Source organism: Zosterops lateralis (genome assembly GCF_965231275.1).
Source record: "Zosterops lateralis genome assembly, chromosome: 4".
NCBI lineage: Eukaryota > Metazoa > Chordata > Aves > Passeriformes > Zosteropidae > Zosterops > Zosterops lateralis.
Genome location: NC_139765.1, coordinates 35,679,924 through 36,190,504, shown reverse-complemented (window position 1 = coordinate 36,190,504; position 510,581 = coordinate 35,679,924). Strand labels below are relative to the sequence as shown.

The window sequence follows — 510,581 nt, the reverse complement described above, 5'->3', positions numbered from 1 at the left end:
CTTTCATATGTTTATTACAAATGAAATATTGTATTCTAAAATCATTGTGTGAGTTTATCCCTTGCTAAGAAATCTCTCTGTTGGAGGGATGAATTTATGGAAACATTTCATTTTCTGATACTATCCTTAGTCTAGATTTGTTGTAAATAGTACTTTCACATTGAGTCTATAAAAGCCTTTGTGCTGGCTTCATTCTATGTAGTAGCTTTTTTTAAAATTGCCTTGTATATTGAAATAAAGTTTTCAACAATGGAATAATGATATTCCACAGAAAAAGGCAGCATTAGTAGAAATGGATCCTTGATTAATTTCATGTCAAAAACTTTTAATATTTTTTAAAATAGGTAATTATTAAAATTGAATGTATGAATCATTGTAAAGTAAAAAGAGCTTGCATTCCTTTAAAGGTTGTAGATACTGCTTTTATTTAGCAGTGAATGTATTGGCAAAACTTCTAATGCACATTGTTAGGATCAAGATGGTTGTTGCAAGTGTGATAAGGACTGGTATTTGGACTGAGATGGAGAGTCCCTTGGAGGCAGGCAGCACTCTGGGTGCTCCCTGTGCCTCATCTCTATGCCATTGAGGGGAGGTGTTAAGAGAGTATCAAAGCAGCTCTGGAGTCATAGCTGGTTTTGTATTTGTATTTTTGTATATTTGTATATTTTTTACTTGTATTTCTGTATTTCTACTTCGCCTCCCTAGGGAAACTATCAGGTCAGAAGCCATCTTTATGTTCATGGGGTTTTTTTTTTTTTGTTTGTTTGTTTTTTTGTTTGTTTTTTTTTTTTTTTTTTTTTTAATTGTGGCAAAAGAGATAGATAAGAATAACTTTAAATATACATGGGAATATGCTTAAAACAAAAAACACTGCAGTTGTCAGGTTTTAACGTTGGGTAAACTATTTTGCTTAAATCCTATGGCTGTCAATGCAGACATGTGGAATTATGGCTGAGAATTTAAAGACAAGAAGAAAGTAAAGAAGTCAGGAAAATTAAAAGTGATGGTTACCAAAGAAACTATGATTCTTCCACACTCGTACTCTTAGTAGTGCTGCATGCTTCTCATGGAACCAAGTGCTGATGTGTTAATACATGCATGCAGTGTAGCTGAGTTACTGAGGAAACCAAAGTTGTAGGGAATTTTAGGTTAAAAATGTGTGCAGGTCTCCTAACTCAGCAGTCAGACAAAAGCACAGGGTAGGAGAAGTGCAGTCTTTCATGTGGCAGGATATGATTATTTTCCTGCTCCTGGTAAAGAAAATAAATTAAAAGATTAGATTAAAACCAATAAATTAAAAACTGTGGGTTTAGAAAATGGGAAATGCCTTAAAGAAAAGGATCTAGCTGGAAGAGTAATGCACCCTTCCCACCAGCATGAGGCTGCCAAAGCATTGGGAGGCAGAAACGACGTTGCCTGAACTCCCCTATTTGGCAGAAGAACCACTCCTGACCAGTTTCTCCTCCTATGTGGTGCAGTGAGAGCTCCCCCTCCTGTTTTCTCTCTTACCTGAGCTTTCAGATAGTACCAACCTTCATTAGCATCTCGAGTATTTTTGACATCTGTGAGGAGCTATGAAGCTGAGGCCAACACTTCTGCATAGGGGAGAAAGCCCTTTAGCCAGGACAGAGAGTGACCCCATGGCATGCTGTGCCTTTGGGTGCTCGGAGCACCAAAACAGGAGTAAATACAAGACTGGCAGTGCCATTCGATGAAGCAGTTAACAGTTTTTGTACAAAAACACAGTCCCTCTGTCCAAGAGGGAAGTTCTTCATGTTTTATAACCAGAGAGCCTCTGCTTTTTCAGACTACTTCTGTTTTTGAGCTTTCCCTAGTCAACAATCAACCCTGTACAGTAAATGACTGTTTTCTTGCTGAGTTCTGCCAACAAGACTAGATAAGTAGCTGCAGGAAAGGACATGATATGATGATGGGAAGAAAATCAGGAAGTTTGCAAGACAAGTTAATATGCCTGCTTCCTTGTATCTCAAACCCTTCAGTGGCACCTATATTCAAGCAGTTGCATTTCTTTTGCGTTGGTTGGAAAGTATGATTGAGTTTTATTCCAGCTTCATGGTTTTTGTGCCAGATAAAATACCTGATAAAGTGACAGCATTACTGATAGGGTTAGACCTCATCTACTGTAATGGGACTGCTCAAGTTGAACTGTCAGAATTGTTTGAGCTTAGGTAAGATCGGTTATTTATGTCATGTAGTCATTGTGGTTTGAGTCCAGACATTGAAGTTGGATTTTCCATCATGTCAATTCAAAGTTTGTGAACAATCACAAGAAAATAGGTAACTTAAACTTGCAGACTGAGCCAGCATTTTTCACACTTTTGTAACTCAGTTTTTTGGTGGGCTGTCAGATCATCTTCATCTGAAGAGGAATCCTGAAGGGAAATCAGAAAAAGCTATATTGATGTCATGGATGCTGCATAAGATCTAAAATGTCCTTTAACTTATTGGTGGAGATGGATATCTGATAAACAGTGTTGGCCTTTTTGACCATGATAAGCTGATTACAATAGTTTGAGAAAGGTTACAAGCCTTTCTAAGGTAGGAAGTGATTCATTGTCAGTACATAAGTGAATTTGCTAAAGGATGCTTCATTCAAGTGACATAATCACCGTAATGCTTCTTAAGTCAGCCTGGGATATCTTTTTCAGAGCTGCTCTTCATACAAAGTGGACCACCTATTGCCATCCATGTTTAAAAATATTTAAATAACAGGTTTTTGCTGCCTCGTAACAGGTTTCCCTCCTCTTGATTTATTTTTGGGCATGGCCTTGTTCTGTTTCTTCTTGAGCACAGTAGAATTAATTCCATGAATAACTTGGCACTTTTGTACAGCATATCTAGCAGACAGATTTTTTCTTTTGTTTCCAGTGAGTATATTCTTGTGTGGGTTACCATTGCTGGTTTTTTTGGTGACTTGTGAATAAAGGCACAGTAATCTGATATTAATTTAAATATCAAATTAAGAATGCATCTATGGGAGTCAAGTATCCTACCCTAGCTAATTATTCACTAGGGTGTCTGCATTCTATGTTAATGAGGTATAACACACAAAAGACAAAATAGCTGAATATCAAAGCTGCTGTAAGTGAATATGCAAGGGACTTAGAACCAAAAAAGCCCTGTACAGCACTTTCTCAATGGGTAGATAAAAAAGGAGTTATGTAGATGGCCTAAAGCCATAATAAAATATGAATTCACATCCCTAAATGTCAGTGCAATGAGGAAAGACTTCAGCTATCCACAAATCAGTGGATAGCACATACCTATGACAGCACAGACATAAAACCGATAGAGCTATGCAAATGTGGAGGTGATATTATCAATTTCCAAAGAGGATAGGTCGCTCTTCTGAATGCATATGAAATTTAGATAACCTGGATGTACTTTAGGGAAATCTGCAACAAAACTGCTACTAGAATCCTTGTTTTCATTTTAGTATTTGGGTTAGCAGTTTTTTTGGATAACCACCTTAAAAAGGACTGTGCATCTTTCATCTGCCTGGAGTGGAATATTGAAAGCTGCTGTCTGTTTTTCAGGTTGACCTTACTCCTTCATGACCTTCATGTGCGTCTGCCACCTTGCAATCACACTGATCTGATGTGTTAGGTAAGAACAGCAATTTCCCACTGGCCTTCAGCAAAGTCTGCTTAAAGTGGTGGCTTGGGAGCTATTCTGGCAACCTGCATGTTTCAGTAAAATCCCTGTTTTTTGCAATTTGAGAGCTTTAAATTTTTCTAGATTTAGTTAAGAGGGACAAAATCTAGCTTGTTTCTGATAGCATTGACAAAGATGACAGTACTTTTTGTTATAGTGAAATAGAGCAGGCAGTTATTGAGGTATTTTTGTGAAATCCCTGGAAAGGATATGGGAATGTTTATGTTCCCCTGGTGTTTTATTTGGTCTGTAGACCATTATAGGACTCTTTAGTGAGCACAGAGCAATTTTCTGTTTGTTGCAATGACATTGATTAGATTAGAATCTGTCTGTACAGGACTCTACACCACAGAAAAGGCCCCTCCAGAATGCCTGACATCTTATATAAATCTAAAGAAAAAATAAAAATTGAAAATGTGTGTTGTGCCCAGAATACACAGACAGTAACAGTTCACCTGGGAAATACCTTCTGACAGATTCACTGATTGGTAAATTGCTGATGGGATTAGAGAATAGTCTGGGACCAGTAGTGTAGAGAAAGAGGAGTTTCCTTCTTTGGACATTAAAATGTTTGTCTTTAGGGCCATTTAATCATAAAGCAGAAGTGTTTTTTTTTTCTAAAAAAATTGTTACAGATAAAGAATGTTTATTTTTTAATGAAAATTCTCTTTCCTATTATATCACTAGGTTTTTATAGTAAAGTGTACTAACTTTGTGTGTGTGTATGTGTCTATACACACACAAGTTTACAATTGTATTGTAATGTAATGAAGCAATGGAATTTTACTAGAGACTCTAGTATTGTTCATGCTTAAGTAAAACAATGTAAAACAGAGCCTAGCCCTGGACTTCGCTTTGTAGAAACTTAGAGCTCCCTGCAAAGGATAAAGGAGCCGAAATATCTGGACAGCCAAAATATCACCAGAATCCTGTCCTTGCTAACATGTCTGAAACGTTCTCAGCATTGTCTGACATCATAGTTAAGTAGCTATAGCAAGACTGACATCTGGATTAATGGACATATCAAGAATTATGCAGGAATATAATTGCTTTGCAAAGTTTTATTCTAAGCAATAATCAGTAGTGTGGGTGCTAGTACTTTGTCAAATTGTATTGTACCTGAAAATTTGAAGAGTGTAATAGCCCTTTGTAGAATCACATTTGAGGTGCCTCAATTTGGCTTTGACACCTCATATATCTGAATGAATATTTACTCTTGCAATTTACACTTTGAATTCTAATCTCTCTCCCTGGTTGACATGGGATAGTTGTGAATTTTTGTGACAGTTTCTGCTGATTTCATCATATATTTTTTCTCGCCTTACCCTTTCTTCTGTCTGACTGCTTGGTGTTCTCACATTATTTCTTTTTTTCTCTCTATTTCTTTCTGCATTGCACTGTCCTTTCACAGTCTCTAGTGATTTTTAATCCTTCTTTTCCCTTCAACCTTCTTAATTGCTTCTTTATTTTTCTATACCTCATAAAATGTTCATTAATTGCTTTTTTATTTTTCTATACCTCATAAAATGTTCATCCTCCTTCTTCCCGCCTTCTCTCTCCTTGTCAAGATGTTCACCTCGTCTCTCTAGGTCCAATATCCCCTATCCTCTCTCTGAACTTTTTAATTTTTCATTTCTTCCCTACGGTTACAATGTTCAAATATGCTTCCACATGCATCTAAGAGATGAAAAAAAAAATTCAGTTCTCTTGGTGCTAATTATGAACCTTCTTACAAGTTCTTTCTGTCTTTCCAGCAGAAGGTGCTTTGTCTGTGCACATAAAGTTGCACTGAGCAACAAGACTGGCTCATAATATTCCTCTGAACATGCTGATTCAAACAGTAAATCAGATAGAGGATTGGAGGGTTGAGGGGGGATAATATTAGGCTCTTTTTTTCTACCTCCTGTTTTGAAATAGCATCTAACCTTTCTGGCCTTCTTTGGTAATATGTTCTCGAATAAATCAAAACAAAGGAAAAACATTTAGAAGGGGGAATGAGGTTGGATATATATTACACAAAAGAACAACAAAAAACCCCATTCTTTTCTACTGAGACAATACTAGATTTGTGATTACTTTCAGGGGTGTTTTTTTTACTAGGTATGTGAGCTATTGTGAGTGAGCCAGGCTTTCAGATATTGCACATGCGTATAATACATTTTGCACAGTTTTCACTTTGGATTGTACTTTGCTATGTACATGTCTCCCTAATGATGGAATTATTGACCTTAAATTCAGTGAATGTTGAAGGAGACCCAATTTTTTTTTCTTTTATTATTATATTTTAGTCTGTCTATTTGTATGGTCTAAACCTCTCTTCATTTAACATTATCTGTTGGAATGATCTGAGAATCATATGAGACTCAAGGCTAATCTGTTGAACCAAAATCTGATTACTATTCTGAACTTTTAGGAGCTAATTCTTGTGCAGTTAGTTGCCCCCAAATTGGTAAGCATATCAGAAGCAAAAATATCTTCCAAGGGCTTTAGACATACCAGCAGAAACTTATAGTAGATACTGATACTAGTAGTATATACAAATACTAGTAGTATATGTATATATGTAGATACTAGTAGTAGATACAAATGTCAGACATCTCAAAAAGTTGCTGCTTGAAGGCTGCTCGAAGCTGGCAGGGCACATTGTTTTGCCTTATAGCTGCAATGATTTTTATTCTGTGAGTGTATGCTATTGGATTTTGCCCCTAAAACAATTCTTACTGTGAATTTTGATGAGCTCTTCTTCAATAGTTGTGTGTGACATCTGTTAATTAGGATATATTGACAAACCTGTCCTTATAGGCTACAAGATGATGTAGGAGCTTTCACTGCCATACCTGTAGTTTGTCTGTCTATGAGATTTGCTAAAACCCATCACAGATCCTGGGATTAAGATAAAAATGTAGGCTTGGCAGCACTGGGTAAAGCTTACTAAATCTGACTGAAAAATTTGGAACATTCATGTGTTTTCTAAAAGGACTCTTTATCCTGTTCCATGATGGCGATGAATTACAGAAGCTAGAGGTCATTCAGGAAGGACAGTGTTCTTATGTGCCTCAGTCTGCCTTTCAAGCTGACAGAAAACTGTGTGCTCTGTAAGCATTATATTGCCTGATGTTGACATGCTCATTTCCCAGTGCCTCTAAAGGAAGATGAGGGTCCTCAGCCTCTCTGGAGTGGTAGATTTCTTCCTATTATCCCAAATATGCCAAATTGTAGCTCTTCAGTGTTGCTGTGGAGCAAGGATTGTAAGCTGGTGTGTAGGATAGGAGCCATCAGGATTGCTGTCCTGGGTCCTCAGCAGTCCCATTTGGGTCCTGTTGCTGAGCTCTTACACACAGGCTTCAGCTGAGGCAACTCCCAGAATGTACCAGCCCAGGGAGGTGATGCAGCCCATAAGCAGATCTGTCACAGCCTCTGCTATGATTAGTTGATGCTGTGAAGCATGAAATAGCATTTGCTTTCTGTGCTACAGCTATCAGATGGTGTGCCCTTCTTATTGCTCCAGAGGAATGATAAACAACTGTATTTCATGAACTGGCATTTCCAAAGAGGTCTTGCTTGTTGAACCGAAGCCCATTAACACAAAGTTTAACCAGCAATGACATATAAAACTCTAAAGCTAATTAATTCTAATAGTGAAAACCCATCTTAAGAATGATTTTATGTCTGGAGCATTAAAATATTGCACGCTTCAGTTTCATTTTCTGCAGTCCTGCCTACCCTAATGGATATAAAATCTTGAGCTTTATTTAAATTGGGATTACTTACAGGTGATCATTAGTTGAAGACAGGTTATATACGGGTTATAGCTAAAAAAAAAGCTCTTCAGTATGATGGCAAGAACTGAGGGTCTGTTGAAAGATGCATCTGTAAGTAAATAAGGAGGAAAAAAAGAAATCTATTTGTTGGCTGATTTTAAGCATATTTTAGAGAGATAGGTTTTGTCTTTGCCAACAAATTATTGTGATGAGATTTCTTTTTAAAACACATACTCTTGGACAATATCCTTAGGACTGAGCAGACTTTCAAATACTGTTTTTGGGATTCCATCACTATCACTTGAATGACACTCAGGACTTGTTTAATTTTGAAAATTTTCTTTTGAATTAAAAACTACTCTTGTTTTTGCTTAGGGAATAAGACCATTAAGGGGATTACAGCAGCAATCAACCTCACCTTTTTCTGGACAATGTACTTATCTGTTGTCAAACACAGATAGGATATTACAACTTGAACCTCTGTTACATGCACTGTTCATTCTTGGTTTTGGGGAAAGACAACTCTTGTTTCATTACAGAAATCCAGTAACAAAATCTGATCATCTATTCACATAAAATAATTTATTTACATAGATTGCCCTCTTGCAGTTGCTTTGTCTCCTAATTTTCTGTCAGCTTTACTCATGTTTCTCCTAGAGCGAGTCAATTATATAAAAGTTACAGGGAATATTCACCAAATTATGTTTTAATGTTAAAGTAATATACAGTACAGTAACTTCTGATCTCCTTAAATTCCTGTAGCTTGAATCCTTCCAATTTTTTCTCTTAATATGATATAAGACTTGCTGAAATGATTACATTAATAATGCATAACTATAAAAATTAAAGTGCATCACAGAGAACATACTAATAGGTTTAATTGATTTAAATTTGTAAATGGGTGCCAATAATCAGAAGCCAGGTGCAAGTCTGACTTCAAATGAACTGATAGTGATAACAGTGCCAAACCATTGGCAAGATTAATAGTTCTGGTGTCGAAGGAAAAAGCAGTTAAATATTATGGAGTTACTTAAAATTAAACTTGAAGAAAAATGAGAAATACATGCACTGGACTTTTACACTGATGCTTTTTATTGCTGTTACGAGTTTAAACCTCAATTTAGTAGTTTCACACTTTTGATTTCTTTTTGAATTTAGCTTCATATTTTAAGATTTAAAACTAATTGTTGAGTAAGATTAGTTTAATCCTATGTAGATGGTGAAAGAAGTTTTCTAAAGAGCTAATTTAGATTCCAAAGCATCAGAAAAATGGTGAATATTTAGCACCAGTTAAATGCAGGACTCCACCTTTATGTATTGTTAGTCTTTCTGCTTCTCGTTATCTAAAAATGGGGGAAATAGTAAAATCCTTCATCCTAAAGAAAACAGAGCTTGGCCATCATTGACATGTAAGTATTTTTCTGTTTTATTAACAAGAAACATTTCTATTTCTAATAAATGCATTTTATTCTGTAGAGATCTGAGGTCATGTTTTTATTTGTGTTTCTCTAATTTTGATTTATAATTGCACTTTAAGGTAACTTTACACTTGAAAGTGACTTTGAACTTTCTAACTTGTGTATGTGCTGCTGTTAAAATTTGGTCATGGAGACAGTATTTTAAAATCAGTTAGTTATGAATCTTCAAATGTAAAGTTTACTGCTGCATAGTAGATTTCTTTAAGAATTTGCTCCTGTCCAGACCGTACTGTTCAGTATTGTGTATGAAGAATGGAAACTTGAGGTCTGGAAATGAGGATGCTGTCAGCTCTTTTCTGACCACTTCAGATACTATGATTTGAATACTGGTTTTGGTGTTTCGTTTTTTTCATGCAGACCTCTTTTACAGCTTTCGTATCAAATCAATAACATTGAGAAACCTACTCTGTTTATGGTAATGGTTGTTTAGGAGCCTTTTTTCATGGACTTTTGTTTTCTTTTATATTTTTCTTGACTGTGCTGTAGCATAGTCCTTCAGAAAGCTTATCTAGAATCTCTGCAGCAGGCAGGGTAATACCAATATCTTAAATGTACAGACCTGAAGATAGAAATGGAGACTTGTGGAAAATCATGCAGGAAACGGGTATCAGATCTGGATATTAAATTCACATTTTAGCACATAACTGTATACATCAACTGGCTACTCTCCATGTCCTTATTTCCTGCGAATTTAAATTTTAGAAAGGAAGCTTTGCAGATTGTGGGCAAGATTATAGACTGTTGAGATTCTCGTGGCTTTTTGTAGAGATCTTTATAATACAGTACAAAGGTCCACCCTGTGAATTTGCCCAGTATCTGACCCAGATGTGCCTTGCTATGCAGAGATAAAGCAAGAAACCCTTTGAAAGAAAGGAGAGGGGGGAAAAAAAAAGTGAAAATAGAAAAGAGAATCCAGCAAAAGTGAATATTGGAGTAGGCATGTTAAATATGTCTTGAAATTTGGTGGTTCATTAATTACCTAAATGATTGGCCTGGCTGCCTGCTTCACTCAGGCTTTGTAAAGCTGCCTGAGAGGCTGGATACATGGAAGTGGTGGGAGGGAATTGCAGACTGGTATGAATGAGGATGGGCTTTTAAAACTGGCAGTGAATGTCAGAAGAATATACTACCTCTAAAGTCCTATAGTCTTAGATCCTTCACTGCTACAGGAATAAGTCTCTATTAAAACGTTGTGGGCTTTATTGCTATTTAATTCCTTTGTTTGCTCTCTTGCTTGTGGTGGGGCTGCAGGAAAGAAGGCAGCTGCCCATTTGTCTTGTCCTGCAGGCTCTGTGCCAGCTTTGATGAAGGCTCTGGAAGGAGGATGACGTGTTCCCAAGGGGAGAAATAAATGTGCAGGAGGATGGTAATTCCTGCAAACAGCAAGGAGGAAACACATGGGAAGCAGCTGGAGTGACTTTCTATGTGGTTCCTTAGGGTCTCAGGAGAGCCTGGTGGGGGAGGTCGAGGGGAGGAAGGAACCTCAGGGAAAGTGTAAGCATGAACAAAAGGGTCGTTTTGGAAAAGGCAGGCTGAGCAGAGGAAGAGAGGGATTTGAAAGTCTGTCTTATTGTTACTCTGTTTTATACACCAGAGAGGAGTTCCCTCTGTTTTAAAAAGCCCTATCTTTTATTCTAATAAAACCCAGCATGGGAGACTCAAAGCCTTCCTTGTCTTCTTTTGGATGCTGAGTATAAGAAAAGGTGTAGTCTAGGTCATCTGAAAGGTCATGACTCAGTCAGAAGCCCATAGGGCAAAATATTCCTTATTTTTGAGACCTGAGTCTCAAAGTTCAAATGACTCCAAAACATTGCAAATGGTGGTGACATAATTATTTATGGGTACCATACATTATTAATGAACAATTGATTCAAATTAATTTTTTTTTTGCTGCATCATTGTTTATCTAGAAACATACTTAAAATTCAGATCAGGAAGCAATATTTTCTTAATCTTGCCCTAGAATGGATTTTCTGATTTTCTTCTCTCATAACTGAGGCTTGACTAAACAGGAAAAAAATAAAAAGTGCTTGATAGCACATATTAGAAAGTTGTGTGTAGTGGGAAATAAGTTGATGTTTGAAAAAAATACAACCATTAATTACACTTCAGGTGGTGGTGGTGAGGGACTACAGAGGGTTGATATATTTACCTGCAGACTCCTGTTTTCTTGTCTACAAAACACAGGAGAAAGAATTCAAAAAATATTCCACAAACATATTTTTAAAAGAATTTTTTTTTCTCAGAAGTCTGTCAGATTAATTTCTAATACAGTAGTGGCAGTTGCATTATATATGCTTCACATGTCTCACTTGTCCTTTTTGCTTACTGGTGTTCAAATAAGAATTAGTAACAGTCTTTTTTTTTTTTTTTGACCAAAATTTTCATTCAAGGAGGGTTGAAAAACATGAGCACTAGTCATGAATTCATTATTATCAGATTATTCTCTTGTGCATTCTGTTTATGGCACTGACAGAACAGAATAACATTAGTGGCCTTTTTAAAGCAGCGCCCTGTTATTATTATTGCTTGGTGTATTTAATTGTAATTTTCATTACAGGTTTTATGAGGTGTAGATTAAAGGTAAAAATCTCTGGAGTTGAACTGCCAATAGTCATGCTGAGGGTTTCAATTACAGAACAATTTCTCCATTTATTCTGCTTAATTTTAGGAACCAAAGGTCACAGGAATAAATTTTCTTTGTATGAATAAACACTGGAGAAATTGAGGACCCAACTATTATCCTATAAGATGACAGTCAGTTCTATCAATCTAGATATTTGCAGGTCACAGTGATGGTAAATCTGTGCAGTTTTATTAGCAATGATGGTAATAGTCAGAAATTTTAAGGGAGCCTTTGAAAATGCACTCTCTAGGGGTGACTGCTCCAGTAAAGCCACTGCAGTGTTTACCATGAACATGGATCAGTGCTGAACATTTTGGTGAATTTCTTCCCTCTCTTTTTAGCAGTATGGGAAGGAATAGAATAGTAAATGGTACAGATGTATGGAAACTTCTACAACTCCCATACAAGACTGCATCAGTAATGTCTTTTCAGTGCTCTGTCTCATTTTGCTCACTCTCGATTTATAAATTAAGAGATTTTCTTACTAGAAAAGATGGGATGGGTTGGTTGTTGTTTTTAAATTGTTGACAGCCTCCAAGGAATACATACAGCATAAGAATAGTGCACAATATTGTTACATTTCAGTATTTTAATCAAAGGTCATGGGGAATTGCTTCTTTGGGTGTCTAGAAATCTTCCTCTGCTTCTGCTCACTTGAATGTTAAGCAATCCTGTAGACATTGCACTTGCTACCTGTAATTTCCGCAGCCATTAATCCCATAAACGTAACGTAGAGTGCCGCGGTATCAGAAGACTCTTCAGATGCCTTTTTCAGATACTGTTCGTTAGTTCCTTGGAACTGGGAGGTGCCACGTGGCAGCAGTACCTCTGAGCTTGGAGAAGGGAGTGGCCATAGGAGGTTGGTGTGCCCTTGGGGGCCTTTGGAACACAACCTGGCAGGACCTAAGCACTGTGGCCTTTGAATTTAGGTTTGCTTTGTGCAGGGGCTCAGACCAGATGGCCTCCAGAGGTCCTTTCTAGTCTGAGTACTTTTATATTCCTGTGACTTGGCCTAGAGCATGCTTTCCCCAACTTGTCCCTGCCCTCTGTTCCACTTTCCTATGTATTTCTTATCCTATTTCCTTGGCTGAGGAAAGTATCCACATCAGAACCACCAGACTGGAACTAGAAGTGTAACTGTTGTCTCAATTAGCTTTGCTGTGAATGCTGTCTCAACATTTTGGACACGCATACAGAGAGATTTGTAGTGGCTAATGGAATTCAGCTGAATGAAAATACATGATGTTATATAAAGACTGGTACTTGGGAACATAGACAGGGATAAATGATAAAAGGCATCCAGTTTTTCAGACGAAAAGCTATAATAGAGATCTGTCAAGACAAGGCCTTAGGGTAGGAAATGAAGAACAGTTTTATTCCTGTGTATAAATAGAATTCAGAGCTCCCAGACACAGTGAAGTAAAAAGGAAAGATTTGTCACTTGGATGTATAGGAAATATGGGAGATTTATGGCCCTGCACTAAAAAAATTCATATATATAAGCCAGCCAACCATTTTAGTTTTGTCGAATGAGAGGGGAATAATTATTTTTTCTGGTTAATGTTCTATAAAGGAATGTGCTTATTCAAACTAGATGCATCTGATAGAAAATGAAAAGCTTTGCCTTTTTTGTCTTTAGAAAAAATCTGGTTCCTCTTTGAATGGTGACGTTTTAAAGGAAGAGAGACTGCAAGTAGTAGCCAAAAAAATCCTGGCAAAATCCAACCCAAACCTCCAAACTGAAAATCTTTTGTGGTACAGGAAGGGGGGAATTGTAATTAATTTTGTGTTTAAACATTAAAAAAATTAATAAATCTAGGGAAAAAGAACTGAAAGAATTGTAAGTGAAACTTCATTGCAAACTTTTAAGATGAAATTGTTTGGTTTTGAATCACCTACAAATTTGGATGGAGATGTTCATCTTTGTTGAGTATTATTTTAGTTTTTCTCTGAATTATTCAAATATGAATTCATTTACACATAGCTGGGATAGGAAAAGTCTTAAGAGAATTTTATGAAAGATGGACATGATCACAGTAACAAAGGTCATGTCTGGACTCTTTAACAAGCATTCTAAAGTAACTGCAGATGAGGCCAGGCCTGGAGTTCAAACAACCTGGTGAGAGCCTGTGAAGGGTATTTTTAAAATCAGACACAGCTGCTTTCCCTTATTTTCATAAGAGAAATTTAAATAAGAAGTTGCCAGTCCTTAGGTTTTTCTTGCTGGTCATTTTCATTTGATATCTCACTTCAGTATGTTTTTGTTGTAAGGGAAAGGTTGCTGTTACTGAACTTAAGCATAGGTGTAAATTAGTCACTTGGGAAAGAGAACTCTGTGTTTATGGGTTCTTCTGTTACTATCAGAGCCTCTACACTTCCATATTGCTGAAGCACAATTTTAGTGCTTCTAGAAAGCATGAACCATTACATAACTGATTTGTTTTTGTGTCCAAGGAGTCAGTTCTAGCTGGCTTTCCTAGCAAATTATCTGTTTAGTTCATTAGGACTTTTTTTGTCATGTAAGAGTTGTGAGAGGGAAAAGTGCTTTTTACCAAGGCATTGCACTTTTATCCTTGTGCCTAATTTCCAAATCTGAGTATGGGAAAATAATTATTTTTTAAGGGTTTGTGGATGTGATTTTTTTTTGATGCATTTCTTTCCTCTTTGAGGTGATGTCATACATTAGGCATACAAGCAGAGACTGGATATTGCTGTGCATCATGGGGATATTGCATTGTATTATTAGAATTCAGATTGTGTTTCTTTTGTACTACTTGAGTGTGAGCCTCACTGAGGCTTGATTTCACAAGTGAAATCTATGAATCAGAATAGAAATAGCTCTGAAAGTGTATATAAATGGAAGGCATCAAACTACTTGCTAAGTGTGTTTAATATGTAATAGGTATTAAAGTGTCCTTATTGTTAGTTTAGATTGGCTTTAGTGGATGCTGGGCAAAGTCTGTTGCCACCTCATATGTATAAGAAAGCCCCAATGAGATTAGTGGAGAATTACGTTAAAAGAATGAACAAGTTCAATTTGAAGGAGACATGAAAGACTTCCTGTTACTTCCTGGGAAGCTCTAATGAGAGCTCTTTCACTGATCCCCACGATCTGGGGAAAGGAGAGAAGGAGGAGTGTGTAAATATCTATGAAGAAGTGATAAAAATCCCTTTTTGAATTCTATAAATAAAACCAGCCATATGTCCAGAAATAAGTTTATCAACTTGTTCCAATGTGTTTCCTGGCAGAATGTATCTTAAAAGTGGAAATGCTCTCTTATACTTTTAAAAGACGAGTTTCTTAAAATATAAGAAATAGCATTTTTTTGATGGCAGTGGCACTATTCTAATATATTTCTCAGACTTTAGATTTTTCTTAGTAATATTTTTGAGCGGTTTTTAAAAATATTGGGCTTTCTTACTGTTGTTTCTTAATGTTGTAAAATAAATGATTAACATAATTACCATTGTACATAGATGATGCTTCAATTGTTACAGCTGTAGTTCAGTGTCAGCCTAATTTAATATTTTATTTGTACTTTAGATAAAAGGAGAAAATGTATTTGTAAAACTTCACATCAATTGTATTTTATCTTACTTAGGAGGATTGAGATGTGCAGGTAATATATGACAAACATTTATTAAGTGTCTTTTTCTGTCTTTCACTTATCTTGAAAAGTCATTTGCTGTCATCTGCATGGCAGCTGTGATCACTGTTATTAGAAGGTATTTCAGCATTCTCACTGTTCAGAATGTTTCCATGAATCTGACAGTTGGTACCCAAATAAAGTCATTTCCGAAAGCAACAGTAGAGAAGAGAACCTAGAGAACCTGCTGCTGCTAATACTTTTGAAAAGAAGATTTATTTTTAAACTCTGATCAGCCTGCTATTATGTGCATGCTGGTTTTACCTTGTTATTAAAATATCACAATGGGGATCAAATTCAGCTGTGCAGAAGAACCATTCTATCTGTATGTAATTCTATTGCTTAAAAGTATGGTATGGTAATAGTCACCTGATGAAAAAATCCTCACAGTCTAAGAATTTATTCAGCTGTATAAAGATATGAGGCAGGGCTTAAATAGTCATAGTTTTTAGTTTTTAATTTTATTAAGAGATAGAATGGAAATGCAAGTATCTGGGTCAATTTTTGAGGCATACATGAAATATACTAAATGCAAGTGGTTTGGGAAGGTATCTCACCCCTATAGACAGGGCTGAGAGGGATTTGGTTTGCTCTCACACAGCATGTGGTGGCTGAAGGCAGTTCTAGTTGATGCTGACAGTGACAGCCCCATTAGGGCTTTTGTTGGCATGTGAACTGAGATGACTTTCTGTCCCACATATGTATTTCTGAAGTATGGAAAAAAGACAGAATAAAATCCATTACTTTAACCTTTCTCTCTGCTATTTTCCTATTCTTTTGTGTTATATATGTTATAAATGCAAAGGCAAATTTCAGGTTAATAAATGACAATTTATTAATAACAGAATATCGAGCACCTGAAAAAGAGAAAAACCACAATAATAGGAAATTGTCAGCGCGCGCTGGGTGGATAGAGGTCCGCACCGATGTGCCAGACGCCCTAGTCCACGCCAGTGCAGCTCTCAGTCCACCGTTTTATAGGAATTTTCTGCCCTTAGGCAGTCCAGGTGTCCAAGGTGAGTTGAATAGTCCGGATTTCTTTTCGATGGCCCTCCCAGACCTCGTCAAGTCTAGTTGTCTCATTCCGGGAAGGCTCCTTTCTTATGTCAATTCCAAAAGTCCGTCTTATGTTGATTTCATTCCGCTTGTGGCACCAGAAGGTTGGTGAAATTGGCATCGTCGTCAGGAAGGAATTTCTCCTTGCCTTGGCGAGGAAGTGATTCTTATCAGGGTTGGCCAGTGTCTTTTGTCTAAGTTGATGACCTTCGTCCTGTCTTTGCAACTGAGATTAGCAGGCTGAGAGAGAACGGTTACCCTTCTATTGGATTTTACAATTTTACTTTAGCTTTGTTTCATTATACATCGAATTATTATTTTATACACGAATTTTTACCCTATTTTTATCACAATATAGATTTGTATTTCAGTAAGCTGCCCTGAAACATGTGGAAATTATTTAGGTTGCCCTTTTATAAGCTAGGAAATGACCATCTCTTTATGAGAGGGGGTAAGAGATAAGGAGGGATGTGAAGCTGTAATTCCCCAATGTTCTTGCAATCTTCAGAGGAATAGCTATGATAATATAATAAGCAAAGCAATGTAATACTTCATCTTCTGTGTCACTGGCTATCACAGTCTTATTTCCTTTGCTTGCCAACTGCAGTGCAAAATTCTGGAAACTTGATTAAGGTACTCCATAGACTTTTAGCACCTTTTTAGTAGTAAGGTAAATGTACCAATAATGGCTGAAGCATGGCTGCCCTAGTCTTTAGAAATTGCATTTGTGTTGGGGGGGGAAAGCAGTCATCTCTCAGTCAAATAGTCCTTTTCTTTGCCTTGTGGTGTTTGCATGCCTGTGAACCGGGACAAATGGGAAAGCTATTGTTTTGGTAGAACAGCTTTGATCCAGCTCTCTGTGAAGTCTGTGGAAAGAGTCCAACTGACTTTCCTGGGAAATACAAAGTGGATGAAAAATGCAGTCCATGGGAAGCAAAGCTATTGCACTTTCCTTTTCAGATTTAACTGAGACATATTGAGCATTTCTGTGCTCCAGTTTTCTTCAGAGAGCAGTAACTTTTGTCACCCTCCTTCCCTCTTCTGCCTACAGAAAATCTGTTTTTGCTGGCATCTTGTTCAATAGGGTTTTTTTAATGCAAGTGTGATGATACAGCATATACCTGCCTTTTTTGCAGAATGACTGTGTGCTCTGTTGAAATGAAAAAGCCTTATTCAAGTTGTTAAACTGGAGAAAATGCTAGCATAAACTGTATTTTCCTCTCAATACCTTATTCCAGCTGTTTAAGACTAGGTTGGGAAATGTCAGTTCTAACTGTTTAAAAACCATCTAACCATTCTTTCCATGGGATAGCAGAAGTGTAGCAAAGAGATGGGTGTAGATCTAAAGCACTGTCTTAAAATGCAAACTGTGCTTGTGTGTGACAAAGAGGGACCAAATAAAAGCATTCATTGCCTAGAATATGGCACTTCACACAGTGGATACAAAATCCCATGTTATCTTCCTGAGCAAGACAGGCCTGAAAGCAAGTGTGGACTGCTGGCTGAATATTTCTTTCAAATGTATGGTTGGTTGTGTTGCTTTATGATCGGAAAGTCCTTTTCCAATGTAGTTGATTCTGTGAAAATTAGGAGATGAGGTTTGAGGGTTTTGCAGGTTGAATGCTTGCATGTACATGGATTGACCCCTCTTAATCTAGTTTGTCAACAAGCTCTTGAACTGTTCCTACCTGTCATTATCAGAAGAGGCAGGGAGGGAGTACAGAGTCAGCAGAGTGCAGCTGTCCTTCTTGGCCTTGCATTCTCTTGCTGTGACTAGTATGTGCCTGGAGAGATCAGAGAGGATTAAAGGAAGGGTACCAGGTGTCGTCTTGCCTTACTAGTAGTAGGCCAGTACCAGGCAGGTGGCTGGAAAAGTCTCAGCTTTAGAATAAGAAATGTCTGGCATTGTTAGTAGGTGTATTTGTTAGGCAGGTTTAGGTTTATTTCTGTGAGACCTTCTAGTGCATCAGATTCCCAACCCAGACCAGCCCAAGACCGAGAGCACTTATCAGCCCCTGGGCAGCACCCTTGTTGGTGCTCATTATGAACCTGAAACACAGCAGACTTCTCTTGCCAGACTAAAACTAGATGTTCCACAGGTCATGTGTGTGATCTCATTCATCTGCAAGACTTTGAAAGAGCTGGAAGAGAGGAGAATACCTCTACCAAGTGAAGATACCACCCCTCCTAACCTTCTCTCATTCCCTCTGCTCCAATACTGTAATTTTATGTGATGAGTTTAACATTGAATTTCACTAAATGCTGTAGTGCAAATTTCTGGGCAACTCTGTAAAGAAGCAATGCATGGAAGTTCTTGTTTTCTACACAAGAATGTTTAGTTAGACTTTCCCTTATTTGTTAATTTTTATTTTTAAGGCCTGGGTATTTAGTTTTACTTTAAGGAAAAGTTTTAATCCAGAACACATAATATTTTCAGTTGTTAGCTCATTGAGTTACTAGTCAACTGTTACACTGCTTTATATTTGACTTCCAAACATCTTGGGGATGATGGGGAGTGAGAGAACAGCTGAGAAAAGGTCAGTCTTGGCATCATCATCATAATTAACTTGCTTTCTTTTGTTGACTAGCAAATGTTTCTGTCACCTGGAGACAGGGGTGTATTGGTAACAAATAGTTACCAATAATAGTCACCAAAAAGTGACAGAACAAAGTGACCTGATAGGGCCTGATAACAGATTTGTTAACATACCTTCCCTGTAAATATTTATTTCTGTTTATCTCATGTAATTTCCATGTGTATAGATAAAACACAGTGGTGAACTTGGAAAAAGGGAAATGTCTCTAACTTTCTCCTAAAGTGTGTCACTTATATGAGAATATAAGGAAGGGCAGCAAAAGCTGTATGGAAAAGACAGTTTTGGAGGAATCAATAGTACACATTTCCTGTGAGTCTCAAAAGGGAGGGAGCCTTTTTGCCTTAACCTTCCTGGGCAGCTTCACCAACTGCATTTCCTTTTTTCTGGTTGGTGAACTGCTTCTTACAAAGGTTTTGTCAAGGTCTTTGCTAGATTCTCTGAGTAATTTCACAGCAGATTTGGAAGTTCTTCAAGGCTTGGCAAGTGACCTCTGGAGCTAGATTGTACCATAGATTAAAGGACAAAAGCACCTACTTTATAATATTAAGAAAGGTAAAATCACTTGTTATCCATTATGCTTAATTTCCTGTTAACCTAGGAGTATCTGACAAGTTCTGCTAGTAGCTGATACAGCTTGGTTAGGTGGGTTGGAAACCTGGGGTTCTGATGTGTGTGAACACTATGGGATACCTGTCCTGGTAAACAAAGCAACTTTCAAAATGTGAAGATGTGAGGGCAGCCTAGCTATGAGTTATGGTGTTTGAGGGCATGGCACCCTGGTTGATGAAAGGCATAGGCTGGTATTGCCTACAAGTGTGAACACGCTTGCTGGTGCTTTGTGCAATATTCAAATTTGTCTGCCTTGAGGAGAGCTTTGACCATTTGCTTCAGTCACTTAAGATGAGGTGAAAGAGTCTATTTGGCAGCCAACTACATAAGGTACCATGAGAGAAGTAACAGCTTGAACTGTACAGAAATTATCGGTAGTACCATTAGTAGTCTCTCGTCACACTCTTAAATTAGGAACTTCTGTTTTCAAATGAATCCTGTAAGAGGGTATAGATGGTGGACAAGATAGCCAGATGTAGCTGTAGGTTCTGTAAGCTGAAAGTAATTAAGAGCTTAGGCTGTTCTCATAGGTACAAGTGTGTGGCTTTATTTCTTCCCCAATAAGTTTGATATTATCTTTGCATACCATTTAATGTTAATTTTGTTGGAACGTAACTAACAGTGCTTTTTCTCTTAAGAATGATAACAAGTATGAAGAGGACTTGATCTTTATTTAAGATCATATAGTGGCAGTACAGGAATCTGATGTCTTACCTTAAAATAACTAATGTCTTACCTATCACTAAGCATCTAAATTGGCAGATTTTGGAGGCTTTTTCATTAAACTAGGCTATATGAATCAAATTATCTTCATGTTTTCCTTTATCTTGTAGATACAATTCATCTGTATTATTGTAAAAAATTAAATAGAAACTCAGAATTTGCATGAATAAAAGATGTTTGAGGGGAAATCTGTAGTTTTTAGCTTACCTTACCCAAAGTAAACAGAAATTTCATTATAAATTTAAATTTTTTTGTTTTCTGAGCTGACTTATGATTCAAGTAGTGTTTGAACTGAGGCTTTAGGGATTTCCTGCATACAGTACTTCAAATAACTTTCAGAAAGTTAGTTTAACTTCTGAAAAACTGGCCAAAAAATAAAAGCTTATATTTACTCCTAGTTTATATATCAAATTGCTCCTACCATGTAACAGAGTTTTAGTAAGTGATAATGCAGGTGGCTGGGTTTTTTTTATGATTTTAACTTTTTTTTTTGTCTTTTCAGTTTAGAAAAAGCCTAATTTCCCTTCTATTCTACTTAATGTGTTTCCAAAAGCATGTAGTAACATTGTTATATATACAGATCAGGGATTAAGGAAATTAATAGGATAAACTTCCAACCACTTAGAGCTTGCTTGAACTCCTTTTATTTAAGAAAAGAAATGCAAAGTTCTAAATGGACCTCTTTGCATAATGCCTGTTTATTCTTTAACCACTTAACTTAGGTCTCAAGTAGTTCTTAAACATCAAAAAATATTTGGATAAACATCTTTCAGAGCAGGTTTTTAGGAATTTCCCTGAACAGTGAGGTGGGCAGGCTAGGTGGTACAGGACAATCTCTAGTTTTGGTGACAAAGCCTTTCTAAGAAGTCCCTGTTTGTCTTGTTCCACTCCTGAATAAGAGTTTACCATTTGTTCACTGGCATGGTAGGAGTCCTATGGACATTGGGCAACTGAACTGTAAGTGAGCTCTACAGAAAAAAGCTGAGTAAAATATGGTGTAAAAAAAAAAGAGGATTTCCTCATTTTTATATATTTGAACATAGTTATGTGAGTTCTTTGAACAAAGATCATTAGCTTAAGCAAGTGGGCTGGAAGTGTCTCCATAATACTGTATATTGAATTTGATTTAAATGTCAGTGGAAGTACCTAGTAAAACTGTCATATGTAGTTGGATAAAATCAGCTGGTTATAATGAGCTGCTATGTTAATTTAAAACATATTCACCATGACAGAGACATGCCATGTAATTGTTGAATCTCCTTTGTATTTCTTATAATTGAATATTTAGTCATAATTTTAAAAGATAATATAATTAGCATAATTTATTTTTAAAAATCCCGATTACTATCCTTAATTACATTATTTCCAACAATACTGCACATTAAAGATAGTCTGATAAGGTTTCACACACTTATATGCCTTGGTACTTGCCCTCTAGACATCTGATAGTAATTCTTACATTTCTGAGGGAAAAAAATCTATCATTTCGACATTATGGATATTCATGTAGTTTGACAAATCAATCCCATTAACCTCCTTTACCCCATTGGTTTCACTAGTCAGAGCTTTTTGCTCAGTTTTTGAGACTGTAAAAGCATAAAACTAACAGTAAAGTAGGTTTAAATCCTTGCAATCTGTTCTGCTTTCTGGGTGTTTGTATCACTGCAGATGTTCTGAAAGAATGTAATCAAAGTACAGTGTATATTAGACTGTTCACTTTTAAAGACTCATCTTTGAAGAAATATCTGTTCAGTGGTGTAAACTTCTAGTTGAGCCAGATGTCAGATGTAAAGCTGAACCGGAGTCCTTCTACAGCAGTGCCTATTTATATTTTGTGTAAACTGGAAATATTTGGGCTCTAAACATGCAGGGAAACACTGACAGTATTCTTGAGGGCACTGAGGCTGTGCTAGCTCTATCACTCACAAAGGGACTGTCTGTGAGAGAGCCCAGGTGGAACAGCCAGCTCTCACTGCAGTTCCTGATGTGCAGGAGCCTGGCTCCACTCGCCAGCTCTGGCTTGGCCAGGGTCACCTCAGGAGTGCTCAGCTTCCTGCATGTCCCTGGGCCTCCAGCTCCAGGCAAAAATGATACCCTGGGAGGTGTTGCCCAGATGTGGGAACTGGCATGTGAATGTCCCTGAGTCACCAGTCCATGCCAATCTGCCTAAAGGTGGAGAGTCTTTCCTGTCTCATTAAAGTCATGGGTGCCAGGAAAGTGGACAAAGCTCTTCTATGTCCATAGAAGATACCTATGTAAAAAATATTTATTACAATTAAAGAAATAAATGGTTTCTTTGTCTGATTAAACTGTTCTGTGTTCTCTCTTTGCGTCTTATTTCTGTGGTGGTTTTTTCCTTTTCATTCAAACAGCAGCTGTGTGTTATCATTCTCTAGGGAAATGGTTTCTCCCTCCTGACCCCCTGGAGTCCCTGACCACTTAAGAGTGATCCTTACTTCCTTCTTTGACCCCATTGGCTGTGGTCCAGCTATCTCTCCTCTAAACTGGGAGGCTATAAATTCTCCCCTCCCTTTGTTCGCCCTCTTTCCCCCCAGAAATCCAAAAAATAAACGCCTGGGACAAAGGTCTTGGGAAAAGGGCCTCTTCTGACATATCTCACCTCGTCCTTAGTATAATTCTCTCCAAATCCTCCTAATAACTGAGCTAGTTAAAAGCCCCCAAGAAGAAGGCAGGAGAGGGAATATATCAGCTCTGTATAGGGAAGAAGTATCAGTGAAGTCTAAAAGAATGCATCAAGTTGTCTTTGGAACTTAAAAATCTTGACTGTGGCAAGTCTCAGACTGTCTGTGTCTGGTGATGCTGGCCAGATTTTGAGCATCTAGCCAGATGCTGTGGTTGATCAAAACATTTTTATTTTGCAACCCTTGCCAATGTTAGGTAGTTTTAAATTGATGCTAAGAATTTGAAACTCCACTCCTCTCTATGCTTATACAGCCCAGTACCAAGAAAGCCTTTTTTTTTTCTATTTTGTTTACCACTTCAAACAGGATCATCACAACTCAGTAGGGAGATAATAAAGTTTAACAATGTTATGCATGTGCATGCATGCCACTAGAACAAATCTTTTATAGTTCTTGTTTGTGTATTTTGGTATGCTTTTTGATTATCATTGATTTTCTTTATTACATCATACAAAGCAACAATGTATTCAGCTAAAGTCTGAGTATTAAACACAAATTAAATAGAAAATAAAGAGCTTAAATATATTAAAAGAATTAAGATTAGATAAAACAAGGAAAGAACAAGGTTTATTGGACAGAGAAGGAATTGGTAATCCTATGAACTAGAGAGGCTGAAGTGAAAAGTATAAAGGAAGAAGTAATGAACGTAGAAAATGAGTTGTTTAGGTAGGGAAAGATCCAGGTTGTATGCAGAAGTGGCAAATGAGGGATTAGAGAGTAAAATAAGCCAGTTACTGGATCAAATGTTGAGGAATCTGGATCAGTACAAAGGAGTGAAAAATCTAGGCTGCTTGGGAAAGGATTAGTATTGAAAAGTGATAATTGCAGTTGAAAAGGAAGACAATAAGGCTTGCACAAGAGGGAGAAAAGGATAAAAATTAATCTGAACAGCAAAGTAGAAAACACAGGATTTTGTGAAACACAAGTCTACTGCATAGTAGAATCCTCTCATTTAATCCAGGAAAGGATGATGATAATACAAGTGAATAATCAACTTGGTTTCAGTTTTTTTCAAATGGTGTGTGCCTCACAATCTTTCCTGGAAGACAGAGGTAGGGAGGTCACAGTTGTGATTTGGAGCACTTATTTTCAGCTGCTGCCAGGTATGCTCCAAGGAGTAAACTTTCAAAACCACAATTGAAAGGTGTGTGTACAAAAGCTTGGGGTTTGTTTGGACAAAAATGGTTTTGGGATGCATCTCTCTTCTACTGAGTTTCAATCCTTAAATTTGTCAAGAGACCTCACATTCTTCCCCAGAGTTATGTATTTATTTATTTGAATGTCTGTATTTGGATAGTGGTAGGAAATTTCTATCTAACCAGACTGAATTTTGTTTTCTTTGAATAGGAAATTGTGGTGGAAAATAACTTTATTTGCTAATAATAGAGTCTGGAGAAATTTTGCCATTTTTCTTCGTGGAATTTAGTGAAGCAATAATGAACAGAGTTACTCTAATACTAGTGAAAGTATTTAAGTAATTTGCTGATTAGAGGAGTTATCATTTAATGAATGGTTCATAAGCTATTTTTCACACACAGATTAAAGCAAAATGTATTCACTTTTTTTTTTTTTGAAGCAATATTGGAAAATTAAAATAAGATTGAAATTATTAATTTCAACAATTGTAGGCATTGTTCATGATGATTTTTACTTTCTACTATAACGAAGATATGAAAGGGAGTAAGTCAGATATAGTGGATCTGCAATGAAAGTGTTTTTTTATGCTGCAGATCTGACCTCTTCAAAGGGAAAGAAACCACTGAGTACCTTCAGAAATATTCTACAGCATTTTCACTTTAGTATCCAAAGTTGAAACTCTTGGCTGCATTAATCTGCTTACTTGTGTGTTCTGAGCATAAGGATAAAGTAGTTCAAGCTTTCAAGTAGCAAATATTTGCTTCCATTTTGCTTTGCAAATAATTTTTAAAATTTATTTTCACTGCCTGAGGACTCAATTCTTATTACTTCTGCATTTTTGTTTAAATTTTGTTGTCAATAAAGTAAACCATGAAAGTGAACCAACCAAGGCTCATGTACACAGATGTTCATTTCAAAGTTGGATGCATTTTTCAAAGGTCTGTGCTAGTCTGTCATAAGGTCTTGGTTTCAGTCCCTGACCAGCTATATGGTCCACATTATATGGGCCATTATACACTAAATCAGACTAGAGGGCCCAATCTGGCCTTTCTCAGCCTTGAGTTGTATTGATCTTGGATAATATATATCTGTTCAATGTGAAACAGAAGCAAAAAGAGTAGACTTTAGTTTCAAATTATGTATATTAGTAAAAAAAAGGTGTTTTCCATCTTTTAACAAGGAGACTATATTAATTAGAGGGATCTACTGGTAATTGCTAACATCTTAAATTTTTGGTTACTGCTATAATGGCAGTAAAAGTACTAGCAGCAGATCTTGGGTGCACTCTGCCACTCCAGATTGTAATGCTGCTTCATGTGAAGCTAGAAGAAACAGTATATGTAATGTTCTTGGTGTTCTTCACGTGACTTCTTGCTGCAATTTAGGCTTTCCCCACTGCCATCTGATCAAACCTGATCAATTGTTAAAGATGCCCAAAGAAAAGGATGCCTAATGTGGTTTTTATTTCCCAGGAGACTACTACTTATGAGATCACTCCTTTATCTAGGAATTTGGTAAAACCATGGTGATTTAACAAATGCCTCTAAATCACCTTTCACTGCCTACTCACATCGTATACTAATGCATCAAGTAATGAGCCAGAGTAAGAAAAGCTGCCTGGTGTGGAAAATCATGTTCAACTTTGACATTTTGTCTGAGTGCTAGATTAAAATAGTATTTTAAGTAACTCTTCAGGATCATTGACATATCACATTTGTAACCAACCTCCTCGCTTTGCAATGTAAATCTGCATTTTAAAAAAAGTAGTTCTTTTTCTCGCCTTTTTCCTTCCTGAAGGATCACTTACTTTGGATTTATTTCTGCTTCCTGAATAGAACATAATAGCTCTTTAACAGTCTTGTTGGATATGCTTATTCAGAAATAAGTATGGTGCTCTCACCTTTTAGAAAGGTGAAAGAAGTATTAAGGGTTAATTGAGATGAGAAGGCAGACAACCTGTGTCTTTATGAAAACTTCAAGTGTGCAATAAAGAGCACAGCTAATGTTGTTTTCATCGGCAGAACTGTAAAATTTCCATAGTCATGTTCACTTTGGACTAATTTTTCTTTGGCAAAGTTCTGTAGTGAGTGGAATTGATGTTAGAAGAATTATCCACAAACAAGTTAGTTTTCCTTGACCAGTCCTTATTGTTGTATCTTCTTCTTATGGAAACTCCTGCACTCCCCTGGATTGGAGTTGAGATCCTTCAACTAGCTGCTGCCTTTGCCCATCTTGGCTCCAGAACCAGGAGTGTGCTGCACAGCTCAGCAAGAGATGTGACTGGATGTTTTTTCTCTTCACTGCTCAAGATATCTTGCACAGTGTCTTTAGAAATTACCATGACTTCAGTTGTTGAACGTTTATTCAGGCTTGTTTTTCCCCTTGGCATTGTTACATTTTTTGGCTGTGGCAACACATCTATCTCGCCAGACAGAGGGCGTAACAAATGTTTCAGAAAAATTCCCAAGGTGTTCACTCTCATATTGACTGTGATCAGTGAGAAATGATATTATCTATTTTCTTTACCTCTGTTAGGCAGAATTTTGATTTCTCATGTGGGATAAAGGCAAGTTCCTCAACCCTTGATTGTCTGTTTGGAGAATTAAAGATAGAGAAAAATGTGAATGGACAGAACAAGTATCACCTGGATGCAGTGATACATACTGAATAAGGTTCAGCTTAATTTGCGGTTTAATGACTTACTGGACTGCATGTCAGCTTCAAACTTTAAAGTGATGCAGATGTTTTGGAGGCACGAGATTCTATTTCTTAAATTTCATATAAACTACAGAAGATCCATTAGTGAAAAATTTTCTTGAAAGGAAAAATTATGCTTTTTGACCAGTCTCTTTCAAGTGCCATATATTGCTGCTGCATGCTTAATAGGAAAATATTCAGAATTTCTGTGAGAGCTCTTAACAGGGAATTACAGTACAGAGAACTTCATCTTGTGCAGTGGCAATTGGCCCAGGTCACTGTGGTACCAGTCAATTAAACCATGTAATTTTAATTGTTGGTGTTTTCAATTTAAAGGTTAATGCAGACTTACTATATTTTTAAATATTCTTTCAGTTTAATATTGCAGGATACATAATGCACAGAGGTCTATCACAGCACAGATGCTCTGTTGAAATCCCACAAAAAGGATTACTTACCACAGAAATATCCCAAACATTTTAATTAAATTAATAATAATATTTATATAAAAGTTTGAAGCTAAACAGGAAAAAAAAGGATTCTGCAGTCACTGCCTTTTATCTCACTATAGAATAGTGTATTGAACTATGTCTCATCTTTGAATATGAAATTAAGTTATTAAATGTACATGTATTCCACACTCCCAGGGATTTAAGATTTTTTTGGCTTTTCTCCTTCTTTCTGGTGTTACTTAAAACAGAACACCACTACCACCATTTCAACTTAGAACCAACCATCAAGGTTGTCTTATGTATTAAATCAGAATTCTGATTGCTTTTTTGAGGTAGAAAGTCATGAAGACTTAATCTCGGACCTTCTTTTTTTCCCCTCCAAACTACATGGTAATACATTAGTACAATCATTATGTGCTTTAGTTGAGAATATGGCCTTGCCTTTAAAAAGTACAGAAAGGATTATCTTCATGATTTATTGTAACCAATGACAGGAGGGTTAAGGGACAGTAAAAGATTATTTATCCATTCAAAAGATTATTGAAGTGAAATTTCCAACTATATTTCTCTGTTCTGCAAATATCTTGAAATATGTTGTTACCATACACTAAAGGTCACTCTGTTCAAGGCAAGTTTTTATGAGAACTTTTTTTTTTTTAGTTACTAGAATTTAAAGCACTTGCAGCTGTGCTTTGGGCCTAAATTCATGCCTAACATTCTGCAGCAATATTTGCCTTTGGGGAATTTCAGTGACTACTTACAGGATAGTTCTGATGGGTCCCTCCCTTGTTTACCCCATTATTTGAGGGTCTCCATTACTAACTACATGACTTGGTGAAGAAAAATTATAACGTACATTTTTTTCCATATTGGGTAACAGAATTTCCTTTCATGTTACTTTCCTTCTTATTGTAGATAAATCTACTGAGGGTCTGGATTTGGTTGGCAGATGATTTGTCCAGACTTTTCAGTGTTCTTGCAGAAGTAAGAGCAGGTGAGTTGGCACAGGTCCCAAATAATGAATTTGCCTATTCAGTGCGTCTGTTTCAAGCACTGAAGCACGCAAGTGTCTCCAGGTGAAATACGTATCTACAAGAACATCTGTTATTGCACATTTTTCTTTTAATAACAGTTGAAGTTACCAAGATGAAATATATTGGCAGAAATCAATTTTTTGTGTGTGTGGCCTGTAATTCGTATTAGGAATCCTCACCTATTTTCAGCCTTTTGGAGATGGAAGTCTAGTGAGTTTTTATGTATAATTCATTTTTCCAATTACATTGCTTTTGTTTCCTGTAACTGCATGTCAGGCTTCTTAAGATAGCAGTTTAAGAAATTTAGGAGGAAAAAATCCAGCCAAACAAAAATGTGAAATTAACAGGTATTCCTGTCAGCATGTGATTTACTGGATTTACATAGAATTTCAAATGTTTATGTTGCAAACATTTGGTCCACATATTGTAAACTACACCAGGGTGACTAAAACATTTGTCTGCATTTTTGCTTTTGAACAAAACTTGGTCAAAGTGAACAATAGTTCTTAGCTACTTTTCTTGGCATTCGCCAGGCCAAACAACTATCCCTTGAACGTCTGTTACTGTGAAGATTATATTGTTTTCTAGTTCCTCCCAGTAAGGAAACGATAAAGCTGTACTGGCACTGGGTATGCCTCAGTTAGCTTTGTAGCCTGTACTTGTGTTGAATGTCTAACCACTGGAAAAGTAAGTAAACAAAACTGAAAGCAAGCATTTTTAGTGGTTTTAAAAACCCACAGAAGGAAACCTAACATAAAACAACAGCAAGCCAGAAGAACAGAAGAAATTAACAAAAGTCATGTAAAAGTAAGATCTGTTCTAGTTTGGATTAAATTTACATGCATATGCAAACTAATTATCTGGAAGACTTCCATCTTGGGAGATACTTTTATTAGGAATGAATGCCATTTTCCCCATATTTCACATTCTTCCCCTCTCACCTCCCCAGTTTTAGTGATTCAGACCAAGGATAGGTTCCTTTAAGAAAAATAATTTTCAACTTTTGTAATTTCAGTTAATTTTGTGTTCTACATAATTTCAAAAGGGATTTTCATTTCTGTTATGATTGCCAAACCACCACAGTGAGATGTGACTACTGTGATCTCACTAATAGAATAGAAATCGGGAACTGACAGAGTGAATGTGATTAATTCCTGTTGCTGTTCCTTGCGACTACAGGGAAGCAGGGTGATTACCTACCTCCTCATAGCTCAAAAGAGATGGAAAATCCAATTCCAGCAGGAGAGTCCACTAGGATGCTGCACAATGGGAGGAAAATTGCAGTCAAGGCTGGAAAACAAAATGTGGGGTTTGTGGTTCTGTCAGACAAATAAGGAGTTTTGGGCAGAAAGGAGAGGTGCAATCAGAGCATTTTTGGTTGCCAGGAGGCTCTCAGTGGGCTACTGAAGGAAAGAGAAGCAGATGATCCTTTACTCCCATTGCACCCATGCCTTGCAGAAGGGCTTTCAGGGCATACATCACCTCTCATTCTCTTCTCCTCTTGTCAGTGATGACCCTTTGTGTTTTGCTGCAGAAGGCCCTCAGGTGGCTGCTGGTGGTGTGCAGTGGAATAAACAATTATGTCAGTGGTGTGCAGTGTCCCATTGCTCACCCTCCCCATACTGTGCAGCAGCTAGTGTTAGACATCTCCTCGACCTCATGCACCTTCACCATGCAGCAGTTCCTTGAAAGCTGTGTCTCCCAAAGTGGTACCAAAGACCAGGGCTTGGCAAGCAGAGACAGCAGACGTGGAGCACAAGGTGAAGCAGATTTGGGAGCTTGGGGCAGGATGGCACCTGAACAGTTCCTTCCCAGCAGGCTGTGTCTTGCTGGGCCTTGGTATGAGTGTGACAGCTTACACACAGTGCCCTCACTAATGCCGGTGTCTGGTGTGTATGTGTGCACACTCCCTACCCTCAGTGGTTATGCAGTGTTTCTGGATTGCTGCAGCAGGCTCACTGCTCAGCTCTGTGCCCTCCTCGGAAGCAGGTGCTGGTCGGACTGCTGTCAGTGCAGGTGGCCCTGCTGCATGCAATGGCAGCAGGAGCTGCTTTCCTCTTTTTCTTTTCTCTTTGTCTCATCTTGTAACAAGACAACAATTTGAAGGTAACCTGGATTGCATCCAGAGATGGATAAAAAAGCTATCGAACCGTCTGGAGTACAAGTCTTATGAGGAGCAGCTGAAGGAGGTGGGTTTGTTTAACCAGGCAAAAAGGAGGCTGAGGAGGGCTCTCCACACCTACCTGTTGAGGCTGTAGCCAGGTAGGGGTCAGTCTTTTCTCCCAGTTAACAAGCAATAGGACAAAAGGAAGTGGTCTCAGGTCACAACAGGGGAGGTTTAGGATATTAGGATAAATTTCCTCACCCAAAGGCTTTTCAAACGTTGGAACAGGCTGTCCAGGGAAATGGTTGAGTCACCATACCTGGAAGTGTTCAAAAGACTTGTAGATGTGGTGCTCAGAGACATGGATTAATAATGGTGGGCTTGGTAGTGCTGGGTTAATCATTGGTCTCTGTGATTTTAGAGGTCTTTGTCAGCCGTAACGATTCTATGGTTCCAAAAAGGTTGGCTGCAACATTTTTAAATATGTGAACCCACATTGAGATCTGTTAATCTGTTAATCAGCTAGCTTTTGTATCTTATTTACCTTATTTATTCAAACCAAGTTGTTTTTTTATAATTTTTTAAAATTTTTTTTCCTGAGTATTTTAAAACTCTTTTTTGATGTTGACACATAAACGATTGTTGTTGTTACCTTGGGTGCTGTTGGTCACAGCCAAGTGCTCTTACACCTGATCTTGCCTGACTGTGAATGTAGGAAAATCTGAGTTATTCTGCCCAATGAAACATATTTTTATTATTTAGATTTTCACTGTGCCATTTCTGAACTGCTGCAACTGGCTCAGAATGTGTTCTAATTAGGGAAACTATTTCTGCTCAGTTCACAATGGATCTGTATCTGAAACAGAGAATTCCAGTGAAAATTATTCATCTTGTGCAAGAACAGAAACACTACATTGAAAGAAATGAGTTGCTGTTCAGAGGTATGAAGAGAGGAAAAGTAGCTCTGCCTAGTAATGCACTGTGGCTAAAAGAAAACATATTTGTCTCACTTTGTTAAAATTACATGACTACATAAAAAGGTGCTTGAAAATTGAACATTTTTTATCCTTTTTAGATACCTCCCATATTACCAAATTGAGAGCTATATTGTTAGCCTCTAGTTTTAGGAAGTAAATTTTTAAGTGATCTTGTGTACTAAATTTGGAATTTTCTTAGCTTTGGGTAAAATGCAGTATTTCAGAGTAATTAATCTGTTTGTGTGGAGTTTATTCTGGGGAATATAGCCATATTTTAAAAAAGAAGCTATGAAGTCATAAGACTTTTATGAAATAGGCCATTGATGGAAAAAGCATAGGATGAAGCAGTATTCATGTAGGCAGTGTTGGGAGTGGATTTTGGCACAGAAGCAGCACCCACACTGACTGTGAAGATCAGCGCTTCCTCATTCTGCTGTCTTGGAGTGCTGCTTGGTAAGGAGATATCAGCTGCCAGTAATCAGGTATTGACAACTCTAAAATTCAGGGATTTTTGGTATTGACAGCTTAAAAAGTCTATGGCTTTAGTTCCTGTCTTCCATAAAGAGGAATCTTAGCAGAAGTGGTTAAATTGTTCTCCCATGTTCTTTATTCTCTGTCTCTGTTAGCAGGATTAGTAGTAATTTGTTGAATCCAGTCTGACAACAGCAAATGATGGTTGTGAAAGAGTCACGTAGTCTGGTACTAGAGTCAGTCATGCAAGAAGTGACTCGTGAAAGGGTATCAGAACATTTAAATATACTGTATTTGTGTTTTGAGGGATGTACTGGCTTGTACTGAGGACTGTCATGTGGCAGTGTAGATGAATGGCTGTTACCCTGTTATTTCAGACACAGAACTAAAATTAAGCACTTCAATATTGGGGTACTTAATAGGATGAGAAAAACCCAAAAACCTAAGAATTTGAGAGAATTTTTTATGCCACTCTTTGCTTTCTTGTGTACAAGCTCTTTTCCAGATTTCAGTTTTGCTGGCAGTTTAATTTTATCCCATTGCCTGATCCATTCTTCCTGGGTCTCTTGGTCTGCTTTGGTTAATATGAAAGCAGTTTTTTCCTGTCTTGGAGTTCTCCTATAAAGCCTTGGTGGGGGTAAGACTGTCTTTGCCAAAATCAATCTGTATGATTTACTCAGTTGCTCTATTTTTAGATTTCTCATGTTCTGTGGGAGATGAAACAAGCAGAATCCTCATTTCTATGCAGAATCATAAATTCTGTAGCATTTTTAGTGCATATTCCAAGTCAGGCAGAACGAGGAATTGTACCTTTGCCTGCTACATCCAAGCTTAAAGTTGGGCTCAGCAGGACACAGACATATGCTTTTCTTATTTCCACCAGCTACTTTTGGGTATCAGTGCTGGATGACTGCAACCTGCTTCAGAGTCCAAGAATTCTGGGGACTTGGTTGTCTTCTGGCACTTCCCTCAGAACTGAGGCTACTTAGAGAGATGTTGTAGGTTTTTTGGATCCTGCAAGGACTAGAAATTATTGATATGTAGAAGGACTTGCAGAATTTGATAGGGAAAAATTGAAATGCACTGGAGACTTGGGAAGTAACAGAATACTGAAATGTGGACAAAGTGTTTTGTGTGATTAGATACTTGTAAATTTCTGCAAATCTGGTTCTCCCTGTAAATGAATGTCTTAAGTAGCCTGTGGTGATGAATAGGAACATGGATAAGATTTCCCTGCATAGTGTGGATTTCTCCATGATTTACTGAATACTGCTAAAATTCTCAGAAAGGAGACTTAGCACTTTATTATGTAGCACTTAGCCCAGGAAATCATGGTCTTGACTAGAATCTCATGGCAGTACCACAGAAAAAAAATATAGAATAATATTCTCTTAACCAGAAAAGCATTGTAGTAGATGCTTTCCAGACCACTGGAGAAAATGTTATCCCAGAATGAAGTAGAGAAATTCTGGGGATTTTAGTAGAAGCCGCATCTTGCCAATGCCATTGAGAATTGCAGGTTTACAACTTCTTTGAATCAAGCTGTGTTGATACAGTTTTAACTTGCATTTATTGGAGATGCTTGCACCCAAGCACCTGTAAAACTATTGAACAGCAAATTATTTTTTTGGTTCTTGTTGTAGCAGATAAGATGAATAGCCACTTACACTTACAGAGTATCAGTCTTGAACCTGTGAGCTATAGTAATAAGTTTTAAAGGCCCAATTAGGAGCTAACATTCATACCTGTGAAACATCCTTTGTATCTTAAGCCATTCACAAATTTGAATACTGGCTGAATCTACTTCTAAGTTTGATTTTCTGAGCCAGAGTTATCCTTAAGAAGTAAAATGGTGCATAATTCAGATCCTGAATTCTAAAATAAAATTGTTCCCAAATATTGTATAACTTGTTCTTAAGGGAATTCCTGGAAGCTTGTGCCATGAAGTACTGTGTAGAATTCACAACTGCTGGTATATGTTTTTGTTTTTGTGGTATCACTAGAACTTGGTTGTGTCCAGGTAAGTCTTCAGTGCTTATTATGTTTCTCTTTTATCTTTTCCATTATTAACAATCCAGCCTATATAAGTAATGATAATTTGAGAGAGAATGCTAGGTTTGGTTTTGCTGGTGTTGAAGTGATAAAGCAATATTGCAGTTGTTGGCACTTACCTTCTTGTAGTTAGACAGGCTATATTCTTTTGTTTGCTTCTCTTTCATACAGATAATCTAAATAAGGATGAGAGTAATGTTTGCTAGAAGCAGAAGGTAATTCTGTAATTTTTTGAAAAAGTAGAATTAGTTTGGTGCTCCATATGATATTCTGTTTATGGGAATCTATAAGACATGCTCAAAGAGAATCCAAAATATTTCTGATATTTTTTTTCTCATATTTTCCTTTTCGTTGATTATTTCATTTGGAAGATAACTCTTTAGCAGGTTAAATATAGTTGTTTTCTGACTATGCTGCTTCATGGTCCTGTTTCAGTTTAAAATCTGAACTGAAGGAAGAGCTGTATTTTTGTCAGTCTCCCTGTGTTAATTCAAGCAACTGTTTAAAGATGCAGTTCCACAGCACAAAAGGCATTGGACTTTCTGGTGGAGAGGCTGAATAAGCAAACCTGAATGTATCACAGTAATAATTGTGATCAGTTTCTGTGCCTGCTAAAATGACAGAGGTTAGATTAGCATTGGGTTCTGCCACAAATTGTGGCTTTGCAACAGGGCTTAGTAATGTGTGTCTGCCTGGCTGTCTGTCACACTATTTGATACGTGTCAGGCTCTTGCATAATCTTTTCCTTGAATAAATAGGGCACTTGAAAATGTGTCACAGAGAATAGTCACTCCACACACAGGCAGAATGATTGACTTGGTGATTTATCAGCCTCTTTGCTTTGCTGTTTCTGTTAGGCTGTGGTTTGCCCTATATATACTTAGCTTTATTATCAAAATACATACTATTTTTTTGTAATTCATATGCAATTAAAGTTGAGTGATTTAATAATATCCTCATACAAAAGATTTTTTTTTCTTCCCTGTTCCATAAAAGGAAACTTTTGAACTAGATTGCAACTTGTTTTTATTAAATATAACAGTGCTTTCACTTCACTTTAGCACTTGCTTAGTTTTAAAGAAATTTCTGTTTGCAGATGTCACAATGCTTCACTTCTGTGAAAGGTGTTTTGCTGGCTACAAAGTATGCTGAAAATTGGTTGCTTAAGGCCCTTTTCACATTCTTTTTTAAGCTTCATTGCAAATCAATTCATTCAACTGACAGAGTAAATCTTCAGCTCCTAATTGTCGTTCTATCAACCAAAGGGTTATTTTTGAGAAGAATAGAATGCAAGTGATGGACCCTATTTTGTGTGGAGCCACATCACACACAAAATTTTATTTGTGCAATTGTAGTGCTTGTATACTTGTGTATCTACTTTCATCTGCATACAGAAACAGATCAGTTGCATTTTCTGTTTTTTAAAAAATACATGGCTCCAGCATGAGTCACATTTTGTGGATGAAGTTCATTTGCATTAGGCTTAATTTTTGTTCATTTACCTACCATGATCATTGTAATTTTCTGAAAATTACAGTTTAGTCAAGAGGGACTTCAGGATGAATAATAGAGGGGTGAATGAATGCAGCATGCATGTTACTGTTCCAGCCATCTGCTCTATGTTTATCCTGGGACTTTCCACTCTGATTAAATCAGTATTGTCAACTTTATGATCCCATCCAGTCTCTGACTGTGGACGTGCAGAGTGAAATTCCATTTTTGCATGTATCTGTGCTTTTCAGGGTTAGGTAGCTTTGTCTGGTGTTGAGTGGTAGACCAGTCTGAGCTCCAAGGTTGCCCTATGTGCATTATGTCTGTTTTTCAGTGTGGACACTTTCTCTTAAATGAGCATTTTAAATTTCAGTCATGGTGCATCTTCTTGGAAAGGTTTGATAATCAGCTGCTGTGCCCTGCAGAAAAATAATTTATTTTATATAATAAAAGAGGAACAGACTTTGAACTCTCTGCTTGTGTCAGGACACACCAGGAAACTGCTTTCTGTTCTGCTCCTTGGATGGTGGGATGTAATTAATATCTTGTAGCTGGACAAAGAATGGAATTGCTTATGAATGCCTTGTTTGTTGCAGTAGGTGCACACATTTTTGCAAGGGATTATTGCTAGAGAGCACTTTGATTAGCAACATTATGTCCACATTTTTTTTTTTCTCTCTGTTAGGAGTTTTGCAGAAACTGAATTTTCACATCAAATTTCAGGTGAAAGTCTGGTCTCCTGCCAACAACTTCCATTCTTTAAGGGGGCAGCAAGAAATTCAGCCATAATAGCATTATTCTAAGGGATAAAGTGGAAGTCCTTCAAAACCAAGAAACTTATTAATATACATAAAAGTATATAAATAGCAAATATTTCAACTTGGAGTCAAAAAGTATGTAATTATGTTTGAGATTGTAAGCTCATCTCTAAAGTTAGTTGTGTAGCTGCTGTGTACCTAGGAGTTGGTTATTCTTCTGTCGCATTCACTGAGAATTGGGCTTTGTAATTTTATTTTTTCTTTAGTCTAGTGAATGTTTAGATGCAGCAAGCACAATGAAGCTGACTTTACAGATCACAATAATATAACATTTTGCCACTGATGACTGTTATGGATTTCCCCATTTTTTGCCATGTAGCATTTACTTATTTCTTCTTCAGGCCTCTTCTTCTTCAGGTCAGGTCTCTTCTCCCAAATTTTTAATATTTTCTTGATCTAGTTAAATGTTTTCTAAGGCACATAATGGAATTCTATTGTAATATAAAATTATTATCTTGATTAAAATACCTGATTAAGTTATGTTCTTAATCTTCCCCTGTGTCTGATTTTTCATTTCTAGAAGCTGTCGTGAATTTATAGATCCACTTTTGACATATTAACACTTCTTTTGCATGTGATGAAGAAGCTGAAAGTAATAATAACTGTGAGAGCAAATACATATTTTGCAGTGAAATTTAATGTTTTAAATCTTTCAGTTAGAAAAAACACCAAATAATGTATTTTTTTATCTATATGAAAAGAAGATGTGTTTCAACTTTTTAAATTTCACTGTCATTTGTTAGTTGGGGATTGTTTGTCTTTTATTTTCATGACAAAAGCAAGTTCATACGAAGTTTTCTTGCACTGGCTATTTCTGGTCCTATACAAATCCTTTGCTGCTTCTAGCAAATATACAATTCATTACAAATAAATGTTATCATAAAAATTGACTTATGATAAAGAATAATCAAAAATTTGGGTGGCCAAGAAACCATTGAGTCAAGAAAGAAACAAATATTCAAAACTTGAAACAAAAACATACCAGAACAATTATCAGATCTTTGCTGAAAAACTCTTGAAATCAAATTTCTTAATGTTAGATTCCTGCTCTTTTGTAAAATGCAACTTACTCTAACTACTTCTGTCCAAATTCTTGTTCATTTATGTAGTTCACCATGTAGTGCAGCACTTACTAGAACTGTTTGGCTTTAGATATTCTGAAGGTGAGGAAACAGAACAAGAACTGCGGAGCCATGTTAAGAGTAACTGATTCTCATGATAACTAAGGTTTTTTTTTTACTGTGCTCTCAAATTGAGAGCACTAGTTTGGCTTGGGGAAAGTGTAAGTATAGAGCTAAATACTATTATAAGATTCGGGAACTTTTAACTTATTTCCTAATAAGAAGAATATTCTTTAATCAGCAGAAATACGTGCTGAGATATGCATATATGCCTTTTCTTTAGCCCACTTTCCCGATTTTTGCCTTAAGGGTTCCTAAGAAGTATTGTACTGTTTCATGCAGACTAAACATTTCTCTGCAACGACATCTTTTCTGTGCAAAAAACCTTTTCCTGTCTGCCTCCATAGCAGCATTTTTTTTCGAATGTCAATATATAAATTTAAAAAAGCCTAAGGAGAAAACAAGACAAAGCCTCAGAAAAATTATTAATGCCAGATATGTCCCTATAGCAATGTGAAGGTAGAGATACCAAGTAGTATCTATCTGGAGAGGAGTTGTGTTTCTTGCTTTAGCCTAACTGCTGGATGGCCTCTTCAAACTCTTGAAAACTGTAGACCAGAAAAGACCCTGCCTGGTCTTAGCAGGTGCTTTGTGCTGGTGACAGCAGGAATGCCTCATAAGCATTGTGTTCCTCATCAGCTTCAGTCTTGTGCTGTATTTCACACTGCTCTCAGTGAATTATCACACTGAATCTCAGTGCACTGTTTTGTTCTGCAGGTGCAGATTAAAAGCTGGCAAATCTGGTGCACGAATGGCAAACCTGTTAGGTAGTGTGGGAGCCTGCACTGCTGCTCCAGGCCTTACAGAAGAACTTGGGAGGGGCATCTCTTCCTTGAGACTTCAGCAACGAGGTTGTTAGCATTTCTTTCTCATGCTTATTTGAGAACAGTGAATGTTTTAAAGCAACTGTCATGCAGTGGGGCACTACAGATACATGAAATGCAGAAGAACATGGAATTTTGTTTGTGCTCTTATTTTCAGCTGATTGTTGGGCCTGTCGCTTTTCATGCCCTATATCCCATAGGAACTTTAAAAGCAGTCCTCCCAAAGCGCCAATTATCATTTCTGTTTCCTACAGATACATATATAAACATACAGAGACTTTTATTTTTGAATGACAGCAGTCACTTCTGAGAGCAATTGATATTTATTGTTCCTTATAAAAGTATAAGAAATCCTTTATATGCTTAATTATATAGAAATATAATTACATAGAAATAAAACATTAAAGAGTGTGGGGTTTTTTTCAAATAGTAGCTTGGAGCTGATGTGTCTAGTTGGTGGGGAAATACAGTAATAGCTAAGAATGTGTTATTAATAAATCTGAGGGTCTGTAAAGACATTCCTGTAAACAAGTAATTTTCTGTTGGGAATTTTGTTTTCACTCTTGTTGGATTCTTCCCCAGTAGAGATCATGTGAAAATGTGCTGATTTACCCTGGTATGAGAACAGCTTTGAGTACATAAACAGAGTTTTGTGCTTATCTGAAATTAAAAGAAGAATGAAGCATTATTCTTAGATAGTTCACTGCACAATTAATATGAATTTTAAAGTATTGGTACCTTCCTTGTAAGAGTATAAACAGAAATTTTTCTCCATTGGAGCAATCAAGCACCATCCAAATAGTGGGTCATGAGCAGTAAATTTACTAGCCTGTGGGATAATGCCATTGTTTACAACTTTGTGATGTATTACACGCTTCTTGATTTCTGAGTAAATGGTCACAGGCTGCTCTGTGTCTGTTAAATGAATATATGCTATGAGGAGACACAACTCTATCCCAGTAACATGACTTCATTGTTACCAGTAATTTTCTGAATGTTTGTGGCAATACACAGCTGTCTTTTTCTTCATTTTCTTTGTTATTTTTATTTGATAAGCTTCTGATACTCATAGTGTGTTCTTTATACTTTTTCCCACTGGAGCTAGTGAAGAATGAATTGTTATTTGATGATATTCTGAAATGTATAAACATTTGGGATACTGCATCACATCTGACTTTTCTTCAAAATAATTTTCTGTAATTTTGTCATATGTCCACAATGGAGTTGGGGCTGGAGGAGGAGGGAGGGAAACTGTCCAGATTGAAATGCAAGTCTCCGTGTAGGCTTTTAATTAATTCCCCAAGAGAATGATGTTGCAGAAAGGATGGAAGAAAAATGCTGCTAATAGTATTGGTTGTGACACAGGGGGAATGTAGTGATGAACTTATAACCTGCAAACAAAACGGTGGCCTTTTGTTAGGGATGAGTTACTCTTTGGTAGCTGAATTTTGTGTTCACTATAATCAAGATCCCAAATGGACAAACTCTCCTCTTTCCAGCCTGGGGCTGGATACTCTATCTAAAGAGCATATTTACTCCATACTCAGAGCAGCTAGTGGCCAATCAATAGAGATTTTGCACATCATGAGAAGAGACTCAATGATTCATCAGTGTAGTCATAGGACTGTTGCTGGCAGCAGAGAGCAGTCCTTAGATGCCCTCATGGGGAGAATTAAGTGGAGACAGTCATGGACATGCAGGGTTGTGTCAGCTAAACTGTTGAACTGCTGCCTTTGTTGCCTGTGGTCATGTGGCAGGGTTTTTCTGTTTTTCTGTTTGTTTTGGAGCTTTTACCATTACAGGAATAAAAATGTTGAAACAACTTGATTCAGTTTTGCATATAACTGCACTTAAGGCTATGAGGCATGTGTCAGGACTAAACAATACCCATCTTTCTGGCTCTGTGTTGTGCTGCTTAATTTTTCAGCTGTGTAAGTATTTCAGTCACTTTATGCTAAATGACCATTCTTCCTGTGACCTTAGAATTTATAATCAAATTAAGTTTTCCAGGATAGTTTTGTCAAATTGATCTAGATGTTGGAGTCTCTGGGATGTTTATCTTCAGCAGGCTCTTTGAGAAAACACCATTTGTTGTGGTCTCTAATATGAACTGCTTTGAGAAGAGTAATTAGTAATATTAGGAGTCTCCAAGGAGGAAAAGTATAAATATGCCTAGTGCAGGTTGGCACATGGGCGTCTGAAGGACAGAAGCTGTGGGGAGGCTGTGGAAAGACACATTGGTGTGAATAGCTCACTGCTCACAGAGTCTCGAGGTACAGGATGTGTATGCTCTTGTGCAGCAGAGCTTAGGCTGAGCTTTGAAAGAGTTTCTGGTAAGGCCTATCACCAACTGAAAACAGAGTAATTTTACATATTTTCCTAAATAAGGTTTTTGGCAGTCTCAAGGAAAAAATATCACTCTGATATGAAAATATATGAGGTGCTGGAGGAAACTTTCATCTTTTTCTGTCGTACTTGTTTCTGGAATAGTCTTTCTGCTGAGATGGGCTCTAGTCCTCTGTTTTCAGACACAAATGCGGATCATAAGCAGCTGTACTGGATGTGTGGTGTTTTTCTGTTTCCTGAAGCATGAGGAGACTGATAAACAGGACATCACTGACTAACTCCAGATGTGCTGTGGCAGTAACACTGTGTGCTTGGGTGGTGTATAAATCCCATGTCATTGAGTAGTGGCAATAGCAATGTAGTGATATGAAAAGAAATTTGTGTGCTTCAAAATGGTCAGTTTCTAAGATAATACACCATATGACCTGGTAATAGGCTGGTATGAAGCCTCCCAAGCATTAATTCAAACTAAAAACTGATGGGTGAAGATTTTGGTATTTTTCTTCTGAGCTTTTCTTGGAAAGGTACCCTGTCCTCAGCCATGTGCATTGACAAAGGCAAGTAGAGTGATGAGCCTTCACATATGTTAGGCCTTTAAAAATACACATTTATGGGTGTTCAGCAAGCATAGTGCATAACAAAAATGAAACGGCTTACAAGAGAGGTGGATGGCATTGGAGACTTAGAGGATCAAGTCTAGTCTTTTTGCTGGAAAAGTAATATGTTCTGTACAGGTGAACAGGCCCTGGTGATGAAATGATGCAGATATATTGAGCAGAGGACAGAATGGGTAAAACTTGTTTCCCAGGGATGGACTGCAACTCATGAAGTCAGGGTTGAATTGTTTTCTTTGCAGCAATAAACAAGACTGTCAAATCATTCTAATAGTGTATTTCTCACCTTTTCTGAAGAAGCAATGTTTCAGAATGAAGCAAATAATATTTAATACATATATTCAATGACTTTATCTGTAGCATGTGTCCCTGAATTTGTTATAGAAGATACTAATCAAAAAACATCACAGTTTTACAGTATCTTTATTTCTCTTCATTTTATATGTTTTGGTGCAGTCACTACTTCACTGTCAGAAGCTGTAATATCTCATCTTCCTCTCGGTGTGTTGTGCTTCGTTTGGCCAATTTAAGATGCCAACTCTTTTGCCAGTTCTGTTTGCTTTTGTTAGATCTAAAAATTTAATAATCCAGAGAGAGGATTTAGTAATTTACATAGTCTTTTTCAAGAGAACCTATGGAATCTATGCTTAAAAGCAAGCCTACTGGTTGTAGATGTATTAATTAAGTATTTTAAACCTTATTCTGGTGACTCTTGCACTCTTGCTTCAATTATAACTCAGACTATTGGTTTTCTGCTAGGAAGATCTGTATAATAACTCAGCAAATGATGGATCAATTGACTTATTTGAAACCAAGGGCAGGTATGTTAAAAAGATACTTCTAAAGGAAGAAAGGATCCCCAGTACTAAAGAGCTTGAACTTTTGGGGTTTAGTGTGGGGTTTTTTAGTGGTTTGGATTTTTTTTTTTTTTTTTTTTTTTTTTTTTTTTTTTTTTTGCTTGTTTGTTAGTTTGTTTTTTTTAATGCTGTGCTTCTAGATGTCTCTGTTCTTGATCATCTTTTTCTGCTGGTACCGCTTGTTTGCTTTCTTTCCTTGTGAAGTTTCTAATGTACTGAAGTTTTATTTAGCCATTGCAGTCTGCTTTGATGCACTTCCTCTACATTCTATTAGATACTGAAAACTTTCTGATCTTAAACAGCTTGTTTTGTCTGTTCTCACTACAGAGTATGCCAGAATAATCCAATGGAAGTATATTTACACTTACACTACCTTATGAAGTTAGAGATGAGTGGTTTTTAAGTTTCATTCTCCCTGTTTTAGTAATTAAAACTGACTCTTTAATTAAATATGAATATTCTCAGCTACCAATATTCAGTTTACTCATCACTAAGTCATTATAATTTATCTCCTAAAGAATCAAAATACCAAGAGACCCTCTACCTGGCAAGAAATATTATGGATGTAGAGCATTGTGCAGTATAGCATAGTAAGTCGCAAGTCCAGTAATACTCTGCTTTCCAGAGATGGGAGTTCCTTGAGGATTTCTTTATAGCTCTCTCTCATCCTCTGTCATTCCTTTTGATTTGGAAATAAATTTTCACAGAACAGAACTTCATGCTGAACTCTGCCTCTACTTTCCCATTCCTCAGATGATAACCAGGCTTCTTAGAATTGCATAGGGTTGAATATAAATGAAAACAGTCTCTGAACTGCTTTAATTTTCATTTAAGTATCTGTCATGGCCAGTGCACTGAGTGTAAATGTGACTTTTGCCCCTTTTTCTCTACTTGTACTGGGCTAGGATGGAAGATTTACTCCAATTTAGCAATGCTTTGAAGTGACTATAGTTTTGAAAGGGGCATTTTCAGTGTTGTGAACTGGTTAATGTGGTTGGGATATTTTCAGCCAATTTTTGAACTTTCAGTCGAACCCTATGGGTCCTGGGTTGCAAAGTACGATGGTGCTACTAAGTGAATATAGAAACAAGCTAAGGCAGCTGTTATGGTGATTAGAAAACATCTGCTAAAGCAAGTCAATGGCAAAGATAAAACAATTGAGTTGAGAAGATGATGCTCAGGGAGATCCTATCACTTTCTACAACTCCTTGTAAGGAGGTTGTAACCAGATTGGTCACCTCTCCCACACAACCAGCAAGAGGACAAGAACACACAGACTTAGCTGCACCAGTCGAGGTTTAGGTTGGACATTACTAAGAAATTCTTCATAGGAAGAATAATTGTGCATTGGAATGGGCTGCTCAGGGGGGTGGTGGAATCACCACTCCTGGAGGTGCTTAAGGCAAGACTGGATATGGCATTCAGTGCCATGGTCTAGTTGACAGTGTGTTGTAAAGTCATAGGTTGGACTGAACGATCTCAAAGATCTTTTCCAACCTAGTTGATTCTGTGATTAGTTGCCAATTTATGAACCTTTCACAAAAGCAATTTTCTGAGGTTTTAGTAATAAGTTTCAGACTGCATTTTAATCTTCCTTTTCTTACTCATTTTCCTGCAAATATTGCATTATAAAACCAGTCCGATATTTGATGGCCTGGTTGGAGTGCAGGAGTGCATCACACAGATTTTGTCTCTGTGGCTGAATTTCAGGAGGTAGAACCAAGTGGAATATGAACCTCATAATTCTGCCTCTTCAGTTTGCGTATTTCATCCTCAAAGGGCAGATTGAATGTCAACAGGCAATATGGAAGGAGGCATAATAGATGTGTTACAGCACTGTCAGTGATGGTTCTGGAGATTTTGATGAGGAGGATCGTAATGTCTCTCAGTAATTCCTAACAGACTGGAATGAAGTTGTGTTCTCCTTAAGGAGAAGTGTAATGCAATATAGGCATTCTAAAATTTGTTTAGTTAAAAAGACCCTTCAGAAACAACAACAAAACTCCTCTCACACCATAGGGGTGTGAGATTTATGAGTTTTATAATATTGTGTATTAAAAATATATTGTGGTAATGAAAGGAATTTATAAAATACAAAGAAACTGTAAATAAAGGAGATGAATAGGCACTGAGTGTGTTGTTTCATTTGTTTTCTTTTCATGGTTTTTGAGAAAACTATAGAGACAGTTTGAGTCATCTAATTCTTCATTTTAGTATTGTACTATATACAGTAGAAGCAGGTAAGGTTTCCCCTGGAAGGTAAAACCATAGAAGCTAAGGTTGCTTAGGCCAGGAACAGATTAGCTGGCTCCCATATTCATGAAATAAAATGCATTTTCTGAAGAGATCTTTAAATGAAACAATTGTAAGGGAATGTTGGTGGCAAAGCAGGGAAAAGCTAGGCTGAGATGAAACCAAAGAAGTGGGCACATGGAAGCAAAATAATTATGTATGTGTACATATTTGTTCTTTAGCTGCTGATTTCTAGATTGGGAAGCCTGTTTTCAGATTGTGAATGAAGTTTCACTGGGTTGTGTTCCTTTTTGCTAAATTTTGGTTTTAAGGAGATAGAAGGAAGGCAGCATGATATCCAGTTGGTGGAGTACTTTATATGCATGGATTTATTGTTTCTTGATGTGATTGAATGCAGCAATACTGAGATACCAAAATAACTATCCTATCTTGATCCAAAACCCACTGAGATAAATAGGGAAGAAAACACAGAATGATGAGCTTTTTGGTCAGGACAGAAAACAGCCACTTGCAAGCTTGAAACCCAGATGTTTTCCCACTGACCTAGTGCTGATAGATCTGTCATTACAATATCTCGGCTCCAATTACAGGGGCCGTTGGAGGCATTATGGCTCTGTTTCTAGTGCTTTTGTTATTATCTTATGTCAATTGTAGTGTAATCCCCATCCTCATGCACTGTCTAGTAAACCATGGTGATCCATGTGATGTGGTTTAATTGAAGGGAAAGGAAGTCCTGTGAATCAGCATAACAGGCATTAGCAGATTATAATGTTTTATTGGCTCCTCATAATACAAGCTTTGAAATCTGGAGAAGACTTTGTTCCAGAGGTGGGGGGCTGGGAAGAAGGATCTGCGTTTCATATCAGCTGCCATACCAAGCTACCCTCAGGCTACCTTATTTGCCCTTCTTTTTTTTTTTTTTTTTTTTTTTTTTTTTTTTTTTTTTTTTTTTTTTTTCCCCATTTTTTTGGATTGGATCTCTCTCTGTCTTAAGAGCTGGTTAATTTATTTTTGTGTTGTAGCACTATTAATTTTTGCCCTTTGGAATAGTTTGAATGCAATGTGTGTTTAAAAAAGGGGATGAGAGTTTGGTTTTATTTTGGGTAAGAGCTCTTGCTGTTGAGGAAGGCTAAAGAAAAGACATCCTGTAAAAGAATTAGGATTCATCAGTTTTAGTGACTGACATGTATCTTAATAATCCTTTGCTCTAATTGGCATTTTAATTAAAGATGACACTTTAATTGGTTATTTTACCAATTTAGCTTGCTTATTAGCATCAGCTACTTCTTTCATTACAGATAATTTATCTATGCCATCTCAATATCCATACTAGATGTTTTAAAATAGTATTTTGCTGTTCTGACAAAACTGAAATCCTTTTTTCTTGCTCCTCAAATGCACTTCCTAGTGCTTGACTAGAGCCTCCGGTGTTTTCCACTGAAAAATGTGGAATAAATGTCCCATAAATAGTCCAGATGAACAAGAAAAAAAAGATCTCAATAGCAAATAACTATAAATTAATTATCATTGTTAGTACATTAAGTCTTTCAAATGCAGACCAACTGTGTGATATTACTTATAGCTTACCTGCCAGTTTTTGTCTGGCTATGCATTTTTCAGACATTTAGAAATATAGTCTCATAATTGTTTCCTTCACTACTCTTATTCCATCCTGGTTTTGTGTATGATCTTAATTTCATATTTTGAATTTTGCATGAAGGTCAATAGAAAGGATACTTTTAAGTCTGAGATATAGTAATAGGCTATCCTTCTAGAAAGTAGGAGAGTGCAAAATAATTCACAGGGAACAAAAAACGCCCATAAGTACTGCACAGAAACTTCAGAAAACACCCAAATAACAAAATAATAAAAAAGGATGGAGCAAAGGTATGTGCTTAATAGGGTTTAACGATATTGAGATTTTTCTTTCTCTTTGAAAAAAGATCCTTGGGTTGATTAGGAAAGCTAGAAGCTTCAAAGAAGCCCACAGGAGCTCAGCTGGGGCCTTGAACAGGCTTTGAAAATTCAAGCTTAAGAAAATTTACCCTCAGCAGCTTTACCTTCTGCATTATTATATTTTGCTTTTTAAGTAGCTGTCATGTTGTTGTCACCACATAGTACCACAGAGGATAGAAGTGTGGATGAAATGATTGTCTATTCTTTAAATATGCCTTGTGAGAGCTAATTAATATTAAGCACTTGAAAATTGTCTGGCAAAAGGGCACAATATAAATGGAATATATGAGTAAAAGATTTTTATAATGAAAACAGCTCTTTTTAAATACTTGTGCAAGAGAACTAAGGGCTTCTCTGAGTTTCCAGATTGACAGTGTTGCCTGATCCTGTACCCAGAGAACATACACACCCTTGCCAGCAGTATGGCAAGTCATCCTGCCCGCACATCTGCCCTGTCCTGGACAGACTGCTTCCAGATTGCCTCCTGCCTCTGCTAAAATTGACATTTAGTACCTGCTTTTGTGATCAGAGCTTTTTTTTTTTTTATTTATTTTTTTATTTTTATTTTACTATGCGTGGTTGCCTGCTGTGAACAGGATGGAGACTATCTTCTCCATTTTGTTTTTCATTCTGTGATAATAAAGGACATGGTGTTAAATGGTTTATCTAGCAAAACAACAATTTTTATATAAAGGAAAGAGAGCTCACAAAACAAGGTGATGAAATGTGAATCTCATGGTCATTGTCATTAATTCTTTCACCATTTCATGTGGAGACAGAAAATTGTGTTCTTGTAAGTGCAAATAGCTGCTAAGATGCTTCTTAGCCTGATTGTAGGAGCTGGACCAGAAAGTGGTTTGCTTATAAAACATCAGCATTGTTTTGATTATGTTTTATTTTTGAAAATATTATGCAGAGAAATGTTATTACAAGTACTTCATGAAAACAATTTCAGGTCATAAATTATGAGTCTCTGCATTTTGACTGTGTTATGCTACTAACATCTGTTGTAAACTGCACAGATAACTTTTATCTTGGTTACTAGTTCAATTTTTGTAAATCAGTCATGAAAATTGGCTATGTTTATTTGTTTCAATTCATTTTATTAAGGCCTAAGAATAAAAAAGAGGTAAGGGAGGCGATGCATGACATTGTTCCTTTGCTCCTACAAATTAGTAGCATGTTCAAGGTAAGCAAGTATGTATGTAATACAGAGATGCTACAAACTTTACCACATTTAAAAAATTGCTTTAAACATGTCTTTTTTTAAAAATATTTTTGAATAAAAAATTGCTTTTATGGATCATCAGAAGAGAGCCTGATAATTGCTCTCAGTGATGTTTTCTGTATGTATGAATTAAGATATATTTAAAGTAGAATGTAATTGTTCCAGTTGAAGGTATTGATATTTAGTGTGGGTATTGCAGTAGCACTGCAACAGAGTGCTAATAAAACTTGCTGATCTCAGAGCAATATGTTCCTCTAGACTGTAAATAATAGAGTACAATTTGAACTTACTGAGAAGTTGTGTATAGAAATATCTATCTGAGAGAGCTAGGGATGGTTTTTTTGTTAATATTTGTTTACAGTATAGCTGAGTATATGTTTTATTGCTTAGAAATCTTCCTTACCCATCCCTATCTCGAACTCTTGTGGAGCACACAGCTTTCTGCTTGCTTCAGTTACATTGAATGACCAGGTCATGAATTTTCACAATCATTCTTGTGCAAAAGATTGTGTTCTGCTTCCTATTATCTAGGAATGTTGTATGCGTAAATGCATAGTTGCTGAGTTGGACTGGTTTTCTTTCTGCTTTTGTTTTGGAGAAAGCTTAGTCAAACACTTCTGTAACCCCAAATGTTTCACAGCTTTCCCTTTTATCTCTGCATTTGAGAGTTCAATATTAGAGAGCCACTTTCTATTGGAGGATGTCTGTGCAGAATAGTCATGCAGCCAATTAATACTGCTCCCAATGTGGCAGGATACAGCCATGTGTTCCCTTCCACTCCAGAGGGTCGCCTTTACTACTTGTGCAGCTTCCTACAGCCTGCCAAGACCAGACTTGGCTTGTTGATGTAGTGGTATGGAGAACTAGGCAGTGGGCTGCCAGACTAGTAAAGGCAAACAGGCTCAAATTAAACAGAGGTGTTCTTGATTTGTGGTACTGAGAAATATAGAAAGGTCTTTGTCTCAACTGTGGTATCTGAGCTAGCTTGGTAGGCTGTATGGTAATGCTTGTCTCTGATGACAGCAGACATCTAAAATGCTGAGGGTTTAACACTCTTAGGCTAGTGCTTTCCTCTATGTATCAGTTTCTGGTAAGGATGAGCTGTCACCACTCGATATATGTGGAGAATAGAGATAAGGTTGTTCATTATGCTTCCTGAAGAACCATTAAATTTCCATCACTGCAATGTGATCCACTCCTTGGGTAAAGACATTGTTTTCTGAGCCTTTTCTTCTGTCATAACTTCTATGCATGATGCTGTTTATTTTTTTTAAATCCAAAATGCAAGAATGTAGAACTATGTAAGTAGTAATAATTCAGTGTTTTCACAGAATCACTAGATTGTAAGAGACCTCCAAGATTATTGAGTCCAATCCAGCCCTAACACCTCAACTAGATCATGGCGCTGAGTGCCACATCCAGTCTTTCTTTAAACACATCCAGGGATGGTGACTCCATCATCTCCCTGGGCAGCCCATTCCAATACTTTATCACCATTTCCGTAAAAACTTCTTTCTAATATCCAACTTATATCTCTCTTGGCACAGCTTAAGACTGTGTCCTCTCGTTCTGTCAGTTGCTGCCTGGAGAAAGAGACCAACCCCACCTGGCTACAGCCACCTTTCAGTGAATTGTCCACAATGATAAGGTTACCCCTGAGTCTCCTTTTCTCCAGGCTAAACAACCCCAGCTCCCTCAGTTGTTCCTCTCAGGGTTTCTGCTTCAAGCCCCTCACCAGCCTCGTTGCCTCCTCTGGACACGCTCAAGTGTCTCAAGGTCCTTCCTAAACTGAGGGCCCAGAACTGGACACAGCACTCAAGGTGTGGCCTCACCAGTGCCCAGGACAGGGGAAGAGTGACCTCCCTGCTCCTGCTGGCCACACTATTCCTGATCCAGGCCAGGATGCCCTTGGCCCTCAGGGCACAGCTGGCTCATGTTCAGCTGCTGTCACCAGCACTCCCAGGTCCCTTTCTGCCTGGGCACTGTCCAGCCACACCATCCCCAACCTATAAGGTTGCAGGGGGTTATTGTGGCCAAAATGCAGGACTCAGCACCTGGACTTATTAAACATCATCCTATTGTTCTTTGTCCATCCACTCAACCATTCCAGGTCTCTCTGCAGAGCCCTCCTACCTTCCAATAGATCAGCACACGCTCCCAGCTTCGTGTCGTCTGCAAATTTACTAATGGAAGACTCAATACCCTCATCCATGTCATCAGTAAAAATATTGAACAGACTTGGCCCCAGCACAGACCCCTGAGGAACACCCCTGGTGACTGGCTGCCAGCTGGATGCAGCACCATTCACCACCACTCTCTGGGCCTGGCCATCCAGCTGGTTCCTAATCCAGCAAAGAGTGTTCTGTCCAAGCCCCAGGCTGCCAACTTTTCCAGGAGTGTGCTGTGGGAGACAGTGTCAAAAGCCTTGCTGAAGTCCAAGCAAACAACATCCACAGCCTTTCCTGCATCCACCAGGCAGGTCACTTGGTCATAAAAGGAGACCAGGTTGGTCAAACATGACCTACCCGTCCTAAACCTGTGCTGGCTGGGCCTGAGACCCTGGCCATCCTGTAGGTGCTGTGTGATGACACTCAGTATAAACTGTTCCATTATCTTGCCAGGTCAGGCTAACCGGCCTATAATTACCAGAATCCTCCTTTACACCCTTTTTGTGAATGGGTGTCACACTGGCCAGCTTCCAGGCATCTGGAAACCTCACCAGTGAGCCAGGACTGTTGGTAAATGGAGAGCGGCTTCGCAAGCTCATCTGCCAAGCTCATCCCTCATCACCCTGGGATGGATTCCATCTGGGCCCATAGATTTATGAACATCCAAAACATTTTCATGCAGAATCTCACAGTGACATGATGAAAAATCACACATTCTTACTGCATCACCTTGTATGTATAAGCATTTATAAAATGAGACATCATTCATATCACATTGCTTTGTATAAATTCATGGGATTTGGGATGCAGTACTCTATAAACAAATCAATGCTGTACCAGTATTTCAACATGGTTGTTAGTAATATCCAGTAATAACTGTAGCAATCTTTTTTTTGGTTGAGGCTGTTTAGGCTGGTTCATCTAAATTATTAAAAGAAAAAGTTGGATTTAGTTATGGGAAAGTAATTAAATACGATATGAACACTAAGATTCTGTATTTGTCTGAAATCTGTGTGCATGCTCTTTAATAGCAGTCATTGAATTGGTGTGTAAATTTACATTAAGTGTGCAAAAAAAAAGTGGAGTATCTTTCTGCAGAAAAATAATATTCTGTGTATGTTGGCTATAGTTTTAGATGCAGTAGTACGTTGAGAATTACCCTTTTACTCTGAAATGTTACTGGCTGTCAAAAATTGTCCTGTTGGACAGGGACATATTTTTAGGGTGAAACCTTTTAACATTTGTACACAAACATAATGCAATAATTACAGGAAATTCTTCAGGTATCAACAGGTAGATACTGTTTTTGTGGTAGAGTACATAATACATTTTACAGAACCGTTTCAGTCTTCTTTTTGCAGTCCGAGCATCTGGTGAACAAAATAATTAGATTTGAGTTTTTAATTTCAGAAACCAGGATTTCTTAAAACCCCAGCTGCTGAATTTCTCTCTCAGATTTTTTTCATACCTGATTTCTGATTATGTAAGGCTAATGGTAAATTTGGACTATTATCCATGTGAGATGCACATATTATGCAGCTAAATACATTTCACAAGTCCATGTATGTTGTATCACACGAAGCAATTGTGCTTATTGTCATTGTGGATGATCTCTGACCTTTGCATTTCTTTATCTTGAATTATACATATTCTGTGTGTTGATTACTAAGAGTGTCTGGGAGACTGACAACATTTAGATGTAAATACAGCAGTGCAAGCAGTGCACATTTGTGGTCTAATTCAGCAGCGTGTTTGTGACATGAATCACATTCTAATAATTGGGAGGGCAAATTAGAAGACAGCTGTCTCAGCAGAGAAAATAAGAATTGTTTGTACTGATAATTAGCCTTTCTTTTTTCTTTAATTATTGCACGTTTCAAACAGAGTTAATTTTTTGGCACTTTTTGAAGGGCTTGGAAGATATGTTTGTTTAAAAAGAGGAATAGAAACTCTGGTAGCTCACCTTGTCCAAGTTGTAGATCAGTGTTACCATCAGTTTTAACTGTTAAACTGTTCTTATCTCAACATAAAAGTTTTACTTTGATTTTCCACCCCATTCCATCAGAGTGGGAAGGAGGGAGAGAGGTTGAGCAAACAGTTGTACCATGCTCAATTTTCAGCTGGTCTTAAAATCACAACAAAGATCCTGTAGTTAACTTGGATGGAGGTGGTTTAACAATCAGAAATTCACTGTTACAATTTAGCTTTTAGGGTCTGAGAAAATTTTGCAATACTATATGATAGTAATAATTGCTTAGATAAGAGAAACAAAATCAGAAGTGCTATAGACAATGTAATTCATGCAGTAAATAGTAGGAGATATTACAAATGGTATTATAAAACATGTTGCAAAAGAAGCCTTTGATTTAAATTTCTTTAATCTCATTGTGTTAAAAAGAATCACAGAATCTCTAAATACAAGCACAGGATATGGGTGAGGAGGGAACTTGTAGCTAGGTCAGGGAGCCATGCTACTCAGATCTAAGGAGTGGTATTTACACAGGTAGAAGTCGTAAGATTGTCCCAGTTATTGTTATTTTTTCAGGGCAAGTAACTTGTATGATGTGATAAGGCGATTGTCAGTGTTACATTACAGAAATAGGCCAAGCTATGTCTGCTAAGAAAAGACTGTCAAAAAAATGTTCTGCATATTAAGATGCAAAAAAGCTCTCAAATCTGTTTCAGAGATTTAAAAGAAAATAGTGAAGAGCTTACTTTTTGTCTTCATGAGTGTCCTACTTTTGGCCAGGACAGAGTTAATTTTTTGCAGTAGCTGAGGAGCTATGGCTAGGAGGGTTTTCTGTTTTAGCTCACAGTCATTGCTTGGGGTTGGGAGAAGGATCTCTTGCTTTTGAGAAGGATGTTCCTTCCAGTGGGAGAAAATGTGGTAGGGAAGATCTGATTGGTATTTGATTACTGTCTACTGTTGCAGGCTTTCTTTGTAAATCCTTTCTTTGTCTTACCTTTTGTTTATCTTACCTTTTCCTATTAATACTGTTCATTTTCTTATCTCATTGCTCTTTCTAGTAGAGGTTCTTTTATCAGCTCATGACCTTTTGTGCTCCGACTTGCAGGGAGAGAGGGAAGCAAGTGCAGAGTGGTTTTAGCAGGACTAACTTGGAGAGTATCATCCTAAACCACAACAACGAGGTTTATTGTTGACTTCAGTAGCTATAGAATACATTTTCTTTAACATAAACAATGAAAAACAGGACAAAGTTTGAAGTACTTGAGGGGTATTTGTGCCTTTCATACTTTAAAGGGATCAGTAAGCTTTTGTGAGACTATCGAAAAACTACCTGCCAAGTCAACACTAAACTTTTAAGAAAGAGGTATAGCTCTCAGTGAAGCAATTGTTGTAGGCAACTTTTTGTGAAAGGAGCAGATTCATTTCCCCTGGAGCAGCTCAGTTATTGTGGCAGCCAGAATTTTCACCTGCGACAAGCCAGAAAAATCTGTTGTTACTGCACATCCACTTTGAATGAAGAGATAGCTGGTAGATTACTTGTATGAGATTATTCCAGTAGGACTTGATCAGATGTATTGTCATGTTTAAACTTTGTTTTTTGGGTTTTGGATTTTTTTTTTAATGGCATCCTAAGATTTGTTTGAATGTATGAGCCTCCCATATTCCATCCCTAAAGATGTGTGGTTTGAAGGAAAGATTCTTCTCACCCGATTTCATACATAGAGCAAAAGTCTGTGCATTCCAAAGCCACTTAGGTCATGATTCCTCTAGGTCATGATTCATCTCATCTAGTTTGGTTGAGAAGAATTCCATTCTACAAATGCCTGTTTATTTTCTCAAACCTACAGAGGGATGTCCAAGCCATGATTTTAGACCTGTGTAACAGTGTTTGTTCCAATGAATCCCACTCAAGATTGTCTCACAGACACTAGGTAATTTGGTGTATCTAGTGATGCAAATCTCTTTACAAGTGGAGTGTGACATTGTTCTTTGAGTACATTATTGTCTTGAGACATAATTTAGGCATCCATGAGTGTGCTCTAGATAGACACAAAGACCTTATACTTCTCATAACAATTATTTCCTACATGTTTCCTCAAACCTTTTTTAGTTCTACATTTTCAGTAAAGCTTAGGACTGTCCAGGTATTCCTGGATTTCTAGTCCATGTTATTGTTAGTTAAAGCTCTTTTAACATAACCTGTGAATGGATTTCCATCTTCGAGATTCTTCGGAACAACTGATATAGTGCTTTGATATCGTAAATTGCAGTTTTATGTGTGCTACTTTCAAGGTCTGTTTGAGTTTTACTTGAATGGACTGAGACCTAAAATAAGTCAATAATCAAGGTTTGCTTAGATACTTGTATTAATAAAAGAAGATTTTTAATGTGTTCCAAATTTTGATGTTACAATCAATATATAAAACTATATGAAGTGAGCAATTCTGTGTTGGTAAAGATTGATACAAATTGCTTGAAGAATGTAAAATTCAGCTTAAATTTTAAGTCAATATACCCATCTTTTGAGAAACTTCTAGGAGGATTCTTTTCTATTGGCCTGTTTAACATTCTCATGTGGGAAGCACTGTCAGCTGTGTCACTTGGGAATTTAGAGTAATACCAGAACAGAGCATTAGAAAATACAATGTGCTAATGTATTCTGCACTGGCAGACCAGGAAGCAATTTACCCAGAAGGTCTTTCCCACCCTAAATTTGAGCTTGATTGTGATGCAGTGATTGTGAGGACAAACTTCTACCATCGAAGGTCATCTTTTTACTTCACGATTAAGACAGCACCACCTACGGATGCTTTTTGTCTAAAAATATTTGAAATATTTTTTGTCACTTGGCTCTTTCTATAAAAAATATTTATAGTCCATTTGCATCTCCTTTTCCCTCCTCTCTTTACCTCCTTCCCCCACCCCCAATCAGAAGTCTGATTTAGTCAGTTATCTCTCTGCTCTGCAGTCTCTAGGAGTAGTTGCTTCAGCCATATATTTGCTTGAATCAATTGGTTTAATTGCAAGAGACTGGTCTGGACATTGATTGAATACTGAGGTAACAGAACACTGTTTGTAATGTTTGATCAGCACCTATATGTAATTTCTTGTAATGAGCATGGGGTTCACCTAGAAAGACTGCCACTAAACAAATGCTGAAAGAATTAATTGGCAGCTTTTGAAGCAGCTGTGATATTGTCTGTGAGCATAGGTAAGACTTTTTGCTTTATCACTTGCACCAGGCATGGAGTTAAAAATGTTCTGAAAATGCAGCTAAATCTTTTATTTAATTGAGTTATTTAGCAAGTCTTGACAGGTCAAGAGAGGCTGTGTAATTTGATGATATTCTTAAGTTTCAGGAACTTAGATGTATCAAGTTGGGGAGTGTAAGTTCTTATTTCCAGTAGAGTAGGGGAGGTGGATTTAAGTATTTCATGTAAGAGTAACTGGCAGCCCACTAGTATGCTGGTTTTATGTTTGAATATGTAAATGCTCAAAATAACAACATAAGTGAAATTTTACATGTGCTCCTGTGTGTCATATTCACAGCCTATGAACCAGAGAGAAAACACCTCCCCTTGTGCTGCATTCCATTCAGGGATGGCAGCAAAGTTTTAACATATATGGGGTATAGCAATGGATCAGATATATTAGTCTCCATAGAACTACCATATATCAATGTATTTCCCAAAGCCCAGGGCCTTTTTCTTCCTGAAATTTTGTAAAGTGCACAAAAAAAAGTGTTTAGCAATTTTTCTGGGATTTTTTATGTCTTGGCAATCTGGTTAGAGCAATAGCTGCAAATGATTATAACTCCCAGAAGATCAGCCACTGCTAAGACACAGGTCAGCTGCATCTTTTTTCAGCATGCCAATCAAAACTTTAAAGCAAGAGAAATGAAGGCTTAATAGCTCCCTAGGAAACAAAATTTCAAAGATATGAGCTCTCTGCTATTTTTGATTAGCCTTTCTCTTTCTCATGAGCCTCATAAATAGTTTTCTTGCATAAAGAGACTGCTTTGCTTAATGGGTCAGAGCAATTTAAGATCCATATAGGTGTACTTGCATTGTTTGATTGAATTGTATTTTCTTGCTTACTCTTTCTATTGTATACCTAGAATATGAGAATATACTTTCTGTTTTCCCCTTCATTTCTACCTCAGTATTATCTTTGTTTCTCACATCCCATCCAGGTTTTTGGTAGGTTTTGGAGAATATTTGCCTGTCTTCTTTGTAAGGTAGCTCTTTTGTTATACATGCAGAGTTATGAAAAAATAATACAAATATTGCAGAATACTTAGCATGTAAATAAATAAGGAGTATTCATTTTTCCTATTGTTTTCCAAATACTAGAAATGTAAGCCCTACACCATACTGTTTTTAGCTATTTCAGTAGTACAGAGGAACATTCAAAACAAGTTTGGACAGAAGTGCAGAAATATTCCACTGAAACTAGAGGTGGAATTGATATATGGTGAAATTTGTCCTTTGCAGCATGTCTGCAGAAGTGCTGTGAGGCACAGTGAAATGTAGACATTTCATGAATCTCTTAAGAGATTGAATATGTAGCAGGGCAGTGCTGGGTAAGATAACCAAATATCATTTAGGTCTGATGCTCAGTTATGTATCTTGGCACAGAGTACTGTGCATGCAACAAAACTGTCATCCCTCACAACAAATCTTCAGGAGACATCATGGTAAAAGGCTAGACTGAACTATCTCTTAAAAATAGACTTAGTATTCCCTTTCTTATGCTTCTTTATCTCTGATACTCAGTGGCAAAAGAATTGGATGATGGAAGAGAGAAGGTATTCCTGTCTGGTACTGATTCCAAGCCTGAAATAAAATTGTCATGTAATAGCTGCCCTAAATTCTGTATAGAGAATTCAGCCTGTTTGATGGAGGTTGCTATGTAAGATAAAAAAGATTTGAGAAAACCAAAAAGATTTGAGTTGCTATACCATTTATAACAATGGTTTCTGAGAATAGAACAGTCTCATATAAATATGTGTGTGTGTATATATATACACATATGATTTTTAAATTATTTTTTCTAATTCATTATGTGCACCAGTGTTAATTTGTGCATTCAGTTTTATGATTTTGAGGCAACTGGCATCCTGCTTATCAGAAAAGCATTGCAAGCATGTACATATTAGATTGTCCTTTACATTTTTCTTTAATCCATATGAATCTAAAAATCAGTGTTTTAATATGCATTGACTAGAGCCAGGAACAATGCAAACAATTGTAATTCTGTCCTCACTGATGATGTGGTGGCTCCATGTAGCATTCCGTTGAAGAGGAATTTTGTCCTATGAAGAAATGCAGAGGATAAGATGACACCACTTACAGAAATAATACAAAATGTTTCAGCCACACATGCGCTTAATAAAGGTAACATCATCTAAGTGATCCTTATTGGATCACTTTTTATCTAAGTAAAAAAAAATTACATTGATTAGAAAGAGCTGTAAACACTGCAGCTTTTTGTATTGCCTTGAATCAGGTGTGGTTTTGGAGCAGAATTAATTTTCTATCAGACTAAATAATTCTGTAGGCAAGCCTCAGTGCTTAGAGATATGTTTTTGGCTCACCAGCTGCCTTCCCAGACTGCTTTTATCTGGTGCAGACAAGCCTTTCTATGGCACTTCTGTCGTATGTGTGTGCAGAGAACAGATACTGGCTTCTTATTCTGAATGCTGGCTAAAAGCAATGTTCCCTGGCATTGCTCTCAAATCCTCCAAGAGTCAACATCATCATCTTTTTCTGATAACTCTTTGTGTCCCTGATCATAATGTTTGAAGTTAGACCCATACAGAGCCCTAATGCTTTCTCCCTGTGGGAAAAGACTACAAAGAAAGATAAGAAGCTTTCATGGTTAGAGCTTTTTTAAGGCCATTGTGAAATTATCGCTATGAGTAAGTTATTAGAGCTATACTGGGGTGCCACATCATCTAGAAGATTCATAGGATCATATCAAGTGTGGAAGTTGTACCCCTGATATTGCTGATCTGTTTATCTTCAATGTGAAGCTGAGCAATTTTGTAGAATGCTAATGGTGAGCTGTATCGACCTCAAGGACAGTGAGGCAGAGGAAGCCTTTCACAAGATGTGCCCCATTGCCAATCTCAAGGGAGTCATAGAGTCTTGGTGGTCTCTCACCATTTCTCTCAGCTGTGCTGCCATTCCTGGGAACACTGATGGGCAAGAAAAAAGGCTGGTTTGTATCTGGGAGTTGCTTTAGTGGTACACTGAGATTTACAGATGGTACTTGCTCCTGGCATACACACTATTGTGTTTGAAGCAGGTAAATGGGTATTGTCTCCAGTTTGTTCTCCCTCTCAGCCCCCAAATTCCACATCTATTATAACATAAACTAGAAGCTCCATTTTAATAATGAGGTATTAGTACTGAAAGTTGCTGTTGTGTTCTTCTAAAATTTGCATGGCATTTCCTATCAGCATATAGAGAAAATAATTTCTCTATCTATATTTCCAGAAATTCTTTAATAAAAACATGACTCCATTACATATACACCATTAGCAGTGCAGCTGATAATACCCAGGATGCAATTCAGTAGAATTACCCTGTATGCAAACAAGAAAATTTGAAAAGTGCAAATTACAGTCAAAATTTTATGCCTGGGCCTGTCTCAAAGTTTGCTTTAATGGTATGGCATTTGCTTTAATGGTATGGCAAAAGTTGAGAATGTCCATGTGGTGGGCGCAGGAGGATTTTGGAAAAGGAAATAATCTGTTGGGTCTCTAACACAGCCCTAGTCCCCACCCTTGCCAGTGACAATAACCACAGAGCAGTGTTTTGGTGTGAAGCCTCCCAGGTAGCCAGGTAGTACCTTATGTGGTCATGGAGTTTTACTACATCTGAGGGCCAATGGCAATGGGAAGAAACCTAGGAAAAAACCTCATTATCTAAATTTTTGCTGTGGCTGTACAGCAACCTTTTCTTTGTAGAATTTCTGGAACTATTAGAATTGACTAAAACAGTAGTTGCTTACAAGTCACTCTCACTGAATGTTCTCCTTGACCGGGTTGATTTGCAACATGCAAAGATATTCGTGTTAACTTCCACCAAATATTTAGTGAATGTGCCACTTACAGAAAAATATTGTGATTATTACTACTACTATTACTACTGCTGCTACTGCTAGTACATGGAAGAGGCCTGCAGAGAGCTTGAGGATTTTGACTGCTTTCTGAAAATTCTATCAGTATAAACTTTTGGAGAACTACCTGTGTTGACAATAATGGCAGTATAGAAAGCATAATTCTGGTTAAATCTGAGAATATATTCTGGGATTGTTCCCCACTAGTCTATCACTAACCTGTAGCTCACAGTGAAGTAGAAGTTATTTAGAAGACAACATTTCACCTGACTTAAGTCCACTTGAATTTAGGCAAGTATTTGAGGTACTTAAACCAGAAGCTTCATCACCCTGAATGCTTTCCATAGTTTCTCGAGAGGAGGAGGTTACTAACCTCCCCCCCCAGTCCCCTTCACAAGTAGTTCCACATAGTATTTTCCTCATTGTGTTGTTTAGCAAGAAAGTCTAAGGATGTTCCTGGCTTGAATAGCTTGCTCCACTTCATTTAGGCTGTGTTTGCAGTGTTAAATGCATCTGGAAGACTATTTTACTCTAAGTATCTGTAAATTATTAGAAATTGTTATTGAATGACTTTTTTGTGTCTGTTAAGAGAATAAAATTGTAAAAAAGCTTTAATTCACATTGACTTTTATATTTGTGATCTACTAAAAATCTATTATTTAGTGTGTGATCATCATGCTATCTAGGACTCTGGATATTTTATTCTGTGATTGTGTGTATGTTAAATATCAGTGTAAAATAGTGAACAATAAATTTGGTTCACTGTTAAAAAAACAAAAATTGCCAGCCAAGAGCATTTAATTACAGCTGTTTATGTTGAAAAGGCTGAAGACCATGGAACAATGTGCTGAATGGAATGAGCAAGAATTGCCACCCTGTGCTTTGCATGTTAAAAGTAATGAGGGCAGTCCAAACAAAATTATTTGCATTCTGTCCAACTTTGGCTTGAAAACACCATGCAGTTCCACAGAATAGCTTAATTGCCTAGCATAGCATAATTGCCAGGCATGGGAAGTAATATAATTCACATGTCTGACCATGAAATGAACCAGAGAAACTGCTGGGTTTTAACAGCATGATTTTGACTTATCTTGGCTTTATAATTGTTATAAGCATGAATCCAGATGTTGATCCCTGCAGCAGTATCTCGTGTTTCATCTTCCTGCATCCTGGCATTATGGTTTTTTGCATTCTGTGGATCTGTGAAACTGTCAAATGGGGGAAATCACAGGTGGGGGTGGGAACAGGCTGCACCTGAGAGTCATATATGGCTCTATCCTGCTGTGGTTCACATTCTGTGGAAACAGGGTGAGAAAAGCTATGTGTTCTTGGGAAGGTTATAGTATACTATTGAATCTGAACTGCTTCTTAATCCAATAAAATCCTAAATTTATGGAAGATTTTAACAGCATAGTTTTAATGACTACTTCTTATTTTATGAGGAGTTAACACCTTAGTCTTGTTTTTTATTTTGCTGACTTTCCTCAGGATGCTCTAAATAATGAATAAAAAATGGTCTGTAAGCATTTGAGTTTCCTTTGGTGAGTGTGTTTCTAATACACTGCTTATCTGCACAAGGAGGTAATACTCAAAAGTTAGAATAGCAAGAAAAATTCATTTGATTTCAGGGTAAGATCTATTTGGCTAAAGTAGTGTTTAGGTAACAAGCTGAGTATGTGTTCTCTCATATAGTAGCTTAGTGTATGATTGCTTATAGTCCTGTGGTTTCCCAAGGCAAATGCATCTTCTGTTTGTTTCTAGTTACTTTTGTAAAGAACTTGTCCTTATTGGTTGATTAGTCCTTTATTGCTATCATGTTCAACTGTATGTGAAGATAAATATGGATAAGAATAGATGCCTCATGCTGTGGTGTTGAGAATAACTACAATTTTATTTCTTGTTGGAACACTCTTTAGACTGGGGAACAAATTGCATCTCACAGGGTACGATGCTATCAGTGCTTCTTTGTATCAATATTGATCTCTTGATTTTGTCTCAGTATTATGTTTATCTCACCCTTGTTTCTTTCTCCTATTTGTAACTGGATCACAATAAGAAAGCTAGGGGTGGTATTGGCATTTTAAGGAGGATTTTTTTGGTCCATTTTTAATTTAATGTTTTCAGTATTTTAGCCAAATAGTCTTTGCTTTTCTCTTTCCTATAACTTTCCTTTACACTGGTAGCTGGAATTCACTAGCTGTTCTCAGTGAATCAGCTGTGTGCCCACAGGGATGTAGAGGGGAATGAATGGGATCATATATTACTTCATCCTGCCAAGTACTAAATGAAACTCCAGTACCACTTAACAAAAAGAAAGAAACAAAAATAAACAAGATCAAAAACCCAAACCAAAACCAACCAACCAACCAAACAAACAAAACAAAAAAGCCAAGACAAAACCCACACAAAATCCACATGCACACCTAATGAAGACAGATAATCAGTTATAAGGAATGACAGAAAATTGTAAATCAATCTTGATGACTTCTTTTTTTTTATCTCTACAGGTCCACAGTCAGGATGTAACCTCCTGTAAAATGGAAACCTGTGAAGAAAGACACAGATAGCAGTTGGAGTTAAAAGTGATAGATGAATATTTCTCTTCATAAGCATCAGCTTTTAAAAACGCTATGGTGATTTGGAAAGGCTCAAGAGTGAACTGCAAAGTTTTCCTCAGCTCAATCAATGCATTTCTTAATAATTCCTCCAAGTCATTGATGTTCAGAGATGGTGTGTGATGGAAAAAAGCACCATGTTTCTGTGTTTGTAGCTCCTGTTTTTTGGATTAGTTTGCTGCATTGCTGAACCGATTTCATTTTGAAGGGCAAGGAGTGAATGTGATGGATTTATCTTCAGAGATGAACAAACATGGAAGGAATCCAGTAAGTCATAAACTAGAAGATCAAAAGAAGGTATGATTATTTTTAATTACTTAATTATATTTGAATTACTTGCAAACTCTTTGATGATTTTCAGTAAACTGGAAATGAATGTACTTTTGAAGATAAAGTAGCCTGTTATGCTCACACAGTGTTGCAGTACAGAAAACTCCCTGATTTTGTCTAGCAAACTGTCTGTCAAAACCTGTACTTGCTGACCTGCAGATCTGGAACAAAAGTCTGACATCAGCCTGAGACAGGGTGACATCTTTGTTTTTTACTGTGGATGTGTGGGTAGACTCTTCTCATTCTGTCCTACATTTAGTTCTGGATAATGCGTTGTTCAATTTTTACCGTTCAGTATTCAAGGCAGTTCAAGCATGTAAATTCATGCTTCCATAGTGTGGGAAGTTCTTTCAGAAATCCCACTTCTGCAACAGACTGTCCTAAAAATTTCACCTTCCGAGTTCATGTCCTTTACTTAATCATACTATGGTCTAGAAATATGTCTAATCCTTATTTCATAAACCTCAATTTAATGTCTTCAGCTTTTTGGGGGCAATAGGAGGACCCATGTTTTATTGGTCTTTTGGTATTACATTAATGGTTTTTTCCTGGAAAACTTTTTGCTTGCTTTGTTTTGTGGGTTTTCTCAATCTCTAGTTCATTAAATAAAGTTCAGAATGCTCTAATTTTCTTTTTGCCTGGGTTCTAAGGTAAGGCCTGCACTGATTGGCAGCCAGCAGAGTGAATATGTTCTGATGTAGCATCTGAGACTGTGTTGTGCTTCATACAACACCTTGAAGTGAGATTTACTGGACTTTTTGAGTTACTGCATAGGTTCAGTGGGACTGTCCAAATAATGTATTGACGTGCAGGTCATGTGTGTTATTATTACACTGACTTACAATATATGCTTCTGGTTTGGGTCTTTTTTATTTTTTCTAATTCTTGGTATGAATGTTTCTGTCAAATGTTTCTGTCTAATGTTTTAGGAATTTGTGTAGTTTATAGAAAACATAAAAATTTTGAGTCCTATAAAATCAAATACTTGGTTTTAGTGCCTCTGAGATTTTTATTTGTTAATCTAAGTCATTCATCCATAGGCAATAACCCTCTAAAATGAAGAGAATAGTATATGAAATATGCTGTGATGAAACACATGATGAAGTTATTACAGAAAATGTATTCAGCCTTTGAGCATTTTTTGCATAATGGAGAAGAGAGAGAGGTATATGATAAAAGATAATTAGTTTACAACATGGGACTTTCTCCACTTCATAATTCCTACCCTTCTGTGGCACAAAAGAAAAAGCTGAGAAACATTAGCCTTAATCTCACCATCTGGTGAACTGATGTCTGAACCATTATTATGTGACCTGGAATGCAGTATGTTTGAGTCCCCTTTTCCTCCAACCCCCCACTTATTTCAAAAGAATTTTTTCCCTTCATGTCTAATACCTGCAGATTCACTCTTAGACACTAGCTCTTTGGATTGCTTAGGAGGAGAAGATTTGTTTCAAAGAAGATCTGTTGTACCTCAAGGTCAAATCTTTTCTTTGAGCCAGTCTGTAGATATTTTATCCATCTGTAAAAGTATGCAATGACCACCAAGGGCTCTGCAGTTGACAGCAAGCTCTGTTTTTCTGCTGTGGTTGGTGCTGAAGAAGTGAATGTGATGATAATAAACAGAACTCTTGTTTGTTTTAATTTCATTTAGGGATCTTTGCTAGTAATTGAATATCATTGATATGCTAATATCATTATAGAAGTCTAATATTTTAAAAAGAGAAGGGCTTAGAGGTGGTGGTGAAACATAAGAAGTAATAGTAATTTAGCTATCTCTTTTTGTTGCATTGTCTCTACATCAAATTTTTACATAATTTTACATTTTACTGTGTTAGGATATATTGGCTGATTTACTGGCTGACATGGGTGCCTTAGTTGCATACTACCTGGGTCAGACTAGGCAAGAGTCAGGCTGAATTTTTTGGATACCTTAGGTACTTTCAATAAATAAAAATTATTATATTCTGAAAAGATTCAACTTTTGTATTGTTGCAGAATATATTGTTACGGTTTTCTGCATGACCCATTTAGGAAAAAGGTCAAATTAAGAAAATAGCTCCATATAACGCTTCTCAAGTAGCTTTAGAAATGCAGACTATGCTTTGGGCTATAACTTTTCTAATAATTTCATAGCTATGCTATATACATAATAGCATAGTGTTATTTTTCTGTGGTCTGGATTTGAGCCTAAATACCTATATTTAAATAATTTTTCATATTGCTAGTCTGTATGACACTCAGATATACTCCTTATCTTAAAACTCATCAAACTCTATGACCTGCATTTTAAATAGGTGCATACTTGTCTTGTGGCTCCAGGACTTTTAAGTTCCTTATCCTTCCTGTAGCTTCAAATGACATTTTTATTTATTTATGGCAGTAGCTTGCTTATATTTGTGGTACTGGCATGTTTCACTGGGCTGATGCTCACAGTAAAAGATGAAGCTTAGTCGTGAAGTTAGACCTTTTGGTAGCCATGTGGAAGCAGTAGTCTGAATTTTGTGGCTGAAGGAGAAAGGAGGCAGGCAGGCTAATAGTGCAGAGAGAAAAAAGGTTTTAGGAAGATCATTGTAATTAATTAATTTGACCTCTTACAGAAAACAGACATAGACCTTCCCTCTACAAATTCTTCTGGATGCAAAACCTCAGGAAACAGGGAATGAGCTGGAACAGGTAGTTCTGGGATGTCCATAATTTCTATCTGCCCAAGGATGATGTGTCCATGGTAGCTCTGTCCAAAAGAAACCTTTTCTTCCTCCAGGCTTGATGTGCCAGCCATACAGCTTCATCCACGTAGATATTTCAGGTTCAATGCTGTGCTTCTGTGTCTGATTGCGCTTTCCAGAGTGTACGGAAATTCCTTATTAAATCAGTATGATAAACTCAAGGCTTTAGGACAGAAATCTCAGTAACTAGAAGCAGATCCATATATTGCTGTTTACAGTATGGTGTTCAAGTTTGTGGTTTTAGCACATGGCACAGAGAGCCACAAACTCACAAACTAGCATTTTGAATAACAAATTTCTCTAGACAACTTGTTTAAAATTACTACTTTAAAACCTGGAAGGTGCTGTCTTACCTACTTGTATTTCATCATTCGGACTGGTTCTTCTGTTTTCAAAATCAACATTGCAATTTGCAATCTGCTGCCACATGCGTGGTTTATGCTAGTCAATCTTTAAAAGGCATATTCAGAATTTCCCAACTACAGTAATTTAATTTTAATGTGTTCCTTACAAAAAAGTCCCATTGTGGCCATTTCTTTACCAGACTATCCAGGTTACATTGTATCTTCAAAAAACACCTGCTTGCTGTAGGCAGGTGATCCCAGTCCTTAGAATGGTGCTGCTGCTGTGGCCCTGCTGAGGTCTGGAGAGGGGGTGGGAGCTGACTGTGGTCCATTGTGGGCGTGCAGATGCCGGTGAAGCAGCACACAATAAACAACGCAGGTTGCTATACCCTCGGGCATTGTTTATGTGCTTGATCACCTGCAAATCTGTAAAATTGTTTCAGAAATACAGGAATGTACAAACTTTCCCAGTAACAATAATAATATGCCTTAAAGGTTTGGCATGTCTGCTTTGTCTGCCAACTAATTTACTGCTTTCTGCCACAATGTCTGGGGCGTTTCAGACAAGCCCTCTGAGTCCCTATCCTGACTCACACCAGAAGATGTGTGCCTGGATTTGAAATCTATTATGCAGAATACAATAGGAATTATATTTTGACAGAATTTCTTATTTCCAAAATAGGAGACTTTAGACTTCTACACATCTTTTCCATATCTTGGAATTCTGCACACCCAGAATGGTCACAGGGGTAGTTTTTCATCACATTTCCTTTAAACTCTCTTGACAAAAGGTGTTTATTCTTCTGCTTAGAGGCAAATCCAAACCAAATGAAAACAGAGAAAATATTTTAGCCCCCAAATACATGCTTTGAAGCTACATATGAGAAAGTATAAGAATTGCTGTTATTTTCAGAACAAATGACATTGGTTTGTCATCTTTCCTTTGGTAGGCAGGTGAGCCACTGTACCCAGAGGGACTTTCAAATAGACACCAAGGCTCTATTACTGGACAATAATTAAATATAACAAACTAGCAGGAATAACAAGAGGGCCTTGTCTAGTGTTGGATGTTTTGCTGATCTCCCTGGTAGCCATTTTGAGATTAATTAGAAGTCCATTAATCAGTCAGGTTTTGCTTCCTAGGGTAAAATAATAGTTTATGGCTGAAAGCATCAGGCAGTCTTGATATGCAATTCTTTTCGTTTTTATGACTAAATCTGTAGTCATTCAACAACTGTTTTGAAAAATAATGGCATGGAATCTTGGGTAGGCCAGAGTTGTTGCTATTCTTGTTTAATAATGCATTTTCATTTGAAGACCTAGGATCTGAATGATGTTGCTTGTTAAATGGACAGAAAGGTTGATTTGTCCCATTCTGATTTTATTTCTCTCTCTGAGGCTGCTCTAATTGAGCTTTCTATCCCTTTTCCTGATGCACCCCAGTCCCTCCTATGTATATATATGTGTATTCTGTGCAGTTCTTGTCCATCTGCTCATTTGTCTGTCAGAGGATGCTTTGCAAACAACTGGAGGTCTGCAGATCGGCTGAAGAATCAGAGATTCATTATGCTCAATGCTCACTGTTATCCCATATTGCACGGCAACTGGCAGGGATTTAGTGGAGTATTTTTCAGGACATATATGTGTTTTAACCAAAAATAGAGCAGCAAGGGAATGGTGAGGGGTCATCAGGGCTGAGGGAAGATATTTGTTCTTTTTTTGCTTTTTCACTTTGATACCCTAGAATTAGGCGCAGATAAGAAGAGCCAACAGAGCTGATAAGAAGAAATGGGCTGTAAGGGTAAAACTACAGTTGCTTTTCTATATCAGCTTGTCATATATTACCTCTGTCATTCCTTCCCTTAAGCCTTCTCCCTCCATACTCCATGTGTTTTCTGTTTTGAAAGTTTTGCTAGAATGACTTGAATTATATCCCTGTCTATCAAATCTCCCTGGGGCCCCACCACCTGACTCTTCTCACTTTCTGAAACTGTTCTGTGCATGCTGCTAGGGAAGTTCAAATTAAAAAAAAAAAAAAAAGAAAAGCACACAACCTTCACAATCTTAATAAATGGAGTTAAACATCATTTTGTGGAATACGAATCCTTTATTTAATAATTTATAAAGTAAACTCATGTCCTCTGCTGCATATTAAGAGGGCTTTTTCTTCCTTTTTGAGAACTATGATGTAAATAAGATAGTGCATATTTCTCTTTCATACTTTTTCATTGCCTTCCCCAAGCCACTGTTTGCAAGAAAGACTTGATTTTGTTTCAGTGCTGCACCAAAACAGAGAAGAAAGTAAATACTGATTTAAAGGGATTAATTTCTTAGAGTTATACCAGCTGGCTGATTTTTTTAATATTTTGTTAGTATGTCTTGGTCTTTTAGGTGGTTGCTTTCCCTTTCAATTGCTGTCGGTTTTATCTTATACTTGCTGCTGTTAATGTATGCCTGATAACTGAATAAAACTTGGTTTTATTCAGGAATACCAAGTAAAAGTTGTACAGGGTGTTGTCACTGCCTGGTGAGAAGGCGATCAGCTGTGTTGCAGCTGTTACTGCTGGCAGATTTTTTGTGTAATCAGATAGCTGAGATGAATACTACTCTGTATGTATGTGTACAGCATGGCTTGGGATACACGCTACAGAGTTGAGTGAGAGAAGGCAGCAGCTTCTCACTTGGGTTGATTACTTCCCTCCCTCTCCCCACTGAAAAAACAAACAGACTGATTGGCCTTGCTCTTCACTTAGTGCTAAAGACACAGTTCCCAATTTCTACCAGTTACATTGCAAAGGTAGATTGAAGTGTCTTGTCTCAAATGGTGGTCTCTGATTTGGAGTAAGATACAAGGGCTAAGAAGCAGAAAACAGTGAAATTAATGAAATTAGTCTCTCATGATTATACAAAATTCTCTAGGACACCTTGGTGGTTACAAACTACCTGCAATGTTTAAATATGTCAAGTATAAAAGAAAATAACACTAAAAAACTTTATGCTATAAATCCTGTTTTTTGATTGCTGTTGCTCTTTTTTAAAGTAAGGATCTTATAGCCTCAGTGCAAGGAATATTTTAGGCAATAATAAATAGCTAAGCAAGTAAATGAAGTTTTCATTTTTTTGTTGTCTCTGTACAATGGCACTACAAAACAAGGAAATCACTGTAATTGTTATTTAATATTTTTCTGCTCTTAGCAATGTTATTTTTTTCAAACTGCTCTCAATAATATTTGTTTCTCTGCTTTTGTCCTGAAATCATTGCCTGGGAAAATCTTACGAACCTCAAGGTTGATATGCTGGACTAATCTGCAACTTTGTCCTATCTCTTATCTTCTAAGAAAGAACATAAGCTTGAGAGGCAGTTGCATACAACACTGTACAGTGGAGAATCTGAACTTGGCCTTCTAGCTGATCCCTTCTCTTGCACTGTGACATTGTTTTGGGATTTTTATCACCCAGCTTCATGAAAATCATACCTTCAAAAGGTGCTTTGAGGCTTCTGCTGCTTGAAATCTCATCTTTGTGATAGGTCCAAAATGAATGCATTAGCACTCAGCTATCCTGCTTGCTGATTTTGAAAGTATTTTGCTAAATTTTATTATCCTTTATCAAACCATGCATTTAGAGGAAATGCCATTTTCTTGTTCCCCTTTCCTTGAACTTAGACTTCCTATGGAATTCTTCTCTATGCTAAACAGACTTCATATAATAAAGACTAATAAAGGATTCTTCCCAAAATTTTGGAAGAAGTAAGTATAAATCACCTGAACCTCCAGTTCTGGACTAGATCAGAATCTCTGTAAAACACAAGTCACTAGAACAAGGTTGACATGGATGCAACTAAAGCTTTTTTTCACTTTGATAATTTTTCTCCTGTAAGTGAAAAGAACTGCTATGTTTATGAAGTAGTTGGGAAAACCTGCTGCTGTTGTGGCTGTTGTTATTTTTTATCATATTTGCACTGAGCTAGTTTCTTGAAATCAGTCTGTAACATTACCTTGAGATTTAAGTGGATCCTAAATTCAGGTCAAGGACTCTGCAGCTTCCTAATTATCTCTGGGGTCTTACAGTACGAGTAAAGCATTTCAAGTGTTGTTGAATCTGTATGTCACACAAGGAAGTCCTACTGTTTGCTTCTCTAATTCCCCTGGAAGGCTAACTTTTGAAATTGGAAGAAGCATCTGCTGCTGCAGATATACCAGAAGTAAACAAGTTGAGGGGCTATACTGCAGTGTGCCTTTGTGGGAGGGACATAAAGATCTTTTTAAGATTGCATTTTATAAACATTAAAGCAAGAATTTTCTTGTGAAACTGCATTGTGTCTGCTTATAAAGAGGAGTTAATAACCTTTTAAACTCCTTCTAGATAGGCCTAGCCTAAAGCAATGTATGACAGGACAACCTTGCCTGGTACTGTGGCTTTTAGCTTCTGAACAAAATCATCTGGTGGAGCACTGAGTGATTGCCAACAACAATTAGTAGTCCCAAATTAAACCAGTTGGTGTTTTCTTAGATACAATATGTAAATACACACTTTGAATAGAGAAAATGAGAAAGGGTTGTATGAATGCAGAAATGATGCACAGATAATTTAAAGCTTAACTTCTATAAATGATTTTTTTTCTAGGATTTTTGCATCCTTACTGAAATAAATACCTGTGAAAACCCTCCCAAATCTCAAAACCTGTAGAATTAGGGACAAGATATATTGTGAAGGTTGCATTAGTTTGTCACATTAATTTCATAGTGCACACAGCCCTTGAACATGAATCTCTAGAGTCTGGGTATTGTACCAGAATGGAAGACTATGCTTTGTTACACTGTAACCTGAAGTGCTAGGGTGTATTCATGCTTTGGTCCAATAAAAGAATACTGCTGAGAAGGTGCTTCATTTTTATCTTTTTAATGGCTAGGTACTGATGTTGGCTGTTCTCCACTGCTCAAGTACAAAGGAATGCAAAGACAGGGAAGTACTCTGGAAATGGTTTCTTCCTTCCTTTCACAGCTACTTACTGGCAACCACATACCTATCCATTTTGATTTAAATATATGTATACATGTAAAGTAACATAGTTATGCCCTGTCTCCTGCAGGTAAATGAGAAAAGCCTCTTTGCTTGAAGAGAATAAAAAGCTGATAGAGCTCCTAAGTTTAATACCAATGTTTCCTCTAGTTTTATGTCTAGGTTTTGAGGGTGGTGGTTTTTTTTTTTTGGTGGTTTTTTTTTTTTTTTTTTTTTTTTTTTTTTTTTTTTTTTTTTGGTGGTTTTTTTTTTTTTTTTTACTTCAGGATACTCTACACTTAGTTAAGTGAGCCTTAAAATAATTCTTTTTGTAACATGTTGAGGTGTAATAAAATTGTATCTCAGTAGGCCGTAGTGTATGGAAAATCCCTATACTTTTTTGATGTTAATAGTCCTTGATGTCTTCTAGAATTGTCAGTATTGGGCAAGAAATGCTTCTTAATGGCACTTTTACCTAAGTGACCAAATGTAGATTTTACCAGAGTGAGGAACCCCTCCAGAATACGAGGATGTATCAAAATTTTGTAGCAAAGCTGCTGTTGTACCAGTTTAACATTTATTATTTTTGATAGAAAAATAAACATGTAGTTGAAATGCAAGTCAGCAGGCTTGAACTTTTGGTTATTATTAGTTGGATTTTTGGGATTATTTCTTTTGCCTGCTTCTCCTTTGCTGCTGTTGTTACTGTTATTTTCTCCTTTCTCTGTCAGGAGCATTCTCATTACTTGTCATCTTCCCTCTATCCTTGTTTGTTGCCCTCTGTCTGTTTTCCTTCTCCTGTGCTGAACTTACCTGAGCTTATCACTTTTTTTCAGTATATGTGCATATACAAACATGCCAATAGCTGTGTGAGTGTACACAATGAACATACATACCTGCATGTGTATTTTTGCTTACAAGGCTTTTGAGTGAATGCTTCTATATAAACATGTAATACAGACAACAATGCATAGAAAAATCTCTAATTTAATTGAATCTGAAAATGTTTTTCTTTCTCCACAGTCCATTTGTTTCTTGTTTTTCCTGGAAAATAGTATCCTTAGTGCAAGGTGTTTGTCACACTGTGTACCCGTGTGCACATTTGTGCAGCGCTTAGGACAGGAATCACTGAGGGCTTCCAAGTGTTTTAAAACAATTGCAGTAGTAACTATACGATTAATTAAAAAAAAAAAATTGCGTTTTTTTTTGTTGATGGTGGTGAGGAATTTGTGTGTTTACTTGCTTCGTCTGATAGATCCTGTCAGTGTTCTCCACCTCAGTCAGAAGCGTGGTTGTTGCTCTTAGCCCTTGATATAAGAGGTGCAGCCTTAAAATGCTATTGGTCCCTGTGCCATCTGACTGACATGAATTAAAGTTCCTTCTTTGTCTGAATCACTACATTGATGCCACTAGTAAGTTACATGGTTAAGTCCATGACAGTGAGTAGTTATTAGTAAGTATGGTGGAGGCATTGTACCAAGAAAAGAGGATTGGGGGAAGCTGCCAAAGATCTTTTGTTGTTGCTGTTCTAAATTGCCTGATGTAAACACTGTGTCCATAATGTGTAATTTGGAAGGGATAATTTTCAGCAGGTGCTATTTTTGGCCTGATTGCAAAGATCAGGCAACTTTGGATTTATTGTTGGCATTGTGAATGAGAAGCAAAGGCAACTACAATGCACAAACACAACCCACCCTTGTAGACCTGCTGCCCCTCTGCCAAAATCTGGCCACACAAATCTAATATAATGTAGCAGATCAATATTTAGTCACAGTTCTGGAAGGTGGTAGTTTAGTTTGCCTGAACATACTATATATCTGGAGTGGAGCAGTTACAGCTTTGTGAAACATAATTTCTGTCTGTGTTATGCAATAGCTTATTAATAATATAAATATTCCTGTTTCTATATGATAGCTGCTGCATTATCACTTTTAGGATGGATTATGTATATTAAGGTTTAGGCAAAAGACTTGAAGGTCTGTTTCTCTTCTAGCTTTGTCAATTTTTTTTTGTACCCTCAGGGAAGTTGCTTAAACTCAGTTTTATTCATCTGTAAAATTAAAAGATCTTCTGAATCATTTATCATTGAGTTTTCTATTGAAGGTCAAATATATTTACCTAGTGTTTAAAATAAATATGCTGCACTCATGGCTATTTATTTCCATTGTGGAGTCTCAGTTGTAAATCAAGATACAGTTCTGCTGCTGCTGTAGGAATACAGTACAAAAGACTGGTTTAAAGGCCTACCATTTGCTTGTAATATCTCTTGATTCCACCTTTGTATTTAATCCCTAAGAGATGAATGTGTCTTTTTCTTGGTAGAATGTGATCTCTTATACAAAAACTCGTGTCATTTAGAAATCTGTGTGAGGGAGAAGATTGTGTAAAGAAAAGAAGTAATATACAGTCTTTGTCATGCTCACCAAAATACTTGTCATGCCTTAGCTGTTATTGCATTATATCTCCTGTTTTAATCCTAATTTCCCAGAAGTAATCTAAATATGCTCTCAGAAATACAGGAATCTGATTGACTGTGCATTAGATAGGGTAATACTTTCTTAATTAGTTCTATTTAGGTGATAGCTAAAGTAGATTGCACTTCATTGTTATTGTCTGTTGCAACATGGCTACTTTTTACAATGACACTTCTCTATGTATTTCTAAATGGTCACATTAAGAAATAATTTCAAGATAACCAAATTCATCAGTGAGAGGAAGGGAAGATAGAAATAATAGAAGAAAATGACAGGATTTTCCTAATGTTTTTCTTTTTGAGTGTAGACAACTGGGATTGTGTTCTTTTTTGAAAACAGATGGAGCTGGTTACAATTTACTCTGGAGTAGCAACAGTCCTGCTGTAAAAGGAGAATTCTGGCTCAAAATCCAGAGGAGCTCTGTACTTAAAAAATGAATCAGTAATGCAAGGTGATTTTCAGAATTGACACACATACGAAAAAACTCCAACAAAATTATGCATGAAAGAAACACTCATGAGCTATGGCTGTCTGTTAGGAGTTAACGTTGCATCAAGGTTTTATTTGCATCTCTTGCAGATAAGGAATTCACTATTCCATGCTATCCCATGTTCAACAGCAATAAGCTAAAATTGTATGTAAATATTATAAACAAAAATGATCCCAAGAGCCAGATTCCTAAGTGGATCTAGAATTCAAAAGTGCCAAGGAGTGATTATGAAGATCTTAGAGTTCATCATAAGCAAAAATAGTGCATGTCTGCTTTGCTCACTTCTCCTCTCCCCTAGTGCTTTGCCTGCTTTTGGTTAGCATTGCTATAGACAAACCATTAACCAGCAAAAGAGGTGCAAAATAACTTTAACGGCAGTTAGTCTTTTTCTTGTGCTTTACTTGTCTGTGTATTTCCATCAAAGGATTAGGCAAATTAAGTCATTCCTCCATAACATGTATCTAATAATTGTAGCCAATCCAAATTTGATCTGTCAAAAATCTTGTTATCTTTATATGTCACAACTAGAAAGAAAGGAGGAGTTCTCATTCTGCTAATGTAGAACAGCTGGCATAACAGACTCCAAGTTGTGTGTTCCAGGAATTAATTTATTACTAAGGTGAGTCACAGATTTTAAAGTGTTAAATTTTCACCTCTGGCTGTGCTGTTTGCCTGGGTAACAATAGAATTTCAAAGGACATAAAAGGGAAACCATGCAACATATGTTTGAGGGGTGCTTACTTTAATTTTTCTTTTCCTCTCCTGTAAAGGAGTTTTCTGTGGCTGAAGTTGATTGCTCTGACAGCTGCACAGGTAGTCAGCACATGTATACTATATGATCTTTTTTTTCTTTTATAGCTTTATTTTTTTCTCTTAGGAAATTTTTTCATAAAAAGCAACAACTGATGCCTCATTAAGGGGGGAAAATTAATCCATTGCTGTTATTTAATATTTTCAAAAAATACTTGTTTCTTCCGATCATGAGATCCTTGTGAGAGGAAAATGAGAGGCAGACATTGATCTCGTCTCTGTGGTGATCAGTGACAGGGCCCAAGGGAATGGCCTGAAGTTGTGTCAGGGGAGGTTTAAGCTGGATATTGGGAAAGGGTTCTTCACTAGAGGGTGGTTGGGCACTGGAACAGGCTCCCCAGAGCAGTGGTCACAGCACCAAGCCTGTCTGGATTCAAGAAGTCTTTGAACAATACTCTTGGGCGTGTGGTGTGATTCTTGGGGATGGTCCTGTGCTCCTGGACGAGTTGGACACAATGATCCTTTTGGGTCCCTTCCAGCTCAGTATATTCCATGGTTCCGTGAGATATTGGTTGTCAATGTATTTTCAGTAGGCTGAACTCCATTTTTGTCCTTCCTTATTTATTGCAGGGTCTGTTTGGGAATGCTGTAGTCACCATATTCCTAGAACTACACCACTTGAATTATGAGGGTTCTAGTAAAGAAAAAGAATAATGGGTTGCTAGTTCTTCATAGTAAAACCTCCCCCCCGCCTCCCCCCGCAAATTTTTAGACCTGAGAATTTATTTCTTTGTGTGTTTTTAATGCCCTTTAAGATTTTTACCATTTAATAACATAGCTAGTGATTGAAGGGGCAGATACCATTTTTATTTGCAAGATACTCTGTGAATATTTTGGTACTGTATCTACAAATGCATCCTGGTAAGTGCTCTAGGCATGTGCCATGAGTGTTTCTAACATCATGTTTCTCAAAATCAAATCAGTAGCTGCACATGAATTTTTAAAAGAGGTGTATTATTGCTGGCAATCTCGTGATTTATGCTGTGCTTGGATTTACATTAAAATACTTCACAGTTATGCTCTAAAGGTGTAATTACTCAGGTCTCTAGATAACAGTGGGAATCTTTCCAATGATTTTTGGCAGGCCTTCTGTAGAAAATTTCTATTTCAATTTCTGATGGAACAGTATTTTTTTCAAGAGACAGCATATTGGTCAAATTTTTTCTGGTTTTTTGTATGTTTGTTTTTTTGGGTCTTTTAACTCGCCAAACAACCCAAAACTAAAGAAGCAACAGGCCCAAATATGTCTAGTTGCAGTAGATAAGAGTAATAATCCCAATCAGTTCCTAGTTTAAGTGTATGCATGCAGTCTGTGACAAAACAAGGGCCCTGGAGTTACATTAAATTAAGATATTTGTAGCTGCTAACTTTGTTGAGAACAACCTAAATTCAGTTTATCTGCCAAAGCTATTGCAGAGCCATTGAAGTCCATACTCTTTTGTGTTACCTCTTGGAGAGCATTAGTTAACTGGATTTGAAAGAAATAAGTCCTAATAACAAACAAATATCATCCAAAAATTAGAAAAGGAGGATCCTCAATTTTAAAAAAAAATTTATTTGTTTAAAGACCATAATGCAGATTCCTTTTAAAGACTGAAAATCTTCCAAACCATGTTTTGTCTTAATGAGGTCCTTAAATGAGACTGATTCTTCAGACAAGGGTTGAATTACCTCCCATGTTTTTTTGGAACAAATACATGCTGTCTCTTCTAGAGGAAACATTTAAATATTTCTTAAAATTCTTCATTGAGCGTAGTTTGCTCTTGGATTTGTTTAACAGAAGGTCCGGAAAGCAGAACGTGAGCTGGTACCTAAAAACAAGATAATACTCTGATTTCACTTAAACATTATTTCTCATATAGTCACTTTTCTGCTGAAAATTTATCTGATTTCTCCAGATCTACTGGCTGCTGTCTTTCCAGAGCTTCCCATCTTGTGGTTTAAAGATAGAGCTCAATGTTTCCATGTGCACAACACACAACCTCCCCTGACAGAAAAGAGCAACCTGTAAGTTAAGCTGAAGGGGTTGACATAGGTCTGGGTGTTATCAGTGTTTTTTCAATGGAGTGATCTGGGGGAGAAGGCTGCTTATAGGGTGCCTGTGCTCTGTATTTTCTGGGCTGTCCCATCAGTGGCTGCCTCAGAACACATCTATCTGCTCCTATGTCTTGGTGAGTAGTCTCTTTCAGAAGATAGAGAGTGAGAGTGTAGATGACAGTAGGGGGAGCAGCTTTTGTAGTCGTTCCTCCTCTAAAAAACACCTGGGAGCTTTTTTTTTTGTCAAAGGTAGTCTAGCTAGTGTGTGGTGGATGAAGGACGTTGAGAAATTGATGAAGATGAGTTTTTAAATTTGTTTTTAGAATTTATGTGGAAAGATTGTTGTAAAAGTGCTTATACAAAGTTCAGGGTAGAATAATGAGACTTATGACCTTAGAGACAACTATAATAATTCCTTCTATTCTCAGTATAAAATCAAACCTTTTGTATAGTATTTTTATTTCGTTTGCGCTCTGATACTTAAATTTTTGGGCTTATTTTATATTGTGTTTCTTACCTTTTAGTAAATGTGTGGCTTTTAGTTCTGTAGAAACTCAGTTTCTGAGTAATCTTGATATTACCTTGAACTGATTCATGCCACCAATATAGAATTAGCTGCTGCCTTATTTTTCAAACACACACGCATTGCATGCTAGTTTTGAAAACCCAACTGCAGTAAATCCCAGAGCTTTGGCGATATAAATTATTCTTGTAATGAAAATACACTGGCATATTAATGTTTCTGGAAATTTCAGATCCATGCAAATGTCAGGTTAATTTTTTCTACTTTCACAGAGTTCAGGATTGGGGTTTTTAATAAGTTGTAAGTGTCTGGGTTTCCATTCATATGGAAATAAATGCAGAAGATGAGAATATTGTTCTACAGTTTCATGAAGCCGACTCTTCAGATAGTATGGCTCTAAAGGCCAATGAAAAGAAAATCAAGCAGTAAATTATCAAGGAAAACCCCCAATATTCTATTCCTTAAATGAAAATCTAAAGAAACTGTCATTTAACATGCATTTCATGTCTTTATCTACAGCCTGGAATTTTCAAATAAGCTTTTATCTTTTGAGGTTTTTAAAATTTATTTTATATTCTTGACAGAAATAATCATCTGATTGTCTGGTTAGAGTAAACTGTAGGAGTAGGTTGTGAAAGGAGAATTTTTTATATTAAGCGGCAATGTACTTGCAGTTTACTATTTTTCAGAATCACAGATGCTTGTAAATGTATTAGTTTTAATCAGTAATGTTGATATTGTCTTACATTAATTTATGTGGTATCCAGTTTTTCCATTGTACAGTATTTTGACTGATAATTTGACAAATAAAAATTTTTGTCTTCATAGAAAATGGGAGAAGGTATAATAGGGAGGGAGAGACTGGCTACCCATAAAATCAGGCAAGGAGTGAATGAAAAATTAGAATACTAGAGGTTAAAGTAGCATCTCTATGTTTGTGTACCTTGTGTGCTGGAGGACACTGACAAACTGAGGAAACACAGCAATGCCTGTATGCTTCCACCATAGCCCAAACTCATTGAAATTGCTGAAATTATGGTAGCAACTGGGATTTAACTTGTTGATCTCCTTAACTAGCTGACTATTCCTCATCTTAAGAGTATTAGTCTCTTTTTCTTACTACATTCAGTTTTTTTTGCCTGTTTTTTCATTCATATTCTTTGTTCTCTTAACCCTTACTCCTATGATACTTTATCCAAAACTGAGGGCTCTTTGGGTCAGTGACTTTGACTTTTTCTTTTTACACTATGTCTATGCAGTGCTTGGTTAAAACAAGTTTCCAACTTAATTTTTCACTTGTAGGTTAGATATCTTAAAGTTTCGAAGATATGATTTAATTTATTTACATGCTGATAAGAGAATAAAGATGATCTTACTCATGGCACAGGGTGGAGATCCATCTATCTTAGCGCTGTCATTTTGCAGGTAGACACCTGCTGGATGCTTGTCTGCCTCTTGTGAATGAATTCCTGTCTTTAGCTTGGCCTTGTGAGCAATTGCCCCAGGGAAGAACAAATAGTTACTAATGTTAGTGTTATTTCATAATAATTTATACTTCAGAAGATTTTGGAATTAAGAGTTAGGGCCACAAAGTCCCATGGTGATACATATTTCATGTATACATACAAATCATAGCTTGAATTGAAAAATTGTCAGTCTAAAGCAGCATAAGTAAGGTAAGCAGCCTATATGTTGAGTAGATAGTCTACTTAAAGAGGTTTCCAAAATCAGATACCTTTTTTAAAATTGAAATTTTGCATACTCCCACTGTTAATGTCCTGAATAAAATGTAATATTTCAAGACTATGAATCTATCAATAAACTGGATATGTTCTAGTATATTTTTAGTGTAGAACAATTTGACAATTAGGATTATATTAGAATGGTAGAGTGCTACTGAATAACATAATTAGGTGGTGTTCATTAATGAATGAGTAGCTGTACTTCAATTTAAAGACATGATTAAAATAATGTAACAGAAAAGGTAGCTTTTTTGGGACCACATGAGGTGCTGCGTTCAAGACTAACTTACTACACTGACTTTCACTCACAAAACCTTGCCTCAATGTTTTTAGCATTTCTTCTACTTTATTTTGTACAACAAAACAAGTAGCCTAATCAAAGTCAATTACTGTATCCCTCCTGTATTCCCTCCTTCCCTCCTCTATGCTTTGCGTTGCACAAATTTAATAGCATTTCGTCTCAGGGTTCAACGTGAATGCTTTCAATCACGGAGTGGATTTTTTCTGTTGTTGTTTTTTTCCACAGAAATACATATACTTAGATGGTATATAAATTAGAACAATGCCTTTCATGTTTAAATAGTGCTGTTAATTAATGTTCAGATGCCATGGAAATATTTTTTATCTTCCATTTACCCAGATTTAAGGGAGAGTAGGTGACAATGACAATTAGATAGGAACAGACTTTTGGAAGAAGCAAATGGTAATATGCAGAAAGTCCTTTCTGCCTAAACTACGGTTTTTTTTATTTTTGCATTACTCTTGCAGTGTTTGTGTTACAGTAGTGTCTACCAGCCATGACCTTAAATCAGAGCACATTGTGCCTGTCACCAAATTATATGGAGTAATTATTGTTTGCATTGAAGTCCAAGTACCAGGCTAGAATCTATGTGAACACGTTGGGAATTTATAATATTTATAAATATATTTTAATTATTTATAATATAATTATTGTCTATAATTCTACAGTATTTTTTCTTTTTTCTTTTCAAGGAATGGATTGTCCCTGTCATGATGCAAAGGTGTGGTTCTAGTTATAGTCTTCTGAGAAATGAAAATGCAGAGGACTTTAGGCATTCCTGACTTGAAACCTATAACCATGGTGTGCTTGAGCTAGAGAGAAGAGGAGGAGGGGAGGAAATCTCTCAGCTATTGTCAATAGACAGCATATTTGAATGTACTGAAAAGAACTTTGTAATTTATCCACCAGAATACAGGATACGGTTTGATGGCTATATTGTATTCTCCTGATATTTTGTCACAATTAAAGTGACATCTGCCAGAATATCAACAGGCTTGATGGACTTTTTCCTGCACAAATATGCAGCTCTTGTGTATGAAGGGAGATGACCCCAAATTGGAAGCACATACAGAAGTTTCTCTAGAAAGTCAAGTGAAGCACAGATTTTTATAATTAATAGGAGAATATCTTATGTTGTTATGTATTCTCATTTAGCCTGAGAGTCTCTAGATAGCAAGAGAGAATCATCTTGGGATAGATTATATTATTGTCTTCTAGGTTTTTCTAATGAAGGATTCTTATTCCTCTTGTGGTTCACTTATTGAGCATGTAGTCTCAAAAGCCTTAATTCAATTTCCTTTCCTTAAAAGGAAGCATTTCTGTGGCTTGGGACCCACATAGCAAATTCTGCCAATTAGGAATTCTTACATCATTCTTACCACATTTTATTCCCAGTGTTCTGAAAGCTGGGAGACAAAGTAATGATATCAAATAACAAATAATATAAAGTTGAATTTGGAAGAGGTCAACATTGATGAGAATAAAAAAAGCACCTGCAGGTCGTCCCACAAATACAGTTGTCATGGTCTACTGCTTGTAAGAGAATTTGTCCTGATAACAGAAGACAGAGGCATCATTATTACCTGTGTTTACAACTGTCTGAATCTTTGTTGCTGTACAAATTTTGTAATTATTTATGGTTGTACAATTAAAAATGCAACCATTTTAATGTTGGCTTAGGCATAATTGTACAGCAAATGTACAGAAAATAAAAGTCAAGGGACTCTGTAGAATTTTTGGTACCGCTTTGAGAAAACTTTGCCTTCAGCTAAATCTGTGCTTCCAGTTGCACTGGAAGATAAGAGCCTGTTGTCTGAGAACAGCTGAACTCAAAATGTAAAGACCTTTAAGTCACACATCTGCTACTGAGAGTAAAATTTGATCAGCAGGAGTTATTTTCTGTAGCTGGTAATACACCAGCTGAAAACAAAAAATGCTTGATTATCAATTTCAAGGTGAGGTGAAAAGCTTCTCTCTGCTCCAAGTACATTTGATCTGTATATCATGGGAGAAGTCTAAAATGTTTTTATATTTTGCTTTCAAAAGTGTCAGTAAGTGCTGTCACTGAATGCAGCAATGGAAACATGCTACATTTAGTGTTCCTAAATACAAAATACTAGTTCCTAAATACATGTTCCAGCATACATGATCAGCTGCTGCTCTAAGTGAATTCATTTATGTTATTGATTACACAGCCTGCCTGTGAACCATATAAAAGTTCAAAAGGAGAGCATTTCTGAAGAACCTTTTGGGTAGTTCTGTGTTTTTCATGTTGTCTTACACTACTTCTCGTCTAGTCAGGAAGATAAACATGTATGTATAAAGATTGCTTATTAGAATTTAACTAAATGGCTACTGAATTAAATACATGTACTTTTTATAGTTTTCCTCTTTTCCTAAGAAATGAAACAATAGAAAGGAAATAAACTTCAAATGCTCTCCTAGCCCTCTGGTGCTTAGAATAGTGGTTTTGTGACCTTTAAGCAAAAGAAGTGGGGTATTGAATATACCCACACTCAGCTACTTTAACAGAATTTGCTTCTGATGTAGTTAAATTTTTGAAACAGCATTAAGAGTGGGCTCCATACATTCAAAATAAAAGTACCTCTCAATAGGTACTATTGAGATGGAGATCTTCACAAAATTCATCTTTCTTCACTAAATTCAGTCTTTTGATTTAGAAGAATTTTATGATCTCATGGCGGGGGGGTTTCCCCTGGGGGGCTTGATAGGTAAGTCCAAATTGTACTTTTTGAAATGAATTTAACTATCAATTGTCTTTTAATCATCATTTACACTATTTTTGAAACTGATTTGTATTTTCGATGAGCTTTAATTTAGAATATTTCTAACAAAGATACAATGTTAACAACCTCCTTCTTATAGTGCTAATTTATTAATGTATAGTTGGAGTTCAATAGAAAGAGTTTTTTTCTATTTTTAGTTTTTTGCTGATAGCCTTTCTGATCTAATATTTTGGACTCTACTATTATCTTTAAAATGTGATAAACATGGAAATTGTGGTTAAAATTTCAGCCATATAAATATTACTTTAATCTTGCTGGAAAATAATTTTATAGCTTTTAAAATGCTTTGTAACAGCTGTAATTACTACAGTACTGGCTAAATCACCAATTTAAATTATAATAAGGATATCAATTGAAGATTAGTAGTCTTGTGATAACCATTTATCACCTTAATCTGTTATCACTCTACATTTAAATTTATGAATATGCACTTAGATTTGTGTATGTATATGTAAATCTATGTAATACTTGATTAATACTGCAGTAGATACAGAAGTCAGTTGTCTTTCAGCATACCTGTGTTTCAATTGGTAATGGTGGATGCTTGTACAATACCAGCTTTTATTTAAATGTACACTTTAGAAATATTTTCATCATCAAACCTGAAAAATAAATGCATACAAAGAACAAGAATTGACAGGAAAAGACTCCTTTGGAAGGCATTGAAGGAGCTGACTAAATTTGCTTATGCATTACTACTATTCTGATCTTGGTTTTTAAAAATAACTTTCAAGCAAGTAGCAGATATGGTGGGAAATTAATACAGTCATATCACATCAGGCCTACTCACAATGTACTCATAAAATTCATAAATATGATAAAACTCCAGAATTATGCCATTCAGATAGCATACTGTGTTTTAATAGATGTGCAAATAGGATTAGAGATGCCCAAGATCATTGCTGTTTAACTTCTGTGAGCCACTGCAAATAGCAGGAATGTCTCTGACTGTTGTGGGGTTCTCAGACCAGCTCCTGCTGCCTCGGGTCAGGTGGAGAGAGGCCACACTGCAATGAACCAGTGTTGTCTGTGGGGCTCCCCAGCTGTCTCTATGTTGAAATCAAGACAGGGGATCCCATACAGTAAAACACCTGTAATTTATCCTATTGTGCTAGAAGAAACTGGACAATTTCTTCCACCCAACAGATGTGTCTCTTTGAAGTACTTACAGCCGTGCTTTTCTATGAGCAGGCCTAACAGGCCAGGTGTAGGACACCCTCTAGTTTTTATCACTTTGACAGAAAGTGTGAACAGAAAGACTAGCATTGACTAAGATGTTTCTCAGAAACATCTTGTAAAAATTTTGTAGTTATTTCAGCTGTTTAGCTTACATGTTTTGATTTTGAGCTTCATAGCTGTAGGTGCTTATGTCCAGGCACACCATTCAGACGTAAATTCACTGACTTGTCTCAGATCTTCACAAGGTCTTTACTATTAAGAAATCCATCTTGCAACCTGTCCTGAAAGGCAGCAAATCAAATCTAAGACATTGGGTGCAGTAAAGGGATAGAATATATAGATGAAAATTCTGCAGAGACTTTACTTTGTTTTCAACTGAGGGATGTTCAGGTTTGGCAGTACAGGTGAGGGAGAGAATTCAGAAAGGGCTGGGGAGCTTTAAAACAAAAGAGACTTTGTAGCTAATCCTTATGTCTTTAAACTCCAGCTATGAAGCCTTGCTTTTCAAATAACTGTAAGCACTGTAGGAAAAGGAATGTGTCAGTGTAACATGCCTTCTGGACCACAGTGGCTTTTCTCTCAAACGAAAGGTTGCAATCAAGAAGCAAGATATAAAAATCAGAACTCTCTTTAACTGAGTACTCAGTGTCCAAGGAAGATCTAATCAAGGCAATGCAGAAGTGCTGTGCTTTCTAGAAGAGCTGATATAGTACTGTTGTGTAGTGAATCTTTTCTTAGGCTGGCAAAAAAATATTTCTCTGCTATTGGTTGCTCTATTTAATACTGGTTTATTTATCTTTTTTCCCCCAATTAATTTTCTTCAGTGCATGAATCTTCATATAACTTTATTCTAAAGGAGAGTCTTCTCTTGGAGACTCTCCAAATGTTGGAAACATTTGTCTTGGAATGGGTGTTTGACCAAAGAGAATTTTTTATGAATCAGAGATCACATTAGTCAGTAAACTAAATCCTAGGTTTGCTGTTAAAATACTTAACTCATTTTTCATTATCAAGTGCCAAGCCTATAAAGTGTTTTGAAATGTGTCCCTCATCTGGAAAATGTACGATTTCATATACATCATTTTCAGCACAATCAGCTTAAAAGAATGGGATTTCTGCTCCAGGATTCTGAGATTTGAGTTACTTTTGACCTCTCTATTGTTCCTAAAAGTTTATATTTGATTGCATTTTTCTTTGGATTGATTTGTCTCATATTTGTTTCTCTTTAGGGAGAATTTTTCACATTTTTTACTTCTTTTCCCTTTCTGTGGGAAAAACATCTATGCCATTGTATTTTAATGTTTAAATCATTGCTTGGGGCCGAGCAAATGACATTGGGCCAAAACCTTTATTATTGGTGTTGCTGTAGCAAGGCATTGCAGTTTGCTGTGTGCTATGCACCTGAGCAAAACAAAAAACTTTTTGTATTCAAATTTCAGGTTCTTCAGCTGTTAAGAACTGTGTCACCTGTCAATGGTGGTAGCTCATTGATGTCTAGAGCCATGAATGTTGTCATGGTCACTAGCACTGCCTTCCCTGTGTTGTATTTTGCAGCCACCTTTCTAAAGGCATAGCTACATTTTTTGTGGGGTTTTTTTAATGTTTTAATCTGGCAAGATACAGCTCTGATGGCTGTGTGATTTTATCCTACAAGTATAACTAGGCTTCTAAATGCCATCTGGCAGTGCTGAGGGGCCAAATTATATTAGAGCACCCAGACAATGAAATGGGAAGGGTTTCATAGTAACCTTGCTTCACCTTGTTTTATGTGCCTTGTATGCAGACATGAAATAGATTGTAACGCTTATTTCTGTTGGACAAATAAGAACATGGTGAGTTGCTTAGCCAGCAAATGTAACCTTTAGCTTTTCTCAATTCTGCAAAGATATTCATAATTTAATGCTGCAGTTACATGGTTTTATGCATTTAATTCCTAATTATTTTTTAAAGTATTGCCTGCCTGAAGACCCTTTGTCTCTCTACTGAAGCTTGTACGTTAAGATTCATCTAAAACCTGAGTTGTGGCATGTGCTTTTGAAGTCTTTGAACTGAATATAGCTTTAGTTTGAACATGTCTACCTCAGAGGGAAAGGAAACACTCTCCTATTCTGCTCACACACAGCCTGTGCTGGAGGGCTGCTGCCTCTCTTCTTACAATGACTGCAGCAGCTAATCATGTGTAATCCCTGTGTTACTACTCACAAAGAAAATCTGTGTCATTGGAAAAGCAGAAATTGGTGGATATACACATTTTACATGAGTAGATGCTTATACGTTATTTTATAAACCACATCCTTTCGTATCTGCCATTATTCTGCTTTTTATGTGGCAGGTGTCAAGAATTTGTTTGTACAACTTTCCTATTCTGGGTTCCTAAAATATAATGAGAGGCAAGTAAGTGGGAGGGAGGAAGAGGGAGTTTTTGTTTTCATTCTTTAAGATAAAATGAGTATTGTTATAAACAATCTAAAACCTATGTTTTATGTTATATAGATGTTATATATCTGGGTCTTAGACATGTCTTTTTTCCCACCTTGTGCAAATACTGTTCCTGGATATCTCTTTGTTAGCCTGCCAAAAACCTTGAAAGCTTGGACAAATAGCCATTGCAAACAGATAAAGTGATTTTTCCATTGCAGTGAGTCCAGTGCAGCAGGGTTGGCCAGAGTATGTGAGTTACGCAGTGCATGTTTCCACTTTCATATCCAGAATTTTCCAGGCAGAATTTTGAGTCCCACTGAATGTGATGGATTGCACTTTAACTTATGATATCAAGATCTGGATGGTTTAATACTCCTAAAAAAATTTTGGATGCAAATTTTCAACCTTTGTAAATGATGGTTTAGATCAGATTGCCTGTTTCCATTATTGTATTCTAAATTGAGTTGAGCACAGTTATATATATATATATTTTAAATTGATGGTTTGATCATTTAGCTCACTGATGGTATCAAAGTACTGACTACAAGTTGTCATTTAGAGATTCACCCTCGCTCCCTGTAGAAAAGTCTGGGACAGGTTTTCTCACAAAGATGAAGGGAACATAAGTGTCTTGGTGTCCTTTTTTGTGATTTTTGTTAATTGCTTTTTACTGATTAATTCTGGTATTGGGTTTTAAAAAGGGTTGCAGAAGGGTGTTTAAATTTTTCTATTCTTTTATTGTAGAGGTGTCTTTCTCTGCCTGGGCCAGCCCTGACACCTGGACAGTAAAGGGCATGGTTTGGTAGCAGGATGAACCTCACCAATCCCTTGGGTTCTGGTTTGCCCGAAGGAGTGAAGCAACGACAGCAGGAAAAAAGAGAAGGCTGTTCTGGGTTAATTGCTGGCTTTATTCATCAGGGTATCTGCCCCAGCAGACACCCCTCAGCAGAAGCAGCGGGGGGGGGGGGGGGGGTGGGGGGGTGGGGAAGTGAGGGAAAAAAAGGTGGGAAACCCCCAAATGCAACACCTTTTATTGGGGGGAGGAACTCAGGGATGGGTTTAACTGGGGACAAATCAGGGGCCAAGAGGGTATAGCTCTCTGGATAAATGACATACATTGTAACAAATCAATAACTCGGGTGGGGAGACAGCCAAAGTTTTGTTCAATCACTTGAGGCCCTCACTGGAACTTTCCAGACTTTTGGGAGAGACCCCAAAGTGACAGACAAGGCCCAGGGGCTGGATAACTTATGACTGACATATAACTGGGGTTGAGATGAAACCAATGAGGGTGGAACATGGGTGGCATAGGACAAACCATTACAACTTATAAAAACATAAAACAAGTAACAAATACATACATAAACCTGATAAAACCACACCACTACATTTTATTTTGAAGGAGTTAAAACTTGATGACTTTTCTGTTCTACAAGCACCCTCATGCCAGTTTAATTTTTCACCTCTTCTAGTGACAATACTAGGTCAAGCATGCTTCTACCCTATAATTATATCTGTGAAACAATTCTTGGAAGGATTTGGGTTACAGATGAGAGTCTGTTTGAATCCAAATTTCCTTTTGCCAAAAGAAGACTTCATTAAATATAGATTTTCTGTTATCTTTATGAAATTAAGGCAGAGGTAAAAATTATTTCAGCTTTAGTCTAAATCATGTTAGAAGAATTTTTGACATATGGACTGAGTACTTGTAAATGACAGTGGAGTTATGTTTCATCTCCTGAAAGATGTTTACTAGCCACATTTAATAAGCTGAGAAGTTTATTAATCTTGATGAATATTCCCTATACATTTTTGTAAAACAGATGTTTTAAATATGTCCTTGATTGTACCTCATCTGTTAGGGTGACCTTTTCTTCCAGATCAGCCTTTACAATTTTTATGCCTATCTTTGTCACAGACAGATTGGATCGTGGTGTTTTAGCCCGAGTTTTAGCAACATCCAAAGGCCATTCAGGAATTCTGTTAAAAATAAGTCATATTTCTTACTTAATCATGTATCATACAGATTTGTACTCTGTACATAGTATGACTGATAACTCCTTTACAGCCTTTAGAATCTTAGTGAGAAAGAGAAATCAGGTCCTTTGAGATTCAATGTAACAACAACTGAAAACACTGGAAAAAATGAGAAGTACACTTGGTATGTATTTATTTACAATTGAGTCTGCTATTCTGGGTAATAAATGAGGTGGGATATGGAAGATAAAGCAAACCCACAAATTTAAAACATATGTAAAATAACTGCAAGAGCATTCTGTACATAATCTATATTTAAAAATAAAATGAAGATATGGAGTGAGGTTAAAAATGAAAAGGAAAAAGTTCAGGATCTTTTCTGCATGTATTATGATTAGTCTGAAATCTGGATAGTTTTTCCATGAGTAATTGAAAATTGACTGTACTTCACATCTGTTTTGGCTTAACTAAAATATGTCGACTACTACTTCCACTCAGAGCACAAGTTCTTTGTATCTTGTTGAAGGTGTCCTTTACCTGTGCCATATTTGTTCATAGTTTGCAGGTTGTACTTGAGGTCCGCAGCATAACCAAAATGATTGTTTTAACTGCCCCATTGATCCTCCTTAAAAAAAAAAAAAAAAAAATTCTGTAGTTCTAATATCTGTTATAAGGTGCTAAAGGAATTCTGTCTTTCCTATTAAGGCCATCTTTACAGTACAAAGATATTGTGAGAATACTGGTAAATAATCTGACCATCCTTAGCTTGTATTATCAGGCAGACCATACAAATTTGTTTTTTTAGTTTACTCCTATCTTTTAAAATCACTCATTGCCTCTTGTTCTTCAGATACTGCAAATGATAGAAGATTGAAAGGCAAATTATCTTAAAGATTTAGACTAGGATTTTTTTTGTTATATTTTTTACATGATCTGGTTTGACTGGTGCTTTCAGATGCCTCAATCACAGTCAGAATAAATTATTATTTGCTGTTCAGCCAAGATGTACTCCCTCTGTAATACAAAATTCAAGCTGCTCTTTAGATACTTTTCAAGGTACTCTTTTAGATACAGAATATACAGAGTAATCATTACATTTAAAAGAAAAAAAAATTGTTTCAGGGAATATTTTTTTTGTGAATTTCAGTTCTGTTTTAGAAAGAGACTTATGCTTTATGTGAAGCTTCAGAATTTGCAGTTCTACTGTGCTACAGGGAGAGGTGTGGTGCCACATTTTGCAGTGTGAGCTCTGTCCTCAGAAAGGATTGTGAGAGAGGTGAAGGAATCCTTGACTGCTTAAGGGATGACATCCTGGGTTTCCAACTGCTGAATCTTATTAAAACTGTCATGGCCCTACCTAACTATTCCTTACTGAGGTGGTTGTCTTTTTATGTTTATTAATCAACTTCAATATTTCACTGTATTCATGACTTTTCTGAACATTGACGTACTTATCTGGTGTTCTGGCAAGTCGCAGAAGCTTCTTTGCTTACTGAAAACCATTTCCTAGAAACAGCCCAATCTTTGCTTGCTAGGAGACATGGCCATGCAAATATGTATATCTGTGATTTTAAGCTAACTATTGCAGGGAAATGTGAGGGAGCTGTTTAAATTAGTCATCTCTTAGCAACTGTTGTATCAGACAGATAAAATGTTTCTGAAAAGATCTGGAGGAATGAGGTGGAAGCAGATTCTGACACTAATTGCCTTTAATGTGTCTTTAAATAAGGTGCAAAATCAGTATCTGTACTTCAAATCTAGTTCAAAGAATAGAGGACTGCTACTGTTTTAAGGTTAAGAAAAAAACCAGAATCTTAGTTTTGAAGCAAAAATCAAAAGAAGGTAGGTGGCAACTTGTTTTGCTCCTAATTCCTTGTGCTCTCAGACAGAACACAGACCCACCATGCCCAGAGCATATTTACCTTCATCTCCAAGCCTTCACCATCCTGGGCAGGGCTCGTGAGTACTTAAGGCTGAAGGAGAGGAGACATCTTTCCAAAGAAGGGTGCCTGAAGAGTGTGGCTGTATCACAGACTGAAATCTGTAGTGGGGCAAGACAGAGGAGAGCTAAAGACCTTGTTCTTCACAGCCTTTGCAACATGTCAAGATTATATAGATGAACAAAATGTGTAGTTCTGTGCTCACAGGAACACATCTGCTCCCCTCTTATTTTTAGTGCAGAAACATCTGCCTTTCCTTCTGAATGGCCCCAGTTCAGCCTCATCCCCTCCCTGATACAACTCTGCCATCCCTCATTGCCAGGGTGGACTCTGAAGTAATCTGTCTATGCTTCCCACATAACCCAGACTTTTGTTTAAAAGTACCCAGAGAAGAAAGGATGAAGATAGAGACAGGTTCTGGGGTGTGTGTGTGAAAAATGAGGATCTCTCAGATATAAATAGCTGTGTCATGCTTTGAGTTTTTACAGAACCCAGAAATCATCGATCATCCAGCAGGTGTGAAAATTGCTTTAACATTAAAGCTCTTCAAGGATCAGAACAATAATATAAAAGCCTCTCAAAACTTTAGTTCTTAATTTTTACTCTTGATGGCAGGTTATGGCTTTGATTTCAGTCTGACTTCACTGGAATTATAAATGTGCCTCAGTTATGTTACATGTAGAGCTTGAGTGAAGCCTTATAGGAAGACTGTTCTTCTTTTTGTAGCAGCAATTTCTGCAGTATGTTTTAATTCTGTCCCAAATAAACAGTACTATAGAAAGCAGTTCATTTTCTTCACTGGCTACCAGAAAACCACAGCACTGGTATTTGATCTTTGCACTTACAGACATAAAGTCTTTTTTAATATAAGCCTGAAATTTATAGAAATTATTGTTGTGTACATTCCTTGATCCATATGATCTTGGGCAAAGCTGTGGGGATGCTATTTTCAAACTCTAGAATTAAATCTATACATCCCAATACCTCTGAATTTAGCAAGTTCTTTAATAATTGACTAGTTTTAGATTAGAAAGATAGTGTGATTCTATGAAAAAGAATATTTTTAGTTGGGCAATCTCTAAATTTATCAGATATTTTTCTGTGTTATTGGAGGCACTATCTTCACCACATGCAGGTCTCTTTTCTGAAAGATACACTCACAAGTTCAGAGGTGAAGTATTAATCCTCAGAATCTGAGAACAGTTTTTCACTTTTTTTAAAGCCAACCCTTTTTGCTTGTGTAACAAATGTCACCATACAGTTGGTAGTTATTTCCAAATGAAGCTTTTGTAAAGGTAGTGTTAGGGGCCTTTCTGGTGGAAAGAATGAAGCAGAAGCGCTTTTGTATCGGTGGATGTGTGTCCAGCCATATATCCTACATACACAGAAAAAAGTTGAGTTTTTCCACCTCCTTCCCCAAGGGGCTTATTTCCATTTAGCAATAAATTTTGATGGGCAGATAAAAAGTTGAAGCTGATTGCTCTAGTGTTTGTGAAGTTCACAGCATTTGGAAACTTGGACATTAAAATAATGCAAATATCAGTGCACATTGACAATAGCACCTCAAATTTGATTTATTTCTAGCTATAATTGCTCTGACTGTTGAGAATGGAACTATTTATTTATTTATTTTCTTTTGAGATCTCTGCCTACTGAGATTAAATGCTATGGGAAATGAATTTTAATTCTCTTAATACTGCAGGAAACAGTTTTTTAGAAAGCCAAGGTTATCAACAGTCCTGAAACTTGCAAGGAGGAATTCTAGCATGGAAAATGGACCACAACACCAGCTGAAATAGCACAAGTGAAAATGCCATTTTGCAAGTGACAGCTGGAAGAAATCCTGGATGCAAAGTCAACAGCTGTCTTCAGTTGTCCCAGTACAGTGATTTCATCACTGGCTCACAGAGAATTGTGATTTTTACCAGCTTCTTAGTTTGGGAGAATATTACTATTTATTTGTAGGAATGCTATAGCTGAATTATTTTGTGTCTTAAGAAAAGATATAGAGCGAGAGTAGATTTTTGGCAAGGCTTTTGATGCTCTCTCACACAGCATTCTTCTGTCAAGGTGTTTGAAGTCTGAGTTGTGGTCTGATGAACAACTACATCATTTGGATGGTTGAGCCCAGAGAGTGATTTTAATGGGTCATACTTTCCTTGGAGGCTGGTAGCGAGAGAAGTACCACAGTGTTCAGTATCTTAATCTATGACTTTGAGGAGGGAACAAAGTGATGCTCTTGGAAGTCTCGCTCCTGGGAAAGAACAATTCCTCACAAAGTTCCAGGCTGAGGTGTGCCAGTCTGTGGAAAAAGTACTGGGGCTGTGGTAGGTGGAAAGGCAAGTGTGGGACAGCAGTATCTGCCTGACAGCAAAGGCAGCGATAACCTCCTCAGCTGTGTGAACAGGCATGTAACCACCTGACATCAAGAGAATTGATGATCCTCTTTATTCACCATTTCTTATAATATATCTAATCCACTCCTTACAATCTGGGGCCTCTCTGAACAAGGGAGTATGAATGTGCTCTAGGGAGGTCAGCAGAATGCTACCTGTGATGAGAAGCCAAGGAGCTGGGGCTACTTGGCTTAAGTCTGGAAGAAGTGATGACTTGTGAAGCAGACCATCAGCTCCTACCAAGACATCATCAAGGACATGGTACCAGGCTCTTTGTCTCTTGTTTTCCCACCATCTTCAACAGGAGCAAATTGAAAAAGGAGGAGCTGTACGGAAAGGAAGAGGTTTTTCACCATGAGGACAGTACAATTACTGTAAGAGATGGCACCTGCATTGGCTGTGCAGACAGTCCATGGAGATTTTCCATCTGGGAACAGCCCTGAGCAAGCTGACCTGAGCAGACTCTACTTGGAAGAAATTGGAGTAAAGGGCTGTCTTGAAGTATCTTCCAGCCAGTATTGTTCTGTGATTATTCAGAGGGGGTATTTTATGAAACAAATAGAACAGCTGTGTTCTGGTCTCACAGCTGAAAGGAAAAAACCCAAACAAATCTCACGAAAAAACTGTCAAAACCACCCCCATCAAAAACCCACAACACCCACCCCACTCCCTCCCCCCCCCCCCCCGCCCCTAGATATTTCCTATATAAAGACAGGGGCATCAACAGACATATATATCCTCAGAAGAGAATGAAGTGCCCATTGCCCCTCAAGGGTCCTTCTCCATCCTGTTGCCAGACATGCAAAATGAGAAACAGACACAGAATGGTTCTGTATGTGACATCTGAAGATGAGACTGAACAGAGACTTCTACCTCAGGTCACTAACTGTTCCATGGGCTTCCTCTGTACAGAAGGGGTTTTCCCCCTTTGGTTGGGATTCTGTTTTATTTTACTTTTTTAAAATAACTTTGATCACTACCATTTGATCTGACAAGAGCTTCCCTCGGGGCCTTTTCCAGAATCATGACAATGTATTAGTGTCATCCCTAAGGAAGAAGGAAACTAATATGTCTATGTGTATATGTGAATGTATTTCCTGATTGGAACTCTGCAAGTGGGGGGGTCAAAGAACAGGATGTAGTGATGGCTGAGAAGATGAACACAGAGAGCTAAGGAAGTCAGTCACAGGCGCTAAGATGCATGTTCAGTCTCATCGCAAAAGAATGTTAAATGAAGATGACCATGAGAGAAGATGCCACAGAAAAGAAGATCCAGCTCTTTGTGAAGCGTCTTGGGAATGCTGATCTCATATACAGTCATGGTTTAAAGAACTTGTGTTCCCATACAGCCCTCTCTGATCTCTCTCCTACCCCTTGTCCAGCTTAAAGCATTGCCTCTCTTGGCAAGGTCAGGGGCCCATCAAATGCCCTTGTGGACAGGTAATGCAAACCCAGGAGCGCCACTGATTCATGATCAGGAAAAGCAATTTGTCTGTGAGAAGCTAATTTTGCATAGTGGAGCTGTGGTAATAAAGGGGATAGGGAACTTCTGTTGCAGAGGCAGAGTTTGTAGCTTGAGGAAAGAATATTCAGATGTTCATGTACGAATATGCTATTCTGTCTGTATGTAAATTTCAAAAATCTCTAGTTTATTAAAAAAAAAAATAAACACCAGCAACCAAAAGCAATTTTTTTATTGTTTTCACTTTTATTTTTAAAGATTATGAATATTTTTGTGTTTCTCTGGATTGCTGTTGTATTTGTCTTACAAATACCTCATTATCCACAAACCCTTAATCAGAACATGAAAGGATCATTTTATCTCCTGTGCTACTTTTTGTGCTCTATTTCTCAAGGCTTCTATTGATTTTTTTATATGCAAATAACTTAAAAGAATTTAATTTCAGTTGTTGCAAAGCAATTACCTTTGGTTAGAAAAGGTTTAATTGTGATTTTATTTGAATGCTATATTGGAATGTTTCCGAGTAGTTAATGATGTTTCTGTGTTTTAAAAGAATTAATTATGTGAGTGTAAAAATATTAAAGTTTCTCTATTAGATTTAAAAAAAAAAAAATTGTTAAAGTTATACTAGGACTGTTTAGGGATTCCCAAACTGTCAACTGCTTTCTGAAGAAATTTTTAACAGATATTTCATAAGTACTGGGTGTTTTCATTATACTCTTCCACAAACGATCTTGTAAACAAATGTATTGATAATAGTAATATTAGCATTAAGTAGCCTGAGGATAAATATTATGAACATGTTTTTAATTATATGGGAATGTGGGGATATTATTTTTTTTTAATGTAAATATTTAAATTTTTTTAGACTTCTGCGACAACTGGTCATACCCTACTGCCGTATGGAGAAATATATAGTGTCTGAATTGCAGAGTGATGTTTTATAACTACTGATGTAACTGCTTTTTATGATATGAGTCTATTTTAAAGTTGTATGGAAAGCTTTCATTGTTTCTACATAAGGATCAGATTTCTTAACCAATTAATGTTCCAGTAACTTTGGGATGTTTTCGTATCAGCACTCCCCTTTGTCTTTTAAGCTTGATCTAATTCTTTGAAATTACACTATTGTTCTCCAGAATTCTCATTGCTACAGGGTAAGAAAGCATGGATCTCATTTAGGACACTAAAGAGTATTAAAGATGTTTGCCTGTGTTTGCATAATATGATTATTTTAGCTTTCCAAATTTTTCTGGGTGATTTACCTGTGAAGTAAATCTCCCTCTTAGACTGTGTCAATGCAATGGTTTCTGCTATATTGATAATATACTTAAAGAGCTTGTTTCTTCTTGTGTATACCTTAATCATATATATACACCCTACTCTAGTGCTGAGGGTCTAGTTTTGTCCATCCTAAGGAAACAGTGATCAGGGGAAGTGGCAGGATGGAGCCGTGTGGTGTGCAGTCAGGGGGCTGTTTGTGCAGACAGCCAAAGGTGCAGTTGCCGCTGTTGTATTGAAGGGGCAGCAGGAGCAGGGCACACAGCAATAATGGCCTATCATCAGCTGTGGTGTTCCCAGTTAATGTCAGCTCTCTGCAGAGTCTGTGCCACCGCTGGCTGTGCTGGGCACCCAGCCAGCCCCAGTGTGAACCCATGGGCTGTGCTCTGCTGCCCCAGCTGCCCCAGGAAGCAGGACAGTTATCCGTGGGACAGGAAGGATAGACAGCACTGGGAGCTGAAAGCACTCATGTCAGACACTGTCTCAAGTGTACATCTGTTTTTTGATAGCCACTCAGTCAGTATCAATATCTTTTGATTTGTAGTCCAGACTATGACCTGCAAAGTTGCCCATGCCAGTTCTGTGGCACTCTAGATTGTGTCCAAAAATTTAGGGTTGACAGTTCTCTCAAGTTTTTTCTTCCCCTAGGCTGCTATAATGCCTCTGAGTGTTCCCACCGTTTCAAATTCCAGAAGCAACAGTAAGGTAGAGGCAGTTGCAAAAATGCCGCAGAAAGGCTTCCTAGTCTGGGCTGCAGATCCTCTGTGCTGAATCAGACGTGGACAGTGCAGGAATGCAGTATTTCCGTGATTATTAATCAAGGAATCCTGTGAAAGGGAGAGGGAAGATTTTTTAATGCAAAGGTTCAACTTCAGGAATATGTGGTAGTGCTGCTCCCTTGCGTCTGCTCCAGCAGCAAGGCAGACAGTGCTGACTCAGAGCTTCAGGACAGATCCTCACTGTCCTAACTGAAGGGAGAAAATCTAAAATGCATTTCCTTTCTGTCTCTCCTGTTACAGCAGTTTGTTTCAGAGGAAGGCATTGGTCTTGCATTTGGAGTCCAGGCTCCAAGGACCCAGTCTATGTAGTCAGTTCTATTTCTCTCTGTTCCCCTCCTCCCCCACTTTACTATCTGTTGCTCAACCTTTTGCTCCTAAACATCCTTGAAACAGAGCTGAAAGGTCCTCTGTTCTGTATACATTCAGGGACAGCTTTCTCAGGCAAGGAATTGTTTACTCCCAGTGTGGGGGGTAAATAATAGGAGAATTTATTTACCTAGCAAAAGCTCTCTAAATGTTAGTTTTATCTGAGCTGTTCCATCCTTGATGAATCAACTGTCCCTCTTAAAAGCCTCTTATTCTTCAAGACTGTGATTTTTTTTTTTTTTTTTTTTTTTTTTTTTTGTAGGGCCATTTTTTTTTGGTAGCACTTGCTGTTTCCATTCTTCTTTGTTTAGATGTTTTGACAATGTTAGTGGGCTTACTGTTTCAAAGGCAGCATTTTAAGGCAAGCAATATCTTACTCTTTTTGAAAAGCAAGGTACTGTGCTATTTGCAGCTAATGTTTCCTTTCTGCTTAAATGCAGTTAGTCTCATTTGGAGATGACCCCATATTTTCATACAACAGTCTCCTTGACAAGAACCAAATGCATAGCACATGTGGGTTTTGTGTATTCTTAAAGAGCAGGTTCACATCCCTAAAACAAATAACCTCCTTCACTGAATACAAGGAAAAGCTGAAAATTTAACTTTCTTCAGCTTGTTACTGCATTTATCTTCTATGTGTGGTGTACAACTGAGAAACTTCAAGAGCTTAAATAGCTTTGCAGCTGACCTCTTGATCTCACGAGGCTTTTTTTCCCCCACCTTATACTTCTTATCTTTGATTACAAGCGTGATATGCAGGTATGGTAGGACAGTCTCAAAATTTTTAGGGAGCCTCTGGGATGCAGAGAATTAATGCAGGTATTTGCTTCTACATTAGAAAAGCTCCTTGGATCTAATTCCCAAATAATGGGACTGCACTGCCTGGAGATGTTCCTTGAGGTTTATTGCAACATCAGCCCCAGTACAGGGTGAGACAATTGAAAGATGGCAACAGCTCATGTCTTGCCAACAGCAGCCAGAATTCTCTGTGTTACAAGGCCTTTTAAGTTTTCTAACCAATAGCAAATTGTTAAGAGCTTACGTCTGCATCTGTATAAACAGATACATCTGTTCATAGATGTATCTACACTTCTATAGATACATCTATAGATAAATAGATACATCTGCATAAACCAATCATTAAAACTACAGGTATACCTTCTATCTAACAATAGGTGCTTGTTTCACATCTTATTACTCAAGAGCTTTTTATACTTTGATATAAACAAAGCAAAAAGCCTCATTAATAATTTTTTTCTATTATCTTGCTTAACATATTTTTCTACTTGCTAAGGCCTAACTCTGCACAGCACAAAAAACACAGTCTTATTGTTCTATGTCCTCATTCTGGTATCTTTTAGACTCTAGGCCTACATCTGCACTGCTGTGAGAGTTTTCTGCTTTTTCTATTTCCCACAAAAGCTATAATTTTGCTTCTGTTATGTTTGTTTGTGCTCTATGAAATATGGTTTGTGCTCTATGAAATATGGTATTTAGACCAATTTTTTAAAATTGTGTGCATGTGTCAGCTTCAATTCTTGTTACATTTTGTTTGCATGTTATGATAACGATATAAAGGAAAGACAATAGCAAGTTCTTTCTTTCTTTTCTGTAGTTTCATTGATTCTCACACAGCAGTGGAAATTTCTTTTTTTCACCTTTTACTCTTCAATCTTTCTACTGATAGTAGTTAACTTCTTCTTAGTATTTAAAGAGATTTAATTTTCATCATATGCACTTGCTTAAACATAGGTATGCTGTGGGCATATGCCTGATCTATGCACATTTCTCTGCTTGTAGCTGTGGTAAGTACTCTTACTTAAACTCATTAAGATTTATTTTGTAATGTAAGTGAAAGTACATATGGGTGTGTAAAGATGTCAGCTGTGTTGCGCACATCTAATGTGGCAAGACAACATGTATTTGGCACATCCATGATGTTTACATAAAACCTGAGAATAAATGCTTTTAGTGTTGCTCAGTGATTTCATTGGCTTTTCTCAATATTTAAGACATAATGCCATAGGAACATGGGATTTTCTGAAAAGTTTGCATTCGTATAAACTTTGTTCTTGTCAAAATCCTAGCTATGGAATTAAAAATTGTCCATGTTGCTCAATATTGCTTAATAGTTTACAGTTCAGGAAAAAAAAAATCTAAGATGGGTCAATTCAACAAAATTTTCATTAGAAAAGAATAAATGCTTGTTCCCTGTACCAGTTTCTGCCAAGGGAGAGACAATTCTATAGAAGGTAGAGGATATTTCTGATAACTTTTAAACCCATTTTAGTACAACAAAAGCTTGTTAGCACAAATGTGTTTCCCACTAAACTACACTAAAGATCAAAACCCAGTTATCCTTGAATGGTGGTACTTCCTCTACAACTCTTTCTGCTTTTGGCTTTTAAATAGACACATCATCTTTAGAGGTGAGTGTTTCTTTTAGCCTAGAAGAAATTATGGGGGAGGATCCGGACACTTGTCAGGGTGTCCTAGTTTTAGGAACTGCTGAGAAAGTGAGGACTTAAGGTTCTTTGGTTTTAATTGCAAATGTCTTGTTTTCAGACAGGTGGTTAAGTCAGCCCTGATTCAATGCCAGTTGAGGTGAAATGCAGAAAAAAGCAAAAGTTTTATTAGAACAGTTAATCAGTAAAATATTTGATCCAGATATGATGAAATTAAAGAAAATATAATTTATGAATCTATATTCAGTTGCATAGTCTGAGATCATCTAAAGATGGCACTTAAGATTAGACATTTGCATGCATTGTTTTTGTTTCAAATGAGCTTGAGAAAACAATGTGGAGTCCATTTGATTTATGCTGGTCTGGAAGGACAGATCATACCAGGTTTGATGGAAATCCTGCTAGGACAAAGCTCTAAGTTCACACTGAATTTTTACAAATATCATTGCTGTATGAAAAAGGGAATTTTGAGATTACATAGACACTAATCTGTTTTCAGACACCCTCCCTACTGTAAATGATTTCCTGACCATTGTTCGTGATTGTTTTTTCTTTCACAGTACAATTCCTCTTCAAAGAAATAAAATATACAAAAATTTATCTGTGACACTGAAAGTAAATTTGTTCAGAATGCCCTCAAGTGACAATTGATTAATAATTTTTATTTTAACTATACCATAATTTCCTGGCCAACTGTGCTCTTTAAATGGAAGTTTTTGTTTTTGAAATAAAAATTTTAATGAAGATTTATAAAGAAAGTAAGTTCTTAAATTGTCAGCTTACAATTTATGAGGAGCAGAAAATGCAGTATAAAAACCTTTCCCTGTGTAAATAAACATATGTCTCTGTGTTTAACAGTAAGATTGCTATCAGTGATTTTTCTCTTAAAGTAAGTGGTTAGATAATTTATTTTATGCGGGTTGTCAGGATTTTCTAGATAACAGCTGTACAATAATTTCTCAGAAGTGTAATAGAAGGTATCTCCCAGCTGGGCTGTTTGGTTTGGGAGTAGGTTTTGGGAGGTCACTATGAAGAGGGATTTTATAAATCATATGTGAGTAAATGTGCTTTGGTGAAACTCGGGTAAATATTTGGACATGTTCTGTGATTTAGTAAAGCCATTTATGCGAGAAAAACTTATATTTGTAGAGGAAAAAACCCTTCAGTTCTGTGCTCTACCACTGGTCATCTGTTAGAGTGAGGAAAGCATGAAGACTATATAAATCAGTAGCTAATTTAAGACCATTGGTTTCAGAGCAGTAAATGGGAATGTTGCCTCTCTGAAAGATCAGAATATACTAGTTCTGCCATTTTTCATAAAAATACTGAGAAAAAGCTATCTCTAGTTTTTACAATTCTATATTGAAGTATGATTACATTGAGGTAGAAACAGGGGACTCCACAACTTTATTTTAATTTATTTATTTCTTATCTACAAAATGTTTTACATTAGAATTCAGCTCATCTGCCTTCCTGAATGGCTGTGGATTTATCATTAAATACAGAGACAAATAGCAACCAGCTAATATAATTTGCCTGAGGAGAAAGTCCATGATGAATAGTGTTTAGAGCCAAAATCTGTGTGTCTACTGACATCATGGGAATTGCAGTCTAGGCTGGAAAATGCCACATTTTGATGATCACAAGGTCACATAGTAGAGATTACTGATCTGAAATGTAGTCCTCAAATCTCTTTAACTTCCCATCCAGATTTAGAACTGCAAATTTCATTCCTTTGCCTAAAAATCTGAAGAAAAATATTTCCTGCAAGCATGAAGATAAAATTTTGGGTGAGGAAAAAAAGAACAACTGCAGCTAAGCTTTACTTAATAAACCCAACAAGTCCTGGTTAAATGGAAAATCGCCTTTGAGTATACAGATGTATATGTACAGAATTCAGCTTGAAAGGAATGTTCAGTAAACTGGATATTGTGAAAAGTTGGGAAATGTGTTAATCTCTGACTACCTGGTTTGTTTGGTTTTGGTTTTTTGTTTTTCTCCAGACTCAAGATACAAAAAATAAAATTAATCATTTTCCCTTACCTCATATTTATCAACATACAAATCTTATGCTATCTAGAAACTTACTATTTCATGAAAATATAAAAAATATATAATAGTGCACTAGAATAACTGATGAAAACTTTCTAGCAGTTATTTCACAGTGTTGGACATAGCAGAGTTACTCATTCTGTGGTAGCATCATCGTCTCTTATTCCTTTTTATATTGTATCACTCAAGCATTTTCTGTGTTTTTTCTGGCTCTCCTGAGCTTTATTTACATTTTATCAAATGCCAATTTTACTCTGGGGCAGGAGTTCTTAGTTCAGTCTTTTGGGACTCTTTAAGGAGTCTTGGAGTCTGTAAAGGTAGAACAATTCCATGTACACTTTATGATCTTCCACCCCTGACAGAGGCAGATCTACCATTTGGGGTAGCAGTGACTATGAAATTAGGTCAGGACTGCACTAAGTCTCAAATCTAAATGTCTGTCTTTGGATTTGTATCTCTTTTACCATCCCTAAGCTCATGGGAATAAGGAAGTTTATCATATTATCATGGAGATTCATAACTTTGAAGATATGCTATATGTTTCAGTTTTGAATACTTTGATGATAGGCCCTTTAAAAGTTCTTTGAATAACCATACCTGACTTTTCCGGCAGACAGAAGGCAGGTTGCACCACTGTGCTTATTCAGACTCTAAGATATCTTGGTCACTGGCAGTTTCAGAGAAAGACAGTCTGTTCTTTCAGACTATTTAAGATAAAAATGGGAGCTGCTGTACTCAACAGCCATGAAAATAGGGACAGTTTCAAATTATCTACTGATAAGTGAGTAAAAGAAAAGGTCTTCAGACTCCTGTAGGTTAAAGATGAGTCAGATCAATGGTGGGAGGTAGAAACTTTAACTGTGAACATATACATATCATTTTTCTTAGTATATTAAAATAAGTATGGCAGATTCTAAATTACACATGGAATAAAAAGAAACATATCACAGATCATAAAGCTATGACTTTAGCAATATTTAATTTTTGAATATCAGTCCAGATGTGTTCTGCTTTCATCTGTCCTTCAAAGTACAAGACATGCTAATAGGGCAGTCTGGCCTTCTCAGAAGGGAAAGCAGATGCCCGAGGGGCTCTTGACTGTATTTTTCTGCAATACAGAATAACTGTATTGTGACCCCAGCGAGGAAAGTCAGTGTTGTATGTTCTTTATGTCTATTTGGGCTTCATGGCATGAAGGTGATCTTGATTTCAGATTAACAGCATCTTTGGAACAGTATTTGATCACCCTGTGAATTTCATCTGATGCATCCTACTGTTGAACTCAGAACTGTAGTTTCCTGATGTCATTGTAATTTTGTCAGCATTGTTTGCAAATACATAAGTCTTATGAGCTTTGATTGGTGATGTATACTGACTCACTTTTAGTGTGAGATCGGGTAATACATTGGTTGATTTTTCTTCTACCTCTGTAGAAAATCACAAATCCATTCAATAGCTAAAGTAAAACACTGAAAAAATACTGTATATAAAAGACAAAAATACCATTTGCTTGGTGATAATTAGTAGTGTTCATTTTCTCACTTAAGTGATAGAGCATATCACACTATTGCCATAGCAACCCCGATTCTGTCCCATTAACTGCCTAATGTGAATTTATGAATGCAAGTTTCAGTGTGTGGAAAGCTGCTCAAAATAGGGAATGATTCATCATGTACAGCATAGACAGCTGAGTTGCAGGCTAAGTCAGGGCTGTCTCATTTGGTTTTCAGTGTTAAAAGGCTATGCTGGTGTGTAGGTGTCCAATTAAGGATGAAGCAATTTGATATTTAGTGAGATTTAAAATGATGCCTGAATAGCTGTTTTAATTTTCGACATGTTCTATACTGCATCATAACACTAAAAAAATAAAATCTCTTTTTATGTAATATACTGGGAAAGATAATGACTCTTTCACAATGATTTTTTTTTTTTTGAGATTTGAGATATTTCTAAGGTGTACTTGTTTCAAATTAGCTTGCTAATGCTGAATATATTCTTGGATGCAGTGTTGTAATGGATTTATCCCAAGCTTTTATTAGCAGTTTATAGCTAAAGAAAACAAACCTGTGACTAAGGAACTGAAAGGATATCTGGGTTCAAATCTTGCCTGCCCCATAGACTTCCCTAATTTTGTAGTACATGTTTAGATCTGTGCATGCTTTTCTCCTGTGAAATAGGGGAAAAAGCCCAAAAAAACAACAAACCAAAAAAAACAAAACCAAAATCCAATCAAACAAAAAAACCCCAAGAACAACAACAAAATACCCAAACCAAACAACAAAAAAACCCCAACAAAACAAACCACAAAAAAGCACAGCCAAACCCTTATTTATTTTTTCTCTTCTATGCCATAGAATCGTTAAGTTTGAAGTTCATTGAATCCAGCTGTTACCCCAGCACTGCCAAGGTAGGGACATCAAACCATGTCCCTAAACCATGTCATAGCTATTTAGGCTCCAATCCTGTGCCTGTTTGCAGTTTTCACACTTGTGACAAGTTTTAGTAAATGCATCAGCATTTATAGGAATAGTCTTCTAGCTGAAATAGAAAATATGTCTCTGCTTACAGTCTGCCTACTCAGTCTCAGTGTGCTGTGCCCACATCATTCACTAGCTTTGTTCAGTCCTGAGGACTGCTATGGAATGGACAGTACCAAATGCACTAAAACTGCATTAAAGAAATGATATCATGCATATGAAGCTACATGTATAGGTGGAATTAAGGTACGTTACGCAATTTTATTTTACATTTATGCATTTGCATGATGTTGCAGTCCTTTATTACATTATTATAAACTATTTTTAACAGGTTCTTTGGAGTTACAGAAATGCTATATGTCTTTCTCTAAGAAGCATTTTAATCTATTCATTGGGATAATAAATGTTTAAGTTTACCTGGGATAAAAGAAATGCACTTCCTTTTACAATATCTTTCGAAATTAGATTCTTAGTATGGGACTATACATTCAATCATTTTTGAATAGCATAGCAGTGGAGTCAGACACCAGACTTCATGCTTTGTTTTTCTGTGTATTATTACATTACACTGAACCATTCAGTTCCAGAGAAAGGTTTCTGCTTTACTGTAGTTGATAAATCTGCCTTTCAGGGTATTTCTGTATGGAAGCAAAGGACTCATTATTGCTGCTTCTTCCCTCTAATACATATGGCCAAACACAACTTAGTCCATTCCTCTTGCTGTTTTTCATGGTACCGTTATGGTACCTCTGCTTCTATGTGCACCTACACATCTCTTCCAACCAGTACTGGCAACACCATTTAGCGAGGACAATCCGCCCTACATTACTAGTCTTCAGACAGAAAGGCCAATTTTGCTTACAAATCCTTAAACACAAACCTTCAGTTATGTAGGAAAGGTCTTGTTTTCTTTATTGTGTGAACTAGGACTTGCAGCAAGTACTTTGAAACCTCTTTCAGTCAGGATATGCAGTAAAAGTGTGTCACTGTTTAAAGGATTTAAAAGCCTCATAGTCTTAGGCAGCTGTTCAGATTATCAGTTCCCAGATTCACAGAATGGGTCGGGTTGGAAGGGATCACTGTGGGTCATCTGGTCCAACCTCTCTGCCCAAGCATGCTCATCCTGGAGATAATTAAGAAGAGATACCTATGTCTTTGGCAACTTGTTGCACAAACCCCATGATATTACTGGAACACAAACACATATAGCATGTTTAAGCCATAAATGTACATTTACATGTGTAGTCTCACATATGTAAATGATTGCTGATATAGATGACCTATGCTAATCATTTTTAACAAAGAAAAAAGCAAGGAATTTATTGCAGTTTATTGACTTCTTAGGAGTTCAATTTGTTAAAGTTTAGTCCCAGATCACAGATGAATATTCAAGATAATTCTATGGTTAACAATGACATTAAAGGGAAACCCACTATTGATACAAACAAAATGTCACCCTTTGCTGCTGACTGGGTGGTCTTCTGAAGTGTGTTGACTCATGACTAAAGTTTTGACTGCAGACAGTTCACAGTCAGCATCTCAAGGAGTTGTTGAAAGCATATTGAAGTTGCAAAGTTGGGAGGGGAAGGAAGTAAGCTTTGTAAGCAATGTCAGAGCATTTCAGTTAATAGAAATTTTGTAGAGTTGGTTGACAAGAATGTCTGCTAAGGACACATGCTTAGCATGGCTTTTATTTATTTTTAGTCATTGGACATCAAGGAATAAAAGTTTTGACATTTGAAGACTGGCAAATTAATTGGTAGATTTTAAAAAGTACATTTTGTACTAAATGCTATATATGTGTATGCAGCGTGAAAGCTCATGAAATGTAGTTGATTAACAAATATTTGGAAAGTGATTTATAGCATACTGAAAACTTGACAGGAGGTTTCCTACATGACTTCCTTGATAAAGAATTTGAAGCTTGATGTTTGGGGCCCAGAATTAGTAATATAATTAAAGTATGCTTAAGCCTCAATTGCTTAGTGCAACTTAAAAATATTTTAAAACTTAAAGACATAGTAAATACTGTGTGAGCACCTATGTATTCTGATTATCAATATTGTAATAATTTTCACTAATTGTTACCAAATTTATCTTAGAGACATACACATTAAAGGAAGAAACAAATTTTCTTTTTTTTTAAACGTGGAGATTAGATGAATGAAAACAAGACAGGAAATTTCAGAGAATGAGATGGGGAGGTGGGATAAAACAGCAAGGAACTAGATGTTTGCTCTTTGTGAAAGATTCAAAAAGCGCTGTTCACACAATCCAGTAAATTACGTTCTCAAAATTATATTTCAGGACTGATCTTGAAGGTTTTTAAATGAGGTAGCCATAATGACACCCCAAACAATACATATTCTGAGGAATTTTATATCTGAAGTCTAAGGCTTGGTGAACCTGAGGCTGCAAGGGAGGAAAGTGGCAAGTGATTATTAGCACTGAAGTTGTGAAAATGTATGAAACTCTTCCTCCAGCAACATGCTGTCACACAGTTTTTTCCTGGCTAACTTTCTCAGTTGTGTCTGGATTTAGAGCTGTCTACTTAAGGGGAATACCTGATTTACAAATGAATTTCTGAAACTGATTGACAGTAAAAATATTCAGAAGTTGTAGGACGATTGCTTGGGATGTCACACTATAACACTTATGTGGATCTCAATGTTTGCAGAGACTGGGAATATAGAGCAGACTTTCTCTCCAAGGAACCTGAGCTGAAGTTAGACCTAGGCGAGTTGTTCTTGAAAGGGCATACATATTTGGGCCATCGCCATATTCAGTGTATGCTGTAGGGTTTTGCACAGCAACCCCAGCTGTTCAATTGGGTTCACATCTTCCAGTGCCCCTTCTGTAAACCTTTGATTCTGTATGATGCTCTTATGAGAGATTTATGTGGCAACGGAAATCCTTTATTTTCAGATTTGAACTGAAACTTGAGAGGAGCCTATGCTTTTTAAAAAAATCAGTGTGCCAAGATGTAGTCATGTTACAGATAATTACCTTTACTGAAGAGATTGTACAGCAGTTTTTAAATTACAATTAGTAAATAAAAGGCATTCACAGACAATAGGTTTCCTTTGATAAATCAAGGAGGACCTCTGTCTTTCTACTTTTTCAGCTTTTGCCAAGTTTATTTGTGTAGTATAGTGTAACACAGACTAAGGTCTCCTCAGGGGTTTATACAGCTAGTGACCGTTAATTGAAAAACTCATTTCAGATAATCCCAGTGAGTGAAATTAATCTCTTGGTTGTGATGAAGTCATACATGACCAATTTCATTAAAAAATGAATCAGTGATACTTTCCATTTCTTTTGAAATGTCAGGTTTGGATGCTTATTTTTTCATTAGCTATTAATGACATAATGTTCTTGATAACTCAAAAAAGAATATTACTATTGCTTCTGTAAATTAAAAGCAGGATCTAACTTCTATGCCCTTACTTTCATCATAAGCTTCACAAAGACTGTGGCTGCCCTTGTTTATTTTCTATCCCAGCAAAACTCTTCTTGAAACTGTTTGACACAGTTCTCAATCTGTTTTAATCTCATTGTGAATTAAGTTTTCCACTTATAAATATTTAGAATTTAATATAGAGAGGCATTTTTAACAATTCTAGCATAAGACAGGGTAGGGTACTAAGAGGATCCCTCAAAAGCCAGTAAGAACTGGTGTCTTGAAGCAGTTTAATGACATATAATTATTTAGTAAACTTGAGCAGCTATGCTTTCTTCATCTCCTGATGTGTTTTTAAACATGTTAGTTGCTGTACATTATGAATGGATTTAGTATCCAGTGTGGTATTACATGACTGCTTTTTGGTACTTTGCAGGTGAGAGAGAGGCCAACAAAATTTGTGTTTTCAGGACTGTAAATTATATATAAATCAGTACTATTCTAGTTACCATATTTTTTAATATAAAATCATGTGTTTACACATATGTAGTCATATTAAAAGAGCATTGTCAAAATAGCATTATCAAATAATCACGTTAGCAAAGACAAAAGTGGAAGGCGCTGATTCCTCAGAAATTCATTGCTTAGACTTCCATGTACCAGTCTGTGCTCTCTGACAGCTCTCTGCACTTAATGCTGAAACTAGTGAGGAAATTTTCAAACCGAATAGCTGAATTTTGACTAAAGTACATACTATTGAAATACAGTTTTGTAACAAAATTCAGGTAACATTAATATGCGATGCTGCCATTCCTGTGGTTTGTATGAAGTTCAGTCTAAACCACAAGCTCCTGTCAGCATGATTATATAGTAAGAAAGACTTAAGGGAGCCAGTTTGGGTAGCTTTAACCAGTCACTGGCATAAGTGTCATGCTGTGCCCTTTGAAATAGAGGCCAGTAGAGGATTGATTCCCAAACAGGTCCTGACTAGTGGATGCTGCCTGCACAGAAGCATCTGAATATCAGAGTATCTGTCAATATGGTCACAGGATATAGGACTGATATGGTTTGCAACTACAAGCACGATTTGCAGATGGAGTAGTCTAGTCACTGTCCATTTCATTTTTTGTGCTCTTGCAGAGAAGAGGTTGAATTAGGCATGGACACTATGGCTTTCTGAATATATTTTATCAGTATGTATGTTGCAATAGGAAACAGTTTTGCTAAAGCATAAATGCATTATGACCCCTAGCAAGGAAGACTTGGAAAAAAGGCAAGAGAAAAGTTTAGTAAATATTATCAAGTAGATTACTGTTGTCTGTGATATACATCTGACTTGACTAAGGCTTGCCTTCAGTAAGTTCAAGGCTTGTAAAAACGACAGACTGAAGTAATTACCCTTCATGAATGAATGGATGAAGTGATGGAGATACTCCTGATTTATAACTGTTTTGGTTATGTGAGGAGTAAGGCAGGTAGCTCACTTCCTTTCAACGCAGAAGGTTGTGACATTCCCAACTTGCTATTGCTGAGAAGACAGTATAGGCCCCTAGTCAGTAAACCTAATTAGAGAACTGTTCTGCTTCCTCATCAACTGCAGCGATGGAAGCAACCTCATTAGTGTGTGAGCTGCTGAATGCAAACAATGTTTGTGCCTTTTCAAGCTGCAATGCGTATTTTGCTGATAACATATTCTTCACAATTATTCTTTTCTCCATCGATTTTATGGGTGTCCAGAGCTCTGGAATCTTTGCTCTTCTTTAGTCTGTCACTGTTGGAAACTTCTGAAAGATATACAGTGTGTCAGCCTTTGGCTCATAGGCAGCTGTTACAGCGTCATTGTCACTGTCTAGTCTGTCTGTGCTGGCAATACAAATGCTCCCATGTTGGTAGGTGTAGGCATGTTCAAAGGTTTTGCAGCATTGAGTACAAATTCAAATGTTGTGAACTTACTCCTACAGTTTGTTTTTGGATACTTGAAGCAGAAGTAATCTTAGAATCATGCTGAAAATGTGCTTATTGAATATTTTGATATTTATTTCCAATTCTGACTTCAAAAATAACAGGAGGCATTTACTGAAAGCACCCAATTTCTTAAAAAAAACCTTCAAAACAACAACAACAACAAAATAACCTATTAAAAATCAAAAAACAACACAGAAAAAAAACACTAGAAGAAAATAATAGATTTTATATTCCTTTTAACATTTCTCTAGTACTAACAGAGGTATTTTTAAAAATTGCACAATGTTGACACAGCAAGAATATATATTTATAAAATGAAAAAAAGATAGAAATTCTTCTTCTAGTAGTAGCTATTCTAAGCTCCTTTCTGTGTGAAACTCATACTGATGTAATTCTTTTGTTTCTATTTTTATTTAGTGGGTTCTATCACTGAAGTGGCAGAAAGTAGTATTTACAGAGCTAATTCAATTATAAACTAAGACCTTCTTTGTGAATTAAAGAAATACAAAAATTTGAGGGTTTCAGAGGGAAAAGATAAAATGTTATTAGTGTCATAAGTAATATATAAACCAAATGCAATTTTATAGTAATCATTTATGTAATTATAGGAGCCATATATATTTTCACTACAAGCAGAAAAATCAGTTTCCTCTTCTGAAGTCTGTTTTCCTGGTTTTCAATAGCTCATTTCCCTGAGCTAATGGAGAACTGGTTTTTAAAGTGTTTCCAGAGATTCCTCCCTTGTAGATACAGACTGCAGGTGTGCTAAATTTGCTCTGGTTTTTCTTATATGGTAGAAACTTATTAGTAGCTTAAAACAGGCACTAAAAAGTAAAATTAAAAATGAGAGATTCCAGAATTATACTTTTACCTGGTATGTTAATTTGTTTTTAAACAGATCCTTTTGAGACAAATACTTTTTACATCTCCAAGAAAAACCTAGATTTTAATTTAAAATATTGTTCATTTGACAGTATTGCTATTGGCTGCCAGCGCTGAAAGAAGTATTAATAATAGCAGTTCTGATCTCCTTTATTATATCTGATTATTTTATGAAATATTTTTTTTAAATAAATAAGGTTTATCAATGAACTTTTTATTGCATATTGGAGAACTGTCCTCTTAGACCTCATGTTCCCTCAGGTTTGTTTATTTATTTTTCTTTTTAGTCAGGTAGAAACATAGGTAGCCTAAGCATAGGTACATAAAAACTAGGTTTCTAGTCTGTATTTGTTGTCTATCAACTCTGAATAGCAAACACAGAAAATGGGAACCCTCAGATGGTGAGTCACTCCCCCTCCTTTACAATATTCCTAAGAAAAGCTTAAGTATAGATGCTAAAGGTGGTTGAAATTTGTTAAAGTGATGCTGTCATTAGTGCTGGGCTCTTCATATTGGTATTTTCTGCATTTCCCACCTAGCTTGAATTAACACTGAGTAGAAGTGATACAGTTTGTTTTATCTTTGCAGAACAGACTGTTTGGCATGATGATTTCAGAGCAGTCAAACAGAGTAGGTCCTGAGTTCTGTTTTCAAGCTTTCTTGTGACGCTGAGCTATCTCTTGAATTTTGCCTGGTCTGTTTTGGCTTATTTAGTGGAGCTGATGATATATGCTATGATGGTTTACAGACCAGACTTTTCTTCTCTTTCCACGCTGTGAGCACCATAAACAAGCAAGCAAACAAACAAAAAATGTGCTGCAGGTTATGAAGATAATTTTAAACAACTCTTGACTCAAACAGAGCAAGAACATAGTACCTGAATTCTTTACTGAAGTTTGGATGAAAAAACAATGCCAGGTCCAGGCAGATATACTTGAAAGTGCCTGTTTATAATAAGTTATCTTGCTGCTTCACAGTTGTATCTCACAGTGGACTTTAAAGGTGTTTTTATTCTTCTATACCCATTGTGTAAGCTTGTTAACAAGGTAACGACATATTTTTAAGAAAATAAATGATGGCTTTATTTTAATGCAGAACCAAGCTTGCTTTTAAGAAAATAGGCTTTATCTTTCTCCCCCCATATCCTTCCTTGCCCCGTTCTTTGTTCAAAACGGTACCCAGCCTAATAATTATCTTGAGTTTTCTAATGGGCGTATCTTCTGAAAAATTATAATGAGGCCGATTTTTTTGCCTCTGGCTTTATTGGAGGGGCAAATCAACTCCCTGAAAAGGCACCTTATCTCAAGCAGTTGGTGGGAGGTTGCCGAGTGCTGTCTGGTGGTGCTTCTGTCTACCCCTTCTGGGATGCAGAGAGCAATCCCAGAAGGTAACACTGCCACCTTGGGCTCCAGCTCTGTAAAAGCACAAGGAGCAGGTTCTGCTGAGAAAATAGATTTCTGATGCTGGAGAGCTGCTTGTTGTGTTAGGGTAGAGAAACACAAGCCCTGATGTTCCTTCTAAAGCACAGTATCTCTTCTCCCAGACAGTTAAGCAATGACTCATTACAATGAGATTTTCTTGCTCTCACTGTAATTGGTTTCTTCTGGATGCTTTGTGGTGCCTTTAAGAATTTGCTCCTCAGTGGATCCCTTCAAAGGAGTTCTACAAGCTGTTTCATTTCCAGTAGCTCTGTAATTTCAGAAGTTTTATTTTCCTGTATCTTCTATAATTTCATGTTTTACTGACTAAAAAACATATTTTGTCTTTCTTCTTCTTAAACACATTCTTAGCTTATTTGCTGTCAGTTTCTATTAATTATTGTTTCAACAAATGCAATGTGAATCGGCAGAGGTTTGTATGGTTCTGCTTTCTAAAAGGTTTCGCCACAGGAAAAAAAGTGGGGTTTTGTGGTGAATTGTCCTATATATACTTTGGGTAATATATTTCCATGCCAATCCCATAGAGTATAAAGAAAGAAAAATCCAGACTAACACATCACATTTTTTTTTTTAATTAGACTGTGAATTATGTCTCATCAAACTACTCTGATCACATCTAAGTGTGCATCTAATACTTCCCTAATTATTAAGAAGCTATGGGAGAAAATAAGGATTAGCCTATCCTTCTTACCCTGCCAAACAGCCCTCACGTGTATGACTAGAATATAAAGGGGTGCAGCACTTCAACTCCACATCGAAGACATTTAAAAATCAAATAAAATTCACCAGCATACTTCCTCTAAATTTTGCATACATATTTTTTCACTACTTGTTAACTTGCACTGTTCTGGTTGTTATTTGTAGCTGTGAATGATCAAGGACAAAAAAATGAGATGTCTGCAGGGCAAAGTAATTATGGGAGGGTTGTGCACCTGATGCAGCTGGGGAAAAGAAATAAAATTTTAAAGGTCAGATATCTAATTAAACAAACCAATTGCCTCTAAAAACTATGGAAAACACACCTTTCCTCTGTATAGTAAAGTATTCTCCACAAGTAGAAAAAAAGAACATCAATTATTTCCTTTCATAAAATAAGTATGTTTTTCATACACTGTATGTAAATGATCCTTGGAAATTGCCTCATCTTATTTAAAGGAGTATAGACATGGATTCTGTATTTAGCTAAATCATGCTCATATATATATATTTGTGTTATATAGAAATAAATAATATGAGTAGTATAAAAACATCCTGCACAAATGTTACACAATCTATTCCATGGCTTCATTATGCCTAATTGCAATTATAAAGAAAGTGAGCTACACCCTTGTAGCTGGTGTGGTGTGATGCAATAAAAATATGTATTTGAAACAAGAGATCTTAGGTACATTTGAAAAAAAGAATAAGTACTAACAATGGAATATGAAAAGGGTAAGTGTTTGTTCTGTATTTTGGGACTTGTATATTTTTAGGCAACTGCGAGAAAAATTCTGAATTAGTAATGAGGAGTTTTGACCGGTGGCTTGTAGAGCACTCTCAAGGGAGTTAATAAACCATAATGTGATGTTCATTTCTCTTATGCTGGTCATCTTTTCACTTGAGTGCCTGAGACAGTCTGTTCCTATGTCACTTCAATAAGCAGCATGTTTTATTCATTCTCTTAAAGAATAAAGGCTTTATGGTTACTCTCATATGCAACAAGGGTGGTAGAGTGGTGGTATTTAGGCAGTTTTTACAGTGATAGAGATGTTCAGTCACATTTATGACATTAAGACATCCAGCCTATAGCTTGAGATGAGTTATGTTCATGGGTAGAGTAGCAAGTTGGCTTTATTTAACTGTTTATAGGAGATCTTTGCAGAATTCTAACTTTTTTCCAGTCTTAGAGGAGATTGATCTATGATAATAGAATTAGTTTCCTGTCCAAACATCTCAGATGTTACATCTCTTCAGTGTTACCTCAGGTATAATCTTGTGCCCACTGCTTGACAAAATTATCAGCTCTATTGCAAATACAAGAACCAATCTCTCTTTGAAAAGCTGCATAAGCAGCATGGATTTGCTTTGAGGAAAAAAGTGAAAAGAGTATTCCCCAAATGTGTTTGCAGCAAGGAAATCTGCTCTGTAGTTGCTATTATGCTCCAGAAGCTTCTGCACCCTTGCTGTGGCCTCAGGAAAGCTTACATCTAGTGTCAGCAAGGCATTTAATTGTATACTTAACATTTAATTCAACAAGACCTATACATGTAGTTAACTTCAATGCTTGCTCGCCATTATTGGAAAGAGTGGTTTGCTCAGCTGAGATTACAGGAAGGAAAGACAGATTGTGCTGATAAAGTAAATATGCATGGGTGCCTGCATCTATACCAACATCAAAGAGGTCTTTTTCAGCTCGGAAGTGCTCAGATCAAAACCACAATGCTTCCTTTCCAATGATGTGTGTGGCAGAGGGAAGAAAACAGCTCTTGCCTCTCTCTAGAAACATCTCTTGTCATTCTACATCTTGCATGTTCATCAGGACAAGTGAGGGTGCTATGGAATTGCCTTTCTTTCTCTACTTGCCTCTATCGTAGAGTGGCTGGTATTGAGATATTATTTTTTCCATATTGCTTCATGCCCTTGATGCTGCCAAGGAGAAGTGTGGAAGGAAGACTGTAGTGACCTGCTGTACAAATTACATTATTTCTGTTATTCTCTCAGAAAATGTCAATTCTCAACTCTGTACATTGTCAACATCACAATTTCACAGATGCTCACTTGGTGCCTGTCCATTTCTGTACTTGACATTTGTAGGATAGAGCTTGCTGCTTAAATTATTAACACAAAATTGAAATTAACAGCAGCCAACCTGCACTGACTTACAATCTAATGCAGCTCCAGCTCAGCTGCCACATTTTCCCTTGGGATTCACCTGAACTACTACTGTAGTCAGCTCTCTGCCAAGCATAGGAAACCATAGCCATGTAGATTTCTGACAAGGTATTTCATTAAAGGCTTCAAAAGAAGATCTGTAAGGGATGCCTCACAGTTAACAATTGGGATAGAAGCATATGGTCATTTTTTAATGATAGACTGAGGCTTCTAGCTGATTCCTTTAAGGATTTGTGCTGTTCATGTGAAAAGGTCTGTGAAAGAGAATCAGCATTCAATTGACATAAATCTTTATGTGATACATCATTATATACTGTAATTAATTGCTGTTAAGTATTTTCTTCTATTTATCTGTCATTGGTGTAAGTGGAACATTTGAATACTTCATATTTTCTAGTTAGAGAGTTTATGCATCAGAATTCAAACATAAGTTATAGTTCACATTTTGTTGGCCAATTATTCAGAAACCATGCCCAGTCTGACAGCTTTCCTACTGGATCATCCTGTATTAATACACACAGATCTTAGGAGCAAGCTGTCCTTTCATTTTGCAGTGCTGCAAGGAGTAGGTTTGAATCCTGGACAAGCTGGCACCAGAAAGTTGGAAGGAATTCAGAGAAAGCCATCAATGATGCTTAAAGATTTAGATTACTAGAAGACTTGCTAAAAACTAATTATATAGAATTCATTCAAATGATGGAATAGCAATATGCCAGTGCAGAATTATCCTCACAGGAGAAAGGTGAGAATCACTAATGAAAAAGATCAATTTCCAGTCCTCAATCACCCCTGCCCCAAAAGAACAACTCTAAACCCTGTGCAGTGCACTGCTGCTTTCCTAGTCTGCAGAAAAGGTTTGCCAGAAAGCAATACCATTTGTAGGAGGCAGCCTCCTTGTCTACATTACTTTGTGTAATCAACTTAATGTTACTTAATTTATAGTTGTATTCTCATGCCCATTGCTGCTTCACATTTCTTTCCTCTCACAGATTCTGAGTGTGAAGTTCATGGTAGATTAGCCATTCAGTGTGTGCTGTGATTGCCTCCTGCATAATTCACAAACATCAAATGACTAGACAGTCAGTGTAGTGGAGTTCTAAGCAATTGTTTGGAAATTGGAAGCTTGAGTCCCTCAAAACTTGCAACTCTTGATCACGAAAACAAAATTAAATAAATGCTTTGTGCAGCTATTAAACACCTCCAGGATAACAGGATTTGACTCTGATTAGGTGCCTGAGCCCTCAGAAGTATTGTTTGTGTTGGGTTTTTTTAATGGATTAGCACAAGTACACAGGGTCTTGAAAATCATAGTGTAACCACAAGCTCAGTAAGTTACAGAACATTGTTTGATTTTGACAGAGCCTATAGAGTATAGATGAAAGATCCTATAGATTTTACTTTTACAAACCAAATTCTCCAGTGATATCTTGTGCTCTCCATCTAGGGCTCTTCCAACCTACAAATGAAGTCTGCAATGGAGGGGCTCTCCATCAGTATTTCAAGGTATACCCCTGCAATCCCAATCAGCATATAAGCATTTTTTTCTCTACCTAATTAAAAATGAAAGATTTTACTTTTTTTTTTTCATTCTCTAAGATGTTTTTTATTTTGTTTTCAGTGTGAAAGGGTTGCATATCTCTGAACTGTGGAAAAAACATGCACATTTCTACCTTTGTGAAAGCTTGTTTTCATGCCCATCCACTTCCCAAGGGATACATCTTTTTAACACCTATATTATAGTACTGATCACAAGCCCTAGTGAAGATCAAGGATGTGCTGTGCCTGTTTGTTTGTCTTTTTTTAAGAATATGGTCTGAAGGAGCAAGTGAACGATGGCTGATGAAAATGGATACTTAGTCCAGGTATCTTTGCTTGTGTGAGATTTGGCAAAAATAAGAAGTCTCAGCTTTGGAAAATTAATGGGCTTTCTGTAACCCATTTGACAACAACTGCCATTGAAAATTAACACAACACATCCTTGTGCTTGATTTACTAGTTTCCTTTCTGGTTGTATTATATTCATCTATCCTCCTCCAATTGTAATATTAGGAATTCATACCTTCATTTCTACTTTTTAAACTTGTGAAATATGAAGTGCATTCTATAAGAAGCTGATAATCAAACAGCATAAGGAAGTGAAAAATCTAAATACTGAACCTCATAATAAAACAAAAAAGTATTTTGAAAGGAAAAAGTGCAATGAGGAAAGAACACAGTAATAAGCTTTCTAGCTGTTTAACAGATATTCTCAGAAGCGTATTAGGATTAGCCTAACTCCTGTGTACGTGTACCAAATTTCCTCTTGAGCACTGCATAGATGCCCATGAAAAGAGGCATGACTGAAAAACAAAAGCCAATGAAGAGCTACAAAGGGAGCATGGAACAATCCAGTTTTTACTAGCTAAGTGAGTTAAAGCATGAAAGAGGAAACTGAAACTATAATAAGGTTAAAGGCATGCATGAAATAGCAAAGAATATTTCAGAATGCTAACAGTGATGAGTAGGCTAAATGAATGGTTCAAGCAACAAAAGAAACAACCTTTCAAAACCTGCCTGTTTAATGTGGTTTCCTGTAATTATTTAATCTGACCATGATAATCCACTCAATGAATGCTCACCAAATTGCAGTTAATGTCAAAGACCATTTAAATAAAATCCTGAGTCTTTGAATATAGGATTTTTTGTCTGTCTTAATAGTTACTCGTGTCACCAGTAGTGCTTGTAGTCCATTAATTTTTTACACAAATTTTATAGTGCTTATAAACAAGGTTTATTCTTTAGCTTTGGAAACTGTTTTGGCAATACATGGCTGTACAAAACCAGCATCCAGTGATTCAAAGTAGCATTCTTCAAGAAATATGAATCAAAAATCATAAATCATACATAAGACTTGCTTCCTTTTGTCTTCTTCTAATTTTTCAAACATGAAGAAGCACCCTCCATTCCACCAAGCCAAACAATCCAGTTGCACTGAATAAATATCTGATTAAAACCTTAATATCTAATTCACTTTGTGAGAGAGGGAGAGACTAAAAAATAACCCTGGTTTCTAAATCTTTAGATCTCCAGATCAGTGCTTAGCTGTCAATGTGAGCTGCATCTTAAACAGACAGGAAGGACTTGATTTATCTACAGTGTCTGCTTTGTATGATAAAAGAGATCATTTGACCTAGCTAGAATGTGTTCCTGAGCCACAGAAGATGAGTGTTGTTTTAATGGCCTTCAAATTTAAAAATGAAATACAAGTGATGTGAAAAGTACAGTAGTCCTTGCTGTAAGTAAGCTCTCAGTATTGTTATAGTAGCTGACTTCACTTAAAAGAGAAGGGAATACTGGAAAGCTGAGGTCACAATAACAGCAAGGAAATTTACAAGTCTTACATCTGATAATGGAGATCGTAACAATAGCATTTGAAGATTTAGTTGGCAGCACAGGCTGATGAAAGGGCTAGTTTTTATACCTAAACCACTAAATAGCAGGATTGCCAAGTGTAAGCTTTGTGCAGTGTTTATTGTGTCCTCTGGAAAAGTCAGAGGACTAAAGTCCACTATGCGGAATTTAGGATAAAATCATTCAGCTTTATATGTGACACATTTAAAAAACTTGGAGATTTGCATATACTTTCATCTGACCCCCTCTAGGGCAAATAATCTCTCTTGTGTAGAATATGGGCACAGGGAGTCTCCTGACTTTTCCTCTGCAGTGTGTTTATGCTACCTTCTTCATGGGAGGTGTCTTCTCACCCTCTCTTTCAGGACTGGCAGTAGATCGTATAAAGAAATATGTGTGGAGGTGTTTTGCTAGGGCTGCTTTCAGTCCTCAGACCATTAAAGACCATCCTTGGATCAATCTTTCTCTTCTTTGCTCCAGTTTATTTATCAAGGTATCATCCCTAGATATAAGGATCCCAAAACAAACAGGTTTAATTTATTGAAGCTGGAATGGATGTGAGATGTCCTAATACTTTACATTTGTGTTTCTTAGCCCATGTTTTACTTTATCTAATTGAGAATTGTTTGTATTTCACTACAGTATACAGTGCAACACTGTAATGTCATCTGCCTTGGTCATTAAAGAACTTCGGTGATGGAATATGTTTGACAGACATGGAAATAATGCTTATATCCATTAGATCTGTTCAAGTTATGCTTAATTTTAAATGCTTGCTCTCTTGAAAGAATTTCCTTTTTAAAATGTGTACACACTGTATTTTACTTTCATCACTGCTCTCTTTTTTACCTCTGCTCTATATTGGTGACTCTGTATTTATATTTTCTTGGCCTTTATTTTCCCTTCCTACTCATTCTGACCCTTTATATTTAAAGAAGAAAACAATTTCAGCACATCAGAGCAGAGTTCTAGGCACCATATTTGAATCCTTAAAATATGACAGAACTTCTGGGAACTTATTATTAGCTCACTTCTCCATTCATTTATATATATTAGACTTCTTAATTTGGTAGTCTTTTCTTTTTCCTTTCTTCTTCTTCCATCCTGTTCTAATTCCTGCAATAGTTTACCATCAAGATGGGTCCTTTTCCTCCTGAGGCAGTGACTGATGGTCAGTGGTCACCATGTTCCCTTTCTCCCACTGCAAGAACATGGGCAATCTCTGACTATTGCCCAGTGCCACATGTGAGAACCTGCGTGCTAGATTTATCAATACTGTGGTGAAGCCTTGGTTCAGGCCATGAACAGTGCTGAATGTTGTACTACCAGAAGACATTAAAAAGTCAGCATCCTAAACCTTCTTTTTGTTGTTGTAATGAAATAGTAGAAAGTTTTCTTCAACTGTGGCTTTCCAATTATAGATGTGGCTGTGGAGAAACTGTCACTCCAAAACATGGGTAATTGCCTGTGATTCTCTCCTCTTCCAAGCCATTATTATAGCATAAAAAATCTCACTCAGGCAGTGCTGCTGTAATGTCTTTCCTTTTATGAAGAGTGCATTGATTAATCCATAAATGTATAACTTAATTTTTGGGATGTCAGCTTTACTAATTTTCTCATAGGGTGACAATTTATACTTTAAGAGACGGAGACATGTTTATTGAATTAAACTCATTTACAACACAATGTAGCATTCAAATACAAACCTCTGGGCAGAGAGGTGCTCTGCTTTGTTTTGCCAGTGTCTGTATTTTTGTGTCCTACAGTGAGAGAGCTCACCCAGGCTCCCCTCTCTGCATTTCCTAACATAAAATTTATGTTTACCTGGCATAAAATATTTTTGACATCTTATCTTGTTGATGTCAACCAATATGGATGCAAAGAATTGGGAGAAAAAGAGTAACAGATGTATTTTATGACATTGCTGGTGCCTGAAGTGTAGTTGCTTGTATGACCTTTCCATGTATTCCAAAGGTCCTGTGCAGGTACTCACTCTAGAACAGAAGTAGGTGGCCATGTACTCAAATTATGACAAAGCAGAGATGAAAAAACAGAACTTCGTAGCCCAGAAGTTGGGGTTTTTTGTGGTTTTATTATTTTTTTCTTAATTAAGCCTGGTAGTTTTTTAGTGAATCTCATTATCCTAACAGTTCAGTAGGGGCTGAAGGAGATTACTCAGCATTTTGTAAGAATGCATTTTTAATGTACACATACAGTCAGCTAAAGTGAATTCTGTTATCTGCGATTCTCAGTATAATCTGCAGAGCAGTGCTTGGATAAGTGCAGAACACAGGGTCTGGAAAACAGTAAATGAATAACAGAAGAAAGTTAACTGATACTGAAAATGATAGTTTTAATGAGCAGGCATTTGTTGAATAAGTACCACTTAGCACACCCACTGATTTTCTTGTCTAAGACTAAATAAATGTCCAGGTTCTCTGAGTTCTTTTTAATTCTAAAAAATATATTGTCATATCCTGAATCAAAGTGGATACCTATGTGCATATATATACATACATATATATATATATCTATATATATATAGACTTAGACAATGTGATGATAACATCTTTTGGTATGGTGATCCCAAAATTTGCATTCCAAGTCAGAGTCAAATTAGGATTTTCAGAAGACTCCAGAGAGAAGATAGAAATCGAATCTGAAAATGAGAGCATTGCAGGTGACTTTGGAAGACCCATGATCAAAAGAAACTGGTGGTAAGGCTCAAGAGAAGCAGAGCCGAGAGCAAGAATGGTGTTCTACCCTCTAGTTACTGTACAATTCTTCTAAACAGCAGCAGGGCTCAGGGAACTATGGCACCAAAAAGGAGATAAATCTAACGGGCTCGCCCAAGCTGCCAGTTTTGTACAATCAATACAGTCTGACTCCAGTCAAGAAAGACTGAACATAAATCACCAGGCTTTTCTTCCAGCCTCTAATTTAGCTAGCAAATTGCTGTCCCATGCTTGTTATAGCTTTTGCAATTCTTGTTTTGTGTGTCTGGACTCTTGCTTCACGATCTTGTTGAGTAGATCCCTACCCCTTCTGAAAGGCATCAGATGTAAAAATATGAATTAAAATTTGCAAGGCTAATTAGAATTTTAACCTATTGTGCTCAGTGATGTTTTTATTTTCTTTGGTTTTTTTTCATGGAATATGTGCGTATATATCTTCAAGGTACATCCTTCAAGAGCTAACAAAAAATGCCTTTTGTCTTTTATGTATGTTATTCCTGTTTGCTGTTCTTTTCTGGCCCATTATTATTCTTCATTTTCCATTCCTGCTCCTTTGAATACATTAAGACACAAAGTGATATAAATTTTCACTCCAAAAGGTGTGGCAGCTCTAGAAACATGTAATTTACTGTGTACCAGCTGTTATTCAGTAGTATTGATTCATTTGGGGGAGCTTATTGCCTTATTTATAGGTGCAAATGCTGTAGTTTGACCTGATGATTATAAATTTAAGTGTCAGACATTTTACTAATGAGACAGAACACCCCACAGGAAGACTTTGATGATAGACTTTGATAACAGGCTCTTGCAAATGAATTCTTAGACTGTGGAGGTGTTAACTCATCAATGTATGAATGTTTGCGTTTACTTCTGAATATTATCCGGAATTGTAAAATAATGTTAACTTATGGCAAAGAATTCTGCATATTGAAGGTATTGCATAGATGGATTCAATATCTTACATCTTTGAAGCAGAACATTGCAAGGCCACAAATGAATTCAGCATGTCAAGAGTAACCTCAGATGTACAAAGAATAGAATGCTCAGGATAAGAAATTTAGTAGCATATAATTTCCTTTCTTCTTATTGTCCTTTAAGATGCTTTAACCAGGTAGATATGAACAGCTCATAACCTATGCAGATATTTCCTGTCTTTCAGAGACAACTCCATTAAATAACATCTTCTTTGTGCAATAAATATGCCTATAATATGCAATACTTTGTTACATAGTAGGATTTAAAAAAATTCTGAGCAGTTGATAGTATATTAAATATATATGCACTATATAATAGTCTCTATAACATATAATGTTTCCTCTCATAAAAGTTTGAGAAGCTTAGTTTTTACCTAAGGATATCTTTGTATTTAAATGAAAGACAATGTATTTATATATATATTTCTGTGTGCAGCTGGATTTTGTTCTGTAAGCAACATTTAATTATGGAACACGTTCACCAGCTTGCTGGTGTCTCAATTTTCTCTCACCATTTTGGTTTGTTTTCCTCCTCCTCCTCATCCCTCCTCCACCAAATTGTAAAAATAAATAAAGGATGAGCTTCTGGTGTTTTCTGTAGAAAGTTAAGCTTCACTGACACTGAGTAATTTCTTTTACAGCTCATGTGCACTTTGAATTTAAAATTTAATCTGTTCAAATCAGCTTGCATTACCAGGGAATTGTGCTTAGCATGTTCCATGAATGATTCAGTAGATCTTAATAGCTACCTTAGTAATTTCTTCTGAATCATTAAAAGAGATCAAATTAGTAAACATCACTGGTAAGTGCTAAGCACATTTTTCATAAAATTGTATTTCTTGAGTACTGTTGATTCCAATATCTATTGTCTGGGTTTCTTATATAGAGTTGTATGTTGTATCTTAGATTTATTGTGCTTGTAAAAAATAGTACTTGATTTTTAATTTTTTTTTTTATCTCTGCAACTGAAACAAACAGTGCACCAGCATGACCACCATGCCTCTGTGCTTGCTAGCTCACACAGGGTGCCACACTCCGTGGACCATCTCTAAAGGTGATATAAATGTACCTCTGGCTTCCATATGAAGCTTTTCTTACATTGTACTTACTTATCACATATGCTGCTTCTGATTTCTGGGAAGACAAATAGTGCTATTAGCCATTGGAGGAATAAAAATTACACATGAAAGTAATATGTATTAGGGGAGGTGGATGTTTCATAAACTTTATGTCCCAATGACTTTGAAGTAGCTCCTAATTCAGCAGCAAGAAAGTGGAGTAATTTTTCTTAATTATGATTCCCGTGAATATTTAAATTATGAATGAGGAATGCTGTTGTTCCTTGAAAGATGGCAATACTTATTTAAATTCAACCCCATTAATTAAAAAACTCAGAAAGAATAAATATCTTCACATTCAAAAGCTTCAATAAACTGCATACTCACAGTTATCACCTATTAATTATACTTAATATCTTCACTTTTATTTTGAATTTATAGAAAACCTAATACAAGAAGCTTTAAAGAGCTGTTTTTATTTAAGAAAGATATATGCCATTATGAAGGAATCTGTGTGTTTTATTATCATCTGTTATTTGGATGTTTTCAGTGAAATGTTTCAAGTGTGATTTTAACATTATTATTGACTAAATAAATGAGCCATAAAGCTACAAGAACACAGAATGGGTAATTATAAATTTAAATCCTAGGATTGTTAGTAAAGCTACTTACATATCTTTTAAACATTTTTTTGCTTAGGGTAATTGCAATAGAAACTTAACTTAAAAACCCAAGTACATTTCTCTTAGATATGTAAGATGGGAAGACAAAGATCCTAAACCCGTGGGCAGAGCTCTGTTGTGAAGCTGCTGTGCACACAGAATTACCTGTGGTCAACAATGAGCAGAATCAGAAGACTGAAACAGGGCACATTGAATCTGTCTACTATTCTACAGAGCATCAATATACATAGCTATTTTTACAGTCTCACAAATATCCATCATTCATAACAGTTCTGTTTTGAATTTTATAGTTCTTTTGATTTCACAGCATCCCATAATGCAATTCAAAGTATGCAGAAATAGGTGCGTAAAGGATTCTGACACTTGCATACCTCTGATATACATCAGCCTATACAAATAGAAACAGGGAAGAAACTCTGGCAAGCAGTTCTCCTAAACTTCCTAAGAAAGAACAATCAGGACATGCCTATATGTTGTGAAGTGGGATTCCTCCCTTCTTGCTTTGGAAAGCTGTTCTGTGGGTAGATACTTCACAGTTTTGTGGTTGTCCTCTTACATGACCCTCGATTAACTTAGGCTTGTGTAAAAGGGCTGGCTTTGTCCTTGTGACAATGCCTATATTTTGGGGTTTGCTAGTGAGAATACATCCTGGTGATGAGTGCTGTGCCTATGACTTATGGTTTGGAAGATCTGGCTTTAATGCATGACTGCATTAATTCCTAGAAGGACACATAAGTGGGGTGAATTAAGGTGGGACAAACAGGCATAATTTTGACATTTCCTAAAATTTTTAGTGTTTGACTTTGCAACTACAATATTTTTTATTAGTATAGCCTTTGGTTAAACCAGAAGAAAATAATTTTTGAACATGTTTGGAAGCTGTTAGAAAGCATTTGTTCATGTCAGGTGTGAATTTTCCTCATGAACACGAGCTCAAAGTAAACTACAGGAGTCAAAATTGGCCTTGATTTTGAGATGTAAGTAGAAATTTGAGTTAAATGAACCATGTGTCAGCTGACATTCAAGAAAGTCTGCTGTTTTCTAAAAGAGAACCATTGTATTTAGCTTGAAAACAGGCACTATATTTCATCTTTTTTCAGAAATTTCTTACTTTTTTAGTTTCTATCTGCATTCCAGACTTAATAAAATAGTGTGCTTCTCAAGTAAAATTCATCATGTAGCTATATAAACAGGATTATATTTAACTTCATCTCTGGAAAGCTTATGCTGGAAACCATTGATTTATATAGGCATAATAAAGGTTAATGTAAGCAGCAACAACATTTATCTCTGACCATAAGGAGTCATCACTTTTTTTTAGTAACAATATATACCCCTATTGTTGGCATAGTAGTAAATCAAGGACTTCAGTAAGGATTGGATTGGAACAGAGAACTGTAATGGAGTGCAAAATTTGCTACTTTTGGAGGAAGAAAATAAAATCATAATATCAACAAGGTTTATGTTAATATATAGGCACAAAATAATGTGCGAGCAGATCTTTTGTCTTCTCTTCCTGTGTTGCCAGCCATTGCAAGGGAATTTCTCTATAGCAGAGTACAAAATAGGAGTGTTTAGGTATGGAGGCTGTATTGTCAAAAAAGAATTTTGTTTTAGTTGAAAAAAGTGGATCTCAGCTCAACACTATTTCTTTGCAGCTTTTTTAAAACTAGGTCAATCTTGAAATCTAAATCTTTTTCCAGAACAAAAGGTTGAAACATTTTTCTTTTAGAAAATTACATCTGAAAAGTGTAAAGGTTATCCCAGGATTTTCATTCAGCCAGAATTCTTTGCCAAATCTGACTTGAAATTGTGAGTAATTTGGCCGTGTCCAAAAAAAGCATTTTTAGTTAGACTTACTCCCAGCCAATAAACTGTTTCCAGCTCTGTTATTGTGTCCTTACTGTGAGCAGAATGGAGGCTGTTAAATCCAAGAAAAACATCTCTCTGTATTCTTCTAGGCCACTTAAAACATGTAGAGCACCACAGCCTGCAAAAATACCTTAATAATGTTGTTTAATGAACAGTTGCAATTAGTTCTGATTACTGTATATAAAACTAATCAAAAGTAGTGCCAAGTGAGAGCTTATACATACACAAACCTTTTCAGTGTTTCAAATATGCTGAAGTAGGCATGAGAAGCATGAAAGATAAAGGAGAATTTGGGGTATTTTACGACCACATTAATTTTCAGAACAGATGCAGGGGCTTTCTTTTTGTTGTTGGTTTTTATCAAAGATGTTTCATCTACAATGAAAGAGCTGCTTTTTCAAATGGCATTTTTGCAGGTAATTAGCCTGTGATATTTCTACACTTCTTGTTGATATTTCAGAAATATTTTTAAATAATTCAGCATTTATTGTTTTCAAAGTCCTAAGACTATTTTTTTTTCTGTGCATCTATTTCACAGTAATAAATTACATGTTACATTATCAACATATGAATTCTGTTTCATTTATTTGGAATTGTTACAGGCAATGTGGAATTGAATGCACCTGCTAATTTCTCTCTCACACTCCCTTGCATGTGCATTCATTTTAATCATTCATTGTCCATAATATCAGAACTAATCAGTACCTTAAACTGGTCATAAATTTTCCATTTGGACTGTTGTGTAGTGTCTTTTGAGAAGAGGACAGAGGTGCTACAGCCTTCATGTTCTGGACAAAAACCTAGAGTGCAGATGCTATGCCTGGTCTGCACAATTTAACATGGTTTCTATTTGCCTCCATGCAGTGCAGGAACCACACTGGCTGTGATGAAGTATCTGGTTAACAAGCCAGGATGATGAGAATCAAGAATTTTGCATGTCCCTTCTGTTTGATTCCTGCTCCTTTGGCATAATTTGATCGCTGCAGTATCAGATGTCAAAAAGTCTAGCTGTGCAGACATCACATAACCAGAGCATTTCTGCCTATACTAGTTCTTTAAAATCAAGTATAATGAGAGACTTTCTGTACACTGATGCCTTGAGTCATACTCCCTTCATCTTTGAGCTCCTGGTGGCATGGGGAGAGTACACATGTCCCTGAGGAGCAGTGTTGCAGGAGTAGCTCCTGCTCATGGGGTCTGTGGTGTCAAGCCCCTCAGTTCTTGGCCTTGGTGGTGAGTGCATGTGTCATGTAATGTTTGCAATCAGAACACACCTTTAACATTTTTATCTTGCATTTCTACCATCTAGATGTATTTTGAGTAGCCTGTGGTTCCCCTTTTCAGTCAGAGGGCTTGATGATTATTGTAGCAACAGCAGAAGCTTGCAGTATTTGAATTAATTCCTTTATTTTAGAAGGAGCATATGCAGCTATCAGCCTGAGATGCAGTTTGGCAGAAAATGTTACAGAGTCTGACCTTGGGAAAGAATATTCTCACATGTGGTGTCTGAGATTGATGTCTCTTAGAGGTAATGAGCTGTGTGCTACATTTCCAAAGGAATAACTCTCATTGTAGACATTTACTTAAAAAAATGTTACATGTCATTTCTTTCCCAGCTCAGGAGAGAGAGAGAGGAGATGTAAGGCTTAGAGAACTGTAATTTACTTGTGATTGTCACCTCTTCCCTTCTTGTTGGGAGGAGCTCCAAGCTGTTAGCAACTGAAAATTAGTTACTATCTTGCCAACTGTTTATTGTGTATAAAATAACTTAGCAAGTGTACTTCAGTTTTCAGTACCAGGTTGACACTCATGACACATACAGTGATGCCAGTTGGTATAAATTGTCAATATATTTTGGACTTTCAGAGAGAAGAAAACACAGGGAAAGAACTGACCTGGGCTAAAATGATGGGTTTGTCATTTATGTTCATCACAAAAATTACAGGATGCTGTTGAGGAATACTAAGCCATTGTTCTCTTTTGATCCCTTTGAAGTGATCAAAAGTGAAGAGCTTCTTAGTTTTCATAATTTCTTAAGCAATTTTGATTGTATTTCTTCAGTACTCCTATTTATTAAAAAAAATATTTTTTGCTTGCAACACTAGATGTTTATGAAATGTTAGTACCCCAGAAGATGTTATGTTACTTTGTTGCTGGGCTAATTATTTACAGTCATGTTGAAAGGAAGGAGTCTTGCTTATTAAAAATAAATGAGTCAATTATCATTGACTTCTGTTTGCTGAGCAAAAGATCATATCATTGTATTTCTCACCAAGGAAAAGACATGCTTTACTTTATTCAAATTTGACTTTTTTTAGCCTCTAGCAGCTTAGAAACATCAAAAGCTCTGTTCTTGAAACTGAGAAAGTTGTTTCTTAAAAATAGTTTTATGTAAGTCTAAAAGAATATTTAGCAGCAGAAAGAAGGCAAAAAACCCCATTTCAGACAATTATTTTTAGGCCTCCCCCTCAAAAATCCTTAGGCTCAAGGAATTTTAATGTATTTTACTTTTTCATCCCCTGTACCTGCAAGAATGTTTCTGTTTCAGAAATAGACTCAGAGGTGAGCTTCTACAGAGTAGCACATAATTTCTGATTTCAAGCCTTGTTAAGAGTTACGAATTTTGTATTCTAATACATAAAAGCAGATCTTTGAAGAGTCTTGATGCAAACAGTATTAGAAGCCTAACGCGTAATCTGATATATGTAAATTCATAGATTAAAGAACAGTTTTCCTCTGCTGAAGGACAAGAGGCTCATTAAGGTACTTTAAGCTGGAATAACTTGATTAGTGTAAATACAAGCCATAAACTACATCAGTTGAAAAAAGTAAAAACCTTATTTTCCTAATATTAATTAGTTAGATTTTTGTTCCTCAAGAATAATTTTGCTTAAATTAATACAAGCTAAGACACACTAGCAAAACACTTCATTTATTATAGAGCCTTGTACTTACAGATGTAGCCATAAATTCAGGATTCAGAAGTGATTTTGGAAGGTTCTAAAAATGTAGAAGAAAGGGGTTTCATCCTGTCTTTCCAGGGTAATATGGACAGGGGGTATGGAGAGTCAAGAGGGATTTGAGAATTTTGAAGCCTGATCACAGACGGACATTTAAAAACTCAATTAATGTCATGTGTCATGGTTGGGCAATTCAGTTGCAGTCTGTGACCTTCCTCTTTTAATTTCATCAGTTACGTCTGCCCACATTAGCCCAGTCTAGATCTCCAGCTATTCAAGAATAGTTATGTTTTCATTTTAAATGGGGAAAAAAAAAAGTGACAGATATCCCATTTTGGCACATTCCATAAGATTGTGCACCTCTTTTTACAGAGCTAGCTTTATAAACATTAAAGATAACCTTAATGCTTTTAGACCCTTTAAAGTAAGTAAATTTATAATTGCAATGAAATTTTAGGGGGCTTTCTTAACAATTTCTGTGCTTCGTTATCCTTTTACAAATGTTACAAAATCCTGAAAATGAATATCAGGTTTTATAAAATCATTATAATACCAATTTTTTATTATTTTTTTTTTAATCCTGAGAAAGCACATGATGAATTGTGCCTTCTACTGAAAACCACCGTATTTTAAGAAATTAAAAGAAATGGTTTCCATTGTTTGAAAGAGCTTTTAGGTGTGTGTTCCAGCCTCGCACATTAATTACATTGCGATTCCTACTTTGGTACTTTATATAATTAAGAATTATTTATGAAGACAAGCTAACTTAACTATTATCAGTGTTTTTCAGAGGGCCTTTTTGCATATCTGGAACTTTACTGTATTGCATGTGGTATCTGCCACCTACTGGATATTGTCAGAATTGACAGTTGTTTACATACTGTTTAAAATAACTGGAAAGTGCCATCAGCCCCCACGTGTCTGTTACAGAAATGAGTACAATGTCTATCCTTGCACAAGTACCAAATGTACCAAAGGAAGTAGCACACAATTCTCAGCCAGCCACTTTAACAATGTGCAGTAGTTTTAGATTGAAGTCTGGTCATGTTTTAAGCAGTGTTTCTATGTCCTGTGTCATTCGAACAAATTGATTGTTGCTCTATAATAGTTATGCATTTTGACCAGGCAGTGAAAAGCAACATGTTAAATAAAAGCAGTAAGCTATCAAAAAACCCAACCCAGCTGAGAAATATACAGAGTTGTTCAGGTGGGAGAACTGTGCCCATGTTAGAGAAAAATTGAGGACATGGGGTGAAAGCTTTTCAAAGTTAGGTATAAATATTCCGAAAATAGTTATCAGATTTTATGTGTAGCTGCTGATAAAAGGTGGGTTTGATTTATTGAGTCTAGAAATGAGTTAAAGAGCCAAGTCCCTATAATTTCAGTGTCCTTTAGTCATTGCCATAATTCATTCTCTCTTCTAAGTGCATTAATTTGCAATAACCTTTTCCCAAATAGAAATATGCTGAGTCTTGTGCACTGCCCTTCACAGTCCTCTGCTGGTACTGGAAAAGTCTTTTTTACCCGTGTTCTGTGTCACAGTCTCATGCATCCAAAATGACCACGTGCTGCCTTCTTGGTTTAAAATGGAAAACTGGAGTAATTTCTTATGTGCAATAATAGTTGAACTTAGTTTTCAAATTAGGCTGCTACCTAATTAGAACGTTTATTCTGGAAAAACTAAAATTCCAGTTTTCTCATTCTGCTGGATTCCATCAGTATTTAATTCAATGTAAGCAAGATATTTAGTTGCTTCTACTGAGTTTTCTTGCTTATTTTCATTTGTTGCTGTTAACAGGCCTAATTTTGTCTTTTGTCTAGTTTCCAGTATAAGCTGTTCTCTTTAATAAGATTTAAGTTCTAAATAGGATTTTAGATTTCATACATGAATTGCATACAAGCTCAAAGATAATTGAAAGATGAGCTTTTTCAAGTCTGATGGGTTGTGAAAAGGAGGCCTGGAGTTTATAGCAAAGCTTGTAGCTTGACATGATACAGCAGAAATTTCAAGGAGAAATGCATGAAAATTATGTCAGCTCTCAAGGCTGTCCCTTCAGATATTCTTTCTCCAACTTCTGTTTCTCTCTCAGATGCTATGTGCAAGCTGTCAAAGTCCTCATGGCAGCCAGAAATTAATTCTTTTAAATCTTTCCAAAATATATTTTCCTGGGGGAATTTCAGCATCCAGTTCAGAAAGGGAAAAAGGTTGAGTTTTTCTCCTCAGTTTCCTAGTGTCAGTGTGTTGGCTGATGAGCTGAAGGAATTTTACACCCTACTAACTGCAAAAGAAGGGGGGGAAAACCTCTGCCCTTGAGATTTGCCTAAGTGAACTCAGTTATTTTTTTTTTTAAATGTAAAATAGGAAGCTAATGCAAGACTAAGTGCCTTAAAGCCAAGCTGTGTGTGTCTCTGTTACTTTAAGCTTTTAAAGCTCTAGATGTACATTCTGGATGAACCATGAGATGGAAGGAGAATTATGAAAAAATGTAATATAAAGAATAAAAACTTTAAAGTGATTGGTGTGTAATTGGAACAGAACAAGTAAACTATGAAAAAGCTGCACTCAATACTCAGTAGTTCATTTCAGGCCACACAGTCAGAGTTACTGCATTTGAAGAGATTCTAACCTGAGCCTAAAAGAAAAGTAAGTACTGTTCCATGAACATGGAATTGACGTAAATATCATAAGGCAAACCAACATTCAGGTCAGATTACAAAGTATATCCTAAACCAAATATTCCTTTAAGTTTCTGCAGTACAACTTCAAACATTTGGCTTCTTAGGGAAGACCTTCCTTCTTGTTCTCTGGGTAGAGTTTTAACACTTCAGCCTAAATAGAAGGCAAGAGGTCCTTAGAAAAGTGTGCAGCACATCCCTGCTTTCTGACATGCGATTCATTTTTGTGGCAGCTTCTAAAATGAGACTTTGTTTGAATATACTTTTTCCAGAAGGTTTGGTTGCATTCTACTTCACTCAAATGCAAAACAGAGTTCATTCCCAAACATTGTTAGCCAAGAGATGCACAACCATGAAATGTAAACAGTTTAAAACACAGAGGTTAGAGGGGGAAACCAGAAACATGTCAATTCCCAGCCCACATAGTCTTCCTATCTCAGGGGGGTGAAACAGTCACTTAGAGTTGTACTTTGAAATCCTCTGGAATATAAAAGCAACTTCAGAAAAAACCAAAACCACAGTTCAAAACCTGTTCTCAGAGGAGTAGCCAGTAAATATATATTTAATATACAGTCAACTCACTCTCCATTAACACTTTTGATGTACCACATTAAAGCAGGCATATGGAATTAGGTTCACTTTCATGTTATATTTAACTGGTATTTCCTTTAGAAGGAATGTTTTCCTTCTTACCCTGTCAAAGTTAAAGGAGTCCATGCTTGTCTCCACTGTAACTCTTTCTCCATGTTGCAAACAACAAATACAATGATTAAAAGAGGTTTGAATCACACCATCATATAATGAAGCATTTACAATTACCTTTTTTGTAAAACTTTTCTCCGTTAAGGTTTATTTAATGACTTGATGGAAAGGACTGTTGGGCTTTTGTTTGTGGAAATAGGCACTAGGAGATAAATTGTTGATAAAGTATAAAACTGTATTCCTGGTAGAGCCTGAGCATCAGTTGCTAAAACTCGCTATTCTGTTTTCTTCATCTGATTAAGGTGCAGCATCAGAGGAATAGATTTTATCTGATCTAGTTCAGACGAAAATGTCTAGGTAATGTCAGCTCAGATCTGTTTATGCAATGAGTGTGGTACATTCCGGATTAAGGATTATACAAGCCTAGACGGCATTCACAGAAATGGGGCCCTTCACTGTGGATAGACTACAGTCCTGGTTTTGGCATGAATAATTATTTTAATACAAAGTGAGGGAAAGAGTCATGTACTCTTGTAACCCTTTTTTATGAAATAGAAAGGTGAGAGATGAAAAAGGATTGTCATTTTGACAGAATGAAGTAGCAAATGTAAGTAAAGCAAATATTTATGTGACTTGAGGTAAATTGTATAGATAATGAAAGGGCCATAGTCAGCGTGGCCTGGAACTGACTGTGCTCCACCAGTCCCAGCTTAAGTTCTTATGCCTAAATGCGAAAAATCTGGAATTATTTTAGACTTTGAATCAGGTGTTGTTTGTTTAACAAAAGTATGGTTGAGTAATTAGTAGAACTGGCACTGAAGAGTTCAGTATATACTAATATGGATGTCAAAGAGTATATATAAAATACATTTATTTGGATCAATATCACTTACATGAAAATGGGATAATGAAGACATACAGACTTTAATGTGGAATGTGGTATCTTTAGAGTTGTTAAAGAGAAAAATACTTCTGAAATGTGGGGCAATGTGGAAGATCAGCCCTTAGTTACAAATCTGGGAGCAAACACTTCTAACAAAGGTAGCTCCCAACTGTCTCAGAAAGGAGGGCAGCATTTTTCACCACAATGCCAGTGAACCAGCAAAGAGAATTTTTAAGTATTTGATTCTGTTAAACTGTGAAGACATTGTAGAACTGCTAGCAGAAAAGATCCTCAGCTAATGCGGTCCCACTGACGCCATTTAAATGAAATGTAGACTACTATCAACTTTCATTTGTAATATTGCAAATTCTGAGGAATTAAGGAAGGTTCCAACAAGATTAGGCTTGAGGGCTGGAGAAATTGGGGTGTTTTAGTCAAAACTGAAGGATTTAGAACTTTTACTCACCCCTCCCCCTGCCAAAGGGAAAAAAAAAAAATAAATTGCGTCTTAAAAAAATAATATGAATGTTTGAAAAAGATACCTGGATATGCAACAGACTTTAGCAGGCAGTACTGAAAGTCCATTTTAAAAGTCAGGAAGTAATGTGAATAATGACATAAAGTGAAGCTGATTAAGCATTTTTCAGGAATTTACAAGAAATTGTGTAGGTTCTTTAGTCACTTGAAAAGAAAGAGCAGAAAGGTGGGAGATCATTACCCTGTGACTGTAACATCCAGATTAAAAGTAAAGTCAGTGTGACCTCACAACTCAGTGAATACTTTGAGTTAGTCTTCAGTAAGGATATTGATGTTGAACAAGAAACCAAAGGCCAAGTGAGTAAATAACTGGAATAAGTGTATAAAATGGAAATTACCATACCCAAGAGGCACAAGAGGACTGTATTCTCAGTAAACTTACTGGAATCTTTTGTTCATAAGGTACAGAATGGGTTGAGGAGGACATGGGTGGCAAGTCTGGCATATATGAAACTGCAGGCCTTGGGTTTTACTGACTATCAAACCAGGGATGGCACTGGAGGAATAAAAAGTGATGAGTGTTTTACAAATATTTTAAGAAAACAATTAATTCAAGGATCTATAAAACTTTATAAAATGCTCTATGAAATACTTCAGAGGAATGGATGTGAAGGCAAATGAATGATTAGCAAAAAAGTTACATGGATTTACCAAGGTAGGTTATACCTTCTTGTCATGACTAGACATTTGGCCCTCTGACTGAAGGATATATAATAGGTCACAAAAAGTCAATAGTCTTCTGAAGAAAGTATTTGTTAAGACAGGGAAAGTTAAAATTAGTACATGATTAAAAATATGTGTAAGGAACATTAATGAAGAAGTCTCAAACTAGGGTTTGAAACAGATTGCTTAAAGACTTGCTGTAGGATAGGTTTGGGGGTGGATCTTATTTAACATTCTCACTAATGACTAAGGCACAACAAGGTTTTTGCCAGTGGCATTTGGAGATCAAAAAGTTGAGACGCGTCATCAAAGGAGGATCAAAACATCATGAAAGAGTCTCTAAGGTCCATGAAATAACATGAAATGGGGCAAAGTGACTCTGTGTTTATAATATATGAGCTGCTTCATCAGAAAATAAAAGAAGAAAAAATGATACCTGTGATCACAAGATGAATATAAGCTTCTAAGAGGGACGAAAAGCCAAATGGTGATCCTCTATCCAAGTTTAGTGAAAATAATGGCATGAAAACTTCCCTATCTGCGGTGTTGATAAGGTGTCATTTGACATGTTCTTGGTTCTAGCCTTCATAGTACACATACTGGAATACAATTAGAGGGCTGCTGGGATGGTCAGGAGAATGCTCAGTTTATCTTGTCTATTTCACAAGAGTTTGTCTAGCCAAGTGAATCAGAAATTCAGAAGGGATATAATTTCTCTTTATGAATACATGATGGGCAGGAATGAGCATTAGGGAAGGAGAAAAGATTAATAATGACTGTTCCAAGAAAGAAAATTCCACATAAAATGATCCTAAAAAAAAGCAGGGTTAGAAATTGGAACCGTAAGAGAAATGAAGTTACAGAACAGCTTTCAAATTTAAATGCTTGAGGGGTGGCAAATTACTTATTTCAAAATGGAGTAGGGTAGTAATCTGTGAAAGGGATGATGTGAAGTGCTTTGCTGTGAGAGTAGAAGGCTCAGTGTCATGACTTAGATCTCCTTCCTCTGAACAGAAAAACAACAACAAAAAATGCTGATTCTCTTAAATCACAGTTATATTACTTTAAAAAATATGCATTTTTTTTACTATGACTCTTATTTATACCAACACATGCAGTCTTTTTTCCTGTTGCTTCTATAAATGAGTTTCTGCTTGAGATACTAAAATTTTGTCAGTCTTTATAAAGAACTCCAACTTGCTTTCTGTTTCTGTAATCCTGCGTATATGTCCATAACTCTGTTTGTTTCTGGAAGTTCCATTTCTGTTATTTGAGTGCTTGTAAACTCAGTTATTATGAATAAGGATATAAATATCAAGAAGAGAGTGGAGTTACTTTATGTTGCCCTAGGAGGAAGCTGATAATAATGGGATAAAACTAAGCAAAGCAAGAGAGGTGAGTACCAGGAAGCTGAGAAATCCCTATCATAAAGACACATAAAACTCCATTGGAAAAATCCCTAATATAGAATGCAGAGAAGAAAGACACAGTCCTGTGGAAATGAAATATCATGCTTCTTGATTTTTCAGTCTTTGGGGTTTGTTGGTTTTTTTTTTTTTTTTTTTTTTTTTTTTTTTTTTTTTTTTTTTTTTTTACTACTCTTTTCTTTTTTTTACCAGTGCATTGTTATGTTATTACAGTGTACATTTCCACATGGTGACTGCTCATAACAATGTGAGCACTAAGATGACTAAACACAATTGACTCATAACAAAATGTGACGGGAAGAGAGGAACTACATTGTCCGACCATCAGTTAAGCAGCTTTACTGGCTCAACCACCCTGTTGCTGCTGATACATATTTTAATTATTCGTCAAGAGATACAAATGAAACAGCTCTTTTCCCTTAAAATCTTAGAGTAAATCAGTCCTATAAGAAGTCATCAGTCTGTTGTCTGGCCCCTAAACATTCAATACTTGTTTTTCTGAGTCATTACTACTGCATGTCAGTGCTACTGTACGTCGTTGTACTTTGTTCCTGTCTGCACACTGTCCTGTCCTTCCGCTCTGCTTTATTTCTTTTCCTGAACTAATTCAGAACGAATGGATGAAACTAGAGATTAGTGGATTTTTGGTTTGTATTGATGGGGATTCTTGTGGCAGCTATTTTCATCTTACTTGAAATGTCTTGGCTTTGTTCTTATTTGGATTTTCTCTCAGCATGAATATTATACTATTATACTGGTTAGTTGATTTCCAAATCAAATAGCTTATGAAATAATTGAAGTAAAGTATTCTTGTAATGCTGAAATACTTTGTACTGCACAATGACATTTGGAATGAGCATAATTGCTGTTTCTGGATACTCCTTTGTTTTGGGAATAATTGTGGGTTGGGTTTTTTTCCTCAATAATTTTTATAAAGCAAAGTAAAAACCTTGAAATGCTGGGCATTTTAAACTAGGTATTAGTTACCAAAAAGGAACTTGTATGGCAGCAATATCAGCTTCCTGGTGTTATTCTGGTTTGGAGCATCCTGATTTCATCAGTCTTCCCTTTATCATTGTTTCTGAAGATCCTAGAAATAGTCAGGGGTCTTTCCACCAAAGCATGTTATTAATATCTGAGTGCTGCCTTTTCTTCTTATCAATTTAAGCACCAAGCTGAGAAGAGCCAGCACTAGCAGTTCACTTCCATCTTAGAACTCATCAAAATCCCAGTGGGAGAAACTTCAGAGCAGACAAGAAAGAGCCTGAATGAAACCATGCAGATAGAGCACTTGGAGGAGAGGCGCAGGAAATGCTCAGAGCCTGGCCTTTGCTCTCTGGGATTTTTTTGTGTTATTATCTGGTGGAAGTCTCATGTAAAATACATGCAGTTTCCAGGAAGCTGGATCCGTCTTCTCACAGTTGAGTGTCCTGATCACAGGGTCAGGTTTTACTTGATCTGCACTTCAGCTGATGGCAGTTTTTGTCTGCACTGAAGCACAGGTGGCCTGGAGAGGAGAGTGCTTGTGTGATAGTCCTCTGTGTTACAGATCTCATTTCATTGCTATGCAAACTGAATACATTTGAAGCCTAGACCTCCCTAATTCAGGAATCGGGTCTTCAGCCAGTCTTGACCTTAGCTGTTTTGCAAGGATCTTTCTGAACAACTGGAGTGCAACTCGTGCTTGTCTGGGTGAACCTTGGCAGGAAGAGAATTTTGGATAGTGGAAAGCACTTGTCCTTTAAGGACACACTCCCAGTTGTCCTGTTGATAAAATTCAGAGACTTCTTGTTTCATCGAAATTTTCAAAATGCACATATATATATTTTTTTTTTTTCTTCTTTCCACAATTTCTTAACTAATGCAACATACTGTTTTTTGCCTCAAGCACATACATATTCTGAAGATGGGAAAACATTAATCACTTTAATAGTAAGTAAATACTATGCAAAATGAATCCAGGCTGCCAACTTCTACCAAATGGAGGTCTATATTCATAATGGTCTGGATTTGACACAAAATGAAATTGTCTTTATTAAAAAAAAGAAAAAGAACCCAATGAACTATTATAACATTTTGCATCTTTTGAAAAGGCTTTTTTTTTTGTTAGAAATGGTGTACGTTAAAACAGAATGCTATTTTACAGTATTATGTAACTGTCTTAAAGAGCACTTTAGTGTTAGTGCCAGTGGAGGATAACAAAAGTTAAAATGGGGAAATTATGACACAATTATTTTGCTTATTTGTGTCTCTCCTCTCTTGTTTTTTAAAAAGCACTGGTTTCATAAAAACATAGTTCTTTTTAATGCCCAGTGCTGCAGGTGGTTCTGAGTTCCTTGACATTTATGCTTTAATCAGATAGTTTTTTCCTTCATGCTGCTTATATTTCTTTGTGGGAATGGCAAAAAATGTCTGGCAGAAATTGAAACGAAATGTGCCCTGAAAGCTTCACCAAGTGTGACATTAGTTTAGATATCTCAAATAACATAATCTTTTGGCTGGAAATATGGCATGGAATCAGAGGTACTCTTCTGTCCCAGGAGAGAGCTCATGTAATATTTTGTAACCTGTTGACTGCTGTTTTGGTTCCTGTCCTGTGGGTTCGTGTGCTCTGGGACTGACACAGGGTGGCCACAATTTTCATGACTTGTCACTTGCTTCCAGCTTTCAATATTTACTGTATATGAGCAGAGCAGGAGAGGATGTAAAATCAAGACAGTAGCTATCATTTTAGTAGTAAACAAAGGTAATAGAAACAATTAGGCATCACAAAGGAGTAATTATCAATTGAACAATTTTTTTACCATGGTGCTTTACAATCAAACAGAAAAGAGCAAAGAGATATTTTAGCAGAGATGTAGCCATTCTATAGCAATTCTCTTGATGGAAGTAATCACATATGATATAACGAATAAAGAAAAAAGAAAAGGTTAAGAAAACTAGGATGTTAATTTTATGTTAAAATTAGCATCAACAACAAGCATGAAGGTAAATGGCATAAACTCAAAAGCTCCAAACTTCCAATGTCCTGTCCCCCAACCAACACATTTTATGCTGATGTCTATATAAATGGATGAGCAAATTATAGGTCTTGAATAAACACCTTCTTCTCAGTTTAGCTTAATTAAAACACATGAGCACATTAACAAAGATGCCTGCTATCATGGAAGCATCACAAACCTTAATCAAGAATTGAATGAATAAGCATAATAAGCTATAAACATTTTTCGTAATAAAAGTAAAAGATATGTAATTATTATGGTGTAGAAAAAAATACAAATATTTTAATAAGTGAAATAAAACTTGCTATTGCCAGGAAAATTAGTTTTTTTGTTAAAGAAATACAAATTATTGATGAGCTTTGAGATGGTATTAATTTTTTTCCATTAGTTTTTGTTAATATACCTCAGGGTTTATCATTAACTAAGCTCTGAACATATGGTCTGAATATTTGCTGACATGGTTCTATTCATTTCAAGTATTTTTGTTAACAGCCATATGCCAATTCTGCTGAGAATGAAGAAGTGAATTATGATAAAGTTCTGTTATTTTTGCTGGAGGACTCAGCTTGTTTAAAGCCTGATCATGTACCGTTATGCCAAATGACTTTAGTTTACAGGCCGTATTTCAACCTCTATAAAACAGAGCATCAGTAGGAGACTAGTGCAAAGTTTAGCAAAGGAGAGTAAAGTTAATGCTTATTTACAAGACCTAAGTGCAGCAAGTATTTAGTCTCTCACAGTATAGCTTTAGAGTGCTGGTTCTAAAGTCTTCACATGTACATACTTGTCAGAGGTGGTATGAATCTCTCCATAATATATTTATCTTGCATTTCTTGTTACCCCTTCAAAGCCCTGTACAAGTAATGCAGAGTTTCCTTGAGTTTCTTGGACTTGCCATTGAAAGCCACTGCTTAGAAAACTAAGACAAACACTTCAGAAAGAAAAAAAATATCTACCAAGAACTGAAGTAATTTTATATACTATAAACAATGGTAATATTAGTATTTATATAATTTCAAAGTCACTGTAGAGTGACCTGTGCTATTATAACTACATCAGCTCTCAAATACAGAATAATTTAGTGCTGGCAAAAGTGAGGCAATGATAAAAAAAAATTATCAGTCTCCTCCTACACAGTAACAGATGGGGCACAAGGTGTTTGCCTGTAGAGATTCAACACCCAAGTTATGGGTTAACTACAGACAAGCAAACTAGGAAGTATGGAAAAACCTGGTTGAAAAAAAATAAATATCAATCAGAAAACATACTTTGTTCACATTGTTTGAAAACCGTGATAAGTTGCTTGTTTAGGAAAGGATTTCAAAGCATGCTAGTGGACAATCTCCAGTCAGATGAATGTAGCCTTTATGGTAGGCCCTTTACATTCAAGCCTTGTGCTCAGAAGTGGTCATCCTAGAAACACATACTGTGTAGCTCTTGAGGGTTGCAGTGTTGCCACTGCAGTTTAGAAAGAGTTGGAGAGTAAATTTCTCAGAAATAAGGTATGTTTTCCTGTGCATATAGTTTCCATTGCTCTTGCATACAAAACAGATGGACTTTCAGTAAGGAGTATTGTAATATTTTACTCCTAATTGTTGACCTCACCTATACAAATACTATTGTGTTTTACTTAATTACCTTTATTAGTACTATAGATAGGTGACTAGATGGTAAAGAGTTGGAAACCCTCTAGTTAATGAAATTTATGTGAGGAGATGCAGGAATCTGATATGAAGGTCTGTAGTCTGAAACCTTCTGCTGATTTTACTAAATAAATAAATAAATAAATAAATAAATATCTTCTGTATTCTTCATATTAATGGTGCATTACATTAGGTTTTGATTAGCCTTAATGAGATTTACTTCATGTCTGCAACAGTGTTCAAATTACATCAAAATTACAGAAATGGAATAAAATGAAAATACTCTCCTTCAATTTGGTTGAACTAGCCTTAATTTATGTTATTATGCTCTTTGAAGAACATCCAAGCTGTTTCCACACTTATTTTTATAGGAATATGGTTTAAATAAAAGAGCTATCAGAACTGTTCTTGTATTCAGCCACATACATTGTCATTACTGGCAGAAAATAATCCCATTCCTTGAAAATTGGAAATGTTTGTGAGATATCACAGATTTCAGCCACTCTTCTCTGTGAATTTTAATTAACATGATATGTTAATGAGCTGCCCTGAAGTTTTTTGCCTTGTTTTTGTTTTAAGTATTTCCAGTTCCTGCTTTTGGATTCCAACCCATGATACAACAGTTTTCCTACAAGTTTTATGAGTTTTCCACATTGATCCTCACGTTTTACTCTTTTGATTATTTCATATTATACCGTTACATGAAGTTTGAGCTGATCATTGTCCATTTTGCAAGATATAGTCAAATGGGGAGAAGAACATAGCCCAAACTTGTCTTTAGATTAAATCAAGACAGAATCAAAAAGAAAGAAAAAGCTCAAAAAATCCCCCTCAAAAGCCAGCAGACAAACAGTAGGCAAACATTAATGCTGGAGTCCCATGGCAGCCTAACCACAAAATCAGTCAGGAGCTCTACTCTCCTGACTTGCAGATTGGATCCAGCACACTGGCATATGTTTTCAGAGAGGTCCCACAGGCACTGGCAGGGGTCGATATCTGAGCTGGCTGATTGTGGTTCTGGTACCCCAATTGCTTTTTCAGTCACCTTGTCTCTTCCCCCAGTTATGTTCCCTCTGGCTCCTGACCAGGGTGCCTGTTAGCTGCACATGAAAGCAATCCCATGTCCCTGGCTGTTCTGTCAGATAAGAGGGATTGATTGCCCTAGGTTGCCTGACAGGTGCACCCCTAAGTTTGATGATGAAAGGACTGGAAGAACTTAAAACTTGATCTTGGAGACATCAGGTCTGGTAGACATTGAATTTGTGAAAGTCTGGTAGGTCATGGCCTAAGAAGCAAGCTTTTTAAACATACTTCCAGGCAGAAACTTTGAGGCTGCTCTATTATAGATAAGACTGTGAGGATCATTTAAATTCTCATCTCACCTCACGCATTACACAGTGCTGTGTTTAGTGTGTCCACCCTTGATATTTAATTGGGAAATAAGTTTCTCCAAGATAAATTGCTTGAAAATATCTTTTCCATTCAAATTAATATCTATTTTGTTTTATTTCTTCAAAACACAGCTATATTTTCAGTAAAAGTAGATCTTTTTATTATACCTTTGATAGTTATATTGGATTTTAACTGAAAAGCAGAACTAAAACTACATTTCACATAGAAAAATCAAATATTTTTTGGCAACAATCACATTCTCCTTAGAATTCTTCCTTAAATTAAACCATATTTTTAGCCTTGAAAGCTTTTATAGAGAAAACATTTTCATCAGCTTTGCCTGCACGCAGGAATTTTGGAAGAACAGCCTGGTTTACACTGAAAGGAACATCTGCACCCATACAGAGTATGGCAACCTGTGAGTCCATGTGGGCACTGATGTAGCCAGCACAGTGGGGAAGATGACAAATGTGCCAAGTTGAGAATGAGTACATTGATCCAAATTGCCTGCTAAGGGGCAACAACTATTATTTCAGTCCACAGGCAGCAAGAGACTGAACTGAAACTGTGGCCCTTTAGTTAATTATAGACCAATTACTTTGTCTTCAGATTCAGAAGGGTGGATTTCAGTCACAATATATTCTTTGGATATTAATGAAACACCAGCCTCTTGCTTTATTTATATACAGCATTCAGTTAAGATTAACTTCTTTCACTAGAATTTCAAGATGCTCTTAAAATTCACTGTCTCATAGATTTTAATGCTGTCGTGAAGTGTCCTAACTTCACTACTGGGAATCTGGGAAGTGCACTGAGCTGTTACAGCCGATTTACTCATAGCAGATAGGGAACTATTGCCAATGGGGAATTACTGAATTTTTGTTGCTAAAAGCAAATCCTAGTCCATTAAAGACAATGAGATTTAACCAGAAATTATTTATTCGCATGGATATTTTCCAAATCAAAAAGGTCATTTGCTCTACACCACTGTGTCCATCTCTCCTACCTTAAGATATGACTACTGTAGTTTTTTAATTTTTTTCAATAATTATATGTAATTTTTTTGTCTAAAGAATCTTGTTTTATGATAGATAGGACGAAGAATACGTTGCCCAAAATGTGATCAATAATCAAAGGAGGTTGCAATATTTAGACTTGTTTTAATTCTATTTAAATATAAAATAATATATTAAATTGTAAGGATGATCAGGTAGTGACACAGGTTGTTCAGAGAGATCATGGAGTCACTAACTTTGGAGATATCAAAAACTTGACTGTATATGGAACGAGAACACGCTCCTCTAGTTTGACCCTTCTTTGGGCAGAATGTTGGACTAAATGATCTCCAGAGGTCTCTTCCATCTCAATAATTTGATGATTGTGTAAAGTTTTAGAATTGTAGGCCACTGCCTCTTTCATATAACTTCATTCACTGATACAATTCTTCATTTTGAAAGCTCTATAAAGTTTGATAACCAGCAGAATAAAAGACAGGCATTTCTAAGCTCAGTAATTTCATGCACTGTCTCCTTCTCATGGCTGTCTCAGCAGGTTTAGTCAGTTCAATTTAATTTTGAATAGCTTGATTTATTATCCTGTGCTAAAACTTAGCATACTTCTGTTCCCTTGTTCTGGGATAGATAGTCATCCCAAAGTGGTTCTTCACATAAAAATCTGGGAAAATGAATGTGTTTATAAATGCTGTTTTTAGATACTTTATTATTAGCCTTTCAGTACACCACTATGGTCAATTGTGAAATCAAGAAATTTCAGTTTTGTTTGTGTTGTTGTTTTGTGGTTTTTGTTTATTTGTTTGTAGGGTTCTTGTGAGTTTGTTTTTTGTTTGTTTGTTTTGAAAAATAGAAAGATCTCTTGTTTTGTACAGGTAATATTGCTGTTCTTCCTTTGCAGCTACTTTTGCTAGGCAGATGTCAATAAATGAATGCATGAAATTAGCATAATATAACATCTTTATGTTCATTAGAGCAATGTGGGAATCAGCAGGCATTCAGGTTATTCAATATCTGTATACTTGGGAACACTAAAGGTTGGAGACACAAAAGGTTAGGGACACTGAGATAGAATTTACCCAAATTGTGCTTAATTTTAATTAAATTTTGCCTTTTCATCTTCTGTCAGAAACTGATTCTAAAAGTTTCAGTCAGCCACTCATGTTTAGAAAAAACTGGATACAATCTTTATTTTTTTAGAATTGAAATAATTTTGATGCTTCATTTTAAAATATGTAAATTAAAATATGTTTCATTTTAAAAGTAATTTAAAATATGGTGGGGATGTGACCTCAGTGTTGAACACGTGACTTTTTGTAGTTGTGAAAACTTGTCCAGATCAGAGAGATTAATAAGTCTTTGAAGATTGTCATCGATCAGACATGTTCAGTAAAGGCCTCTGTGGCCTGTTCTGTGCTGGCACAGGTTTTTGTCTAGAAGACTTACAATTGTCCATGAACTGCACAGGAACTGTTTGCCAGAGTGACTCTGTGGTTTTCAACCCAGGCAGGTAAAGCAGAATTTTCCTGAAAGGTTAGTGTTTTGTGGAGGTCGTAAAAGACCCTCCAAGGTTAGGCAACCAATCATTCCTGAATTCTCAACAATTATCCTGTTCCTCCCTTTGCTAAAGCAGGAGTTTGCTTTAGTTAGAAGGCTTGGATAGGGGATGAGAAGATGGGGACCAGAAGATAGGACAATAGGAAGAAAACAGGGAGGGGAATTATGATGGAGAGGTTTGGAAATCAGCAGAAGAGATTAGTAGAATCTGGACTGGTTTTGAATGTGAAGGAGAGAGCTGAGAGCCAGCCACTGAGAGCCATGGAGATCACACAAGCCCAGAGGAAGGGGAAGCAGAATCTGGCCGGACAAACAGAATATTGCTTTACAGAATTTCTTATTCCCTGGTCCCCTATACATTGCCTACATGCATGTCCAAAATAAATTGTGGTTACAAAGGATGCCTTTTTCTTTCTTTGCATTGCACATGTACATTTATATTGTCTTCTTTTCAGAATTGCAATACTCTTTTTTTCTCACGTCTGCTTAATAGACAGCAATTCTACGTTCAAAGTATATTCTTTTTGGGTATGGGGAGAAATCACTAAAATTACACACACACACACACAAAAATACTATGTCCTTTTTTCCCTTTGGAGTTTTCTTGGGTATCTATGTATTTTGCCTTTCAGGAAAACTCTAGCAACATTTCTGCAAGATGGGATTTGTGTCTTTACTGTGATTTTTCTGGATACTTACTTTCCCAATGCATCTTTGAAATGTCATTACTTTGCAGAGGCAACCACTGCCCTTTTAAATGGTTCTATTAAACTAAATTTGAGGTGCCCTGAAGCTTTCTCAGACAAATCCCAGCAATAAAAAATTGAGCTCCCTTAGTGAATGATTGATTTGGTAGACATACTATTCAAAATGACATTTTTTGTGTGCGTTGTTTTTTCCTTCTGCTTTTAAGCAACACAAGTAAATACTCGTAATTTTCTTTTTCTTGTGTTTTTTTTTTTTTTTTTAATTTATTTCAGAGAAGTAATTTTTAAATAAAATGGATAATGATGTCAAAGAGATTGCCTTGGTATAACCTTTATGTCAAGAGCCCTTTAGGTTTCTAATAAGTTACAGTACTAGCAAGGAGAGTCAGAGTATTTGACTGAAAAAGGGAGCTCTAACAACAGCTTTATTCATGGTTCTGCATTATTAATATGTAGGATTACTTGTAATTATTTGTATTTTTTCCCTTTCTACTCCACAGACAATGACTATTCTAAAAGATTTTGTGAGGAAGTCATCTTTCTCTAAAGTCAAGGCTTTCAAAGCTGGCTTTTAAAAGGTCACTAAGAGATTCTAGTTTCTCAGAGGGTCTATTATTCCTCCCTTCTCCCCTCCCCCACCTCCATTTCTTTTGGATCCTTATACAAATATGGAAGAAGAAAGAGAATTCATTTGGATTCCTACCATGTGAAATTCAATGTAATTGAAGACAAAACCAATACTTTTTATAACTGTTGACATTAATGGAAGCATAGAATGAATTTTTCCAGAAAAGCTGTGTTCAATTTCCTTTTCCTTATGGGGGAAAAAAAAAATTAGTTTCCAGATGGTTGATGATACCCAGTTATGAACAGCATATATCAAAAATACTGCTCTTAAGACCAATAACCAAAGTAGTCAGATATATTCTCATACTTTTCAGGTCAATTTCAGTTTAGTAAGATATTTAATTCTGTAGCTTTTAACAGATACATAATTTAATTTCACTACTCAAGCATCTAACAAACATCTTTACTGGGAAATGTACCAGTGGGAACACATATGTGTAGGTACTGATCTGAATACATCATTTAGTGCTTTCCTTGACTCAAATGGTAACTGTGGAAAGAAACTAAAATTTGGCATGAAATTTCAATAGTGTCACCTAAAATATTATTGGAAACAATATCATGGCACCAAGCAGAATACATTTTATTTACATGCAAGTGAAACTCTCATAAGTCATCAAGCAAAATTGATTTTTTTTCCTTCAGAATGCTTTCTATGTGCTTAATATATTTGAGTACCTATTAATTTTGGATAGATATCAGGAAAAAAGTATGCCAGAAAAATGTGTAAGTAATGTAAGTCTTCATATGTTCTATTTTTTCCCTTTTTTCTTTGTGCCACTGAATTTAGATTCAAGGTTTGAGCAGAAGTAGGGGCTAATTATGGTAATAGTTTGAAGATTATTACAAAGCTAGTCATTCACCTGCTAAAACCATCCCCTCTTTCATCTCTGTTGCAACAGCTTTTTGATGTTTATTACATACTTTGAAATTATTTTTTTGAATATTACAGATCACTTCTTATATTCCACATAGAAAAGCTGCTGTGTCGCTGCAGAGATTTCTCTTTTTAGTTCATGCTTATATTTGCTTAAAACTAAGGTGTCAATGTCAGTATTTTGAAAGGAAAAATATTGGCTTAGTCGAAGCCTGCCTCCTCTTGTGCATGAGATAAATCTGACTCCATCTGGTAAACGTCAAGGCTGTCATGGAGTAAAGACAATTCAAAGGAGAGTGAAAGATGCAGCCATGATCCCTCTCCCTGCAATTCTAATTGCATGTCTGTGTCTCCTTGTATTTTTTAAGCATCTGCCTCAAGGCTGACATGATGAGAATGTTGTTTTCACCTTATCCACCAATATATCTAAATATATTCTTGGCTTAAAAAAAAGAAATAATAAAAGAAACCCCTGACATTCCTGTCATTGGAAGGTTAGAAATGTTTTAAAATCAGCTTCATCTTTTAACTCTTTGTGCGCTGTGTGGATCCCAGTGGGAAGAGCTGATGAAAAACACGGAGAAAATTGGCAAGAAATTTACAAGCCTAATACGATGCAGGATATATGTGCATACTGTATAACATGAGATGACTTGGGCATGGCAGGCTGCCCATTGTACTATTGTTCCTCTTCCCTTCTCCAACCTCTGTTTTAATGATCAGTGGAGACTTGAGAGTGAACTTTTGAATCTATGAAACAGGCTCTCTGAATACCCAAGTGCCTTCTCTTGCACAAAGTGCACATCTTGAATCAGAAGTATATCTTTGCAAAGATAGAAAAATTTGCTGGAAAAAGTCACTCCTTGGTTTGGTATTCTGCATAGGAATAATAAGAAAAAATTACTTCTTCCCCATGTATTTTTAATATAGCCTTTGTTTCTTTATTGAATATGTACCCAGAAGTGTATTCCAAATGACCATACTGGAAGAAAGTGCGCAGGCATTTGAGACCTTAAATGGTAACAGGGATTTTGATGACAGCCCACTACTGCAGTTGGAGCAGATGTCTCTGTAGGCACCTTTTCCCACTCTACATAGTAACTCAGAATAATGTTTCAATACCCCATCTCATGGTGGAGAAAGAGTTTGTGTCTTGGATATTGATTGGCTTGTCAAATAACTCTCTTCATATTTTTTTTTTTTAATGCGTTGGAGATAAGTAAAATACCAAGTAAACTATCTTAGAAGGTTATGGACTTTGATGCGTAATTACTTTGTAAAACCTTGAGCCATTTTTATAAATAATAACTTTAGAGTTCTGACAGGCAGTAACTACTGACAGTACTGTGTACTTCAGCTTTATTCCAGGCCTGCGCTGTCATTTTGCTCAGCAGTAAATGGGTAATTTTGGGCACAAATTTGCAAAATGAGTTACCATAACCTCAGCCATTTGGTGGGCCATTGGGGCTTGAACAGATTTCTGACTTCTCTTTTTCAAAGCTGAGTATTTAAAGCCAAATTGTGTCACTGCACATGATCAGGTTGGTATTTAGCTGAGAACCTTAGAGTGCAGTGTGCTTGTGCTCTCAGCTTGGCATCTGTCCTACTGTAGGCTCTGCTCAAGAAACTTGCCTTTGACTATCCTGACCCTTAAAGATATGTTGCTTCTGTCTTTGTATGTTTACTAAATTTTGCAAAATACTTTATATACTAGTGCTCATAAATACCATGCCATCTAAGTGTTTGATTTTATCCTTGAATATAACCTTAAAAAAACAATTTGAAAAACCCACCAAAACTTCTAAATAACATCAATAGGAGGAAGCCTTAAACTGTGAGCAAGTTAATACAGATGATTAGGGTAATTTTATGTCTCCAAAAATAATTTATGGCTTTTAATAAACATGGACCTAATGAAGTGTGACCTTCAAAATGTATTTAATAGTTTGTATTTTTCAGCTAATTTTGTTTATTGGCATCTCCTAATTGGGAAGATGGTTGTATGTTGATTTTTCTGGGAGATATTTATACTTGTAGTTTTTCTCCAATGTGTGAATTTGTCTCTGCAATTCAACTCTGAATCTTTCTGCTGTACCAAGTGATATAAGAAGGGAGGTAACAAAGTGGAAGGATTCAGCAGAGTGACCTCTGGGGATCAGCCCTCCAGTGGGTGGCATGTCTTTAGGGCAGCACCCAGCCAGTTTCTCATGTGGCACGTGCAGCCACTCAGCAGATCAATGTGCCCCTGCCCAGCAGGGCAGTCCACAACCCAGGCTGGAGGCATGATGTCAACAATCTAACACTTTAATGTTAAATTTAGAGAAAGGAAATTAAGCATTTTGCTGTCTTTCTTCTCCCCCTGCTCAGGCACTGGACGTGCAAGGTTCATGTCAGTATTCAAAAAATATTTTGGCCCTATTTTCTTCTTAAATTGTTCTGAACTATTTAGGAGTTGTTACTTATTTTTTCTGTCATTCTTTGTTGCTACAGCAATGAGAGAAAACTTTGATATATGAACATTCACTGCACTGTACAAAAACGTTATGAATCATTGCATTTATTTCTGCTTCCTAGAGTACAAATATCTTACTCAGCATACTTCATAACAAAATGTTTGCCTGAAGCCTACAGTCCCACTAATACGAATCATAGTTCCCATACTAAAAGTTGACGGAGTTTCTGTTGCAAGCAGGTCTTAAAGGGATTTGCAAAGTGCCTCTTCATTATTTTGTATTCGTGTATGTTATTTAATTGTGCTTTGCTCAACAGTACAGTACTGTTAGTAAACGTTGTTTTTGTGTGTGATGCTGGATGGAAAGATGCCTTAAATAACATGGTGCTGAATTGAATTTGGCAATATATATGTTATTTACAAATAAATCCTGCCTCCTTTTTTTTTATACTTAAGCTGAATCACCAGGGCTTCCTAGCAATGTGGTGTGAAGCTAGTGCTAGACATAGCACTAGCATATCACTAGATGAGTAGGAGTTAATTTAAGAGAGTCCAAACCTAGATACACAGGAATGCATTTCACAGCAATTTGTACTTCATCTATGTATTTATTCTAGAGAGAAGAAGCTTCCAAATCATTAGACTTTAACTGGTAGTCTTAAGTTTACTGTGGTAGAAAAGAGTGTAGGCATCCTAAATAAGGACCAGACATCACCAAATTATTGAATTCTTTGAAACAGAAACATCAGCTTCGAGTGTTTTTTCTTCCATCAGAATGATACATCCAGCATGCATTTTTAAAGTATTGTCCCACATTTTATGATGACAAAATTTAAAAGTAACCTGTTTCTGTTTTTCTATTATTTCTATGCAGATAAGGCATAGAAATATGGTGCTCATATCAGAGCTGTGAAACAACTGTTGTATTTCTGCCCACAAGACATTACAATTAATTTCCCCCTTTTGCTAATGATTCAATTTCTCACCTGTCTATGAATTAGGGTAGCTGAGGTGTAGGTGTACATTTGGTCCTGTCCATTCTTCTAGAGGTGTGATAACCTCTGGCAAGGGAATGAGTAAGACAACAGTAGGATAATGGGGGTTGTGTATTTGAGGATATGTAAAAATAAATTACTAAAAGATCTGCAAGGATTTCCAGAAGTGTAAAAACTGTCAGAGAGACGTGAGGCATGATGTGTTGGTGCTTGGCTCTCTCACTTCTCCTCACCCAGTTTATGGTACTGACTTGTTCTTACTATTGAATTTGATGTGATTACATTCCTGCCAGACAAATGAGTAAAAGTGTTTATAAATGATACTTTATATGCAAAACAAATCAAGATGAAAATCTTCAAGCAGAAGAAGTGAGAAAATGAAACTAGAATCAAATATTCAAAATTTTATGAAAAAAGTAGCTTCCTTTTGAATTGTTTTTACCTTCCTAAGAAGAAACTTAGTATCTAACATACGTAAAGCATATTAGGAATTTTCCCTATTTCTTTCTTTACCTCACTCTTCCTCTCTTCCTCCATTCCTCTCTTCCTTGCTCACTGTTTATATCTATGCCCTAATAATGTGATCTAAAATGCATATTGCAGTTATTGCAATTCAAGGCCACTCATTTTCTTACTATTCACAAACTAGTAAGCTATTCCATGACATCAACTATTCTAAATGATCCTTCTACTTGATTATTTGGTTGGTTATTTAGGGGTAATATTGGAAATATTAGACTACTTTGAAAATATAAATCATATACCGCCAGACAGACGGGAGTTTGCCTTGTCCAAAAATATAAGATATATGACTCATTTTTATCTTTGGTTTTCCACTGTAAAGAATGGGTGTCAGCTTCCTGTGTAATTTTGATTTGTTTATCCAGCAGTTTTGTTTGTCCATGCAGTTTTCTCTTTGCCAGTTGTGGTCTATATTTGGTTTCCATAAAAGGTATGTTTTCTTTGAGGCAATTTTTAATTTTTTTTTTTTTTTTTTTTTTTTTTTTACTATTGCCAAAACCACAAGTGATGCACCATTACTTGGACTTTGTTCTTAATTTAAACTTGGCATAGTGTCTTCCTCTGGTGTAAAACATGAAACAAAATCCAGGAGGTAACTCCTTCATTTGAGTGTGGGTTCTGTTGAATCAAGTGAGCTTTTCTACTTTCCTTGCATTGGAAGTGGGATATAAGGGATAAGGCAAGAATATTTACCTGATGGTTGAATATTTTCTGGGGTCAATCTGTCTTAGTGAGTGTATGGGAAAGGCTGTAATAAGACATATAGAAGTTAAAAGTTGGGGAGAGGTTGTTTATTTTGATGAGGGTGTTCCATCAGAAAGTTGTACGAAATCTTTCTTACTTTTTTTCCTAGTCTGAATGACTTTGGTGTCTTTGAGCAAACTGGAAATATGTGAAAATGGAAAAAATTGGTTCCAGTTGCTAAAACATAAACACATGTGGGTTTGTCCAGTAGCAATGGTAATAAGAAGTTCTGATGTAAAATACTTGTTAGACTAAGATGACTGCAGTTGAGAAGACTTCTTTTCCTTTCCCTGCTTTTTTTATCCTCTCTCTTCTCCACCCCTCTTCTCCTTCTCCCTCCCATTCATCCCCTTTTCCATTTCCTTTTCTTTCTTATTTACTTATTTTCTTTACTTCCTTTTTTAATTGCCTTCCTTATAAGACCAAATTTGAAATGCCAAATTGGTGTGAAGCATGACAAATATGGAAGAGTGGACCACAGGGAAGTAACAGATATGAAAGCACAAACGTTTCCTGTATTTCACCTTGTATTGTCAATGTAATACATTTATTCACTCTGGAAAGAAAGGAAATTACAATATAGTATTTTATGTTATGCAGTCTTATACAAGGATATTCAAAACAGTCTATGAAGAGCATATATAAAATTTCTGTGGATAAGATGGTGAGCTTACTTACCTCCTGCAGGCCATGGTGACCTCTTGTCTTGTCATGGTTGTGTCTTCAACTGGCCCACTCCAAAGATGTGTCACTCCAATCTCAGACAGACCTGCTAAAGTTTTTGTGAGAACAGGCTGTGAAAGTACAGCCTTTGGCTTTTCTCAGTCCTTAACCTCTACTGAAATTGGTATTGGTTCAGTCTATGTTGCAGTATAGAACACCACAAGCTAGTTCTTAATTACCTGCCTTTCTCTTTCTGTCCTTTATTTAATCTTTTTTGTTCTGGGGAAAGTAGCATCAAGTTAGAGGCCAACCTAAGGCTGTTGATTTACCTTGTCTTAGCCACACAGGAGTGAATTGCTGTGTTTGAGCTCTTTGATGCCATCTGTATCTCAGCAGGGATGAGAGAATTAGGATGTGGAGAAGCTATGCTTTTTGTCACAGAGTTTCTTTCTTTCCTTGCCTAGTCCTGAAGTGGAAAATGTTGTTATTTATGCCTTCAAGCAGAGGGAAAAAGAAAAGAGAGTACACCTTTCTATTTGTTAGAGCAGCTCAGTTCAGATAGTAATATAAATAGTGTCAGCTTTGAACGTGAAAAAGATGATTCTATATTTTATAAATAAAGGTGAAAAAAAGAACCCAAACAATTTGAACAACTAACTTAACTCCTCCTAAGAAGCAGATCAAGTATTCTGCTATTTGCCCTAGACATGTAAACATGAATCTCCAGGTGTCTGTATCCTTGCTGTTGTGATGTCTGATGGTGCAGATCATTCCAACTTCATTCCTACTGACACTTTTAACTGATGCTTTTCTGAATTTCCAAAGCAAAACCCACAAGAGATCCTAGTACCAGCTATACTAGTTTTAATATCTTCACAAGAATATAACAGCAGGGTGGGATCTGTTGGAAAAGCAAAACTTTATTTTGTAGTATACAATTTCTTCCTATCTTTATCAAAATTTTCAGTCAGCTATAGTCTGCATTGAAAATAAAGAAGTCTCCCATTTAGATGAGAGCATAGCTAGATAGTGCTTCTGGCACACAAGATGTGACTTGTCAATGTTTAAATCTGAGCAATGAAGAAAACAGATATACAGTTCAAAATCCCCATTTCTGTGCCCTGCAACTGAGAGAAGCATGCCTGAAAAGCCTGGGGAAAGCAGCATTCTGTTCGTTATAATTCTGGACAAAGTCTCACATTTGGTATAGGTAATTTCTGTTACTTTGGGGTTTTCAGCTATAAAAGTGGTAGTTTATTGCCATCAGTACAAAATATTGAAATGAATAAATTTTTAAATGATATCTAGTAGTAAAAGAGAACTAATACATAACATTATTTTCATGTTGAAATACACTTGTGACATATTGGAAATAGTAATTTAGATTTTTTTTTTTTTTTCAACAGAAAGGCCCACAGTTTCTATGGCACTTTGATTTCCTCAGGATTCCCGCGTACAGTTCATTGGAAAAATCACATACAAACCATGGTTATGTAGCATAGCTTATTAGGTAATTAATTTTTTGATAGGTTTCTCTGTATGATCTAATAGAGAATCTGTGAGAGCCACATTATATCACTAGTGATTTCTATCACCACTTACAAAATTGAATTTTGTTTAGCAAGGATCAATTAGAAAAATAAAGAGATAAGACTTTAAGCACAAGTCAGAGGATGCTGAAGTCAAGTGAACTCCCTAAAGTATTAGAAGTCTGCTTTGTTGCTCTTAAGTTCCTTGACTCTTTTTTTCCTCTTAATCCCATCCGAGATATTCTCCAGCCATATAAAATGAACTTTTGTTTTCATGCTGTTCTCAGGGCTTAGTTGAGAAAGAGGAGTGCAGCTGTGATGGCCTTGGCCACAGACTCGTTTTCACTGAGACACATTCCTTTCTCCTTGCCTGCATCACTGGGCTCTTGTCCAAAACCAACTACATTGTGTTTATATTGTGTTCCTCCTATGCTTTAGCCTTAGGACCCTGTCCTGCTCAGCCCTCACACTATGTCACATTCATTACAGTGACTTCTTTATTCTCCTTTTCCACAGACTAAGTTGTGAGAACTGTGTCACATCACTGTGCTGAGCACATTGAAGTTTTTTTTGGTTAGAAAAAATGTGGACAAACGGTTTCAGGGATACCATGAGAAAAAAAAAAAAAGTCTTCATCAGTCAAAATTCTTAATAATTTATAACTCTTTGTAATTTTAGCTTCAGCTTGATTTTCTAAGAATGTTCAAGTTCTATCAATGAGAATTTCTAAAAGATCTAAAACTTCAAGTGCCAGACTGTCAACCAAGATTTTCTTGGATTTCTTCATGCCTTTCTCCACTCTTCTACTTTTGATACTGCAACTCCTTGTCCAGTGTTTTTAAGACTGAACCATTTGCTTCTTATTCTCAGCAGAAGTTCATGGCTCCTAGAGCAAAGGCTTTTTACTGGCTGAACAAAGTAGTGAATACAATTCCATTTTCATATGCCTTTGAAAACATTCTTAGCCACTTTACCTTTACAATGAAAGAATTGTACAAAACTTTCTAATCAATTTGTGTTGATGTGTCTTGCTGCAGAAAATGAGGTTAGTCTCATTTTCATTAAAAAAATTGCTCTTTCTTGTGTGGTTCACTTTTGGATGAATATTGCAGTTCAGTTTTTCATTACTGTGTCAACTGCATGTTTTCTTTATGCAAAACTGGAGAAAAAAAACCTGCCAAAGGTTTTTTTGAGAAATGCATATAATTTGCACAGCCCTGCAATTTAATGTACAAGTGATTGAATTAAGAGTTTGATCCTTTCCTTCCCTTTCTGATCCTCTTCCTTCTTTTCCATTTCCTTTCCTTTTGATCAAATAAAAATTACATTAAAAATCTAAGTCTCCCTTGACTACTAGGTCACATTTTACCATGAAAGCCAATGATGTTATGAAAATATATGAGGATCTCCCTGAGGCCCTATGTTACAGTTGTGTATCTAGTGTTTATCAGTGATTTATTTTTCTGTTATGCAGTGCTCCATCTCTAGATGCTGCAAATATCTTTTCCACAGCTGACATGTCTCTTGGCTCATAAAATTTTCTCTAAATGAAAAATATTGCAGATCTGGCCATAGTAAATAGCAGGAAAATAATTTCATGGTGGAGGTTGTCCATAAACAAGCTATCCATCTTCCATCAAGTATCACAAAGGTAGCAGTGCATTATCCTGTTTACATATGCTCTGTGTTTTGTCAGAAGCATATGAACACAGCCAAATGCAACTTAATGAACTATCTCTTTTTGTTTTTATTTTTAGTTATGAAAGAAAAATATTTTTTTCCAGTCCCTTTTTAATGATAAATGACAAAACACATGAGATTTCTTAAGGCTTATATTTTTTTTCTCGGATGTAAGGGAGGAAGAGCATCTAATGTTGAAATTTCAGTGACACATCATGGCAAGTGTATTTACTAGAAGTTTTTATAAAATCTGTTTCTCTACTCAAATATCTGCTTTTGGTGTTTTCAAAGAAAAATTTGAGGTACTTTTTAAATCCAGACATTTGTCTGGCTATAATCCTTAAAGTGTGGAACAAACTCTGTACGCCTGGAGTTTTTTGAAACTGAGGGGAAGATTTTTAAAAGCGCAAATAGCACATAGATACATATAATTGTGTAAAAGCCCCTTCTGGAAATTGCCTAGAGTGTACTCTGCCTAGATGATCCACCTACTTTGAGTGGTGGTGGTCTGTGTCTGCAAACCCAGCAGCATGACTGAGACTGTGTGATTAGTCCAAACCCAATCTGCGTATCATCACCCAGGAGATTTGAAAAGAGGGTTCACAAGAATTTTTAGACTGAGATTTAGACAAACCAGTTTATCATTTTGAGAAAAGCCTGATCTGGTAGGCATTAATGTTCCTGATCCTTTACTGTGTCCTTTACTGTGACTCCTTTGTCACTGTGTTAGTGTCACTAATAAACTGAATGGAGTCTCACGTTCTCCTCGGAATGGTTCTGCTCCTCCTGCAAAAGAATGACTCATGTTTCCCATTCCAGCTGTACCTGATCTATTTAAGGTGACTTTTAGGACTTTTAAACTGACAACCTCTTGGGAGTTTGCAGGATGGAAAGTAAAGAGAAGGAAAATGAAGAGTATAAAGTTTTAATTAAATTTTTGAAAACGGATTTTTGAGTCACTGAAAATTTATCCTGGCCACCAACTTACACAAACTGATATAAAATACCTGTTGGGGAGCACCTGGCCATAAGGACCTTGCCTTATTAAATACAGATTTCTTTTAAATATTGTGCTTAGATATATTATTGATAAGCGGATGGAAGACACAAAGCTGGACCATCCCATTGAACTAAAACTACTGGACCTCCTGGCAGCCATAGCATGTCTTCACAAGGTGAAACCTCAACTGAAGAGTCAGGAAGGTTCAGACTCTGGGTAGGAAACAGTAAGAATTTCCTTGACTCAAGATTCAGCCATGGGATCATAGCTTACGTGTTGAGGTCAGAGTGTGTAATAGGTGTTATTCGATTTAAACTTAGGTAATATTCATGAATTTAAACTTAGGTAATATTCATGAGTTTACCTAATTTCTTTTTATACATAAACAGTCCTCAGGACCCTCTGCATCCATATGTATTACTAATGTATTACTATTTTCATGTGCATGGAGTAGCGCAGTTTTTCAGGAAGTTCCCAGCTGAGAAATGACTTCAGGCTGCAGATCATTCTTCTGATCTTTCTTCTTCTCATAAATTTTAAACCTGCAGGAAATGCATTCTCATACAGCTGAAGGGTGAAGTAATTACAGGTTTTCTTTGCTTTGGACACACTTATTTCTCTGGGGGTTCCTTTCCTAAATGTGAAGCTTAAGAACCGCCTAAATAAACCAGGTGTCAGAAATTGATTCACACAATTGTTTTTATAGTGAACTGAGTAGCTGAGCTTTCTAGACTCCTGAACTCTGCTAAAGCTCTAAGGATTCTCCTGCATAAAATTAGGATATGAGGCATTTAACATTTCAAAACCTATTTTTCATGAAGTTAGGCACAAGCATTGCAGGGTAAGTTCATGTGTGTTAGGAAAATTATTGTTTGAATTTGCTGTGATTATGTAAATGAAGAAAACATTTCCTTTTCATTTTGCCTACTCTCTTTCTTGGCAGTCATTATTAGATTTTAAGCTGGAATCTTTACATTAATAGGCAGTTGCTGAAGTTCTACCCTAAATTTGTATCAGTTTTTACTTTAATAATTATAAAAAACAGGTTTGAAGATCTCTGGCCAAAGCTAGAAAGTTATTCATCATTCTTATTTAATGATTAGCTGTTGTCTTATAAAAAAACCCATTATATTGCACTTTACACTTGAATGGTTATAATTTATTACATAAGGACTAAGGTGATCCTCATTTGCATTTTGGACTATGCTGTACTTAACTACATACAGAGGCTTATCCTGCTGCTTTTGAGAACAGTGGGACCATCACTTGGACTTGAAAAAGTAATTTGGGTCCTTTTGACTCTTTCAAGGATGTTATTTCCATGATTACCCATAAAAGAAAGAACTTTGAAATAGAATTCTCTTTCACTGAGATGTTGTCTCAGGCTGAGATAAATAGTTAGAAAACACTAAAAAACACACAAAACAATTTCCTCTGTTTTGCAGTTTGAATGAGAGTTTTAGAGGAGAGGACTCCATTACTGAAAGCAGACTGCTGGAAACAGAACAGAGCTAAGAGAGTGTGGGTGTGCAGGACAGGAACTGGGGTTTGGGATACATTTCATAATTTCCAGTCTGTTCCTCTGAACTAAGGCTCTGATCCTTCAGTTCCATCCTGGTTTTCCCACTACAGAGTTGCAATATTCATCCTGAAACATTTTACATCAAACTGATGGGCGATGCCGCTTTTCAGGAGTGTTAATGTAGTAGCACTAGATTATAGCACACTTAGAAGTATTTCCATTTCTTGATTATTAAAATCTACAAAGGAGTTCTACACTTGCCAGCCAGAATTGGCAAAATGTCCTAGTGTTGTTTCTGTTGGTTCTGTTTCTTCAGTGGAAACGGCACTGAACCCCAGTGTAGAGCTGGTGTGGCACAACGTTGATGCAGCCAGCACTGGCTGCAGGCTTATAACATCTCTTGATAAAAAAATTTCAAAACTCCAAGAAGTAGAAGAGTGTGTGTGTATATAAAAGCAGTTCAAAACACTATAATGCTGCTCTAAGAGTAGTGGTGGTATTGGCCATTTTGTTTTTCTGAAGTGTTTTGCTTCTTAGGCAGGACACATCTTATGTTAAATAGTGCACTCTTTAAAATTGACTCTTAAAATAGTTCAATGTAAATATAGTTGCAGGTAATAGATTCTTCTCTCCCTGTTGAACAGTGCTGGCATTAAACTTTTTTTAGAGGAACTGTAAGAACTATAAAGGGATGCTGTTTTTCTGAACTCTTACTTTCTACTAAAAGCTCCAGTGAGTTCACAGTGATTCTCCTAATTAAAAAAGTCATCGTGTAGTGCATTCAGCAAACTTTAGTCCTAGAAGTAGGACATCAAATATTACTCTATTATTAGAAACTTCTTTATTATTTAAGAAACAGGAGTAATGTAAATTATGCATGGGAATTAAAAAACTCCTGAGTGACTGGAGGTATATTAAAAACCTATTAAACAAAGCCTGTTAAAGCCCCAAACTGTTGAGGTAGTTTGAATATCTCATCTTCAGCGAAGTACAGAAAACAATGATCATCTTGTGGTAAAGTTCATGAAATAAGCTGCAGGGCTTTAAAATTCCTGGTTCTGCTGTAAGGTTTCATGTTTGATTTTGGATAAACAAAATTTTCTCTGTGCCCAAGTTTGATACCATTAAAGGAGGAATAGCACAGCAGAGACAGGCAACGATGATAGATCAGTTGGGTTTTAAAAACAGTCACTGTGCTGATTGCAATTAAAAAAAAATATAATTAGAAGCCCTATCAAAAGATACAGTGCAATGATATCTCATTATCTCGTTTTTTAAAATCAGTCTTGACATAAGGCTGCTGTATGTTGGCTTCAATTTCCTGGGTTGTTTTTATTTTAATCTCCTTGGCACATACAGAATGTTTGATTGCCAAGAACAATCAATTTATAGAGATGAGAATGGCTTCCAGAGCTGTGAATATTAAATGATGTCTTAAACATTTTCTGTAAAAACATGTTGGTGGTTATGTTTGAATTTGTGAATTCTGACTGCTGTGATCACTCCTTCAGATAGTTATGTAGTAATGTAAAACTCCTCTTCCTTAGCTCTTTCACTCTCTAAAGACCAAATCCAATTCTCATTAGTGGGAGTGTTAGTGCAACTATTTTCAACAACTGCAGTTAAGGTCAGTGAGGGCACTAAGTTAAAAAAAAAAAAAAAGTTAAATTGCAAATATGAAATCACAGATTGTACTGAACTATTTGGTAATGGTCAACAAAACGTGTGGAACTTTCAGCAATCCCTAGTAGCAAGATCCTCAAAATTGTCAGGGCCTTGTCTTTCCCTCTTTCCATGGCAGTGACACATCTTAATGTTGCTGAGAATTTGGATTTAACTGAAGTATATAAAGCCCAAGTTTAAAAATAAAGGCTAGATTTTCAAGGTGTCTTATCATGCAAATAGGAATTTATGGAGTTTTGGCATGTTAGGCAGGAAATGGCTTTAAAAACCAGACACAAGTGACTTCAAAACTAGGGTTAAACACAGATGTTTAAGATTATTTACTCCTGTTTATGTCAGTGGGAGTTAGATGCTTAAGTTCCTTTGCAGATTTGGTCATTGGAATGTGAGAGTGCTTTACACTTCTGAATCCATGTCTCTGTATGCAGTCATCTAAATATCCATCCCTAAAAATGAGTACGTGCCTCATCCCATGTGTATTCAACAGCTTCCAGTGGATTCAATTTTAAACTGCAATAAATTGCAAGCTTCCAGTACTTTTTGTGGGAATTAGATGATAAAATCCATTTGAAACTTTTATCTAATAGTTTTTCACTTTCAAGATGGATTGCAGCATGTTCCAGATATAAATGAGCTCTGCAGGTTTCTGAGCCATGCAGTTGAAGTATCAGGAGTGGAGAAACTGTCATAACACCAAGTCCTATACAAGTTACATTGTTTTGTCAAATAAGTTAACTCATAGAAAAAGCCATACTGACCTGGATCACCTAAAGTGGTTGCAGTCTCTTCTAAAAAAAATATTTCAGTGCTTTCTTTGTTTCTTGTATTTGCTTAAGAACCACTTTTATGAATGCAATATAAATCTGGAAGTATTAGACAAGAAATAAAATTACCCCATCTTGGCAGCATTGTAAATGCAAATATAGTCATTTGTCACCCTGAGGTAGCTAAACAATAGACTGGGTCAATAGTCTGTAAAAGAAAGGAGGTGAGCATAGAGCCTCTGTAACTGCATTACTGAGGGTATAATATCAACAAGCTAAAATGGTCAAGATTCCTCCTGAAAAATTAGAAATGTGAAGAGGAAATTATTATTACAACATTAAGGGAAAAAATAATAGATGTTCTGAAAAAAGATTTCAGGAATCCGAAAGGCTTATAACATCACAGGAAGGACTTAAAATCAGAACTAATACTAAGAAACTAAGGAGTTGATCTTGATCCAGAACTTCAACTGAGGAAAAAGCTACATTAAAAAAATTGACCTAAACCATTAAATTTTGCCTTGTTTAAGACTATCTAAATCTTTTTAGAAGGTCCTGATTCTGCATACATTGAATGCAAGTGAAGATTCCTTTTGTGTTTAATGGATTTGCAAATGGGTTTTAGGCTGCTAGATCATAAATGCTTGCACTATGGGATAGAAAAAATTCCTGTTCTTGGAAAAGAGCTAATGAAAGCAATACCAAGAATACTCTTGAGAATCACTGGGACTATGCATGTGAGTGAGTGAGTGAGTGAGTGAGTGAGTGTACAAAGACTTGTAGGATAAGTACATGGAAAAGTAAATTATGTGGCTCTCCAGTATCTCTGTGTAAACTCAATCTTCATATGAAGATTTTTGTTTTTCTTGGCCCTTCACAAGTTCTTGCTTTGTTTTTGATAGGTTTTTGAGTGTATTTATTTTGGTTTTAGGGGCAGTAGTTAAAGTGGGGAAAGATGTAATTGCCTTTTCTTTTTGCTTAATATTTTAAGTATACAAAATAAAACCCATAATTATTCAGTTGGCTAATTGCATGTTTTTTCTGGCTCATTGTTATCAGTAGGCAGTAATTTGTTGTCATAGATGGTCTGTTGGGAAAGAGAGTTAGTCTAGTCCAGTGGTGATAGAACAGATGGGAAAATAAATTACTGAATTACTTCAGTGCACATTTCTTGACTGGTTTGAAGCTTCCATGTTTGTTTCCCCACTCTGTGGAATGGCACATGATATTCCATGGGTAAAATCAGTGAGAAGCAGTCCTTCAGCAGGGCCAGGTTTTATTGCTGAGCTTCATCTCACAGTAGACTTGTGACAACAAACTTAATATGCTTTGAAAACCTTCTTTTTAATTAGAGTGAATTAGGTATTGTGTACAAATTAGAATATATGATGTTCAATGAATTTTATACTTTGAACATTTCATGTGACATTGTTTAATTGTCACAGATGAGCGTTTTTCACTCTGTGGTCTGTGGTTTCTTGAGGTGGCTTCCAGTGGTTGAAGTACTTCCAGGAGGTCCACACAGAGGCCTTCACTGCTAGCAAAGTATTAAATATTTTGTGGCTCCATTTTTAATGCTTTAAATTCCAAAATAATTTTGGGACACTACATTTTAAAATATGAATATTTCTTAGCCTGCAGTTCAAATTCTTCAATATTAGGGGTATTGCCATCGAGATAACTGTAGTCATGCTTTTTCTGAAAAGTCAGGAGAGGACAACCATGGAATTAGTAGTCTGTAAATGTTGATGTGAGTGCTAAAGTAGAATCCCATAAACAGGGAGTGAAAAGTTAACACTAGGAATGCAAGGAAAAAAGATGGATCATAACACTTTGTAAGAAGTGTTACCACCATTGATATAGGCCTATTGCATCTAGTTCCTTTCACACCATTCTAATGATAATTTTGATACAATCAAGCATGCACATATCCAAAGGAAAAGTGCATTGGAATTGGATGGCTCTGGGATGGCAACTTTAGGATATTTCCTTTTTAAAAAATGGTCTGCAATTTGGCCACAATAAAAAAGCAGTATTCCAGTTTATATTTGGCAGACATTGAATCCAATTGAAAGAAGAAAAAAAATCAGAATATTGGGAAAGGAGCAGTGTCTCAGCTATATCCCAGGCAGTTAGTGGTCACGGATGATCCTACTATACAAAAGCATGAGAACTGTGAGTTTACTCCATCTCTTAAAGGCCAACAAGGGGTTCTCCATCTTGCTTCACAAGTTTTGGGGTTTTTTGTGTTCCAGCACAGGATGGCTAACCCAAGAGTTTCTGTGCCTCATTTCATGTTTTGAGAGTTTGAGCAGAACCAAAGTAGAGACTACATCTTCACTGACCTCCTGTGCTAAAGTGAAATTCGCCCTAAAGGCCTCTTTTGGAATAAACAGCTTTTATTTCCTTAAGTAAAAACAGTTTCTTCTGATTTGCTGAAACCAGATAAAAGAATCCAAATCCATTCTGTTCTGTTTGGTTTGGGTTCTGAAGAAAGGCTTCATCTCAGTTGGGTTCATACTGCAATTTATTTTTTGAGGATTTTTTACATTAGGGAGAAAAAAGGGGATGTGGCAGGGAGAGATAACTATGTTAAATCAGAAGCAGCTCTTTTCTAAAGAGAGTTGAGAGTTCCTTTTTCTATAATTAGCACGGTTTTTAAACTGCTGACAGGGCTGTGCTGCTGCTTATTATGAATAAAAGCTGGACATGGATAAAGCTCGGTTGAAATCTTGCCCGGAAGGTTTTGAACACAGAACTATATTTTATGTTCAAATGTTATATTTTTATCTTAATTTTCTGTCCCTTTTGACTACTATTATGAGATTAAAGTTAGATGGATAAAGTCATTTGAGAAGCTGGGTAAAACTTAAATTGCCTGAGTCAGTTCAAACAACCAGAAACAAAGATGCATTCTTCCTGGTTTGAAAGGATTACTTCTGATCACTAAAATGGTCTTTTGTGACATTGAGATTAAGCAACGTTACATGATAGTGCTCAGACTTGATTCTCATTCCACTGGAGTACTCTTCCCTACCAGCTGTTGCTATCATCAGTTCATTGTTTTCAGGTTGGCTCTAAGGATCTCCTCTCATTAAAGAAACATCAAATTGATCCTTCTGGGCATTTTAGGGGTATCAAGACATGAAATAATTTAATTAGTGGCATAATAGAGAATATTTTTCTGTAGTCTGGCTAAACATGATAATAAGCAGAAAGGCTGTAACTGTGTGGTGCTGCTGTCAGTCAGGCTTGACATACAGTTGCGTAGGGATGGTGTGTGCATGATTTTTATCTGAATGCTAGTGATAGCAGTAGAAAAAATGTGTCCATATGGCAGTATTTAAAGCTTGGGTCTGATTTTCACTCTGCATCTTTGCATCACTTACCTGTAGTTTGAGGACTGAGACGGTTTGGGGTTTGTTCTGTAAAGATATGTTTCTATTTAATCAAGAATTCTTGCTATGAGTGTTCAGGTGTTAATTCAATATCATGCAATTTTTTTTCCTATTTAACTCATAAAGGGAGAATGTTTAATTGCTGTGTCATGAGTAAAATGCATAGGAGACATGGAAGACTCAAGTGAATACCTGAGAAAAAAATGGAGTCCTTCCCTGAAGAAATGTCTTCTTGTCTTCCCATCAGTTCAGCAGAAATGTATCTCATGGGGTAATAAAAAGTTCACTTGCAAATGGAAGTACAAGAGACACTTTGTTATCCCAATGAGTCTTTATGTGTTGTCTCTGTAGAGAACTCTTAGGAATGGAAAACCTGGGAAGTGTATTGATGGCTCATATGGAGACAGCATAGAGGGAAAACACTGTAGCAGAGAAAAAAGATGCGGAATACTAAGTGGTTTAAGTGTGTATATAAATATATATATATAATTTGTTCCTAAACCTAGTTTTTCACTCCATCTGTGTTTTTGGGGCCTGTGTTTTCATTTTTTACCCTTTTGTTGCTCTTGATAATCTCTTTTCTAGCTCCTTCATTTTGTGTGTATGGCAGCAATAACATTTCATTGCAAATTGTACATTTTAGTCCAGATGACAGTCATTTACTTCCTGCACATTTTCTGAGATGCTGAGGACAGATGTCACAAAGAGTTCTTTGCAGTGGTTAGCTTAGTCAAATCCTTAGGGCTATGTCCTCTATGTGCTATGCACAGCAGTGTCTCAGTATACACTCTTAATTGTCCTTTAGTAGGTCATCTGTCTAAAACCTGGAAGAAGTGTATTCTTGTTATAAAATTTATTTCATTCATGTAACGCAGAGACAATTTCAAGAGAATGTTTTTGAAATGCTTTTATTTCGCTGCAAATCTTGTCATATGAAATACTGTTTTGTACACTTGGGTAATGAATCAGCAGAAACATAGTTCAAAGAATGAAGATAATTTCTTCAGTGTTTTGAGTCTGTCTGTATTGAGCAGCGTTCTGGGTCAAGGGTAAACATTTTAATAAAAACAATTTATTCACCTAAATCCAAAATCTGCTGCAACTATTGCTAAGCATTCCATAGAGCCGTCCTTTATCTTCTCCCAGATCATAAAATAGATACTTTTTTCTGTATTAGTTGCTCAGGATTTCAGATACTTCAACAAGGCTATCATGAAATGGAAAAACTCAGTATAACTTGTACTCCTTATGTCTAGCAGCTGTCAGTCTAAGGAAAAATCTAAATATAGAATCTTCTTTTCTCTTTGATGGGAATGCTTTTTCTCAGTGACCTTATACTCCTAATCAGGAAAATTTAACTAAAATATTCCTATTTCTTTTTGTTGTTGTTTTGTGTTGGATTGGGGCTTTTGTTCGTCTGTATGCTTTGGGGTTTTAAAAATTGAATAACTTTCCAGATGCAACTGCCAGTGCCCAGGACTCACAAGATGTATTTCTGCTTCAAAGAAACTGCTCATTGGAGGTCCAGTATGAAAACAGTTCTATTGCACATGTTTGTAAATTAGCCTATGCATTTTTGAGAGAAGTATCTTCCCCTACAGGTACCAAGAAGACCGTAACACCACCAGTGGGAGTAGGCTAAAAAAGATGGGCTTATAGGATGTCATGCAGGCTTTCAAGCTTTGCTATGTCTGCTTCTAGCATTGCATGACATGTCAGGTCTAAATGCAGGTGCTGTGGGAGGTTGATTTTGTCTCTTAAAATAGCTAACCTTGTCTTATGGATAAGTTTTAGTTTTTCTTGGTATTTTTACACATAATCTGTGATGCTTTGCTCAGTGTTGGTCTTTTAATAATGAAAGTTACTTGCTAGAGCTAATGACTTAGGAATGGGTGGCTTATAAACATTTAGAAGGAAATTTTAATTCTTCTGTGAAATAAAAATTTGAATTTTTGGACTTGTCTGTATGTGAGGACTACAATTTTTGGGCTGGAAATGTCAAAATGTGTTCTGATTTTTTTCATGGAAACATGGTATTATATTGAACATGGCAAAATGTTCTTTGTGATGCTCTCAGTTGTAATAGAGCTTGTCAGGGAACAAAAAACTCTTGTCTTCAAGACTCCCAGCAGGAAAACAGCTTCCACAGTGTGATCCAATATGTAGGCAAAGCTTAACTTTCTGCACCTAGGATAAGTCACCTTATTCTTGCTAGGAATCACTGAATCACAGAATAGTGAGGGTTGAAAGGGACCTCTCGAGATCATCCAGTCCAGCTCTGCTGCCAAGGCAGCATCAACTAAAGGAGGTTACACAGGAAAGCATCCAGGTGGGTTTTGGCAAGGATTATACAGACGGCTCATTGGCAGCATTGCAGTTGTTTTCCTGCTTCCCTCCAGGTCCCAAATCACTTCACCTCTCCAGATGTCTCTCCTGCCCCTGCGTGAGTGCGGCGCTGGTGCTCGTGGCCCCGCGTGCCGTGTGGCAGGAGGCGTCGCATGGGACGTGCCTTGTCCGGGAGGAGCAGTTCCAGCTAATTCACTCCTTGCATAACAACCTTGGGAAGTGCAGCTTAACGGGATTTTAAAGGGATTTGAAGCAAGACATTGAGGTCTCATTTCAGTGCACTAGAGCTGAACCGAAGAAAAACAGCAGTATTTTCTTTTCATTTCATTGTGGCATACTTTCCTAAGTTATCAAAGCTGCACCCTTCCAACTTGAAATTTTGGGGAACATACCTTCTGGAAGGCGTTTGGATAGAGTGCTTCCAATTGGAAAATTTTTTGGCATGTCCCTTAATTCTGGGTCTCAGTAGAAAAATAGTGGGAAAAGAAGTATTTTTTTAATATGGGTAAACTCCTATATGAATTTTAAACTAGAACCTTTAATTTTGTTTGAATACTATAATGTTATAATTTTTGTCCTAGGACAATAGAAGGCTAAAGTGAGAAAAAAAAAAATATTGGAAGTTGTTCAGTATTCCATTAATAGACCCTAATTAGGGGAAAATTAATGAACAATGCAGGAATTATTCTAAGAGTGGCTGAAAATTATGCATATGCTCATGGAAAATAAGAGACATAACTATGATATTTCAAATTGAAAAAAATTCATTATTTAGTTTTTTTTAATTGGGAGTGACATACTGCTGGAAAGGCAGAAATTCACATGCATGGAGTGAGGAAAGGCGTATTTTAGAGAGTCTCAGAAATATTTGTGACAGCATGAATTTATGCACTCATTCCTAAAATGGGACTTAAGTAAGCCATAAGAAGTATACAAGTCTTGTGCCAGCTCTCTGCACAGGGGTGAATTTAATCTTGAATGAATACGGGTCTTTAAATATTTTGTTTATTTTTTTGCGGTCTCTCTTGCCCACTTCCTAACACTGTGTTTTCTAGATGGTATTTGAGACAGCAATGTACCCCCTGTAAGTCAAATACCAAGGGTAGTGTTTGTAGGAGAGTTAATATATTGCTGTCATCTAAATCAACATCTTGCCTTTATGGCTTACTCAAATGTTAAGAAATACAGCAATAATTTTTAAATGCTATAGTTTAGAGCAAGTGCTTAACATTTATGAACTAAACCAAAAGACAAAAATAAATATTTGCTAATAATTGGAACAGAATTGGACCTTTTTCCCATCAGGTGTGTAGTTTGTGGTGCAGCACTTGAAAATTACTAGCATTATTTGTTCTGTGAGAGCATTTTGTGTGGTTGTCCTGTTTAGTGCAACTCGTGGCTGCAGATTTTGCCACTGTTTCACCATTAACCTTTTTTGTGAGCTGTGATTTCAGCATGCTGAGCTGTAAATTCAGCCATTTACATATTTTAAGTATTAGATTTCTGAATGTTCATGGGAGTAATCTGGTACCTTTTTAATACAACTGCCATAAGTGATGTTAATACAACTAACTTTTCTTTTAATTTTATTTTGTCCAAATTTACCCAGGGTTGGAGTTGTCTGCAATACACCAGTAGGCAGAAAATGCACAAACCTCTGTAATATAGGTCTTGCTTTCCTTTTGTATCAGACATTTTTTCATATTAATTCATAATAATTCTCTGGTAGATTCTTAAAACCAAAATCAGCCTTTTTTCTTTTTTTTTTTTTTTTTTTTTTTTTTTTTTTTTTTTTTTCTTTTCCCTCCCAATGCATACAATTAAGATTTCAGGGGGAAAATTTATGGCTATTTTGAGACAATCTTATTCTGTTCATATGCAAGCAATCTTCCTGCTGAACTCTGAAGATAAGGTCTAATTTTTCAAGGGAACTCTTACACACAAGGTAGAGGTATGCATCAGCTTTTTTTCTTTTTCAAATATCAAAAAGCATCTTGACTTTATGGATGTCAGAAATCTTAATGTAAACATTTATCTAAGCAATGGTAAACTTTGCCTTAAGCATTTTTTTCAAAGAAAGTTATTTTCATCCTACAAGGATAACATACATTAAAGAAAAGGTCCATACAGCTGTTTATTGGGGAGACTGTATTCAAGAAGACATTTTGTGGCACTAAGAAACTTAGCTTTGGGGCTACTTTCAACTGGCCTCAGTGCAAGAAGTAGTGTAAATATTTTACTTTCCTACTCTGCTTTACAAACAATCCATAAAGTGTTGTTATGTGAGGATGAAGTACACTTGTCCTCAGGCTTCTTCATGGAAATCAAAATGGCCATAAAAAAGGCATGAACTTTGAGCATTAGATTACAAATATAGTAGTATAGAAATATAAATATTATATATAAATATAATAGTAGATTATAAATAAGGAGGTACAGCTATAATCTTGTAGTGGACGCTTTCTGAAATTCTTTCTGAGGAAATTGTGCAATGCCTCTTACGGTAACTTTGCAGCTGAGACAATGTCTGTGATGGATATGATACAACCCTTCACACTTTAAATATTGGATCTCTTCTTAAATCATGTTACTTGAAAGCTCACTCTGTTCGTGCTTATGTAATAGCAAATATAATGACACAGCCCGATCAATATTTAAGGTGTTATTTTTCTCGACCATAGTAATTGGTTTGCCAAAGTTTATGGACAAGTTATAAGGCTCTGGATGTAGGAATTTAAAACAAAGGCACTGGAAAATCCTTAACTGTAATGTCCTCCATATCACCAGGCAGCTGTGTCATGTAAAACATGTAAAACATGTTTTACAAATCGAGGTAATTATTTATCAGTGATCCTTTCATATTCTGTTCTTCCTTGTGTTCACACATTGCATTATTTTCCTTTAGTGATTTACATCAAGTTAGTATTGGGAATGAACCTCTCAGATAAGTACAAGTTGAAGTAAAGGGGAGTAGTATAAGTGCTACCCCTAGAGTAGAATACTATTTTGTTTTTGAAATTCTAGATTTTATGCTAGGTCACAGTTGGAATTGGAGTATTACCCTATCTACCTCCAATTATATCATTACAGAAACTCATGAACATTCACAGAGTGTAATTCTCTCCCCTTCCTCCTCCTACCACTCCCATCCTCTGGAAAAACCTGTAAATTCTCTCGCATCAGACTGCAAATGCATGACTGTTTCTTCCTTTCAGTAAACATACAGTCAAACCTGCCAGATTTGATGGGATTAGCAAAATACATAAGGATATTTACTCAGGTAGTTACCTACTCAGTGCTGTAACTATAAGGCTTCTCAGCCTCCAGTATTTCATAGGAATCCCCAAAAGGTCTGCCAGTAGCCTAAAGCAGTTTTTTCTAGTAAACTTCATAGGGTGAAAGGGGTATGTTTTCTTCTCCCACTTTAAGGAAAACCAACCCACAATGTTGTGTGCAGCCATAATCGTGCTCCTGGTGTCTGTCTCTTCTTCAAAATGCACAGGGTAGCCTGCTGTGACTCAGACTTCCCTGGAGGTGATGGGGTGGTGCTCCACTACTAGGGAGTCAACTCATATTATTAAAAATGGGGAGCAAGCCACACTCATTATCAGATGTGAACCCTGCCCCTTCTTGTACAGCCACAGGGTCACACTGATTACACATCATATGTTTCACACCTTTTAATATGTGTGTGGCTTAGGTCTGACTAAGGCATTTGAAACAGTACTGCTAATACACAGCTTTTCCAGCTGCTGCTGCCACCATTGTGGCCTGGTGTCTCAATCTGCAATAAGAATACTTAGCTCTTCAAATGCCGTTGCATTTGGAGGTAGAGAAGATATTGTTAAGGAAGCCTTGATTCCTCCAGCAATATGCACCTACCCTTGACTCACCTGAGGCCAGATTGAAACTACCTCAAATCACACAGAAACTGGGACCAGACAATCAGAAAATCAAGCCAGTCAAGTGTCAACCTAGGTTCCTTTTTAACACTTTTTCATCTGTTACAGCTTTCATTTTTTTCTTTGACTTCCAGTATAACTGACATCTGCTTTTTAGATTTTTTTTTTTCTACAAGATCTCATCAAGCTGTTGAATGCCCAGCACTTGCTTCTTTTCAGCCTTCTGAATTCCACATTTGCCTTTGTAAGAGGGAAAATGGTGCTTTCAGCTACAGATATTTCAGCTTCCATTGATGAAAGGAGAGCTTATGGTTTATAGGAGATGTGCTATCTTTTATTATAACAGCTGATACAGCTGAAGGAAAAGACAAGCTTTTGAGCACACAGCCCTACTCAGGGACAAGCTTGTGAGAAAAAATATTACTCCCTGCTTGATCCACATTAAATAGAATGTGGATGAGTACAAGCTAGGAAATGTCTGAGCAACAACAGCTGCTCAGTGTTTTGCAGTAGTTCGATACAGAAATGTTATTCCAGCCCAAATTCCCCCCTTTTTTACAGATGACAAAAGAAGTGGTAGTCTTGCTGTGTTCACTTGGAAAGCAAGTCAATTCCCTTCCACTTTCTTCTACAAGTCTCCACAAGTAAATGTCTAAGTAAAGACATGAAAATGTTTTAATAATGTACATTTTGGTTTAGATTATTGGAGAGATTGTATGTATATAGAGACATGAATATTCCATGTTTATTGTGGTCATTTTTGACATTTAAAAAAACCAGCTCCCTTAAGCAGTATCTGCTCATGCTGTGCATGAGCAGATTGGTCTCACCATCAGTAAATGAAACTACTACTGGGTCCTGGGATGGAGGTCAGCCCTGTAGCAGCTCTAGCCATGCTAGAAATACCTCAAAATCTCTTTAAAGCAGAAATAGCCCTTCCCTGAATCAATATATTTTTCTGTGTTCAAAGCTGGAGCTGGATATTGCTTTTTCCTATCTATTTCCAAACATTCAGGACAAGGAGTAACCAACTCAAAGTATTTTCCAACCTATTCAAAAGACAGAGAGCAGAAAACACAGAGGGGAGAAACTCCTATCTTTATTTTTGTTCTCTGGTACCTTAGGATAGTAATGTCTTGGGGCTACCTGTATTATATCAGTTGCCTTTTTCTCTTACTCTTAGAAAACAGAGGCTGAATTTGAGGTCTGCACTGTCAGGGCTGTTTCTGCCTGAGAAATACACTGCATGCGCATCTAGCTCTCAGTGTCTCTCCTTTACATTTTTAGTTGCTGATTGGCTTTATGGTTAGTTTCTTCTTAAAACTGAGGTCGCCTGACACATTGGATGATGGCAATACTTTGTGATACCTGGTCTGGATTTTTGAGTTTCAATAATTATAACTGAACTATGGTCTGTCTTTTCAGCAAAAATTTAGTGTTACCTAAAAGATTGCTGGAAATGAAGAGATCATCACAACTGTTGACTGGTATGCTTATTAGTTAATTATACTGCCAATTAAGAAATATATATGTATTTTCTGGTTTTAATCTGAGACTTGAGCTTTCAGCCCTCCTACACCTTCTTTCTTTTTTGCAGTCAACTGTCTACAGATGAGCTGGTGTGGTATTTGCAGCAGCCCACTTACCTCAGTTGTGTTAAGTCTGGCCTTGGGAAGAGGATTTTTATCCTCTATATGTATTAATCTGATTACAGCATTCATGTAATAGGTTGAGACTGCCTCTTCTTTTTTTATGTTAAAAAAAAAAAAAAAAAAAAAAAAAAAAAAAAAAAAAGAAAAAAAAAGAAAAAGAAAATCTATCTATCTACTCGAAGTATTTATTACTTTAGGAGTGATAAAAATCATGACATTAAGAAAAAATATACTTTGCTTAAGTTTATTATATTTTGGAAATAGCACTTATGGTGACCTAGAGTTTAATGCTGGGAAAAACTAGCCTATTTTTGAGATCTGGTTTGCTTTGATCTCTTATTTCCTGGGGATTTTCCACAGCTTTTGTGTCATGAAAGCTGCTTTGCCTCTTCGACCTTAGTGGAAGTCATATAGCAGGCTGTTTCCTTGTGTTTGTAGCCTGAAGTTTCTCTTTTTCCCCCCTATACTTTCTGTTATGTAATCCTTGACTACTTTTTTCTTAAATAATTTTTTTCAAGTATCCATTCTAAATATCTCGTTTAAAGTAATGAGCTGCCTTATCTTCATTCGTTTTCACTAAAATGGCACTCAGTTCTATGCACTGCCAGTGGACTAAGGTTTTTGTCATTAGACAGAAGACACTGAGTGGAATTTGGCAAAATTCTGGCCTTTTTAAACCTAGCTGGAACATATGCAAGAACCAAATCCATGGAATTTGTTTTGGGCTAATTCCTCAAATTATAGACCATACATTTCAGACAGTTTGGTGCTTTGGTTCTCTGAATCTCACTGAAGATAATGTACATCCCCTTTTTATCTTCCATGATGGCATATGATTCTGTTGTTTTGATGTGAATTTCCTGTTATTTCTTCCTCTGCACTTTTTAGAGTAGCAACTTCTAGTTGAGAGAGAGATTTAAACATGCATATGCTTTTGGAAAAATACAAATATCCTCTATGAAAGAACCAATAAGGTAATTTTGTATTCTGTTAGAAACTCTTTAAATGAAATGCAGTTTTGACCCTGATGCTGCTATGTTTATAGAGGCAAGACATTCTGAAAGAAGTGCTAGTGTAGTCTAAAGTTTGTCTCCTGTCAGTGACTTCTGTGCACACAGTTTATCAAAGCTTTAAGGAACCAAGTTATTCTTTTGTTCAGTTAGCATTTGAAGAGTTTTATGTGATATAATGGCTGTGTAGGAATATACATTTTAAGGAAGAGGTGAATTTTTTTCCACCTCCTTTTTCATGCCTTAATTTTTGCTCTCCTGAGACAGAGATTTTTCTTTTGCATATGAAATAAAATAAATCCAAATCAAGCACAGTTTCTTTGCTCTAGGTCTTTCCTTTTATTTCTTTTTTATTTTTTTTTTCTTTCTCTTTGCACTCTGTTGCCAAAATTGGGTTGAAATGTTCAGTCCCATTTTATAGCAAACCAACAGTTTTGTAGCTTTTTCCATGGTGAATTACAGATCAGCTTTTCTTTCAAGGGTAATAGACATGGACTTGGTTAGATTGTTGTATCTGTCTTGAGTTCATTATATTCCACTCAAGAAAAAAAAAAAAAGGGACTTGCCAAATATTTTTATTGGCTTGTCACCTTTACTGTTATAAAAACATTAAATTGAGAACCTATTAAAACCAGATTTTAAAATGCCTGAAAATCATAAGTATGTCTTGCAGTAATGTGTATGGAATCATTTTAGTGAATGTCTGATTTTTCATTAAGTTTTTGTAATTTTCAAAATCAGCCTGGCAAATTTAAGAGTTCCTTAGGCACCAAAAATGCTATCTTTTACTGTTTCATGTGGGAATGGGTAATTAGTCTGTAAAAACTGTAAAAAGTTTCAGATAAATTTTCTCTCTGAAATGTCAGGGGAGGGCATGGTAGGAAGAAATGCCCTTTGAGCAAGATGGTCAGCAGTGTCACATGGAAGGTAATGCCATATATCTGGCAGAAAGGCTCCAGGAGACAGACACTAGCTCAGATTTTCAGAAGGGAAAAAAGATTGTAGGGAGCAGAAAAATATGAGTCATTTGAATTGAAATAAAAAGAGAATGAACTGCAAAATTACAAGGCATCTTTGTATTTTGGGTGGCATATGGGCCTGGCTACTTCCTAAACTTGGCCCCGTTTGTAATTATTTGCGACATATTGGAGACAATAGACAGCTTAGTAAAACTGAGTCTTTGTATAAGAGATGAGAGTTTTGATTTGCAATATTCTCCTGAGGACACTTTGTGATCAGGGTTATGATTAAATGGAATATCCTCGTATAATAGCAGAGGTATTAGCAGTGCATTATATTTTTATTCCTTCCTGTGACAGAGCTGTCTTTAGGCCACCAATGACTTTTCTTCTTTTCTTAATTTTTCACCCTTTTTCATTGGTGAAATCAAGATTCAATTACCCAAGAATTAAATAAGAGGAAAACCAAAACTGAGTATATGTTCGAGACCCTTTTAAAAGTTAAAAATAAAACTAATTTGCACATATATATTTACAATCTCTTGCTGAAGTATTAATTAAAGAAATATGTCCTGATTCTTTCCTGTAACCCAAATTCACTTAATTCAACATTGATGGGAGCCCAGGCACAACCAAAAGACCAGTAGACTCGACTGCTATAAACTAACAGTTCCACTTGTGCTCAGGTCTGTCAAGAACTGCAGAATACAACCAAAGGACTAGCCTTTTTTAAAGATACCTACATCACTATATAAAGTCGTTGCAATTGAATATCAACACAGTCTCATTAAATTATTTTTTGCTCCTTGACATGATATTGTAGGAGATATTCAAAGGGATTTTTAAGTTCCCTCAAGAAGATTCAGTTGCACTCCCACATTTAGCTCCCACTAATTAATTTATTTTGCTAAAATCGCCACTGAGATTGTAAAAGAGTTAAGTATACAAGTAATTTTTTACAGAATCAAGTAATTTGTTTTTTATGTCTGCATTTTAAAAAGTGTTTATCTTTTTATTTGGACTATCTTTTGCTTTATTTTATTAAAACCTTTTTATTTTCTTTCTGTGTATATTGGTAAATTTTGTGTTGAAGAAAAGACTACAGTAACATTGTCTGAAAAGAAAAGTATTTATTGAGTGTTTTTTCCCACTCTGCTCTGAAATACGGTGGGAAAGTTGCAATGTGAGGGGTGATAAAAATCAGTACTCAAGGATTTAGACTATTCAAAAAAATGATCAGTGACAGAACAAAATTTGACTGAACTTACTGAAGTGTTGCCCACAAGAAAGATTTTAGGGCAACTTCCCAAGTTACAAAAGCAACAACCCTAATACTTCCTGCTACTAAAGGCCACTCCCATGTACACACTCCCCTGTCATTCAAACCTCTCCTGAGCCAGAATACATGCTGTTACCAAAACACCATGTGCCAGGAAAAGCTTTCTAATTCCTTTGAAGATAAAGTACTGGAACAGGTTGCTTAACAAAACCATATTATCCCCTTCATGGGAGGTGGTGAAGAAATGCTCAGGCAGTGAGCTGATGTGTGTGGCCCTATATTTAATCCCCCTCTCTGCTTGGCGTTTGACTGGATACCCTCTGGAGAGCCCTTCTTAGGCAAATTTCTTGGATTCTTGTGATGGCAAACAGATATAACAGCAACAATTAGTAGATAATTGGCATTGATATTCCTTATATCATTAGTGTTGGAGGGACAGAGCAGAAGATTTACCCAAAGCCCTCAGCACATACCTGGTTTGACTAGTAAATCAATAAGCATTTCAGTTAAGGCTACAGACAGCCATGTGGTCCTTAAATGCAGGGAATGACAGGAAATGGAACTGTCCTTCTAGTTAGAGAACGTAATTTCAATCCTTTTTTTTTTTCTTTTTGTCTAGCTAAAAATGCAGATAATCCAGGTTTTGCCCCCAGTCATATCAAGCCAGATGAGTTCATATGAACTGCAGTCATAGTATAACAAATATTCCAGATACCTCTGTGTGACTTCTGAGCTGATATCCTTGGAGATCTTTTACCCTGAAGGCAGAAAACCTATCAAAGAGAGGAAATTGTGAGTTGTGCCTTTGACCCACAATATACTGTAAGGACCATCCCTAAGCAATAACACTGAAGGCTGAATTTGCAGTAAGACACTTTATAATGTCATTCTGTGTGTGCCTGCATAAGCAATATTTTATTGGGGTGTAAACAGAAAGAATTAAATGGATAAAGCACAACCATAAGTGGAAAAACACTTATTTGATTGACTATTTTTTAATTGCTTTTTTCCTGCTGAACACATAAAACCTGTTCCCAAGAAGGTTTCTGGTTTTTATATATAAAAATCTTTTTGATGTGCTTTAATAAAGTGTGCATATAACCTGATGTCCTTCAGACACGTAAATTATAAAATAAATTCATGCCATTCTGTTGTAATATTCTGGAACTGATATACCTTAAAGAAATCTTAAAGGTTTGACAGATTGTTTAAATGCAAATAGCTTATGTTGTTAAGTTTGCCCAAGTACAGATATTCCATTCACTACATTATTACTGGTTGAAATTCTGAGAAAGACACTTGGATTTCCATACTTTGTTTACTATGTGGCTAGCAGTAGATGGTCAAAGACTTTAAGTACTGGATAGGGAAGCACTTTGAGAGCAATTTTCCTCATGAATTAAGAGAAGAACTGGATATGATTCAATTCATATATGGGTTTCTTTTGTTTCACATAAAATTGATAATCAGCAGTGAAAGATAAGAGGTTGTTGCAAGGTTATGAGTTTGAGCTCACAGTTTGAGCATCAGGACCAATTACTTGCTTGCCAAAAACTATGTTTAAAGTTGTAGAGACCTGAGATGGATTCTATGCTGAGGCTAATTTTTCCTCCACAGGAAATTAGCAATGGTGAAATTCTCTTATCCCACTATAGTTTTATCTAACAGTATTCACCACTTGAGTAGTCCCATATGTATAGTGAATAATAAAATAATAATACTGAGGATTTGTGTCTGTTTGGGGTTAGGTTTGTGCTTAAGCAAACCAGTCTTGTTGTGCTACCTGATTCAGGACTGTAGTTCTCAGATTGTCACAGGCGTTGCAGCAAAGCCATGGTTGTGTTCAGAGCCAGTCTTCAATATGTGTTCTGTGTTCCCATCCATGTTTTCATAATCAGGACACGTGGAACTCCGCAGAAGCACTGTAGGCTAAGAATTATCCAGAAAGCTTAGGGACCATCAGTTTAGATGCAATATCACTTGACCTAAAGAAATTGCAGTCTAAGTGGTTGCAAGGGATATCCTGTATGTGGCAAATAGGACCATTTAGTCCCATCTCAGCTGACTTTGGATGGAACATAATCACTGTGCTTACATATGGGACCAGTGCACAGTCCCAGTCTCAGAACATATCTCTTATGACTGATGGTATAGAATACTCCTGTCCTTGGCACCAAAATTTGGGTTGTCTTGGATAATTGGATTGTAACCTGAGGCTCATGTTACTGAGTGTGAGATGGACTGTAGACTGACTCAAAATACTCTGATTGTTTTCTTTTTTTAATTTTTGCCAATGCAAACAAATGCAAAAGATGGTGGAAAACCCAAAAAAAGAAAAAAAAAAAAAAAAAGAAAAAGAAAAAGAAAGAGGAAAGAGAAAAGAAAAGAAAGGAAAAGAGAAAAAAGAAAAGAAAAGAAAGGAAAAGAAAAGAAAGGAAAAGAAGAGAAAAGAAAAGAAAAGAAAAGAAAAGAAAAGAAAAGAAAAGAAAAGAAAAGAAAAGAAAAGAAAAGAAAAGAAAAGAAAAGAAAAGAAAAGAAAAGAAAAAAAGACCAACAGTGGCATTGGGACTTTTTTCAGAGTCAGCTCAGGAGATGGGGTGTTTGTCCTTGTTCTGGCTAGTCCAGGTTTAATTCTGTCTTCTATCAGGCATAATCTGAAGCCATATTTTCCATTCTTCACAAAAAATGGTTAGTTATTTTGGAGTTAGATTAGGCAAATTTTCCTACCCTTAGGAAATATTAAAAAAGAAAGAAAAAAAAAAAGTCCTTGGGGAAAAAATGAAAAAAGGTTTGTTTAAAAATGGATCCATTCAATTAATAGACACAATTGGCACTGCCAAGGAACAGAGGCCTGTGGCATGGAATTGGGAGTAATGTTGGGGTCAGGAGGACAAAAGTGCAAATAGTCTAATTGAGTAATCCAATCGTTTTGCCTCATTTTTTGTAACTTGAAACTGTAGCCTTGTCATACCAATCCAGTCATACCTACAGGAGGCTCACAGTGGTCAGTGGAAGGAAACAGCCTTCTCTCAGGAGGTTGGTTACTGTCATACTCAAAGCAGCCTCTAGTTTCTCTCTGTTGAACATTAATTACAGCTGCGGCTTGCTTGGATGTAGATCTATGAAGATGCATGAGATGAATTCCTGCTTACATATGTCTGAGAATAGGCAAACCCTTTTCTGCCTCTTTAATCCTGTTACTCTCTTGTGTGATTCCTTTCTTTCAGTACAGACCAGGTCTTAACTATGACTTCTACTGGTCTTCTCAAAGGCTCCCTTTCCATATTAAGTTGCCTCCTCAAATCTAGTAACCCCCTGCCTAGCATTAAATAGCTATTCCATGGGATAACTTTGGTCAAACAGATGAAGTAGACTTAACAGTTGAAGAAGTAGGCATCAAATTGCAGTTTCAATGGCTTTTCAGTGCTATTCTTCCACTAAGATGTCAAGCATCGTTTGCAGGAAGGGCAGCTGTCTGGCAGGGAATTCGATAGGTTTGCTTTGGGCAAGATTAGACATGTGTTCTAATATAATACAAAATGTAGTTCATAATTTCATAGAGACCTGTTCCTCTCTGTAACAGATACAACAGACAGATGGGGGAGCACAAGTTTCAAGAGACACAATTATGATTCATTTGCAAAACAGGCATGTTGCACAACAGCTGCTTGCCCGCATCAGCTATTATTCTTTTGCCTTACAGCTGTGCAACTCTATTTTAAAAATTTTAAATTGTTTCAGAGAGAGATAGAAAAGTATTTTGTTTGATCTAATATGTTTTAAATGCTTTTTTATAAATAAAAGATCCGGAATGTTTTGAAATGAGACACTTTCAAAATTAAGAGTAAAATATTTGGAAGAAATGTGGCAAAGATATGCTTTTCAGTACTTTTTTATTTAATGAGACACTGAAATTTATCACTACCTGATTTAAAATGTAACTTAAACAGGTCAGTTTGAAAGAAGAATTTTGAAAGAAAACAAAGTAGTTTTCAGATAAGAAGCAGGACTACTTTTCAAAATAAAGAAGGAAAAATCTGTTGTTAGTAATTTTCAGTCTGAAATTAAGATTTTCTTAATATATTTTATCTAGTTTTTGTTGAAACATTTCTTTTGTTGCCATCCGTCTCCTCACATTTTTCTCTCACATAAATTCTCTTTGTCAAGTCCCAGTCCAGACTAAATCTATGATGTTTGTATGTCTTCAAAGTTAGACGAATATCTAAATCAATTTCCTAATAAAATCACTATTGCCTGAAATATAACAGTATGTGATTTTACAGTTATTTATTAAGTGCTCAATAGATATTTTATTGCTCAGTGGATAACAACCAAGCATAAACTCTGCTGTTGTACTTGTAAGTAGAAGGTTTATTACTCCTATTACAAGTTTTCTGGCGTTTTTTGAGAACCGACTAACATCTATACATTAGGGTAGTAGCATTTAATTGTTTCAGAACCTTCCCGGAAATGTGGGATGATTTAATATTTCATGTGGTTTTCTTTCCTGCTTTTGTGCTTCAAAGGATGGTGAACAAATTAGCAAAAACCTCAGAGCCAGCTACTGTCCTGTATCTGCATAACTCCCACCAGCTTCAACTTGCAAGCTCTGCTTAATGACTTGAAATGGATATGGCTTTATAGGCTGCATGTGATGATTGAACTCATGATGGTGATGAGAAATGAGTATGTGCTAGAGCTGCACCATCAAACCTTTGGGAAGTACATTTACTCCAGTGTACAGCAGAGGGCTTCTAGTTTGCCTTAGCTTTTTTCAACACAATTGAACTCATGTATTTCAATCTATACCAATCATATTTGGCTTAATGTGAAAAAGAAAATTCAAAAATTGCTCAGCTATTTATGCATACATCTAACAAACTCTATATACACAGGTTGTTTCAAAGGAGATTCAACTGAAAGCAGAAGAAATGTCTGGTGACTCTCAGTTCTCCTCTTTAAGAGCTAATAAAACTTGGATTTAGTATAGAATCTTTAAAGTAAAAACATATGGTAAGTTAGGAATTTTGTAGAAGGGAGAAAAAAACCCCAAGTATTAATTTCAAGCTGGACCCATAATAGTTATAGGGTACATTTTCAAATCTATATAATTAAGGGCTCTAGAGGGATTAGAAGGACGCTTAAATCATAGGAATTTTTAACTGAAATGCAGTCATGGGCTATGCATAATAATCTGGATTTTTTCCTACATTGATCAGCTGAAGGAAAGTAGAATAGGTAATGATGAAATTACTGTAGAATCCAGGTCATGACTCATAAACACCCATTACTGTCAGCATGAGGATACAGCAATACTGTTTTCTTTTTCAACAGATAGTTATATGAATAAAATGAACAGGAGAATAATGAGTGGCCACGCTCCAAAAATATTTTTGACATAGATAGATGCATGGATAGATGAATGGATGATGGATGGTGATAGGATATCATCTTGCTTTTCCCGCAAGTAGATACTTTTTCTGAGTATCTACTCTGTTACATATGAATTCTATTGACTGTAAGATCATAATCACTCACAGTATTTTTCTTAGCATCATAATTGTGATGGTTTCCTGATTTGACAGTTCAGATCTCTTCAAACAGACTGACATATGTTGAGGTATTACCAGCAAAATCTGGATTATGTCTTTCACCCACTATATTCCCTAAGGGAGGACAGACTTTTTTGTTCTCTCTACTGATCTTGGGGTCCTGTGGTTATGATTCTTATCTTGAAACAAATAGAAAAAGTCTACTGTTTGATACTGCTTTCCATTGCTCTACAGTCTCATCTGTATAAAATTAATAGCTGTAGGAAGGTTTCTAATAGACTTCAAAAAGAGTCTGGCAGCCCTGCCTTTAGGGTCAAAACTCTAGGCCATGAGACTTGGAATTTGGAAGGCATTTGGGAATAGACATTTTACTCTTATATCATGGCAGAAAAGCAATGGCTTCTATCAGTGACCTCTCTCCAGAAAGGAGAAACCAACATATTTATATGGATTCAAAATAATTTTGAAAGCATCTGAGACTTTTAGATTCTAAATCCTTTTCTGACTTCTCACACTAGCACTATCAATATAACATTCTAAGATTTACTTCTGGGCAAAAAGTCTCCGCTTTTACATAACCCACTGACATTCAAATTATCTTTTCCAATCACAGTTGAGTTTTGACTTCAACTTGGCTGCCAGAAGAGTAAGAGAATTTGAATAAATAAATCTTTAAAACGAGCCTTGATAAGTTTTTTAATCAGTTCAGAAGAGCTTCTGCTTAAGCCAAATTTGTTTCAAAGAGTTTCTAGAAGTGATGCTGAATAGTTTAGCCTGTCAAATTAAGCAAATCTCATAATGGTCCTAAAGTTTCTACCATTCCCACTAATTTCTACATTCTCTTTGAACTCATTTATATAAGTGAATAGTATAATCCCAGCCCCAGAGTCCTTGAGTGAGAACTATTTAGCACATGTGGCTACCAAAGTCTATGGAAAAATTTCTGTCTGTGGAAAGATTTTTGTGGAAATTGGGCTTGGTTCTTGGGTTCACTGAGACCACTGTAATTAGGAATGGATTTTTCCTCTCCCTTTCATTGAAATCAGTGAGAATTACTTACTTAGAGACCTTTAAAATTCTGGCCTTTAAACAGCCTAGCTGTTTGAGAAATAGTTGTTCTGTAAGATTTTGACTTCATTTCTGTGCTGTAAGTCCAGATATTTGTGAGAACTTAAGGTGCCTTAAGCTGAAGTTTAAAATGACGGGATATTTACACCCTACTGAGGGCATGATCCAAAAGGTATGGTGCTACAGTTTGGCTCACTTTAACTCTGTTTCCTGTTGGGAAATTCTCCTGTTTAATGTTGTGGTTTTTTTTTTTTGTTTTTTTTTTTTTTTTTTTTTTTTTTTTTAATTAAAACCAACTGTTTTTCCTCAAAGAGGGGGAAAGTGTAGGATTCTTGAAATCAAAGATCAAAGAAAAGCAATTCTCTAGTCACAGTTGGACAGTGTCAGAATTTCTGAGCTCCAGGTACTTTGGTGTTATGTGAACAAACAGGGTGGGCTGTTTGAGCCACTAGCACGCACAAGAAAAATCTCTGAGACCCTGCTGGCTTCTGTGAAGAGCAAACAAAGGGTGACATTATCAGCAAAATAGTTTCAAAAATACCCCTACTGGGATAAATTTTTAAACAGAAGTTATAACATAAGAAGGATTCATATTTTGTTAAATCTAGCAAATTGTTGGCATGTAATATAAACAATAAGTTCTTTCCTGCTGGAGGAAAACTCGCTGGAATGAATTAAACTTATACCAGGGATAAAGTTTACCCAACACATAAAAAGTACTCTTCATTGAAATAATTTTTGTTTTTAATGAGCATAGTGGTAGCGGTTACAAAATAGTTGTGTAACAGTTTTAAAGAAACTGATTTAATGAACTTTTTGAGCTGCTTACTATTTGAATAATATTAGCAGTCTAGATTTGATAAATAGTAACAATTCTGTAGACTTGAAAAACTTGAAAAAGAGCTGGACGGTCATGCATGCAGCCTCTGTCAGCACAGAAGAATGTTTCTCTATTGTTCTTAAAGATTTTCTCTGAGGGAAAAAAGGCTCCTCTTCATACATACATTCTCAGTAGTTATATTTTCCCTTGATTTGGAAGTAAAATAATTCCAAATATGATTTTTATTTAAAATTTCAAATATTGTTTCAACTTGTTGAATAGCTTAAAGGAAAGAATAGGGGCCTGGGTAAAGTTGAATGTTCACAAGTGTGTTGAAGGACAGAAATCTTAAATAGTATAATATCTATGAGCAACCAAGAGGCTACATTCTGCTCTCAATTACTCTGGCATAGATCTAGAATTACTCATTGAAAGTTCAAAGTTTTTGTTGCAGATTTACACCCGTATAATGAAGAACAGAGTTCAGTTATGTAAGGGTGGGAAAATCAATTTGGCCAGAATGTAACTAGCCTGGAACGCAAGCTCTAATCACAGAAGGAAACCTTTTCCAGGTCAGAAAGCAGACTGCACATTGTGTAGCCCTCTTTTATTCTTCTCCTCCTCCTCCACCATTTTTAGCTAATATATTCAAGCAAGAATAGACTCCTGCTCCTTGCATTAGGCATTGGACTGCTTCAGCTTTATTGTATAAGGCAGAATAAAAAGTGCTCAGGTTTGTTAAAGAAATTGCATAGAAGGCTAAACAGAAGTAGGGAATATAAGTAAAAGTGGCTGGACTATAGTTTAGCTGAGTTAAATGTAAAGCTAAAACCAAAATAATGGGATATTGGGAAATTTCCTAAACTAAAGTAGGTTTCAGAGACCAGAATCTTTTGACAGGTTATTGGAGGAAATGTTTGAATAGTCTGCTAGTTACAGATCCCAGTGTTGCTCAGGTGGTTTGTACTGCAAAAATTGTAATGCTGTACTGTAATGATTTCTGAAAAGAAAATAAAAATACTGCCTGCACATCTTGTTCTTATTCTGGAGAATATTCCCTCCCTGGGTGCAGAGATGGGAATGGAATGAAAAATAAAACTTTCAAAGAGAATATAGGAAAAAAATTAAAGGAATAGAAAGGAATAATGTATGGAATCTAATTATATCTTTTCTAAACAGAGAGAGAGACTGTACTGTATGTCTCGTACTTGGCCTGGAGAAGTAGTGGGAATCACAGAGTTTTATACCAATAGAAAATCTTGCATCTATCAGGAAAGTTACTGTATTATTGGCTGTGATGCTGCATGAGCATGTAATGAAGATATTTTCTGTCTGAAGACATATCTATCTGAAGATAATGATTTCTGCCTTTGTCACCATTGAAGGTGCATATGCCACCAGTGACATTTTCACTAGTGACTGTTAACTTAGTTCTTGCTGATTTATAGCTAGCAGTGTCTGTTTAGCTGGATGCTGCAGCCAAATAACCAGTTTAGTCCCCCTTCTGGTTTTGATAAAACTGTGCTTTCTTTGTAGCTCATCCTAGAGTTATTGTAGGTGGAAAAAAATTATTTTGGCTTTCCGTTTTATTTTTTAATTTGTGAATGCTGATGTTGCTTTTATAGCTGCCAAATGCTTGTTACATATGTCGGTTCTAAAAGCCCAGCTGATGGATGAAAGCTGGGAGAGGAATTGTATCATTTGTCTCCCATTTAGCACTTTCCTTGCACTTGAAGGTAAGACAAATATATAACTATAGCTTCCTATTTAAAAAAAAAAAAAAAAAAAAAAACAACATGCCGCATCTGTAAGGTAATATTTCTCCCCAGTATGCAGAGAACAGGAAGGAAGCTTCTAACATCTGCAGGATTTGAAGTTATTTTTGACAGCTGTGTGCTATTGAGTTTTTGGATTTTTGTTGTTTTTCTGTGTGTGTGTGTGTGTTTGTGTGTGAAAGTTAAAACAACCCAGGTGAATTGCTCAAAGGGCATTAATGTCTGTCTGACATGTTAAACATGTGTACTCATGTATACATAAAGATACACACAAAAGATAAAGTCATGCATCTATAGACAGAGTAGTGGTGAGGAAATACAGTTTGCTGACTGGAAAAGCTGCTATTGTAATTTACTCTTAGATTTTTCTTGGGATGACACAAGGTAAATGGTTTAGCATAGATGGGAGATGTTTGGTAAAGAAAAACAGCAGTTCCTTGACACTTACTGACCAAAAAGCTGGAAGGTCTAGTCTAGTGACATACAGAACCCATTTCAGAAGCTGGCCTGGAGCATGCTCTGATCACAGCAGAATGGAGAAAGGCACAAGCTTTCAAGGCTCACTGAGGGAAATGTTTGCATATGGCCAGCAGGAGATAGAGGCAGATGATTGAGATTTTTAGCATGTGCATTAGGCCATTTTTTATTTGAAAGAAAAAGGCACTCACGGCTCAACTATACTTGGTCAAGGTTTTTCATTCATTGGCACATAAAGTCTGTCTGCTTATTATTTCACAGGTAGAGGTGAGTGACCATCTCTGCCAGAGTTCCAATCTGGTCAAGCACAAGACAAGAGCAGAAAAACCACAGTGAGTGTAGTGATATGCCCTGGCAAGGAAATACTGTTGAAAAATGGGGATTCCATATAGTGTTATCATAACTCCTCAATAAAAGCAGGAAAATGTCACAAAAAAAATCATTAAAAGAGCATGTCTGTTTATCAAAACAAAACGAAAAATGTAGAGTGACTTGAAGGTACAATATCTGTTCTCACAAACAACTTGAGATCCAAAATGAAAGTACTGGTCACAGAAAAGATCCAACACTCAGGATGGTGCCTCTGACCATTAGCAAGAGATGATGTGCAAGGGAAGTGTGTGGCAATGGGGCCTATAAAATCATACAACTATTTAGGTTGGGAAAGACCCTTAAGTCAAGCTGCAAACCTGGAACTGCCATGGGGAGTAATGCTTCACCAATACATCCACACAACATGAGAGCACTCACTGTAAATGCCAGATTTTCTGATGGGAATTGTGGCAGGGAAGGGGATATAATGGTAATCTTCTAATGCTTCACGAAGAACTACAGTGTTTTTTCATGCTTTATATTGAGGTGTTATGTTTGCCATAGGAAATCTTGCCTTTAAAATGCCTATCAGTATCTCCCGAATTAGTGCAAATCACAGGAAATGTAGAATAAATATCAAATATCTGTGTGGTTAAAGAAGATGAAAATAATATGGACATTGTAGGAAGGGTTACTTGTTAACAAAATTAGTTATGATGACTATCTGCAAAGGTCAACAGGAAACCAAAAACATTTCTGGGATCATTCTGCTATACTGATAAGCAGTGACTAATAACAGGCAATATTATGCAATAATTACTACATAGATCAAAGCCTGGAGTAGCAGATGGGTAGAGGTGGTATAGCTATAATAGATATAAACTGTGGGGGATGCAATTTGGCATTGAATGATTACAGTCTCAAAGCAAGAAGGAAGCAGATAGTAGATCATGAGTGCTCCTCCAGCTGCAGTGCACTTGTTTAAGGTCAAATATCAAAGCTAATCCCTTAAAATATATCCATCTTTGTTTTCATAAAATATTCTCTAAGTATTAATATAGTCCTTTCTTTTTTTTTGTAAAAAGAATTTATTTAAACACCTATTGCTAACCTTTCACTCCTAACAATTTTCATGATTGTTAAAAAAAAAAAAAGTTCTATATACATTTTTGGCAGAGAAATTTTTCTTCATCTCTCCTAAATTCTCCGTGCAGTAATTTCCCTTACTGCAGGGGTATCTGGTGGTGATAGCAAAGCTGATTGACTTCAAAGTCTCCTTACTGTTGTTGCTGCACTTGGCCAAGAGTCTGATCATGACTGTAGCAGATGTTTCTAAGCTATTTTTCTACAGTAACTTTTTTTTTTTTTTTTTTAATAGACCAGTGGGAGCCTTATGTAGAAGTTTTTCACTGCAATGCTGAAGTGAATGCCAACATAACTGTGATTTTGAAACCCTCTATCAGATCCACAGTGCTCGTAAGAGGAAAGTTTCCTGCAGATGAAAGCATAGGTTTGCCACTCTGCCAGCCACCTGATGGCAGATAATCAGCAGATTCCTTCCTGCTTAGTCTCAATTTCTTTTTATGGGTTATTTTTTACAGTTTGTTAGGAAATTTCATAGTAAGTAAAGCAAGTGAATTTCTCTGAAGAAATTTTGGATGAAATTTCTGAACAGTTCACACTTAGTATCAAGAGTCAGAACAGCTTTGATTAACCACAAATTTCCTTGCCAATTTCCTTCTCATCTAATTAGGACTTATAAATGTCTCCATAGCATCATGAAAAATTCCATCAAAATGTTGGGGTGTATGTGCATTGTGAAATGTTTTTTCCAAGAGAATCCATATTGAAAGCAGTAGTGATTGCAGAGTAATTTATGAGGACTATTTTTCAAGGAGAGCACAAGATAATTTAAGCTTTGGTCAAAATTTCAAATGGAACAAAACTTCCATCAATAACATTATTAAAAACAGGTTAGGGATTCTGTTCCTTACCATTTCCACTGAAAGTAATGTTATAATTTAAGATTTTAATTATGCATTCTATAAATGTCTGGTTTTGTCGTGTCTACCTTAGACATTCCTCCAGCAGTTCTACAAAGAGCTGAAGCTCTTAATCACCCTGATAAGTGGGAGAAGTGCTCTTTGACAATGCAGCACTGAAGTAATGTATGTCATGTGTTTTAAGGCAGAAAAATGAAGGGCAAGCAGTAGAAATGGTAATTCACCAGAGCCCACCAAAAGTGATACAAGGCCAGAAATCCTTTTAAAGAAAGAAAGACAAATTGGGAGGAGAGCAGAAATGGAAAAAGGCAAAGATACCTGCCATTGTCCAGGATACTGGAGAAGCCAGTGTTCCTGCTATGACTGTGTCCTGGAGAGAGTTTGTAAATGAGAAACTAAGGAGACAAGAAAAAAGGGATAGAAAAGCTGTCACTTCAATCCTTAGGACGACTGTTAGCTTTCTGACCAGTTTGTCCTAATTTCCATGTCAGCTGCAGTTAACATCAACTTTGAGAGTGTTCAGCATTTGTTGTTTGGGTCATTTGCTTAGAAATGAACAAATAAATTATCTTTTTTTTTCCTTTTCCTCTTCCACCTCCCAAAGAGAAAAGCTGATCCTTTCCTTAAGCTTTACCAGCTGGCTGTGTGGTCTAGCCAGTAGATCAGTATGTAAATACTTACATAGTGTGTTCTGTTGCCTTCAGTTCTTTCTTATCCTTATAAAATTTTAGTTTATGTTTTCCAATCCTATAGTATTTAAGCTCAATTCCTTTAAGCTAAATACTTGATGATTAAATACAGTGCAAAGAGAAATAACTGTAATTTTTAACCCACACAGATTTATAATTAAAAAAACCATAACTACTTAAGAAAGAAAGTACTGAAGCCCCATATACACCTGGGAAGGTCGTTTAAGCACATGGTTCCACTTGACAGTGTTTTAATATTCCTTACATACTTCATAAGGTGGTGAGGTACTAAATTACACATAAAGGTTTGAAACCATCTGATGGAAGATGCTGCAATTGTACAGCATGAATGAGAATTATAGAACTGGTCACTTTATCAGTTAATGCATTCAAACCCTTAAACTCCTGTCTGAGTTTTGAAAGGCCAAAATGTTCAGACAATAAAACGATATCCTTATTTAAAGATTGTCCTCTTTGAAACACTTCCCCAAACATTAAGCCAAAGCAGAAGGATTTCCTTTAGGAAGCCGGATGCACCTTTTTCTCTGACTATAACTGGGCTTTGGATTATAAAACTTTTGGAATACAAAACTGTTGAGCAAAACAACAGCAGCTTACTCAGTAGCATTACATACTTGCAGATAGGATTAAATACTTGTTCAATGTCTTCCTTTGAGACGAATGGATTCACCTGAGTTTTGTAATAACAAAAATAATGTCCATAGAATTATGCTGTGAACATGAGTCAGAGCTGAAGGATTTGTCTCCTCAGTATCTGACAGGTTGAACATATTTGTTGCACCAAACAGACTTGTGGTGTGTGTCTTACTTGCATTATTAAAGTTTAAACCTGTCTTATCTGGAGTAAAAAAATAAATAAATCAAAAGAAATAAATCATATTGGTTCAGTTACCTTCAATATTTTAGAACCAGTGGTTGCTTTTTCAAGAGTTGTTCATCCCCAGCTGGGGAAAACTTTTTGCCAACCTGAAATCAATGAGCACAAAATCATGTGATTGTATCAGCACATTCAGGCTCATTCAGAAGTTGGCCTGGCTCACGTAAACTCTATACACAGCTGCTACACCAGTGGGATGAAGTGGGGAAACAGCTCAGAACAGAGCTCTGCAGTCTCTGGACCCCTGATATTTCCTGTTTGACCCTGTACACATGCAACAGCTTCCTTGTTGAAGATCATAGAGCAGAAGGAGCAAACAAATATCTTGGCTCCACTTTTGAGGCAGGTGTCCCCTCTCTTGATATTTCCTGTGCTCTGGGAGACACTGCCAGCTGTCTGTTCAGTTCATGTGAACAGTTTGTCTGAGGGCTGGGGGCGCAGGAGGGGAGCAACCTTCATGGGACTTGTGCTGGTATCAGACTCAATGAAGGAAAGAAAATATATGGTGGGCTGTTGTGCTGTGAACAGCTATTTCTGTTCAGTCCTGAGAACAAAAATTCACCATAACGTTACAAGTGACCGATACTTTCTTTTATGAAGTGGTTTAGATTTCAGGTGTGTTTGGTCCTGCTATATTAAATAATTATTATGGATTTTTTTAGGTTATGGGGACTATTATACTGAATGCATACATCCTGTCTTACTGTGAGGTACAGATCATTAATATAATCTATAATTTCTGTAAAAAGGTTGATTGTGTGACGCTTTTGGTCACGCTTAACAGCCAGAGTGTCATTATTTTATCAGCTAAAGCAGTGGCCCTACCTTCGACATATCACTGGAACCACCACTACCACTGACAAAACTACTAAAGATTGTGTTTTGACCTTTGCTATGTTTTCCCATTTTTTGGTTCCTCTACACTTTTATCTTCTTATCTAGGATCCCACTTGAAATGTTACCCTCTATTTTTTCCCACATCTCAGTTTTCTTCTAGCTTCCTCATCACTCTCCAACCTTTCCTGCACATCATTTCCCTTGTGTCAGGACTTCAGTTGTGATCTGTGTTCATCCTCCTGAATCCTGAATCCAGATGATGTTCCTGCCTGTCTGGCTGAAGGATGTCTTCTCTAAAGTCTAAGTGGATGAATTATAAACCCGCAATTCCCCTCAGAACAATGCTTAGCCTGACCTGTTTCTCTGCAGTCCCTTTCTAGATATATCAGTTTCATGTATCCAAATGACTATGTGTGTCCTTTATTTCTGTAAGCCATGCCTTTACTCACTGCTCTTGTATTACTTTTGTCCCTCATGCCAGACAGTCTGGTGTTGTGTTTGATTTCATGTAACTGCAGGTTACAGCCACAGTTTACACCTTCTCCACCTCTATTTTCTCACAGATACGCCTTTTTTTTTTCTGTTTGGACATTATTCACATTTATCTGAATCATCCTCATTTTTACTTTAGGTTCTCCCTGTCTGCCCTGCTTGACAGTCACTTAGCTTTCCACTCCGGAGATACTGAGGAAAATCCCACTGAACTCACATGGTCAGCTTGATGCCTGACAGTGTGCTCTTCTTTACGGCTTCCAACTTTGCCCTTTCCCCACAATTCCTTCCCCTACAGAATCTTCAGGCACCTTCTGCTGGCAGGGTCATCCCACTGACACCTGCATCTGGTGACTGTTTGCCTATGTTGTCCACAGATGCTTTATCCTGTACTTTCCTGTTTGTGTGAAAAACAGTACTGAAGCTTAGTTGTTAAATATTCTTTCCCCCAAGATAGCCTTCATAAAATCCAAGTTCGCCACGGTACACAAGGGGCTTTCAAGCAAAAACTGTAGCTAAGTGATTTCTAAGAGTAGCAGATGTTTGTTTATTTATCTTTTGCTTAGAATTAGAGAAAACAAGAAAAGGAAGACCAGGCTTGTAGCTGAATTCTTATTTACAAAGTATAATCATTTTCCTCCATTATTTTTAATGATTCCTGTGAAGAATCCTGCACACTCTTCTTTGCATCTTCAATAGACCAGAAGCACTTCTGTGATTCATCATTGTACAAACTCTAGGTAGATGGGGTTCTGAAGTTGATGGCCCTGACCTGGTACTAGCTTTAAAGTCAAGATATAATGAGGAATTATTTTGAAAGAGTAGCAGTAACACCAGCCTCACATCATTGTTTCCAAATCCTGTTGGTTGTGTATTACAGATGACTCTTTCCTAGTAAGTCTGCTTACTTATTACTTTCAGGGTTTCTGTGCTGGGAAAATGGGTTGCAAAAGAGACTGTGGGTATCATGACCTCATCATTCATATTCAAAAGAAGATCAGCAAGATTACCAAAGTGCATTACTTTGTAAAATTACAACCCCAGGAAGTAATAAGATTCAATTACATTTTTTTGGCAAAGTTCTTTTTAAGAAAGTATCTGTCTCATGGCTGTAGTTTATTCTTTGTCTTGATCATTGGGTAACAGTTCTCATGAGGATTTTTCATCTTCTCAAACCTTGCAAGAGATAAATCCCTCTTTTCCTGTGGTCCACTTCAGTCTTTGCATAAGTGCATTTTCTGAAGCGTTAACTGTTAACAGTTGTGCCTAAGAAACCTAAATTCATTACACAGCACTTTATATACTGCTAGGGAACAAATGCAGACTGCACAAGGAGTTTTCTTCCCCTTTGCTCTGCAGAACATCTGAAATACCACACTGAACAAGAATATTCTGATCCTTGGAGCAAGCTGATGGATCCTATGGGCTGAACTTGTCTGAAATGCAGAGCAGATACCTCTGTGCACTCTTGAACAAAATCCACTGCATCTATCATTAATAGTGGCAAAACCAAACAGCAGATAAGCAGAGGATGCTGAAATGTGTTTGCTGATTCTCTGTATTCTCACTTCAAATCTCAGATTACTACAACAGGTCAAGTACACTCCTACAAACTACAAACAAGAATGGGATACTTTGTAATACAGAGAGCTGTATTGACTGTGTCAGTGTTGAACTGTGTCAGTGTGATCTTTGTAAATAAATGATAGAGGACAATACTGCAGGTATCACATGTTTATTCTGCAAAATAATTTTAAAGCATGATTTAAGATCTTTTTAGTCTGCTTCTCATTTACTTTATTTTCAGTGCTTTTTTAACTTTTTCCATCCTTTATTGAGAACATAAAAGTCCAGAGGGCTCTTATTTTCTCTTCTGCTTTTATCTATGATGGTAATAGTACATACTGTTCAAGGAAAATGTGGTTAATACCATGTAATATATTGGAGCAGAATAAGTCAAGTCATGTTTTGTTTTGGAAGATATAACAAAAAATCCCATGTCTGTAATGCTGGGTGATAAAATCCCATAGAAGTTGAATGGTGTGATGTTTCTGCACAGGTTTTTTCCTCCTGTCAGTTTAAAAGGGATTCCCCTGCTACAGGATCTCAATGGAATTTACAGTTGTTCTTTTAAGTAAGTGTTTATGCTGCTCAACAATTTGGACTCTCCATCATGACTCATTTTGGAGCCTGCTCTGCCTGCCTGACTTGTATTTCTATGTGCAAGGATTTGGGGTTGCCAGAAAGAATATTTCTGTGAAGAACAAGCAGAAATGAAGCATTGGACAAGGACTTCATGGAGCTTTCAATGTTTTTAGAAAGGGAAGTGTTAACACTGAATAGATGACGTTAACACTACCACCAAGAAAGAAAAAAAAAAAAAAAAAAAAAGAGGGCTCTGAAAGCTGTATTGACTAAACCTTCTAACAATGCTCACGATTCTCCTGTATCCTGCTCTGTGTTTTTGTATGGATTTTTCATTGCACAGACAGACTTTACCCCACAGTGTCTGTTTCTAGCCATGCTCTTGCACAATTTTAACCTGATTTCACGGGAGGAACAGAGAATGAAACACCGTGGCTCATGGTTGTCAGCAGTGAAAAATAGCCAGGAATCAGACAAACAGCTTCATTGCTGAGATTATTTCCGGGATGAAAACTCGTCCAACAGCTGTTTGCTTTGGCCACTACTCAGGTCCCTTTTTTTTTTTTTTTTAACAGAAAAAAAAAAAAAAAAAAAGTGGTTTGTTTTTTTTTTAAGATGTGGGCTGGTTATTTATGTAGTCAGGAAGAGGTCTCTGCTTCCAGTGTTGTGGTCTCTGAGCTGTTTTGACAGTTGGAGTACGGGGAGGTTTCCTTTCTTCTCTCTCTCCTTTTCTCCCATCCTTCATTCACTTAATGCACAGACTCGGAACGCTGTAGGAGGAAGAGAAAGCGAATTTATGAGTTCTTTAATCCCAGACAGGCAGCTCTGTGGCAGTTACCTTCAAGAAAAGTTCACGCCCCAAAGGAGCGTTTAGTCTTACAGAGCCACTGACTCACTGAGCAGTGCGTGTGAGTGGCTGTGAGGGAGAAGGGGAGAGATGAAGGAAAAACTTTGCTGCCTTGTGAAACTTGCAATATTATTGTTTTAAGACTTTTCGAAAAGATGACTGCTACTTTTGTTTAAAGCATTTTTGCTGAAATTGCTGAAGCTGGAGTCTACCAGACTGAGGTCAGGAGCATTTTCTTTGGCAGAAAGAAGATACTTTTATAGAAGCTATGCCCGTGCTTGGGGTTGCCTCCAAGCTGAGACAGCCAGCTGTAGGGTCAAAGCCTGTCCACACTGCCCTCCCAATACCCAACCTTGGCCCCGCCGGCTCACAGAAGTACTCACCAAAGTCTTTGGAGCTTACAGGGGCAGAGAGCCCGATGCTTTCTTGTCAGCTTACATTAAAGTCAACCTGTGATTTTGGAGAGAGGAAAACGCTTCAAGGAAAAACCCAGGACATCGAAGATAGCAAGGTTAGTTGTAAACTTTACCTGTGGAACTCAATTGTAAAAAAACCCCAAATGTTGATTTTTCTTTGAAAAAAATTTTGATACAAACCTTCTGCATGCAAAACTTGGAGGTAAATGAGTAAAGAGACTTTTGCTGTCATCACTGAACTCCCGTAGCAGCCTTGAAAATTTGTTTTGCTCAGTGCTGCTGTTTGAATAAATATTCTGTTTTTAAATGTTAATGTTATTCACTTCACAGATGATTTTTGATAAGGATTAGTAGAATCATAAGGAGAGAAAAATCATTCTAGCACCCAGTAAACAGAGTATTTAAAAAAAACCCAAACTTGGCAGCTTTTTGTTATATTATGAAATTTAAAAAGAGATCTCACGCCCACACCTATTCCCACAGGGAGGCTCTTTTAAAATAAAAACATGCAATTGATTTTCTCTTCAATTTTCAAATGATCTGGCTATTCTTGCTGCAGAACTGTTAAACCAGAAAAACAGCTTCTCAGTGAAAAGTACTTGTGCTTTTCTCTTCTGCAAAATAGCTTCTTCTTAGCCCCTATCTAGCCCCAGTTCATTGTGATTTTTTTAAAAAGTTCATTATCTGAACTAGGATACCACAATATTTTTAGACTGCTTAGGGTGTTTTTTTTTTCTTTTATAAGGGGATTATTTTTGAGTCCCAATTAACTTTTGAAAAAACTTCTGCTTGATTTTCAGCTAGGCTTTCTGTTGTAGTTGAGAACATTTTTCATGCTTTGTACATGAGTATTGAGTCCCTTCTTGTCAGCAGCATATATTTTTGTAGATCCTTCAGTCACTACATTATGGCTGCATGTGTGGTTTACACAGCTTCAGCAAGCTGTGAGGCTACTTCCTCTTGCTTTTCTAGTACTCCTGGTTTGTGGAACTGATTACCACCCTGGAATTAAACATATATTTATAATTCTATCTTAGTTTGAGAACACTTAAATGTCATTAGAGTTGTTACAGTGGCAAGATGCACATAATATATGTACTTGGATATTTTTTGGTTTTAGTTACTAGCTTAATTCAGTTTTAGTGAAGAAAGTTGTTTTTTGTGGTTAAAGCATGGGGTTGAGATTCTAAATATTTGGTTTCCTTTTTCAACCTTGCCACATATTTACACATAAGATTCTGGTCACGCCACTTAACTTTTTCCTTGGAGTTTTCTGTGTCACATCATCCTGTCTCCCAGAGATGATGTATTGGTGGTGTCAGACATCTTATACAGAAACATAAAAAAAGGAGAAAACTGTTCATCTCTTGATTATCACAAGTGATGAACAGCCTGTTTCTATAACATGAGTGTGAAGACAAGTTGGAAGATAATAATTTTTCAACACAATGCAATTCCTGCTTGTTTAATTATTTTTAATAGAAAATATTCTTTTGTTTGTTTTTAATGAGACTCCTTAATGGATATCCCATGAAAAGTAAATTAGATTTGCAAATAATGTTTTCCATGAAATAAAGCAAAAGGTTATGTTGGCTGCTGAGAAGTGTTTCTTGTTTACTTATAAAAGTGTGGAGAAAGATATAAAGCATCTTGCCTTCAGTGTTTAAACCACTTGGGAGCTATTAGTGTGAAACCAACTGGGAGTCTTAGCCTTCCCAGGCATCTGGTCCTGAACTCTGCTGGGCTTCCAGTGAATAAAGTAACAGCCTGGATGGACACAAACTGTGATACCAATTTGCCATTTCGTGGGTTTGACAATATGTGTCATCTTAGAGATTGGTTTTTTAAAGAACTAAAAGCAAACCAGCTCCCCAAAAACAACCCAGCAGTCATGACATCCTTCTCTATATATGTTCTCAGTGGAGGCTGCTGAGCACTTTTAAAAGACGATCCATAAAGAGTAAGACCAGGCTGTGCACATGATGATCTGAAATCTTCCCCCAGCCACCTGGATTTATAGAAGTGCTGGACATTCAAAAAGTTACTAATTTCTGAAGCCTTTCTGTATTACCCCCTTATATGTCTGACATTCCCAGTAAAGCTTAGTGGGAACCCTTTATTCAATTTTCTTCCTGGCACATTTTTTGAAAGAAGCTCTTTTATTCACCATTTAAGCAAGTTTCATGAAATCTTTTTGCCAGAGGGGTTTGGACTGTAAGATGGATGGGTATTTATGAAGATGACATTATTTTAATGCTTTTCTTACTAGTAAGCTTCAAAGGATCAGCCTAAAAGTATTAATGCTATTTTCTCCATCAGTGATGGAGACGCATGCCACCTGAGTAGCCTCAGAAGTATGTGTTATTTAAACAGTAGTTCTAAGCACAGATCTGATGGAGCTATTAGAGTTAATGTCTCTTCAGGTTTGCTGAGCTTCTGCAAGCTTTGCTTGCATCTACAGCTGGATATACTTGTACAGGTTGTGTCATCCCAAAGCTTGACCCTTTGTGAGTGCTGATTTCAATAGACTTTCTGTTAGCAAGCACATTAATCCATTGATATCTCTATGACTGTTGTATGCAATACTGTACATTGTGACTGTGTAACTACAAAAATGGTCAGATAAAAGGTTTTTCAGTCAAAATGTAAGGAATACCTAGTCAGAGTTTCCAACTGAGAGTAAAATCTGACTAACATATTTGTGGTATGCTTATGTTATACATATTATTGCATATAAGGCAGCACTGATTTTTGAGGGGAAAAATATGGATCTCTGTCTGCAAAAGACAATGGAACATATGAAGTCATCATCTAGTTAACTTTGGCTTTTTTCTGCTGAAAGCAGTGCCTTTTGCATTCCTTTCTTTGGTGTTTTACATTTGCTGCACTGAGGATCACAAGTTTTCTCATCCTGTCCGTAAGGCACTTAGATTGACATGTGTAGTCACTGACATATCCTGTTGCTATCTATTAAGTGCTAAGAATTCTGAAATAAATTTGGGTTATGCATGTCAATACAGTAGGTCATTGCCATCCAGCTGTTTCCTCTATGAACTTCACTCTCACCAAACCTGATTGTTTGAGACTTTTGTCGCTTGTGTTGGCTTTCTCATGAGGAAGAGGCTTGTTGGGAATACAGTGCCAAACATCGGTTCTCTTTTCCCTTGCTGTTTCTCTCATCTCACATGATTCTGTTGCACTTGCACATGTAGTGTTGGTTGTTTTCTTGTTTGTGGGTATTATGAAGCTTGGGGTTTAATGAAAGTGATATTGTCATAAAAACTGTGGTAGAAAAAGTTTGAGGTGATTACGCTTACCTTTTTTCTTAATTGTATAGAATTTAGTTAAGCTTATGAAAGCAAATATTAAGTTGCTAATTATTTAAATTATTCTCTGTGTAGTTTATTCAAATACACTTTTGTTCAAGATTTTCATAATTTGTGCTTTGGTGCCTAAGTCTCAGACAACAGGTCCATCTGCTTTCTTGTTAAACCCACTAATGTTTAGGCTGACTGAATGAACACTTTATGATGCGAATAGTCATGCAAAATATTTGAACACAAGTATTCAGAGCACATTCTTTTTCCCTGAGTATCATATAGGCAAAAGTTTATTCCTATATATGTACACAGGAACAGAATCCAGCTGCTGGATTCATGAGGTGAAATGCTGGCTGTCTTTGAAGCAGATGGAGTTTTGCTGTTCAGCTGGACCATAGAGTGTTTTTATGCAAAACCATGTCTAAAAACACCACTATATATTTTCTAATATTTTTCTAACTGTGGGTGTAGTATGATTTGTATTTCTTTATCACCAATTTTATACTGCTTGCAAAATTAATTATCAGATCATGGTAGGTTGTTTTTTGATACTTTTCTAGTTGTAGAATGAGCCACTAAATGGTAACAAAGTGAAAAAAATATCCATCGATACTGTATAAAGGTAAATTAAACAGTGACTTAAAATTATAGGAATGAAGAAAGAATTTATTTGCAAAACCAACTGATTTGGTTGCTAAAATCATAACTCTTCACTATATTATTTTAAGGGTGGGTGTTGAGAGGCTGGGGCCAGACTGTTCAGCTGTGCTAGCAACAGGGCAAGGATCAAAGAGCACAAACTAAAGCACAGGAATTTCCATTGAATTTCAGGAAAAAATTCTTTACTTTGAGGGTCACAGAGCACTGGAAGAGGCTAACCAGAGAAGTTGTGGAGTCCTCTTCTCTGGAGACATTAACGACCTGTTTAGATGCAATCCTGTGCAACCTGTTCTAGGTGAACCTGCTTTAGTAGGAGGTTGGTCTGCAGGATGTCGGTAGTGAGATCTTCAGTGAGTCTGTAATATTGACCTGTAGCAAAATGCCAATGGCAATAGTGTTTTACTCCAGCTCACCTGAACGCATGATTGATAGCTGAAAAAACTACACATTTGATGGTGTAGTCGCAAGTGCTTTGCCATGAGCCTTCTCCAGCACAAAGTTGTGCAGCTGCTAGGAGTCAGTCTGCTAGGCACACTGGTCTTCTGGTCTGGCTTCCTGGGGCTGCTCCTTGCAGTGCTCTGCTTTATGTTCCCAAAGTTTTCCTCCCATCATTAGGCTTCCTTCTTTCAAGAGCCTTGCACCATCATTTATGCTTCCAAAGTGAATTTTTCCTGAGATTAATCTGATATATTAATTGTAGTGTTTTGGTTGCATGACATGAATGATAAGATTTTAGCCTTCTTTCCTGAGTTAATTAATTCCTTTGCTGTTGTATTATCTTTTTTTGGGTGTCTTTTTGTTTTCAGTTTCTCTTTGTTCATGCTATCTCTCTGCTGCTGTCTGCTTTATCTGCTTCTTCCTTCCTGTTGGCTGACATCTTTACAGGCTACTGAATATAACTTATTTTTCTCTGTATCCCCTAATCAAGTCTTCCTGTCTTGCCTGCAGCATTTTTCATATCACTGTTCATTATCAGAAGTGCTAGTCAGCCTCCCCAGCTGATACCGTACCCATATTTAAACCTAAAACTTTCCTAGATACCTCAGTTTTGAGGGCTTGTAGTAAGATCCTAGTAGTATGGAAATACTGGTATCCAGAGGATGAATAGACAGTTTTTTGTGACCTGTTGTACAGGGGTCCAGTCCCACTAAGTTCAGTTTTTATATAGATCTTAGGGGAGCTCAGGAAACTGATCATCTGCAAGGCCTTCTGGAAGAAATGACAAAGAGTATTATGTGTCCACCTGAGTAAAAAGACACAACTAACTTCTTCTCTGGAGCACAGAAATCTGAATGATTAAGATGCAGAAGCAGTCCTCAGAAAACCAGCAGGACAGAGCAAAATAGATTGTGCTACCTGGGGAGCATGTCCAACAGAGTGGGGTCCAAAACACTTAGTTGTACCAAGTATTGTTAAAATAATCTAAAATGAATATCAGTGTCACAAAACCAAGCTAAATACTTTGATCTGGTTAGGCAATGTCATGTACTGGAGCTATTAAAGTGACTCTTAAGGTCCATTTTATTTGGCATCATACCATTGCATCTCAGTTTTACTCTGAGGGCTTCTTGTGTCGTTCAGCCAGCCCTTTTGCACTAGGTCATTAAGATGTGCATGGAAACCTCTCATTTTCCCCTCATCAATTTTAAGTAGTTTGTCAGTGGTAAATCCTGCCCGTCACAAGACACCAAACTTGGAGAACTGCTAGGCTCTTTTTTAGAGACACATCTCAAGACAAATATTTTTGTTTTCCATACATGGGTGGAGCTCCTTTTCACGTCAGTGGGAGTGCTGTGCACATTGGAATACCAGATGTGTGCCATAAATGACTTCCATATCTCTGTCTTTCCTCAGCTAACCCTTCCACACCACTTACTTAGGTTTCATGTGACCCTTTCCCACCATTCTGAAAATCTCTCCAAAGCAAGGCATCTGTTGCAATCCCACATCTCTCTGACTTTTAAATTTCTTGGATATGTTTTTGTCTGGTCTCTGAGGGCCAAGCTCCACTGAGTTTCTTGATACACTGAATCTAGGGAACATAAACAAATTAGTCTCTTTCTCAATTTTGTCCTACCCTTCCTTTTCTCACTGCTAGTGCCCTGGAGGTATCTGCATTATGGGTTGGCAAGAAAAGGAAGGTACTTGTGCCGAGTGTTTCGTTTACAGCACTACAGCCAAGGCAACAGAAAGGGCAGCAGAAGCAGCCAGAAACTGCCTATCTTCTCCCCATAGTGACTGCTAGTGATGGGAAGCCAACAGTGTTTCAAAAGCATTGAACTAGCTGCCAGAAATTTCAGTCAGCACTGTGGACACCTGGGACTATGTGTGTTTAAAATTCACACAGCCCCAGTGAAGCCAGGACAGTTGGCAGGAGTTCAGATTGTCAGCAATTTCAGCTTCTTGTCTAGTGCTCTGAATTATTTCTTTATCAAACAGATAGCAGTGTCTTTAGTGTGCTTTATGTATCCAGTACCATCTGTCTATGCTATATTATAACTGATTTAAGAGCTTCACTCTGTATGAGCTGGGACTAAATTTCACTGTTACATGTTTATTGTCCAATCATCTGTATCAAGCACATCTTCATAGAGTTGAGATAAATGTAAAGTAACTTAATATCAACTCTTAAATCTTTTGTATTTGTGAACAAATTGTATTGAATGTAGATTGAATGATGTTTCTCGTCTGCAATTTGTAATTGGAACCGTGGATATTCACCAACCGAGGGTATTCACCAACCTGAGCTGAAGACCTCTGCCTAAATTTCTGCTGCTTTCATGTTATTTCTCTTACAAAATAAGAACATAGAACTCAACTTATTCCATATTAATTGGTGTGTTGTGTGATGGTATTACACATCATCAGCAAACAGTCACACTTACTCTTTTGTATTGTGCCTGGGGAAGCTGTTTGGGGATTTTCTGACCAGACAACTATTGAATAAAAATTCCTATCCTCAAAAATGGGAGTGTGTCTGCAGGGTGATGCACTGTGAATGCACCAGCAGAATTGAAGCAACTCAGCAACGTTTTCTTGGTGCAACACTCTTGCAGCCCTCTGGCACAATCTGTTCTTCATAACCACAAATAAAGATAAGTGATCTCCAACTTCAGATAAAAATAATGGGTATATATTATATCCCAGGAGGTTTTATGGTTAGGCTTTAGTAAAACTTCCAGCCGTAACAGTAGTTAAACTTTGCCTGTGGAAAATAAAGTATCTCCATCACTGGAAAACCCAATGTGTACACTTGCCAGTCATGGTAGTATTAGCAGTGATCCTTTGTTGTGCAAAGGAATCAGTGACAACCTATATTGTTTTGTCATTCTCTTTTGTCATTCCTTGGTTCAGGTGTCTTCAGGTGCATGGTAATAAAACCATGTGTCCCTGGGAACCTGAGCTGACAGCATCATGGCCCACAATAATATAGATATGTAAGGACTCTCCTTGGAGACAGCTTGACTTCCTCAGAAAAAGTGCCATTGTGCAGTATGGGTATTTCCAGAGACACAGCACTGAAATTGCAATTCCTGTTAAGTTTCCCGAAAGCACTGGAAGAGTGTTCTTGGAGCCCAGAAAACAAAGCTAGTGGCTTGCTTGGAAACACTCATTTCCCTGGGCATATCAGTGTTGGAATGTCTTCATGCCTCAAGAGCCTGTGAGACAGTGGAGTGACTCTTGGGGACTCAGTTCATTCCCTATAGCAAGGAACATAGAGGCCTATGAACTTAAAAATCTTTAATTTAAAATCCCTTCAGGAGCACTGCAGTGAATATTTGTTCTAGCTGCGTTTTATAGGAGGTCCCTAAAAGACAGGATCATCTCAAAGCACCCATCAGAGTGAGGGGTTCCACTAAGATTAGGGAGTTTGGTTGCACTGAAAAACATTTCTTCTCTCAAATAAAAGTGATGTTCTTTCCATGGATTTTTCTGTTTATTTCAACCATACCTTGATCCTAGAAAGTTTTACTAGATTGATGTCCTACTATGACAGATAGTGTGCAAAAGTCAGTCCAGCCCTGTAGACCATATGACTGTATTACATGGACTGTGGGAGAAAGGGGAAAAACATAATCCCCATAGTGCAGAAGGAAGGGAGAGATTAAAGGCAAAATGGATGATTTTCCCACACTCAGGCTGGGCCTTTGTGGCAGGACTAGGAATTTCAAGTCATATATATCTCAAGTCCCAATCTCCACATCATAACCACAAGCCTATCCTTTGTCTTTTCTAAGGGATCAGTTAAGAATGAAACATTGAAATAATGAGTTATTTTTCCTGCTTGCCTCATAAAGACAGTTTTGGCTTTGGCATCATTTTAATGTCAATAGCTAGCATAAATGTGGGCCTAGCTCTGAGCTGGAGATGCAATTTTACTCCAGGAGACATGTACTCTCGATTTTGATGTATCCAACCCACATAGACTAGCACAATTTATTAAAGATACTGAATATTTTGTGCCCTTTGTGAAGCAGTATAACACTCATCAATGGTCCTGTGTGTAATGCTGTTGATAGGCTGTTGACCTGTTAAACGTGATGCGGAAAATCTAAGTATTTGTGAAGCAGGCCTGTTTTGAAGAAAAATGGCTTTTTGGGGTCCTGATTTCTGCCTTTGAGTACACTGTCTAGCTTCTTTGTAGCAGAAACTTGTATTTACTAAATACTAACAGCATGAATTGCAAATGAGAGCTGCTAATTTTTTTGACTAAGTTTTCATTCTGGTCTAGGTCCACTATCCCTTTTTGTCTAGTATACTGGACTATTTTTTGAGTCACAATTTTTCCTGCACTTACATACAGAGCACGCAAAGAGCAGTTCATTTAAATCAGCTCTGTGTTTCACTCTGACCTGATTCACAGGATGTGGTCTTGGAGGAAGCCCATGCCTTAACAATAGTCTTTTGACAAGTGAGGGTGTTTGGGGATTAAACTGGAAGTGGAGGAAGCATATATCTATTCTGAAACCTAGCAATGGACTATTTTGTGCGAATCTTCATTTGCCCATGATATTTTTAAGGTCACAAAACTTCATTTTTGTTTTTACTGGCAAGAAGATGTTGGCTGAAAGATAGCATAACTTCTTTAAAATTCAGAAAAGGAATGTGGAGTGTTTTTTCTGGTAAATGTGAAGGGATAATTCCCTCACGTAAGATGTGCAGATTTCTGATGGCTCTTGTGTATGTTCTGTAAAACCAAGCTGAGAGAACTTAGAAAATAAGCAAATCAAAGGGAAGCATAATTTTGAAGTGGTTAGAGCTGGATCATAATATTTCTGGATATATAAACTGAGAAGGTGCCAGCCACTAAATGTACTAACTCTACATAAAACATGAGAGAATTTGACCAAGTATAATATTAGTATTGTCCTAAACTACTTTCAGGATGACATTTGGTCTGACTTATATTTTTAGTTATATTTAATCCTTATAAACCTTCCTTTGCTGCTCTGCCCTTCTGATCTTAATTTAGAAGAAAGCATTTCATTCTTCAATATATCTCTCAACAGTTGATCAAAATATTTTGTTTGGGTGAAACTATCCAATTGCAGCAAATTTGAAAACAAATTGGAACAAAAATAGTTGTTGTACTGTCTCTTGTGTTTTCCATTTCAAATTATCTCTCTATGACAGTTTTAACACCTGGCTTTGTATCTCATTGATGTTGTGTTAAGCTCTAAAAGATTTGGCAGTGAAAACTTCCTGTTGTGCATCTGGATTTGAATTACAGGGCATGAGTAAAACCATCACAGCTTAGTAATGAGCAAAGCCATGCACAGAAAGATGACTTCCTTACAAGTGCTGTAAAACATTTGACCACTTTCATTAATCAGGAAAGGCTGCATGATTTAGGAGTGAGTAAGACTTAAGTCAGGGTGCAGAATTTTTACTCACCATCACAACAATGAGATTTCCTGGCAACACATTTATGCAGTAAACAAGTTGGTTTCTTTTTTGGGGGAGTATTTTTGTTTTGGTTTGGTTTTTGTTTTTCAGGCTCTTTTTTTGTAAGCTGTCTCTGTAGTGGAAATAAATAGGCATTAAATAAGAATGTGAAATAACAAATAAGAGTTCAAAAGGAGTTTAGAAATTTCCTCAGCTGAACAGTCTGCCTGCTTTCATCATTGCTGGCCAGCTCACCAGCCATAGACAGAGTGTTGGAAGGAAGTGCTGAAGGAATCCGTTTCTCATGAAGGAGCAGCACAAATCTGAAAACTTGAGAGCTGCTGGTTCAGATTTTCTTTTAAAATGCTTCTGGGGGGGAGTAAGGCTAAGCAACTCACATGGGAATTCACAATCTAGTTTCACTTCTGGTTATTATCAAGTACCTCCTTGAAATAAGCTCATATGTGAAATGGTAATAATGAATGGATTTTCTAGAGTGAAGTTGTTTCTTGGCTAACTATTCATTAATTTTATTTTTTAAATACTGAAGAAATAATCTAATTAGCTACTTTGTAAAGTGTTACTGAAGCTACTTTTAATCATCATAGAAAAAGTATTTTCTTTTAACCTTATCTGTTACTGATGTTTTCAGCTTCCTGTCTGTCAGGCTAATAATGCATCCATTCTTTTTTCCTGGTTATAATAAGAAGTAGCAAGTAGAAGGCGTTTTATGTACAACATGATTTTTTTTTTCCTGTATAACCTTGTGATCCTGAGAAAAATAAAGAGAGAATAACAGCATTTTTGCTGTTTCCTTTACCTTGCTGCAGTATCACTCAGAAGACTGATATGGTTCTGTATTATTAGCTGAGACCTAAGAAAGAGGTTGCTCCACAAAGAAACTATTGTAGTGATTGACAGTCAAGTACTCTGTTCATAGGCTATCTCCAGATGTGTGGGGCAGTTTTAATACAGTCTAATTTGCAGAACTTTCACATCTAGACTTCTCTTATACAAGAACAAGATTTCTCCAGCTGGGTGTTGAGAATGGGTTGGTTTTTGTATTACCAATGAACAAGAGCAAAGCAACCCTCCCCATCTATGACAGCTGTGTCACTCACAGCCTTAAAGAGTTTTGGTTTATAAGATAAGCTATTAGCACAAGGGAGTGGGGAATAAGAGAAAAATATGTGGATATGAAAACAAGGCTTTTTCCCAGGGCCCCACCAAGTCAGTGCAGGATTTTTTCTGAGTTATTCAGCCTTATTTGTGGACATGATACAGAGATATGGAGTACTGAGGGGAGGTGATTAACCAAAGTTTCAGATTATGGAGCATGCAAATCTCAACATATTGAGTACCAGTGTGTGGAACTGAATAGTGTCATTCAAAAAATTATTTAAAGGTGATTTGGCAAAAGAAAAATTATATTATACAGGAGATTTAGATCAGCAAAATAGATACTGGATAACTCAGACCTCCTAAAAGCAAGGGGATTAGGGCATTATTTGCATCTATGGAAAATATTACCCCTTTATTTCCTGGACAATTTATAGTCTAATTTGTTTGAGCAAAGTTGCAAGATTTCATTTTGAAATACTTACATAAATGCTAGCAAAGACGGAGGGATGGTAGTCACATTTCAGTCTAAGGGACAAAACTTCACTTCCTTTAAAAATTTTATTTTGTATGACAATAAAGTTAGTGTTTTTAAATATAATTTTCACTCAGATGTATATTTGTCTTTAAAGGTCTCAGCAATCTTTGCACAGAGTAACACAAGATTTACAATACCATTTCAATATAAACAAGTTATTTTGTCCTATTTAATTAGAGAGAAATATTACATATCTTCACCAAGCCATAAATCAATGTCATATCCAAGTATTGGTCTTTTGGAAGGTATAGGTAAATATTGGTTCCTGCCATATTGTAAGCCTGTATTTGTAATTTAGTCCATTTCTCATAAAATTCTGCATGGATGCAGTAGTTAACCTGAACTGAAAGTTGAATAGAGGCTTTTTACAATGTATGAATTGCCACCCATCACGGTCTGGCTATCACGATCTCGAGGTTGAGTTAGTGGTGAGATAAAGGAGAGCCATGACTGGGTTGTCTGAAAAGGAAAAGTATTTTAATATATGTAAACAATAACCTAGGGAAGGTGAACACTGTGTAGGATCAACCTCAGAAGGCACTTTGGGGTAAGAACAGGAATATATGAAAGGTAGAGTTCAGAGGCGGGTCTGAGGGTCAGGGTCCAGTCAGAAACTAGGAATTAGAATATGCAAAACACTGCATCAAACATAGACCAATGGGGAAAGACAGCCAGGGAATATTCTGGAACTGTGTCCATATAAAGTAACTCTATTAACATATTAACTTCCCATCAACCTTTGTACCACAATTTCAGTGTTAGCCTCTCAGCCTACAGGCTTGAATTCCAGGGCCTCAAGTTGATGCCTTCATAGGAAGGTGGGGCTGCCCCACTGTTCATCCTAACCAGCTCTATTTCCACAACCACCATTTCAAGGCAACAAAACACTGGATCATTTTGGAAAAGGCTGGGGTATTACTTCACATAGATCCACTATGAGGCAAAGTGTAATTTATTCATAGTTCCTGAGCTGCTTGGTACGATTAATGTGGATTTATCACTAGCTGTGCAATTACATATCCTTTTTTTTTTTTTTTTTTTTTTTAATGCTGAAACATTTTTACAGAAATATTCAAGTAGAGGAACCTTAGATACAAAAATAAGAAATTCTCAGTTCATCAGCGCTCTTCTACAACTACCTTTGGTTTTCTTAGTTGGTCTTTAGGAATTATGATATTTCAGCTAATATTTGATACAATTCCAATTGGATATTTAAGGACTGTGTAAGGCAACATTGCTACACAGTGCTTTTTCTTTGAGTTCAGTGAGAACTCAAAGATCTCCCTCAAAGATCAGTGAGATCTTTCAGTGAGAACACACGGTCTTCCTTTGAGTGCTGTTTGGGTGTTTTGCCCTTAATAGTTAAGCTTTAGAACTGCTGTTTAACTAATAAGTTTTGTGCTCATATGATTAATTTTGTTCTGCAGCTGCTTTTAGGATACTTTCAAATATATTTCAGTGTGACAAGCATTGGTTTGCCTCAACACTTTTGGAGTAGCAGGATACAGTTTGGATAAAACTCAAAGTGTTAAACCAGCAGTTCACTGAATAGATTAGTACACCTCCACTAAAGCCACCATGAGATTTAATTTTTTAGCACTGTGATAATAAATGTAGCCTTAGCATTTTGGCACCAGCAGTGAATCCTATGTAGAGTAGAACCACTATACATATTTAATCTCTGGTTCATATTAAATACAGAGATGGATATTTGTGCTCATATACAGATACCTGTTTACATTGATCTGTGTATTTACAGAAGTTTAAAGTGTAGTCAGTGGGGTTTTTTTACTAATGTGGAAGGTGGTTTAAAGGTGCATATATGGATGTTATATACTTGTACATATATATCTACATATATATCTACATCTATATACTATATATATATACATCTATATCTATAAACTTGTACATATATATCTACATATACATCATATGTCATATATGTTATCTTTTTGGTAAAGAAAGGATAGAATTTTGAAAAAAAAGGTAGAATTACTGCTGATAGTAATGTGCAAAAAAGTGAGATGCAGAACGTATCTTTTTGCTTGTCATTTATTGTAGTATTAACTGATATGTTCAATACTGAAACAGGCAAACCCTGCAGAAGCACTGATTACTTGTGCTGCTTAGACCATGTGTTTCAGTCAGTGCACCCACAGCACTCAGCAGCAGCTCAGCAGCCCACATTCCCAGTGCCAGGCCAGGATCTGGGAGGTAGTGGTCTACCCTGTCCCTCCACTATTCCTCTCTCAGTCTCCATTACCTCATCCAATTCCTGTGGGGTGTGAATCTGCCTCTGCATTGCTGAGGAGAGTGATGGAGAAATGGTAAATAAATTCTTTAACTTACTGGGAGTCAGTTTCCAAACAGACTAGATTCTCTTATCCTGTATTTGTATGCTTCTGCAGCTCTCTCCTTTCACTATCTCTGAGATGTGTTCTAGGAAGATGTCCATTGTTCACTCCATCACTTTAAATACTTCATTCTAGACATGTGACAAAATAATCCTTCTGAAATTAGAACTTGCTGTGTTCTTTAAATCAGTGGGAGTTTTTCTGTTTGCTCACTGGAGTAAGAACATCATCCCATTTCGTCATGGTTAGACAATTTACAACCTCTTACATTTTCACAAGGTAAGATTTTCAAGCCATGCTTTTGTGTCTCATTTTTGGGAATGTTGGGCTATGTTTGTATCTGTGATGTTATATGTCAGCTGACTGGTATTTTTTGATAATAATTTAATTGGAGATTTTTATTGAGGGAAATTATGCACTTAAAGAGGGAAAAAAGAGAACTTCTTCTTTGTGCACTGAAAACATTCAGAATTAATTTTTTTATGAAAGCTTGTTACAGAAAAATTAAAATTCTGTCCATTTACTATTTTTTTTTTAATTCTAACTGTTTAGATGACCTATGGAATTCAGTTAATGAAAAAATCCCAAATATTTAGGTTATCCTGTTGCTGAAGTATTTGGACATTTAGTTATTTCGTATAAGTGATACTCTGTTGTGTTTTTGAACAAAAATTAAAGAACTGTGATTGGCAAGTCACTGCCTTTCTTTTCCTTGTATGGTACAGTACACAGTCCATGTCCATTTTATGCACTGTATAGCCAAACTGGAGTATGTACAAACAGTATAAGGAAAGGGTAATCAATCTGACTGCGTGAAAACTCTGAGGAAATACTGATAAGTAAAACAGCTCATAAATTCTGCAGTGAGAATTGTTCACATTCATGGCTTTAAAGATTAAAATTGAGACTCCATCTGCCACACCCATAAATGACTTTTGGCAGTAGAAATGTGGTCAGTAAAAATCCACTCACAATCTTTACTGCCAATCCATGTCAGCTTTCTCTGTCTTTTTCTGTGTACCAAAAGAGTCCAGTCTATGTAGGACCTTTGTCTAAAATACTGTATTTCTTTAAGGAAATCTTTCTTTCTGAGTTCAGCAATATAAGGTCCTGAATAGCTGAATGTTACTATTAAGTCAGGACTAAGTGTATGTGATTAATGGTCAGTATGAATAGAATATGTGGAGCACAGGCAGAAAGGCTCTTTAGGACTGCTTTTTCTTGTCTGCAAATAGCTTGGGACCAGTGGAAAATATTAGGAAAGTTCAGGAGAGTCCTAGCTTTTTTTTTTTACTACATCATAGATCAGTGAAGTTCAGAATCAACAAAGAGTGGAGAGCACAAAACAAAAATCATTTGAAGAAAAGTTGTTAATTCTGACTTGTAATTTTTGTGTTTATTGACAATTGAAACCCAATTAATTATATTTGTCAGTTTAGGAGTGGATGGAGGTCCTGTTGAAAACTGAGAACTCTCTACAACTACCTGAAAGGAGGCGGTAGCCAGGTGAGAGTCAGCACCTTCTCCCAGGCAACCAGCAACAGGACGAAAGGACAGAGTCTCAAGCTGCCCAGGGAAAGTTCAGAATAGCCATAAGGAAGTATTTCTTCACTGAAAGGGTGGTTAAACAGGGTAGATAGTGGATTTAAGTCTCTAGGAGTGTTCAAGAAACAACTTGGTGCAGCACTTAGTGTAATGGTTTAGTTGATGTGGAGGTGTTTTGTCAAGGGTTGGACTCAATGACCATGGATGTCTTTCCCAATCTTAATGATCCTGTGATTCTATGAGGCTCCAGGCAGAATGGAATTCATCTGACCTCATTGAAGCCAGTTAAAAGGTTGTTGTCTAGTCTGAGCTCCTCCTCTATACAAATGACAGAGATAAATACTTCTTGAGGGCAATTCCTTCATTTTTTCTGAGTTTTTTTAATGTAAATGTAGAATGACTCACCCTCTGGCAGTATATGCATCTATTGCTTAATTAAGGGGAGATGAACCATCTAATTTAAGGTAAACACTTGATTTTCAGTGTCTGAAATAAGCTGAGATGAATCTTACCTGTAGTACAGAACTTCTTTTTGTGAAGTTCTTTTCAGGTACTTATTGCTAATGTTAACATTATTATGACAGATTGTACAATTGTGTTTCAAAGTACATTATTTAAATCTTTATAGGCTACTTTGCAAGCTAGTGGAGACATAACCCTCATAAGGGTGTTGGATCTGGGCATGCTTTTTTAGAGGGACATCTTTTTGATTCTTAAAGCAGATTAGGGATATGGAGATATGGAAAGTCCCTGAGAAATGGTGAAGAGAAATAATAGGCAAGCAAAAATAATATTCAAAATGAACTATTGCATGGGAGATGGAGACACCTCTGTGAGGAGACAAGCTTCATTTTGAAATATATTCTCACATATATTCACAGAGCTTTCTGTGTAATGCTGCAGAGATTGTAGACATAATGAAATGGATCATTACCCAGAAATAATATAATTAATTAGTTTACTGAATGTATGGCAACACAACTGTGTATATAAACATGGGTCTTATATGTCCACACACAAGGAGAAATATTTAATGAATTGGTGGGCAATCAATTGCACATGTGGATGTAGACATGGGTGTACTTGAACAAATGTTGAACGTTCTCTATTATCTCTGCAGAATGTCATACAGATGTACACAGCACTTGCGTTCATCTGCCAGCATTAGACTCTCTCCTTCTTCACTTACTGTCACAATCTTTCTGAGTAGAAGAGTGGCATTAATCTAGGAACTACTCATATACTTAAAGAGACAGAATCTGATGACAAGTAATTCAGCCAGTATAAAAATGGGATATTCATTAATGTATTCTCAGCCTTGCAGAGTATTGCATACATCATTTTAGGAAAGTTTTTCTTGAGGATTACCACCTCCCTCATGTGAATTATTTTTCTTCTTGTTCGGCACTGAATGACATTGCTGTAACTGCTACAGCCATTGCTTATGGGAAAGGATATCATTAAGGAATTGTGGTTTCTGCTTAACAACTTGAAATAAGCAGGAAGGCTTATAGCAAGTGACAGGGCTACATGCAGGCTTAATCAAGTTGGATGTGTGCTCTGCAAAGGGTGGTGCTTGTTGGCTATAGTTGCTGTAATCTCTCTGGCAAATCCCTCATGAGCTGTAAGCTACTTTGCTCAGCAAACTGTCATGAAGTACAAATGTTTGGAAAGCATTGGAACTGTCACCTGTCTAACCAGTCTGCTTATTTTCATTTTGGACATTGTGCTTGCTGTCTTTGCTAGAGGGACTATGCAGATTGGTCTGGGTGTGCCCCGCAGGTGTGTGTTGTTCCTGACAATTTGGCTGCTGCCATTTGTATTTCAAACCAGGCAGTCCCAAGACCACAGATGCAGAGCCTTATACCAGTGTAAGAAAGAGAAGGCATCAGTCAAATTACAATGATATCTTGCAAAATAGACATCAAAAGGTAGCCTGCAATTTCAATAATAGAAACATTTTGATGTGTAGGTGTTACAGGTGTATGGGAAATGGTTGTATTAAAGGAGTGACTGGCTTTTGCATCTGAGGGCTTAAGGTCTTTACAAAGCACAGAAACTTATTTCCTTCCAAAATTTTTAAGTTAGGCAATCTAATATTTGAGGCTATAAAGTTGGCTAGATACATACAAAAATTATTTCTCTTCATCTAAAACACTGCTGATCATGCTAAAGAAAGCACCTAATACTTTGTTAGGTTTCTCGTGTCTCTTCCATTGTGTTAGAAGTGAAAATAAAACACATTAACTCAGAGAAAAGTAAATCATCAAGTTGTTAATATTTTCATGTTCTTTGGAATCAGTTATAAACAACAGAGTTATTTTAAATTGCAGCAGGCTGGACTTTTTTGGTTACTTAGTGGAAACTGGTGATGTTTTTCACTTTTGTCCACTGTGGCAGCTGTGGTACAACTATTGATGCAGCATAGCTTATTCTTAAAGGACTACAGTGCTTATTCTTAAAGGGCTCCAGTTTTTGCCTTGTGTTCTTGTTTTGTACCTGCTTTCAGGGCATTTCTTAATATATCTTCCAAGCTATCTTTTTAAGGCTGAGGAAGCTATATATTTTTTCATGATAATAAATGTGACAGTGTATCAGAAAAAAATATATAGTGTACTGTAGACAAAAGCTCAATTTTTAAAAAACCTTTTATCTTCTACCATCTTCTGACTTAAAAACTATTAAACCCAAGCACTTAAATGACAGGATCAGTGATACTAGATGCTATACCAGTGGAATAGTGATCTCAATTCCATTTACATGAGTTGTGATGTAAAAAGTGTCTCAAATAAGTGAGGAGAGAAAGAAGCAACTCACAGATACATAAAATTTTTTTATCTATGTTTATGTTAGAACATAAATGTTTAAATGTTGAACTTCTTTTGGCCCTGCTGTAGTATGCTAACTTATTTCTTGTCAAATACCTCAGCAGAAATCACTGTTTGGAAGGGGCAGCTAGAGCCTTAGAGATTTTCAGTGCCCTGGGGATGAGGTGAAAACAGAATGTATGTTTGGGTGAGGATTGGATGAGTGAGGAGCAAGGCTCTGCTATTGCTCTGAAGACAGTGGGGCAGTGTTAACAGTTGGATAGATATGTAAAGGCTGTGTCTCTTTGAAAGAGCCTGAAGTTTAAGACTAGAAAATTGAACTCAACTCAAGTAAATCAAAGGAAGGATGTTCAGAGAAATGGACAAAAAAATCTTCACAGCTGTCTCTTCTGTTTGGCATGTCCTAATTGCTATGATTGTTTTTTTATGAAGTGCTTTGATGATTAGGGGAATCTTTTCTAAACAAAGTACACATTGAGGCTGATACTGCAAAGTTATCTGAAACTGTTTGTATGAAAATGGCTGCAACACAAATGCCACAGTCACTGCATTCACTTGCTTGTTCAGGCAGCCTTTAGTTTCTCATTGAAAGAGAGCTTTCTTTCCCAACTCCACAGAGAAGCAAAGAAAGCAGCAAACTAATACAGATTCTTCTATCTTATTTGTCCTGTGTTTAAGTGTCACTGTGCTTACAACTAACATGTCGTTCCCAAATATTTTGCTGCAAGGCTCAAACTAGTAAAAGGGATTTTAAGGAGGGGTGAGCAGGGAGGGAGATCGGGACCCTGAGGAGACAGGATGGGATTACCAGCTACAGAGGATAGGGTTGTACATCTCAGTGTCCAACACAAAAGGTTGACTCACAGTCTCTGCCATGACAGGGTTCATAGTCACAGTTCAGCATTTTTTCTATGTGCACTGATTCCATGTGCATTTAGTTTCTCTTGCTTTCTACTTTACTACTTAGAGACCATATGACCTTAATTCTGGAAAATGTAGCATATTTGAAATGTAGGTATTTGAAAAGGAAATTACAACTTGACTCTTACCTGATTGTTTACAAGAACTGAAATTCAACAAAGGCAAATTCAGGATCGTGCACCTGGGGAAGAATAACCCCAGGGACCAGCACAGACTGAGGGCTGACCTGCTGTGAAGCAGCTCTGGAGAAAGACCTGGTGTCCTGTTGCACAACAAGCTGTCCATGAGCCAGCAGTGCCCTTCTGGACAAGAGGGCCAGTGGTGTGCTGAGGTGCATTAGGAAGACCATTGCCTGCAGCTTGAGGGAGTTGATCCTGCCCCTCTACTCAGCCCTGGTGAGGCCAAATCTGAAGTGCTGTGTCCAGTTCTGTGTCCAGTTCTCTGGGCTCCTCAGTACAAGAAAGACACAGGACTTGTGGAGTGGGTCCAGTGAAAAGCAGCAAAAGATAATGAAGGGGCAGGAGCCTCTCTCTTATGAGGAAAGGCTGGGAGACCTGGGCCTGTTCAGCCTCCAGAAGAGATGGCTGAGAGGAGACCTCATCAATGTCTATGAGTATCTGAAGGCAGGGTGTCAGAGGATGTTTCCAGGCTCTTCTCAGTGATGCTAAGCAATAGGACAAGAGGCAAGGGGCAGAAACTGATGCACAGGAAGTTTCACCTGAATACGAGGTAGAACTTTACTGTGTGAGTGACTGTGCCCTGGAACAGACTGCCCAGAGAAGCTGTGGAGTCTCCCTCACTGAAGGTATTCAAAAACTCTGTGGATGCAGTCCTGCACCATGCGCTCTAAGGATGAGCCTGCTTGAGCAGAGGGTTTGGGCTAGATGACCTCCTGTGGTCCCTTCCAACCTGACCCATTCTGTGATTCTGTGAAGAGTGAATCTACCATTTATTGGAGTGTTTTACACTTCTATAACTGACCTAAAATTAGAGTAACAATTTAACTAAACAGTGAGGTAAATACCTTTGGTTGATTCTGCTCGTACCCTTTTTCTTAAAAAAACCTCTTATTTAAGGTTGTCTCAGAAACATACTATAAATCATCTTTCAAAATTTACCTGAAAGAAGGAAAAACCAACTTTTTCCTTTGACTTTACATTGGATGGTATTTATATGAAATGGCGAAAACTTGGTAAATTTTGTCAAGTTAAGGACAGGCGCTATAAAATGCAGAGTAGTGAAAATGGTCTATAAAGAGTTCAGGATGCAGCTGCTCTAGTCTTTGTAGGTAGATATCCTTTCTGATTCCTCTTTTTACAAAGGAGCCAGATTGTGGTGTCATCTCTACTGGTCTGGAAAAAAATGAGATGGGGTTGTTCTTGAAGCACCTCAGTGAGCTCTTGGTTTGATTGGAGATGACAACTTGGGAACAGCACCAGATGAACCATCCTCCACCCTTGCCTTCATGGACTGAATAACTCCCTTACCCAACACTTCCAGTTCTTGTTAGGCTGTTCCTGCTGAGTAGAGCTGTGGGAAATGTTGCCACCAGCATGGGCTTCTCTCTAGGAAGGTCTGATTATGGAGGACTATGGATGATGTAAGTTACAGCAGATTTCCCCTCCTGAAGCTAGTGAAAATTTCACCAGCAGTCTAATTTGTATCTGTGGGGTCCTTAACATACAGGATGAGTGGCCGACTGCAGTGTTTGAACTCTGCTTCATATCTGACCGGTATGTAAGCAGTCATTGGTGCTCTGCTGGATACTGCTGTAGAAGCATCATGCTGCTTCCAAAATTGGATATGGTTTAATGTAAATTTTTAACATACAGTTTGCATCTATGGACTTAATCTAGTGCTAGTTAAGATGATAATAGTTTGCGGTTCTATAAACATCACAATGTATGATGCTTATAAAACTAGTTAGTGCTTTTTCTCCATAATTCATTCTTATTATTTCAAGTTGCTGTAGTTTCCCTTAATAGTGATACATTTTTGTATTATTATCACTATTATCACTATTTGATACAATGTTGTCCATGAAAACCATAGGGATGTCTGGTTTTTTTAGTATTTAGCCCTGTTGGTAATCACTTGCTCAGAGTTAAAGTCTAACCAGGGTTGAGCTCACACTGCAGTCTTCAGTGAGAGACTTTTTCTTTTTCTCCTGGCTTTCTGTTTTCATTTGAAAGAGACAAGGGGAAAAAAAATAATTTAAAAAAATCTTTAAAATCTTTGAGAATTCCCACTTTACTTCAGATTTTGTTCAAGTTGTTAGGTATAGGCATGAACGGAATAAAATACAATAATCTGATTTGCATTAAGAAATAAATCCATATTCTAGTGTCAGAGTAGAATACACATAAGGAGAAAAACCCCCATAATTTTCCCTCTCCCTCATTACAGGCCACCTTGTCTGTATACAGTATTCACAGCATATATGGAGATGTGTCTGTATCTGTGTAATATTATGCATCCATATAGTCTCTCCCGCTATTGAAGTTCAGATTTTTCCTCTTCCTCTCAGCTGCTCTGCAGTTTATTAAATTTCTGAACATTTGTTTCTAAGTCTGTATGCATTTTCATATTTATATGCTTGTCATAGGGGGATGTTTTTTTGGTGTGAATCTTGAAGGACATAGACTTTGTTGAGATGAAACTCACACTTTAAATTCAGCTAGAATTCATTAAAATTAAAAAAAGTCTCTGTCTTGTGGAAAATGCGATATTTTCTAGAGTAGTAACAAGAGAAAACTCTTTTATGCAAAGTTTATAGCATGAGCCTACAAGTCTCATTCTTCGTTAAATTCATCCTTATCAACAGAAAATTCTTGATCAGTCTGAAACTCAGCAGATGAAGTGAGACAGAAAGAAAAAATAAACACCTGCAAAATTATATGGCTTCTCTTTACTGTTACCAGGATAAACCTTAAACACCAATTAGGCTTTTTTTGGCTCTTCAAATCCAGAATAACTTCATTATTCTGCCTATATGTGGTAAAACTGTATTTAATACCAATACGAACAATGCTGAGCTAATTAGGCAAACTCCAGCTTTTAGGGGCAACTATTCAATTTTGAACCTGGAAATACAAGCTTCAGTTGTTTATTCGTACAGTTCCCGTGTTTGAATACAGCAGCATTATGCAAGAAGACAAAAAAGCCAAAACAACATTAACTGTTTGGCATACTTTATAGCAATTCACTTGGAGAGGAAGAACAGAATTTAGCAGTCAAAATATTAGAAGCATCTGTGGATACCTTAAGCAGGTTTAAAATTTTAAGAGAAGTGCATACGACTTTAAAAGGGAACAGAGTGTAGCATTGGCATTGGCTCATAAAATTTTTGAATGGCAAGGAACATGATATTTCAGTAAGTCTTAGTCAAGTTGTTCTAATTAATCTACAAAAGAAAAGAGATCTTATGAACTGAAAACATCTTGCACTGAATGGGTAAACTTGATCAGTTTAGTCTGAATTATTTGGCTTCAGTCTACATGTCTCATTTGATGTTTGTTGGCCTTTGTACAACTGCAGAAGAGTCATGTAGGAGAGAGGGGCTGGAAGCACTGTAGACTGTTCTTTTCGTAGACATTTGTCCCTCAAATTTATGTACTTGAGCCAGAAAGTTCAGGGTAATGTTATGAAAAATAGTGCTTCTTGAAGCATAGCCATATTTATCTGGCATTAATTCATATACAGTGGATACAACACTGGCACAATTACAAAAAAGGAACAGATTACAAAAGTCTATGGAGTGGTGGTTTTAATAGGGCCACAGTTTATAAAAATCATAGCAAACAGAAAAGGAAAACCCTTTAGAAATTTTATCTTATTTCTCCTCCTTCCAACCTTTCTCCTATATATATTAATCTATCACTATCTACTGGTTTTTAATTTTAAATCCAAAGAGAAAAAAAACATAGGATTTTTGAATGTTTCATCTTTATAAGGTTCTTCATCCATCAAAAAAATCAAAAAGATCACTCTAGCACACTGTTTTCATTTGTGTCATAGTGATGAAGGCAAGTTCTGGAAGGTTAAAATTAATAATGTGTAAAATGCTATCAGTTGTCCTTCCTCAGAATCCATATCTCAGGAAGCATTTCCTGTGTGTGTAAAATCTGGAGATACTCTGAATATTACCTAGTACATCCAGCTTTTCTAGCTTTTTGGGGCCTAATTTAAATTACTGGTGAACAGAGGCCAAAAGTCAAATATATATACACATACATAAATGCATTTTTGAATTAGAAAGGACTGAATGTCTGCAAGTGCACAGACACTGTTTGACCTGAACTTTTCTGACATTAGCCACCTGTTGCATAAGCTATAGGACTAATAGAACAGAGTTGCAGAAGTATTCTGATTTTTTTAATTTCAAGACAGCAAAGCATTGTAGCCAAACTGAGTGGGAAACAGAAAGGAGGCAGTAAAAAATACCCTCTAGAGATATGGACTGTTCTTCCTCATGGTTGTTTATGGTACTGTCAAAGGTATAGTTGTGCTCTACAGAAAGGAGTATAACTGTAACTCGAAGCCATTAGAAAAAATGCTGTTTGGACTCTGTCCAAAATCTACTGCTAATTACAGGTAGATCAGTTTTTATCAAATGCTCAAAGGAGAGACTCTGTCTGAAATTATTTTAAAGTAAATATTCACATCATAATATAATTCACTCTTAATTCCAAAATGTATTTATATTAATTGAAGATTTTAATTTTTTTCTTTTCTCCTATTCCAGTCTGTCTGGTGTTTTCTTAGTAGAGATTTTGTATTCTTGCAAGGTTTTTTAAACTTGGCTTTCTGTAAATCTTAAGGGGCTTTTCCAGATGTTGGATGCTCATTAAAATGAATTCTGTTCTAGTTCAAAAGTCTTTGGAGAAGCACCGAGTAAGGCAACAGTCCATTGATTTTCTCATATTAGACTCAGTGTTGGGTTCATTTCACGGACTTAAGTTCAGCAAGTAAAAATGTGCAGCTGTTAGTTCATTTCTCAACAGTGTTTTTGGCCAAAGAAGACTTTTATGTACTATTGCAGTGACTTATAGGTTTTTTTTGTGGTAAATGATGCTCTTTGCTTCCTTTGATCATTGTTGTGTGAATCTGAAGCACCAATGATGAATTGCTTTTAAATACACACTGACAAAAGTGAGTTTTCTGCCATTGGTGAAAGAAGCTAGAACAACAACATGACCAGACTTTGCTGAGTCTGCTCAGTAATTTCAGCATGTTTAGATTGGCTTGTTTTTATGTTTGGGAGAAGAAAAAAGAGAAAAAGAGTCAATTTAAGAATTTGTTTTAAAAGCAGGGTAATCCCACGTAAAGTAAGAACACGTTACAATGGAAGGAAGTAAATTCAAGAACACAGGGGCTATATCCTACTTCCTTTGCCTGTTATGCTGGCACATAGTAATTTAATGGACTGTACTAGAGAAGTTGATAGGGGAAATATCTTTTTTATTTTCCTAGGGAAGACAATTATTTTTCAGATTTGATTGGTAACTGCAGCCTTATTTTTTACCTAACACACATGATTTGCTCAGATGTGTTACTTATGGATTAGTAAATTGCTAATCCCAGTAAACTGCTTTATTTTTAACTTAAACACTTTTTCCATCTTTTGAAACAAATTGATCCTTATTATCTTGGTGAGATTGTGTTAATGCCAAAGGAATTGTCACTAAAGCATTCCATGTTAAAGTTTCTAGAGTGTACAGAATAACATGAGTCATTTATAATTAATACTCAGGTAGTTTTCATGCCAGTTTTAAGTATTCCCATTGCAAAAATTACAGATTGTTGATTTGCATGTGAAGTTTGTTTTAATCTCATGGTTTCCCTACCATCAAAAGAAAAATCCTGCTCATGTTAAAGCTATTGCCATCAAATGGTAATGAAAGAAGATTTCCTTTTTGCCTGATAGCTGAATTTAACTAGGACTGCTCAAATGTCTTTACTGACTTTAGTAACACATCCATTATTGTAAAATAATGTAAAATAAAACCATTGTGAAATGTATTGTGTAATATTCAGCATATCTGATACATTAATTCTTTTAGTATGCGAAATCTTACTGCATTAGATATTCTTTACTTTTGGCCTGCTTCCACTGAATTGATAAACTTTGAGTTTCCTATTGGGAAAAAATACGAATACACTTGATGTAAAATATATAAGATGCTTCTGGCTGGCTGAATGCAGGCAGCATTTGAGGACACTTTTAAAGGCCTATATGGCATAAAGATAGTTGGAATCTGTACAGAAGGAAAAGAAATTATTGAGCTGAAAACATTTAAACTTAAAATAATATACAAATAAAGTATGGGAAAGGCACCTAAAATTAAGAAATTTGGCTTCCAGGCTGAAAATGTGGTTTGAAAATAGCTTTTCTATAGCTTACCCCGTTTCCATGGTTTGCTGGAAAAGTTTTTTCATTACTCTGCAAAATCTATGGCAGATGCTTAAGGCATCCCTACAAATAAGGCCAGTATTCCTTAGCCCTGGAAACTTCTCAACACCTAGGAATAATCAACACAATGCTAATTACCACTAATCCAAGGATTGGGATTTAATTTCATTGCTATCCCATGATAACATCATGTGCACATTTTTCACTGTGACCTAAATGCAAGGAATAAAAACCACCAGCTTCACAGTAACCGGTTCTTGTTCCCAATCTTCATTACAAATATTACTTTGGTTTTACCAGGGCACACGGGAGGACAGGAACCAGTCTTACTGTGTGAAACTGTCGCTAATATCAAAGGCATTTTTGCAGCAACTTCAGGGGGGCCCAGATTAAAGCAGATGTGAGATGAGGCAAAATTCACACCAAACCTGACATCACTTTGGGCTGAGTATTTTATCTGTGAGTACATCTGGGATCCATGCGTATCCGAGGACAGAATATAGTCCTTTAACTCTCTGCCAGAAGTTAAGGATTTGAAAGTCTCATTGGCCTCATGGTTGTTATTCTAATGAAACTATCCTAGCACTTAGAGAATTTATTTATAACATATATTAGGAGTTGTCTTTCTTCTTCACAAGGCAGCACATGTGCACAACAGCAGTCTTATGGTGGTTGGCAGGTATCCTTGCCTCACTCAAGCATCAAACTGTTGAATTTTTTTCCTGAAATTCCTGTACAGGAAAAGACTATAGTCATGGTCACCATCTGGTTGGCCATGTTCTTTTGTTTTCAAATGGCAGGGAAATCTGTATCAACTGCATAAGGAAAGTTTTTGAAACCTGATTTGACTGTACTGATTGTTGTGTGTGGGTTTGTTTCCAGTCATCACATTTTTATTGAAAAAAGTTTACTATTTGTATTTGAAAACCTGTAACATCTTAATATAATAGACTTGAGCATGAGGATACATATTACAGATCTCCTCATAAGATGTAATTTCCTTGCAGCCTAATTTTCTTGGAAAACTTTCTTCCCTGCTTTGGGCAAAGAATTATTTTCTGATAAATATTAGGGTAAAATCTTTATATTGTTCCTCTCTACTTTTATCTCTAGGCTTTTCGGTAAAACCTAAGTTTTTTTCTGCACTTCAGCAGGGTCTAATACTGAAATTTTTGTTCCTCAGGTATTTCTTGTCAACAAAAAGGGCAGGATCCTTTAATCAGCACACACCTCCCATTAGCCGCATTTACTCTTTACTACATCTATTATTCAGTAAATACTGTTGAATTATACCATTTTTTCTTAAAAGCTTCCTTCTGTGATTTTACCTCTCAGATTGACTTCAACTTATCATAAATATTTTTTCATTTCCTTTGCTGTTAGTGTATTGCATCCAGATCAAGGATAGGATATGATTCAACTTATGGCTGAGCCAAAGATACCTGTACATTTCCATAATTCTCTACTTTCAGTCTTATGGAGAGAGAGAGGGAACATATCTGTGCATGCCTGACCTCTGTGTGCACATCAGGAAATGCAGGTCTCTGTAAAAACTGAGCAGCTCTATAAGGTCCTGGTGCACATGATCAAAGTACTACAACTCTTGTAAGCTTAATGACTCAAAAATCTGCCTAAAAGACTTTGAAGGTAAGTCTTTTCCCATTCCTCAGCCAAAGAATAAAGCTTTATTCCTAACAATTTCTGCATGCCTTCCTCTTAAACAGAAGGAAAACTGCAGATTTCATGGAGAGTGCCGTTGCAGCAAATTAGAAAGGCTGATGATCTTTGATGCCCACAGTAGCCTTGGGATGGAGCAGTGATTCAGATTCTCATTACTTCATGCCAAGTTAAAAGGTGGTGCACCTCATCTTACTGCAGATGGGAAGATGGATGATCTTAGCAGGCATCAGCCCTTTCAGAGTTCCTGTGTGCTTATGACATGATTCCCTCCTCTCCACCACCCACTCACATCTGTTTAAAAATTTGGTATGATTTCATATACCAGCACAATTCCAGAGACAACTCAGAGCTTCCCTTCATGATGTCTTGTGAGCTAGAAGGAATTGCCTTGGCACCTCTTATACTTGTTCCCCATTCAACAGCAAATAAAAGAGGCCTCAATTAAGATGTTTATCTGGTTTTGTCTGTCCTCTGCTGAAGCCCTCTGAGGAAGCTGACATTGATCTCAGAGTAGAAGCTAGTTGTCTGGGTCACTAATCCTAATTTAGGCTTGGTAAAGCAGACTTTCTGAAAGGCAGCATGAGGCAACATTATGTATTGTAAATAGCATGAGGATGAGGTCTAAAACAAGAAAGATGGTGTGCTTTGGGTTGAGTCTAGGTGTCTCTCTTAATGTTAAGTATTTCCTCCTAGATAAATAGTGTTTCATTTTCATCCAGTTATATTTTGCTTTCTTTTCCTTTACATAGGAGAGGATATTACGCTGACAATTGCAAAAAACCCCTGAAAACACTAAGTGTTGTCATTCAGCCAAATTATGATCCATTAAAAGCCTGACAGAAATGAAACACAATATTATATATTAAATGCAAAAAATATGATTGTTGATACTTAAATCTAAGTTTATGTATTTGCGTTTTCTTTTTTGCCACAAATGATACTGAATTATCGACAGTCCTACTCTTGAATGGTCTTCATTCTCCTCATAAGTAGGCAGGTGTAAAAGACAGTGTAATAAATACCACCTGGTTCTGTTAAATCTTCCATTAATGTCTGTCATTACAGAATTTGTTCAAATATAACATCTGAGGAGTGTATGGTTTTGACCAATTTGATCAACTGGCATTTTCTGGGTGATATATCGTGCTGCTGTAGATTTCAGAAAGAGAATGCCTATAAATGGCCTCATCTGTTTCTTTGAGGACATTGCTGCTAGTTGTAGTGGATTATGTAGAAACCCAGTCACTATGATATTATTTTTAAACTGAGAGGCCTGTTTGAGTTTAACAGGGCTCTGCTGATACCCAAGAAATTTTATCAAGCAATTTCCCAAACCCATTCTTATTTCCTCCTGTGCTTTTTACCTTTCAAGTCTAAGTGAAGTTAATGTCAGGTTCTCATCAGCACACATGCAAATCAGAAAGACAAGTACTGAAGGTTAAAAAATTTTCTGAAGAGCTACGTTCTTGAAAACACATTCATATTTTTGTACATTGATGAGTGCCTCTTTGAGAAAGTTACCTAACATTAGGCAAAACGATTTTATAAATGTGAGTTTAGAAAATTCCCTGGAGATTGCTGGAACAGTGTTACTAATTTTGCTTTTAACTACCAGATCCTACTGGGTGCCTAGTGTGTAGACAAAGTTATGAAGAAGGAGCAAAATGATTTCATTCCTAAAACTTAAATGGTGCTAGTTTTAGTAACATTTATTTCAAATGTACATGTTGGCCATATAGTTTCATAATCAGCCTATGAAGTACACATCTCCCAAAGGCTACTTCTCATCCACACATTACTTTGAATATTTCCTGAAGTCATGTGCAATGCATAAAGCATTAATGCTTTTCCACCTGCATTTTCTGGATAACGATTAGAGTCTCTGCAGTCCTGCTTTTGCAAACACTCAAGTATGGCTGTAATTCTCCTTTTGATTCCTCTTACACTCAGTCTTGAGCTAGCACAAGTATTTGAGTAGTCATGAAGATAAATAGATCAGAATTCATAAACTTTTACCAGACGTTAAATAAAAACATGACTTAACCGGAATCTGTTTTCTAGTACTGTTCACAAACTCTTGGAACAGGAGATGAAGGGAGGAGTAAGCAGTGGGTGTAGGAAGTGAATAGGACTTTTGAAGCAGTTGTCAGTGTGTATCAATTTAAAACATTCCTTAGACTAAGACTCAATAGCCTCAGATTAAAAATTAAAGCACCCGAATAGAGGAGGCTTTTTAAAGTTTGTATTTATGTCTTTAATAGATAGGAAACTACTATTTGAAAATACTGTGGGTAGACAAAATCATTCTAGTGTTATTTCATTGGAAGATCATCTGCTAATCAGAAAATTTGAACCTGAATATTCTTGGTTTGAAAATTAAGCATTAGATTTATACAAAATAAAGCAATGGAACTGGGAAGTTGTATGTAAGAAATAAACAAGAAAGGAATTCTACAGATGATGCAGGATACTGAGTACTGCAAGCTTTTTATAAAATGACTACCAGATGAAATTACAGCTCCAAAATGTCTGGAGTTACTTTTATCTGTGCTAATTTACATATCAACAGAACTACATGACCAAAACCACCTTTGTATGATTTTTCATGGGATGGCATAGAATTTTTTTTTTTCTTATTACAACAAACTTTAGTTGAAACTGTGCTAGGTCTTAGGAGTTAAGGATAAATTTTCCTGTGGTCCTGACATATTTAAACTAGCATTTATAAAGTTTTGGACATTTATATAGTTTTGTAGGAAGATCTATAAAGAAAGAAGGAATGTTAAATCCTGCTTTAAATAAGAAACATAATGATGCTTCAAAGGAAAAACACACATAATTGGAAGGAAGGAAACATTTAGTTGACTGAAAATTTCTTTTAAATTAGAGCCTAACAATGAAAAACAGGTATATATGTATATGTGTTTGGGAAACATGAAGGGAGTTATTTCTGATCATTAAGAGCAAGTCAGCTATTTCCTTAGCTAATCAAATTTATCTCTCTTTTTTATTATTCTTTTTATGAGAGTTACTAAACAAATTTATGAAACAAGTAATCCTTTTGAAAATTTATTGCTAAATCAAGATGAGACATTTCCAAAGACAATATAATTATTATTATTGCTATATATTAGTATTGTCTGACCAGAGATCAGCTAGTTTTCTTCTGCTCTACCCCAGGTTTCTCTTTTTATTGTCCCTATGATGAATTGCTCAAGAAACTCACTTCTTTCAGTTTGTCTTTCACTCCATTCCTCTTTTCCCCCTTAAGATCCTCTATTGCTTCTGAAATATTCTCTGGCTACATTCTTTATCACATCTCCTCCATTGTTTACATTCCTTTTGTCTTGTCACACCTTCCTCCTTCACCTTCATGATGTGCCTGAGTGTGGAAGGAAAGTGGAGGGATGTTGATGGGGTGTTTGAGGAGAAAAGGTTATTTCTGATTCTGTAAGAGCTTTTTTATTTCCCTAGCATGTCAGTCATAGGAAGAGAATTATACCATCTTGGAAGTAATTTCAGAAATACAAGAGATGGAGAGAGTACTCTGAACTTTGGCTTGTTCAGATTTTTCTGCTTTGAGTTAATTTGGAGAGTGGACTTGTCAGTTGGCACGTACTACCTTTTTGTCCAAATAATAGAAGTATTCTATTCTAGTCTTCATCACAGACAGCAACTGCATGATAAATACCTTATGCAACAAAAAATTTTTCACTTCAACATGTAACTCTTATGAGCATAAAAGTTTTGAACCACCAAATAATAATTATGGTCTGTAATGTTCATAAAAATATAAAGAATATGCACTGTGAAGAGGAAATATAATTAAATTATCAATCAACATAATTTTTGAATTCATATGTGTGTTTAGACTGTGGCAAAAATAATGCAAAAGCCATATGTGGAGTTTGGGCATAGAGTGTAGTTACTTTATTTTGTTACAGCTGTGATTAGAAGTTAGGAGAGGAGAAGAAGAGGCTTGAAAAGGAGTAGAATAAATTAGAAAGTCTGTCAAATGCAGAAGTCTTTTTCCAGGAGGCAAAAGATACACTATGGAAGGGGAATTAATCCCATTCAGAGGCCAGATAAAGAGAGGCATTGGAAAAAAAAGACATCTGTTGATGAAGTAGAACATAGATTGGCAAGAGATGAAGTGGGATGACTGAAGGAAAACTTCTTAAACATCTCAGAGGAACGTATTTTAAATTATATTTTGGAATGGAACAGACTGAGGATTGCAATGTATTTTGATCTGAATATTGAAAGATGATGCCAAATTAGGAAAAAATCATTCTGTGCTGGAATTAAATATTAAGGAATGAATTTATTCTAGATGAACAGTAGAAGAAACTATATAGCTTTTTTTCAAAGGTAGGCATGTGGTTGTGAAAGTGAAAACTGAACAAGATGCTGGTTGTGGGATAAAGATCCATGCTTTGAGCCTCTGATTTAAAGAATCTCCTTGATTAAAACTGCTGACTAACAGTGGCAAAATTTCTAGCTACTGGGACAATGATTCTTGATACATTAAGCCAATATGAGCTGATCCATCTTGGCATGAGGGAGGAGAAACAAGGAGTGTGTTTACAACCTCTTTAAGATTATGATCTTGTAAATGAAGGACTTGATCTTAAGAGCAGTCTTGAAAATAATTTAGAGGTAGAAACAAAGAACACAGTAGTTAAAGCTAAAAGGTCCTATATTAACAGTGAGATCACAAATCCACAAATCGGATCAACCCCCAAGGATTTAGGAAAACAAGCCAAACAATTTTACCTTGCATTCTAGCCAGTGGCAGCCACACTTTAGTTTTTTCTCAAAGATGTACCTAAGTGAAAAATTCTGTTAGTCTGGGCGCCTCAGAGAGGCTCCTTGTGGTCAAAATGAAAAGCTGTGTCCCTGTTTTATTCATGGGGCTTTCAGGGATTTGCTAGTCCCCAGAAGGTTTTAGTTATTTTATTAAACTCCATAAACATCTCTCGTTTTTCTTTTAAGCTGTTGCAGAAGGAGGATATGTTTACTTTGTGCTTAACAGCTGAATATTGTACCTAAATTTTATACCCACAGCGAAACAGAGGACTTGAATTTTAAGCTTTCCTCAGTCTGAATTCACAGGCCCCCATTTCCTTGAAGAGTGCCCTGCTCACATTGGTTTTACTGGGAGAATCTGTCAGTCATTCTGTTGAAATGCAGTGGAGCCAGGAGAAGAGGTTGATGGGAACTTGCTTCTGACACCATTCAGAAAAAAAAAAGTTTCTATTCTATAAATGAATAGGAATAATTCTTTTTGATAGGATTAGCCTGTAGGACCAAGTTTGAGGTGAACTGAATGTTGTTAGATTTCTTGATGAGAAGGTTAACAAAGGGAAGAGACAAGTCTCCCACCAGGCTGCCTCTATGCCCTGAGCAGTGAGAGTGAAATAGCTGCTGCAACTTGCAGATCATAGGCCATGCAGCTTATAGCACCTTCTCACCATGGGATACTATTCAAAGTATAGCTGGTAATTAATTAAGAGGTAAAGAGAACCCATTGCCTTTGCTCCCTACAATCTGTAAGAAGAAAATCAGTTTATTTGAATTTGAAGGTTCCTATTACTTTACTTCCACAGAGGATGAAACATGTTCCTATGGGCTGAATATATTAAATAGTTCCCAAGTATAATGTGTCTATAGAGAAATGGAGAAATAGGTGCCTGAAAGCCAGATACACGAAATAACAGGATAAGGGCCCTTAAATACTGCTCCTTGTGAAAGCTGGCTTTGCATAGTAAAAGTGAAGAGGCAGACCACCAATGAACAACTCAATTTATAGATTTATAGCAAACATTACTTCTGCGGGATTAGATGACGTGACAGTTTTTATAATACTCTAAATTTTTTAAGAAAATATAGAAAGGAACAGCTTTCTTTGTAAGAACAGAAATTTCCACAACCAAGCCTTTAGTTTTCTGTTTTATTTTCCAAAAGGGCAAAATGGATTTAATATTAGAAATATGTTCTCTCTGGATCCAATTTCAATCTCAGCCACACTCTCTAAATAACAATCTATAATCCAACTGAACACTCTCACAAAGTTCCCTCTAATATATCTGTAAATGAAAATATGTGTGCTAGAACAGACTGCATGAGTTTAACTAAATTGGCTTGAAACACACATATTTTAGCTAAGTGAGTGCAGGATTTTATGCAGACAATGTCTATATCACCTGCTTATGTGCTCTGCTTTAGTTAGGAAATATAAGAATGGAATGTCTGTGGGGGGAGAAGAAAATTCAGTTATAATCAATTATTAAAGATTTTTTAATGCAAGCCACATTATGGAAGGAATAAGTACCAGTTTTCGATCGGTCAGTATGAAGGTTACTGTAAATCTGTAAACTTTGTTACTGATTTTTAAAAAACAAAACAAATCCCTTTCTTGCTTGGAAATTATTTTCCTCCTAAATAGAGGGAATAAAAAGAAATATCCATTGAGATAAACATAAAATAATCTTTGAATGTTTAACATCATAATTTAGAGCATTTCAAGAAAAAAAATAACCAAAATCTGTTCTTGATTAAATATGATTTTCAATGACAAGTACAAGCAGATCTAAAGAAGAGAATTTGGCTTATGGGATGTGAGACAAAGAAGCGACTTGAGAAATAAAAACTCTATATAAGCATCATCATCATCATTATAATAACTCACGTTTCAATTTTAGAAATTGTTTGAAATTACTAAAAACAAAACAGCAACTCAAAACTATTGCTGTTCAATAGCAGGTACATTACACGGTTATCTGCAAATTTACATGAAACATATATTTTGAATTTAGTTCTTCCAAGTTATGTGTCATTTGCCTTTGAGTTATTGGGGTTTTTTAATATAAATTATGCATTATAATTATATTTAACTTTTAAGTTTTACAATAAATTCTTATTTAAATGTTCAAAATTTAGAATTGCTTAAAAGGGTGAATTTATCCATGAAGAACTGTCATGGTAGAATCAAATGAATAGTGAAATCCTTTAAGTGCCATATCTTTGTAATTCATGTTGCATTTGTGCAATTTCAGGCCAAGAAGGAGCTGTTGTGTGTCTGGTTGTGCTTTACAGCACCATAAATGACCTAGTGTCCATAGTGTTGATAATTACCAAGCTCTGGGGAACTGGTGTAAGAATTGTTGGCAGAACAGTACTTCCTTCCACCACGTGCAAATGCAGAACACAAGAGAGCTGAAATGAAATAAATAGCTGTTCTTTTCCCTGCTTGATAGGTTGATCCTATACCAGAAATCTCCATGACATTTCAAAATATTGGAGACAGGAAGAGAGGAAGGTGTCATGAGCTCTGCTAACTTGAAAAAGCTGAAAAAAAGGGTCATGTGAACAGGAGGACTGTTGATGAATAAAATCTTACAATATGCTTTTGTGATCCTAAGGGAATATTATCATAGTTCATCTTCCTAGAAAAAGGCTGGATACTTCCAAGTAATGTTTGGTAACTAAATACACTGTGTGGCTGTCATTAACTTTTAGGTAACAAAAAAGATCGGATTATGAAGAATTATATTGTACAATTCTTGTGAAAGTCAATGGTCTTCTACTTTAAAAACACAGATGCATCTGTTTAAATGAGCTTCCAGTAGAAAGTGAAATTAATATTGAAAGCACATGATGAAGATGCACTGGACACAAATACATATCTTCCAGCATTCCTTGTTTTACTTTAATTAGATTATGCATTTCATAAAATATAGATAAAATATGAAATATAACTATTCTGTAGTCCTTCACTGAAAGTATGGTAATTGATTCTCATGGTTATACCTATATATTGGACTAAGTTCTTACTGAACAAAAGTTGTACTAAAGAGAGAGTTTCTCTAGAGGTGGATTTTTTGTCCATTTCAGTGCCCAGCAGATCTCAACATCAATCCTCATCTTGGTAGCATTCACTCAAATCCTGAATACTTTTATTTTAGAAGTCAGGCATACAGAGCTGGCAAAACCTAACATTTCTTTCTTTTATTTCCTCTCATAGGTTACAGTGCTATAGTCCCATTCATTATGCTAACATTTGTTTATTTTCTGAGACTTGAGTCAATGCATCTCACTCCACATTTTAAGTTGTAGTTGATAGTGACTTGGGGAACGAAGTAGGTTTCTTCTGATGATTCAGAATTCAAAAAATTGGATAAGTCAGTGATTACTCCTACATGATTCATACTGTTCTTTCAGGATTTCAAGACTGCTTGCCACACTTGAAAGAAAGATCAGAGGCTTGGAATGGAAAATGCTTTGAATATTCATTTCAAAGATACTGGAACAGAGATAGCAAATAACAATCACAAGTCTCTAACTGCAGTCTTCCTTTCACAGGGCTCTCTCATTGCTAATAACCCCCTGGTTTTAAAAAGTGTTTGAACTTTAGATGCCTAATGGAATGCCCCTACTTGGACCACACCGTCTGTTGTTGATTTTGCTTGAAATAGACAAAACTGATGTGAATTCAAGTCCAATCTAAAAAAAATATATTCTTCGAGAATATTTGTTATTGTTTTTTCAAAGAATATTTTTTCTGCTCTTCATGCCTACTCTCTTTCTTTATGTGTGCCAGGGATAAACTCTGGCCAGCTCTGCTGGCATGACTGGAGGAAACACAGACCCCCAGCAGAAACAGCAGTGTAGATCAATATGTCTCCCTGGTTTGAGTCTGAGCTGCATGTGCCATTTCACAGACTATTCACCAAAGCCAAGGATTGCGGGAACGCACCATGGCTGTTTGAAATGTCCGTTAGAGCTGAGGACAGTTTTACTCTTTAGCTGGTTTGTAGAGCAAAAATGGATTGGTTTGGCCTGGCCTCAGATCAAGCATACTTTTGGTTTTTTGTCATTCATTACAACAGCACAGTGCTGCAAATAAGATAGGTAAAAATAATTTGTCCAATAAATTAAACACAAAAATTCTGAAGAATGTTTGTACTGTTAAAAAACTTCATAAAACGTCTTTCTTTGAGGAAATAAAAATGTTGGGTCCAAGCCAAAATATCTGGTGTTCTCCTGATGTATATTGAACTACTATATTTTTTTCTTCAAATAATACTTCAATTTATTGTGGTAATTTAAATTATTAACATGTATGGAATTTTGAAACCTATTCACCATTTCCTGACTTTTTGCAGTTAGGGCCATACTTCATTCTCATGCAGAGAAAATACATGGAAATAAAGATAGCCCCTAGAAATGCATTGGAAGAACAGTTCATAAACTTCATCTGGGCCACTGCACAGTGGGGAAGTTGATCCTAGGCAAAAGCTATAGATCTTATTCCTGCGGAAAATAAGTTGATTATTTGTAGAATCCTGCTAGATAATTATTCAAATGAGACAACATTTGTAAGTGCTAACAGCTGACAAAAAACTTTGCAGTTCAAATTGCAGTTATGAGTGTGCAGCCAAAATCAGAAAGTAATGCTGAAGTTCATCTCTGTAAGTGATGAAAAAAGTTCACAGCATTTTACAAAAGACATTTGAAAGACTAATAGGACAAGATTTGGGGTTTTAAATTTTTTATTCCATTTGAGTAAAAGTTTTGTTTTAATTCAAAGAGGAGGTAAACTTGAGTAAAGAAATTCTGTTCATTAATTCTGTACCATTCTAAGTGCACTGTGGATCACAGATGAGTTCTGCTCTGAACTGGATGAAAAAGTTCACAAGAAGTTTTTTATACCTCCTATATGAAAAAGTGGCTTATCCAAGTTCAATATTTCATTGAAATTTTATCATAATCTCTTCCTTAAGTAAGACATTAATTCTTCCTGAAACTGAATGCATAATCAAGACTCATAAGCACATCCATGGGCTGATTTGTCTTGAAAAATCAACTAAGAGAAAATTGAAAGTGTGCACAAAAAAGAACAGTAAAGTCAGATTCTTAGTGAACATCAGGAAAGGCCTTTCAGTTTGCTCCTAGTAAAACATCTTGATGGATAGATTGTGTCAGGAAAGGAATTCTTTTCCACAGAAGATGGAAAGGCTTGTCAGGCTAGAAGAAATGAAAAAATGTATCTTCAGCAGGGTGACTGAGATCTTTCAGCCTAACATCTCTTGTTATCTCAACCCTCGGTGTCTTAAATTTACCATGTGTCTCTCAGTGTAATGTTAGAGCCCACTATGATTTCTGGCTCTGGAGCAAGCCCAGACTGTCCAGCTCTTCTGCCTGAGATGAGTCAAAAATTAAAAGCTGATTGGAAGGGCCTTTGTCCTAGCCCAAAAAGATATTCCCACCAATCAAAAGCTCTTCAACACTCATTTTGCATTTTTAATGCAAGTAGATTGACCACTTTTGGTGAGGGGTTGTTTTAAATAAAAAGGTGTGAAATATGGCATTCATCCTCTTATAAGTCTCATGATTACATATACCTGAGAGGAAGAGTCTGAAGTTTTGAATTCTACTTTCAAAGAGTCAACGCCACCTTTCCTACTTCATGCAGGAGACTGAAATCACTAGACTATGGGCAAATGTAGCTTGAGGTTACTCTTCTATTGTTTTTGAATTACTTCACTGCCAATAATGGGAGACTTGGGAAGAACATCTCACTGAGTTTGTTGGGTTTTTTTGGAAAGGGTAGTCTTGCTTTAAGGCCTGTTTACTTAGTGTCTGTTTAATGTACAAGTTAAATACTGGCAAAATGAACATATAAATAATTTCAACATACCAAGTACAGAAGTAAACACTATTTTTGCTACCTAAGATGTGACACAGTAATGTAAGCCTTACTTAGTTCACAAATCCTGTGAGAAAAATCCTCAAGAAAATGGAGCTTTCTCTGAGCCTTTTACCTGAGTCTGTCTTCAAACATGCTATGCACTGAAGTATTTCTTTAGGCATTTGTAATTCCAGTATGTGGATCACTTAGACTGGTTTTTGTTTGCCTGTTTTTTTCACAAGCACTATATAAGTAGCTTAGGTGACTCAGAAAATTTATGGATTCTTATTTGTAGCAAAATGTTTAAAGTTAGGCAATTTAATATCTTGTACCTTTTTCATTTAACAAAGCAGAACTGCTCTGCTTTGTTAGGATGCTCTATATCTCAGCTTGATCACTTCAAATATGCTCTTTTATGAGATGGCAAACAATTAAACTTCCTCATATGAATCAGTACATGTTGCTGACTCTATGAAAAATGCTTAGGAGGCCAGGACACAATATTCCTGTTTAATCCAGAAAACTAGGTAATTGAGAAACATAAAATATTTGTGATTATGTATAGTGTGGAAAGAGAGGTGCAGCAAATGTCTTCCGTGGGACATGATGTGGAAAAATAGATCAGATTTTCCTTTTGTAACTGTTGAGGTGATTCCTGGAAACTCTGCATCATTTTCAGCTAGAGACCACCCAGCTTCTCTAATGAGTCAAAAATCTTGCGAGCAAAACAGCCTAGGCTGTTCTAATAGAGCATTTTATTTGCTAATGAGTCTTTACTATCATGTTCTCTTTTCTCCTCACTCCAATTTATCAGGGCTGAGTTTAGTTGCTGTGATTACTGAGGGGGGAAAAAAAAAGGATAATTTTATGCCTAGTGTTCTAGGTTATATCAACTAATGCATATTAATGACTTCATGCTTCTGTAATCAAGCTAATAGTGACCTCAGACCCTGCTAAGTATGGCAAAAGCCAACTAAAACAGAGCTTTAATAATTTTGTAGACAAAGTGGAGTTTTCACATAATGTAGGAATTCCATTTGGATCCTATCCATTTTGATGAATTTTGCTAAAGAATGAGGAAGAACATAGTATTTCTAATAAGAATGTTTAGCTGAGGACTTTTCTTGCAACCTCATTTTTTAACAAAAAGCATTAAGGATTCTTACAGGATGTAAAGACAGTGACAAGCTCTTGAAAAATATAATGTTCATTGTTTTAAAAGCCTCAACAAAAAAAGAAAAAAACAGTTTACTTAGATTCTTACTTATCACATACTTTATCCCATTGTTTCAAGTAATATCTTCTGTACCAGTGAAACTTTTATTTTGTCTTTCTGGAATGAAATTCAGTTCTCCCTAAATACATTCATGAGATCATAGCCATAGCTGAAATAAGCTGAAACATAAGAGAAGTTGTGGGAAGACTCCACTAAACTCAGGAGGTCTGTGCTCCTGCAGAAGCTTCCAAATCACCCTTTCAGGAACATCTCTGCTATTGTAATCATATTGCTGAAGATAGCATTCATTTGTACACCTACTGTACATACATCCATTCATTTCTGTCTGCAGATCAAAGTGTTAAATCAGCACAAAAAGGCATACAGTTGGATTCCTACAGCCTCTTAGTTCCTAGTCAAAAAAGCTCTTACGCAAAAGTGTCTTAAACATTATATTAGTATCCAAATAAGGTTTAAAATCATACACCATTTATCAGGTATTTGAACATTCCTGACTTATCTCAGTTTAATGCTTTCTTATTTGTCTGATGCTTTAAATTATCCTCCTGTGTTTGAAGAGATTCTCAGAGAACATGCTAAGAAAAATCTCTCCAAAACATATCTGAAAGAGAAAAAAAGCTTAAAAAAAGAAAATTTAGAAACTAAAATTAGGATTTTAAACGGATTTAATGGGAAACAGTAATGAAAAGCCAAACTAATGTGAACATCATAGTGACTTTTACTTTTAGGAGGCTGTGATTCAGTTTAAATCCAGATCAGTCATAACTAGCTGTGTTAGGCCTGTGTAGGATAAGTGTGTGGTCTTGCATGTGAACAGATGTTGATATTTCAGAAGTCTACACTACAACTGCAACTAATTAATACCATGCTGGAGAACACAGCGAGGAGGCCAATGACTGAGATAACTTGGAGACTAAACTGTCCTCTGACCCAAGAGATGACTTTGTCTGTGGTGGCTGACATAGTCATCATTAAGAAACTTGCTATCCTCTGTATCATATGCATGCTTTGGGCAAACGGAGAAATTACACATTTTTAGATTCCAGAGACCTTTAATGATTGTTAAACTTGTATGAAATAGGATATGTAAAAATTTTAAACTCCAGTGTCCATGTTATGTTTTCATGCAATGGTATTGATGTTAATGATTTGCTAATGATAGTTAAAGTAGTGTTGCCAGATCTTGTAAAGCAAATTAATTATAAATCCTAATTTGTAATGATAATGAAAGTCCCATGGATACTTTACCTGAATTTAAATTTATGTTACTTTTTCAAATCCCATATGTATACAGAGAGTAGAAACTGCAGGACCTTAATAGAAATCCCTTTATATCCAGAGACATTAAATGCTGAAATTATATGGCTGGAATACCTGCTTTTTTGGAGAAAAGCTTACAGTCTTGTGGAATATTTCAATATGGAGAAATTAGAGTGCTTGACTAAATCATTTGTGTACAGTTCCATAGAGTTATTTCCAAATTCTGGACCTGTTTCAAAAAGCAATAGATGTATAAGGTACCACACAGATAGCAGTTAGTTGTCTTGCCAGTGTATTAAATTTCAGCTTGCTCACTGGAATCTGAAGTAATTTGTGACATTTTCATGATGATGAGGAGGGCTACATCAACTTTGTGTTTGTGCAGTGAGATGCTGTCTGCCCGTGGAAAGCAGATGTGTGATAGAAGAGGAGCTGAGTTCATGTGTTAGATTAGAAGTTACAGGCTTCTCCCCACTTGGGCCATTGACTGTCTTAAGCAGAGGTGATTAATAATTGGCTGTCCCAGAGCTGTCAGAATAAGGTATGTAATACTAAATGCTGAAAGAAGGCATATATATGCATGCATAAAGTAACTGTGGAAGATTTTTTAAAATAGTTAGGGCTATTAAGTGACATTCTGAAATCTTGAACAATCTCAGTTTTGAGGACAGGATTTTCAAATAAATTTGGAAAATTTTGCATGTCAATTATGCTAAAAAACTATAAAGTTACTATCTCTAGCATTATTTGATTTGACCTATAAAGATGCAAACCCTTATTTCCTTCTACTTTAGAATGAAGTTTCTTCAGTCATGACAGTAATGAGAGACAGTAGGCCCTCAAGTCCCTTCTTTTCCCTGTTGGAAGAGTGTTTGATAGAGTGGTGAGGGGTTTTTTTGGTGTTGTTTTGTTGTTGTTGCTGGTTTTTTGTGGGTGGGTTGTGGTTTTTTTGTTTTGTTTTGTTTTTTCTTCTGACAGTTTGGAGAAAAATTGTTTAACTGTGCGAACGTGCTTTGCCCTTTCACATAGATGGAGACTAAAGATACATGTAAACACTGAAATTAAATATATTTGAAGTGTGGTCTGAGTCCAGCACGTCCATTGGTGAACCACCCCGAGGTCCTTGTGTAAAGCCATAACGATTTGTGCAGTGCTGGCTGGTCATCAGCAGTGGCTTTTGGGTTCTGTGGCAAAGTACTTCAGAGAATAGCAAAACAATGTAACCTTTTTAGTGCCCTGTAAGTGGGAAAGGAGAAAGTTCTCAAGTGGTGAATTTCTTTGTTAAGACCTGAACCACATTTGCTGTGCAGGACCATTTTAAAATACTGCTGGAAATACTTTATGGCCAAACAGGAAGAACTGGGACAGCCACGAATGGACAATCTTATCTTTAAACATTGCTTTCCTAGCACCGTTTTCTTTACCCATTTAAGTTTACAGAAAGAGCAGGGAACTGTAACCACAGGAATGCTCATGCAATTCTTTGATGTAAATCATGACAGTAAAAGCATTTTAAGATTTAGCATTACCTTTTCTGTGTGTTTAAAGGTTCAACCAAATTATAAAATGGGTTTAGCTATCCAATGCAAGTGGGTGCTTACAGTTGTTATTTCTGTTGTAAGCTATCAGGAAGCCAGAGGCCTAAAGCTTTCGCTGATGCCTAAAGCTTCTTTTCTTAAGTGTGTGTATAAAGATGAAGTCAATTTTAGTAGATCTGTGGAGGCTCGTCAAATTATAAACCTTGGGTGAAATCAGTGCCATAATATAAACATATAGTCAGAATATTGTATCATATTTAACAGTGCAAAAATAATAGTTCATTTGAAATGGTAATGGGGTGCTTTAATCAAAAAGTGATAATAATGAACATAAGGGTACAAGAATGCTGGTTTTATGGTAGGTCCATCTGTAAAGCCTGTAATGGAAAAAATTACTATTTTCAAAACCCTGCAAAATACATTTTGGATTTTTAGATTGCCATTACTACTTCTTATATCAGATTTTATAACTTTGTTATAAAATACATGCTGGGCTGTTTGACAGAAGTTAGATCTGAAACTGTAAGCTTGGGTCAGTGCCATACACCTGGCTTCTGTGTTATTATAATCTGAGCTTTGAGATGGAAACCAGCTGAGTATCGTGTTTAGGGTACATCACTGTTTACATGGCATATGTTTATTAACTAACTTTTGGTATTACTGTCAGAATATCAAATCAGGCCCATGGATCGACAGAAGTCAGTGAATTAAACCAGTTGTGGCTTACCCAAAGCTCATTAAATCCTTGAAAAAATTCTCATTGTCTTCAGTATGCTTGGAAATAGTGGCATTTAACTAAACATTGAGCAAAACTCTACTACGGTGTTTCTGAGAATCTAGATTGTTGCAAGCATTTATACATGGGAGGTGGTTATGCCTTTCAGTGCAAACTGTTGTTTGGTTTTAAAAAAGAGAAGAGTTTGGGTTTTTTAATGCTCTGGGGTCACCACAGCTCAATAGCTAAAGGGTCCTTAAGATTCAGAAATAACATATGGGAGTTGTTGGGGTTAAGCAACAAAATGGGTTTGATTGCACAGTTAGTCATCTGTTGGGTTGCATCCCGTCCTTTCCTACAGAGAAGCCAGAGAGAGAACAATTGGGTGGAAAAGATATAAACAAGAGTTAGAAATGGCCCTGAGGCATCCCCATTTAATTGTGTGCATTTTGGATGCACATAGATGCTGTTCCCTCTTGCTCATGTGCATTCATTATGCTGCACTTCACAACATTTACTCAAGTGTGTTGACTATATGTTACCATGTAAGGATCAAGACAGGAAAGGTAAAATTTTTGTCACTTCCAGGTACTAATCTGTCTACAGGAGTTTCATTAACTGCTACTGTTAGCTGGTTTTGATTTGATGTTTCTCTTTCTAAAAAATAATAATAACAACATGTGAGCAAAGCAAACATTGTGTATCTTTACCCAGTTTAACTGGAAAGAAGGTGTGAGTTTAAAGGTTACACACAAGTAATAGTCACTGTATTCTGAAAGCCTATACTTAAATATGTGCCAATGAAGGTTGAGCATATGTATAAACCTAACTATTTAAATCTTATTCATGGGATTCTTTGCTACTTACAACGTTTTATGCTGTTTGCTGTGTTCTCAATTTCCTTACTAATGCATTCTTTGCTGGTGCTTTTGTGAAAATTCTTTGAAGACATAAGCTTTTATTCACCAGCAATTTATACTCTGTTGTTGTGACCCTTCACCTGGCTTCAGAGGTAAGTCTGAAGCTAGGAATACTGACAGTAAATAAATGACATTGCCCCAAAATAGTGTTTAATGATAAAGCTAAGCAGAAATTGTTTGTCAATGAAGATTGTTTGTCAATGTTTGCTCCCTCCTCATCTGCTGCCTCCCTTCCTGCTTAAGACCACATGTTCTCTTCTCCTGTCTATGGCCAGCACTGATGCTGGACAGCTGGGTTGTTTCAGGTTGCCCACCTTTTCAGTAATCATTTCTCTCTGGTTGTCTAGTTGGTTTCTGCTGTATTAAATTACATTTGTTCAGCAAGATGGGGGATGGCTATCAAATTTTGGAGGAGACTCATGGTGGCAATAGGGTTATAGGAGCAGGAGACAGAGATGAATAGAAGAAGACATAATTCTGTACTATATCATGCAATGTAAGCCTTGATGTTTCCGCATGCATCTATGTGGCTTAACAGCCACAGTTTAATTTCCGACCTGTAAAGTTCTTTATTTGCTATATAAGCTAAAGAAATGTGGAGAATTCCATCCATACATCACATACCAATTTTTAATGTTAGATGTCTACCCATCTCTTAAGTAACTCTTATTTTCATTTTCTGTTTTTATGTGCATCAATATAGGTATTTAATATTAATTTATTGTAGCAGTATTGAGTCTGATTATCTTTCTAAGAGAAAACAAAGAGAATTTGAAAAATATCAGTATTTTAGTGACTTAAAGTAACCTTTCAGCTTGATTGAAAAAGTGAAAAGATTAGTGGGGTGTGAGTATAAGAGTTACCCAGCATGAGCTTATATGGATAGCTTGGAGTTCCAAGTATGCTGCAGTATTTTTTTTCCAGGCAGATTTTGAGGATGGTTGAAAAATTCACGCATAGTAAAATGGTGTTTTTAGGGCCCAGCTGAGAAGCAACTGAGGTAAGAATAATCTGTGAGTAAGCCATTTTCTGCTGGTGTAGGTTTGCTGACTGCTTGGAGGTGATACAAAGGGAACTTGTATCTGGAGCTACAGATACTGCTGGAAGCTTAACATCAGCAAAGAGCCCAGAAGTGCTCCTAAATCTGGTCTGAACTGACAAGTTTCACTGTGACCATAAATAATATTAAATGTGCTTCCTTTTCCTTTTCCTCCTCCTTGCTCAGCTGATCTTCCCATGCAATGGAATATTCTTCAAACAAGTGTGTGACTCACAGAATGAGTGTCCTTTTGCTGATACTTGAGTTCACATTATGTGATCAGTGCACCCAGATATTGCAAATGTATGGCAGCTGTTAGAATTCATCTTCTTGTGATGCCTTAACATAAGCCCTTTAAGTTGGCAAATGGTTCAGTTTGGATTTTTATTTATGTTAAAACTCCCCACTTGCCCCACATTTCAAAAGAGTTTAAAACACTTCAATTCTCAGATTATTCCATTTTATGAAGTAAATCATGTTCCTTGTCTGAAGTTCCCAGCTTTGTATTCTACTTTTGTAACTTTTCCTTAGGAGCCTATGTTTTTATACAATTGTATCCAAAGATAGATAATGTGTGGGAAGAGGTTATCAGTTGAGATATTTGTATTTGTACATCTGTAAAGTGAATTCAGTATCTCTAGATTAATTTTTTTTCTTATCATTTGCTTTCAGTTTTTAATCTTCTTTGAATGTTTTTATTTAATTTGTTTGGCTTGGGGTGTTCTTGAGATATGGTGATTCTGTACTTCCACATTTTTTTCTACATTGTGTATGAAAACTAGAGCAATGCACAAGTCTTATCTCTGAGCTCACTTGGATGCAGTGATAATTTAATGACTAAGTAATCCAACTCTGGAAATTACTAATAATCAGTTATTTCAGTATTTAAAACCATGCCAGAGTATTGTTCAGAGAGAATAATCAAACACAGATTTCTTTACTTTTTGTGCAGAATAAAAAGCCATGTCCTTTTGCTCTTCAGATGCTGTATAAAAAGCTGACTGTGAGTCTTTCTATTCCAAAATAGCATTTTTTATCACTTCCTTGTACTTTCCATCAATTATAGTCTATGTTTTATGTTCCTCTCCTGCTTTTACATAGTATCTACAGGTGCTGTCATCAAAATACCAATTTAATGCCATACAGGTAAATTTAAACGGCATGTCAAAACTTCACTGCTAACTCTCCTTCTTCCCCTTTTGTTTTCTTTGGGATAAACATTTGTCATTCTTTTGTTTCTCACAGGTAATTTTTGTAGATCTTATGGTATAGTTACAGTTTATTGCACTTTCTAAGGTATACATTCATTTGTGAGATAACTTTCTAATGAATATCTAAATATTAGTAGGTATTGGTTGATTTTCATATTATTCTTATAACAATTAACAATGTAGTTGGTAACTGCATGTGAATTTTTATTGTTTGAGCCTCAAAGGACTAAGAGCTTAACTGCAATTTTAAAAATCTTAATGAGAAGCAGAAAGTGTAATGGTTTAGAAAGGGGGATAGTAAAACAATAAGCACAAGGTGCCTCATTGCTCTTAAATCACCTTAAAATTAAAAATGGTGAATACTGGAACACTGCATGTCCAGTATTCAGTGAATAATAATTACAAGAAAGAACAGAGGGCATTGAGGTTTTTTTCAGTTTTCACCACAGTATTACCTGCAATTTGCAATAATGGATCCGTTTGTACATAATATTTTCTTGATAGATTTTCTTCAACAGAGCCCTATATCTAATGCTGCCCAAAATTATCCCCTTACACATATTGTATTTGTGGATATTAAAAAACATGTGTGAAGACTGGTTTTACCCTTTCCCTTAAGGATTAGTTTTTAATTACTAACAGAAATTATACAGCTGTTAATATTTTTATTATACAACTGTGGAGAATTACATAGGAGCTGCATTGCTAAAATTGCAACAGCACCCAGTCTTCTTCCAGTTACATAATTGTAAACATGAAGCACAGATTTTAAAAAGTTAGCTTCAGCTGCAAAACCATGTACCTGCAAAATACAGGTACTTTTATTTTAAAAAAATCATAAATGAAGAGTGACATTGTATATGATCTTCCCAAACTAGTTGGCCACAAAAGGACAATGAAAACAAATTTAATTCAGGAAATATACAGTCTCATTTTTCTGCTGAACAAATAAAGCATTTCATTGACTTCCATATGGTTTTGTGGTTCCCCTTCCCCCCTTACTTTCAAATAAAAGAAGACGGCTTTTATGGAATTTCCGGGTTTATTGCTGTATTTTTAAAAAATGGAAAACAATTATTACCAAGGAAAAGCGTAACAGGAAAACATCAAAAAAGATCCAAATACTCTGAGCCTGAGTGTTGGTGGCTAAATTGGAATAAAAACAAACCCCCAAACCTTCCTGTGGCCACAATCTCATTCCTGCTTTTGCTTGAGCATTGTTTAAACTCTGAGGTTACTGTGAGTAGTGTAAAACAAATGATGGCAAAAGTGAAATGACAGCATATTTTTCTCTGAAAAAAATTGCTCCCCACTGTTGTTAGAATCTTCCCACCTCTTGTCAGTCAGTTAATGTCACAGGATAGTTAACAATGCATTAAGATCCTGGCAGGCTTCACATCAGATATCAAATGGCTTTAGTGACTTCTCCAGTAATGACCAAATTCCTCTAACATTTTTATTGGGCTTTTGCAAACTGTTATTTTTGCCCCTTTGTGCTTTTAAGAGTTTAAAGTATCTGCTTGCCGAGTTCTACTTCCTTTTCCAGCCTTCATCCCTTCTCCTTTAGGATGACTTTTACCCCCTCAGGCCAACATGTTCATCTGAAGTTCCCACACAGCCTTCCCTGAAACAATGTTTCAGTTGCCTATAATATGTTTTTTTTTTTTTTCCACTTCAGGTAGTGTTTGATGCTGCAGGTAATCTGCAGTAAAAGAAAAATCAGAAATTGTGGTGCTTTTCATATAACTGGAGAACACCTTCTATTACGGGTGTTTTCTTTATAAAAGCAATGAATACTTTTGAGAAAGGAGACTTTCTGAGAAAGCTACTTCACTTAGGCAATTGTTTAATTTATAGGACTATTTTATAGTTGTTTGAGCAACTTGAAGAAATGCTATATTTAGAATATGGATTGTGGTCTGCTGGGACTGACTGAAAGTTATAACTTGGATGAAAAAACCCAGCACACCCTACATGTTAAGTGCTTAAAACAATTAATGAAATAATCTTGCTGAACTATGGATTGTACTTTGGGACTGTATTACTCCATTTCTGAGTGCCATAATGTCCATGCCATAGATCCCATGGCAAAGAGAGGTGCAGTTACCTCCAGCTCAGAGGGCTGGGATGTGGCCTCTGCTGAGCCTGCCCAGCAGCTGCAGGGCACTTCTGCCACATCTGGCTTCTGACTCAAGGGCTTATATATTATTGTTCCTCCTTCCAGCCAGCTAATTAGCACACCGGACCTTTTGTATCTCGTGGATTTTAATTCTGATTCCATGACTTTTCCCAGCAGAGGATTTGTAACTGCAAACAGCTGATGCACACGCTGCATGTAAAATAATCAGGTGCGTGAGGTGAGACATCTGGTCATGTAGGCTCACTGTGGTTCTGCACACAATTGTCCTAGGATGGGATGAGGAGTTTCTGAGAGACTTTCTGAAAGACTAGAGTCTCTCACTGAATTTACAATTTATTGATGTCTACCCTTTGAAGTAGACTGCAGAAAGGAGACAGGAACACTGTAATCTGTCTCTTTAATTCCAGGGAGGAGATAGTTGACCTTCCCCATACATGCCATAAAACCTCCCAAGAGAAATAAAGCTGAAATAATGCTTCTGAGCAAGTTTTCAGAATGATTTAGGAGCCTAGCATCTAGGGTTCAATAAAATTCAGTGTCAATCTACCAGATATATTAAAAGATGTAAGGATGATGGATCACCTCTGTCCCTCACAAGGCCTTGTTTTCAGCTGTTTATGGCTTTGATGAGTTTTAATATATGGGCTAATATTTTTAAGTAAAGTATTTGCTTTAAGCAATAGTTTTAGAAGAATAGCAATCAAATTGTATTTCATTTATTTAAAAGAAGGAAGATGAAATGGAGGTAGGCACTATGGTGCTGGATACAATGAGGAGTGTGTTATGACTGTTTCACTATGAAGCTGCAACAATTCTGTTTTGGAGCAGTCTTCAAATTTGGCAAGGAAATGCTGAAAGGGTCAACAAAATGCTTTTCACTCCTTCCCTGTGAAAAATCTTCTGAAATTTGAGCAGGATGTGAGCATTGGAAAGTCTCATTTCACACAAGCTTTGGAGATTAGAAAATGAACTACCCATAATTATACTTGCACTGAACACACTCCAGTGCTCGGGTCTGCTTTTCCCAGCAACCAGAGGTCACTGTAGCACCGGACACGGGCACTGAGAAAATTAAGGCTCTGCCCTGGGCAGCAGGATTTATCTTTCTTGGGCCTGGTTGGCATTTGGGGGAATCAGTATCAATGAAATAATAAAGTTGTAGTTTAGAGCTCTGTTGAGAAGTTTACGAGAAAGCTGGAGCTAAAGAAATGGGTAAGTGAGAAAAAAAAATGGGATCTTGAAACTTGAATGAGAAGTCAGGAATGCCACCACTGAGAATTAAGTTATAATGTTCATCTTAATCCTTTACAGTAGGGCCGTACCAGGAGAGAAAAAGTTTTGGGAACTGTAATTTGGCAGAATAAATGTCCTCAGAGCTCATGATGTTGGGTAAATTAAGAAATTGCTAAGAGTCCTTATTATTGAACTAGACACTGAACTAAAAAACAAGAAGGCTGTCTGAGGCACGAAAGTCTGGGAAGGCATTAACTATGGCTCCCCATGGTGCCTGGCTACTCTCACCTGAGCAGCACAGGACTTGCAAGTCTTCCAGTTTGCTGAAGTGGCACTGCTGCTCTGGAAAGTGCCCCTGTCCCTGCTCCTGGGGTTTACCCCTCCTCTCCTGTTAAACACAGGACCCTTCTTTATACCAGTGGAGTTTCTCTGCTAAGGTGATAAGAACATTCTGCAGCTGAACAAGAAGAAGTAGATTTTTCTGAACATCAGATTGAAGCGCTAGCTAGGCTTTGTAGGATTCTTCTTAGTCAGTTGCTTTTAAAATTTGTGAGGGAAAACAATGCAGTTAAAAAAAAAATCTTTGTACAGATAGATAATTTTTTAGTTGTTTCAGGCATAGTCTTGGCACTATTTCCTAATAAAATATAATTCTGGTTCACCCAGCTGTTTCTCTACTAACACACTAAATAATCCAGTGCTTCACGCTGTGGCCGCACATCCATAGAGCTCAAAATATCCTAAAACTTTTCCCCTTTGCATAATAATTGCCTTCACTTGTAAATGATCAGTACATCCAGCTGATGTAGAGACCAACCTTTAATGCCAAACATTGAGAGCAGAACATGTGTTACACTTTCTTTACTACCTTGCTGCGCTGCAGAACCTGTTTCTTTTCCCCTCAAAAAAGGTAGATGTTGATCTTACACAGCAGAGTATTTTGACTACTGCATTTATGTTTGTGCATAAGTCATGGATAATTTGCCTTTCAGTTAACCTCCTTCACTGTATGAATATTGCAAACATTTTCTTTTGTAAACTGTGCATTTGCAAGAGGATCTTGGGGCCCCTGTTGGGATTCATTTGGAGCTGCATGTAGATAGTAGTGATTCAGAAGAGTATAAAAATAGGGTAGCTCACAGAGCTGTCTCTGCTTAGAACACCACTGGGATTGTATCTTGTAAGGAAAGGGGTGGAGTTGCAGAAAAATAAAAGCTCCCTTATGGCTATTTAAATCACAGTTTTGCCCTATTCTTACTTTGTTTTCTAAATGCCCTTTTCTACTGTCTGGGGCCTAACACTTGCTGAAGAGTGAGTGTGATTCATTTTTCTTCTTGGTTTTCATTTTTCTTACTCCTCCACTCTACACACATTTCTCTCACTTGATTGCCTGGGGCTCCACCTCCACTTCTCACCTCCTACCTGCTAGAGGAAAAGAGGATCCAGTTTTCACAGTTTTCTGTCTATTGGCAGAAAGTCAAACGTACCAGTTACAGCATGTCTCTTAATTCAGAACTATGGAAGTGCTACAAGGGTGAACAGCTGCTTTGAAGGGAAGGGAGGTGCTTTAAAGGACAAATTACTGAAAGAACTTAGGTCTTTCCAAAGCAATTATGTTCAGTTCACATTCTCCAGTCAATTTGAGCTTTCACCTTCACAAAATAATTCATCTTAGTAATTCATTTAAGAAAGAAAGAGTTGATGGCCTTTGTTTTTTCATGTTATTGATAAAGAGCTTCAGTGGTGGTAATTTCTTAGATGGTATATCAGCTGGTCATTTATATCTGGGACAGGCATGGCGCCACTGCTATGGGAAAGGAGAGTTTTCTCAGAGTGCAACAGCTTCAGAAGTTTATTTTTCAGGAAGTTTACTGTTTAACAAGGAATGCAGTTGTTGTTCTTTTGCCTTTTTCTCCTTGCCTTTGTGTCATTGGATCAATAGAGATTTCAGTATGTTACTTCTTGGTGATAGACTCTAAAATAAGTTATATTTTTAATTAGATGTCATATTGATGTGAATCAAATCCTGTTCTAGCTTCAACTGTCAATATTTTCAAATAATATTTAAACTACTTTCAGTGCCAAGCCAGACATGAGAATTTGCAGAGTGAAATTTCAAAAGATGAGTAGCATGGTTGTGAAAAATCTGGGCAGTCTTTCTGAAAAGGGCAAAATATCATTTAAATAGAATTGAAAATTAATCCAAAAGGACTGAGGTAAAACATGAATTAGATTGGGTAGATAATTTGAGGAGATTAATGTGCTAAAGAATATATGGTGATTATTCCAGTGAGAAATGTGTGAGGCCTAAAGTAAACCTGATGTTGAGTGTGCTGGTGATGTGCAGTGAATGTTGTCTACTGTAGTCACCCATGTTTAGTGTCCTGTGCACGCCCAAAACCTGCTGTCCTTGGCAAGGTAGACACCCCATCCCAGTGAGCTGAGTCAGCACTTCTACCTCTTGTTACACTTAGACCTGTGGATTAGTACTTGTGCACCAGCAAAGCATGAAAATATCGCAGCTGGAGGCTGATTCACTCCCTGAAGGACAGGAGCTTTACCCTTCAAGAGTAGTTCCAGGGTGATACACTTTGCTAGAGTGTACCTGCGCTTACAGAGTGGGCATGTCTGGTGTTTTCCTAAAGAGATCTTTTTCTACCAGTCCTCTCTTGTAGATGGATCTTACACTATCTAAAGCAAGAAATACTTTTTATTCCTTGTTTATGTAGTTGTATTGAAGATCCTGGAGTGTAGGAGGACTTCTTGATGCTGTAGTACTTTAATTAGTAACATACACAGCACTTTGTTTAGCTGCTCTAGAATGTTTTGAATCTCTGCAGTGGGGGAGTGTTATAGTTTAAATCATTACAGCTGCTGTTACTTCTGAAATGCATTTCAGGGCAGTGCAGTAGTTGAAACTCTCTAGATGTTTCTCTTCATTAGTGATGCTGCACTGGCTCTTAGAGCCATTTGGGGAGTGTAACAGGTGCCAAAAAGAAAGGACTTGCTGTTGGAATTGCAGAGATTGGGCAGGCTACTGGGAGAGAGAGGTAAATAATTTTTTTTTGTGTATATTTCACAAATTAGAAGTGGACTTAGTTTCATTAAGAATTTTCCTTCTCTTTACTAAGCTAAGATACTTTGGGCTGTCACTTTTTCTTCTTTGGGAGACAAAATACCAAATTTTTATTTTTGTCAGCATTTTGAAAATCTTGATTTGCACTACAATATGCTGAGGAAAGAATTTGAAGCTCATGTAAGACTGTATAAGCTGGCAGAAAAGAAATCATAATCAGCACCAAATGTGTTTTCTGCAATGTTAGTTATTTTTTTCAGTGATTCTAGCATAGGTTCCTGAAGTTTTACTTTGACAATAGATTGCAACTACATCCCAAATGCTGTGAGCTTCTCCCAGACTTTGTTTGATGCTTTGCTCCCTCCCCAGCACCTCCCCATATAATGTCAGCTCAGTGCATCTGAGGAGCTGCCTAAGTTGAGCTGGCAAGCTGCTCTTACTGGAGCTCAGGCTTTCAACTTCCACACGTTTAAAATTAATGATACACCTCGATGCTTAAAAGGTGCAGGTTGTTCCTGGGAAAGCATGGGCACGCTGAGTACATTCAGATGGTTCCATAGGTTTCCAAGCAGAGGACCTGGGTCCTGCCCTTAAATTAAAGCTGTTTTGCTGCCAGTGCAAAGTGCTGTTAGTAATGACAAAGGCTCAGGAGTTTAGTAGCAGCAGCAGCTGCTTAAGGAGATGGATCTTTCAGCTGTGTGAGGAATCTCTTCTAGTCAGGAGCTGATTAATAGTGTGGAGGCTTTTGGGACAAAATGGCTGATAGGAGTCAGAGTGGGCTAAAAGCACATACAGAATGCTATTAATTTGGTCCAACCAACATCTGGCCTGCTTCGAGAGGTGTTTAAATGCAGCCATTGTATAAAACAGGACTAAATTTTTCATCCAAAACACATTCCATGAGGGTCCTGGTTGGGGACACTCAGTCTGGTGGGCCATGGAGAACCATGACTGCTGGTAGGTGTGGTAGAGCAGCTGTTAACTCAGCACAGCTTCAGCCCCTTAATTCATGAGAACTGTAGGACAATTTAGTCAGCTGGCACAAGGTGAAGCATTTTTTAGGCTGCATTAATTAATGCCAAAATATTGGCTTGATACAAGGCTGGCTCAGGATCAGAGGAGAATGAAAGCAATTTATTGTGTTCATCTCTGTGTGCTCTGTATATGTCATATAAATGTATTAATAGTGCTTGATATATTTATATTTTATTTTGAAAGGATGGACAGCTCTAGAGTAAATTACAGCTGTTACTTTATTTCTTATACGTAGGTTTTTTTATTTCCACAGATGCAATATACTGAATTTGTTAGAAGTGGTTGATTGCATTCCTATGCTCTATCAAGTTATTAGGCATCTGCTTAGATATACGTTCTCACTTATCTTTTCATATCACCTCCTTCAGTGAGATAAACCCTCAAACAGAGGTTTTGCCACATTATGAAATCCTATTCTCAACATCCTTTTCTGTATTTTTATTTCTAGCCTTCAGTTCCTACTAAATATGTGATGACTTGTTCGAATGTGAGATCAGCTTGTTTGTAGCAATATTTGTGCCAGTTCTGGGATACTTTTTGCTTCTGTAGGTAGAAAATCAAAAGGGGACAGTGAGATAGTGAGATACAGGTGTTTATCCATATCCATATTCCAGGAGTGTGGCCCTCCTGGAATGCTTGCATCTCCATAAACTCCTGCATTGCAAATTCCTGCTGTCCCTTTGCAGGAACAAATCAATACAGAACAGATGTACTCCGCTCAGTCTTGCCTCAGTAGAAATCAATAGACAAATCAGCAAAGATTTCACTAAACTGTGAGGAAGAGTATCTGCTGTGCATTTTTTTCTTCAGATCCTCCTATGCCACTTTTTCAACCAGATGCTCCAAAGTCAACCACAAAATTAGAGTTCAAAGATAGTTGTGCACTACATATGGTAGTCTCACTAGTTTTTGTCCTCTAAAAAGTAGGACTTTAACTCCAGAGAGAAATTCATTCTTCCTGTATTAAGCTCCAATCCTGCTTGGGTTAAACTGCTTCACAGGTTCCTGTTTCACTTGGTACAGACTATCAGTGGAGCCTAGATGCCTACCTCAGGCCAGATGCCTCTATTTTGGAGGAAAATATCTGATTCTTAAATACTACCAACTTTAAGTGATCAGCCATATTTATTTCCATATCAGACAAACTGGTATGGAATATGCATATAAGTAGAAATAAGTTAAATGTGCATATATAATCAAATAAACAAAAATCATAAATATTGCAGCACAGTTATGCAATGTCATTATATTATATATTATTTGATATATTCTGTTGCAATTAGTTGGTGCATTTATTGCTCTGAGCCCCTCAGTTGTGGGAACAGCAGAGGTCTGAGAACAGAACTGAGCTGGGAAGGAGTTGGATGGAGCCCTGCTTTTCCATAGGTCTCTTCCTGTGTAAATGCCGGCTGTTAGTGCTCTCCTGCATCCTGTGTGTCACCGAGCTGTGGGATGAGTGACTCGCATGATGCGGGGGCGGGAGGTGACACTCCTTCTCCACCGGGTTAGTCACGGCACGTCCTGCTTTCCCCGGTGGCCTCAATGTCACCCCTGTCCAGAGAGGTCCCTTCTCAGGTTTTCTGGGAGTGCTGGGCTTCTCCTGCCTGCTTTGAACTGATTTTTGATGGCTGGCAAAGATGACAGCGCTAGAGAAAGCAGTTCATTCCACCTAATTCCACATGAAAAAGGATCAGGGCAGAACAAAGTTTTGAATGGCATTAGTGAAGCAATTGATCCAGCACAGAAACAAACCAGCTTTTAAAGTATCTGCAGACAAGACAGAGCATCAGATACTCATTAGTACCTTAGGCTTACAATGAGCTGTGATGAACACTTGCAGTGCCAAGGGGGGATGTGGTTGGTTGGTTGATTTGTTCGTTTGTTTAACTCCAGGCCCTACTTACCTTAAATGCAGCAACTCTTCTGTTTATATGTTGTCTTTAGTAGAGATATTTCTGCTTTCTTGTGGTACAGGTAAGGGGAGGCCAAACCCCGGAAACTGAAATGAAAGATCCAGCTGAAAAGAGATGAATGTGTTTTACCTCCTTTGTGAGGAGAGGAATGTTATTGATTTTTTGCATCAGTATAGTCTACAGTTGGATGTTCTTGAGGGAAGTGAAGATCTTGCCTGTGCTTGATGTCATGACATTGGGTGTCCTGCTAGTAAAAAGATCTACTGAAGCACATTCCTAACCTTTTGTCTTGAATAGCTAGTGAGAAATTCAGATTTTAGTAGGTTATTTCTGGCAAAAGGAAGAAAAGAGAAAATTTTAAATCCCATTTTCTACATTACATGAATTTAGGACAACTTTCTATCTTAAAAGGTAAAACACCCAAATAATCCAGGCCAACCTCCTTGCCTACATCCAAGATTATTTTACCCTCAATCTTAAAATGAATTTTTTAGTTATTCTGCACATTGATACTATTCAGGTTATTCTGTGATTTAGGGTTTTTTTCTGCAGTGATTTTTCTGACCCTGAGTTTTGTCTCTGCTTCTTCTAGTCAGGTCATTTTTTCCTTGTTCATCATCTCAACAAAAACAATTTTTCACAATTTTCATTCTGACAAATTTATTTGAATCCCCGAAAACCTTACATTTGCCTTTGCTCCTAGCAAAACTCTTTGCCTAGCTGTCTCTTACCTTATCTCTTAGTTTAGATATATCTTCACAGACACAACTTAAAACATATCAACCTACTCTCTTAAGGGAAAAATGCAGTAATGAAAAATATGGTATAAGAATATTTTATGAAAGGATATATTTTTTCCTAATTGTTTTCCTCCTTAGTTCTCAATCTTTGATGTCATATGAAATATTCTCTCCTTGTTTTAAGATTTACAACGCATCATGTAGCAGACCTGCATGAATCAGCGGGCTGTTTTTAAGGCGTCTGTGAAAAGTAGTTGAAAAAAATGCTTACTGTTAGTCAGTTTACATTGCTATACAGAATACAAAACAGTTCTGCAGGAAAATGTTTTGAGGCCATCAAAGATTTTGACAGCCACTCAAGTTCTGGATTCAAGATAGAACCATATACGAGATCTGTCAAGAATATAACAAGAAATGATGGCAAAAATGATCTTTCATGCAAAAAGAGGAGAAGTAATTATATAGAAATATTTTCTGTCTTTGCCCTCTTCAGGCTGAGAGAAATTTACTCTTTCCAAAGATGAGTGTAGAGAGTAAGATTAAGGGACATCTTGAGTCTTAAAAATGATGGTGCTAGAAAGCAGAAGCATCAGTAAGAGCTTGTAGGTACAGAAAGACAAAAATAGGTTAAACACTACTTTTAAAAGGTTGCTGTTTTAAAGGAGCAGAGCACTTTCATTCAGCTTACACAGGAAAGGTGGGTACAGAGGCCCTGTGTCTCCTGGATCCACATGAACTGCATCAGTGTTTAAGAGAGCATTTCTGCTTCAAGGGGCCCATGGGCAGCTTTGGAATGGACTAGGCCATGTTGTGTTTGTCATGGCTCTCTATAAACTCCACAGCCACAGTGACAGAAGAAAAAATGCCAGCTCCTTCCAGCCAGGAACAGAGAACAGACTAAAGTGACTTTATAAATGCTTTCAAAGAACATTGAAAGCAGGCAATGAGGGAAAAAAGTGCCCCTGTTTGTTGTTTTAAGCCTTTGTTCTGCCTCCTGATTTCAAGCGAATAAATACATGAAGTTTGTTTAGAAGTGTTTGGGTTTCCCTGCAAATTTTGATTCTGACAGCTGTCCACAAAAAAGGTTCACTTGTGCCAAAGTCAGTTGAGAAAACTGTGTTAGAAACTGAGCATGCCACAGGTTCCCTGAGGTGTTTGCACTACCCATTCCCATGAAGGGCATCAAGAGGATTTGCACAACTCAACAGGTTGTGCTTCAACATCATGCCTTCCCTAATTTTTGTTGCCTCTCTTCACATGCCTTTGCTGTTCATTTAGTTGTTAGATTCTTTGTCAACTCTGTTTGTGTAGTGTATATTCAATGAGTGAAATATATATAGCTAAAACAATTAGATGATAACCATACTATCTACCTGTGGATTTAAGAAATTTTCTCAATTCTTGGCTTTCTTCCTGTGTCTCTGGGGTCCATCTGTACAAAGGAACGCCGTAGGTTTTATGATTTTTGTGCTTTTTTTAAAAAAAAAATAAATTACCTAGTTATTGCTGAATGACAAGGGTGAGCCTCTCATGTAAACTGGAATGCCCAATAAACTTGTAAATTTTGTTTTGCAAAGAATGGAAAATATGCACGTGCATGCTATTGTTTTTAAATGACCTTTGTTTCATGTCAGGTATGTTCAGATGCTTTCCCTACTCTGTGAGCAGTTTGTTGGTTGAGCATAATTTCAAAGCTGATTATGCAGAATTGTCTTGTGCCCTCTGTATCACTGTGCCTGTTGTGTGATTGGAATTTGGAGTGTGCTAACACAATTAATTGAAATACATTGTTCTTAAGATAATTATTTACAGAAATGTGTTGTACCACTGAATATCACTGTGGGAAATTTAAATGGCATTTTTGGGATATAGTATTTTTTAATGGCTTAAAATACAAGACACTTTATCATTTGTATGCTAAAATACATCTTTTACTGCAGTATTTTTATTTTAGAGTGTTCCCTGAGGATTCAAATCTTCCAAGCTTGTTTGACATGTAACAAAGTCACCTATTTTGGAACTGTGGCATAAACAGTTACTTATAAGAGAATGCTTCTGTGGATTAGAAGTTGAAGGAATACAGTAAATTCATGTACACAATACATATATATATGTATATATAAATATTATATTATTTATATAAATTATGGTGAGGCACATTTAATCTATCTAGCTGAGATGGGATTTTTTTCCTGTAAAACCACAGACTAGAGAATCCATTTGCCCACTTTCATTCTTCTTTAATGTATGGAACATCTTTTTTCGGTCAAAGAGACACAGATAAAACTTAAGTAGTTCAGCAGACTTCAGATCAGAGCTTGAGACTCTAAAAGAGTTTTACTGCTGTTACTCAAGAATAATTATTAGGCAGATAATGCCAATACCATTATAACCTGTAATGAGATAATGACAGTAACATAAAATGAAGCACTGGTGTAAGTATTGGATTTTATTCCTGATAGTGAAGTAGCACTAAACTGTCCAGGGAAGGTGAGAACAAAGCCATCTGGTGCAATGTTTGAGAAGCCTCTCTGTGGGACTGAACAACGTGAGTGATATACCAGTTCCATAAAATTTCAAACTTCACTTTCCACTTGAACTTCAACTTTCCAAATGTAAAAATTCTTAGATAAAAAAGCATTAGGGTTCTTTATGTTCTCAGGAAGTTCTTCCAAAGCATTTGTCCTTGCATTTACATCAAAATGAGAGGTGTTCAAGATATCAGAGATATCTTGATATCAGACATATAAAAGAGAGTTATTTTTATTAGTAAGTACTATTAAAAAACCTTAATCCTCTGTTATCAGAGACCTTCAAAAGCAACTATAAGAATTTAAGGAAAAACTTGTTTTAAAGACTATTCTATTCCATACTTATGCACTAAATAATGTAGGAAATGGTTGGACTTTTTACAAAGGATATCCTTTGTACAGTAATTCCTGAAATATGATCTTTCCTCCTCCCACAAAGAATTTATGTTCCTATGACCTATTTCACTTGCATTTTAGGTGTCTATATCCATCATTCTCATCCTCAGAACTCCCACTCAGCAGCTGTCAATTTTGGCAGTGCTCATGTTCCGTCCATAGCCATTCCAGGTTTTTACATTAAGGATCTGTACAGACATGAAATTGTACCTCTGAGAATGCTCAGAAGCTGTGTTGGATTCACTAAGTCAAGTACCTTGCCAGCAAGGTTTATTTAAAGGGCAGGTGAAATAAGCACCTGCCTACTTTACCAAAATTTAGAGCTGGGGAAAAAATAACCCTTGCCAGCGTTTCAGGATGAAATATTTATTATTCATGAGCAATAAGTATTTCCTTTAAACAAAACCAAACCAAACCAAACCAAAAAAAAAAAAAAAAAAAAAAAAAAAAAAAAAAAAAAAAACTAGCATGTGTCAAACAGAGGTCCCCAAAGTAATAGTCCATATCCTTGTGAATGATTGAACAGCTGTGTGGGCTGTCCTGGAGTGCCAGCCTTCTGAGAGCTACCTGAGGAGCGAGCTACTGGTACCATTAGTTCTGTGCAGCACCATAGTCCAAGAAAACAATTGAGCCTGATGTGGGATGGGACACAAGGTGGTAGGCAACTGCATTAGGGACTCATTTGAGAGGAGACATGATGCTTCTTTTACTGGATCATTTCTGCTTCTTACTTAGATTAGTAGGACAAAATACAAAAAGGCTCTTGGAATGAATGGTTGGAGCACAATCACCTCTGTCTAAAATAAAAGCTATAATCTCTAGCCAGCAGAGTTATTTGTTTGTGTTTTCAGTGAGTCCCTTTCTTCCTCATCTGCTTCCTGCTCACAACTTCCCAAACCTTGAATTATTTTCTCTGTAGTGATGTGGCTGCAATGAGAGTATCCCCTTCCTAATCCTTTACAGAAGCCTTTAGTCCCAAGGGGCGATTGTGTGGGAGGTGGAAGATATGGATTTAATTAAATTTACAGGCAGTGGCCCTTTAAAGTGAGTTAGTCAATCCTTGTCCTTCATTTCTAGTCTGTCATCCAAGAGACATGGTATCACCAGAATGTGTATTCTGAAAGAAAATATAGGACAGTGAATGAGAAGCTGCAGATGTGGAAAGCAGTCCCCTGAGGAAGTGAGCCCTGAGTACGGGCAGTCATGACGACCCAGAGAACAAGCCTCAAACACTAAAGCACATTTTGTCTCATAAAAGAAGGGAGTTTTGTTGTCTTCAGAGGTAAATCATGGGTGAAAAAATTTTGAGTCATGGATCATATATCTTTGGGGCTATTTTGGGTGGTGCTGTGGTCCTATAGAGGGGTGTAGGAGAATCAAAATCCGGTAAAATGTATGCCTGGGGGACTGCAGATTGAACTGTGAATGAAAACCTCCATGTCCTAAGGTCCTTCCTCTGTGAGACACTGCCTCTTCTCATGTGATCTGTGGCCGAAGCAATCACTAGAGGTATTTAGGCTCCTTCTATGATAGAAAGTAAGGGTTTTAAGGGCATTTTTAGTAGGAATTTAGAACCTTTTTCTTTCCATTGTAGGATCTTTCCAAATCTGGCTGTGTTACAGAAGGTGTACATGAGACACATCTTTTATTAAGAAATGAGAAAGATTAGAAGATTGATTACCATTTGAGATGAAAAATCTCCTGTTGTCTTAACTATGATAAGATTATTTTCTTCTCTTCATTGTTTAAGAATATTAACTGACAGAATTTATTTCATACATAAAAATAATTGCCCTGAAGAATTGTAAATTTAAGTATTATTATAAACAGAATGGGTAGGTATTTGTTATGGGCAGTGCTTTCAATGTTGATTAAAGGAATAAAAGGAAGTGTCCTGAAGTGGTATTCCAATGTATAATGCATTTTTAGTCTTTCAGGTCCTTGAAACACTGCATTTCTTGAGCTGAAGGGGTGTAAGTATAGGCTGTCATCTGTGTAAGCATAATTTCATTTTCCTAAGCTTCAGGTAGGTAGCAAAAGGCAAAGCAGTTGCCCACACGACCATTACAACTCTCACATTCACCACCAAGGCCTGTTCCAGCAGAGATTAATGACAGTAAGAGTCTCAGATCACAACACTTGAAATCATTAGCTTACTCAATATTATTGTGTTGCCTAGAGTACCTCAGTGGTGTTCTGAATATGCGCAACACCATTATTGACATTAAAATCATACAGTTGGTGAAAAACAACTTTTAAACATCAAAGCACAGAGAAAAATTACTCAGGAGTTGGGATATCTTGTTATAAAATATGTAGCTCAGAAAGCAGTGTATTTTGTTTAGTGTGATTTGTCAAAGTATTCTTCCACATGAGAGGAAACAAGACAATTTAAATCAGCTATCTAAGCCTCAAAAAGTGCTGAAGACTATATTTAAAGTTAGTTATGGCCTTTTGCTACTTTTTTTCTCACAAGAAGGGAAGAGATGTATGTCTTATTATTTTTGTATTTTTATATATCAGAAATTTGCCTTTCCACACTTAAAAAGAAGTGCTGGCAAAGAGGGTTATTTTGATCCCTGAGCCAAGTTCTTTAATGCCAAATTGCAGTGTGGAAAGAATCACCCTGTCCAAGTTATAAATCCTTAAAATGAGCTTTGATGGAAAATCTGGAGTAGTTTCACAGTGGAATCTTCTCAGCTGCATGTGAGGAGCCCCATTGCTGATTTGCAGAGGCAGGTGTTCACCCAGAAATGATCTGTTTGATAGCAAGAGTGACTTTTTGCTTGTGAACAAAAAAAGACCCAACAAAGCAATAATGTTTTTGTTCTCAAAATTATTTCATGCTTTCTACTCATATTGTAGAAGTCTTGTCCATTCATCTGTAGTGTTATACTGGTGAGCCAGAAAGGAAACCTGTTCAAATTTAGTTAATTTTTCCCTTTACAGGAAACTTAACTCTGCTTACTGTGGGTTTCTTTAGTAAAGTGAATGCAGGACTGGTCATGAAACTTATCTTGGCAGTGACAAGACTTATATGAGACCTGAGATTCACACTAATTGGGTCTCTGTTATCCTGGACACCAAGAAAACTGGAAGCATGACTTTCTTAAAGCACATCTCTTTTTTTCTTATGTGAATGAGATTTTTAAGAAAGCCTCAGTGATAGGACAGTGCCTTTAGAATCACACTGTTTATCTGAACTAAAATGTTGACCCCTACTTTGTGGTGTCTCTGAGTGTAACACAATGTCCACTGGATAATCCTGGTCTTCCTTACTGTAATAAAATTATCTGAGATATTAGTTTAAATCAATATTTTATGTAAAAGCTGCATTGAATAATAGGTATTTTATTGTACTTTTGCTAAATGGATGCTGAAATGCACTTTAAAGTCTATATATAAAAATATATAAACACACATTTATATCTGTGTATCCATCTATATCCATATCTATATCTAAGAAATAGTTCCAAAGTTGTATGAACAAATATATGGCATATTTATAACAGAAAGTCTCAAGGTCGACTGCTTTGGAGGATTGCTTTGTGTGGGTGGAACTTACTAATATTTGATAGGCACTTAATATCTCCTGATAATTCAGGAAGCTCGAGGCCAGTGTTAATAACAGTGGTGCTGTTGGTCCCTTGACAAATTCCACTTCCCCACAGCACAAGCCTGTAGAGAAGCAGCGGCCTGTTCAGGGTCCCTGCAGCTTCAGGGCGAAGATCTGGCTCCTTCCAGTGGCATTTTATTGCTATTGCACAAGACTGAAGCCAGTAAATAAAACGATATGATTAAACTGTAAAGCAAATCAGTAGGAATCTTTTCAAAGCACGAACAAGTGAATTTATTCTCTAAAGTGTTGGATTTTTATCTGGGCCAAATAAAAATTACTCAGTGAACCTTACAGGCAAATACACACAGAGAGAAATATATGTTCAAAGGAGCTTATATTGTTACCTTCCATCTGGCACAGAAGCATCAGAAGTATTACTCCTGTGCCATTGGTGAGTATTGGCCTCAAACATATGTGTTAAATTAATTCTGACTTGGGGTTTGGGAAGAAATGAGTAGAAAGGGAACACAGTAAGCCAGTACTAATGTTACTTCAGTGAATTGATCACAAACTGCAAGTGGAACTTGGGAATATGAAACAGCCTCCTTTAAGTTGGGTTAGTCATCTAAGGCTTGCCAGTGATTGTTGAAGAGTATTTTTTTTCTACTAATTTTCTTAGCTGGGATTAGTGGAGTTTTGTTTAATTGTGTTTTTATCTGTAAACTGCTGAGTAGTGTTGATGGATACATGCTGCTATTTACAAAATAGAATTGTACTACAGGGATTCTGACATTTTGGTTAATTGGCATGTATCCCTCTAAGTGGTTTCTATTCCTTAACTCATAATTGTTCTCATTTGCTCAGTGGGATTCAGAAACAGGGTTTGTGGAATGTCATTTAATACTCATTTCATTTTGTTAAATAAAGTGCATTGGCTTCCATCTTGCCTATAAATTAAGTCATTCTAGTTTCATTTTCTGGCTATATATTTTTAATTGTGTAAATATTTTTCTTTCTCATGTAATTTGCTTAATGTTACAGAAAGTGCCACCCCCAGACCCTAGATTTACTCTATAGCAAATGAATTGCAGAGTATTTTCTGTACCCAATTAAATCAAGACATAAATTGAATGGTTGATCTGTCTCTTATGGTAGTCTAAATGTGAACCATTGTTTTCAAAGTTGGTCTTTTTACATGTGAAGTGGAGGACTGAAACTAATAAATTATTCTTCTGCATCCCAGAGGCATAGCCTTCATAAGAAAATATTTAAAAGGTCAGATCCTGCCTTCAGTTGAGTTTTCCTTAATGTACATGCAGTGGGAAAGAGAAAGGCATCTCTCTGCAATCTGATTTCCTCACCCTACTCTAACACTAATCAGTGTGTTGCCCAGCTTCTCTTTATAAATACAAACTGCTTTAGGGACACTCCAACACATGCTTTCCTACCCACAATTTATTAGACAAGCATAGCTAAGTCAAAATAAAGTTGTGGTCATGCCCTTTCCTCTGGCAAATCCTCTTCACAGGGACTCTGGGACTGTTATGCAGGCTCTATTGGGTATTCAGTATCCAGGGTAGGCCACACACTGGAAAACCTCCCAGGAAATAGATATACATCATTTACAGCCCATTTTGTAACATACTGGAGAGCAACAGAAACAACTCATCAATCTCTTCTTTTTCAAGGGGAATTTGAAAAAGTGTCCACGGGTGAAAAGCTCTAAGTGCTATCAACTATCAGTTGTTTCCAATGGCAACATTTTAAGTAGAGTGAAAACATTGCACTAGAAGTCACATAACCCTTCTATTAAGTTAACAGTGCCATATTTCCACATTGGCTCACTGTTAAAATTCTAATCCTGGGGCCATTTAATAGTTTCATTTTCCTTTACTCTATTTTTCATCAAGGAAAAAAAAAAAAAAGAATTATGAAATGTATTGATATAATCCAAGCATAGAATAAAAGACAGACTCCTGCTCTGCTGAGAAGTAGCTTTGTGTACTGCTGTGAAATATTGCAACCCAGATATACTGCTAGCAACGTTTTTTTTTTAAATAAAGTTCCCATCCATTTGTCCCACTGTTGTTTGCCACAAAATAAACATTAATGAAGGTTACTTTTCCCTACAGATTCCTTTCAGAAAACAGAATTCTTAAAAAGCCTCCCCACCTCCAAAGGTGCTTATGATAGTGAGCATTGGAGGACAGCATTTCAAGTCTGCCATGCTAATGAATGAGGATACAATTGTCTCCTACAGAATATTTTAAAGGACAAGTGATGAGAACTGGATTCTGTCTGGTCATTCCACATATCTTTTTCATTTAGTGGAAAAATATTTAAATATTTTTGGAAATTAACGTATGCTCCTAAATGGCATGGAAGTCTGTCATGATCTTATTGTACCTCAATTGGCAGCAACTGCTGTTCCCTAAGCAGCAGCATTGGCACATAAGGGAGTGACAGAGGCATATGGAAAGCCATCTTCTCAATGGCAACAGGAGACCATTTCAAGAGCTGAGATTCTATATTCTGTCACAAACAACCAAAAAAACCCTTTTTTAATAAATAAATAAATAAATAAGTAAATATGGAAGGATCCAAATTCCTGAACATGCATTTTCCCACCAAGTATTTTTCTAAAAGTATCTGATATAAAAATTCACAGAAAAAAAAATTATTTTCAACTCAGAATATCTGGGATGTAGTCCCGGCTGTTTGCCCTTGAGTGAGCCACATCAAAAAGCAGCCGCCTTGCCTCAGTTTACTCACATCTATAGAAATTACAAATAGAAGGTGTGATCTCATTCATGCCTGGAAAGCATCTTGAGCTGGTCTGGTGAAAGACACTGACACAGCATCATGCATTGTTATTGCATTAGGCTGACTGCACTTCTGAAACCCATCTGACATTTCCCACTTGGCACTGATCGTGGGTGGTAACATTTCTGTAGTAAAGAGGATGATCTGTATCACTGCCTGATGTATATTACATGGTTTATGATTAAACATTTTCTGAAAAGGCAGTAACCTGTGAGATCCTCTCTCTTTCTCACTTCATTAAGCTACGAAATTACAAAGTGTTTTGCTTCATTACGGATCCTGCCAAGCAGCTCGACTATGCTCCTTGTAGCTACTTGTGGAGTATCGAGGTGAAGTTCATAACTATATTTGGGTATCAGGGTTTATTTCCTCTACTCCGTTGAAGGGGAGTGTGACGAGCAGTTGAGGAATGTTGGGGGAAGCCGTCATTAGCACGAGCAGCCTGTGCCCGGGCTCGGATTGCCCTGCTGATCCTGATTCCTGGTGCGAGCAGTGAAATCACCAGGCTTTGGCACAGGGCTCGGACCACACAAACACAGGATCAGGGCTGTGCTGTCGTCGTGCTGCTGAGACGGGCGCTCCTCACTGCAGATACCAGTGGCTGTCCCCAGCTGTCAGATAACAGTGGCTGTCCCTTGTGCTGCCAGCTGTCAGATAACAGTGGCTGTCCCTTGTGCTGCCAGCTGTCAGACCTGACACTGGAGTGAACACTCCCTGGTCAGACGTGACTGTAGAGCAGGGTGGTAGGACAGGAACCTTGGGGAGGAAATGAGTAAGTCAGCAGCCCAGCCCAGTCTGTGGCTGTAGCACAGGGTTACTGGGGCAGTGGAGAGGGGAGGAAGTGTTGCAACAACTAACACTCGTGTCTGTGTTTCTCTCTGAAACAGCCTCATTACAGAAAAATCTAAGATGAGAGGATTTAGGGGAAACATTGCTGCACTATTAATGCAAGATGGCATGATCTATTGCTAGTTCTGAGAAGAGGAAGAGTATGCACAGCTCCTCCTCAGAGCTGCTCTGCACCCAGTGGGAGTACTCATAAAAAGCAGACTTTCATGGAGTTATTGATTTTTGATCTTTTGTTCTGAGTTTTCTACCGTGATAATTGAGTATTGTGAATGATGAAGCACACTGGAGCTTTAGATTTGCCCAAGGATTTAAAGATAAAACTTATGATACTTGAAAGCTCTGAAGGGGAGAGTGTCTATTTCTCATTACACTTACATGAGATAATTTAATGTAAAAATATTATAGTGGCATTCCTATAATTTCATGTGTCTATCTACATGCTTTTCATTTTTTTACATGACTCTTGACCAGTTGGGTCCCCAGGACAATGAGATGAATGAGAAAGGCATCCTATTGGGAAGGGTGGAGGGGAACAGAAGCAAGTGGTATTTCCTACAGAAAGAGAGGAAATAAAACATGACATTCCACTTCCAACTGGATGTTGGTTTGCTATGTTGTCTCTATCAATAAATCTTTGCCTTCTTGAATTTTTTATAATACATCTAAAGTGAAAAAACTCTTTTAACACTGGCTCCTCCCAGTACTGTTTTTGTACCATTGCATGACTATCACATGCTGACCATCAGAAAAATTTTGGTATGGTGTGGATAATCAGCCTTTGCTTGCAAAATGCTGTTAGCATTCTTTATGCTTATCACTTTTAAATTAATGAAAAAAGAAAATTATGAAGGGAGTGGATGGATCAGTGGAGTCCATTCCTTGAATACGAGACACTTGCAAAGGAGTTGCTATATTGAAATTTCCTTATGTGCTTAGTGGGAGGATAGTTCAAATTGTAGTCAGAATTAGGACTGATACACATGATTATGTGAGGGTGTGACAGATGAAAAAGGAAATGCCTGGTATTTTTATTTGTAATATGAAACTAACCTAAAATAATACTAGTGGTATTAAATTTTGTATGTTCCAGTGGATCACTTTCATTGGAATACAGAAAATAGTTCTGCTTATATTAATAGAGAGTATTTTTGAAACATTACTTTAAAAGTATGACTGAAGTTGAAATACAAGCAGTAGGGAATATATGATGCGATGGGTGTGGTATGTGTCTTTTATCATCATGGTTTCATATTATTTTAAATATGTGTTCATGCAATCTTTATAGATACCCCACATTCACTCCATATGATTATATAGTTGAAGAAATACTTTCTTAGCTACAGATTGCTTTAAAAAAACCCCACGTTTTAAGACAAAAAAGAATATCAATCAGTGAAAACACTGATTTCAGTCTGTGAAAACACAGGAGACTTCTGGGTGTAGCAGGGAGATTAAGGGCCCCGTTTAACAGCAGCATACTTTGACTATGGGGGAGCTGAATCCACTTCTACAGTTTAATTCCATGGACTTATTTAAATTTCTAAAGCTGTCAAGAAAGCTGTGACAAATCAGCTGGTGATCTACCTGCAAGAATATGGGAAGAAATAGAGTAGACCAAAACAAATTATTTCAACAAAGAAGGAGAAAATCTGTGGCAAAGGTACTCAGGTAGCAAAGGAGTCCTTAGCAGGTGAGCATGGACTTAAGTGGTGACACTTTTGTGGGGTGGAAAGCAGATGATGGTTCTCTGGATTAGGCTCTGGACTGGGAATTGCATCTGTTTTCCCACCCTGGCTCTGCCACAGATTTCCTTGATGAGATAAGTTTAAAAATTAGTAATAAAGCAAGTTAATAGCTTTGGTCTGTTTTTTCTCTTCACAAAATGGGGTTCTGACCCCTTCTTCTCCCAAGTATCTATGAGGTTAAATGAAAGGATGTTTATAAAGTAAATTTGTTTGTTTGTTTGTTTTTTTAATGAAAAAGCGGCAGTTTCAACAATTTCAAACAATATTCTCAGCACATTTTCAAACAATATTCTCAGCAGAAAAAGACTCTTAGTTATTATATTTACTCACATGGTGGAGCTATCATACATATGTGCTTTCTCTTAGTGATCCATCTCACAGCAGTGGGAGATTTGGGAGGTTCTGTACAACTCCTGTTTTCTGGAGTGAGGAAAGAGGTCACAGACACTCTGCAAAAGGGAGCCAGGGCTGGCTGCCAAAGGCCACAGATACCCTCCTGTTGTGTGACACCCCCTGCCAATCTCCCTTCTATGAGCTCCCTCTGCCTGCTGGGACACCCCAGTAAGGTGTGAGAAGCTTTTGGGGTGCACTCTTCCTTCAGTGTAGAGGGGAAGGTGTCCCTTTTTTCCCACCCTAGGTAAACCTGGTTCTGCTTGTGTGTGCTGTAGGTGTTACCAAATGCTTCATGTACATACATATCTTTTGAAATGCCTTCAACCTCTCTCTTCATGCCCCTCTCCTCCCTTATTTTGGAGGATGTAATTCAGCTGGTCCTCTTCAACCTTTTGTTGATAACTGTCATTTTTGTGCTGCCTGTTGCTAAGTATTTGGTGCTGTTCAGTCTCACTATTCCTCCCTCCTCTTTAGGCAAAAAAAGGGCACAGCATATTTCCACAATATATATACTATAATTCCAGTGATAAGACTACTGTGCATCTGGTGCTCTCACTCTCCTCTCTGCACATTAGAGCACTTTGAACTGTAGGCAAGGGGGCAAACGACCTGTCCTTGGGCAGTGGGACACAGTGATTAACTGCATAAAGTCTTACAGAGGCATCAGCAACCACAGAACACCAGCAACACCCTAATTAATCCTTACTCCAACACAGGCACATGTCTCTTCTATCACTTTCTCTTAGGCAGCCCCGGAGTATGAACGTTATTGGCAGGGCATGCGTGGAGGTAGAAATGTGGTGGGAGGTGGAATTTTGGTAGATGCGATTGATTTATGGCAGGAGCTTCCTTTACAGTCATAAGGGGAATTTTGCTTGGTCACAGCAAGTTTGAACCCTCATGAAACAGCCTGAATCATTTGAAGCTAAAATAAAACAGAGGATGGCAGGGGGAGGGGCATGACCGTTAGGGGGAAAAAAAAAGTCAAAAAACACATTAAAATTGTTTCCCTTGGTGCTGACTTCTTAAATGGGAATGTGTTCCAGAATAGTTCTGCTGTGTAAGCCAACATTTGTTTTAAGACTTTTTATTGTCTTTTTTCCTCTCTTCCCCTTCCTCCCCTTGCCCTCCCGCTCTGCTCTGCAGATTTACACTGACTGGGCTAACCACTACCTAGCAAAATCTGGCCACAAGCGGTTGATCAAGGATTTGCAACAGGACATTGCAGATGGAGTTCTGCTAGCAGAAATCATTCAGATCATCGGTAAGACCAGGGCTGAGGGAAGCACTGCGATCTGACTCCTTGCATGGGGGAATATATAATTCAAGTTGAATGTATTTCACAATAAGATGAACCCTGAATAATACAATTTGACTGGGTCCATATGTCTCTGATATTTGTGTGGTTCATCCTTGTCTTAATTAAAAAATATGTTTATGTGAGCATGTTTGGAAGTTGCTGTTTAACCATACTTTAAATGGCCAGAACTGTATCTTACACACTTTGAATTGTCAGAAATGAATGCTCCATTAAACCATATGTCTCCCATGTGTGCATTTTGTTAGTTGGAGTGGCTCATACTTTCTGGGATGCCTTGAAACTGTATCCTGACCCTGCAAAGACAATTGTGGAAGATTTTATGTCAGCAGTTATTTTGCAGGGGCTGAAGAATTAGCAGCGACCTCCTTCGCACTTCCCCCTTTGCATGATTTGGCATATGGAAGCAACTGCTGCTAACAAGAGTGTTGTTACTGTACGACTGAGCTTTGCTTAGAAAGGAGCTCTCTGTCAACAAAACCCTCTGCATTTTATTGCTGTGCCTTTTCTGCTTTTCTTCAGTTTGGGTTTTTGTTTTTTTTTTCTGTTTTGATTTTTAGGCTTTTGGGGTTGAGTTTTCTTAATTTTTTATTTTTTGACCAGGGGTTGGAAAGGGGAGTTTTATCTCATTGTTTACTTTTGCTTTTCCCTCACTGTTTTTGTTTAGCAAATGAAAAAGTTGAAGATATCAATGGCTGTCCACGGAGCCAGTCTCAAATGGTAAGAATAAAATATATTTTTAGTTTGTGTTGGCACCACTCCACCTTCCTAAAATGCTTTTTAATAAGGATTTATAAAAAATAATAATATTCTATCCCATTTTTACCATAAAGTCCTAATTCTCATACAGGTTCCTGATACTTATTTTCCACACATGCTTAATATTTTAAACTTTATTTCTGTCCTAACTTTGGATCTTGAGATAACCTGGCAGCAAAACTTCATCACTTCTATTTAATCCAGAATTGCCTTATCAGACCTGTTTTTCTGAGGATCCAAATAATTTCATTCAGCTTCATTTTAAGGGCAGTAAATCCAAGAATAAATTATTAAGTGGAGTCTTCGTGTCTGGAAAACTGGTTGATGAACAACACTTGCCAAATTGTTTTTGAATATAAATAGCCTTTTGGATTGTCCACTGTGAAGTCCAGTTAGATGAACTGACTCCAAGACTTTCAGAAATAGCCCTTTAGTCATATAGCTCTCTGAGCTATAGCTGGCAGCTGTCTAAAGACTTTTTAATACTCTCAGACAAGAAGCATTTAGTGACTGTGATTCATATGGAGTCTTATTAATCTTTTACTGTGTTTATGGCAAGTCAACTACATTTAATAAGATGAAACCTCCTTAGAATACTGTGAAAGGGACAGACACAAAATCTGAGCCTCAGTAAAATCACCATGCATTCATTGAATCATTTACAATCCAAGTCATGTTCTCCCATGCTGAAGTCTTTGCCTTTCTGTTCACATTCAAATAATATATAAATAAGGTGCATAGCTGTGTAGCTGGCAAGGATTTTGGAGTATAGTGATTTGGTTGAACTTGCATAATAGCAAACTGCTGAAACTGGGTTTAAAAATGGAAATGAAATAGAAAAAAAGAGTGCATTTTTTCAGATCATCTTTTAAAGGTGGAAGGTGTTTGCAGCTTTTTTCTGCAAAGCGTCAAAAGGTAAAGGCAAAATTTTTGAGTACTAGTGAAGTGAATAATGGGGTCTTTTGGTTCTTATTGTTCAAAAAATGGACAGCTTTAGAATAAACTTTTCTCTGACTTTCAGACTTTATGAAATAGTCCATAGAAACAATACACACAATTTCCTTAATAATAGTTATTATTTTAATTACTCATATTACAGCAGCACCTAGTGGCCCTGGCTGAGAACTTTGGGAACTCCAGCACAGAACTCTAATATTACACACACAGATCAAGAGATAATCACTCTCTACTTCAATCAAGTTAAGACTTGCTATTTCAGACAGGCAAGACAAACAAGGAGACACAAAAGCACAGGGAAGTGGTTTGATTTTCCAAGGTTATGTAAGTGGTTAGTGGCCATCTAGGACTGCTTAGGGACCCACTGCTCCGTTGTCTAACAAACTTCATTTCCCTGAGAGACAGACGAGCTGCAGAGAGAACTATTCACTCTAGCAATGTTTGCATCTCCCAAACAACATTGCTGTATGTTCCCTGTTGCATGTTTATGTGGCACAGAAATTCTGGATTTCATCTCTAGCTCCATGCAGCTATGAAGGAAACATGGTCAGAGCATGCCCATGCTGCAGCAGTGCTTGTGGCTCTCCTTGCATCCATCTTTGTCCTTTCATAAGTCTAAAGCCCATCTCTCAGCTCTGCCAGGCCAAAGAATATGTCCCAGGTGCTCTGGGTGTCAAACCAGGTGCTTTGAAAACTGCTTTGCCTAGTCATACATCAGTGTTTGCACAGTGACTAAAGCGTCACATTTAGCCACTTTAACTTCATATTAATATATTTATTTATCCATTCTTTGACAAAATCTTGTTTATTGAATAATTTTATCTCTACAGCCTGATAAAATTATTTCCTGCCTTTTCACGTACCAGTTCTATACCGCTGATTTCTAAACTGAGTTTGGAAATTTAAAATGTACTAAAGTTAAAGTAATTCAAACTTGTCAGTTTTTCTCTCAGAGACCCCAGGTTTTGAGCCTGCTCTCTATTTCCATTGGGCTCTGCACTGGTCTAATCTAGCCAAAGGCACATTTTTACCGTATTTTCAGGTAATTTTACTTGGCAGTGCTCAGTTTTGCTAGCCCACTCAGTTAATGGTAGATTGTGATATGCAGAGAAAACAAAATAAACATAACAGTAGTCAAAGCTACTTTGCATGTTGTGTGTTTGACATACACCAGTATGTAGCAATATGTCCTATGAGAACTTGCTGGAACATCAGCCATTAAACCAGCAACAATCAAAATACTCCCAATAACATTTGTTAGCCATTCATTCAGTGCTCTAATTTTAAAAGTCTAAGTAAATAAACCTCAAGAATCCCACTACCCTCTTCTTACACATATGTTTTCATAATCCTTACTCTCATAACTTGCAATTAAGGGGAAATGTTTTCTCTATTCATCTGCCATTTGATACCCTTTCTAGGAGGCCTTTGATACCCATTTTCAGGAAGTCTAAGATATTTTATTAGCCTTAAAAAAGCTAGAGAACACTGACATGGATTGTCTGCTATTGGAAATTCTTGATACTCTCTGTGGATGATATTGATGCTAGTTCATGATCAGTCACTACCAATATTCCCAAGTTCTTTTCCATTCATAACTTGGTTTTCCTCTTGCCAGTGGCATCATCTTTCAAATGATTTTTGAGGCATCTCAATTCAGCTGTTACTTTAAATTATAAACATATTTTAATGTTTATTTTAAATGTATATAAAATGCTTAGGGTTTAGTTTTCGTTTAGTTAGTTCTATTGCAATGTCTTGCACCCTATGCTCATTTTGGCACTGTTACATAAAATACTTGCAGACAAGTTGAATTGGCTCCATAGGTCCAAGCTCATAAAACCTAAAAATCTGTGAAACCCAGGAGAACCTATTTTCTTCATAGATAGCTTTACCAGGATTCATTATGTTCACCCATTTGATGTTGCACTCAGAACCTGAGAATCTGAGATGTACTGGGGGATAAGTTATTTCATATTTAAATCTCAGTAGCTTTAAATAAATGAAAGTTGTAGGAGAATTGGAGAGGTTGGCTTGTTTACTGGGTCAGTCTACTGTGGTGAATAGATTTTAGTATTTCTTATTATTTTCATAAATATAATAAGGATTTAAACCTCTGTGTATTACAGCATATGCTGCCTGTCTGTAGTATCATATAGTCTTGCCTATTTTTTCCTTACAGCTATGCTTTCAAGGAACAATATACAGCTTTTATTTTTTCATCATCTCTTTGAATCCCTTCAATGGAAAATAATGCCACATGAGTTTCTATCTTTTCCTTGCATGAATTAATCCATAAGTATATCAATTAAGGACATTTCATATCATCTTTATTTAGAAAATAATGAGATTTCAACGGTTTACCTTTTGATAAAATCTAAAGCTAATTCCTTTCTGCTTCTTTTTAACCCATTTGTTTCTTTAATTTCTATTTCAATTTCCCCCATCATTAGAAAAAGCGAGATAGCCTTCTGGGTAGAAAATATGTTATAAAGCTTTTATGCAATTATTCAAAGAGAAAGCATTCAGGTGATTTTTTTTTTTCCTCCAGAACAAATGATAAATATAACTGAAAATCTCTGTTTCGGCTTTTAACACATCACATCAAACATACAGTAAGCAAACAAAACAAACCGGTTCAATCCATCCAGCGCTATTTGGAGAATCAAAATGCAAGAAAATCAAAAGGTGTTGAAAATCCTTTAATGGTGATGTTTGCAGTTTTCTCCCTAGTGGTTTTTACAAAACTCATATTTTTGTTCTTTCCTCATGCAGTTTACAGAGCTGTCAGCAGCACAAATCGTAAAACAAATTCAAAGTTGCCAAAAATTTTTAGTTTATCGCACTTTTTCCTTCAAAAAAGCTGATTTTTCCTTCAAAAATTAATGCTGCATTAGTAGATGTTTTTTCTTAGAATTAGCTTTTGCTACTTCCCACAAGAAGTGTCTCTGCCAATACACATATAGGTACAAAAGCATCCTTATTTTGTTGGTAGCTGGGGGTTTCTCATAGTTCTATTAGCACTGGAGAGACCTTTCTCATTAAAGAGTGTCCGAGTGTTGTTGTATGCTTCACTTCATGAAGACTATTTTTTATTCTGTCAGTCCGATCTTTGACACACTTTTCTACCAGTTTATAAAACCAAAAGTATGCATCAAAGGTAGTTTTTATTATTTAGAATACAGAGATGCTGCAGTCCCACAGAGAAAGTTGAGTTTACTAAAAATGCAGGTCTTGTTCATCCTGGAAATCAGGGAGTGAAGAAGATGTGCTCCAAATTGATAAGAATATTTAGTAAAAAGCTTTTAGTTATCAGAGTTAGCACCGATTTTGGGTGAGCAGCAGTGTATCCCATGAAAGTGAATTGGTGTGGCTGTGTTTAGAACGATATAAGATAATTTCGACACCATAGTACTTAATTTCATTAATAATGCCTTTAAAAAGACATTAATTAATTAAAAATGTTTTGTAAAAAGACAGAAGAATGCCAAAAATGTTGCTTTATTCTATGAGACTGAAGAAAAGTTGTGTATGTTAACAAGAGGAAGATGGAGTAGGAGAATCAGTCTCTGCTTAACCAGGGAGCTTTTTCTGTGAGACAGAAAGTTAGTGTGTGAAGCCCAAAGACAAAGTTCCTGTGTATACTGGTAGACATTGCTTTGTAATTTATTGTGCTAGATGTGTTCTGTGGTGTTCCTGTAGTCCTGCAGAAGCCCATGGTCGTCTCTGCTCACATGCTTGGGTTTTTCTCTGGAGGAGGACAAGGTTGCAAGAGGATGGGGTGCATGCAGATCTCTTCTTAACAGGGAGTCAGCCTGTGGACAGGATATATGGGTGGAAACTACAACTGCTAAATGTGCCATGTGTCCTTCAGACTTCCTGTGATACGGATGTGCTGGGCAGACACTGAGGAGTAGCACCTGTCTGTGTCCAGCAATGTCAATATTCAAGGATGAGAACATCAGCATGATATTCTGTGTCTAAAAATTGTTTGTGAAGAACAGGATAATTGTGTATAAAGTAAGCATTGAGGGTTCTACTAAGGTTCACTAATTCCATATGAAAATGTGTATGGTATGTGTATGGTGTATAGCTCTTTGAGGAATGAGAAGTCTGAAAATATCATCCTTATGTTCATTGTCAAGTGGGCCCACATAAGCTCTTCCTGCCTGCACAGTTTTGAACTGTGTAAGAATCTCCTGGCTTTGCTGATGCAGTTGTTGATGGCATTGGCTGTATGGATTCAGGATACACTTTCTGTGCTTTGAAGCAGCTCCAGGTGCTTAGGAGCAGCTTCCGGTGAGCCTTCCATGCAAGTGTGACAGATAGAAATACATACAGAAATTTGGCTGGGTGAAGAAATATGGTCCCTTGGGAAAGTGGCAATTCAATATGAGTTTTGAAAACTAACACTGGCTCCTTTAATGTGTAGGCCAGTTTCTTCCTGCATTGACCCCTAAATGACCCCTTTGACATCTGTACTGACTCCCTTTTTTTTTAAATTCAGACCGTATTGTGCAGCCTCAAGCCAGGTTGTTATCCAGCTGGGAACTTCATGAGGACGTTTGCCCTCAGTGTTTATGAGCCTGTCCCCTGAAGTTATGTCATGGTTTGAAAGCAAAACGAGTGAGAGGCTCCAAGTCAGAAATACAATTTAATAAGAAGAAAGGTAAAAAGGTAAAAATAAAATAAAATAAAATAAAATAAAATAAAATAAAATAAAATAAAATAAATGCAGTAACACAAAGGACCACTGACAGAGCCAGAATACAACCTGAGCAGGGTGGTGGAAGCAGTCCAGATGAGGTGGTCTTCCTGAAGCAGTGATCCTGTAGAAAGGTCTGGTAGCTCTGGTCCTCTGGGAATCCAATAGGTAAGGGCTGCTTGCACTGTTGCAAATACCAGCTTATATCCAGGTGAGAATGCTTGGCTCCTCCCCCTGGGCAGAGCATCTCACAATGGGATGAGGAGTTGTGAAGTAGGTCCTTGATGGCCCATTAAACAGAGATAACCCCTGGAGGGAGTTACCTGTGAGTCATGGGCCAGGCGTTATTGGGCCATTAGCAGAAGACAGCCCAAAGGCAGGGGCCTGGGAAGAACACTGCCCCACTTGGTTTAACAGTTCATGAAGATGGTGATAGAATAAATACTTTGTGTACATCCTACACTGCAACCCAGGACAAGTTAGCAAGCTCCCATCAATTGCTTTTCTTACTTTGACTTACTAAGTGGTGACAGAAGCATCATGATCCCCATTCCCAGGGAAAATTGAGTCGAGGTAATGCACAGCTTGTATGTTCTCTGGTGTCCAGCCTCACAAGGATTTACTTACCTTTTAATTGCACATTTCTGAATCCAGCTCTCATGGTTTGACAGAATTAAATCTCATGCAATAATTTTTAATTAATGCGAGTTAAATACACATTAGAGTCACACTGGTAGCAAACACTTATTGTCACAATCTGTTCTCTCCTGCCTTGCAACACTGGCAGCTCTAGGTGGAAGAGCAGGCAAGGCTGATACAGCTCCACTATGAAAGGATATAAGCAGATCTTTTTCTGTGAGGGAAGTTACACTCCTCAACCTGATGCATATTCAGATTTTCCCATTGTCTGATGGCACTTTCATGTATATATTTTTACTTAACTAGCTGTGCTTTGTGAGTTTCTTCACTAGGTAGGTGATTTACATTAAACTTTTAACCTTTCTGGGATTCCCAGAATCCAAGGGCCCAATACTGTCATAGCCAGGGGCATGTCCTAACTAGCCTTCTGAAGATGCTTTCTTGGGCAAGTCCTCTCATTTCCTAGGTAGGTTCAGGGTGTGATCTTCTTTTTAAGAACTAATCTCATTCCCACATCCTTCCCAGTGACTGTCCTCAGCTGTTTGAGGGTTGACTTTCTTGAATAATGTTTGACACATGCAGATACTTGCAATCCACTCTTCAGTGTACAACCTACAAGATGGCTTCAGAGCATTTGTAATTTGTTTGGCATTTAGTGAATGCCAAAGCCAACTATCATTGAAGTCTCCCATATTTCAAACTCTTGAATCATGAATGATGAGTGCAGGACAAAATTTTAGGAGCTGAACTTGAGGATTGGAGTTTCCTTCTTTGTTTTAGGCACCAACAAAGCCATTTTATGAACTTATGTGTGGCTTGCAGGATGCTCGTGCCTTTTTTAATGTAATCTTCTGTGCCACAGAAATTTAAAAACTCTCTGGCAAAAAGCAATGCATGTAGATATATCTACAGTGAAAATATGCAAACAGATAATGCAAATTGAAGGATAGTTACAGGAAGTAACATCTTCATTAATGTAGACATTGAAGTTTGTTTTTTTTGTTTACAGATTAAATTAACTTGACATAATGACTAGAGTAAAAATGAACATGAATGTATCAAGATGAGAGATATGTGTAACCTCAAAAGAAAAAAGATAAAGGAAATAATGAGGGGCTACATAAGAATACATTTTGGGAATAATTGTGACTATATGAATGAAGAGACTAAAGAAAGGAAAGAGAAAAATTTCTGTAAGGGCAAGGTTAAAGGTGTTTACGATGGTTGAATCTCAAGGATGTAGATGTTTGAATTCTTGTTTCAAGTTTTGCTGATAAGAGATTAAAAATGTTATTAACACAGCCAGTTTGAGTAAGATGAGAGGCAAAGTGGTTTAGCATAGAATTGGAAGAAGAGGAATTCCAAGTGGTTTTCTAAACAAACCCTAAAAGTTTCAGGAACTCAACAAATTTTAGAGAAAATAGAGATGGGATGACAGCTGGACAGAGAGTAACAGTTGCCTTTTTGTGGTAGACCAAGCATATTTTTACTCTGAGAGTACAAGAAAAATGAGGAAAGGATGGAAGAACTGCTGCAAGTGTGAGATTAGTAGAGAATAAAGAATGGAGCCCTTCATTCATCCTGCCGAAAAATGTTACTGTCTTAGAAAGGAAATAGAGGAAAAGGCAACAAAATCATCTCTTTTTTTTGACATGGCTTGATTCGAGTTTGACTTTTTGTGACACCTCTTTATTCTGCAATGAAACAAGCAGTTCTCTTTATATTTAGAACATTACATTTGAGAACATTAAAAGGACCACAAGATTTATAACAATCTCTCTTACAGAATAGCTCAGTTAGTCACTGTAGTATCAGCCACTGAGATACATATTCCCCTGAGTCACTCACATTTGACTGTCTGAAGCCATAAAAGAAAATGCTGCAGGAACACATCCTGAGTGTTATGTTACTAGGCTAGAAGTACATTATTCATGAAGTATAAATCATGCACTGTTATTAGCCTTTTTGTTTACACTTGCAAATCCCTTGTGTAATTACTATGTAGAATCATATGAGAATAACTCATCTAGATATTAATGAAATAATCATGTAATGAAAAGTACGTATATTGTGATGAATACTTATACAGTCTCCATGAAATCTACTGAGTCATTAGGTTATAGCTGGGTTTGCTTGGTTAGGACTGGCATTAGGGTTTTGCACGCTTTGCTTCTGTAGACAAAGACTACCGAATGCTAAAATATATTTTTGTTCCCTAAAGTTAACTATTTTCCCTCAAACACCTGCCTTCCTTCTCCCTCTCCTCCCTGCAGTTCCTTGAAACCCACCTCCTCTCAATCTCTATCTGGAATATGCCACTCATGCCCCTGAGATATGATCATCTCACCCATCTATCTCTTCTTCCCATCCCTCAGTTGTGTTTGTCAGGAACGCAAATTGATGAGAAACTTAAACTGTATTGGGAGGTCATGCAGAGATTAAATGCTGCAGTATGCTTGAAAACTAATGAGTGATGTACACTTAGAAGTGTTTATTGTGTGAAGAGATGTAGTTTACAGTCTCTCCATTTCACCCATCTGTAATTAGCTTTCCATGCTCTTCAATTTTTAGTTGATTTTTTTGTGGTGGTTTTATTTTTGTCCCTAAAAAAAGTCATGTGAACATTCCCTGGAGTTTGGAATAGAACAAATACATATTAGCAATGCATATGCTTAGAAAAAGAGGTGAGGAATAAATGGCCTTGAAACCTCCGTTAATAGCAATACACTGAAAAGTCTTAACATAAATTTGCAGTTAAAATACATACACATAAATTGACTATGACATACATTCGAGAAAGCACCTGTGGTTATACGACATTAACAGATTTTTCCCAGATACCAGCAGCAGATTACAGTAAATTTGTCTGCTTCTTGATGGTGTATTTTTATCATCTTCTATAGGGAGAGTATGTTATAAATACCAGGAATGTCTAGAATGTTTACTGGATTTAAAAATAGAGAAGAAAGTGTGTGATATTTAGCTGAACAGCAAAAAATGCATATTTAAGCTGAACAAGAAAATAAACAATGTATCTGAAGTGGTTTTATTTTACAGTATAACCAAACAAGGCTTTCTGGTAATGTTGAGATTTTGTCAGCTTTCTAGATTTTTCAAATGTCTCATTATTTTGGAACTGTGGCAAAATGCCAGTTCTCTTATAGTTATAGTTGAAGACTTCTATTTAAATATTTTCTAACCACTCCCACTTCTTCTTAGACTTTTGTAATTTTTGTATGTTATTTAGAGAAGGCTATTCTGTGTCTGTGGAGCCTTGAGTTTCCTCGGAGAGGCAGACTTTTCACAAAAGAATATTTCTTAACATTCAAGTGAACTACTCAGGCCTTTCACTCATCCTTCCTCCTAAAATAATCTGCCACTACCTCTCTTGACAATGGAATTCTGAAGCTTCAGTAACATGCAATCGTTACTGAACATGTTTCTTGAGAAACAATGTGAGCATGTGTTTTAGTGTGTGGCTCACACTCATGGCCATGCATCTCTGTGAAGCACCTTGTCCAGTTCTGATTGAACTCTCAATGCCTGTATTCACTTCCAAAGGTATTTAAGCCACTCTAGCTCTCATTTGGAAAACAAAGTTTGTGGGAGCTTTCAAATTCTTGGAATTTTTGTTTTATCCGGACATCTGTGAGAGCACAAAATGGTCACTCTTCTACAGATTTGCCAGAATTAATATCTCTGCTCCTTAGGGTGGGTCCAGATTAAGTTTAGAAAAGAGCTACTAGACAGATTTTGAGAATTAAGCATTAACATCAGCAAATAATAAATGTGAGTATATACCAAGTATGAGTATCATAATTTTACTTGGTTGGGCTGGGAAATGCAACTACTGGGAGGATGTTTTAATGAAGATACAGGGACTGTGCAACTGCCCATAAAATGCTGTCTGTGGTGCAATGTGTAAAGCAGCAGAGGGTGCCAGAAAGCAACAAATTGTGGCTTCCATTGTCATTAAAGTAACTAGCAATGTTAGGGTGGAACATGGTTTGCATTGTGAGTTTAGCTGCAGAAGGGAAGAAAGAAGGCACCCTTCTTGTAATTTTAACCATTTACATATGTTTAAAATTAAAGGAAACACTATCAACAAATGATCAAGCTTTTGGAGGTATTGTGTGGTACATTATGCTTAGGTGACAGTACTGGTCACTGAATCATCTTTTAGCCACTGTACATACCTGATATTTAAAAGTTTGGTCTTACAGAAAAGAGACTGAAAGACATGAGGCTAATAAAGTAACGCAGAATGTTCTAGCAATCTTCCTGTTAATTACAGACTAATGTGGCCACAAAAACTATTTTGTCTTACTACATTTTTAATTATGACGTACATTAGAAAATCTTTACAACCTCTCCCTTCTCTCCTGTTACAAAGTAAAATATCAAAAATTTGCTGCCTCAAAAAGTTTGAGTTTTTTCAGCAGTGTTGCATTACTTCCAGAATTTAATACAATTACCATGTTAGAAAAGGAAGAGAAAAAAATAAAAGTAGGTGCATATTGAAACTACTAGGATCTGTCCAGATGTATTTTCTCACTCTGCCCTTGATCTTTGCTGGAACAGAAGCTGCCTACATCTGCTGTAGCTTAGTGTGAGCCTCTTTTATGGAAAGAATGCCAAATCTGCTTGATTTTACAGTATCTTTTACATACTCACCATTTTGGAGTCCCTTGACTTTTATGCACACTAACCCGCCTAAACTTGTGATTTTATTTGCCCTTAATTATATTCCAAGAACAAACTCCTCTTTGAACCCTGCTGCAAATCCCTTCCACTTACAGCCTCTCCCCAATGTGCTATTGCTGGCACACATGACTAACATGCAGCAGTGCTCCATCAGGTCAATATTCCCTCTCTGAGAATGACAATGTGAGGGATGACTTTAAAAGAAAAAAATTACCCCGGCATTTTCTTTTCCTTCATTCTCCTGCTCTTACCCCAATATCTAAAGTTACTGTGTTAGGGAGTTAGAATGCACTTCTTTGCTTGCTCTTTCAGTATATATTTATGCACTATTGTTGTAATCACCATATATTCCATGAAATGTCAAAATGAAATGTGCAGTATTTGTCAGAAAATATCCTGTGTCCTTCACAATCATGTCCACTGCCATGGGACCAGATGGAGAGTAGTCATGGCTTTTTCATTCATTGAAATAACTGCTCTACCAGCCTTTTCCTGCTGTCAAGAGCCCATGGATCAGACTGCTCTGAAGTGGCACCAGATAGTATGAGGCACCTGAAATTCTGTGCTAGTAAAGATTTTGACAAACTTTGAACTGGATTTAAATACTAATGTAAACTCTAAATATAAACTTTATTACAGCTGATGACCCTGTTATAGGCAATGCTGTTAAGATACAGATTGGTAAATTGGCTTAAATTAACTGTAGAACTTGCAAGTTATCACAAAGACTGTTTATTTCAACAGCATTAACTAATGCTTTTTCATATAGAGGCTTTTGATCAAGTTAATTAAAATGTTAACAAAATCTCCTTTTTTTTTTTTTTTTTTTTTTTTTTTTTTTTTTTTTTTTTTTTTTTTTTTTTTTTTTTTTTTTTTACGTAACTTGTCTGTTTAAATCCACTATGGCCTGAAACTTAATACATAAATAATTAGAATACAGTACAGCCATTTTTGTTTCAGCAGAAATAAATAGTAAAAATATAAATATAGTAATCTATTTGGCAGCTTTCTGATGTGCAGGAATTATTTGAAACACTCCTAGTCTGAGGAGTCTGCTGACCATATGATCAACAGATGACCACATGACATAAATCAAGGGTACACTTATTTAGAATTGAACTTATTTTAAGTTGGCCCAGTGTCTGGAAATGTATTAGTCTGGGCAGGGTTCATTTTCAGTGTCTGTCCAAGATACTTTTTTTGTTGTTGGGACAAGGTTGTATTCAATCTCACAAACTGACCACAAATATTTTTTTGCCTTTTTGGTAGTTTATATCAACTTAAAGTATTTGTTTATCTATGTAGTTCCTAGAAACTCTTTCAGGTGGCATCCAGACCAACACCAAACCCACAAAGTTCTGAAAGGTGAATCTGGACAGTCTTCCTGAAAGAGAAATATATTTGTACTTTAGCTTGTAGCTTTTGGCAGTCTTTAATTCTATAACAATTAGATTATATTTTGTTTAGGCTTGTATTGGCAGCTAATTAGAACCTTGTCTGAATTACTCATACCTCTTGATTCTTCAGCATTTCTCTGGAATTACAATGGGAATGTACAAATGGCTTTTTCCTCTAGGGGAAAAAAAACACCACAAGAATTTTCTTCATCCCTTGGTTTCCACACTTAAGAACTGAGACTTATTTGCATGTAATAGTTCATATTTTTTTTTTTTTTCATAAATAGTAGTTCATGGAGTTAGATAGTTATAGTCTCCTATATTCTAAGTGTACACATAACTAATTAGTCAGCATCCCAGCCATGTGAGCTGTTTTTCCTCTCACACAGATTTTCTCAGTAATTCCGCCCAATAACAACTTTAAATTAGGTGTTTGTTTTTTTTCTTTTCCTAAGAACTCTTACTTACTTCATGGGCAGATCAGCAGTAACACTCCAGGGTAAACATATGTGAAAGGGTGTTTTCACAGTTCTTGTATATATAAAGCTTCTATTTGGATTTCTTGGCATAAACAGTTTTGAAAGATTTAGATGGTTGCATTGTATGAATTAATGTATTTGAAGATATGTACCCCCTCTAAAGCCCCTCTAAAATGCTTATTTTTTCATGTAATACTGGCAGTATTTTGGAACTTTAAAACACTTGGATAACTATTTAAAAAATTGTTTCCTCCTACACTTTACACTTCATTGGCTACAATTGGAAGTGATGTGACAACAAGCCCTAAGTGCTTGTTAAGGCTTCATTTTATAGGCTTGAGCACTTCTGATATTTCTCTTAAAGCTTTTAGCAGAGAAGTCAAGAAAAAGAATCTGCGCCTGTTGAGCTTACAAGCAGATATCCCACTGCCTTCTGTGGTTCCAGGTGCTTTTGTTGTCCCTGGCTGAGAATCTAGACATGAGATCTTGTGAAAATGTGGAAAATTCTTACCATAGTTATGAGAAAAGGGCAGAGATAGGCAAGCATGAAAGTTGTTTAGAAGCGTGGCATGAAAACATGTACAGCATGGCCTCATAATTCCTATGTATATTATGCTAAACATGGTTTGAAATGCAATACTCAGGTACACTAGCAAAAGTGAAAGCCTGAATATGAATCTCTTGTATTATCCCTGTGGGTTTTAAAGGTGCCTGGTTTAATCTGAATGGTTTTAATAACCTGTGATGTGTTCTGGTTTGGGTTGAATTAGGGGAAAACCTTCAAGGAATCCCCTAATAACAAAACCTCTACCACCCCTCCCCCCAACCCTGGGTTTGGGAAGGAATCTCTTGAACACAAAGTGGAAAAAACCGGTTTATTAACAAATGAATAAACACCCCCCGACACAAGGGAAAAAAAAAGAACAGAAAAAGCTCAGGTTACTGTGAGGGGGAGGGCGTGCAGCTTCTTTTACGAGCCCCGGCGATCCTCTTTCGGACTCCTCCAGCCAGATCAGCTCCGGGTGCCGGTCCTAAATCTTAAAAGGGGGGGGGGGGGGGGGAAAGGGAGAAGAGGAAAAGGGAAAAAAAAAACAAACAGAGCACAGAGGCGGCAGAAAGAAAGGAAGAAAAAAACCAAAAGAACGAAAGGGCAAGAAACTAGCAGAAAATTGCGAGACAGCAAGCGCCTAGAAGCAGGAAAGCCAAAGCCAAAGCCAAAGCAGCAGCGGAGCCCGCCAGCAGGCCAGTGCCCGCCCCCCCTAAAGGGGACGGAACACCTCTTAGACATAACAAGGGAGTCCACGATATGGGATTATGGGATAGAGAGCACTGTCAACCCAGGACAGATGTCAATTCACCATCAGGTTTTCTTGTCTTCTTCTTTGGGGTTTAAATCAATTTGAGTAAGTAATATGAAAATTAAACAAGGAGGAAAACTAGTAATTTATGTTCTCTTATGCATATATTCCCAAGGACATTAGGTTCCAGCTGGAGGACTAGCCACATAACCTTAGTCCTACAGAAAACTCTGGGCAGTACTTTTAGATGTTGTTAATAACAAGTATTTTTTATCACTTTTCTTTTAATGAGCTCAGTGTTCTACAAATAATGTATATTCTATAAATTCTATAACTATTCCCAGGGTAATATGAAAAATCTATCTAATTAAAAAAAAACCTTAGAATTTTCATGAAGTTGAAAGGCCAGATGGATAGGAGCAAACTGTTAGTGTTTCTCCTGCACAATCTGTAGCATTATGACTTCTAGTGGAGTCAAGAGGGAGGGTTCAGAAAGCACGCAGTGCATCTGGATGGATTCCAGAGGCAAAGTTCAAGAGATGAAGTGCAATGCCTTGTAGTTTACTTGTTTACTTATTTTTTAAAGGATTTATTCCACCACTGGTTGTACTGGCCTTATTTCTAAAAGCTGCTTTTTTGAGCGAGCTGAATGAAGTTGCTGTGCACTAAGTAGTGGTGAAGGAGAGAACTGGAATCTTTCAAAGGTTTAATTAAATCTAATAAATGAAGACTCTGTTGTAGAGTCTCTTTTGACCTAATGGAGAGAACCTCCTGTGTTTTAAAGAGGTGTGCTTTTTCACAATGCCCTCCAGTTTTCAGAAGTTTCCAAGTTCATAAATATTTAGATACTGGTACCTTGCTGACTCAGAAGTGTTGCATAATTTAAAAAAAAATAAAAAATTGCAAAAGGGCTTACTAGACTAGAGCATTGCTTTAAGAAATACTGTGTTTAACAGAGTTCTTTTTATCATTATCAAAAAAAGGTCCTCCCAGGGTAGTATTTATCTTCAATTTAATGTTCTTAGTGCATGTATAAGGTTCTTTCATGGTGGTGATGGCCTCAGGCCTGTAGAACTAGAGTCCTGAAGTAGCAAGTTACTTGCAGACACTAGAAGAGAATTTGGCCCTGTCTTTTCTTTTGATCCATTCTGCTGTGCAACCATATTTAGCTTTCTAAGACATTTTTGAAATATATTGAAATACATCCATGGTTTTCTGGTTCAAACCCAGTACTCTATTCCAACCAAAAATCCAAAACTTTCTTCTCACAATTTCTATTATAGTAGTGCAAAAGCATTTCAGAAATTACCATTGCTGTGTTTTGTGCTTTATAGTGTCCACTGCAGAGACTACTGTATAAAAATGGGGAGAGCAAATGCAGGCAAGACAAGAAACAGAAAGAAGAGTGAGTAGAAAGTGGAGAAGCAAGATCACATGATTATAAAGATAATCAGAGTAAAATTTTGCATTCTTCTCTTATGTGCTGGAGGGTTTTTGGTGTTTGTGGATAGAGCATTCTTTGGTTTTATGTGAAAATGACCAGCAGATGTTTATAATTATCTGTTTGGCCATCTAAAAATTATGATTAGGATTGGTTTTTATTTACAGTAACTGAATTATTCATTAACTTCCTGATGTGTACAGACAGAAACAAACAAACAAACAAACTGTATTCTGTGTTTGCCATTACAGAAATTATCTCACATTCACTCTAAGGTTTCCAAGCTCCAAGTGAGGGGCTAAGTGAAAAAATTTCCAACACCAATTGTCGCTTTTGTGTTCCTGACAGGGCTGACAGTAATTCATGCCAGAAGGGATTCAATTCCCACTGTACCATTTTCTTAAAAACAATACACACCCTAGCCCATGCTTTCACCTCAGTAGTGACCTCATACATTCTTTTATCAGCAGGTCAGTACATATGTCTGTTGAATTCTCCAAGTACTTGAGAAGTTAATTTGTTTTTGCATTTCTGGGTTTACTGGTCATATTTCGTGTTTGGACTGCGTGTTGGAAGAATTTGATGTGCATGTTCATATCTGTTGGAAAAGGAAGTAGAAGCTATTTCACTTTTAAATAAGATTGTAATTTTTTCCTCAAAAAATAACTATAATTAAATAACTCCAGCATCATTTCCTAAAAATTTTTTGCCTAGGAGGCCTTCTACATACCAGTAGTTATTATTCTCTAAGGTAAAATTCTTCCCAAATGCCTTCAGTAAATAAGTTTTTAATTTGCATGTATAGTCTCTTATTGAAAGTCAGTGCTTAGTTTGGAACAGTTCTGGAATGAAGCTGCATGGTTCACTGATAGATATTTTTATTAAATGCTCCTTAAATTATTCTATTGCAAATAATGAGGAGTTTGCTACAAAAGAGTTAAGCTGAATGTGTCTGCATGTCAGTGTATTCTGCTTAACCCCCTAAAATGTGTCATAATTTTGATAGAAATATGAAATGTGCCTTAATCTAGGCCACGTGCAACAGCAAGTCAGCAGAATGCACGAAACATCTCCCAGCAGGACTGTTAACACCTGTTTTATCTGGGTGGGTTTTCTAATTCCACCACCCCTGGAAAGTTGACATTACCTTCCAGTGTAGTCACAAAAAGTTATTCCAATAAGCTGCCACAGTAGGAGCCTATGGGAAATAAATTACCAGAAAACAAATAGCATGATTTTCCAGAGCTTATCTCCTGATTTCCCCTTCCCCATTTCTACAAGGGAAGCTGAGAATTCATGGCAAATGTCACTCAGTCTCAATAGTCTGTGGCCAAGGGAACTATGTAATGTGTAGCCTGCCATATGAGCATCTTCCACAGAAACTGGAAATTAAAAACAGATTCTTCAGAAGAGTCATTATAAGGTTTGCATTACTCTGGGCCACGTTTCTTCCCATTGCATTTACTTTCAGATTTGGAAGTGCTTGTGTTTATTCTCTGCCCTTGAAAGTGTCCTTATTATGCAGTATTAGTTTAAAAAAAAAAAAATTACATAGTAATACTTTGTACACTTTCTTCACAATGGAAATATACAACTTTTAGACCGTCTTGCTCAAAATTAAAAATCTGTAATTAATTGTAGTATGAACACATTTAAATGTTAACAAGTACATACAACTTTGAATATGCAAGATACAAGAAAGCACTTTCTGTCACTTGGGTTTAAACTAGTTTAAACTGTACTCTCTCTCTCTCTATGTATATATAAATTACCAGCTTACTTCTGATAGTTCAATTATAATACTTGCTAAAGGTGCCCATATTAGTCTATTTCACATTGTTCCCTTTGAAACCCTACTCTTAATATTAAAAAAGAATCCTCCCTTTTAGAATACCTATGAATGACATAGATGACATATGGATGACATAGAACAATACAGTGTAGTGAAAATGGTATGACAATTTTGCAAGTAAAATTTCATGACAACTTTTCACAGAAGGCAGGTAAATCAACAACAGTGTCAAATGGAATGGACCTCATGGCATAGAAGATGCTTCTTATAATGATTGAGGTTACTGATTGGTACTTCCAGAAATAATTGAATAAATCTTACCATTTGTTATAACAAAGCATAATAGCTTACTTCTTATTAGATGTATCTGATTAGATACATTTTATCCCACAAGGCATGTACAATCATGAAGGCATTAGGGTTTGTTATATTTTAATTGTATTACCAGTTGCACATTTTTCTAAAGAGATGAGCAGAATTTCAGATGTGCTGAACACCTGTCTTATAGTGAAGAAGAGGGAACTCTCACTACTGAATATTGTTTAAGTGACCATTTAAGAATCACGTAGACTCCCAAACAGTGTTGAATGTGCAGCATTTGAAGTATGGATAGGCAGGAGGATAAGGACATTGGACTGGGTAATCCATTTTGCTATACCAGTTTTAATCTGGATGGTGCTTTTGACGTCTCAGTTGCACCTCTTTAGAGTAAGTCAGCTATCAGAAATGTATTTCTGCATCCAATACTCAGCCTTAGAAAATCACAGTGCATATACATATGTATACAGTAAGCATGCTCATAAGTAGTGAGCAGTGTATTCTGTTGAAATGGAGCAAGTTCTTGACAGTTTGATGTTTATTTCTTGGTAAAGGAAGTACTTCACATAAGCCCATTTGTACATAGTGAAAAAAGTAAATGTCCACTTGCCTAGTTTATGAAGCCTGGTTTATCAAGCCTGGTTTTGTTAAATAATCTGAAGGATAAAACTGAGGATAAAAACATGGCACTATAGAACAGCAAACATTTTCTATTAATATTTCTCTGTCTTGTAACTTTTTAGCTCTTTGTTTTAAGGACTGGCAGAACATAAATACAAACCAGTGAAACCTGCTGGGAAGAAAATCCATAAGGAACAAAATTACAAAGCAAGTTGAAAATCTGGGTGTTTCCCATGCAACAAGTGTGTTGTCAGCAGGTCACAATGTGTGCAATAGATGAGTCACTGAAGAACAGACAGTGAAATAAACTTGTCCTTTTAAATCCCTGAGAATACCTATGGGCATAGCAGGTTATGAAAGATTATACGTTTGCCCAAAGAGTAATCTCTTTAGGTAGTGTATGTATGGGGATTAACCATGTATTTGTGAGAGTGTACATGACCAATTCTCTTACTGCTGTTAGACATGGGAAGATCAGAGTTTAGGCCATTTCCACCTTAAAATACTTTCCAGTGTCTCCCAGAGCATTCTGTATTGCTAAATCTATATGGAAGGTTTAGTTCTCTTACCAACTCCAAGATGTGCATCGAAAATTATTTTATTAACTCATGAAGATATCTTAGTTGCTTGCCTGAAGCTCTCTGATCTTTCTAGAGCCTGCAATTGAGACCAGATCACTGGCACTTCACCTACTAAGTAAGCTGCCAGAATTCAAAAGCTTGTGCATCTCCTTACATGACTCATTCCTGCTAAAATCAGATGAATAGTATTTGCTTTTACGTTCTTTAAATTTAATAATTTTAAGCAACATGTGAATTGTAACTATTTAGAGTCCATCTTGCCACCTGTGAGGCCTGAATTTTATCTGATTTTGATTGCACTTGTGCTACAGAACTTGAAAGAGAAGGACATGTGTATCAACAATAATATATTTTCTAATTCTGCATTCATTTAAATCCTCAACAAATCGTATTAGTGGTGAATATCCAAGCAAGAGAAAGATTCCAATGCATGTCTCTCAACTCAGATTAATACTCTGGAGATATTTAGGAAGAAATGTGCTGGTAAAGTGTGTACTGAAATACAGTAATTGTGACACGTACTATCTCATACCATAATAGCAATCTCAAAGGAGTACTATTTATTATTTGCAATTAAAAAGGAAAAAAAAAAGCACCAAATACCAAAGAGCTTTGTGAAGTTTCTGTTCTCTGTAAAGTGAGTATGTGTGTGATTCTCTGGATTTCTGTGGAATAACATTTCCATGGATGTCCTTAATCAACCATCAGCAACATAACAAAACTACAGGGAAAGTCCTTTGCCAGATTTTATCTGGGAATTGGGTCACGAATCAGAATGTCAAAACACACACACAGAACTGGGGAAGATAGTACTGAATGAAGTGCTAATAGAAATTAATGTTTTACTTTAGCTGCCAAAATAATCAAGAGGAATAATTAAAGAGCATATATAGATAGAAACTCTATTGTGGTTGTAAAAATTTGTCACTTTTATAATGGTTTTATTCTTCCCATTCTTCAGGAAGAATCCAGCTCAAAGGAGGTGAACAGTAACTAACTGTGTCAATGTGTTCTTGTAAACCATGTTGTCATAAACTTAATAAAAGAGAGTTAGTAAAAGCAAGATCTTTTTGAGCTTCTTATACACTCAGAGAAACATAATGCTGTGTTAGTCATAATTACAAGTCTTCTGAGCATCCCACAATTACATTTATTTTTGGAAGTGAAGAAAGGGTCTTTCAGACAAAGAAGATGAAAACTAATCTTGGCAACAGCAAAAATAATAGGAATAAATAGACATATTATATGTGTTGAGTCACTGGTGAGTGCATCCCACAAATGAGCTCTTCCTGTAAGGGGGTATTAAGTACTACTGTGTATCTAAATGCAAGTCTCCCAGTCTGATTTAGTGATTTTTTTTTTCTGTTGATAAATTTCAAATGGCCTTCACTCTAAAGCAGGTTACCCACAACTACGCAATTATCTTATGTGTCAACATATTTCCAATAGATCTTCTTTGCATGCCACCTAATCTATCAATATTATCAGAGCTGTGACATTTCTGTTTATTTCAACATCATCATATGAACTGTATCCCCTTAAATGTCAGTGTAAAAATATATTGGAAATCTGATATTTATGGTGTTAAGTATTCCAGGTGCTTTTTTCATGATTCTATGTGTATGAATACTATCAAAAGGATCAGATTCATGAAGAAAGCTTAATCTATTGTAAACATAACCCATTAGGCTTAAATTAAAAAAGATCAAATGTTATTAGCTACCTGATGATGTCCACAAATTAATTCTCAAATTATCATCATCTTAGCCAAGTGTATCTTTACTCATAATGCTGGAGCTACATTTCAGAATTTGACATAATATCCTTGAGTTTTGATAAGGAGGTGATTTGGTTTCAGAATTAGGTTTTTGTTACCTCTGAAAAGCACTTTCATGTAGTGTTGATTGACTTTCAATATGGTTAATTGAATAGCTAAGTAACAAATATCTATATAGCAATGAAGGTTTATTATATTGGTAATTACTTATCCTAAGTAACAAATATCTATATGGCAATGAAGGTTTATTATATTGGTAATTACTTATCCTATTATAGTTGTTAAGGTTTTTAGTATTGAAGTTCTGCTATTCAATGTGCTGCATTTATTCTACTCTTTTGAATCTTTAATATTAAGTAAGAGCCTTGGAACAAAATAAATATCAGGGATTGACAGCGGTGGAGAACTTTAGCAGCACTGTGATGTAGGCAACATGTGCCTGTACAAGCAACTTTGCAAATCTGATGTCGTGATATGTAAGATTTGGAGTCAATCTGTATATCCTGAATTCTGTACTGTAATGAGCAATATTTTCTGCTACAATACCTTGTAGTTCTCATGATACAACTCGCTATAATGATGAACATAATGTCTGCTATGAACTAGTTCTTTTTGCAAGCAAAATTCACTACAGAATTGTGGTCATATGTAAGGTACAAAATTTGTCTGGTGTCTATGTTGTATTACACCACAAAATCTTCACACACTGATATATAAGCAGTAGAATTCTACACACACAATGTCAGCTCTAGGAGGAGTTTACCCCAGTGAATAACTACTTATATAAACATGGGCTTCAGGAATCTTGCTTGAAATCTCTTGGAACTTTTGTAATTGCAAAATTACTCTCATCTGTGAGTGAGTTTGAAGAAAAAGTGTTTAGGGCTGCTTGGGTTTGAGTTCAAAGAATAACTGTGGTTTTCCAGGAGAAGAAGTAGATAATTAAAGCAATATTTAGAGACACACTGAGAGCTCCAAAATGAGACAATTTAAAGGCTAACATTTTCTAGACTGGAGTGGAAAGTGAAAATAACCCAAAAATGTATTAATGCATGTCTTGTTGAATCCCCTAAGAGTTTCTGAGAGTCGTATAGTAACTGCAGTTATTATCAGAAAGCTGACTGCAAGAGTTGTTTTCTGACATTTTCAGGGTATTATGGGCCTGTAAGTTGCCACACCAAACTTGCTCAATTCACAAGTCAAAACAAGACTTTATTATAAGGCTAACAGTGCACCCCCAGTCTATTGTCTGAAAGTTGGACACTGCTGTTGCTTCATACACCCCTACCAAAAGGGTCACTTTGGACTCAGGGCTTCTGTCACACTTCTCTTGGTGAACTCTGAAGCCAAACAGAATTTGCTTTGTAGTTCTACAGCATACTGAGTCATTGGTGCTAGTGGTAATGGTTAGGGTTTTTTTCTGAGAGTTTGACACATGACTTCAAAGCCACACACTGTAAAAGCAGACATGTAAAGTAACCAGGTGCTATTTCTATAGGATATTTTTCACTAAATGTATGTGGAGGTTTAAGTATTAGGCTTATTATTCGGTATTGCAGATAGATATTGAGATGTTTTCACATTAGGGCTTAAATATTCTTCCAGTGAACTAGGTTTTTGTTGTATCTGTGGTCACCTGAGCTACTGCAGAGGTGACATGCCCATTGTCAAAAATTACTTGATTAAACTAGAATATGTGTTTGGAGATACTGTTCCAGTAATTTGAAGATGGGTGATACTGATGTACTGTACTGATTTTTCTTTTTTTCCTTTTTTTTTTTCCCCCTCCCTTTGGCTTCCAGTAAATTATAGAGCAGATTTTCCCATATTTGAAGCGATTGATACTGCATTATGGTTGATTTGAAAGTCCAAAGACACAATGGCTTATACAGCTAATAGCCCAACAAATCTTCATTTCTTTTCAATTCTTCTGGGAAGAAAAATTTCAAAATTTCAGTTTACAGGGGTTTTTTTATATACTTGACATTGTTTAAAGGTTGAGTAGAAATATTCTCTTCATGTGCACTGTTTTCTCAGCTGATGCATGGATTTAGTTGGAGGTCAGGGCCAAGCCAGCTCAAGTGCCTTGCCACTGCCACCAGGAATGGCACCATCCGCCTTGTCCCTCCTTCCTGCCTCCCCTTTCCTCCCAAACCACGCTTTAGTCAGGCTGGGACACGCCCTCGCCTCTGCTGGCTCCTCTGCTCCTCTGGCTGCACGGGAAACTGGAATGACTGAAATCCCTTTGCCTTTTTGCTGGGTGAGTTCTCTGCGTGGAGCCAGCTCCTGGTGGGCTCAGAGAAGTGCTGAAGCCCAGCAGAAGCAGGGCCTTACACCTGGGAGGAAGAGGAGGTGAGGAAGAATCAGATCTTCCTATTTTAGCTGCAGCAAACTGGCAACTTATTTAGCTGCGTCACGTCTCTATGTCTAACAAAATGACCTAGTTGATTTGGGGTTTTTTCATGGTGTAAAACTACATAAACATTTGAGAAAATTACAGTTAATGCCTGGGTTGCTTCAGTGACCATGCTGGGCCAGAGCTGGAGTAACCCCGTAGATTTTAGTACGGTTATTGCACCTCCTAAGCTGTGAAAATTGGTGACACCCACCAAACTGATTTATGAAAACTTTATAGTGGACCCCAAATTTTAGTAAATTTCATTAGTTTAACTGCAGACTTTGAGTTTTGGTTTTCTTCTGTAATTGATCCAGTAAAGAGATTGTTTATTATTCAATGTAAATGTTAGCATGCCCTTGAAATCAAGGTTTGAAAAAAAATGTGTTTAGTAGTGTCCTTTACTGTCCTTGAAGAGCATATCTAAATATTTTTCAGGTATTTGTAAACTTAAAAATTTATACTCATGGATCAAGACAGTCTGTAGAGTGGTAATACATTTTTCTAGGGTAAGTAGTAAAAAGAATATCTATATTCTTTTAGCTACTGCCATTTCTGGAGAACAATGGCAGAACTCCAATACAGAAAGATGACAGTAGTCAAAGACTTTCCTAGGTGAGAAAAGATACTGCCAAGGATCAAGTAGCTTTTATTCAAGGAGTGAATTTACTTCTTATGTTTTGATGGTTGAAAACCACTGATATGAGACATTGTAAAATGTGTAAACATTCAAATAAAATAACTGTATGGACTTGTGCTATTGCAGCTTTATGTTTTTAGTGTTGAATATTTTTTGCTTGATGTTCTCCAATGATAATGGTATTGAAAATATATCGTTAAAATTTTGTTTTATTTTTGTGGTCTCAGTTGCCTTGAAATAAATGCATCAATCTAAAAAAGTACTTTAAAATCAAACCTGTTGAAGCCACTTGTCACATTACACCTCTCTATATATAATTTTTCTGTTTTCATAGCAGCAAGTTTATAGACAAAGATAATAATTTTTACATTTATAGCTGATTATTCCTTCAGAGATCCTGGAAGGACTGGGATAATCAGCTGAGGATGGTGACTCAAGAATCTTTTGGAACACCACTCTCCCTCATCTATTAGAAATAGGCATGTGAAAGCAGTCTAATTCTGTGATTATTCATTTTAGAGTCAGAAGTTTTATCCTTTTATTGATCTATATTTAGGCTACATTTTTGTACCTAAAGTTCCCTGTGTAACTGTAGATTTCTTCTAAATCACCAAGAGAAGCCTTTCTTTACAAAGCAAGAACTCTTCTGAGGAGCATAAACCATAAATAAATAAAATTTTATTTACTGTAAAATTGTAGGAAAGAAATTAGAGGAACAACCACTAATGAAAGTGATATAATTTTAACAGAATCCTACATCATCCCAAACAGGTACCTTTGCTTACACCGTTGGAGGTTTTTGCTTACATTTTTTAGTAAACTCAGCCGCTCACATCTCCAGATGTATATTCAATGTCTAATTCTCTGTGGGTGCTTTCACTACTGCTTGTTTGTAGCATACAAAATCCAGTTTTATGTTAACTAGGTGGGTTGTTGAGTTGCCAGCATGCCATTCTGGATTGAGCATTTGTGAATTGTTTTTAAGCACCAAAGAGGACAATGAAAGCTTTATCTCGATTCCCCAATTAGCAGTAATCATTCTTGCTAAACTTCAGTAAAGAGCTGTAGCATGCAATGAATGTAAAGTATTCATTCCTGGGCAGTTTTGGGGTTATTTTTTTTTTTTCCCTCTCTCCCAACATTTCTATGTTTTGTCAAATAGTCTTACCCTGCTTGTTATTTCTATTCATATTGCAGATTGAGAATGTTGATGTCTGCCTTAGCTTTCTGTCAGCCAGAGGCGTAAATGTCCAAGGTCTTTCTGCAGAAGGTAAGAGAAACAAATCCTCAGAACAAATAACAAGATTTTCTTCTGAAAGTTAAATTTCTTAAGACGAATCACTTGCACCTAAATACCAAGCTCCAGCTGTCTTGAACAGCATGCAAATATAGATTAGTGATAACAAGTGAGAGTTTCCTTTTAATTTTCCCTTGAAATTGAACCAATGCAATGTTTATGAATCTTGAGACAGTGTTTTAAAACAATATTTTTTCAATGGTATTAATCTTTGCATGTTACCTCCACAATATTAGATAGGCACAGAACTTCCTGAGCATACTTTTTTTTTTAACTTGCTCATGTATTTGATTCAAAAGAGCAAACAAGAACATAAGAATCTTGCTTAGTTAAATAAACCCAGGGAAGACTATTTGTTTCAGCAAATTTATTATTACTAGTAATACTGTCCAGATGAGTCTGAAAATTACAGTATTCCTTTGATGTCTCCTTTTAAGTGAAAGAGTGAATGGTTTTGCTGCTTCAGTTACTCTGCTGTATTAGTCACCTTAAGTGGTTGCCCAATGTGGTTGCAACTAAAGTAATAAATATAATAAACAAAACCATTAAAAATACCAGTTGTCTTAACTATTATGTAATATTACCTTGTTCATGTAAGAGGCAAGTGAATTAATGAAATGTATATGTCTTTGTCCTGTAGCAAGTTAAGTAGTTCTGCAAGGTGCTGTGCACCTTCAAAATCCATTTGACCTCTATGGCATCTGAAGGAAATGGGTCGAGAAATGCAACTCTGTATTTTTGTTTTACTCGAAATACAACTAAAAGCTGGAAGGAATTTTTTTTTTTTCCAGAGATGATAATTTCAGTTGAATGCTAGACGATTCATGGAGAAAAAATTTGGAATGCTAACCACTATTTGATTTTTAAATTAACTCAGAATTACTGTCTTTCAACATCTGAACCTATCCAGGCTTTTAAACATGCAACACAAACCATTCACAGATATGTAGTATCTATTCACCTTAATTGTCAAATTGTGAAAAGATCCTTAAGCAATTTAAGAGAACCTTTGTGTGTAGATATGTACAAGAATACTAAAAGAGAATACTGAAAGTTTGCATGCTGTCATTCACCCCAAAGCTATCTAGAATTTCTAGACCAGCCTATTTTTACTTTCATATTAAGTATGAATTAAATGTGTGGTTAGCATGAATTTATTTTATGAGGATACTCATCATTCTTTTAATACTTTGACATGGTACATGACACTTTTTCGTACTTTTTAAAATCAGAATCTGTGTGCATTCTGTAATGCCTTTATTCCTACCTTGGTTTTGCTTTGGAAAATAATTTTAATAGGATATAAACTTCAATTGTCTAGCATTAAGTTCATATACTACTAAAAGCAAGCTGCTGCATTGGATTAAATGCAAGGACTATGATTTAAAATGTTCATTATTCTTCAAAACAGAATTTTAACATTTAGTGCTGAATTAAGATTAAAATTAATGCTGCTGTTATGTAAACGGTCATGAATCTGGAGTAAATCCAGTACTATCTTCATAATGATATTCTTCAAAGTACTGCAGAAGGCTGATTTCCTTAAATATGCCATTTTTACTATGTATAATCCTGAATATTATAGCTTTTTAGGGGGAGAAGAAATTGAGTTTCTTGTAATAAGCTTTGGTAAATGTGTCTTGTTACTACCAGGTCATTTCTTAATGACCAGAAAGGTCATGGAACAATAAACTAAGCTTAACAAGTTTTGAAGAGTTCACAACCGGTTTATGACCTCATTTTGACAATTGAGCAAAGAGGTCTAGAAAAAAACTGATTTTCAAGTCTTGACTGCCAAATCTCTGCTTGAGAGCCCAGTTGATAAATAATTATCCATTTGCTGCAAAGAAGGAAAATCCCCTCATTTTCCAAGTATATGTTTAGTGCACATTAGATGTTTCGGGCCTTTTTGCTTGTGAGAAATCTAACTTTATTAAAATTAGGAAACAAAAAGTTACTGGTAGCATCCTTCTCTAAAAATAGTAAAAAATATATTAACATAAAAAGAGAAAAATTTTAAGATTAAAAAATGTTGAGTGGGATTTAACAAAGCATTCTTCCTCTGAGCCTTAAGCGATGCAAAAGGATAAGAATAAATAAACCGGTTTCATGTACTGACAGTCTTCTCAAATCAGAGCCACTTAAAATGGATAGTTATGTGGTTTTGGGGTGCTTTTAGGATCATTTTAAATACAAATTTTCTGTATTCTTTGAGAGTGATCTTTCTTGAAACCAACATGACTGCAAAAGTCATCGTTGCCTAAAAGGTTTACTTTTCTGGGAAAGTTCTGCATATCTCTCGTGGTCTCATTGCTAGTCAAAGATCCTGCAGTATCTTCACAGGGAAGATGAATAAGTATGGCTGCTTAGAACAAATTTACATTTTGAAAAGTATATTCCAGTGTCTGGGGTTGGTTTTGCTTTTTGAAAAACAGGTTGTGAGCATAAGAGCTCCAGTTTTTGCTGGCCTTAGTATATGTATTAACATTTCACCTAATCCTATTTAAAGAAAATTAATATGGTTTAATAGACATGAAAATGACAGTAATTTTGTATAAATTCAATTTTAAAATTTGCCTAGGAAAGCTGTGTAGCACACACAACTCAGTATTCTGATTCGCTGGGAAGGCAGAAAGGTTGTGGCATTGCATGTCAGGCTGATGATAATCTATAAGTCTAATAAAAACCTTTCACAAGAGGTTCAGTGCCAAAGAAAATTAATAGTGAGGTTATGACGGACCTATATGCTGCAGATAATTTCATTAAGGTCTTCCGAGGTTTCTTTTTTGACACAGCAAATAACAACATCCTTATAAAATCTTCATCTCAGGCTGAGCAAAAGTTTAAAAAAGTTTAAAAAGTAATGGGAGACCTAGGGTTGCTACTGGGGTTCACCAGAATTGTGCTGAGGTAGCTGTTTCGCTTTGTCAAAATTATAGTTTTTGTCTTCATTATCAGTAATAGCAGTATGAAATAGAAAGGTATAAAATCATGTCAGTTGAAAGTTCAAAGGTACAATTATAAGCATTACAGTCACCTTTTTTAAAAACAATCTTCCAGTTATTTTCGTCTCTCATGTTTCCCTGCACATCTATATAAATGGATAGGTGCTCACGGACAAGAACCGTTACCATACAGTGTTTTCCATTTTTCCAGAACTCACTGTTTATTACCAATGTGAACAGAGTTTGCCCCAGAAGCAAAAAGAGTAATTTCAAGTCATGAGGTTTGAAGGGTTGTATATTTAAGACCAGAAAGAATTCATATTTTTCTGAATGAGCTTTTCCTTAATTAGAATATTTGTACTTGTTGGGATGGGAGTATTCATTTCATATTATGTGTCTTATTTAAGGTTGGATATACGCTTGTTTACGACCATGCAAATGATGAGTCCATGAAGGAATTGTAGAGTTAGGTGTTTATTGCAACACTGACACATAAAAACCCAAAAATTATCATAAAAAATAAACTATCAGTGACACGTAAAATGTCTGACATTACAGGTAAATGAAGAGATATAATATATAAACATATATAGCTATAGATATGTACAGACATATTTTAGTATGACTTTTACAAAACTGCAATCTAAAACCAAAGTGTTTTCACTTCCTTTTCTCTTTCTTTTTGTTCTTTAAATAGAAATAAGGAATGGAAATTTGAAAGCCATTTTAGGGCTGTTTTTCAGTTTGTCTCGGTACAAACAGCAGCAACATCATCAGCAACAGTATTACCAGTCTTTGGTGGAGCTACAACAGCAAGTCCCTTCAAATCCAGCTGAAATCAGCCAGTCCAAAACACACCAAGATATGCAGTCAAGGTCGGTTAAAAATTTATCTTTCTCAGATGTAAAAGCTTTCTATTTTTCTGTTCAAAAAAGACAACATTTTGTATAAAGATTAGACCATTTTATTGGGGAAGTTAAAAAAAAAAAAGTGAGCTGTAGATCTTCATGAAGAGTTTTGTCTATTGCTTTGTTGAGTTTAGTACTTGTTCCATTTTTTTATATCCTTGTTTAAAACATTTTGTGGACTTACTGAACAACTGTATTTCTAGAATGTGGTAAGTTAATGATCTAGACTGGATTAAAAGTATCAGACTAATATATTGAGATTCTGGTTCTTAAGTCCATTCCTATATAAGTTACACTTTCATGTGTATAATAAGCATATTTTTCTTCAGTTGACAAAGCTTTAACACTTCAGCCTGATAGAAATCTATATTCTGGAACAAGAAATGTTTTAAAAATATGTTTGGGGGGAAAGTGTTGCTAATAGCATTTTAATTACCTCATTTGATGCAAAAATTAAGATATATGTGTTTGGCTGGGGCATTATGAAATGAAATGCTTTTGTTTTCTCTGCTGCTGAAAATTTATGTCTATGAAGGCTTTCCCTGTGAAGTACACTATTAGCATGTAATCTAGGAAATCATGGTGGGGTCCTACAAGAGTCTGACCATTCCCAGCATTTTCCAAAGCTGAATTTCTGCTTTATGAAGGATATTTAATACTGAATGAAAGGCAATAATATCTAATTAAGTGTTCACAGCTTTAATCAGGGTAATTAAGAGCTTAGCCAGCTTCCTGTAAATACCTTTGGTTACTGCTTTTTGTTTTTAATTTAGTGAAAGAACTCAAACATTTCTGATTTTATAAGTTACCAATGGTGAATATTTAATTGCAAAAAAAAAAATAAATTACAGTGTTCCTTTATACATCGTGATTATTGCAAGGGTTTGTCCAATAAAGCCTGGATAAAGCAGTTTTTTTACTATTTGGATGACAGTGATTGCACATGGTAGGCAAAGAGGTGATGGATCTTTTATTAAGCTTTCCATTATAATTCCCTGAAATCTCATGGTCCTTCTGTACTTTTTTATCCTTTTCTATTTTGCTATGTTAAAACATGCTTCATTAAGAAGAAAGGCAATTATTCCATGTCCTAGATCCTCCACATTTGTAATTTTGTAGAGTGACATCTAAGGCTGGTGTAAAAAATTTCTACTTCCATCAGTGTGCTTTAGACCTTCCACTTTAATCTCAGAGTTTAAAATAATTTAATTCTTTGATTAAATTTCTGTTCATAGCTAGGTTTCAGATGTAAAGTATTTCTATGTAAAAAATTACTAGGCCAAGATTGATGCCATCTTTCCTATTTATTATATGTGAACTGAAGGCAAGGTTTTTTCTGTTTGCTTTGACATATAGAGAAGTTTGACACTTGTTACTTAAAACTTTTGTATTGCCTGAGGAAGTATGGTTTATTCTATCCATATATTTTTCATTTAAGTCTTTAAGGATAAAGAAAGGTGCCTATTAAAAACTTTCTCCTATAGGAAAAGTTTCCATATTCAACTATAAATACATATAGTATGAGTGGCTATCAAAACAAGGAGCTCTGGAACTTAGAAACAAATAAAAATACAACTGTTTATCAATAGTAATTTTCTTTTTTCTTTTCTTTTTTTTTTTTTTTATTTGTCACTGCTTTGAAGTAATATTAAAAAATCAACATAAAATTTGATTTCCCCTCCTAAGAAAAATGACTACATGTGAAAACAAGTTTTCCACAAATAGGTGGGCATATATAAACATATGCTGATGTGAATTTTCTGTGGTGGACTTTCCAACACTTCTTTTTATAGCAGTCATTTAATTATTTTTTTTTTTGCCAAATAATTTGAAAAATTATTTAAAATTATTTACCAAACACCTTTCTAGTTTAAAGGTGCTAATGCATAAATAAAAACTTCTTCTTAGAAAGAAGCCAAAATGTGAATTAAAAAAGAAAAGATAGCTTTGGTGAGATTAATCTTGCCCCTTGCCTACTTTTTACTATTTGAAATGTGGACGAGTAGCTTACATGATTCCTCAAACTGATTTCTGTGGTTGCTTTCATGTCATATGTGTCTCAGAAACAATTACAAAAGCAGCCAACATAACTGAGGTGGGGGAAGCTCATGACTTAGAAAGTCCTGAGGTGCTCACATAACTGCTTTATGGGACACTTGAGATATTTTTGGCAAAATGTAGTTTCCTTCAGATACTGAAACCTACATATTTCACTGTATGGAGAATTTCAGAAAATGATTAATTCTGAAGTATGTTAATGTACATTCTTCACACTGTCCATATGAAATTATTAACTCAGTAGATAATCTAACTGCTATCAATCAAAAATGTAGTAATCCTACTTTTTTTTCTGAACTGCAATTGATAAAACAAGCTCTTTTATCCTTTCATAGTGAATGTTAATCTTTATGGCTATATATTACTACACGTTTTTTGTGCAGGTATGCCTTTTCTTATTACAGTGTTGAATGTTTTTAAAAATTTTCAATTCATTGTGTTTTCTAACATTTGTAACATAACTGTGGAAAGGTTTGGTATGCAGAGGCCTTAAGGCAGAAAATTCTTTATGGTGTATATTTTGGAAAAAATACTTGGCAAATGCACGTAACAGAGAGAAGTTTCCATTAAATTGACCTGCAGTCTTTTGTTACCTAGAAATAGTTCTTTCAGGTTTTTGAAAGGAAGAAAAATTATCTTATTATTTTGTGAGAAGAAGATATATATATACACTGAAAATAGTGGGTACTCTTTATAGACTTCATACATTTTTTTAAATCTTCAGTAATCAATCACATTTCATGTTGTACTTTAAGTATTTGAAACTATATCTCAGTTTCAATTAATAACTGAGGTAATTTTAGGTTAGAATATTCTGCAAGAAAAATTCTACCTTTTTCGTTGCTTCTAGCTAAGTTATCCTAAACATATTGTGTAATGTCAACTTTATTTCCTAAGAGGAAAAAGGCTGTTGTATTTACTTTATTAAACAAATATGAAAAGGTGGTGCCCTTCACTTTTTCCAAGAGAAATACAGATTATACATGGGAGAGGGAAATAACCTCTGAGAAGTCACACTGAAGATGGTCAGATTGCAGAGGTTGTAGCATTTAGGCCCTGCTGAAGATCAAGAAATTTTTGTCTTTGTATGTGCAGGGCTAACATCTCACTCTCCTAATTTAAAAGACTGGTCCTGCTGGTGGTGACGATGATGATGGTACTCATCTCTATTTCCAAGTTCGATGTAATTTCCTCAGTAATGATCAATGTCTGTGATTATTACTGTGTCTGAACGCTTCCACATACCACTGAAGACAAGCTGCTTTGTACAGTGTTTGAGACCTTTGTAAACAAAAACTGAAACAGACACCAAATTATATTAGGATTCTGCAGGTTTCATAACAGGTTGTTTTGACAAGGTAAACAAACAGAAGCCCCAGAGGAAGGTTATAACCAGAATATAACAAGACTGGATGGATTAGGCTTGTGCAGGAATGGGGAATTCAGGAGATTAGTTGTCCTTGTGTGACTAGGAGACAACACAAACTAGGAATGTAATTAAGCCAGTTTCTGGAGGAATCTTTCTTTCCTAAGTGCAAAGTTTGAATGGGAGATTAATGAATCTCCTTTCACAGGCTCCTTACAAAGTTATACAGAATTGGTCAGTTGGCAATACTCTTAACATTCCTACTCCCATGTAAGCTCTTTGTGACCAACATCAGAATTGTGAAAACTATGAATACAGAAGACAAGCAAGATTCTTCCTGTGAAAGAGTATCATTGGCCTATCTAGTCCTAAAGCCAACAGAAACATTTCAAATTAAATGTAAAACTAAGGAAGGAAGTTGATTCATGGTAAGTGAAATTGCCTTGCAAAAAGCTTACTTTCTTTATGGAAGATCATAGTTTTATACCAGTAATTCTAAAACTCTGAAATTATTAGACTATTATGAAAAAATCCGCGGTAAATAAATACTAACCAAAGGCAAAGAATAGTTTTAGATGTCTTTTTACCGTAAAATTTCCTATGTTCTTCCATGACTAAATGTGGGAATTGAATATTTCGAAATCTGAAGTTGGCACTTCACTCTTTCATTATGACTTATTGCAGCTCTGAGATTCATTTTAAAAAATACGGTGCTGGTGGCCTTATTTATATCTGTCAGTACAGATAGATGACAACAATAGCTACATTATATTTTTATGCTTCGCTTTGGTAGTGGGTTCCATTATCAGAGCAATACATCTGCAGTGATGATCTTTCAGCCACCCAGATACTAAGAGAAAACATATGTGGATGAAAGAAGTTTTGTCTCATTTACAGATTAGACAGTAACTGGTTTCAGTAAGCTGTCAAAAAAATTCCCCTAGACAGACAAACTATTTTATCACGTACAGGAATGATGAGCACAGCTTGAGGTCCAGATGGATTTTGTTAAATTTGTTATTAAAAGTGCACCCTGGTTTTCCTGGGCATATAAACAAAGTTAGGTAGCTGATTTCTACAGGCAGTTGCATATATAACTACTGCAAGAAGCAAGGTTTCATGTTGCCTGCTGCTCAGAAGTACTAGGGAAGAAATGAAGCATATTGGACACAGAGCTTGTGCTGTGTGAAATACAGTAATGAAAATGTGGTCATAATTATGATTTGAAATAGATCCATATCAGAATAGTGGCAATCTGCATAGCAATCTTGATTACATCACTCTGCTTAGAAAAAGCCCTTCGTTTAAATATTCTGAAGGTTTTAAATATGGTTACAGCAGTCTACACCAAGTGCATTGCACTGGCATAGAAAATGGAAGGTGTACATACTTGTGTGTGTTTCTTGGTTAATATATAGGAAAGTGGTGAACCAAGTCCCTTTGCTGTCCTTAGCTCTTGCCATTGCTCGTCGTTTGGTTTTCATGAAGGGAAAGAAGTAAGTACTTCCTGCTGTTCTCACTGGAATCGTTATTAAAGCACTGATTCTGAAGAGAAGAAAAACTAGAAAAATATTTATTTCTTCTTTCTGTTCTCTGTTTGCTAGAAAGAGTCTAAGCAAACAAAGTGCTATTGATCTAATCTGATGTATTTTTATATGTCTGCATTAATGCAGAATGAGTTGCTTAATGTGATTGTTCCAGGATCTGCAGGAAGCTGACCTTCAAATGGCCCTTGGCTATTTAATTTTATTTTAACCTTTATTTTTCATTGTGCATCAGCTCTGGCCCTATTTTGTTCTACTCCCCAAAGATGCAATCCTTACAGTCCTCAAAGTTCCAAATCACAGAAACTTCAGAAAGGAAGTTATTTTATCATATTTGTCCTGAAGTCCAAATAAATAAAGCATTTAGTGTCTCAGTGGCAAATGACTAACCTGTCTAATAACCTTCACACAGAAAAGATAGGGCAAAGCAGTATCAAGAATGTATTTTTCATATACTTCTTCCATGTAACTCAGCCTCTCTGAGAAGATATCTAATACCATTTCCTAAGCTTAAAATAATGTGGGAAAGCTATTTCAAAGTGACATTCAGGTTGTAAAATAAATTGTCTTTTCTGTAGTTATAATATACCACTATACCAGACTATAGCATGCCTAGAGAGAAAATAGAAAATGTAAATTAAAAAGCATTTTTAGTCTCTTAATAGTGTTTCAGATTTTTTTTAACCGTTCATTCCCTATTTGACCATTTCACTACCATTCCTTCATAAACTGCTTGTATCTTTTACCTTCTCACATATTTCTGTGGGCTGGATCCTTCAAACTTGTTCTTTACTGATTGGTATCTCCCTTTGTTTGTTGCACAGAGTTTTTTCTCCTTGCAAAGTACCTGATGTAGGTCTGAACACTTTCTTTAGGAACCTGTGACATGTAGTTTCCCTGATTTCTTCTGATTATAAATTACTTCTGCTCAAGAACAATATTTTTCCCCTGCTTCTCCTGCTGTTTGCAGTTCAAAATGCATCTGTCATCTTTTCTCATTATCTCTTCTTGCACTTTTCAAGAGAGTGTTTTAAATCAATTTAGTGGCAATTTTCATTTTGTACGTTTCAGGTATTCTCATTGTCTGGCCTGTTTCACCCTTGCCACTCATTACTTTTTGTAAGTCAGTTTTGATGCACTTTGGACATAATTTTCACTGTGTCTAATCCAGATCATGTAGAATTTAATAGGAAGTGTGTCATTCATCCTTGTAGCACTTGAATGAAAGATTTTATGTATTTTCCTTTTGAAGGAATAGAAGCTTTATAATAAAGTTATTTTCCCTTCAGACATTCTTTGTTGCTCTACCCTCACTCTCTACTAAGATTCATTAGATCTTCTCATTCTCTGGCAAGGAAATCTGAGGGAACTGTCCCTACACGTATTACTTTCCCAGACCTGCTACCAATTTCATTCTGATGTCTTGTGAACATTGGCGCTTGCCTATAATTATTTGTACATGGCAAATGAAATTTCAACTTAAGTAAAATGCAAGGGTAGCCATATTAAATTAGCACAGTCTTCATTCTTTTTTTTCTTTTTTGTCAGATGATTCCTTTTTTACCTGTTACGAAGCAAAATGTTCTTTCTTTGTTCATGTTTATTCATTAATAAATTCCTTCATACCAACATGTGGCCCAGTCTTTTCCTTGAATTTTTACATTCATTTAAGTCAGAGTTTTATATTTCTGCTGTTACTTTCTTTGCTTCTGTCATCTTTATATCATCTGTTAGATCTTACTATTTTTACAGACTGTGCAACAAATTTGGTATTCTACATATTGTGGTTTTGCAGGTGTCAGTTAATGAAATGACATTACAGTTGGAAGCTGCTGTGATGGAGTTGACTTTCTCTGTTCATTTTCCAAGAGAACTCCAAAATAAAAATCCATATAAATTTCAAAGAAGCATAGGCTGTTTGGCAATTGTTGCCTGAGGAAAACAGATTAAATAGAAGTGAAAAGAAAAGGAAATTTTATATTTATAATTCACCAGACTTACAAGACTTTATTTTTGTTTTGAAAATATGTAAAGGAAAATAGCTGAACTGCTGGTCGAATCTTTTGTATTTTCTTTGTATTGCAAAGCACTTTACCATTTTAAAGTCAATGGGGAGACCAAACAGAAAGCTTACAAGATGTATTTTACTACTGTCAGTAGAAACAGTTAACCATGTGATAATTTTTTGACTGATGCAGGTTTATAGCAATCCCAACCATATATTAGGATGTGTTACAAATGTGGACTTTCTGGAAATCTATGCAAAGATTCAAGAGATAATTAGCATGCATTTAAAGAAGTAAGAGCATCAGCATTTCTGACCCCTCCATTTCCATTCCCTCTAGGAAAAGACTTTATTACAGTTTTATTGTAACAAATTTTGAAGTAGAAAGGTGACATATGATTCTATGCAGATACTCTGATATAATTTTGTTCTAGTATAAGATCATAAATGGTATGGAGATAAGGTCATAAAATGGTACAATTGGTCCCTAAGGGCCTAATCCTAGTTCTGGCAGCACACTATTATCCACTTGTCCAATTTGTTCAGAAAAAAATAATAAGATTTAAAAGATGGGATTTGAGCTGTGCCACAGGTTAGGTTAAGCACTGTAGCAGAGTAGCACAGTGTCCTATACCACAACTCACAGTTAACTGCTAGATATCCATTTTGTTTCTTTAATGTTGTGATTCATGTACTCCTTCATTAAATTCCATAAAATACCTATACTACCATACTTGTACCAAAGCAGGAAAGCTATGATCACTGTGGCAGACAATTCATTCTTATTAACAGTCTCCGTATTCTGCAGGAACATAAATGCTGATGCAAAACTAGGTAATCTACATTTTGGTTTATGAGTTGTGAGCAATAGGAAAACATTGAAAGCATAATTTTGCTTGTACCTTCAAGCATGAATCATTTGGAGACAGACTGCTTGAATAAGATGCCAGAAGTTCAAAGAGCGGAAGGGAGAAATGTCCAAGTAATTTAGAACAGATGACAGGGTATGAGCTATAACTGCCTGAGCCATAGACATTTCCTCTTGTGAATGAAAAAAACCCTGTATTTATGTGTTAGATATATACAGATAATATACTTCTGTCTATAAAATACACATCTATAAATAACATTTATAAAAATGTAAGATTTTTTTTATTTATAAATAAATAAATATATATAGGTATAGATATATGTAGATCTATAGATGCATGCATGTAGATATGCCTATATATTAATTCACCAACACTGGGATAAAAAGGGAAAAGAAATGTCTGAAAAGTATTAATTGTACAGAAAATCAAGTTCTTCCTCGGTGTTCCTTGAAAGTATATTTGGGGAATGAGGGATCTTCTACCTGCCCAAACTGTTTGGTATGGTGAGGGCTTGGAAACTTCTGTTTCCCATGGCATCTTTCCAGGCACACTTGGAATTTGGAATCACATACAGATGTTATCTCTTGTATCATTCTATTGCTTTTCAACCAATAGAATGATGAGCAGTGAAATAGCTTATTTAAGAGGAAAAAAAAAAAAAAAAAAAAAAAAAGGGTGCACAGGGTAACTGAGATGTTCTGGGCAAATTTTTACATTGAAAAAGCATTCTTTTTAAACTAGTCATTTTTCAGAGAATTTTTCTAATACAAAAGTCTTGAACAGCTCTGGAATGCATTCACACTAGAGACTAAATGCACTTTATATGATCAAAAGCATATTAAAATTCATGTATGTCAGTAAGGAAGAAAGAGTTTGATTATAAGCTACAAAACCCTTTGCCTTTTTTTAATTTTAACATCGTGCATAGCTGGCATTTTAGAACTGCCATGTGACTCTTAACATTATAGGAAAATGGCAGTGTGATATAACATGATCCTTTTGATCCTTTGGAAGACTTAATAAAAAGTATATGATATTCAAGGTGTCACTGCATGGGTTACTTTTTGAAGATGGAGGTTAAAGTATTTTTAGCTTGATTTATGCTCTTTTCAGGTTTATAGAGGCATCATCCTTCAGCTTTATATGTTAACCCACTTTCAAGTGGCTTCTTTTCTGACCTTATATGGCAACAAGATTGAGCTCTGGTAGTTTAGTTCAGTCTCAACCAATCTGTTGCCTTCCTTCTTCATAGAATCATAGAATGATTTAGGTTGGAAAAGACCTCTAAGTTCATGAAGTCCAACTGCTAACCCAGCATGGCCAAGTCCACCACTAAAACCTAAGTGCCAGATAAAGTCAATTAACACTGGAGCCTATATTGATTTCTCAGTCTCTTCTACACCTTTTAGGACCATTTTGTAACTGTGTCATGCCTGCAAATGAATGACCTCTGTCAGTTCCCCATCCTGATGGAACATGGTCCATAGGTCCCCAGTGCAGCTGACTGTGCTGCACAGCCACGTGGAGGCGTGCAGAGCCCTGGTTCCAGTCAGCACAGTACAGACCTGGTGTTGTCCATCAGCACCTCGGGGTCAGCAACATCTCTGTCCTTTCTTCTCGATATTACCTCAGCTACCTCTGTGCTGAACTGCCTTTCTGGGTAGTCTCAGGATGTTTATTCCATTTTCTCACAGCAAAAGAAATTTCCCAGTTGTCACCATTTCATATCTGCTGTGTTGACCAGTGTTTCCCTGGTTTGTAAGACAAAATATTGATGAATTCCACCTGGAAAACAGAGTCCATATTGTTTTTGCAGAGTCCAGATTATTTCTAAAGATTTGATATCAGATGCCTATATGCCATGTTACCTGTTTTGGACAGCATTTATTTCACTTTCCCCTAGGTGTTATTTGGAAGAGGAGAGCTAAGCATGATGTCTGGTCCTGTGTACATGGTGTAGATGATTGCTGATATGAGTATTATGACAGTGGAAAAGGTCTTGGTAGTAGACAGCTGAGGACCAGAGGCCTTCAAAATAGTCCCCCTTTCCAGCCCTCTGACAAGTAAATCCTTTGTTGCTCTGAATATTGTAGCATTAAACTGGTACTGTCTGATATGTTAATAGTATGCTTTATTGCAGTCACATATTTGCTGTATCACGTGGATTTGTAAGCATTAAAAATAACTGTTTTAAGGTTTAAAACAAAAACGGATTTATTTTTCTGACTGACAGATACTACCCACAGACAATTATCTGGTAGGCTAGAGGGCAGAAGGTAAATATTTGTTTATACATTAAGAAGAGTGGCTAGGCTAAAGTCCACTCTGAAACAGCTTTGCAGTTCAGATCCATAAAAGTGAGACCATCAATTGGGAAATGCATCCATGAAAAGCTTTCATGGGCTTAGCACATCCAGAGCTAAATGACAGGAAAAACCTAAAGTCATTAAGAATTTGATACACCTGCTTTATGAGTGGTTAAATTCTCTTTTTGCCTTTCTTTTGTCACATTACTTTGGAAAATAAATTTAGTCAGTCACAATGGAAATCATGCTTTACAAATCATGTTTGGCTGACATTGACACTTTCATCAATGCCTTTCAAGCCTGTCCGGAAACTTTGAAAGTAGTCAATAGGCTGATGTTTCATGAATTTATTGGTGGATGGAGTCCCAAGTACAGGGCGTAGAAGAGAAGCATACTACCAAGCATTACCAGATAGGTATTTTGTGTATTTGTTGCTATTAAAAGTCTGTAGGCTAGCTTATGAACCCTGAGATCAAGGATTTTGGTCTTTCAATTTACTCTGGAATGTGTTATTTGAGGTAGAAGTGCTATGGTACACTAAGGCACTGCAACCTACTCACTCTTTTTTCCCATCTTACTTTGTGTTGATTGTACTGTGTATCATTCCACCTTTTACAGCATAAATGCACAAAGGTTTTATTTGACATACAATTTTTCTCACAAATCTCTTATTTTAGTCAACACAGATAAACAGCTATTAATTTCTAGATTCCTTCTCAAATCCTTTTAAATATGTCGGGAAAAAACCATGAGAGAAAGATCTCATCAGAAGTTATTATGCCAGGCACAAATGTAGCAAGTTCAGTAAAACAAACTATGCCACATTTGCATAATAATCCAGACATTATTAAGAAATATAGCTTTAAGTGAAATATAGTTCAATGTACTAAAAACTAGATAAATAAAAATACATAAAGTGTAATTATTATTACATTATTTTTGTATTATTGTAAATAATATATTATTATAAGTGATAGTATATATTTTAATATACACAGAAGCTATGGTCATATAAAAAGGCAATTTGTCAGCATTACTCTAAAGATATATGTCAGAGGATTGAATGCTGCTTTTATGTATTGAATGATTCCTTTTTGCCCCCTTAAGACTGAAGTACTCTTCTTTCTTTTATATTAATCATGTGCAAATGTGCCATTTTTAATTGACAGGAACAGAGGCATCTGAACCCTTTGCTGGGGTTTAATTTAGTAAAGTAGCAATAATCTCACATCACATTCCAGTCTCATGTTGTCCCTTGGTTTGTGCCTTCTTCTTGCCCCTTTTCAGCACTGCAGTGCTAAGGAAGGGAAGACTTTTTTTTTACCTGACAGCTTCTCCCATCTGGTTTACACTCAGGTCTGGCTGCTTCATTAAACTGGTAGAAATTGCTTAACACTGTTCTGGTAGACTCAACATCACCAGGTGCTTCTTAAAAGGGCTGCCAGTCTATAAACTGGGACTAGAGCACTGTGGTTTCTGCTGCTATTCAGAAGAATTACTGGAAGATGCAGAACTCTGAGAAACAAATCTGACTATCAGAGTTTCTGCTTACTCAGATGTCCATGACTTCCTTAATACTTCAAGGAATTTGATGTGATTGCACCTGGTTTAGGCACCTGGTTTGGCACCTGTTTACAGCTTTAGACTGCGTGGATCCCAAAGGATGCACCTGTCCGTGGAAACTGAAATTACCTGACAGAAAGCTGTACCTTGGCCATAAATTTGACATATCCCCTGTGCAGATGTCTAAAAGATTAGAGGGAATAATTTGCTGTCAAGTTGTGCCAGGTTGTTGGGCATCAAAAGGAACGTACAGATTTTGGCCCTGTAGCATAGCATGTTTTCTGCTGCAGAAATGCTACTTGGATCTCTTAATAGACAAAGGTGCATTTCCCTGTGGAATTTCAAAGTGAGTCTAAGCACATGCCAGGGCTTTCTTAATGTAGCGTTGAATTCATTGCCTGGGTCATCACATACATGACCTGTGCTGTAATAGTAATAAAATTTGTGACAGGGTGCTTCTTCCATATAGCTCTACTGTCAGGAGGGTCACCTTGCTTTAGTGGGAATTTTTCTGAGTCCATGTTGAATTTGGTATAGCAAATCTGTTCCTAACAGCCCTACTGTGAATCCAGTCAGGTTGCTGGAGAGACTAGTAGGAGTGTGTTTGTGCTTAGTGCTTTTCATGGAAAAAAACCCCAAAAAACCGCAATGTTTTAAAGTTCACATTCTGTGTGAATTGAGCTATACTTCAGGAATTCAGTCACTGTGGAAATTTGCTCGCTTTTCCTATTCATAAGATAATTCCTAGCAAATGAGACATTTTAAAACAGTATCCATTATTTCAACCTGTTCATTGCATCTCATAAAAATATGCATGTTTACATTGTTTCATATTGTTGCCATTTAATTTGCATTTTCTATCCATGTTCAATTTGCATTCTTTAACTCATCGTTTGCTGGTAAGTGTGTTCTTTCTATACATATTCAAAGAAATTCTTTAATTCAATTTCTCTGTTTCTTCTCATACAGTCTCACAGCCAGATATGCAACTCAGTCTAATCACAGTGGAATTGCAACCAGTCAAAAAAAGGCTTCTAGGTCAGTTAAATATCTCTAATTTATTGCTTGTTAGTGATACTCAAGCAAGTATATGCCCATTGATATTTTATCCTTTGGACTTAAGCTGACACTGAACAATGTGTAATTTTTGTTATGTGTGCAAGCTTTGGAATGGTGAGCTTTGCCACAGAAAAGCCTTGTATTAATTGGCTTTTGTCCAATTGGCTGATTTCTACTATATTTTAGCAATATTTCTGGTGGTTATGTATCCTGCATCTTTGTATTCTGCATGTAAAATATTGGATGTGAAGGATGAGTTGGTGATTTTAGTGCTCTGTACTTTCTGGCTCAATTCCTGATTTTAGTCATGAGTGAAAAGAAGTTTGGGAGTCCACCCCTGTTCCCACTAGATGTTTTGCATATATAGCAAACCCACCTGAAAGTTTGAGTTCATAAGGTCAAGTTTACTCAGAAGCAAAATAGAGCAGAAAAAAATGACTTCCAAGACTTCTGCTCCATCACAAGTAGCCTGCGCACAGTGCCCGTGAATGAGAGGCTTTGTTTTCGCAGTGAATTTGACAGAACTGTTTGTAGGAGCTGACTCGTTTCAGATTTTGTCAGTACTTTTAGTCTGTCATTTCCATGAGCACTAAAATCTATAAGCCAGATTTTAGAAGAAAGAAACTGAGGTCTAAAGCTTACTCTTTTTTCTAGCTTGCTTTTTCTTCTTTTTTTTTTTTTTGGGGGGGGGGGGAATTAATGTGTTCATTAATTATAGCTTTGCTGTACAGTTCATTGGTGAGACCAATGAACTCTAAATTGCATAATCTACAATAAAGATTGCATTTAGCAGTATAGAACACTAACACAATGTGCTGGTGATAGCTTGAAGTGAGCGATACCATGGTCCAGTTGCTTTGCACCTGCATTTATAGGTCTTCGTTTTCCTTATTGCTGATGCTCCTGTCTTGTCCACATTCAACATGTCAAAGTTAACAGTCTTATTGTCTAATACTTTAAATCTGTGGCAGTGTTTCCGAAGCCTGTTCAGAGGTATGTGACTTGTCCCTTATTTGTTATGCTCTTCTTTGCATTTCCTTAGCTGCTTAACATGATTCTGCAAGAGCAATTTAAAACCTGAATTCAATTAAGAAAGTCAGCAAATGAGGTAAACTGGAAAGTGTGTAGAGAAAATGACCTCATGCATAATGTGCTTACTGTGGCAAGTTCTTGAATTCTGGCATACAGAATATATGCAGAACTATTTTGTATTTTAACAGAACAGATGAGTTTCTAGTGTTGCACATGCCTTTTCAGTGCTATTGTCATTACCTTTGACAAATGGTCTCAGGGCTCTTACTGCCTGTCAAATTAGGGTAATGAGAAGGAGCAAATGGATTTTTAAGTTTGTTTTAGTGCATTCTTCAGGGAACAGAAGATCACTCGAATTCACGGGTCACGGTAAAGGTTAGCATGCGTACAGCTGCAGAGCAGAGACAGTCTGCTCTGGGCTCGGCACAGAGCAAGCAGGGCAGGCTGGCGGCCAGAATGGGCCACGAAAACAGCCACTGGATTGGTTCTCTGAGGTTTAAACTGGTAAAGAAAGAGAATATGGAGTTGTTTACATATATTTGCAAACGAAAATAAAGTTATTTGAACATTTCTGTTATGCCAGTGTATTAAACAAACAAAAAAAGTTTGGAAAACGTCAAATGTTTTGTATTTCTTTGTAATGTGATTTTTTTTTCCTTCTGCCTAATGCTGCTTTTTCATAATAAAGTAAAACTAACAGAATTTGATAACTCTGCTATAATTTGCACTGCCATTATTAAAATCATTCCAATAAGCAAGAAACAGAAGAGAGATCCTCTTCTATGGAAAAAGCCGTTGGCTGATTTGAGCAATTAATTTTGCCTAAGTAATAACAAAACCGGAAAGAAGTGGGGGTGCCCACAAAGGTGCTTCAGAAAGTTTGAAGTAGGCATGTATTAAGAATCTTACAGCACAAAACAAATTTTAAAAGATGCAGGCTTACACGTGCCAGAAACAAGAAGATTCTACATTTTTTTCCTCAGCATAGCCACATAGTAAGGTTCAGATGGTGGCAGCAAATACTAAGAAATGAACTGCAGAGTCTACATTATATACTTATATCTAAATGGTATAAATGCATCTGTATCATCTAGATAAAATAAATATTTTCAACATTTTTCATTTAAAAATAGTAAGGTGCAAGTATTTTAGCCAGTAGCCTTCTGAAAAATAACTGAAGCAGATAAAAGTCAGCTTTTATGCTAAACATAACTGTGAAAAATTTAATAGAGTAAGAGATACAAAATATTTCTCAACTATGTATTGCTGTGCATTCTAATCTATTTCTTCAATATTTCCTCTCCAAAAGTGACATAATAATAAAGGTTGATATTGCACTTTAATATTTGATAGGGTGAATCTGTTTTAGCAATGTTAATGGCAAATGCAAAGCATCTTCTTACATGTCTTGTGACTCTAGAAAGCATCTTTTTCCCTTTTGTGTGCATAAGGATAAGCTTTAGTTTTTATTTGTGGAGTCTAACTAATTTGAATCCTCCTGTTTGTTGTTGCCTTCTGAATTCATTGGGTTTTGTTGGTTTAAAATTGTGATCTGTATTTGCAGTGTCTCTGCTATATGTTGTATTACATAAAATGAACAGATTTCTCACTGATTTCTCACTGATTGTCTCACCATTCCAGGCTTCCAGGACCCTCAAGGGTGCCAGCTGCAGGCAGCAGTACCAAAGTCCAGGGAGCTTCCAATTTAAATCGGAGAAGTCAGAGCTTTAACAGCATTGACAAAAACAAGCCTCCACAATATGCAAACGGAAATGAAAAGGGTAAGAGATTAGAGTTATGAGTTTACTTTCTGTAACACACAAGAAGGAAAAAAAAAAAAAAAAGAACCATCCACAAGGGTCAAAGAAGCAAATGTAGTATTTAGATTTGATAAGGAGTACATATGGAAACTGGGCCTGAATTAGGATTTGTGGTTCAGTTGGGATTTAAGTTCAGATGTGAAAACTTTCAAGATGTTATAATCATATTTTACCCATCTTTGATGGAAGTATCACAGGGTGACTTTTACAAAGTAAATCCATATTGGATCTTATTCCATATAAAAGTCTACTCTTCCCTGAAGGAATACTGCCATCATTTTCCAGGGACTTGGCATCTTAGCCTCTAATGGAGAAGAATCAGACTATCATATTTGCATCAGAATGTTACATGTATCTATTCTTTCAGAACCTGACTTAGAGTGTGCATTATACTGAATAAAGAATTGCAAGTGAAATGAAATTTTGCAGGGATTTGGAGCAGCCATTGCGACAATGAGATGAGTACCCTGGGTCCTTCCATTTCTCTCACCCTGACTCTATTTTCCTGAAAAATGTGCCTCTTCAGGCTTTATTTCAAAAAGAATAATGCAAAAATGCAGCTTTCTGAGTTGTGTAACTAATCCATCCCCTTCCTCCCCTTCTTTTTCCCTTTGTGTAATGAACAGCATTTTATTCATATCTCTGGGTTAGAACCCAGTTGAAAATGATACAATATACATAGTACCCGTTTGCATCCTTGGGGTCTGTGGGAGGAACAAGTATGCAGTGAATGTTCTTCATCCAAGCAACAGGCAGCTATCCAGATTTTTTTTACAAAATTCTGATGAACATGCTTTGCCCCTAGCTGTATCTAAAGATATAAAACCATCCTTTCAATAGTTATTTCTTTATTTTTACTATCAGGATTGAATGTTTCACATAGTTCTATAGAGGGTTTCATTTGATCAAGGACTTGTTTGTGTCAAGACATCCAAGCTAAAATTAGGAAAAGATCAGAGTGAAAACTGAGCACACACTGTATAGTTCACAAATACGATAGTGAAGTTATGAAGCAGGAGATGTGACTACTTGAGTGAAGGTATGTACAGCAGTTTAGGTTTTAGAATTGCTTCATAATGTTTACATGTTTGCTACTGAAATATGTGCAAATTAAATGATTCAAGGTGAGACATGAATGTAGGTAATATTCTTAGCTCATTACTTGGAAACTGTCTTTTGACTGCTAAGGCTTGCATTGCATTGTACAATTATGTGACTTTTTGCATGATGTATTTCTTTACTTCCCCATTTCTTTACTGCAGAGAATGAGAACCTTGATGAGGTTTTTAGTGAAGTCACCACTTGCAAGAGGATAAGGGGTGGCTTTTTGTAAAGACAATCAATTCCTTTTACAGAAAATAGAAGATGTAATGCTGCATATCTACAGACTACTGTATTTGAGATGTTTCCATGTGTTCTTTTTTTTTCTTATCAAAACAGCAGAGTGGATGAAAAAAACATTAACTTCACATGATAATCAAAGATAAATACAAGTTTGTTTTAAGGTATAAAGCAGAAATTCTTTAGAGAAAATGACTGCTGTGAATGCAAGGGTAGCAAAGTGATATTCTTTCATAATATTCTAAAAGAACAGAAGAACCTGTATTTGAGTACACTGTGCTCTACTTTCCCTAAAAAGAAAAACAACCATGCCATGCTATATTTTAAATTTAGTTGTTATACTGACTAATTTTTGAATATTACAATGAGATTTCCAGGTACTTTTTTGATATTTTTAGAAGTATTATAGGATGTTCTGTAACCTGAGATTTTTGAAGGATTTTTTTAGAAACAAGCTTCAACCTTTACAATAGTAATAATATAAAATAATATAAAAATAGGATTTTTTAAAAATAGTGTTACCATACAGTAACAAACTGATATTTCCCTACAATGCAGCAGAAATAATAAATCTTATATTTCAATTTTTGGTTCTGATGCAGATGCTTGGAGCAAGATAACTTCGCCAGCTTTTTTTTTAGTAGATGCACAGTCCATATGCCCGAATTTCTAAAACAAAGAGATGACTAGTGCTAAGTAAATAGCTGTTAGATATTGGGGCCAGCAAACCTCTTCAAGGACAGACCACTGTTGATACATTTTTCTCTGCTGTACACCTTCCTGTATGTGCAATAAGGAGACCTCAGAAAATATACAAAACATAAGATTTCTTTTTTTTTTTTAAATCCAGTTATATGTAGTACTTGTAATCCATTCCTGCGTAACACGGTCACTCAGTCTCAATGGGGAATAGATATTCAGCCACAGAGTTAAAGGAGACCTGAAGGTGATCCAAAAGAAAATGTGGTATCAGCCTCTTGTTTAGTATTCCATTATTTGCTCTCCCACTGATGTGATCTCCTTTGAATGTTGCTTAGGGAGTAGTTCAGCTCCATAAGAAACCTGGCTCCCCTGAGCAAATGCTGGTTTGCTCTTTACTGAGCAGAGCAGTTTTCCCTGACAGACCTGATCCAGCGTGTGACACAGGTAACTGTGTGTAGCTCTGATGAACTGAAACACAAAATGCACCAAAACATTAAACAAGCCATTAGCTGAAACTTGTTCCCACAGCTTTAGTGCAATTATGTTTTTTTTTTTCTGGACTTTGCAGCTTATGGATCAATTTCAAAGACCATGCCTGCTTTTCAGACACATCAGATTTATCTGCCTCTAATTTAATAACATAAAGATAGAAATAAAACTAGGAAAATTAAACTGTTTGAGTGAAGTAATTATTCAGATTGCTAATAAGGTAGAAAAAGTGCATTTTGAGTACAGCAAAGAAATAATGTTCTAATTCATGCCACATTTTAAAAACAAATCTTTACCCCTTATATCTTAAAAACAGTTTATTTGAATGCTGATGAAGGTGTCTATGTCATGGAGTTGTATTTCCAGCTTTTCAATATAATTTAGTGATATAAGATGGTATTTCTGTTTTCTCCAAACTCAGTTTAAAGAGTATTTGGTTATTTTGCAAACTCTGAGAAACTCTGCCCTGGAACTCTATTGTGTGATGATGCTGATGCAAATTGTTCCTCTCTGGTCAGTATTTACATCTATAGCTCATTTGTGTATGTTTCTTCTGGTGCCACTATTTTTCTATTTTTCCCTGGTGGTGTTCCCCTCTTGTACTGATAAGGGGTAACTACTTTCTTATGGACAGCTAGAAAGGGAGAGTTGAACAAGCTGAATTCTTTTAATTTCGCTAGCTAGATCTCCCATTCCTTTAAACATTCTTATAGCAACCCCTGCAACTCTTCCATTTTTTACTAACCTTTTTTATTGTGATTGACTAAAAATGGATAATCTGGACAGCTGCCTGCTACCAAATATTTAGATGATTGTGAGTAATTTTGCTGCAGTGGAGGAGCTGTTAAGAAGTTGTCCTCTCCAGCAGCACAGAACACAGTAAAGGTCACAGATGAGAAGACAAAAGAGGTTGATTATGTACTGGGCCCAAGTTCAACTCTTCACATGTCCTTTATTTGTTCAACAGCCTATGAAAAGTGGATTTGAAAATGTCCATTTGATCATAATGGTCTTGCTGGGTTATGATAGAAATTTCTCTTTTTGCACTGAACATCTGTGTTTCTGCTGTACTTTTACAGCAGAGGTTGAGCTCTGAAGCAATGAGTTCTCAAGCAGAATGCAAAACTGTTTTCACCAGAAACTGACTGAGCATCTCAGAAATAAGGGGTTAAGCCTGAAACAGAAGACTGACTTCTTGTAAAATTTAGCTTACAGAAATAAGAAATCCTTTTCATAGGTTGGCTTCAGTCTGTCTCAAAATCACCACAAGGTGGGGACAAGTTTCATGTAATCAGCAGATAAAGCCCAGCCCAACTGAATTCGCAGAAAGCAGTTAATTGTGTGCAGCTTCAGGTAATGCATTTGTGCTGGAGGTGGAAGGGAGTAGATCTTTTAATTCCACATCTTTAAGCATACAGACAAGTTGTCAATATTTCTTGAGAGCATGCAGTTCACATTCCTTGCAGAAATATTAAGGATGCCCTTTAAATTAAAGATAAATTACAAGCTAAAGTTCTCTGTAATTTTTTGTTGCTGTTCATGATATGTGACATAGGGATTCAAATAAATACCAGTGGGTCTAGGAACCTGTAGGAACCTGGTGGGTTTTTTTTTTTGGTTGTTTTTTTTTTGGGTTTTTTTTTGGGTTTTTTTGGGGTTTTTTTTTGGGGGGGGGGCGGTTTGGGGTTTTTTTTGCTATATATGTAGCAGAACAAGCTGCTGATGAAACAATAAATGCTCTTCTTTTTACATTTTTCCCCTTAATGACTTCAATATTATACAGCTGCAAATATGGCAAGGCAGGAATTTTTCTTTGTAATCAGAGTACTTTTTTTTTTTTTTGGTAATAAAACTAATAGCCTGAAGCCATAAATATGTAACATAACTAATACAACAGAATGTAGTGGCATCCCACTGTCCACAGATTGTTACATGTATTCTGCATTAACTTTGCATATTCTTATGGTGAATTGTTCTTCTGCAAAAATACTGGTATAGCTTAAGACCCCAATCCTCCTGTTTATGTAGGGCTAGCTTAGTGCAAGGCAAGATGTGTGCAAGTGCACACCCACTTTTGAGCTATCAGCCCTGTGGCTGATTCCTGGTATAAATGAAGAAAGCCTGAGGGCTGCAGTAATTTCCAACAGCTGGGGTTAGCCCCAGGCTCTCTTACACCATCTGAGGCTCACTAGACAAGAACAGGGGCCCAGCCCTGTTCCTGCCTTGGTGCCAAGGGATCAGCTATACAGCTGCCCACCAAAGGTGCTCCATGGTGCAACCTGGAGCCCTGAAAATATTTTGTAATTTCTCCTGTCACAAAAAATACTCTGAGGCAAGCTTTACCATTTAATGTTTTCTTGCTTAGAACAAGACTCAGCAGAGCTGCTTGAAACCCTTTGTGAAGGTGGAATGAGCTCATTTACAGAATCACAGAATGTGTCAGGTTGAAATGGACCACAGCGGGTCATCTGGTCCAACCCCCCTGCTCAAGCAGGGTCATCTCACAGCATATTGTACATGGGTTCATCCAGATGATTTTTTAGTATCTCCAGTGAGGGAGACTTCATAACCTCTCTGGACAATCTGTTCCAGTTCTCAGTCACCCACACAGTAAAGAAGTTCTTCCACATATTCGGATTGAACTTTGTGTGCATCAGGGTTTTCCTGTTGTCTCTTGCCCAATTGCTGGTGCCACTGAGAAAAGCCTGACTTGACACACTCCCTCTAGATACTTGCATACATTGATGAGTCGTCTCTTCTGGAGGCTGAATAGGCTCAAGTCTCCCAGCCTATTCTTGTGGGAGAGTTGCTCCAGTTCCTTCATCATATTTGTCACCCATGTAGTGCTGTGGCATTTGCATACCAGGCTGAGGAGAACACAAAAAAACACTGGGCAGATGGAATTTTCTTGTATCTGTTAAGGTGGAGATGATTGGCTTAATGGAACTAGTTGCTAATAGAGTTAAGCAAGTAAAAATGTTACATGTTATCATGTTACATTTGTTCAGAGTTTTTTATATATGTTTTTAAGCTAGAGCTTTTTAATTCTATTCAGAGCAGTAAATTTTTGTTATGTTTGCATTCTCTTTGTTAAAGGAAAAACAGCTTCACTTTCAGTATTCTCAAAATTCTGCCTTTCCTAAATGTATTAGCAGCCTTCAGAATTCCAGATGGATAGTCGAATCTTTACTTGAAGTTTAAGGCTGAGACTGCAAAAATGAAAATGATGCATAACTTCATCCTATATGCTGAAAGGACAACTGTCCTCAGCATTCTCGTCTATGATATTATTCAGACAGGGGTCCCCAAGGTATCATGTACTATGTGTATATGCAAAGCATCAAGAGCTCTTTTGGTCATTACACAAACTATATTTGCATTGCATGTTTCATGGTCTTTTTGTAGTACAGAATTCAATATGCTATAGACCAGCTTACATCTAATTCTCCAACAGTCCCAATACTGAATGCCATGGCAAGATACATCCACTAAAAGAATATATGTCAGCTGCTGAAATAGCTGTGTACCACATGATCTGATTGCCATTACCACTTCGTTTATCTGGTGTTTCAGAGTGATGGTGTTTATATACTCAGATATGTCTTGGGAATCTGAACTTCATACAGAAGAGCTTAACCCTTTCATGCATTGTTCTGTTTTGATTAATAAGGCTAGATGATGAAAATCACAGCTATTAATTGGCGTAGTTTGATTATTGCAGAAGGAGCCTTGTTCTCGTTCATTCTGAAGATCTGCTGAAGTTCCTGGATGATGCAAATGTAGTGTATGTGCCAGAGCCTTCTTTACCTACCTGAGTTCAGGGCCAAACCAGCTATCATTGCTGTACCCATGCAGATGATGTATGACTGTAACTTTCAAGCACTAACACTGGTGAAAGTGTTGATGAAAGTTTTTCCTATCTATGAAAGTGTACTGGGATAAGTTCCTGAAGTGAGCTGCTAAATATTGTTAACAGTACTTAAAAGTAAAAAATATATTCTCATGAGCCTTTTTTGCTTTTATGACTATTGATTTTATCCATTTAATTTCAGTATTACTGCGGCCTTCTCCTCTTGCCCAAAACTTTAGCTTTTTAGCACATAGTTTTCTTTGACTAAACTTCAAACCCCTCTTTGTCCAGTTTTGTTTTTCTGCCATAATTGCAGCATTCTTTTTTTTCTTATTCAGTGTTTTGTTATGAACAAGTGATTGTTCATAAAGAATGAAGAACTGTAATGAAGAACTGTAATGAAGAATCTGTAATGAAGAACTTCTTCATTACAGATTAAAAATTAAAATCTTAACTTGGAAGGCATTATTTGCATAATGAAATTGTTGTAACAAAGGTGTTTCTGAGGCTTTCTTGGGCTTGTGGAAGTATCAAGCACCATGATAATGGTGGAAAGAAAGGCATATTTTATTAGCATCCTTCATGTTCCATGCACATATAAATTATGTTTGTTTTAGATCACATGTAAATGTGTTTTAAATGCCAGGGGAGTATGACATCATCTTCAAGCAGGAGATGGGAGAGTAACTATACCACTAAAAAACTATGGGGTTTTTTTCTGTTTTTTAAGCAGATTCACCAAAAGGCCCTCACCCCTCTGCAGGCATGAATGGAAATGTGCAGCATCCCACCAGCACCGGGCAGCAGCAGGTCTCTGCCATACCCTCTCCAAGTGCCAGCAAGCCTTGGCGCAGCAAATCCATGAATGTCAAACACAGCGCGACCTCTACCATGCTGTCTGTGAAGCAGCCCAGTCCTGCAACCTCCCCTACTCCAACTTCAGACAGACTCAAGCCACCCCCTTCTGAAGGTGTGAAGCCCCCTTCATCTGGACAAAAATCTATGTTAGAAAAATTCAAACTGGTTAATGCTAGGACTGCTCTGAGACCTCCTTTGTCACTGAGCTCAGGACCCAGTGACAGTGGGAGAGAGGATGACAACTTTTCAGAGTGTGGTGAAATGGATGTCTTAAGTGGTGGGGTGAACAGCGGCGGCTCCACAAGTAGCAGTCCCAAAATATCACCGAAGTTAACCCCTCCGAAAGCTGGCAGCAAAAATCTCAGCAATAAAAAGTCTTTGCTACAGCCAAAGGACAAAGAGGAAAAGAACAGGGACAAAAACAAAGTTTGCACTGAGAAAGCAGTCAAGGAAGAGAAGGATCAGGTCATTGAATCATCTACAAAGAAGAGCTCAAAAATTGCAAGCTTAATCCCAAAAGGAAGCAAGACAACAGCAGCTAAGAAAGAAAGTTTAATATCATCTTCTAGTGGGATCCCAAAACCTGGATCAAAGGTCCCAACAGCAAAGCAGAGTACTTCCTCTGCATGCACAGGGAGTAAGGAGGTTGAAAAACTGAGGACTACAAAAGGAAACCAGTCCCAGTCAACACCAAAATCTCAGCTTAGTGAGAAGGCTTCTCCTTCCTCTGGTCTTGCTTCTTCTGAAGGGAAAGAACCAAGTGCTGCTCTCACCCCAGGATCCTCCGTCGGTCTGTCAGCCTCGACGGCTGCAGGCAGTGGCCAAGGCACAGGAAATGGTGTCGTCCAGCTTCCTCAGCAACAGCAATACAGCCACCCAAACACTGCCACGGTAGCTCCTTTCATTTATAGGTAAGATCATGAAGGAAAATTGGGGTTGTGCTACTATTTAGGAAAGAGAGTTAAATGGATAAAGTAATGGTGTTAAAGTAATGGTGTTATAATGCTATTATCCCCCAGTTTCTCTCACAGCATCATGCCGACGTTTTCCTAATATTATTTTTAATTAATGTTACTGTATGAACAATTTCTTACAAGAACTCTGAGTCTTTACCTTGTACAAAAGCAATCCACTGCAAATATTTGCCATTTAACATTCAGAGTGTTTTGATTAGAAATACAGATAATGTGGTACATTCTCTGTGCTGCTTTCAAAAGGTCACAGCTGAGTCAGATTTCTAGTGTGAATATCCTTGTTCGCATTCTAAGAACCTCAATGTCTATTTGCTGATATTCGATAATATTTGCTTAGAATTCACCATTCTTTTTAAAAGATCGTAAAATAAACTCCTGATGTTTTCAGAATGCGTAACAGTACTGGTGGATATTTGAGGAAAAAAAAAATATATATAAACTTCTACAAGTATTCAAAAATATTTCAACAGTTTGTGTAGACAGAAAAGGTTGCTCTTTGCAGTTCTTTTCCTGTTTAGTTTTCTACCTGAAATAGGTGTAGATGAACTCCATGTGGGCAGTTAATTTTTACAGACAATATTAACTCTTCAGAGGGCCAAGGCTCTAGAAAATAAGAATGAACAGTTAAATGTATCAACATTTCTGTGAATTTATTTTGCTATATGATGAAGCAGTTGAAGAGAAGCTGGGAGATTCATTGTTGTGCAACTCAGAAGACAGAAAAAGTGTAGAAAGACTGACAGGCTGATTTGAATAATATTTTCAGATGGCAGCTGTTGGAGGGCTTTAGCTACAGTTGTGGGTAAAATTTAACATCCAATAAAATGGCAAATACATTATTAAATGGAATATACTGCCAGTTTTTGTTAGTGACTAGTACTCTGGATAATCTTGGCTAAAGATTAAAGAGATGATGAAATAGGCTCTGAGGAAATATATATATCATTACACACAACTAAACATAGCTTCAAAACCAATCTGGATGACTGATAAATTCAGAAAATCATATGGGAGGAAGAAAAGGCTCAGTATGGGTCATATTTATGCTAATATGCAGTGGAGCCTTTTGAGTTTCAATTTTATGTATCACTGGATGCACTTAATATGAATGTGACTATTTGGACTAAGCTCCGTGATACAGAGCATTTGTAGTGTGGTACATGAGACATTGTACATATGTATTAGGGTGCATATATAAGGAGAGAGAAAAGGGAGTTATGCTTTGCCTTCAGAAGTATGTGCTGCTTAATGGCTATTTTACTACATATTGATGCCATTTCATTGCACAATGGAGATGTCTTAGTTTTGTTTCAAACTTCGTCTTGAAGCAGTCAGTATTTTGAATATTAAAGGGTGAGAGAAGCATGCATCTTCCAGTAATATTTCTTATTAATAATTGTTTCTTTGCTTCAAGCAAAGAGCAAAGGATACTGTATTTGAAGTTAAATCTCACACTAAAATAAAATTCTCATAGTCAGTGTCTGATCTCAAAATGCCATAAGTTCAGAGTAACAGATTGGCTTTGATGAGGTTGCTTCAGTATGTATCTCTCTAACTGAGTTCAGAATCTGACTAAAAAATACACAGTAACTAAACTTCTTAAAAATCTCGAGGGCTTTGTAATACCGCACAATGATTTAATAGAAAAATATAAATATAATCAAGGATAAAATGTCCAAATTTTCAAAGGCAGTATATTTATTTCTGTAGATATATAGCAAGTGGAAATGAGCAAGAGCTGAGATACTATATTTGCATTTTTTGTTCTTCAACATAATTGTTTTCAAAGCAGTCGCCACAATTATTACACAGAATTTTTCAGGGGTGCTTTTTAACAGCTTTATATGAGTTATTAAACAACAATTACCATTTAGACTAACAGGGTTTTTCTTCCCAGCTACAAGGAATATCTAGACTCTGTGAGTTTGTACTTCAGTCCTCATAAAAAATGTCAATGAAGTTTAGTAAAAATACAGTGCTTTTTATCCAGAGTTCTGCAGAATCTTATAATAAATATACTTGTGTCATCTATTTAGACTGTTAGCACAAGTAAGCCAGTGATTTCTTGATTTGTGGCTGGCACCTGCAGATACCATATATTTTGAATTTTTCTTGCTAACCAAGAGGATATTACTGTAGATTTGTGAGGAAAAGGTGGTATTCCAAGCAGTATTTTTGAGACTGCCACATATTTTCCTTAAGTAAGTAATGCAAACCTAATATAGTTTTTAATAGTCATGTTTTCAAGAAGTCTTATATTTTTATTAATGGACAATAAAGAGAAAATACTGTTTTACTGGGAGGTTCTCAACTGGGATATTGCACTTTGCAGTCTTGGTGCTTTGCCCTATCTGATATCACACTGTATTTTTATTCCTCTCAACTGCCTGATATCAAAATTCATATGGGATTATAACTTCTCTTCAAATATTAGCAGCAACAGTCAGAATTGCATTTGAGATTATTATCTAAATGGGTATAATTTAAGTTCTTCCATTCTGCCAGAAAGTAATTATTTATTTTCAAATGTGGCTGTGAATATATTATTTACAGTCCCCTATGTGTCCCCTCTGAAGTTGACTGCAGGGTCCAACTGATGGAAGACTGAAGAAGATGTAATTTATTTGCCAGAAAGCTTGGTAAGAGATATACAGTAGGAAGGTATAATTGTTTAAAGTACACCAGCCACTACTTAAAATGACACATTCTTCCACTTAGAATTGTAGGAGACTGGAAATTGTGCCATTTTCCCAAGTCCCTTAACTTATATTCAAATTTGCCTTAGAATTTAGCTGTCTTCCTAGCAGTGCTTAAATTTCAAACAGAGAAGAATAACACACACTAGGCTACAGTGCAAACCAGAGGAAAAAGGTACATTAATGACAAAAAAAGAAATCCTACTGAATTTCAGTAGGAGAACATTGGGTTGTAACTGGATGCATGTACTGCACTTCAGCTTTATTTTATTAACTCCCTTAGTAACCACTGTAGGGGCTTAGTTGGTCTCTTTCCCATGGCTGAGATAAAGAATCTAAAGCTCTCAAATCCTAGGGCCCGTGTTGCTCAGCAATTCCTTAGTACCTGAAATGCTGAAGGTATAGAAATTGCTGCAGAGAATTAACTGACCACTCATCATCCCAAGCTGCACTTCTATGTTGTGCATTGCTTAAATTTCCATTTTTCAGCTAAGTTTTAGTTTGATGATAGCAACATCTGGAAGAAGTTTCAGCAGTGTCTGAGTTGCAGTCTTGCAGAGATATTCTTTCAGTGTTAATGCTGGACTACAAATACCAGTTTGGCACTTCTTTTGTCCCTGCAGAGTAAGAAACTGGTAACTTCAGCTACCTAATATGCTGGTGTAGAGAAAATGTTGCCAAACTCTTCTCTGAAATGCAGGGTGAAAGGATAAGAGGTAACAGATGCAAGTTACAGCACAGGAGGTGCTGATTCAAAGTTTAAAAATATGGTTTTGGTTTGAGGGCAGTGAAGCACTTCATGCAGGCTGTGAAGTTGTGGAATCTCTGTCCTTGGGCGTGTCCAGGATCCAACAAATCAAAGCTCTGAGCAACTTAATGTGACCAGACCTTCTTTAAGAAAGTCATTTGACCAGATGGCACCTGGATCATCTTTCTGATCTCAATTACTTTATGATTCTGTAAGGACTAAAGTATTCAATAGATAGGGCAGAAAAAGGACACATCAGTGTAATAAATAAACATATTACTAAAACTTTATTCCCAACTCCTTTACTACATGGTGATTAACAAAATTCCTTCACTAGGCCATAGCTTCAAGGGTGAACAGGAGGTTCAGAGCAGTGACAGATGGGAAGGAAGATATAATCTGATTGTATCTCTGGAAGTACAGTGAAATTCAATTCCAAACGCCTATTCAGGATGTTTTTATACAGGCTTAGGGAAAAAAAAATATTCTACTCTTCAAGGATCTTGCAATCATAACATGTGCAGGGTTTCTTGAAGCCATATTGATGTCCAGTTTTGATGACCAGAAGCTACTTCTGTGCCACTGATTGTGGAGTTTAAACTAAGTTTACAAAAAAAACCCATTCAGTTAATTGTGTTTTTAAATAGTAGATTATACTGCTAAATGTACTTTCTTCAATAAAGTGAGGACTTGAAGTCATACTGCAGTGCTTTATTGATTCCTGTTATGTACATTGCTGCTCTGAAAATAAAGCAACAGTCACTACCAAAGTTTTGCAATTGTAGGTAGTGCTAAAAATTTCCACTCACCAATTTTACTTGTAACAAATACATGGTCTTTGGACAAATCCTCCAATTTTCCCATGATTGATTTTCAAGTAATTGTGCAAGAAAAGTTTCCATTGTAAAGGGGTTAGTTTAAGACATGGGAAGAAGCATAAGTGCAGAAATCATTATAAACACATATTTGATTAATTGTCCTTTGACTGAAAATGGTGTTTTCCTTCTCTTTGATTGCTCTTTTCAAATATGCCCTTCCTTCTCTTCTGTGAGACTAAACCAGATCAACTCTTTCTGGTTTTGTGGTTTGGTTTTGTTTTTTCTTTTTCCAGAAGGGTTTCTTCTTCCCCATGAGCATCCTAGTAGCCCTTCCTTGCATCTGTTCCCAATTTAACTCACAATTCTTGAACATGAGTGATTGAACTGCTCATATTGCAGATGTGGTCCTGCCAGTCTGTTACACTGACAGTGATACACATTCAAGACAGCTGCATCTCAGAGAGCTGTTGGAAAAATGCCATCATATTCATCTGATATCTTTTGGAATGTCAACTAAAAAGCAAACAAATCTTTGATGTTATCTGTGTTTATCTAAGGTTGGCTATTTTGTTAGAGACAGGAAATGACTGACTGTATTGGAGACCACTTATTAAGTAGTGTTTCAAATTCTGTTTTTAATTACCCCATACAGGCTCATTTTAATCAGAATGAATAAGCTTGTGCAGGTCTGATTGAAAGAAGGATTTGTCCCATTAAGTGGGTTTGATACTCTTAAAAATAGGTAGCATGTAATTCAGTGAGTTGGGGTAAATATATTCTTTGATTGCCATGATTAAAATAGAAACAGATTGTCCTGTTTTCCTGAAAGTTGCCTAAATTAACCTGCACTGTAGATGCACAGCACTGGAAGAAATATCACTGGGCTGGCTTTGACTAAACTGAAATTCTTTTCCCTTTCCTTGATGTCAAGAGAGATGCAAGAATTTAATTATTTTTAAGGCAGTGGGCTGTGAATAGGTAGAGGATAGAGGATCATTTGTTAAGGCGAGTGTGCAAGGTTAATGAGAAGATCACTTAATTTGCTGTTTACTTGCTTCGAGATAAATCTGTGCTGCAGTCCTGCAGCGATCACTTGAGTCATTCATAGGATTAATATGTCCCACAGAAAGACATTAAAGACAGAAGTATAGAAGACAAACCTCACAGTTTCATTTCCCAGGTTTTAAAAACTAGAAGAGGCATTCATAATCTTGGTCCAATGTATCAGAACCCACAATGGGCCCACAGGAACACAACTTGAAGTTTTAGGTAGCCAGTATGTACCTGGGCCTCCTTGTTCCCCAAGAGCCCCAAAATCCTACATCATTTTACTTGGAAATCTTTCACGCCTAGTCTCGTTTTTCACCATTCTCAGTGCCCCTGGGCTAAGCTCGACTGCAGTGAGAAAATCAGGGCCTTGGCCATCATGCATGAAAAGGCAGGGCTGGTGTGTAAGTGCTGGCAGCCAGCAGCCCCCTGGAAACCTCGTAGAAAAAGCACTATTTGTGAGAGACCTGTTCCCTGTTCCCTCCTTGCAGTATCTCCATTGCAGCTGCTCAGGGGCTGGTGCTTTCCACTCCATCTGTACCACAGCAAATAACCAGGGGTCTCAAGTAAGCAGAACTTAGGTTTCTGTGAAATCCGTACTCTTCCATGAGATTTCTGTTGTTCCCTCAGATAATTAAAATGTTAGTGATTTAAAGCCCTTTGGGAAAGCAAGTGGGACTGTGGAATTTCAGAGTATGTTCACTGCAGAGTGATAGAGTGAGCTCTTTTTTTACTTAAGAGACTCTCCTCCCAAGCATCAAATGCAAAACTACATTCAAGGTTGGCAGGACATAGTTAGCCTTGCAACATGTGCTGAGCTTGTGTTTCCAGTAGTGTGTGACAGACAAGAACCAAAAATAATTTTTTATGTAGCAGTTATCTGTTTCCACATCTCAAAAGTACAGAAATTGGTAAGAAAACAATGCATCTGATCAGGCATAATTTACATTTCTATTTCTGAGTTGAATGATTCTAATCAATAGATACCACCGTGTCAGTACTTGTGCTGCTCTTTGTGCAGATACTTGTTTGCTCATTGATTGTTACAGATTACTGAAAAAAATCAATTCATTTAAAGAAAATATTAACTGGAAATTTATTTAATAAAATAAGTTGCTATAAAATTATTTTGAGAGATAAGTCACTGTTTTTATGAGTTTTATTTATAAAATATAGATACATCACACAGTTAAATGTTTCTCTTTGAAGTTTATTTGGTCATTGGAAACACTTTATGATGAATTTTGAAAATCAAACTATAAATGTCACATTTTAAAATTAGGATATAAAAATTTCACTAGTCTTTTAATAAGTCAGATGAGTGACTGCTATTCATGTCAGGAAAGCTGGAAGAACTTAAACTCTAAGTGAAGATCTTTTAAAATTTTATTTCAAAAAGTGGCTATTATATCCTTAGATGTTTTATTTTACTGTATACACATGGTGGTACCTGTTGCTCTTTGATGACATCACAGTTCAGCAGCTCCAGTGTAAACTAGATTCTACAGATGTTCCTTAGGAAGAGGCAATAAGTGTGTGAAACTGCCACAGGTATTTTTTTATTATAATCAGTTGGTCATGTATTTCTTGCTATTTGCCTTCATATAACAGAAATTAACTGTACTCAACAGGAGGTTCCCGTTATAATTTATCATTGATATTCACAGAAAAATACGCTCAAAGAAAATATGAGCTATTTGTTAGAAAGTTAATGGGAAAACTTGTGGTATCCCATTCCCCAGGGTTATATAAGGGGTATTATCAAAAGAAGCTGCACATAGATTTAAATATCTGGGCCAAATTTCCATCCAGCCTTGCATAAGCTTTTTCCCACATGACCTTTCTCACTTAATACTTCATCTGTTACAAGTTTTTATTTCTTTTATGTGTGTGCAGGGATGTGATTTAACCAATGTAAATGGATTCTGACTAGATCTGGTTGACAAATCCTGCAAAAAAAAAGTGAGGAAAAAATGGCTTCAAATTTCACAGAAATAACTACACGTTGTTCCTGCAGAGAGAGAGGGAGGAAGCCTAGCTGCTTGTACATTTGTGTAGCTGGACTTAAACTAGCATGATAAGAAGGTGACAAAAATTATGTTTTCACCCTATAGTGATATGATTCTAGATGGAGCTGCAAGTAGCACTTTTTTCCATGAATACATGAATGATAGATAATAATAATAATAAATCATCTTGCTTGATTTCAGAACTCTCTCAGAAAATGACAGTACCTCTTTACCACCTGCTGACTCCTGTACCAGTCCTACTAAAATGGATTTGTCGTTTAGTAAGACTGCTAAACAGTGCCTGGAGGAGATATCTGGTGAGTAACAATAAGTCAGGAGAAGACTGTGAACTTCTTTGTTTACATCTGGTTTTTTACCACAAGCTTTGTCATGGGTTGAAATAATGCTTCTGACCTCTAATCATGAGTGGTATTAAATACACAGAAAATTTAGGTGATGCATATTTAGTGCTTCAAATCCACTGTTACCTATTTGAAGTGGTTCCTTCTGTTCAAATACCCTCCTCATAATTTTGCAGAAATTGGGTTTTCACAATCTAAAGTTTCATGTAATTGTCATTTTATTTAATCATACTGAATGTTCCAAGAGGAGCAGTGGAAAGTCAACTTCAGAAAGTTTAATACTCTCATTTAATAACATCAAATTAAATTAAACATCAGAACTGAGACATAAATTCCATAGTATAGATGTTGCTTTTATAAATTAATCTGTATTCAGAAATCAAGCAAGTCCTTACTATTGTACCTAATGCGTAAGCTGCTGCTAGAGCTAAGCTGCTAAAGGTGTGTTACAAGGAATTCCTTGTAAACAGGGATTAAAGTCCTTACTAGGCTACAAAGATGAAGGGATGGGATATTTTAGTCATATTGGAATAATTCTTTTGAAGTCAACAGAAACATGCTGAGTTGCATCAGCATTGGATCTGGCCATGGCTCTGCTTATGGATGCTAAAAGCAAAGTGTGCCACAGCTCACTTTCTCATCAGGCCTGAATTGCACTGCAGGGTTGTGTACAAGTTGCTCTAAAGGGACCCTTTGCAGGAGCTGTTACTTGGGAGTTTCAGGGTTTATTTTTGCTGTTGCTTTGTTTTGATCATTAGCATCTTTACTTTCACAATTTTACAAAAATAAAAGGTGATATCCTATCTCACTGGTTTTACCTATAGTTTTGTCCTTTTACCAGAAATTTTTAACATTTCAATGGATTTGTAATGAGTCATGTGGTTCTTCTCACACAGGATATAACTCACTTAAAGCACAAATTTGACACATCAGTTTAAAATTATCTCTCCACCAGAAGGGAAATCAGATGCGCAAGATGAGGGGACATTTAGCTGAGTCATACTGAAAAAGGTTTTGTCCTGGTTTGTCTCAGTCCCTTTGGAAGTTTTCTGACATCCTTTATTTGCACAGCCAGCTTCTGTGATAAATATGTCACTCTGAAAGATGGTGTAATGTTCTGTGGAGGTGATGCATAACTGTTAAAATATGTAATTATTTTTAATTACTCCAGAAATTGGACTCCTTGGTCTAATATATATAAAGAGTTTAATTGAAACACTTACCACATATCAAGAGACACTTCAAGAAATCATCCAGGGAGATGCTAGAAAAACCCCAAAAAATTCAATACCTGCTGAAATGATCAAACAGAATATCATGTCTGATGACCTTTTACTGTTCTGCAGAAATGAAACAGTATCAAAAAGAAGAAAATAACAGAAAGAAAACTAGAGATCAGAGATGTTCTTAATCTGATTATTTAGACTTTAGCATTAGGCGTTGATTGGCGTAACAGGCTGTGAGGCAGAACCACTGGAAAATGTGCTCAGTGATTTCCTGTGTGCATAGGGAAACAGAGGTGTGTCACTCGTATTTCACTGTTAGCAGCAAAAGGAATAAATGGATCAAGCGCTATATTTGCTGAGTAATTGTCTGCATGGATGAACTATCACCAAGTCATTGGTGATTCTGTTATTAGATCTGCATGGATAAAAGTTCATGTGGTACTTGCTCAGGGGAGTATTCCATGATGGATTAGCTATGAGAAAGTGCAGGTAAATTCTTTTACTTAAGAGTGTCTTTATTCTGTTATGATCAAGGGATTACACTAATAGCAAAGAGATAGGCAAGGTTCATTTCCATGGTCTGGTCAATTATTTTTAGGGTATTAAGTGATGAATCCAGTATCTTTCATTTTGATATTACCTTTTTCCTGAAATTGTCAACTGTTGCTGTGGGTGGGCATCATCTTTGTATTATCTTGATCTTATTTTGAAACTTGGTAGCCACCACCCTAGCACAATATATTTGTAAGCAGTAAGGATCCGTAAGGATAATGCAAAAGAGTGAACATCTGTGGAAATCACAGAATAAACAGCTTGGAGGAGTGTGTTCATAAAGTGGTGTCCCACCTGTATTGTGTTTCTGCTTCATTAATCATTGTTACTTTTAAAGTGCCAAATATTTAGAACTAAGGCTGACATCCTTAGGACTAGAATATTTTAGCCAATATTGTTGTATAAACTGTTTCTCCTCTTTCTGAATATTTACACATTCTTGTTGTTATTGCTTCTTGGCTGCAAAATTACTGCTCCCCTAAGCAGCCAAGGTGTTCATATCAGAACTTGTAATCCACTTTGGAGTAGTATCAGGCTTTTTGAACCTAAACTAATGCTTTAAGCATGTCTGGTTCAGGACTTCTCCATAATAAAGACAAAAGTTGGATACAGAAAAAATAATCTTAAAATTGTTTAGGAGTGGCTGGCTAGGCAGCATTCTCCTGGTGTAATTCAGGAACCAAACCCAAGTTAATTTCCTTGATGTAGTGGTGAAAAGTCATGGCTCTGCTTTCTGTGTCCAGCAAGGCAGTTCACATCCCTTTGCTACTGTCTAAACAGTGGTGATGGGAAATTAGAAAGTAGAGCAGGAATCTGCAGAGGGAGTTCTCAGCACTCCTCTGCTCTATCTTCCTCCTCCAAGCGAGCTGGTTACCTTTATAGCCTCTCCTATCTTCAACTCGGAGCTGGTGAAAGTAAAGTTAGAGCACAAGCCTCTTGTTTCCTGCCCACTGCTTTGCAAGTGACTTCTTGGTTTTACCTGAGAACAGAATAGTGCTGGAAGGCAAGGGAGGTGGGGAGGCTGGTGTAGGCATGGACTCAGAAGTGTGGCTTATGGTTGTCCTGATAAACTGGACAACCTCTTTATTTTTGCCTTGTCACCAGTAATCTGCTGCTCTTGGTGAATATATATATGGCTTATGCCTAAAGCTAGTTCTGCATCTTGGTAGAGCTACTGTAAATCTGTTCCTCTGGTGGGAAGTTGTTCTAGATGTGATCTGAAGTACTTCAGACTTTTTTCCTATGTTTTTTGCCCCCCCTTTGAACATTCCACAGCTCAGCCACAGCAGCCCCAAGTGTTTCCACAGTGCACATGCAGATCAGCACTAGAGCACACCTGGACCTGTTTTTAGTCTTCCTGCACACCTTGAATCCCCTCTGTGCACACAGCTCCAGTGATACTTGTACTCCCACTGCATGGGTCCTGTTTGTAGGCATGAGACACCTGAGGAGTAGTTCTTGTGTGTTCTGTGTATGGCAGGCTTGTTGCTCATGTGGCACATGGGTGTGCACACCTTTGTCTGGGAAATCCCAGACAGAAGTCTGAGACACCTAAATAAGGAACATTTTCTTGCATGTACTTTATGTACCATTTGCCTCAAGAAGACTACTCAGTATCTATGTACTCAGTTTCTACAAAACTGGAATGTACCCTTATAAACAGGATTATAAAATGATAATAAAAAGAAAGGCTAATAAAGTAATCGAGCTTGGTTGTTATTCATGATATGACTGTGAACAAGTTGTTCCAACTTTCTTACAACTATTTCTTCTTAAAGTAGCTGTGACATTTATCAGCTTCTGTAGCAAGTTTATCGGAGAATGATGTCACTAAGTTAATTAGTTAATAATCCATTGTAAACTGTATGTGTCAGTAAACTACAAAGTATTATTTTATGAAATCAGTGATAACATTTGGCTTTCACAAGTGCTGGCGTGTTCTAAGAGCTTAATGCAAAGTGTTTGATTAAGTAATTATTCATGGATTTATAAATATTGACTAATTATTAAAAATGAGGGATGAAGCAAAAATGAAACAGTGCTTTTAAAAGTTATAGGCCTATCTCAATTGCAGGATTAGCATAAAAACATGCACATTTTAATATTTTATGTTTATTGTGCTTAATTTTTTGCTCTCTGAAAGAAATAATTAATACATGCAGGAATAGTTTACATTTTTTCTAAGTAAGCTTAGCCGAAGAGATTCATGATCTTATGCATTTCCAGATCTATTACATAATTCATTTGTAGAGTTCTAAACCATCCACTGAGACTTCAAAGAAAGTCTTATCTGACAGCAAAATTTGCCCAAAGATTATTAGTTCTTAAAATAAGTTTTATAATTCCTTTTATGAAAGAGACAGTAAAAATAAAGTAGTATGTTGCAGTGACTGCGATGGTATGAGGAAGTTCCCTAAGATGTTATTGATGTAAACATATTCCTGCCTGTTGGGTGGAGAACACACTGAATTGCAAAGGAGTTAGGGAATAATGCTGTCATGACATTTGCTCTCCTCTAGTCTCCTATACTTTCTTCTTAGCTTAGAAAGATGTATTTTTGCTTGTTAAATCTAAACATTTTAAAATGGAGAGCTGAGCTTTAGAAAGTTATTTTTCAATAAATAAACCTGAGAAATTTCCACATTGCAATTCTATGTTTCCACCCCACAGAGAGATGTGGTAAAGTACAAGGATAAATTCAGTGTTGTTTCTATTGAGCACTTGGTCTAAGCTAAATAAGCATCCGCCGTATCAGGGGATGATCACAATGGCCAGTCTACCAAGTGAGGCAGTGAGATTAATGAGAGAAAAGTTTATATACTTTTATAATTAAGAGATGTAGTAAAATGTTTGTACAAAGGAAGGCTGAATGAAAGGTGTGTGATTAGCCTCAGTACCTCTGTATAAAAGCATTTGACTCATTGTGTTTTCAATGTATTTTGAAATGAAGCAGATGAATGCTGCAGCTGCCAGCCACCCTCACACGGCTCTTACACAGTCCAGGTGTCATTGCCTTTTCAGTATGATAGTCTGTGACCTGTGTGCTGCTGAAGCTGGGCTGCAATGAACAGCCCAGCTGGAAGAAGTAACAGAAGAGACACTGAGGCCCACTGGGTTGCCCAGGATGCTGCTGTGCTGCTACCAGAGACCCTTCCAGCCTGGAGGGGTGTGGCTCCTCTTGCCAGCCCCGTATATGAGACTTGGTGTGGCTCATTGGGTCAACATTTTTCAGCCCCTGCCATAACTTTTCCTACTCCCAGCTAGAAGGAGGACTGACTATACCTGTCCAATTCTGGCAGTCTTGTGTCTGGTCTCTCGTGTTGGAGCTGAGTAGCCAGGCTGTGCACTGCTTCCCCAGCAGAACAATGCTGAGCACAAGGGGTATGCCCTGCCCAAAAGGGTTCCTGAGGCCAGCTGCAGCTCTGCAGTGCTGGCTGCTGCTGTGACCACACACACTGGGAGCTGGATGGAGGCAGATGTCCAGTCTGCCTACAGCTTACCATGGAGACAAGTCACTGCCTGCAGGTGCTGCGGCATGAAAGGGCAGGTGGGGAAGTTATTCATGGATTTGAAATATCAGGCAGAGATTCAGACTTGCTCTTTATGGTAGGAAAAAAGCCTGTTCTCTTGATTCCAAGATAATCACCAAGAGAATTTTGGCATCACAGGGCCAAATCACAGAGTAGTTTGAGTTGGAATAGACCCAGAAGGATCATCAAATCCAGCTCTTAAGTGAATGGCCCATAGGGGGATTGGATCCACGACCTTGGCATTATGAGCACTGTGCTCTGACCAGCTGAGCTAAAAAACATTATCCTTCCTGTTAATTCAAAATGTAGCAGTGGAGAATGCTGTACCAATTTGAGTATAAATTTAGGATATAAAACCAATTAATGCAAAAAAAAAGTGAGATTGGCCTTCTTTTTTGAAATTGGCTATTATCAATACCTCCCTGTGAGGACTTTCTAACAACCACAGCTTGATCAGGCATGTTGGACAGGCTGGGACAGCACATGGCACTGTCAGTGCACACCAACACAGAAGTGTGCAGGCAGTACTGGAGCTCTGGGACAGCACCAGGACCACACCAGCTCTGGACACCATCAGCATCCACACCACACCAGGCTCTGCTGCAGGCAGGCACCAGCACGTTCATAAAACCCTTCCAAGAGCCCATATGTCACTGCAGCTGGCAGACCCTGGGAGTAAACACAGCAGTCTTATATTTTGTTTCCATGCTGAAAAAGTGATAGGTGTTTAATATTTGGGACAGTTTTGTACTTGGGCAAACAGACCATTCCTCTTGTCTCCTCTTTCACTGTGTTTTCTAGGTGGGGATGGGAGTGGTACCTCCTCTTGATGTGGAACATGTCTTTCTAGGAATTTGTCAGTGCTTTAATATGGAAAACCACCATTACTTTTGTCTACTGATTTTTTTTCTGAGTTATTCTGTGTTTCTGAGAGTTATTTAGAAATAAATGTACCTTTCCTTTGAAATTTCCAAGAACTTTCCCCTGTGTATCTTCAAAAACTGTAAACTGAACCAGTGGAAGGCAAGAAATACACACTGAGGCTTCTGTTAACATCTGTTTATTCATACAGGAAATCTGTGAACAGCTTGTAATTCTTAGGGTGGCATTTTTAAAGGTTATTTGTCTGTCAAGGTTTCTCAGGTAGAGACTTGAGATGAGCATATTTTTACATTTACAAAAGCAGTTTATTTTTTTGCAGCAATTTTATTATTTGTAGATTTCTACATAATGTTTTGTGAAATTAATTTCTCCTAGATAAAAGTTTGTATCTAAAAAATTGTAATTAAATTTTGCTATTTCTTTGTTCATCTGTCCATTACTTCTGGGACAAATACATTTTTCTTTGTGAGAAAAGACATACATTTAAGCATAAGTATTCTTTCTCTCTGGATAATGAATTTAAAAATAGCATTCAAAATTGCTGAACTTAGTTCAGACACAATACAATAATGATTTGCTTTATAAAAAAAATGCTCCTCCATAATAGGTTTTCTTCAGAATACCATGAAACAATGATCTTTTACAGCTTTTTAAATTCTATACTAGCCTTTGAATCTCACAGAGGTGCAAACAGGGTAGCTTTCTAAGGAGAAAGAAATTAAATATTTCCTTTTATGAATCATCTTATCAGACAAATACTGTTGTGTTCCATGTCATAGCTTATGACCTTAAATTGCTTCTTTTTATTTAGAGCAGAAATTGCAAGATTGAAGGTCCTTTTGCAATTCTGCTTTTAGCTTCCTGCATAGAGAGTAACAGAGATATTAAAGAAATAGTTTTTCATCCTTACCTTTCGGGGAGAAAAATAGGATTTGACCATGAGCTAGATCTGTTACTGTAGCATCCCATTCAGGTGAAGCTGTGTTGTGAAACCTGTGGCACTGTAAACTGGGCAGAGGCTTCTGTGTCTCCGGTTTAATTCACCAGGATGTTTGCTGCCATGGCAGCCAGCAGCATTCACTGCAGTAGCAGAGAAGAGTCATATATCTGGGAATGCAGGTTGAATACTAAAATGTAAGGAGGCTTGTGCTTCAGTGGTTAATTTTGGCTCTTTATTGAGCTCTGACGTGGAGGCTGTACTTGCAGTTCTGTGTCAGCCCATCTAAAGTGTAGAGCTGTGCACTAGGATCAGTCATGAGCTGGTGAGAGGGAGGGAAAAGCCCAAGACAGTACTTGTGCCTACTTCAGATTTCAGAACGCAGCAGCTGTAGAAAGAGATGCAGGCCCACTGCTCTGATGAGACTGGTGATTGGATGGAGAGGGGAAAACACAGTTGGCTTTTGGGATTACTTCTGTGCTGGAGCAGAGTGTTTGATCAACTGTCTTCTGCTTGAGAGAAATCTAAGTGAAAATGACTGTAAGTACTGCAGATTAATGTGACGGACGAGAAGTGGCTTAGCAGAGACGCAGCGTAATTTTAAAAAAGATGACTGTGCCTGCCTAGTCCCTTACAGTGGGTAGAGTGCATGTGGCTGTGCTTTCACTGCAAGTGCAGTATTGTGCTACCTGGGGGGTGCAGCATGCAGCGATGCAGGGAGCACCGCCCGCACCTTCCAGGGGAATTGAGCTGCTGTCCATCTCAGAAATATGAAATCTAACTGAGGCAAAGCCCCAGCCAGAAAGATGCAGCGATCTGCTGAATTGTCTGTGTTTAAAGGCACGGAGGTTAGAAGAGGGTGTGTTCGTCTTCAGAAGCAAAAGTCTCTAACCAATCTCACGCTCATCAGTGAAGGGGAGAAGAGGCGATACTCATACAGAGAGAACTGGTTTGGAAACGCCTCCAAGTCCAGCCAGAGTTACCTACAGCGGGATGCAGAAGCTGGGTGCAAAGGCTCCCTGTCCAAGGCATTCTCACAGTCAGTGCACTCTCTCTGCCACTCCAGCCTCACCACACCCCAAGCATTTCAGGGGACACCACCTGCAGGAAACAGGACATTCAGGAGGTCAGGAGACCGGTGTACAGGTGAAGGCTTTCAGACTGACAATGAGGACAGCAAAAAATCCGATGATGAAAATGCATCCTGCACGTCCCATTTCCCCAGCAGGACCTGGGCAGAGGAGGAGGAGGAGGAAGGATGCTTGCGTGAAGGGACTGCACATCTGGACGAAGATGTCATAATAACAATGTTGGGTGACCTAGAACAGGTCCTTTATACTGATATTTTAGGTAAGTTAAGGCTATACATTGGGAAGGCCAAGAGGAGAACCAAGTGTTAGCACATATCTGTGTGGACCAGACTTTTGATCTTGACAGTGATTTCCCAAGACAGAACTGGGTTTATTTGCAGTAGTATGCAAAAATAGGATCTAGCCATTTCTTCTTTGTTTGCTTTTTATGACCTCTTAAGACTGTGTGAAATGAAGATAAATGTCTAAATTGCTTTTGATGGGTGCAGGGACAGCAACAGCCTGTGAATAACTGAATAGAGCTTGCTTAGCTTTTTGAAAAATAAGGTGAAATATTTAAGTAAGTGCTGTTAGTTTATTGTTAAATAGTTTTATTTTAAGGACATTTTTTCTCATTAATTTGAAATTAATATCTTGAATCCAGGTTTTGGGTGGGACAAAACATGTCTTGGCCTTCCTACAAATTGTCCCTGCAGTATTTCTTCCCTCTTCTCTAGCCCCCCTGCAGATAATTGCATGCCTGGAATTGTGAACACTAGGGTCTCAGTTTAGCTAAAATAGTCAGTTTTTCTATATCTGTGCATGCCAGTGAGTATTTGAAGTCCACAGCCATAGATGCTTCAAAGGTTTCTGTGTTACTGGCTTTACTTTTCATCTCTCAGCCCTTTATAAGAATGCTCAAAGTGTTCATTTCCAAAGCTTTGTTCTTCAGCCAGTTAAATGGTTGAAGTAGCTGCTTGCTTTTCAAAGGTTATATGCCATGTGTCCAGCCTGGAGTTTCTTTCTGGTAGATACATTAGCCTTGATTGTGTTTAAACATTAGGACAAAATTTTTGCTGTGTATGTAGTGTAAAAAGCTGTCATCTCAAAATAAGAAAGAAACAAGAATTTTCTTTGTATGCATCTTTTATTATTGGACTGTACCAGTAGGTTAAAAGGGCTTCTGCTAGAGATGAAAAGCTTGCTAGCACAGGAGACTGAGCTCTAACTGCCCCTGCTCCTCTTCAGCTGTTTGTCACTGACAAATCCCTGCTCTCTTGGAAGCCTCAGTTTCTCTGCTTGCAGAGTAAAACTGGTACTTTCCTTTCCAAATTGAGTTCATATCTAACAGTGGACAATTCTCTGGGGAAATGTTTATTATTTGTAAATCCTTTTATGCAAATCAGACAATTGATGGAATTGTTACTGTCCCATTTGCTTTGGGCTGTGATTGCATGTGCAGAAGAACAGAAATTATTATGAACAGTATTACTGAATGGAAATTCTGGGTGAGCTTCAGAAATGTGAATGTAAAAATGTAGTGGTTTCTGTAAAATGTCTATTTTGATTTCCTGTGAATGTATCTCACACAGTGGAAAAAATCAGTGTGTTTTCCAGAAATTTATTGAGGGAGTAATGATTCACCATTTATAGGCAAAAATTTGGGGACAGTCTTTTGGAATATTCCTGTTTAATACAAATTATGAAGCTACAAATGATTGGATCAAATGACCTTTCTTGTGAGAGGAACAGAATTTTGGCAGAAAGTTTTGGGTTACTCTGGTTTTAGTCTTATCGCAGTCTCCCCACGTGTGAAACAATGGTTTTTTTTCTTAATGTACAAACCAGAATCACTTGAGATAACAAGACAGGGAGCTTTTCTGCTATGTTAGGTCCACCAAATATGGCCAGACTCCATGATGGCAGTGCACCATATTATAAGAAAAAGGTACCCAGAGTAGTCTGGGATCCCTTTGAACCCAATCCTGATGCAATAAGTACTATAGTGTCTGCACTAGCAGGCATGGTGTAGGTAGTTCTCAGAAAAAGAAGGATATTCATCATCCCTGTGGTCCTCTTTACAGAAGGAGGCTTGATGTGGATGGGGAGTCAGTGCTGTCATGAAAACGCAGTACTCAGTACAGAAAATTTCTTCACTGTCATGTTCAACTATTTATACTTTCTGACTTGTTCATCCATGGTACAGGAGGATTCCAGTGATATGGCCTTTAGAGAATGATGGAAAGAAAAAAGAAAAATTCCTTTTAAACCACTCTAAAAGTTAATGTGAGAATTGTTTAAATAGTATTATGTAGTATTTTGATGTAATAAAACTTCAGTTTTAACTTTTTTTTAGTTAAAACTGGCAGAAATGTTCTGAAATTATCCTCTGTGTCACTGAGAGCTCAAAAGAGATTAGATCTCAAGCTTTTCACCTCTGCAGGATAGAATAACACCAATTTTATGGTATAATTTGTCTGAAAGCAAAGTATTCTTCACTGTGAAAATATATTTTGGCAGCTTGCCATATATGTACCTTTTTATTTGACGTATTGCAATTATACCTCAAGGCTTTCTTATGCCATTTACTGTGCAATACATATTAAAAAAGACAGTTGCTGTCATTTTTGCTGCAAGAATTTGCAATGTTAACATACAGCAAAGGACAACTGACAAAGATAAACAAGGAAGGAAAAGGGCAAGGTCACTTTAATATATGAATTCTATTCAGTTCCTCAAATAAATATAAAGGTAAAATATTGCTTTGCCTTCAATTCTGCCTACACAGACCCCTGAATTTGCCTTTCTGTGTAAATAGAAGATCTTAAACCAACAAGCTACCCTTTCACCTCTGATTCAAGGCAGGACAGGTAACATTTCCTGGATCTTCCCTATATTATGGTACTGTGGCAGAAATATAATGTGCTCCTGGAGGTCAATTTGAGCGCATTTGGCCGAGCGAGGAGGGCAAAGGGCAGTGACAGTGAGGAAATGAGTGCACCACAGACAACTGCCTGGAGGCAGGCGTGGACAGTGTGCCTGCAAATTGTCTGGGCTTTAAAAAGCAGTCTCAGTCTAACAGGATGTAAATGTCTTCAGCTTAGCCTGGCCATGAGCCCTTTTGCCTCACAGGAATCTCCAGGGTGGTACAGAAACTGGAAAGAGTTGGTGGGATCCATGAGAACATTGATTGTCAGTGCTTAATCAAACACATCTAGCTTGAAACACAGGAACAGCTGTAATTTCAGTGACTGTGAATATTTGCCTCCTGCAAGGCACTAAATGTAAAAATGTACACAGGTAGTTTATTTTATGGAGCTAAATATTGTGAAGAGACATGGCTTTGGGGTGTGATTTGAGGAGAGAGTTTGGCAGCAGTGCAGTATCCCCACTGCTTGTTTCCATCCTGCCTAGGTGTTGATCCCACTGCCAAACCAGACATTTATAGACATTAGTATCATTAAAGCACTGAAGATTTTTTTGTGAGTGATTAGACAAACGTAATTTCCTGAAGAATGGTTTCGCTGCACCGAAGAGGACAGAAGACACAACCAGGGCAAAGTAGATGGGAAAAACTCAAAATTACATTGCTGTTTTGACATTAAGCCACAACTGCAGGTTATGTTGGCTAGTTCAAGACATCATTTGCCTATTGAGGAAGAATTAAAGCTTATATGGAATATATATGAAATAATTTCCATTTAATGTCAGGAGTTGAGATTTTTCTTAAAAGTTTGAGGAGTATGTGGGCAATAGGACCTCACTGCAGAAGGTCCATGCGGTATGATGTGAAATTTGTAATTGATAGAGTCAAAAAGGAATTATTTGCACTTCAAGTTCAGCATTTTGCATGTAATTCTAATACCACTGCTCCTTGCCAGCCTTCTTACAGGCCACAGTTACAGGACATGCTCAGAAGTAGAACACTAGCCTTGAACCAATCAGATATTTTTGTCTCTTTCAATTTCAAATTTCTTTTGAAATTCTCTTCTTGTTCAAAAGTAAAACAAATTAAACTTCCTTGATCTATGAATTTGCTAGAAAAGGTGTATTTTTGTTTCTTTGTGTATGACCACTGGAGGCTTCTTTGAGGTTTATTAGGTTTATCTTTTTTAATGTATCATATATAACTTCTCTGCTTTTTAAAATTTATTTTTAACTGTATGAAGTAAACATTGTTCAGGATGTTCCAGGTGAAGTTCTGAAGGCGTCATTATCTGAGATATGAGACTAGCTTTTCACAATGGATCCTGAAGGTTGTTGAAACCTGTAATTGTATAAATGATGCATGTCCTTAGAGTGTTCAGATTTGTATCCCAAGAAGGATATTTTATTTTATCCCGTATGAAGAATAATGTTCCTCTTCAGGAAAGCATTACAGTCCAGAAAAGCAGCTTTATTAAGTGCCTTACTTAAGAAGCACTTTGAAATAGCCTGGATGTTAAGTGAATATTGAAGAATTGTTCTAAGAGTCATCCCAGTTTTTTCCAGACACAGATTTACTGTGGCTTTTTTTCCTACTGAGTTATGTGAAATATCAAGGACTAAATGCGAACTTTATAATGTGTCAAGTGGTCTGGGGCTCCATTGTGTCTTGATTACAGAGGATAAAAATCCCAACCTTGTAAAGCAGAGCTTCATTAGTAGATTTGGGTCTTAACAGGGATACTTTGGTGGGGTTTTTTTACATACCATATGTTACTTATAAGCATATGTGTTTTATTAATGAAAGAATGGAGTTTTATTTTTTAAAAGATTAAAGGGGCAGACGTATTTACAATCATATGTGTGCATTCTCACCTGTGGATACCTGTGTGCACTTTACTCAACCTTATAAAATCACATGCTAAAGTGTATGTTGGTTTTACTGTGTTCTTCCAGGGGAAGACCCTGAAACAAGGAGAATGAGAACTGTCAAGAATATTGCAGACCTGAGACAGAATTTGGAAGAAACCATGTCCAGCCTTAGAGGGACCCAGATAAGCCACAGGTATACTGATTTTGTGTAGACTACTAAAATATGAACCATGGGAGAGTATTACTAGTTGCTGAATGAATGAGAGACTTGCAAGGAAAAATTAGCTGACACTAAACTGCCTTAGTAAATTACATGAGACTTTAATATACTATACTGTCAAAGTGTCTTATACAATCATTCACAAAAGTAGTTATTGTTTCATGCACATTTACTTAGAAGACATTAAAATTTATTTTAGGTAATTTTATAAGTAGATGTTGGGGATGAGATCAAATGCAAGGAAAAACCTAAATGTAAAAAAAAAAGTATGTCAGCTATGGGAAAAAGACACAATGGTGTAGTGTTATAGTTTTGAGCTCTCCAGGTGTTGTTTTTTACCTCTCTTTCCCTTTTCTTCCCACATGAACTCCCTTTTAATTTTGTTACAGATAAACCACTGCCTCCTGGTTGGTCCCTAGGGTCTCTGCTAATTTTGTAACGCACAAAACATGTCTCAAGCATTCCATGCATGTGATTATTTTCAGTCACACTAAGTCACACTCTCTGATGTGTGTCTGGATTTGGTGGTCAAATCCACTATGGTGGATTTTCCAAAATAGTTTTCTCACAGCGCCTTCAATCACATGCACAGATTAGCAAAGCCTCTAGGGTCAATATTCTCTTGTTCTAATTTTGGTTAGGATACCAGGTGTTTGCCACCATTCCCACAAGTAGAAGTTATAGAATCATGGAATCATAAAATTGTTTGGGTTGGAAGAGCCTGTAAGACCTGTAAGATCACCCAGTCCAACAATTAGCCCGGCAGTGCCAAGTTCACCAATAAACCCTGTCTCAAAGTGCCCCATCTACAAGTCTTGTATATACTTCTAGTAATGGTGACTCCACCTCTTCCCTGGACAGCCCGTTCCAGCATTTGATGACCCTATTAATGAAGAAACTTGTCCTCATCTCTAATCTAAACCTCCCCTGTCACAACTTGAGGCCATTTCCTCTTGTCCTGTCACTAGGACAAGAAGTCCTAGGGGAAGGGGAAGACACCAACCCCCATCTAAAGGCAACCTCCTTTCAGGTAGTTGTGGGGAGTTATAAGGTCTCCCCTGAGCTTCCTTTTCTCCAGGCCACTCCCTCAGCCACTCCTCATTGCACTTGTGCTCCAGACTCTTCACGAGCTCTGTTGCTCTTCTCTGGACATGCTCCAGCATTTCAGTGTCTTTCTTGTACTGAGGAGCCCAGAACTGGACACAGGATTTGAGGTGTGGTCTCACCAGTGATGAGTAGAAGGGGATAACAATTTTCCTGCTCCTGCTGGCCACACTATTGCTTATCCAGGCCAGGATGCCATTGGCCTTCTTGGCCACCTGGGCACGCCTTGGCCACCTGGCCACCTTCAGCCAATGTCACCAGCACCCCCAGATCCTTTTTCACTGGCCTGCTTTCCAGCCACTCTGTCCCCAGCCTGTAGCATTACATGGGGTTATTGTGACCCAAGTGTAGGATGCAGCACTTGGCTGTGTTGAACCTTACACAATTTCCCTTGGCCTATTGATCCAGCCTGTCCAGATTCCTCTGCAAAGCCTTCCTACCCTCAAGCAGATCAACACTCTTGGCCAACTTTCTGTCATCGACAAAATGGCTGAGGGAGCACTCAATCCCCTCATCCAGGTCATTCATAAAGATATTAAACAGGACTGGCCTCAGTACTGAGGTCATATACAAGCACATGTACTTATGGTGAAAGCATATACACGCAGAGAATTTTTAGAAACAAATATACTTTCCTCCACTCTTCACGTTTCTTGATTTCTCAGGAACATAGAAAGCACAGTTCACTGACTCCTCCATTCTGTTTGGCAGCACATTGGAGACAACTTTTGACAGCACTGTGACAACTGAGGTGAATGGGAGAAGCATACCAAGCTTATCCAGCCGATCGACCCCCATGACTTGGAGGCTGGGGCAGGCCAGTCCTCGGCTGCAGGCAGGAGATGCCCCATCCTTGGGTGCTGGTTACCCTCGCAGCAGTGCAAGTCGCTTCATACACACAGACCCCTCTCGATTCATGTACACCACCCCGCTTCGCCGAGCAGCTGTGTCTCGCCTTGGGAATATCGCACAGATTGACATGACGGAGAAGGGAGGTGGTGATCTGGACATATCCTCTGAAGCTGATGTTGGTGGCTACATGAGTGATGGAGACATTCTTGGGAAAAGCCTGAGGACTGATGACATCAACAGCGGGTAAGCAGCACATTTCCCCATTTGAACTAATGCGCAACTAGTAGGTGTAGAAGGATTTTTCTAAAAAAATTTTGGCGCACAAGTAGAAGTTGTATTATAGTTGCGATATTTAAATATATATACGTATAGAAAAACACCCATCTAATCTCCCAGTGATACTCTCAGCTGCCTTCAAATTCTGTTCTCCTTTAACATCAAAATTACTTTGCTGTGAATTTTGAGTTCCAATATTACTTACCGGAAATTATTGGTTGTCCTGTGAACTGTCATTTTGCATTGCTTTCCCTAGGATGGTCTTCTTTTGGTATTTTTATGTTTTGTTTGAGATGGTAGGTATGGCATTGGATGCAGCTGATGAAAAGCAGTTGCTGACAGCAATGGCTTTCTCTGTTTCCACTTCAGGTATTGTCTAGCATAGTCGTTGTAATTGGCCTTTATTGCAGGTTTTCAACTGTGCATATCATTTGAGCAGCAGCAATATCTTTTTATAAAAGACTAGACCTGTTACTCTCTTTGTACATCCAGGAGGAAGAATCACAAATTTTTATTTTTGTTTGCTCAATCAGTTGGGTACAATTTGAGATATTTTGAGGTACTGCATTCCCTGTGTTTCAAATCCAACAATTCTTACATCAGTCTAGGAATACAAGTCACTTCAGTCCTGTGTATGTTAGAATTCCTAGAACATCATTTAAAAAGAACAGCCATGTTACAGTTTTACTCATACTTAAATTACTATTCAGTGCTGCTGTTGGCACCTTAAGGCTGCTTGCTGACTGGTGTAACGCTGTGTTGAATGGAAGTTCCATAAAGCACCTGGTCATGTCACACCACACTGCGTCACTCTATAATTTTAGAATTCTTGCTGTCAATCTAATCTCTTAGTTTGAAGTACAGCTGTGATTAGAGAATAGTGGGTGATGAAATTGAGTATGATATATTCCTAAAGGCAAATCTAAGTCTGTGATCAAAGGTCTCTCTAGAGTAGTATCTCATCTGAAGCACCATCCAAAGATAGATCTCTAGAAAAAGCATATTTTTAAATAAAGCATATTTTGGTATCTCCCTGGTCTACTTTTTCAGTGATCTGTGTATGGAGCACTGCTGACAACATTGTCTACAACACAGCATTTATGACTGTCACGTAGGATGCCATATTTATATGTGCTGGAAAAGAGAAATTACGTATGAAAAATATGACACTTCAATGTCTGAGGACCTCTTATCATGAAAGAAATATTAATGCTGCCTTTGACAGATGCATACTTTTATTTAAAAAAAAAAAAAAAGAGGAATCCTTTGCAGTGCTTCATGAGTTGTATTAATTAACTTATCACATTAAAGGGTGAATATAGTCATCTTATGTGACTTTTCTTTGCATCTGTAATAAGGATAACTCAATAGATAGTAAGTTGCTCTGTGCTCAGCTAACATTTTTAGGTGCAATAAATGTTAAAAACCAGTTGATAAGCTCTGAAATTTTGGGATTCACTGAGGCATGTAAAGTCTTATCTCCTCTGTGCCTCCTCCATTATCAGTTTAATTACTTTAAACACTTGGGGAAAAATGCAATAGTAATTAGAAGTTAGTGTGAGGAAGGCCTGTTGAACTTGTTAAGTGTCTTCTTACTTATACAGGAAAAAAATGCATATAGTCTGGATTGCATTCAAGCCTAGCTAAATTTAATGTGCAATTCTAGAGCTGTGGAATCTAATGGATAATTCAAGGCTGGCTAAATTATCTGTCACAAAGAGTCAGAATTTTGTTTTAATAAAAATATGAGTATAGTATGTAAATGTGACTGTTAATTTACCTTTGAAAACAAATGTGGAGTTACCTTCTCCAAACTCCAGATACCAAGACTTCAAAAATATTTTACCAAACTGCTGGCCAAATCTTACCCATGCATTAAATGCCTCAGAGTTTTGTTGAAAATAGTTAAAGGAGTCCTCTGTGTTTTAATGCACTTGAGGTTGCCTTCATCCATATTGTCACCCAGGACACGATGCCTTCTCAAACTGGAACTGCCTCACAGGGCTCCACTACTGCACCTTTGCTCTCAAGGCCTGCACTATTCAAACAACCCAAACGACATGGATAGAGGCAGAGGCAGGTGCTCCCAGACTGCTGTATTGGCCCTGAGGTCTCTGTCAGAGATGATTTCAATTAAATCTGCTCCCAGAAGGAGCCACAGGGAGAAGGCCAACAGGACAGCTGGAGTAGCAGTCATGTATGTGCCTTGGTTTGTGCCTGGGATTCTGTATAGTTGCTGAAGTTAAATGCTTGTGTGTTTGCATACATGCTTAGGCTGAAAAGTGGGTTTGTGTGGCACAATTTCATGGCTCAAGGAGAGCTTGTGTGGAAGATTGAATCCTGAGTAAACTCTGGGAGAGCCCTTTAGCCATCAAATTAACGTTGGGACTATGCCTATTTCAGTAAGTCTGTATTTTATTTTGAGTAGGTTCAATGAGGTACAGAATATTTTTTTTTTCTGAATATGTATGCTTCTATGTTCAGTGCCATACATGTGCATGGTCCTTCACAAATAAATTTATGCTAATTTTGTTTGGTATGTTGAAGTTACCAGAAAATACAAAAGGGAGACAGAAAGAAAAAGAGCCTGAGAAGGAAGACAGTTTAACAAAAGGTCCTTTGGGAAGATAATGGAGAGGTCGTGAGGGTAAGACAGGCTTGTGAAGCTGCTCCATTATGAGTGCCAAGACCTCTCAGAGAGAGAACCAAATTCAGGTGGACATTCCAGAAATTATTGCTGATACTTTTAATTCATAAACTTCTAATGGTTCTTTAGTGAGTAAACAGCACTATAGTCACTGTTTCATTTATTAGACATTCATTATAATCTGAAATGGTGAGAATCAAGTAAAAGGAACACACATAAAAAATATTCTTAAATATCATTGTAAGGTCTTCAGTGGATATATCTCTTTCATTTCTGAATAATTGCATCCCAACAGGGACTATGATTTTAGGTTCCTAATATCTGTTCCCATTTAGATAAATGCTACTAGGTTTGTTTTGGGTTGGTTTTTTTTTTTTTTTTTTTTTTTTTTTTTTTTTTTTTTTTTTTTTGGGGGGGGGGGTTTGGGGTTTTTTTGGTTTTGTTTTTTTTTTTTTTTTAAAGCTGGAGTGCACCTGTGGTTTTTTTTTTTGAAAAAACACAGTATTTAAAATGTGCTTTTGAACATACTTGAGGGCTTCAGTCTAAAAATATTTTAGTAAAAGAAGTTGGCCTATAAACCATCACAGAAAAAGGCAAATGATCCCAGAAAACAGGCCAATACTCAATCTCCCTGTGCCAGGCACATAAAGTGGGAGTATTTAGTATAAGTCTACCATCTAATAAGACAACCTGTACCTTAAACATTTAAATTTCACGGACCATTAACTTTAGAGTGAAACACGTTGCCAGATGGCTGCATCTCCCACTGATTGACCACAAATTTATTTTCAGGTATATGACAGATGGAGGACTCAACCTATATACAAGAAGTCTGAACCGAATACCAGACCTTGCTGCCTCTCGAGACGTCATCCAGAGAGGGGTTCATGATGTGACTGTGGATGCTGACAGGTAACAGTGCTTTGCTAAGTAAAAACTTATCTAAGCTCTAAAAATATTTTGCATCCTTCATACTTGTTAAAATATTGCATAAGGAAAAAGAATCAAGCTTCTGAGGTTGCAAGGTTTCTAAGCACCCAAGATAGCAAATACCACAATGAGTGGGGGGAAAAGCAAAATTCTCACATGAGAAGGAAATTCAGGAAGAACTTTTTGTTGTAGATATAAGAGAAAATATTAAGAAGCCCAGACATTATTTGCAATCTTGAACTTCTGAAATGGGACATGATTTTTACAGGTTGCTGTACCAGTTGATGAGCAAAGGGAAAGCTCACATGGTCTCTAGGCAGCAGACAGCCTTTGTGTGGTGGTGATGTGGTTCAAAACATGCATTTGGATTTGGCTGGAACTAGAGCTATGGTCTTGTCCATCTGTTTTGCCCTTTACAAGTATCAGAAGGTAGTACCCTCAAGTAGTGAGACGTGAGAATTGGGGGTCTATCCCATTGTTTGTACAGTGTGAAAAAACAAACAACTCCATCCTGCCCTTATATATGGGTGTGAGCATAAAAGCATGCTCCCACTAGTATGTCTGCTTCTTTTCCTTAAGCTTAAAGTAGATTTATATTGGTGGCTTGTATCCACATCTGAGAAATAAAATTTATAACCCAGCTTTTGCAGAACTTGGAGCTGTCAGCTCTGAGGTTTTGGTCAGAGCATCATGGAGATAAGGAACAGCTGAGAAATTTGGCAAGTCTAAAATGTTATGGGGTGCTCTTGTTTTAAAATCAAGTTTCTTTTCAGAAAAAAAAGTATTGAATCACAAAAGGGGAAAAGGTTTGTAGGGTAGTTCTGCTTCTATAAACCTGGTAAATTAGTTGAAGAAGTTCTGGGATATTTACCTAGGTATGATATAATTTTTACTTTTCATATTTTCTGATGAAAATATGCCTGTGATGTAAGTCAGGAATAGTCTTCATTGGTCAAACAGTGCAAGCAATGCATCAGAATAAAGAACAAAATTTTCATTTAGGAAACCAGTTACTTAAAAAAGAAGGTTGCTTTAGCTGACATCAGAGCATTTGTTGACCTTGCAGAAAAAAACCTGTTTTAGATAGAAATTCAAATGAACATGGATAGGTTCTTTGGAATGCAAGCATGGACGTGATGCAAAGAAAGTGTACAGTAGGCTTTTAAGAAAATAATTTGGATAGAACTCAGGCAGTAACAGAAGGAGAAAATGAGAAATGAGATGTGGGCAGGAGGGACTTTTGTAGTGCTCTGTATGTGAGAATCCTTATGCTCAAACTGAGAGAGGGTGGAAAATTTAGAGGCTGGCAGTCATGTAATTAGAGAATGTTACTAGTGCCCACATTTTTGTATGTCTCTTATTTTTTCCCTTGGGAGTGAAGTTATTAGAGCTCTTCCCACCATGCAATATTCACACCCAGGTTTCAAACCACACAGATTTCCCCTGGGGAAGAAAAAAAAAGAGATCCAAAAATAAGGGATTTTTTTTACTCTTCTTGGTATTCCTCAAGCTCTAGATGCCAACAAACACTGGATACTTATTTATCTTTTATATAGATATTTGTTTGTTCTGTACAGTCTGCAAGTACATATATATTTTGCAGAGAGTCTGTCATCTACAAATGTGAAGTAGAATTTCCTTCAGTAATGACTGCTTTCCCTTACACAAAAAAAGAAAGCTCGATTCCTATGTTCTTTTAGACCCTCTAAACGAGGTTTCATGGAACATACTATGTTAATATTTAATTAAAAGGTTTGTCATAATGCACAGGCATGAGGTATTTAAATTATGGCTGTTCCGACAATTCCGGCATTCCCTGAACTTTCAGTACTTTATTTTTACAAACTTAATCATTCTTCATGGACGTAGGGTGGAGGTTTTTTGCATATAAATGTATGTTATGCCTTGAAAAACCAGGTTTTTTGTGTGTGCTGCTGATAATAAAACACATGCTTATCAAAACCTATGGTAGGTAGAAAAAATGGTTTATGATGATCTTCAAGTATGTGTGCCACATTTATGATGTGAAATTGGGGAAAAAAGCAATAGAGATTGCTGAGACTTTGGCAGGGAAGGTTTCAGTCCGTCACAACAGTGGGGGTACCTAAGATTTCATCTGATATCACATAGCCTTTTGCAAATTTTTTTGTTTACTCTAAACAAAAAATAATCGGATTTGTGTCACAGAAGGTATGCCTTCTCAGTGGGATTATGAACTTCTGTGAAAGAGGATTATTCTTCTCACTGTCATCCCTGTAGATATGTGAAGGACATTCACATTTTCTCTGTGGTATCATTACTACAAACCTTTTTCATAACTGGCATGATCTGCCCTTACCTTTCTGTTGTAAAGGACTCTGCTGGCATCTGGTTTTGGGCAGAAAATAAATGATATGCTGCAAATATCTGATTTACATTAGCGAGCGGGAGAGAAAGTTTGATATTTTGTCAATTACTAGAGGCAGCAACTTTTGCTGACAGCAATCCCATGTTCATGAAAACTCAACCTGGGTTTTCTCTGACAATTTAAGTAGCTTCTGCTTATATTTTAAAACTTTTTCTCTTTGTGAGCTGGCAGTACAATATTCTTTAGAGATGTGGGCTGAAATCTCTAAGGGTAATGCCGTTCCTGGTAAATTTACACTTTCAGACTGATTCTCATTTCCTGGGTCATGTAAAAAGACAAATAAGTCCCCAGTGTGATGACACTAAATTGGTTCAGATAGCACCTGTTTCTCCACATCTTGCCAAAAAGCAACGGATTGTTTGAAGGATTTCCATGTTGGAAATGTAGCCCGAGAGAGCTCATCCCCATAGTAGCATAAAATTGCTCTTTGAACAACTTCATAAAAGTTAAATTCACAAAGTCAACATAAGCCAAGGCTTAAGTGTTGCTTCCATAGTGCTCTATAAAATGCATTGGTGCAGAAAGTAGTACAGAAAACTTGGTGGTTCTGGAAAAGGAATTGTAAAGGCTGAAAGGACACTGGCAGCGTCATATGTCAGCAGTTGTTTCATTGGGTGTTGTTTATTTGGTTGGTTGTTTTTGTTTGTTCGTGGTGAGGTTTTTGTTGTTTTGTTTGTTTGTTTGTTGTTATTTATACACATTTTAAAAAATAAATGTTTATTACTTCCAATTTAACTTGCTTCAGTTACCATAAGAAATTAATCAGAGAGGAAGATGGATTTTCTGCATCAGCTGTTACATGGGTTATGGCTAAGAGAATTCTCAGTGGTATTACATTACATTTCATTTATTGTCTTTTCTACTTCCTCTACACTTTAGCATTTGCCTTCTGGGACATGTAGAGGGAGTATCTGATGAACATTCTTAGAGTTCAAAGACTTTTTCAAAGTAAGATGAGCCAAAATAGATTAGATTTAAGCACACAAAATGAGTTATGTTCTTTGGAAGAATAAGGTTTGTTGCAATGTAAGTTGTAATGTTTCAAAACCACCCTGTGATGTTCATGATAACTGTTAAGGATGTTTAAAGTAACTACTAGAAGGGAATATAGCTCGACGGAGTTCAAACATTGTCCTTCCACTTCCTATACCTGCAGAATTTAGTGCAGTGTGTCATAAGCCACAGTTTTCTTCACCTTCATCAGTCAACATAGGTTGTACAATGACTTTCTCCTCACATCCCTTGAATGCAGTATTCTTTTTTTTTCACCTTTTCTTTGGATGAAATCCAAAGCTTTAAAGTTTATGCTGCTTAGTGTACCTCTACCATGACCCACTTCAGCTACTTTTACTGCTGCATTGAATCTGAGCCCCTGTAATGCAGAGCTCTTATGCATAAGAAGTCTCCCAAATGCTTCCAACCATCTGCCATATGTGCAAAAGATTTGGCAGTTATCTCAGACTAGCTCAGGCTGGCCTGTTTGTTCTCAGCCAAACCATAATCACCATAATACATTATTAATTATAATAAAATAATTCCAGATTTTGCCTGTAGTTTATTAGCTAACTTCCTGCATGAATGATTTTAAGTTTTCTTCTGGTGTTTATCTAAGTAGATGAGCCTTGAGTTGGAGTACTGTGCTTTTCAAAGAGGAACTTTTCCAGAGTCCACTAGGCATTGAACTGGGAGCTCTATTTCATAGGTTTGGTCATATCAGAAGAGGCTGAGACATCTTGAACAGTAACTTGAAATCCAAATAGAATACAATGCCTGTTCTCATAATATACAGTTCTAGAAGGACATTGAAATTTCTGCTGTCATTTGGAATTTACCCCATTGGGATGTTGCTGAATGGAGGGGCATACTTTACATTTTGCCTTTCTATCCAGGTGATTCTGTGTGATGTGTGTTTCATCACTTTACTAATACTGTGTTTTGTGCTATGTGTCTCTGCAGTTTGGTATAGATGTGATGACTTTTCTGCCAAGTTGCAACTATTACCTGTTCAGTTTGCTGCTTCTGGTTGCAGAGCAGGATTTACTATGGATAAAGGAAATGTATATGCTGCAGTATTGAACTATTCGCTGTGTGCACATATTCAGCCCTCTACCCTTTCCTTTGTCTGCCAACATTTCAGGTCTCTCCAACACTGGGTACCTGTGTCTACAGCAATAGATACAAATATCCATCCCACAGACGTGAAATAATAAATAATTAAACACAGAAACATATATACCTTCTTCCTGCTGTCTAAAGATTTCTTGGGCAAAACTAAGTTTTGCTGTAAAACTTCACTGTGTAGGGAGGCTTCCAATGTCTTTGCATCTGCCTTCACCACTCAATATGCCTGTGACTGTTACTCTGTTCACAATCTAAAAAGTCATTGTAGGCCATAAAGTCAGCATAGTTCATATAATTGTGTGATCTTCTTTCATCTTCTTGGTTGTGATTTTATAATATTAGTAAATTCTTAGGATGTTGGAAAAATTTACTGTTTTTGCAATTAGTATTCAAATACCTATGGAAACTATAATTATAGAATCTCTCTCGTAAAGCAATTTAAATTTTAAAGTGTTTTTACTATTATTGTTCTCTTCTATACTTTCAATCTTCTCTATCTTCTTTTCACAGCTGTTGTGTTAACATTTCCCACCATTTACTTTTTTATTATTCTCAAATGATCCCTCATTTTCAAAGTCTCTGGTGTAAATCTTTCCTCATCTTGGCATCTGCTAGGCTATCAAGAATGTTACCAATTAGAAGTATCTATTTCAATGCCTATCTTGGCTTTTATTGTTTCTGCAAAGTATGGATGCTAAATTTAAGTACCTAAAGCATAAATATGTGTGTATCCATGCATGAAGGGCAGAATAATTTCGTCAAAAGGAGCACTCCTGGAATTTTGGTTCATTATGTTGTTAAGTATTCAGAACTCTTTGAAAATGAATTCATTACTTTCAAAAGCATAATGAGAAATAAATTTTTCAGTAATATGATTTTGTACAGCATTATTAATTTAGAAATAATGTTATTTGAATTAGTATGATTTGTTTCTGGTCATGCTTTCAAAACTCAGGATTTGGACAACATAAAATAGGCAAAGCAACTAGACTTCAGTCTAATTTTGTGAAGTTCACACTTCCTTACTTGCTTTAAGCATATACTGTAATTGCCCATAGAACCACAAACTAAAACATGGAAACATTTACCGGCTGTGTAGTTTTAGGTTCAGATAGTACATTAATATCAGTGACATAAACAAACTGCATTGTTTGCATGCTGACATTAGGATGTCAAACTGTCATGATCCTGCATGACACATTTTTTTGCACCCAGCTTAAATAAGAAAATTACATTCAGAAAAGGCAAATGTGAATGCCATATGTTTACCTTAAAACAAGACCAGGCTGCAAATGACAAATTAAGTTCTCTTTTTAAAATTTTTATTAAGTGGAAGAAAGAGAGACAACTAATTTCAGTTTAGATTTAAACTGAATTATTAGAAATAAGTATTTAAACTTTTGCAGAAATACAAGACAAGTACATTCTCATGCAGTGCTAAATGAGCTGAGCATAGTTTGTTGTAGTTTCATTGAACCAAAGGCTGGCTCTTAACAGATGACACATATAATATTCCATAAATGTACTTTTTAAAAGTGGATGGTGTGGAGCTAGGTATTAATGACATGCAGTCTGTTGGCATTTCTGTTTAATACTTTAAAATTATTTGAAGTGAGGCAAGACTTTATCTTTCATTAACAGATTTCTAATAATTCACTTCAGGCAAAATGTAGATGGTTTGTTTTGATTGCAATCTACTTCTGAAGAGAGTATCAATGTATTTAATAAAAGCTTTCCAAGACTCAGCTTACAGTTTCAGCAGCAGCAATATTTCGGTCCACCACTGTACTTCATTGTTACCAGCAAAGACTACTGTACTGCCTCTTTTTGTTAGAATGAGACATGGGTAGTAGGATTTAAATCATTAACCAAATATACCCCAAGCTCAAATATAAAATTCAAGAACTTGAATCTCCCATGTGATACCTACTTGAGTCCTGAAGCCAAGAAACAAATTAATTTCTTTAAAATGTCTTGATTCATTTGATGGCTGGAGGAAACAAATATTGTCATTTTAATCTCCTGCATAGCTATTTTTAAAAAATCATATTGAAATTTGCAATAAAAGAGCTGCAATTGATATTACAGTTATAACATTAACAAGCACATGGTATTTTAGAAAGAAGCCTCAAAAACTGGATATAAAAATACAAATTTTGATGATTCATTATTGGAGATAAAGCAGCTCATGGTTGCTAAGCTGTCTTTTGTTCTAAATATCCCGAGAGATACTTATTTCTTGGTTAAGAAAGATTTTTTTTAAGAATTGTTTTTATAGTAGTTGCATTCCAGACTGAGGTAGTTGCATGCTTTTCAAACATATGAATTATAAGAACATTCCAGCAAACCCTTTCATGGAAAGCAATTAATTTGTAACACTATAAAAATCCTTTCCCTTGGATTTATTAGATTTAAGTTTATTTCAAATAAAATGTGAGTTTGGCAACTGCAGCAGACCTCTAGAACAATGAGAAATAGGTAAAAAGGGAGAACTCCCATCATGATGGACTTTTTATATTCATGAGATGTTAGGAGAAAGGGGCTAAATAAGCTGTTGTTTTGTACACCTTCACTTTCTCCTAGTTGACAGGTGAAAAAAATAGTTAAATGAAAGGAAGAATAAATTCAAGTTAGACTAAACATCTAAAGTGTGAGTGCACTTTGCTGCTCAGACTGTAGAATACTTACAGTGCACAAGAGGAAAATTGAAAGGTTTTGGTTCTTTCCTTTGCAATGTGCTGCTCTTGGAGCAAAAGAGTGCTACTGTGTCTTGGGCCTCCAGGAAAGCAGCAATGTTCAATACATTTTGGAATTGAAATTGCAATGCAAGGTAACTATCGTTATTGGTTAAAGATAGCTGGGATCCAGATGAAAACTGGTCATGGGTTATCTCCGATTAAATAAATTTAAAAGAAGGATGTCTCTAAAGCTGTGCAGGTTAAAAAACATGGGAGCCTTTTATTTTCCTTGACAGAGAAATAGACTTTGAACTGTAGGCTGGCTAAAGACTGTGTTCAAAGGGAGAGAGCATGAAGGGAAAGCTAGGAAGAATACCACGTGGCTGACAACCTGCCAGCCAGTGCATAGAGTACCCTGTGCTGCAGGCTGCCTGCTGCAGAGCACAGCATGTGTTAACCTTTCCTTTTGGAAAAAAAAAATTCCTTCCATTTGCTTATATCAACATTTTACTTGTAAATCTTAATGATGTCACCTCTGAGTCTTCTTTTGATGGAGAGAGAAAAAGACAAGCCTCCCTCATCAATCTGTTCTCCAAGTACTGTTGTGGAGGCTTCCTGCCCCTCCTGAGCCCCTTGTGACAACCTCAGCTCCATACAGGGAAACGTTTGATGCAGCAATATGCAAGGAGTTTGTTTTCTTTTGAAGTTACAGCACTAATCTCATCTGTATCTAATTTTTAAAATATTAAGTCTTTAAAGATTTCCTTTGTAAACAAAAGATTGTCATAACAATTTAAGCAGGATCAGATGTGTCAGTTTAAAGAGTGGAACCCTCAATGAATTCTACAGAAGATTTTTTTGCAAAAGGATAAAATATACTTATAATTCAAACCTGCTTAGTGGATTGAATAATCTAAAATAATCTAAAATAATCTAAAATAATCTAAAATACATTTGAAGGAGATTTTATAACCAGATTTACCTAACTAAATTTACCTAAATAAATAAACTTTTAATCTCTTACCTATGTGCATTAACTTTAATTTCTGATGTGCTAAATTTTCCCTTTTATTCTTTTTGAATGCATTACACTCTAGTATGTTTCATACTGCAGAATAGAATGTAAAATGGCTGCTAACCCTATCAACTTCTGTGAATGTAAATTCATAAAAACAAAAATTGCTTTACTGCATTTTAAATACATGTGTAGTGTTGGAAATAATTGCATTGCCCTGGGATGTACAATAACTGTTAAAACAGGTGTTTGTCATTCCTTGAAGTGTTTTATCTAGAGACAAATCTTATTGATATAAACTAGTGTCTTTTATGTTAAAATACCCAACAGGATTTGATCAGACACTAGGCATGCTGATTTAAAAGTGAAATTAGGGTATTTTAAATGGATGTGAATCCAACAATTTTCTGGAAAAGAAACTACAGAGTCAGAAAACACTAAGTTATGTATTGTATATCTTCTGAGAGTTTATCAGTGAACAGATTCATACTGATAGCTAGGAGATAAAAGCTGATTTTTTTTTTTTTTATTCAAACTAGAAATGCACACAATTTTTATAGCATAGTTAACTTTAGAAACAAAACATGAAGAATAAAGGTGCTTCATTTTTTAACATCAAGCCTAGATCTTTCTCTAAGATGTTTATTTACTGATTTAAATACTAAAGTAGACAAAATTTATTAATTCGACTTCATTTGGGGTGACTAGAGGACATGTAATGTTTCTGAGAAGCCAGAGATCAGCAAAGGTGTATAATCTTCATGATTCATGAACCACCATCTGGAAGTCCTTATCTCTGTTGACTGCACTAGGAATATTGCTAGACATCTAGCTTTTGGGATATATTAAGATGAAACATAACTGTTTTCAAGAATTTAAAAAAAGGTATTTTTTAATTTTAAATAAAATAAATTCTAGTAGAGCATTGCAGAGAAGTTGACAGCCTGTCACCCAGGGATACTTCCTTAGTAGAAGGAGTTATCTTTCAAAGGTTTTTAGAATGATTTTCCTAAAATGGAGTCTTTCTCTGTACATCAAAGTTATTAAAAGAGAAATGACCATGGTTTTTTTAAGGCTGAAGAATTATTATTTTTCTTCTTTGAGTTAAAATCATCCCCCTTCATGAAGACTTGACTCAGTGTGCCACTTATGACCCAAACTTTCTGATGCATAGCAAATAACTGAATTTGCTCTATTTCACAGGTCTTTTTCCTTTGGTCAGTACAGAAAGAAATTTATGATCCCTTCTTTTGTATGTCTTTCTTTCTAATCATTTAGATTAATGGTACCAGCCATACTCTTGAGAAATGGATTAATATCAAGTGGATAAACTCAATGAAATAATATCATGTAGGAAAAATAATTTTGTGTATTAAAAATAATAGATGTTGACAACGATAATTTAGAGCCTTCCAGATAAATTTTGGAAATTAATAGCCTAACTAGCTTTCCCTAAACAGCTTATTTTCAATACAATTATCCACGTATTTTCTTTTGAAAATCATGTATTGGATTGGAAATGTTGGAAACTTTAAGTCAATCGGGCTTGTGTGTATGTGTGTCATTCCAGCAAGCCACTGAATTGTTGAAAGTGGTAAGGGAGCCCAAATAACTCTGAATCAATTTCTGCAGCTTTCCAGTGTGGGCAGCAAGAACAGCCAACATCACAGAAAATTTATGATAGACAGTTTATTAATATTGGATTGCTTGGTGGTGTTTTGTCAGATTCTTGGACTTACTGCAGCAGTTTGGTCCAAGTCAGAACAAAGGCAATAAATACTAAAGGTAGTTGGTCAGCAATGCCACATGTAATTTTGGTCGTCAGTCGGTAGTGGGTTTGACTAATGCTTATTGAGGTAACCATAACTATTTCCTTGACAAGTGCTCCTTTCCTTTAACTAGCCATGGCTCTGCTACAAGGCAGAACTGAATAATGTGGTATTTGCTGTCTAAAAGATGCAAGGAATTCTCTGCAAGGAGTATTTCTGCTACTGGTTTCTGAAAAACCATCTTCTTTTATTTGAGTAGCAGCTTTGTGGGTTTTGTTCCTGGTATTTGCAAGGAGAAGGTGGGATAAAAACCTGAGATAAATCCTAAGAGGACTAATCCAACTTAAGTATCTCACACCTGGTTTTATAGGATTTTTATTTGAAGACCTGAGCCAGGCTATCAAGAAATAAGCACTGTCTAAGAAGGAAAATTTAAGCAAAATAAATAAAAATATTTTTATTTTAAAAAAATGAGAATTGTAAGTAAGCTAATAATTTCAGGATGGCTTGCACTATGGACATTGAAAAGCTATAAATAAAAATAGATTTTCAGAGGACAGTGTTAAATCTTTGCATGTTTGCTATTCATCTTTTAGGCAAACAGAAATGTTCCTGAGTTAACTTTAAACAAATGAATCTTTCTCAGTTAATTGTCTTCTATTTCACCTTTGAATGTTTTTCCAAAATATTGTTTGTGGAAGTGTGCCATAATGGAGAAATGATGCCAAACGTATTATCAGGTCTTTCTGAATGGCACATGATTAGATTCAAGAGCTGGATGCTTAAGATTTAGCAAATTACATTCTCTTTTCATTTGACCCTGGAGAATTTCCTCGAGAGAAATTTGTGGATTAATGTACATGTCATAGAAAGCCATATATATTTAAGGAAACCAGTTAGACATGAATGTTATTTTTCTTCCCTGTCTTTTTCTATTTCTGATAGGAAAATAAACCCCATTATGTTGAACAGCTATGATTTTAGAAGATGTGGAATAGTATGATGTGAATATTGTGAATCTCTAATGTCTTTAAACAGCCTAACTTTTTCTATATGTATTTTATTACTCAGTCCTAGTGAAAAAGATGAAACAGCTCCTACCCTTCCTCTCTGGTGCATACTCTGCATTCAATCCTGTATTTGCCACTCAAAGCTCCCCAAAAAGGATTTTATTAGCTCACTCTAAATACTCTTTACACATGGCCAAAATGATTTAGAACTGTCCTGAGCAGTTCTTCAAGATGAGTACATGTTAAAAGGGCAGTCGGAAAGTGACCTGCTGGCTGGGCTAAACCAAGAGGAACAAGCTTCCAGAGAGACAGCAGGGAAAGGCCTTCATCATGAAGAAGCTGCAAACTGTGTTAATAATTATGTATCAAAGCAGAATTATCAAAAATCTAACACCTCAAGGTCTTCTAAAGAGACTGCTGAAACTGTGCATAAATCAAAAGGGTGCTGAGGAGAGTGCTGTTCTCAACAGTGTTTGTAGCATGACAGGCACGGCGTGCATGCCTGTGTGGCTGCCCTTCTGCTCTGGTTAGTATGCCAGCAACATCAGACCCTGCAATATTGTCATTCAACTCAACTGGGATAATCTCAAATTATTTTATAGGCTGTTGACAAAAAGGAAAAAAAAAATAAGGCAAGTATTTGTTTTGTGTTTGGCTTTAACATGGACATTTTGCCTTATTTTAGAGAAACATGGTTGGCATTTTGTGGCAGAGGATGTTGGCCAGGTGCAGAGAGAGCCCTAAGCATCCCTGCAATGCTGCTGGTGGTTCAGAGGGGCCTAAGAGCTCAGCAGAGGTGGTGTGGTTCCCAGAGCTTCATGCCTCAGCTCTTGACAGTTGCTACATGTAGCCAAATAATTGCTGAAGAACCCTTTGTGATGCTCTTAATTACAAAAAAAACCATTTTATTAATTGCCTGTTATCCCCAGATTGTGGAAATCAGATATGGCCTGGAGGCATCAATATATTCTGTATGCAGTTGGGATGGAACACGGAATTTGACTTGCAGTAGTTGAGTATGAAATAAAGTACATGAGGAGAACCATATTAAGTCTAGATAAATCACTGCTTATTGCGTCAGGAGTGGAAAGACATTCATCACAATAGTACTGCGGAGAAATATCCTATAGTGGCAAAAATTTACTGATAGTTTTTCTTTGTGCTACAGTTTCAAAGTTCTTTGATACATATTTAGCTACCAGTTTGTAATGAAGGCTGTGCATCAGTTCCATCAGGACTTCATGCAAGCCCTAGGAATCAGCTGGCTCCATATTCTAATCAGAGTAAGATCTCATGAATCAGAGGCACTATAAAAATGTATGACAGCAATGTTATTTAAGAAAAAAATATATAATTGAAGGTGTGGTGTTTAACAAGTTGCAGTTTTTATAAATCAATTCAATTTAATGCTCAGGTTGCTTTAATTTTCCATTAGTTAAACAAGGGGAAGACTTCATTTGTTTCCCAGTATATTTGCATTTCTGTGTTGTTAGAAGACTTATTTTTGGCAGAAACAAAAACAATTTGTTGGACAAGAACATATAGAATCATTCATGCATTTCCTGAAAGCTAGTATTATGTTGATGTTTCTCTATGAAACTCTTCCATCTGCTATTTTTCTGTAAATTCCAAAAGAAATCTTTTTAAAAAAAATTGTCACTAATAAAGCAAGGATTTCTTAAAAACAAATTTTGGGCAGAGTTTTAATTCTTTTTGGAGATGGATTTTTTAAAATAAGCAGCTACCTCAGTTATTTCTGAGTCACTGCTAATTTAAAGACAGATCCCTTCCTTAATGGGTTTCTCCTCCTAGTGCTAGTTTTTTCTTCTGATATTTTTATAAAAGCCTTCTGTATTCCCCTTTGGGTAGCATTACTTCACGATGCTTCTCTGGCGTTATCTCTTGCCTGCAAGACTTGTCTGAAGCCATATTACTAATTGGTTTCCTTCCCATCTTTCTTTTACAAGAAAGGACTTTTTTAACCTTTGAACTTTTAACTCTCTTTGGTAATTTCTTTTTCCTTCCATTTTTCCTTTTGAGACAGTATTGAATTCCATTACACCTCCTGGGGTGCATTTTAAGTTTGCCCAGCTTTCCTGTATTCCAGTAGCTGCGTTCTTTGAGTTTGGGGTTTTTTCACAGTTCCAGCTGGTTTCATTCGTACACTCAATATCTGTTGGTTTGGTTTGCTTGTTTGTTTGACCAAAGAAAAATACAACAAACTTTTTCCTCTAGTTGCACCTTTCTAGGATGGACTATAATTCAAAATAGGCTCTGATTCTCCATTTTAATAGGTATTTGATTCTATTAGTAACTCAGCAATTATCTATAGACCTTTCCATAGTGATCCTCTCTTCTAAATTTTTTGCCACAGTGGTTTTGATGGTGAGATTTTAGCTCACTGATGGTTTTGAAATTTTTCTGTCCCTTTCTGTCTCTGCAGTAAATATGAGAACCTACTTTTGCTGTATACATTTATGATGATGATTTCCATTCATTTTCTGGATTGGTTTTGTGGTCTAAGATTTTTTTCCAGTGTACCACTTTTCAATAACTGTCCGCTTCCAGCTTAGCTTTCAATCTCTTCAAATATCAGAGTAACCTTAAGTGATATATACTGGCTGGACTTTGGGAGAGAGGAACGGTAGGCAGGAATGAGAAAAAACTGCAAAAGGCTGTTGTCAGTATTCAATTTGGAAAAAAGTCTTTGACATACTGCTGTTGAACATTCAAAGAATTATTTCAGCTCTGCAAAGTGGGTGGTAACAAACATGACAGTCTAAAAGTCTGGCGTGTGAGAGGAGGACAGAGTTTCCCAAGATGGCAGAGACTTAATTGCAACAGACTTTAAATGTTTTAGCTGTCTGCAGCTATATTTTTATTCCATCTGTCACCTGCTAGCCTGCTCTCCAATTCGAATATTTAATCTATTAATGTAGGAAGTGGGGAAAGTATTTCATTGTAATAGGGAGCTTTTAAGTTGGGATTTTTTTTTTCCCTATATAGTGAAGCCATTTATGGTCACCTTCCATCTTTGTTAGTGGCTCACCTCTAAAGCTTAGTAGTTTTACTGGAGTAATTAATAGGCTAAAAGAGATGTGCTATATTGCTGCTATGTCTTCCTCAAAATTTCCAGCTGATAAAGGGGTTTTTAAATTTGTTTTGGTTTGGGCATGGGGTTGTTATTGTTGTGTGTGTGCACAGCCAAGCAGTAGCCCTGGTTTTGTTGTCTATTCTGGCTTTAACTCAAGATGACATTTATGGGAGATGAGAGAGCTTCAGGATGCTGAGGTGAGATCCTGGGTGATTGGCTGCCATTTGGCAGTGATTTACAAAAGCAGCTTGCCTCATCTCCCTGACTGTGATCCTGGTACATTTACTGCTATAAACACAGACAGCCAGAGGTCCCATTACCTTCTCAGCAAAAGTTTATTGTGTCATAGACCTAGTCATTCAAGTTCTAAGCCTAAGAGTTATTTAATTTTTAATATGAAACATTGATAAGTTCCAACTAAGCTGTTGAAGCAATCAGCCATTTTGGATGCATATTGCCATTTGTATAATTTAAATGCAAAATCTGCTTTGCCTTCTCAGACAAAATAGCATATGTTTTATAGAATTTTTGGAAAAGGATGAATATGCTCTGGGTTTCAGCCAGACTCTTTGTATTATGTGCAGGTGCTTTGGGACTTTAATAATTAGAGGATCTAATAAAAGAATCAGAGGATAAGCCAGGAAAATTACTACAACATGGGTTCTCTTTGCTGTTAGAAAACTCAATCTTTCCTGTTTCACCTAATACAAAATTGAAAACCTACAGGTGTATTTCAACCCAAACTTACAGCAAACACATAACAGAATTGATTAAATCATTAAATCATTATTAAGTAGCCTCTATTTCAAGCTGTCTGGATTTAATTGCTTTACCTTAAAAAATAAACACCAAAATCCCAAACCAAATAGTAAGCTATAATTGAACAGGCAAGCAGAGCAAAGATTTGGAGTTCCTGGGTTAATACTATGTCACTTACTGGTTTTAAATTGTCATAGTACAGTAAATCTACGGGGACTGTTTCTTTTTCTCTAGACTGACTGAAAAAATGGGAATGCTTTTTGTTGTAGGCAGCTTTTCAGAAAATCATGAATTTTTTCTTTACCATGTGCATCCGTAGGTCACACAAGATTTCAACAAACTCAAATGTTGCTTTCTGTTCTGCAGAAAACCCATCACTGCAAATCACCAATCATCACATGATATCAGCTTATCTCTGCCTCCATGTGTCCTGCCCAAGGTGCTTGTCCAAGTGATGTGTGTACTCATGGTACACACTCATGAGTTAGTGTCTCTCTGTGTGTACAGTGAGGAATCAGGTTCTTGGTGGAGGAAGGAGGGGTGTTCACAAGCTGCTCTGCCTCTTCATGTTGTCACCATCTGTGCTGGCTCTTTGCCTAAAGCTGGTTGACTTTGAATATCACCCTGAAAACCCATGGGTGTTAAGCTAAAGAGGTTGTTACCTTAAGTGGTTAGGAATGACACTGCATGATAAGATTTCAGCTCTTGAAGGATAAAGTATAAGGCTTGTCTTAGGAAGGTAATGAATAAATGACATTATGAGCCAAGGAGAGAAAAAGGCACTGAAAATGCTGTAGTGATTATAGGTATGTTCTCCAAGTGATTACAGGTAGAGTAAAATTATTTATCAAAGAACTTTGCAAAGATGCATTAGATTCCAGAAGCTATTTTGGCTCTTCTGGTCTGATGAACTAGATAATTAAAAATTTACTCTGACAGTGTCATCTGGACCTCCTAATTATTTACCAGTTTCTGCTTGACAGCATAGTGCTGTATATTAGACCTCATTTACACTGTCTTTTACTGTATATTTCAGAAGTAGAAATTAGCAAGCAGCATATGCTGATATTTTCCTTTTGTTATAATTACAAAGGAAGGAAATATTCTATTATCACTCTGCCATCACCAGTCTTAAGAAGTATCCAGCGTTTAATATTTAATATTTTTATCTGCATATAAAAACATTCCCTGATACTCCAAACATCCCAGTGCTGAGTATTTTCCTTATTTTGAAATCAGGAAAAAAGAAGAAAAAGGACTATTTTTATCTTAAAAATTGAAGTACTAGGTCTACTGGTTTTGTAGACTGGCTATCAACCCTTCTAATACTTCAGAGTTAAGTTTTCAAATGTGATGTACCCATTTTTCCTCGAAAGCATCCATACATTACCCGTGCTTTATTTCTACACTGTAAGACTGTATTATTTTTATTAACTGTGATAGATCTGCTCTTAACACCCTTCTCATGTTATTGATTAGGCAAACAACTTCTGTCTGGCTTCTTCATCTGCTTCTTTGCTCATTTTTTTGCATGTGGACACCACTGGTGCTTCCATTCTTATGTTGGCTGTTTTCTCATCCTTTTGTGTCCTAAATACTATGGAAATTATAAATATTCTGGGGCAGAGATTTTAGTTGCATGCTGCTCCAGTCTTTAGGGAATATATTCAACTAAAATACTTGAGTATTATTTCTAGAGGATACCATAATACATCTTATGGTAACCATTAGTAAAGATCATCTGAGACAATCCCTACAAAGATAGCTTTACAGCTATTACTCAAATTCAGTCAAAAACATCACCTGATGTTATTCCTTAATGATTCAATCGTGCTGGGCGTTGTTCCTTTTCAGTAGAATTCTTCCTTGAAATGGCATGCCTAAAATAGATGGAATATAACTGTTCATGAAAAGATTAATTGAGGGTATATTTAATTGAGATAGTGGGGCTGTGAAATTAGCGATTGGGATTGGAAAGCCCCTTTGTTTCACCATGTAGTCTAATTCAGCACTGTTGCTAAATAATTATATTTGGCTGTTTTCACTTGAATATTCTATTTCCCACAGTAAAGATTTTACATTATGCCCAGAGCATCTTGTTAAATTGACTCTTCTCACTGGGCTGGGTTTTTATATAGGTTTTCTCAAATGCAGTAACATAAAACACTAAAATAAAAATTGGCAGTAAACACTAGAAGGCAAGAAATTGCAAGTAATATCTGTGAGAGAGCTATCAGAAAAGAAGTCAGAGCATAAAAGGCAAAAAAGCAAAGCAAAATAATATTAGAGCCAGGAGTCAATAATACAAAGATCATGAAGGAATAAAAAAAGTAATAGATTTCATGATCTTACATTAGAAAATAAGCTTTTTTTTTTCCTTTTCTTGCATTAGAAAAGAAGCTTTTATCAGATGGTAATGTTTATGTCCATTTTGAGAAAGTATTTATTGATTTTCTGAAAGGCAGTGGTTGATTATAAATGTAAAATTAGTATTTGGTCACAATGACAGAGAGAAATGTACTTTGATAACTTTATAATCTGATGTATCTGGACAAAATGAATCCTAGCATTCTGAAAGGAAAAGCAGGGAAACACTTTAAAATGATGCTCAGTGAATTCTCAAAGGCAGGAAGGTGGTATTAGTTAATTTGAGAAAATAAATGCAGAACCACACAATGGAAATATGACCTACAGGGAATCAAGAAGTCATTGTTTAGTAATTCTGATGCTTTATGGAATAAATTCAAGTGTATATTATTTACATAATCCTCACATGTGAAGAAGGCCTGCTATATTTGGCAAACAGCGACGATGTGATGAAAGAGAAAATGCCAAGCATATTTCTGCTTTCTGTAGTGCTACTCCCTTGCATTTGCTTTAGATTTTTGGAAAAAGCTATTTTATAAAGCTTTCAATACCACCTCTCACTGATAGTTGATTTCTGCCATAAAATAATGGAGTCCTCCCAGACCTGGTACATGAGAACTCAGAATGAGCTCATTATCTAATCATGGAGAGGAATCTCCTGACTCAGTCTGTGGTGTTATATAACTGTGTGTGCACTGTAGGTGGTCTGTCTATTAAATGCTAACCCCCAGAGCAGGTTGTACTAAAGTTTGCTGAACAAAATGGTTAACCAAAATGAGATTTAGCAATTTCAAAACTCTTTTTGGCACATAAACCACAAAGAAGCAGGAAAACTATGGTATTTCACAGTGATTGTTGTCACTGGAGACATTTTTAATATTCATTTTGCTGTTAATATATCACTAAGTTAATGTAAATATTAATAGAATAATGAAAAAATATTCTCTGTAGTAGCATAAAAATTGTTTTCATCCATCAAATATCTGAATATCAAATTAAATTAGAGCAACTCACAGTAAACTGATTAGAAAACAGTGAGAATGAAGTTAGGTAAAATAATCAAAATAAGATAAATTTTGCAGAATGCTGTTTCCAGATTCCATTTTTCTACAGGCCATTTCTTGAAAATAACTGCAGTGCTTCTTTAAAATCTTTTCTTTTAATCAATATTTTTTACAGCAGTTGAGATTAGGTTGTTCATTGTAGTGACAACAATGTCGATGAACTCATTTGGCTTTAATGATTTGATTCTGGCAGCAGCTACTAATTCTTCTTACCACAATACCTAAGGTTTTTGTACAAAGGTTAAAGATAGAAGAGGCTCCTGGGATGGCTGACAGGGTGGATTTGTGCTGCTGAGCCCTGCAGGAAAAGGTCACCACTGTAGTACACAGAGGAGGGTTGTCACTGGGGGAGGTGAAGTCACAACTAGCCTACAAAGAGCTTTGAGTTTGAGTAAATTAGGCATTGGCAGGAATAAGTAGGATTTGGTTGTTCTCTACTGCTTATCTTTGCTTTTGCCTATCAACACTGCTTCTAATCTCCACTGCTGGGCAGCCGTCATGTCAATGGGACTGTCAGCTGTTCTTCCTTCTCTCTCCTCCCAATATTATTTGTTTGTGTCATTTCCAAACAGAACATGTTTAGCCAGCACAGCACTGCTGGGGGAAATAAAAGATCTTTTTCTACTGGCAGAGGTTTTTAAGCTATGACAAGTTCCTCTTGGGTTATAATTTATTTTTGAAGTTGTGTACAGTATTCTGCTCTCATGTATGGCTCACTGAGATTTCATGTTCAATCCTAATAATATCTGTGTCCCACTTTCAGTATGGGAGTAACTGAAGATCTCATTACTTTACATGATTAGTTGTTGGGGTGTAGATTCTGGACAGATTCATAGGACTATGTAGCTTGTCATGGCCTTAGGAGACAATTTCTCAGTTCCACAAGGTAATCTTGGCTATGAAATATGGCTTGCTAGGAAAATGATGGCTCAGCTGTTCACCCTGAAATGTCACACCATTTCAAAGGCTTATCTTTCACAGTGCTGCCTGTTGTGAACTTTCTAGGCTGTACATTGAAGCCTACATACCCAGTAAGAATATTATACATAAGTGGTAGTGCATGAGAAAGTGGCAGTTTGCAAAATGATGCCTGAATTATAAGAAATAAGAAGTGACTGTGAGCTTTTGATTTGCATTTAATGGTGCTGAGCTGCAGTGAGATGAAGGCTGCTATCTCAATTTGGTCAACTGATTGTCTTCTCTCACTTATGAGTATCAATTTTTTTCAATACTGGATTTCTCCATCTGGGAGGTGGAGAATTTTTATCTTACACCAGCTCCATGATATGCTCTCTTATCAGCCATTCAGAATGTTCAGATTTTAAGGTTTTTTACTGAGCCTGTATACTTCAGTTATACTGCAGTATGTTGCAATGTAAAAGTTAATTTTTTTATTTTTGGGGGAGCAATTGCCAATCACAATAGATGTTCCTTTCCAGTCCCAAAAAGTAAATTTCAGTGTGGAGAGTAACCTGTTAAAAGACGTGTGTCACAAACTTCCACTGAATTTAATAACATTGCAGAGAGAAGACATGGTCTTGAAAATGCAATTTAGTGTTTCTACTTGTTGGTTGTCACCCAACAAGAAGCACCTAGGATGCATTAAAAAAGGCAGAAGAAACCAAATGGCTAGTTTGAAGAGCTGTGAATTTAGTTTTGGAACACGAAAATTCATCATATTTTATTCCCTAAAATAATCATCAAACACCACCTTTCTTTGGGAAAGCTGTCAAATTTGATGTACCATGCATTCAGAACCTGACTCAGAAATTATTAACTTTCAAATGGAAGGATCTTTTCAAGCAGCATTAAACAGGGCATTTTAGCAGTTTCTCATTAAATTTTCTTCTGTGTTTGTAAAGTTCATTGATTTCAGAGTAATAAAAAGCATCAGTGTATAAAAGATGAAGACTTAGTACTCAGGAGTAAACCAATTCCTCCCCTTCAAACTTTAAAAGTAAAAAGAGGCTAAGAAATTAATTCAGATAATTTAAAGTGGCAAATTATCTGTCTCATATTTGGGAGCAATAGATAGAAACAAAGAAGCAATAGGAGACCTTTCTGCTTTCCCTGCTCAGATGTATTATTTGCCATAATTTTAGGCAGATTGTCTGTCAATAGCCTGAAGGGTGTGCATTAGCTGGGGAAATCAGGACATTTGATGATGTCCTTAACTATTTAAGTGTCACAGTTTTAGACATCTGTGGTTGAGAATTTTGAACTCTGCCTAAATCCTACGTGTCATAAAGAAAAATTATGTTGCATAATATCAAGAAACTTGTATTTTGAATCACTCAGAAGTAAGTGCTGAAAATCCTCTACGTTATGGTTTAATAACAAAGACAATCTCAATTCTCTAAGGAAAATCTTAGGAAAATGCTCATCCTAAGGGAAGGATATTTAGGGATAATTTTTAACTTAGAACATAAACGGCTTTTATTTATACTCTAATATTAAAAACATATATATGCATTATCCTTATTAGTTTCTAATTCCTTTGAAAAGGCTAGCTAGGATCAGGTATTTAATTGTGTGCTGCTTTATGAAATATATTTCATTGTTTTCAGTAGGTGTTTTTAAAGATTTGTCAAGTTGGTTTATATCTCAGTTTGTTTCATTTCTTCCCCAAGAGACTTCTGCTTTTGTGAGTGTCTCAAGTAAGGGATTTTAAAAGAAATTACTTTCAGCAATTGAACTATAAATAAAATAGTGAAAATCTACTTTAGATAAAGTCTGGTAAAAGTTCTTATACCATAAAAAACAAGCAAACAAAAAGCAAAAAAAAAAAAAAAAAAAAAGTTAGAAAAACCTAAGTTGAAGAATTTGATAAGACAAAAGGCAAATAAAGAGAGAATGAAGTATCAGTAGATCTCAGAAATTTTTTGCTAACAAATAAACATCTTGACTTCTACTGACAGACTATTTTGATAGTGGAAAAGAATAAAGATATAATGAGATGGACTGCTGCACAATCTACAGGAGAGCCCTTAATAGCTTGTTTATTTTCCAAGTATGCACACTGCAGCATTCCCAAGTGTAAGCCATCACGTTTGACAGATTTGAGAATGACCAGAGGCCTGAACCAGCAGCTTGCCATGTTTAACTCTGCCAAATGCTTTTAATAGCAGAGTAACAGCAAAAAAAGTGGGGGCTGAGTGCCTTGTCAGTCTTGAGAGATTCTTAGGCTTTCTTGTGTTGCAGACAAACCATGCCTGACTCATACCCATTTTTTAATAAGAGGAGGAAGGAATAAATTTACAAGTTTTCAGAGAAAAACTTGAATAAGTGAATGAAAATCCAATGGAGTCTTCTTGTTTATCACAAGAAGTAATCCTGTGAGGTTTTCTGTAATTATCTGTACCAACCAGATTCTTTGCTTTATGTGGGAGCACCTGCCAAGAGCTGGACAAGTCTGTTTGCAGACTACTGGAACTGGCTTCCAACTTGAACTTTGATTTGGCACTCTCATTTTTACTCTTCACCAGAATTAATTACAGTGGCACTGTGGCTTGATGCCTAGATTCCTGTAGAATGAATCTGAGGCCAAAAGCAAGTGTTTGCTTAAGCCAGTACATGTGTCAGGTGCCTCAGCAGGGAAAGAGAAGTAATACCAAGAGAGGGGAAGGCCACATGCAGAGCTTTGCTGCTGAACACAGACTACCCTATGGCCACTTGACTTTTGAACAATGTGTATATATTGTCTCCAACATCCAGTTTTCATATTGTTATGAAAAATGAATCTTTAACCCATTTAACTATCACACTTCAAAAAAATCATCTGTATTTAAGTGTTTCACAATCAGAACATTAGAATGGTATTACTTGAATAAGACATGAATTTCACATGGATTTCTCTTAGATAAAATGGCAGTGTTAGAGGTGCCAATTGAAAATCAGACATTTGAATGACGGGTAAGAGAGTAACCATTAAGGCAGTGAGTTAGCAAAAATTGAAGTAAGGTCAGAGGTCCTCTGACTGTTCTCTCTGGTGTTCTCTTCCTTTGGAAAAAGCCACAAAAATAGCAAGGCAGTTGAAAAATTTCCTCTGTGATACTGATGCCCTTTTGCCTTTGCAGCAACTGAAGCAATATAGTGAAGAAAAGGGTGTGGTGTTTTTTGCAGGATTTTCTTCTGTGCTACTGCAAAAGAAAATGGTCGTTATCATACATTTTTCTAGCAATTTAATACTGAAATAAATGTTGCTTCTCTCATAGTTGGTCCTCTCTGTTACATTTTAGCACAATAATCCAAATTGTTACCCAGTGTAAGAGAGGTACCCCATTGCTCAAATTTTCATTCTTCAAAACCATTTTAGGACATTTTGTGTTTTGTATTTATGCCAGTAATTCTGTATTTTTCCTGGAAAATTAAATTTGTGGGGAATTACATATGGAAATGGGGACTTCTTATAAGGAAGAATGTGAGATCTTACAAGCATTGATTATTTACAGAAGAGCTATCATATCAGTAGTAGTACATTTTGTATGTGCCTGGGATTTTAAAGGGTAAGTTTACAGTGGAGTTTTCAGCCTGCCATAACTTGTGATACCCTCTGCCCTTTAATTTCTGCTGCTTCTTGTAATTTTATGTGGTCTGTCAGAGAGCAAAGGTTATCTGAATTTTAGGTTAAATGCAAGAGAACAGGGCAATTTCAGGTGAAAAGTAGGTAAACAAATAACTTGAATAATGTAAAGACAACTTTTTCTGGTGGAATTGCATGGGAGGGGTTTTGCTGCAGGCCCTGTGCTGCTGTCTGTAGTGCCCTTTGCCTGGCTGTGTGTGTCTAGGGCAGAGATGATGCAGCAATTCAATTCTCCAAACTCCACTCCCTGCTAATATCTAGAGCTCTGACCTTTGTAGGTGACAGTCACCCTTTTTTCATGCAGGTTTTTGAGCTTGGTTACCCTCTCTGCTGCAATCCATCATATTTCCACAATCTCTTGCTATCTGGTCTTTTGTTGCCTTGCTTGCATCCTAATTCATTCTGCAACATTGCATATGAGAATTTTAATTCTCAGTTCTCCTAACAGGTGGTAAAGAGGTGGTAAAGAGGATTCTTGTCATTTCTGTTCTCTTTCTAGCAGGGGTACAGGCTTCATGCCTCCCCTTTATGGTATTTACTTTTTTTTTTTTTTTTTTTTTTTTTTTTTTTTTTTTTTTTTATGTAGAAAAACTGAACTGAAAGAACAGTGAGCATACATTCTTTATTCTTCTTCTCTTAATGATTTTAGATCCACTTCTCCACTTTCACAGCTCACCTGGGGTTTGGGTCTTTTGAGTGGTAATAATAAATACTGAACTTACTCCCTATATTACTAAAGTTAATTAAAAATTCACATAGCTGCAAGGATACCTTGCACTTAAAATGTGTCTTTCTTGCAAGCCCAATGGATTCATCATCATTTTTGAGGGATGTTTAGACTGGCTCTGACATGAGGTGTCCAATGCAGCAAAGTGAGCTGCCTGGAGAGATCCTGCCCCTGGTGCCCAGCAGGATGCAGTGGCACTGACAGAGCACATATGCCTTGACAGACAGTAAAGTTCCATCAAGTGCCAAAATCTCCTCCCCTATGGTCTCTGTCTGCTGCTGTCATTCCTCAAGCACATGTGCCTGGCCATGGCTGGCTGGGGAGAACCAGCCAGAGGACTTCTGTCTATGTCGTTCATGACTTCTTTGGTCCTATCACACAAAATTCTTTTTCTGTCTCTTGGTGTTGACGTCAGTGTACTTCCCAATCTTCCAGATTCCATTACAAAACAGCCAGAACTGAATTCCCTAAATTTTTTATAGATTTTGATATGTTAGGGAGTAAATCCACTTAGACAATTATTTATGTGTGTACAGGGAGATTAGGCATGATTTTTCTGCTGCTGAAAATGTATAGAGGCAGAAATGTGTCCCCTGTTTAAAAGGGGACACATTCCCTGACCAATTCCTGCTATTCACACCACACCTGTGTCAAAAGTGTCTTCAATCCCTGAGCACCATTATTCTCTTTCAGTCAATCTGCCAATAATAGTAATTTCAGTACTTTCATCCCCGGGAAAGGGAGAACTCATGGTGAGATACATTAGTACAGCCACCTTTTCAGCTGATAGGGGGTCTTTTAATGAGCTCTTTCTCTGAAATTTGAACTAAAAATAGCCAAGGGAATTATTCTGTTATCCAGAAGAAGGACTGCAACTTTCTAAAGGAATTGGGTTCTTCATTTTTTGAAGAAAATTGCTTACAAACGTAGCAAAGCCTCCAAGAAATAGCTGTCAGTGTACTAGGAAGAATACCAAAGTGTTAAGTATGCATAAAAATCGGTTATCGTTTTTTGGTTGTGTAAAAATTAGTTCCTAAACCATTCCACTTTCTGAGAAAATCTTTTTTTATATAATCTCTAAAGATGTTTCATTTTCTATTTTAAAATAGTGTATTGTCAACTATATTTTATTTGAATTTTTCCACCTATCTTTATATCCCAACAGCTCCATGATAATTTACTTTTTTATAGTCCAGAAACCTGAGCAATTTATCTGGCCTATAACTTACTCCTAAATCCCTACCTTTACCAGTCTTAAAATTGAATAAGGATTAGGTTGAAACCTCTAGCAGCAGTTCCATCAGTGAGCTCCTACCCTCATTGGCAAGATGATAAACACATGGCACAGGGACTTTTTAAAGAGATTATGGACCAACAAGGATTGAGTACCACTGGCATATGGAATAAGAAATATGTTTGAAAATGTCTGGTGATATAATCAATGACAGCTGTGATCTCTGAGCACAATTAAATTGCTATTACTGTCAATGACTGCTGTTAACAACCATGTGAAAAGCAGTCATGTAGCATAAGGTGCAAAAAAATAATGTTTAGATTTGCTGCAAAAGCCTGGCACAAGTCAGGATTAAAGATAACATTAAACCCTTCAAACAGAATTTATCCTAAACTAAGCAATGTCAATATTATAAATTCCAAGATAGCCCTTTAATGCAGAGCAAGAAAATCCTGAATATTTAAGATATTGAAAAAAAATCAAGTATCAAATAAATGCTTGGATGGCTAAACCTCTGTAAACAAGTTAGGTTCTGAAATCTGTGTTTTCTAAACTCAGCACCCTGGCCTTTGTGGATGAAAAGGCTAGAGGGTTTTGAAAATCTCCAAATCTCAAACCCGAATAAAAATGTTCCATGAACCTATTTTTTGAAAAGAGACTAAAGATACACCGGAACTGCATTAAGCTTTTGGTTTTGCTAATTCATAAACAGTCTGATTTTATGTATAGAATCATGAATGTCTGATTTTTTAATACATATTGCACATTTCCTCTCAGAAATACTTCTGCTTTGCCTCTGTCTTCATGTGGCTGTGTATTTGCTTGAGAGTTAAGAAATATAATTTCTTGACCTTCATGTTTTCTGCAAAGTTTTATTAAAACCAGCTGGTAGTTTTGTCCAGGCAGCAGTAATGAGCAAGACCCTGAAGGCCAGATGCACAGGAAGCATGACCACTGAAGCCTTTATTCCTTACTGATGCTGAAAATCAGGTCATGCAGAGGCAGGAGAAAGTCCCTTCCCACTCTCTGCTAAAGCTGTATCCTGGATCATTACTCAGCAGAATTTGGGACAAAAGCAGGAGGTGTGAGATACAATCCTGGCAAACAAAACCAAGAAAAGAAGGACCCTTGTGTTCTGTTTAACTTGTCCTTTGCCAGACAGGTTGTCATGATGCTGACTGCAAGAAAGTTATCCTATTAGGCTTCAGGAAATAGGCTTACCTTGTTATCTGAAAATATTTGGGTGGATCAAGCTCTAAAAGAGGTTCAAGGGGGAAGGTTTTTATTAAGAACCTCTTCAGGCTTTGAACTAGCACCCATAATCACAACTTACGGCTTAACTTAACAAACCAGCACCTTCCCTTGAGACCTGCAGGGAAAAAGTACTTTGCACAAGGCTATGTGTGAGGAAGCCCATGGCCCCCCACCCCCTCCCCAGACTGAACTCGTTTTACACTTTCAGAGGCACTGTTTTTCCAACAGTTTTCATGTGTTCAGGGATGCATCCTGCAGCCAGAATACTCTACTTGGATGGTAGTTCAAGACTGCCAAATCTGGGGCCATGTTATGGTAATAAAGTTATTAGGGAGTGCTGCAATGAGGTGACAGTAATAGGAGGTTGCTGTCAGCCTACACTTGTAAAAGATAATTTAAAAAAAAACCCAAAACAAAACAGTGAAATTACAAATTAAATATAAAAATTTTGGTTTAGTCTCTGTCTGCCACATCCTCCCATTCTAAGCAAATGACAATGTGGGGTAACAAATATTCGTCACAAGCCAAAACCACTCCAAATTTTGCTATTTGTTTACTACAGCAGCAAAACTGTATAAAACTGCTAGATTTAAGACTTGCTACATCATGGAGATTTATAGGATGAGTATCACAACCAGAAAGAAGACAGATTTACTTATCATTCTGCTAACATAGATATGTACACTGGTTTTTTTCAGATTGAGTTTAATCAGGTGCAGACAGGAAAAATAAATCCCTGCTACTGCTCATAAGCAAGGACAAGACAGGTAGTTCTAGCAATAAAGATGCTTGAGAGACTGTGCACAGCAGAGGAGATCACCAGTTAATCAGGACTTTGACACTGGGCAAGGAATTAGTGGGAATAGTTCTCTGAACAGTTATCAGAAAGATCTGTTTGGTTTTTTAAAATGCTGTCTGTAGAGACAAGGTTGAGTAAAGAGGTTTGATATTTCAATACCTTCCTCCCATCTGAAGCATCTGACTGTGTCCAAAGGTGAATAGCAAATTCTGCTTATCTCAGGGTGTTTAGGGGGCTGGTTTTGGTATGATTTTTCTTTAACTATAAATGCAGATACCATGAGATACTTTATGTTTGGGGCATCTCATTTATCTTTTCAATTTTGGGGATGGGAATTGGCCATATACAATATGAAGAATGAGATTTTTACTTCATAAAGTGAAGGTAACAAGAAGTAATAGGGCTTTATATTGCTTTGTAACATCTGAAGAACTGCATGGGCAGTTTGTATTTTATTTATGCTCATTTAACTAATGTTAATTAACTTGTCCAAATCTGCATTTGAAAAACGTAAACATCTCTTGCATCCAGTGTGTAGAAAACTTAACAAACAGCAGCAGAAAGATAATTCCATCAAAAGATTTTCTCCCTTGGTTTGTTATGATGTTGTCAACAGCTCTTGATGGAATTAATTTCTTGCATCTTATTTCAGCCCATATATTACTATTTTCTAAAGATTTTTCAAAATATAATTAAAAGTGGATGCTGTTTGTGAGCCTCTTGTAAAAAATAACAACCCTATACATTCCAGAAGTAAAATATCTTCCTAGTTGGATATTTATCGTTTTATTCATTTGCCTAAATTTCATTTTATAAAATCCCTTCTTCTGATTGTTCATATGTTCCATTAGGAATTTAGAGCTGTGTAAGGACTTTTTGCTGTCCCTATCATGTCAGATTAAGTGTTGTATTCAGAAATAAGTGGAAACCAGAAAGGGTTCTGGCAAAGACTTATTCAGATCCTGTGGTGTGGTATGCAGGTTTTGCAAGGTATGTATAATTATCTCAAGGAATGTAAATCTTCTATTAGTTCATTTTCTTTTTTCCCTGCTGGGTCTAAAACCAAATTATTTCTTAAGCACTTATTAAATGCTTGGAAGAATATGGAAATGAACTGACCTTGCAAAAATGCATTTTTCTTTAATTGTGCTCTTGGGCTAGCTGTATTTTCTTTAGCAGGATATAATTTTCTAATTGGATACTCTTATAAAATAAATTTCTAACATGAAATAAAAAAATCCTTGCAAAGTGACACTGCATTAAAGCAGGTGCATAAATGCATTCCTGTTCTTTTTAACTCTAAACAATTTTCCTTCGAATGTGCTGAATGCATCCATTTTGAAATGTACATTGCACGATTTTTTACCTTAAAGACCTCAAAGTGATTCAGGATTAAGGCTTCAGCAGTTGCCTTGCTTTGGTATGACAGGTAATGGATTACACTTGCTGAGGAAAAGGTGGTGAAGTATGAGTCCAACTGGCTATGTTTTCATTTAGCTATGAGCATAGAATAGCCATAGGAAGATTTATGGCTCCTGCAAGTTTCTAGTTTGTTTCAGGGCGTGGGCTTTGGCTCTTGCAGTCTGTGGAATGAAGGAAAGTATTGATTTTGCAAACTCTGTGCCCTCTTGAATCTGTCTGTGAAGGGTCATGTAGCTGTTTCATGAATAATGAACAGCTGAGATCACAGTCGAAGATTTAAAAAGGATTAATTCGTGTTGAATTGAACTTTGATGGAGAAACTTTGCCAGCTGATTTTTGGCATGTTAGTGAGGAGTTGCTTTAAGTAAAACTGTCCAATTATTTTCTTATCTTTTCCTCTTAATGAGCTAAGAGATCATTTCTGTTCTCAAAAGTCAATTATGGAAGTAGCTATAAAATCTTTATATTCAGCTGAATCCTGCCTTACTCTCCTGAAACATGACCTGAAATATGGGTGTCAGAGAAGAGAGTTCATGGCAGCAGCCCAGAATGCATGTTAATGTTCGCTTCACTGGTGTGCTGTAAAGAAGTGATGACCACCTGCATGGAGTGTGTTGTGGAGGCTAACTTTTCCATTTTGTTCCCTATATTACGGATTTCATGTGTGCAGAAGTAGCTTAAATGCTGTCTTCCACTTGCAGGGCTTAACTTGTGTGAGTAAAGGTGTACTAAGTTCAGACTTTCTACTGTGGGCATATAGTTTTAAGTCCTTTATTTTGCTGCTATCTCTCCTATCAATCTTTCCTGCTTACACTTTGGATGTCTGTTGACTACCTAGGGGATTAAATGCCGACCTTTTATTTCCTAACTCACATTTAATATAGATGCCTTGCACATTACTGACATAAATTGTCTTACATCCCACGTAGCTGTTCACCTCACAGGTGCCTAAATCTAGGGATTTTTTATTTTAAGAACACTGTAATTTAAGTAAGTGTCCAGTGTAACTGAGGATGTCCAAGTCCTATCTGCTGCAGTAGACTACTGTACTAGCATCTTATTTGGCAAACATGGAAGTGTGCTATACTAATCAAAGAAATTCCTGGTGGTTTTCATACATCTACTGTTTATATGAAAAATTGTGCAGTGGCATCCAGTGCTTCTAGGAAAGGGACAGGGAGACCTGCATCATCTATTGATTCATTGATATAAAACAATCTGTGGGCAGGCAAAGGGTTAACACCTTACTGCTCATCGTTGATCTGCTCTTAGTATGGATTTGTAGATCCTGAAATATTCATAAGTCAAGTTCCTTTTTTTCTCTGAATGTTACTTTTGTGTCATGATCTCAGTTGTCTTATTTGTCCTTTAAGAACTTTCCCTCCAGCAGGAGAAATACTTGGGCACCACCCTCCATGTACCTGCCATGGCAATGAAGGACTTAGAAGTGTTTAAAAAGGCTTCACAATTTGAAAGCTCCAAGTTACTACTAAACTACTACTACTAAAATTACTAAAAAGCAAGTAAAGGTTGTTTTGCTGAATGTATTCAGATTCCTTGAATCACAAATTCATGCAAAAGTCCCTGGGGCTATGTGAGTTCCATTGGCATTAGCAAGAATGTGACTAAGGATTTCTCATTCCTAATCAAGTATCTGTGTCTACTGCTCTGGTCCAAAGCTCTTAGTGTGCAGTACAAAATATATGACAAATATAGTGCTACTTTTCATTCAGCTACAAGCCTCCCCAGAGAGAACAGTTATTGTGATTAAATGAATACTTTAAGAGAAAAGATTTGGGGTTTTTTTCTAGAGCTGTATTTTTGAAAGCTGTTACTCCTGCTTCTACTTGTAAAAATGGGTAATGAACAAAAGAAAACAATGCAAGCAACTTGTCAAATTGTGCAAGGACTGGATACATTGAAGGAATCACAATTTTCTGGCATTCGTGCTAGCGCATTGATTGGAGTCTTGCTGTGTCTGATGATCTTCTTGTGAAAAGCTTCTTTATTTGCATACTTAGGCATTTTGGCTGGAGGTGGTATCAAAAATTAATGAAGTATGCCAATGTTGAAACATATTCCAGGCACCAACCCAGCTTAACATTATGGTAAACTTCAATAAGCTAGCAAGTTTAAGAGCTTTTAGGAAAATGCTGAAACTAGAAACTGGAAGGGTAGGTGGAACAATGATGGTGTCTAAGTGCTCTGTCATGTCGTTTGCAACTAGACTGCTTTGATTTTCTGAAACAAGTACTTTAAAAGAAGAATATTATAGGTATATATGGAGTTAATACAGATTGTTAATATCCCTTCCTCTTGTCACATACCTTCAGAATTCATTGCTCTCCTAATACAGTGCATTTTTACTTTCTAACTTCATGCAAAAATCTAGAAAGATGGGTTGCATATTATCTACGGGTCCTCATTATGTAGGCTACAGTCAAATTGCATCTTTGCCTTAAAGCTCCATTGCTTGCCTGCCTAATGTAAGAAATAATGTCTTATTTTAGATAAAATATTCCTCATTTGGTTAGTATACTTCAGTGTGTGAACTCAAAAAAAACCCCAACCCAGATATGTGTGGAAGGCAAACAGAAAAGTTTCATGAGCACAGCTGAGTGCAATTTATCTCTCCATTTGAGGATACTTGTTGGAATGTGTTTGTAATCTTTGTTCAGCTCTACATACCAATGTTAAGCACCGTGTTTTGCCTTCAGACACCTTGCTATTTCCAGAACATTATATGGTAGAGAGGTCAATGAGAGGATTATTATGAGGACATCTTTTCAGTACTAGCACACACTAATGAAAGTGAGACAAAGAGTGATAGTGGAGACTAACCAACTGTGAGATAGCAAGTTCTGGATTTCTCAGCTTAATGGAGTATTTGATATGGTGAAGAAGCTGAAATGTTGCTTGAAGCATTTGGATCATTTTGTAAAGCACTGGGATGTGTCCAATATTCATAGCAACCTTTCCCAATTAGTGACAATGTTTTGCATCAAAACGGGCAAGAATTGTTCAGATTTGAAAGATGCAGGCTAGAATAAGGGGATGAGCTTTTAGCTAGTGCAAAGGATCTCATTGGCATAACTAGTACACCAAAGAAAAACACAGATCTGAGCAGAAAAAACATTGGCAAACTTACTGCAAAGAGTCTGGGCAAAGTGAGAGGGCACAAGGTATGTTTTGGGATGAAAGCTGTAACACAGTGGCCAACATTTTAACCATTTTTGTATGTATTTGTCTCCATTCTACAGATGTAAAGCTGAGGTACAGCAATAGTAAGGCCAAAAAAGAGGTGCTGGGTTTTGACATGCAATTTGAGTTGATAATAACCTAAATTTTAAGATATTCCTGCAGCAAAATGTAGGTTCAAAGTACATATTTCCATGCATTACATCTTTGCAAGTCGAATGTGAAGCACTAAAGTAAATTAGAAGCTCTTTTTTGGTTTATTTGTTTTGATTTATTTAAAAATGTTGGTTAAAGCAGTCACCTTGCAGATTGCAGGGAGTCTGGTACACCAGGGGCTTCAATCATGCTTCATATTGTCCTTTTTGTTACAGAACTTTCAACTTCTTTGAATGAACACAGAAGGCATCTTTCCTTAACACAAAATTCAGATTCATCCCTAAAGCAGGCCTCTTACAAGCACTAAATTAATAAATTGTTTCTAGAGAAAAAATAATATGTGATTGTTTTATTAAACACTGTGGTGTTATATGCATTCACAATGAGAACAGTGATTACTGGGCTGTTTGCTTGTTCTCTGTTTGATGATCTGAACCCAGACAAAGCAGAATGAGCTGAGCTACTGAAAATAAAAACCTGTCAGGTACATGCAAGCAGTGATTTTGAAGATAATTATGAATTATCCAGATTTAAGAAGATTTTTCTCAGAAATAGTAAAATTCATATCCTTAATGAGAAAATTGTGTCTTGCTGAATATCAAGGTGCGTCTCCAGATCCTCTTGGAATCCAGCAGTTTCTCAAAGGAAAAGTTGCCTGAACATGTCAAAACAATGCACTCTTCTCTTAGCCTCAGTCTTCCTGGATAGCTGAACACCATTTGCTGACATTTTCTTTTGAAGAAATCAGCCTGAGTCTGGCACCAAGAAAAATGAATCAAATTCTGTCAACATTATTCATCGTTAAAACACGGTTTTTAACAGCAAAATGGTGTAATACATTAATGAGCAGCAGTGCTAACCTGATCTGCCATAGACTCTGTAGAATGTGTGAAAAAGAGAAAGGTAAATGAAACATAATATAAAAAAGGAAAGATGAATATCAGCCACTATATTAAAATCAGTTATATTTTATTTATATTAAAATAAAAACAATGAATATTGTTTCTATGAAGGGCAGGAGGAACAAAAACTAAAATTAGAGTTTGCTGCAGACTCCCACAAATGGGTTTTCAATCTCAAAGTGATGCACAATAATTTTATCAAATATTTTTGTCATGATTTTACTGGTTTAAAGGATACATTAATATGTATCATCAAAATTTTTTCCCAAATTATAAACAAGATATTTTCATTATCAAAAACATATTTACTTGTCTGATAGCAGCTGTACTATCTAGATTTGGGGAAAGAGGTCTTTAAAAGTAGAAACAGTAAGTACTGAAATACAAAAATTTAGCTGCATGAGCAAGTTGAAACAACTCTGGCTAATACATTAAAATATGTAAAAAACCAATCTTAATTGCCAAAGGGGCAGCTGATATGGTCTGTTCTGTTGGAGTTTTTGGTTTCTACAATGTCTTTTCAAAAGGCTGGTACAAAACATTGTGTCAAGTAGGCATCAGTTTCTGTAACAGTCCTGAGAAAGAAAGAAAATGGGTTCCAGTATTCCTGGTTTTATAGGCATACTGAATATAGTCAGAAATTTTGATATGTGAAAGCCCCCAAATTGATAAAACATCTCAAACACCTATCATAAGACAAAAAAAGATCCAGGCAAATACAGTGATGACTCTGAAAGGTCAGTAGTGAAGGTGTCAGAATGATCTTCTATACAACTTATAAGATGGCCATGAGTGTTCTCTGAACCCACTAATAATCCACTGGTGAGAGGGTGTGATGAGTGTGAGACACCACAGAGAAGCCATAATAGAAAACATGATCATGGTAATATTTGCCTGAAAATTTTGGCTGTAGAGAACATAGTTGTATTTTGTGAATCAGCTGAACTATTCCAGAATCTAGAACATGTAAATTCTCTTACAGAGAGAAAGAACCACAAAATGAAGTATGAAAAATTAAAACAGAGTATAATAACAAAGGGACATGGGGAGAGAGGATGAAATTTGATACCTAGGGTCTTAGGTAGACTCAGAAAGCTGATGGTCAAATATTATTTGATGTGAATGTCATACATTAAAAGCTCATATTCCTTCTGGAAGTATCTAATATATATCATTTGGGATCTGATTTATGGTTTTTTTTTTCTTTTTAAGAGCAGCTTTTAATGAGGTAATATTATCTTTTCTACAACTTAGTCACATTTATATTGTTTATGTTTTTATCCATCCTTAAGGTTCTCAGTCTTAACAGCGTTCTAAAGCTATATTCCCATGTGATACACAGTGTTTTATTAATGGCTTTTTAGCATCAGTGAAATTCTGCATCACATTAGACAGTGAAAAACACAGAAGGCCTAAATGACTAATGTTTCAGAGATGGTTCTTAGATGAATGTGGACAGCCTATTATGTATGACATTATAATTTCATTATTAAGTCACTCGTGTTTATCACCTGGAAATGTAGCAGAAGACATATTTATTTGTAGTCATTGTACTCAGTGATGGGAAGCTCAGCACTTTAATAAACTCCTGCCCTCTGAAATATGTTTATCTTGTCACTGAGCTGGCTTACTAATGTGATTTTCTACCTTTTGCAAAAGAAAGGTAATGCTTTCTGCAGTAGCTATGATACAAGACTAGTGCACTGAACTTTCTGGTACATCAGCACACATTGTGTTCTGTGCAGTTCCCTTTCACTGTTGCTGTCTCCCAAAACTCTAAATGTAAAATAAGGATACACAGATTTTTTTCTTCTTTGCTCTGAATGATTAGTGGCAATAGTACTGAGCTTTAAGTTAACTAGGGGATTGAATTACATATATTTTTCTAAAAATCATCTCAAGAGGCAAAACAAGGATAAAACACACTCTCTTGTGTTTGGGACTTTATCAACAGGTGTAAACACCTAGCTTTGTCTTTCTAGAAGTTATATATCTAGAAGAGGCTTTATCAGCCCTCTCCCCTCTAAGAAAGGAAAAGATAAATAAGAGACACCTTCAGTGGACAGTTTATTCCACAAGCTCTGAGACATTTTAAGCCAGCATGAATTACCTCCTGGAGGAGGCTGTTTTTAATACTGGTTAGAGAGGGCACCTAGATAACTTAAATGAGATACCTAACTTTTATATACCTAAAATTATAGGAGATGAATCCCATTGAAAGTGATACGGTGAATTTTTTTTCAAACGTTTAGCCTGTGAATAATCCAAAACAAGATGAACAGGTGGAGATGTATAAATATACTGGAAGTATAATGGTGTTTATGGCAATAAAATAAAAGTCAAAATGTAATGCCATAGAGAAGCAATTCTGTAGAGAAAAGTCTGACAAATACCAATCAACCCGCTTTTGCATGAAGAGATCAGCCTCTTCGTACAAAAGCAAGGCTTTTGTGAGAGTTGGTAATGGCATTTCTGTAAGAGCAGCCTCTCTCTCATTTGCATCCTTTGCTTCAATCTCTCAAAGTAAAACGAATGACAGACTGTGTTTCTTCAGAGATGTATAATGTATGCTCTGTCAGCTCCAGTGACTGTATTCTCAGGGATTCCTATTTTGATGACATTGCACCAGCTAGATAGACACTGAAGACAAGAAAATAAAACTTTTGAAAATACTGGCTTCTTGCTGACATGGATTAGTCTGCAAAAAAAAGATACTCGGGGTTTTTTTATATAGCCTGGAAATTCATCAGGTCTTCTCCAAGATATTAATTATATTTTGACTAGCAATATCAGGTCAGCTTAATGGATTTCTTTGCCGGTGTACTGAATGTGATTGCAATGAAGCATGAAACAAGCTGTTTTAATGACTTCTACTTAGACCTGATGTTAATTTTTTTAAGACACCTGCATCTTTCATTAATTGAACAAGCAACCACTTGACTGTGAGTGAATAATTAATTGAAAAGTCTGAAGAGCAATATTCATTGTACCTTAGAAAATATTACTGAAAAGTTTCTGGTGAAACACTTGAAAAATAAGTAATCACATCTATTGATTTTGAGATGCTTTCTGCCTATTGAGACACGTATGTAAAGTAGATGTGCTCCTTTCTCTGCAGCTGGGATGACAGCAGCTCGGTTAGCAGTGGCCTCAGTGACACTCTTGACAACATCAGCACAGATGATTTGAATACCACCTCATCTGTCAGCTCTTATTCCAACATAACAGCCTCTTCAAGGAAGAACACTCATGCCCAGGTGAGTAGCTTTGTTGCCATTTGTTGCAACACTCCCTAAGCATGCAGGATAACAAAAGAAAAAGTTTAGTATCGATGCCTCTAAACAAATGAAGTATTCATATCTTACAAAATCCTCTATTACACCTGAATGCAAGAAGCCATAGACTCCATTGACCTAACCCTGGGCTTTGAGCTGGCATTCCAAATTCCCTGCTCCCAGGGCAAGCATCACTGCTGAAGGTGCTGGCTGGCAAGACCCAGCCCCTGCTGCACCTTGACACAAAACAAATGCAGTATGATTGAATCTGAGATTGTGGATTTCTACTCACTTCAGCTCATGTGGAGTGTCTCTTTCAACAGATAACACAATAAAAAATAATGTATTTTTTGCTTTTTATGAGCTGAAACACATTAGGGAAGAAGTACACAGGCTGTACTGTCCTTTCAAATGGCAGAGATTGTCTTCTCCCTGCTTAGGTCCAGGGATGAAAGTGTCAATGCAAGCTGACAATGCATAGTGTCAAAACAGAGTTCTTAATAGCATATAGCCACAAGCTACATACATAACATATATGTGTGTGTGGCTGTGTATGTAGAGCTCTTGGGCCAGGTATCCAGGCATTTCTTCCCAGCTCCCCTCAAAATTGCAAGGGACAGAGAACTCAATACAAAATCCTTGCAGAACTTGGTTCCCTCCAAAAAATAAATAAAACCAGAAAACTTTGTCTCAATAGGAAAGTATTCTCTGTTGTGTCATCTCCTGTTTACTAGCAGAGAACTTTGAGACTGAACACTCGCTATAGGGGAAGAGGGGCTGCCTCCAGTGATTTGATGTCGAGTATTTGGGACACAAGACTGACACTTCTGATTCCATTTAGACTCCTGCAGGCAGCCAGTGTCTGCAGTTCAGAGGTCTGTTTTGTCAATGTACATTGTAGCAGACTCCGTGAACAGGAGAAATCACATATTGGTCATTTCCCCCAGACAATAGGGAAATATAATTACTTTTGGAATGAAAATTACTTTAATCTACAACAGGACAGGTATCAGAGCAATGCTGTATTCATGCAAAGTCATTCAAATGCCAACATTCTTCAGCCCTTACCATTGCCTTTCCTGCTCCATCAGGTACTTCCATGGTTGCTAACTAGAGATCAGCCTCTTCCTTCCACATGAACAGTGATGGCCCGTAGTTCTGGTTTACTTTTTCTTCTGCATAATCATCAGGACTGGGAAATCTCAGGCTGACTATTTAACTCTTTGTGGTTTTGTTTTCATTTGGATTATCTCATGTTCTAGCTGCTGTATAATAAGCCTCTGTTTTATTTGCAAATTGTTGAGTGATAGACAGAGATGCAGTCCATGTTCAAATTTTACTTTAATTCCAGAGTTTCTTAATATTATGAAGACTAGGAAAAGACCTTTATCAGGCCTTTACCAGGTGCATCAAGCAGAACTTGCTGTATTCCATGCTAGCTGGAAGTCTTAGTCAGAAGCTGAGATGAAGCTGAGTTGAATGAGAATACTCATTGTTGCTTTTTTCCAAGTCTTAGATATACTGCAACACAGAGATCCCTTTCTCAGTCTTTTTGAGTGATTGCAGCAATCAGGTCTGGCTATAGACTGAGACAGAAATTGTATATTTTGTTGTTGTTTTCTTATTAGAAGAATTATAATGGTGAAGAGAGGCTTTTAGAAGATATTGTGCTACTCATTTTATTTGAAATTATCCATTATAATGTTATAGTCTTACGTTTGAAAACGGAAGACTATATGTTTACAGTAATTTATTTATGGTAAAATGTCTGTAAACACGTTGTTACATGTCGCACATGTTATAACAATAACTTTTATGCAAACTCTCTTTTGAAGAACCCTAAAATATTTTTGTAGACATTTGCTTGGACTTTTTTTCCATTAATACTTACCAATAATCTGCGCTAGCATGTCCAGAGCACATACGTAATTGTGGACATGCAGAGAGCTTTTGCATTTTTTACACCTCAGCTGACGAATACGTAAAGAGGAACTGATTATTCTGTCAGTGATCTAATCAGTATTAATCCTACTTATGACAGCAGTGCCGAGGAAACAGCCACAGAGGGACCTCTGTGGGGAAGGAGCTGTGATAGCACAGAATAATAAATAGCCCGTCCCTCAATACAATCCATTTTGCAGCCCCTCTTAGGTTGGTGATACTTGAGAGCAGCACCATATTTTTTGCTGTTAAAGAGGGGCAGAAGAAAGCAGGAGTGGTGAAAAGGTGATGTGCAAATAAGGCTTCAGACTGAGGTCAGGAGGCTGCAGAAAAACACAGATGGAAGAGTTACACCGAACAGCCTGTCAGCACAAAGAAAACCAGTCTTGTCAAACACAGAGGGTAGGGTCAGTCTCTGTTTCTATTTAAGCCACTTTCACAGCTTCGACATTGTCTTGTTGGGCTGCTCCTTCAGCACTCCCTTATCAGCATGCCTCAGGGAAGGCAGATGCCACAGGGGGGGTAGGTCCTCACTGGTGCATCCTCACATGGGTGTGAGTTTCAGAGGGAGCATGAGCCCAGCTGGTTGCCTTCATAGCACAGATGAGTAGTGCTGGCATAAGCCTCTCTTCTGCTCTGTTAGCTGACACAGCTAGGAAGAGTTTCCTGTTGGAAACAATTCATTTCTTTGGAGACAGACCAGTAGAAAAGCCATCAGCTGTAGCACAAATAATTTTGGGGAAGATGCTATCCCTGCTCACTGGTGGCACAACATACTCTGTTCTGCTGGAGAAATAACTCCTAATCCAGCCATGGGAGGTCTTGGGTAGGAAAAACAAAAAACCAGACTGAGGTGTATATTCTGGAATTCTCTCACCCAAGCTTTTAGTAAAACCTGTCAGCACAGTGATTCACTTCTGAAATTCAGACTGAATTGAGGAACAATAGGGTATCACCACTGATTATTAGAGTGAATTACATTTCACTTCATTATAGTTTATCTATAAAGGAATGGGATTAAATCATTTGAAAATAAAAAAGAAATGTCATCCCCAAATGGCTGTATTTTGTATGTTTTAAACTTTTGGAATCAGGATACTAATATTTTAGAAGGAAAGTTTCTGTGGCCCTTGCTGATAGACCAGAATCTTCTCCCCTACTATGATTTAAGAAATCAGCAAATAATGGAGATTCTGGCACTGACCATTTCTCATTAATCTCTTATAGCTGAAGACAGACTCAGAGAAGCGCTCAGTTACAGACAGTGAAACTTGGGGCAGCACTGAAGAGCTGAAGAAGCCAGAGGAAGATTTTGATGGCAGCATAGACAGTAGTGGCAAGTGGAAAGGCCTTACCTCAGGGCTGTCTGAAGAGTCAGAGAAGGGGGGGCAGAAAACATCTCTCTCTGTATCACAGACTGGGTCTTGGAGGAGAGGCATGACTGCACAAGTAGGAACAACTCAGTCCAGGAACAAAGGAGGAACAAGTGCACTCAAGACCCCAGGTAGGCAACTTCTATAATTCAGATTACAGTGGTCTTAAAATAATTGATAGATATTAGATATGTATACATACTATATGCATATTGTTCTCTCTTTCCATAAATGATTGCAAGCTCAGATTGTAATACTATAATTTTTTCATTTCTATAACTGTTAGTTTACTACATGCATAAAAATAATTAATTAGGTATACAAGGGTGAATCCATAATAAAAACTGTGATTACATTTTGTTGTGCTATCATCTGTATATGTTGACATCTGTTAATTCCTAGAAGTATTTTTGGACTCATCTGTACCTTATCCTTACTCTATAGAAAACTCTACCCTTTGATAATTCAACATATGCATAAAAATGGCTAAATATTAGAAGCTGAGTAAAAAAGATTGAATATTCAAAGGAGGAGACTCCAAATTATGTTTTTATTAGTTTGTGAACTAAATCTGAATTATCATATTCCACATACTGTGGGTAATCTACAGACTACTGTTAAGCAGTAAAAAGAAGTCTTTTTACACATTTTCAGTGTAAAATGTGTGCTAAATGCCCTCTTACCTAATTTTGGAAGGCCTCTCAGAAGTAGTAACCACTTCTGCAATCTAGTTTTGAAGCAAAAATCCAAAACTGGTGAAAGAGATAATAACTGAGATGATCTAATCCTAATCCATCATTTTACTAAGGCAATGTGTATTCTCAGTAGAACATTTTCTGGAACTTTGTCATGTCTTGAAAAAATAGTGCATGCTTCAACCCCTGCTTGTAAAGGCAACTAACAAAGGTCTCCTCAGAATAAATCCCCACCTTTTGTGAACCCCTTTCATTTCTTTGCAATTTGGAACTGCTAAACATTGCAATCTCTTGGTCCATGAGATCCCTGAGGAGCGCTGCTATGGTGATCATATGGTGATACAGAAACTATACCCCTCGAATAGCAATTAAAAATGGAGATATTAAAAGGTTTGCTGCACACCAAGCTAAGCATTCCAGATCTGTTTTGCTCAAGGTGATCAGGCAGCTACTGTGCAACACAGAACTGAGGCCTTAACTACTAATGATCCATATGTTTGCTGGGTCAGAGTCTGATCTATATCATGGCACGTGCATCTGTTTGTGTAGCATAAAATGTGTGCTGGATAGAAACAGGAGTGGAATTAGTTCTGCTTTGCAGGTGTTACACTTTATTACATTTTCATTTCGTAAGAGAAATTAGGTCATCCATCTCTAAAGCTTCCATAATTACTTGAAGAGTAAATAAAAAACTTTGGTATGTTTTAGGAGTTATTAGTGGTATACAACAGATGCTTAGCGATAAATTAGAATTGAAATGGCAATTTTTATCTATTTGTAAAATAGAGGGTTACTTTCTGGTGTAGCAGAACATCTTCCTTCAACCTTTCTGCATGTTGCAATAAAGTTTTAGAAAATATGGAAGAAATGTAGAAATATATGTTATGTAGTCACAAGCCTACACAGGATTGAAAAAAACCTCTCAAAAAATCAAAAATCTTTTGACGACATCAAGGATACGACAAAGACTAATTAACTTGTGTAATTGATATTATTACAGATCATGACAATTCATTCCATAACATAATTTCTGCCTGATAATTTTGTGTAACAAAAACCAGAACAAACTTAGTCATAAGCTAAAAAGATGTAATCAGTGAAAACCAAAGAACTCTATAAGTACCACTAATTTCTACATGCTTAATTGATGCCATACTTCAGGAGATGTTTATTCCATGTAATGTTTTAGTTTCAAGTATTATTTCTTTTATATAGAAATACTGTTAATAGAAAAAAAATCAGTCAAAATTCCTTACAGTTCATTCTAGATAATTTTCTACAACTACATTTTCCATCTGTATATAAAACTGGAAATCCTCACAGGAATTCCAAGCTTTTAGTACTTTAACCTTACCTGTAATGTGTCATACCTGCTACAGGTAGCTGATGGGAGACTAAAGACCAAACTGGTCTGTTTCCTTAGGGGAATTCTGTTCGTGTATCTTTTAATTTTGAAATTGTAATCATACAGTGTTGAAATTAGATATTAAGATACTGCAGTTTAAACACAAGTGACTGTTTCAAATTTACTTAGGAAAAACTGATGATGCAAAGGCTTCAGAAAAAGTGAAAACTCCCCTGAAAGGAGCCTCCGTACAGCGATCTCCATCAGATGCAGGAAAAAGCAGTGGTGATGAAGGGAAAAAGCCTCCTTCTGGCATTGGGAGATCAACCGCTACAGGATCATTTGGATTCAAGAAGTCTGGGTTGGGATCTTCTACCATAATCACCACGAGTGGAGCGACCATCACAAGCGGGTCAGCAACGCTAGGAAAAATGCCAAAATCTTCAGCCATCAGTGGGAAGTCCAGCGCAGGGAGGAAGACGAGCTTAGACGGTTCCCAAAACCAGGATGATGGCATCCTGCATGTGAGCTCAAAGACAACGCTGCAGTACCGAAGTCTGCCTCGCCCATCCAAGTCCAGCGGCAGTGGGATCCCGGGCAGGGGTGGCCACCGCTCCAGCACCAGCAGCATCGACTCCAACGTCAGCAGCAAGTCTGCGGGTGCTGCTGCCACCAAACTGCGGGAGCCAAGCAAGATCGGGTCCGGGAGGTCCAGCCCTGTCACCATCAACCAGACAGACAAGGAGAAAGAGAAAGTGGCAGTGTCAGATTCTGAAAGCGTCTCACTGTCCAGTTCCCCTAAATCCAGCCCAACTTCGGCAAGTGCCTCTGGCACACCAGGACTTAGACAGCCAGGATCCAAATACCCAGATATTGCTTCCCCCACATTTCGAAGGTTAGTGCATTTCTGTGATTCCTTAAAGTTGCAATATATAAAGCAGGGATTTTCAATATGTTGGAATACTTTGCAAAAAGCCTTTTAGGGAATATTTTGCCACAAAGAAATCAAGTACAGGAAAGTAAAGGGGCAGTATTTTCTTCATACAACACAATTATTTCTTTGAGGTTGAAAGACCTTCTGAGAGCTGTAATGACTGCTCCTTGAGCTTTAAACATTTCAGGTGCATCCCCATAACCATAGTTTGAACCTTAGAAGGTGGACTCACTGATTCTTATGGGTCCCTTCATACTCAAGATATTCTATGATGCTAAGTTCAGCCACATGTGAAGTATCTTCTCAATACTGTGGTAAGCCCCCGAAGGGAAGAAGGACAGTGAGTTTAGGCACATTCTGTTAATGGAACAGGCAACTGCCATATTCTGGATGGAGAACTGAAGAGCTCTTTAAATTATAAAGAGTTAGATTTGCTTTCACATTGTTGGCAGCTCCAGCTACAAACGCTTCATTATCTTAGCAGCTTCGTTACATTTTTCGACATAAACATTGGCAAAGCTAAATTTCAATTGTAAATGCTCTATGGTAACATTTCTGGAAGTATAAATCGGATGAATGCGCCATGAATTGGGTTGGAGTACTTGCACTGCTGGAGAAAAAGCCAATAGTGCCCTCTTGTGCCTACTTACCAAAACAGCATCTCCAGGCAGCTGGGGGAGCTGCCTCTTAGTTTTGTGGGCTTGGTAGTATGTAAAACGGATTCTTATGTTATTACACATGCTTACTTTACATCATTATAAGTTTTGCATTTATTTACGTGTAATTATAAGCTGTACATTAACTGCAGCTTAAAATATTTCCAGAAATACATTAAAGCATGACATGACCTTTTAGTTCAAATTTTAGAGGAATTGCAGTTTATTTTTTCATCATCACCATAGAATTTTCATATTTAGAATTGCTGGAAGATGTTATGTGAAAGACGCTTTTATCATTCATGCCCTTGGAGACAAGCTGAGCCCATTTAGCCATGGTACAGTTTATTCTGTCTCAGTGGTTACTACATGACTGATGACCACATGACCATCTGTGAAAAAATAAGAGGGAAATTTTGCACAAATACTTAGAGGTTTATTAAACCAGGAAGAATTTTTCAAGTGTTTGTTGCAATCATTTAAGCAGATTTGAGAAGTGAGGAGTTTAAAAGTTAATGACTTGGGAATGTTTAAATACTGAATTTGGGTGAAAGTGTAATCTGTTCATGAACTAATAAGACAAAAAATGTGATTATTTTACCTCTCTCTGGGAGGGTCTCTGTGCAAAGGGCACATCTGAATAGGAGTGAATAAGAGCTGTTACTAAAGAAACAAACCATGATTATTGTGTTATGGTTAAGTGAATTTAAATTTGCGCTGTGATTGATCAACTAGGTAGGCGTGATTTTCGTAGCAGTAATTAAAAATGTGTGGTTTGGCTCTTAGGATGTTGCGCCATGAATGTTTAATGTGGCTATCAGTTTCTCTAAAGCTATTTGTTTTACATTTAGGTTGTTTGGTGCCAAGGCAAGTGGTAAAGCTGCCTCTGCACCCAGTACTGAAGGTGTGAAACCCACATCGGCAATGCCCAGCCCTAGTACCACATTGGCACGGCAAGGCAGCCTGGAATCGCCATCCTCGGGCACAGGCAGCATGGGCAGTGCAGGTGGGCAAAGTGGTAGCAGCAGCCCCCTCTTCAGTAAACCTTCGGACTTAAATGCAGATGTTGTAAGCTTAAGTCACTCCCTGGCTTCCAGTCCTGCCTCAGTGCACTCTTTCACATCAGGTGCTCTTGTGTGGGCTGCAAACCTGAGCAGCTCTTCAGCGGGCAGTAAGGACACACCAAGTTACCAGTCCATGACTAGCCTTCACACCAGTTCCGAGTCTATTGACCTTCCTCTTAGCCATCATGGCTCTCTCTCTGGACTGACAACAAGCACTCAGGAGGTTCAGAGCCTGCTCATGAGGACTGGAAGCGTCAGATCTACTCTTTCGGAAAGGTGAGCTTGCCTATAGATATAGTGACCACAAAATAAGTGAGAGGCAAAAGGACAGGAGCCAAAAAAATAAATCCTCCACCTCTTTTGCTAAAGGGACACTGTTTAATTAGCAGCTTAGTCCTTTATGTAAAAAAGGAAGGAAGAAAAGAGAGCTGAAAGGCATTGTAATGTGGAATCAACTGCCTTTTAAGGTTTTACAAGCACTTTTTCTATCTTGAGAAATTTTTTTTGTTCCCTTGTTTTGGAGACAATGACAGAAAAGGGAGGAAGTTGTCTAATTAAAGGCAAGTGTAAACAGCCAACAGGCACATAAGGATTCCTGCGTGCTGGATCCACCTGCTGTCCCAGCATCTGGCAGCTCCAAAGGAAGCAAACCTACAGATGTGGAACCCGAGCTTTTCTCTTCTCATTAGCTTAAAGCACAGGCAGAGCTTGGTGTGTCCTGGTCTTCAGCTGACCAGTCTTGCCTTAAAATACTCAGTCGTGACAAGTTGCTTCTTACATGGTAATCATTACACGGATCAGCACTGAAGTGCAGTTTCACTGGCAGGGAGACAGTTTCCAAGATGAGATCCTTGCTATACAGTCAGTCCTGGCAAGTGCCCAGAACAGACAAAGAAATCCAAGAAAAAGTTTTTCTGTTTGCTCTAAAATTTTTTTTTTTTTTGATATGCAGATGTTTTACTATTTAAGTTACATTATAAAATGTGCAACCAGCCACCAGGCACAGTTGAACCAAGATTTTTTTTCTTTTTTTGTTTGTTTGTTTGGTTTTTTTTTTGTTTTTTTGTTTTTTTTTTTTTGTTTTTTTTTTTTGTGAAACATTTATTTGACTTTTGCAGGAGAGAAAAATATAGTCTTTGCTAGGCACTAAGCAACTTCCACTTCCCATGAAAATTTTCAGGATTTGACAGTGAAACACTTATCTCACATGGGGACTGTAAACTCAGTATTAAATATTTCATTAGCCTTGGATTCAATAAAGAAAATTTTACTCAGTCAGTCAAAAGGATTTTAAGTTTAATTAGTTGTCTAACAATACAAACATTTTAAGGAAAAAAGACCTTCAACATACAATGTCAAGATTTTTTTGCCCTGTATATAAACTCAGAGATTTTTCAATACCCATCCTTTGCTTAAAAAGAATTCACTTTCAGTGAAGCAGCATTAAAAAAACCCTTTGTAATCAAAACTTTGAGAAATCTAGATGGAAACTTTTCATAGATTTTATTTTCTTATGTTACATTCCTAAGTATTACTATATCAGCTAAAAATCACACCTCTTAACAGTATAACTTACAAATTATATTACTAGTCTATTCTAATGCATTATATTAAATTATTTATTTTAATAATTATAAAAAGTGTATATGTACCAATATAACATATACTGACAATACATAGTATTGTTAAAAATACAGTACTTACAAATATACTGATACAGGAGCAATTTGTAGTTGGCACTGTGCCTTTAATTTTTAAAAAGCAATTTGAATTTTGTACTATGAACTGAATGTGACAATATTTCTTAAAAGGTCAATTATTAATACTAAGCTTACAAAATCCTTCACTGCCACATATGTGAATGGTGAGGTCAATAGAATTATATGGAAGAGTATGAATTTATGCCAAAAATTATATTTATATGCAGGATCTTAAACATCACATTTCAGATATTAATGGCTTGGCATAAGTTCCTGAGCAACCACCGCTGCTAATACTTTATGTATTTGTTCAGTGACTTAATTTCAGTGGTTCCAAATGCTTTGCTGTTGGCAATATTATTAAATTTCAGATTTGTCCTTATGGGAGTATTATGACTGAGTCCAGAGAGAGCCATTGTTCATGTTGATCTGGCCTCAAAACAAATATATGTACCTAGAGTAAATGGTGTAATTTCTTGAATTATAGCCCCAAAAGGGTTTTTGCAGTTTGATTTTTCAAAACTCTTTTGTACATTAAAATTTACATGTAGCAAAGTATTTTTTCTCAACAAAAGCATTGATTTGCAACATTGGAGACAGATATGTCTGGCAGCACATTATGTCCTTTTTTCTTTGTAAAGTCATATTATATCTGAAATGCCTATGGCTGTATTAATTATAGCATGGCATAGCATAAAAATTATCTGCAAGGAGGTTTTTTCTTCTTCTTCAGTAACCCTAGAGCTTGAAAAAAACTGAATCAGCAGTCCTTATAATCAGGCATACTAATATAATGTAGAGACAGTCAGAAAGACCCAAGTGCACTATGAGGTACAACTAGTAAGCAACATGAAGTCCATGCATCAAAAACTGAAAGCGAGAAGAGAGCTAATGAATGATAGATGATTTTTAAAAATATGTATTTCTTTCATTTAAGTATTAGCTGTAATTTGATGGATAAATATCAGTAATGGCAAGCATACTAAGAGGAAATGAAAAGGTTAAAGATATCTTTGGTTTACTAGTCCTGCTGAACTTTTCATTTCCCTGCTTCAGACACAGCCTGAAAACCCTGCAGTCATTAGAACTGGAGAAGTTTTCAAAGGGCCTGTGCTGAGGAAGGAGTGAGGAGGAGAGCTGGGATGGAGGGCAAGAGGATTACATGAAGTCCAGTTTGCCTGGAAAGAATACAGAAGATATGAAACTAAATATGTTAACAGATAACATTAACAGCCTTTTAAATAATAAAGACTAATTTAATTCATTTGTAGAAAAACATGCACTCTGAATAGAGGAAAAATAGTAAATGCAATAAAACCCCTGAATTTACTAAAGCTTTAAGTGATATTCCTAATTACACTCTCATAAGCAAATGTGGAAAATAAAGGTGCTTGAATAGTTGGTAAAGGATTACTGAAGATGAGTGATCAAAGATTTATTAGTCTGAAGAGATATAACAGGGCAGGATATATTTGCAGAGATGCCAAATGGAAAATTGTGAGGCTATTTTGCAGAACATATGTACAGAGCTGTAGTGCCGTTGCTGGGCCAAAGCCTTTTGAAAATGAAAAGATTGCACATAAGTCTTAGAAAGTAGCTATGCTATTATACGTTTTCATGTTAAGGCTATAACTTGAGACTTTGGAACATCAAATTTTAGGAAAGAGCAGCTGGAAATAACACAGAAAATGAGAACAAAATCTCTCTTTATGCTTTCTGTGAAGTAAAGTAGCCCTTGACTGACTCCAAAAAGAGTTACCTTTCATGGAGACAGGAAATCTGCATGGTCCCTGCTATATTTGCCACCAATCCCTGCAGCGATGATTAGGTGTTGCCCACAGTTTTCAGGCTACCCACTGAGTGATGGTATGGCATCAGCACAGAACTGCCTGACAACTCCTAGAGTGAAGTGTCAAAGTTCACTCCAGCCAAATTCTGCATCATTCAATGAGATTCTATTGCATTGTAACAACCAGAAAATAGACTCAGCAAAAGTCAGCAAAATGTTTTCTTTTTCAGAAGGAAAACAGATTTTTACATCTCTCTCAGACCTTTTGCTGATTTTGCACTAGTAAGATTTAGAAAAGTCTGATTCTTCTGTCATAGCAGTGTAGCTCCCTGTATGGGAGGACACTTGTATTTTACCTTACAACAATGTTGAGCGATTAGGATAATCATGCAAGTACTTATACTCTAAAATAGGAACATCTTCTGGGGTTAATTGAAAATATTACTGCTTTAGTTGTAAAATTTTCCAGGTAGACACATAGCCAGTAGTTCTTTCAAAGCCTTAATTGTTGTTGAGTATTGCAAATTTCTAACTTTCTTCTGCTTGATCTGAAGGGCCCAGTGAGGAAGACATAAAAATGCAGAAATATAGAAATAAGTAGTGGTCTGATCAGCAGTAATAGCTGCATTTTTAGATTAGCAGAGTGGACTATGACTGGCTTTCTCTGGTTTGCTTTAAAAGAATGTTTAGTTTTGAGTGCTATGAAAGTGCATTGAAATCCACTTAAGGCCTTTGAGACTACCAATTATTGTGGTTTTAAGGTGTGAAATGGGGCATCATGTATCAGATTTTCTTACATGCCTAGCCTTTTGTAGAAACTAATTTGTAAGAGCCATATCAGCTTGACCCAGCCTGTCATGGAACTCTCTATTTTTTACTTAGCTTGCAATAATTTGTTTTATTCTGTAACAGCTCTGAAAGTGTTAGATGTAGCTCAAGGATATGCTATTATGGCCCTTTCCCAAGATAACCTCATGACCAAGGGCAGATGGGGAAATGAGGAATGTAAGACTTCCTGTAATTTCCCTCACAGAAGCTGCAGTCAGTTTCAGCAGTGTAAAATAAACAAAAGTGAATGAGATACAGTGGGCATGATAACTTCAGCCTGTGTCTTCATTCCTCTTTCTGCAAGATTGCATTTTCCAATTTACATGGCAAAGGAAAATATCAGGAATACTATGATATTCTCATCCTCACTTTATATTGGCTTCTGTCCATGTATGCATTGCTTCTTTCAGGAAAAGACTGTCTTTATTATCATTATCAACTTTAACGATGTGAGGTAAATTCAGTTTTATTTGCCAAAAGTCCAGTTTCTGTGGAAGCAATGAACCCAGATTTTGGTGGATTTCAGATATTAAAAAGATAAGAGCAGTTATTGGTCTGAAGTAATAGTTACATGAGACCATGCTTAATGGTTTCATACAATTGTCTGAAATCTAGGAGCATCTTTTTGTAAGCTTTATTATTTTAAAAACACGCAGTGAGCATTTGCTACACTCACTTTAATGCAGTTGTAATAACTGCATGATTATGTTGAGGAATATTCATCCCTATTTCATTTGATCATCTGGATTCAAAGGATTTTTGGAAAATCCTATGGTCACTCAATATGACTGGCATATCTTTTGGCTTGTGGATTGGTTTAAAGGAGCACTGACTCCTTTATTTTTAGATAATGTGCTACAGATTACTTTGAAATACATATATCTCCCAGTTAAAGTAATATTGGAAAATACATTGTTCATTTGGACTTTTAAGGGTTTGCATGAGAAACTGGTGCTATGATCACGTTTATTTATCTTGAAATTTAGGGGTGTATAAAGATAAATAAAGGAACATCGAGGCCCCATTTTTCTCTGTGAAGGAAAAAAAAATAATTGAATTATTCATTCAAATTTATGTTGCCTTTTTGCCAGGCATTCTTGGTCCCGTTAGTTATGTTGGGAACAAAATCCTGAAAATACATTCCTCTGTCTGACATGAGACTACTCTCACATGGACCGTTATAACTGGGCCTGTGTTGAAATACTGCCAATTTTCTCCTTCCATATGCTTTCTCCAAATACAGAACAAGATTGTCTGTAAAACAGACAACAAAATTGTCTGTAAAATTTCCTGGTGGTAAGAGTAGTTTGCTTCCATTCACCCAAGCCCTGATAGTAGGTTGTCCATGATAGTAGACAGTCTTGTTGATGGTAAATTGTCCATGCCCGACAGTGTTTACACTGCCTTTATCTACTTGGATAAAGGGTACATGACAGTAAGACTCCCATCACCCCCAGCACAATAGGAAACACCTTTAATAAGGGTATTTCTTGGGTAGTAAGGGTCCTAAGATATTTCTGCTCTCAGAGGTGTGATTATGATATGTAATACAGAGCTTTCAAAAGCCATTTTGCCATTTAATCTATATGGTGGCACCAAGCTACGTTCTAAAGGGAGAAAACTTTGCTTGATGATAACTAGTTCAACCCACACCAACCAGAGACCAATTTACCAAGACTCTATGGGGAAATGTTCAAATGACACTTGGAAGGAGGGCTAGTGGGTGGCCTTCTAGTGATGCTGTTTAAATGAGGAAAACTACATCCATATATTTTGGGTAATCAGCCACTCTGACACTGTGCGTGCAGGAAAATGGAACAACATCACTCGGGTGCCACTTTACATTGTCCCCACCATTGCCTTACTATGTGAGCCCTTCAAAAACAGCCAAGAGTCTGAATCTTTAGGACATATTTCTACATGCAGAGCTTTCATTTGGCTTCTGGCAAGGCCATGCTGCCTCTTAGCAGGTGCCACAACCTTCATTTCTTTTGGAAATCTATTGCCTTATCATAGGCAACTGTGAAAAATAAAGATTCATACTGTGACCATATGATTCTCACACAGATTGCAGAGCAAAGCTGTAGAAAGGTTAGAAATGGTAAAGAAGCACTCCTTTCTGACTTGGACAGTCTCCAGATTACTATTGACCCAGCCCAGATCATGTCTAGATGAAAAATGAATGTGCAGCAGTCCATGTCCTAGTGTTCTCTCCAGTGAGTAAAGGGATTTATCATGAAAGTTATATTAAAAAGCATTAAATGACCTTCTGTTTTGCACACAAACCTAGAGCTTTAAAATTTGTAGTTCTGAACATTCCTGTTTACTGTATGTCCTCAGGGATTTTTTTTGTTTTAACAGCATGCAGCTTGACAGAAATACACTACCCAAAAAGGGATTAAGGTATATATATATTTTTTGAGCATGACTGCTGCTTCTCTATTTTCCTGTAACCTTTTCTACACTGCCTTTATTTTCTTTCTCCTTTTGTTGATCTTGTTTACAACAGAGTTCTTGGAATTTCAATTCAAACCAGAAAATGTAAGTTTTAACAATTGACTTTTTCTTTCCACATCTGCCTAAGAAACAAATCTTCTTTCAAGATATACCATGGAAAGTGAATTCTATTAGGGGTCATTTCTTTTTGCAATGAATCTTAAAAGGCATTGAATCCTGTAGAGCTTCAAGAGACAGAACAAGATATTTATGCAATTCAATAGGACTAATTATTGAAAAATTTATGGAGAAAAACAAGGATTTAGGGGTGGATCTGACTTGAACTCATGCAATTTGAACTGGAAAGCTATTAAAGGGTAGGGCTAGAAAATACCAATTTTACTATCCAAGGTTTGTAAGTATAAAATGCATGCTGCTCCATACATTTTTCTTGGTCCTTATCCAGCAACGCACAGAGTCCAACTTTGCTACTAACCGTTCACTAAATTCTGCTTTCAGCACAGAAAACAGAATTTATCCACCCTCTTCGCTCCTCCATGGTTAAAAGAGTGGATCATTAAGTAACTTGGCTGGTCTCATCAGGCATGAAAGCCCATCTCCCCAATCCAGGAAAAAGATTTGGCAAGGATATATGTGCATGCACAAAGACACTCGTGCAGCTTTCCAATAACAGAAATTACACTGTTAAATCTCATGAGTTTTGAATAAATATTTATGAAATTTTAAGATCATGCTAAACTATTGTCACTATAATGCACCTTCTGACCTTCTGCACTAGCTGTTCCTTAATAAGAATTTAGTAAAATTTCCTGTCATCACAAAACAATCATTTGTATTTGGAGAGAATGGAAAAAGGTGGAAGACATTAAAGACATATTGGGGACCCTGCAAGGATACAATGGGATGATTGAGGTTTGTGGATGTACAGCTGTAATGGTGGCTGAAAGCTGAAAGTGAATTGGAGTGGGAAAGCTGCTTATAGGCATATGAGAATGATCAGTTAGCCCAGAAAAAAAAAAAAATCAGTTTAATGGGCAGAGATCCCATTCTCAGATCCTGAATTCTCATTTTGCCATCTTTCCAATCTGATAACCACTCAGTAACTCTGTGCTCTGCCACATTTATAGGCAAAGATCATAGCTGTCTTTTTGAAAGGAGAAAGGAAGTAAATATTTAATAAGGACAAGATGGTTTACTGCTGTAAAATATCCTACAAGAACCTCAAGCACAACACAGGAACTTACATGTTCATTTAATCTTCTCTCTAAGCAGAAACACTTGTGCCTCACAAGCCTGAAGCCATAATATCAAAAACCCTTTTTGCTCTGCTGTTTTGGGGAGCACTGATGACTCATGACAGTAGTGAAGAAGGTCTTCATTTCTCAGCAGGATATTGTCTGAATGAAGCAGACTATTTCAGACATTGCTGAAAACAATCTCTTGATTAAGACCCACAGTGTCTGTACATTTTAATGTTTAATCACTGCCAGGATTGCCTTTCTTCCAGCTCAGCCAAGGCTAGATCAGTGAGTTACCAGTTCTCCCTCTTATCCCACATCACACTGCACTTGTTTTATTGGTTTACCATAGGAAGTAGTTGATGAATTATTTGATTGCCAAACTTCTTCCTTCCAGAGAACATGTTTCTCCTAATTGTTTATTTTTCCTGTCCCTTTCCCTCCCCTCAGTTTGGGGCGGAACACAATGTCAGGTAGCATTCAGAGTGGCAGACCACATGCATATGAATGTGAGTGGCTGTCATTACCAATGCAAACTCCTTTTTCAGAGTTGTTGATCTGTTTCACTCTTGTCGTCTAACAATTGCCCACGTGATATGTGACAGATGTCATTTTGTAAGTGGCTACTAACAATCCTTGGCTTCTATTCTGTCTATTCCCCATCCTAACCATACAGCTTCCAAGCTTTTGCACCAACCTGTACACTTCCTATAGCTTTGAAGTCCTCTTCTGTCAGCTCAGTTGTCTGTCTGCTATGGTTTATCATCCTGTCTCTTCAAAAGAAGGGAATGCTGTTTTGGGGAGGTGGATGAAGAGTAAGGGGGGGTTCAAGTCTTGTATGTTTTCTGTTGTAACTGATGGTAAATTAAAATTAGTTAAAATCTCTGGTGATAATCACTTGACTAGACTTGATGTTTTCCCAGGGATTTGTTCTATCTAACTGGTGAAGGGTATTTATGTGACAGGTGTTTCTTTCCAAGACATCACCTTGTCATTGTCTTGAGCATGTCAGCTGTGATTTTTCAGATACGCACCGTCATCCAGGCAGACAAGTCAGGAGGAAGGCAAGGAATGGCTACGCTCCCATTCAACTGGAGGCCTGCAAGACACTGGCAGTCAGTCCCCGCTTGTTTCTCCTTCAGCTATGTCTTCATCTGCAACTGGAAAATATCACTTTTCCAACCTGGGTAAATGCTGTTTCCCTTCACTGTTTCTCCCCCTCTGTAATAGAACCATAAAATTCAACTCTACATATTTCTTAGTCTGCTAGACGAGGCAGTTTAACATCTTCATCACCATATTGTTGTACCTCACTAATGAGGGGAAGCTCATAGCGTTGTTAATGAAGTGTGTTGAGGTAGCACCTATTTTGCATAGAGGAAAAAAAAACACAGATTCCTTATTACTTGACTAAGGAGATAAATTTTGAGGGGGATCTGAAAATTAGCTTCTAGTTCAAAGCTATTCATCTTTTTAGGTTTCACAGTCAGTAGGATTCTTTCCACTGATTTTAGTGAATGTCAGAAACTGAATATACCGACCTATATTTTTCCTACATATAGGTTTGCTTTGAGATAGAGCTTTCCAATGTGTTTCAATAGCTGGACCTGGCTATGACTGCACTGGGCCCAATCCAAAGCCTAACCTTGAATGCAATATAGGATTTTGGGGTGTGATTCACATTGCAGTTTTATTTGATTATGAACCAAGGTTTAGATTTGGTTCTTCTAAATCTTGGTTCAAATTAATCCAACACAAGTTTTGGGTTTTTTTCTTATAATTTTATTTCTATCTTTAATTCTGAATAAAAACTACTTTTCTGCACTGCACTTGACACATACCTAGGTTCACAATTAGCTTTTTATGGTTTGGGCCCTTACTGAGGAATTAGTAACATCTTTTGAAGCATTAACACTTCTGTCACTCTGTCACAGCTTATGGCATCTATAGGTTATGATCACTCAAAAGGAATTTGATCATGTTAGTCTTTATTGCATACAGGCAAAGAAATTGAGCTAAGCTACTTTGAAAAATTAAATTGGTTCCTTGCTAAACAAGCCACTGCTTTGAATTTTCCTCCTGTCATTTTAGACACAGCTCTTTGTAAGCAGTGTTTTTTCACTATGTTATTTTTTATTTAAAATTATTTCCTTTTCTTTTTGTTTATAGTTCTTGTGAACTCACAATAGAGAGCAATAAGATCATGGGGTTAAAAATTATTTTATTTTTTAATTGTCGTTTGCTTTTTTTCATTTTTCATAGCCCTGTGGAATAATTTGCTCCACAACACAGCTGTTCAGGTAGTTTACAACTTAGGACAGATCTGGATGATCTAAAATAAAAGACCAAACACTGGGGCTGAATTTGTCTGGACAGTTAGCTTTTTCTTCTAGGCATTGAGATTGTGTGGTCCAGGGGAACCATATCCAGGCTTTCCTTCCTACTGGTAAAAGAACTAATCAAAGACTTAAAGTAGATTCATCAATGCTCTTCTTGATTTCAACCATGTCTGACTACACCTGTTTATTAGAATGAGATTCAACTGAGGCCTGTGCATGAATTTTTAACCTAATATAGTGGTAGGTACTCCTGAAAATCAAAGGATAAATGTCTTGCATATTCAAATAAACTTTGGTCTTAACAGCAGTCAGTAATACAGGTAAATAACAATAAAATACTGATACAGATTAATTAGAAGAGCTGCTTATAGAAATACTTATGACCTCTTATTCCTTTTTAACTTTTGACTTTCTCTCATTGATTTTCTGTCTTGGGCTGCCAAAGGGTATTCAGACACCAGTGTTAGTGTTACCATGTGTTTTATAGGATTAATCTCATCCAGTTCCTTTGAGGCCATCTGCTTCAGCCTTTTTGTTGTAGCTTTAAATATAGGAATAAAAGCCTTCCATTTTCTCAACAGCATGAAGTCTACCTAACCGTGCTAGCCCTACATTACAATTTTGTGAAGAACCAAAATTCACTTAATGGAAATGTGCTTCATTAATAAAGCTTTTTATTCCAGTGAGTCCAACCAACCTATCACAGTTTAACCTTCCTGGGCCCAGCATGATGCGTTCAAACAGCATCCCTGCACAAGACACTTCTTTTGATCTCTATGATGACTCCCAGCTGTGTGGCAGTGCTACTTCCTTAGAAGAGAGACCACGAGCAATCAGTCATTCAGGTTCATTCAGGGACAGCATGGAAGAAGGTAAGACTGAATAACTACTTAGATCGTCAAACACATCCCAAAATAGATGTCCAAAGCATAGTAAAATTCTAAAATATTTCTTCTGTGCCCTGCACCATAGAAACTTAAATGATTTTGTGAAGCTTTTATTAATCCTGTTGAGTTGGACTCACAAGCCTTCCGTATCCTAAAACATGGAAAGTATTACTTCTACCCAGTAATAAGCAATACTGAATGTATCTCATACATGTACAAATCCTCTGTCAGAAATTTTGGAGGAAAGGAAGCCATTCTTAGAAAATTACTCTTTTTTCCTCTAAATCCAAAATGTCTGAATGTACCTTGACTACTATATTTCTCTGCTTTCTTAGTCCTACTTCTGTGCTTCCTTTTTTTCCCCCCAAACACCAGTGCTACTTAGCATCTCCTTTCTTTTGTAGTCATTTAATCTCCCCACTTTCCTGCAGCCTCCTACAGCAAACACCATGCGAATTTCTGCATTGAAATTCTGTAATTTAAACTGACTTCCCTATTTTATGCAGATTATTACTGTCTGCTTTCTTGCATGCTATATGCAACATCTGGAACTTGGTGAATATCTTTTGGTACGGTTTTGGGTTTTGCTCATTTTCATCTGCAGAGAACCTGACAACTCCTAATTAAATTCACTTTAACATTTTCTTCTGACTAACGTTTCTGGTAAATCTGATTATTTGCAGAATTCCTATCAGTGCAAAGTCCTTACACCCTTAAATTAAACAAAACAAAAAAAAAAAGACAACTGAAATCCCATGGAATTCATTCTATACCACTCATCTTGTTTACTGCTAAGTGATGACAATGTAAATTATCTTTATAGCAGGCAAATAAAAAAAGTCTTGCCTTAGCCCCAAAGGTCATAGTTACAAGATAAAAGGGGGGAAAAAGTCCTAGATAAAACAACAGACAAATAGTACTTCTATTTTTTGATTTCTTTTACTGTATTTTAGATGATATATCAGGCAGACATCTGGGTATGTAATACTAACAGTAGGGTGCAGGACATTCAAGCTGTGAGTTGTCAGCACAGAGAGGATGGCTGACTGCACAGAAGAATATCACATAATTCAAGGACAGAGCTGACTACAGACCTTTTGCTGAGGAACAGAATTATCAAAGGAAACATTGGAAGAATAATAGAGAAAACAAAGCAATTTATGCATAGAAAAAGAGGTGTTAAATGTAAATCCATTAGAATTTCCCTAATGGATCACCAGTGGGTTTGATGAAAGCTTTTTCATTGATTATGTTTCATATCCAGCTGGAGTAGATAACCATGATCAACATGAGTAAATGAAAGTCAATGCAGCAGTAATAAACAGTTTTCAGCAGTTTACAGTCATTAGAGATTAACATGAAATGATGCTGTTAGAAGGTCAAATGTATTTTAAGATAGGAGCTCTGAAGAAGGTTAAAATGAAACAAGTGAGATCATGCATAGAGCCACTGTGTGTGAATGCAGAATAGCAGGTTAGCTGAGACATTTAAACCAGAAACTGAAAACCAAACATACTTTGGAAGCCACTCCGTTTCAATGGTCAGTATACTACATTTCTCTTAATACAAAACTAGGTTTAAATCCATTTGGCTAATCCAAGTATTCTTGTAGTGTCTAGTTTTTGCATACAGGTAGCTATTAAAGCAATTTTTTTTTAATCAAACCCTGTCAAATTACAAATACCAAAAACATTCTTGGGAAACAAAAATAAAAAGAGGTAATCAAATAAATTATCTTCTTTGAAATTATCTGTGGGTTTAGCCTTCCTCAGGAGAGTCATCAGAAGCAAAAAAATGCAAATTTTTTACCGTTTTAGTCTTAATTTTCCATTCCCAGGTAGGCCAGGAACCCCATTTCTTAAAGTGCAGCCCTGCAACATTCACTTGATTCTCTTGAGGCTGAATCTACTGAGGGTTAGGGGAAATATGGCACTACCTCTCACTTGTTCCCATGGACTATAACTACACAGATGTTGTAATTCTCTAGGGAAATGGTTTCTCCCTCCTGACCCCCTGGATTCCCTGACCACTTAGAGTGACCCTTACTTCCTTCTTTGACCCCATTGGCCGTGGTCCAGCTATCTCTCCTCTGAGCTGGGAGGCTATAAATTGTCTCCCCTTCCTTTGCTCACTCTCTTTCCCCCCCGGAAACTCGAAGAATAAACACCTGGGGCAAATGTCCTGGGGAAAGGGCCTCTTCTGAGATATCTCGCCTCGTCCTTGATATAATTCTCTCCAAATCCTCCTAATAACTGAGCTTGCTAAAGCCCCCAGGAGGAGGGCAGGAGAGGGAATATATCACACAGGTCAGCATTGCTGAGAAAAGCTTGAGAGCTCACCCCACAGAATGTGAACTGTTCTCCAAAGTGTAGTCTCTTACTAAAATCATTTGCTCAGCTTCGGACAGGTGTACAAACAGCTCGATTTCTGGTTTCTCTGAAGAGTGTATTTATCAAATGATTTCTTGTCAAAGCAACAAAAGTGATGTTTGCTTTGCTGATAATACTACAAAATTACATTGGCTCACTCACCTGCCCCATATACAGGAAAATGTTTTTTTCTGTATAGGACAATCTTTCTAAATGCAGGGAAATTTGTCAATAGCTATTCTATACTAATAGCTCATAATTGCTCTTGGTGGAAAATTGGTTCTCATTTTAAAAATTTGTTTACTTATTGAGCTACATGGAGGAAGTTTTATGCTTGCATCAATATCTCATGTTATTTTCCTTTTCTTAAAGTACATGGGTCCTCATTATCACTAGTCTCCAGTACATCATCTCTCTACTCTACGGTAAGTATCGATATTTTAGAGAAAAGTTCTGCCTGCCTCTGTTCTTGTTCATTGTTCGTTAAAATTTCAATACTTTGAGATCTAGAAGAATTAGAATTTTACTGCAGTAAAGTAGGAATGCTTATTTTCAGCTTTGTACTACTCCATTCTATTTTAGAAAACATTATTTTCATCTTTTTATGTGAACTGCTTATAAATGTTTAAAATCACCCAGTATACATTTTGAAAGCTGAAAAAAAGGTAAATATCTGAGTGTCTTTTGTGGGATCCTTATGCTATTGTAGTTTACCATTTTGAGTCATTTTTCTTACTTTCAGCTAGTGCACAACTTAGAAAATTATTTATATCATGGTGCTGTTTGAGGTAAACTTCTTGAAAATCACAAGATTGCCTTAGGGTAAGGGAGATGTAATTTGGAGTTAAGTGTCTACTGATTTTTATTGCATTTACATGTTACTTACAAAGAGAAGAATAACTATAAAATTTTAATCTTCAGTAGTTAGATTAATTAGATTGAGCAATATCTGTTTCTATCTCCAGAAGTTGTTCCGAGTTTGTTTTTTTCCTCTATTTTATTGTTGGTTTTGGTTGGTTTTTTGGGTGGTGGTTTTTTTGTTTGTTTGTTTGTTTTGGGGTTTTTGTTTGTTTGTTTGTTTGTTTGTTTTAATTGTATGAGGGTTTTTTTAATATATTTTACATCATTTATTGCTTTGGTTGTTCTGCTAACAAGAAATCATCCATAGGGGAGCAGTTAAATGTGTTTGGACATTCCCTTGCTGATACACAGAAGCTGCTTTGCAATCTCCTCACTAAACACAATTACATGCTGCAGTAGCCCCTTTTCACAGGAGAGCAGTCTATTTACCTGCTTTCATCCCATGCATTCATGAATAGGGTGTGTCCTCTCCATATTTCCAGGTGTTGAGTAGTGTCAGCTGACATTCCAGAGATGGACTCCTTTACCCAGAGCCAGCACCAGTTCTTGCCTGGAAGTACCAAGCTCATGCAGTTTGGTGCATTTGTAAAACGTGGTAGCTGTGTCTCAATGCTAAACTCATGTCAGCCTGAGAAGTATGTTGCATCCGTGCACCATGGCGCCTCTCCTAGCACTGTTTAATCATCAAAATGTTCATACAAGAGAATCTCTAAAACATCAAGTAGACATGCCTTGAGTTTTTACAGGCCTTAAAGTGCAAGTTGCAAGTCATTCCAGGCCAGACCAGTCCTGAATTATTTGGAAGCAGCCGAGGGGAGGTGAAGCTGGGAGATGTAGAATGTATATATAGGTTGCCTACATGAGGCATAACTAACATTCAGAGTTAACCTTCTCACTTACATTTTGGTGGTTGAAAAAATCTTGAGAACTATTTCCCTATGAGACACTAGAATCATTTTGCTTGGAAAGGCGTATCAAAAATTATAATCCAAGCTTTGATGTCAAATTTTAGAAGAATGTTATGAAACTGATAGATGAAAAAAATCAAGTTATAAAGTGACACAGTATGCTTTCAGCACCCAGTGAGTAACTCTGAAATATCTGTGCTTTGATGTTGTATAATATAGCAAAAATTTACTAATACTTACTATTTATATAACTATTTTTCAGCATCATATTTTGGAAATATTAACTAAACAACACGATAGTAAAGAATGGTATTTTTCCTGCAAAATAAATGTTAAACTGATTACCCAGGTTCATACTATAAACATCTTCTGACTGTGAACTCACATTGCAGCTGAGCCCCACTCCTTAAGTAATGGATTATGTAGGCAAGATAATGAAAGCTGCAGAAAAATCTGAAAGGGACCAGAAAGAAATTAGTATGAGAAAATTACTAGGATTGAATTTTAGTGAAGATTTTTTATCTGAATTTCTTCTGCTTAAGCCCTCTGTGAAAATAGTTTAAATTTTCAGCAATTAATCAAAAAATGATGCACAAGTGGAGTACAGAAACATGAGAAGTTTAACAGACAGTATCACATCAGCTGAGTGAAGAGAGCAATAGCTGCACAGGGTTATCTCAATTAAACGTATTTATGAGATTTCTCAAGCATTGTCTTAAGCCTTAGTGCTAGTGTTTTCTGTGACTTAATCACTGGAGAAATTCAGACAAAGTACTAAAGAAGATCAAGACCTTCATGTACAATTACCAGAGGACAGTTGAAAATCTTCAAGTTATTCTCTGAAGATTGTTTCTTTGACAATTAGAATATGAGATTCAGAAGAGACATTTCATTATTTTCTGAAGTCCAATGACACAGAAGTTTTGCATCCACTACTGTTTTTTGTATATATTGGCTTTATTCTTGACTTGCATTTGGGTTTTTCAGGACTTAACTTGCACAGACTGGAAATCTAGCTTGTAGAGATATGCGTGTACAGAGAAGTCCATTTTGTTTCACAGAAAAATATACCATGTCAGCAGATGTAGTAAATTGATTCAATTTTGGCAGTGAATACATTTAGCCCTGTGAGTAATTGAAAAAATTATGACAGGCTGTCTTCTGTTTCAATCTCCTCCTGCTCAGTAGGTGAAACACTTAAATTTGCACATATTTAGTTAATTGCCAATTTCTCGCACTGGCTCTCAGCATTAGCTACACTTTGACTGCCTAGGCTTCATTGATTGTGTTAAGCCATGCTCAGAGGAGTTGTGTAAGGACATGCCATTTGTACCTTAATATTCTAAGACTTGAAAAAAAGAAAAAATAATCCTTGCAAAGAAGGGATGCATGCATATGATGGAGAAGTATAGTGGAAAAAGAATTTTTTCCTTTTAGAGCCTATTGAAACAATGGCTGAGTCCTGGGTTACAATACTGTGAGCATGAATTTAAGTAAAAACTGCTCAGATGTATTTGGTTGTCAGATTCTATTTTTTAAGCTGATAGTATGTCCAAAATCCTAGTCTTTCTCATTAATTTACTTCCTTCACTGTCCACAAAATCTGACTTGTGGGAGCCACCTCTCTGAACTCAGGGAGAGGCATCATTTCCTTGTACATTGAGGGAGTTGTCTGGTAACAGTATGTAGCAATGCCTTCATCAACAGGTTTGGTGGTTCAAGGACAAGCACCATGTCCCCACACAGCAGTTTTAGGAAAAAGTCACCGAAGAAATCCTAAGGGGACATCGTCACCTCAGTCCCTTTGTGAGTCTCCATGCACTACATATTTGATGTAACAGTAGTGGGAATAGAATATAATTTTTTCTGTTGGTAGATCTCCTGTTTGAAAACACAGATCAAGAAGTTAGTGTGTTACAGTGTGTGTGTCACATCAGTGCTGAAAAGAATCTCATTGAACTAAATCATCCTCACATGATGATGTGTCAGGTATTAGAGTAGTTTCAGCCCAAAGCATTTCTAAGTGTTGCAAAGGTAAATATCATAGCATCAGTCTGTTTAATGACTGCTAACAGACAAGCATATATGGAAAGAGGCATTTTCCAGAGGTCTTCTCTCCTTATGCGAGGTAAAGCAAAAAAACCCATTTCTATTATAAACCATTAAAATCCTAACAGCCCATAATTAATGCCTATTACAGGCTCAAAGTCAGCTCTACTAATCTGTAATAACACAGAATAATGCAGAGTCCAATGCAGAGAATCTTCTGAAGAACTCTTACCTTGGGTTTTCTTAGTGTTTCTAGTGTTATTTATAGATAATTCCTTTACCTACTTTTCCTTTTACTGCTTACTTCTCTTCCAGATAATGTAGACTGTTTCTCTGAATGTGGGCCACTTCAGACCACGGGGTGTGGATTGATTTCCAGTACATTAACTGATTCTTATTTTATGTTATGAAAGAGTTCCTTTCTCCTGTCATGCCATTCTTTTCCATTAGAATCCCACTGAAGCAAGATTTATCTGTCCACCAAGTGTCTCCTGAATAGGACTAATCCAATGCTTAGAAACTGAATGCCTTTCAAAGGTTTGCCTTACAGTGGTTTAGTTTCTTAGCTTGTTGAAAAAGGCTGCTGAGTAAAAAGCTTCAATATATGATAGAATACATTGCAATATGGAAAATACCTACATTTTAAAATAATATTAGCAGGTTTAATTGAAAACTTTAACATGCCTTGATAGCCCTTAATATTTTGGTCAGTACTCTGTATGGAAGAAATTACATTAAAAATGCAAGTTCCCCTCACCTTCCCCAATGTGTGTTTTACAGGTATACTGTCAACTTCTTTTATCAGAGATTACTTATTATCATATTAGGAACATTTCTTGGTATGCAGTAAGACAAGTATAAATCCAGAAGCCCTAATAATCATTGCAGCATAAAAGTTTGTTCTGTCAGACTAAGGTCTGTACAGGGAGAGCATAGTAAATTTTTGTTTATCTTAGAAATGTAGCTGCAGTTTCTGCAGTTCTCATTCTACTCTCCTTTTCTCCCCCATTTCATTTTGTCAGTACGCTGGCAAGCTCTTTGGGGTTTCAGCTGGAGCCTTGCCAAGCAAGTTGAAAAGAGTTCAATTTATTATTTTTACTGGATACCTTCTTTAAATGTAATGGATGCATGAAGCTATTCATTTCACTTGAGTGTAGGTGGCTTTTATGTTCTCTTACTGCAATTATGTTGCACACTTATTCTAAGCCTTTTCTTCTTTGTTTTCTTCCAGGCAGAAGAAAAGGCACATTCAGAGGTAAGAATTTTTCTTCATTTTTATACTTCTGTATTGCTTTACATTATTTTATAGTTTATTGTTTACCTGCTTTGGCTAAACTGCATAGTTGGTAGGGAAAATACACCCTGTATTTTTGCATCACCTTTTAAGTATTGGTGAAAACCTGATGCAGCTTTTAGTGTACTAGAAGGTGTTTTCTTAGCATTGTGCTGAAGAAAGCCTCCTGGATGTCATTCTGAAAAGATGAAAAGAATCAGTGAGAACTGGGTGTTGAATGGAGGAGTTGAGACAGGTCTGATTTCAAACTTAATACACCACTCTGTGCAGGATCTAAGTGATTGTGCAATTCAAGGTAAGGTACTACCTTTCAGGGGGAAAAATACTTCAAATGATCCCTTTCAACTTCTCTCACTTACATTTTGCATTGTATTAAATTTCTGAAACTGACCACTTTGATGGACCAGTGCAATGGAGATTGATTCCAGATATAAATCAAATTTGACATGGAAAATAGCTTCTTTCTTCTCAGTGTATAAGAATGGGCAACAAGCCTGGGTCAGCAGCTGGATACAATTACAGTCTTCTTCAAAACGAAGTCCTGGTTGTATTAAAAGGGCACCAAAGAGTAGCAGCAATAAAATACAGCACCAAGGGGTGCATTTTCACTTCACAGAGTGACATGCCTTTCACCTCCTGCATTTATGCTGCTCCTATTTTTGCTATTCTAATCAAAGAAAAAGTCAACAAAAAGATAGTTCGAGGAAATTGAACAAATAAACATATCCTTCCCTTCTTGCCACAGTATGTTTCAATATAATTTTGTCTAAGCTCACATTTCTTAAAAGTTAAAACAAAGGAGCTAAAGAGGAATGCCATAGCTCAGCAATGTAAATTACAATTCCTCATTTTATTGCCTTTTATATAGGGCTGTATATAGAGATGAAGCAACATTTTTTTCCTGTGTATTTCTACATGATGTTTTCTCAGTATCTGAGTCTGCTTGAGATGCTCTTGCAGGAGATGTTGAGCAGCACTTCATGAGACCTACCTTTGTGAATTTGCAAGAACATGATGAAAGTGTAGCTTAAGCTGGAATGTCAAATAATTGCATTTAAAAACCAAAGAGAAAACTTGGAAAAATAAAAGGGTCAGTCCGGGATGGAGAACAGCTCAATAATCTGCCCCTGTTGCCCTGAGCTAGTGTAAATGACTGAGCTATTTTTGTGTTACAGAAGTACAGGAACATGTTCATGTTGCTTGTGCAATATTCCTTGTTAGTTTTTATGGGAGTCATAAAACTAAAGTACTGTAATGGTCTTTACTAGTGACTGTAAATGTTCCCTTTCCTAGACTGGTTTAACCCATTTTACTTCTCTAGTCTAGAATAATTTATGTCTGAATATGAAAGGCTCTTCAAAGTGAAACTCCATGCTGTGCTTGATTTCAATACAATGCCAAGAAGTCCCTGTAAGATCTCAAATAGAGTTAAATGAGCTTAAAATTATATGCAAGCTGCATGCTAGGTATCTACCCCAGCTGAAATGGAAACAGATATTTTTATTAGGGATTCTGTTTTTCATTAAAGGATAAAGGAATCTTGAGTTTATTTTCATGTCAACGAGCACATTTAAAGCTACATTTATGTTTTTAAGTTGGCAAGCAAGTTTCTGAATACTATATAAGGTTTAAAGAGGTTGCATGTTTGAATTTCAGGGACTGTAGAGAAATGTGTTAGAGGAAAAAAGAAATGCTATTTTACCTTACCTAATTTTAGACATCCTTTAAGAAAAAATCTGCGGTAGCCATCAAAGAAAGCCTTCCTCATGCCAGTCAGTGTGGGAGTACATATCTCACGTTATCTTAGTCTAATGTGAGCCAACATTCAACATATGTTGGTTGCATCAGGCACAGTGAACCTCACCCAATGCACTCATGTTTCAAAACCTCAGACCACATCTGGGGCAGCTCTCCTTGATTGCACTAAGCTTATGTTTGGAATTTATGGGATTTGGTAAAAACCCATGACATTTCCCTTGCAAACAGAGGATAGTACATAAAAAGTAATTAAGCATTTGCCCATATTTGCTCCCTTAACTGGAATCCTGGCTCGTACACCAGTTAAGTGCTAGAAAACAGCTGGAGCAACACTAAGAGACAATTTTTAATAGTTTGTATTTCTGGAAAGTTCTGAGATTAAAATATGAAGCTAAGAAATGGTAAACCTGCTGGTGATCTGTCAAGAAAACATACAAAAATAACCACAACAAAAAAATTGGTGAAATACTGACATCAGTCTCTTGTTTCTCTAGCAAATTCAGAAACTACGGAGAGAGTTGGTTGCATCACAAGAGAAAGTTGCTACCCTTACTTCTCAACTTTCAGCAAATGTAAGTATTTTTGCTTGTGATGATAAGAAGTATCAACAAATACATTATCAATACCTCTTACTCAACACAGTCTTGGAGACTTTTACTATTTATTTATTTGGGGTTTTTTTTCCAAGTTAATGACTTTATTAAATTTTATATTGCCCCAGCTTCAAGTAGAAATAATCTTGTGGAAATGGAAAGTAGACAGTAAAAATGGAAAGTTTCCACACTTTGAATGTGACAGTCCTATCCTCTTCAGTTTCACCCTTTTCTTAGAATCAATTATAAAAAAAGGCCAAAAGTAAGGAGACACAACCAAAGATAGGCATGATTTGTATATTCTGATAGAATTCATTACAGTTTCATTTCACAAAGACAAACCGTGCAAAATGCAGTCAGGTCTGAAGAGAAGCAAAGTGTACAAGTGTATAGAGAATTTATATGCTACAAGACCAGTGCTGATAAATAACTACGTAAAACTGGGCTATTTCACAGAGAGCTTCCTGGTGATCCTTTCAATTGACATATATTGGTAATATGAGTTATGGAACATGTTACCTAAAAATAATGCCAGATACAGAATGCGAGCTACAATCCTGTCTGGTTGCTGTGGTTTCAGGTGAAGTTACTGAACAATCTAGTATTGTGATTTTTAAATGTTTTCAGACTATAATTATCATTACTACTGTGAGGAAAATCTGAGATGCAGTTAGAAGAATGTATCATTCTGCAGTTCAAGAAAGCAGTTTCCTGATATCTTGGGCAGCTCATACAGTGCCTTTCTTTGAAGTGTAGATGTCCTGAATATTTAGATTTATAAATACTGCTGATTTTAAAGAATTTATTTCATGTTGTGATAAAATAATCTCTAGCTCTGTGAAAGCTGCTTGTTCGTGACTTCCAAACATGAAAATGTGGAAGAGCTATGCTTAGCACTTTGTTTTCTGTTCAGATGGCTCTGAGTATTTGTACATCTGTAGCAGTGTAGGTTGCCAGACTCCTCTGAATACTGAGAATGAACTAGTGAGTCAGATGATGTGGGACATTGCAATGTTCATAAATTCAAAATCTGGATTCTGAGTTGGGTTCTTCATTTGAGAATGTATAAGCAGAATAGCCAGCATATCTATATTGGGAATGCAGTTCCTGCACTTACATGTTTAGACACTGATTTTCCTCTTTACCAGTTCTTCATTCATCTATCCTGAGAGCAACAAACTAAAACCCACACTGAGAGGTCAGAAGAGCTAAATTAGCATGCTTTTGGTTGGTGTGTTGGCTAGTGAGCCTATTGTTCTCTGCAGGGAACTTTTCTTTCCACCACAAATGCAGAGATGCAGCATCTCTGCATGGAAGTGGGGAGCGCAGAGAGGTGATCCCTGGCTGGGCTTGTGGCACAGCACAATCACAGACACATCCACATCTGCTCCGAATGTCTTGGTGTTATCCAGAGGACTTATCCAGCAAGCCCCTGATTTAGTGAAAAACTTGTCTGCTCATTGTCAGAAGTAGGACTAGATGATCATTAAAGGTCCCTCCCAACCCAAACCTTTTCATGATTCTAAATAGAGGTGTCAGTAAAACTAAATTGTTTGCCTTTGGTGGGCTTGTGCTCAGTGCCTGTTCCAGGTGATAACTCAGGCCCCTGGTACTACTCTTCTCTTTACTCTGCAGGCAGTAAAACAGTTTTCCCTTCTCTCTTTCCACTGGCTCAGAACAGAAAACACTAGCATATTCTTTATGACTGCTGTGTCGAAGGGGAGGGTTGAAGGATTACTCAGTCTCCATCACTTTTCAGTCAACCCAGGAATGGCTATAATATGGCAATAAGTGCAATAAGGTGAGGATGTCAGAGCATTCTCTGCAGCTGAAGAAAACCATTATTTTGGTGTTTTTTTGACAAACTGTGTCCAATCCCTCTTCAGTCTTATTTGGAAATCCTTCACTATACCTCTGGCCAATATGTCTTTCTATTAAATAAACACCATACAGGATGGTTTCTAATAACATTACTTATTCTAGACAAATTGTCTAAGCCAGCTCCCAGTTATAATCAGATTTGATCCATAATTCAAAGAAAATGAGGGAAGTTTAAAATGGGTATTTTGGCTTGGTTTTCAGTCAAACTAAATCAGCTCCATGGATAAGAAATAAATATGGGTTGATCTGTATAAATCAGATTGAATTGTTAGAAATCTGTTCGTATATCCTGCCTCTGGGCTTCTGAACAGCTAGAAAGAATGCTTTTCTAGTGATATAGCTGTAAGGCCAGCATGTTCAATAGGTTAGCTAAAATATATATGCATAGATATCTGGTTTTGACTATCTAAAAGTACGATATTTTGTTAATTTAATAATGTTCTTTTGACTGTTACACACCTTCTAATCCCATCTCCATTGAGATATTCTTTAAACTCTAAACCTGTAAGCATCCCTAAGGCTGATCCATTTTGTACATGCATTTTTAAATGATACAAGAGAAATCTTTCCTCTTGCCAAATCCCCAACATGTAGAAATTCCTTCAAAATTAAATTTTTCAGGAGCATGAAACTTGGAGGCTTCAAAATCTCCAGGCATGACCAAAATTATATTCACAATGAATAACATCTTAAAAGAAAAGCAGATATTACTGGATATTGGGAATAAATATTTTTGGCAGGATGTTCTCATGAGATACGTACTTTAGAAAACCAAAAAATTGCAAAGTATTTCATAATAAACCTGGTTCTGAGTTCGTTCTCTGCTGTTTCTGGTACAGAAGTTGTGAAGTATTAAAACAACACTTCCACATGAATCCAGACAATCAAAAGAGACTGCTTAAATATTTGACTCTTTCTGTCAGTCTTTCAAGCATTTTATGAGAAGAAATTCTACACAGTATCTCTTAAACATGAGAAATAAAATCCAGCTTGAAAGCAGAGAGTATATTCAACTATTTCATTGTGATAGAACCACTGAAATTTAGTCTACTTATAGAATCAATGTTTAAATGCCAGTTATTAATTACTTTTCATACAAATTCTGAGTCACAAAATCACAAAATCTGGAATTTATTCTCAGAGAAGAAGACAAATCTCTACATGGATAATATTACTGTGACCCTCATTTTGAGTCACATTTGCTCATCAGTAAGGCTAAAACTTGAAACAACATTAAGTTTAATTCAGAAAAGTTTGACCACTGCTTGTCTTCTCTGTCAATACATCCATCTCTGGCAGACAAAGAACTGTATGAAAAGCTTGTCTTTTGTGGTGCCTTTGCTAACCAGAAAAAATGGTCTGTCCTTTCTGATGCTTTTACTACAAATGCATTCATCTTAGCATTAGTCCTTAGCATTAGTCCTTAACTCCTCCTAATTTCCATACCTTCCCTGTCTGAAAATAGGCAGCACTTTTTGCCTTGATGGGGTCTGGACGAGGAAACTGTTAATAGCCGTAAATCTTGTTCCCTCATAGTTCATCTTGATGTGAATTTATTGTTAGCATTTCTCTAGAGAAACTGAGCAAAAGTATTGTACATGAGTGAAGAAAGGAGCATCTTATTCAGCTCGTTTCAACATTATTTCTGCCTTTTTTTGCTTCTCCACTGAAGACTGTTGGTGACATTTGTACATAAGTCATTAAAAGACTGGCAGGTTGAAATTTGACCTAATTAATTAAGTCTTTGCTTGATACATTATTTTATACCAAAATCTGTCAACTGGAAGTTACAGCATTTCTCAGATATTATTGAAAACTCTGCTGAATATTTTCTTATTTTGTTTCATTTGTTGTTCAGGTTTTATTGGCTGGACTCAAGTACTGTGCTTGACTTCAGCCATTTATTTCATTTGATTAACTCCAAAGTGCCAGTGTTTTGCCTGCATATGATTAAATTCAAGCTGGGTCCAGCTGTCATTTGGATGCTTAATTTATAGATTTTCTCTGAGATTCTTGTTTTACCCTGGCATCTGTCTCAGTGTGGCTGAAAGGTAAATCTCAATACTAATTCAGAAAGGGCCTGTTTTCAGTGCAGAAAATGTCCAACCAGCAGACTCTGTCTGTGACTGACAAGGGCTCAAATTCCAGTGAGCAGCCTGACCCAGCCTGTTCAGAGGGACTTAGATCAGTGTTTTGTACTGTATAAAGCTGAAGGGTGCATGCTTGCACACTGTAGTAGAGCCAGGATGCCAGCAGAGAGAGGAGGGGATTTGGTGTCTAATGCTCTTGTTTGGCCAGCTCTGAGCTGCTGTCCTACAGCCAAGCAACAAGATGCAAGCAGGTAGCAAACAGAAAAGGCCACCAGATGTACAGTTGCTGCTTGCTATCAACCCAATCTCTTCAACCCTTTTACACCTCCTCTCATTCGGCAGTATCAGGTGGGAGGAACTTCATTTATTTACCTTTGCTTTATAAATCTGAACACCACAGGTCAAATCCCAAAGTGTGTTGGAAGAGAGGTGTTTCAGATGTGAATGTCATGTTCAGGATAGGCTGCAAACCTGAGAGCTGAGTTGTTTGGGGTTTGCCTGGCTGGGATAGTTTACTAAGGGAATGTTTAAAATCAAATCTGTCATCTTAGCACTGAAGTCATTCCTTAAGCATACATCTCTGACTATTTCCAAAGAGCATTTCACATGTGAATAGAAGTCAAAAATAATTTATACATGAAGGATAGCTACAGATTAAGAGCTGTACATCTGTGTATCCAATAGGTATGTCATGTTAATGATGGATATATCTTGATGCAGCCATACTTCAAGTAACGCCCCATTGCTTAACTCTAATTCCAGGATATGTTTTTTCAAGTACAAATACTGCATTCAATTGTGAAGACATATTTTAACTTTAGAATGAGCATTATATAAAGCACATGTAATATTCAGGCTACTCTTTGAAGTATTGCAATGATGTGTGTACGCCGTAAATGAAATTACTGAATCCAACACAGAGATTTCTAAGGTGTGAGAGACTGGCTGTATCTTTTAAAAATAAACAAAACAATTCCTAAATATTTTTACAAGAATGGAAGCTTTTAAATAAATTAAATCATCCTCAGAAATTGAGGATTAGCAATCTAATCAAAATAAATTATCAAATTTTTAAGTGTAATAAAAGTTTCTATTTAGAATTTTTAATTTCTGATGATCATTATTAAAGACACAGATACTTTTTTCTCTTTGCTTTAATTGTTTCATGAATTATTCTGCATTTAACTGTTCAAATATGAAGTCTGATCTCAGATGGGAATATATACATATACATATATTTTATGTATGCTTCAACACACATATAAATATACTGATAATTTAGCCTTTTTCAAACTAAATTTTCTTATTTTGTTGTATAGTATTTCTGTAGGGAAAATCTGCTTAAGTTTTCAAGTAGGAGTTCCCTAGACAGCTGAATAAGTGAATACTAGCTACCATGGAGAAAGAACAGTTTATTACTCTGAATGTAAAATTAATACTTAAGTAGAAGAGTGCTGTCTTGTAATAAACATTTAAAGTAATGAACAATGCAATTAAAAGGTTTTTTTTCTTGAATAGTTTTTTGGTCAATGGGACTTTGAATTACATTTCTTTTTTATTAGCAAATCAAGGCCTAATGGTCTTCATTTGAAATGAGTTAGGAAAAATGCATCATCTTGATCCAATTACATTTACAATGCAAAAAGCTTGGTATAATATTCCAAGAGGGTAAAGTACTCTGTCACTGGCTGAATTTTAGTAAGAATCCTTGTGACATGGCTGTCTTTCCCTAAAGGCTGTCAGAAAATGACAGTTTCAGTGACCTTTGATGACATTTTTAATGCTGCTTTTTAGTACTTAATTTTTCCTCAAAGTTCTTTGTTGTCTATTCATGTACAATAGAGGATGAAGTTGTAGCTATGGAATAGGACAATACTTTGCACAAGTGTGCATAGTTTGGTACCAAAGTACTGTGGTTACTACAGTCTAATTGCTAAAAAAGGACAAAAGTAATGCATAATTAAACAAATTATTCCTCTTTCAAGCCCTTAGTCCCCACTGTAATTCTCAGAGTGAAGCAGAACCACGGGCCATCAGCCAAGCCATAGATTTTTTATGAGGCAGGCAGCAGTGAGCTCCATTAGTTTCCTGTTAAACAAAAGTAATGAAGAGACATTTGGCTAAAATTCTGTAGTAGTCCATCTTTTTTGTCTCTGATAGCATTCCAGGTCTGTGGTCATTGTCTTTGGAAATAAAATACTGTAGATTAGAATACTAGTTAGATTAGTCTAACATGTACCTAATTAATAAAGTTAAAAGTAAGTTTAAAAACCAGTTACTTTTATTTGCTCAGAGGAATCAAGTAGTAAAAAAACCCCAAAGGTTGTAGTATTGATTGACAGGTTTCCAGTTCATTTTATCGAAGATTATAACTTCAAGAATGTAGCCTGAGTTACAAATGTTAAAACAGGAATATATACAATTACTAATTAATCTTTAAGAGATTGCATATTTATCTAGTCTCATGTTTATATGGAGTTAGTCCTTGTGACATGCGCCCTTTACCAAAAGAACTATCCCTAAGATATCCCTGCAGATGCAGAAACCAGGTAGATTGACCAGTATACCCGTAAGTAAGTATATCCAAAAATACTGATAATGTAGTTTACAAGGAGTAAACTTTTATTAATTTTAATAAGAATAAAATAAGTGGCTTTCAAAATACCTAAATATTTATAGCAATCCAAAATTATTTACAAAACACAAGGTCACTCGTCAGTATAACATCTCTGAAGCGGAGATGCAGAAGTAGCCCACTATTATATATATGGTAATCTTCTTCCATTTGAAGGATAATATACCGAGCAAGGTGGCAAGAAGCTCTCTTCCCTCTCCTAAAATGCAGGACAAAATCCTTTTTGGACCGTGTCTTCTCTTGATTATACCTCAGATTCCATACAACCACATACATTCAAACAATTTCAACTATGCTTGTAAAAGCATGCAAATCTGCAACTGAAAATTTTTCCTGGCATTGTGTGTGCCTGCACTGCTATAATAAAAACTAAATTTCCACAGTGAAGAAGCTCAGTTAATCCATTTGTGCATATATATATGGTGGGTTTGAGTTATATTTCCAAGTGCCAATGTTTGGAGACTTTGTTTATTACCACTTTTGAGATGGTAACGAGAAAATAAGCATTTCCCTATGCTTTTACTATTTGAAGTTGGGAGAGAAATGGATGCAATTATTTGGACTTGCTTAAAAATTAAACCGTGACTTTCCCATGGCTGTACAAGCTAGCTAAGCATATTGGGATTTTTATGACCACTTGCTCTTCTTTTCCTGCAAAGCTCAATGCCAGTTAGATCTGATGAAATATCATTTGTATAAATTTAGCTTTCATACAATGTTGGATGCCAGCTGTTTAAAAAAAAAAAAAAAAGTTTTTTTTTAATCTTTTGATCTGTTTCAACTTCATTGCTTTTCATACTGAGACCTCCAGTTTTCAAGATTTTATTTTATATTTTCACACACTATAAATGTTATGTTTATATTTTACAAAATACATATTTTATACACAGAGAGACATATATGATCAATATAATATTAATAGACTAAGCAATGACATTTTATAAGACTAACTGTGATATTTTTTGTTTGAGTCTCAGAATTTTTCTGAAGCATTTTATTTGTGAAGTTAAAATTTGCTTTTCAAGATAAAGTACTTGAATCCCTGTTTTGAAGTATCTGTTAATTGAAAATAATTGCTCCTGGACTTCTCTTTGGGAGCAGACTAATTTTGGCCAATATATCAGTAAACTTAAAGCTGGGCATTAAATCCATAACTCATTTCCAGGCAGAGATACCTGAGCTAATCTCGCTGAGGGCTAAAGAAGCCTGAGGAACACTGGGCTCATTTGGCTGATTCATCTATCCAACTTAGCTCAGTCTGAGTTTAAATTAATATTAAGGAACTGGAGAAAATGTGCTTGCAGGAAAAACATACTTTTAAAAATCAAATAGATCTGGGAAAATTGCCCTATTATAATGACAAATGTTGTCTTTCTTTCACAGGCTCATCTAGTAGCAGCTTTCGAGAAAAGCTTGGGAAATATGACAGGCCGATTGCAAAGTCTAACAATGACTGCTGAACAAAAGGTAGGTTTATCAAAGTGGATGCTTTAATGTAGAAAAGAGTCAGCAAATTATGTTAGAGTTTTGCTTAAAAAAAACTGAAAGGAAACAGACATCTGTGACAAAAAGACAGATTTTTCTTTTATGGTTGCTGCAGTCAAATTTTCATGAATGTGAAGCAGCATCTGGAAATAACTATGCAGCATCAGGTTTACACAGGGAGTGTCATAAAGCAGTTTGAAGATAAAATCTTTCGTTTCCAGAATTTAATTAAAACATGCCTGGCTTTAGGTTTACTCCATAGGTTTACTGAAAGGTCCTGTAACAAAAACTTATCATAAGCTGCTGCAGTGCTTCATTCCAGCCTCCCAGCACCAGCAGAATAATAGAATTACAGGAAAAAAAGAAGTTTAAGTAGAGAAAAAACACTTCCATTGAGAAAGTTAACAAAGGTTAGGCATCCTATCCATAAGTAAAGTTTGTGTTTTCACTCTGCTGTTTTGTCTAATGAAGGGGAAAAAACTCTAAACCTGATAAGAACAAATTAAATGTGAGTCCTTTTGCCTAGCTCAGGACTAGGAGGCTGCTTAGCACCTTCCAGGACTGGACTTCTGCAGCTTTCGACCCTTATGAATTTTGAACAATGTCCAATTAATGGAAAGGCCTCCTTGAGCCAAACTGTGAAAGAAACTGTTTATCTGTGAGCTGCCAGTCACCACTGGAGTCTGTAGCTGTCTACAAAAATAGCATCTCAGAATCTGGTTGAGCACCAACAGATGAAATGTAGCAAGACTCATTGTGAACTGGGTAGAAAGTATTTGTATTGTTTGCTTTTGTTTCATCTCATGGAGGGAATGAAAAAGAACACAGTCACAATGGAATTTTCTTAAAACCAAAACTTTTAACTATTTTACAAAGTATAATTCCATTAGAAGGTTTTCTTTCCAGAAGGGGTTAAGGGGTGATATTGAAACAGATCATCTCCAAGTTTCTTTCCAAAAGATTTAGAACTTAACTCTTTTCCTTCTCTTCTTTTCTCTGTTGTTGATTTTAAATTCCTTTAACCCTAATTATATAAGTACAGACTGGAAGGACAGGGAGTAATAAATAAAATATTGGATATAAAAGCACTATTAAAATATATTTTTTAATAAAAATCACCTGTGCATTCTAATGGAGAACTTCCTGCACTCAAGTGGAGTTATTTTACTTCAACTGTCAGGACAATTTCTATTAAACAGGGGCTTTTTAATTAATTACCATTTAACAAATTAAATCTTTTGAATTCATCCATTGAGCAGTAGCCTCACATATTAAAAGATATACTTCAAATAGTTTCATTGTCTTTTGCAATAAAGTCATTGAGCTTTTCTAAATTTTATATTGAATAGGTGATTGAGACCCTTTTTAGATTACTCTTCTTTAAAAATGTTTTCTTCTTAAAAATAGCATGATTGCTTTATATAGAATAAATGTAAAGGAATATGTTTGTTGACTTCAATATCTTTGGAGAGGAAGTATTCATTATTTTATTGTTGCCCAAGCAGTTCTATGATCTTTAATTTGAATGCTCGTCTCTTTTAATTTCTTCTTTTAGCTTAGACAAACACTGTTCTTTTGCCATTATTTTGATGTCTCTTTGCTCTTCACACAGGAATCTGAGCTTATAGAGCTAAGGGAAACCATTGAAATGCTGAAAGCCCAGAATTCTGCTGCACAAGCTGCTATTCAAGGAGCCTTGAACGGCCCTGATCATACCCACAAAGGTTTGGGTTTGTCATTATCGAAATTAATTCTGAATTTCTCCCCAGGGAAAAAAATCCTAAGTCACTACTTTTCTGTTGTTTGGGAACTCTGTTGCAAGGCAGAGCAAACTCTGAAGTGAATGGTAGGCATACTTGTGGTATTCCAGAGCTGGAAACCTTGCACAAGTTTCCTGTCTCACAAAGTTTCTGGACCTTTATCTTCCTAGATCTTGGTGGCCAGGAATTGATCAAGAGTTGAGTGTGTCCCTGAAATTGACTAATGGAGTACACCTAAGACACAAGTGAAGTCTTATGGTATAACATGCTTATAGCTTGGGAATCCAATCAAAGTTGTAGCTTTGTAAATTGGTGTTCTTGTTGGTAAGAGACGGACTGACAACATGAAGCGCTTCATGAAGTTAAATCAGTGCAGGGAAGCAGGTTGTATATCCCAGACGTTGAATTAATTTGTCATTGCAGTTAGGCAAATATTGCATGATAAATATGTACTTCAAAAGTGCCTGCTGATAAGCAACAGCAAAGGAATTACTTGAAAAAAATAATTGCAGTGTTCGTTTTTGAGAGTGTTATTGATCTTCCATTAGAGAGGTCATTATTTAGGTGTTTGCCTTAAGGTCATTTCACTGCATGGCTTGAGTGTAGCAAAGCAAATTTCTAGGAAGTAGAAAATAATCTAAAAAGTAATTTCCCTTGGTATTAATGGGCAAGAATAATTTCCAGTGATTAAGATATAGTTATCAGACATTTCTAAGAAATTAAAACTCAGAAGCCTCATCAACCATTTTTAGTATTCTCCATTTCCATGTTATTTTGTTTCATTCATTTTTAATGAACTCCTGCCTGTTTCTTTCCATCATGGTATATTAGAAGGTAGCATCTGAACACTGATTAGGGCTGCTACAAGTCGAATAGTGCCTACACTCCTTAGAACTGTAATACATGTGGCACTGATAGGTCAGAGTAATCCGTGTGCTCAGCTATGAGGATGCACGTGCATAGATTGCTGTGAAGGGTCATTGCCTTCAGGGGAGGAACAACATTGTTTGGAGAAGTCCCTGAGTGTTGGATAACTGTATGCATCCCTCTTGGCCTCTATGTAGTTTCTCACAGGCTTCAATAGCTTGAATATGAGCCACTGCAAGCATTAAAGTGACTCATTTAGACTGCCTTTGAGGAGAAAGATGCTACATAAATATAATAATTTTTATTATATTGAAGCAGAAACAGATTTCACCATAACTTCTTTTCTTTAGATTTACGTATAAGGCGGCAGCATTCTTCAGAAAGTGTTTCCAGTATCAACAGTGCTACAAGCCATTCAAGTATTGGAAGTGGTAATGATGCTGATTCCAAAAAAAAGAAAAAGAAAAACTGGGTAAGTACTCAGCAGGTTCAAACCTTTCTTTTAGCTATTATGTCATTTCCTAGTGTCTGAGTAACATAATGGTCCATTTCATCTACAGTGTTCTTGTGGGGCCAGATGGATATCAAGAAATTCATGTGTATCCATACTGTGACACTACCAGCAAACTAAAAATTATTGAATAACAGCAGGGTTTTATTTGCATAAGTCAGAGTAATTAAAATAAACAAAAGAAGAAACAACAATTACAACAACACAACAACATCAATTTAAAATAGCTGTTTTGACCAGAACTACCTCTGGGCTACATTGAAACCCTGTTTGATTTTTCTTCAGTTGGAGTTTGGTTCAAAAGCTTGACTGAATTACCCAGCTATGGAGAGAGTTGAAATCTGTTAAGAATTCTCACTTAAAATTAGTGTGATGTTTAAAGAAATTAAGCTGTTTCTCAACTGGAACATACAAATACCACATACTGCTAAAGATTTAATTAAATCATTTCAGTAATGAATCAGAAAATACGTATTTATTGTTTTTAAAATATTATCTGTATAAACATTTGTTTTAAAATACTGATGAGACTTCATTCCCTTGATTTGTAATTCCACACTCTTTCATGTTTCTGCAAGGTGAACTCTAGAGGAAGTGAGGTGAATATAAACCATGGAAAAGTTGGCATGCATCTGTAAAAAACCCTATCTTGGCATGATTGCTATTTATTTTGGCAGTAGGCTTTTATATCTTCTTAAACCAGATTATTCTGTATGTCTTCTCAGTTTGTCTTTATTCATTTTAATCTCAAAGTTTAGGCTATAGAAAGGGGGAGTGTAGCCAAAATCCATTTCTTTCTCATCAGACATCATGAGCTGGAAAGGACATAAGCATTGTTTCTCATTAAGATCAGTGGTCACACTCCCCACTCTCCAATTATACCACGAGAATAATATGTTTGAAGTCCTCATTTTTTCATAGAGGAACCAGCTGGTTGTTATGTTCTGTGCAGTTTTGATCAGAACAACTTTCTGAAAACAAAATAAACCCAGTATTTTTCCTAAGATTAGTAAGTTCTGTATTTAGTATGAATAAATGAGCTAGTTAATTTTAATTGCAGACAAAACTGTTGTCATCTTGGCTTCTGAAATAAATGGCTCTTTGGCTATTCTGTCCCTTTTCAATACTGGATACAAGCTTTTAGAGAGAAAAGGCAATGCTTGTACGTTCAGAGATCTTACCACTCTAAAGGAAACTGCAGCAAGCGATATATACCTTTCAGCTAACGTTCCCCTCAATAGTACAGCAGGCAAACCTCATGTCCCAGATTAGATCCTCTTGATTGTGATCCAAATCATAGCATTTGCATAGTTTGACCATCCAAAGTTTTAATGGGGAAAAAAATTTGGCAAACCCTGTGAATTGGACATGTCTTTTGATTTCAGCACTTAGTTCTGCCTGTACCTAGATACCAAGTGGTTATTTAAAGCCACCCCTAGAAGGGAATGCCATGGGAATGGGATTCCACTGGGGCTTAATGGCTTTAAATGAGCACTCCTCCCCAATAGGTGTTCCACTCAGTCCTGCACCTTTTCCATAGCATTACTTTTGCACTGCGCTGGATTAATGAAGTCAAAACAAAGCACTGTATCATGTTTTTAGAGATACTGTGTTGCATATGTTAATACCTTGCTTCTGCATACTGACCTCAGGCAGTGGCTAGGATGGCATCTGCAAACTAACTCTTCAAAACATGAGCTGCACACAAAGTGCTGTGATGAGGAAAATAATCTTGCTTTGTATTTGTTTTCCAGCTAAGAAGCTCTTTCAAACAGGCCTTTGGAAAGAAAAAGTCCACCAAACCTCCTTCCTCACATTCAGACATAGAAGAGCTGACAGATTCCTCTCTTCCTTCCTCACCTAAATTACCCCACAGCTCAGGAGAGTGTGCGACAACATCGATGAAACCATCACAGTCAGCATCTGCGTAAGTGTCTCTCTTGGCAAGTGGGATGGGCTGGGAAACAGACCTGCTCCAGCAGGGCCATTTGCAGTTCAGAAACCATCATCAACAGCTGTGATCTTTCAGTCCTGACCTCCATCCATTTGCCAGCTTTCTCCTGAGCTTCACCATTTACACACTGGTTCTGCAGAAGCTCTTTATTCAGTCTTGATCTTTCCTCCTTTCACAGGCTTTACCCAAAATCACCCAGCTATCCAAACTTCCAAGAGCTTTTGTTGTGCTCTCCCTGCACCATTAGTAACTCTATATCATAACCACTTAGAAAGGCCAAATGCTAAAGTTTCCTTGTTTCCTTTTTTGATGGCATTCTATAAATGTAATTTTTTTCCAGGTGGCTATGAATTTTTACCGTATACTCATTCCTCCTGTTACTGCTTCATCTACTTCCAAGCTACTGATGTATATAATTTTTAATTTATTTTCTCTCTTTTATCAGCTTGGATTTTTTGAGGGATTTTACTTTTTATATTTTATTCAAATCACCACCCTTAAGGTTTCAGGTCTGAGAACAAATCATCAGTCAACAGTTGTCCCATTTCTTCAGTATTTTTTGAATATCTGATATGTTCTTATAGAGTTCCCAGCTCTTATTCATATTCCTCTGCTTGTTTTTTTTCATTCCGCTTAACTCATAACTCTTTCTAATATGGGGAAATCAACTGCTTTGAACAAAAAATGCCTACTACTGATGCTAGCCTTACTTTCCTTCTCCTTATTGAGAATAATCAGGTCACAATTAGTCTTTCTTAAGGCACTCAAGGAATTCCAGTCTCATGAGTGTTTTATTAGATAATAAATGAAACATGCATGGAAATAAAATTCATTTCTTCTTTGCTTAGCATGGACAGGAATGGACACATCACAGAAAGAGCTGTACCATAATATTCAGGAAATCCTTGTGTATGTCCGTATTAGTTTTTAATCACACTTAAAATATTTGTACATGTTTTGAATGATATTCATTATTTTTCTTCCTCTATTTGACATATATTTTATTTGCCACGAGCTTCTTCATCTTCCCTTTGCTTACAATTTCTTCGTATATTTTCTTGACCAAGTCTCGTGTTCTAAACCATTACCTTTACTTTCTTCCAATTGCATCTGTCTAATACATGTATGTGCAGGTCATCTCTAGTCTGGGCATCAAAGAAAAGGCAAAACGGTCGTGTGGTCTACAAGCATAGATCCCGGTAAAACTGAGTGTGGGGCATGGAGTTGTATACCCAACTGCTGACCTGAAGAGTGCTGCATCTTCTTTTCCCAAAATGCATTTGCATGCATTCTGGCAATTAAATGCTGGCCTTTGTTTCTTTTTTGGTTTTCTTTTTTTCCAGTATTAGAAGTAATAATCTCAATAATAATACTTATTTTCATAAAATACTTTTCATATTGATTTTTTCTGTAAAAATTAACTATTTGTAGTCACAGTAATAAAGAACAAATAACATTTACTGAATTGACTGGAAATATTGCTTAGTGTAACAATGTAGCCAAAATTCAGTGTTTTGTTTTCTACTGGTGGTTCTGATGATGATACAAAGAGGCAAAAACAGTCTGACATGAGAGCAGGACAGTTGTGGGTCCCTGAGCCAGTCATGTTTCAATCTTTTCTTAAAATATAATGGTTTCTTCCCCTAAAATAAATGCTCTTGAAAAATAACCACATGGTAACCCGGTCTTCAAGGGAAAAAAAAACCAAAACTAACCCACATGATTTCATATATCATACATTACAAAATGACAGGCTATAGGCAGAAATATCAGCTATCACAAATCAACGCCATTACAGATCAAAATCTTCTAGACCATAAATTCAAGGACTGTCCATTTGTGTAATATTCAAATCAGAGAAAAATATTGATGCCTAACAAATAATAAATATCAGCAGTACAGTTTAATCAGCACACTTCAGTTCTGACTATTGTTATGTAGGGAAATCATGAACTTTGCACCAAAGAAATTATGTGAGTATAAAATCCTGTTAAAACCAATGAATGATACACACTCAAAAAAAGATACCTGAAAAGTAGTTAAGAATTTGTTTTTCACCATAGTGAACTAAACTAAAAAGCTATAAAGCAATCCAATCACCTATTCTGGAGAGGGCTTTTTTCCCTTTTTTAATTTGCAGTTTGATTGTTTTCATTTTTCTTTGATAAGTTTCTTTCTTTACTCATAGGTTTCACCAGCAGCAAGCATTTTTCTGTTCTTTGATATTTTATAATGACACTGCTTTGGGGAGAGAACCTTCCTTTAATCTCCTGTCTGTTTCCTTCTCCTCTTTAGGATCTGTGAGTGCACAGAGGCAGAGGCTGAAATTATTCTTCAGCTAAAAAGCGAGCTGAGGGAGAAAGAGCTAAAATTAACGGATATTCGTCTGGAAGCCCTCAGCTCTGCACACCATCTGGATCAGATCCGGGAAGCCATGAACCGCATGCAGGTCAGTGCAGTAGCTTTAAGTGATAATAGAGATGCACACCAAAGGAATGAGGGGTGTATTTCCTCTCCAGTACTTTGTTTCAGGCACCAAAAAGTGTCAATACAACGTAAATTGCTGGATTGACAGTACTTCTGAAGGATGCGTATGATAAATGTTCACCTTAGAATAAAGACATTCTTAGCATATATATTAATAGCTAAAATGTGTTAAGAGATATGGAAGAAGACATAATCTCTGCCCAAAGGATATTTATTATCTCAAGCCTATGACTAGTGTAAGCAACATGACAGAGAAGCAGATCAAAAAGTGATTTCTACAGCATTTTAAATCCTTGAGCCATGGAGGGGGCCAGGATGTTATGTGACTACTCTTTCATCATTTCTGATTCCTAACTCAGTCATGGCTGCCAAGGGAAAGAATGTAAATTTGAACTAATTACTGTATCCAGTATCATGAAATTTTGCTACATTATTTTGTTACATTGCTCCAATTCCTTCATGAACATATTTTTCATTAGAAGATTTTCCTTTGATGAGGCTGAAAAGAATGGCAATGTTCTTCAGTGGAGCACTGAGCTTTATGGGACTTGATTCTGTTGCTTACATGCAAATGCCCAGTACCATGGTGGGTGCCCAAAAGTATCTATAATACCCACACAGTAGGACATAGGTCCTTCAGTGGAACTGGGCCCTTCTGGAATGGCAGCTAAGATACCTCTAGTGCCCTGAAGACACTATAAATCTGTATTTTGGGAACAGAATCAAGGCCATGGGTTGGGGATTCAGGTTGAGACAGGGCTGGTAATATTTTAAAGTCTAGGAATGAGATGCATAATAAACTTCTGTTTTAGTCAATATTGAGTTTTAGTCCTGTAGTGATGAGGGCTAAAGAGCTATCCTAAAATTACCCCAAGATAGGCACAGAAGGTGAAATGGAGTTCTTTGAGCATAGGCCCTTCTTACCATTCAAACCAGCCTCAAGTATTTGCATCTGAACAAGACATGTCAGTTTAGCATTTTTCCATGGAAGACCATGTTTGTCATGCCAATGGAAACCCACATTTGCACAGTTAAATACAGCCCATTCCCTTTCCAGCTGAATTGCTCTGTGTTGAGTGCTTAGGTCAGGTGCACCTTTAGGCATTTCTGTGTAGATGCCCATAGCACCTGATTTCATAACTACAGAAATGGTGTGCTTGATGTCTTTTCTAGACTTCTTTGTTTACACAATGCCTTTATAAGTCTCAGCCAGATCTTTAAACATCTAGGGTACCTGCCATCCTCCCAGGTGCTCACACACTAGATGCCAACGTTACTGTGGAATATTTGGCTGAACTTCAATTAAAGGGAATTATCAAGGACTGGTCCATAAATATGGTTTCATTTGTCCAGACATAACTTAGGCATTGATCTCAAGGCACTAAAAGGTTTTAAGGAACTATGAGGAATAGAATACAGCTAATTGCAGGGGTGGAGAAAAGGATGTGAAGGCTTATCATCTGATGACAGTATCATACTGGGAGATGAGTACCTGAGCCAGGTGAACTTCCCAGAGGGAGAAGTCTGCTGTAAGCCCAGTTCTCCAAAGTCTGAACTTCCTCAAATCTGAGCAGAGGCAACTGGTTGAGATGCTGTTACAGGTATTCACCATTTCTGAAGTTTGCCCAAAAGAACAGGCAGCTGCCCTGCAGTTGCCAAACTGTGATATTTTAGAGGATCAATGAAAATTGGTAAGGGGAAAAAATGGGACTGGTGGATGTGATACATGAATACTTTTAGATTCAAAGCACCTTAAAAACCTAAAGCTCAGGTGAATTGAAGACTGCTAAGAGCTGTGTAATTAATCAGCATAAATTGCAGAGTGGCTCCTGATTTGAACCCTAGGCTGAACTGATACATTACATCTATTACCTTCTGTTACTATTATGCTGGTTTGTCCCTTCCCTTTCACTGTCACCTCACCTGTGTTTATAATTTTGTAGCTGTATGTAGATCTAATACTTTTGTAGCTGTAGAAGGGTTTTTTAATGATGCTATCTATCCCCTATGTTTTTACTTGTATAATGTAGCTGTGCAGCCTCCATTAAAAAATGGGACTTTTTAGCAGGGTGATAGTGAATATAGAATTACATTTGATGTGTAGAACCATCTGTAAGAATAAGCAGTTGCTTTGTAATGTGCTTTTGGAAGTTAGAATTAGCTGGTACCAGGCTGTTCTCAGGATAAGTTTTCATTTTATTATTGTTCGTGCAATAATCACTTGACACCACAGAGGATTTAGCTAAAAAAATTCCAGTTGTTCTGATTCATCTGTCACTGTCTGTTTTCATCAGAAAGAGTTTGCTCACTGCTGTGTGAACAATCCAGTGTTTGAATTATCAAAAAGTCTTATTTGATAGCAAGAAGGGTTATGAAACTGTTAAACTATCAATTTCTAATTTTTCATTTTTAATTTAATTTCTCTGTGAAGTTACTGCTTAAATTTTATGTTCAATGACAGTAATAATTTTCTGTGACTTTAGAAATATGAACACATCCAGTAACTTTCTTAACTGATTATTACCTATTTGACAATAGAAAGTAGCTGAAAAAAAATGGAGATAGCTGGGAAAATTCTAATCACATTCACATTATGGTCAACTGTACAATAAGCATGAAAGCTTGAAGCTTATATTGTTTAGGATCTATCTTGAGGCAAAAGCTGAAACAAGGTTATTGGGGGTTTTCCCTTAATTTAAGAAGTAAAGGCAATCCAGTTTTCACTTTGTTATATCTCTGCTGGTAAAGCAGTTAACTAGGTCAGGGGAACAGCATCACCAGACTAGTCACCATTGGTTTTCCAAAAGAATAACCTCCTGTGCTTTTGTGTTGATTTCTTTTGTATATAGAATGAAATTGAGATACTGAAAGCTGAGAATGATCGCTTAAAGGCAGAGACTGGAAATACTGGAAAGCCTGCCCGGCCACCGTCAGAGTCGTCAAGCAGCACGTCGTCATCTTCATCACGGCAGTCACTAGGACTTTCTCTGAACAATTTAAACATCACAGAATCTGTTACATCAGGTAAATATACTTTGGGCACATGCATACCTCTGCAGTTAGTAAGAACTTTTTGGCCCCTTAGCAAGCCACATAGGAGAAGCATGACTGGAGATTGAAACACCTCATGTCATTCAGGATAACATCAGATACACATTCAGGAATGGTGATCAGAAAGAATGCTGGTGGTTATGTCTGATATATAGCTTTTAGAAGGCTCTGAACAGCAGTAGGACTGTTCATTATGTTTGCTTTGTTCCTAGGTATGACAATCTCTGCCTGTGTGGTTTACAATACTCTTTGGTCATCCAGTTTACAATTTATTTGAAAAGAAATAACTGTTGAAGTATACATGACAACTGTATTGATATATTCTCTTGCCCAAATGGGATAAATATCAGTATAGTATGTGAAACTTTCTTCTTTTGGTTTGCAGATCATTCAATTAGCTCCCTTAACTTGACTTCATATTTGCAGCTAAGGCAGAAGGTGGTCTCAGTTAGCTTTATTCCTTACATTTTGGTAATTTGGTGCAGATAGCTAGCCTATGCTGGACCAAATCACCATTTATCACAGGAACCAAACCCCTCCTGGACTATTAGGCACTCTCATTGTCTTCTGTGAATGAACTAAAGCAATCAGAACTTTGGTCCACATCCTGAACATTAACATTTGATTATTTTCCATGCCATGGAGTTTATGATAATAAGCCTTCTACATTTGTTTTGATAATGTAGCCAAGAAACAGAAGTGCTGTCTCTAACATTAAAACTGGGAGTAAAGCAGGAGCAAAGCAGCACTCATTAGCATACACGCCACAAAAATTATAATGTAGTCTCTGGAAGCAATAAAAGTGTGGCTAATAATTGTGGAAAGAGTCTAGGCAAGAGCACAGCTGGGAATATGCCAAACTGACTGTAATTTGGATTGGCAGTTAGTCATATTATCTTGCCAGTCATTGATTACGTGGATATTTGAACATTTTTTCTGGTTAATATCAGATTTTGAATGAAAATTGGTTTATTTTCTGTTTACATTCCAGCTCTTTGAAAGGTTTAACTTTTAGCATGGATGACCCTGAACTAGGCCTCAACATGCAATGAGGTGTTGCAAAAGCAGGGAGAAAAAGATTAACTCTCACATATCCACACATATTAAAAAAAAAAACAAAACCACAAAATCAAAACAAAAAACAAAAACAAAACAAAAACAAAAACAACAACAACAAAAAAAAAGCAAGCAAGCAAACAAAAAAAAGCACCAAAAAAAGTAACAGAATTTTTTGCAATGTGGTGGTTTTAGAATGTCTCTCATGAGTAGCAGCCATTAGCCTTTTTTTGATTGGCACTAACTCTGTCTAGATACAGGAAAAAACATGTAAGAAGAAAGGTCTGAAGAAAAGGAGAGAGAACTAGATAAAAATACAATGGGTGAGGAGGAATGGCAGAAAGAAAAGGGAAGGTAAAAGATATGATAAAAGAATAAAAATTAAGAAAATTAGGAGGAAGTTTTCAGCAAAAGAATAGAAAAAATAAAAGCTGGAGGAAAAAAGAAGAGGAAAAAGAGAAAGGAACGGAGGAAGGAGAGCAGGATTGGGAGAAGTGGCTGGATTTGATGATCTTAAGGGTGTTCTCCAGCTTAAATGATTCCATTATTTCATAATCTTTATATAATTTTCCGTGTTATTGTTCTAAATGTTTTTCTCACATCCAAAGTAATTACTTTTCGTTATAAGGAATTAAAGATATAAGAGTGCCTAATGAGGAGTGGAAAATTTCATTTGATTTTGAATCTAGAATTTTTGATCACTGTGATGATAATTTTGTTGCTGTGCCAGAGAACTTGGAAGGGTGACAGCTTCCCACCAAGTCTTGTGGGATTTCCGAGACAGCTGGAGTACTACTGAACAAAAGTCCCTGAGATACAGGGAGGTTAATCATGATGAGGATTAAGCTCAGAGGATTTAGTGCTTTGGCTCTTCATATTATAAAAATGCCATTGCACTTTCTGGGAACAATGTCTCCAATCAGCCGTGGTCATCTGGAAATGACCAAAGCTATCCACTGTCACTTCCTAAGGGTATAAGGATACCCTGCAGATCAGTGTGAGTGGCAGCCTGGGAAGGGGTTTGGTGGTTACAGACACCCCTATTTCAGTCAGTCACTGGAGTGAAAGGAGCAAACAAGGACCAGTACAAAACTGGCCCAGAGTGCCAGAGCTCTGACAAGAATTCAGCTGAAGTAACCATAGCATGCCTAAAAAGCAGACCTGGCAGGGGTAATTAAAACAAGTAGTACCACCATGAATTTCGAGCCCTTTGGGCATCTTCTCTGCCCCTTGTATCAATGATAGAGAGAGCTCTTAGAAAGTGAAATTTGTTTCTTTGCTACAGAGTGGTTACTAGTTCCTAAAGAAGAATGAATTTAAAGGGCTACATAAGGGTCATTTAGAGATTGAAAAATTTCACAGGGAGATCATACCATAATTTGCCCTCAGATAAACTATGACATTGTCAATGCTCTTAGGTTTGCTCAAAGGTTTGTCAAATATTCCAAAACAAGACAAGTGAAGTTAAATATTCAGTGGTGACACAGAATATCTGTCTGCCTGGAAAAAAACAAGCATAGATATTTTTTAAACTTTCATGAAAAAAAGAAAAAAATATTCTTTGTTCAACGAATTAAAAAAAAAAAAAAAAAAAACAAAAAACAAAAAAAAAAAAAAAAAAAAAAAAAAAAAAAAAAAAAAAAAAAAAACACCACCCCACCCAACAGCAGAATCTGCATTCTGGATGTAAGTTATCAAAATTTAACATGAAAGCTTCTTTTTTAATACATTAATAGGAATTATATTCATAAGCCTTCTTTGGTTTTCCTTTGAAAAAGTGACTGAATCTTACTGGGACCTCATTTAATTTGGATGAAATCTGACCTTGTGCAGACTATGTCAGGAAGTTGCTGTTTTTCACACTAAGAACGAACAGGGCTTAGGTTAGGGGATTACTGTGCTGGCCTTTGAAGAAAATGCAAATCCATAATCTCATCTAATTTTATAGTTAGTTTAAATGTCTAACAGTAAAATATGAGAGAGAACTTCTAGAAGAAAGCAGCAGTTTTATCACTTGCAATAAAGCTCTAGGCCCAGCCTTTAACAGAAATATATCTGCTTTCTCATTTTAGCAGTTAATGAAGTGGTAGAAACAGAAATGCAGAACAGGTCAAAATCACTCTTTACCTCCAAGAAGAATCAAGCCTTTCCTTAGAGGAATGGCTGAAAATAGAGTCCTAGATTCTGGAAGAGTCCAAAGTGTTTTTTTAGTGGTGGTGAAAAGGACTCTATCCATGCCATATTTACGGAAGCTAAAGGAATCATCTGGAAAGTGAAATTAAATGCTGTTTTACTTAACAGCAAAAATATCAGTGTGAAGATTTCTTGTTTTTTCTTCTTACAACATTCTGAAAGGCACAAATGAGTGCCCAAAGACATAAATTTAATTTGGTTTTTAAAACAATACTTTATTAATATATTGTAATTTTGAAAAAGTTCCAAGAGGGTAAACAAAGACATGACTATAATGCCTTTTTTTTTTTTTTTTTTTTTTTTTTGTGGATTCTCTATTCATTTCTACATGATTAAAACTCCTAATATTCCTGCAAAAATTGATGACTTGTAACTTTTTTTTGAAATGATGAATTAGGAATAAATACAGATTATAATGCAAGTTGTTGTGGCAACCTTTCTTTTTAACAAAAAAATCCTTTTAACAAGTATTGAGCTGATGACGTGAACATAATTGATGTGAATTTTCAGACTGATCACTTCCCTTCTTTTAATGTAGATATTTTGTTGGATGATGTCACTGATGGAGCACTCCACAAAGAAGGTCATAGTGTCAAAATTTTAGTCACTATAAACAAAGGCTATAGTCGAGCCAAGGTAAGTGCAATACCCAGAGCAGAATTATAGCTCAAGAAAATGCTGGAATATAGTAGCTCACTTTTTTTCTGTATTTTAAGGCAGGAACTGAAGGGACTTATTCCACAGATAGCAGCTCTCTTCTCTATCATCCATGCTCAATACAGTTAGGTACACTCCACTTAATGTCATATGGCCTCTTTCTGCCTTTGTGGTGGCTCAGACACTGCCAATTCTTAATTTAATTAGTAGTAGGATGTCCTGGGACTTGCTATCTCTGTTTAAAAGTCACTATAAATTAGATCTATGCCTTGGTCTCCTTACAATGCATCTATGAATTTGCTGCTGAGAAATTCTATTGTCATGTTTTCATGTTCTGTGTTATACAAAATTATAAATACAGTGCAACCTTTATTTTTAGTCATCTCTTTAAAAACACAGATGCGTTCAAAGAGCAGAACAAGATTCTGTATCCCCTTCTTTATAAAGATGTATCAGAGTAGTACAATCTATACCTAGTTCTGGCACGGAGATTATTACCAAAGTTGTAACCTCTCATTCTAAATAATATTCTTGTTCTTTATTAGGAAAACTATGAATCTTCATAGAAAACTAATTAGCACCATTTTTAGTCCAGTTTCCAAAAATCTCTCTTTGCAGGATCAAAAGCCTCATGCATACCTGATAGGATCTATTGGAGTCAGTGGAAAAACAAAATGGGATGTTTTAGATGGTGTAATCAGACGTCTCTTTAAGGTAAGACACTGAAAAATTGGCCTAAGTATTATTACAGTTCTCTTTTTCATTTTAGAAAATTTCTGTATTCTTTGAGTTGTCTTGCCAAGATTTTGTTTTGGTTTGGGACTTTTTTTGATATATTGGTAATGCCACTATAAAGCTTTATTCCTAATGTCCCAGTTCTTTTTTTTCTGACTGTAGGCAGTTTTCCAAATAGCTTTCATTCAATAAATATTTTTATGACTTATGTTTTCATATGATTTCAGGAGTATATTTTTCGAGTGGATCCAACTACTAGCCTGGGTTTAAGCTCTGACTGCATTGCTAGCTATTGTATAGGGGATGTAACTAGAGCCCATAGCCTAGAAGTGCCTGAACTGTTGCCTTGTGGATATCTGGTTGGAGATAATAACATCATCACTGTGAACCTGAAAGGTAAAACCTGAAGAGTACTTCTGCAGATACTGTAGAGTTCAACACTGCAGTTCCCTATCCTTATATGTTTATTTTTCTTACACCTGACCTTTCTGTATTACCTCTAGTTCAAGGACACATTTATCATATAAACTGTCTGTAAGATGTTGCATAATATCTATCACAGCCTTTTGAGGGAAATCTAAGAATATTTGTCCTCCCCTGCCTGACTGCCAAATCACAGCAAAGTACAGATCTCTAAACAGTGGCAAAAATACCAACCCCAAAACAGAGATTAAGATGAGAAATATTTACGCTTTATTCAGTTCCACAGGAAAAATTCTATACATTTCGAAAGCTCTAGGGATTTTCTATTGGAGGGGAGGGGGGGCCTTCAGGAGGGCTTTACATACATTGATGTGACAACTGGTAACCCTTGTGGCTGTGACTTTGACCTTTTTTTTTGTCATTGTTGCCAGTAATGTCTGAAATCTTTGCCTCACTAAGCCTTCTCTTCACATTTACTTTGATTGCATCTCTCCCACTCATCTCAATTCACTACTGCTGTTTAATTTTTTGTGGAAGGATACCAGTAAAGAAGTCCTTAACAGGGAGGGATTTGATTTAGAAGATTTGATTTAAATGGTATCTTTCTTTGCTTTGGGCATAGCACTGATGCCATCAGCTGCCGGGCCCAATAACTACCTTAGCAAGGATAAGACAAGCCATTTTTCTTTTCTTCTGTCCCCAGGAGTAGAAGAAAACAGTTTGGACAGTTTTGTGTTTGACACATTAATTCCTAAGCCAATTACCCAACGGTACTTTAATTTACTGATGGAGCATCGCAGAATTATTCTTTCGGGACCCAGTGGCACAGGAAAGACCTATTTAGCTAACAGGCTGGCTGAATATATTATAACTAAATCTGGCAGAAAAAAAACTGAGGATGCAATTGCAACTTTTAACATAGATCACAAGTCAAGCAAGGTAAGTTGCAGTTGAAAACATTATCTATTGTCCAATTTGTAGTGATGATGCAGAACAGATTCCATTAAGTGGTGTACTCTTTTGCTGCTCAGTTATCATTTCTTCCTACAAGAATTCAGTCTCCAACCCCAGTGATGTATGGGGACCAGATCTTTCTGTTCTAAACAAACCATTGGAGCACTGTCAAGGAAGTCTCAATTATCTCCCTCTTGAGGAAACCCATTTTAAGTACAGATGAGTACAAGAGTCCAACTCTTATGTAAACTAAATTTTTGGGGTGTCTGTAATTCCTTTGTCAGAAGGTTGGCTATATAGTAATACTAGTGTAACTTGCTTTTTTATGATGATAAAATCAACCTTTTTTAGCAAAGATTTCAAAAAGGTGATTTGAAATTACCGTCTTGAGGTCAGTTTCCTAATCAGCACTGGAGAGATACAATTGTCATGATTTCTGGTGTGCATCAGTCAGGAAGCCGACCATACTGAAATTGCCTCACACATCATGTCACATTCCCAGTGATTTACATAGCTCAGATTATCAGGTTTCTAGCACGACTCCTGTGCTAGCCACAGATAATACTCTTCACTTGGCTGTCCTGAATTGGCTGTACTCCTAACTTGGTACCTGGTGTGGGAAAAAATGAAAGTGTTTTCCAGGAGCTTTCTGATTTGCACAGAATATAATGAATGCTAACAATAAGAAGGAAGAACATAGAGATCCCAAAGGAGCAAAAAGACCATTCCAGCAAAAATAACTGTTTTTCACTGTGTGAAAAGCTTTTGATGGCTTGTGATGCCATTTACTTTGATAGAAAATGGATTTATGTTTTATTGTTATATCACACACATCTGTAAAGAAAATTGTCCCACAAAAGAGCCAGATTTTGGATTTCTGGCATATTGCTTGGTCTGTGTTTTGGTGTTTGGCTGTTGTTTTTGGGATTGGACTGGTTGGGGTTTTTTTCCCCTTTTTCTTTACATCTATCAAAATTCATGTAGATTTTTTGAGTCTGTAATAAAAAGAAAGAAAAAGCAACATTGTCAAATACCAAGGGCATTTGAATAATACAGATGGTATTATTCCATGGAAGAAATCTATAATGTTCCCTGAGAAACACCTGATCATAAAAAGGCAAAGAAAAATATTTCTTGAAATAAAAAAGGTGCATGCTCCCATTAAAGAAGAAAAGATTCTGCTATCCATGATCCAAAAAATAAAGTGGCAATAGGAACTTTGTCAATAATACTGAGTATTCCCAACTCTGACAAAATTAGATACCTCTAGAGATACAGCTGTAAAACTTGACTAGCCCAAATTCTCAAGAGCAACTCTTGACAAAAATAAGATTTTTTTTTTTATTATAGAAAGCTCTCTTTTACTTCTGCACTGAACAGCAGCCAGACAGCTGACAGGAAAGAAGAATTTACACAACAAATTTTATTATGAGGTGCGAGAAAGCATCCTCAAGAAGGCAGGCAGATTTTCGGTGAGAGTGCTGAAAGTAGATACCTAAAGGACCAGTTCAATATACCAAAATCGTGTGGCAGAGTTTTGGGGTTTTGGTATATAAATGTGGCATTTATAACAACGAAGGTCCAAAAATGAGTATGAGTATCTCAGCCCATTGGAAATGGCGTATTTTATTGCGATGTATTTTCCTCTGGGTATAAGATATTTCATCAGCAAATTTCTAAGGAATATATCCCCCAAATCAGAATTCTTCAGTCATTTGCCTTGTGTTTAGCACCTTTGCTTTTCCTAGCATGTGGCTTTAATGTTGCTCTGTGTAAGCAGCATGTTTTCCTGTATGTGCAGACCCAGCTGAGTGATCTACTGAATGAAAACTCTTTAGCATTCATTTTTCTGAATTTTTTTTCCAGTGAAATTATATCTATGGTCTAATTGGATTAATCTTTTCTGGGCTTGGGGCATTTTTTTGTGATTTTGTTTTTGGTTTTTTATTAATTCTGCTGAAGGATCTGCGACAATATCTAGCAAACTTAGCTGAGCAATGCAGCGCTGACAACAATGGTGCTGACCTCCCTGCCGTCATAATTCTTGATAACCTCCACCACATCAGTTCACTTAGTGACATCTTCAATGGTTTCCTCAACTGTAAATATAATAAATGGTAGGTAGTACCTCTTCTCTCTCCTTGCACACAGGTTTTACAATTAAAACAGTAAAAGTTCCTTGTTATTTTGCAAAATAAGATGTCCCAGTGAAATCTTAGGCTCCCATAGGCGCTCTGCAAGGCTATGTGCTTCAATAATTTTAACCCTTTTCAGCCAAAAACATAGTTGTCTCATTCGCTTCATTTACATGACTCCCATACTTCTCAGTGAGATGTAAATGTACCACACAAATTAAGAATGTACTTAGAACCTACTAAGAATGTAAAAATGTACACTTGGCTGAATTATAGTCTTATCATTTGCACCCTGTCAGATTACACAAGCTCATTAGTACCATGAGAACAGCTTACACTTTGTAATAGTGGAATTTGGGATAAACCGTTTCATACAGAAGCAGCTGTGTATCCAGCAGATTTGCCTTTCCCACAGTTTTCCTGCCGCAGTACAGAAGTACAAAGTTGGCTGACTGTCCTTTATTCTCAAGCAAGAGTAAAAAAAAATGGTTTTTATAACTTTTACTGGTTTACAACGTTGGTTATTTCTGCTTTAAAAGTGACATTATAGGGACTTCCCTTCATAAAATCACTGCATGCAATGTCTTACTCATGAGATTCACTGGCTTTCGAAATTAAAAAGCTAAGCCTACTGCCAAATTATAAATTACATTAAGACAGGGTTGCTGTATTTATTTTTCATTACAGATGAGCACTAGTAAACTACATATGTGCAAGAGGGAAATCTTACAAGAATAAACATTTTTGAAAGGGTACCTCAGAAATATTTTAAGTCTATGACTATACCTATAAAATCTATAGTACACCCAGAGACTCTTTTGAAATTGGCCTAGTGCAGATAATAAGAAGGAAATACTCTGACTATCTGAATGAATTCCCTCTCAAAAAATCCTACTGCTTTTTTATTTTCAGTCCCTATATTATTGGAACCATGAACCAGGGAGTTTCTTCTTCACCAAATCTGGAGATGCACCACAATTTCAGGTACATTCACTCTGTATTTACTGTGGCCATGTTTGCACAGCTTCCTGCTTCTAAGCCCAGCTCTTTAACAAATATTTATCTTGTGTCTCATCAAAGTATTTCAGTTTCAGTGTCTCTCCTCTATTGATGGGTCTCTGAATGGTGTTGGGGAATGGTAAAAAAAAATAAGATAGTGTCTGGCACCTCTAGCAAGTTGCTGAAGATAATTGCATTCCTGCATTTCATTTGTCTTCGGCAGTGTCTTGAATTCCTGCTGAAACCTGAAATGACTGTGCTGAAACAGTGAGCAGTAATGAGGTTTATTGGAGTAGTGTTCTACTTGCTGACTAATGAGACTCCATGACGTTACTTTTATCTATATGTTTAAAAAGAAATAATGTATTTGCTATTCATTGCTGCTTGACATTTATCTCTTCTACCCAGGTGGGTGCTGTGTGCTAATCACACAGAGCCTGTTAAAGGTTTCTTAGGCAGATATCTGAGAAGGAAACTGATTGAAACTGAAATAGAAAAGAACATACGCAATAATGAGCTTATGAAAATCATTGACTGGATCCCCAAAACATGGCATCATCTCAACAGCTTCCTAGAAACGCACAGCTCTTCGGATGTAACCATTGGTGAGTCCATTGATGGAATGGTTTGAAATAAGGATTCAGGCTGAGTATTTTAGGGATTTGTGAAGAATATATTATTATTTTTTAAGTTGGCATGTCTCAATGGGAAGTACAACATAGATCTGGGGAATTTGTCTAGTCGTAAGCAAGGTTTAAAAGAAGATGGAAAGTCTAATGAGAGAGTATATGTATTTCCTGGTATTTCTTCCTTTGTTGCTAAATACTTTCAAGTAACATATCACAATTTTTAAAACTCAGTTTAAAAAAAAAAAAGTTACCCCAATAGTAACTTTCCTAAGCTTATATTTTTCTTCTCCTGCTTTCACACTGCAGTATAATTACAGCAATAAAAACCCTTGGACCTGAGGTTTTTTTAATAGAATAACTATGTTAGCAAAGATTTCAGCTTTTACATAGCTTTGCCATAAAACTTGTAAATGTTCATCAGGCCCTAAAATTGGATTAAATGACACCAGTTCCTTTTTAATAGCAGGAGACTGTTAGCTCCTTTAATGTAGTCCTGTTTTAGTATTCTCTTAACTTGAGCTTATTCCGGTACTGCTCTTTTAATTTTGAGAAGATTATTTTAAGTGTGTTTCCTAGTTCTACCTTTTTTAATACACAACTTGACTTCTCAGGTCCCCGTCTCTTCCTCCCTTGCCCTATGGATGTCGATGGCTCCAGAGTGTGGTTCACAGACCTTTGGAACTATTCCCTGGTTCCATATCTCCTGGAAGCTGTGAGAGAAGGACTCCAGGTATGTCATTTGTTTCCTAGACATTTTTTTAATTGCTTTCAAAAGCTTTCTCCAAGCTGTTTTTAAACAGAGCATCCTAGTATGAATGCTATTGTATTTGCAAGAGGAAAATCTTTGGATGTGTTATAGAAGGCAGACTCAAATTCCTTTTGACCTGCTCTTACTCTGTGTATGATTTGGCTTTGTCTGCTCCATCACTAACATATCTTGTATTTTATAAGAGGGTTTCTTCTCTGTGACTGGAGGAAGGTAGGTTTTTTCCATTGTTTAAAGAGTTTCCAGCATGGCTAAATACAGCTCAGACTGTCTCCCTGAGTCAAGGAGCCTCAGCCTACCCCTGAATGGAACAGTTAATAAGCTTTACACTGGTGCCAGAAAATAGCTTTGGTCTGTGTAATCCTCCTACCACCTACATACACATGTAGGTACACAGCTTCGTGGGAAAAAGCTTGTGAACAAGGATGTTTCCACAGAATCATAGAAAGGCTTGGATTGGAAGGGACCTAAAAGATCATCTAATTCCTGGCCTTGAACACTTCCAGGGATGGGCATCCACAACTTTTCTGGGCAACTTGTTCCAGTGCCTCACCACCCTCACTGTAAAGAATTTCTTTCTAACATCTAATCTAAATCTCTCCTGTCTTAGTTTAAAATCATTCTCCCTTGTCCTATCACTATCTGCCCTCATTAAAATGTTGTTCCCCCTCTTTTTTATAAGCCCCCTGTAAGGTTGCAATGAAGTCTTCCCCAGGAGGATAACTCTCTGGGTTATACCAGAGGAGGATAGGATTCTGGATAATTCCACATCTTTGGAGGAAACCTAAATCTTTACATTAATCCATTCTCTTTTTTTGTGTTTTCTCCCCAGTCTTTAATTGGCTTTTTCTCTTTTCCTTTTTTTTTTTTTGTTTTGTTTTGTTTTGTTTTGTTTTGTTTTGTTTTGTTTTGTTTGTTTTGTGTTTTTTTTTGTTTTTTTTTGGTTTTTTTTGTTTGTTTGTTTGTTTGTTTTTGTTTTGTTTTGGTTTGGGGTTTTTTTGTTGGGTTTTTTGGGTTTTTTTGTTGGTTTTTTTTGTTTTGTTTTTTGTTTTTGTTTTTGTTTTTGTTTTTGTTTTTGTTTTTGTTTTTGTTTATGCACTGCAATTCTATGTCCTCTAAAAAGATGCTTTGTGGAAAGGCATTTTTTTTCCACACCTGACACCAAAAGAAATTACTGCACAGTGCAGGGAGGATTGTTATGGCAAAGAACTGTGTAAGCAGCTGCAGTTTCTTTATCACCTGTATTGACACAGCAACAACTGATGCAGTGGAGGTTTAGAATCCTGCCTGTTGAATATCTCATACTTTCCTAAAACTGCTTATCTCTCTGGGAATTACAGTGTTGATGCCTTGTGCAAAATACTGCCAAACATTTGATAGAACAGCCACGGTGAGATTAACAGCACTTGTTTAGACCAGCTATAAAAATGCAGTGCTATTCTTCATGCTCATATTTTCCCAAGCATACAGGCTAACTGCTTAAATGAAAACTTCAGTTGTGAAGCAGAAGATGGCAGCATATAGAAGAAAATATGTTTGTTCAGGAGCTGTACCAATTTTTAGCTGCTTTGGATGATTTCCACAGAATAAAAATATTAATAATAGAAATCTTTTATATCATATAGTTAAGTGTTCCTGGAATCAAAGGTGGATAGAAACTGTCTTTCTGATCAGGTACTTTGCAAACTCACTTGTCAGACATAGGATTTACAAGCCTTGCTCTAGATTCCAGAAAAGATTTAGTCGCTGTTAATCTCAGATGAAGGGAAGTGCTACGGCCTGGAGTTAGCCTGCTACCTCTGGGAAACATTTCTCTTGGCTTATTTAGGAAGATCCCTGTTACAGCAGCCGAGCCTCAGTTCTGGGCAGAAGTCTGAGTATCTCTGTGCCTAATACAGGGAACTTGGCTGCTGAAGCTCTGCATTCAGCAAGTGCCTGGCAGCAGCTGTACAGATGAGTCCAACCCATCATTCTGCCTTTATCACTAAAGTCCTTCCCTGTTATACTCTCTTTAGGAGTGCAGCTCACCTGTATACTCCACAAGTGCGTGTCCTGCCAATAGCCTTGGTGTTCTTCGGGTTGTGTGAAACCGAGGCAGAGGAAATTACAAAAAGCCCTGGTGGATGGCTCTCCATCCCAGTGTGTCATTGTCACAGCTAAATGAAATCTTTTAAGCAGCAACCAATTGGCTCTCTAAGTTAACATGTTGCTTGTGAGCAGCAATACACACAGGGGTGAATTTTAGTGAGGAAGCTGCCAGATTTCCTAAAGTTACAATATTCTCTTTCTTACTTCCTCTGTCCTCCCCCCAGCATTTTATGCTTCATAGTAAGGAAAAATATATCCCTTGTGAAGTTCTTCTCTTAACCTTCTGAAAGTTACCACATTTAGGATGTGGACAGATGTCTGCTTCAGCATCTCATTTTGCTAGGAGAAGTGAACAATCAGTACTGCCACCTCCTAATTCACTTCAAACAAAATCCAATTAACTTGAATGGTTTTGATAGGTCTGTGTTAATTTCCCTGATACGCCTTAAGCAAATTACCTGGAGGTCTCATTTCATGTTGTATCAAGCACTTGCTGTTGTCTACAAGTGTCACTAGTTATGGAGCATTTTCCAACTTGCAGCCACCCCGTGTATTGAAGGAACATTAGTGAAGATGATCTGATCTCCTTAAGGTCTTATTTTACCAGAGTACTGAGAAAATCTGTAAACAAATCTCTTTCTGAAATGGTTTAGATTTTTTGTGATGACTTTTTTTTTTTTTCTGCTGTTAGAACTGGTACTGAAAACTCTGTACAATACTTACCTGTGTTATATCCATAATATAGATGTACGGCAAGAGGGCACCCTGGGAGGATCCCTCCAAGTGGGTAGCTGATACCTATCCATGGAGCTCTGCAACTCTACAGCATGAGTGGCCATCCCTGCTTCAGTTAAGGCCTGAAGATGTTGGTTATGAGGGTTATGCATCAGCAAAAGAAGGAACAACCTCAAAGCACGTTCCACAGACTGATACAGAGGGCGATCCCTTGGTAAGATTCAAACTTTTGGAAAAAGACTTTTCAGTATGCACTTTAATCTTACATGTTAAACTGTACACTGTGCAGTAAAAAAGTACTGTGCACATCTTCCACAATAGGCTTCTAAAATGAATCCTCCAATAATTTATGAAAATGTTGAAAATGAAAGGAAGCAGGAGGGCATGCGTCACCAACACGTTAATATGTTGTTTGTTTGTATTTCCCATCTGCCCAGATATATCTGATATCTGGTAGCATGTATCAGATCTTAATCATTACATTGTTTGGGTACCACTCTTCAGCAGCTTATTAATCAGTTTTATCATGAAAACATCTTTCTTCATTGGGCAGGTTTTCATCTACATTATACAAATGAAGGACTGCAATATTCACATTATCTAACTTACCTATCATAGAGAATTTAATGAAAATAGAAATTAGCCATCCTCCCATTTCTCATAATAATTCAAGATAATTGATGACTGTATAATAGTCTTAATGCAGAAGGAATTCAAGTGTGGTGGCATTAAATGATAAGAAGTTGATTTCCCTCAATGCCACATATTGTTTTATTTAAATACGATCCCAGATACTCGGGTTTACCGTTGCCTCCTCTCATAATGGACTATTAAAATGCATATGTTGGACTGCTGTTCTTGTGTAGTGCTTTCTCTGTGGACTGCCTTTATCACAATTCAAAATACCATTTTAGAGAACTGTATTTCTAGAATACAGGCAGCCCTTGGAAAAGGGAATTTCTCAGAGAAAAATGCATTTAAGTCTTAACAGTGTTAAGAAAATGGTTCTTCTGCCTCATGTTTCATGTTCAAAAACAGACCTTGTTTCCTGAAAAAGTGTAGAAAATCATCTTATTTGAACTCCTCTTCCATTCCATAAGCTTTCAGGTGATATTTTGACCTTGTGATTTGGGCTTCCAGTGAGTGTGTTGGACAGGTTTCCAGCACAGCATAATCTCCACTATGGTGAAAACTCAGGCTATGGGCAGCCTGAGTTCATGTCCACTCACCTCTGCTCCCTGCACACTGTGGTCAGCATCTGTACCTGTGTAAATATCAGAAGCTTGAAAGTTGTACTGGAGGGTTTACCCCCACCTCCAGGGGAGCTTGTGGGTGGGCAGACACTGCACTTGTGGAAACAGAACACGTCTCATCCAGGATGTATTGAACTGCAAGTATCCTGTATTTGCAAGCATGGATAGCTATTAGAGCTTCAGCAAAAATTACACAAAAGTGTTGATAACACTGTTCAGTGCCTAGAAAAAACTTCACTGTGCAAGCTGAAAGCATAGAGATGTAAGGATTTCTAACAAACTGGAAATATGGGCTTAAAACACAAACCAATAGGAATATTTCTTTGGCTTTGTTTTTCTTTGCCTGCTTTTTGTAATGACAGTGTATTTGTTCCTTGAAACACACTGAAGTACTGTCAACATTGCTTGCATTCCTCAGCATGCTGCAGAAGTAGACTCTATAAATAAAATCCTGACCATTATGTAGTTAGCCATCAAGCATCCAAGTAATTTTCTGGATCTTAATGCTCTATTTCATGATTTTCAGATGGATTTCAGGTACCAGTAGTCCCCAAATTATGAGGGCCTCTACTCTCCTGGGTAAGAGGATTTGTTGCTGTTCCACTCCTGAGGGGTCAGCCCCTCAACAGCAGATGGGACTCATTTATGAAGCAGCTGACATCAGTCCATCTCCCTCTCATTCCCTCCCCAACTTTCTTTGTAGAGGGGGTATGTTACTGTGATTATGTTTTCAGTTGCTTTTCCAGTGTAATGCATCTACACCATCCAAAAATTATCTGGAAGCTTGACTGTCTCCAAATATGGGCCCAGATGTCAAGCTGAGATACAGCTTCCTTCCTCTGCCAGGGTTGCAGCTGCAGCTGGCCTCACCCCTGAATTAAAGAGTTATCAAGGCAATGAAAGAAGTGCCAATAGGAGCCACTAACACCCTGCCCTTTGTGAAATCTATTTGTATGGTCCCTCATCCAGGTACCAGCACACCTCATTCAACAATGGAGCTTAATTAAATTTTAACACGGTCACTGCAGCATTAAATGAGATGAGATTATGTAAACATTGCTTTCTTCTTTCAGATGAATATGCTAATGAGGCTTCAAGAGGCCGCCAACTATTCGAGTGCACAGAGCTGTGACAGTGATAGCACCAGCCACCATGATGACATTCTGGATTCATCCCTTGAGTCAACTCTCTGAAAGGGACAAATCTTGCTGTAGGATGATGGTAAAATCTGTTTCCACTAGACCACTGCCAGTATTAAAGCAGCACACCTAGGTGTCTGAGTAAGAATGGTGTGTTGCAGGGAGGCAGGAGACCTAACTCTGCAAAGTCAGGAAGAAAAATTGAAGTGGAAAGCTTGAATTAGTTTAATTTCAAGGCGTTTCAATACCTATGGAGCCAAGTGAGACTCCATTTCAACTGGAAAGTGCCCTAGACCAAGGGCATCTGAGCAGATTGCACACATGTTAGCCAAACTGGAATTTTTTTTTCCCCTTATCCTATTTCTGTCTCTCTGTCTCTCTATGTTTCTCTGTACAAGTTTACAGTGAAACTTCTTTGGTTTTTTGTTTTTTGTTTGGTTTGGTTTTTTTTTTTTTTTAATTTACCCTGAGGTACTGCATGAACAATGCAGTCTTCTAATTATCTTCTAACCTCTGTTGTGCCACATGGTGCTGGTCACAGGACGGCAGTGGTTTTGTGTTACACACTACTGCCCATTCCAAAATGAGTAAAAGATGATAGTAACTCAGAAAGCACAAACAGTATTGTGCAATCACCAGAAAACATGACTGTGATATGCTGGATAAGTGCCAATTTAATTCTAACTGCCATGGTCACGGTGATGCGCTCCATCAAGTTTTTAGTATACAAGTCACAGATTTTATAAAGTTATTTTTACCACAAGGGTCTTTTTTAACCACCTGCCCACTCCTTAACAACAGTTTTCTACCAATTATTAACCAACACTGATTAAAGGCTTTTTAGGGCTTCATTTGTTTGAGCCTTTTCAGTGAAAGAAGGAACATTTCTTATGGTGCTGTCTCACTGCCTTAAAACAGATTTCTAGAACAGTTTTACAGTTGGTTTAATTCCTAAACCATTGGTAATTTACACTGTTTTTTTCTTCATTTACTAATGAGAAAACATCAGTTAACATAGTAGCCTCATATCTGTATATCATGATTTTTTAAAGTAATGGATACGAGAAAGAACAGTTGCTATATAATATTTTTATCTTGTGAATAGATTTCTCTGCCTACCCTCAGAAGTACACAAGGAACCTAAACCCACTTTCACTGCCACCTAAATGCTGACAAAATCGGCTAAAATCCATTTGGTCCCATGGAATGGAATTTTTGGGAGAATAGATGTTTTGAATACTTATCCAGCAGAGCTGGATGCACTTGATGCAGCATGAGCACAAATATATGGGGTTTTGTTTTTTTTTTTTCCTTTTTCTAGTTTCAGCATGTTGTTTTGATTGCTATAGTTGTACATTAAGAATTCAGCATAAAAGAACACTGAAGCAGTGATGTCCACTGTGGAAGAGGAAGAGTTTATACTGTAAAAGTGGGTTGGTTTTGCACAGTCTACTGGGTGGGTATTGTAAATATAGAGAAAAAGAAAAAGAAGAAAAAAAAAAAAAAAAAAAGCCTTGCACAAATCAAAAACAAACAAACAAAAAAATTGTATTTTATTCTGTTGGTGTTAAGAGATGTTTCACTTGCTGAGATTTCCTGTATGTTGCAAACAAATACAGAATGCAAAACCTAAAAGCTGTTATTACCTGGTGTGTTTGTCCTGTACTTACAGCTGTTATGACTATGCAGGAGCTATCAATGCTACAGTTAGCACATTTCAATACCTGTATGAAACCAATACATTTTGGGGGCAATAGTCTGAAGATGTTTGAAGTTCATATGTCATGACAGGCTGCAACCAGACAGCATTCGGGCTACTTAGAGTAACCGGAAACACTCTTTTACCACAAGAGCCGTGAGGTTAAAATAGGTGCACGTGAACAAGAAGGTACCCAAGGGCTCTGGCATTGTGTAGTCATGTACTGTACACCTCCATGGATGTTACCTTCGGGATGTGTATCTGGTGCTATTCACTCCTCGTGGCCACCCTGTGGCCACCTGCTGTAACTTAAAGAAATCAATGCAGTTTCCAAATGGCACTGAGCTGCATCGCTGAATCTAGAGGTTCCTACACGGTGCTATTGCCCTAATAAAACTCTGAATTTATGCACGTAGGATTCAGTCAGACCAACATCGTGCCCCCCAAATCTGGAGCCATTTCTGATGTAAAATGTCAGTTCATACACCTTGACTGACTCAAAGAACTGAAGCAAAGCTGCTCTTTCTTGTACCTGTGCTCTGAGCAAACCTGCAAATCTTTTCCTGCCATATTTAGCTCACAAACACACAATATTACATATACAAAACTTCCTGCAATACATCTCAGTGAGTCCACCTAGTTTACAACTCCGAAATTGTTTGTGAAACATTTGTCTGTACACATTTTATATTTTGTACATTTTTGATGTAACATATCTTGTAAATAGACAGAAACAGTGAAATAAATCATCTGAAAATTTTTGTAGTCTTTGTAAAACCCTAATAATAAGTATTTGGTGTCATCGGACTTAACTGGATGATGTATTTTCTATTGGTTTATTGTTCCTCTAGCTTGTAAACCAGCTTGCGTATATTTTTTTTGCAGGTGTGCACACTGTATCTGTCTAAATTATTACTTTGCCATTAAAGTGGAATTATTTATTGAAAACACAGTCTGGTGTTTTTGCAGTCAGGACTACTTAACAGATACTATTTCAAATATATGAACAGGAAAACAAAATTACATACTGAAGGATGTGATTTTTCTGTATTCAGGAGAACTAATCTCTGTAGAAACAAAATTAAGTACTGTTTCCAGTTCCAGTGATTCAGCAGGGTTTTTGAATGGCTTTTTCCTTGGTGGGAATAGCTAATGCCATTTGGAAACAACTTCACAATCTCCTCATTCTCAGGATTTTTTAAAATACAAGCCTATTGATTTTAGGGCAAAAATATCTGTCCAAACCCTGTAAGGTATTATGCCTTATTTTGAAACTCAAAGAACTTAGAGCTACTTCCTCAGCAGGTATACATCAATATTTGAAACTCCCTGGAGTCTGAGCCCAGACTATCAGAACCCCTTTGAGTTTCCTCAGGACTCAACCCAATGGCAACTTAATGGAGAGGCAGCTTCGATCCCGTTGTCCAAAAAGCAATTTAATAATGCAAAAATTACAAACAATAAGGCGTCCACTGTATTGGAATGAACCAGACAAGGCAGTAACAAGGGGCAAAAGGCACAAGGCCAAAGAGCCCCAGGCCAGGGTCAGACAGGAGTATTTATACATCCTGGTGTGGGAGGGGAGTTAAGGTGGCGTCTGAGGGAAGGGTCCAATGGGGGACAACGATTAAGAATATTAAAATTCATGTACCAAAAATCAATCCATGATGACACAGACAACCAAGAACCTTCTGGTAACAATTCGCATAGGGAGCATGTGACTAAGTCCCTTGCTCATGGCACTGAAAACAGGATTTCCCAAGGCATTTTTCCAGGGTTCTCTTCTTCTTCTCTGGGGAAACTGCCCTCTACAAATATTGTTTGATAGAATTCAAAGAAAGAAAGTATAATTGTCTTAGTCACCTAATCATAGACTTAGAGGTTGGAAGAAATCATTATGCTCCTGCAAGTTGCAGCACCTCAGCTGTAAGTCTCAACAGCAGGTCTGTAATTTCTCCTGGAAGTGCAGTATCCCAGGAAAGACCTTTAGACATATCAGTACAGAGTAGAAGATTCATCACCTTGTTAAAGATGTGGATAATTATTCACTGGGTGGTTTGGCTTTTTTAAGGGCTTTATTTGCAGTTAAATCTTACGTATCACTTTTTCCAGAGAATAATATCCTGTACTGTCCTTTGCTGTGCCCTTTCTTCTTACACTAAAAATGCCAGTCACAATCAAAAACATCTTTTACATCTTTCGCAATAGTCTTCTTCACTTGTCTTTTTGACAAGACAGGCAACTTGCTCATTCCTAGCTTTTCACAATTTATCCATGCCTTTCAGGCCTCAACATGTTTATTGCAGGACTTTCTGACTATGTGGTTTATCAGATAGTCAGTTCTGAAATGTGGGTATGAGAGTTGAACACAGCATTCCTGTCGTGGTTTTACATTTGCTATAAACAAAGCTAATATCACCTTTCTACTCCCACTTCATATTTTCCCTGCTTAGGCTTCAGGGCTGCCGTTCACTCTCTAATTGCATCATCCCACTGCAAACTCATGTTCAGTTAATTATCTACCAAGAGCCTGACTTCTTTTCATGTTCTTTCATTTTGAAATACTTAGTCCAATCCTGTCTATATAAAATATGCTCTTTCTTCCTTAGATATATGAGTGCAAATTTATCTGTATTAAAACAGGATATTCAAATCAGCCCACCCTACTAAATGATTAATTCTCTATAATTATTGTCCCATTTACGACTTCAGCAGCTTCCATAATTTCCAAAATCTCCGCTGTCATTTTACTTTGTTTTTCAGTTTGTACATAAAGGTAGTAAGTTATGTTTTGTCAAGAACAGAGCCCTATTGAATCCTGGTAGGACCTTCCATGAAGATTTTCTGTTTACAGCTACAATGTTTACAGCTACTCATATACCATGGGCTATACCCATGCCGAGGGTATATTTGTATTTCAATTCATATGGATATAAGCATACAAAGCCATGTGTATATAATATTACAGGAAATACATGATGATTTACATGGCTTCTCCATCACTGTAGGTCTCCAAGTATGGATTAGATTTGTCTCTGTTGAAATCTTCTGTAGAAAAAGGACTAGACTAGGGCAACCTCAGTGTGCCTTTCCTATAATTCAGTGCTGCAGTCTTTGCACGTTGTCCAGCTGCCATTACTTCAGGGAAAAGCTATGAAATTTAATTGTTAAACTCATTCTTTGTCTCCTGTCTCAGCATATATACCGGCTAACCTTCATCTGGAGGCCTGTTTGGTATGGGTTCCCATGACAGGAATAGGATAGTGTAGCCTCAGAAAGAAGTGTTTTTAGCAAAGTACTTGAGACATTGCTCTTGCTTACAAGAACTCATTTTTTATGCTATCATTAACTAACTACAGTGTTTCTCAGCATGCACTTTTTCTTGATAACTGAATAATGTCACACAAATTAAACACTACTACTAAGTTTGGCAGTGCAAGAGCTCCAGATGCACTGTCATGGGAGAAATGTAAAGCTGGTAATAATACTAGTAACAGAAAATAGAATCTGTCATGAAAGATAAATTAACTGAAGCCAAGGCCATGTGACCTTGCCTTTGTACACTGAACTGCATTTACTATTCATTGTTCAATTGCAACCTTAAACAAATGCTGATAAATAGCAATGAGAGACCACACTGATTAATCGTGTCTTTAGTAAAAATTTCATAATTGAAATAATGTTTCAACTTTGTTAGTGCATTTACTTGTTTTTCCAGCAGTTTTTTGTTAAATTAGATTATACAATTTAGGAAACTTAAATGCATGTTGACAATTAAATGTCAAACCTGGAAGAAAAGATACCTGGTAACAAAATAAAGCATTTACATGATGACACATAACCAGCACTAATAATTTTATCATGCCACATATGGATGGCTCTGACAGACCAAAGAAGCAGACAAAATACATGTTATCTGTATGATGAAAGCTCAAGGACTTAATGAATAAAAAAGTAATTTAAATTAGTGAACAGTATTTTAGCACTGATAATTCAATACACCTTAAACATGTCCTGCTGCACTCTACAAGTACAGTGAAAAGACATACACAGTTGGAAAACAGACTCCAGTGCAGATAGGCTGTTCCACCCATGTAGGCTGCATGCCAGAATGAGATATGGCTTCTATACAGCACTTTTTGAGCTACCAGACATAATGTAGTGGCCGAATGAATAATTTAGCTCCATCATTACCATACTCTTCATGTAGCTGCCATGATCTTTAGTGTACTCTGTCCCTGCTCTTCCAGGTCAAGCTAGTGGCACTGCTCTGTACTGATGGTACTGACTCTTGATTGTTTGTGGCTGTGCAAAGGTGCACTGGAGGCAGAATCTGCATCTTAACAGAACTAACATTACAATGCAAATGTATTTTTAATCTAGATGAAACAAGAAACCTAAAAGCTATATAAGAAAACCTTGTTGTCTCATTAGTAATTACTGTGATTAATCTCATTTCTATTTAATGTCTTTGTATTACTGCTTTTGTAGAGTCAGTTTGTCTCAAATACCTTATAAATAGTTTTATTGTAAAAATAAATTATGTTTCCAAGTATAAAATTATACTACTTGTTTGAGAGCTGGTTATTACCTTGTATGAATCTACCAGCCTGTTTAACAAACTACTTCCACACACAGTAAATTTCATCTCTGGCTTAAGGGTATCTGGGGTTAAATAACATGTTTAGTCATGCTATGTATTCTGCATAAGTCATGTTCTTTAATTTCTGTACTGAATATAGGGTTAAGCATGTGAAGTGCTTCCCTAATTTCAACTTCAGTGCCTGCAATTTATGCATCCATAAACCATAATCTTCAGAGAATAAGATGGTCAAGTAACTGCTGCAAGATTCAGCTGAACATTGTAGCAACTGTGCAGAGTATTACACTCAAGAATTATAATGTAATTGCATGCTTAGGCCTAGTATTCTGTAGTTTTCCATTTTGCCAATTGGAGTGTTGAATAAAGCCTTCAGACCATGTTGCTAATTAGAATGGAGGGAGGCCTCCTCTTTTTCTGGAATGGAGCAGCTGCTGGCAATAAAGCCTAACTGCCTATTTTTAGCTACAAGACAATAGAGATGTTCCTCCACCTAGAGAAAGACAGACAAACTATAGCATGTTACAGGGCATGCTGGAAGAAATGGTTCATGCTGGAAGAAATGGTTCTTACTGAAAAAAAATGTCACTATCATTCAGCTGTTACAATTCCTTCATAAGTCAGGTAACTTTTTAAACTAATAATATTTTCTTACCAGGTGTCAAATATTGGGGGGAGGAGGAGCCTGAACTAAGCAGTAATCAAAATGTAAAATATAAGACTGAAATTCAGTGTAAACTTTAGAACAAGTATCCAGACTTTAAAATTGAAACTCTCTGCCTAATTCTTGGGGACATATTATGATGCACAGAATTTTCATCTATATCCACATGATCCTCCATATTTGCTCAGTCCTGTTCTTGTCCTTCCTCTGAGAGAGCAGAATAAAGAGGAAAAAAGAGGTTTGGTTCTTTTGCCTATTTGTGTCTGAGTTCTCTCCCCTCAGTTTTATTAGCAGACCTGCTGAACACCAAACCACAGGTGGTCAGGAAGTTTCCAACTAACCTTTGAGGCCAAAATGGTACCCAAAGAATGTCAGAGTAAATGAACTCTGGATGTAGCACAAGCAGAGAATATTTTTGTCCTTGTTTCCTGCCACCTCCCCATGCAGATGCTTCAGAACCAGAATTGCAGAGATCTGCAGCTCTGGTGAAGTTTCATTCAGGATCCAGAGCATGAAGCTTCTTGCTACAGAAATGGGGATGCCTGTTGCAAGAATTCAGGTTCTCACTCCCCTAGAAGATCCAGCAGCCCAAGTAGGTAGGGATTCCTGGCATCCCTCACTATGAATACCCACACTACCCTCACCTCACATGGAGGAACATGTCCTAAAGTTGATGATGGGGTAAAAATTGCTAAGATGTGTGGGAGGAGGAGGAGTTGAAACAGGCATTGCTCTGATCTGTTCCAGACAATATGAGCAAAACGACCTATTCCTTCTAAAATGAAAGCATGGAGAATTTCTCCCCAGTGGTATTTTTAGATAAGCTTTTACTGAAATTATTTCCAACACATACACATAGAGGATGTTACTGTAAAGGTAATTTCTCTATGGATCCTGCTTTTTGTTGGCACAGGGTCCTTTACAGTCTATTTAGACTGCAGTGGCAATGGTAGCTTTGTTGAGGCAGACTTTTGCAACTTGCTCTGAGGACTGCCATTTCCAAAGAAAGGGAGGCATTTTATCAGAGAACTCTAAGCACTGAGGTTTTAGCCTTTTTTTTTCTGCTTGGATCCTTTCAGAGATAAGAAAATATCTCTTGCCACTATCACAGGTCCTTTCCCTCCCTCAGCATTTTGTTCATTCCCCTCTCTGCCCTTCTGCCATTTAGCACATCCCTTCTTCTTCTTCTTTTGCCTTTCTCGTACATGTTCCTCTTCTCTCTGCTGTTCCCATTGACACTCAGTTTGGCTCCCCTTCTCTGCCCGACACATTTCACTTGTCCATCTCCTCACTCCCCAGAAGGCTGCTGGCTGCTCAGAATGTGCAAGGACAGCATCATGTCCTTTCCTGGCTCTGAATGCTGAGCATATGCTGTCACAGCTGAGCAGAGTATGGCAATCACAATCCAGCCAGCAACATCCCCTCCTGGACTCTGCTTGAGTGCTGATTCCTCTGCCAGTGCCATGGCAAGACCCACTGTAGCAGCAGGAGAGGTCAGCAGCCTCTGGGAAACCCTGGACCTTACCTATGGTAATAAGTTTGCAGTAAAAAAAGCTGAATGACTTGCAAGGTCATGGCCTGTCAGTACTCCCATCCATTTCTCTATACCCCCATCTCTGCTGATTGAGGAATATTAAGTTAAAGAGCAGCCTTTTACTGCTTTCAGTACTCTGCCAAAACTAAATAGCTCATATTTTGTAGCCTAGAGGCAGACTATGGGACATAAGAGGGGGGACACACAGTTATCTAGGATACAGGACAGTGGGAGCAGAGGCTCCAAAGCTATTCTTCCGCTCTCAGACTGAGTCTTTTCAAAGAAATTTTATTCTCTTTCTTTATGATTGGCTAAAGGAGAAGAAAGATATCAGCACTGCCACTTCTGTGATCAAGAAAGGTGAATTTTTATTGTAAAAAAATGGTAGAATTTTTCAGTTTCAGGAATTACAAGCAGAAACATCTCATCTTGAAAGTGAGGCAAAGTCTCATTGGTAATTTGAAATAAAATTAGAAATAGTCACGTTACTATAGTGATATTTGTTAAGTAGTCATTAGCTCTGGGAAGACACAGAAAATACTTTTCCATGGTTGTCACATGAGTTATAATGATCAAGTAATATTATTTAATACTTTTTTAGTGATTTTGAAGCATCATGTTGAAGTAGTTTACAAGGGTCAAGATAAGCATTATTGTTAAGGAGTGAATGGGAAAGAAATCTCATTAACAGCAGCAGGGTGCAGATGACAACATAGCACAGTTTCATGCAAGGACTGTGTGTCAAGATGCTGCTAATGAAGAAAGCTCTTGGACTGACTGGCATTTCTATTGTCTATCTCCACTTATTTCAGAGGATACTGTATATAATATGTAGGTTTAGAAAAATTTTTGGATTGCATAGTATAAAGTACTGCTTTCAATATCTGAAAAAGAAGATTCTGGGAAAGCCTTTTAGATTGACGCAGTTGCTCCTAGAATGTATGAAACATTTTTTGTGAGAACATATTCAATCACATGTCCACATATGGAGAAAGAGAGGGAAAAATTAATATTGGACTTGGGGATGTTATAAATGGGAATTTCACAGAACTGTTGATGTTACTTAGTTGGTGAAGGAGACTGAATTCTATTTTAAATGGTGGCTCGGGAATACCTGAGAAGACTTCATATTATCCCTTGACAGTTTTTAAATTTATGGTAGTTTGTGACAGTTTTCCTCAAAATTTCTATGCCCAGGGTTAAATGAGAGAAGGTAAGCATGTCTACTTAGAGTCCCAGCAGCATTTATGTATCTGAATTCAAAATTTCAGGTCTCTCAGTTAGCTGGACTTGGAGGCCTCCATGGCTCAGTAAAGCAGGGATTTCCTGTGTGCCTTTGGGATGCAGAGAAGATTAATCACATCATATACTGTGATCTAATATTACGTCTGGAAATGAGATTTCCAGGCAACTGCTAGGCATGTGGGTTTGGATCCCATATTTCTAGCTTGATAACTGTAATCTTAGCTATAACTCATTTACAGACTAGTCTAGTCCAGCAAAAGACCCCATTTCATTAGGATATGGTTAGGCAGACATTCTGGCAGCAGCAGCTTCTGTAACTCCATTAAACATGCTCAGCCTAGCTTTTCTCAGGAGATGGCAGCAGTAGCATTCCTGAATTGGCTGCAATAATTTCCATTTTCTTTGAGCCACATGAGGTGTAAAGCAAGTTAGGTGGGAAAAAACCTCTTTGCCCTGAAAAATTCTCCCTGCAGCCATGTGGAGCATTTGCTTAGAAATACAGACCTGTGGGTGTTTTGTGCAATGAGAGTGATGGTTGAAGGGGTAAAGAAATATCAGAGTTAGCTGGACCTTACCTAAATATTTAATATGTAATCCAAAACAAGTCTTTCACTTTTCGAGCTATCCAAACAAGGCACTTTAAGCAATGCTGTGGAAGGGTAGCACCATTGCATGTCACTGCTCCCTACTTGTTTACAAAGGTCCCCTCTGTCAACATGGCAGAGGGCTGAGGAAGGAGGGAGAGCATCGACTGACAAGCTTGTGCTTACTGATGAGCAGGATTTCACTTTGCCTTGGGAGATGAAGATGAGGCAAGGGAGAAAAGAGAAGATAAGCAGCAACATGACAGAAGCAGGCAGGAAGCAGAGAAGGCTATTTTATATTTTAATCCATTTGGGTTTTTTCTGATGCTGCATTGAGAGCACCTGAGCACTTACATACCATGACAAACAACTTTCATGTCTTGTTTGTAATATAATCCTTCCCCCAGGGGGAGAAACAGGGGCAGAACATTTTGTTTTCTGAAGACATTTTCATTTGCTTTTCTTTAAATCCACGTGCTGCTGTGAGACTGGAGTGGTCAGAGGTGGGTCTCTGGCAGCAGTAGGTGAGACGCTTGGTTTCAGTGCAATGCTCCCGGTGGGGTATGCGTGGGAAGGATCCACTCTGCTCTGCCAGAAATCCTTTGCACCAAATGTGCAGAGAGGTGGAGGTCTCTCTTCCAATCCAAGGTACAGAGTGAGATTTATTAATACATCTTGGGCACAACTTTGCTAGTATTATTATCTCAGTATGTATAGTTTTCCTTTAAATGCTATGAAAAGCTTGTATGCAGCTCACAGAGAGGTTTGCTACATATGCAGCACTCTGACTTACAGACAAAGTCAGCATTTTTACTCCAGTCAGCTATTTTACTCCATGTTACATGAAATTTTCTAGGGCTGTGGACTTCACACTCAGATACTTCACAGAGTCTCAGTCCATCTGACAGATGACAAAAGCAAGAATAACCATTGACCTGCCCTTACCCTCCACTGTTTGCCGGTTGTAATCTGTGTTCCATTTCATTTCCTGCCACTTTTCATCGGTGCTTTGATCACATCCAAGTATGAGATGGTATTAATGGCAATGATATACTTATCTCTGAGAAAATATGAGTTATATATATTTTTCACATATGGTTGCACATGCGTCCAGACTTATTGTTCTTGGTTAGGAAAAATCCCCAAAATGTTCTCTAATTATTAACATAATGGCTGCTCAAAAAAGACAAAAAAACCCTACAAACAAACAAAGAAAAAAAGGACAACAGACAAGACCATAATGCTGTGCTTTTTTCCTAGTTCCTCAAGGAATCCCATGTAAGGAAACAAGTTTTCCTACACAAAGATGGTGACATGTCTCAGATCCATAGTCAGACCTTCCATCCATTTCTGCCATCTTGAACATGCTGTAGGTAGCTCTGAACCTCAGCAGTGCCTCAGTGTCTGATTTGGGCAGTGTCCAAATAATGAGTGACCCTTGAAGATGCTTGAGTGCATAATCTGTGGTTAAATATTGTCGTAGATTGAAAGCAAAATGAGTGAGAGTCTCCAAGTCAGAAATACAATTTATAAGAAGAAAGGGAAAAAAGTAAAATAAAATAAAATAAATGCAATAACACAAAAGAACCCTGACAGAGTCACAATACAACCTGAGCAGGGTGGTGGAAGCAGTCCAGATGAGGTGCTCTTCCTGAAGCAGTGATCCTGTAGAAAGGTCTGGGAGCTCTGGTCCTCTGGGAATCCAGTAGGTAAGGGCTGCTTGTCCTGTCCCAAATCCCAGCTTATATCCAGGTGGGAATGCTTGGCTCCTCCCCCTGGGCGGAGCACTTCACAATGGGATGATGAGTCATGAAATGGGTCTTTGATGGCCCATTAAACAGAGATAACTCTTGGAGGGAGTTACCTGTGAGTCATGGGCCAGGCGTTAATGGGCCATTAACAGAAGACAGCCCAAAGGCAGGGGGCCTGGGAAGAACACTGAATCCAACAACTGGATTCAACATGAAGATGGTGATAGAATACTTTGTGCACATCCTATACTACAACCCAGGACAGATATTTAACAGCAGTTGTTATTATTTTTACTAACTCATCCAATAAATCTGGCACATCCCAAGCTTTCTGACATGACACAGTTTTCTTCTGCCTGCTGCTTACAGAAGGTGGGAAGTGTAGGTTTTATGTAGGCTCCAACAGGAAACCTGTAGATTTTAGGTATACCTGTGCTCTTAAAAATAAATAAATAAATAAATAAATATAGGCAGGGGAAGGGGAAAGGGAAAGCAGTTGCAGATAAGTCACATTTGCTTTAAGGTAGAGAAATGAAGCATCAAAATTATTTATTCATGTCCTTGGGATGCCAAATAGCTGAATAAGGAAGAAAAACTGAGTTTTTTCAGGGAAGGGCTTCTCCCTTTCTTCACAATGCTCCTAAAAGAGACAGCTCCTAAGAAGGACAAGACTGACGCTGTTGTACACCATGACAACACAGACTCCAACTTCAGAAGGCTGAAAATGACTCCTTTATTTTTGGAATGTGTCTCCCTTTTATACTATTCTGCACAGACCAATTCAATTGGTGAAACAAAGACAAACCTCTTCAATCCCATTGGTCAGACCAGAGGGACATCAAAAAGTCCCTCCTAGGGAAAAGAATGAAAACATAGTACAGTTAAAAAAAAACTTCTCTTGTTTACAGAAAATTCCCTGGGAAAAGAATTTCAGAAAACCAAAGCATCTCAGGCATGAAACCAGGGCTACACAAGGCAGGTGACTTTTGAGGAAATAAAGTTAATGTGTTCTCTAAAATTATATATCTTAACCCTGTCCAAAGCAGGCATGTCAAGAGCTAGAGCTGATGTATTAAGTTTACGTGACAGCTGAAGAATTATCATTTAAGAAGGCCATAGCCAAGACTGTGAAGAAGTGTATTCTAGGAGCATCAGTCTTTATCTAAAAACTCAGGAATGTTTCTTTACTTCCTTTCCTATCACACCCTTCTGATTTTAAATGGTTAAGATGTGGTGAGGTGAGTGGTTTCTATTTTGTTGTTTCTGGGTGGCATGGCTGGATCCTGTCTGGATCTGGTTTTCTGAAGCTGAGAAACAGAGGTGATCAGTGGTACAGGTAGGCTTTTGAGAGAATAGTTAAGAGAAACATTAAATACTTACTATTAAAGAGCTACTCTCAATTTTCAGAATATTTTACATTCTCTTTTGTCTTTGAAAGTAAAAACTGAGCAAGAGGACAAAATGTGTCCTCTCCCCAGCTAAAATGGTAGATTGTAGGACAAAAATGTTGAGTAGGGATCAAAATGAAGATGGTGAAACACTGGAAGAGATTCCACAGGTGTTCTAAACCTGAAAGGATTACCACGAGCAGCCTGCTCCAGCTGCTAAATCAAACATGATTTGAGCAAGGAGTTAGGCAATGTAACCTTCAGAAGTTGATTCCAACTTCGGTTATTCTGTGAGTCTCATAAAGAAGGATCAGAAAAGAAATATGCCCATAGAAAGTGACTTTATTTACTAAAATGAAACACTGCATCTAGCTGCAGCCAACTTCAATTCTGCTCTAAAGAGAGCAAGTAAGAGAAACAATTCCTTTGTACATTTCTTTTCAATATCTCTTCACTGCATTCCAGCAGGAAGAACTCAGATAATACTCTCATCTTCTGAACAGAAGCTTTGCATCCTCTTTAATCAATCATCTGTGCCTCAGGCACCCTCTCCTTTACCAAATTTTCATTTTTGTTGCAAGACGTGCTGATTGCTTCCCATGGTGAGACCTACAGATACTCCTTGATTATTTTAAGGTGTGTGAGGTGGAAGAGTGAGCCAATTCTAATGGAAATGTTGAACACTGAGTTCACCATTGAAATTTGAGGGTGTGACAGACAAGACTGCTCTGGTACAGATTTCTGCTCTGGTAACACTCTTCGTCTAGGAGGGGGAGAATTTAGGGCTATATCACTGTTAATTGTGATTATTCATGATGTGGGAATGATGAAAACGCTCACAGGTAATAGCATTACTTGGTTTGTAATGTCTGGAGGTGGTCACCTCCAAAATATGGAGATAATAGGATTTTCAGAAGATTTGGGGAAAAAAGAAGGCACATAATGACAAGTGAAAAATGCCTTAGGAAACAGAAGTATTTCAGTCTTAATAAACACATGGAATTACTAATATACTTGCTAGGTTCTCAATTAATGGTAAACCTTGACCATCTGTGAAAAACCTCTGTATGCTTCACAGTGGTGATTCAAAAGGCATATGGATTGCTGGGAATTCTGAAAAATGGCTTTTAAAATAACACTGGGGTTATTATATGAATAAATACTTTATGTTCAGCTGGTATACTGATGATCTCCATTCAAAAAGGATTGTAGAAGAAGAAAATTATTAACAGTATGTGAGTGGAGATGAATAGACAGGGAATTCTTGGAAAAGAAAATATCAGTAAAAAGTATTATAAGCCATGAACAATAATACAGAATAAAAAAATAATGCTTTTAATTTCCTGTTTCTGTGCTACAAGTGAGGAAGGAGGAGGACAACCAGTGAACCAAATTATGAGTTAACAGCCTGGCACTGTTTGTAGGCAGGATGCATTATACAAACACAGCTGGGCAAAGGATATCAGTCACCAGAGTCCAAGGGTCAGGATAAAGAAATAACAGTGTGCCTTGAAAAAGGAGGTTCCCATTAGGTCCACAAATATTTAGTATGAACTGCTGAAACATAGCATCTACCAACACTACACATTTAGCTGAGTACTGGGCTCTATGTCCTTATACCGGCTGTACTGTTTCTCTGGAAAGTTCTGTGAGTATAGCAAAGCACATTTCTTACACAACCCTGAGATGCTGTTTGGCACGAGGGAAGCAAATTCTGCATGCTTCCAGTCTCCTCTTGCTGTGTGATATTATTCTTTTGCTTTTGTGGCATGGTTTATTTAAAGGTGGAGGAAATTAGTACGACATTGAAAACGTAGAGGCAACCAGAACTCACACCACCTGTTTTCCCCTGGTGCTTTTGTGTAGTGTTCAATTGGAAAGACTTTGGCAACAGAAATGCAAATTCATTGACACAACAGGTGGTTTTAGCCACAGTCTTCAACTTTGTTTAGCTGTTATCACAGAAAATCAGATTTGCTCTGACTTTGTACCTGTAATATTACAGCAGTTCACCTTAATTAGACACAGAAAATAACTTTGAAATCCCTATTGTCCTTCTGGATAGAGAGATCAGCCAAAAGTCTTGTGCCTGTGCTAAATATTTAGGATTTGGGTCTACCAGGTTGTCTAGTGAGGACATGAAGATGTGCTGCAAGCAGAAATGACGGAGTGCTGATGGGCTAGTTAAAAAATTACAAATAAAGAACAACAACAAAATTGTGGTGAGCCTTTCGCTTGACACAAACAAATAGTTTTGAGGAACATTTTTCATTTATTGGCCCTATCTAAGCATTCTTCCCCCTCTGCAGAAGCATTCCACTTCTCAGAAATCTCTTTCTGAAGCATGTACCCATAAGTTATGCCTACGCCATCTTTTAATCTTGCTCATCAAATAAATCCGAGGATCTTGTTCAAAAACTGGGGTTTTTATTCTGTTACACCATCTCATGTTTCCTTCCTGACCCAATTCTGATTTACAAACCTCTATTTTGAAACCTTAGCTTAGAAACTTGACAGTGTTTTCCAGGCAATGTCATTCATATCACCTTCTAAATCCTTAAAATTTACCCTGGTCATATTACCTTGTGGGTGCTACTCCTGTTCGAAAGTTTTTAACCATGTCTAGTATCATTCTTCTGGAAGAGTGTGGAATTTTTCAGTTTGCCCTATTTACAGAATTGCTCAAGTAGTCTAAGGTCGCTAAAAATTTTTGTGATCAGTTTTCACTTTTGAAAAGTACTTGCATTATAAGTATTCTGCATTTTGTAAATTGCTTCTATTGAATCCTTGCTGTTTAACAAAATCCTAAAGCACTCTGGGAGAGAAAGTATTTTATCACTGTATGACATAACTCTACTATTTGCTGTCTTTCCTTACTGTGGATAAATGTAGTTCTATGTTTTGTCTTGTACCTATGATTATTGGCAATTCTATCATTGTCTTGATTTGGAAAGACAAGTGCCTGCTAAGAAAAGCTGGAGCCTCCCTCAAAATAGAAAATATAAACCCCCTCCCTCCAAATTATAATTTTGAAATTAACGGGCTCTCAAGCAAAGATATGGGAATAGGAATAACAGTTCTTTACTGGGAAAATTAAACTAAAAATGCAGTAGCTAAAAATAAAAACACTGACAGAGTCCAAATACAATCTGACATCCTGTTGGTCAGGGTGTTGGTAGCAGTCCAATAAAAAATGGTGGTTGCAGTTCTCCTGGAGCGACAGATGTAGTTCTGTTGGACATGATCTTGTAGAAGGGTGTAGTTTCCTCTGAAGGTCCAGTGAGGGTGAGATGGGTCCAGTCATCCTCTGGGAATCCAATGGAAACAGACTGTCCTGGTGTTCTGACTCCCAGCTTTTATCCAGGTAGGAATGCTTGGCTCCGCCCCCTGGGTGCAGCATCTCACAGTGGGATGATGTCATTTTATCAGTCATGCAGTGAGACTCAATGGCCCATTAACAGAAGATATCCCCCTGAAGGGAGGATGAGTCATGGAAGAGATAAAGAAACACCGTCCCACCTGATTTTAACAGGTGGAAATATAATACAAACATTTGGTTACATCTTGCATTGCAACCCAAGACAGTCTTATCTCTTAATTCTTGAAATTTCTTTGTTCAGGGTCTGCTTTATGAACTTACAATCAGTTCATATTTTCCTGCAACAGGTTACTTCTCCTTTTGCCTTACTTCTTAGTGTTTCTCAATTCCTTGCTTCTGATTCATATAATTCAAAATATCAGAAAGATCTTACCTTGTGAATATGTCTATAGTATTCATACCAGAAGTCAAATATTTCTAATGTAAATATAAATGTAGACGTAAGTGTACACACACCTAGACACATAAATAAGGGGCTTTATATATATTATTTTATATTCATTGTTGTTTCCATCTGAGTCGAGGGATTGCAGGTTTTGTTGTTCTTAAATTTCCAGTCATGTTCACACAGTTCTGTCAAATTACTTTTACTTGTTTCATTTCCCCATTTTTTTTTTCAGTTTCAAAAACACCTCATTATCAATAAAATTTTTATTCCTCATTCAGTTTGCAAAAAGCCAATGTAAAAAGTCATGATTTCATCTGTGCTATGTGATCACATCTGCACAACCACAAAGATCACAGCAAGGGTCTTTCTGTGATGCCAGTGTATCACGTTATTCCTGGTTTCTGGACCTGTGATCCAAACCCCCTTATCTGTCAAGATAAGGCCCAATACAGTTTCTTTGTGTTGAGTGAGCACATCCGACTTAAGACACAAACATGCAAATACAAGTTAGAATTGGTAGTGTTGTGCAGAACAAAAGCTCTCATGATAATACAATATTCCTTCATTTCTCTCAGCTAATAGTAGATATGTAAGATGCTGCAATATTCTCTTATCTACTCTGGGTTTTTTATGATCAGAATTTATACCAGTTTCTGTTTGAAGTCTTGAAATAGGTGATACTGCACAATCCAAGACACTCTGTTACCCAGATACGAGACCATTAATTTCTGAGCCTGTCAAAGTCTTGCCCTTCAGCCCACTTAATTGAACTGAAATTGAATCTACCCAATAGCTGATCATGTCAAAGTTCCCATGACAGTAATAGTTTTAAAGTGAAAAGTTTTATTGCTCTTTAATGAGAAAATCTGATGACTTCTATTTATTAATCAGATCTCCTATATTGTTTTATACGCACTTAGAGTTTTTGCTCCCCATGTGCTTTAATGTCTAGATTAATTTTGATTGCAAACCTTATTCTGGCACTCACTTCCTCTTTTCATCTTTTCTCTTTCTTCTCAATGCCTTCTGACTTGTTTATCTGGGCTGTCCCCTCAAAGTTTTCATGACACTGACATAGATTCCACCCAAATCAATTAACCTCTTTACCTTGTGAAAGGCTAACTAAATGCTCTAGCAGGAGAGAACATCCCTCTCAGAACAACTAATTTGCAAAAACAAAGTAGCCAAAAAACATTTAGTCTAGTTCTTCAGGTGAAAAATGACAAAACCAGGAAAACCCCCTGGCTGTGTTCTATCTTCAGCTCACTTCTACTTCAGCTTCACTTCTGAGTTTCTCTAAAGCAGCCTATGGGCCATGTAGGTGGACTGGGCAGCATCTTTGGGCCACCACCTTCAGTGGATCCTCATTATGGATTTCATGAGTCTGTTGAATCTCCAAGTACACTAGAGGCTACAATAATGTAGATGTACCCAGCCAACCTTAAATGAACTCACTTGGCATTACAGTTTGCAATGGCCATAGTGCTAAAATCATAATTTACTGAAGAAGCAGGGACAATTTACTCACTTTGACTTCTTTACTGCTTGCTCCCCTGCTAGCAAGACTCAAGCAAGTCTGACCTTTTCTTTCTTCTTCTTCTACATTTTTTTAATCAGTTCTGAAAACCAGTTCTGATACTGAAATACCTCACTGCAGACCTGCCAGTAGCTGTACTTAGAGAGTGACACCTTGTGTCTCTGCCTCAGGGAGATAGCACACCATCTGCTGTCTCATCTTCTACAGGATGTTCTCTCAATTCCATTTGGGGGAGAAGGCATCACACGAAACTCCATTTTGACCCACAAACTTTTTTTAAACATCATACCCTTGAACAACAAATTAACCTAAACTTTTATTTGAAATCTTTATTTTAACATGACAGTGAAAAACTGACTATTGTTTCTTTAACCTTGATTGATTTTTTTTTTTTACTGAAATTTATGAAAAAAGGTAAACAACAAAAAATAATCCAAACCCAAACCATAAGCCTTCTATCACAGCTAAGTTCAAAAGAGGCTGGACTGTTTTGGACAAGTCTGTGTGACTTTTTTTGATAAATGGCATCTTTTTAAAATAGATTTACTTAGTTTTCTTACAGCTGAGAATTGTGTGCCCGTGTCTTCTTTTTCTCTTTCTTCACAGTAGCTTTTCTTCCTTCTTGGCCAACTGCCACCTACAATATCAGTTGCAGTTGTCATGTCTATGACCAAATGATGTAACATCAAATTCTCCTATTTTCTTCTATGTTGGCAAGAATGCAGCCATTCTTCTCCACCTCCCTGTCCTGGTCCTCAGCTTTGAATTTCCATTGGCTATGAGTCATAAATATCTTTCTCCCATTCCTCAGTGGCTGGCTCTTCCTCCTTTGAAATTTTGTCTTATCTTAAATTACTCATCTCTACTTCTTGGTCTAATTTATCACTCTTCTGGAACAGCCATCTTTTTGCATTTTGTACACAGGATGTTTCTCCTGGCTTGTTGTAAGCAAAAAACCAGCTCATCCATTATCAGGAATAACCACTGTGGTTTATGATTTCTGAAGTCCCTGGAGAATCTAGCTGCTAAACATATTTTCAAAGTAAGTATTGAAAAGATATATCACCATGGGTTTACATATAAACTGAAGACCTACTGGGTGTTATGAAGAATCTACTCTTTTGGTTGTTCTGTTTTTTATAATTCATCAGATGTAATATCTAAAATTAGCCAGTGGCTGTTTGTAGAGGAAAAAATACTGGATTAGATAATATCACTGAATTGTAATGTAAGGAAAATTTCAAGCTCTGTGTGAAATACCATAACCTTGACAAATCATTATATGCCAAAATATTTTGGAGGAGTTTCCAAATGAGATGGAGAGCAAACATAATTGCTATCTTTTCAGTCTCCCTGTCTACAGCACTAACAAGTAATGGTAAATAAGGAAAACATTTTCTTGATATAGAGAGCTAGATAGAAATCATCAGCTATTTCTGTGTTCTCATAAATGCTTTTACATTATTTCCAATTTGCATAATTTTATTATTATGCTACAACTTGAAATTAATAATCAGATGAAAGAGAAGACTTCTTAATAAGTATATTGTTGATGGGACAAGGATAAGTTCTTGAAGACAAGAAAGAAACACTGTTAAATATAGTTAAATATTCAAATCAGTAGAACTGCAGGAAGAGTAAGGTGAGGTAAGTAAATAGCAGCCAGGATTTAAACTCCCTGTTGTACTTCGTATTGCAAAAGCATGATAGCAGTGATGTGGAACAGAACTGCCCAGGCTTACTAGCTATGAAAATCCACCACTCATAAAATTTTAATAATCTTTATTACATGCAGCTTTTCAGAGATAAAGTGCCTGGCTGTAAAATTACAAACAGTCTTTGTGGAGTAAAGGCTAAAATTGCAGAACAGCATCTGGACTAAGATGGGCTTGAAGAAAATACACATGCTTGCTCCAGAATTAATCAGGCAACACTGTGAAAATTTTGACTTTCAATATAAATTAATTGAGGAAGGGAGGTTGTTGGGTTTTGGTTCATAGCACTCTTCACAAAACCTGATTCCTGCCATGACTCCCTTTGAAGTACAGAGGTATTGCTATTAAAGTCAATGTCCTATGTTAGTACTCTAAACCAGCTTCTACTTCAATTATTCATAAGTATTTCATATAAATTGCACTTGAAGGACTTCTGCTCTTGAAAACAGACATTCTTTAGGATAATTTCTAAGCTTTGTCCTTCGTTGTTATATATATATATATATATATATATATATCCGTAGCTCTTCAGGGTGATATTTTAGCTCAATTCGTTGTGATACATGGTTATCTATATCATCTTCATATCTTCAGAAGTAAGAATTTTGAGAAAAATTTGCAGCAGTGGGGACAGTGATCAGGAAAAACAGATTTTGGGGCAAGAGAGAAACCCCTTGGCCATGTAGAGGTCATGCAGGAGGCAAAGTTGAAAGAGAAAATAGAGGAGAAGAACCATAAGAATGGAAGTCAGAAAGAAGCAGGGAGACTGGTGAGGAAATTGAGATGAACAAAGAAGATGGTAAAGGACAGACCTTCGCTGAAGATGCAATCAAATTCTAGGGGAGAGCCTAGTCCGACCAAGGACATGCCTGACAGCAGAGAGACTGTAAGGAAAAGGAGAAATGAAGCTGTTGCCTGAGAGGACAGTGTTCACTGGAGTCTCACGACAGAATGAGAGGTCTGTTGGCAGACATCAAGTCTGCACCAGCACTAGAAAAGATTAGCCAAATGTAATCGCTTGTGTTTGGTACCAATTCACTGCCCTTCTAAGAGGGCCTGCCCTTTTCTTTCTGTCCTGCAGCTTTCAGCATACTGATAATATGTATGCTGCTTTCTATTATGTAAAAGGTTTTTGGTTTTTTTTTTCTGTTCAGTCTCCTACAGCATGCCAGGTGGCATGGAAGGCAGAACAGTTGCACAAAATTCCCTTTTTACATCAGGCAGCATTTAAATAGTGCTGTTCATAGAGTGTGGCCCTGTTCCCACTGAAGTCAGTGGGTGCTATTGAGCAAAGCTACCACAATGAGTTTAGTCCTTATGCTTTTGAGGCACTGTCCCGTTATAGTCCACATCTCAAATAGCATCTTCCCTCTAACAAACAAGCAGGGATGGATGGGAGCAAGCTGCTTCTCTGGCTGTTTCCTGCAGCACTATTTTATACTCACCGTCTGCCTACCCATCTGTTCAATCTCTCTTACAAAAACTGAAAACATTCCTGCTTTTTAAATGGGTGAAAAATGCCTCAAAAGAAGAATGAGTATTGTGAGATCTTCATGAAATGACTACTAGGCTTTTCCCAATTAAAGGAGATAAGATATGGAAATTAAGAACATTTTTATTTGTTGAAGGCTATGGTCTTTTTGAGAAATTTGTGAAAGCAGCATATATTTTCAAGGATTTAGCAAAAAGCCAGCTGTCAACTCTGGTATCACTCAGTCCCCATTTACAGATTCATGGCTGAAATTGAAGTGTTTGATGGAACAAAACAGCTGGCTGATGTTTCTGTAGTGTAAGCCTGTAGTGTAAGCCACAAAGTTCCAACCTGGGTTCATAGGTTGTCAGGAATATTCCCACAAATTCTGAGAAGCCACCAGCCCTGAGGAGCACTTCACAGCCAAGTTCCAGAAGATGGTACTATCTTTTGCTGGTTAGTTCTTGTCCTCTGCAGACCTGGTTTTAGTCACAGATAAAATTTTGGAACTTGTGACCAGGTCTTGGCTCACAGCTACTTTGAGGATCGCAGACTGATCTTCTGATTTGTAAAACAAAAACAAGGTGAAGCTCAAAGTGGGCAGTGAGAGCTGCTGATTTGGGGGACCCTTCCCAGAACCCTGTAGAGATAATCCTCTGTTGGGAGTGGTAGGGCTTGGTGCTGACCCAGGCTGATGTCTGGTTTCTCTACTGTCAGAGGCTGCCTCTCTTAAGAGGGGACCACCCCTTGCTGGTGTCTTAGAAAAGCATCCTTCGAAAAGCCAGGTGACAGCAAGGACCTTCTCTTGATGTGGCCATGGTCCTTCTGAAAACTGAGCAGAAAGAAAGGCTTTTGGGTCAGAAAAGTGGAAAGAGATTTTCCAAAGCAACCAAATAAGAAGGCCCATTAGGAAGCTTTTTGGAATAGTGAAGTACAGCTACTTGATGTTTGCCATGGCTCAGAGAGGCACATTGAGCTGGCAAAGAATAAGTAATACTCCTTGAGCAGGAAGGAATTTGCTTACTTTTAGACACAGTTACAAGGATCACCATTAAATCATCTAGACTCCAAACCTCAAGCCTTACTGCTGGCTTTGAAAGTGGCTGGGGAATAATCTTTCCAACACCTCCATATAAAAAACCCTAGTAGGGATTAGGTCTGGCTGTGCATAGGGAGTGGCTTATTGTGTTTTATAGCCCTTAAGTTTTGCTCTTCTGGTAATTAAATCATTTTATTCATGAGCTTTTCAGGAAGGGGAAAGAAAAGATAGACTGAAGATTCTCCCTGTGACAGGAGGGAACACTGCTGTTGAGGCTACCTTGGCTTTTGCACAGATGAAGGTGGGTGGGCATGAAGAATTGCATGTATGATAACAGACACAGCTGAAAAACAGTCTCTAGAAATCACATATTTCAGAGCTGAATTTCCCTTCTTATAAAAGTAGTCAAGTTCAAGCAATGTCTGTCTCATATGGAACCTTTATCCTGTTCTAGTCATAGGTGAGGAAGAGCTACTAATGACAGCAGTTCATCATTCAACAGAGAAAAAGATACTTCTTGTTTGCCAGAGTAGGCTGGTGCTGAATTCATCTCTTCTTGACTTCCTATAAACCTAAGACAGCTCAGCACCGTGGCTGTTTTTCATGTAGTGAGTAATGCCTTGTTTCATTGAAATCCAGGTATATGAAGAAGTCTCTTCAAACTTTCCCATTTGAAGCTTATGACTTAAGCTCTTATCTGAAGAAAAGGAGTCAAACATAACACAGGAATGAATTTAGCTTGAATTACAGGATGCAGAATTAGATTCCAATAAAAACTAAGTAACTAGGATTTGGGATATTTTTAAACATTAGTTTCAAATCAAACTGTTGACAATCTTTTCTGCACAAAGTGCATCTTGCTGTATTAAAGAGCAGGCTTATCAGCAGACAATGTGCATTTCAAAGACGTAGTCTTTCCACTAGGCTTGACTCCAATAAGAAATATTAGAAACCCTTGAGCAGCTGCACTGAGAGCAAAAAGATTCAGACAAGTTTCTAGCTAAGAGAATGTTGTCTACTGTAAAACTTGGAGTGCAAGAGGGTTGAGTACTGCCTATGGAACAAATGGTGCCAATATTCATCTTGGAAGATCAATCCAATAACAATTACTCTCATTTTGTGCCATCTGTAGACTACAAGTCCCAGTCTGCAATGCTTCACAGTGCTGTAGGTCAGAAGACAGCTTGCAGGATACTGAGTATTGGTAACTGTAGTCTGTGCATGATAAAGCTCCATATTAAAAGTTTTTACAAAAGATCTGTTTTCTGCTGGCAGACTACAATATTTCTGAAGGATTCTAACCCACAGTTTGCCTAAAAAGCAATCTTCTCGTGCTTAGTTATAAGGAGATTATACTTCTGCAATTTGAAACAATAGTGTTTCTCAGGTGATGGGAGAACTTTTATTTTTATAAAATTATTTTCTTGTTAGGGAAGCGAAAAGAGATTTATTAAGGCAGACTGCCTAAAACTAACTTAAACTTCATGTGAGGAGCTGGTGAAATACATGGTGCAGTTGAATATATTTTTTATTTTCTAAGCCAAAAAAATCTCTGTATTTCAATCTTAGCCTAAAGAAAGTGCAGCTAATCAAAAGAGGCTCCATATAGTATAATAAAGGGAAAAAACGGTGGGGATTTGTGGAATCAGAGATGGCTTTGCTGTTTCTGTTTGGTATTTACACTCTGAAGTCAGGGTGTTCTCAATAGTTCTGTGGTAGGAAGCAAGGCTGGTCTGTGCCAGCCAGAGCAGAATGTCGAGGCCACTATCTGTGCCACCCCTGTCCTTCTCAGATATGTGTAAACTACTGCTCATATCCAAGTCCCACATGGCCTGTGTAATCTTTAGATGTTGGAGCTCAGCAGTCATTACAGACCTGGAGGCTTGGAGCTTCAGTCCCAGGCTCTGGAGTGCGTTGTGGGCCAAATGAGATCTTGTGCTGTGTGGCTAAGACTGTAATTTCCACTGTCAGCACTGCAAGGCTGTAGCTGCCATCTATCTCAGTGGATATAAATATATGTGCAGAAGGTAGTGAAGAAAGTCTAAATGTTCATAAAGGTGAAAAAAATTAGCTAGAAGTCTTTAAAGAAAGAAAAGAAGATAGATAACATTAAGAAAGAAGCTCCCTACTCCCAGAGCAAATAACAGGTTTTCAAGGTTTTGTTTTCTCCTGTTGGCAGGAGAAAATCCCATTTAAATTTGTTGGAAATTTAGAAATTTGTTAGATAATTGTAGTGTTCCAGCCAAATGATACTGCTAAACAGCTTCTAGAGATTGTCTGTTGCTTATTAGGGCAGAGAGATTGTATTTTTTGTGAGCTGCAGGCAAAATAATAGGAAATTTTTAACATTCTCTCTTTTCTGTTGTGCATACTTTTGGGACTTAGAAGTCAGTTTTGTGGATGAGAAGTGTATCTAGCACAAGCAGTTGCACTAAAAATGTATTTATTTTCTTCTGGAAGTGAAGAGCTCATTAATTTAACTTTGCTATTAAGATGGAATTTCTCTATTTAGGATGCAGAGAATAGAAGATGCAGTGGAGTAGTTTTCTTCTAGACTAGGGGACTATGCAAGTAAGGAACTAAACCATTTCTTCTCCTTCTCGCTGGTCTGCTGCTATTTATAATTGTGATGGAAAAGCACAGTCTACCTTTTTCACCAGACTCTCTATGTGGTTTTATAGGAAGCATGCAGTATGGAGGAGGACAATCCATACAGTATGCTTGCCAAGTTAAAATTAAAGTATAAAACAAGTTGCAGCTTTTTAAAACAGCCTCCTAATAACTCCACAGCACAGTGGAGAGAGGCAGTCCAGTATCTCTTGTAAGACTGTTTTAATCAGCTAGCCCAAATACCAAAGTAAGTCTCTATCAATTTCCCAACAAGCTTGTTTAAATGCAAGCAGTGCTTAGTTTGCTCAGCAGAACAATTTAGAAGACCATAGGGTGAGGCAGATTTGTCATTTGCTTGCAGTTATGACAGTTTGGTAGAGTAGCTTGGCACCCTGACAAGATGCTGAGGATGCCAGGTCTTATTAGGCTCCTGATCCATCCCTGAAAGTGCATTAGGGCAGCATTTCCTTCACTGCAGCAAAGCACTGGGCCACAGTATGGATTCAGCCGATCAGGGTACACCCGAGATTTTTATCCTCTTGATTCAAGGTCAAATCCTGAGTCCTCATATAATGCATGTCAGTGTAGTCTTCTCTTATCTGGTCGCGTAAGGTTGTCTGAGAACATCTTTTATAAAATGTGTGTGGTAGAACACAGTCAGTGGCTTCTCAACATGGTCTCTAAACTAAAGAGTTAGGGATTTGGTCGAGCAAAAAATCTCACCTTCATCTTTGAGTATATTTTTCTGAAAATGAAAGGCATTTTCTTCATCCTAATGTAGAAAACCAACCAAAGAAACTTTCTTCCAAGGAGAGGTCATTAAAGTTCTGATATCTAACATTAATCTAGCTACCACTGCCTCCTTTTATAGAAATAGTTTTTCTAGTGAGCTATTCATCTCATCCAAAGAAAGACATCTAATGTAGGTTAAATGAATTGCTCTTTTGAGGCGTCTACTTTTCTTCCTTGACTACAAAGAGATCTTGAGATGAGTAACTGGTGCCTGAAAGTGAAATAGCTAAGCCAGGGTAGGTGGATCCCACTTGGAACAGGGAAACAGAGAAGCTCCACAGAGGAAAGGGTACTGGACCTCATCAGGAGACAGATCTCACCAGTGTAAGTTCTCAGTGTATATACTCTTAACATTTATTTTATGCTATTGTTTGATATGCTAGTGACTCTTTAATATTAAGTCCTTTTGTCTCTGGCTTTATGGTGCCTGCATATTTTCTCTCCACATTCTTTAACAATTCCTTTCTTTTCTGTCTGTTCTTGATTTTCCCCTTTCCCTCACTCTTCCTTCATTAGGTTTCTCCTGACAATCTTTTTCTCTCAACATCTTGCAGACAAGGACCCTCTAAGTGTCTAATGCATAACTACATCATCCCATGCTGAAGAGCTTTAGGGGTTGCACAGAGGAGAATCTGGGGGTTGAGGACTGTCCTTGGCAATGTCCTTTGCATTACTGTCAGTGTGGTCCTGTATGAGAAACTGGCTCTTTTTATTCCTTTTCTGACTCTGGTTTTTGTATCCTATTTTTCTGTCAAAGGGAACTATACTAGCTTCCTGCTTCTGCAGATGGAAGCAGCTGCCTGGGAAATTGGCAGAGCCCACGCTGAACCATGGAGAAGCCAAGTCTGTTCAGCAGGGAAGCAAAAGACACTGCTGCAGGCAGGGGCCTTTCAGACCAGAGACTATTTAAGCAAGTCACTCAGGGATAGATGTTTCTCTTTAACTATAACAGCTTCTCTGGAAGATCTTTATGTAATGAAACCTGTTTGGAATTTCACTTGCAAGGTCACAATACTTACTGAAATGCCCATTCCACATGAACCATGGGTTTTGTGCATTCATGGTACAAATTCTGGGAACATCTTTCACAAGGTCATCTCTCTTTTTAAAGAAATCTCTTCTAATACCCTGAGCAACTAATAGCATTATAATTTATATTCTTTGCCTTAAGGTTTTTCCACCCTAACCAGAGCCCCATACCTAGAATAAACTGGAATGCAGCATTTTCCCCTTATAACAGCAGGAAAAAAAAAAAAAAAAAAAAAAAAAAAAAAAAAAAAAAAAAAAAAAAAGAGAGAGAGAGAGAGAAAAGGTCTTAGGTTCCCTGTTACACATTTGTAGAAACGTTCTGTATAAGTCCTTGGAGAGATTAAATGGACGATAGTTGTATTAAGTTTTAATTGGGCCTGCCTCCTAATAGGTAATAGTCATGAGAGAGACAGATCCTTGTGGTGTGTAAATTGTTGTCATTACATTGACCACCACTGAATTTCACAAACTCAAACAGTCTGAGAATTAGGTCTGTGAGGTCTCCCTGAATCTTCAGAGTTCACTTTGAATGGATCCCACTGTACCTAAGACTGGCATTAAAGAGCTATAAATCATTTGTTGTAGTAAGAACAACCTCTTCATTGTTTTCAGCTTTTGCTTTCTCTGTTATTCCCCAGTCTGTTAGTTTGTGGTTTAGGAGGTATTTTTCCCTTGTCTCTGTTCAATGGCATTAATTTTGCTTATTAGTAAAATTGCTGGAAGATGTTGAAATAAAGGGAATTTTCTTATGCATAGCATATTTTTATTATTTGATACTGATGAAAAACAATTTCTTATTGCTTATTTCTAGTACATTTTCTCTTACACCCTTAATTAGGTCAGGGCCCCACTGTACTAGATGGGGATGCCATAAAAGAGAGTCCCTGAAGCAGGAGACCTAAACTGTAAGATAAGAAACAGCAACTGAGAGAAACAAAAGAAAGGGAGGACATGAAAAGGTCCAGATAGGCATGAAAAACAGACTCTAATTTCTATCTGCACAATTCCTGGGTGTATTAAGCCAATCAGTAGCAATGATAGCACCTCTGTTATTTGCTTTTCAGCTAGGCTGAACAGAATTTAAATTTCAGATCACTGCATACTAATTGTGTTTGTATTACCCATTTGCCTTTTTCTCCCCTTTTTAAAATGCTTTATCACAGACCTTCTATTAATTAAAGCTTTGCAATAGATAGGATTGTTTGGCCCGTACAAACGTGACTTAAAATATCAGCCTATTTCACAGCATCAAGGAAGCCACGGCCAATTGCTTGGATAATGACCTGCAGAGCAAGGTCCTCCCACCATTATGGTGCACAAGTTGATCCTTTTCCCTTCTGAGAGAATGATTGAAAGCAGACAGTCCAAACCCATCATACCTCAAAGGCACCTTCCATGGCTGGTATGTCACTGCGACGTAGCTGCTCCCTCCGCCCTGAGATACACGGTGCTCCATGGTTTTAGTGAACGCAAAAAGTGCACCTTTAAAAACAGTATAATAATGGAGAGATGGGTAGGACTCTACACTTGCTGGATTGTTTTATTCCTTAAATCTTCCTTTAAGACACAGCAGAATTAGACTGTACAAAATTAACCTGGGTTTAACAATCAGGAAGATTTATCCAGAATCTCGTGTCATTTTCACCGATGCCACCTGCTATTTCCATTATTTATTTCAACAACCAGCATAATTCACATAGTCAACTTTCCTGCTACCTATTTTCCTCATCATTAACCTCACAGACTTATATTCTGCATGTTTCTGAGAGCAAAATTATTGAGGTCTGGGGCATAAGAGGTTAGTATCTAGTCCAGCAATGTTCTGAAAGAAATAATAAGCAAGTATAAGAATTAGCATTGCAAAACATATTTGCTATTATCTATTTGATGAACCATAAAGTCACAAAGGAAATGTGGCACCTCATATACAAGAATACTAAGGTCAAAATAGTTTTAGGGTGGCAAAGAAGCACGAGTGAACTAACTGAACTGCAGCTCCATGATTTTGCATCTCAGCTAGCAGCCATAATCAACATGATCTGTCCAAAATTGTGCTGTAGTCTGTGACATTTTCAAACTGGCCTTTCTTATAAACTTACCCCAGCCCAGTTTGCATATAGATTACCTTTTTATACTAACACATTCAAAACTGAACTGTTTCAGGGCACAATGTACTGGAAAAAAATCAGTTCTTGTATATGTAAAGTATGGCTCTGAAGAATCTTTTTGTCCTTTCTACCATTAGAGATTTTTAGCAGGATTGTTTATAAATGCCTGTGCTGTTCAACAGAATTTTTGGTAGCAGGCAGTTCTTTATGGAATTTGAATTAACTGGGATATAACATCTACTGATGTTAGTGCTTCAAAGGACAGGCAGATTCCTTGGCTGAGGAGCAAGCATCTTAATTTTAGGTTTTGACACAGCAGGAGATGTATGGCAGCAAGAAAGTGAAGGAAGGATGCTCTTCCTACATAATTAACTGAATCACCCAGACATATATCTTCATAACTGGAGTTGCTGTAAAACCAAATTTTTATTTGGTTTTCACTTTGTCTATAGATCAATATTTATCTGATGCTGCAGAGTCCAGAAGTTTCGTATTTCCAGCTTGAAAAAGCATCAGAAACTAAACTGATTTGTCTCCTGATCTCTGAAAAAGAGGTTTTGTTTCATTCTTAGATATTTTTAGTAATTTAAGGTCATGCATACTCTTGAACTAAAATTGTCTTGCTTCAAAATATACAAATTTTTCATTTCTAGAAATACAGGTATATGTTTAAGCATTTAAAAATGTGACTTTTTTTTCTTGCTAGCAATAGGCCAATAGTCCATTTATACTTCCATTCAGCAGCTTTTTTCTCTGGTATCTTTCATCTTCAATCTCTGAGAATATTTCTAGAAATATCAGCAAATTCTTACAAAATGAATGTGTATTGCAATATCATACCATAGATAAGAGATAAATACAAGCTAAAAACCCCTACAGTCCTAAAATCAAATTACTAAATCTTGAGTTTCCTTAGATTGGATACATTTTTCATCTTAAAGGAAGGAAAAAACCTTGCCTTACTTCTGGGAATTGTGGTACACCTTAACCTCACATTTAATCTAGCTCTAGTGCCTTACAGCAGCAGGTGCAAAATAGGAGGAGGAGAGAAGTCTACTTGGGAACAGATTTTGTGTACTATGCTAAGAAAAGTCTTGCAGTTCCCCTGGATTAAGAATTTCTTTGAATACTCTCAGATTTCCAAAGTCATTCTAATTTAATTCCCAATTTCAATATACAACGCAGCTGGACTCCATTTGTGTTTCTTGTATTCTTGCTGACAGTCTAAAATGCCCCTAGGAGAATCAATTCTCTATCTCAGAAGTAACTCATGCAGACAGATACTATCCCATTTATTTATTTTCCAGATCATTCAAATATGCAGCATTAGTGTTATCAACTCTGTGTGGACATAAATGCTTTGAATTCATGCTTGAATTGTAACCATGGTCATTAACATGCCACATTATTTGGCTGCAACAGTGGGATTATAGCAGAAAATCACTGATAAGTGATGTTAGGGTAGAATTCATTATCAGAAGATCCAGGAATAGAATAGTTAGTGGGTAATTTTAATAACAATAATAACAAAAAATTATCCCCTCAAAAGTTCCAGTTATAATGATAATAAAAAACGATCCCCTCATAAGTGCTGAGCTACTTCAATGTCATTGTGCTTCTCAGGTACCATCCCCTGGGTGGCTGTTTCAGAGTACCCTTTCTGTGTGGAAAGGTATCCTCATTTGTCTGCCAAAGTGTACGTGCAGCAGGCCCTCTTCCACTTAGGTTTTGTACATTCTGGATTTGCTCACAGGAGTTTTCACAGTACCAATTTATCACATCCTTATGAGATAGGTCACACAAATATTCAGGAATATCCTGGGTTGGATATTAAAAGTGACTGGTTCTCCTTCCAAAATACACTTTGGGCACATGAGAGTTTGACCAACAAGCAAATTAGGATCATGTACACTTAGCAGAAGAAAAATATCATTTAGTGTCATCAGAACAAATTCCACCTCAGTTAAATTTTCTCATTTCTTCCTCACTTTAGCCTTTTATCAGCCCATCACAGTATAAAAGTAATGCTCCTGGTCTTTCAAGCTTTATTATTTAGCAAAGGCTTAAGAGGAAGTTAGAACCTGGCCTCTTGTTTGGAGAATGATCATGACAGGACTTATTTCATTCTCATCTAGGTACAGCCATTTTAAGAGCATTTCGTCTCAGTGTTCAGGAGATTTAGTCAATATACAGACAAATGAAAAAGCAGGGGATTTTAATAACTTTCCCCTGACCTTCAAGAAGGATTTAGAATATCCAGTTGTCCCCAAAAAGTCAAATGAAGGCTCAGGGACAAATTCCAGCACAAAAGCAGGGTTATGTGTTGAGATTAAACCACCGTTGTCTCAGTGATACAAATGTTAAAGCCTATATAAAAGAAAACCCCATATTAAAAAAAAAAAAAAAAAAAAAAAAAAAAATTAAAAAAAAAGAGAGAGAGAAAGAGAAAAGAAATTGAGAAAAACTTTTGGGCTGATAAAGTGACAAAATTCTTCTACAGACAACTGAATCCTTAATTATTAACTTTTCCAGAGAAAAAAAAATCTAGAAAATATGTTTTCATTAGGTAGTAACAACTATATACCTGCCTTTCTTTGTGAGAGAAACTGGTGAGCTTTGAGGCAACTTCCTTAGCGGGAGACTGGCTTCTCTCACTCTCCAGGACCTCTACCTAATGGAGGTATTTGTCTTCCTCTGGGGAGAGAATTCCATCACTCCATTAGAAGTGAAATCAAACAATTGATATAGACTTGGTATTTTAGAGTGTGACTAATCCTAATGGGTCAAGTTGCCACATGTGGGCTTTTACTAGCTTTTCCTGAGGCAGTAACCCTACTGGATATGGGAAATTCTCTAGAAATATGTTCTCCCCCTTTAATTGTAAAACAAACAGTGAATTAAACAGTTTCATGCTGCGTAGCAAAATTGTAGGAACTGTACTGTTCAATCATAAAAATCTTGCTTTCGGCAGGGAGCAGGGTATGGTCATGGGCTCCTAGGAAGCTGAACTGCTTGGCAGATGAAGCTGCTGATGAGCTTGAGGAGCTGGACTCATAGGAGCTCTGCCTTAAAATTTTGTTGGCAGTGTGTGGGCTAAGCTTTGCTGGACCCTCTTCTGTAATGACAATTTTAAAGTGACATCGGGGAGAAATAAACAAGTAGTCCTACACTATGAATTCTTGCTATTCTTGTGCTTAATGAGAGAGTGTGCATGTGAAGTACCTGCATGTGTTTAACCAGTAAATCTTTTTCTCCTCCTCCTCTCCTCCCCTGTTTGGAGTGTGGGAAGCAATGCAAGAAATGCAATGCAACCAGTGCACCCAGCCCCTATTTGCTTCCTCTTCCTCTTTTTTTTTTTTTTTTTCTTTTTTTTTTTTTTTAAAATTATTATTTTCTTTTCTCTAGGCCAAAGAATGGTTAAATGGCATGTACCTTAAACACAGCACATTTATAGAACAGTGACCTTAAGAGCTTTAAATTACTACACTGTTTAATGTGAAAGAAAAGAATACCACAGATCAGTGGAAATGTCAGCAGTACTTTTAATGAATCAAGTTTGTTTTAATCGATAGCCAAGCCTTCTTTCAGTTGCCCTGAGATTGTCATGCTTTGCAAAGAGATAATAGTAAATGTCATGCTCTGAAAAAGCAGTGACTTCGTTGCTATGAATCAACAGAAGCATTGTTCTACTGGATGTGACATATGAGAGACAGAAGTGCTGTCTTTCCAAGAAATCACTGTTTCCATACCCTGTGTAGAAATGGCATCTGAAGAGTATTGCTCAGAGCTTCACCATTCTGTATTTAGATGGACTCTTCAATAGCCTAGTGGAAAGTGGGGAAATGCTCACAGAACACAGGAATCTGAATGGAGCACTACCTGAATTGCTCAAACATAGATTTATTTTTATTTGTAGTCTGTACCATGAGTTTTGAAGTGCAGTTGAGAGTTTAGTTTGCATAAAACCTGAGAAAAAAGTTTGCTCTTTTTTTACATTCAGGTGAAACCAGAAACTGCAGAGCCACACCATAGGGTTTTCCTGTACAGGCAGCTGAAGGTTATCTGGGAAAACTTCTTTGCCTTTTCAGGGTTTTTGTTTGTTTGTTTGTTTGTTTTGGGGGGTTTTTTGGGGGTTTTTGTTTGTTTGTTTGTTTGTTTTGGTTTTTTGTTTTGTTTTGTTGTTGTTGCTGTTGTTGTTTTGTTTTTTGTGGTAGTTTGATTTTTGGTTCTTTTTTCTCCCTAGCTTTTACAAGAATGTCTGTAATTTGGCCTATATCTTGTTTTCTTGCTCATTTGCTTGTTTGTTTTATAGGGCATTCTGTCATACTTTTTTCTGGAGTATAGTTAGGAGTAAGAGCCTGTAAATTTTATAGCCAAGCAAAGAGATATCTGTCTTCATAAACTCTATCCATCTCTGGCCCTGTCACTGATGCAAATGAGAGAAGGGGGCTGTCACCTAGTTCAACACAAGCAGTGACAAGAATTCATTACTTTAATGCTCAAAGCAGACAAAAGTATACCAAAATGTAAAATATCTTATATTTATTCTGGACCTTGAGACTAGGACCATTTGGATTTCACATTTACTTTCTCAACCTTGACTTTATACCTCTGAAATTTATGCAGTAGTGTGGAATTTGAACAGACAGCACCTGTCTAGGTTTGTGCTCCAGAAGCTTTATCAACTTTATAAACCCTTGGAGTGTGTTGCTCTCAATGCCATAATTTCATGCTCTTTGTTTAGCACCTTACAGGCGTGTTGCTCAAGCAGTCAGGAAGCAGCAAACTGCTTGTTGGCTTTCTCTCTCTGCTCCCACTAGTCACAACAATATTTCTTCCATCTTCTTCGGCTTAGGACACTGCTCCAGCAGAATTACCCCTTGTCCACCTCTTTCATGCTTGAAACCTTTTTAAAAACACCTTGTGCCTTACTGTCATATATTTCTGAAAGTAGCAACTTTTCTGCCTGGCAGCTCACTCCTGAATTTACACCAGTTCTATTCAAGCCAAGAAAAGAAAGAAAAAAAAATTAAAAAAAGAAAAAAAAAAAATATATAATCCTATCAGGACTCAAAACTTACAGATGGATGGGTATAAAAACCCAGAGCACAGTACACAGTAATGCAAAATAGTATCAGTATGCATCAGACTGCTGTTATTCCCTAGGAAACAGGCCAATTGTTCGAACTTCTTGACAACTTCTTCAAATTTCTCTGCATATGCCTTTGATTTTCCAGGTTAGTCTGTACTTGCACCAATACCAAAATACCCAGAGTAAGAGGAAGCCTGGGACTGAGAGAAGTTGGCTGAAAATCAACTTCTTGTCTGTGCTGCACTAAGGTATGAAATGTTCACTTTTAAATACAGATCTATTTGACAGCAAATTCTTTGTTGTCTTCCAAGGATAGCTTCTGTTTCACTGCAGGAGGATAAAAAGTACCATAGGCAATGCAGTTCTTGCTGACCTGTTTCCTTAGGTGTAAGACTGGCATCAGTTCTGGGATGGGAAAACATTCCTTTAAAATTCTGCATACAACACCCAGACTCCACCACAGACTGCAAGCTTTGCATCCTTGTTTGCTATCAGGTCAGCACTAGTTACATGGTTGGTGCCTAGGGAAAGAAAATGTTGTAATAGTGGTTTTCTGATTTGTGTATATATTGCACTAAATAGGAATCCTTTTGGGAGGTTCATTACACAGACATTTATAAGACTCTAGACAGGAAAAAAAAAAGCAGAATCATATGACCACATTGAAAGATTGAAAAACCTTAATTCCTACATGGTATAGGGAGATTGATGAATTTAAAAAGACAAAACTTCAGTAGTTTGAATTTCATTGGAAAATGTACAGAACCTCGTGATTAAGAGAATCGGGCTTCTTTATTTGGTGTTGTGTTGCAGAGGCTGTTAAATTTAGAAGCATCTTTGAGTTATGAGAATAACTACCAAATTGTAGGCCAAATTGTGACCTTTCCTTCTGCCTTGGTTCAGATGTTCTGATTGACAAGAACTCTGGGGTGCTACCTAAGGCTTGGTTCTTTTGAAGGTGGGGTGAAGCAATCTTATTCATAGACCTTCTTGGTCTTCATCATCCCAGAGTAGATCATAGACACTTTTTCCTGACAGTTCCATCACTTGGGAAAGGCTTCTGCTGACATACTTATTTTCCTTTCCTTTCCTTTCCTTTCCTTTCCTTTCCTTTCCTTTCCTTTCCTTTCCTTTCCTTTCCTTTCCTTTCCTTTCCTTTCCTTTCCTTTCCTTTCCTTTCCTTTCCTTTCCTTTCCTTTCCTTTCCTTTCCTTTCCTTTCCTTTCCTTTCCTTTCCTTTCCTTTCCTTTCCTTTCCTTTCCTTTCCTTTCCTTTCCTTTCCTTTCCTTTCCTTTCCTTTCCTTTCCTTTCCTTTCCTTTCCTTTCCTTTCCTTTCCTTTCCTTTCCTTTCCTTTCCTTTCCTTTCCTTTCCTTTCCTTTCCTTTTTCACATTTCTTACGAATTATATTTACCACATAACATAATAGAAATCTGGCTTCTCCCTGCACATTTGCAAAGAGCTGGTAGTGCACTGAAGTAAGAAAAAAACAAATTACTAATACGCCATGAAAGGATAAGCATGCTGAGGTGCCCTCTGTGATATAATTCTTTTTGAATGAACTAGATGTTGTGCTGCATGCATTTGCTCTGAGCGTGCCCTCTGAATAGCTTTTTCTGTCAGCAAGTCCCATCATGTTTATTGTAAACTATTAAGAGTTCTGGGAAAGCCAAGAAATGTATTTGCCTTAAGATTAACACAGAGGCTTGTTAAGGCAAAGAAAATCTAATGCTACTACAGTATGCAAAGCTGGACCACAAGATTGCAGTTGAGTTATCATCCTGAAGTGAAATGGGGGACTGAGGAAGAGGAAATGTTGCTTTCTGAACATTAGCAAATTGGCACATTTAATGAAAGGCAGGAGGCACCGGGCAATGTTAAGAGTCAGCTTCTTAGGAAAGGGGCTACATTCCTCAGGCAGTTATGTACTCATCTATGTCAGTACCTCACTGTCCAACCTGAGATGTTCTGTTCAGGCTCAGATCAAGCAAAAGCGTGATTTTTCTGGTTTCAATATTAAGCACTATATAAGAATATTTAAAATATTTAGCACTATATAAGAAGTTTTGTGGGATGCTTTTAGGTGGACCACCAGGAAATAAATGAGTTTTGTAGAGGAGATTAGCTTCTGATGCCAGTCCACAGGGAAGTGTAGCAAACTATCTTCAGTAGCTTTGACTCATTTTCTGTCAGTCTAAACTAGCAGATTGACCCATTCTATGGTTAACAGCATTTATAGTTTGTCCTAACAATTTGTGGCCAAGCCTTGTGTTTTTTACATACCTACAGAAGCTCCTTACCTCCTTCCATAACTTCTTGCAACTATGCTTTAGACAAGCTTCACTGGATTATTCACAAAGCATCTCTGTATTAAGAAAAAGGAAAGAACATGCTGAAATAGAGTTCAGTTAAACAAGGTATAAGAATTATTACTTAATAATATAAGGCATTATTACTTAACAATATCCATTATCCCCAAAATACCCTTCTTGCTTTAAAGGCATTTGCATGCCTGAAAACTTCGCAGATACACAACAATTCTCAAGAAAGTGAGTAGGAAGGTGAGAATACCCAGAAACATAAGGTTGGCATTACATCTGGCTTTGAGATGCAGCTTCTGCTAACTGGCAGGACAATTGCTGACATTTGAATTTTGATGGCTGAACATACCAGCTCTGCAGAAGAAGTGGTTTTGTCTGCATGCCAGTGTGGATACAGCTCCTGGCAGCAGCTGTAAGGTAAAACTGAGCCAGTGGAGCAGTCTAATGTTGCTAATACTGCTTAAAATCATTGAAAGAATAGGCTTTTACTATCGCTTGGTTGCTTTTATATCACTTGATCATGATTGCATCACTGAGTGAGCTCACAGAACTGCAGGATACAATCATACAACAAGCAGACTAAAGGACCCTCTAAATGGAGCAGATATAATGAATTGTAAAATATACATATAATAAACTACAAAAACATATGCAGAGATATTTAGGAAAATAATAATCTTTAAATCATCCAAATTCTATCAGTTAGTAGGACCTAAAACTAGATGCAAGTCAGAACACGCTTTTGAGGCTAGCTTCTATTTTGCTCTTATAACATCATTATTTATCATCCCTGCCTTACCCTGTATGTCTCAGATGCTGTAGACTCCATATACAGGTCAATTAAATGTGCCCAGGAACATTTGCGGGCTGGGAGGCACAGACCTGGGAAATTTTCTGTGAGCCTGCTGCCTGTGGGAGTGTTCCATGGAGCAAACAGCATCCAAGACAGGCTTAGTAATTGCTGGGAATAGTGATAGTTGTTAGAGGCCAAAATAGTCCAAGGAAACATTATTGTTGTATTTCTCTGGGGAATGTTTTTTCCCCTGGGACCCCTGAAGCCTGTAACTATGTAGTTTGACCCTTCCTTCATTTCTTGACCTAATTGGCTGAGGTCCAACTATCTTTTCCTGAACAGGAGACTACATAAGGCCCTATTCTTCCTTGTTTGTTCTCTTTCCCCCCTGGAAACCTTCAAGAATAAACACCTTGGAATAATTCCGAGGGAAGAGCCCCTTTTGGAATCTTTTGTCTTGTCCTTGAGATATTCTTCCAAAGCTTCTCAAGGAACTGAGCTAGCCAAAGAGCCCTGGGAGGCTGCAGGGTGGGGTGGGGGCATTTCACATTATAACAGTTTTATTAATGTAAACTGATTTTCTGCATTTTCCTGAATACTTTGATTTACTGGTACACCTTCAGCTGCTTTTACTGGGAGGCTTAAAACTGCTTTTCACACATCATAAATATATTTTATAATCTTTTAAAGAGACAGTTGGGTTCTATGTAATATACAAATATACTGCTCATTTCTTCATGTAATTCAGCAATTCACCTTGAATTTAGAGATAATTTCTTCATTTTTCCAAGCCAATTATCAGGTTTAGTACCTTTTTAATTATATGCCACATTTAATGATTGAAAAAAATGTAAAACAAATGTTTCTTGTGTTTTCTTCTCCATTATTCCTCTTCAGTAGCAAAATATCTTTCTTGCTTGAAAAAGAGCTTGTGCATCCCTTGTATGATAGAGAGATTGAGTCTTAAGTGTACACAGATATATCCTTTTCTCTCTACTTAAAACACAACTGATTTATTTGCAATCATCACATGTAGAAATTTGAAGTATGACTGAAGAGGTTAAAATCAGCCAGTTAATCCTGTTAGCTGATGCTGTGTCACTAGATCATGATGTATTTGCCCAAGTTAATTATCTCACTGATGGTACCTTAATGGAGAATTTCATATTCATTTTCCTGTTTGGCAAATGGCAAATCACAAAAATTTTTTATAAGACATAGATCACATTGTTATGTTACCTCTCAAAATGGTGATGTCATTTGATGTGCTATATGGGATGGAGTAGAAACAAAGAAAAGATATTATTATTTTTTGTAGGAGACAACAGGAGAGCAGACTTGCTCATGTCACAGTTATGTGGCTTCTTTGCTACCAGCAGTGCTCCAGTGGCTTCCTAATTTTTGAAACCTTGCAGGGACCTTTCCTGGGCTTCAACCCATGTGTAAGTACTGCTAATGGTAATCCTCAAGAAAGCAGAGGACGTATTTGCTAGTATGATCTAAGAATAAAGCCCCTATGCTCCTATTATATATAAATATATTTTATTTATCAGAATCAGAAATGTAAAGTTGCTCCAATAATGAGAGCAGTAGAAGTTCAGTCTGTCTATCCACTTGCCAGTGTTGTTGTCACTTCTGGTTTACTGTACCTGGGGCTTAGAGGACTGAATATTTGTAGCCATCAAGGAATTTAGTAAGGCTCACATCTCCTTGCCCTTTGCCACACATAAAAGTTAAGAAGAACAAAAATCCCTACCAAAATAAACTAAACCAAAAACTTTTGCAGCAGGGGATGTCCTCATACAACTATCAGCCCATCCTTTTCCAAGCATAACTGTCACCTTAAATAAGTGTTGTATAACAAATATGGTGCACTTAGTAATTAGTTCTATAGTGTGTAGGACTAGAAAGGGTTATTTGAGCTGAAAATGTACATTTCCATTATTTACAGAACCATCCTTCCAGATTAGGAGAGCCTTATCTCTGGTGTAGATTTACAGAATTTCATAGCACTATGGTTTATGTTACTTAAATATCCAGTAAAATATTTGTGCTCATAGGAAGACTTATTTGTTTGGAGCAGAACACACTACATTTCTGATATGTCATGCTTTATAAGAGTGCTTTTTGAAAGAATTAATAAGCCCCATCTTCCTAAAAATGAAATACATTGAAAAGCAGCAGGGTGTTTTCCAAGCCACCTAAATACTATGGCAATATAATCAAATTTCTAAAACACATGATCCATAATGATGGGCAACAACAGTTTCATGCTGTCATGGCAACAGGAAATCTTAGGGTTGCAAATCCATAATTTGAAAAGATTATTTTGAGAGAGCAAAGGGGATTTAGACTGCAGCTGCAGCCATAGTAGACACAATATACTGTTGCTAGCTACTTCACAAGATGTATATATCTATTTTTTTTTTAATTTCTCCTGCTTTTCATGGTCTTTAAGCCTCATTTTTGTGTGTGATGTTCTTTTCTTAAAATATTTGTCTTTCATTTCATTGTGGAGTTTTTATTAAAATGATTTCATGCTAGTTAATAATTTGCTTTTATGAGATGTCTGGGGGTTTGGCCACATCCTTATTTTTTAATAACAAGTTCAGTTCTTCTTTTAAGTGGCATGTTATTTTGCATCAGGAGTATTTTAATTTTTTTTAATGTGTATTATCTAAGAATTATAAGTACCTAGGCAAGGTTGCCTTTGGTGAAATACCCTTTACTCCAAGCACTGCTGATTTCTACATAGCTGTTGGTGTTGATTTGGGGTTTTTTATTCTCCAAAAATTGGTAAAAAATAAGCAAGGAATAACAAGGAGTAACAAGAAGGATTTTGGGTTTTTTTTCTGTAAAAGTTAACCTGTGATTTCAGCAGCTTGACTCTCCCACTGCTTGCTTTTTTTTAATGTTGAGTAGCCATAGCATTAGTCATATAGTATGTGGACTGCAATATGTTGTCTTTTACTGTGATCAGCTATGAAATTCCTATAATCTTCTGGGGAGGCAGGATTTTAAAGTAAAAGGATATTTTGTTCTGAGGATAGGAGGCATGAACAAATTATGTAATGTCTCTCCTGATCTAAGATGCAAGATTGCTCTGCTTAGTCACATGGAAGAAAACGTCTCCCCATCCTAAATTTATCCTTAGATAGCAATCATGGAGAAGGAACCTTATCTGAGTAGAAGTACCTTGTTAGCGCATTTCATAAGACTGAAGGGAATTCCTGGATATATGCCATCATAAGAAATTGTATCATGCAGTTAATGAGGCTTTATCCTAATGCCACGTAAGTAGTTTGCCTCTTGATTACTCATACTGAAAGGCCATTCCTGTAAATATTCCTAACTTCCAGCCTAAACTGAGTCATACCACATACCCATTTGTTCTTCTGTTAGTGTTGTTCCTTAGATTTAATAGGCCTTTTCTGCTCCTGCTGTCAGCCTTTGATGTATTTAGAGAGAAAAATCATGTCTTCTCTCAACCTTCATGTGGAGAGCTGAGCTCCTTGTTTGCCCTGGTGGTTTTCTGCATTTCTTTCCTTTTGAATTCAGCTGTCCTGAACAACAGGGAGGGCAGACCACTGCATTTCACGAGATAACCTGTGCCACACTGGGTCCACGTGGCAGAATTTACATAAAATCTCCAGATCCACCCTGTTCCCAAATATGTTTTTATTCTATACATCATAAAATGAGATTAACATCCTATGTAGTTATATCTTTACCAGCTCTTAGGATCTCGCTTCTTACACTGAAGTGTCATTATGTGTAGAGATAAAAACAAATAAGCCTCACCAATAACAAGACTCCTAATAGATGTGAACAGAAGTTGTGCCCCATTTTAGTCAGAAGTTACTAATAAGAAAATCCTTATACAGTGCATGCAGTGCATCACATGAGATTATAATAATATGAAATGCTCAGTTGCCTTGAAATCCCAATGTGGCATATTATAGACCGTAAGATGAAAGTTAGGTTCACTGGAGGACTATTCTGACATGGTTTTCTGAAGATAAACCTCTAAATATTTAGGGACCACAGGTTGTTATAAACATGAATAAAATTCATTTGTGGCTCTCTTCAAACTGGATCACATATGCACAGAATCAGCACCTCAAAGATCTGTTCATGTTAGGAAATAATGATTTTGTATTTCATAGAGGTAAGACTGAGTTAGAAGACTATACCTATGTTTGCAGAACTGAAAGTCTTAGCAAGGACTCACAGTAAAACTGAAATAATAAATATTGCTATAAGATGGTTACTGACTGGAGGATAGATAGGGCTTTATCTTTTTAAGTTCTTATCTAGAATAGCACATAGAGAATACAGAACAGACACGGCTTGAGTTTATCTTACTCATTTCACAGTGCTGTGAAAAGTTATAAATTCACTCTTGAGACTCCAGGGCTTTTTCAGAGCTAGACTGGGGTTTGCATTAGTGCACACATCCTGAGGCTTTGCTCCCTTGGCATTGCTCTAGTCAAAAGATCCACACAGAGCCACAAACTCATTTGGGCTGAAAATTTTGCTGGAGGTCTCCTAGACAAACTTCCTGGGTGAAACGGGGTCAGCACTGAATTCAGAGTTGGCTTTTTCCACAGCCCTGGGCCACTTATTCTGATGCTTATTTCTGCTTATCGAAATTTTTATATTTCCATATTTAAAGTCAGAAGCTCTCATCTTATGACAACTGCTGTCATTCTTCCATCATGCACCACACTAAAGGATTTCTTTCCATTTTGCTGGTAACCACCTCATAGGTACCGGGGGGAAGCTGTAAGGTCCACCTGAAACCATCTCTTCTCCAGGCTGAACATGCCCGCTTCCTCACAAAGCAGGTGCTCCAGTCCCCAGCCATCCCTAAAGCCTTGATAATCAGATGAAAAGATTGATAAAAATTGCTTTACTTCTGCACAAAGAGTTATTATAAGAAATACAGAGTTCCTGTGTGATCATGATTGCTGAGGAACTTGTTATTGAATAGTATTTAAAAATGCTGAAATGCATGAATGCCAAACTAATGCTGGAATGAGGGGGACTGGGGTGATTTCACTTTGTGGACTGATTTCAGTGAATTGAACAATGCTGTCACATTGGTTAAGAAACAAGTGGTTTATCAGTGGCTCACTTCTGAAATCTGTTGAGAAAAATCCCATGTGGGTAGATTGCAGCAAAGCTTAAGATACCCTTGTCTGGCTAAATCTCCTTCTGTTCACAGGGAATACCTGGATATTCTCCCCTCTCTGAAGAGAAGCTTTGTGCAAACTTTAAGTGCAGCTGGACCAAGGAGTGGACCAAGACCCCAGATTCTGTATCTTACTTCCTGAAGAAAAGCAAGAGTGTCATATGATGTATATGAGTGTCAGTAACACTGGTTCTGATGTCAGACTTGACTTTCCCCTTTGCTTGTCCTTTTGTGCAGCTTAGTGTTTCAAGCTGTGTGACCTCAGCTGCTTGTCTCTTCTGCTCCTTCAAAGCGCTGCTCCTGTGGCTCCTCAGTTCTGTGTGTGGAAGCAAAGCTTTGAAATCGATTCTGTGTGACCACAGCATCCAAGTTATGAGTATTTAAAAAGAAGATATGGGAGCACTGGGGAAAAGAGAAAAGGATGGTCTGAGGAGGGAAACATTCATCTGCTTGAAATGTCAAGGCTTAAAATACTGCTCCCAAGGAATTTCAGGGAGCTTTGAGCCCAGTCAGGAGCTGCCTGCTTGTCCTGCTTCAGGCATTTGGTCATCAGAGAGCTATGGCCTGCTTAGAATGGGGACATTTTTTACTTTTTTCTGGGTTTGAATTTTCCTTTAACACTGCTTGTTTGGAAATCCTGATTTATTTTTTTTTAATCATTAACATGTTTGTACAGTAGTATACAGTCCTGCATATTTGTCAAGTTGAACCTAAACTTGTTTGATCTCTTAAAGAGATGAGATGTTCACATATGGGTACACATAGACCTAAACATATTGAATAAATGTCTTTCCCACTGGCAATAACAAAATTTTGATGCTCCCCGCCCACTCCTTCCAAAATTTTCTGATGAATGTATTGTGTGTTATTCCTTATGGCTTGTAACATTGAAATTACTGCAATTTAATTAAAACAATTAATATTCATGCAGTAATAAATAGTAGGAGCGATTTTGTGAACAAATTTGTTTGGAAGTACCCTTTGTGCATACAAATGGTTTAATTTATATACTATAATTAATGTCTTATAGCATAAATCAGGAAATATTTTCAAAGCTCTGTGTTGTGTAGCACTTTTGAAAGACAAAGCTCTAGGCACCTGCAAACATGCAATGAAACAAGGATGAGGAGACAAACAGTACAGCCACTGTACTCTTTCCTCCCTTTTGACTTTCCAAGACACATATAATCACAATTAAAAGCAAGATACAGGAATGAAAGGAAGGCAAAGATGGAAAACTGAAAGACATAAATCACACTGCTGTGACAAAAGATTCGGCTGAAATTCTTGTGAGGAGATGCTGAGTTTGAATTCTCTCACTTGTCACCATTTCATTACATTATTTTTAGTGAGAAGCTCAATATGAAGCCTTCACTGGATGACAAAAGTCACTGTCTTCCTGCAGATCTATAATTCTAAGCTAAGCTATGAGGTATGGAAAAACGACTGACATGCACAAGGACATGCTGTCACTGCATCAAGGTGGGAGAGCACTTTGAATATTAGTGCTGTGCTGTGGCTTCTCCATAAAGATCATGTTGTCAACATCAAAATTATTCCCAGTTAGATAAAGCTTTATCTACAATATTTTTGTTTGAAAGCATTCCTTTTCATTAAAATTATTAGTAAGTACCGTTTGGACTTGGGGGAGGAGCAGGTGAACCCTTTTGCAAGAGCACTCCATCCTCCTTGCTTTCATTAGCAAGGCTTTCAGCTGATCTGATTTCTCATTGAAGCAGAGATGCTCTGCAGAGATGATTCTCTTTGCTCTCTGCTGGTTTCCTCTACAACAATATGACTCTTTTTTTGCATGTATTAAGATATTTTTCTTAATAGCTCTCAAGATGGTCATTCCAGTTGTAGCCTATTCTCTTTCTTTCCTCCTTCTTCCCTTCTCTGTCCATTTGATTATTTCTCCATTTCTCATGCATCATTCCTAAACTTTCAGAGTGGACTGGATTGGACCCACTCTGTATGTCCACACTGTTTCTCTAGGAGCATTTAGTCACCATTCAAAATATAGAAGGAATATTGCAGGTTTTTTCAAGTAGACATTTCCAGCACATCAGGATAAGTCCTAAAATGTCAAAGCTAGAGTAAAGAATAAACACTGTTGTACTGCATGGATCTAGAAGGTATTCCTTTTCCCCTAGCAATCTGAAACAGCTGTGCCCTGTCCAAATCCTGATTATACCCAGCAGCTTGTCCTGAGTTGCAAGCAGCACAGATGTAGAAAGTTTGCTCCTACTGCTGCGTGAGTTCTCTGGTGGGCAGAGGCTGCAGAGTAGTGAGGCAGGGGAATTATCTTCCTGCATGTTGAAAACCATATTGAGATTGTGTTGGTCTTCAACCAAGATTGAAAATTTTATGAATCAAGAAACAAACAATTAAAAGCCAGTATAATCTGCTGTCTAATAATTAGAATATTCATATTTGCAACAGGTTAGACTTCTGCTCCATCCTATTTGGTCCTTTAACTAGTACTAAAAGGCTATGTTTGTTAGACAGAAGACAGAAGTCCTGACTAGCTCATGGTCTCTGCCTCTATTGATAAGAGGTATAAATAAGCATTGCATCAGGGTAGACTTGGGAGTGTTATGCCCAAAATTTTACAGACATCAGTCCGGGAGATGGAATTTCAACTGAATGCTTTGCTGAAAGAGTCACTGAAATGTGGCCACGTCTTTATTCTGCTTTATTATTAAATTTTATTTTTTAGATTGAAAATCTGTTTTCCTATGTAGACAGTATTTTCTAAAAATGCAACAAGTATTGTAGAAGATTTTTTCCTGCAGATGCAAAAGTGATTGTAGAATAGATACCCCCATAAAAGTGCATAGATTAAGCATAAAGCAACTAAATAATTATTGACTTACAACAAAATATATTTCAAAGGCTATTCTATTCATTCATTTTTCCAAGAGGTTTATTGACTTGGAGTCTGATTTGACTTATTAGTGATTTTTATTTGTTTAATTGTAATCTACTGCTTTTAGCCCTTGTTAAAAAATATTTTTGCCTGTGAAACATTTCCTGTTTTTCAAGCTAGTGCTCTTATGTGATGATAAATTTGTCATGAGGATGGGGCATTTGAGGGCAATACTTTAGAGAACTGGAGTACAGACACAGAAGCGAAGTATAGAAGGTGGCAGTGGTAGCAGAAGGAAACTGTGGAGTTGGGACAGAAATGGAATTCATTTTCTAAGAAGCTGCTCATTAGGAAGCCTGTGTGGTTTTAATGCATGAAGAGTTTTGAAGCAATTTTTAGGTTATATTTCTACCCTCAAGCCAAGGCTTATTTTTGAAACATCAATGTGATATTACTAATAGTTTTCATTTAGAAGAAAGGCCAAATGAAAGTATCATGTCTACATACTTCTTTCAGAAAATTCTGATGCACCTCTTCATTTGTATTTTGTCTCATCAAGAAATTTATTGGCTCAAGGACAACTGCTAAGGTTTCATTTGTGTGAATAGTTCTTTTATTCCCTTCAGTAAAGTAGCTTAGCAAAACCCAGTAAATTGCTTTCTAATTTTGTTTCTTTATCCCTTTTCAGTATGCAGTTTTCAGGTTTTCAGTTGTATTTCTGGAAAGTGTTACTTCAGGACAATAGGTTTCTGTCATGGTTGTGGTTCAGGTTTAACTGGAATTACATTGTCTCTTCACTACAAAAGGAACCTCTGTTATTGGTCTTGCACAGTATAAAAGGTGTTTAGCAAGAGAAAGAAAGTAATTTCAACTATCGTCAAACAAAAGTGCTTATGTGGATGTCCTGGAGAACTCTTTTAGCTGTTTACCAAATCAGCTTCAAAGTAGTTGTTTGATTTTTGCCCACTCTATCAGACTCTATCAGAGAAATACACAAAATCTGTTGTATACAAACCAAAGTGGAGATCCTGCACTGGCAGAAACTGAAGCACAGGAAGTTCCCCCTGAATATGATGAAGACCTTCCTTCCTGTGAGAGCAAGTGAGCACTGGCACAGATTGCCCAGAAAGATTGTGGAGTCTCCTTCACTGGAGATATTCAAGAATCATCTGGACACAATCCTGTGCTGTGTGCTCTAGAATGACCCTGCTTGAGCAGGGAGGTTGGGCCAGATGACCCACTTCTGTGTGTGACCCTTGGTATGGTATGGGAATCCGACAGCTAGTGGGCAGCTCGTTCGAAACATTTCTCTACGGGAGTGGATGCAAGACGCAAATTAAAAATTGAGTCAAATACACTGACTTAATTTTTAAGAATATGGAGCAGAACAGGAAGGTAAAACCTGAGTGAAGAAAAGATCTGAGCACTTCAAGTAGAGAGTCAATGGTGCTATTTGAGAAGATATTAAGCAAAGAGGAGGAAACAGGCATCAAAGCTGTAATATACAGACAAAATCGATTGGATGCTCCCCACAGATCAGATAAGCTCATCCCATTAGCCCCATTTTTTGTAGTAGCAGCAGTGAGGGCCCTGGCAGTGAGAATAAAGGTTAATATTTCCGTAAAGCTGTAGCACTGAGCTTCCTGCTCTCCAGAAGAGGGAGCTTAATATGGCCTAATGCAATCTTGTTAACCTCTGAGGCCCAGTACAACCTATTCTAGGTCCTTGTGTCAGCTACAGCAACCTCTGCCCCAAAGCATTATCCAGGATGGTAGCAGCAGCTCTCACTCTTTGTTCTAACCATTTGCCTGAAGTGGCCCTTGACTTACCTGCTCCCCACTACCCTCAGGGGATACTTGCGATATTACTGGTGATTGGGAGTCTGAGGGGCTACTCCACATCCCATTAGAGTCAACAGTTTCTTAAACCCCTTCTTCATTCATCAACTATGTAATGTTGTCAACTCTGCCAGGTTCACTGACACTTTTCTCCAACATTTATTTATTGATCTTTCAGGAATTCTTGCTTTCAGGCTTTCCTTCAGTCACTTTCTGCTGCAGAAGGAAGCACTGAAAAGGCTAGCCATTGATTTGTTTAAATCAGTTGCTCTGGGTCTTGCAATGCTTCTCTTTTGAAATCTTCCTCTTTTCTTCATACCTCTCACATTTGGTGACACTGGGTTTCAAATTTCCTTGTTCTTACATAACATTTTGTAAGTCTTTAATTTCTGGTGATCATGACTTTGTCATACTTCTTTCTAAAGGGTGAAAGTCCCCATCAATTTTTTCTAATTTTCTTCATTCCAGAACTTTCCATTTGCTTGAGACTCATAGTTTTACTTAATAATAGATACAACTGTTGTGTTAGTGATTCCAACAAAATGTTACAAGAATGGTCTAGTGAACATTGAGATTTTATTACAATGACAAGGTAATAAGAAAAGTCGTTGAAGCACTTAAACGAAGCACTACAAAAGTAATATAGACATTACAGATGAAGTGATTGTTTTTCTGGTTATGTTATTTCTTTAAGCTCTACCCTTAACACTTTAATATTGCTCCTAGGATTTCAAAGAGATTATTCAAAATCTCATTTATACAGTTACCAGCTTTTTGCATAAAGCAGCATAAATATATTCTCAATATAATTTAAAATAGTTTGGCTATTGCAATTATAACCATGTAATTGTGTAATGTGCTATATAACAAACAATTACTTAACTGTGCAGAACAAGATAAGACAACTGGGTTTTTAAAGACAGAGACATTGACTTGATTTCAGTGTTATTTAAGTATTCGATTTCTGTCTGAAAACAGCAATGTTCCATTAGTTCTGTGGACTCTACTATTGTAGAAGAGTTTAAAAAAACACTTATTTTAGAAGGCAAAGGATATATTAATTTGCAGTGGCTCTCAGAGGTTTGCATGTTATGCCCAGGTGTGAATGTTTCCTCTCTATGGGAAGCCTCTGTATTGGCCCCGATCCCTCTTGTGTGAAGAGAAGATTGCATGAAAACAGCCTGGGCCTATCGAGGGGAGATTCCACCTGTAAGTGCTTTCCTACTACAGGTGTTTCACACTTGGAATGCAGTGATGGAGCAAGGGATGAGGAAAGGCATCTAGAAATAGGCTAGCATGTTTTTGTGTGTAGATGCTGAATCTGATATCTGTGCTAGTAGGGTTATGGATAAAATACCTAAGGCGAATCCCTGTCTGGTTTTATCCCGGACATCATTCCACCAGAGCAATTTTGTTACAGTAAGGGTCATTGTGGTATCCCACGCTGTGACTCATTAAGAGAAAGATGGGGAGGGGGAAAACAAGGGAGCACATTAATTCTTACTTATCGCTTTTCCAGGGACAGTGATCTCTACAGTGAAGTACATGTCTTGAAATTAAGTTCTATCCCTTCTTCATCAAGCAATGTAATTTATCTCCTCCTGGAACCCTTTGTTACTATCCAGCAAATACTAAGCATGTAAAACTGTTGGCTCTTTCATAAACTCCCATTATATTGGATTGGTTTTAAATAGTCCAATTGTGAGATGTGGCAAATGAAAGGTGACTATTAGCATTACATTTGCATTTTAATTAGTGGATAATTAGCATTCTTCAGTCTTCGTATTAATGCAATTTAGAAAATAACTTACAGGTGATAATTAAAGAAAATGTATTTATTCAGTCTTTATCTAGCACTTTATAAAAAATAAAAGGAATTTTTATAGGAAAAAGTGAACTAGAAGGAATCATTCATATTTTTATTCTCTTTTTATCATTGTCATGTTCAATTCCATTCATTAAACAACAGCTCTAAAGCTCTATCTTTAACAGTACTTTTTCTCATTGTAAAGCTGCTTCACTCCTGTGATGGTCTGAAATCTTTTCTCATTTCAAGTCTAAATGTATTCACTACTGCTTTATAATAATTTATTCTTGTGCCAGCACTGCCTCAGAGTTAAAGAAGCTCCAGTGTCTCTGCATTTATTCTTTCTTCCCCCACCCCACGTATTATTAGATAGGAGTCTTTTCCACCCTCATCATTCTTATAGTTTAGCATAGCAGGCCAAGTTCTGCTGGTCTCTTCCAACAGCTCAAGTCTTTAATCCTCTGGCAGTCCAGGAGAAGTACACTGCATCTGCTCAATCTGCAGCAGTTCCATTGTGAGTTGAGTATTTTGAACATATGGAAATGAAAACATCTGGCTTGCAGATGAGGTTCCTGGTAGGAAAATGTATGTGAAGCATAAAGAAAAACTGAAAACTATAGTATATCTTTCTCCTGCTGATATGTTACCAGAATATCTTGTTTTCTGTGTCTGTGTAAATTACAGGTTAAAATTTTCTTGCATTGTTTTCCTTATATCTCTAAAGATGCGGGAGGACTCTTTGAGGACCAGCACAGCATTTTGTTGGTATATTGTGTCATGTTTGTCTTTTCTTGCCTTCTTTGCAAGTCTTAAGTAAGAATGATTAATTCAAGTGCCTTGCTTCTACTTCAGATCTGATGCTTTCACTTCCCCTCCCTCAAGGAGTTTATAACACTTTCTCCTAGGACTTTGACAAAAAATGCTTTGACAGAGGCTTCTTAATGAAATGGTTGGCGCTCAAAGAAAAATCTGCTTTGTCTGTGTTATTCTTTATTTTAACTCATGTCTTATTGTATCATTAATGCAGGTTATATAATGCACTTTTACCTACATTTCTTTGTTTCCAAAAGGGATTTTGTCCTTTGGCTCACCTCCTTCTCTTCCACTAGGTTTTATTTACCTCTGCAACACTACTTTTTATATTCTAAATCAGTGTCTAGAGTTGCTCCTTGCAATAGTATTCTGTGAGCCCTCCCAGACCCAGTTTGCTTGAACGGCTGGCTGTAGCCATTTTATTTACAACACTGTCTCTCTGGGCACTGATCTCACCCAGCTCTTGCCAGCTCTTTTCTTCTCTCGTTAGAAGTCTGAATCAAAACCCAAGGCTCCTCCTTCCCTAGTTGAAGGGAGTGATAATAACAGCGACATAAAATGAGAATTAGGCACAAGCACAGATGGAAATCTGCTGTAAGAATAATTATTGTGATTAATCTGCATTTCAAAATCTGTGTCCCCCCCGTCCCCTGTCATTTCCCTCCCTCCTCCTTCCACTCCTGTGGCAAAGTCACCAAAAGGTTGGAGGTTACACATGGATGTTTTATTTTTCTACACCTTTAAAGTATTGTAATAAAAAGAGTGATCAATAGTTCAGTTACAAAAGAGTTTGGAGGGGAGGAGAAGGTTTGACTGCTTGTGAGCCAGACAGCTCATCTCATGCAATGAGGCTGAACAACTTCTGTTTGATGATCGTCACGGTTGGGTGAAGTGGAGCAGGGAGGGAATAAATGTCTTTCAAATCAGATTGCAAAACTACAGGGTGAAAATGCTGCCTTGAATTTTTAACCAGCCAAAGATCTGGTTAACCAGAATTATGGCTTTATTTAATTTGATAGCTACTTCTCTAATTTACACTTAAATTACTATTGTCCAGCCCTTTTTGAGAGAGTCTGTTCTGAGGCTGGTTTTGTCTGCACAGCCCTCCATAGGTACCACCAAGGGCACTTTTGCCTGCCCCCTCTGCCTCTCCCAGCTTTCGGTGAGTGCGGTTTTCTCTGCACAAGCCAGGAGCAGGGAGATGATCTCTGGCAACATCTGAATTCATTCACAGCATCCTAAAACATCTAATTCTGAGGCAGTCTCAGGGACTTGTGGTGTCAGACTCTTCAAATGGGGCAAATTCACAGTCAGGATAGACTGTGCCTGAACTTTGGAAGCAAGCAGGAAGGCCCTCAAAGGTCAGGGTAGATTTAACCACTGAATTTTAATGGAAAGGCTGCCTTACTGGGTTATGGATTGACATTCCAAAGGCTTTACAAAAGTTTGGTTTGTTTTAGCGAAGTCTAAAAATGGACTCAAATTCATTGTTGAAATAAGACCTCTCAGGTTCAGACAATAAAACTAAACAAGCAGAATATAAGGCAAATCTCACAAACTTTACTTCCACCTAAAATGCTTCTATCCTATTTCTCAGATGGTAGCAGTCAGTTAATTTGCTTCTCCTGCTGTTTTCACAGATGAGTTACAAATGTGTTTGCTTTTCACAGTAACTTTGGGTTATGTTGGATACATCACTTGCTTTAAATTGAGCAAAGTCGATGCCATGTTGTCAGTCACTCTGTTTTACATAAATCTTTTCATCATCAAAAATTATACTGTGATCTCATTTGTCAATGGTTTACTAATGTGATATGTGGAAATATTCTCACAGTTGAGGTCAGGCTTCTCTTCAGAGTGGCAATGAAATATTTTGTTTAGAAGCTTAGGTGATATTGCGACTGTCCTGGTTTACACCATTTAACATGCTGGCCCTCCAGTATTAGCCCAAGGGGACAATAAAATTCTTCAGAATAGCTTTAATTCAGAAGCAATGTTCCTGTCTTCCTGCTGCTACCCTCCAAAGGAAAGTGACTTGTATTTGTTGTGATTTGTCTGTCAGGAAAAAAAACAACAGGTAAATGGTGCTGCCTCTGTCATCAGCAAGAGGTGTCAGGAGCAGCGTAATGGAACAACAGACAACCTGTTATAATGCTCCTGGGTACCTAGAGGAAATCAGTTCAGCTTCTACCACCAGAGAAAGATTTAGGGTAAAAGTATCCATTTACCCCACAAAACTTAGGCTTCAAAAGAAATAAAGCTGTCCTTTCCAAGTCGTTAGCTGGTTGTAGCGGACAGGAGAAATGAGGTGTCACTAATCCTTTTGCTGCTTTCCCAGGCTGTTTGAGGAGTACAGATTTCTTTTAAAAAGGCCTCCTGCAGGCAGCTCTCTGGCAGGTGAGTCTGTCTGCAGTGTCTGTGGGGCTCTGTATTGTACCCATGTAACAAAGCAGTGGTCAACTTCAAGGCCTTTAAAAGGTTAGGTTTTCAAAAGGAAGTGATCTTTCAGTTTCAGGATTAAAGTCTCTAAATGCCTTGTTTAGTTAGGTTACCGCTTAAATAATAATTAACACTAGATTTGGTAGTGGGACCATGAATTCTATTATTTTTTTCCACAGCTTTCATAAACTTCACAGTCTAAGAAAGGCTTAATCCTTAGTTTGATTTGCTGCTTTATTGCTGTTGTTTGGGCAAAATGCCATCATGCAACTGAAAATTGCTAGGATAGCATAAGCTCAGACAGTCTTACAAACAGTAGATGTAGCATGAACACCTGCAAATTCTTTCACTGTTCAGAGTGGTTGAACCCAGTGGACTGGGGTGCACACTGAGGTTATCCTGTTATAATGTGCATCCCTGCATGCAGGTCTGTGCCCTTCCTCATGCCTTGCTTCACCTTCATCAGAAAGCTGTCTTTAAGAGGTATCTTGGCTGAACTTATTTCTGCTGGGACAGCCACAAACAACTGAGCCACTGGGAGCAGGAGGTGGAGGGGTGATGTGCATATGAGCAGGACTGGACACTGCAGAGACAGCATCCAGCTTGTGGAGAAAGGCATTTTAATAAAGCTAGGCCAGTTCTTTCCTGCAGGCTCCCACTGTGGAGCAAGATCATGACCCTTGTTCTTTTTCAAGCAGACATATTTTCAATTAAAGCTGTCTTCTTAACAAAAAAGGTACGTATTAGAAAGGGCAAGTGGGACATGTGATGGCTGCTCCAGGTTTTTTCCCCTACAGTGTAGCTGGAACAATGGCCTCAGGCAAGGCTGCTTACTGGAATGGGGGAAACTTTTTCTGCCTTTCAAGAAAAGGCAAGGGTGGGAGGGCATTTTTTTCAAACAACTCTGAGAGTTGTTTTTTTTTCCCTCTTTATTGATATCCCCTGTTACAGTTCAGCCAGCATTAGTGTGTCCATTACAAACTTGTTTGTGTGAAACATCCCATCTATTTTAGGTAGTTTCTTAAAAGAAAACCACGTATAATTTATAAATGGGGGCATTTATAAATGGGAGAAACTTTTGGTTTGAAAAAAATAGTGTCCTACAAAAGAAAAAAAAAAGCAAACAGAGAAGCTTAACATATCCTTCCATGTGGTGTCCCAGTGATAGTAGTTGCACAGATCAGATCCCCTATTGATCCAGTTACTAGGTCACCACTGCTCTAGCCCCACCAGCTCTTGAGTCTTACTTGGCCAACAGCCTGCAGGGTTGGCTCCTTTCATGACCAAACTTTCATATTTACTGGGACAGGCCCAAAGGCAATCCTTAATAAATTTTTACTAAGAAAACCCTTGAGTTTCCTTGTTTCTTAGGAACTAACCCTTCATTTCATGTTTTGAATGAGTTCCATATTATCCAGAGCACTGGCTTTTCTGCATTCTTTAGAGACCCACCAAGATGGTAGTAGAGAGATGCATAGAGTCATCCTCTTTGCTCTCACTAATACAAATCTGAAGATCTTGACACAGCAGCAAATGACAAAAGAGCAGGTGTAGAGTGTCAGGCCAAAGGCCTGTCCAACCCCATATGCTGACCCTGACATTTCAGGTGCTAATACTTGCTGATACACTCTTTTGTCCACTCTCCACCTATTTCCTCATCTCTCCTGGGACAGGGAAAAAAAGTCCAGCTTCCATCTTCTCACCTCCCCTTCAGATGGATGCTTCTCTGGAGACTCTTTTGCTTCTCTGTGATACTTTCTGCTTCCATTTCCCGAAGTCCTTTAACAGCTCCTTTACTGCATCTGCGTAAAATTGACGGTGCTTTAAACCTAAGTCCTATGGGTGTGCTTTATAGGTGCAGCTGTTTATAGCTGTGACTGGGTTTCACTATTCTATTGAGAATTTTGAACCTATTCCACAACTAGTCAGCCTCCTCAGAGAAGGTACACCATGAGCTGGGTACTCCATTTAGCTCTGAAGGAATACCCTGCATATACGCCTTTCATATTTTTCCAATAAAAAAGAGTTCAATGTTCATGTAATGCAGATGAAACATTGCATTCCACCTGTGATTTGCCACCTTCACTGGTCCCTCATTTTCAGAACAAATGTGACTCCCAACAAGGAAGTGTCACTTCAAAGACCCTGTAAGTCACTTTGTCTTATAAGATGCTATCTTGTCAAGATTGGGACTCAGATGCAAAGCATAGGTGTGTGGAAGATGAACAGAATTAATAGACTATGAATGCACAATCAAAAATGGAATTTTTTTTTAAAAAGATATCTTCCTCTTCGTGTGATTTTTTTGAGAGTCCAGCAATATCTTGTAATATGGAGCAAAGGAAATACGAGAGCAAGTTCTCTCCTATAAAACAATAAGGAAGTAGACATGTAACAAATCCTTGAGATATAATCCCTGAGACATAACTTGGCTTATTCTTTTATAGTGGTTATAGGGGAGAAAGAGTTGTATGGTTTATGAATAATACAAGCCCTGATGCTCCCAGAGCTTGCTTCTGCTCTTCAGGAGGAAATGCCCTTACACTGCAGCAGCTCGAGAGCTGTGCTACCATTGACTGTTAGCAAACCTTTCATCCCAGTTAAAGAGTCAAAATGTTGTCAGACAGAAAAGAATGCTGTGATTCTGCCAGGCTGAGGTAGTTAACATCTTCTTTGCCCCAGTTTTCAACAATAAGACAGGTTGACCTCAGGACAACTGGCCTGAGCTAGTAGATGGGGACAGGCAGCAGAAAAACCAACTGCAATCCAGGAGGAAGCAGTTCATGACCTGCTGTGCCATTTAGATGTTCAGTAGTCTATGGGACCACCAGATGGGATCCATCCAAGGGTGATGAGACAGCTGAGGGAAGAGCTCACCAAGATGCTCTCCATCATTTTTCATCAGTCCTGGCTCACCAGGACCAGCTCCCAGGTGACTGGAAGCTGGTCAATGTGATGCCCATCTCTAAAAAGGACTGGAAGGAGGATCCAGGAAATTCCAGCCTGGCCTTGGTGCCAAGCAAGGTTATGAAACAGATCTTCTTGAGTTGACAAGGTGGTGTAAGATCATAGGTTGGATTTGATGATCTCAAAGGTCTTTTCCAAGTTAGCTGATTCTGTGTTTCTGTGATAAACAAATTTAATATCTGTGTTTAATCAAGTGGTTCTTCCAGTCCTGATTAGATTTATGGCTGATCACTCCACCGTATTTTGTGGAAGGGCTGTGTAATTTAAAGGAAAGTACAGATTTGAAAACATGTTCTAATTTTCTCCTTCTCCAGATGTTTCTTTTTCAACATCCTTTTTTTTTTCCCTTTTGATTCCTTGATTCCCATAAAACAGAGTGCACAAGCTTGTTTTATCTTATCAAGTAGGTTGGTGGTTAAGCATTTTTACTTTGGTTTGGGTTTTTTCAGTTGGTTTTTTCTTATTTCTTCTCAGGTGTTAAAACCTTCATGGCCTGTAGTCCACACATTGGTTTGTAGTCCATCCTAAAGTGATTCTAGCATGGAACTTTCATAATAAGTTGCACTCACAGAGTTGAAACAATAACTTTAAAGTACCAGTGGGGGGAAAAAAAAGTGTAATTTCTTTCCATGTGGATTGTCCTCAGTAAATAATAATGGTTAGAATTGTTTTAAAGTATAAATATAAAACTCAGCCATGTATCAACCACTTCCATAGGTGCTACTTCAGAAGCAAAATAATTTCAACAGACAGGAAGGAATTATCTCAAAGGGATTTACAGGCCACAAAAAACCTGAAAGCTCTAAGGACTTGCATGCCCATGCTTTTAAGTTTTGCCAAGTGTAGAACAGACTATATTGAATTATGTACCCATACACCTGTTTTGTTTGGGGTTTTTTTGTAAATCCAGTAATGCTAATTGTTCTAGTGCACATGACTGCTTTCTTTGCGAAGCTCTTCACAGCAGCTTTTAACTCCCAGCTCTGTGCTTTAATAACAATACCATCTGGCTGAGTTTTTCAGACTTGCCTCTAGGGGTTGAAAGACCATTTTTTCCATTATAATTAATGAGATTTGGGTGTCCAAAACCCCCGGGCAGTTTTGAAGCAGTTTTGAATATATCACCTGCATCTTTTGGGGTTCAGAAGTGCTTTGAAACTTTCATACAGAAAAGGCATTAAGCTGACCTGAGATGATAGGAAGCTGTCCAGTATTAATGCTCAATACTACTTTCTGTGTAAAGTGACCAAAGCTTGCTCTGTTGTACCTGAAGGCAACGTTGATGGCTTGGTTAAGAATGAATAAATCTCTTGAGGACCTTATCAAGTACATTTATGTTTCATTCTGGAAATATTGACCTGAAGCCCAGAAAGATCTTTTTGTTGTTGTTTATATAAAAGCAACATTTTTAATGTCTTACATTAGAGCAAAATTAGGTATTCATAAAAGTACATAAAACTCTGGCAAGTATCAGTAGCAGCTGCTATCTTTGGTATGATAAGTGTGTAAAAATTTGCTTCAAAATGCTGTGCACAAAGGGTGGCCAGCCTTAATGTGAGGTTCCAAAATCTTCATATGATGCCAGTCAACAAACCCCCTTCCATATTTACAGAAGAGATGAGAAAAGAGGGCAGGCAGTTGCTCCTAGTCATCTTGCAGACTAGATTTCTGCTGTGAGGGCAGATCTTAACTGTCCCTTCTTCATAATTTCTGGCAGCTGAGGGCTTGGAGGGTCCCACAGCTGGAATATCTGCACCCAGTTGTGCTGGGGAGGCACATTTGAATTTAACATCACTCTGGTCACTTCATTCTTAAGCAAACTGCTACGTAGATTGACAGCATAAATGCTACACCAAATTATTTCCATCCTGTGAGTAAGTAAAGCCTGTCTGATGGCAGATAAACATAAGTGGGTCTTTGGCATTTATTATGAAACATGTCTCCACAAAAATTGTGTAAAAATAAAGGTTTCTAAGACAGAATTAAAAATGTTTTCTATCTACTGCAGGAGAATCCTTTCATCGGAGGTAAGATAGATGGGCTCACTAAAATAGCAAATTATATAAAAAGAAAGTGGCTTCAAGCATAGGGCAGATATTTGCTGTTAAATGGCAAATAAAACATAGGTAGAGTCAGTTCAAATTCTATTGTTTGGGGCAATCTACTTGGGTGTGCTTATATAAACTATTTATAAGATTAGTATCTACATAAAAAATTCTGTACTCAACCTTAAGAGTCTTGTTCCATTTTATGTTGTTTTGGGCTTACAACAAAGGCTCCTTCTTTATGTTTTACAGCAAAAAATAGATTTTTTGAGAAAACTTACGAACTGTCAGAATTTTCGTGCAATAGTTTTCTGGACTTAAACACGATACCTCAGATATGACTCAGTTATTAGATTTGTAAACTGCATGTGGGAGGATATGGTTCTATGCTCAGTGTAAGCAGATACATATCTTGTACCACCTTTCAAAACAGCAATTTTAACTGCAGGATCTCAATTTTCTCTTGTGCCAGTGTTCACACAGACCAGATCTGGCTGAAGATTAACCTTCACCACAGAAAATTTAAAAAAAAAAAAAAAAAAAAAACACGCACAATTTTTTCAGCAAGGTCAATTTGCTTGGCTGAGCCAACTCAATGAAAGGATGGAAGCATAGGGTTAAGGACAGAGAGAGAATAGAAATGACACTTCTGACCCCTGTGTGGTCTCAGATCAGCTTATGCTTCTAATGTCATCACACTCGATATGAACACACATATACAGAAAACATACAGGCCGTTCAAGACATCAAAAGCAGCTGACTACATGCCAGCATATAATAATTCTTAAAAAATCACATTGCTGACTATCGGATCTAGAGAGGGTTGTGTATTTTTGAGGTTGTGGGTTTTCTTTAAGACTGCCAGCTCTATATTCTACATGGATTTTAGGCAAGATCAGAGAAATAATTAGCTATGTAAGTATGTGCAGAAATTTCTTTCTTGGTGAAACAGAAGGAAATCCTGACAGACCTAGATGAGACGGAAGAAAGGACAGGAATTTTCCCAGGAATAAGACACGTGTTTCAGAATGAATGCTTTGTGTAAGGAAAATGACAGTAGACTCAGTAGGATGTCAAAAGATATGGGTACGGTAATGTCTGCATTATTATTTGTTGTGAATTTCAAAGACTGCAGACTGACCTCCAGAACAGTTTATTAGTGGGGCTCAGCAAATCACTTCTTCCCTTGTTTACTGGTATAAGTGAGCAAAAAGGGAATAATACTGTAATTCAAGGAATTACAGGGAATTCATTGCAGAGCATTTGCACCATGTAGCCAGTTGTTAAATGATACAAACATTAAAAAGGCAAGACCCCACTTATGTTTGTGGAAGGGTAGAACCTTTGTATTAAAGGGAAAAATAATGTAAACCAATTTGAGAGCAATAATCCAAGAGGGGATTGTTGATTCATGTATACTCTAAGAAAATCATTGTGAGCTACTGCAAGCTTCTGTTTATTTTTCCATGTTTCCACCACCACCCCCCTCCTGAGACAGTAACTGTGACTGAAATATTGTTTTTCCATCCCCAGATGGCAGTGCTGCCTTCCAAGATAATAACACTTGGTAGCTCAGGGAGAGAAATGGTGCTGGTCTCTGGCTGTCTTACGTGCCATGTTTCTTTGTTTCAAGGAAAATATGCTACAAATTCTCACTTAACAAGACTGGGGTAACCAGAATGGGCTTTCTCATCCAAGACTGACACAGCAGCCATCTTCAGCTAGAAGCACTCACCATATCACAGCCTATTCATGAGAAATCATGTCTGTGATTGCCAGTCAGAAATTCTGCTGAACTTTAACTGTGCAGTTTCTAATATCTTCTAGGTGGACTAGAGAAGAAATAAGCATGATGGCCATTTTGGCTCTTAAAAGTGCTCTAGAGGAAGACTGCACAAACTAATCCTGGTTCATAATCCTTTGGCATCTGGCCTAATCCTGCTTCCACTTTCCTCACCAGCACAATGCTTGCAGTCCTCAACAGGGCTGCATCGGGCAGTATTGTAGGTACTACGTTAGGTTGTTAAATCTCACACTGCCTTGCAGGCTGATACTGGCTTGGTCCCACTGTGCCTTTCTCAGCACAATTGCATGGTCCCTTCAGTTACCTGGAGCAAGAACAGAGCTGTTATTCCACCCTGGGCTACCCTCACTGAGGTGTAACAACATACCTTTGCTGGGCCTCTGTAATGTTCATTACTTTATCCTAAACATAAAATAAATGTGTATCAGAATAAAAGAAACCTGGTGCACAGGGATAGCTGCCAGCTCCAGCAGTGTATTAAAAAGATGATAAGGAGCTCTTGGACCCTCTACAGAGCCCAGGAGAGCCAGACCTGATCTCTCGGAAAGCAAAGCTTTTCAGCAACTGAAAATCCAGCTGAATGCTCTAGCATTTGTTCTCTTCTATTTTGAAATGATGAGCAAGGTCCTTCCAGGTTGGGAGGGTATGATCTTTTTCAAAAATCTTCACTTCCCTTGCAGCTGTTTTGTGGGTAGCAGGCAGGAAGCTGAAAAAGCACTTGTTCTTTTCCTTCACTGGAGATATTTGTGTGTGTCAAGCCCTCTCTAAAAATTTCTGCTACTTCTTGAATATCCTAAATCCCAGGGGGCACTAAAATACACTTCAAGGTAATTGTCTGACCCCCTCCCCCAGCCACCCTGTTTGTGGTTTACAATTCAGCAAGGAGAGGTTTTTTCCACCTTTCCTGACAACATGCTCACAGAGCCAGTAAGGAAAGATAAATGCAATCAGAGCTGGGATGTGCACTGCCCTTCCCCTGACAAGCCCAGGACAGAGGAGGACAAGAGGGCTCCCTGGGTCATAGCTGAGCATGGAGGAAGAAGGGGAGGACAGCAGTAACCGCACAAAGAATCTGCCACAGAGGCTTCATCTGGAGGCAGTGCTGCTCTGTGCTGCTCTTTAATTAGAGCAAGCAGTAAATATAACCTGGCCTTCCCAGTTAATAGGATAAGAGAAATGCAGATTTAGTTCAGAGCAGCTACTGTGTTGTTAATGGTGCTTGGGTCACAGCTTCCATCCCCAAGCCATCCTTTATCCTCTTTTATTCCCTTTGATTTTCTACATAGGAGAAAAAATCTTTTTTTTCAGGAAGGAAATATTTACTGTCCTTTCCCAGGTTTCTCTGATTCATCCCCTCTCTCCTCAAATTGCTGTTATGTGCAGAGTCATGTTTTTCAACTCATCACCTCCATGCCCACCTCTTTCACGGACCTCAGAAATTAATAACCCACCCTACCCAAAATGAAGAGATATCAAACATAGATTGTGTATTCTCAGCTCTACCCCAGCTGGAATTTCTCTGTTCTTCTCTGCTAGCTGTAGGGAGCTTGGAGAAAAATTTAAAAAGTTAAATCTAAAAAACCACCTTAAAATCAAACTCATAAGCAATTTTTTCCTAGTGGAAGCACTCAGCCTTCTAGCCTATTGAGAAGACCAGGACCTCCTTATCACTACGCCACACACATAGGCCAACAAATAAACATATCTGTAAATAAAATGCAATAGACATAGCATTTGAAACAGAGGGGAAGAAGCTATCTTTCAAAATGGAGGCTGGGTTTTGTACTATTTTCTCAATCAAAAGCCCTCACCTTCTCAAAAACATGAGCTAAGATGAAAAAGACAGTTTGTTTTAAGAGCTGTATTATCAAATCCCTAAAATATATCTATTTTTTTCCCCTTAAGTCTGCATACACAGAAAAGAGGGAAAAGGAACTCAGTAATCTCAGCCATTTAAAGACACATCTGCTCATCCCTAGAATTTGATTTCAACTGTCACCAATTCACCTGAAATGATTATATGGGAAGCCAAGCTTATCAACTCCAGTTTCTTATTTTCAGTGATTATAGCACTTTGCAAGTCTGATGTTTTTTGCCTGCAGAATATGGCAGACTGAAATATAATATTGGTTTATTTTTTAAATAACCAGATTTCTCAGTTCAAAAGAAAACCAACACAAAATATAAACAATATTTTTCTACTGCATCAGAATAAAGATACCTCAATATTCTAGAATAGCTTTGCTGCCAAATCAATAATTTTTCCATGGCTAGAACATACTTTTCATTTAAGTGTTAAATATGTAAAGTTTTCTGAAAACAGAGATATTTTATCTGAAATTAAAAAAGGCAGAACAGTCTTTTTTTCTCTAAATAGAAGAGAAAAATCTGTAACTCCTTTTTATAATTTCCTTTATATATGTACTGAAAAATTATGTTTGACACAACTTGAGAATGAATCTGCCTTTTTTTTTTTCCCCAATGTATTAAATTGGAAGACAGTAGCAAATTTTGTTGCTATGGTTGGATTCAATCACCCTGACATTAATATTACATCTCTTTCACTATTAATAAACAACGTAAAAAAAAGTAAGAACACTTGGTATCTTCTCCTTAAGACCAAAATGGTACAACATATTCTGGGATACAGCCATTCCTGGCATATTTGCAGGATAAAGGGATATGGTTAAGGGTTTCTCCTTCTTTTGCAGGGAAATGTGTGGGGAAAAAAAAGGTATTGAAGAGTCTACAAAGAAAAGTAATCAGAAGAAAACGAAACATTATGGGGTTTAGGAGAAAGGACTAAATAAAAAGAGTCTGTGAATTTGCTCATATACAAATTGTTTTCTTATTTTGCCCATGGAACCCTAGTTAGACAGATTGCATAGGAGAGTTGTCAGTCTAATCTTAGATTTTCCTTTGAACCAAAATCCTCTGTCTAACTGCACAGGTCAAAAAGGGCAGCTGTGTTATAGAGCTTAGCTGGCAGAACTTGGTTAAATGTCTGTCTTCTGACAAATCAGTGTTTTTAAAAAGAGAAGTGACTCAGAGACATGTGGGACAGGAACGCTGTGCACCTCAACTGGCAGTGGCTTAACTCTCCAAATCCTCCTAGGGAAGGAAAACTTATAAGGATCATTTGTCTTGATTCCATGGCACGTCTTGTAAATATGTATGCTATTAGGACAAAGGTCAATAGAAGATACCCCTTACCCAATTTTCCTGGTTTGAGTAAGGAGGAATGTGTTGCAGGTCCTGTTTCATAATGTGGCATAACTGGGAATCCTCTCGCTCCTGATTTCATCTTCCTGCCATCACCTACTATGCAGCAGAGCACGACTTTCATTCCAAATATTTTAATTGCAGTATTCATTAGGACTACTAATAAATATGACCCACTGCAGTGGTACTTGGTGTTTCAAAGAGATCTTTCTCTGTCTTGCAAACTGACAGATTTTGTTTTCTTTACTCATGTTAAAAAACCTGATTTAGCTGGTGAGCAACCACACTTATTTGGCTGAGTGAGCCAGAGGGGGTCAACCACCAGAATTCTCAAAAACCCCTCCATACCAGGAAGCAGGATCACACTGCAATCCGAATTGCTTTTCAGCCAGATATTGTCAATTTCTATTCACTTTTATATTTTTATTTGTTTATTCACAATCACTATCCAGGATATTCAACCTGGACCAGATTCTGACATTTTGAAGGCCTAATTACCAGTCTAACAGGGAAGGCGACATTAATTGTCAGTAAGACAGTGAGACTATTATTGAAGTAACTGTTGGCAACAAACCCAAATGCCTGTTATCAGCAAGGGAGAAAGCCTGCCAACTTTATGCTAAAAAGAGTTTTTACACAGAGTGGGTTTTTGATTTGGGAAATTAAATCAAAATGCAGGGGGTATTTCCAAAAAGAATTATTATGAAGAGATACCAAAAAGGAAGATGAAGCCAGGAGAATGAGGAAGAAAAAGATGTTTGGGAAATTTTTCTCTGGATGCATAATTTGGTTCGAGGGAAACAGAAGATGGGGAAATGAAAAGAGGAGAAGTTGTCTTTTTATGCACTAGGAGGTGGAGACAGGTTGCTTGTGCTGGGAGTAGCACAAGAGCACTCCTACTGCTTCTAAAATTTCTCAGGGGCTTGCTTATGCTGGCTTCCTGAGGTTTAAAGAGACTGATGCCTTTGTAGGAATGAAGAAATGTTTCCACGGGGTCTACAGTCAAAGCTTGGGGTTGTTTTTTTTTTTTGTTTTGTTTTGTTTTTTGGGGTTTTTTTTGTTTGGTTTGTTTGGGGTTTTTTTCCTAATTTCATCAGGCATTAGCACAGATGGTCCAGGAATTTAACTGCACAAATGTCTTCCTGCTGCAGAGACCCTTGATCTCTTTTGCTCTGCACTTGTGACACATTGTAATAATGTGCTTGTACTGTTTAACTGTACACTTAGGGTATTCAGGGTTTATGTAGTCCACTAGACCTTTATGAAATAATTTTTATTGTGTTTGCCTGTGTCAGTGAGGGAGATAAACCTGTTGGAGAAATGAAATACTTAGTAGCTCCTGATACCATCACACAGAGAAAAATTTGCGATGAAATCTCGTGCCAGCTTGTAGCCTGCTCCCTGTGATGCACTGGACACGCCTTAGAGCAAAACTACAACCCCAGGTTGTACCTTTGTATCATGCAGTCTCATCAGGCTTTTGTGTCCACTCCTGAGTTTTATGAAAGTAAATAGGCTAAATCAGCTGTCATCCAGTACACTTCATTAAGAGTTAATGTTCAATCATAATTTCTCTGAGTTCCAAGGGAAAAAAAAAAAAAAAAAAAAAAAAAAAAAAAAAAAAAAAAAATAATAATAATAAAAAAAAAAAAAACACCACACAGATAACTTGAAAGATAATCCAGATTTGATATCCACTGCCAAATATTCTGGTGGGCTATGACCTACCTGACAGGTGTTTCTCAGAAATAATTTAATAAATCCCCACTAAAAAACATGGAAAAGTAAAATACATAGATTGCTGTGGAAAGCAATCAGTCAGTTCATTTCTGTTATTATTAGAATGGGGTAGATGTCAAAGAGATCTCTTGGTGGCAATGGATATTTCCACTCATGAAGGCCATCTCAGTTGTTTGAAGATGCTTATTCTACTGGGGAATTTATGTTGATGTACATTCTGTGATGCTTTAGCCCATTCTCGTAAGAAGATTTTAGGATAGAGTTGATAGGAGATAGTAAAAATATTTCCCAGAGAAAGTGGCAAAACTTCTTTTTAGAAACTCATGAGTTTTGCCCCTCTTACAAAAGTTTTAAAAATATAGACTGTTTTTAGAAAATTCAGTTGAAAGATATTTCTCCATCAGAAATATCATGGAAGCAACTGCAATGTAAGTGCTGAGTTTGGTGTACATGTATTGACCATGCAAGATGGCAATATTGATGTTGAACTGAAGTGCTTTTTCTTGGAATATTCTGTGTGAGAATCTATATGAGCTTTGAAGATCTAGTCATACCACCAAGAATTCTTCAGTAAACCAACCTTTTTCTTCAGTAAACCTTTTTCTCACAGAAACAAGATCATCTGAACCTCTTAGTATTTTTCCATAATGAAGGATCTTATTTTATCTTTCCTGATTATTCAGGGTCTTGCCTGATACAAACTCAAAAGCTAGTAGAACTCTATTTTTTTCCTTGTTACTGCTTGAGTTTTCTAAAGGTCGTTTTAACTTTCTTGATTGCCTTCCCTGCTGTCAGTCTAATACCGAAGTATGATAGCAACTATCACTTGATCTATTTCTGTGCTCCTAATCTGAAACATAATACTAATTTAATTTATGAAAGAACGTTTACTAATTTTTCTTGGCTTGCATGATTCAGATTGTGACATCAGGTTTTTCTGGTGATGAAGTTCACAGTATGTTTCTCAGCCATGCTTTGTAATACATTTCTTACTTTTTCCATAATGACTCAGTTAAATACTGTTTATTATGGCCAAGTTTGCAGAGCATTTGCTCTTTCTATGTCTGCCGGGGCATCTTTGTTAATGCTCATTATGGTCCTGTACCAAACCCTCACAAAGTAAAAGGAAACATTCCCCTTGGAGGAATCTGACTTTGGATCAAGCTCTCAAACTCCATTTTGGTTTTAAATGGCTTCTCCTTTCCCAACCCTCCCACATCTTTGCAATGCATTGAGGGAAGGAAAAAAGCTAACACTGTTGCAATATCCTTTGCTCATTTAAAAGCAATGCTTTTAGAAGGAAATAAATGTGATATTGTGTACTCACTTATAATAGCCATGGGTAAAATTATGCTGCATTGGTTATTGTTCTTTACATATATTACCAATTGAAAAGGAAATGAAGTTAGAATTAATGGACCCATTTGTACAAACATGATTGTTAATATTAATATGCAGGGTAAATTGGTTGGCAAGAGCAGAAATAAATTAGTGGGTGTCTTGAACACAGTATTTCACTAGAGACTAACTGCACAGATGCTGGAAATACAATCCTGTAGCTAAACTGGTGGGGAGGCTATTTTTTTTTTTTTTTTTTTTTTTTTTTTTAACTCTGCCTGGGAATGCACAGGTTGACTTCCTCATACCTCCACTGTAGAGCAGACAACACAAGCAGAAAGACTGCAAGTGCAGTTATTACCCTCAGATGTGCAATTGCCCAGGACAAATCCCTGTCCCTAGTTAAGAGGTAAATCTCTGGGGAGCTCAGTAGGAATCTTAGTAGTAGAGTAGAAGTTTTGGTAGTCAGTTAACCTTGTTTATAAATGGTACCTCTAAGAACATTCCATTTGTACTCTTTCATTATCATGTTGAAAGTAGTATTTTTGTGCATCAAGCCCAAATTTCTTTTAATTATTAATTACCTACCAGGAGAATAGGTTTTTTTGGGAAAAGAAAGACACCCCTCATAACCACACATCCTTGTTTTGTAATCTCCTTCATTACATCTGATTCTTTCAACAAAAAGATGTGATAATTTTGCTGAGCCAATTTTAAATTACTTTACTGAGACAAAGCTATCAATCTCTTAATCTGAAGGAACTGTAGATCAATCCAAAGCTTTCTTGTTCTATATAACAAGAAAGGATAATTTTCCTAAAATCAAGGAATCCTCTTGGACATGGTCTTTCTTTGTTTTTGTGAAACACTCTGATTTTTTTTTTCCTTTTATCCATTCATCAAGCTTTTCAAATGTAACAGTGGAATAACATTTTAAAAAATTGACAATCCCTCAAATGTTATATTCTGCATCTGAATGATAAGAATCCCATTAAAACGAAACATTAAAACATTGTTTTCTGGAAGAAAATTGTCATGGCTTTGGCAAAGAAAAACAAAAACAACCTTGGCTTTTCCAGCTTTAATCAAGTAATTTGTGACCCAGTAAGAGCTCTGTACTGCTGGGTTATTTTCGGAGCATTTATCACAGGTGTTTCACTTGTGTTCAGCACATCCTGATTCTAATCTTAATACTCTTAACTATAGTAGGGCAGCTTTTGAGAACAAGCAGAGTGGCCCTCCTGGTTATTTTGTACTGCATTCTTACACAAGCATTATTTATTTGTGATCTGAATACCTTTTCCAACATTCGTTTCATCTAAAATCTAGCTCCATCCACATATGGGGAGTCTTCTTGCATCACAAAGTTGTATGGAGAGACATTCATGGAGAAATCCAAAATTTGGGCCCATTCCTTCAAATCTGAGCAATGATCTGTCTGCTGGACAACAGCTTGAAGGAGCATTCCTATTCTGGGTACTCACCACTTGGAGTCTTCTCATCCAGGTTACTGGCTTCTGGGCTCTATTGTGGGCTTAAAACATGATGCCATATAAACAGAAGCAGAAATAACCCACAGTTCTCTAATTAGCCTCATTAATTCATTACTTGTGAGAGCTCCTGGCTTCACTGGTCCTATGATGGATTGCGGCAAATGCAGTGTGCATCCCAAGCCAAAGACGAGGGCATGTAAGAGCAATGTCCATGAGATGATCTTCAGATCCAGCAGTGAATATTTCTGCTTAAGTACTTAATATTTTTTAAGTACTCCAGATCATTTTTCTTCAAATGATTATGCTTTTACTCTGTGATAAATAAGACTCTGCCTGAGGATACCAGAGAGCATGCAGCACCAGAATAATATCTTTGCAACATATTTTGAGTGGTGATCACACCATTTCTAGCTCACCATATGGCTTAGTGCAGCTGTCCTGGCATTAAAATGACCTTCTTCATTACATAAAGGTCACAGATGCAGAATTCAACATTTTGTAACCCTTGGCAGGGGTACAGGCTATCCGGGGAGTACACCTGTTGTCCTGCCTGCAGTTCAGAACACCGTCACCTATTAATTGATTGAAATACAGGGATTGAAATTTAGCTTGCATTGCTGTAGATACCACCAGTTAATAAACTTAGACGTTATTAAACAGTTTAACATGCTGAGTTCAATAAATAAGAATGCTAACATACTAGCATCAACTTCTTTATAGGTTTTTCTTTGTTATCCCTAGTAAGCAGAACCGCTATATCCTTCTTTACTCAACCTGGTAATATTCTCATTTAAGAAAAGAGAAAATAGAAAGAGACTTAGGGAATGACCAGGTGTTTCTGTACATAAAACAGTTAAATTTTTCTTCACTCTGAAAAGAATTGTTTCGCATATTAATAGTGGAGTGGAGATATTGCCCAGTTTTAAGCATTTCCCCCTGCCTTGTCGTGAAGAAGCTGCTCTGCTAATGAAAAGCTGAACTGGATTTCCCTGCTGTTTTCCCCAAACTAGCAGAAAACCTTAGGGTCTTCCTCAGTGTGTTTCTCCTGCTGCTTCACACTGCTAGTGTCAGGCAGCATTTTGAACAAGATGAGTTACTCAGCCTCTTGACTTAATCAGGATTGTGAAGGTCAATACAGGGCATGGACAACCACTAAAACACATCTCCCTTAGGAGTGCTCAACAACATTCCCTTTTGATGGGTATCACTAGGGAAAAAAAAAGCTGTAGTTTGCTTGCACCTCTGAAGAACTGTTAGATAGAAAGTTTTAAACAGCATATTCTAAGAAATAGAATTGAATTGAATCAAATTGAATTGAATCAAACAGAACTGTTATTTCAGCTGGAAGGGACCTACGACTAGTCCAGCTGCCTGACCACCTCAGGCTTACCAACAGTTAAAGTGTGGTTTTAATGACATTGTCCAAATGCTTCCTAAATATTGATAGATTTGGGGCATCAATCACCTCTCTAGGAACCCTTTTTCAGTGTCACTACCCTTTCAGTGAAGAATCGTATCCTAAGTTGCTCTTTGCAGCTGACTATCTAAAAATACTTTGAGGCAACCACTGCAAATTCAGTACTCCTTTTGGAGGCATTTCATCAGTACAATGCTTATATATTTAGGAATATCTCCAAATCACATTCCCTCAGCTAGTCTCAGAGAAGCACATCACTCATACTATTTCTGCCTGCTCTGTGTGTCTTCCTTAGCAATGAGCTTTCATAAAAGCTACTGATTTAGTTTGTTTAGGATATAACCAAAACATGCTCCCTGACTACTTAACTGAACATGGAACACCTAATGTGGGAGCATTTCATTACAAAGGAACTCCAATCATTGATCTGGGATGTGACATTTTTTTCTAATAATTTATAAAAAATCCTAAGGAATTTGAAAATTTGACACAAATAACAGCAAAAATCAAACAAGCACCCTAAGACTGTATTTATTCCCACAGGTAATGGACAAAAAGAAGTGAAAAGGCACTGAAGGTAAAGTACATGACCCTCATGAAGATTGGCACAGCATTATGAAGCATCTAATTTCAGCTACCAAAGGAGCTCATATTGATTTTTTTTTTCATTCTCTGTGTGTCCTTTTATAGAGACTTCTAATAGAGTCTCCATTTTGCTGTTATGAAAACCACGTTTCTTTGAGGGCAATGTGGGGGAGGGAAAAGAATAGCTCTTTCTGCTTGAAAAACAGCAGCCTACTTAGCAGTTACCAGAGGATTAGACACCCTAATGTTCTGAGAAGCTCCTTTTCAGGTACGTAGAGGGAAGACAGATGCCTTGGGAGTATTTAGAAATTATTTAAATCCATGAAGGTTGCTGAGTGTTTTCTCATTTGTGCATTGTGGGAGACAGATCCAAATTCTAGCCATTGTTTTTGGAGCTATAGAATTTAAATTAAGGGCAAAAAACATGGAGCAATTCAGAAATACCTCTAATTGTAGGTCATAATTGAAGTTATTGAAAAGGTTGTTATACACAAAATATTCTCTCTTCTGGGCTGCTCCAGCAGCTAGAATCTGACTCCTTGATGTTCAGACAGGAAATATGGAAAACTCCAGTCATGATCCAGGTCTGAATGATTGAAAGATCAACTCTTCATTCAGTCAATTTTTTCTGACAGTTTACAAAATTCTGAATCTTCTCAGGATCAAAGGAAGGTATATTTGCAGCACCAATACCTCATTTTATTCCTTTTTTTTAGAAAGGTTGTTATTCTTAAGTAAAAGATGCAAAAGTTCCAAGAGGCACATAATTCTCGCTAACACATAAATTTTAATTCAGCATGAGGAAGGGAGAGAACTCACCTTTCCTCACTTTTCCCTGGTTGTTTTTTGGAGAGGCTTTAACCAGAGTCCCTCCAAACTTTTGTCTCCACCATGCCTTCCTAACAGCTGGAGAAGAGTCACACTGTGCAGTCACACACTTGTTTACAGTTGTTCCCTGCAGTCTGGTTCAGAGATTTAAATTGGCCAGAGATCCTAGCAGACTTATAGCTCACACTGGATCCCTGACAAATTGCTTGTTCTATTGCTTTTTAGGACAATGTTAAAAAAAAAAAAAAAAAAAAAAAAAAAAAAAAAAAAAAAATTATGTTGGAATTTCAGCAGAGGAAAAGAAAAATACTGTAAAAAATACTGTTGCTGCTTCTCAATGTTTGGCACTGTAACAGACCAAAATATGAGCCATCCAAATGACAGTTTTAGAGATGGGGGAGGGAAGGAAAGACAGCAAAAAATTTTCAAGGCTCAAACAACTTTTCTTCCCCTCCCCCTCCCCCCCACCCACATTATGTGACAGAATTAATAATCCAGCGGGAAATTAAACCTATACACCTGACAGAGAACTGCTTAGATGTGATGTGTGATTATAGATGACTCATTCCTATTCAGGAAGAATCGTCTCCTTTAAAGATTCTAGAAACCTCTGTTTTCTTTCTTTTTTCTTTTTTTTTTTCCCCAAAAGATATTTTAAATCTTCATTTTCTAAATATGATCTATAGATAGTGTTTATGTCATACAAAATAGGAAGCACAACAAGCTTCTTTTAATTCTATTTTCTAGATAAGTCAAGTGATTAAGAATTTATATGTCAGGTTTTTAGATTAAAATATTTTAATACCCTGTTTTCCAAGCCTGTGGAAAGAATTGCTTCCTAGCTGCCTGTAAACTGTATTTTAAACATGTGTGGAGATAGCTGGACACTACTGGGAAAAAAAATCAAGGTAATGATAACATTGCAAGCAACATAATAATACTTAACCCTTACATGGCAGCTCTTGCATTAAAGTCTCCAGTGCCTTCAAAATGACTGAAATTAATATTTTTCTTAATACCTCTAAGATGCAGAGAACAGCTGCACAATGAGTAGTCAGTTGAGGACGGAATCATCAGAGGTGATTATTTTTTTTTTACTTTTGAGAACCACGACTAGTTGAAGTATTCATCAATAATAAACAATTCAAGCAGTAACTTGGTTTCTGTTCCTGAAACCACTATGGGATTTGAGTTTTCAGCATGTTGTTCCTGAGCTGGAATTTATCCAAGATATCCAG

General features: G+C 36.9%; 1 protein-coding gene across 2 annotated transcripts; it reads left to right on the top strand.

Annotated features, from left to right (window-relative positions):
• Positions 1-189,841: 189,841 nt before the first annotated feature.
• Positions 189,842-440,210, top strand: NAV3 (neuron navigator 3; the record flags this gene model as incomplete). Of its 2 annotated transcripts, XM_083859058.1 has the most annotated exons (40): positions 189,842-190,084; positions 259,448-259,565; positions 260,287-260,339; positions 285,320-285,392; positions 289,062-289,239; positions 301,956-302,024; positions 304,719-304,858; positions 312,013-313,048; positions 320,631-320,746; positions 333,870-333,978; positions 335,821-336,204; positions 339,677-339,796; positions 375,491-375,629; positions 378,816-379,092; positions 381,191-381,896; positions 383,443-383,931; positions 390,334-390,375; positions 392,694-392,854; positions 394,690-394,878; positions 397,635-397,687; positions 402,312-402,335; positions 404,627-404,704; positions 412,715-412,798; positions 414,429-414,540; positions 415,794-415,915; positions 416,533-416,553; positions 417,709-417,881; positions 419,042-419,107; positions 420,204-420,357; positions 423,245-423,419; positions 427,234-427,331; positions 427,971-428,066; positions 428,315-428,483; positions 429,214-429,449; positions 431,427-431,581; positions 432,512-432,583; positions 433,007-433,203; positions 433,839-433,957; positions 436,827-437,030; positions 439,143-440,210. In XM_083859058.1, the coding sequence occupies 40 exons, from the start codon at positions 189,842-189,844 to the stop codon at positions 439,260-439,262; spliced, it is 7,170 nt and encodes a 2,389-aa protein (XP_083715184.1). In that variant the 3' UTR covers positions 439,263-440,210. The 2 variants fall into 2 exon arrangements, with proteins under 2 accessions (XP_083715184.1, XP_083715185.1); XM_083859059.1 differs by lacking the exon at positions 419,042-419,107.
• Between the last annotated feature and the right edge of the window lie 70,371 nt (positions 440,211-510,581).